The sequence below is a fragment of the Diospyros lotus genome, chromosome 14 (genome assembly GCF_014633365.1).
Source record: "Diospyros lotus cultivar Yz01 chromosome 14, ASM1463336v1, whole genome shotgun sequence".
In the NCBI taxonomy this organism is placed as follows: domain Eukaryota; kingdom Viridiplantae; phylum Streptophyta; class Magnoliopsida; order Ericales; family Ebenaceae; genus Diospyros; species Diospyros lotus.
Window position 1 is genome coordinate 17,527,455 of NC_068351.1, and position 576,716 is coordinate 18,104,170.

General features: G+C 36.5%; 13 protein-coding genes and 1 non-coding gene across 37 annotated transcripts; 5 read left to right on the forward strand and 9 right to left on the reverse strand.

The window, feature by feature from the left end:
* Positions 1-128,390: 128,390 nt before the first annotated feature.
* Positions 128,391-221,816, reverse strand: LOC127790798 (N-terminal acetyltransferase A complex auxiliary subunit NAA15-like). 3 transcript variants are annotated; one of them, XM_052320489.1, is made up of 26 exons: positions 221,630-221,815; positions 219,283-219,361; positions 179,296-179,378; positions 179,045-179,194; positions 174,371-174,486; positions 174,001-174,106; positions 172,411-172,482; positions 172,198-172,313; positions 158,480-158,612; positions 149,761-149,838; positions 149,608-149,661; positions 149,375-149,445; positions 147,091-147,145; positions 146,887-146,982; positions 143,495-143,623; positions 142,767-142,849; positions 142,432-142,662; positions 142,071-142,203; positions 141,885-141,992; positions 141,595-141,726; positions 140,974-141,030; positions 140,704-140,801; positions 140,551-140,609; positions 140,357-140,468; positions 140,126-140,226; positions 128,391-129,231 (listed from the first exon to the last, which is right to left on the reverse strand). In XM_052320489.1, exons 1-26 carry the CDS (start codon positions 221,678-221,680, stop codon positions 129,020-129,022), a joined length of 2,715 nt encoding a protein of 904 aa, XP_052176449.1. In that variant the 5' UTR covers positions 221,681-221,815; the 3' UTR covers positions 128,391-129,019. The 3 variants fall into 3 exon arrangements, with proteins under 3 accessions (XP_052176449.1, XP_052176448.1, XP_052176450.1); XM_052320488.1 differs by having other exon boundaries at positions 149,608-149,838; positions 221,630-221,816; XM_052320490.1 differs by lacking the exons at positions 219,283-219,361; positions 221,630-221,815 and adding an exon at positions 188,052-188,079.
* Positions 221,817-228,019: 6,203 nt separating this feature from the next.
* LOC127790922 (secreted RxLR effector protein 161-like) lies at positions 228,020-228,733 on the reverse strand. The gene has a single exon (XM_052320653.1). It carries the CDS (start codon positions 228,731-228,733, stop codon positions 228,020-228,022), a length of 714 nt encoding a protein of 237 aa, XP_052176613.1.
* Positions 228,734-247,932: 19,199 nt separating this feature from the next.
* On the forward strand, positions 247,933-335,081 carry LOC127790259 (centromere protein C-like). 11 transcript variants are annotated; one of them, XM_052319616.1, is made up of 15 exons: positions 247,933-248,093; positions 248,405-248,610; positions 248,770-248,858; positions 248,942-249,044; positions 262,476-262,645; positions 262,784-263,541; positions 263,621-263,743; positions 263,840-263,927; positions 267,552-267,634; positions 283,355-283,484; positions 283,564-283,671; positions 307,012-307,082; positions 308,060-308,171; positions 308,254-308,361; positions 334,495-335,081. In XM_052319616.1, the coding sequence occupies exons 1-15, from the start codon at positions 248,091-248,093 to the stop codon at positions 334,584-334,586; spliced, it is 2,244 nt and encodes a 747-aa protein (XP_052175576.1). In that variant the 5' UTR covers positions 247,933-248,090; the 3' UTR covers positions 334,587-335,081. The 11 variants fall into 11 exon arrangements, with proteins under 11 accessions (XP_052175576.1, XP_052175577.1, XP_052175580.1 ...); XM_052319617.1 differs by having other exon boundaries at positions 308,063-308,171; XM_052319620.1 differs by having other exon boundaries at positions 283,355-283,454.
* An 11,020-nt stretch (positions 335,082-346,101) lies between these two features.
* LOC127790334 (protein MLN51 homolog) lies at positions 346,102-368,927 on the reverse strand. Of its 5 annotated transcripts, XM_052319792.1 has the most exons (13): positions 368,098-368,927; positions 366,009-366,141; positions 365,700-365,902; positions 365,395-365,600; positions 364,759-365,256; positions 364,543-364,657; positions 349,655-349,771; positions 348,070-348,125; positions 347,909-347,954; positions 347,710-347,779; positions 347,547-347,625; positions 346,559-346,648; positions 346,102-346,456 (listed from the first exon to the last, which is right to left on the reverse strand). In XM_052319792.1, the coding sequence occupies exons 1-10, from the start codon at positions 368,604-368,606 to the stop codon at positions 347,752-347,754; spliced, it is 1,911 nt and encodes a 636-aa protein (XP_052175752.1). In that variant the 5' UTR covers positions 368,607-368,927; the 3' UTR covers positions 346,102-346,456; positions 346,559-346,648; positions 347,547-347,625; positions 347,710-347,751. The 5 variants fall into 5 exon arrangements, with proteins under 5 accessions (XP_052175752.1, XP_052175751.1, XP_052175748.1 ...); XM_052319791.1 differs by having other exon boundaries at positions 364,759-365,597; XM_052319788.1 differs by having other exon boundaries at positions 364,759-365,600.
* Positions 368,928-385,864: 16,937 nt separating this feature from the next.
* On the forward strand, positions 385,865-397,940 carry LOC127790010 (nuclear pore complex protein NUP50A-like). 2 transcript variants are annotated; one of them, XM_052319207.1, is made up of 3 exons: positions 385,865-386,031; positions 396,269-397,071; positions 397,165-397,940. In XM_052319207.1, exons 2-3 carry the CDS (start codon positions 396,330-396,332, stop codon positions 397,632-397,634), a joined length of 1,212 nt encoding a protein of 403 aa, XP_052175167.1. In that variant the 5' UTR covers positions 385,865-386,031; positions 396,269-396,329; the 3' UTR covers positions 397,635-397,940. The 2 variants fall into 2 exon arrangements, with proteins under 2 accessions (XP_052175167.1, XP_052175168.1); XM_052319208.1 differs by lacking the exon at positions 385,865-386,031 and adding an exon at positions 388,169-394,921.
* Positions 397,941-398,488: 548 nt separating this feature from the next.
* LOC127790537 (thionin-like protein 2) lies at positions 398,489-399,304 on the reverse strand. The gene is made up of 2 exons (XM_052320089.1): positions 398,894-399,304; positions 398,489-398,723 (listed from the first exon to the last, which is right to left on the reverse strand). Exons 1-2 carry the CDS (start codon positions 399,231-399,233, stop codon positions 398,665-398,667), a joined length of 399 nt encoding a protein of 132 aa, XP_052176049.1. The 5' UTR covers positions 399,234-399,304; the 3' UTR covers positions 398,489-398,664.
* A 43,044-nt stretch (positions 399,305-442,348) lies between these two features.
* Positions 442,349-444,700, forward strand: LOC127790923 (uncharacterized). The gene has a single exon (XM_052320654.1). The coding sequence runs from the start codon at positions 442,349-442,351 to the stop codon at positions 444,698-444,700; it is 2,352 nt and encodes a 783-aa protein (XP_052176614.1).
* Positions 444,701-460,599: 15,899 nt separating this feature from the next.
* LOC127790513 (uncharacterized) lies at positions 460,600-465,816 on the reverse strand. Of its 2 annotated transcripts, XM_052320057.1 has the most exons (9): positions 463,097-465,816; positions 462,858-462,998; positions 462,541-462,776; positions 462,211-462,435; positions 461,738-462,120; positions 461,471-461,651; positions 461,262-461,399; positions 460,920-461,194; positions 460,600-460,822 (listed from the first exon to the last, which is right to left on the reverse strand). In XM_052320057.1, exons 5-9 carry the CDS (start codon positions 462,058-462,060, stop codon positions 460,666-460,668), a joined length of 1,074 nt encoding a protein of 357 aa, XP_052176017.1. In that variant the 5' UTR covers positions 462,061-462,120; positions 462,211-462,435; positions 462,541-462,776; positions 462,858-462,998; positions 463,097-465,816; the 3' UTR covers positions 460,600-460,665. The 2 variants fall into 2 exon arrangements, with proteins under 2 accessions (XP_052176017.1, XP_052176016.1); XM_052320056.1 differs by having other exon boundaries at positions 462,541-462,998.
* Positions 465,817-467,008: 1,192 nt separating this feature from the next.
* LOC127790924 (uncharacterized) lies at positions 467,009-470,694 on the reverse strand. Its single transcript, XM_052320655.1, has 5 exons — positions 470,541-470,694; positions 468,844-468,910; positions 468,632-468,740; positions 467,726-468,460; positions 467,009-467,539 (listed from the first exon to the last, which is right to left on the reverse strand). Exons 1-5 carry the CDS (start codon positions 470,692-470,694, stop codon positions 467,009-467,011), a joined length of 1,596 nt encoding a protein of 531 aa, XP_052176615.1.
* Positions 470,695-478,963: 8,269 nt separating this feature from the next.
* LOC127790073 (coatomer subunit beta'-1-like) lies at positions 478,964-506,977 on the reverse strand. Of its 6 annotated transcripts, none has more exons than XR_008020726.1 (26): positions 506,736-506,976; positions 506,447-506,467; positions 506,282-506,343; positions 505,965-506,019; positions 500,299-500,335; positions 499,865-500,190; positions 499,615-499,746; positions 499,378-499,526; positions 498,214-498,282; positions 488,631-488,781; positions 488,470-488,535; positions 487,693-487,881; positions 487,294-487,434; positions 487,119-487,193; positions 486,825-487,001; positions 486,633-486,724; positions 486,426-486,542; positions 486,180-486,294; positions 485,968-486,039; positions 484,213-484,409; positions 484,028-484,121; positions 483,182-483,288; positions 482,686-482,815; positions 481,950-482,173; positions 481,048-481,114; positions 478,964-479,381 (listed from the first exon to the last, which is right to left on the reverse strand). XR_008020726.1 is itself a non-coding variant. In XM_052319351.1 (26 exons), the coding sequence occupies exons 1-25, from the start codon at positions 506,736-506,738 to the stop codon at positions 481,086-481,088; spliced, it is 2,730 nt and encodes a 909-aa protein (XP_052175311.1). In that variant the 5' UTR covers positions 506,739-506,977; the 3' UTR covers positions 478,964-479,381; positions 481,048-481,085. The 6 variants fall into 6 exon arrangements, 5 of the variants coding, with proteins under 5 accessions (XP_052175311.1, XP_052175309.1, XP_052175310.1 ...); XM_052319351.1 differs by having other exon boundaries at positions 482,050-482,173; positions 506,736-506,977; XM_052319349.1 differs by having other exon boundaries at positions 482,026-482,173; positions 506,736-506,977.
* A 12,454-nt stretch (positions 506,978-519,431) lies between these two features.
* LOC127790396 (coatomer subunit beta'-2-like) lies at positions 519,432-522,299 on the reverse strand. The gene is made up of 10 exons (XM_052319899.1): positions 522,067-522,299; positions 521,866-521,901; positions 521,691-521,752; positions 521,540-521,594; positions 521,289-521,325; positions 520,802-521,127; positions 520,562-520,696; positions 520,302-520,450; positions 520,109-520,177; positions 519,432-519,897 (listed from the first exon to the last, which is right to left on the reverse strand). Exons 1-10 carry the CDS (start codon positions 522,076-522,078, stop codon positions 519,792-519,794), a joined length of 987 nt encoding a protein of 328 aa, XP_052175859.1. The 5' UTR covers positions 522,079-522,299; the 3' UTR covers positions 519,432-519,791.
* A 1,962-nt stretch (positions 522,300-524,261) lies between these two features.
* Positions 524,262-524,335, reverse strand: TRNAR-UCG (transfer RNA arginine (anticodon UCG)). The gene has a single exon. It is a non-coding gene; the product is annotated as a tRNA-Arg (tRNA).
* Positions 524,336-558,509: 34,174 nt separating this feature from the next.
* Positions 558,510-566,027, forward strand: LOC127790719 (uncharacterized). The gene is made up of 3 exons (XM_052320338.1): positions 558,510-559,213; positions 560,993-561,219; positions 565,701-566,027. Exons 1-3 carry the CDS (start codon positions 558,990-558,992, stop codon positions 565,706-565,708), a joined length of 459 nt encoding a protein of 152 aa, XP_052176298.1. The 5' UTR covers positions 558,510-558,989; the 3' UTR covers positions 565,709-566,027.
* A 2,052-nt stretch (positions 566,028-568,079) lies between these two features.
* Positions 568,080-571,078, forward strand: LOC127790417 (coatomer subunit beta'-2-like). Its single transcript, XM_052319935.1, has 10 exons — positions 568,080-568,476; positions 568,643-568,678; positions 568,792-568,853; positions 568,950-569,004; positions 569,211-569,247; positions 569,409-569,734; positions 569,840-569,974; positions 570,086-570,234; positions 570,359-570,427; positions 570,640-571,078. Exons 1-10 carry the CDS (start codon positions 568,465-568,467, stop codon positions 570,743-570,745), a joined length of 987 nt encoding a protein of 328 aa, XP_052175895.1. The 5' UTR covers positions 568,080-568,464; the 3' UTR covers positions 570,746-571,078.
* Positions 571,079-576,716: the final 5,638 nt, after the last annotated feature.

The following is a 576,716-nucleotide window of genomic DNA, read 5'->3' on the forward strand; positions in this document are numbered from 1 at the left end:
ACCATGTGAAACAAAAGACAGTTGAGCTGGTGTATTGTCATACAATGGAACAAGTAACAGACTTTTTACTAAACCACTGTCATTCGAAGCTTTTGTCAAGTTCAGAACTATGCTTGGGATGAAGGTATTTTGATTTGAAGGAGGGTGTTGGAAGTAGCAAATCAAAATAAAAGCATGAGGAGCACGTAATCAAGACCAAGTCCACTACTGTTAAAGAAATGATGACCAAGTCCACCAAAATCAAGCTAACAGAGTTTCCTGTTATTTCTCTCTTTGTTATCTCTATTTTTCAGGCTTGTTTTTCTGATAGTTTGTTTATTTTCTACTTCTAGCCGTTTATGGCTCATGTGTTTTTTTTCTTATAAAAAGCTGTCATGATACTCAATAATAATTTATGAGCTTTGCTTGAGTAATAAATTGATCTGTTTCTTCAAATATCTTAAACCTCCTTTGCATATCCAGTAGTTAATTTTACACTAACAGGACATACATGAACCCAATGGTCGTTGACACAACTATTTATTCAAAGAAAAGAAAGAAAATAAACAATGATTACGAATTTTAACTCTTTTGCATTTACCTTTATATGTGTGTGCATGTTTTATATTGTGCATACCTAGTTTTTATTGTGCATGCATGTTTATTTTGGTATATGTTACTAATTTATTTTGGTTGTCCTTTGTAGTAATATGAAAGAGACAAAAGGCAAGAAGGAAGGCTCAAAGACTGGTAAACATGTCTTCATATCTCCAGATACTTTACTTAGAGGAAGGGGAAGGGGTTTTCCAACTTCAAGGTCAACATATTCTTCTAATAGAGGATCAAAGCCCCAATCAAAGAGAAAAATGAAAAAGGAGCTAGTAAAATTTCGCAATGTTTTGTTTTTGAGGCGACAAAGGGGTTGGTGTTGAGGAACCCAGGTTTGTATGACCATGTGCTTTTTTGGCCCTCTTGGATTTGTTTAATTAATAGCATTTTTTAATGATTTAAGCAAAGAATTTTGTGATAGGTAAAAAGATGCTGCACAATTTTCTTTTCTACTTTGACAACGACAAAATAGAATTAAAAATAGAAGTTGACACCGACAAGTATACTTACATGGACATCTTAGAGAAGTGCTCAAAAGATCTAGATATATATACTGTAGGGATGAAAATCATGTATGGCGATGAGATGTTGGTTACATGTGATGTTGATTTGCTTTAAATCTTTCAAGAAAGTCATAAAGAAATGAACATTCATACCTTTGTGTACGAGGATAAGTCAATACACCCAATTCCCTTTAAGTTTCCAAAACATGTCGAAGGACTAGGTTTGGAGATTTTATTACTTCTTCATTGAATGATTTTGATCCTTTTAAGATATTAATAGGTCCTTAAATTTTGTTTTTTGTTACTTTACAGAGAAAGAAATAGGAAATCAAGGTCATGATGATTCAATATGTATTAGACACACAGGTTTGAAATTGATTTCTTCCTAATTATTTAATTCTACTTCTTAATTGAATGATTACAGGTTATTTAAGATATTTATTTGGAACCAATAAGATTTTTTCATTTTCTTTTTTGTTACTTCATAGGGAAAGAAATGGGAGATTAAGGTCATGATGATTTAGTCCGTATTGGATGCATAGGTTTGAAAGTGGTTTCTTATGAAGTTTTAATTCTATTTTTTAATTGAATGATTCCGGGTCTATTAAGTTTTTATTTTTTTATTTTTGTTGCTCCACATAGGAAGAAATAGAAAATCGAAGTCATGATGGTTTAGTCTATATTGGACACACCGATTTGATATTATTTTCTTCTTAAGTTTTTAATGCTATTCTTAATTGAATGATTCAAGATTTCTTAAGGTATTTATATAAAACTTAATAAGTTAAGTTTTGTTATTTGTTGCTTCATAGGGAAAGAAAGACAAAACAAAGGCCATAAAAATTTAATATTACACACTATTATTCAAGTTTGTTAATTCTATTTTATTCCATAGGGAATGAATCACAAAACCAGACAAATAATGATTCCCAATGTCTTCCAAACAATCCACTAATTGATGAAACTGCACCACAACCTAATGAAGTCAAACCATATCCACATCAATCACCAAGAAAAAAGAAAGCACAAGTGGAAAATGAAGGTATTTGTTTATCATAATTTTGGTATTTATACACATTAATACATAATTATATAACTTTAACAAATTTATCTCAGACAAAGAGAAAAGAGTTCAAGGAATGAATAAGAGCAAAAGAGTTACAGACCTAAAAAATGATGACCGACTAGAACTATCTTTCTATCAAAATTGAGATGTTAGACCTAATCACGAGGCTTTTTTAAGACACTTGGGATGAATTTTTTGAGATTTTAATAGTTGCCCTGCTAGAGTTCATAGTTGGAAGGAAATTGGACAACAAGAGAAGAGCCACATGTGGGCTACAATTAAGGTAAATAAAAACTAGTTTATATATATACTTTCAATTTTGGTTATTAACTTGTTTAACTTTTCTTTGTAAGAAAAGTTTAAAAATGACAATATGGAGGATCATTCTGAACATGCACTTAGTCACATGCATTCCTTGTGAAATAATTGGAGGCCCTCTTTGAATAGAAAACATATCAAGCTGTATAATAGTGTACAAGAAATTTTGAGAAAAAGAAAGTTTGAGGAGATTCAAGATTTTAGGAATAACTTTTGGTGGATAATTCTAATTGTGAATCCGTTTGATGTTTCCCGAAACTAAAGTTCTTGAAATTAAATTTCAAAATTTTGTTTAGGGCAATTGATCAAATATCGAACCCAAATCAGTCCTTTGAAATCACCCCAAAACAAATTTAAAATTTAAGGAATCATTGATATGAAATTCTTTTTGGGTTGCCATTCTTTCTTATGATTGAGTTGTGAGCATGAATGCAAGTAGTTGTATACTAGAACAATTTAAATGAATTCACAAAAATTATATGATGGGAAAAATAGTTATTAAATCTATAATACTCCTCAAATGGTGAATCAAGAATTAACCTTAAATACATCTCCCAAAATTATTTGTGTTATAATTTTCATCTTGAATGTGGTAAATGTTATGAAGTAAGATATGTTGAATTATCTGATGATAGTAAAATACTCGATATGGGTAAATGATATTGAAAGTATTAATATTGAGGAAATGGGAATTTAAATGCATGTGGTTGGAAAATGCATACATGATGTATACATGTACATGTTATATATATTTTGTGCACCTATTATTTTGCGTGGAGGGAAATGGTACCCTAGATCACCTAGCGCGGGACAAGGTGGCCATAGCCCGACAGGTTGGCTCCATATTTATTTGTGAGATTCTATTGAAATGATGCATTTTTGCATGTATTGATTAATGGCTTGAGAGTCAAGGAAATTTGATATTGATATTGAAATGATGCACTTTTTCATGCATTGATTGATGGCTTCAAAGCCGGGAAAATTGATATTGATAATGAAATGATGCACTCTTGCATGTATTGATTGATGGCTTGCGAGCCTGTGAGATTTGATATTGACATTAAGATTTTATGCACATTTGCATAGTGGTACATGGTGACATGATATATTTAAGTTAAATTGATAAACTCGTGAATTATGAATCTCGTATATAACTGTGGAGTCCTTGAGTACTCTTCTTGGTGTAATCATGTTCTTGGATCTTATATATATTGTTCATTATTTCTCAAACTTGCTGAGCCTTGTGGCTCACTTGATTTTCTTTGCCATTCCAGGTAAAGAAAATACTGTTATTGGGGGCGAGTCCAGTGGGACTACAACCCAGGGATTGTGGTGCACGAAGAGGAATCCTAACTTCAAATATCCTAGTTAGTGATTTGGTAAGGTTTATAGTGACGAGGATTTGTTATGTTTATTAGCATTTGAGCCTTTTATTATTTTGTGTGGCCATCGAGCCTAAAGTCATGAGATATTGAAAATGTAATTAAATCTTATTTAAATTTTTACTGCTAGAAATGAAATGAGTTGTTATTTGAGTTCAATTTTGTTCTATATCATATCTGTAATGACCTTCTTTCGAGTATCTTATGCTAAGCGGGAATATTCGGAAGCAAGCCTTACAATTGTAGTGTTGAGAACTATTTGATGTGGAATTTCTTCAACTTATATATTTTTTGATTTGTAAAGATTGTACTTTTAATGTTTAGAAATTTTTATCACAAGTAACAGAAAGACACGAAATATAGAAGGCCTCACCGATCGATTCATTCATGGAGATCTTGACCTTAAATATAACCTAAAACTGATACACAAATTACAGAAATGTCCTTCACCCAACATCATAGAAATGCCCTTCTACAGAAACAAAAAATACAACAATACCAACGTTAACGTGTAAACAGAATACAATACAAAATAGAATATAAAAAAATTACAACTCTATTACTCCCCCTCAAGATGGGCCATGAATGTTGATAATGGCTATCTTGGACAATAGTGGAAAAGTTGAGAACCTGGAAGAGCCTTAGTAAAAACATCTGCTAGTTGGTGTTGTGATCAATTAGGGAGTAGCTTGATTTGTCCAACAATAATTTTGTCATGAACAAAGTGGCAATCTAGCTCAATATGCTTGGTACGCTCATGAAAAAATTGGATTAGTGGCAATATGAACAAAAACTTGATTATCACAAAAAAAAGTAAAGCAAGAGGAGAAAAAATAACCCAAAAATATGAGAGAAGTTGAGTAAGCCATGTAAGTTCATTGGCAGTAGAAGCCAAAGTGTGATACTTAGCTTCAACGGAGGAACGGGAAACAGTACCTTGCTTCTTAAAATGCCAAGAAATAAGAGATGCTCTAAGGAAAACACAATATCCAATGACAGAATGACGAGTATCTAAGCAAGAGCCCCAGTTAGCATCGAAAAAAGCATGAAGCTGTAAAGAAGAAGTGGCAGAAAAAAATAATCCTTGACCAAGAGCAACCTTTAGATACTACAATAGGTGATAAACAACATCCAGGTGAGATTTTCGAGGATTAGATACAAATTGGCTGAGTTTGTGGACCGTATAAGTGATATCCGACCGAAAGATTATAAGATATAGTAAGTGACCAATAAGCCTACGATAAAGGGAAGGATAGTCAACCAAATCTTCTTCATTAGCACTAAGCTAGAATTAGACAATGCCCTCTATGTGCCTCAATTTAAGTTCAATCTCTTATCTGTAAGCGCATTGGCTAAAAGGAATACAATGAGTCTCAATTTTACCTCTCATGTATGTGTTATTCAAGATATACACACTTTAAAGATGATTGGCAAGGGTGACTTGGTTGGAGGCTTATATGTCCTTAAAGTTGCAACTGATATGTCTATTAGTACAAATGTAAAATCTGTTCCTCATGCCATGGTAACTAATGTTGTTAATAAAACTACATAGCATAAGAGACTAGGAAACCTTTCTTTTAAGCGGATAGACTTAATAAAGGATCAGTTACATTTTCATGATACTAACAATGATATTTGTTTTGTGTGCCCATTAGCTAAGGAACGACGGTTATCTTTTGTGTCAAATAATCAACTGTCAAAGTGTGCTTTTGATTTAATTCATTGTGATACTTGGGGATTCATACACCTACTTATGTTGGACATACATATTTTCTCACCTTAGTTTATGATTGAATGAGGTTTACTTGGGTTTTCCTTATAAAACATAAGTCTGAGGCCAAGACTATTATTCCTAAATTTTTTTCCTTGGTTGAGACTCAATTTAATAGGGTGATTAACAATGCCCCTGAATTGAAATTTTCTGATTTTTTTTTTTCCTCTAAGGGAGTCATACATCAATTCTCATGGGTAGAGAGACCTGAACAGAATTCTTTGGTTGAAAGGAAACACCAACATCTTTTAAATGTGGCTAGGGCACTCTATTTTTAGTCCCGAGTTTCTATAAAATTTTGGGGTGATTGTGTCCTTACGACTGCATACTTGATTAACAAATCACCTACCCCTCTTTTACACTCCCAAACCCCTATCAATTGTTGTATCAAACTTCCGTAGACTATTCTTCATTCAGAGTTTTTGGTAGTCTTTGTTTTGGCTCTACCTTGCCTTTACATAGATCCAAATTTCATCCTAGGGCCAAGGCTTGTATTTTTATTGCCTACCCACTAAACATCAAAGACTACAAGTTGTACGATCTTACAGAAAAGTCTATTTTCATCACTCAGGATGTTCAATTTCATGAGTACATATTTCCCTTTCATTCTATCACCTTTTCTGATGAGATATTGGACCCATTTCCTGATCTAGTTTTACCACTTCCCGTACATGATTTTATTCCTCCTTTATTTTCTCACAATCTCCCTAAACCTATTATTGATTCATCTTCCCCTGATTTCATTTCCCCTATTCCCATACGTAGGTCTTCTCGAGCTACTCAGCCACATACTTATCTACAAGACTTTCATTGCAGCCTTTTATCTCATCACCCACTTCTTTTGACCAACACTTACTATCCTTTACATCATTATGTCTCTTATAATTCTAAACTTTTTCCTATTTACTGTTCTTTTCTTCTTCAAGTCTCCACTAATTTTGAACCTCAATACTACCATTAAGTTGTAAAGCATGCTCACTGGAGAGATCCAATGAAAGCAAAATTAGATGCCATGCATCTTAATAACACTTGGAGTGTTACCTCCTTGCCTTCCCATAAGCATGTTATTGGGTGTAAATGGGTTTATAAGATTAAATACAGTTCTAATACCATAATAGAGAGACATGAAATATAGAAGGCCTCACCAATCGATTCATTCATGGAGATCTCAACCTTAAATATAACCTAAAACTAATACATAAATTACATAAATGTCCATGAAACTACATTACAGAAATTCCCTTCTACAGAAACAAAAAATACAACAATACCAACGTTAATGCGTAAACAAAATACAATACAAAATAGAATATAACAAAATTACAACTCTGTTAACAATAGTTTCTAGGAAAGTGTTTCTAAATCTTGAACGCTATATTTTGGTTTTAGGTTCCTTTTTACATATGTACCAATAGAACTCTTGTAATTACATCCTAATCTAGAAAACCACCCCTTCAATGTACCAAATTCAACTAAAATATAATGGTCCTACTTGAACTCCATATTTTATTCATCTTTCTTTTTCTACAATTTGTTTGTCTGATGTCTCTTGTAAACAACTTAAATTTTGGGAAATTACTATTTGAAATTATGTTTTGACTTGTCAATCTCATGGAATAAGAAGAGTACAAGTTTGTTTTTCAAAACCATACAACATAATTGTCAAAGGTTGATGGTACAACTAATTTACTTTGTGTAGTTAACATGTCATACATTGTAATTGTCAAAGGTGAAATAGAGATGGACATGGAGACCAAAAAAGGGAAAGAAAAATATGAAATTAAGGATGAAGATTTGCTCAATATGTGGCAATTTTTGTTTGTGATTGTATTTCTTCACTGTTCCTATTTTGTTAGTCCCTTTTACTATTTTTGTCTTTAAAAACTCAATTAAGGGATCATGTATGCAATTTACCAGTTACTTTGTTGATGAACATAATCCACCTTAAATTCTGAATGATTTCAATCGTTTGCACTAATGTCATGGAAGGATTATTGTTTGAGAGGTAAGTGACTCATATATATATATTTTTGTCTTGCTTTACCAGTTTGAGGATAAAACAAATTTATGGCATTCGTTGAATGGACTTTGTGTTGTTTATGTTTTCATTTGTTGTAATTATAAAACAAGAGGATGAGTCTTCATAGAATGGTAAGGTTACTTAGTTGTGATGGGAAAGTTACAAATTCAAGTTGTTCAAACAACCTCTTTATATATTCAGGTTGCTAAACAATGTAAATTTCCTATGTCATTATTTTTCTCATTGACTTTTGTGTTTATGTTATGAGTTTGCTTGATTGAATCCTAACAATAACTACGTTAAAGGAGCTGATACTGGAAAGTTGGACTTCACTTCCACTACATCAAGCAGTCCTCATACACAAGAACTCATGCCTAGTATATAAAATGACTTACGTAACAACATGTTTAATGTTGAGTTCCTTTCACATCTGCATCAAGTTTCATTTGTTCTTCTGTCTGTTGTGCCAAAGAACTCATACCTTTATGTGTTTGTACTTTTGCTTGTAGAAGCTTTGTGTCTAGGTGTTGGCATGATGGACTTGTTGCTGCATTCATAAATTTAATTTTTTCCATTTCCAATGTGTAGGGCATGTCTAGGAAGTCTGATGGGCCAAAAAATGCTAATTCTCGAACTAATGTAAATTTAAAACCTTCATGGGATAATTTGGTTACTTTGAGTGGGGCTCGATTACCTAGAAAATTAGGTTATTATCTGCCCATGAATTTTTCATCTGAGTACCCCACAGTTCGATTTTCAAATGAAGTTATTGACCAGGGTCTTTAGTATTAGCGTAACACTCTGGTGGGCTATTTTATTGAAAAACACTTGCCATTCCCTATGGTGCAATCGTTGGTGAAGAGGTTGTGAAATCGATATGGCCTTATTGAGGTACTCTCAAACAATTCGAGTTGCCTTTTATTTCATTTTAACGGGGAGGAAAATATGATGAGTGTTTGATGATGGCCCTTGGCACTTTGCTAATAGACCGTTAATTTTAAAAATTTGGGACCTGGGCATGGATCTCTCCCAAGATATGCATACATCTTTGCCATTATGGGTTAAAAGTTTTAATATTCCTTTGGAGGGTTAGAATTAAGAGGGGATTTCTATAGTTGCTAGTGTGCTTGGTAAACCAATCCATGTGGATTTTATGACCAAGGATAAATCTCGAATGGGTTTTACGAGGGTTTGTGTTGAAATTGATGTATTTTCTAAATTTCCTCAACATATCAATCTCTACAAAGGTATTGATGAGTGTACCATCCAACCCAGTTTAGTGAGAATGCCAATAGAATACTAGTGGGTTCCTTCTGTTTGTTCTCATTGTAGGGTATTTGGTCAAAAAGTCTTGAGTAGTCACAAGGTTCCTTCTCCAACCCTACCTATATACTAGTCCTTTTCATTGTCGGTTTCATCGACCAAAAAAGATAAAAGGAGTGTTAGTGGGCATGCACGGGGAAGCAAAAAAGCAGGAAATATGTCAGGTAAGATTGCTCTCGAGGGGTCTTTCCAAGTAATCATGAAGTGTAACATTCTAGACTTTGAAAAATAATTAATCATTGGGTTTATGGTGATTTGTGTATGATTATCGGTTAATTGTGAGGTTGGAATGAATTGTTTGTGATTTATTAAAGAATTAGGGTTATGGGGATATTTATGGAAATAGTGGGAAAAAAAAGAATAAATCCAATTAATGAGTTCTTGGAAATTTTAGGGTGTAAGTGAAATAAGGAAAATGAGGTGTGGGGGTGTGTGTGAGAGTTCTGGAAGTTTGGGGGTTGTGGTGCGATTTTCAAAAATGGCCTTGGATCACTTTAAAACTAATGGGAGGGGCTTATAGGTTGAAGGCGAGTGGACAGCGAGGGTGGTTGCGCGCGAGGCGGGCCACCGAGTAGGCGCGGGATCGAATCGGCGTGGGGACTGGGGATTGTTTTGGCTGGAATTAATTCCAGGCGCCAAATGGCGCCGTTTTAGGGTGCCATCTGGCCCCCGCGCGCTTCATGTGTGTCCAAGACGCGCCACATGGCGCGGTCGTGTCCCTTCACCTAGCCACTCTCCCTCACCCTCTTGCTGCCACGTGGTAGCATCTGGGTCCTCCCTTAGGCCCCAGCACTTCACCCCTGTCGAATTTCCGCTCTCTCTTTGCCTATAAATAACAGTGTTTTTCATTGCTGTGAATGCTGTAAAATCCGAACACGCCGAAACTCTGCCCGTGTACAAACGTGAGGTATAAAAATATTTTAAATTTATTTAATAGTGCTAATTATAAATTAATGACATGTTTAGCTGTAACAGCCCACTTCTTCAGGGCGTGTTATGCCTTAGGAAATTTGGTCTATTTTTTTTTTTTTTTTATCTTTACATTATCCCGAAATTCCCTAAGACCTTATCTAGTGCGAGATATCTACACTAGAAAATAAATACAAAGCGGAAGCTGAATCGAACCTGCTCATATAATAATAACTAGACATGACATTCATTACAAAGTTGATTCATAAGCGTCTGACAATAAATACAATGCACATAATTCTTAAACTACTCATATTACAACATAACATGGTACATTTACTCGCTTCTTGACGTCTCGCGTCACTACATATCACCAATCTCTGCAAGTCTCGACTGGAATATTGAATGTTCCAGGGGCGAACCCAAGTTAGATGATGAACCATCTAAGTAAGGGTACATAATGCTATGTCATGAGTGTATGCAATGTCTTTCATCGTAGGTGTCAACTGCACCCCTCATGCTACCTACCATTTTAGCGGCCGCCTCTTTCGAAGCCGGGGTGTATGGGTGCACCCTTGGTAAGGCAACGGTGCCAGTTCGTACTCCCTACAGCCTCATATGTGTGTGATCGATGATATCAACGTGTATTTATGCATTTCATAGTCATGTATGCAGTCTACGTGATGGATACATATCAGGGCATGTCAATATGATGAAAACATTTTTGAGAAAGTACCACTTACATTCTCAAGCTTATTGAGCTACCTCGATATTCACGCCTTGCCTCTTGCATCGCCTCGATTTGCGTGCCATTCTCAAAATTTGCATAAATCTCTTCAACTTCAGCCTCAAAGTATCCTAATCACCATAATTATTTAAATAAACATTAAAACCTATTTTTCCATAATTTCTGGCATTTTCTATAATTTTCTCTCTATTTCTTCCTATTTTTCCTCAATAAATCCAGATTAAATATTTCTAAAATATTTTCTCAAATATTTCACTACGATAATTCATAAAATAATATTCTGGAATTTCTGAAATTTTCTAAGGAATTTTACTCACCTTCACTTAGCATCTATGGTTTCCTAGATATGCGTGCCATATTCCCAAAAAGCGTGTCCGAGCCATTTTCCTCGCCAAAATATCCGGGATATTACTGAAACCTATTTTCCTATTTTTTTTCAGGATTTTTCAAGGACTTTTCGGCATTTTTCCCAATTTTTCCTATTTTCTTTTCCTTTCTTTCTTTTTCTTTTCATTTCTTTTTCTCTTCCACTTCTACTGTTCATCTTCTTCTCCCCTGCCTCCGCGAACAGCTTCTTCTTCCTCTCTTTTTTCTTCTTCTTTCTTCCTTTTCTTCTTCTTCTTCTTCTTCTTCTTCTTCTTCTTCTTCTTCTTCTCTTTTTCTTCTCCATTCTCTTCTTTTCTTCTTCTTTTTCTTCTTCCCTATTTCTTCTCCTTCCTGCGCGCGGCTGCTGCCATGCGCACAGCCTCCTCCACTGCCTCGGACAACTTCGCCCAGCTGCCGCACCGCCATTGCCGCCGCCCTTGCTGGCTGCCACCGACCTCCTCAGCCGCGTCAGACCATTACCGAGCTGCACCGCACCTCGTCGCCCTTTGTCGCGGCTGCTGGTCGTAGCTCCTCCCTACTCCTTGCCCATTTCCATGGCAGCCATGGTTGGCCGCAACCGCACCAGCGCACACCGCCGCCGCCTCTTGTTGCGATCGATGAGTCCGCGACCATTTCCCTGGCTTCCCAGCGCCACCGCGCTGCTGCTCTGTCGGCCTCCCCTGCTCGTCATGGCGGCTGCTGCAAGCTGGTTGCTTGTGGCCATGGCCGCCCAGCTTTCCCTCTCGATCTTCTTCCTCTCGGCCAAGCCTAGCCCAAGCTTTCTCCCTCAATCTCTACTCTCCCTCACTTTGCTTTGTTGCTTCTCCTCCAACCAAAGTCGTTGCCTATTTATAGGCAGCCATTGCGGCTCTCCACGGGAGTATATATATATATATACACATCACATTAATTGCACAAATCCCTCAAATCCTGCTGCCATATCTTCTTCCCTAAATCTCGCTGCCACAATCTCCCCATTTCGCGGCCACAATCTTGGCCATTAAAGCTTAGAAGCTTCGCGAAGCCATTTGCAGAGCACACACAGCACGTTTATATACATATATATATATAATCCTATATTATATAATAAAAATTATATATTAAAATTCTAAAAATTCATTTCCATTTCACTTAAATAATTATCTAATTGTAACTATACCCTTGATTATCGAATTTATTTGCATTACAATACTAAAAACGCAAGATTAATAATCCAATTCTTAGTTAAAAATGACAATTCGCCCCAGTGACCTTATCGGGCTGTTGTTTCATTCTGAAACCACTGAAGGGTTGCTCGTTACGCAAAACTGGAGCCCCCCTAGGGTTCCGTTGATTTTTTGGGAGTCTTCTACAATGATTCGGTTTTACAGCCTAATTAGTAGCTGTATTTTAGCTATACCGAAACTTGTTCCCAATTTGATTTCTTTTGATACCATAAATCTTATCTCGGAACGCTCGTCGAGACCATATAATTTTCTTTAGACAATTTTACTCTGAGCCATTCCCTGCAGTCGATTTGGTACCTGAAATTGCTATAAAACTAATTTTTTGGTATTCTAAACTCATTGAAATTACGTGGCAACGTTATATGAACATGGGGTATTACATTAGCCATATTATTTAGCAATGTAACGACGGTAATTAAAATTAACCGTGTATTTAATTAAATTATTTTATTTTATAAATTATATAGGAAATTGAGACATGAAACCGACGCGAAGCAAATGATTAACGCACGGTAAGGTTCAATATGGTTTGTGTGTAAATTTATTTTAACATGGCTTGTATTAGACTGTGGGAGAAGTGTCTAGGCATGGGGCTGTAGATTTGGGCCATGTGAGTCTCGAGATGGGGTCCTAAATGAAATCAGTGGGGCCACCAAAATTCGAATTAGGGTGAGGTGGACAGGCCTGCATGCATGATACACTTCACGTTATTCTATAATTGTCATGCATTTCAATTTACTGCAACTCATATTACCCTTATTGAGTCCTCGGGACTCACCTCTATATTTTTCCCACTAACCCAACAGGTGGCTCGGGATCTAAGAAGGGAAAGGCGGTGCTGATAGATGAGTAGCTAGTTGGCAGTGACCGTTGATAGTGAGGGTGTGGGTTAACTCCTATGTTAATCATGTAATATATTTACTATGTGTCAACTATGAGTCACGGTTATGGTTTAACCAGAAGTAAACTAGAATCAAGTTAAGGTTCCCACTATGAGTAAACCCAGTAAGTGTAGGGAACTTGTACCAGTCGACTCCGGTTGGAATCTGAGATATGTTTAAATATGTTTGGCAATTGGAATAATTTATTGTGCATGTTAGTATTTATTTATTTGAAATTGGATTTATACTCCAAGGGCCTAATCAGGTATGGGACTCGAGTGAGTTTTCGCTGCCTACGTATTTTATTCCCGAGATCTCAACCGATCGAAGGCGGCGAAGCCTGGACCCCACCCAGAGCGCCCATATTAATTTAATGCTTTATATTGGTTGGGGCATAATCGTCATTCGTAGCAGGCCAAGGTTGTAATATGAGTTATGGTGGCACCCGATAGTGGGGTCGGGGCGTCACACGGAGCATGCATCCATGGCTATTTCTACTTATCCTCAGGATATGGGTGGTCACAACTTCATAATCGGTTTAGTTCGCTTATGGAGGAAGATAGGGATATTTCTTCAAATGATGATATGGAGGGGCTTAGGGATGTGATGTTGTGTGGGAATAATAAGGTGGCTATTAAGGATCGAGGCAATGCTGATCGAGTTGAGAAGGATGTTTCTACATCTAACAGAACTGATATTTCTGGTTCGGACTATGTTCCTATAAAGATCTAGTCGCAGCATAAGGAAGAAAGGAAGAAGTTGAATGCCCTTGTTCAGGCCAAGCATGGTAATGAGGAAGCACGTCTTGTGCTTATGGATCCAGCATGAGGATTTCCTTTTCTTTTTTCTTTTATTGTGTTTTGCTAGTTTGTTTTGTCTTGATGTGGGGTGTTCGGTGTTTGTGTGCGTATGCTTTAGTGTAAGCTATAGACGCTTTGTAGTAATTTTTTATTTAATTTAGTTTTTACTTACAAAAAAAAAAAAAAAGCTGATAGTAGTCTCAAGGCGAGAGGCACTAGAATTACAAATTGTAAAGGAGTGTAATAAAAAAAAAGAAAAAAGAAAAACCCATGCTCAAGATAGATAAATTAAACTATTCGGATAAAAATAGTTAAAGCTACATATACAAATATTCCTAGATCCAACTTTGAAAATGGGAGTCCATAACTGATACTACTCTCGAGGCTAGAAACCACTAGAATTACAAGTTGTAGAGGAGTATAATTAAAAAAAAAAAAAAAGCAAAAATCATACCCAAGATGGATAAATCAAACTATTCAAATAAAAATAGTGAAAGCTATATATAGAAATATACCTCGATCTACAGTTAACAATTCTACCAATATAACACCCCTTTAGTTGAAGTAAAATATCATATTACATCAAATATACCTATTAAGGTGAAGCAAAATATTATGAATCACCCCTAAAGCTGAAACAAATTAAATATTTAGTAACTCAGTGCGATAATTATGATTCAAAATTCTTATTTATCTGTTATTGGGTTTTCTAATTTGACCAAGACAATAACTTCGAATTTAACTGTAATTATAATGTGTCAAATTCGATTTTATTTTAGATTTATCTTATCTGGAGGAATATCCTCATGCATCATATTCTGATTAGGATATGATTTTCTGTATTCATCCATAGATGATTTTAGGTTTATAAATAGGTATTCAAGTCACATGAAATTAGATCATAAGAGTTACACAAGAATGTGTGTGTCAATATCACTTTTGTATTATCAATTTTATTTAATGATATTTTATTCTTTCTGCTAGTGATTTTTTCCAATTTAAGTTTTTAACATTAAATTATGTATTCATATTTAGTTGATTGGTTTGATTGTGGTTTGTATTCGATCATATTTCATAACAAATTGGTATTAGAGCCCCTTGGATCAAATCAAACAACTGTTTGCAAGATCCTAGCCGTTGGATTTGGAAAATTTCAGCAGCAGCAACAAAGCGACAGTGCCTTCTTCATCTTTCTGTTTGGGTTTCAAGAAGCAAGAGGAGCAGCAACTCCCATTGACGCCGCCACTAGCACAACTCGCCACCGCCGTAGTCACATGCCGTCGTCGACGCCGTTCGACCATCCCTGCTACATTGCGACCCTCTTACAGCCGTCAGATTATTCGGCCCTCTACAACGCGACTGGCCGCCGTCGATCAGCGTTGTACGCCACCATCGCTGGCCATTTTTCCTTGGTTTCTTGCTCGGCCTTCATCCCCTCGCATCGCCATCACCACGCGCTTTCTACCGTCGTCCACCATTAACGCCTCCTCTCTGGCCGTCTTCTTCACCGACCAACCACTTCCTTTGTCCGTCGTCGGCCATCCTTACATCTCGACCGTTGGTCTTCTTCTTCCGACCACCTCTGCCTTGGCCGCAGGGGCAGAGCTAGCCCAGCCAAGGGTGGGCAATTGCCCACCCTGCTTTTTTAAAAAATGTTATTATATGTATATAATTTAATTTTTTTAAATTTTTTTTCTGAATATCAGTAGCACCCACCCCTCACTTGCCCACCCTGTTTTTTAAAAAATATTATTATATATATAATTTAATTTTTTTTTCTGAATATCAGTATCACCCCACCCCACTCATGCCCAATTTTTTTTTTTTAGTTTTTGGGATGCGTGTCCTTCCCTCCCTCTCCCTTAGCCCATCCATGCTCATGGCCTTATAAATAGCACCAATGGAATCTAAAGCTGTGACATTGTGGGCCATTTAATCAATTTTTAATTTCTAAGCTCATATCAACAACCATTCTACGTTTATATAAATATTTGTGTCTGTCTTTCTTGCAAATCGTTTGACATTAATATCTCAAAAGAAAGTACATTTTTCTATTTTAGGAAGAAAAAATATGAAAAAAAACATAAGAATGGTCAATATATGAAAAAACATAGAATGTTTTTATTGTTGTTAGTTAAATTATGAGAGGATCACCCGTTCTAAAATGCTATTTTTTTGTCTTTCTTTTTAAATCTAAACTCAATTTAATTAAATTAAATTGATTTAATATTATTTTATAAAAAAATTAATTTTAAACTCTTATCAAAGTTAATAATTATTAGTTGGGATGTGAGTCGTATATTCTTTAACAATTAGAGTACAGGGCATCTCCGTGTTTCTCTCCAGCATGTCTCCAAATTTCACTCGCTCACATGTCTCGAGATTTCACTCATCCACATGTCTTTTTCTTTTTCTTCTTCTTATTCTTTTTCGTTTGTTTTCTTCCTTCTCTATCTGTTCTAGGAAAGCTCTGTAAATCACCTATTTTGCAAAATACGATCATTGGATCTTAAATCCGATCACATTATCACTATGAAATCAATCCCGATTTACAACAAGGTAAGCTTTTTAGTTTTATTAGCTTTATTTTTAGTATAGATTCGTGAGGTGTTTATGTATATATGCTAATTATGTGTGATTTTTAGTTTATGTACTTAATTTGCTAATTATGTATGATTTTTAGGTTAACAATTTGCAAGTTTATCTAGTCTTTTTGAAGGAGTTTGTAGACTCTTATACAAATCTTTAAAATGTTCAAAATCGATTTTACCCAAAAATCAACCATATTCCAGAACTGGATCTGAGCATCGCTGGTGATTTTGTCGATGAACTTAGACCAGTCGTGTTTGGTAGACATCAGCATTAAGAGTGGGTGAATTAGATTTTTTTTTTTACTATTCGTATGATTTATTAAGCTGTAATAATGAGAAATGGGTTGAGAGAAATAAAGGCTTTTTTCAAAATGTTGTTTTCATCAATCAAATATATTTATTTAAATTTTAAATATATAAAATAATTTAAATCGGTAAAAAATAAAATAAAATTAACATTTATAGCGATTAACAAAGGTCGCAAAATTTATTAATTTAATAATTAAAAATAAAATTTACATGATTTTTGAAAAATTATCATAAAATTTAAAAAATAATTTAATAATTAAAAATTAAATTATTAATTTAATTTTTTTAATTTTTCTTTGTATTATTTTATTTTTTCCTACCCTGTGTAAAATTCCTAACTCCGCCCCTGCTTGGCCGACCACAATCTTTCCATCTGACCATCGTTCCAACCACCAACGTTCCAGCTTCTGCCATTGACGTCTCTCTGCAAACTCAAGCAAGACCTAGATCTCAAATTGGATCTGGTTTGACCCACTGGATCCGCGATCCACTCCAGATTTGACATCTTATTCCAGATTTGATTCTTGCCCTTGGTATTTTTGATTCATTTTCAGTTGAGTTTTCTTATTATTAATTATCTGATATTATTTGAGATTATTTAATGGCTTCGTTGAAGTACGATATTCTTTTATTGGACCAGACTATCAGATTTTCGCTATGACAGGTTAAGATGCGTGCAATTTTAGCACAAATAAATTTAGATGATGCACTTTTGGGTTTTGAAAAAATGTCATAATCATGGAGCATTGAAGAAAAATAACGTAAGGATCATAAGGCCTTATCTCAGATACATCTGTATTTATTGAATCAAAATTTTCAGGATGTTTTGAAAAAAAAAATTGTTGTCACTCTATGGTTGAAATTGGAATAGTTGTGCATGACGAAGAGTTTAACTAGTAAGTTTCATCTGAAGCAAAGATTATATTCTCATCAAATGACTGAAGATACGTCTATTGAGAGTCATTTAATAGTTTTTAAAGAAATAGTTTCTGATTTGGAGGCTATGGAAGTTAAGTATGATGATCAGGATTTAGCTCTAATTTTATTATGTTCTCTACTAATCTCTTATTCAACTTTTAGAGACACCATATTCTATAGTCAGGATACTCTCACCCTGATGAAGTTTATGATGCTTTATTTTTGAAAGAAAAAATTGATAAACAGTTATTGGGGACTTCTAAGAATTAGGGAGAGGGTCTGTTGATTAGAGGTAGAACACATGATAGAAATTTTAGTGGTAGAGGAAAAAGTAGATTAAAGTCTAGGAACAAAAAAAAAGTTTGTAATTAATGTAAGAAGAAGGGACACATAAAGAATGACTGTTATAAACTATAAAACAAACTTAAGAGACAGGAAACTGACCAGAAAGAAGAACAACCAGAAATTTCAGGTGAAACCAATGTTGTTGAAGATAACAGTATTGATGGAGAACTTATGGTGGTTACTAATGAGGGTACCACTACAAGAATTTTGACTTTTAGTTGCAGCCATGACCGTCACTAAAAGCATAAAAATTCGTTACTAAAAGTTTTAGTGGCTGCTGAATTGATCGCCACAAGCTGTCACTAAAAAGTCTGTCACAAATAGTATCAGTGACGATTATTAGCTGGTCGTCACTAAAAATACCCTTTTAGTAGCGACCGAATATGACAGTCACAAAAAAATTTTAATGACACCACTAATGTCATTTTTTAAGATGGTCATGGCCGTCACAAGCAATCACTCTTCAGTGACGGCCACTAGTGGCTGTCATTGTTAATTTTCTTTTGTGAGAATCACCGTTGTCAAGAGTAATGAATTTTTTGTGACGACTTTCTTGGTTTTCACAAATGATAAGATTTTAGTGATACAAAATGAACGTTTTTTAGTGACCACATTATATTGACTGCCACAAAAAGTTTTTAACATATACTTTTAGTGAGAGTCATGGCTACCACAAAAGAAGACATTTTTAGTGACCACTTTTTGTTGGGCGCCACAAAAAGTGATTTTTATAAAAAAATTCCACAATGCTTCTTTTTCTATTTTAAACCCTATTAATTTAATACATTGCATCCAAAATAAACATCATTCTAATCATCAAGAAACTTCAGAACACTAATTTAAAACTTAATGACAATTAAACAAACAACTCTAGTTAATTATTAATTGACTAGCACTTTACATTTACATTGTCATAAAAAAAAAAAATCTAGCAATTTACATTCACATTGTCATAAAAAAAACACATCTAACACTTTACATTTACATTTAAGTATATATCTAGTCAAGCAATTAAGTCTAGTCAATTGTTATTTCTAATCCTTCCTGCCTTAACATTTTCCATAAAAGCTTCAAAAATTGATTGCTTTTCTTTGACTTGGTCTAATGACAGAAGAAGGAGTTGGTCTAAATCCATACCCACGAACACATCCGTGTCTTTCTCTTCCCATTACTTTAGAAAAAAATTTATTTTCATCAATAGCTTGAGAAGATTCTTTCTTAGCTCTTTGGGTTACTAAAGATTGAATTTTGTCCTAAAATTTGATAATAAATAAAATAGATATGTTATAACATAATACTAAAATATATATCACAATAACAACATAAACTGCTTAAAATAAAATTTACCACTATTTCTTTTGACATGGAATCAACCATTGACCCATCTTTTTTCTTGTGTGTTACCTTGAACATTTCTCATACAAACGATTCGTGTCTTAATATTTTATCTTGTATTAAATAGACAAATTAATCAACAAAAAAAAAAAAATTGTTAATGAGAAATATGTATAAATGACTTAAATTATACTTGTTCAGCTCTAACTCGAGCAAAACTTCTAGTGCTTGTAGTTTTAGCCATTGTTTGTTTTGACCGATTAAATCTATTATGAGCACAAACAACCTATATGTAAGACCAAATACAATAATCATATTTTAAATAATTAAAATGACTTGAAAAAGAAGAAAATTGACCTCATTGACTGTTATCTGATGTTTCCAAAAAAATTCCAGAGAGAACAAAATTATGCATAAGGATTCAATCAATCCTGTCCAGTGCCCAAGAAGACAACGAGAAGAATCAGAGATAGAGACAGATAAATAAGAAGAGTCAAACATTGCATTGACATTTAAATAAACATTTAAAATTATGCTCATAAACATTTTAGTGAACCACCCAATGAGGTAGTTTTAAGGGTAAAAAAAAATATATTCTAGCCACAACAGAAGAGGACATTGTAAATGTATAACCTCAGTCTCAGAAAAATTTCTGGAAGGAGCTTGAGTATAGTATCGTATCCTTCTCAAGATAAAAAAGCCTTCTCGGAATTGAAAGCTTTTCAGTGCCACATTTGAGTAACAAAATCTAATCAATCACTAACCCCATTTATTCAACCACAAAAAATTAGGGCATGGAGAGTCGATGACTAAGATTTGGAATTCCCAAAATATGTGCATAAAATCTAACAGAGCATATAAGTTTTGCAGGCATGCAATCTGGTAGCCAAGCTAAGAGAAAACACAAATTTTTGGAAAGACTCATGCCTGAGCCAAGCGTACACACTTCTTGCCACCTAGTGAGCAAAAATAGCCAGATACATGCCTCAGGTTTGTTTGTTTACAGCCCTATAAACAATTTTGAGCCGGTTGTGATATTATGTAAGATGTCACGTGGGATTAGTAAAAGTGAGACAAATAAAGATCACATACTGGTACATTCACTAGTTTACAGAAGGAAAAGTCCACTTCTTGAGGGGAAAAGAAAAAACTTTAAAAGCAAGCAACTTCTGAAGTCTAGTCAAACATATTACGTATGATTTTTTACCTGTATGGATATGAGTCCCACCATATCCCATTAATCGATGTGTCATTGATAGGTAACAGCTGAACTAAATGAAATTCGGATTCAACAGCCCAGTCTGCCATTAACTTCAGGTCAAGGAACTCTCCAACTCCTAGATCAGCTTTTGATCTAACAGTGAACATGGGGATTGCCACACCGGCGCCTCGCTAAGCCATTTCCTAACAAAACAAATTAACAAAATGGGACCATTCCCTTTCATTTTATACTTGATGGTAAGGCAACTCAGAACAGATTTCTGATCAACAGCATATCCGCATCATTCCATCTGAAAGCAGAATGTAAGTTGGTTGGCTAGTTGAGAAGTCAACAATTAGGTCTTGATTTTGACCAATTTCTAAGGAAAAGTTCCATGCCTTGCTATATTTACCATATCTGTATCTGAACTAGCTACTAAGGGAGAAACAAAGACCAACGTGTTATTCTTTGTTTTCGTTTTTCTTTTTCTTTTCTTTTTTTGAGGGACGATCGTGAGGAGGAGGGGAGAAGTTAAAAAAATAAAATAAAATAATAAATACGTCACAACTTATGCCAGATGATGACAGCCAAAAGGATATTTAATAGGAAAATCATTCTTTTGCATAATGCAATCTGCTTTCCAAATTGATTCACAGGCGTAATTAAGTTAAGTGGTTTAAGTGCCTCCTGAACTTTCCAATGCCCCAATATTATAGAACTTATAATTACATAAATCTGCAGAAATTATGGATTTACTTATAAAAAAGATGGGAAAATGTACACGTATATGTGCTGAAATTGAGGAAGTCAACAGTTGATAAATTCAATGTATTAAAAATAGATCTTAAAATAAATTCCATGTATTAAAAATAGATCTTCTGGAAAATCTGCAAGTACCCAACTATTTGCAGAGAATTGTGTAATATCATCCAAGATAGAGATCTTCCTAAGGATCCTTCTTCCATACTTGGGCAGCACAGTTTGAAATGAACAATTACTGAATCCGCTTATGATGTTAACATGCAAACAACACACATCAAAGCAGATGATGATTCCAAACCAAAAAAAAATCTCAAAAGGAAAAATCCAGTTACTTTGAATTGCGATTACATTTCTCACCAAAATTATTCTGAGGGTCCTTCAATATCCAAGCTCCAAGTTTTGTGAAAGATGACACTTATAAAGGCACTTCTAAAAGGAAGATCATCCGAACCTGTCTGAACCACAGAATGACAAAGGTTTGACCTAAAATTCAGGCATTGAACTAACTACTTTAGGAAATTTCCAAATCCATCCCAACAATAAGCCAGTACTATAAAGCAACATAAGCATAAATCCAGAAAATTAGGCATATTTTCCAAATCCATCCCAGCAATAAGCTAGTATAAAGAACAGTAGCTAAAGGAAGTCATAGAATAAAAAACAACTACAGAGCTGAGTTCGTTAATTTATCTATTAAAGCATTAATTTCTGAGCCACACTGCCATCTGAATAGAATTAGCTTAAAAGAAGCCATGGAATAAAAAATAACTATAGAGCTGAGTCTGTTAATTTTCATAATGCAAAGGTAAATATAAGCTTAGTTAATCCAACAAGATGGACTGTTAATGATGATGATAAAGCCAAATTAAAAAAAAAATACATTAGTGTTTTGATCCTCATCGCTTTATATTACATTTATGTTAAGAGAGAAGATCCTTGTAATTAATTGATTAACCTTTGGTTCTGTAAGATTTGTACCACAGAATCATAAAACAAAGAAACTTATACCCCAAAATTAATGTGTTGAGGCAGCAGATGCGACGGCAGCGTTGATGTAACGCCCTGCTTTTCGGGCGCGTCATAAATTAGGACAATTCAGGGACAATAAATTTTTTCCTTTTAAACTAATACTAAACCACATCATTCCTCGTGTCCACTCCAGAATTCTCAATCATTTTCTTGATCAAGAGAATCATCATACACATATATTGCGGAAGTAAGGATCGAACCTGATATCTTAGCATTGATTATTAAATCATCGTTCCTCAACATGACTTAATACAAAACATAAGTTCTCAACTAACACTAACCTTAATAGAGTTATACATCCTCATGCTTTCAAAACATCAAGAATTCAAAGTAGCAGAACTTAAATATATGGGCTACATAACATACATTTCATTCATCATGCACTTTGCTAAGTACCATTTCACGCATCATTTATCCTCGTATCTGCTACAATCTCCATCTAAAACATTTGAATATTCCAGGGATAAATCCCAAGTTAGATGATGAATCATCTAAGTAAGAGTACAAAATATTTTATCATGTATGTATGCAATGTCTTACTCATCGTAGGGGTTAACTACACCCTTCATGCTACCTATCATTTTTACGGTCACCTCTTTCGAAGCCAGAGTGTATGGGGGCACCCTTGGTAAAGCAGCGGTGCCAGTTCGTACTGCCCACGACCACAATGCGCGTGATCAATAATATTAACGTGTACATATGCATTTCATAGCATGTCATGTATATAGTCTACATGATTGATACATATCAAAGCATGTCAATATGATGAAAGCATCCCGAGGATCGGGGTTTAAAACATAAATCACCTACAACCAACCATTTTTCATAAAACTAAATCCAGTTGGGAAGTATCACTTACCTTCTCAAGCTTATCGGACTTCCTCGATATTTGCGCATGTCTCGAAATTCTTGCATTGGCCTTGATTTAGGTGCCAACCTCAAATTTGCACAAGTCACTTCAACTTTAGTCTTAGAGTATCCTAATCACCATATTTATTTAAATAAGCATTAAAACCTATTTTTCATAATTTCTTGCATTTTTTTATTTTTCTCTTTTGTTTCTTCATATTTTTCCTCAATAAATCAAAACTAAATATTTCTCAAATATTTTCTCAATTATTTCACTATGATAATTCATAAAATAATATTCTTGAATTTTTGAAATTTTCTAGGAAATTTTACTCACCTTGACTTTGCTTCTCAAGCTTCCTCGATACGCGTGCCACATCCTCGAAACGCATATCTGAACCATTTTCTTGCCTAAAATCTCTGGAATAATCATAAATCTCCATTTCCTATTTTTCAGAATTTTTTCAAGAATTCTCTCCATTTTTTTTTTCTATTTTTCTTCTTTTTTTCTTTTCTTTTCTTTTCTATTTTTCTTTTTCCTTTTCTCCTTTTTTTCCTCCTCCTTCCCTGTTCACCTTCTTCTTCATTTTCTCTGTAACGCACACCAGATTTCACCCCAGTGTCCCTATCTCAAACACTGAATTAATTTGCATTTCGATATAAAAAACGCAAAATTAATAACTTTAAAGTTACTCAATAATGCCGATTTCACCCCAGTGTCCTCATCAGACTATTGTTTCATCCCGAAACAGCTGAAAGGTTGCTCATTATGAAAATCGGAGCCCCCTCAGGCTTTCGTTGACTTCCTGGGAGTCCCCTACGATAATTCAATTTTGCAGCCTAAATAGTAGTTGTATTTTAGTTGTACCCAAAACTTTTCCCGATCCGATTTCTTTCGATACCATAAATGTTATCTCGAAACGCTCATCGAGACTATATCATTTCCCTTAGATAATTTTACTCTGAGATGCTCCATGTAGTCGATTCGATACGTATAACTGCTATCAAACCAATTTTTCGGTATTCTAAACTTGCCTAAATTACGTGGCAATATCACGAAAATATGGGTTCTTACAATTGAGGTAGCGGATGCGGTTGTAGCAGTGACAGCGTTGAGGCAACAAAGAGGTTGCGACGGAGCCAAAGTTGGAGCCACGGACGGAGAAGGAGATGGAGGCAAGATGCTATGGCGAAGGAGACGGAGGCGATGGGGAATGAATGAGGCGGGAAAGAAGGAGACAAAGAGGGAGATGGAGGTGGGAGAGATGGGAGGGAGATAAGGGATAATAAAAAAGATATTTTGTTTATTTTTAAAGTTTTATAAATAATTTTAAAATTTTAAAGTTGTTTTAAAATTTTATTTTTTAACTTTTGTTTATATTTTGAAAGAAAAAAATAAACAAAATATCTTTTTCTGTTTTTGTAAATTTTAGATATTTTTTAAACTTTTGTTTATATTTTAAAGGAAAAGAAAAATAAACAAAATATCTTTTTTTTTCGTAATTTTTTTAGTAGTAAAAAATATACTTTTTATTAATATTGAAAGAAGAATGAAATAAAAACATACTTTGTTTTTAATTATTAATTATATTTTATATTTTAAGAATATAAAAATATACTTTTTCAGAATAAGTATATTATTAATAATTAATTATAAAAGTATATTAAAATAAAAAATATACTTTTTAAGAATATCAAAAGAAGAATGTTATTAAAAATAAAAACATAATAGAAGAATGTTATTAAAAATGAAAATGTTTTTTATTAATTATTAATTATATTTTATATTATTGTACTTTTCTGTATTAATAATTCACTTTTAGTGACTGTCAAAGTTAGCCATCACAAATAAGTATATTGAAATTAAAGTTATGCCAAAAGCTTTTAGTGACTGCCATGTTCGGTTGTCATAAATAATCCACCTTTAGTGGCTACCACAGTACGCCGTCACAAATAGTCATCTTTTAGTGGCCACAAACCCCAGCCCTCACAAATAAGCATAATGACTCAAACCTTTTCCCAAACTTTTAGTGGCGGTCACTTTTAGTCATCACAGATGATATACTTTTAGTGACCGTCAATTCTGGCCATCACAAATAATGAACCTTTAGTGGCTGCATTTGGTGCCTATCACAAATAAGCTTTTTTGAGTGGCTTCCACATCCCCAAACTTTTAGTGGCCGCCATGTTCGACTGTCACAAATACTCCACCTTTAGTGGCTGCCACCCGTGGCCATCACTAATAATGTACTTTTGGTGGCCCCTAAACCAACCCTTACAATAATCCACTTTTAGTAGCCGCCACACATGGCCGTCACAAATAATGAACCTTTAGTGGCCGCCATTGGCAGCCATCACAAATAAGTTTGTTTGAGTGTCTTTCACATCCCCAAGCTTTTAGTGGCCACCATGTTCGACTGTCATAAATACTCCACCTTTAGTGGCCCTCACCCATGGTCGTCACTAATAATGTACTTTTGGTGGCTGCCCATACCGACCCTCACAAATAAGCTTGCTTGCTTGTTTTTGTTACAAATAATCCATTTTTAGTGGCCGCCACACATGGTTGTCACAAATAATCCACTTTTAATGGCCATTATACATGGCCATCACAAATAATCTTCTTTTAGTGACTGTTAATGCTGCCCCTCACAAAAGAAACATCAACCCCAAAAACTTTTAGTGGCCGTCATGACCGGCTGTCACAATAGTTCACTTTTAGTGGCCACAAGTCATGGCCGTCACAAATAATGAGCTTTTTAGTGTCCAATTTTTTCAGGAGCTACTAAACATGCCTTTTTAGTGTCAAATAGTTTATGGTTGCCACTAATAGTTGTATTTGTGACAAATATCTTTTGGCCGTCACTAAAAGTGGCCACTAAAAATTACTTTTCTTATAGTGTACTAAACCTAGTTAAGATTGGATCCTCGACACAGCATGCACGTTTCATATGTCTCCTAATAGGGATTGGTTTTCGACATATAAAACTTTGAATTTTGGTGATGTGTTGATGGGAAATAATTCTTCTTGTAAAATTCCTGGCATTGGAACTTTTCAAAATTAAGATGTTCGATGGTATTGTTCGAACTTTAACTGATGTTAGACATATTCCTGATCTTAAGAGAAATCTTATTTCATTGAGTACTCTTGATTCGAATGGGTACAGATTCATTGGTGAAGGTGGAGTTATCAGAGTTAATAGAGGTGCTCTTGTTGTGATGAAAGGCACGAAATAGTACGATCGATTATATGTTCTACAGGGTTCTACCGTTACAAGTGATGCTTCAGTTTCTACTTCTTCTTCATCTGATATTGATCTCACTTAGTTATGGAATATGCATCTTGGACATATGAGTGAAATAGGTATGGCTGAATTGAGAAAAATAGGACTTCTTAAAGGGCAGAGTATTGGAAAATTGGAGTTTTGTGAGCACTGCATTTTTGGTAAGCAAAAAGGAGTTAAATTTACTAAAGGCATTCACAATACGAAAGGTATATTGGATTATGTTCATTTTGATCTCTGGGATCTAGCCAAAGTACCCTTTGCAGTTGGTGCCAGATATATGTTGACTTTTATTGATGATTTTTCTAGAAAAGTCTGGGTATTCTTCTTGAAGCAGAAGACTGAAGTTTTTGTTACTTTCAAGTAGTGGAAGACTATGATTGAGAAACAAACCGACAGACTAATCAAGTGTCTCCGCACAAATAATGGTTTAGAATTTTGTTCAGGTGAATTTAATGATTTCTGCAAGAAAGAAGGAATTCTAAGGCATTTAACAGTTCCAGGTACACCACAACAAAATGGTGTAGCCAAGCGGATGAACAGAACCTTGATGGAAAAGGTACGGTGTATGCTGTCTAATTCTGGTTTATCCAAGTCTTTTTGGGCTGATGCTACTTATTTGGCATGTTTTCTAGTTAATCAGTCTCTGTCGTTTGCTATTAACAAGGAAACTCCAGAAGAATTATGGTTAGGTACTCATGCAAATTATTCTAATTTAAAAATTTTTGGATGTCCTGCATTTGTTCATGTTGATAATGGGAAATTGGAACCAAGGTCTAAATGATGTCTCTTCCTTAGTTATAAGCCTAGTGTCAAGCGTTATAAGTTATGGGATCCAGAAGCGTCTAAAGTCGTGATTAGCAGAGATGTTATTTTTGATGAAATTGCTATGCTTCGTGGTTTGTCTACAAAAGAAACTAATCCTACAGGTCACCAGAGTTTTGATATTCAGGTGGAGCTTGAAATCGACAAGAGTCAGACATCTGAGCCGTCGTCATTATCTCAGATTAAGTCAAGCCCCAAGTTAATTCCAGAAACAAATGCCGGTCCATTAGATTATTGTATTGATAAGGATAGACCCAGAAGAATTATCAAACATTCTTAAAGATATGCTGAAGCTGATCTTGTTGCATATGCTTTGAATGTGGCTGAAGATATTGACTGTAGTGAAGAGCCTTCCAATTATTCTGAAGCAGTTAGTTGTCCTGAATCTGAGAGATGGATTACAGCAATGCATGAAGAGATGAAATCCTTACACAAAAATGGTACTTGGAAGTTGACGAAACTACCCAAGGATAAGAAAATAGTTAAGTGTAAATGGATATTTAAGAGGAAAGAAGGTACACCAGGAGTTGAAAAAGCAACATACAAAGCCAGACTTGCAGCAAAAGGATACAGTCAACTTCCAGGTGTAGACTTCACAGATTGTAATACCCCAAAATTTAATGTAAAGGTTGAATATTGCAATAAAGTGTTTATGAAGGTTTAGGGCTTAAGTGTAAATGGTTTAGGACCCAAAAGCAAATATCATAACTTGTAAAAAATATAGCTTGTCTCCAATGAATGGGAATATTAGCAATGATGAATCCTTATCCTATAAGTCATGTGTTGGAGAGATAGGATTGGTTGAGAATTTTCCTAAAGTCTTATGGTTGTAATGACTAATCTTACACCAAAAGTCTTGGAATGGCTTAACTTGGAAGACTTGACTTGGAAGACTTAATTTGGAAGACTTGTGTTGGCTTGCAAAAGAAGAGGAAATTTCAAGTTAAGACCACGTGAGGTTTGGATTGGAAGAAATTGAGGCTTGTTTTGGAAGATAGAATCAAATAATGAAATTTCAAAGTTTGTAATGATTGATTTTTATCCTAAAAGTCTAAACTTGGAGGATTAGGATTGGCTAGGGTTTAGCTTGCAAGGGAAGAAGATGATGTGACTTAGGATTGGAAGAAGTAGAAGCTTGCATTGGAAGATTGGAAGAATTTCAAAGTTGTGATGATTACAAGGGTAGAAAATGAGTAACTTGGAGGCCAAGTGAAATCATGAGGATTTGGGAATTTGAAAGCTATATAAAGGGGAGGAGGAAAGGCCACGTGAAGCTAAGGAGAAAGGAAAGAAAGCAAGTGCAAGAAAAATCAAAGAAAAAGCAAAGAAGAAAGGAAAGAGAGACCTGGTCAGAAAATTGCCAAAATAGAAAGGAAACTGAAAAGGTAAGCTAACTTTCTTTCTTTCCGTAGGATCGTAGAGCATGAAAAGAGGAGTCCGTAGGTTCAAATGGAGAGTGAATCGGATAAAAAATGAGCAAGATATAGCCGTTTTAATTTCTAGGTGCAGAATCCGTATCAGGGAGGAGGGTAGCACGTGGCCACCCTTCCGGGGCGCGTGAGGTCGCGTCCAGCCTCCATTTGGCCTAAAATTTTCATCGTTGTTCTCCTATTTTAATTACCTACAACCCTATATAAAAATATTTAAGGTTTGATTCACTTAAATGCGTGATTTCTGCAGAAACAGCCCTAGTGCTTGAAACCGGGCTGTAAACCATGCTATCGAAGGGAAACGATCAAGGTGAGTGGTTCTCGTGCATGCTTCCTCTTGATCATTCTTGGTTTCATTTGTGAGAGGTTCTTATGCATGCTCCTTGATTCTTATTGATCACTTTTGGTTTCCACTTGTGGATGGTTGTTGCTTACATCTCATGTTTCCTTATTTTCGAGCATTTCTTTCCTATTTTGCTTGCATCACGGAATTAGTTATTGTGGTGTTGTTGTGGTTCGTCGATGGGATTAAACATGACTACTCTTGCTTGTAGCTTGTGGATTGCATATCATATTTTCCTTGGTTTGTGCACCGTGCCTACAGGTGAGGCCGTGCCTACTTGATATTCCTTAGTTTGTACATATTCCTTCTGCTTTGTCTTCAACATGTTGTTTGGTGATAGTTGCTATTGGTGGATCGGGAACTTGTATATGTTGGTTGGCCCCTTGTTGGGAACATCATAATGATCGGGGGGGCAATCCCATGCCCAGAGGTGGGGCCGTGCCTAGAGGTGAGGCTGTGGGATTGGACCATGATCACGTGCCTAGAGGTGGGGCTTAGCCTAAAGGTGAGGCTGGGATGTTTCACACGAGTGCCGGGAAGGATGATGGTGACTCAGGGAGACTTTTTGCTATATTGTATTTTTCTCTTGCATGCGCTGTTTCTTTCTTTCTCACCACTCACTTAGATGTAATAATCTAAGTCGGGTGTTTCATACCCTTAGGACATTCAACGTCCTAGCTTTGTCAAAGTATTAAGTGTTTCAGGCTCTAGATTCCAGCGCGAGTAAGGATTCAGAGGTGGTGCTTGGCTGATTTAGAGTTGGATTTATTTGTGTACCTGTGTAATCCCAATATTGTAATGTAAATAGCAGTTAATATACTTAAGGATGTATGGTGATTGTGTGCGGTTCTGTGACTGTACCGTAAAATTTATGTATTTGTAAAGCTGCTATAACTCTCTCATATGTGGGTGTGTGACGGACTTTTATTTAAACTTGAGAAAATCCTAGCTATTTAGCATACTCAGGTTCGATCCTTGTTTCCGTTGATAAAGGATTTCCAATAACACCTAAGGTCATTATTAACATATAATGAATATCTTATTGCTTCATTGTGTAATGGAAAGTGGGGCATTACACATATGTATTTTCTCTAGTTGTGAAACATAGTTCCATCTGGGCACTACTTGGTATTGTGGCTATCCATGATCATGAATTGGAACAGTTGGATGTTAAGACATCATTTTTACATGGGGAACTTGATGAGGATATCTATATGCAGCAACCAGAAGGTTTTGAAGTTCCAGGCAAAGAAGACTATGTGTGCTTATTGAGAAATCTCTATATGGCCTGAAATAGTCTCCTTGGCAGTGGTATAAAAGGTTTGATTCCTTTATGATTAAGCACAATTTTAATGGATCCAGTTATAACAGTTGTGTTTATTTTAAAAGGAACAAGAATGGGTTCTTTATATATTTGCTTCTATATGTCGATGATATGCTAGTAGCATTGAAAGATAAGGATGAATAAGGAGCTTAAAAACTCAGCTCAACAAAGAATTTGAAATGAAAGATTTGGGCGCCGCGAAGAAAATACTTGGAATGCAAATTTCAAGAGATAGAAAAGCAGGTAAATTATATCTAAGTCAAAATAGATATGTTGAGAAAGTCTTGACTAAATTCAATATGCAGAAGACTAAACCTGTGAGTACTCCGTTGGCTGCACACTTTAAGCTTTCATCGAGCTTATCTCCTCAGTCAAATGATGAAATTGACAATATGTCAAAAATTACATACTCTAGTGCAGTAGGTTGTCTTATGTATGCTATGGTTTGTACACGCCCTGATTTGACTCATGCAATGAGCATGGTTAGTAGGTACATGTCTAACCCTCGTAAAGAACATTAGAAGGCAGTCTAATGGATTCTTCGATATTTGTGTGGTACCGCTGATGCCTGTTTACAGTTCGGAAATACTAGAGATATAGTTATTGATTTTTTTTTTATTCTAATTTTGCAGGTGATCCCAACAAGAGAAGATCACTTACTGAATATGTGTTCACCATTAGTGGTTGTGCTATTAGCTGGAAGGCTACCTTACAGTCCACCGTTGCCCTATCTACTACAGAAGCAAAATATATGGCTATTACTGAAACTATCAAAGAAGCTATTTGGCTAAAAGGGTTGAGGGGTGAAATAAGTGAAGATCTTCATAACAACATAGTTTATTGCAACAGTCAAAGTGCTATTTTTCTCACCAAAGATCAGATGTTTCACGAGAGAATGAAGCATATTAATGTGCAATATCATTTTATTCAGGATATTATTGCTCGTGGTGAAGTTACTGTAATAAAAATCAGCACTCACGACAATCCTGCAGATATGTTGACCAAATCCTTGCCTATTTCAAAGTTTGAGCATTGCGTGGATTTGGTTGGTATTCGTCAGGGAGATTGATTCTCTGTGATTTCGTTGGAAGAAAGAATTCTGGATAATTCTGTTTGCAAATTTAGAGTCAAGGTGGAGATTTGTGATAATTGTGATTCAAAATCCTTATTTATCTTTGATTGGGTTTCCTAATTTGACCGAGACTATGACTTCAAATTTAACTGTGATTATAATGTGTCAAATTTGATTTTATCTTAGATTTATCTCATCTGGAGGAATATCCTCATGCGTCATATTCTGATTAGGATATGGTTTTCTATATTCATCCATAGATGATTTTAGGTCTATAAATAGGTGTCCAGGTCACATGAAAGTAGATTATAAGAGTTACACATAGTGTGTGTGTCAATATCACTTTTGTATTACCAATTTTGGTTAGTGATATTTTATTGTTTTTACCCGTGGTTTTTCTCAATTTGGGTTTTCCACATTAAATTCCGTGTTCGTGTTTGATTGATTGGTTTGATTGTGGTTTGTATTCGATCCTATTTCATAACACTCAGTATAATATAACCATGATACAAAATCTTTCCTATAAATAAGATGTGAGTTATTATAGAATTACACTTAATGGAAAAGAAAAAGAATATATCAAATGAGAAATTATATAGCAACCAAGGCATGAATTGAAATCCGATACATAGTTTATAGATATATCAATGTTCACGATCTAGTTGCTTGTCTAGAGCAAGAAATGCTAAATGCTAGGAGGTCATAAATACATACTTGGATGGTATACTATTGGATTGCTAACTATGCCTAAAAAATTTCTAAATCAACAATGTGAGCCAAAAATGACTAGCAAGTAAAAAGGGATGATATGCCCACTTAGCATTTGTAATAGTCACATTACAAGTAAAATCCAAAAAATAGAGGGGAATTTTGAAATTATCTTTATTTGAAATACAAATTTAGAAATCATAGTTTTAGTTAATGAACATAAAATATTTTTCACATTATAAAAAATTTTGAGATTTACTTCTATAGATTGTTTTGGTTCAAATTATTTTATTTGACGTGATTTTTGTTATATTCTTATTTTCATCAACACGGACCCTTTAGGTGTCTTGGGCTTGGATTAATCCAGGCATGTTTAACAAGGTAGACAAAATTCTCACTAAAAAAACCCAAGGCCCACGTTGGCCTTCAACATATAAAGGGGAAGAGGAGCCCTTGCCTCGTCTTTTTTATAATTTTTGGGTGTCTCTCTTTCTTTCTCTTTCTAACATATAACTCTCTTCTCTTTGTTAACATTGATTTCTAAAAGTTTAGAAATTTTTATCACAATAGCTTCTAGGCAAGTGTTTTTTGATCTTGAATGCTATATTTTGGTTTTAGGAACTCTTGTAATTACATCTAGCCTAGAAAACCACCCCTTCCAATGTACCAAATTCAACCAAAATATAACGTTATTACTTGAACTTTATATTTTCTTTATCTTTCTTTTTCTAACAATTTGTTTGTCTAATGTCTATTGTAAACACCTTAAATTTTGAGAAATTACTATTTAAAATTATCTTTTTCTTGTCAATCTCATGGAATAAGAAGAATACAAGGTTTTTTTTTTTCCAAAACCATACCACATAATTGTCAAAGGTTGATGGTGCAACTAATTCACTTAGTGTGGTTAACACGTCAAATATTTTTCACATTATGATTAATTTTGTGATTTAGTTAGAATTGTTTTGGATCATATAATTTTATTTGACGTGATTTTTGTTATATTCTTGTTTTCATCAACATGGACCATTTTATGTGTCTTGGGCCTAGATTAATCTAGACATGTTTGACAAGGTAGGCAAACTTTTCGCTTAAAAACCCCCAGGCCCACATTGGCCTTCAGCATATAAGGGGGAAGAGAAGCCCTAGGCTCGCTCTTTTTATAATTTTCGAGTGTCTCTCTTTCTCTTCCGAACATATGACTCTCTTCTCTTTGTTAATGTCGATTTCTAACTAAATGTTAAGAATTCGACCATTGATCGTATTCATTTATTCATTCTGCAATCAAGAATTGACTTACTTTCGTTCATTCATGCCCAAGATGTCTTTTCCTTCTTGAGTCTACCGTGGTTATATAAGAAGGACCTTAAAATCCGAGGACTTCAGAGGGATTGAGCGATAAGGAGAATACGCTCTCAATTCTAGTTAGTTCCTCAATGACACCTTCAAGATTTGCATATGAGAGCAAGGTATGTGTATTTTAAATGTTTATTCAAATTTAAAAAATTGGATTAATAATAGACAAGAATATGATTAAAATTTCTGGTTGAAATTTTTATATCGCATTCAATTAATTGTTTTTTCAGAACTTTTCTTGAATATTTAATGTGATGTTGAATAAGAATGATCCAAGACATATAATTAATTTATATGCCTCTACTACCTTTAATTTTTATTTTCATGTTGTTAACTCAAAACTATTTTGCAAATATTTATATAGCTTTTTCTAACCATGTTATATTACTTAACATCTCTGTTGAATAGATTCTAGCTAGACTTTAATATTTAAGCTGATTAGATTTATTTTAGAGTTCTAAACTTAAGCACTTGTTGTTATTTTTACTTTGAGGCAATGTGAATTATGTAATGTTGAGATGAGAGTAGAAAAGAAATGGAGCTTCTACGTGTAGGCAAAACAGTTATTTGAGTGCCATCTTGTAATGAAGTACTCAGTTGGGGAATATACTCTTGTAATTTAAATATGTAATTCTTTACTCTTTGGAGATGATGGCTAAGCTAAAGACCAATAGAGTGTCTCATGTTTTGAGTCACAAGTACTATTGGATAGCAAATCTTACTGTTTTCCGGTAGAGCTTTCAAAATTTCAACATTTCCTCAATATCAATTTACCATTTAAGCTTAATATTTGAATGTTTGTAAAATTTGGCATTTTCTCCTTTAAGAAAATATTTTTTCCAACTTAGTATGTTGGTTATCCTAAATTGGTGATTATGTGTTATGAATGGGCTTATTAATAATTTATGCACGTGGGCTTGAGTGGCTTTAGATTTTGACTATATAATGATTAGCATATATCCAAATAATTAAAAAGAAAAAAAAAATCATCAGTTTGGGTTACTATTCCTTTAATCAATATCGTTTGCCACTTTTTTTCTTTGGTTTGAAGAAGTAGGCGGAATGGGGTCTTCTCGGCTAGTAGGTTTCTTTGGCAACATTGCTAAGTTTGGTTGGTGTTATAAGATGGAAGAAAATAAGTGGTCTTGCTTAAAAGACATCATTCTGAATGATACATACTGTGAAAGAATTGTGAACAAATGCTACAACAATTCAAGAAAGCCTGTGGAATAAAACTTTCCTGCATTTGTCAGGTAACAAGATTAGATTGTTCTTAAATTTATTCAATGTTAATGAGAATATATCAGGCATGTTAATTGAAGCTTCCCATATGAAACTATATGTGATCCATTTGTTAAACTACATTGTAGGAGAGTTATATTGAAGGACCATGTCCATATGTTTTAGTTTAACAACGTCAAGTAGTTGCTGGTGGACAAAACCTCATGCACATTATGCGAAATGGCATTGCTAATAGCTACTCGATGTGGAATTTCTTCAACTTATATAATTTTTTATTTGTAAAAATTTTACATTTAAAGTTTAGAAAATTTTTACCACAAGAGTTTCCAGGCAAGTGTTTCTTGATCTTGAATACTATATTTTTGTTTTAGGTTCCTTTTTACATACGTATCAACAAAACTCTTGTAATTACATCTAGTCTGAAAACCCATCGCTTCCAATGTACCAAATTCAACCAAAATATAACAGTATTACTTGAACTCCATATTTTCTTCATTTTTCTTTTTCTGACAATTTGTTTGTCGTCTTGTAAACACCTTAAATTTTGAGAAACTACTATTTGAAATTATGTTTTGACTTGTCAATCTCATGGAATAAGAAGAAAACAATTTTGCTTTCCAAAACCATACAACATAATTGTCAAAGGTTTCACTACAAGAAATTGAGGGATTTACCCACACACGTAAATGTGGGTAAAAATCACCTTATATGTCAATTATAATTTTTCTTCACACATAATGCAAATGTCAAGATGTGTGGGTAAATCCCTTAGTGTGGTTAACACGTCAAATATTTTAATTGTCAAAGGTGAAATAGAGATGGATGTAGAGACAAAAAAATGGTAAGAAAAATATGAAATTGAGGAGATGGACATGCTCAATATGTGGCAATTTTTGTTCATCATTGTATTTCTCTTAACATAATAAAATTTTGTTATTCACTAATTCACTTAACATAATAAAATTTTGCTATGTTGTATACCAATGTGTGTAATATGTCCTCATCTACTGTAACATGCATAATTATAGGGCATGTTTTACTTATGCAGGTTGAATCTGAGTACCTACCTCTGTACAATAATTATGGTTTGGGTCTTACCACGTGGAGCCCGCTTGCATCTGGAGTTCTAACTAGAAAATATAACTCAGGACATGTTCCGCTTGATAGTCGATTTGTATTAGAAAACTACAAGGTAAAACTTGATTAGGAATAAAAATTTTGATTACCACAATATATTGTTTTTATACTTCCTTCAACACTAGGTTTTGGCTGATTTGAACTTTCATTTTGATGCTTGGATGTTTCTTATGAGTATGTTCATAACTATTAGTTCAAAGGTTTTTGTGAAGTTTTGTGCTAGATTGAGATAAGTCTGTCATACATTTGTTCAAGAAGCTATATATCCTGTAACATTCAAAAATGGTGTGTTTGTTACTTTATTGTTGAGATGTTTTATCAACATATTTTGTCATTACTTGAATTATGGTGCTAATAATTTTAGTTCTTATCAACTGAAACATATTTTTTTCTTCTTGCTAATTTCTAAATGCATGAGTCATTGAAATACCTAAAAGTGCTGCCAATTGCTTTAAAACTACTTTTAGATTGTTACACAACACTTGTCTAAATGATGATTTGTCTAAATTCAAAAAATTTTAAGTTCAAAAGATTTTCTTTCCCTCTTTTGACACAAGTTTATTTTTTTTTAAAGTTCATACGAGTTTAAAGTCTAACTATAATAATGAGAAGCTGAATTTTGTTATGAATTGCCAATTCTATTTCTTATAGCTTAGCTAAATGAAATACTATTGTTATATTGTTTAAGTGAAGTATAAGGTTTTTTCATTCTTTTACGAGATAATGACACCTAGTAAAGAAGGGGTGAATCTTGTCCATGATTGGCTTAATGAAGCTTATCAAACAAGGGTACAAATGTAACACCCCCTCTCCTAGAACTGACCGAGAAGAGGTGTTACTGGGGATAATAAAATAAACTGGCTGATAAAGTGCAATCTGATACCATAACTGAACATCTCAATTAACTGGAATAAAAACTCTAAGTCAATACAGACTGAAAACCATAAACTCTATCTAAGGGACAATCCCTCAACTGAAATATAAAATAGATCTAAACTAAGAAAACACTATAAACTCAACAGACTCCCAGATATCTTTTATCTTGAGCGGCTCTACGTACACACACTACTGAATACTGCTGCTAGGCCCCACATCTGATACTCCCCTACTAGAACCTAGAGGGGTGAAGAGTACAAGGTGAGCTACAAAAGCTCAGCAAGTAATAAGTTGGAAAGAATACTGAAGCTGAATCGAAGAATATCGATACTGATAAATAACTCACTGAACTTGTACTGTATAATCACTGTCCGATTGCATTCATAAAAATGTAATGCACATAAACTGTAAACTAAATGCAGGTATGCAACTTTGGCTCATACGCCCACATAATCTGATAAAACATACCTGACTAATCTGAAACCTGTATACATAAAAACTGTAAGCACATACTGTGAGCAAAGCCCCTAGCCCCCTGGTTGCCACCAGGCGAGCAACTCATAAACTGAGCTGAAACTGAAACTGATGGGATCCTCGCAGATAAGCCGCCTGGCGCGCATAATGCAATGCAATGCTCACATAAATGCTAGCACACGATATGTAGTGCTCCATATAAAGTCATGCTCAATGCTCATACCAAAATGTAAGTTCATTCCAATTATTATAAAAACTCTCAAATAATAATAAAACTCCAAAATCACATTCATGCCCTTGCATTTAATTTCCAAAATAAATAACTAGAATTAAATGCTCTTTAAATGCTATTTATATACTATTCTCTCAATTAAAAATCTAAATTGCCACCTTGGAAAATTCTTTTAAATTCCAAAATTAAAATGAAATAAATACTATTCTTTTCTTTCAAAATCTCTAAATTGTCACATTAAATAATTAATTAGCAAAATCTCTTAATTAAATACTTCAGCAATTAATTAGATAATTCTTGAATAAATACTGGGCCCTCTAATGGGTCGTTACAATTTCTCCCCTCCTTAAAAGAATTTGGTCCTCCAAATTCGTACCTGGTTACTCAAACAATGAAGGGCAAAGCTCCTTATCTCTTCTTCTAATTCTCACGTCATGTCTTCCGACAAGTGACGTTGCCATTGCACTTTTACAAGAGGAATTGATCGATTCCTCAAAATCCTTTATTTTCACTCTAGAATACTAATAGGCATCTCTTCATAAGACACATCTTCTCTAACTTCAAGAGTCTGAAAATCAATCACAAGCTAAGGATCTGGCACATACTTCCTCAACATCAAAACATGAAACACGTTATGCACATGGGACAACTGAGGTGGCAAAGCTAACTCATATGCTAAAGTTTCTATCCATCTCAAAATCTCAAACGGACCAATGTAACGGGGACTAAGCTTCCCTGTTACGCCAAATCTTCGCACCTTTAATAGGCATGACTCTCAACCAAACATGGTCACCTATCTCAAACTCAAGGTCTCATTGTCTCTTATCTGCATAGCTCTTCTATCTGTCTTGGGCTGTTTTCATTATAGCTTTGATAACTCGAATCTTTTCTGATGTCTACTCAATAATTTCAAGACATAATAAAACCCTATCACCAATCTCTTCCCAACATATGCGATCGACATAGTCGCCATACAAAGCCTCATAGGGTGACATTCCAATACTTGAGTGGAAACTATTATTGTAGACAAATTCTACCAAAGGTGGATACTCATCCCAATTACCTTAGAAATCTAGAACATATGCTCTCAACATGTTCTCGAGAGTCCTAATAGTCCTCTCTGACTGGCTATTTGTCTGCGGATGAAATACTGTATAAACTTCAACTGAGATCCCAATGCCTCATGCAAAGCTCCCCAAAAATGAGAACTAAAATGAGGATCTTGATCTGATACAATGCTGGATGGAACACCGTGTCACTTCACGATCTCCTCAATATAAATTCTCGTAAATCTATTCAATGGATAAGTCTTCTTGATAGGCAGAAAATGGGCTGATTTAGTCAAACGATCAACAATCACCCATATAGCATCATAGCCTCTAGTCATCCTGGGTAACCCATCACAAAATCCATAGCAACATTATCCCACTTCCACTCTGGAATAGGTAATGGAACTAATAAACCTACAGGTTTTTGATGTTCCTCTTTAACTTGTTGGCATACTAAACACTGCGAAACATAATTGGCAACATCTTTCTTCATACCACTCCACCAATACTGCCGCTTTAGGTCGTGGTACATCTTCGCAACACCTCGATGAATAGTGTAACGACTCTTGTGTGCTTCATTCAAAATCTCTTTTTTAAGATTCCCATCATTGGGTATACAAATACGTCCTTAGAATAAGAGCACACCATCACTCCGTAGAGTATATCCCAAAGGAGAAAATTTCTCAATATCTGCTAAAATCTATGCCAACTTCTCATCTTTTGATTGTTGGTTCTTGAGTAAAACAAATAACTTGGGTTGTATTCTCATGTAAGCACAACTCATCACTGTACTATCCTCTGGAGTTGAAATAGATAAAACACTTAATTGCTCCAATAACTTCTATTCTTGAACCATCATCGTAGCCACAGAAACTCCTTGCCGACTCAAAGCATCGGCTACCACATTAGCCTTTCCTGGATGATATAGAATCTAACAGTCGAAGTCCTTAAATAACTTGACCCAACATCTTTGCCTCATGCTCAATTCTTTCTGTGATAGAAGATAATGTAGGCTCTTGTGATCTGTATAAATTTCAACTTCCTCACCATATAAATATTGTCTCCATATCTTTAATGCAAATACTATCGCTGCCAACTCCAAATCATGAGTGGGGTAGTTCACCTCGTGTTTCTTCAATTGTCTGGAAGCATAAGCATTAACTTGACCCCTCTTACATGAATACGCATCCCAATCCTAATGAGAAGCATTACTGTAAATGAAATATTTCTCTCCACTTCTTGGTATAGCTAAAACTGGTGCAGTAGTCAACTTTTGCTTCAATTCTTGGAAGGCACGTTCACATGCGTCATTACATTCCAACTTCTTTCATTTCCTTGTTATCTTAGTCATAGGGAAGATAAACAAACAAATCCCTTAATGAATTGTCTATAATAGCTTGCAAGACCTAGAAAACTATGTATCTTTTTCACTATCATCGGCTTCGGCTAAATCCTTAACTACTTTAGTCTTATCTGGATCCACTGAAATACCATCTCCACACACTACATGACCTAGAAATCCAATCTGAGTGAGTCGAACTCACACTTGCTGAACTTGGCGTACAGTTGCTCTTCTCTAAGCCTCTATAGTTCCAAAGTAAGATGCTCTGTATGCTCCTCCACACTGGGTGAGTAGACTAGAATATTATCGATGAAGACAATAATGAAGCGATCTAAGTACTCATGCAAAACTTGATTCATCAAATCAATGAAAACAACTGGAGCATTCGCTAACCCAAATGGCATCACCACAAACTCATAGTGTCCTTAGTGAGTCCTGAAAATAAACTTCTGAATATCATCTCTGACTCGCACCTGATGGTAACCTGATCTTAAGTCTATATTTGAAACACTTTAGCTCCTCGCAACTGGTCTAATAATTCATCCACTCGATATAAGGGGTACTTGTTCTTCACTATTACCTGATTTAATTAGCGATATTCTATGCACAACCTCAAAGATCCATCTTTCTTCCTCATGAACAATACTGGTGTGCCCCATAGGGATGAACTAGGTTAGATAAAACCTTTTCTATTAATTCTTCTAACTGGGCCTTCAACTCCTTTAGCTCATTAGGTGCCATTCGATACGGAGCCTTAGAAATAGGCTATATACCAGGCAATAACTCAATAGTAAACTCTGCTCCACTCCGAGGAGGTAATCTTAGTAATTCATCAAGGAAAGCATATGAAAAATCTCGTACTACTGGCACCTCAAACAACTTCTTCTTGCTTCCCTCATCTGAGGTAACAAAAACTAAGTAAACTTTACTTCCATCACACATCAACTTCTCTAATTTCATCACTGAGATAATTCGAATCATAGCCATAGGCTTGACTCCTCTATATATCTGAACCGGCTATCAAGGTATATCAAAGTCTATAATCTTCCATCGACGGTCAACTCTTACATAATGCCTTGACAACCAATCCATGCCAAGGATCAAATCAAAATCCCTAACATCAAGAATTTCTAAGTCTCCAAATAACTTCTTATCATGTACCTCGATCTCGCAATTCTCAAACATTTCTCTTGATAGCATACTCTTGCTAAACTAACGTGGCATAATCCACACTTTGAGCTCTTCCAAAAGCGTGGCAAATATCAGCACGCAATCCTCTCTGGAATATAACATCCTTCTTAGCTTCAGTGGACACCAACTTTGAGGCCTATATAGTCAAGACTGTAAACTCTGCCTCACCTTGGGCCACTGTCTTGGTACCTTACACCAACTCAACGAACTCAAAACTTTCTGGTCCTTAACCCATGTTGAATAATAAGCGTCATTGAACACTCGCTAAAACTAGACCCATACGGGTTCTTGATTACCAATCTCTAGCGGACAGTCTTCCACCATCTCTCGGCATCACCTCTACGTAAAAATGTGTTAAGTCGCACTCGGCGATTGTCTGTACAATCGATAGCATCTAATTATCAACTGCTGTTGCATATGTGCCTCCATAGAATGCTGATGGTCGGAAGGCCCTGAAATCCTTTAATAGCTAACTCCTTGTATCTGCCTCCACAACTAGAGCTATTGGAGTAACTGGCTTGCTGCTACTACTACCTCCTACTTCTTGGGGAACTTGTCCTTGCCTAATTAATAACTAGGGTATCTACCACCCTCATCAATCATACTAACATACCTCGCATCTCGGCCAATCCTGCCGTAGATTGCGACTGACTCTCCTGGTGAGCCTGGTGTGGATACTGGAACCTTATCTGGAATAGAAGTAAACTCACTGCGAGTATGGGGTCGTCCACCTCTATTACTCATCTTTATGCATCACCACTTAGGGTTAGAATACTACTAATTGGGGTAACATATCTAACTGACAGACACAAGTCCTAACTCTACCCAACATTCTATGTGTGTATGGGAGACTCCTCAAAACACCACTCTAATACCAATACTGTAACACCCCCTCTCCTAGAACTGACCGAGAAGAGGTGCTACTGGGGATAATAAAATAAATTAGCTGATAAACTGCAATCTGATACCATAACTGAACATCTCAATTAACTGGAATAAAAACTCTGAGTCAATATAGATTGAAAACCATAAACTCTATCTAAGGGACAATCCCTCAACTCAAATATAAAATAAATCTAAACTGAGAAAACACTATAAACTCAACAGACTCCCAGACATCTTTTATCTTGAGCACCTCCACGTACACACACTACTGAATACTACTGTTAGGCCCCACATCTGATACTCCCCTGCTAGAACCTGGAGGGGTGAAGAGTATAAGGTGAGCTACAAAAGCTCAGCAAGTAATAAGCTAGAAAGAATATTGAAGCTGAATCAAAGAATATCGATACTGATAAATAACTCACTAAACTTGTACTGTATAATCATTGTCTGATTGCATTCATAAAAATGTAATGCACATAAACTGTAAACTAAATGCAGGTACGCAACTTTGGATCATACGCCCACATAATTTGATAAAACATATCTGACTGATCTGAAACCTGCATACATAAAAATTGTAAGCACATACTGTGGGCAAAACCCCTAGCCCCCTGGTTGCCACTAGGCGAGCAACTCATAAACTGAGCTGAAACTGAAACTGAAACTGATAGGATCCCCGCGGACAAGCCGCCTGGCGCGCATAATGTAATGCAATGCTCACATAAATGCTAACACACGATATGTAGTGCTCCATATAAAGTCATGCTCAATGCTCATACCAAAATGTATGCACATAATCTCACAAAATAATGTTGATCATGTTATAATAATACTGAACATGATATGATCTTCATCTATATATTAGAATACAAGGATTCAATGAACTATGATTTAGGGTATTGATTAACTTGTCATGTTCTGGTTTATGAATTCAATGTTGGAAGGTATTGAATACATTAATTGAATTAAACTTGAATTAGGACTCACTGGAAGCTAAATTGGATTTCTGGAAAAGTCATCCGGATATCAGGAAGGATATCCGGATATGATGAAAGACATCCGGATACACTGACACTCAAAGCAGAAGCTATTCGGATATGCTGAGAAGTATTCGGATATGAACTAGGACATCCGAATATGATTTTGGTCATCCGGATATCTCACTGATGCATTCGGATATAAATGGGGACTATTCGAATGAAAAATTTAACTTTTGAGGGAGGCATCCGGATATCAGGTGAGACATCCGGATATACCTTTTCGGATGTATAAACAAACCATCCGGATATCATACTTGAAGAACTTCAGATACATCTGGATACGATACAAGGTATTCGGATATTAGAACTTAGAGTAATAGAACTTGCAATCCAAAATGGATAAGGATTAATGGAACTTCCAATCCAAAATGGATAAGGATTAATGGAACTTACAATCCAAAATGGATGAGGATTAATGGAACTTGCAATCCAAAATGGATGAGGATTAATAGAACTTGCAATCCAAAATGGATAAGGATTAATGGAACTTGCAATCCAAAATGGATAAGGATTAATGGAACTTGCAATCCAAATTGGATAAACATTAATAGAACTTGCAATCCAAAATGGATAAGGATTAATGGAACTTGCAATCCAAATTGGATAAGCATTAATAGAACTTGCTCATAACTTCATTGTTATACGCATATATATATGTATGCGTCTCTGCTTACTAATATAAATTTGAAAACTACAACGAAGAACTAGAATAATCTGAAATCAAAACTGATATGAACCTGTAATGGAAGGGATTATAGGAAGAATACTTGCCTGATAGAACTCTTTGATCGAACCCTAGAGCGATCCTGAAGACTCTAGCAAGCCTCTATTATCTCTTGGCCTTTCTGTTCTTCACACGGCGTGAAGAAAAGCTAAGCTAATGGGCTCTATATATAGATATAAAGTCCTAGATCTCTTTCCTTTTATAACTTGGAATCCCTCTCCCAATTGAACTTGGAGACTTTCAAAACCTTCTCCTATTGGGACTAGGAGACTCTTAATCCAAATCCATCTCATACATGGATTCTCATTCTTCTTTAAATACATAGTCCCACTTAATTAATAATAATACAAAAATTATTATTAAAACTCTCAAATAATAATAAAACTCCAAAATCACCTTCATGCCCTTGCATTTAATTTTTAAAATAAATAACTAGAATTAAATGCTCTTTAAATGCTATTTATATACTATTCTCTCAATTAAAAATCTAAATAACCACCTTGGAAAATTCTTTTAAACTCCAAAATTAAAATGAAATGAATGCTATTCTTTTCCTTCAAAATCTCTAAATTGCCACATTAAATAATTAATTGGCAAAATCTCTTAATCAAATATTTCAGCAATTAATTAAATAATTATTGAATAAATACTGGGCCCTCTAACGGGTCGTTACAACAAAAGTTTCTAGATTATGCGTTCAAGAATTTGGGTGCCAAAAATAAGATTTGGTGCCCATGCACGAAATGTTGCAACACTAAATTTGGAACTAATGAGTCTAGTAGGGAAAATCTAATGATACATGGAATATCTAAAAGGTATAAATTTTAGTATCATCATGGTAATATGAGTAATGAGCCTCAATCTGAGTTTGAGGATGAAGAAAATGAGATCGTACAAGATGATACTAGTGCTCTAGATGAAGGTGATGATGAGATCCAAGAATTCATAAATGACTTGTATCCTTAGTTTAAAGGATTAGGCAAAAATAGTGAAGATGTTGGATTTTAAGGTACACAAAATTTGCCTGAAATGGAAATAAATGATGTAGCTAAACAAATCCTATAAGTTGATAGTTGACCTTGAGAAACTAATATATCTTGGTTTGCTAGTTTCAAGATTATCTACAATTCTTAAATTGTTGCATATCAGGAGTCTTGGTCATTGGAGTAATAATGTTGTTGTACTTTTGTATACCAATTTTAATGATGAAAAATATATATTGGTTTAATCCCTAAGTCATGAGTCAAGTGTGTGGTTTTCAACATATATCAATATCAATTTCAAATATCACTTTGTGAAAATGAAAACCAAATGAATTTCAAGTATCAAGATTTCAAAACCCTGTTTTGACTAAGTCTGGAAGGTTAGCACCTTATAAGGAGACATATAAGAAAATGTTTTCTTTTTAGAAAACTATCTCTCGGTATTTTGATATATAATATCCATTGGTGTTGAAATGATTTTCAATGAATTTTTCATTAAATAGAAAGTATATATTTTGGAGGTGGTAATATTGCTAAATCTTGAGTTTGTACTAAAACCCAAAATCTACTTTCTTATTTTTATGAATTTTGATTTTCTAGATATTTTTAATGAATCCAAATAGGGGGTAATTTGTTATTTACATTTATGTATTAAAGTAAATAGAAGGTAAAATATAAATAAAAGAAAATATGGATTATATGCTTTCAAATAATTTCTTCTGAAATATGTCATGTTTCTGTGCATGTTTCGAAACCCCTTTGAAAAGGTTTTCATGTTTTCTAAAGTGTGTATGCTATTTCGAAACATCTATGTATTAGTATTTGTTTCAGGTTTTGGACTATGTTTTGAAACCTATATGTCATGTTTCGAAACTTCATTTCCATAGAGGTATGTTTTGAAACATATACATATCATGTTTCGAAACCTCTGACACTTTGTCAACAGATCATTCAAAATCGAGATGCTTTTGCTTTGCATTTCTTTATCTATCTAAAAGCTTCTCAATTATTTTATTAATGCATTCTCCATGCTATGAGATTCGAATGTGAGTGCTTTTAAAATATTCAAAGTGGGGACAAGAATCTGTCTCCCACTTTTTGTTGTCTCGAAGTGCTTGTCCACCTGTAAAAGACTGTATGTTTCGAAACATGTTGTCTATGTTTCGAAACCTATGTTTAAAATTGTGATGTTTCGAAACCCATTATGTATGTTTCGAAACCTACTTTTTTGTCTTGTCTCTAACAGATATAAATGGTCAGATTTCTATCTCTTGATATAAATAATAGGTATTTGAAGACAAGAAGAGATTGATCAAGCAAGAACAAGAGAGCACACACTAGAGACACACACTCAAGCACAAGTGGTGATCAAAATGTTTGATTAAGCTTTCAAAGAAGATCCACACACATCTTTTCTCTTGTGCATTGAAAGTGAGAAGGAGAAGCAAGTTGAAACAAGAAGTCTCATCCTTCTAGCTCTACTCATCTTAAGCAGATACAAAGGTTTGTACATCCTCAAGTAAGACATTTATTGCTCATTAGGTTGTAAAAGATAAAATGTTATTTATCTTGTAAATGTTGTAAAGGTTTGAGTTTAGCCTAAAACTCATTGTGGTGTAAAGGTTTGAGTTGAGCCTAAAACTCATTGTGTCAAAGGTTTGAGTTTAGCCTTAAAACTCATTTGGTGTAAGGTTTGAGTTAAGCATGTAAAAAACTCACTTGGTGCTAGGTTTGAGTTGAGCCCGTAAAAACTCACTTTGTAAGGTTTTAGGGTGAACCGTGGTAAAACCCTTGTTGTGGTTTATCACTAGTAAAAAGTTATTGGGATTGAAAAATCCTTCAAGTGGGTAAGCTTGAAGGTAGTGGACTAGGCGGGGTGCCGAACCATTATATATCTTGCGTACAATTGTTCTTTAGCTTTTGCTTATCATTATTGCCTATTGCACATGTTTTAATAAGATTTGTTATCAAAGACTAAAACACTTTTTCTTGAGCATAAGTTTATACATATACATATAAAACATATCTTTGATATACAAACATCTTTAGTATACTCTTATTTATGTAAATCATCTTTGCCAAAGATCATTAGTTTGAAATACAAGCCAAAAGTTTTCGAATCAAGCAAATCAGAAAAGTATATTTTGAAACATACATTATATATTTTGAAACTAGCAAAACAGTGAGGTATATTTCGAGACATATATAGTAGGTTTCGAAACCTACTTAACAAAAAGTCTTATTTTGAAACATATCCCATTTATTTCGAAACCTAGTATTTGCCATCAATTAAAGTTTTAAATTATCAAAAAAATATACAAATCCCAATTCACCCCCCTCTTAGGATATATTTGCCATCACTAGGAACCAACAAATAAGTCATTCCCTATGTTGTTGAGATTGTTGAAAGAACTCTTACTTGAAGGGTCTTTCTTACCAGACTCATATTATAATGCAAAAAAGGTATTACATGACATTGGTTTGTCTTATGAAAAGTATAACTTTTGTGTGAATGATTGCATGTTGTATTGTGGAAGACAGATAATGGATGTGATTGTTACAAGGTATGTGATGCTTCTCGATGGAAGAAAGATTATCGTAGTGGAGAATATAAGATGAAAACAAATGGCAAGAAAATACGAGTAAAAACTCTATGTTACTTTCCATTAAAGCCACAACTTCAAAAGTTGTTTATGCCTTCCATGAGATAACATTTTGATAAAAGAGTAGATGATAGAGTGATAAGACACCCAGCTAATTCAATGGCATGAAAGGATTTTGATAAACTCCATCCAACTTTTGCCTCATAATCTTGTAATGTCTGACTTAGTCTTGCTAGTGATGGCTTTCAACCTTTTTCTAATTCAAGAACACCATCTAGTATATGGCCAGTAGTGCTTATTACATATAATGTGGAGCCTTGGGTTTGCATGAAGACTTCTAATTTCCTCATGTCAATGCTTATCCCAAGACCAGATGGACCAAGGAATGCAATTGATTCTTACCTCTAACCTTTATAAATGAATTAAAGGAGTTGTGGGAATTGGGTGTCGAAACCTTTGATGTGTCAACACATCAAACTTTTATGATGCATGCATCTTTGATATGGATGATCAATGACTTCCTTGCTTATGGGATTTTATCTAGATGGAGTACAAAAGGAAAATTGGCATGTCTTTGTTGTAACAAGGATACTTTTTTTACCAGGCTTACTAACGATGGGAAACAATGTTATACAGGTCATCGACATTGTAATACCCTGAAGCTTGATGTAAATCTTGGACATTGTAATGAAGATTGAAGTGACGAAATGAATGGTATTTTTGAAAAAAAAAAGAGAAGCCTTTAATTTTATAGTCTTGTGAATGTAAAAAGGGGCTAGAAGTAACCTGGGGGAAACAATTAGCAAGGTAGGGTTCTATGTTTAAGGGGGAAAAAGTGTTTCCAATGGAAGTTGAGGGTTAAAATGTAAATAGAAGTGGTTTTCGAGCGTTAACACAATAAGAGAAAGAAGGGAACTGGGCCTAAGTGTAAATGTTTCAACTTGTAAAAGGTTAGTTTGTTTTCAACTAAAGGTAATGATGGTAATAATGAGATCTTATCTTAAGGACACATGGGGCATGATTTGGAAGCTTAGGATTGGATGAAAAATAGAAATTTAGAGTTAAGAGATATTCTAGAGATAATAAAGAATCATGTCATGATTACTTAAGGAGATATGGACATCTTGAAAGCCTATAAAAGGGGGAGACTTGTCGTGGAAGTGGAGTGTGGCAAGTATAGAGATTTTCCAAGTGAAACGAAGAGGAAGAATCAAGAGAAGCAAAGAAGGAAGAAGGTAGTGGCGAGCAACCGACGTCTCATCGAAAATCAGTTAATACAGCGAGAAAATCAAATAGGTAAGTTGGTTTTCTTTCCGTAGGGTCATAGAGAACGAAAAGGGGAGTCTGTAGATTCAAACGGGGGGTGAAATGGAGCTAAAATAAGCAAGATATAGCATTTTTAAACTTCAGTAGCAGGATCCGTCGTGAGAAAGAAAACGACGGATGCATCACACGCGCCAGCTCCTACTACGCGTCGCCGTGCGTGGCCACCCTTCTGGTGGGGCGTGGCGACGCGTGGGAGGGCCTTTTCCTCTGAAACTTTCCAAATGTCTTCCTTAATTTATTTCTTATCATCCTATGTAAAAATATTTTAGATTGGTAACTCGAACTTTGTGAAACTGCAGCAAAATTGAACCAAAACCCCTGTAAATAGTAACCCGACAAGGCCAACAACCAAGGCGAATGGTTTCTTTCATATTCCTTGCTATATGTTGGCCATTTATTGAGTCATTTGTCCTGGATGTGAACCTTCTCACTTGATTTCTTTGTATAGCATGTCTCTTTACTTATTTCTTCACTACATAGCATGAGGCATTGTGACAAGCTAGTGGTCATCATGGGTGGCTATGTGGGGTCACATACCTACATTTGATGTGAGCATGACGTGCGTGGGGGTGATTCGAACACCTTGGCATGGCTTCACAAAAGGGGATTTCACTTTGCATATGTGCATTACATACATATTTTTCTTCTTTCATGAAACCACTTCACTTAGATACTTGTTATCTAACTTGGGTTGATGCCCCTGGAACGTCCCAAGTTCCAGGTATGTTTAACGTGTCAGGAATCGAGGAAGCAAGCAAGGCGAGTGGCAAGGAAATTATGGACGCTTAATGTTTTTTTTAATCTTATGGCCTAACATGTAGTCTTGTTCAAGTTGTAATTAAAGCATTGTATCAGTTTGATGGTTGTACTACTTAACGTTAAACTTAAACACCACTTAAAAGAAAGGCTTGTATGTGTTTATAATAGCCTAGGAAACCCTTTCAACTCTCTTGGCATGTTTGATCCATAGCTTTCGTTGTTTGGGGTTTCCTAACACCCCCTAAGCAGTTATGTGTGTGCCTTCCTATGATATTTGACCTAAGGGGGGGTGTTAAAGACATTATTTACCTATGAATCATAAATGAAGGAATGATAGGGTTTCATTTGATGGTATAAAGGAAATAGGGGTAGCTCCAAACTTACTTGGTGAAGATGTTCTCAAGCAAGTGCAACACCTTGAAGAGATTACTTTAACTAAATCCTGTCAATTCAAGACCAAGATAAATCATGAAAATATGGGAGATAATTGGAACAAAAAGAGTATATTCTTCAAGCATCCATATTGGAGTACAACTTTTTCTATGACATAATTTGGATGTGATGCACATAGAGAAGAATATATGTGATAACATTCTTGGAACTATCATGAATGTTAACAGAAAGACTAAAGACAACTTAAAGTCCCGGCTTGACTTAAAATCAATGGGAACACAACCACTGCTACACCCAATTGTGTAAGGGGACTAAGTTTTGTTACCACCTGTAAGTTATGTTTTGTCTCTAAAGGAAAACGATGCATTCCTTTTATTTTTGAAAAAATTAAGGGCTCCTGATGGATTTTTATCCAACATATCTCAATGTGTTAACCTTAAAGACCACTAAAATATCAGTTTGAAGAGCCATGATTGTCATGTTCTTATTTAACACATATTTCCTATTACATTACATGGTATCATTCCCAATGATGTATACGAGGCACTCATTGAATTTTCTTTGTTTTTCAAGATATTGAGTGGTAAGGCATTAAGGGTGAAAGAAATAGAGCAAATTGAATCTCAAATTTTTGTCACTCTTTGCAAGTTGGAAATGACCTTTCCTCTATCTTTTTTTTATGTCATGGAGCACTTGCTGGTATATCTGGCAAATGAGGTTAAGGTTGATGGGCTCATACAAATCAATGAATGTACCCCATGGAGAGATATTTGTATAATTTGAAATCATTTGTTCGTAATAAAACACACCCAGAAGGCTTAATTGCTGAAGGATACATTGCTAGTGAGTGCATGATGCTTTGTTTAAGGTACTTGCATAGCATGGAGGCAAAGTTTAACTGGCTTGATAGAAATTATAAGAGTGATATGCATGATGGAGGTTCACTTGTGTTCAACCAATGTGGGAGACCTTTGGGAGTTGGAATTACCCATGATCTAGAAAACAATGAGTGGATTGAAGCACATATATATTCTAAGGAATTCTAGTGGAGTTTAACCATTTTTTGAGTAAGATCCAACTTTAACCTTAATGACACTTGCTTTTAATTTTGTTATATTGGATTTGAACAACTATTTCACATCTACAGAGAGTATTCTAGAATTCAATTAGTAATAGCCATACAACTATCCAAGCAAGAGTAGAATATAAATTTTACTAAATGGTTCAAGTTTAAGGTAAGTGTATCGTGATGCTTTTTATGCTTTCTTTTAGTATATGTGAATTCACTAAAAATAATTGATTTGTTGGTTGAAATATTACATAGTCAAGATCGAGTAGCATGGATGAGAGCATGTTGTCATTGTCCCATGGGCCATTAAAAAATGTGACATTTTATAATGGTTACATTGTCAATGGGTATAAACTAGTGGAGTAGTTGTACGTGGTGATGTGGGAAATGGGATGGATGAAATAGACTACTATGGTATTTTGATCGAAGTAATTGAGTTACAATATCTTGATAATAATAGAGTAATACTATTTTGATGCAAATGGTTTGATGATTAGAATTCAAATAAAGGCATCAAGGTCGATAAATATGGATTCACATCCATTAACCCATACCGATTTTTGGAATCTAATGATCACTTTGTACTAACCAATCAATCATCCCAAGTATTTTATATGGATGACAATTGCATCAAAGGATGGCATGCAGTTACAAAAACACAACCTAGTGATTCATATGATTTCCCATTTCAAAAGGATGATGACATTTGTCCGAGTATTCTTTCCCACAAGTGAACGAAATCGTAACAAGTAATATAATGATAAATAAAGTATCGTTCCCACGAAGATTAGCTTTTGATCCCTACTTTAACCACTATTAACTTTAATAAGCCACACACAAATAAAAGAATACTCAATGGAAGTTTTATATTAATTAAAACTAACTCAACAAATGGAAAACACGAAATAATTCTTTAGGTTTTAAATGTAGAAATCTAATGCACTAGGGTTCATGAATCCACCATTGTTCTTTAATTGGTTTAATCTTTCAGTATATCGAGTTTTATAATTCTTGCTTTGAGCTGGAAATCGATGACCCTAAGTTAATCAAAAGCCTCTCTCGATGGTCAATCGAATCTATGCTTACATATGAGATTAATTATCTCTAATTAATCTGCTTATATACAAACATGCATTTATCCACAATGATCATCAAAATAAGATTTCACAAGCCATAAGGGTATCTCTACCTATTATCGAACCTTATGTCGCTTATTATCAAGTGCTAATCTATATTGAATCTCTCAAAATCAATATAAATCACAAATACTTTCTAATGGCTGCCAAGCATCAAAACAGAATTAGAGCATAACAAATGATTAACTCGAAAGACAAGAATATAATAAAAATCAAATACTTTAAATTAAACCATCATTGAACTAGGTTTCATCAATCACCCTAGCCACAAAGTACTTAGCCTAACATAGTTTCAACCAACGAAAAAAATAATAAAAATGGAGTTCATGATGTTGGAGAAAAGAAAGAATAGAAAAATAAAACCAAAACGGAAGATCTTCAAGAAAATCTCATCTTTTTTTCTAGACTTGCCGTCTTCTCCAACTCCCCAAAGCTCCTTAATCTCCCAAAAATAAGTCTTTATATAGTCCTCTTTAGGTTATCAAAGTCATGCACCTTGAAGAAGTCTATCTCTCTTTTATTTGGATTGAAACAAGCTTAAAACGGCCTTTTCACGAAGCTTTGAACCGTATCGCAGTCCTACCGCGGTATGCTTGTTATTGCAGACCCGTGAGCTCCATAAACAAAATCTTACCGCTGTAAGACCATATATAGAACCAAATCAAGTAGAAATCATGCTCATTGAATGTATAAATCCTAAGTTTATAGACCAAAATAAGTGTATAAAAGACACTTATCAAATAGCCCCAAACTTAGACTCTTGATCGTCCCGAGCAAGATTATCGACTCAAATATATCACCCATCAAGTAGAGAATAGTTAATATTTCAAACTCACTTACAAGTTGGATAGCCTTCCAAGTAGCCTCAAATTTTGGTACCATTCATAATTCACACAGAGTTTTCTAGTAATGCTACATAAATGTTTTGGACTTATTCCATGTTTTGACGTGTGTGTGTGTGAATCCTGTCAGGTACAATATCATGCATAAGGTTGTTAGTATCCCAACCCTTTGATGGTCCTATACACTTTCTCGCTTGTGATATGCACTCCACCCCCAAACTTGGTCTTTTCATTCAATCCCTAGGTGCTCTCAATCACTCTTTTCTTTTTTGTTCAAGTTTGATTGGACTCAGCCAAAAATGGCGTTATCTCGGTTTGTGAAAACTCTATTTTATTTTGAATGCTTCGATATGCTAACATTCACTAGACAATCAAACCTGCCAGTTTTCTCAATCCCTAAGAGTTACAAACATCGGCACCATTATTGAGATTTTTTTTTTCCTTTTTTTTTTCTTTGGCCTTGCAATTTTTTTTTTTTTTTGAACGAGTGCATTTTATGCTCCATCTTCTTTTTTTTTTTATATCTTATGTGCAAGCCTTCACTCCATTAAGCTTTCTGAATGACCCTTGTAACGAGCTTTCAGCCGATGACTCCCAAGCCAGATGACCACGAGGCATCAGGTTTTAAGATACCCCTACAGGAAAAATCACTCAAGTCATTCAGGCTACAAAGAAAGGTATAAGATATATGCAGGGTCAAACTTAAATTGGTGCATGACATAGGGATTAGATCACTAGCCTATGATCATTGCCTAGCTTCCCTTAGTATGCGTAACACATTCCACACAAAGCACGAAGTCAACACATTCCTCAACATTTTCCATCATGGCTCAACCTTCCCCAAACTTTCTTTTTCATTTTGTTAGGTGATTAAGTTGCTCACAAAGTTGGTTTAAGGGAGAAAGTCTAAATGGAAACCTAGCAGTGTAGTCAACCTATGCATTGAATCTTCTTACACATGTGCTCAAATTAGTCTAACATGGATAATGAATCTCAAAATGAAATGAGTAGTATCACTATCTTTACTCTTTGCATAAAAAATGGTACCAAATAAGCTTCATCATTGATGGAACCTCTACCCAACAAAACAAGATAATTTTTTTTTTTTTAAAAAAAAACTATACAACTAAACCATACGACATATGCAAGCTGCCCATAGTGAACCTCCCTCCAAACTTAAACATTTCATTGTCCCAATGGAACAAAGAGAAAGAAAAGAAAGGAGTGTATCCGGACTATAATGTTAAGGTTGTGATGGTAGATAGATCAACACATTCTCGTTTTGAGGTATTTGGAACTTTCGGCAATGGCTTTGCCCTTGCAAGCAGCTGGTGTAGGACGACTCTTCGACTGCATTATCACTTCCAAAAATGTACCTACAATGCACAAGTTTGAACATGAGAGAGTAACAATAACTAAGAACAACATGAAGTAGAAAGAGTCACATGGATGCCCAAACTCCCCCCAAACTTAAACCTCACAATCCCAAACTTAAGGTGCAATGTGCAAGAGAATATTGGTTGGGGCATTTTATCAAACACCAAGTATGCATGCTGTTATGATAACCTCAACATTGTTTTTGTGCAAAAATCCTAAAGAATGACACTCTATCCTAACTCAAAGTAAAGAAAAGAAAAAAAAATGCAACATGCCAATAAATGAAAGAGATATGAAATTGGGTTGCCTCCCAATAAGCAGTTGTTTAAAGTCGTTAGCTTGACTAGGCCTCCAGCTTCAAGGAGGCTTGAATCCTTTTTCCATCAAGATTTTATGGGTGCCATTTAATGAACTTATTCCTTGAATGTTAGCAAGTTTCAATCCAATCCCCTTCTTTTGCTCCTTCAACACCCTTACCAACTTTTCCTTTTCATGACTTGGTGGCTTGGCTTTTGAAGAAGAAGAAACATCCAAAGAACACAGTTTGTCGCTTTTGGATGGACAATCTTTTTGCTTCTCTCCCAAAGATCCCATGACCACGACCTTGTTCCTGGCATCCACAATTTGTTCCTGCTCATCAAAAGAGTTAGCCATGCAATTTTCTTTAGGGTCATCATATCTCTCTACTAAATCAACAATGCCATCTCTCATTAAGACTTCTTTTTCATTGCCATTAGAATGTTTCATAGCCTTAAATACATTAAACGTAATTGTCTCATCATAAATTCTAAGGATAAGTGTTCCTTGTTGGACATCAATCAAAGCTCTTCCTGTAGCAAGAAAAGGTCTTCCTAAAATTAAGGGCATATCATAATCTTCTTCCATGTCCAAAACAATGAAGTCAACTGAAAAAATAAATTTATCCACTTTTACCAAAACATCTTCCACTACTCCCCTTGGATATTTGATACTTCTATCAGCTAATTGAAAAGAAACAGTAGTGGGTGTTTGTTCTTTTAATCCAAGCTTCCTAAAAATAGAGTAAGGCATTAGGTTGATACTAGCACCCAAATCACATAGAGCTCGTTCAAAGAATAAACTACCAATGGTACAAGGAATAGTAAAACTCCCTAGATCTTTAAGTTTAAGTGGTAGTTTATTTTGCAAAATGGTGCTACTTTCCTCTGTTAACATGACGGTTTCATGGTCCTCTAGTTTCCTCTTATTTGATAAGATTTCCTTCATGAATTTCACATAGCTGGGAATTTCAGCTAGAGCATTAGCAAATGGGATGTTTATATGGAGCTTCTTGAATACCTCTAGGAACTTCTCAAATTGCTTATCAAGTTTGTGTGTGCGTAACCTCTGAGGGAATGGAATTGGAGGAACATACGGCTTAATCGGTGGCAGGGCAACCTTCTCTTTTTCAGCTACTACTTCGGGCTCATCATCTTGATCAGTTATCTCCTTAGTCGTACCATTTTCTTTTGCCACACTTGGTCTCTTAACATGGATTTCTGGTAATTGCACCTCGCTCCTTGTAGTGATTGCATTCGCTTGCTCCTTAGGATTAACTTCGGTATTGCTTGGCCATGTGCCCTGTTGCCTCTCAGTAAGAATTTTAGCTAGCTGCCCAATTTGAGTCTATATTTTTTATGGCTGCATTAGTCTGCTCACTTCGTTCTTGAAGTTTTGAAATTGCTTTTTCCCATCCTCCTTTTTTCTCATGTGGTCTTCCTTGTTTTGGTGGGTTTTGAATTCCCTGATTGTTGCCATGTGAAAAATTAAGATGGTTTCTCCAGCCGGGATTGTATGTTGGAGAAAATGGATTATTCCGTGGATGCTAAAAATTTTGTTGACACGGGAAGTTTTGTGCATAAGCAACCTGCTCTGTGAGTGAATGGTCTTTAACGGTCAATGGGCATTCGGATGACAGATGGTTTACCCCACAAGTTACACAAACTGGAAGAGATCCTTGCACCATATTAACTGATGGAGAGTATTTTAAGTTTTCCATCTGTTTTGAAAGAGCATCAATCTTAGCCAACATCAACGTATTCATATCCACTTCGTGTACTCCAGTTGCTCTCCTATGTGAACTCCTATCCGTCCACATTACAAATTACTCACTCATTGTTTCATAAAGATCATGTAGCTCTCCAGCTGATTTGTTTCTAATAGAACCACCTACTGTAGAATCAACTGCCGAACGGTTGTAAGGAGTTAACCCGGCATAGAAATAGTGATTTTGAGCTGGTAAAGAAAACCCATGATTCGGACACTTCCTTAGCAATTCTTTATACCATTCCTATGCTTCATGAAAATTCTCAATTTCAGCTTACTAGAAAGTCAAAATTTCATGCTTTAATTTGCTGATCTTGGCTGGTGGAAAATACTTTAATGTGAATTTGTGAACCAAATCAGCCCATGTAGTGATGCTACCAGGTGATAGTGAATCCAACCACTCCAGAGCTTTGTCTTTTAGAGTATGAGGGAAAAGTCGCATCCTCAGTGCTTCCTCATTGATGCCTTGATATTTAAAATTTCCACAATAGTGAGGATTTTCATCACTTCTTCCATAGAACGGAATATTGTTGGAGAATAAATTAATCACATCTGGACTCAATTGGAAGTTATCATGCCCATATGGAGGGTAGATTATGCTTGAACGGTTCTCAACGATAGAAGGCATCATGAAATCCTGCATCAAGATATCTTTCTCATTGATCTCAACTGTATGCTCCACTTGAACAAGCTGATTTCCGTTATTGTCCATAATGCCTTACTGTTGTTCCCTTTTTTCTCTTTGTTCACGACTCCTTTGGTGAAAGGTTTGTTCAATCTCCGGATCAAACTCAACAAGATCAAGACGTTCTGAACGCCGCATGCACTATTTCAATCCTAACATAGCAAAAATTGAAATAGTTTAGCATAAAAAATAAGGAAAGCAACACAAGTGTTAAAGTTAATCTTAACTAAAGTAGAAATCAAAAGAACCAATCCCCGACAACGGCGCCAAAAACTTGTCCGAGTATTCTTTCCCGCAAGTGAACAGAATCATAACAAGTAATATAATGATGAATAAAGTATCGTTCCCACGAAGATTAGCTTTTGATCCCTACTTTAACCACTATTAACTTTAATAAGCCACACACGAATAAAAGAATACTCAATGGAAGTTTTATATTAATTAAAACTAACTCAACAAATGAAAAACACAAAATAATTCTTTAGGTTTTAAATGTAGAAATCTAATGCACTAGGGTTCATGAATCCACCGTAGTTCTTTAATTGGTTTAATCTTTCAGTGATCGGGTTTTATAATTCTTCATTTTAGCTAAAAATCGATGACCCTAAGTTAATCAAAAGCCTCTCTCGATGGTCAATCAAATCTATGCTTACATATGAGATTAATTATCTATAATTAATCTGCTTATATACAAACATGCATTTATCCACAATGATCATCAAAATAAGATTTCACAAGCCATAACGGTATCTCTACCCATTATCGAACCTTATGTCGCTTATTATCAAGTGTTAATCTATATTGAATCTCTCGAAAGCAATATAAATCACAAATATGTTCTAATGGCAGCCAAGCATCAAAACGGAATTAGAGCATAACAAACGATCAACTCGAAAGACAAGAATAAAATAAAACCCAAATACTTTAAATTAAACCCTCATTGAACTAGGTGTAATGACTCGTTCCGAGTACCATTGAAGTGTATGAACTTGAACTAATTAATTTATTTGGATAATAATCTTAGAGAATTAACTGTGATATTACATGTGGTTGTTAAAGGTAGTGGAAATACTGAAAAGTTAAAGGGGTGACTTGAGTGGTAATGGGACTCGCAAATATACAAGGTATGTGTGTGAATAATTTATGGAAATTTTATTATGGATTTAATTATATTTGGTTTGATTTTGTATCATATAAGGGTAGAAATGAGAATTTAATAAATGTGGGGGAGATGCTTGTCATATTGAGTAAGGAAGAGGGGTAATTAAGGGAATGTGGAGTATATATATATGTATATATGTGAGAGAAGGGCTTTGTTTTGCCCTAAGTGAAGAAGACAAATTGGAGAAGGGAGAGAGAGCCGAACGGGAGAGAGGGAGAGAAGAGCCAAGGTGAGTAGGTTCTTCATCTTCCATTCTTTCTTGATTTTGAAGCCTCTAAGAGTAATTAATCAAGTTGAGATTGCTTTTCTTCCCATTTTCTCTCCTATTTCTTTTATTTTGAGTGTAGTCCCAATTAAATTGGAGGGAAGATCATCTCAAGCAAGTCTTGTAAGGAGGAGGATTTCTAAAGGTAAGTTCTAAACTCTTTTTTCTTCCCTTTGATTCCTTTAGCTTTGGTATTTTTCAAGAAAAGCTTGATTTGGAAAGCTATGTAAAAATTATTGTAAATCTTTCAAACCCTTTGTTTGATTTTGTTGGTTTCATTTGGGTCTAGAAATAGTGGTTGTAGCACCCTTTGCGATGAGGGATAATGGTGGGATTGAAGTTTATTGGAGTATTGGAAGGTTTGGAATGGGTTTAAAGAGTGTTGGGGGTGTTTTGTTCGTCATTTTTGGGTTTTGGGGGTTTAAGAGTCAACTAGGAGGGGCTAAGAGTCCACTCCCCAAGGTTTGCTCTCGGTTAGGTTGCCTAAGGTGATGTCAGAGTCGACTATGCATAGAAAGTCGACTGTCTTAGTGTCAAAGTGGACTCCCACGGTAGACTACACTGCGCACCCTATACTATTTCGGCCATAACGTTTTATGTAGATATCCGATTGACAAACCATTTGAAGTTTCATAAACTAGACTCGATAAGAATTGATTTGGTATATAATTTGTGGGTATTTGGAAAAAAATTGGATGATTTGAAGCCCGATTAACTAGAAGCTAGAAATTAAAATCTTCAATTCCAATCTAATAATGCTTTAGTGTTTAGGGCATAACTATTTGTGGCATTTTCCAACTTGAAATCCATTTTTTGTACAAAAAACTAGGCTTATTACGCTTTGTTTTAGAATGTATCTTGGATCATTTGAATATGTTTTGAGGCCGTAGCAATCCAGCCAATCCTGGCATGGAATATGGAGTTCTTCCGTTTGAGAAATTTGCTTTACCCCAATGTTGGGGAGATAAATAGTTTATTTTGGGGCATCATTGGAGTATGATGAGATTCACTGATAGGCAAGATTATAATGCTTTTAGATGTAATTCTTTATGAGAATAGAAAAGGTTCTCTGTGCATTACTGATGCATTTTGTATTTGCTAGCCAAATAAGGTTATTTCTCCCTACATTTCTTTGTGGAATGATGCTAAACCTTATCGGGGTAGGTTCTAGATGGTTTCTATTTGGGGTGGTGTTATATTTTGATTTATTTATTATTACACATTACATGGTGATGCATTGGGACATTGGGCTATGGGTTTGCATACATCTGGGATTATGTTTTGTGTTCAGTGGTGGCGTGAGCATTGGCATAACATGGTTGTCCTGTGAGTACCGACCTGTGTATTGTAGGTGAGCATGGACACATGGAGCATGTGTATGTGTGAGTTCTTATATGGGCATAGCATGGCCTGATGCTTGGCTTATGGGGGCCTTGACATCACGTTTATGCTGCATAAGTCGTGCATTTCTTTATTAGTTGCATTGCATGTTGAGGATATGGGACTCTGGGGAATGATCTGGTGTATACCTCGGGAGTCTTTGGATGTGGAAGTTGTTTGGGCCCGGTGGGGAATGATCTGTTGTATACTCCATGAGTGTACTTTTAGACTTCGGGGAATGATCTGGTGTATACCTCGGAAGTCTATAGTAGCCTATATTGGATTACAACAAGTTTGTATGCAAGACTTGGGGGCCAATGTGTGTCTTGTCTTATGTGGACCCCAAGGACTATGCGTGTGCATTGATGCATTTACATTATGATTTGGCATCGTGGTACATGGCATGGTTTGATATGTGATACATATAATGGGTGGGTATATTTATGGGCGAGTTAGCTATCAGCCCTGTTATCTTTTTTATATATACGCTTGCTGAGTTTTGTGACTCACTCTTGCTTTACATCATTCCAGGTAAGCGTGGAAAAGTAGTTGAGGGTGGGACTAAGCTTAGTTCTCCCTATGTTAGATATTGTGTACAGAGACACCCTAACCAGAAGATTCTTGGACATTTTGTCTTATTTTGAGTCCAGGAATGATATTGTCTTGCTATGCTAGACATGGTGTTTTTGTGTGTGAGGGCATGTGAGCCCTAATGTTGTCATCAAATAATGTATACTGTAAGATTTTTGCTTCTGTTATGTATATTAATGAAAATCCCTTTTGAGATGTTTTGTTGAAGTTTGCATCTGTATCCATTTCCATGAGGGCGTCCTCTCGAAACTCTTGTGTTTACGGGACTTTCGGGAGTGGGTCCTTACACTAGGTTTCATCAATCACCCTAACCACAAAGTACTTAGCCTAACATAGTTTCAATCAACGAAAAAAATAATAAAAACGAAGTTCATGATATTGGAGAAAAGAAAGAACAAAAAAATAAAACCAAAACCGAAGATCTTCAAGAAAATCTCCTCATTTTTCCTCGACTTGCCGTCTTCTCCTCCTCCCCAAAGCTCCTTAATCTCCCAAAAATAAGTCTTTATATAGTTCTCTTTAGGTTATCAAAGTCATGCACCTTGAAGGAGTTTATCTCTCTTTTATTTGGATTGAAACGGGCTTAAAACGACCTTTTCACAAAGCTTTGAACCCTACCGCGGTCCTACTGTGGTATGCTTGTTGCTGCAGACCCGTGAGCTCTAAAAACTAATTCCTAAAGCGGCCTTACAGCGGTATGCATTCCGCTGTAAGACCGTGAGCTCTAGAAACTAAATCTTACAGCGGTCCTACAGTGGTATGCATTCCGCTATAAGCCCGCTAGCCTTCTTTTTTTGCTTATTTCTTCATCATCTTCCACTTTTTGCTCTCGACACTCTTTTGCTTTATTTTGAATCGATACCTGACCATGCCTCCAAGCTTTATTTCAACTCCCATCATGCACCAAAATCACTCTTTTTCCTCCATATCCGCTTTAACACATGCTCCACATCTACATAACCATATATAGAACCAAATCAAGTAGAAATCATGCTCATTGAATGTATAAATGCTAAGTTTATATACCAAAATAAGTGTATAAAAGACACTTATCAACATTAATGATGCAAATCAAACATTTGAAATCAGTCCTCAAAATGCATCAATCCCACCCGAATTTCAAGCTTCCAACTCAATAGATATAGGTGATAATGTGCATTGGACAAGGACAAACATGAACCCAATGGTGATTGTGTCACGACCTGAAATCCGATAAGTCATGACCGGCACTAATCCTTAGGCCTAGCGGCCCCATTGTGGATTAGTAAGCCTCTTTCTCTACCTCAATATAATAAAAGCATTAATACTACTGACAAATGAGGAACATGAAGTAAAATACCATTTCACATTCTATAATAATATTTCAATATTCCATATACAGCAGCTATACAAAATAAGAATATCAATCACACTGTTGTCATAAATACATATCCAATCCCATATCTCGAGCCCTTGGCACAATTATGTGCCACAAAAATACAAGACAAAAGATCAAACTCTACAGTACATGTATGTCTCCACAGAGCATCCTATATCACATCAGGAATCAAAAGGGGGTTTAATATCATACCAGAAGATCTGCTAAACCAGTAATCAAAAAGGAGAATTCCCTGAAAATATTTTTTATAAAAAGGGGTGAGTCTTGTGGACTCGCGAGTATAAGGTATGTCATGCCCACTAGAAGAGTATACAACAAAAGTGCTAGAATGGTTATCATGAATACAACAACATAATAACAGTACAAACAGCAGGAATATGTACCATAAGTTTAAATAATTTGAGGTTTCAAAGGAAAACACAATGTAGGAAAAATAGGTGCTCAAAGACAACCCCCATAAGTTGTTCCCTAACCACCTAAGTCCCCTATACTTTTATATGAGATGCATGCACTGATTCGGAGGACACACTAGTAGAAACTGGCCTAACGCCTATACACACATGCGCTCAAGTATATATATACTGGCACATACATCATCATCATCACTATAATATCATAATGGCCCACGTGATAGTAGTGTTAAAACATACTATCCGTATCTCTCATGGCCTTGGCATGCCAAGGCTCACAGTACCATGATCTTTTCCTGATGTGAGTCACTAGAGAATCTACTAGATAATCCTCTAATAATAATGCAAATGATACCCTATTTAAAGCACAAGTCTATCATTTATCATTTCATGTGGTGCCTAAAATACACCATATCATTCAATATTTTTCATTCTCAAGATAAGAAATCAGTCAGGGTATCTTTCAGCTTATGTCTCTCTCAGTAGGATGAAAATATTTCATGCAAGTTAGAAACATTTAAAAGTATTTTTCTATGATCCACATATAAAAATCATGTACAAGTTATGCATATAAAAATCAGTACAAGTTTATAATATTTATATATGAAATAGTATATACGTGCATAATATAAGGTAAATATAACATATCCTGTCTACTCGCTTGGGAAAGGATGACTCAGGTCCGAGTCCGGGGAGAAGATCGAACAAATCCTGGGAATCCAAGCCTATAATAAATAGAATGGGATGATCACATTTGGGAAATAAAAATAACGACGTAACGAAATTACCGAAAATCCTAACCATTACCTAACACCCTGAATCGATTATTTTATACCTTGGCCCGCACAATATTCAAATTTGGCGTCATGGAATTCGTTAAGCTTAGCCATCGACTACGTCATCATACCTCACCTTGCATGCTACACGTAAGTGTATAGTGGAACTACACACCCACTTATAGGCTGCAATAAAATAAAATATATATATTTCTTTATTTACCCATAAACTAATTTTCTTTTAATATAGATAATATATTGTTATTTAAATTCCTCCTTTTTCAAAAATACATATATATTTATATTTATAACTCAATTGATAAATTTTTAAAAACTTAATACTTAATTAATTAATAATTTAATAAATGGCTTAAAAGAAATAAATTGCAATATTCTAGCCTCAGAATAAAATGAATCCATCAGAAATCAAGATTCGGAATAAACCCACGTCATCATCATAGGCTAGCCTAGAACACACTCGGGGTCAGTCTTGCTCGGCCTCGAGTCATCTAATAGGGTTTCGTCCTTATGACTCCGATCAACAAAATGACTGGCCAATCATATCGCCAATTCCAACAGACCTAAAGAGAACCCAAATTAGACTGACGTCGATATCCTGAGTAGGACCAACCTAATCAAGTCATCCTAGGTCCACGGACAAGTGACAAGAAGGGAGAACAAACTGAGTGGGCCGGCCCAAGGGCTGCCACAACTGGGTCAAGTCATGCCCAACACATTGGGCCATCCTACAACCTAATCGGGCCCTGCCATCCTAGGCCAAAACCTAACCCGACATGCCCAACCCCAAAATGTAACGACCCACTCCCACTTACGGGCGCCACCGGTAAATAATCGACCGAATTACTCACCCGACGAACCACAACTGAAGGGTTGGACTATGTTTCAACAAGAAATGCCCTAGGTGGGAACTAGGCTTCGTCCTTCCCTTCGCTCCACTCAGGAATTGGTCCCAACTCAAATAAGAAAAATTCAGCGGACCAAGACCCGAAACCCGAGTGAGCTTCACCTCTCTTCAGCTCGCCCTATAGCAAGCTAGAGGTGACCCAGGCACAAAGCTAGCATAACAAACATTTCGCTGAGTATTGGGGATTTATGAGAACATACCTCGCTGGTCTTTACTCGGTCCGAACTTGGCTTCAACAACTCAAGCCACATATAAATCACGCAAACTCATAATCATCTATCCCACTGATGATTACAACAATTAGATACATCTATGCTCAATAACATATACATTTACTCACAAGGGTATACATACACAACGCCCCCTGGCTATATACAAGCAATAATAAAATACATAACTCGGGCAACACAGCTAGTTGCCATAACGGCCTCCCGGCGCCATCCCTGCTTGCATCCAGACTTGCATCATCTACACATGAGATAAAACCTCATGAGTCATAAAAACTCAGTAAGGGTGCAATGCATGTAAATATGGATATAATCATGTTTATGTATGTCAAATGCATGCAAATGAGGCTAGGCCCACTCATCCTCACAACCCACTAAGGTTTGAGGCATCAACCTATCAGTCCCCACCACACTAGTCCTCCATATGGCCACAGGTCCACTAGATCTCACATCACGCAAGTGTTAACCACTACATGCAAATGCAACATAAAAACATTATCGAACACAGTTACCAACTTGCAAGGCCACCTCCACATGGGGCCATCCCGTACCTGGCTTGAAGCCTCATCCCTACCTCGGCGAGAACGCCAGCCCGAACTCCGAGCTCTTCTAGGATCACCGCCTTCTCGTTCGAACCTAGAGGCAAACACACAAAAACCCAACTCCATTAACATCCGGCATTAACCCAATGCCCTAGATTTCGCCACACATCGCAAAATCACCATCAACACTATCTCCAAACAACCAACCACGGCATACATTAGCCATTTAATAATTTCCAACCATCTCGACCCGGGGTTTAATCCAACAAATAATCATTCTACATTAACTCGCTCAATGCAAATAATTTGGGAAGAAAATATTAATTTACCTCGACTCATCTAGAGAGAAATTCAAAAAACGCCCGCACCGACGTTGCCTCCTGAGCTGCCATTTGCTCCCAAAATCTCATTTTTGAGCTTCCGACACACTCCTCAAGCCCTGAATTAATTTCTGGAATTTTTCCATAATTTTCTAGAATTTCTTCCTATTTTTCCCCCATTTTCCAGAATTTTTCATTATTTCCTTTTCTTTTCTTTTTTTTTATTTATTTCTCCCCCCCCCCCCCACTGTTCATCGTCTTCTTCTCTGTGCCTCACCCCTGTGCGCGTCTCCCTCATTCTTCTTCAACCTCCAGCACAAGCCCACGCAACCGCCACCAGCCATCGCCGCTTGGCCCGCCATCGGCCACCGCTGCAATGCCGCTCACCGCCTCCGACTGATCTCGACCACCCCGCGAACGCTGGCTATCGGCCAGCCTTGAACCAGCCTCACGCAAGCCTCAATCACTGCCATTGACGGCTACTTTTGACGCTAAATGATGCCGCAGCCACCACTAGCCGACCTGAACGCTGCACAACTACAGCCATGAGCCGCCTCCGTCGTCGCTACTTTCCCCTGTACGCTGTAACTTCCTCGCGTCCGCCATGGCCGACGGTTGAAGCTCTTAGTTGCAGTGTTGTCTCGGCCTTCCTCAGCGCGTACATCGCCGGCCACCACCGCGGTTGCTGTTATTGCTTCTTCGCGTCCCCATGGACAATCGGCCTTGCTTCTCTCGATCACTACAACAGCAGCTCAAGGCTGCTTCTTCCATGGCCGAGCTTGGCCATCGCTCTCTCGCGAGCTCTCCCTCTCGGTCTCGGTCTCAATCTCGGCCTCTCGCGATCTCTCTCTCCCTTTCTCCTCTGTTTCCCGAGCTCTCTCTCGGCTCTGCTCTCTCATTGCCATTTCAAATGGCAAAAATGGAACATAGGAAGCTTCCTCTCACGCGGGAGAGCTTACACATATATACATATATATATATAGATTACATATAAACCCTCTAAAATCTCATAATTCCACTTAAGGAATTAATAATTTCACTTGAGGATTTTATAATTACACTTGGGCTCTCTTAAGGTTTTAATTAATTACCCCAAAGCCACCAAAACCTTAATTCTCCAAAATTAATAATTGACTTTTACTCGATAAAGCCAAATTCCGTCCCTACGCCTGCACGGGACCTTAATTTGACCCGAAAACACTTAAGGGTTGCCTTATTCAGAAAATCAAACCACCCCTAGGGTCCCCTCAGCTTCCAGGAGGTCCCCTCCGACTATTCAGTATTTGCACCCACTCGGGCTTATACAGAATTTATTCCGAAAATTATTCCCGGTCGGACCGTCACCAGCGTCACTATTCTCATCTCGAGATGCTCACCAATCTCATGCCCTCTTCCTTGGACATCCAAGTCTCGGGGCACTCCCAGGCACCAATTCGACAATTTTATTAATTAATTTCCCGAAACCGACTCTTGGCCTTCCCGGACCACCCGAGGTCCTTTAAAAATAATCAAAAATTATTTATTTTTAATACCACGTAATACCGGGTATTACACAAAAGCCCTCATTTCATTTTTCTTTATATTTTTTTTTCTTTCCTTTTATTCTTTTTTTTTTCTTTTCTTTTCTTTCTTTTTCTTTTCTTTTCTTTTCTTTCTTTCTTTTCCTTTTCTTTCTTCCCAGCAAACTGCCATCGCCGGATAGTAAAAAATGACCAACCAACATACTGATTCGAAGCCCTCACCATGAACAACAACATATCTCAAAATGAGACCCATCAAACTGCTGGATCTTAATAAATCTAAAAATTAATTTTTGGCCAAAAGTAGGGGCGCGTTCTAGCCATCGCCGTTCGCCATTTACAGGCCATTTTTTCGATGATCAGAGGCTACCACAAGGTGCACAGCACCTAGGCGACCAACATACCCAAAAATAACAAGGATCGAACGGCTAGATTTTCATAGATCTAGGTGCACACTTTTAGCCAAAATAACAAAGCTCTCTGCTAGTCACCGCCAGCCAATGTGGCCGGCGATTTCCGACGATCGGAGACCATCATTTGACACCCTCAAGACATCCGACCAACATATCCCAAAACCAAAGAAATCCAACAGTCGGATCTTCGTAGATCTGACCTTAAACAATCGGCCAAACCCACATCGTGCCTCAACATACATCTCACCCTTGAAACAGCAAGAAAAATCAACAAGATCAAGCCAAAACGCATACCTCTTTGTAGATCGGGGGCGCTTTAATGGTAGAAATGAAGTTGGATCGAAGATCAAACGGATGGATCGCAAATAAACAGCAAAAATCCAAGAGAGAGCGCAAGAGAGAGAGAGAGAGAGAGAGAAATTTTCTGGGAGGGGGGCTGCTCGCGCGCCTCCCCTTTCCATTCATATTTTATGCTATTTTTTTAATATATAAATTATTTATTTATTTTATTATTATTATTATTATTTTTTCAGGTCTTTACAGATTGACACAACTATTTATTCAAAGAAAAGAAAGAAAATAAACTACGGTTACAAATTTTAACTATTTTGGATTTACTTTTATATGTGCGTGCATGTTTTATATTGTGCATACCTAGTTTTTATTGTGCATGCATGTTTATTTTGGTATATGTTACTAATTTATTTTGGTTGTCCTTTGCAGTAATATGAAAGAGACAAAAGACAAGAAGGAAGGCTCAAAGACTGGTAAACATGTCTCCAAATACTTTACTTCGAGGAAGGGGAAAGGGGTTTTCCAACTTTAAGGTCAACATATTCTTCTAATAGAGGATCAAAAGTCCCAATCAAAGAGAAAATTGAAAAATGAGCTAGTAAAATTTCACAGTGTTTTGTTTTTTAGGCAACAAAGGGGTTGGTGTTGAGGAACCTAAGTTTGTATTACCATATGCTTTTTTGGCCCTTGGATTTGTTCAATTAATAGCATTTTTTTATGATCTAAGCAAAGAGTTTTGTGATAGGTAAAAAGATGCTACACAATTTGCTTTTCTAGTTTGACAACGACAAAATAGAATTAGAAAAAGTTGACCCAGACAAGTATACTTACATGGACATCTTAGAGACGTGCTCAAAACATCTAGATATATATATTGTTGGGATGCAAATCATGTATGGGGATGAGATGCTAGTTACATTGGATGTTGATTTGCTTCAAATCTTTCAAGAAAGTCATAAAGAAATGAACATTCATATCTTTGTGTATGAGGATAAGTCAATACACCCAATTCCATTTAAGTTACCAAATCATGTTGAAGGACCAGGTTTGGGGATACTTTTACTTCTTAGTTGAATGATTTTAGATCCTTTTAAGATATTAACAAGTCCTTAAATTTGGTTTTTTGTTGCTTCACAGAGAAAGAAATAGGAAATCAAGGTCATGATGATTCAATCTGTATTAGAGGCACAGGTTTGAAATTGCTTTCTTCTTAAGTGTTTAATTCTACTTCTTAATTGAATGATTATAGATTATTTAAGATATTTATTTGGAACCCATTCAATTTTTTCATTTTGTTTTTTGTTGCTTAATAGGGAAAGAAATGGGAGATTAAGGTCATGGTGATTTAGTCTGTATTGGATGCATAGGTTTGAAAGTGGTTTCTTATGAAGTTTTAATTCTATTTTTTAATTGAATGATTCTAAGTCTATTAAGTTTTTAATTTTTGTTTTGTTGCTTCACATAAAAATAAATAGAAAATCAAAGTCATGATGGTTCAGTCTGTATTGGATGCACTGGTTTGATATTATTTTCTTCTTAAGTTTTTAATGCTATTCTTAATTGAATGATTTAAGATTTCTTAAGGTATTTATTTAGAACTTAATAAGTTAAGTTTTGTTCTTTGTTGCTTCATATATAGGAAAAGAAAGACAAAACAAAGGCCATAACAATTTAATATTACACACAATTATTGAAGTTTGTTAATAATATTTTATTCCATAGGGAATGAATCAGAAAACCAATCAAATGATGATTCCCAATGTCTTCCAAATAATCCGCTAATTGATGAAACTGCACCACAACCTAATGAAGTCAAACCACATCCACATCAATCACCAAGAAAAAAGAAAGCACAAGTAGAAAATGAAGGTATTTATTTATCATAATTTTGGTATTTATACACATTAATACATAATTATGTAACTTTAACAAATTTATGTCAAACAAAGAGAAAAGAGTTCAAAGAATGAATAAGAACAAAAGAGTTATAGCTTTCAGAAAAAATGACCGACTAGAAGTATCGTCCCATCAAAATCAAGCTGTTAGACCCAATCACGAGGCTTTTTCAAGACACTTGGGACGAATTGTTCGTGATTTTAATGGTTGCCCTGTTAGAGTTCATAGTTGGAAGGAAATTGGAGAATAAGAGAAGCGGAACATGTGGGCTGCAATTAAGATAAATAAAAACTAGTTTATATATATATATATATGCTTTCAATTTTGGTTATTAATTTGTTTAACTTTTCTTTGTAAGAGAAGTTGAAAAATGACAACATGGAGGATCACCGTGAACATGCACTTAGTCACATGCATTCCTTGTGGAATAATTGGAGGCCCTCTTTGAATAGAAAACATATCAAGCTGTATAATAGTGTACAAGACATTCTGGAAAAAAGAAAGTTTGAGGAGATTCAAGATAAAGAAGACTAGGAATGGATTGTCAAAAACCATTTTCAAGCTTCATCCTTCAAGGTAAACAACCTTGAATTTTTTTGTAATTCTACTTTTAGTTTTTTAAGAAGTAGCATTTTTATCTCATTGATATACTTTATGTTGTTATTAAATTCTCTAAATTTGAATAGGAAAAAAGTGAGAAATTCAAAAAATAGAGAGAAACTACGCATGCCCCATAAGACCAAAAGCAAGCCAATGCAAGAGATTGCATACCAAATGGAACTATTACATATACCTTCAGCATTTTTCCTTTATATGTAATCATTTTATTTAGGGAAGAAAAAATGGTCAACAACCTAATTTAGCATATATGTGGTTTGCAATTAGGAAGAAAGTTGAGAAGATGGGAGAGCTAAAAGAACAAGAAACATATGTAAGTTAAATAGCTAATGACACTTGTTTTAATTTCCTTGTTCAATTTTTCACACCCAAGTATATTTAATGTGTATTAAATTATACCATGAACATGTTTTGTCGGATCAATTAGTTTAAACTATGTCTAATCTTGAAATCATTGAGACTTGTTTTGGCCCCCAATTGAAAAATCATGTTCGTTTGTATGGTGGTGGGGTGAGACCTAAAAAACTAAAACCCCCGACTGAAGAATCATGTTCTTTTGTATGGTGGTGGGGTCAGACCTAAAGAAGTAAAACCTGCATCTTCAAGCAAGAATGAATTGGAAGAAAATAATAAGAGACTTAAGGATAGTGTAGAAGCTTTAGAAGTTGCATTTAAGGAATTCATGCAATATAGGAGTTAAGATCAACCTTCTACTTTTCAATCTATTCAGGTAATATATATTTCTTTATTACTAAATTTTGGCATGGCTTCTTTTGGACCTAATTTGGTGAATATTAATATTGGCCATAGTTTCTTAACCATAGACAACAATTTATTGAAGAAAAATCCTATGAAATTCAAGTAAGCCCAATTGGGTTTGCAATGAACACTAGGCAAGAGAACATGGGAGAGAAAGAAGTAAGGGAGCCAGTTGTCCTTGAGATAGAGAGCACATAGGGAGAAAATTGGTTGCTAAATGAGGGAAACAAGTGCAATAAGTACACAAGTTAATTATTTTTGTTAAATATTCATGAAATTATTCAATGGTTTTATTGTGGACCAATTCTTGAGAAATTTGTACTGCAACATCAATTTACATAAACCTTCAACAAAATATTAGCGTGAAAATTATTGATGTATATTGTTCCAAATATAACAAAGTTATTTATATAACAAATGACTTATGTACACAGTGGGAATGCTGTAGCTTTTTCTTTTTTACAAATTATATTACAATAATTTTTATCCTTGTAGGCGTAATGTTTTTTACTTAAAAGCTTGTGAGTATTTAATCTTGTACAGATAACATCAATTAGAAAATTTAGAGCGTGTTTATCAAATTTTGCTGTGTTTTGGTGCATTTTAGTGGTTGTTTGTTATGTAGCTTGTGATGGAGACATTTTGTGCTTTATTAATTCTATTTCAAACCTTTTATAAAGAAAACATGAACACTTATTTGACTCTAATTTCATGTTTTATTTTTATTTTTTTGTAGGTCAATGAGACAACAGGACTATAAAAGAAACAACTTCTGCCTTGGACTACATGAATAGTTTTATAACTATAATTTCAATTAACTCCTTGACTATAGTGTTTTGGTGTACATCTTTTTGTGTAGTGTATATGATTGTCAAAATATTGCTTTTAGTTTAACACCTTTTTTAGTGTAGCCTGTTGGCAATTAAAACTTAGATGCTACTTTTGGTATGTAAATGCTAATGGATATGTAAATGCTTTTAGTTGAACACCAAGGGGGGTGAATTATTAGGTTATTTATAAAATTGACTTTTAAAACTTGAGAAAAATGAAATCTTTTTCAATGAAAGATTGATGTGTGAAACAAGTGAGGAATGAATATGTGCTTGACAAAAAAAAGAAATTAAAGAACACAAGCACACAAAAACACCATTATTTATAATGGGTCAGCTTAACCAAGCCTAGTCCACTATCTTAGCTTATCACTAAGGATTTTGAAATGAATCTACTACCCCTACTTGAGCCAAGTAGGTCCTCTAGTCCAAAGACTAGGTATTACAACCTCCTACACACAATGTAAGACCTCTAGCTATTACTAGGAAATTTAATACAAATGTAAAAGAGAGATTCTAAGAGTTTTACTATAAGGCCTGCTTCTGAATATTCCCATTTAACATAGGATATTCGAAAGAAGGTCATTACAGACATGATAGAGAACAAAACTGAACTCAATTAACAACTCATTTCATTTCTAGCAGCAGAAATTAAATTAAGGTTCAATTACATTTTCAGAATCTCATAACCATAGGCTCGATGGCCATATAAAATAATAACAGGCTCAAATGCCAATAAACATAATAAATTCTAATCACTATAAAACCTTACCAAATTACTAACTAGGATCTTTGAAGTTAGAACGCGTCTTTGTACACCACTATCCCTGGACTACAGTCCTATTGGACTTGCCCCCAATAACAGTATTTCCTTTACTTGGAATGGCAAAGAAGATCAAGTGAACCACAAGGCTCAGCAAGTTCGAGAAACAATGGATAATATATAGGATCCAAGAACATAATGACACCAAGAAGAGTAATCAAGGACTCCACAGTTATATACAAGATTCATAATTCATGAATTTATCAATTCAACTTAATATATCATGTCACCATGTGTCACTATGCAAATGTGCATAAAATTTCAATATTATTATCAATTCTCACAGGCTCGCAAGCTATCAATTAATACATGCAAAAGTGCATCATTTCATTATCAATATCAATTTTCCTGGCTCTCAAGCCATAAATCGATGCATGCAAAAGTGCATAAGTTCCATAAAATCTCACAAATAAATGTGGAGCCAACCTGCCGGGCTATGGCCACATCATCCCGCGCCAGGTGCTCTAGAGTACCCTTTCTCCCTCCGCGCAAAATAATAGGTGAGCAAAACATATATATGTGTAACATGTACATGTATGCATCATGTATGCATTTGACAACCACATGTATTTCAAGTCTTGTTTCCACGATATTCATACTTTCAACATCGGTTACCCATACTGGCATTTTTCCATCATCAGATAAATTCAACATATCTTACTTCATAGCATTTTCCATGTTTAAGATGTAAATTATAACCTAGAAGTAATTTTGGGAGATGTTATTTAAGGTTAAAGCTTGATTCAACATTTGGGGAGTATTAGATATTTAATATGTTATTTTTCCCTTCTTATAATTTCCTTGAATTCATTTAACTAGTTCCAGTATACAACTAGTTGCATTTATGCTCATATCTCAATCATAATAAAGAATGGCAACCCAAAAAGATTTTCATCTCACAAGTTGTTCCATACTTATATATATTTTATGTCCACCTCACAATACTGGATAACTGTTCACTCATATCAAGTATGCACACGCTACAATAATTATTTCAAGAATTCATTAAATCAATTGATATTTTACTCTTGTAAAATAAAATAGTTTTGATAATGACTATATGAACATCAATCTTCAAATCTATACATGAGTTTGAAGCAAAGTTATGAAAATCAATTTTTCTTGAATTCTATAGGAAGTAAGGTTGAGTGTTAAGATTCAAAATTAATAACCTTTTGATAATCTCAACTTGCTTTCAAAAGAAACGAAGTTAGGAAATGTTAAGTGCTTAGATTTTTCAAATGGATAGTCGACTATGGGATTATGGTCTGTCGACTATGCCTATGGATAGTCTACTATGGGATTATTGATAGTTGACTATGGCTTATGGATAGTCGACTATGGACTTATGGATAGTCAACTATGGGCTTATGGATAGACGACTATGGGCTATGGATAGTCGACTATGGGCTTATGGATAGTCGACTATGCCCAAGCTTCTATCAACGATGAATTTTCTCTGTCGACTATGTATGTGGGCTTTGAATATACATAAGTGAATGTAAATGGGTTTGCTTTGAGCAGAGCACCCAATAGCTTGGGTGTGGGTAATTATATGCACATATATATATATCTGTGTGGGGGGGGGGGGGCTTCCAAATATGCACAGGGGCTGGGAACGCGAACTAGGTGTGTGCGTATATATATATATAGGTATATGAGGTTGGATGGAACAGGGGAAACAAAATAGTGGCATTGCTCTTCTAGCTGATGCATTCGCAGGGATGGTGCGTATAAAAATATATGTATATATATATATAACTTAGTTGCTATAGATACAATGAACGAAGGTTTGCATCCTTACCTACCAAGATGCCATTCACTGGAAAGAAATGGGGGCGATGCGAGTCCCCATTGTAAACTCAATAAAAATTGTATGTATATATAATTTACTAACAGAGGGCTTAGAACAAGTTAAAGAGGATGCGTGGAAAGCTTGCAGAATGTAAATAGGTTGAGTAAGGAGAAGAAGAAGAAGAAGAAGAACAAATGGAGAAGAAGATGAAGGACTATGAAAAAATGTTGAATAAGAAGATGCAAATAAAGAATGAGAGATGGCAGGTGAAAAAGCTAGATGTTGGCAGGTTACATGAAAGAGGAAAGCTTCGGGCGCAACAGAATCAGCAACAAATAGTTGCATAGGTATAGGAGGATCAACGCACAGAAAAAGGAGAACAAAAGGGAGAGGAAAAGGCTGCACACTCCAGGCTACGCTCGTATTAGAAGTTGACAGATCTACCCCAATTTAGGGCATTTTTGACAATTGACATTTATTTTTTATTTAAGTTTTTTTTTTCTTATTTCACATAATAAAACCTAACTTTCCTTTACCATTGGGCCCAAGCCCAACTCACAATTTATTAGCCCACTTGATAGCCCACGAACTCCTTAACTAATTAATTGTGGCCCATTCATTTAAATTCATGATCTCATACCCCGAAGAAAGTTTCATACTAATCCAACATTCTTTTTATGCCATCAAAACAGATTATCATCAAGTGTTAAAACACTTAGATCCCCATTTAAAGTGCCATTACACTAACATTGAACATTAAAACACTTGGACCCAATTTGGGGTCATTACATTTACCTCTTAGTCACAAGTTCTCTAAAAAAAACAAAAGGTTTTGGAATGATATATCAATTGAATACAACAAAAGCCTTACCAATGAAAATGAGAGAATACAAATTAAGCACAATAAAAGCTCTTGAGCACTTGGTAGTTGAACAATAAAATCTTCTAAACTTCTTAAATGAGCCACCACCCTCCTATTTATAGTTATGGTGAGTAGAGACAAAAATTAGACCATTGGTGGTGGCTGGGGTGCATTTAATGCATCCAAAAACTAGTTGTCGAGATTTCCAATGACAGAAACAGTTGACAAATGCAATGCATCGGTTGACAAATTAGTAACAATTAAAAAAATTGGTTGACAGTTCATTTGAACTGTCGATAGGTCCTTGTGTATACATTCTGTCGGTCAATAGATGCGAGAGCATCAGTCGACAGATGGAGTGCAAACTTCAAAACCAAAGAGGCTTAAAATTCTACCAGTCAACAATTCACTAAGGAACGGTCCACAGATGGACCAAAAATGAATGATCAGTTGACAGATGATGAATGATATGTCGATAAATGAAGGTCAGCTTCAAGAACAAGCATTCTGCCAGTCGACAGATGGCCTTATATCTTTTAAAAATTGCTTGCTTCATATTAATCCTTTTGACCAATAGTTTAAACAAACTTTGATTTTAATTTTACAAGACTACATGTATGGAGATTGAATTTGATCATGTTGACTAGGTTTATGAAAACATTGTTCATTTAATGATAAATTATTTGATAAAGAATTCAAAAATCAATTGTCATTTTTCATCATCAAAACCAATCACTCAATTTGAAGATCGCTATGTTCCTGTGAAGACCAAGTCGTAGCACAAGAAAGAAAGGAAGAAGTTGAATGCCTTTGTTCAGGCCAAGCATGGTTTTGATGAAGCATATCCTGTGCTCTTGGATCTGGCATGAGGATTTTCTTCTCTTTTTTCTTTTATTATGTTTTGCTAGTTTGTTTTGTCCCAAAGTGGGGTGTTTGGTGTTTTTATGCTTGGGGTATGTCCTAGTGTAAGCTGTAGACGCTTTGCAATGTTTTTCTATTTAATTTAATTCTTATTTACAAAAAAAAAAAAAAAAAAAACTGATAGTAGTCTCAAGGTGAGAGAGCACTAGAATTACAAGTTGTGGAGGTGTACAATAAAAAAAGAAGCAAAACCCATGCTCAAGATAGATAAATCAAACTATTCAAATAAAAATAGTAAAATCTATATATAGAAATATCCCTAGATCTACAGTCAAGAATTCTACCAATATAACACCCCTTTAGTGGAAGTAAAGTATCATATTACATCAAATATACCTATTAAGGTGAAGCAAAATATTATGAATCACCCTTAAATGTGAAACAAAAATTAAATATTTAGTAACTCAATATAATATAACCGTGATACAAAATCTTTCCTATAAATAAGATGTCACTTATAGAATTAAACTTAATGGAAAAGAAAAAGGATATATCAAATGAGAAATTATATAGCAACCAAGGCATGAATTGAAATCCAATAGAAAGTTTATAGAAATATCAATGTTCATGATCTAGTTGTGTGTCTAGAGTAAGAAATGCTAAATTCTAGGAGATCCTAAATACATACTTGGTTGGTATACTATTGGATTGCTACTATGCCTAAAAAAATTCTAAATCAACAATGTGAGCCAAAAATGACTAGCTAGTAAAAAAGGGATGCTATGCTCACTTAGCATTTGTAATAGTCATGTTACAAGTAAAACCCAAGAATTAGAGGAGAAATTTGAAATTATTTTATTTGAAATACAAATTTAGAACTCATAGTTTTAGTTAATCAACATCAAATATTTTTCACATTATGGAAAATTTAGTGATTTACTTCTATAGATTGTTTTGGTTCAAATTATTCTATTTGACATGATTTTTGTTGTATTCTTATTTTAATCAACATGGACCTCTTTAGGTGTCTTGGGCTTGGATTAATCCAGGCATGTTCGACAAGGTAGACAAAATTCTCACTAAAAAAACCTAAGGCCAAGTTGGCCTTCGACATATAAAGGGGAAGAAGAGCCCTTGGCTTGCCCTTTTTATAATTTTTGGGTGTCTCTCTTTCTCTTTCTAACATACGACTCTCTTCTCTTTGTTAACGTTGATTTCTAAAAGTTTAGAAATTTTTATCACAATAGCTTCTAGGCAAGTGTTTTTTTATCTTGAATGCTATATTTGGTTTTGGGAACCTTTTTACATATATATCAACAGAACTCTTGTAATTACATCTAGCCTAGAAAACCACCCCTTCCAATGTACCAAATTCAACCAAAATATATCGATATTACTTGAACTTTGTATTTTTTTCTAAAAATTTGTTTGTTTGATGTCTCCTGAAAACACCTTAAATTTTGAGAAATTACTACTTGAAATTATGTTTTGACTTGTCAATCTCATGGAAAAAGAAGAATAAAAGTTTTTTTTTTTTTCAAAACCATATCACATAATTGTCAAAGGTTGATGGTGCAACTAATTCACTTAGTGTGGTTAACACGTCAAATATTTTTCACATTATGACAAATTTTGTGATTTAGTTAGAATTGTTTTGGATCATATAATTTTATTTGATGTGATTTTTTTTATATTCTTGTTTTCATCAACATGGACCCTTTTATGTGTCTTGGGCCTAGATTTATCCAGGCATGTTTGAAAAGGTAAACAAACTTTTCGCTTAAAAAACACAAGGCCCAGGTTGGCCTTCAGCATATAAGGGGCAAGAGAAGCCCTAGGCTCACTCTTTTTATAATTTTCTAGTGTCTCTCCTTTCTCTTTCTAACATACGACTCTCTTCTCTCTATTAACGTCGATTTCTAACTAAATGTTGTGAATTCGACCATCGATCATTTTCATTCATTCATTCCGCAATCAAGAAGTGACTTACTTTCGTTCATTCATGCCCAAGGTGACTTTTCCCTCTTGATTCTCCCGTGGTTGTACAAGAAAGACCTTAAAATCCGAAGACTTCAGAGGGATTGAGCGATAAGGAGAATACACTCTCAATTCTGGTTAGTTTCTCCATGAAACCTCCAAGATTTGCATCTGAGAGCAAGGTATGTGTATTTTAAATGTTTATTCAAATTTAAAAAATTGGATTAACGATAGACAAGAATATGATTAAAATTTCTGGTTGAAATTTTCATATCGCATTCAATTAATTGTTTTTTCTGAACTTTTCTTGAATATTTAATGTGATGTTGAATAAGAATGATCCAGGACATATAATTTATTTATATGCCTCTATTACCTTTAATTTTTATTTTCATGTTAACTCAAAACTATTTTGCAAATATTTATATAGCTCTTTCTAACCATGTTATATTACTTAACATCTCTGTTGAATAGATTCTAGCTATACTTTTCGTATTTAAGCTGATTATATTTATTTTAGAGTTTTGAACTTAAACACTTGTTACTTTTATGTTGAGGCAATGTGAATTATGTAATGTTGAGATGAGAGTAGAAAAGAAACTGACCTTCTACGTGTAGGCAAAACAGTTATTTGAGTGCCATCTTGTAATAAAGTACTCAGTTGGGGAATATGCTCCTATAATTTAAATGTATAATTCTTTACTCTTTGGAGATGGTGGCTAAGCTAAAGACCAATAGAGTGTCTCATGTTTTGAGTCACAAGTATTATTGGATAGCAAATCTTTTTGTTTTCCTGTAGAGCTTTTAAAATTTCAACATTTCCTCAATTTCAATTTACCATTTGAGCTTAATATTTGAATGTTTGTAAAATTTGGCATTTTCTCCTTTAAGAAAACATTTTTTCCAACTTAGTATGTTGGTTATCCTAAATTGGTGATTATGTGTTATGAATGGGCTTATTAATAATTTATGCGTGTGGACTTGAGTGGCTTTAGATTTTGAGCATATAACAATTGGCATCAAAATAATTAAAAAGATAAAAAAATCAGTTTGGGTTACTATTCCTTTAATCGATGTCCTTTGACACTTTTTTTCTTTGGTTTGAAGAAGTAGGCGGAATGGGGTCTTATTGGCTAGCAGTTTTCTTTGGCAACATTGGTAAGTTTGGTTGGTGTTATAAGATGGAAGAAAAGAAGTGGTCTTGCTTAAAAGACATCATTCTAAATGATACATACTGTGAAAGAGTTGTGAACAAAAGCTACAACAATTCAAGAAAGCCTGTGGAATTAGCTTTCCTGCATTTGTCAGGTAATGAGATTAGAATGTTCTTAAATTTATTCAATGTTAATGAGCATATACTAGGTATGGTAATTGAAGCTTCCCATGAAACTATATGTGATCCATTTGTTAAACTACATTGTAGGACAGCTATATTGAAGGACCATGTCCATCTATTTTAGTTTAACAACATCAAGTAGTCGCTGGTGGATAAAACCTCATGCACATTATGCGAAATGGCATTGCTAACATCTATTCGATGTGGAATTTCTTCAACTTATATAATTTTTTATTTGTAAAAATTTTACTTTTAAAGTTTTTAGAAAAATTTTACCACAATAGTTTCTAGGTAAGTGGTTCTTGATCTTGTAGGCTATATTTTGGTTTTAGGTTCCTTTCTACACACGTATCAACAGAACTCTTGTAATTACATCTAGTCTAAAAACCCTTCCCTTCCAATGTACCAAAATATAACTGTATTACTTGAACTCCATATTTTCTTCATTTTTCTTTTTCTAACAATTTGTTTGTTTGATGTCTCTTGTAAACACCTTAAATTTTGAGAAATTACTATTTCAAATTATGTCTTAACTTGTCAATCTCATTGAATAAGAGGAAAACAAGTTTGTTTTCCAAAACCATGCAACATAATTGTCAAAGGTTTATGGTACAACTAATTCACTTTGTGTGGTTAACAAGTCAAATATTTTAATTGTTAAAGCTGAAATATAGATGGACATAGTGTAACGACCTGTTAGTGGGTCTAGGCTTTATTGGTAATTTATAGTAGGCATTTGAGTTTGCCTTAATTAATTAATTGTTAGAAATAATTTATGTGTTGATAAGAGGCAATTAATGAAAATAATAATTTTGTGGGATGGTAAGTGTAAGTGAAATTAATATTGATAAGCCCATATAAATGGAGTTTAAATGTATACAAGAGTCCAAAGTTGTGGGCTAAATGGGCTTGGGCCTAATATGAATGGACTCATGATTTGGGCTTAGGCCCATGTGTATAATAATGTGGGTTGATTAAAGAAAAGGGAAAAAGGAAATGAAAATGGGGAAATTACCTAAAGGGGTAAGATATGTTAGTTTGTGTGTGTGTGCAAGTGAGGCCAAATGTGGAAGCAAGGAAAGAGAGTGATGGGAGCAGTTGGGGGGCAGATGTGTATGCCATACCCCTTCCCTCTTCTTGTTTCTTCTTCTTCATTCATCTCCATCCCTCTCTCGACATCTCCTTCTTCTCTTCCTTTCTGCTCCATTTTCTTCTTCTTCTTCCTACATTGTTCTTTGATTGGAGCTTCAAGAGGGTGGATTTCCATCTCCAATAGGTTACTTCTTCTTCTTGGTTCAAGCTTCAAAGGCAAGTTTCTAGTCTCATTCTTCTTTCAAGCCAATCTCCAATATTTATCTCTTCTAAATGATGGTTGAAATGTCTTTTCGGTATTAATGATCATGGGTTGTTCTTGTTGTAACCTTGAAAAACCATTGTTATAGTTAATGGGTTTTTCTTTCAACTTCTTAATTTTTTATGGATTTTTCTTAAGATGTTATCGAGTCTCGTTAAAAGTTTCCATGGGGTTTATTTCATCCCATTTTCATTCAAGGAATGGCATTTTGTTGGATTGATGCAAATATTATTGATTAACATTGTATCCTTTCATCCATTTTTGTTTCTAGGTCTCAAGAGTCAACTTTCATGAGTGGGAGTCGACTCCTCATGTCAAGCTCTCTATTGGGTCGACTGAGTTGATGTAGAAGTCAACTTTTCTTTCCAAAAGTTGACTTTCCAATTCCAAGAGTCAACTTTTCAATTCTAAAAGTCGACTTTCCAATTTCAAAAGTTGACTTTCCGTTTCTAACTGTGCATCTTGTACTCTTTAGGCTATAACTTTTGATATAAAAGTTCAAATCAAGATCCGTTTGAAGCATCATAAACTAGAATTTAAGGGATTCGATTTGATATATAATATTATATACTTTAGTTATGATTTGAGTTGATTAAGTCTTTCCTTAATCTAAATTAAGCATGATAGTTAAAGTAAGTTGCTATTAAATGCTTCCTTTAACATCTCTCAATCCTCTAAAATGAGAAGATGTGATTGAAGATATATATATATATAGATGTATAAACATGGGATTCATGAGATAAAAATGTAATTGAGTTACATGAGTAAACATGATAATCTTGTGTGAGAAGTTGTTAAGAAATGTTCTTGTTTGGCATGTTCATGGAATCTCATGTGTGATGGATTACTATCATTATCTCTGTGCCTCTTATTATTATTTTGGTGGGGCGACTAAGTTCCGTAAGTGTGTGACGAGATATCCCATTGAGCGCCTGACATGGGTGAGGTGGCAATAAACCCGGTAGATGATGTTCCTGCCATGGTAGGTGGCTGATGAATTTTGATATATATATACATATAGTATCGTGGATGTGGAGTCCTAGAGGGCCAGTGTGATGCATGTGTTTTTATTATTGTATAAATAATGCATGAGCATGAATTGGTGTCTTAAAGGCATGATGGTTGGTGTGGGCAAGTAAGAGCATCATGATTTTATGTATTGATCCACGTATGTATCTATAGAGTCGGGGTACTCTACATTGGTCTTTTATGTCTCCATACTTGCTTACATTATTGCACCTATATACTTGTTGAGCCTCATGGCTCACCTTGTTTTTCTTATCATTCCAGGTAAGGGAAAGACTATTAAAAGAGGCAAGTCCAAGGGGGGCAAGAGCTCCTGTTTAGTTATGTACGGAGACGTCCCAGCTATAAGGTCTTTGGGGGTGCATTGATGAAGGTCTTAAGGAAAAATATTTGTATTTTGTGAATTCCAATAGGGACCTTGTAATTATATTTTGTATGGCATGTAAGTCAAATTATAATGTGAAGTTGTCATATTTTGACTCATGTCATTCAGGCACCAATTAAAAGAAGTTTTTATTTGAAACTAATTAAGTTATTGTTCTATATCATTTTTGTGACGACCTCCTTTCAGATGTCCTATGATAGTGGGATTATCTGGGATAGGGTTGTTACACGTAGAGACAAAAAAAAAATGGTATGAAAAATATGAAATTGAGGACATATAACTACTCAATATGTGGAAATTTTTGTTCGTCATTGTATTTCTCTTAACATAATAAAATTTTGTTATTCACTTAACATAATAAATTTTTGTTAAGTAGTATACCAATGTATCTAATATGTCCTCATCTACTGTAACATGCATAATTATAAGGCGCGTTTTGCTTCTGCAGGTTGAATCTGAGTATCTACCTCTGTATAGTAATTATGGTTTGGGTCTTACCACATGGAGCCTGCTTGCATCTGGAGTTCTAACTGGAAAATATAACTCAGGACAGGTTATGCCTGATAGTCGATTTGCATTAGAAAACTACAACGTAAAACTTGATTAGGAATAAAAATTATAACTGCCACAATATATTGTTTTTATACTTCCTTCAGCACTAGCTTTTGGCTTATTTGAACTTTCATTCTGATGCTTAGATGTTTCTTATGAGTATGTGCTTACATATTAGTTCAAAGGTTTCTTTGAAGTTTTGTGCTAGATTGAGATAAGTATGTCATACATTTGTTCAAGAAGCTATCCTGCAACATTCAAAAATGGTGTGCTTGTTCCTTTATTGTTGAGAAGTTTTATCAACATATTTTACCATTACTTGAATTATGGTGCTAATAATTTTAGTTCTTATCAATTAAAACAGATTTATTTTTTCTTCCTGCTAATTTCTAAACTCTTGAGTCTTTGAAATACCTAAAAGTGTTGTTAATTGCTTTAAAACTACTTTTAGATTGTTGCACAACACTTGTCTAAATCATGATTTGTCTAAATTCAAAATTTTTTAAGTTCAAAAAATTTTCTTTCCCTCTTTTGACATAACGACAATTACAGTCTTTTGACACAAGTTTATTTTTTTAAAAGTTTATACAAGTTTAAAGTCTAACTCTAATAATGAGAAGCTGAATTTTGTTATGAATAGCCAATTCTATGTCTTATGGCTTAGCTAAACAATACTATTGTTATATTGTTTAGGTGAAGTACAAGGTTTTTTCATTCTTTTACGAGATAATGGCACCTAGTAAAGAGTGGGTGAAGCTTGTCAATGATCAGCTTAATGAAGCTTATCAAATAGGGGTACAAAAGTTTATAGATTATGCTTTCAAGAAGTTGGGTGCCAAAAATAAGATTCGATTCCCATGCACGAAATGTTGCAACACTGAATTTGGAACTCATGAGTTTATTAGGGCACATCTAATGATACATGGAATATCTGAAAGGTATACATTTTGGTATCATCATGGTAAAATGAGTAATGAGCCTCAATATGAGTTTAAGGATGAAGAAAATGAGATCATACAAGATGATACTAGTGCGCTAGATGAAAGTGATGATGAGATCCAACAATTCATAAATGACTTGTATCCTTAGTTTAAAGGATTAGGTGAAAACAGTGGAGATGTTGGATTTTCAAGTACACAATTTGCCTAAAATGGAACTGAATGATGGAGCCAAATAGTTCTATAAGTAGATAGATGACCTTGAGAATATATCCTAACTTGCTAGTTTCAAGATTATCTGCAATTCTTAAATTGTTGCATATAAGGAGTCGTGATCGTTGGAATAATAAGTCATTCACTATGTTGTTGCAATTGTTAACAGAACTCCTACTTTAGGGGTCTTTCTTACCAGACTCATATTATAATGCAAAAAAGGTATTGCATGACATTAGTTTATCTTATGAAAAGTATGACTTTTTTGTGAATGATTGCATGTTGTATTGGAAGACAAACAATGGATGTGATTCTTGCAAGGTATGTGGTGCTTCTTGATGGAAGAAAGATTATCGTAGTGGAGAATTTAAGATGAAAACAAATGGCAAGAAAATACCAGAAAAAACTCTACATTACTTTCCATTAAAGCCATAACTTTAGAAGTTGTTTCTGTCTTCCAAGACAGCCTCTTCCATGAGATGACATTTTGATAAAAGAGTAAATGAAGGAGTGTTAAGACACCCAGCCAACTCAATGGCATGGAAGGATTTTGATAAACTCCATCCAACTTTTGCCTCATAATCTCGTAATGTCTGACTTAATCTTGTTAGTGATGGATTTCAACCTTTTTCTAATTCAAGAACACTGTATAGTATATGGCCAATAGTGTTTATTACATATAATGTGGAGCCTTGGGTTTGCATGAAGCCTTCTAATTTCCTTCTATCAATGCTTATCCCAAGACCAAATGGACCAAGGGATTCAATTGATACTTATCTCCAACCTTTGATAGATGAATTAAAGGAGTTGTGGGAATTCGGTGTCGAAACCTTTACTTGTTAACACGTCAAACTTTTATGATGCATGCAGCTTTAATGTGGATGATCAATGACTTCCTTGCTTATGGGATTTTATCTAGATGGAGTACAAAAGGAAAATTAGCATGTCCTTGTTGTAACAAGAATACATTTTCGACTAGGCTTACTAACGGTGGGAAACAATGTTATATAGGTCATCGACATAATTTCCTATGAATCACAAATGGAGGAATGATAGGATTTCATTTGATGGTACAAAGGAAATAGGGGTAGCTCCAAACTTACTTAGTGAAGATGTTCTTAAGCAAGTGCAAGACCTTGAAGAGATTACTTTAACTAAATCTCGTCAATTCAAGACCAAGATAAATCATGAAAATAAGGGAGATAATTGGAACAAAAAGAGTATACTCTTCAAGCTTCCATATTGGAGTACAACTTTTGCCATGACATAATTTGGATGTGATGCACATAGAGAAGAATATATGTGATAACATTCTTGGAACTATCATGAATGCTAATAGAAAGACTAAAGACAACTTATAGTCTCGGCTTGACTTAAAATCAATAGGAACAAGACCAGAGCTACACCCAATTGTGCAAGGGGACCAAGTTTTGTTACCACCTGTAAGTTATGTTTTGTCTCTAAAGGAAAACGATGCATTCCTTTTATTTTTGAAAAAAATAAGGGTTCATGATGGATTTTTATCCAACATATCTCAATGTGTTAACCTTATAGACCACTAAAATATTGGTTTGAAGAGTCATGATTGTTATGTTCTTATTTACCACATACTTCCTATTACATTACATGGTATTATTCCTAATGATGTATGTGAGGCACTCATTGAATTGTCTTTGTTTTCCAAGATATTGAGTGGTAGGCATTAAGGGTGAAAGAAATAGAGCAAATTGAATCTCAAATTGTTGTCACTCTCTGCAAGTTTTAAATGACCTTTCCTCCATCTTTTTTAATGTCATGGAGCACTTGTTGGTACATTTGGGAAATGAGGTTAAGGTCAGTAGGCTTGTACAGTATCAATGAATGTACCCCATGGAGAGATATTTGTACAATTTTAAATCATTCGTCCATAACAAAACACACCCAGAAGGCTCAATTGCTGAAGGATACATTGCTAGTGAGTGCATGATGCTTTGTTCAAGATACTTCCATAGCATGGAGACAAAGTTGAATTGGATCGATAGAAATTATGAGGGTGATATGCATGATGGAGGTTCACTTGTGTTCAACCAATGTGGGAGACCTTTGGGAGCTAGAATTACCCATGATCTAGAAAACAATGAGTGGATTGAAGCACATATATATTCTAAGGGATTATAGTGGAGTTTAACCATTTATTGAGTAAGATCCAACTTTAATCTTAATAACACTTGCTTTTAATTTTGTTATACTAGATTTGACTATTTCACATCTACAGGGAGCATTCTAGAATTCAATCAGTAACAACCGTACAACTATCCAAGCAAGAGTAGAATATATAAATTTTACTAAATGGTTTAAGTTTAGGGTAAGTGTATCGTGATTCTTTTTATGCTTTCTTTTAGTATATGTGAATTCACTAAAAATAATTGATTTGTGGGTTGAAAGATTACATAGTCAAGATCGAGTAGCATAGATGAGAGCATGTTGTCATTGTCCCATGGGCCATTAAAAAATGTGACATTTTACAATGGTTACATTGTCAATGGGTATAGCATATCAAAGACTATGATAAAAAATTAACAACACAAAATAGTAAAGTAGTTGTACGTGGTGATGCGAAAACTGGGATAGATGAAATAAACTACTATGGCATTTTGATCGAAATAATTGAGTTACAATATCTTGATAACAATAGAGTAGTACTGTTTTAATGCAAAAGGTTTGATGTTTACAATACAAATAAAGGCATCAGGGTCGATAAATATGGATTCATATCCATTAACCCATACCAATTTTTAAAATCTAAAGATCACTTTATATTAGCTAATCAAGCATCCTAAGTATTTTATATGGATGACAACTACATCAAAGGATGGCATGCAATTACAAAAACACAGCCTTGTGATTCATATGATTTCCCATTTCAAAAGGATGATGACATTAATGATGCAAATCAAACATTTGAAATCGGTCCTCAAAATGCATCAATCCCACCCGAATTTCAAGCTTCCAACTTAACAGATATAGGTGATAATGTGTATTGGACAAGGACAGACATGAACCTAATGGTGATTGACACAACTATTTATTCAAAGAAAATAAACAAAATAAATTACGGTTATGAATTTTAACTATTTTGCATTTACTTTTATATGTGCGTGCATGTTTTATATTGTGCATACCTAGTTTTTATTGTGTGTATATGTTTATTTTGGTATATGTTACTAATTTATTTTGGTTGTCCTTTGTAGTAATATGAAAGAGACAAAAGACAAGAAGAAAGGCTCAAAGACTGGTAAATGTGTCTCCAAATACTTTACTTAGAGGAAGGGGAAAGGGGTTTTCCAACTTCAAGGTCAACATATTCTTCTAATAAAGGATCAAAAGTCCCAATAAAAGAGAAAAATGAAAAAGAAGCTAGTAAAATTTCGCAATGTTTTGTTTTTGAGCCAACAAAGGGGTTGGTGTTGAGGAACCCAGGTTTGTATTACCATATGCTTTTTTGGCCCTTGGATTTGTTCAATTAATAGCATTTTTTTATGATCTAAGCAAAGAGTTTTGTGATAGGTAAAAAGATGCTACACAATTTGCTTTTCTACTTTGACAACAACAAAATAGAATTAGAAACAGAAGTTAACCCAAGCAAGTATACTTACATGGACATCTTAGATACGTGCTCAAAACATCTAGATATATATATATTGTTGGGATGCAAATCATGTATGGGGATGAGATGCTAGTTACATGTGATGTTGATTTGCTTCAAATCTTTCAAGAAAATCATAAAGAAATGAACATTCATATCTTTGTGTATGAGGATAAGTCAATACACCCAATTCCCTTTAGGTTACCAAAACATGTCGAAGGACCAGGTTTGGAGATATTATTACTTCTTAGTTGAATGATTTTAGATCCTTTTAAGATATTAACAGGTACTTAAATTTTGTTTTTTGTTGCTTCACAGAGAAAGAAATATGAAATCAAGGTCATGATGATTCAATCTGTATTAGAGGCACAAGTTTGAAATTGCTTTCTTCTTAAGTGTTTAATTCTACTTCTTAATTGAATGATTATAGGTTATTTAAGATATTTATTTGGAACCCATTCAATTTTTTCATTTTGTTTTTTGTTGTTTAATAGGGAAAGAAATGGGAGATTAAGGTCATGGTGATTTAGTCTGTATTGGATGCATAGGTTTGAAAGTGGTTTCTTATGAAGCTTTAATTCTATTTTTTAATTGAATGATTCTAAGTCTATTAAGTTTTTAATTTTTGTTTTGTTGCTTCACATAAAAATAAATAGAAAATCATAGTCATGATGGTTCAGTCTGTATTGGATGCACTAGTTTGATATTATTTTCTTCTTAAGTTTTTAATGCTATTCCTAATTGAATGATTCAAGATTTCTTAAAGTATTTATTTGAACTTAATAAGTTAAGTTTTACTATTTGTTGCTTCATAGGAAAAGAAAGACAAAACAAAGACCATAACAATTTAATATTACACACAATTATGGAAGTTTGTTAATTCTATTTTATTCCATAGGGAATGAATAACAAAACCAGTCAAATGATGATTCCCAATGTCTTTCAAACAATCCGCTAATTGATGAAACTGCACCACAACCTAATGAAGTCGAACCACATCCACATCAATCACCAAGAAAAAAGAAAGCACAAGTAGAAAATGAAGGTATTTATTTATCATAATTTTGGTATTTATACACATTAATACATAATTATGTAACCTTAACAAATTTATGTCAAACAAAGAGAAAAGAGCTCGAAGAATGAATAAGAACAAAAGAGTTATAGCTTTAAAAAAAGATGATTGACTAGAAGTATCTTTCTATCAAAATCGAGCTATTAGACCTAATCACGAGGCTTTTCAAGACACTTGGGATGAATTGTTCGTGATTTTAATGGTTGCCCTGTTAGAGTTCATAGTTGGAAGGAAATTAGAGAATAAGAGAAAAGGAACATGTGGGCTGTAATTAAGGTAAATAAAAACTAGTTTATATATATACTTTTAATTTTGGTTATTGATTTGTTTAACTTTTCTTTGTAAGAGAAGTTTAAAAATGATAATATGGAGAATCACCATGAACATGCACTTAATCACATGCATTCCTTGTGGAATAATTGAAGGCCCTCTTTGAATAGAAAACATACCAAGCTATATAATAGTGTACAAGACATTCTAAAAAAAAGAAAGTCTAAGGAGATTTAAGATCAACAAGACTAGGAATGGCTTACCAAAAACCATTTTCAAGCTTCATCCTTCAAGGTAAACAACCTCAATTTTTTGTGTAATTCTACTTCTAGCTTTTTAAGAAGTAGCATTTTTATCTCATTGATATACTTTATGTTGTCATTACATTCTCTAAATTTGAATAGGAAAAAAGTGAGAGAAATTCAAAAAATAGAGAAAAGCTACGCACACCGCATAGGACCAAAAGCAAGCCAATGCAGGAGATTGCATACCAAATGGTACTATAACATATACCTTCAACAATTTTCCTTTATACATATCAATAGGTTTGTTAGATAGCAGTTACTCTACACTTTTCATTTTATTTAAGAAAGAAAAAATGGCCAACAACCTAATTTAGCATAGATGTGATTTTCAACTAGGAAGAAAGGTGAGAAGATGGGGGAGCCAAAAGAACAAGAAACATATGTAAGTTAAATAGCTAATGACACTTGTTTTAATTTCCTTGTTCAATTTTTCACACCCAAGTATATTTAATGTGTATTAAATTATACCATGAACATGTTTTGTAGGATCAATTAGTTTAAACTATCCAATTGAATCTTGAAATGTCTAATCTTGAAATCATTGAGACTTGTTTTGACCCCCAATTAAAGAATCATGTTCTTTTGTATGGTGGTGGGGTGAGACCTAAAGAACTAAAACCTGCATCTTCAAGTGAGAATGAATTGGAAGAAGAGAATAAGAGACTTAAAGACAGTGTAGAAGCTTTAGAAGTTGCATTTAAGGAATTCATGCAATATAGGAGTTAAGATCAGCCTTCTACATCTCAATCTACTCAGGTAATATATATTTCTTTATTACTAAATTTTGACATGGCTTCTTTTGGACTTAATTTGGTGAATATTAATATTGGCCATAGTTTCTTAACCATAGACAATGGTTTATTGAAGAGAAATCCTATGAAATTCAAGTAAGCCCTATTAGGTTTGCAATGGACACTAAGCAATAGAACATGGGAGAGGAAGAAGTAAGGGAGCTGGTTGTTCTTGAGATAGAGAACACATAGGGAGAAAAGTGGTTGCTAAATGAGGGAAAGAAATGCAATAAGTACACATGTTAATTAGGATAGTTTATGTTTTGTTAAATATTCACGAAATTATTAAATAGTTTTATTGTGGACCAATTCTTGGGAAATTTGTATAGCAACATCAATTTACCTAAACCTTCAACAAAATATTAACGTGAAAATTATTGATATATGTTGTTCCAAATATAACAAAGGACTTATGTACATAGTGGGAATGTTGTAGCTTTTTCTTTTTTACAAATTATATTACAATAATTTTGATCCTTGTAAGTATAAATTTTTTTACTTAAAAGCTTGTGAGTATTTAAGTCTTGTATATATAACATCAATTGAAAAATTTAGAGCGTGTTTATCAAATTTTGTTGCGTTTTGGTGCATTTTAGTGGTTGTATGTTATGTAGCTTGTGATGGAAACATTTTGTGCTTTGTTAATTCTATTTCTAACATTTTATAAAAAAAACATAAACACTTCTTTGACTCTAATTTCATGTTTTTTTTTTTTTTTTTGTAGGTCAACGAGACAACAGGACTCTAAAATAAGCAACTTTTGTGTTGGATTACATGAATAGTTCTATGACTATAATTTCAATCAACTCCTTGACTATAGTGTTTTGGTGTACTTTTTTTTTGTGTAGTATATATGATTGTCAAAATATTGGTTTTAGTTAAACATTCTTTTTGGTGTAGCCTATTGGCAATTAACACTTAGATGCTTCTTTTGGTATGTAAATGCTAATGGCAATTAACACTTAGATGCTTCTTTTGGTATGTAAATGCTAATGGATATTGATGCTTCTTATTTTAGTTGAACATATATTACTTTGGTGTTATTTGAATGATAGGTTTAATTTTATATGTGTTTTATTCCAATTTGGTATGAATAATGATATATAGGTTTGGTGGTTTATGTTAAAACATAATGTTCTCGTCACTGATGACTAGTGCTCCCGTCATTTTCACACTATTAACAACGTGAAATACTGTCGCTATTGATTTGTATTTTGGTAGCTAAATAACTTTTTTTAACAAGAGGAATCATATAATCGCTAATTGTTCACACTATTAACAACAAGAAATACTGTCGTTATTAGTTTATGTTTTGATAGCTAATAGCTATTTTTAACGACAAGAATCATATGGTCGCTAATACAATTAACGAGTTTATCATTCTTGTCGTTAAATACTTTTATCCGCAGAGGCAATAATAAAAGGCGATAATAGGAAAATTCCTATCATTACCATCAAGAAGTGACTACTTCCATTCATTCATGCCCAAGTGGTCTTTTTCCTCTCTAATCTCTGATGGTTGGCTAAGAAGGACTTGAAAATCTAAGGACTTCAATGGAATTAAGCAATAAGGAGTATACGTTCTCAATTTGGTTTAGTTCCTCAAATAATCCTCTAAGATTTGCATTTGAAAGTAAGGTATGTGCATTTTAAAGGTTTATTAATATTTGGAAAATTAGGTTTAAGATAGACAAGAATATGATTAAAATTTTTGGTTGAAATTTTTATATCGCATTCAATTAAATTTTTTTTTTTTCTAGAACTTCACTTGATTATTTAATGTAATGTTGAATAAGAATAACCTAAAACATATAATTAATTTATATGCCTCCATTACCTTTAATTTTTATTTTCATGTTGTCAACTAAAAACTTATTTTGCAAATATATATGTTACTCTTTCTAACCTTGTTATATGACTTAACATCTTCATTGACTAGATTCTAGCTAGACTTTTCATATTTAAGCTTACTAGATTTATTTTAGAGTTTTGAACTAAATAGTTGTTATTATTTTTACTTTGAGGCAATACGAATTATGTAATGTTGAGACGAGAGTAGAAAAGAAATGGAGCTTCTACGGGGGCAAAACTGTCAAGACCCGCTCCTAGATTTTTCTGCTAGGATAGGAAGTCTGAGAGAAGATCCATTCAAAATGGATACAGATACTCAAAATTTTTAAAAATTTCTTTTTCGAATTTGCTCAGTGACAATAAGAGCCAAAATAAATTATGCAACATTCCTTACACCATCATCTTGGACTTACCACCCATACATTTTCAAAATAAACGCGCAAAGATTTTAGATACATAATGAAATACTCTACTCATGCCCTCAAAACTATACCCATGGATCTTAAGGTCAAGACATCTCTATACACATCTAACCGGGACTAGCCCCAAATAACTATCTTTCTCTTTCCTAGAATAACAAAAGAAGCAAGGGTGAATCACAAGACTCAACAAGTATATTGCAAAGGGAAGTATCAATAGATCAATATATGAAGGTATGAATAACTCAAGGCCAAAGGAAAATCACTACCAGACATTTAAACATCAATTGGATTCATGCCTTCTACACTTGATAACAACTTCCTCAAAGAAAAACAATTTCTTACATTTTAACAAAACACATTTTTTCAAGATGAGCCATAAGGCTCGGCAAGTATATAGAAATAACGAAAAATGGATACGACCAGACTTTCCCTGAACATCATGCATATCATGCCATAAATGAAAACACACGCTAGTCTCATATACATAAACGACACACAATCCATGCCATTAGATTATATAACACGATACCCAGCCATAACTAGCCATAACATAAATGCATAGATGCACACATATAGTCTTTGGGGTCCACATAAAATGCATACACCGGCACCCAAGTTTCAGTATACAAACCTACCAGTAGCCAAGAACAAGCTACCAAATAAATCACATGAGCCTAAGGCTCTCATACCACATCCATAGATATCATATCCATCACCGTCATCATCATGTGCCACGACACTCACAATCTCATCAAGGTCACAAGCTGTTGTGGGTTTCAAACCCCCCTAGTCTTACACATCACAAGATCTAGTTGTTGTGAGCCTTCACCCACAGTCTTACGTATCACAATCAAAAGCTAATTTCCACCATTACCACCATGCAATGCAACATATAAGGAATGCAATGGCTCTTGCAGCATTAATGTGATGGCAAGGCCCCCATAAGCCAAGCATCAGGCCATGCTATGCCCATGTAGGAATTCACACACACGAATTCTCTAATGCATATGCTCGCCTAACATACACAAGTCAGCACTCATAGGCTAACCGTGTCATGCTAATGCTCATGCTCCCAACACATACAAAGCATAACCCCCCAATGAATGCAACCCATGACCCAACATCATAATGCAAAGCAATATACTGACACAATGCAATACAACACAACCACAAGCAATGTTATAACAAGTAACATTCACACACTCTCAATCTTTTCCCATTAAGATTCTTAGCTATTTCACACAATTCAACCTTTAAATAGGTTCCACCACATCAATTAAGTGCAATTATTTGATAATATTGATAACCAGGTTAAGGTGGAAGCATTTGATTCCAGAATTTAAGATTGAACGAATTTTAAGGAAGGAGAAAGCTACAAATCAAGTATATATTTCAAAGGATGCCCACAAGCTCAATAGTCGACCAAATGGTTCAAATCCTATACCAAATCAAAGCTTATTGAGTTAGGTCACAACAAAAAAAAAAAAAAAAATGAATCTTAATTCTGAGATCAAGATAAAAACTTATGATCTAAAGAGTACAAGGTGCGTAGTTTGAAAAAGAGGATTAGTCAACTAATGGAAGGTTTAGTCGACTAAAGCTTAGTCGACTATGGAAATGCTTAGTCGATTTTAGCTTAGTTGATTGGGCTGAGGGCTGGCATAAAAATCTGAGAAAACTGGTCTCTACTGAGTTGACTAAACCTAAAGATTAGTCGACTCGACACACAAAACTCACGAAATGGACCCAAAACACCCCCAAAACAACCACCACTAGCTTCCTAACCCAAAAATGTCATTCCTTGAATGAAAAATGGGGTGAACAAACCCCAACGAGACTCTTAACAAGACTATCCAATTTACAAGATAAATATACAATACCTACAACCAATGAAGACAAACCATTTTACCGAAAGAGATTTCAACACAATGGAAAAGATAAATCTTGCATCAAATGGAGAGAGAGAGAGAGAGAGAGTCAATAAAAGCTTGCACAACCAAATAAAAGAGAGTGTAAGAAGAACTTACCTTTGATGATGCTTGGAAGAAGAAGCTTACCCCTAAAAATCTCGAAATCCTCCCTCTAGAAGCTTCAATATAAGAAGAAAAAGATGAAGAAAAGAATAGAATGAGGAGAAGAAGAAGAAGAAGAAGAAGAAGGAGGAGGAACAAGAGAGAGAAAAAAAGGGAAGAATAAAGAAGGAACAAGAAAGCATGGAGAAGAAAAATGGGAGGAATGGGCTACCAACCAACCCCCTTGGAATTTACCATTTTTCTCTTACACATAAAACACACACACATAACATATAAGCCCTCTTTGGACATTTCACATTTTCTTATTTCTTTCTCATTTTCTTTATCAAATCAATTATGAAATTCCCCTTTTTACCCTCACATTTTTCATACAGCATGCCTCTTTTTGTCATTTGCCACATTTCTCATTTTCATTTAATTATAATGTCACCTTTTATGCACATGGGCCCAAGCCCAAATTGTAACGACCCTAAAGTGGGTCTAGATGTTTTAACATTTAACATTAGTTTAATGGCATTTTAAAGGTGGGTCTAAGTGTTTTAATATTTAATGATAAATTTCTTTGAGGGCATAGAAATAGTTTTAGATTGTACAATTTTATTTTATGGTTCATGTGATCGGAAAATAAGTTTATGGGTCTAAATTTTTAAGAAATTTAGAAATAATGTAATAGGCCACAATTAAATTAGTTAATGAGTCCTTGGGCCTATCAGGTGGGCTAGGTGAATTTTGGTTTGGGCTTAAGCCCAAAGGTAATAAGATTTAAATTTTATTATGTAAAAAAAGCAAAACAAAAATGGAAAGCAGCAGGTTGTCTGCTTGAAGTAGCAGGTGCCTACAGCTCTATCTCCCTCTCCCTTTTGATTCTCTGATCTCCCTGTACATTGATTTTATACCATTTGGATGATTTGGTGCTTGATTCTGTCTCTTGTTCCGTTGGCCATCACTTTTATTCCTCTTCTCCAGCCGCTTCATAACCTTCTTCTTCTCCATGTTCTTCTTCTATTTTTTTCTTCTTCTTCATTCATTGGTGGCGTGTTCTGTTGCTGGTTGCTTTGCACCTTTCATCAGGCAAGTTTCTCCTATATTTCTATTTTATTCTCAAGCCCAAGTTCTATCCATACACCCCTTATGTATTACGTGAACTATAATCAACCATTGTTCTGTTTTTCTATATTTCAACCAATGTTCTGTTTTTCTATATTTCAACCATTGTTCTGTTTCTCTATCCCCTATGAGTCCCTTTGATGTATCCAACTGGGGTTTGATTTACTCCAAAGTTTACTTCTAGAATGGTCTAAGGTAAGTAAAGATTCTATATATATATATATAATATATATACATGCGTAACAAGTCCCTTGTATATACATGTACGCACGCCCCCTGTTTCTGTCCCAGCCAATCCATCAATTACATATTCATATACAGATATATAAGCGCGGCAGTATACTCTCACTGTTTATTCGAATACCCCATGCTTATTTCAAATCGTATATATATATATATATAAACTCGACTTCATCTCTCCCTTGCCATATTCAGATCACTCACTTAATATATATATATATATCCGTGCACCATTGAAGCATCCCTCTACCTATTTGAGCAACCCACTTATATATACAAATATATAACCATCCTAATGCCCCTGTCCCAGCCGACCCACCCAGTTATATACTCATACATATACATTTATATGTGCGGCAATGCAACTGCTCACTTGGAAGTTCTCTCTCTCTCTCTTAAGCCTTTGTTTTGTTTTAATAACCTTATATGCTAACCAAGAATATAGACCCACTAAAAGCCCAAGGCACCCAAATAGTATAAATAATATTTATATATATATATACACATATTAAGCACCCAAATCAATAATATATATAAACGTATACACACCCACTGTGGACATAAGCACCCAAATAATATATATGTATATATATGTTTAATACCATGTTCAACACTCACTAAAAGCGTAAGATACTTAAATAATATATGTATATATGTATATGTATGTTTGTTATTCTCCGTAAGTCTAAAAATCAGCGTAAGGCACTTAAAATATATATATATATATATGTATATGTGTGTTGCTACTCTCTGTAAGTTTAAGAGCACTTAAATAATATATATATATATATATGTATATGTAGGTTTGCTATTCTCTGTAAGTTTAAAAACCAGGGTAAGGCACTTAATATATATATATGTATATGTGTGTTGCTATTCTCTGTAAGTTTAAGAGCACCCAAATAATATATATATGTATACACATTTAACACTCACGCACCCGTTGTATATTGCCATGAGAATTATTTAATTAGCTATTAAATGATTTTTTGAATATGTCCAAATTTATGAGAATTCATACCAAAATTTTTCTTGCATTTTTAATAGTCATTGGAATATGGCCAATAAATTAAATGCCACTGTGTGTAAAGATTAATAGAGCTAATGTACTTGATGTGGTTCTTTTAGTTGCATGGGAACTCTAATCATAAATTTGAGACTTTTTGTGGAGCTATACTTGTCATCAATACGTGGTATTAAACCATGTGGATACTTATTTATGCATTTGAGAGCATGGCATCAAGGTTGGTAACCTTGTGTGATTTCATAAATGTCATGTCAAAATATAATATACATACCATTGTTATTAAATTTTGCGCACCTATTATTTTACGCAGAGGGAAGGGTACCCTAGAGCACCTGGCACGAGACGAGGTGACCATAGCCCGGCAGGTTGGCTCCATATTGAATGTGATTTTTTATTCTCTTGATGCACTTTGGCATTTGTTGTTTAATGGCTTGCGAGCCTACGAGATTTGATTATGATAATCAATGTTATATGTACATTTGCATAGTAATATATGGTGACATGATACATTTAAATTGAAACTGATAAGGTCATAAATTACGAATCTTATATGAAACTGTCGAGTTCTTGATTACTCTTTTTGGTGTCACCCTATTTTTGATTCTTGTTCGCTATTCATTGCTTCTCGAACTTGCTGAGCCTTGTGGCTCACTTGATCTTCCTTGCCATTCCAGGTAAAGGGAATGTTATTTTTGGTGGCGAGTCCAGTGAGACTAAGGCCTAGGGATAGTGGTGTACGGATACGCGTCCTAACTTGAAGATCCCATTTAGCATTTTGGTGAGGCTTGAGATGAAATGATTTTTATTTTGGTTAGTTAACATTAGAGCCTCTTAATTATTTTGTATGGCCTTTGAGCCAAACTTATGAAATATTGGAAGTGTAACTGAACCTTAAATTAGTTTCCGCTGCTAGTGATGAATTGAGTTGTTTGTTATTATGGTTTGTTCTATATCATCTCTGTGATGACCTCTTTTCGAATATCCTATGCTAGCGGGAATATTCGAGAGTGGGCCCTTACACAAATCAATAGCCCAATACATTTATTAAGTCCAATGGGATAACTCTTCAACTCGATCCCAACCCATTTCACTTAACTTAAATAAAATACAACACAATTTACGTTTGGGTTTAACCCAATTTTGGCAACCCAATCCATTAGAGATGGGTTTATTTTAAATCATCCAACAATCCATCACATTAGATCTTTTAACTCTTGGCCCAAATCCAATTTAGGCCACTAAGTTGGACTTTTCAACCATTTTCCATTTCCTTTCTTCATTTTCTTTATTCCACCTCTTTTCACAAAATATGATAATAACATTTATAATTTATCCACATAATTTACTTACATACATTTTTCCACATAAAAATATTTCCCAATATTTAATTTAATAAGGACAAAATTTCCAATGCCATAAATAAAATATTAATAAACTCCTACACTCACTAATGAGTCATTACAAAAACAGTTATTTGAGTGCCCTCTTGTAATGATGTACTTAGTTAGGGAATATGCTTCTGTAATTTAAATTTATAATTCTTTACTCTTTGGGATGGTGGCTAAGGGAATAACCTATGGAGAGTCTCATGTTTTGAGTCACTAGTACTATTGGATACAAACTCTTGTTGTTTTTGGGTAGAACTTTCAAAATTTCAACATTTCCTTAGTATCAATTTACCCTTTAAGCTTACAATTTGAACGATGGTAAAATTAGGCATTTTTTCCTTTAAGAAAACATGTTTTTTCCAACATAGTATGTTCGTTATCCTAAATTGGTGATTATGTAAGATGAATGGGCTTTTTAACAATTAATGCATGTGGGCTTGAGTGGGTTTAAATTTTGAGAATATAATGATAGGCATCCAAATAATTAAAAAGAAAAAAAAATCAGTTTGAGTTACTATTCCTTTAATAACTTTTTTTTTTTTTGCCACCTTTTTTTCTTTGCTAAAAATTAGTTTGAGTTACTATTCCTTTAATAACTTTTTTTGCCACATTTTTTTCTTTGCTAAGTTTGGTTGGTGTTATAAGATGGAAGAAAAGAAGTGGTCACGTTTAAAATACGTTGTTAAGTCATATATTAGTGTTGTACCATAAGAATCGGGACAGAGAAAAAAGAGGATTTTTTAAAAGCAAAAATAATGTTAAAGCTCGTGGTAGTGTGCTCTAAGCTGCACAAAAAGATGGCCTCTCAACAAAGGGTCATACAGCAAAGGGCCTTGCGGAAAGGTGGCTCACAACAATGATCAACTTGTGGAAAGAGGCCTAGCGACATCGTGCCTTGAGGCTGCCTAGCTCGCAGAAAAGGCCCTCGCAACAACATGGGCTTGTGGCAACATGCCTTACGGCAATGAGTTTGCTGTAATCTAGGCTTTGCGCCAAGCACCTAGGGCATGGAAGTCCTAGCGGCAAAGGACTTGTCTCGACCAATTGTCCTTGTGGTGCCACGGACCTTGCGGCAAGAACCTCCTCCCTGCAAGACCAAGACTCCCATTCAACAAGCGACGTATGTCAACACTAAGCATCCTTAAGAATCATGCCCTATAAATATCCAGCTATAGAACAATGAAAGGGACGTTCAAATTCAGTAAAATTTTAACACATTGACTACGTTTTTACTATTTTCGTGAACAATTATCTTTATCCAATACTGACTTAGGCATAGGAGGGTTATCACGGGTGAGGATTCCCACGAGCCTTCTAACCCATTTTCGAGTATCAACAGGACCACATTTTTTAGGCAAGATCCTTGAGGCAAACATCCTTGCGATGAAGATCCTTGAGGAGAACATCCTTGCAACAAGAACCTTAAGGCAAATATCCTTGCTTGGTGAGATCCTTGAGGTGCACATCCTTGTGGTGAGATCCTTAAGGCAGACATCCTTGCAGTGAGATCCTTGAGGTGGATTTCCTTGAGGAAAACACCCTTGCAGCAAAATCCTTGAGGCGAACTTCCTTGTGGCAACTTTTCTACGAAAACTTTATTTCACTAGACACCAAGCTCAAGTGCCTACAACAGTTGGTCCCACTTCATAAAATTTAATTGTTGTATTTTTTGCAACAACAATTTAGTGTCATCTGTGGGAAACTGTACAATAAGCCAAGACATGATGGTGAGTGTAACAAGGTCTGTTGGCCTAGGCAACTCAACTAATCAAGCTCGAAGGAATGCACAGACCCAAACAGGCGTTACCGGTAATCCCAACCGGGGGCACCCCCTGGCACCTCAACCTTTAGTGGCTTATGCGAACGAAGAGGTACATTCAAGAGATGTTCCTTATCTTTGGCAAAACCCATACATTAGAATAAAAGGTAGAGGGCCATTTAAACAAGGTGAAGTGCACCTCGCAGAACTCGGTGGACATACCATGAGGTAGGGCCACCAGGTTCCACTGGTGCTACCAGTAATTCAGGATTAGAATTCCCTTGGATAGTCATCAACTCCCAGACCCAATGACTACTTCAAGTGTACTGACCCATTAGAGGGTCTAAGCATTTTCGGGTATTTTATTATGGGCTTAAAATTTTTGCATTAATTAATTGAGGATTGAAAATATTTTATTTATGGAATAAAGTGTAAGTGGAAATAAAAATTTGGGAGCCCATTCAAATGGGATTTAAAGAGGTGGTAAAAGTTCAAATGAATTGAACCATTGAGATGTGTTTAGAATTTTAATTATATTATTAATAGGTTTAGGTGTGTTATTACTTAATGGCAATTCAATGGCATTTTAAGTGTGGTTTTAAGTATTTTAATATTTAATGATAAATTACTCTATTGGCATGGAAATCATTTTGGATTGTATGATTTTATATCATGGTGCATGTGATCGTGAAAATAAGTATATGAGTCTAATTTTTAAGAAATTGGGAAATAATGAAATGGGACACAGTAATTAGTTAATGAGTTCATGGGTTTATAGGTGAGCCAATAAATTGTTGGGTTGGGCTTGGGCCTGGTAACGGAAATTTAGCTTTTAATTAGGTGAAATAAGAAAAAGAAGAATGAAAATAAAAGTAAGTGTAAAATGCCAGAAATACCCTAAGAAGTTTGTTAGTTATTAGAAAAAGTAGGGGCAATTGAGTCTTTTGAAGGCTGGTGTGCAAACCTGGTGCCGCAACCCCCTTTTCTTCTACGCACTGTGGTTTGTTCCATTTCAAGGACGATTTTCATATCTCCTTTTGTTCCCCATTATTCCATTGCCTTCATCTTCTTCTCCATCCATTCTTCTTCGCCATCTTCTTCTTCTTTTCTCCCACTGTTTATTCTTGACTAAAGCCTCAGTGAAAGAGTCTCATCAGCAAGTCATCAGGCAAGTTCCATTCGTTCACTCTCTCTTCTTTCCTGCAAGTTCTTCTCTTCATCTATCTCATCTTTTTCTTTTGTTGAGCTTTTGTGTGAAAGAAATATATATATTGGTTTGCTACCATTATTTACTGTTATATTATTTCATACACTTAGATCTTTGATTCTCAATGAGTTGTGGGTCTAGTTGATGTCTCTAAAGGGGATTTAATCATCTCCAAGTTCTTTCAGTGAATGGCATTTATTTGGCTTTGAATCGATACAGAATCATTGCTCGTTCTATATCTATCTGTGTAAAAATAAGTTTTAAACTATAACCGAATGTGCTTTTCCCCCATGTCTCGTTCGAATCATACATATATAAATATATTCAGCACCCCATTCGAACCGCCCACTTATATATATATATATATACATACGTAAGCGTAACCAGAGAAACTAAAAGTCTGGGAGCTCTCCTCTGTTTCGAGCAACCTCCTATAATGTTAGGATAGTCGTATGTATACTCCCTGTTTGATTTTAATAGCCACCCAAGGTATGTATATATACCCACGATCCGATAGCTCCTCACCCACATATCTATCTATGCATATATGCATACCCAGCCAGCCTTCGGATGCCCAGGCCCTGTGCATATTTGGAAGTCCACGCATATATGAATATATATATATATGTGCATATAATTACCCACACCCAAGCTACTAGATACTCTGCTCAAAGCAGACCCATTTACATTCACTTATATATTCAAAGCCTGCATTCATAGTCGACAGAAGCTTGGGCATAGTCGACTATCCATAAGCCCATAGTCGACTATCCATAGCCCATAGTCGACTATCCATAAGCCCATAGTCGACTATCCATAAGCCCATAATCGACTATCCATAAGTCCATAGTCGACTATCAATAAGCCCATAGTCGACTATCCATAGGCATAGTCAATAGACCATAATCCCATAGTTGACTATCCATATGGAAAATCTGAACACTTAACATTTTCTAACTTTGTTTCTTTTGAAAGCAAGTTGAGATTATCAAAAGGTTATTAATTTTGAATCTTAGCACTCAACCTTACTTCCTATAAAATTTAAGAAAGATTGATTTTCATAACTTTGCTTTAAACTTGTTATGGAAAATCTCTTCAAAACAGAAAGAGTTAGTGCAATAACATCGAACCAAATTTAATCAAACATAACAACAATACACAAAGTGCTGAAAACAGCAACAAGAAGATGAATATGAAGTACAAACTCCCTGTTTAAACACTTTCAAGGCTCAGATCTGAAGAGTCCATTCACCACATTGGTAGCACCAACGAATAGGAACCACAAGCCACAATGAAGCCCTCAAACCAGTCCACAAACCGAAAACCCAGAAAGCCCCAACACCTCTCGGCCGAACACAAACGAATCCTTCTCTCACCCAATCGATCAAATCCACACATAGTAGGTTACCATAGAAGGTAGATCAATCACAAAGACATAGGGTAGAAAGCACAAAGCAAAGAGAAAAGCTTACCGAGAATGGATGATCAAAACCCCCTAAATAGGGCATGTGACACCAACAAATCAGCCAAGATCAACAAGGACGAATTTTATCTCTCAACATGGAAAGAAGCATCAGACCGACATGGAAACAAAGCCATCGAAGATCAGCCGCAAAAGGAAACCACAAAGGAAGCAATCGTCCAAGCAAGGAAATGAGAGAGAAAAGAGCTAGGGTTCGGCCGAGATAGAGAGAGAGAGACACCATCGAAATGGGCTGCACATGGGCCTTTTATATGAGGTCTTTTGGGCTTTAAAGATAATGGGCTTTTGGGCTCAGAATAGTGGGCTTCCCCCCACTTAAGCAAATGGGCTAAGGCCCATTTCTCCTCTAAAGTGGGAATAGGGCTTGTGGCCCAGCTTCTAAAATTGGCTGCCTAAAAGTGGTGATGGACTTGGGTTCTTCAATCCCAGGCCGAAGCCTATGAAGATAAAACCCACCCGAAAAAATCGTCACAGCCTTGGACCTCATTAAGAAATACAAAACCAACAAAACTCATTTATAGATTTGAAGATTGATTTTCATATAGTCATTATCAAAACTATTTTATTTTCCAAGAGTAAAATATCAATTGATTTAATGAATTCTTGAATAAATTATTGTAGCATGTGCATACTTGATATGAGTGAACAACTATCCAATATTGTGAGATAGGCATAAAATATATATAAGTATGGCAACAGCTTGTGAGATGAAAATATTTTTGGGTTGCCATTCTTTATTATGATTGAGATATGAGCATAAATGCAAGTAGTTGTATACTGGAACCAGTTAAATGAATTCAAGGCAATTATAAGAAGGGAAAAATAGAATCTTAAATCTCTAATACTCCCCAAATGTTGAATCAAGCTTTAACCTTAAATAGCATCTCCCAAAATTACTTCTAGGTTATAATTTACATCTTAAACATGGAAAATGTTATGAAGTAAGATATGTTGAATTTATCTGATGATGGAAAAATGCCCGGTATGGGTAGGTGATGTTGAAAGTATAAATATAGCGAAAATAAGACTTGAAATACATGTGGTTGTCAAATGCATACATGTACATGTTACACATATATATGTTTTGTGCACCTATTATTTTGCGCAGAGGGAGAAAGGGTACCATAGAGCACCTGGCATGGGACGAGGTGGCCATAGCCCGGCAGGTTGACTTCATATTTATTTGTGAGATTTTATGGAACTTATGCACTTTTGCATGCATCGATTTATGGCTTGAGAGTCGGGAAAATTGATATTGATAATGAAATTATGCACTCTTGCATGTATTGATTGATGGCTTACGAGCCTGTGAGAATTGATAATGATATTGAAATTTTATGCACATTTGCATAGTGATACATGGTGACATGATATATTAAGTTGAATTGATAAATTCATGAATTATGAATCTTGTATATAATTGTGAAGTCCTTGATTACTCTTCTTGGTGTCATCGTGTTCTTGGATCCTATATATTGTCCATTGTTTCTCGAACTTGCTGAGCCTTGTGGCTCACTTGATCTTTTTTGCCATTCTAGGTAAAAGAAAGACTATTATTGGGGGAAAGTCCAGTAGGACTGCAGTTCAGGGATAGTGCTATACGGAGACGCGTCCTAACTTCAAAGATCCTAGTTAGTGATTTGTTGAGGTTTTATAGTGATGAGAATCTATTATGTTTATTGACATTTGAGCCTCTTATTATTTTGTATGGCCATCGAGCCTAGGGTTATGAGATTCTAAAAATGTAATTGAACCTTAATTTAAATTTTGTTGCTATAAATGAAATGAGTTATTAATTGAGTTCAGTTTTGTGCTATATCATCTCTGTAATAACCTTCTTTCGAATATCCTATGTCAAATGGGAATATTCGAGAGTGAGCCCTTACATCAGGTCACCCTGGCCTGTCAAGGGTGGCACTGCCTACAATCTTGTTGACAGATTATGAAAAGCTCAGATAGAATTATAAGGAGTTAAAAAGAAGGAATTATGAGCTTCAAAGGAGTAACGAAAAGAATAACCTCTTTGCTACAAGAGATGATGCCCAACATTTTCCTGCCCTATGTAGAGCCATTTGGCGTGGAAGGGGGGAGACAATCGTCACATGTTAGCCAACATAAGATAACCCTTCATAGAGCCCAACAATTAAGTTCCAAGTCAACCAAACTCGCAGGCTAAACCTAGTCGATAATGGGGGAAAACACCTATGTATGAGGAAATTCTTGAAAGCACCCCATCTAGAGCTTTTCATACCCCCTTCTCCAAAGAAAGGTGCACAACAAGAGTCACTTAAGGCCGCAAATGTGAAATAAATCATCAAGGAGGTGCTAGAACAAAAATAGGTGGTAACTGCCCCCAAGGAAATGCCCACAAAGGGATTCCTTTTGTTCAACGAACTTTTGCAACTACTAGTACAGTCGAGGTTTAAATTACCTTAGCTCCCAATTTATTTTGGAAGGGAAGACCGAAAGTGGCATATATAGTGCTTTGCAACCATAATGTTACTACACGGATGGAATGAGGTCACAAGATGTCGTGCCTTCCCTCTTTCCTTAGCCAAACAGGCACACCAGTGGTACACTGATTTACCCGCTGGTCACATTGGTTCATTTGAGCAATTAAATATTGAGTTTTTTGAAGCATTCCCCGCTCATATCCCCAAAAAGAATAATGTTATTTATTTGATGAGCCTGCACCAAAGGCTGAATGAGCTATTGAAATAGTACATGGCCCGCTTTCAAAGTGCCACGCAAGAAGTGAAAGATCTTTCAGTTAGCCTGGCAGCGTCAGCTCTACTTCATGGTACCACTTTCGCCCCACTCAGAGAATCTTTGGTATTTGCCTAGCCAACCTCCATGACAGAAATGTTTGCTAGGGTAGACCAATTTGTGGTGCAAATGGAAATTTTGGGATCATACGAAGCTAAGCAGGGGCTGTCAAAGCAGATAAGATGCCTAGAAGAGAAGAATCCTTAAAAATGTAGTTTTATAATTTCACCCCTCTCAATGAAACAAGGGCTGCCATACTTTAGTCCATAGCTCATACAGGACTAATCAGCTTCCCGCCACACCCAAGTCAACCTCTGGAGAAGAATGTTAATGCCTTTTATAAGTTCCACGAATGTCTGAGGCACAATACAGTGTCGAGAATTGCGTAACCAGATTGAACAACTGATTAGACAAGGGAAACTAGATAAATTTATAATCGATAAGCCCAAGCCATAGCAAGACAAAAGCCAGGAAAATTTAAGGTGACCTCTATGTCCCAGACAAGACAATTAGAGAAAGAGAAATAACCCCCAGCCCAGGCATAGAAAGGAAGAAAGAAACCGTAGGGAAGGTGAAACTACTTCGGCCCCTGAAAGAAATGATAATGAGCCAATTATGGAAATAATTCATGTGATATCGAGGGGTAAAAACTTGGCAGGAGATTCATCTACAACTCGAAAGGCTTATGCTCGTTAAGCCCTGCATGTAGATTTTGTGGTTCGGGTAAATGAGGATGAAGACCCCATTATTTTTACCCCAGAAGATCAAGGAAATGTAATCCTTCCACATGATGACCCACTAGTGATCTTTGTAATAATTTCCAAGCACCCAATCTAGTGAATTTTGGTAGACAGTGGAAGTTCCATCAACCTCTTGTATTGGAATTGTTTCGAGAAGATGAGCATCACCCATGACCGACTGAGGACCGTGTCATCCCCTCTGTATAGTTTCACTAGAGAAGCGATTCCAGTGGTGGGTTCGATACAATTTCCCATCACGTTGGGAACTTACCCCCAAATTGTCACCCGGCAAGTCAATTTTATGGTGGTACGAACACACTCACCGCTTATAACGTGATCTCGGGATGATCCCTTATTAACAATATGAGGGCATCCATTTCACCAAGATACCTATTGATGAAGTTTCCCACACCTCAAGGAGTAGGACAAGTGAGGAGGGATCAGGAAAAAAAAAATCCAGAGTTTGTTATGTATGCTCCACCAAAAGCGCCAAAGGGAAAGAGAAAGTGGCGCCACATAAGACTCTTGTGATTAGCAACCAAACCTTTAATACAGTCAAGCCCCAACCAGTAGAAACCATTGAGGCAGTCCCCTTAGAGAATGATAACGGGGAACGACTGGTGTACGTGGAAAGCCAGTTAGTAGGTTAGGAGAATGAAGAGATTATCAAATGCTTGAGATCCCATGAGGACATATTTTCCTAAACCCCTGTTGATATGCCCGGAATCGACCCTAAAATCATCTCACATCATCTCAACATTCATCCCGAAGCCCGTCCAGTAAGGCAAAAGAAGAGACACATCGCCCCAGAACATTTTAAATGTCTGGAAGAAGAGGTGGATAAGCTTCTGGATGCAAGTTTCATCCGGGAAGTACAATATCCTAACTGGTTGGTGAATGCCATAATGGTTAAGAAGGCCAGTGGAAAGTGGAGAGTGTGCATCAACTTCACAGATCTTAACAAGGCATGCCCTAAGGACTCCTACTCACTCCCAAGGATAAATTGCTTGGTCGACCAAACATTGGGATACGCCATGCTAAGTTTTCTTAATATCTTCTTTAGTTACCACTATAATATTCGAGAATTTCTTGAGGACTTAAGTGTAAGTTATTAATCTTTGATTTTAAACGTATTAATGCAAATTAATTTAATGTTTGGGGGTGTAATTGCAATTAAAGAAATACCCAAATGAAATGAAGAAGAAATTTGGGGTTTAATGTGAAATTTTTCTTATTAATATATTATACTTGTAACGACCCGTTAGAGGGCCTAGTATTTATTTAGAATTAGTTAATTAATTATTGAAGTAATTAATTAAGAGGATTTGCCATTTAATTATTTAATATGGCAATTTAGAGATTTTAATTGAGAAAATAGCTTTTTAAATAGCATTTAATTATTTATTTATTTGTGGAAATTAAATGCAAGGACATGTTAGTCATTTAAGGATTTGATATTAGAGTTTAATTGTTAAACATAATTAGTGTGATTAAAGGATTAATGAATCCATACGTGAGGAGGATTCGGATTGGAAGACTCCTAGTAGTATAAGGAGATTGTGAGGGCTTTTAGGGTTGTTTTCTCTTTATATATATATAAACTTCCATAAGCCATATGTTCTTCACGCTGCAAGAACAGAGAGCCAAGAAGCAATCAGTGAGTTCAAGGATTTGCATAGAAGGCTCTCGGGAGATCATTGAGTCGATTAAGGAGGTCGTAAGGCAAGTTATTCTCCCTGTAAACCTTTCTTACAGGATCGTATTTAGCATTCGATCATCAGTTTCAGCAACTCTTTGTTTAAGTTTCAGATTTATGTTACAGTCAGTGTATATATATATATAGGCACGAGCAGTGAGTTCAAGTCTTGCATAGGAGGCTCTCGTGAGATCATTAAGTGGATCAAGAAGATCATAAGGCAAGTATCCTTCCCCTGTAATCCTTTCTTACAGGTCTTGATTTAGTTTGATATCAGATTTCCAGAATTGAATCAGTTCCAGTGCATGTATATATATATATGTGCATTACAGTGAGTTATATCAGATCAGTGCATGTTTATATATGTATTTACATGCGTACAGTGAGTACCAGCCAGTTCATGTATGTTCCTTGCAACTTTTTTATTAGTTATGATCAGTAAATCATCCCTCAAGTTGTTTATATATCAATTGGGATTGTTCTCCCAAGATTTCCTTTGGAATGGTGTAGTAATGCTAAGTTTTGAATTCAAGATTTGGTCTCTGTTATCGTAAGCTTCGTTTTGTATAAGTTTCCAGTCATTCGAATGAGCCTCTTTGTCATTCGAATGAGTTCAGTGGTATCCGAATAAGTTTCAGTGTTATCGTAATGTTTTTTTCCCTTATAATGCATCAGTCATTCGAATGAGTGCCTTGTCATTCGAATGAGTCCTGAGATATCGTATCATTCGTATGAATTTTTGAGGTTTTTTGACTGTCATTCGAATGAGCCTTGTTGTCATTCGAATGAGCCCTTGAAGATGTGAGTAAGTTGTTGCTTTGTATAGCTTAGCATTCGAATGAGCCTTCTTGTCATTCGAATGATCTTCAAATTGATTCGAATAAGGTTACTGTTGCATTCGAATGAGTCGAGTTTTGCCAGTTCAAATGTTGGAAATTTTCAAAATTCATTCGAATGAATTTGAGAGTCATTCGAATGAGTCCCAGATCAGATCCGAATAGCCTTTGAATATCATTAGTCATTCGAATGAGCCTTCTGTCATTCGAATGAGTCTCTGTCATTCGAATGAGTTTTCTGCCATTCGAATGAGCTTGCTGAAACCCATTTTTTTCATTCGAATGAGCTGTTTTTCATTCAAATTTCCTCCTTAGACCTTCCTAATCATCCAAATAGTATCAAATGGCATCCAAATAGCTTCCAATAAATTCTTGATTCAAGTATTAAATTTAATATAAATATTCAATTATTCAAATATTGAATTTTTATGCCAAGATATGACAAAATCCAATATGCCATGCCTATATTCAGAAATTCCAGAATATTTGAATCTCAATATTTCTAGTAAAAATCATATACCGTGTTTAGCAGTTCATTATGACATGGTCAGCATTATTTTGTGAGATTATGTGCATACACATTGTATGAGCATTGAGCATGACTTTATATGGAGCACTACATATCGTGTGCCAGCACTTATATGAGCATTGCATTATGCGCGCCAGGCGGCTTGTCCGCGAGGATCCCACTAGTATCAGTACAATTATATCTCAGTTATGAGTTGCTCGCCTGATGTCGACCAGGGAGCTAGGGGCATATTGCCCAAAGTATGTGCTTACAGTTTTTATGTTTGCAGGACTCAGATCAGCCAGGTATGTGTTACAGTTATGTGGGCCTATGGGCCAAAGTTGCATACCTGCATTTAGTTTACAGCTTATGTGCATTTCATTTTATAAATGCCATCCAGTGATTATTATATCTCTTAGTGCAAGTTCAGTAAGTATTTTTATCAGTATCGATATTCTTCGATTCAGCTTCAGTTATCCTTTCCAGTTTATTACTTGCTGAGCTTTGTAGCTCACCTTGTACTCTTCACCATTCCAGGTCCTAGTGGGGGAGTACCAGATATGGGGCCTAGCAGCAGTGTCCAGTAGTGTGTGTACGTGGAGCCGCTCAAGACCAAAGATGTCTGGGAGTTGTTAGTTTATTAGTTAGTGCATGATTAGTTTAGATTCATTTTATTTTTCCAGTTTAGGGAATTTCCCTTAGATGCAATTATGATTTCAGTTTTTGTTGACTCAGAGTCTTATTACAGCTAATTGATATATACAGTATTGGTATCAGAATTCAGTTATCAGTCAGTTTATTTTATTATCCCCAGTAGCACCTCTTCTCGGGCAGTTCTAGGAGAGGGGGGTGTTACAATACTACATAATATAATATATAGATATAATATATATATGTATATGCGTGATGGCCAAGGGTACTACAGTGTGCGTAATGGCCAAGGCAATGGAGGATTGCTATAAATTGGATGGGAAATTAGAGAAATTGGAAGCAATTGGAAGAAGATGGAAGAAGGGGATAGAGAAATGGCACCCAAGAATAGCTTGCAGCGATGGCCATGGTAGCGATAGTGGGTGGAGGCAGCCTACAACAATGGTGGGCCGAGTGAGCGCGATCAAACCTTGTGGTGGTGTACTGTGGCGTACGGTGGCGCGTGCAGAGGCGGTGATAGTTGGATGTGCTACGTGCAACAACTAGTGTGGCAGTATGTGCGAGGGAGAAGGAGAAAGAAGAAGAAGGAAGAAGAAAATGAAAATGAAAAGAAAGAAAAAGAAAATAAGGGGAAAAAATTTTAGAAAATTCTTAAAAAATAGGAAATTTAGTTTAATTAATTTTTTGAGGAATTTGGCCAGGAAATTTTTTGGGCACTCATTCGAAGGTCTAGGCACGCATATTGAGAAAGCTTTAAAAGCTAAGTTAAGGTGAGTGATTTTCTCAAAAATTTATACATGATATATTTTGTCTAAATTGAGCATGATTTTCATGAGGGTTGCCAAATTATATGCAATTTATGTACATTTTTTCATATTTGTACATGTTTTATTGCATCGATATTTGTGATATTTCATTTGGTATGATATTATTGGCACATCAATATTTGTGTCATCCACGTTGGGGTGGGAAGTTGCCCTGGTAGCATAGCCACATTTCTCCAAGGGTGATTGCCAGAAAACCGCAAAAGTCTCCCTTGTTGAGGATGGATCTTCCCCAAGGGTGATTGCCGGCGTGACTGCTTGGGGTTCCGTGTCAAGACTAGAATGCTGGTGAAAGCTACGCTAGGGTCTTGGTTTATTCATGTCCATGCATTATTCATTCATGAAATTTGTTTTAACCCTCACTAGAAGATTCATCTTCTAATTTGAATTTTTGTCCCTGGAATATTCCACGTTTCAAGTGAATCGAGCAATAAGAAGGGAAAAGGAATGGTCAAAGCGTAGTTTAGTTTCAATTCATGATGTTCCCCAAGTCTGAAGTAGTTTTATATGTTATGTCACCTATTGGATATTGTAATTTATTAGCTGTTGAGAACAGTAGTGCACAATGGTTGTTTGTATGAAATTACGATATCTTTCAGGTTTCAATTCTAGTTTCCGCAAAGTGTTTAAGTTATCATTCCTTAACTTATCATTGGGAGTGTTAAATATGTATATGTTAGGGATTTATAAATATGATGCTTGTGGCATTAAAGATATGGTTTTTGTATTGAGAAGTTTGTGATGGAAAAAAGAAAAATCCTAAGATAGTGACACGCCTTTGGAAAAGCGGGGTGTTATAGTTGGTATCAGAGCTAAAAACCCTACTTAGAGACTTAGCGATTATTGATTTCAAGACTTAGAATATTCTTGGTTGAGGATGAGGTTGCAAGAAGAGACCTAAGCAACAAAATTTATAACTAATGTACAATGTATTGAGTGGGCTTAGGGATTTGAAATTTTGTGAGAAGGCAGTTGCATACATGAGTCAAGATAGGTCGTAACTACAAGTGGTATGTTCCCCGAGATAGGCATATGTTGTGGGCTTTCCTAGAGAATGTGTTATTGGGAAAGGCAAGTAGTGCGATATGTGTTTCCTAAACTTGGCCTTTGGGGAAGAAATTGATTCTGGTTATTGACTTGGCCTTCAGTTTAGTATGATACACCCCAATAGTTATGAGAAAATGGCTCTGATCTAATTATCCCAAATCTTACCCTTGTTAATATTGATGTTGGTACAGTAGTAGGTATACTTTGGTACATCGGGGAGCGTAAGATGGCTTTTAAAATAAGAAGAAGCCAATGTGAGGATGGAAATATTGAGCAAACTAAGTGTTTTGAGTAAGCGTAGTTAATGTTGTGAGCGGTTTTAGTGGAAGACAAGTTTGAATAAGTTGTTATGATGAAATACATGATTCTTCGATTCCATTATGGAAATTTTTAATTGGGTTGTGGAACAATAGGCTAAGTTGTGAGAGCCGTGCTGGATGTTGCTAATGATCCAATGAGGATTAGAATTTTTCTTGTAAGGCTTCCGTTTAGGATGGTTATGCCATGCCTTGACGAGATAAGAGGCTAAGGTTGATAGGGGAACTTGCCAAATGACGTCAAAAATAAGAATGGAAAGTCATTATAAATCTTAAGGTTGAGGCCAAAAGCTTCGATGAAACTATCAAGTTCGTGTATTTGGAATGGTGATGTATGTGCGTAAGAGGCACACACCTGTCTCAACGAGGTAGGTCGTATCATAGTCATGGTCACAATCTATGAGAAGGGACATGTGGATAGGTTATGCCTTATGCAACTGCATGGAACCTAAATCATTATTGAGAATTAAAGTTTACATAGGTAAAAAGAATCCCTAGAGGTTCGACAATGATTGAGAATAGGAACTAAACTGCCCATGGGGAGCGAGTTAGATCTATCTTAATGTTGGGAATATTGGAGACCTCATTTGTTTTAACGATGAGATCATTTCCCAGATGAGAGGGAAAGAAGAGTATCATTTAGCTAAGATAGCATTTGTACTAGACTAGAGAGGTCAAGTGGTACTAAATTGGAGTACCATAGGTGACGTAAATACCTATCTGCTCTAGCTAGTGATATGGTTATGGATTGTTGTCTCTGTGGTTATATGAATATGGAGATATTTAATTGAAATGGAATGGGAATTTTGTGTGAAATAATCTGAACCTGATTGGAAGATATGTGAATCTTTTATATGCTTGAGAGAAATAGGTGATGAAAAATGTGCCAAGATGTCAAGTCACAGTAGGAGAAACTACATTCTTAATAAACCTAAATTCATTAGAGATCTGGGGTTTTGATTTTGAGAATGGAACTCTTGTATTAAATATGGTTAGATTTTGGAAAAAATATGGTTAGTCTAGTTAACCCTGGTAGGCAAGTTGTGAGGTTCAAAGATGTATAGCTAGATAATCATTAACGATCATTTTAGCAAGTTGTGAATGTAAGAGCCTGTGAATATGTGGAGTAGGTGCATGCGATCAGTGAAAAGCTATAAGAAAGTTGAGATAGTGAAAGAAATATCAGGGTGTATTTTTAGAAAATTTTGTTGTGGTTATTTCTTAATAATGAGACTGAACTTGCTACCGATAGCTTGAGGTTATTGGTCGCTTAGCTATGTGTGGCTTGATTGCAATTAATAAGAGTATAAATTATCAGGCTTTGAATGAGGTGACAATTAAGAGTCGATATCTTTTACCTTGAATTGATGAATTATCAACTAGCTACATGAGGTCGGGAGGTCTAGTGAGCTTCTTGGACCTTTTCTCCAAGGATCGATTGAGGAAGGCTGGATGGGTTGTCCATGCGGAAGCGCCTTTGAGGAGCGGGGACCGTCAACATCTCCCCGCTATCCCAAGCTCCTCCTGCAACACGAACTCTTACAGATGGAGGGGCTATCCCTTTACAAGAGAAAATGTCTCCTAAGGGTTTGGTTATCCCACCTACACATCTTTTCTTTTTCATCTTTTTCGTCTTTTAGTTTCGGTCTGCTCAAAGTTTTGGTCTTTTATGTTTTCGTGCTCTCACCTTTTTTACAGACATGATGCATTTTATCCAGTCCATGCAAACCAAAACTATAAATTACCTTTGGCATTGGACTACCCCATTGCCTATCATAGACAAGGACATGACGGTCACGACAAAATAAATATTGAATGAGCCAAGGTTCACAAATCCATGTTTTGAACATCTAGGATTTTACTAAATACTCCCACACATACAAAAACATGTCATCTTTGATGAAAACATGGCAATTCATTGTCATGCAACAATAATCATATAAACAAAATCATGTAATAGAAATCTTGTAACGAAAATCATGTAACAAAAATCTTGTAATGTAAATCATGCAATGGTAATTATGTTTCATATGAGGGTTTGTCAAACATTTTGTAACCCATTTGTCCTTTTCTAGTGGATTTAAAACTTTTCATGTGTAGCAGTATTCATATGTAGATAACCACTAAATACTCCCACTATTGAAAAATGGGTTAACTTTTATTCTTGTTGAGTTTGATTTTGAGAATGTTTTGATGATGAATGTTTTGTGTAAAACATTAAATTATCATGTTCTCATATCTCTTAAGGATGTGTTGAGGTTGCCTTGATGATGGAAAACAATATGCATCTCTTGATGAACCTTAATAAGGTATGTTATTCTAGGGTTTTAAAGAATATCCTAAGTGTCCATAATGCATAAGTGACATATGGAGACTTACGATACTTAGAGTAAGCTTAGAATTAATTAAAATGATATCCTAAGTGCTCAAAATATGTGTTAATCAAGTGACACATCAAGTCTAGAAGTCAGTATTACTCAAGGTTTAAGAGTAATATGTTTCAAATACATTTATAATGTTTAAGTGACAAGCATCAAATCCTTGAGTGAATGTTCATATACTCGAATGATGGTACTCGAGTTTTGAGCCATAGAGTTTAAATCATCTATTTGATATTTGGTATCAAATACGTAGGGTTCTTAATGTTATAAAATGAAATAACATTTGAAGAAATTATAGGCTGAATCTTTGTTGTTTGTGTGTGAAGAATTTAAATCTTGTTAAATCAAGTATTAAGTGCCTAATACTTAAGTATTTGATCAAACTGCTAAGATTTCAAGTCTTCAAGTTGTTAATTGAGTAATAATATTTTGTATTGAGGCCAATAATTAAAGTTTAGTCATCATAAAAAAACGGAGAGATTGTCGAGTTAGTATATTGATAATGTTTTGACAATGATGTTGATGGTATAATATTAATGCAAAACTTTCATTAATAATGTATCAAACAATCAAGTGAGCCCTTGTGGTTAAATCAAGAAATTCAAACCTACTCAAGTATTCTATACATCAAGTGAGCATAATGGGAAAGTTAGTCTTAAAAACTTTTAAACCATCACTGAGTGCTCATGTGTCAGTAATCGAGTAGAAAAGCATTTTGGATTTACTATAATCGAGTATTTCAATAAGCATTGAAAAAATAAATCGAGTATTTGCTCATCAATCTCAATATCTCTTTGACAATCTTCAATCAAGTACCTAAAAGTATCTTTCTCTATCTCAATCACCAATTGAGTGAACTATTTAAGTAATCGAGTTAATAAATGAGCTAAAATATCAAACCTCTATGCTTGTATCTTCAATCAATTAAAAGAATTTTCCAATCAAGTACTAAACAGGCTAGAATGTGTCAAGTCTCAATACCTTGATAGTAATTAACAGAGAATTATGCTCAAATCAAGTATTTTTCTTTCCAGGCTTATACCATAATCGAATAGTTCATAAAGAACAACAAATAGGTCTTTGTGTCTCATCTTTTAAATCGACTATCAGGTATTAAATACCCAAGTGATAATGTGACCAAATCAAGTACCAAGAATGTTTTTTTATAAAACTTATTTACTAATCAATTGAAAGCTATCTTGTATTCAAGTAGGATTATTTATGTAATGAGTATATAGTGTGACTCAACCAAGTGAACTTGCTTGAATAGAGAGTGAGTCTCTATATTCCAAAAAGTAATTGACTGAGTTATTCATGTAATCGAGTGAAGTGTATGCTCAATCAATTACATCTAAAATTCACTCGAGTTTGTTCTTATCCACTCACGTATCTATATTTTTCACTTGAGTATCTATGTGATGAAATTAAAAAATATAGCTGTTAACTAGTCATTACTCAAATAAATTCAAATACATTGTCTCGACCATTTGAGCTTGATTTTAATCTGTCGCTAACGACATAATTTTTCCATTTCTTTTCCTATGGAATTTTTGGCTTCAACGATGGATTTTTTCAATCTATAATTAGCGACGGATTTTTGCTAAGTAATTATTGACGTCCCGTTTAGCAATGAAATTTTAGGCATTTAGCGATGGATTTTTTCCCTAAATACCAATTTTGTTGTAGTGCATTGATTTTTATTATGCGGGACAGTCACACTATATACTCATTACATAAATAACATTACTTGAACAGAGAGTGAGTTTCTATATTCCAAAAAGGAATCGACTGAGTGATTCATGTAATCGAGTGAAGTGTATGCTTAATCAATTACATCTAAAATTCACTCAAGTTTGTTCTTATCCACTCATGTATCTATATTTTTCACTCGAGTATCCATGTGATAAAATTAAAAAATATAGTCGTTAACTAGTCGTTACTCAAATAAATTCAAATACATTGTCTTGACCATTTCAGCGTGATTTTAATCCGTCACTAAAGATAGAATTTTTCCGCTTTTTTTCCTATGGAATTTTTGGCTTCAACGATGGATTTTTTCAATCTATAATTAGCAACGAATTTTTGCTAAGTAATTATTGACGTCCTATTTAGCGAAGAAATTTTAGGCATTCAGCGATGGATTTTTTCGATCACTAAATACCAATTTTGTTGTAGTGCATTGATTTTTATCCCTTTTAAGCTGAGTAGGGATGATCGGGCTGGATATGGACTTAGGCCAGAGTTCAAGTGGGCTCAGTTACAGTAGATAGTTTTGGTTATTTTCATATTGTGGGCGTTAACGATTTCCACTGGAATATTGTTCCATTTATGGGTATTTGTGAATATTGGCTATTTTTTTGGTAATAAATTTAATGAATATTTAGGCTTCTTAAGTCTTGGCTTAGGACTCATGGCCGGTTACACAACACGTAGAGGGGGTGTGACATCAAGCAACGAAAGTTCTAATGAGATGAACCTCACCACTAGAGTTTTAAGAAGAGAAGCTTGGGACTCCATCACTACTGAAGCGACTGTAATGGCTTCTTTTATCAGGACAGTTTCAGGTATGTGGTAATTGCTAGGGCGTTGCCTAATACACTGTTTTACATCCTCTGTATACGATCCCTCTATAGAATGGATTGTACTGATGAAGAATAAGGGCAGTTCCTTCTAAACTACGGTGCCGTGCTGCAAACGAGAACCCCAGGGTCAGTATATATGGAAGTATAGAAATGTTAAACCAAAGTAAACAGATTAGCATGGAAGTGACTTGACCATCCAGCTTTCGAGGAATCTAATAGGGTCCTGTCCTGACTCAAGCAAAGGACTACACAAGGATATCCTTGAGTCAGGAAGCATTTCGAGATTACCTCTTGGTACCATTGCAATGTGAGGAAATATGATGCAACAACATATTTCTTTGATTCATTAGCGTTTTCATTTTTCTTATTAGTGTAGCTTATGGACAATAATTTATATTACTAGCTTCAATAAGTCAGTCATATAACTAGCCTGTGCTTTTCCTTTGTGATGATCCCTGCATGGACGGCTGAGAGTAGAAATGTTCCTTTGTGATGCACAGTTGGAATCTTTGACTGGTATAACCTTTGTATAACTAGTCTTTCGATACGCTTTTTAGGCAGCCTTATTATTCTTATTCGACATTTGAAGTCTCTTAAAACCTAGATTTTATATTATCATTCTGGCCTGATCTTACACCATCTTTAACCCAACTTCTGCACTTGTTTTATTGTCTCTACGTCTCACAGCAAGTCAAAATACCTACCCCCAACTATTAAAAGGGTAATAATAGAAGATTTCCTCTTCTTTTTTTTTCTAATAGTCTTTGATTTGCAACTTGGATGATAATTTCCATTACAAATTTACAATATGACAGAAGTTCAAATTTACATGCTTGGTGTGGCTCAAAGGAAACATCCAAACCTAGAGATTTCTTCAGGGGATCAACTTCCCTCCTATATCTACCCATCAGATACTAATTAAGATTGGAAGAAAAGAAGAGAAGTAAACGCCAACATGGGACAACATGAAGCTCAGAAGGGTGAAGAAAATGATAAGAAGGAAGAACCAGCGTATATAGAGGTGGGATACCACTGACAGTCAACTTCATTGATGGAACAGAGCATGAAAGGCACAACAATATCAATTGTCGCAGCCTTGTCTTAAAAGCTTTGAGAATTGGGGCAGGGATCATCAAGATGTACAAAAAGAAAAGAAAAAAAAAAATCTAGAAACCGAGCAGTATGTTTGGGAGAGGGAGCGAGGTGAAAGGAGGGCCGGCCTGAAGATAGACAACCAAGACAGTTGTCTTGGGCCCCCCACCAAGGCTGGTCCTGGCCTTGTTGGCATGGGCCGAGGTGGCCTTGTAGGCATGATCTATCTCACATTTTAATAAATTAGTTTGGGTTCATTTTATGTTTAATTAATTTTAAATTAAAAAAATTAAACTAATAAAAAGAAGATAATAAATTGATTTGATGTAGGTGGCCGGTGCAACATTTGCCTATAGGGAGAAATTTGTAAATTTTAAACTATTATTATGAAAATTTTGAATATTTTTATATAATAAAATAAATTTATTTGTATTCGTTACATATAATCTTATTTTTAAATATCGGGACCTCATATAAAATTTCACTTAAAAACCCAAATATCTCTGGGCCGGCCTGGGTGAAAGGAAAACAGATGGAGTGCAAATGGGTGCAACAGTGGAATGGATTTTTCTCCATTTGGGAGGGACGATAATTATGAAATGAAAATGGATGTACTTACGTCCTTTTTTCTCCAAATCTCCTTTTTTTGTCTCACCAAATTGAGAGAAGACGGATGGGGAATGAAAATAAGCGGACTTTTAGTGTGTTGACAAAGTTTAACCTAAATAGTTCTATGAAAATATATTTGTCTTTTAAGTTAACAAAATCTTATCTCCTTTTTACTGTTTGTCTCTCTAAACACCTCCTCAAGGTTATTCTCTTTCTCTGCTGCTAATGTTTTTCGATCTCATTAATTTGGAGATAATAATAAGGATTATATGCCTGCTGATTTGCTAAAATAGTTCTCCTTCGACATGGTGCAGGTTTGTTGCATATGCTTAGCAAAACATGCTGACCGCGACGAGCTGAGGGAGCTATACCATGCTGCAATTTTTTCCATGTAGAATGTGTAGATAAATGGATGGAGATTAATGCCTTGTGTCCCCTACGTAAATATGAGGTTGGCGAGAGCAACGAGGAGGCTTCACCTTCAGGCACAAACTCCAGCCCACGCCTGAGCTAGAGGAGGACAGGTAATGCTTCGGCTGAAGCTGTATATGTAAACACAACATTTGAGCTGTAAATGTCTGAAAATGGAGGTTATGTTGAAGCATTGAGGCAATCTTCAACATGAGCCAAGATGCTATTCTCTTTGTCAGAATTGCTTGCCAGTGGCTGTGATTTGGTTATCTTCTGAAATGTGGAATTGCACACTGGGCAATCCTTTTGATCATCAGGTGAACGGAAATTCCAGTAGATGGGGTTAGATATTGGCCCAACCAATGCATTATTTTGTAGGACTGGAAAGTTCTGGTGAATGGAATGCTGGAAGCATTTCTTGTTCTTGATGCAGTTTTTATCTCATGAAGAATGGTTTAGTGATTAACTTCAATTATTTAATGGAAAAAATCAGCTAAACTATTTTTAGGTGTAAGTGAGGAGTGATAGAAAGTTTAATCTCAGTTACCTCTGGCTTGGAATAACATCAAATACAGTGGCAGTAAAGTTTTTGGTGGGTTTCTCTCTATATGGATTGATAAGAAAAGATCCATTTTTATTGTTTGTCTATGGTTATATTTGTTTCTTTTGGCCTCTTATTAGGGTACGTAATTGTGTTAAATGAAGAAATAAATAGAGGCCAAATTGTAACTTTCATGATGATTACATGAAGAGCACCCGTTGTGTAGTAGACGCGTGAACTTTTTCAATTGGGTTAGTTTTGGGTGTTACATTCTTTAGGAGGGTGACTTCCACCCGTAACTTTGGACTTGACTATATAATAACGCCGTTGATATTTATTTGATTGAGTTGAAATCTTTAAAGAAATAAGAAAATGCTATTGGTACATCATTGTTTACACTTTGAGCTATATAATGATGTTAAAATATCTAAAATGCCCCTCACCCAATGCGGTGAGGGGCTGATGTAAGGCCCGCTTTCGAATATTTCCGTTAGCATAAGATTTTCGAAAGAATGTCATTACAGTGATGATATTAAACAAACCATATTAAAACAAATAGGAAACTAAATTAAAGTCCAGTTACATTTCTAATATCTCATTAGATTAGGCTCGAAGGCCATACAAAATAAATAAGAGGCTCTAGTGTTAACTAATCAAAATAAAAATCATTTCATCTCAAGGCTCACCAAAATACTAATCAGGATTTTCAAGTTAGGACACGTCTCCGTACACCACTATCCCTAGACCTTAGTCCCACTGGACTTGTCCCCAACAACAACCTTTCTTTTACTTGGAATGGCAAAGAATATCAAGTGAACTACAAGACTCAGCAAGTTCAAGACAATAAATAATGAATAGGATCTAAGAACATGGTGACACCAAAAAGAGTAATCAGGGGTTAACAGTTATGTACAAAATTCATAGTTCATGAATTTATCAATTCAAATTTAAATATATCATGCCACTATGTACCACTATGAAATTGTGCATAAAATTTCAATGTTAGTATCAAATCTCGTAGGCTCCCAAGTCATCAATCAATACATGCAAAAGTACATCATTTCAATGTCAATATCAAATCTCCCTGGCTCTCAAGCCATTAATCAATACATGCAAAAGTGCATCATTTCAATATCAATATCAAATTTCCCCGACTCTCAAGCCATTAATCAATACATGAAAAAATGCATCATTTCAATATAATCTCACAAATAAATATTAAGCCAACCTGCCTGGCTATGGCCACCTCGTTCCACACCAGGTGCTCTAGGGTATCCTTTCCCTTCGTGCAAAATAATAAGTACGCAAAATATATATATGTAACATATACATGTATGCATCATGTATGCATTTTTCAACCACATGCATTTAAATTCTTGTTCCTCAATATTTATACTTTCAACACCACTTACCCATACCGAGTATTTTACCATCATCAGATAGATTCAAAATATCTTACTTCAATGCATTTACCACATTCAAGATGTAAATTATAACACAAAAGTAATTTTGGGATATGCTAATTAAAGTTAAAGCTTGATTCAACATTTGAGGAGTATTAGAGATTTAATATGTTATTTTTCCTATCTTATAATTTCCTTGAATTCATTTAACTGGTTCCAGTATACAACTACTTGCATTCATGCTCGTAGTTCAATCATAAGAAAGGATGGCAACCCCAAAAAGAATTTCATATCAACGATTCCTTAAATTTTAAATTTATTTTGGGGTGATTTCAAATGATTGATTCAGGTTTGATATTTGATCAATTGCTCTAAACAAAATTTTGAAATTTAAGTTCAAGAACTCTAGTTTCGGGAACATCAAATGGATTCACAATCGGAATTATCCACCAAAAGTTATTTTACAGAAACTACAACAATGCAGAAATCAAAACAGTGAGATTCTAGATTTTTTGCCAAGATTAAATGAGCCATTACAAGCTAAATATGAAGCCAAACAAGGCGAGTAATATATCAAAACAAATCCTAAGATGTCTAGTTTACATCCCAACAAATGGATCTCAATTCGGACCTGGAAACAGAAAGTTATAGGCCAAAGAATATCATGTGGTCAGATTATACAAAAATAATAAGCTACGAATATCTTGGCAGAAATTAATCGGGTTGTTACAGGCTCAAAACGTAACCAAATCATTCAAATAATATATTGAATTGAAGCCTATGAAGTTTAGTTTCCAAACATCAAATGGATCTTAAATCGGATATCATCAAAAGGAGATATACCTAAAAGAATGAAGTATGGTTAGGTCTGCTACAGTAATCACGAATTTGAATGGCACATTCGAATGGTTTCTAGCTCATTCAGATGGTAGGGAAATTCATTGAATGAAGGCACTATTGCATTCGAATGATAGACAAAAATTAGAGAAATTTGATTAGCTTACATGAAATCCATTTGGATGTGGGAGGAATTCATTCGAATGTGTTTGATGTAAATTCGGATAAGACTATTCTTGCAGTTTCGACATCGTTTGGTAATCTGGGCATAAATTCTTATCTGAGCTCCGATTGAGATGATTCAAGATGATATGGAAAGAAAAGAAAAAGATAAACAACTTTCATGTTTTGAGTTTTAAGAGATTCGGGCTTCATCAAGGTCGAAATCTAGTTTGAAGTTGCTACTATTTCGATACATTCAAATGTGACTATACAGTTTCGACAACATTTGGTATTCTAGGCATATAAGCATGAACTTGCAGCAAGGGCTTGTGGAAGGAGCTCGCGGCAAGAGTTTGAGGGAAGAGCTCGCGCAAGAGCTCGTAGCCAAAGATTGAGGCAAGAGCTCACGCAAGAGATTGAAGTAAGAGCTCATGGCAAGACTTAGGGCAAGGGCTCGAGGAAAGAACTTGCGTCCATAAGGCTTGAAGTTACTATCATTGTGATTTATCCAGATATGGCTTCCTTTTGAGTGTAATATTTATTGGTATGATTCGGATGGTTCAAAAGACATTCAAATGAGCTTGAATGTATATATGTGAGGGTTATTCAAATGGTTCAAGAGGGAGAGCTCCCATTCGAATGGTAGGGCAGTCATCCGAATGGTGCTTTAATTTGTTTACGCATATACATATATCTCAGCTTCTCGATACAAAACGAACAAGTCTTACATCCTTTCCTAAACTAGGGGAATGTCATTCCTTGAAGGAAATAGGGGTTGATACTATTCCCCTTCGAGACCTCAATAAGACCAAACAGATACCTAAATATGATGACTTAATGAACACCAACAGAAAGAGAACTATACACAGTAACAAGCATATATATATACATATATAATCCTTCACAGTGACTAAAATGAAGAGACTGATAGGGGACTCACACGGGAACAATAAATAAATAAGGGAGCTTGCACTGAAAATAAAAGGAGTGCAAGAAGAACTTATTTGATGATTTCGCTATACAGACTCCTCCTCAAACTCCTCTTGGCCAAAACGAAAAATGAGACGAGAAAGAATGAGGGAAGAAAAAGAAATAGGAAGAATGAGTTGCAGAAGGGGAAAGGCAAGCACACATCAGATAAAGGTCGCTAATTCAGATGAAGCATGAAGAGGGAAATACAACAGTCTGCAACTATGAATTGGTAAGAAAACCTAACTGCCCTTCTCTTCCAACGATGGACAAAGGAAGACCAAGGGTAAAATCAACATTTGCTGGCCAATTTAATTTATTATGATTTTCTTTTAAAAATTTTAAATCTCATTTCTCAATTAGGCTCAACCCATGCCCATGGGTCATTCCATAGCCCAACTCACTGACCCAAATAATTCTCTTCATCTAAGCCTATTGATAATATAATTAAAATTTTAAACACATTCAATAGCCCAATTCATTTGGACTTTTCTCATTTTTTAATCCCATTTGGATGGCTACCAAATTCTTATTTCCACTTACATTTTATTTCAAAAAATATATATATTAAATTCTCAATTAATTAAAACAAAAATTTTGAGTTCATAATAAAATACTCGAGAATGCCTAGACCCCCTGACGAGTCGTTACAACTGAGGCACGGTGAGGCGCAATGAGGCTAGGCAATAAGGCACGGGAAGTATTTTTGTCATTTGTGATGTATTGTGTAGTTCAAGATGGACATAATGATGTATCTATAGCATGATCCAAAAAAAAAATTAGTAATTAAGCAAATTTCTATATGATGGACCCGTACATCAAATATCATTATATAGAATTTCTGTTTTATATATCAATTTTTGTTTATTTTGAGTGAAACTAGTAGATATTTGATTATTGTAGCACATTTGTGGCTAAATTTCTTATACCCATTGACTGTGGAAATTATCCACTAGTTTTTCTCTTGCGGGGGGGGGGGGTTGGGGTTTACATTAGTTAAGGATACTCTTTTTTTTTTTTTTTTTGGAGTTGGCATAATCACTAGTTAAAGGAGATTTATTTTATTCAAGTTGTAGCCACTGTTCAAAGTTGCACAGCCACGCTCCTCGCTTGAAGCTTAACTGTTGGGGTGGGTTCCAACATCCAATTTCGAACTGGTTAAAGGTTTAATCTAAATGCAATGGCTAATGGCTCCCACCAATGGCCGCCTAGCACCAAGTGAGCTTGCTGTAACTTAACCTATCCATAAGACAAATCGACGTAAATACCTTAACTTTTATTTTTTTATTCACTTGGGGTGTTTGAGTTTCTCCTGATTAATCCTCAAGGATAAGTGACCTTCTCCCCTGATACACTCCTAGATAAATTCGGATACGGATACAATCTATACACACTCAAATCTGAATATTCAGCATAGTCCAAGCGGGATTTGCCATCTAGCCTTATTATTGTCTTCTAGCTAAATGTTGTCTTCCAACAATAATTTTACTTTCTAAGTCATCACACTGATTTGAACCCTGATACTTTATGTGAAACTCCAAATATTCTACCACTACTTCATGCTCGGTGGGGCAATTGAAATTGATTTAGGAGATGGGATTGTAACGACCCGTTGAGTGGGTCATAAATGTTAATTATATTTCGAGATAGCGTGTGTGCATGTGAACTCTATTTGATAAATGCCGAAAATATTTTATATGGGGTCTAAGAGGTAAGTTGTGGGAAATAAAATGTTTTGAGTCATTGCATGTGAGTAAATCAATGTATGTGTGTTATAAAGTGGGCTTGGACCAAGGGTTTAAAGCCTAATAAAAGTGTGGGTTTAAAATAATCCCATGGGTCTAATATCAATTGGGCTTTTAAATGGGCGTGGGCCATGTATAAAGATGGGTTTTATTTAATGAGATATATGTATATATATATTGTGGAAAATGAATGGATAAAGAAATTGAAAAAGGAAATAAAAATGCGAAATGTCCAAAGAAGGCTTATATGTGGGGGGGGGGGGGGGGGGAAGTTAATGGTAAAATGGGAACTTGCATAATAGAGTGAATATAGAAAAGAGAAAAAAAAAATGGAAGTAAAAAACTATTAATGGCATGAGTAGATTGGGTGTGTGTGTTATGTGTGAGGAGCAAAGATGGAATTTGGGATGGGGGGTGGTTGGAGAATGGACAGGCCGCCTATTCTCCCCCATATCTTTCTTTTCTTTTCTTTTCCTCTTCATTTATTGCTCCTTCTCTGTAATCTTCCTTCACCCTCTTCTTCATCTTCTTCTTCTCTTATTCTTCCATTAATTGTGATAGAATCAAGCTGTCAAAGTTGGGAGATTTGGTGCTCTTGGAGTGCTTCCTTTTCTTTTTGGCTTTTTCATCAACAAGGTAAGCATTCTTCTTCTTTTCTCTTATTTTTTCGTGCAGTGTATATCCTTATGTTTAATCAAAACTCTTGCTATCATTTCTTCAATGATGATTTTTGAAAGATTGTAATTAAATGCATTAGTTCCATGTTTTTCTCAAACCTTGTAGATTACCTTCAAAGGTGTCGTTGAATCTCGTTTTGGTTTTTATGGGGCTTATTTTCCTCATCTCTTATTCAAGGAATAGCAACTTGGGAGTTAGGGTTGTGTTCGTGGGTATTTGGAAGTTGGTTATTCATAGGTTTTCGATTTCGTATGAGTTCAATCAATTTTTTGGGCTTATATTTCAAAACATGCATTTTATATTTTGAAACATGGCCAAACAGAAATTTATATTTTGAAACATGCACTCTATATTTCGAAATATGTCTAAACAGAAACTCACTGCGCACTTTGTACTGAAACTCACTGAGCACTTTGGTGTAGAAGTCCAAATTAAAATCTATTTTATTTATTTATTTATTATAACCCTAACTCGATAAGCTATGATTTGGTATATTATGGGTAAATTATGGTTAAGATTTGACCCAGTTAGTGTCTTGTCAACACATCTCGATTATGATAATAGAATGTTAAATTCCTGAATAAGCCATATATGGAAGTGAATGAAGTTATATGCATGATCATAATGTGATGTGGCCTAGAATCCTAGTGGGTAAGTGTAGACATGTTATTGTGAAGTTGTGAAGATGCTTGTATGAGTATGCATATACCTATGTTGTCGTGACATACCTAGTGTTTTGAGTAGAAAGGAAGCAACTAGATATCCCCTGAGCATGACATGATGATAAAAAGGGGGCGATGTGTCCGCAAAGAAAGAAGAAAGAAAGGGAAGGTATTCCACAAAAGTGATGTGTCTGCAAAGGCGGTGTGTCTACATCTTTGTATGTGTAATATATAGTTTTGTACTATAGCTATGTTGATAAAAGGGCATTGTGCTATGGTTTAAACGTGTGAATGTTATCTTCCATGGTGAAATATGTGATTTGATGTAAGAAAAGTAGGTATGATATATATATATATATGTATGTATATTGAAGCATGGTTTAATGAAGAAAATATGATTTTAATGGTCTCTATATATGTGGGTAGTGGTTATTTACTTAAACTCTTATATTATGCATGCCTTCATATATCGACATTTTTACTATTTCTCCTTGCTTGTTATATGGTTATTGAGTCTTGTGGATCACTTGTTTGTTTTTTGTCATTCTAGATAAGGGCAAATCTGTAGTAAAATGAGAGTCTAGTGGGGCTCGAAATTAATTTTAGACATGTACTAAAATCTCTCCTGACCTAAAAATTTTGGGATTTGTGTGTAGGGTCAATGTCGAAGATTATTTCTTTTTATATGTTATTGGCGCCCTTTGTTTATTTTGAAAAATATATGGCTTCTAAAACCTTAAAAAATGAAGTAAGAATGATTATCACTCCTATTAGAAGTGAACCCATTTATTATATGAAGTTTTTGTTATGTTTGTTCTTAATCCCATTTGAAATTACCTTTTTTTAGATGTTCCTATGTTAGTGGGCATATCCTTAAGCGGGCCTTGATAAGGATTCCTCAACAATTGAAACTAAAAAATCAAGTAGGTAGTTGGTCAAAAGCTTCAGAAAATTAATTCTTGTCTATAATTTGAGATAATTTTAATAATTTCATCACAAATCATATTAACACATAATTGAATTACAGAGGGTAGAATCGTATAAGGAATCTCCAAGTTCTCATGGGTCCTGTTCGATGGATGTAGTTCTAGGCTTCTATACACAATATAAGTCTTGAAGATTATCCAAACCTTTTTAATTTTAATAATAATAAATTCCATTCCAAAAATATATATGTACACACACAACACAAAAATGAAAGTAAATTCATTCTTCCTAAGAAGATTCAAAGATTGATCTTTTAAATTAGAAAAGGCTAAGTGTAAGTATTATTATTAATCTTTTGTAAATGAATAGTCACTGTTTTAAATTTTATAAAATATTAATAAAAAGAATGGTAGATTTGTTTAAAATGCACTCACAATTTTTGTGTTTTTAAAAATAACACTAATCTCATTTTTTTTTAATGTTCATTACCTTGCTAGCTACACACATATCCCTTTACAATCAATTAACAGGGATAATTTTATTTAAAATTCCCAAAATGCCATCTCCTTCTTTACTTTCTTTCCATTTGTTCCAAAATTAAAAATAAAAAACTCAAAAAATTTTGGAACCATGGGCTCCAATTAGAACCCAAGCCAGATCGGTGGGTTTTGATCCCATGGAAGAACTCAAACGCTAGTTGGGTTCATTAAAACTTAGATCTAGTCAAAACTACAATATTATATAGAGACACACACATATAGAGAGAGTGTGTGTTAAGAATGGGTATGTATATAAAAAGAAAGATGTACAATGGGAAAGACTAAAAACCTAGTGCCGATAATATGATAGTGAAAAAAAAAGGAGAACGAATAAACAACGTGATGATAGGAAATATTAGGAGTTATTCTCTTCGTATTTTAATTTTTAGTTTGAGTTTTGAATTTATTTTTAATTTTGAGTTTTAAATATCTATTTTATAATTATTGAAAAAAAAATTTTGTCTGTAGCGTTTTTTGTGTTTTAAGAATTTTAAACGTGTTTATGATAAAAACAACTAAAATATTTTTTGTTGTTTTGAATTTTTTATATATATATATTTTCTTTTAAATATATAAAAGTAAATATATTTTTATTATTTTAAAAAATTAAAAACTAAAAAAACTGAAAATAATAAAAAAAAAAGTCTAATAAAGTCTAATCAATTGGTGAAGCGTTGGCAATTGAGAAAAGAGAGAAAAAAAAATTATCTCAGCCAAATTGTCTCCTGATTTAGTCTTTTAATCTTAAAAAAAAGTCTCATTTGTTTTAAAAGTTGTAAATAATTGACATAATTTAAGCAAAGCTCAAATGTAGTATTTAAAATTGAGAAAAAAATATAAATATCCAATATAATTTAAACAAATCTCAAATATAATATATAAAATTTACTCCTAAAAACCCCTCTACAAAATAAATATAATTTTGCATACACAAACCATGCTCTTTTGACCCTGTTGATCCGCACAAAACTGAAAAACAAAGCTAAATATTTAAAAATGTTATGAAAAAGTGCCCTATTTTTTTGGAAATTACTCATACAATTTTTTTTAAAAAAATTATTTAAATACAAAATTTTCTAAATAAAAGATGTATATTTGAAGAACACGATTTTTTAAATTTTCCTTATTAAAACGCAATTTTTGAAGTATATTCCCAAGTCATCTCTATTTATTTCTTTAACAGAAGTTACGAGAACAAAAAGATAAAACAAGTCTCTTTTCGAACATTTATTCTAATTTTTTAGATTGAAAATTAATTCTCTGTATTTCTTAATTATATTAGAATGTAATTCCCAGAATTTTTTTATAAAAAATAAAAACTAAAAATTTTACAAGAAATTAGAGTTAAAAACTGAAAATCATTTTACACAGCTAAAGAGGCCGTAAGGTTATTCCTGTGTTTCCATGTAACAAAGCAATTAAATGATCCCTACCAACAACTGAAATTCAAGCAGGGGGGGCTCTCAAAGATGCCATTGCTGCAATAATATGAGTTGAATTGGCTATCGTGTAATTTCATGCCAAAATTGTTCCACCACCAAAACCTAGCCAGCATTTACACATGAACGAATAATGGTCAATCGGGAAAAAGAAGCCAAGTACAACATCCCCTGGAGATCAATAAATACTATGGTGGTATTCTGTTTAGACTGGATGTTCAATCAGACACGTAATAGCTTCCGCAGTTCTTCTCCCTTCAACCCAACCCAGAAAACACCCCAATCTTGTTGAAAGTAAATCCCAACCCATAGAACCTCTTGCCCCTGATCGCCCCCAAATTGGATGGGCGTTAAAAAGTATTCAAGAATTCAGAAACACAAGGAGAGTATACTATACACGTTGCAAAGGGACGGGTCGGGGGGCACCGCGTGGAGACTGAACTGGGCAGAAAGAAAATTCATCCAAAGCCATGTCGAAGATAACCTCACCACGACTTGCATGAAAACCTCCGACTGATCGATCTTCTTTGCACCCTTCTGCTCTCATCAGGTTTATTTTACAATCTGCAGAATGGTTGCTAGCTTTTGATTGCCTGAATCAGGCAATTAGCGAGGAGTGCTTTCACATAGTTTGGTCAGATGACAAGGTCCTTGAATGTCTCTGGCTCCTCCAGTTTTCCATTTGACCAAATGGGCTCCCCACCATGACCAGCGTCTGAAAGGGCTGTGTCCCCATTCTCGGTGTCCGTCCTTATTAGGTTGTAGGCAGAGTTTGGACTGGCAGAGCTGTGTCTGCCTTCAAAGTATGTTGAGTATGGGAAGTACTGGGCACATCGTTCCTTCCATCCTACAAGAAATCAATTTTCAGGGTAAACAATTTTGTGGAAGTTTCTCACTTTTATCCAATCTTAGAAAGAGAAACATGGACTCGAAGAAAGACATTTTCAAGCTCTTGTAGAAATTCAAAACTCTGTCAACACAATCAACTAAATAAATATAAGATGGCTGCAAAGTCCTATTCCTTCACTTGCCTACCCTTTGCACTTTGATCTAGGGCCTTTATCCAGAGTTTCCAGAATAATATAAGCAAATAAGGCGCCTTGATATCTCACCATTGCAAATATAGAAAGCTGGATAAGGAGAATATTCAAACAAATATAAATCTTATAAAAGATAATCAATAAATTATATGTAAATCAAAGAGAATTCCCATGTACAAGCCATCACATCACAACAGTAAATCATTGAATCATCCAACTTCTGGCGCAAATCATTGAGCAATGATTTGAGATCAGAAAAACAGTGCTATGTCTTGGTTGTGTAAGTAGATAACACAACCAAGAGAATCACAAAATGCTATGTCTTTGGAAAGTTGATAAACTTTTGTATGGAATCATGAATTCCGTGATTCAAAGACATCCAAAGTCTTTGTCATTGGTTTTCTAGGAGGGAAAAAATATTAACCATAAGCTCCAAACTAGATATAGTAACGGTCTTTATTTTCTTTTTACTTTTGATAAGTTAGACTGAGTGAAGTATAGCAGGCTAAAAAAATTAAAGAAATGTGTTTACACAATCACTTTCAAGAAAAAGATATATATATATATATATATATAAAGAATGAACTATACATTTAGATGTCTTTAGGAAAATAGTATCTTTTACTCTGAGAAAATAACCTATTGATGCTTCATGGAAAGAAAAGTAAATGTAATGCAAAACTGTACATCATTTTTTTATTCTTCATGTGTTTTTGTTTTTTGTTTTTGATTTTTTTTTTTTTTTTTTTTTTTGCCTAATTGGGTGTTTGGCAATTTTCAGCTTTTTGGGAATATTTTGTTTGGGGTAATTTTGGGGTGTGTCTTTGTAAGAACAATTGTTTTGTTGGGGTTCCTAAAAGATTATTGGCTTCTAGGAGAGGTTATTTGCAAAATAACCCTTCCAAGATAAAGAAAGCTTGCAGCGGCCTTATAAAGTGGGTGATCCCTATCAACTTGCACTCGGAGTTGAGGCGCAACTTGCACAAAAACAGAGGAAAGAGGGTGTGGATTACGACTGGACGTGTGTGACAGGGCTTCACCTATGGTTTTAGGAACAGAAACAAAGAAAAGACTCGAAACAAAGGCACCAAAAGCAGGTGACAAATGCTCATAGCACAAAAAATTATAAAGAGGGTGTGGATTACGAGTGGACCGTGTACCTTTGCGGAGAGAAACAAGAAGGCTAGCTAGCGCAGGATCCACGGCAGGAGGAACCACTGACGGAGAGAGTGAATCAGGAGAATCCTATTTTGGAGGAATGATGGGGCCGACAATAGGCTAAGGACGACGATGATATGTAAGAAGTGGAGGATCCGTGGAGTGTGGACCTGAAGATAGCAGTGGGGGATCCACACAGGAGGAGACAGACGTACCCAAAGTGGGCAACGAAGAGAAGAAAAAGGATTAGGTAGTACCTGGTCAAAACTCTGTGAATTGGGTTAAGCAACCGAAAAGAAAGACTATTGTTCAAAGAATGTGACATCAGTAGATATAAGATAGCGGTTCAACTCAGGAAAATAACACTTATAACCTTTCTGCAAGCAGGAGTAGCCTAGAAAGATACACTTGAGAGATTTGGCAACAAGTTTATCCTATCCAGATGAAAAAGAATGCAGAAAATAGATACATCCAAATACACGAAGAGGAACAGAATAAAATGGCTATGTAAGGAACAAAAGAGAATGAGGAATTTGGTCATGTAGCACAGGAGCCGTGGGATGACCAATAGATGGCTGAGACGCTTGGAATTTAAAGAAATCCTCATAATCAACAGTAGGTAGGGTTACCATCGGAGGGCCTAAAGTTGGACTAGGGGCACTCTGGGCAGTAAGGGCCGCTCAAGATGTCTGAGATGTAAGAGGGCAGCTAGTCGACCACGCTTCTTCCAACACTTATCTTCCTCATGCCCTTTCTTTTTGCAAAAGTTGCAATGAGGGAAAGAGTGGCTACTGGACCAACCCTGATTATCACCTAAAGTTTGAGACACAAGAGCAAAGGCCTCGAGAGGGGTACCTGTAAAAGTACAAATAAAGGAAGAACAACTAGCCATATTGAGCATTCTTTTATATATATTTCATAATAGGATTAATGGACCCAGTCAAGATCTGATGGCAGATAGGCTCAAATTTAGGCTTGAGACTGGATAAAGTAAGGACCATAAATCGTTTTTCCCCCTGAGAATCATGAGCAGCTTTGGAATGAGAGTATGGAAGAAGAGCTTCAAACTCCTGCATGAGAGAACGCATCTGGACTAGATAGGATTCCATAGAGTGACCTTGTTAGATGTTCTTGATAGTGTGGACAACTGTGTAGAGACGCTGAATGTCGTGGGTATAATATTCAGCGGCTTCCGTCCAAACCTTATAACAAGTTTCAAACGGCCAAAATAGTTGCAAAACAGAGCGATCAATGGAATTTCACAGAATATTACACAATTGAGCATCAAGCTGTTCCCATCTAGCTTTGTTGGCTGGGTCGACATCATCTTCCTTCGTGGTGAGATGGTCTGCTTGTCTTTGCCCCTTGAACCACAGTTTGATAGAGACTGCCCATGAAAGATAGTTGGTAGACCCTATCAACTTGTCAGAGGTGATAATAGGGCTCCCTATGTTGGAAAGGGTAAAGGGTTAAGAGGCAACAAATGTTGAAACGGACTCGTCACGTGTAGAAGTGATGTGACTGAGGTCAAACATGTCGAGGACTGCAAATTAGATCTGGAAGGAGCAGTGAGCCGCGACAAAGGCTTGCTGGAGCACTAACAAAGATGAACAATGACGAAACCACCAAGATCTGGAGGGACTTAGGGAGACAAGTCCAATGGCGGTGACGGTGTCGCGACCAGAGCACCGGAAAGAGAGATCGGGGAAAAAACGTCTAAACGCATAGATCTATTAGGCGACGCATGAGGCGACCAGCGATGATAGGGCTCGAAGCTAGACTGATCTAAGGCCGATGATGCAACGACGACGGGGAAAAGTGGGTGTGGCGACCAAAAAATGGGTGCACATGCCGATGGTTCAAATGTGGCAAATCTGTTGGGCAGCGCGTGCAAGTGCATGGGGCGGCCGACGGCGATGGGGCTCCGAGGCTAGGTCGATCCAAGATCGGTGATGCAACAATAGTGGTGGCACGAGCAAATGGTGGTCGGAGAATAGGCTGATAGGCAGTGCGTGGAAGATGGGCAGAAAACTCGTGGCGACGCGTGGGGCAGCCGGCGGCGATGGGTCTCCGGGATTGAGCCGATCTGATGACGGCGAACACTATGGTGGTAGTGGTGTTGGCAAATGATAGCTGGATAGTGTAGGTTTGGTCTTAACAGAGGCAGTGAGGAGAGAGAAAAGAAGTAAAGAAGTTTAGGATTTGAAGGCCGCTGGAGAAGAATACACAACGGCAGCTTATGATTTTCTCACCGGTGGCTCTAATACCATGTGAGAATTTAGAGAGAGATGATTTGAAGAGTATCTCTATTAGTTACTGTTGGAAGAAACCGAGATATAAGTCACGAACTAAACTCCTAGATCAAGGAGTTTAGATAAGGTAGCAGTCCTAGATGGGGAAGGAGTTTAAAGAGATCAACAGCAACTAATATCAGCAATTTTATAGATATATCTAATGTGTATTTATAAAATTAAATGAAGGTTATCTACAGCTGTAAAGTAGGAGTATTTTTAAGAGATTTTTTAGGTTTCTCTTTGTATAAATATCCTCCTAAAGCTAATGAATAATTTATGGGTGAATGATTGATTTCCCCTAGATATTCTTTCATGGTATCAGAGCTAGATTCTTGTTGGCCTGATTTTTCTTAAAACCATCCCAAGTAGACGAATTGAGTCTCCAAGATGGTCGATGACTCCAGCAATGAGGTAACAACCTCTAATCCTCCTCCGGCAAGGACTCTTCCTATAGCTCCATCTCTCACAACAACCTTGGAAAGTCCTTCTCTTTAGATTACACAACATAAACTAAATGGAACCAATTTCCGAGTAAATTCAATGGAGCCTAAAATCGGTAGGACATATCTCTTCTACAAGACAACTTGTGAGATATGGAAGGTTGTCCAAGAAATATATTCTGATCTAGATAATTATGCCCAATGTTTTCAAGTTAGATCTCTTATTCGAACCACAAAACAAGGTACAAACTCGGTCACTGAATATTTCAATACTTTAACAGCTTTGTGGCAAGAGATGGATCTCTTTTATGAGATCAAATGGGAGTGCACAGCAGATAGTAGAAAATATGGTAAGATGATAGAGAAGGAGAGAGTTTTTATTTCCTTTATGGCTTAAATTCAGAGTTGGATGAAGTTAGGGGTCGGTTGCTAGGGATGAAACCCTTCCCAACCATTAGGGAAGCGTTTGTTGAAGTAAGGAGCGAAGAAAGTAGGAAGAAAGTTATGCTCCCAGAGTCCGGACATCCTATCAATGAAATCTATTCCCTTGCATCAGCCCTATTATACTCTAAAGGAGAGGCTGCAAGAGAAAAACAATGGTGCGATCATTGTAATCGACCTTATTATACTCAAGAGACTTGCTGGAAAATCCATGGAAAACCAGCAAATTGGAAGCCTAGAAATCAAAGAAAAGGAGGACATACAGCAGGCCAATCAGCCTATATGGTAGAAGCCGAGAAGGAGAATTCAACATCTTTTACTCTTACTGTAAATCAACTGGAAGTTTTGCAACAATTAATCAGTCAATCCCAGGTGTTCAAAACCGAGAATGCAGATAATCCTACTCCTGTGGCTTCCTTAGTCACACAAGGTAATATTGCACACTCTCTTGTATCTCAAAGAATTCCTACCAGCAGTTGGATCATAGATACAGGTGCCTCAGACCATATAACAGGTTCTCTATATTTGTTGTCCAATTTTGAATTATGTGATAAACCTATGAATGTTTCTATGGCTGATGGTACTATATCCTTGGCAAAGGGAAAAGGAACAACTGTGATAGGAGGTCTAATGCTTAAATCAATTCTCTATGTCCCAAACTTGCAGTGTAACTTAATTTCAGTAAGCAGGTTGACTAATGACAGGGATTGTTGTATAATATTCTCCAAATTGTCTTGTGTTTTTCAGGATCTATCATCAGGAAAGATTATTGACAATGCTAAGATGAGAGGAGAAGCCTATCAAACATCAAGGCATGATCATTCTACTGCATCTAGGTCTCAATTTTTATATTCTTTAGCTCTTGTTTCAGATTCAAACATTATGTTATGGCATCAGCAGTTAGGACATTCAAGTTTTGAATATCTTAAATTCTTGTATCCCTCTTTATATAGCAATAAAACTCACAATTTGTCTTGTGAGCAGTGTATTCTTGCAAAACAGACCGGAAAATCTCACCCTAATCATGTTTATACTCCTTCCACACCTTTTCACTTAGTCCATAGTGATATTTGGGGGCCATCTCACACCTCAAATCTCACTAATACACGATGGTTCATCACTTTTATTGATGACCATACAAGGATGTGCTGGGCATTTTTAATGAAAGAAAAATCTGAAGCGTTTTCGATATTCAAAAAGTTTCATCACATGGTCAAGAATGTGTTTCAAACCTCAATCCATGTCTTCAGAACCGATAATGGAAGAGAATACTTCTGCAATGAGTTTAATTCATATTTAATTGAGCATGGTATCATTCACCAAAGCTCGTGTCCTTATAACCCCCAACAAAACAGAATTGTTGAAAAAAAAAATCATCACCTACTTGAAACAGCAAGAGCCATGATATTTACTACTTCTGTTCCAAGTTCATATTGCGGGGACCCAATATTAACCTCAGCCTATCTCATCAATCGCCTACCCTCCAAAGTCTTAAAGTTTAGGACTCCTTTGGCTGTCCTTATTGACATTTTCTCTCACCATGACAGTGTCCTAAACTCCCTTACCCCTTGAGTGTTTGGATGTACTGTTTTTATTCACCAAAGTCCAATCTCTTCATCCAAACTAGACCCTAAGGCCATCAAGTGCATTTTTGTGGGATATTCTCCAACACAACAAGGATACAAATGCTACAATCCTAATACCTGCAAATTTGTTGACTCCTATGATGTATCTTTCCTTGAAACTCAGCCGTTTTTTCAGCCAACTCCTCACCCAGAAAAAATTACCCATTGGACTCCTCCGGTTCTGGACTCTTCTTCTTTGATTCCTCCCGCTAGTTCTAATCCAATAATTCCATCACATGTGTCTGAATTTGATCAAGGGGGAGAGAATGAAAGAGACCAAATTCCAAAGAGTGATCAAATTCAAACTGAACCAATTCAAACTGAACCACCACTATTAGTCTATTCAAGGAAGCCTCGTGACACTCAGTATTAGCAGCAGTCCATATCATCTGAATCGAGGGTAAGTCCAGAAAAATTACAAAAACAAGAGGTTGAAAGGGAGGTTGATATTCAGGGAAATGGAGAAGGGCAGTAGCAACATGAGCAAGAGTATGATCTAGATGTTCCCATTGCTTGGAGGAAAGGAATCAGAACTTGCACTAAGTATCTAATTTCTAAATTTTTGGGATATTCAAAACTATCTTCTAAATTCAAGGCATTTGCAGAAAGCATAGATGATGAGGCTATCCCTAAGGATATTTACAGTACACTACAAGAGGAAAAATGGAGGAAAGAGGTTATGGAAGAAATGCTAGCCCTCGAAAAGAATGACACCTGGGAAATAGTGGATCTTCCATATGGAAAGCACTTGGCAGCAAATGGGTTTTTACCATAAAGTACAACTCGGATGGGAGAGTAGATAGATACAAAGCAAGGCTTGTAGCTCAAGATTTTACTCAAACACGAGGCCTTGACTATGAGGAAACATTTGCACCGATGGCCAAACTTAACTCTATCCAGGTGTTATTGTCATTAGCAATGAATTTGGACTGGAAACTCTATCAACTAGACATAAAAAATGCTTTCTTTAATGGTGAGCTGGAAGAAGAGATCTACATGAGAATTCCCCCTAGTTTTGAAAGGAAAGACACAAGAGGAAAGGTATGTAGATTGAAAAAATCCTTGTATGGTCTAAAGCAATCTCCTAGGGCATGGTTCAAAAGGTTTAGTGACACACTAAACCACCTAGGATATAAGCAAGGATAAGCAAATCACACTCTCTTTACAAAAGTTGATTACGAAGGTAAAAAACTATCCTAATAGTCTATGTATATGATATAATCATCACAGGAGAGAATTCTCAAGAGATAGAAAGGTTGAAACAGCAATTGAAAGAAGTTTTTGAAGTAAAAGACTTGGGAGAGATGAGATATTTTTTGAAAATTGAAGTAGCAAGAAGCAACGAAGGTATTTTTCTGTCTCAAAGAAAATACATTTTAGATCTACTAAAAGAGACGGGAAAGCTTGGTTGTAAGCCTATAAGCACTCCATTAGAGCCTATCTGGAAAAATAAAAGGGAAAAAAATGAGGAACAACTGGTAGATGTTGGAAGATTTCAACGTTTGGTAGGAAAATTAATTTATCTATCTCACACTCAACCAGATATTGCGTATGCAGTGAGCATCATTAGTCAATTCATGCATTCCCCAACCAAAAGACACCTAGAAGCTGCATATCATATTCTTAGATATTTGAAAGGGGCGGGGCTCCCAAGAAAGGAATGCTATTCAAGAAAAGCGAGGATAGAGGAATAAGGAGTTATGCGGATGCAAATAGGGCCGGATCCGTTGAAGACAGTAAGTCTACATCAGGGTATTGCACTAAGCTTTGGGAAAATTTGGTTACATGGAGGAGCAAGAAACAACAAGTTGTGTCAAGAAGCAGTGCTGAGGCCGAGTATAGAGCTATTGCACAGAGTATTTGTGAGGTAATTTGGGTGGAAAGGCTCATGAAGGATTTATCTATTCCTATAGTTGGACCTAAAGTTCTCTACAGTGACAGCAAATCAACTATAAGCGTAGTAAATAATCCAGTGCAACATGACCGGATGAAACATATTTGAATTGACAGGCATTTTGTTAAGGGGGAGCTGGAAAGTGAAAATATAAAATTGACTTATATTCCAACAAAAGATCAAGAGGCAGACATCTTGACTAAAGCAATGCAAAAGCAGGGTTTTGAAGAAATAAGAAGCAAGCTGGGAATGATTGACATCTATTCACTAGTTTGAGGGGGAGTGTTGGAAGAAACCGAGATATAAGTCACAAACTAAACTCCTAGATGAAGGAGGAGTTTAGATAAGGTAGCAATCCTAGATGGGGAAGGAGTTTAAAGTGATCAACAACAACTAATATCAGCAATTTTATAGATATATCTAATGTGTATTTATAAAATTAAATGAAGGTTATCTACAGCTGTAAAGTAGGAGTATTTTTAGGAGAAATTTTAGGTTTCTCTTTGCATAAATATTCTCTTAAAGCTAATGAATAATTTACGAGTGAATGATTGATTTCCTCTAGATATTCTTTCAGTTACAAACTAAGAGATGGAACACATATATATACAACTATCATGACATCATCATGACATAAGCCATGGCATCATGCTAACTATCTTTATATATAAGTCAACAGTAATCATTTCCTAGTTTGTTGTATCCTCCCTCTATAAGAAGGGAGGATAGTCATGGATTTCCAATTACAGTAAAATAGAAATTCTTCTTAGTTTATAAATTCACACAAGGGATTTAAACCAAGTGAAATGTATAGAAAACGATTATCAAAGTTCTACAGAACAAGGGGGCAATCAATGTGAGACAAAGGAATATTTCTCAAAGCTATTCAATGAAAGTGGAGAAGCACATGTTATGTAGTGGCATCTTAAGAAACTCCGAAGAATATAGGAATTAGTGGTTGTATATAAAAATTTATCCAAATGAATAGAGCAAGATATGAAAAGATGAAGAATAGTAAAATAGTTTAATTGGATGATATCCTGATAAAAGCACAGGAATGAAAACAAGAATAGACCAGTTTTTAGTGAAAGAAATTATTCATATGTCCTTAAACCAACAAGGATGTTGAACACGTGGTGAAAGAGCATTTTATGACTATTTATAAGAATAAAGAAGATGTTCAAAGTTGTAAAAATTATAGAGGCTTCCCTATGAAAAATTAGGAGAGGATAACTGAGTAAAGGTTAAGGAAAGAAACTAAGATCTCTGAAAACTAATTTAGTTACAGGCCTAGTAGGTCAACAGTAGAAATTATCTATTTATTGAGACATGTAATGGAAATATCCAGATAAACAAAAAGATTGCATATAATATTTATAAACTTCATAAAAGCCTATGACAAGTCCTTCGAGAAGTCTTGTAGAAGTGTTGGAAAGAATGTAGACTAGATTGATTATATACAGGTTATTAAGAACAAGCACCATCGAAAGAAAACATGTTAGGACGTTTAGAGAAGATACTACCATTTTTCCAATTACACTTGGATTGCATCAAGGCTCTCATTCAACCCTTACCTCTTTAATCTTGTGAAGGATGGACATGAACCCGTAAAGCACATTACAAAGGAACTTAGTGCAACCATAGAATAAAACACAAAATAAAAACAAGGTTATATTTAATAAGGTTTGAGTTTCCCAATTGGAGATATAATGCTGGAAACACGATTAAGATGGTTAACATATGAAAAGAAGACTGAAATATGCACTTGTGTGGCAAGTTGATGAAATGGAAGAAGTTTGTAGCAAAAGAGTGAGGAAGACCAAAGACAAATAAAACTTGGTGGGGAACCCTTAATGGCTTCAAAAATATGGCTACGGATAGGGATGGCAGAAAGTTTGAAATTTATACAGCCGCTCCACATAGTGGTTTAAGCTTGTGCTGTTATCATAATCCAAAATTTTTAATTTGTTTACAGATAGAACTTACTAAAATAATTTGAAATGAAGAAGAAATATTTGTTTTTGTTTTTACATAAATCTTTTAGATTTATCTAGTAACATATTGGTATCAAATTATGTCAACTTTTTGAAAGAATATCTGTATTGTTTTGTTCCTCAATCAGTACACTTTGAAGGGGTAATCTGTATCTGATTCTGCCGATATCCATGTTTCATGGGTGAAAGGCGAAAAATGAATTTATTTCAACCTGAAGAAGCTACAACAAGATGAGGAAGAAAGAATGGATAGGTTAAAGAGAGGAAGACTAACATCTTGGCTTTCCTATGTAATTTTGACCCTAAAAAGAAGAATGAGGAGATGGATTCAGGCAGTGAATCCACTAATGGGTTATTAAGGTGTTATTGATCATATATTAAGCTTATTAACTACTCCCTACAATTGGACACAGGGCTGCAAAACAAGTTTAACTTAAAACAGCTAAATTGCTCCAAAAAAACAAACATAAGCTCACTTCTGAGATTTGAGGCGTATTGACAAACTACAGAAGATTCAATTCTCCTCTTCTTTCTATTAGCAAATTTCATAAGTTGGATTGTAAATTTAACTATCGTTGCTTAAAAACTTAATCCTGAATTTGGCTGTAATATAGATCTCTACTAGTCCTTCAACACCGTTGAAGACTGACAACTAGATCTGAAATTTGATAACGTTTTTTTTTAATTACTGTTGCAAATATATAATTCTCCATATGAATTTTACTTTATAATGCATCAAAATTCACATCAATAATTGTAAATAGTGACAATTAATAGTCATTAGATAAAACTTGCAAGAGCTGGTGATGGCAAGAAAGCAACAACATTACTTCTTAATTCAAATTACAGACTTACTTAATGCTGCATCATGGTCGCTCAAAGTTGTACCAAGTAATCTATGAACTGCTATGCAATCTTTAAGTTTCCATTCATTGACTGGTCCAAGTGCTCCATCTCTAATTTAGTGAAATATGCAGAATTCAATTCAATTGTTGGTATCCAGCAAGATATCCATGCAAATTAAAAAAAAAAAAAAAAAGCAATTGAACACAAGTTAACGAAACTTAGTGTACTGGGAGACATTACATTGAAACCACATTGTTGGATGAATCTTCTATTAGTTTGACTGCCTCAGCCCTCCTGCTACTATCTAAAGAGTATAGCATATCTGCTGCTGCTGCTCTATGCATCAAAGAGCCTGCAAAATGAAAGACGACATGAAATAGCACAATATGAATAGCCATTGATGAACTTGCATATTGGATGAGAAAGGTGCCGACCTTCATGCTTTTTAAGAAAAAGACTGTTTGCCTCTAGGATAGATTTCCCGTGCAACTGACTGCCCAAAAAAGAATAAAATGCCAACAAAAAAGAATGTCCATTACTATACACACTGTTGTCAAACAAAACACATGCGGAATGTCCAAGAAAACCTTAAAGTAGGTCTCTCTGCCTCTAAGACAGCCCAAATGAGTTTCTCAGTTTCAGATACTGGAGCAGGCATATCCCCCAATTTATGGAAGAATCTTATCTGCAAAAACAAAAGGTCTACATTCAACAGATGTGGTCAGCAAGTCATTTGTCAGTTTTATCACTGCATGGTTTGGATCCAGATCTGGACAGAATACAGGAGGGAGTGGGGGTAACTCAATCTAAAATATTTTTCCCATTTTATTCAACGGGTCAATGACAGAAACACATACCAAGCAGCAATGTGAATTTGGGTTCTCAGCATTCAACCGTAGAAGTTGCTTTACAGCCTTCAAGGAAAAGAAAAGAAAAGTACATGCACTTAGCCATACATGAAATAGCATAGTTAATGCATTTTCATGACAATACAAGGACCATAAGAAAAACATACGCCCAACATCTATGCAGGCACAAGCCAGTCCAGAAGAAAGGGAAAGGGACCTACATTGAATGATGCTTCTTCCTTGATATTTTAATGATTTATCAGTCTCCACATACTCAGTGGAACATTTTCCAGTTAATGAGCAAATTAAATGCCTTCATTTGTTTGAGGACTTCAACTAAATTGATGGCTTACACTTCTAGCATTGAATGTATTCCTCCTCATTGCAGTCAATCCAATCCCGAATGAAGGAGGGGGGTTGCATCAGATAGCTGAGAGCCAATATAATAATGATGAGATCTTTCAACGTGAATTCTATACAAAGACTAGGTGGCTAGAGTTCATGTAGCCGGGCCCACCTAGTGGAATTAAGGCTTGTGAAAATGATGATGGCCATTATGCTTGCGGATGAATTCGTAATTGGAAAAATAAAAATATAGTATTAAGAGTTCCAAACTAAAAACATAACCACCTGAAAGGCAAGCAGAATCTTTTTCTTTCTCATATTTAGTTCGAAAGAAAGCAAGTGTGTCTCTAAGGAATCAGGTGAGTGCTTCTGAAGCAGCTTCAAGTACTTTGTAGCTTCCAACAATGGGTCTTCAACCTTGATTAATTAATCAATATGCCCAAGTTAACAAATATTTAAGCAGATAAGAGGATTCCAAAAAAGACCCAGGAACTCCATAAGCGATCAAGTAGATACCAGGAAAACAGAAACAATATCACAAAAGAGACGGGACGCAAAAAGAAGAGAGCAAAAACCTTTAACAACTTCTCCCCATTAGGATCCAGATCTACTTGTTTGACATGCCGTTTTCCAGACTTAGGGACACCACTAAAACTCAATTCTTCATTTTTCACTTCTGCCACCTAAGTAAATTAAAAAATGGTGAACTGCAAGTAATTCAGGAAGAAACATCCTTAGACAGTAAAGCAACAACCACATACTTTCTTAGCTCGAGCTTCTGCCTTCCTCTGCTTTTGTCTCATTTTCTTCTTTTGAGAAGGAAGTAACTTTGACCTTTCATCATCTTCATCAGCTGCCAATTTTGGAGGAGAACTGTAAAGTTTTATATAGCACCTGCATAAATTGAGACAAACATTAACGATAAGACAGGAGAAGAAAAAATTTCAGGTGATCGATGAACTACAAGCAATAGAATAAAACAAGAACTACATTCCTATTGGAGTCAAGGGAACTAAACATCCCCACAATGTTATAGAAATTGGAGCAGGTCAACTAATTGTCGCATCATCTGAAGCCCATTACAATTACCAAAAAAAAGAAGAAAAAAAAAAAAACGTTCACCTTATAGCTCCACTAGCTGCTTTGTGAAAATAATCATGTGAATGCAATTGATCTTGAAATTTGAGCATTTCAACATATGTACGTAGAGTCATCTTTCTCAAGCAATAAGAATGGAAATCAAACTGGTCTTCTGTGATATCTGCATAATGTTTCTCCACAGCTAAGAATTTTTTCAAAGCTCGCCCAAGATCCCCTTGTCGAAAGTAACTTTCTCCAGAAGCAAGTTCATACCTTCCAAGTTTGGTACTTTTACATAATTAGAACAAGCAACTAAACAGGAATGCATTCATTCCACACCAGAAAGAATTAAATGTGGAGCTCCAAGATAGACGCACCACATGCATTGCATATCATGAAGGTTATTGTGCTGATCTCCATCTTTTGTGAACAACACAGCTATCTTTTCCGCCAATGCCACCTTTAAAAAGGAAGGTTCCACATGAAAATGTATAACAGCAAAGAGGAAGTTGCATAGGGGAAAAAAGAATATGACATAAATGAAAATATATTGTTATATATTTGCATTGAATAAGCCCAAAGGATCAGTGGAGATCAGTCAAAGCCTCAAGCGGTGGTTAGTTAGTTAAGTCTCTAACGGTAACTAACGGTGTGACTAACGATAATGTCCGTGTATCATCATTGTAATGTCTGCCCCTATGGTTTATAAATAGAGGGTTGGGGTAGTCATTTAGAGGCATGAAATTGACAAGAGAAAAGCCTAGATATCGATAGTCTTTGTAATCTCGGTAAAGTGTATTCATGTGAGAATGCCTTGATGTACTGATTCATTCAAGATCATAAGAAAGATTGCTCTCGGGTTTAAGGCTGGATGCAAGGTCATCAATTACTTGATGATCTGAACCAGGATAAATCTCTTGGTGTCTTGTGAGCGTTTGATGTTCTGTTCTTTAAACTTTCTATTCTGTTTTATCAATTCTTATTCTGTAACAATTGTGCGAGTGTGTGTGTTCTGTAAGTCATCTAGAGTGCATTCCAGTGCTCCGAAGTTGACATATATGAATGTTCCTCTCTGCATATACAAGAAGAATTGCAGTTCTATAACCTGATCAGCCTGCAGCATACGCTTAACACATTCACTATTTATGTAGCGATCTGCAAGATCCATACACCTAGCTTCATCTGCCAGTGCTGCAGCAGCTACGAAGTCACCAGCATGCTTCAGTATCCGAGCCTGTAATCTATAGTTAGTATATTTTCCAGCAGAACCAGGAGAAGAAATACTAAAAAGTCTACAAAGTATATTATTCTTTGATAGTCTTCCAAATTGACGGGAAAACATCCCTCAGATATAAACACATTTTTTATTGCATTAGTATAATCCCGCATTTGCTTGGACGGATGTGGGTAAAGAAGTTAGTCCAACATCAAAATCAAAATCAAAAACAAAAACAAAATCAAATTCAAAGTCAAAGCCAAAAACAAAATCATAGATTAAGGATTGGGTCATGGAAGATAGGAACATTAACAGGCAAAGCTATGGAAGTGGTAGATGTGATGATTAGGAGAAAGATTAATATTATGTGCTTTCAAGAGACGAGATGGGTAGGGAAAAAAGCAAAAACTTTGTCAAAAAATGGATATAAAGTATGGTACACAGGAAATGATCGAGCAAAAAATGGAGTAGGGATCATTATGGATAAAAGCTTAGTAGATGAGGTAGTGGATGTAAAGAGAATAGGGGATAGGATTATTATAGTGAAGGTTATTCTAGGAAGAATTGACTATGAATATCTTTAGTACATATGCACCACAAGCGGGGTTAGGTGAGGAGATAAAAGCAAAATTCTAGGAGGACTTAGAGGGACTCATACAAATGATACCAAGAGGAGAGAAAGTGATTATAGGAGGTGACTTAAATGGTCACGTGGGAAGAGACGGAAACGGCTATAGAGAGGTACATGGAGGGTATGGATTCGGGGAAATTAATAATGAGGGTAAGTCTATTCTAGATTTTGCAATGGCATATGGGCTCATCATAACCAATACTAGGTTCAAAAAACGGGACGAACACTTAATCACATATAAAAATGTCACATCAAACACCCAAATAGATTACTTCCTCATGAGACAAGAGAACCGGGTATGTTGTAGGGATTGTAAGGTGATACTGGGAGAGTATTTGACTACTCAACATAGACTTCTAGTACTTGACGTCCAAGTAAGAAATTGGAAGAGAAAAAATCACATAAAACAAAATCCAAGAATCAGGTGGTGGGATTTAAAAGGGGAAAAACAATTAATCTTCAAAGAAAAATTAAGGGGTAGAAGAGAATGGAATGGAGAAGGACAAACAAACCAAATGTGGAGAGAAATGGCTAATGCCCTGAGAAACACAGCAAAGGTAGTGCTTGGAGAGACAAATGGTAGAGCCCCTAACCTTAAGGAGTCTTGGTGGTGGAACGAAGAAGTGCAATTGAAAATTAAAAATAAGAAAAATTGCTATAAGGCTGTATATCAGTGCAACAATGAAGAAAATCAAAAAAATTATAAATAATCAAAAAAGGCAGCAAAAAAAGCTGTTAGTGAAGCAAGGTCAAAAGCATACGAGAATCTATATAAACAACTTGATACAAAAGATGGAGAAAGGGATATATATAAATTAGCTAAAGCAAGAGAAAGAAAAACAAGGGATTTAAATCAAGTGAAATACATAAAAGATGAAAATCAAAATGTATTAGTGAATGAGGGAGCGATTAAGGAGAGATGGAAAGAGTATTTCACAAAATTATTCAATGATGATGGCGACACAAGAGTTAGGTTGGGACATCTTAGTAACTCTGAAGAGAACGTGAGCTATACATTTTATCGACGCATAAGTCCAAATGAAATAAGGCAAGCATTAAAAAAGATGAAAAATCATAAGGCGGTGGGACCGGATAATATACCAATAGAAGCATGGAAATGCATGGGAGAAGAGGGTATCTCCTGCCTAACGAAATTATTTAACGCGATTCTTAAATCAAAAAAAATGCCAAATGAGTGGAGGAAGAGTACTTTGGTCCCTATATATAAGAACAAATGAGATGTTCAAAACTGTGAAAATTACAGAGGAATTAAGTTAATGAGCCATACTATGAAACTTTAGGAGAGAGTAATAGAGCAGAAGCTCAGAAAAGAAACAGAGGTCTCAGAAAATTAGTTTGGTTTCATGCCCGGTAGGTCAACAATGGAAACTATATACCTACTGAGGTGCCTAATGGAAAGGTATCGGGATCATCAGAAGGACCTACATATGGTGTTTATAGATCTAGAAAAGGCTTATGATAGGGTCCCTAGAGAAGTATTATGGAGGGTTTTAGAGAAGAAATGAGTCCGAATAGCCTATATACAAGCCCTTAAGGACATGTATCATGGTGCAAAGACAAGGGTCAGAACATGTGGAGGGGATACTGAACCGTTTAAAATTACAATAAGATTGCATCAAGGTTCTGCACTAAGTCCATACTTATTTGCTTTAGTAATGGATGAACTCACTAAAGATATTCAGACAGAGGTGCCATGGTGTATGCTATTTGCAGACAACATAGTGTTGGTGGATGAAACAAAAGAATGAGTGAACACTAAGCTTGAGTTATGGAGAAACAATTTAGAATCTAAGGGATTTAAATTAAGCAGAAAGAAAACAGAATATATGGAATGTAAATTTAGTAAGAATGCAAGAGTGGAGGATGTTATAATAAAATTGGAAGACCAAATCTTACAAAGAAAAGACCATTTTCGATATTTGGGATCAGTGATTCAAAAATATGGAGAAATTCACGAGAATGTCACACATAGAATTAAGGCAAGTTGGCTAAAATGGAGAAATGCATCGGGGGTGTTATGTGATGGTAAAATCCCATTAAAATTGAAAGGAAAATTCTATAGGACAGCTATAAAACCAGTTTTGTTGTACGGCTCAGAATGTTGGGCAATCAAATACCAACATGAGCAAAAGACGAGTGTAGCGGAGATGAGGATGTTAAGATGAATGTGCGGCCATACAAGAAAAGATAAAATTAGAAATGAAGTTATTCGTAATAAGATAGGAGTAGTGCCAATAGAGGAGAAGATGAGAGAGACTAGACTAAGATGGTTTGGTCATGTGAGAAGGAGACCGAGAGACGCTCCTGTGAGGAGAGTTGATGAAATGGAACAATTAATCAAAAAAAGAGATAGAGGCAGACCTAAGAAGACTTTGAGGGAGACATTAAAGTTTGATATGAAGTGTATGGATCTCAATGAAGATATGACAAAAGATAGAAATACATGGAAGTCTAGAATTCATGTAGTCGACCCCACATAGTGGGATAAAGGCTAGATATGTTGTTGTTATTTTAGTATAATCCAATGAAAGGAAACATTTGAGTTATGAATAACACTAAAATAAAACAAAAAAAATGCTAATATAATTGTTGAAAAAACTTATGCACAAGGAATTTATATTTTTCAAACCTTGACTGAGTATAAATCAATCACAGTTGGAGTGTGTTTGATAGCCTCGTCAATTTTTGCAAGAGCAGTATCATACTGGCCGTGTCTTTCATAATGCTGTACAACACCACAAAATCTGACTGACATCAAAGAATCAAAATAAAATTGAATATAAACCATAACATAAGCAAAGTGGAATGAATATTCCTAATAACTCTAACAAACCTGAGCCAAATAAAACAGAGTCCATAACAGTGTTGAAGGAGGCTCTTTCTCCATCCTGCACAAGAGATTTAAATCAAGCATAGAATGGTGAACAATATGAAACATTTGAACATAAGTCTTGATTGATACATAAAATAACATGTCCAATTGAGATCCCTCTGAAACATCCATACAGTGTTCTAAAATGCGCTAGGCGCTAGTCGGGCGCCAGACTAGGGCCTAGCGCCTAGGCCGGGCCTAGGCGGACTGCTATTTTTTCCTTTTCTTTTTTTAAATTTATAATATAATTTTATGTTATTTTTAAATAAATCAAAGTTAAAAAGATAAATAAAACTTATATATATAAATCAGAAATTTATATATATGTTTATATAGATAGATTTATAAATATATTATTTATATATATATAAACAGATAAATATATAAACTTTACTAGGGCAACTTAGGGGGTCGTAGACCAGAAGCCGCGGATCCGATTGTAGTGCTCGAAGACCACCACCTGATGGCCCTCCCACTTGAGCTCACGAGCAAACAACAGGTGAGCTTCACTGCCTCTACGCCATCGCCGCCGTCAAGCTCCATCCTTGTAGACACGTCTTCGCTGACTCAAGCTCTATCTCCGCTACTCTGAGGTCACGATGGAGTTAGAGGTAGCGATGAGGTACCGGCGGCGACGTTCAGGCAGCGACGGCCTTGGGCTAGAGAAGAGGAAGACAGCTGAGAGGTAGGTAAAAAATTAGGCGTCCCAGGCAGCCGATTAATCGGGCCGGTGCCTAGGGGGCTGACTAGGCCAAATTCGCAGCAGCCAGCAGCCGCCTAGCGCCTCGCCGGCGCCTAGGCGGCTGCCTAGGCTGATTTTTAGAACACTTCCATAGACAAACAATGACATCGGAAGTGAATACAAGAGAACTAGCAGTGACAGAACATTTAGGTTCACCTCCCTAAATATAACAACGATCCAACCAAAAGGGTTGACCAAGAAATCAGTGGCATTGTCCATACATGATCACCAAAAGAACTACTACAGAACTGTCAGTGCCAAAACATTTTGGGCAGTTGCCCATGTGCAGTGTAACTATGAGTGCTAACCAAAAGGGTTGAACAAGTAGTACTTGTTTGCAATTTTGCTCATACCGAATCACCAAATGAAGGTTTCTACTGCCTTCAGTTTTTCCAATCATTCAGTCCATCAATCAGAAATCTAGAGTTGCAGAGCCCTGCCACATAGTTGAATGGATAGAACTCTTGATACCATAAGTAACAGGTGCAAAAAATTCACTTGAAAGGACCAAGCAAGAAGTTCTCATTTGTATTCAATCTTCCTATTTATTTACCTACGATTCCTCATCCAAACTTCCAATATGGAACCCACAGACACTAACCTCAGTTGGAGTCATTGCTTTTTATATTTATATACATCTGGAGTCAGGTGAGGGAAGAAAAGAAAAAGGAAAAGAAAATTACTTGATGACTCAAGCAAAAAAAGTGAATTTTTAAGAACACCTCATTATTTTCTTTCAGCTTGCCGAGTAAACCACAGAGGTAGAAAAAAACAAGTAGTTTCTCCCACATTTTTCATTTCTTTCTTCAAGAAACCCTAGAAGCATTGGTGGCTAGAGAAGTGTGGAGTGTTTTAGACATGATTTTAGGTGCATGAGGGGAGATGTAAGCCTCGATTTTGGAATTTTTGCATTTGGGTGAGGAGCAGTCCATGGGTCAGCTAGTTGACAGCTTGGGCATCACTTTCTTTTCCTTACTTTGAGGCGTATACAGGCCAAAAAGAAATAGAAATAGGAGAGCTTTAGAGGTATAGAGAGTTCTATTTTTAGTTTAACAGGTTACATTCTTTCATCTCTTTCTCTTGGTTGAAAGTGGACTCTTCTTTTTGTATATCCTCCTTTTCGCAGTTAAAAGTTGAACTTCTAGTTATTGGCAGTTGATGGTGTGACCTTCTGGTTCCCCCATCTTCTTTTGTACAGGATTAGTCTCCTTTTTCTTAAGCATTTTTGTGTCACATACATTGTTATTTATCAACACAACCCCTCCCCCCAACTCCAACCCATCAAAAAAAGAAAGAACAGATATCCAGAAGCAAACAGTGCATCGCATCCCAAGTAACCTAAAAATTGCATTAGGTAGTTAGATGTCCTTGACAGCAACTATCTTGGCAATTTTACTGTTTCTTTCTTGCTCCCACTTGCCAGACATCAGATACATCTTCAAGCACTAACAAGAAACTTGTACTTGTGCAAGATCTGGGGACATATACATATATGTATAATACCTGCCAGCATATCCACCAGTAGTCCTAATAGAGTGCTCCAATCCAAGAATCAGATGCTCCAAAATATCTGCCTGAATAAGATATGTAAAAGCTAGATAGCTAAATAATAATAAAAAAAAAAAACAATATATTCCACCAATAAAATATAAAGAAAGAAAACCAACTGCTGAAGAGGTTTTTAAAAAAAGTCATCATTGTTTAATCAGATAATCATTAGAAATGATGGCACTAACCTTGCCAGGGTGATCATATAAAGGACAGAGATCAGAGAATAATGAAGGAACTCCCTGCGTAATGAATAGAAAGTCAGTCTTGCATACTTGTAACCTGCCTACCAAATCAAATAACTTCAAGGACAAATTGGGGGAAAAAAAAAACAGAAATACCTTTGTTAGGAGAGGCCTGATATAATCATCTGCCGCCTTCTGGAACTTGTCATCACTAAGAAAATCAAGTGGTATTCTCTGACACAAAAGAAGTGGGGAGGGGCAAGGGAAAGAAGTTCAATATAAGTCCTGGAAACTACTCATACAAAATAAGGAATTTAAGTACAAAAGTATTGGTTTTTTATTAGTTTAAAAAAAGAAAATTAATTTTCCCACAACATAAAATCATGAGAATCTTAAATGGATTAAGTACCACACTGACCAATAAGGAAAACCTGCTAACAGGCTATAATATGGTCATGTGAAATAGTGAACTAGAGTTAGTCATGTGCAATTCCATCTTCTGTGGCAATCTGTTTAAGTTGCAAACTTGTCATCAACAGTTTGTCAACAGTAAAGTCTCTACTAAACAGAGAACAAAGTACAACCTAGCTGAAGAGAATTTCAAACATATGACCAAATAAAAAAATATCAAAATGGGCTCTCTTCAATAAACTGAAATAGAGATTGAATGTCCAACATACAGAAGTAATAGGGAGTTCTCAACTCACCAAATTACTAATTAGGATTGAATGCTTATATGAAAAGAAAGTTGTTAAACACCATAGAGGCACAATTTGTTTCTTTTTCTGTGCCTGAAATTTTAGCAACAATTTCCTCTTTTCAAGCTTCAAAGCATACAACCATATGATAATAATAGTGACATTGAAAGGTTTGCAGTGACTTTGATAAGTGAACAAAGTCAATTACTGTTCTCTAATAAAAGAGAGGATAAGCAGAAGAGAAGGCTTTGCTGTAACACCCAAATTTTCGAAAATATATACATACACGAGAATTTTGAGATGATGATAACAGAGATGCAATTCAGTTGGAGATGTAGATGAAATAGGATATTGTAGTTCTGGCTGGATTAAGATTGAGCTGAGAAATTTAACAGAGATGAAAATGAACACCAATTTCTAGATAAGGATAAATCTTAGACTTGGAATTGCAATCAACTGCAAATTAGAGGTGAAAAATCAGAAAAAAATTATACATGCACTACATGCATTATTTCCTTATTAATGGAGTATCCCAAACTAGGATGGACTTCTCCAAAAATAATGGAGATCAACCTCCTATCCCCATTTAATAGGGTCGTCAAAAATGGTAAGGATCAACAACCCCCCCCCCCCCCCCCCCCCAAGGGGGCACTACTGACATTTTCTATTTAAAAGGGGGCCTGCAATTGTGTAGATGATGTGATTGGGCGCATCTTGCATTTATAATTGAAGAAACTAGGTAGAAGAATTAAGGAAAACCACACTGAATAATTTCATTGATCTGAAAAATATATATACACAAAAATCTTGAAAAAGCTGCTAAAAATCCTCCTAAAGTTTCTTCTAACTATTCTCATATTTTATAGGAATAGATTACAACACTTTGCTATCTACTTTACAGATTTAGATCAACAATAATTAGGATAACTTATGACTAAACTATCCTTATCTTGCTATTTAAACTTCTGGATTACATGAAACTGTAATCCCGAGTCTCTTATGAATCCTTAGCTTCCTCCAACACTCCCCCTCAAGCTGAGAAACAGATATCAATCATTCCCAGGTTGCCTCTAAATGTTTCAAAACCTTGTTTTTGCATGGCTTTAGTTAGGATGTTTGCATATCCTCGCTGACTCAACGCCATCGTCGTCGCCGCTGCCGTCAAGCTTCGTCGGTACCTCTTGTAACCCCCCTCTCTCTCTCTAGTTATTGGGTGTTTGTGTTTTTATTTTATTTTATTTTTCTTTTCTATTTATATTTTATATATTAGATATATATATATATATGGGTTTGTTATGCATATTTATACCTTTTACTTGGTAAAAATCTACATCTAAATTTAATTTTTAATTAGGGTTCAAATTCTATTCATATTGCATATAAGATGATAGATGGATGGACGGATATGCTATTCACCAATTGCATTCACCATGTTTGGAATTAAAGAACAAACTACAAGGAATATAGCAGCACCGATAGCTATCCTACAAGCATTGGCCTTCAACATTTTACAGCAATTTAATATAGGTATTTAATTTATCTCTGAAAAAAAACAAAAAATTGGGAAAAAAAAACTATCAAGTTTTGATGAGCTATAGAATTTGAGCAATTTCAAGCAAAACATACGCATGCCATATGTCATCTTGGTCTTCTAGTTTGTTATCAAATATGTTATTTTGAATATTGAGTTGAGTTAAGTGAGGTTATATATATATATATAGGTTTCTGTTGCAAGCTTCTTTGATTCAATTAAAAATGTCGGATGGGACTAAGAGTATGGAAGCATCGTCCGATGCAGCTTCAATTCTTAAAAGAAAGTCAAATGATATCGGATGGGAGTATGGAATATTAATTGATTCAAAGAATATGGATAAAGTTAAAAACAAGTTGTGTGGTAAAGTTATGTCTAGAGGAGTTTACAGAGTAAAAGAACACATCAGTCACATTTCCAAAAATGTTTCTGCATGTCCAAAATCTTCTCCGGATGATAAAGCCAAATGCAAGAATGTTATTGCCGAGGCAAAGAGTAGAAAGAAGAATAAGGAGGAAGATTTGATGAGATCTTCTGTTAATATTTTTGAAAAGGGGGAAGAGGATGATGAAGATGAATTGCAAGAGTTAGTGAGCAAAAAAGCGCCCCATACTCTTGGCCCTATGGATAGGTTTGCAAGCTCCATCAGCCCTAAAGCAAGTGCGATGCCGGTAATGACACAAAGACGGCAAAATATCAGTGAAGCACTCTTTAAAGAGAAAACACAGACTGTTCGTGAATATTGTGTTAGATGGGCGTACGAAACTAGTACACTTTTCAATGCTATTGATTATGATAGCTTCAAATTGTTTGTTGAGGCGGTTGGTCAATTTGGGTCGGGTTTCAAACCTCCTAGTCAATACCAGTTGAAAGAACTGTTATTAAAGGGAGAAGTTGACAAAACAAAAAAGTTACTGAAGAAGCATGAAGAAGAGTGGGCACAAAATGGGTGCTCCAATATGACAGATGCTTAGATAGATAAAAAAAGGAGGAGCATCATAAACCTATGTGTTAATTCTAACGCGGATACTGTTTTTCTTTCTTCAAGAGAGTCATCAAATGAAGCACATATAAGTGAACTTATCTTTGAGTATGTGGACAAGTGCATTGAGAAAATTGGGCCACAAAATGTCGTCCAAGTAGTAACTGACAATGCTGCCAACAATATGGGAGTGGCAAAATTATTGAAGTTGAAGAGGCCAAATATCTTTTGGACATTATGTGCTACTCACACCATAAATTTGATGCTTAAAAGTATTGAAAAATTGCAGAGGTATAAGAAAATCATTGATCAGGCCAAGAGTTTGACAATCTTCATTTGTGCACGCCATAAGACCTTGTCCTTAATGAGGTCATTTACAAAGAAAATGGATATAGTGAGACCAGGAATCACTAAATTTGTTTGTTCTTTCCTTACTCTACAGAGTTTGATGGAGAAAAGGGTCCAAATGAGGACAATGTTTACCAACTCTGAATGGGAGGAGTGCAAATGGTCAAAGACTGTTAAAGGAAAAGCAGCCTATGCTATAGTGATGAGCATTGCTTTTTGGAATGGTGTGATTTTATGCCTTAAGCTTTTTGCACCTTTGGTAAAAGTGCTTCAAATTGTTGATGCAGATAAAAAGCCTTTTATGGGCTTTTTATATGGAGAGATCAAGCAAACAAAGGAAAATATTAAAGAGCCCCTAAATAATCTTGAGAAAAACTATTAGCCTATTATGGAGATTATTGAAACAAGAGTGAAAGATAGGCTAGATACTCCATTGCATTTTGCGGCTTACCTTTTGAATCCCTACTACTTTTTTAAGGATAAGAAAATATATCTTGATAATGAAGTGATGGATGGGTTTTTAACTGTGTGAAGATGTTTTATCATGATGATGATCATGGTGAATTGCAAGGTCATGTTATAAATGTTGAGTTGCCAAAGTATAAATGTCAAGAGGGAGCTTTTGGAAAATTGTGGCTAGCTCAAGGGTGTGCAAAAAATGATGACAATTATGATCCAAGTATAAAATTCCTTTAATCCTTTTCTTAGTTTCTATTGTGTTACTTGTGTATTAGTGTGTAAATTTGTTTTATATGACCTATGCAGTTATGTGGTGGATGACTTATGCAAATCACACTCCAAACTTGCACCGAATGGCAACAAGGATCCTTTCGTTAACTAGTAGTTCATCCGGTTGTGAAAGAAATTGGAGCACTTTTGAAGGGGTTAGTGTATATTTAAAAATGTTTTTATTTTAATTTCATTATCCCTATGAAAGTATGAATTATATTTCTTTAATAGCAATTAGTTATCTATCATTTAAATTGATATTACTTTTATAAAATTTATGTAGATACATATGAAGAAAAGAAATAGACTAGACGTGCATCAATTGAAAAATCTAGTCTTTGTCCATTTTAATGCGAAACTAATGAACAAGATAAAAAGGGAGAAGGAAAGGAATGTTGATGTGCTACTTGCTAGTGACGCTAGCAATGCACAAGGATGGATTGTTGATGGAGGAGATGATGAAGAAGTTGAGCCTGGTATGGGACTTACTTAGGAAGTGGTTGGTGAAGCATCCAGAGCAAATGAGATGCTTCAACCTTGAAGAAGTTCTAGGATGAGAGAGCTTCATGAAGACGATTTTCAATCTGAAGAAGAAGATGAGCAAGAAATCAATGAATTTGATTTGAGTCCGATGAAGATCGTGTGTTGGAAAAATATGGAGAGGAAGAAGTTTAGTCTGATAGTTGTAAGTTAGATTCTTCGGATATGGTTTATGTTGTATTATTGTTGCTTTTGCCTTCTTGAACCCAGCACTGATTCCATTATGGTTTATGTTGCATTATTGTTGCTTTTGCATTATTCTTCGAATATGGTTTATTTTTCTTAGGCTTAATTCCATTATTTCACTTGTCTTTCCAACTTTGATTTACTTGAAAATAACATCAAATTACATAAAAAAAAAAAAAAACAATTTTCCTAGGCCCCCTAAGCACAAGCTCCAGCCTGCGCCCGACTAGCGCCTAGCACATTTTAAGACACTGCTAATAGCTGATTTGCTATCACTATCGAGTAATTTTGGAGATGATATAGGCATAGAAAGATCTTTCATCGGTCTTTCTATTCATAGTATCTCACAAATCCCTTGATCAATGGCTCGATACTCTGCTTCCACACAGCTACAAGCAACAACTTGTTGTTTCTTGCTCCTTCAAGTCACTAAGTTTCCCCACAGCTTGGTACAATAGCCTAATGTGGACCTGCTATCTTCAATGGAAATGTTTCCTCGTAGTCCAAGCCCAGAGTTTGAGTGAATTCTTGAGCTACAAGCCTTGCCTTGTACCTGTCAATACCCCCATTAGATATGTACTTTATAGTGAACGCCCACTTGCTGCTTACTGCTTTCTTTCCCTCTGGTAGCTCCATAACTTCCCATGTATTATTTTTTTCCAAAGCTTTCATCACTTCTAGGACTGTTGCCTTCCATTTTTCATCTTGTAGTGCTTGATAAATATATCTAGGAACAGCCACACTATGATAGTAAATGATCTGTATTGGGGAGATAATCTTGAGTATCCAAGTTAATTTGAAATAGGACGTTTTGTGCAAGATCTTACCCCCTTTCTTAGAGCAATTGGAATACCTAGATCATCTTCAAATCTATTTTGTACTTTAGTATCTCTTGCAGCCACACTTTCTGGACTTATCCCTGGATTAGATGATTTAGTTAGCTGAGGATCACGAGGCCTCCTCAAATAAACCATTAGTAGTGGTTTATTTTGGACTTGATCATCTTCTTGAATTTTGGTGTTCTCTGTCTCTCCCCCTTGATGGTTTAGGGCTAGAGGAAAAGAATCTGAACTGAATTCAGGACTAATATGAGAGTTTTCGGAATTAAGGACAAGGTTTGGTAATGAATCAGTGAGAGGAGTAGGAAAGGAATGATCAATTATAGGCATGATTGTACTCCAAATATCTTCAGTTTTGGAGGTACTTTCTTGTGGATGAATGTTTTGAAAAAATGGTTGATGCTCAATGAAAGAGACATCATAAGAAATAATGAACTTTTGGTTAATAGGGTTATAACATTTATATCCTTGCTAAGTAGGAGAGTAACCAACAAATATGCACTTGAGTGCTTTGGGGTCCAATTTAGATTAAGTGACTTGTATTACCTTGTTTTGCCAAGGACAGCACTGGATTGTTGTCTACATTTTCAGCCGCCTTATGCACCTTAGTTTGGCTTAGTAACAGTTATAGGCCCTCCAATTGATCTGCTATTGGAGAAAATGTAGTTGAATTCCCTTTTTCAACTTCTACCATGTATGTGGACTGACCTCCCTTTTGCTAATTTCTGGGTTTCCAATTTGCTAGCTTTCCATGTAGCTTCCAGCATGTTTTCCTAGTATGATAGGGTTTATTGCAGTGGTCACACCACTACTTATCTTTTTTCATCTCACCTTTGGTTGTGATAGGAAACTTTCCCTGAGATATGTTTAGGGCAAAATTCTGAGTATATACCTCATTGTTTGAATGACTAGTAGGCAGCATCACTTTCTTCCTACTCTCTTCCCTTCTTACTTCAGCAAACACCTCTCTTATAGATTGGAAGGGCTTAGTCCCAAGTAATTTGCCTCTTACTTCATCTAAATCTGAGTTTAGACCATATAAGAAATCAAAAACTCCTTCTTTCTCCACCATCTTGTCATACTTTCTTCCATTCGTAGGACACTCCCATGTGATCTCATAGAAATGGTACACCTCCTACCATAATTCAATCAAGGTGTTATAATACTCAATAACAGAGTTATTGCCTTGCTTTGTGGTTCAGATGATAGACCGGACTTGAAAATTTTGGGCTATGTTTTCAATATCTGAATAAATCTCCTTGACAACCTTCCAAATATCACTAGAGCCTTGTAGAAAAAATAAGTTCTTCCAATCTTGGGCTCCATAGAGTTTACTAACCAGGCCATAATAATAGCGTTCTCAGCTTCCCATACTCCATTAGTTGTTGACTCGGAGCTTGGCTTTGTAATATCTACTGTTAGATAGACTACTTTGCCCTTCCCTCTAACTACAAGCATAACTGATTGGGACCACTCTCGGAAGTTGGTTCCATTCAGCTTGTGTAGAGTAATTTGGAGAGAATGACTATCAAGAACTGTTGGAGTAATTGGAACTTGATTGTTCTTCATTGGAAGAGGTTGGTGGTTGGAGTCTCGCTTCTTGTTGGAATCGCAACCATTGCAAGAGCTTTAAGAGTCCTATCTGAAATAGAACACTAGCTATCGGATGCTGCAAGAACTTGGCTCTCATACCATAAAGAAACTAGGTAGAAGAATTAAGAAAAACCACACTGAATAATTTCATTGATCTGAAAAATATATATACACAAAAGTCCTGAAAAATCTGCTAAAAATCCTCCTAACTTTTCTCCTAATTATTCTCCTATTTTATAGGAATAGATTACAACATTTTGCTATCTACTATACAGATTTAGATCAACAATAATTAGGAAAACTTATGACTAAACTATCTTTATCTTGCTGTTTGAACTTCCTAATTACATGAAACTGTAATCCCGAGTCTCTTATGAATCCTTAGCTTCCTCCAACAATAACCATTCTATTCATTACCCCCACCCCCCCTCCTATTATTTTCCCACTTGAAAAAATATTAAAAAGGAGATTGAAACATAGACAAGACAGGACGACAAGCAACTGTATTTATGTACTAAAAAGCATCAAGGTAACAAGTGGTAAAGCATAAAAGAAGAAAACCATGCAAACTATATACTCCTTAAACCTCCACGAGGCCATGCATGGAACCTGCACAGAGGAGCCCAGTGGAGCAGAAATGTAATTCCATGACCTGATTAATTAATTATGATGGCCTGCAGGTGATTTCCGGTTCCTAGGGTTTTACTCTGTAATGATGGATCCAATCTAATCCTATTTCAAAGAGCTTCTTCATCATAAAAAAGAATATATATACACATAAGTTATCATGTGCCATCTAGCATTTTAAAGATAACACCCTTTATGGTCATAAAGACAACCTTGAGAAAAATGTCAAAACAATCAAACAAATTTTCCCTACTTTTGCAATCTCATTTTATTTTTCCATATGCATATTTCGAATTTCCATTTTCACCCAATTTCATACCTAATCGAACATTGGAATAGCCCCTGTGACCTCTAAATCCTCTTACTTTCTATTACATTCTCCAGATTCAGACCAGACCTTCAAACCCAATTTTGCTGAATAAGGCATCCCTTCACATTGGTCCATGTAAAGCTACACCCTCATAAGTGCACACATTATCATAACCGTGACCAGCTTCTATAATCAAAGCATATTACGGTTGTGAAACACAATTTTACAGAAAAATCTCCACTTTGTTTAACTTGAAATTTTTATTTCACCATATTAACTCATCAGTTTTCCCTCCAAAATATATTTCACCATTTCACGCCTTGATCATGGGAGTAGTTGAAACAAGAAAAACTTCATGATCTGTTAACTGTGACTCAAAGCTCTAGATGTTTTTTCAATTACAATCAGTATATTTGTTTTCCATTTTTAAAAAAAAAAAGTGATCAACATACCAAATTCCTGAGGAATAATGAGTGAAGAGAGACATGTCACCTTAACAGCAGATGACTGAATGTATTTTTTCCCAAGTGATTTGTACAAGGCCTCCAGCCGAATAATTTCGTCAGGGGAATATTGCGGAGTATCTGATGGTAGACCCACACACTTCTGTAGTATTTGATAATATCTACAGAATGAAAGAGGAGCACAGAGTGATAGTAATTCTAAGCAAAAAACAGAAGGCAATGCAAAACAAAGAAGTATGCCTTCCCCTCTTTCTCGTCTCTTCCAACCAAAAATTATCGCAAAATGCCAGTGCTGATAGTTGAAGTCTAATGAAAAAAACACTAACAAGACAATTCATAAATGCGTACCTGTTTAGGGGGCAAGGAACAATTTCTTTGCAAGATCAATGCAATGAAATACATACATATATGTTGTATAGAGGCAGAGACAAAGAGAGTGGAGTTTAAATATACTAATTTAAACTAAAATTACTAGGTCAAAATGCTACGTTATGCAAAAGTATGTTCAGTTTTGTGCTCACCACATTGCGAATATAGACAGACAATAAATGATTGAACTTTCTAATAATAAGTTTCAAATTCATAGGTGAAATCAAATGGAACAAAAGAAATCTTAGTTATTATCAATCAACTACATTCACAATAGAGAAGTTGACAACTCAACTGTACTAGCATTTCCCAACTACTGCTTGTGATGTGCTACATGAATCCCTTTTCAACATTTCACCTCTATCAACAGCCACAACTTTTGCTAAACTACATGCCATCCCTTTCTTTAATATCTAAAACCTGGATAATTTTGGCCTTGCATGTGCCACAACATGACCAATGCTATATCCTTTCCCCATCTTTCATGCAAGAAAAATCATCACACTTTAAATTTAGAGAATAAATAAATTTTTCCAACTAATAAATTTCTTCCAATTCAAGGACCGGAGAACTCTGCCAGTGGATTTGTTGAAGATCACGATGGCTGTGTGTGCTTGGTAATGTGGAGCTTTCATATCAATCAAAGATGCTGCCAAGATGCAGCAGTATCTTCTGATTTGTGCAGCGATATATTCTGATTTATCTTCAGATTCTCTCTTACTCTAGATTAAGAAATTTCCTAAGTTTAACTTAGGAAACTTAAAAGTGTAAATATGTATCTCTCTCATATGGTAGTTCTTGCAAATAGTAAGTTTGTATAGATTGTAGTTTCTATTTTGTGTTTCTCCTCTTCTCTATAAGAGGATAGCAACCATGTACATTGAATTTAATTAACATTATTCTTTTTCTCTACATGGTATCAGAGCCCTCGATTCTGGCTTGATCCGCCTCTAGCCCTCACGAGTGCCTCCATTGCATTGTCTTCCCTTTGCATTAAAGAAAGCCTTCATTGCTTACCCCTCATCCAATCAATCTTACCAGTCAAAATGTCAAAATCATCAAACGTTGTTCCAACCGTGACAACTAGGGAATCTACTCCAGTTGATCATCCAATTGGAACGGGGGATTTACCAAATGTACATCAGTCCTACTGCCTAGATGGTAGGAATTATCTGCAACGGGCTCAGCTCATCAAAACCTTCCTCAAAGGTTGGGGGAAAGTCAGCCACCTAACGGGACCTCCTCCAAAGGATTCAGATCTTGCCTTCACAGCCTGGGATGTAGAGGATTCCCTCATTATGTCCTGGCAGTGAAGTGCAATGCAACTAGATGTCAGTAAGAACTTCATGTTCTTGAACACAACAAAGGAGATATGAGAGATTGTGAAGCAGACATACTCCAAGATCCCAGATGCATTTGTGATTTTTGAAGTTAAAACTAAGATCAGCACTATTAAGCAAGGTCAGTTAACAGTTACCGAGTATTACAATAGGATGAAGGGATTATGATTGGAGCTTGACCATTATCAAGCCATAAAGATGGTATACAGTGAGGATGTTGCAACCCTCAATTGAATTTTTGAGAGGGATAGAATTGTTGAGTTCTTGGCAAGTTTGAATCCTGAGTTCGATCAAGTAAGAATTCAGATTTTTGGTAAAGGCAAGCTTCCCACTTTAAATGAAGTGTTTGCCATTGTTAGGAGTGAGGAAAATCAAGAGGAGCCATGCTCAATGAGCATAACCCTAAAGGTTCAGCCCTAATGACCAGCAACAACGAAGGAGGTGGAATTAAATTTGGAAAGGCAGCAGTCCAAAGCAGAAACACAAGCCGTGAGGGTCAATGGTGTACCTATTGCAAGAAACCACGGCACACCAAGGAGACATGTTTTAAACTACATGGGAAGGAGGCGGTTTTGAATAAGATTGGTGGCTTCAAGAACATGAAACACCAAAGTGTCATAGCCAAGGGAATAACATTGTAATTAGTCATTCAGTAAGTTGGGGTAGTTACTCGGGTGTATGGATTAGCAGATGTAGAGAATCATAGCTAAGTGCACATGGCCACTTGGCTGGCCAATTGGCTGTTCTAGAAGATGTACTAACCGTCTTCATTATAAATAAGAAGGCTACAACGAGGATGGGGATCATGTGTGAGAATTCTACACTGATCTTTTCTCTCCTCCTCTCTCAAATTTTGTCTCTCTTAATCCCTCTATCTCTCTCTTTTCCCTCCCTTATTTCTCTCTTCCTTCCTTCCCGCCTATTCGGCCTTCTCCCAATTATGGAAAAGCTCCTAATCAGATCGAGGATCTGACACAAAGCTATCTCTCAAGCAAGGAACCAAAGGAAAGGACTAAAAACGAAGAACTAAAACCAACTGAGACTAATCTTAATCAGTTGAATTCAGAAGTTCTTGATAAGCTAAAGGCTTTCCTACATACATTCCAAGATGGAGCATCCTGCTCTCTTGTGCAACAAGGTAAATACCAAAGCTATAGTTCTTTTTCAGCCTCTAAAACTGATAGGAATAACATGTGGATCCTTGATTTGGGAGCCACTGATCACATGACGCCTAACCTACATGTCTTTGAGACTTATGCACCTCTTGAAACCACCAAACAGATCACTATTGCAAATGGAATCTCTATTCCTATTGCAGGAAAGGGCAAAGTCCATCTTAGCCCTCAACTGTCCATTAACCATGTCCTACATGTTCCTAATTTGACTACCAATCTAATTTGCATTCATCAATTGACTAAAGATCTAAATTGCCATGCTATTTTTTCTCCACATATTTAGTAAAATTCCAAGCCATGGACACGGAGAGGATGATTGGTGTGGTTGAGGAGCACAATGGGCTATATGTCTTGCAAGGGGAGAGTGTTTGTTCTAACAAGAGACAGCTAAGGATGGCATGTTCCTCTCAATTTGTTTTAGATCTCTTTCATTTGGCTTCATCATTTTAGATTAGGTCACCCTCCTTTTATTATGTTGAAAAGAATATTTCCTACTCTATTTAACACTCTAGATCCTAGTAGCTTTCAATGTGATGTGTATGTAATATTATCGAGTGTCTTATCCAATTAGCAATAAACTTTCTTCTAAGCCATTCACTCTAATCCATTATGATGTTTGGGGGCCATCCAAAATACCAAACTGTTCTAGGGCAAAATGGTTCATATCTTTCATTGATGATTGTACTAGAATGTGCTGGGTTTTTCTTCTAAAGGATAAGGCTACCATTGGGTCTGTTCTTCCATATTTTTGAAAAATGATCTTTACTTAATTTGGCACATCTATCCAAAAATTTAGAACAGATAATGCAAGGGATTATTTCAATAATCACTTACATCAATTCTTCCAACAAAAAGGAATTGTCCATGAATCTTCTTGCATAGATACTCCACAACTTAATGGAGTAGCTGAAAGGAAGATAAGACATCTTCTCAATGTGACCCACACTCTCCTTCATCATTACCATGTCCCAAAACACTTTTGGGGAGAAGCTGCGTTAACAACAACTTATGTGATTAATAGGGTTCCTAACCAGCAAAATCCTTTTCAACGTTTAGCATCCTTTTTCCCTGATCTCATGTTACATTATCCCCTACCTCTTAGAGTGTTTGGATGTGTATGTTTTGTTCACATTCCTAAAGTCAATCAGGACAAACTTAATCCTAGGGCTCATAGATGTGTCTTCCTAGGATATTCCCCTACTCAAAAGGGTTATAAATGCTACAACCCTACCTCATGCAAGTTCGATATTTCCAAAGATGTTACCTTTGTTGAGTTCCAATCCTTCTTTGGTCCCTCTCACATTAGAGTTCAAGGGGAGACTATCAGGACTATTGATCCTGACATTGAGTAGCTATTTTCTACCCTATAATCAACACCATTAACTTCCAGTCAACTTGATCCCCTACCTACTCTCACACTTCCTACTTTGTCTCAGTACCCTTCTCTTAAGTATCATAATTTCCCTTGCTAGCATCAAGCAGATCAACAGTAGTTATCTACCATCGCCTTTCCCAAAGCCACAAGAGCTTCCAAACCTCATTGGATGCTATTGTTATTCCAAAATCAATGGAGGAGGCTTTAAAGGACCTAAGGTGGAAGGAGGCTATGTTAAAGAAAATGAGGGCACACAATAAAAATCAGACTTGGGAATTAGTGTCTCGACCCAAAGGAGTTAAGCCAATTGGTTGCATGTGGATGTTCAATTTGAAGTACAAAGCTAATGGCACCCTCGAGAGATATAAAGCACGACTTGTTGCCATGGGCTATAGCCAATCCTATGGCATAGACTACCTTAAGACCTTTGCCCCACTGGCAAAAATGACCACAGTTTGAGTGCTTATTGTCACAACCATGTGCGACTGTGACAACTTGTACCTCAATTCCGAGGGGATTGCGGAAGAAGAATTCAGAACTCCACGCGATGTGGAGTCGTCGGAAGAAGGAAACAACAAGAATAGAGAGAGAGAAAGAGAGAGGGGCAAAAAGAGATAGACGAGAGTGTCGAGGGAGAAAGGAGGAGAGAATAGCTGGAAGAGAATCTTCTTGATTTTCAGCATGCCATTACATCGCATGGTAGGGTCCTTTATAAGGACGTTGAGAGATTATTCCCCTGATAGCTGAGGCCCTCTCCTTAACTGTGTAACAACCTGATTCTAACCAACTTGCTAGTCCACCTAGCGCCCAAGGTGGCAGCCGAGATACACCTTACAATATAAATGTCTTAATCAACAAAAATTTAAAAAATAAACCTTAGTAAATTGCCTATGTGACACTTATATCCTTAGCAGCCAGTGTTATTAAAGGCTCAAGGCGCACTAAGGCACACAAGGGTCTTGGAGCATGATGCACGAGCCAAGTGGAACTAGGCGCAAGTTAATAAAATAAAAATATATGTCTTAGTTGAAGAAAAAGATATAAAATAAATCCTAACTTCTAATAATATTTTAACAAGCATGTTATAAAAAAAATAAAAAATTCAACATATGCTAAGTACTAACTAAAAAAAATATTAAAACAAGTTACACACCTGTAAATTCCAGCACAGCAAATCCAATCATATTTCAGCAACCAAAATATAAGTATCACAGAAGTTAAAAAAATTTGTAAGAAAAGTCTTTAACTAAAATTAGATTAAATCCAAAAGAGGTTTGTAAATCTTAAATCCTAATTAAGATTAGATAATCTAAAAATCATCCTCATTGTCAACATCAAGATCTAACATTTCCATATTCCCATCATCAGAAACATCATCTCCAATATCCTCTTCTTCCACATCATATCTCTCTTCCTCTTCATCTTCATCAGGTTTAATTGGAGCATTTGAAGTAGTAGCCCTTCTTCTACTCTTTGTCAAATTTGGAGATGGAGCATTTGATCTAGTTGCATAGTGAGCTTCTTCAACACCAGAAGCTCTAGAAACATCAGCCCATGTCAAATCATTGCCCTCATGTACAAGTTCATTATCTGAATCATCAAGTTCGTCAATTAACCCAAGCAACCATTCATTACTTTCATCAATTTCATCCAAGGAAATGGGATCTATTGATTTACGTAAATTGAAGCGACGTCTCAAAGCTCTATTATACTTCACAAATACCAAATCATTAAGACGTAGTTGCTCCAATCGGTTTCTCTTTTTGTTATGAAGCTGCCATAATAATTAAATTAGAATTAGTAAGTAAAGAGATATAAGAAATCATCTAGTTAATATTACTAATAAGATTGAAATGCTTACATACTCAAAGATACTCCAATTTCTTTCATAGCCCTGAAGAGCTACAAGTGAGACTACAAATCTTCATGGCAAACTTTTGCAAATTAGGGGTTCCAGTATCAAATTGAGACCACCATTTAACTGAGAAAAATACATACAAATTAGCAATTAAAAATATAGATTATTGATCTAAATTAGATAATTTAGAAAATCATGTTACCTGGTGCTAATTGATTCATTCCTCTAATACATATTTGTTTGCCAAATAACCCTTCAGAATTCTTATAAAAGCTCAAGTCCTTCGAAAGTTTGTCTTGCACTTCTGCAGTGAGAACTAGCCTCTCTATGCAAGCATACAACCCTTCAATAACCTCGTTGTCTTGTCTAATACTTTCATTTGAGTAAAAAAATGCTGGATTCAAATAATATCCAGTTGCATGTAAAGGACGATGCAACTGAACATTCCATCTCTCATCAATGATTTCAAATATTTTCTCGTATTTGCTCTCATCATCAAAAGATTTTGCAATGGCTTCAATTGCCCTATCCATAGCCTCATAAATATAAGGCATAGTAGGTTTATCCTCATTATCCACCACTCTAAGCACCTTGACAGAAGGCCCAGACACCTTGAAAGCAAAAGGAATATTTTCCCAAAATGATTCCTAGAGCACTGTTTGAGCTGCTTGCTTACCTCGTGTTTCCTTTGCAAATCTAGAGTTAGTCCACTCTTCTGAAGTGAACATCTTCCTCAAATTAGTTTTTTGTTTATGAAATCTAGAAAGGGTGAGGAAAGTTGTGACAAACCTTGTTTTCCTAGGTCTTAGCATCTCTCTTTTTTGTGTAAATTATCTCATCATATTTAATACTTATACAGAGCTATATAAGTACCCATTGACTGAAAATACCTTCTAAAATGTGCTCTTAAGTCTAGGAATTTTAAAAATGTCCCCCAACATCAAGTCCAAACAATGGGCAACACATGGCGTCCAATACAAATTCTTATGCATAGCCATTAAGAACTCTACGACAAGACATTAATTCAAGAAAAAAAATAGCCATTAATTTCAGTAAAAGTTAAAAGAAAAAAAAATTAGTAAAAGTAAAACTTACCAGTTAGAACGTTAGCTGAAGCATTATCAGTTACAACTTGAACGACATTTGCTTCTCCTATCTCCTCCACAAATCGGTCAAGCAATTGGTAAAGTTTCATTCCATCTTTAGCATAGGAAGATGTATCAATAGATTCAATAAACACACTCTCCTTTGAACTATTTACCAAAAAGTTGGGCAAAGACTTATCTCGCTTATCCTTCCAACCATCACACATGATTGAACATCCATATCTTGCCCATTCCTCCCCATGACTCTTCATAATTTCTTTTGTGTGTTCCACCTCCTCCTTAAGATAAGGTACTCTAACCTCATGAAAACTCGGGGGTTTCATTCCTGGACCAGCTCGCCCAACAGCCTCCATCATTGGCTTAAAACTAGGGTAATTGACTGCATTAAATGATATACCAACTTCATACATTCATCTACTAAACCAAACACATGCATTCTCTCTCAACTCTTTGTTGACATGACTTTCTATTGTAGTTTGCTTTCCTTTTGCATCCTTTTGATTACTCACTTTAGGTTTAGCAAATAAAAACAAATCAAGAGGCCCTTTTTGTTGTTGCCTTTGTTTTTTTTTGTTGCATAGATGACGCTTATCCTTGCATAGGCCTTTTACCACGGCTTTGGAAGGCCACTACGTCCATTTCATCAACATCATCTCCTAGTGTGTCAATATCATCAAAATCTAGCATATCATCAAAGTCATTCTTCCCTTTCTTTTATGACATATACTCTATAATTTCGTCTCTAACATGAGGAGGACACTTTGAACAAATTTCAACATTCCTATAACCTCCAGCAAGGTGCTGTTTGGCTCGACATACACCTCCTTTAGTTAATTTCCCACAAAAATTACATTTGAAAGTGTTAAAGTCTTTGGGATTTATCAAACTATGATATTTCCATGCTAGATCTTTTCTTCCACCAGCAGAGCTACTATCGAGATTAGGATCAATAGTGTTGGATGACATTTTAAATTTTTGATTCCTGCAAGATTCACAACATGTCAACAACAATACCACTCTAAAGACCATCTTAAGAAAAAAAAAAAAAATACTGCAAAGGGTCATTTGTCATTGCAGCTATGCAGCTCATGCTGCGGAGTGCTGACCACTGTTCTATTTATGAACAGTATTGAACTGCTAAGGCCTAAGGGTCATTGCAGCTATACAGCTCATGCTGCTGAGTGACGCTGACCACTATTCTATTTATAGAACAGTAATGAACTATTAGGAGTAATAAAATAACTCCTCCAAGAACAAACAAATATCCAACAATAATAAGAAATCAATTGTTGCTAGCTTGCTTCCCTTTGTGTTGAAACTTGTAACTCGAAACTAGAAAATAAATAAAGAGAGGAGACAACAATGAACAAACATACCTAGAAACCGTTTGTTGTTTCCTTTGTTGTTTGCTATTTCCCGTTGCTACCTAAAGGTGGGTCGTCCGTTTGAAGAAGGGAGAGCAGAGTCGAGAAGGTAGATGATGCAGTAGTTGTGTTGTCCGTTGAAGAAGAGAGAGGAGAGTTGAGAAGGAAGACAAGTTGTGGAGTTGTGTTGTCCGTTTGAAGAGGGAGAGGAGAGCCAAGAAGGGAAGGGTGGAAGGTTGTGTTGTCGCAGTTGTCCGTTTGAAGAGGGAGAGGAGAGCCGAGAAGGGTGGCTATGCTATTTGTTTGAATAGGGAGAGGAGAGCCGAGCGAGAAGGGAGGGTTGTGCCGTTGCAATCGTCTATTTGAAAAGGGAGAGGAGTCCTAGTCGTCTTGGAACTGTGCCGTGACTGTTGTCTGAGGGAGAGGATAGCCGAGAATAGCCAAGAAGGGAGAGGAGAGTTGCTAAACGTGACAACTCAGTAGACTTGACTTTTGGGGATTTCTTGTATCTTAAGTCTCTATGTTTCAGTTTTTAAAAATATCTTTATTTCTTTTATTTAGGTATAATTTGAATTAGAATTAAATTTGATTAAAATATAGCAAGAAATCAATTCCAATTTAGTATTTTCTTAAAATATGAAAAGTAATACTAAAATTAAACTAAAACAAACCAGGCGCAGCCTTAGCACACACAAGCCCAAGGCTGTGCCTGAAGGCCTAGGTGCGCCCAAGCGCGCCTAGGCAGATCTCGCCCACCTGGTTTGTTTCTAGGCGCCAGGCTTGCGCCTGGTATCAAGGCGCACCTAGGCGCGTGTTTAATAACACTGTTAGCAGCCACTTTTGGATGGAAGATACACCAACTTGATGTTAAAAATGCTTTCCTACATGGGGATTTGGAAGGAGCAACGCACGTATGCAGACTTAAAAAGGCCCTATATGGGCTCAAGCAATCCCCTCGTGGTTGGTTTGGACAGTTCTCTAAAGCTATGACTACAGGGGTATCATCAAAGTAGAGGGGATCATACTCTCTTCATCAAGAATTTGGGTGAAAAGGTAACAGCTTTACTAGTTTATGTTGATGATATTGTGGTAACTGGTAATGATGCAGCTGAACAGGCACTTCTAAAACAGAATTTAGCCAAAGAGTTTGAGATTAAAGACCTTGGGGTGCTGAAATATTTTTTAGGCATTGAAGTAGCCTATTCAAAGGCTAGGATTTTCCTATCACAGCGTAAGTATGTTCTTGACCTGCTTGCTGAAACAGGTCTGCTAGGGGGCAAAGAAGCAAGGATACCAATGGACCCTAACCTCAAATTACAAGGGACTTCTAGTGAAGAAGTTGTGGATGAAGGGAGGTTTCAAAGCTTAGTGGAGAGGCTGATTTATCTCTCTCACACGAGACTTGACATAGCCTTTGCTGTCAGTCTCGTGAGTCAGTTTATGCATAGTCCCACTCAAGAACACATGCATGCTGAGAGGACAATTTTGAACTATCTCAAAGCTATACCGGGCAAAGGGATTCTCTTTACACCAAGTGTCGATCTGAAGATACAAGGATACACGGATGCTGACTATGGGGGGTCTCTAGTGGATTAAAGGTCCACAGCTAGGTATTGGGTATTCCTAGGAGGGAATTTAGTGTCTTGGAGAAGCAAGAAACAAAGAGTTGTGCCGAGATCAAGTGTTGAGGCTGAATTCCGAGCTATGGCCCTTGGTGTGTGTGAGCTATTGTAGTTACATATTTTTACTAGAGGATTTAAAGGTCGCGGTGCCTTGACCTCCTGAGCTTTGGTGTGATAATCAATCGGCTATTAATATTACCCATAATCCGGTCCAGTATGACCAAACAAAACATATTGAAATTGACTGCCATTTTCTTAAGGAAAAGTTAGATTCTGGTCTCCTCCATATTCCCTATGTACCATCCATCCATTAAGTGGCTGATGTTCTTACCAAAGGGCTGCTTATCACAAGGTTTGAAGATTCATTAGGCAAGCTGGGGATGATTGACATTCATTCCCCAGCTTCAGGGGGGAGTGTTGAAGATCACGATGGTTGTGCGTGCTTGGTATTGTGGAGCTTTCATATCAATCAAAGATGCTGCCGAGATGCAGCAGTATCTTCAGATTCTCTCTTACTCTATCTTCGTACTCACACTATTAAGTAAGTTTAACTTAGAAAACTTACTTAATAGTGTAAATATGTATCTCTCTCATATGGTAGTTCTTGTAAATAGTAAGTTTGTATAGATTGTAGTTTCTATTTTGTGTTTCTCCTCTTCTCTATAAGAGGATAGCAACCGTGTACATTGAATTTAATTGAGTAAGAACATTATTCTTTTTCTCTACAGGATTGAGTAATCCCCTCAACACTTCTAGTGTTGAAGTTGTTCATCCTGTTTATAGGTTGTCCCAAGCCTGAATAAAGGAAGAAGACTGCATTAGGCATCCGATCACCAAAATAAAACTCATTGGCTCAAATATCATGAATTATAAATAAATGAGAAAATCATTGGGGCCTAACCCACTTAGTAGGGCGCTGTATTGCCTGAATGCAATGAAAAATGAGCTAAGGTCATTCCATTGCCACCAATGGAGTTTTAAATTTGCAAGTGTCCTCAAATTTTCATGGATGGATGTAAGTAAAAAAGTTCGGCCAGGATCAGAAATTTAAGTATTGAATTATGGAACACCAGGACTTCAATGGAAAAATCTATGAAAGTGGTAGATGTGATGAACAACAAAAAAGTTTAATATTGTGCCTCCAAGTGATGAGATGAATCAAAGATAAGGTTAAGAAGTTGATAAAATTTTGGTACTCAAGGAAGGTGTACCACCACTTGTTTTCTATGAGTTACCAAAATGAAGGGAAAAAGGTGGAGTATATGGGAGTCAACCAACAATCAACTAAAGGGGTCAACTGTAAGAAGGAAAGATTTAGAACAACCAAAAGCCAATCAAAAATAGACTTTGGCTGATTACAAGGATTGACTATACAAATGATCTCAGGATCGAGGCACACAATTGAGGGGATAGTTGATTTCTAAAGCAGTTGCACAAATCAATTAGGCAAGCAACTGACTTTAAGCTCAAATTTGGGAAACCAGATGATAAGAGTAATTAGCTATATTTTGGATATGTTTTAGTACCTAATGAGAAGTTTCCAAATATATAAAAAAAAAATTGTTAATGTTGAATAAGATTTGTGGGTAATCAAAGTGATCAAGGATTAAGCAAACAAGACAAGGAAAAGCTCAAACACTCCAGCAGTTAATGGAATCCTCCAGCACATTATGGGAGCTTCTTGAAGGAGCATGAGCTGCCGAGGTCAAGGGTGTGCAAAAACAGGTGTAAGGCGTGAAGATGAAGTTGAACCACTGTGCTAAGGCTACCTGGCAGTTGCCACTCATTTGGTTGCTTCAGCTGCTTAAAATGCCTATGAATAGGCCTGGACCCATTCATTCTCAGCCCAAGCAAGTGTGCAGTGAGCGAGGCTCTCCATAAGGTTGAGAAAGAAAGAAAAAAATGGCTAGAGAGGAAAAGAAAGGGGAAACTGAAGAAAAGGCTTTGAGTGCGGTATGATGCAGAACAGTTAAAAGATTGCTCTGATAGCTAATCTGATGCAGGACAATAGAAATATTGGAAAAGAAAGATTAGAAACTCATCACCCTCAACATGGTCTAAAATCAGCCGCGTGTCAGCCTAATTATATCAGCAGTAGTGAACTTTGAGACTGGGACTGGGATTAAAGCCATCTCAAATAACTTCAGTTTCAGCCAATAGCTTGGTTTTACAAAGATATAATAGTAGCTGTAGATGAATGTTATCCATTGATAGAGATGTCAATTTCAGTGTCAGAATATAAAATTAAGGGAGCTAAAGTTGACATCTTTCTATAAATTATTTTCTTTATTAGAAGGGTTTTTGAAGGAAGCCACAAGAATCCAAATCAAATTCATTTTGCAGTAATTTTTTGAGTTAATATAATTTTAACATCTTTTGCAATCCAAAAATATAAATTGAATTTTCCTGAATGTTAGCATATTGAAGGCTAATGCAAGTTATTGTTCAAACTCAAATTCATTGTGCCTCTTGGGAGTCAACTTGCCTGAGAAGGAGACAGGATTGCATTTGGAGAACTGTCACCATTTCCATCATGTCAAAGATCTAGCTGGAGAGGAATGGTAGAGCGTTTGCATGAAGAGTGACTAATTCTAGTTTCCACCTAGAATGATTAAGGCTTGTCATAATGATGATCAACCCATTCTTGCACCTAGTAGGACTAAGGCTTGTGGTGATAATGATGCACTGACCTTGCCACCCTTTTTTTTTTTTTTTTTGTGGGTTGGAGGGGATCACCTCACCTCTTTAGAGTCTTGATTTCGTCTTGTATATTTCATTTCCCTCTAAGTAAGCATTGAAGTTTTCTTTCTTTTTTTTTATACAAGGTTGACTCCCTTAAGGCACTTCTTTTTCATATCCTTTTCTTTCGAAAAGAAAACAACAGCAATAATGATTACAAGCTTTAATCCCACTCACTAGGTAGCTTTTTCTTACAACAAGAAAAAAAAAAATGATTCTATAGTTATCTTAGTTTACAAATTTAAGAAAACACCCTAAAGGCACTACATCTATCTTGCCAAATTGCAATGTGAGAGAAGACGGTCCACTGTTTCTGCACATTCCATCATATAGCAGCAGTCAGACAGAATGTGGATTCTCTTTCTCATATTGTCTAATAGCGAGGATGGAACCAAGTGAAGCTACCTGAACAAAAAAGCACCCCATGTGGCATTTTAGTTTTTGAACCTTGGTTGCTAAGAGGGGTAAGTACATCACCCTAGAAAAGATAACACCTAAAAGTTGGAAGGGCAGGGTTGTGGCCACTGCAATTGCCACTGTAAATCCACCCTTGAAACTATGGGCATAAAGTAACTGGTTGCAGCTCAAATCTTGTCTTATAACAGAAAAATAAATTCATCTGGAGCATCAAGAAGTAATATTTCAAAAGATAAACTTTCATTAGTCCTTGCAACATAAACAAATAAAACAAGTACCAATTGTTTGTAACACCAGATTTACTCAAAACGTGATGCTCATAGAAACAAAAACCCTATATGAAAAACAAGTCTAACAATTTTTTTTGTTTTTTTTACTTGCCTGTAGTTATCAGGGTTCATTGCTAGCAGCATTCTACACAATTGTTCACCTTCCTCTAGGTGACCTAGCTTCACGAGAAGTGAAACTTCAAGTTCCTTGTAGGCTAATTTATCAACCTATTAATAATATATCAAGAGAAACTTTAATATCGAAGGCTAAATTTAGAAATTCACTTATACATATAGACTCGCAAACCAAACTAAATACACTTACAATTTTAGACTCTTTCTTGTGCAGCTCCTCCAGCGCTCTCTCCAGAAGACCACATTCTTCCATTAAGGAAATCTGTAGGAAAATATTGATGAAAAACAAAGTCATTAAAGACAGATAAATTTTATATCTACTAATTTTTTAAAATTTTATACCTGAATTACAAAAAAAAAAAAAAAAAAAGTATTTAGAGGATTCAGACAACCACTACATTTCAATGACATCTTGGTTCTAATCACAACAATTTCAAGAATCTAATGGCCAAAGGATGAAATGATTAACACATACTTCACGATTACAATTGCAGCTGTTGCATTGCAGTGGAAGCATGCATACTCGCTTCAGAAGAGAAACATTCATTGAGATTAACTATTTCTCATATGGGAGTAACTTCAACCTCAATTTGTCATGTTATTTTATGGTATAACTGTATACAATTAGGGGTTCTATTTTCTCCTTTCAATCAGATTTCTCTATTTCTGTATTGGTTTGGGGAGGGATAGACAAGATGCATATGCCCACATTGGTCCATGCAAAAGAAAACATCCACCTATCTACAGAAAAAAGTTTGGAATAACAATGAAATGGTCATTCAACAAAAACTGGAGGACAGCTAAGGAAAAACTCAAAATTGAACACTACTATTTTTTTCTCTCAAATTCAATTTAAAGCATAAGGAATGCCTCCTAGAGTGTTTTTTTCGTTAATGACTCAATCTACAAACTGCAAAGCAAGCCAAAGTGGACCAAGGAATGTGCCATAAAATGCAAAGCAAACTATGAAAAAGAAATCCCAAACTGTATCAACACCCAGCAATGAAAAACAAGAAGCAATACAAAAGATCAGAGTTGAAAAATGACATTTCCATTCTATTTTTATATTAGCCTAATTAAAATTTTTAATTGTAATAAAATAAAAAATATAATTAAAAAATAAGATGAACAATGAGTTCTTTTTGGATATCTGCATCTTCAAGTAACTCAATAGGATAGATAACCAATGTCACATTTCTTTAAATACCAAAGACTCAACTCCTAAATTTTAAAGTAGAATTGAATCATCAATGATTTAAAGCAGATAAATCGAAAAATAAATAATTCTTTCTTCATGAGATGAAAAAAAAAACTGATGTAAGGGAAGACTTATGTCCTTATTCTTTCGATTCTTATTTTATCAATTAGAGGAAAGAATAGGAGTTTTCCTATTTTATTTACAAGATAGACTGAACAGTTGTCACTCTTAATATATATTCTACATTAAATATTTAAATTTGAAATTTTCAAAGATTTAAAATGGAATGCCAGTACTATCATATTGATACCAATACCAAAATTAGCCACTGACATTCATTTTTGCATCTATGCTTCAGTTCAAAATTACATATATAAGGAGAAACTTCTACTGGAAGGCTTTGTTGCAGTCAAAATTAATATACTAGTATGGCATCCACTAATTAGAGTTTGTCTGTATATTTATATCCATGTATTTGTAGTTTAGATCCAGAGCACATATATGAACAGAAACTAAGCCTCAAAAACAAGCTAAGTACCAACAATTGAGAACCATATACCATTCAACATGTAACAACGTTACCTTGTATAACAGCATTTCCCCATGCTCACAACGTTCATTATCAGGAGGGTAATCATCTTCAAGTGTTCCTTCATAAGCTTCAAGGATATCAATTGTTTTTGAAGCACTAGTAAATAAATCAAAGGAAAAGTGTAAATAACTACTGACAGAACCAATGACAGAACATACCATGACTAATTTTCATTTAGAGAGAGCTTTAGTTGCAACTTGCAACAATTTAAACCTAACAAATTAGATAATTATGAAAGTAATCCAGAAGGAAACACCCAGCTGACAAGATACTAGTACTACCTAGAATCTTGATTCCATAGTGATATACGAATAAAGAAGCACTGACTTATGTTCTTAACATCAAAAGATCAAGGCATACTTCAAATTTATATGATGAGCAACAGCAAATCCTATCCAATTCATGCGATGATTGGGTTTCAGAGTCAGTAATTGTTGCCTCGTTTCAACAAAACCTGTCAAATCACGCATTTGCACCTGTGTAGGAAGGAAGAAGTTTGAACGGAGAAAAAAAAATTAGGCACTAAATTAAATGCTCTTATAAAACACTAAAAGACGATGATGGCAGAGTCACTGAGGAGCAAAAGAAGTACTGAAAAACAAAATCATAAACTGGTAAACGGCGGCCACGTCAAAAAAGTATCCACTAGTTAAAGAAGAGGAAGAAATAACACAAGTTCACAAGCATATGGCTGTTGCACTTTAATTTCTTTTCTCTCACAAACTCATGATACACAAGAGAGAATCAAAGCCAAAACTCACAATTTCCATTGAGATTTTTCCTTTTTTTTTAGGTAGCTTAATTACAAAGAGTGAGAACTGGGACTTGAATAACGTGATTGTGAATTAACTGTGGGCACATAGCACAGTTTGCAATACCAGATGAAGGAAACAAGTCCAGGACAGTTTGAAACAACTCAAAAATATTTGCAAGGATTTACTTGATACCACTATCACTCCAGCCACAAGTTTTACCATCAAACTGAGGAAGAACATGATTATACATACAGGAACCAAAATCATACTCCGATTGGGTGCCTCCCTTGAAGCTGCGCAACATTAACAATTCTAAATAGATCTTGTCAGAAATCTTCTAAAAGTTTCTGTTAAGACATCGATGAGAACATTGCATAAACTAATTGCACTTTGCAGAGAAGAAATTGATAATGACCAATCTAGAAATCAGACTATTTTAAGCTTAGTTACCTCAGTTTAACATAAAACATATTCATATTTTTTTCTCTGCATTAAAATCTACAGTCATTTTGGTCCACACTGTGTTAGGTTATTAAACATTTCATTCATGGCCATATTATTGTTCGTAAACTAAACAGAGCCATGCTAAAGTCATAGATCCAAAACTTTTCTCCTTTGGCTTCCTCGTTAGCTATCTGGAAACAAAGGAATATATCTCTAATAAAAGAAATAAAACTGCTCAAATTGCATAATTGGTTTTCTGTAATTCAAATACTTTATTGGCAGCTCTTTTATGATTAGATCTCTCTAAGGCATTCAGAGACCATCATGAAACATTGACCTTCTTCATCATCATCAACTGCACCTTATCCTATCCATGTTAAGTTCAGTGGCACCAACCTGCTCGTTAATATTAATTTTGTTTTTAAAATCATATATGTGCTAACCCCAGTAACTATAAACAAACCAATAAGCATAAAGTTTGAAAATCAGTAACTTACAGAACATGAACAATCTGTTTTAAAATTAAATTTCCTCTATGAAACACCATAATAAGTACCAATACTTGAGTCAAAAATTCATCGCATTTCCAAGAATTTGAGTTCAATACTTAAGTTAATGTAGTCATCACCTAACATACACTGAAACTACTACAATATTTTTGTTAGCTTCATTGTGTTGTATATTGTTATGTGTTTTCCTTAGTTGTACCTAGTTTTGTGTTTACCTTAGGTGTACCATGTAGAACTGTATATATATACCTAGATGTGAATAAAATATTCACTACTTCTCCTTTCCTCAAAACATGGTATCAAAGCCATAACTGTATACAACCCTAAACAATCATTGTTGCCATCGCCACTAGTTGCCTTATGGCCAGATCACCAGATCCAGCAACGATTCAAATTTGATGCCAAATCCAGTGACACCCCATGCAATGCTTCAGATCCAATGTTTCAACACTGGCAATGACCGTTTGTGACGATTTGGTTCGCAATTTTAGTTTGCGACCTTTCCAGATCTGACACCATCCTTTGCAATGTCTCTATATCTGATGACACCTTCTCCAACTTCCAGATCCAACAACGCCTTCTCCAGCTCCAACAATGCCTGCTACAACTCCAACTATGCCTTCTCCAACTCCAACAATGCCTCCCCCAAATCTGACGATGCCTCCTTGCAACACCTTCAAATTTGATTTAAATAATTCATAGCATCTCCTTCTTGTTGCTGGTTTAGGTTTGTTATTGTTGTTGCTTAGCTTTGATTCGCAATTTAGTTTGTGAGCAGTCACCAAAACTAGGTTCTCCTCTTCCAGCACAGCCATTGCTACCATCTTCTGTCAGGTTTAAGGGTTCATGTCTTCAAGAGAAGGTTTCAGCCTATTCTGTGTTCTCAACAGGGGTCAACATTTGTCCCAAAGCCAGGTGTTGAACTACCTCAGTCAACATTTGTCCCAGTGACATAGATTTACCTATTGCGACCATTCTCACCTCTAGTTATTTGATCAACCATATGCCATCCTCTGTTTTGAATAGGGCCATTCCACATACTTTACTTTTTCCTTGTGATCCTATCTATCCTATCCCCCCTTGTGTCTTCGACTTCACTTGTTTATCCATCTTCTTTCCCCTAGTCGTGCTAAATTTTCTCCTCACCAAACCAAATTTGTGTTTTTGGGCTACTCCCATCTTCAAAATGGATACAACTGCGAACTCACCTAACCTTGGTAAATACTCTCTCTCTTCTAATGCCACGTTCTTTGAGTCTACTCCCTTTTTCTCTTCTTCATCTAATGTCTTTTCATCCTCTCTTTATGAGGTTCTTCCTACCCCCATCTTTTTCTTTTCTAGTCCCAATCGATGTTCCTATTCCTACTCCTCTTCAGACTTGTCAGCGTCATTTTAAGCAACCATTAGCACCATCAGCAGTATGCCCGCCACCACCTATTATGAATGATGATGTTCCTCCAAATGGTACCATTCTTCAATCTCCCTCCAATTCTGCCCATGCTCTTGTTTGCCACAGTACATGTTTCAAAATCCTCATCCCATTTATACTTTTTTAAGCTATCATTGTTTGTCACCTATTTAGTCTACTTTTGTATTTGCTCTTTCTTTTGTTTCTATTCCTAAGGCTCATGCAGAGGCTCTTTCTCATCCTAGGTGGTGCAATGCTATGGAGGAGGAGATGTTTGCCTTGTTGGCTAATGCAACACGAGATTTTGTTCCTCTCCCCCATGAAGTTGTTGATGAGTGTTTGTTGTTAAGGTTAGTCCAAATAATACTATTGATCATCTGAAAGCCTAATTAATTGCAAGGGTTATACTCAGATTTTTGGACTCAATTATCATGATACAATCTCTCCAATCGCTCAGATTGCTTATGTTCATGTCTTTCTTGCTATGGCAACTATTCAGCAGTAGCCTCTTTATCAATTCACTATCAAGAATGCTTTTCTTCATGGCAACCTTCAGGAAGAGGTGTATATAGAGCAACCACCAAAGTTTGTCGCTCAAGGGGGGTCTCAATTGACATGTCACCTGAAAGAACTCTTACATGATTTAGAGCAGTCTCCCCAATGTTGATTTGGTCACTTCCATTCTGTCATCTAGTCTTTTGATATGACTGGAAGTGAAGTTGATCATTATATTTGTTACGCCATTCTACTAAAGAAGTAATATTCCCGATGCTATATGTAGATGATATCGTTATTACAAGCAATAATGAGGTTGGTATTGTGCATTGACGAATCATTTTCACTACTCATTTTCAGATCAAGGATTTGGGCAGGTTGAGGTATTTCCTTGGCATTGTCGTAGCTTAATCTACATATGGTGTGTGCATCTCTCAATGGAAGTATGGCTTGGATATTTTGGAGGACACTAGAATGCTAGATTTCTAGCCTATATATACCCTTACAGACCCTAATGTTAAGCTTGTACCAAGACATGGGGGGCAATTGGAGGATCCTTGGAGATATAGAAGATTGGTAAGGAAGCCTAATTATCTCTCTTTTGTTGTTAGTGTGGTGAGTTGGACACCCCTTGTGATAGCCACTGGCACGCATTAGTGTGTATCTTGAGGCACATTAAAAGCGGTCCTAGTAGAGGCTTGTTGTTTGAGAACAAAAGGAACAAACAGGTTGTTGGATATACCAATCAGATTGGGTAGGTTGTCCTACGATAGGCATTCTACCTTAGGCTATTGTATCTTGGTTGGAAGTAATTTAGTGTCTTGGAAGATTAAGAAACAAAATATTGAGGCTAGATCTAGTGCATAAGCAAAGTATTAGGCTATGGCTTTAGCCACATGTGAGTTGGTTTGGCTCAAGCAACTTCTTAAAGAGTTAAGATTTGGAGATTTAGAGGTTATACAACTTATTTGTGATAATCAGACAACCCTTTATGTTGCCTCTAATCTAGTTTTTCATGAGTAGACTAAACATATAGAGATAGACTATCACTTTATGAAACAAAAGTTGATTCATGAGATATTAGTACATCATTTGTTGGGTCTAATGACCAGCTGGCTGATCTTCTTACAAAAGCATTACGAGGTCCTCAACTTGACTACATTTGTACCAAAATAGGCACATACGATATAGGAACCTACTTGAGGGGGATTGTTAGCTTTATTGTATTGTACATAGCTATTTTCCTTAGTTGTACCTAATTATGTGTTTACCTTAGTTGTACCTTGTAGAACTGTATATATATACCTAGTTGTGAATATAATATTCCAAACTTCTCTTTTTCTCATGTTCTAGGACAAAAAAGGAAAATTTTGAAAAATTACCATAGCAGAAAAACAATACCCAGCACATAATCCAGGTCTACCTGTAAAAGTGACAAGTCTCGCAGTATTTCAATGTTATCTGGATCAATTTTTAGGGCATTCCGGTAGCATTTAATTGCCTCCCTATAGTCTCGATCTGACCGGTACAAAAGACCATAAACATGCCAACAAACATGACTTTTGAGGTCATTCTGCAACAAAAAGAAAAGCTTACACCTTATATCACTTTTTATAGTATTGATACAATGTCCAAATGGAAAAAGGAAGAGAAATCAATACAAAGAAACTTAACCTTTAGTCCTAGTCGTACAAGCTCATATGCTTCTGCTTTGCGATCCATGCAATTTAATGTCAAACCCTTCATTGACAAAGTTTCTGGTAACCAAGAAAGAAAAGCACAGAAATTGAGCAGAAAAAAACAGGGAAAACTGGCAGACATCCAACACTAATAAAAGAATTAAACAAATTTAATTTCTTAGGTTGCATTGTTCACATTCAGGACCTTATTCTTTTGGTAACAGCCCCCACTCCCTTCTTTCTTCAATGAATAGAAATATCAAGAGAGAATATCCATGTAAAGTAAAATACATGTAATCAGGGAACAAAACAAAGGTCCCAAACATCTATATGATCCAAAAAGGAAAAAGAAAATCACAAAATGTTTATAGCTCATCCAATGACATTAAAATTCACTTGTAACAAAAGAATTCCTCTAAAGCCATTTGATGCAACCTAAATCTCACAACCTAAGAAGCACAGGCATGGATACCTAGGAAATAAGGAAACCTCATTTTAGGTGTTGTACAAACTTCCAACTCAAACATGCTGGGAGGCGTGTCAAACAATGCCTAAAGTAGGCCCTACCATTTTGTTGTTACTTTTGTCTCTAAGTATGTCCACGATAAACATGTCCATGGATAGGACATGCCTTAGGACACATGGGGTTCTAAATAAAAATCTTAAATTATTTTGCAGTAAAATCTGGAAAAATAGTTATAGTTACTTTTATTATTATTGGGTAACAACCAAAAAACACAAAAATGCGTTGTAATTTTATTCAAATGACAGGCATCTAGTGATCGAAAGGGTATGTAGCCTTCAGTCTCTCTTGCTCCATCTTTCTCTACCTCCCTCCATCTATGTTGCTCTCTTTCACTACCTCTCTCCTTCTTTTCCTTTTCCTTTTCCTTTTCTTTTGGCTAATTTGAAACAACTTTTTTGTTTTCAACAATTATCTCTTATCTCATCACCTTCTCCCAACCTACCCCAACCTAAAAAAAAAAAAATAGTACCCGTATCATAGCACAACTCTAATCACAAAATCACAAAAAAGATAACAATCTCAAGGCCTTTTATCCCACGAAGGAGCTGGCTACATGAATTCTAGCTACCCAGCCGTTAACCAGAATTCCAACATAATATTGTCACTTCTTTTTTATATGTTGGATGCTCTTCATTTCGTGATTATCACGTATTGAATGGTATCTTTATGCTGGAGCAGCGATATTTTTAATATTTTATATTTCAAGTTTATTGTTAACTAGATATTTATATTGAACCAGTGTTAATTTTCAATATCTTTTGCATTCTTTGTTATTATGTTGATAAAAGTTGCTAATAAAAACATATAAATACATTACTTTTGTCATATTCACGTGTCCTTATAGTTGAGCCAATTTGCATGAGTTGTACTTATTAAACCCCTAATTTTTGGCTTTGATGATTGACAAATGTTTCTAAGATCCAAGCCATGTTTTCAAGTATAAAATTGAATAGAAATGCCTTAGAAACCATATGTACTCATTGGTATCAAGTGTACTGGCGTCCAACAATCTACTGTGGATGGAACAATCGAGGTGAATGGATACTATTTTCTAAAGTCAGTTGACAGTCGACTGTCTAGATGAACATTCAATCCATCATACTTTCTAACTTTTGGTTCCAGATTGTATCTTATCATCTTAAAGACCATCAATTGATCAGCCAGTCAACTAATCACATCAACAGCCGAGGCACTTAGGTCACTGGAAACAACAGTCTACTGTCACAACCCTAAGGGCAATTATGTAATAAAACACGGGGGGTGCATTAGATGTAGCGGTTGATGCTTATATTGATTGTACCTTTCGGTTATGCCTAACTAACTGAGGGACTTGCCTATAAAGGGCATTGTAATAGAGGACAAGAACTATGAATGAGAATTTGGTTCTTTCCCTCCAATTCTTTCCCTCTCTATTCTCTCTCTAATTCTCCCTCATCTTTCAAATTCTACCTCCATTTCCGAAATTAGCCACACCTCATATTGGAGGCGTGACATTCTAGTATCAGAGCCGACGGTCCCCGACAATGTTTCCGCGAAGGTGGTTGGAAGTGAGATCGGATCAGAAGATGGCGAAAGGAGCGAGACTTAAAGCAGCTGGAGTCGATGATGGAAGCAACTGAGTTTGCGATGACTAAGACACATGAAGCGATCACACAGAGTCGGGAAGATGTGGTTGTGATCAAGGATGGGATGCGGGAGGACTTGCCCACCTCTTGAGAGAACATGCAGCGAGAATTGGAAAGGAATTGAGAAGCTACGAATCAGTTCGGGCAGCAAATCAACAACATGTTCAACATGTTGTCGTCCTTACCACAATTCCAACTTCCACCGGAATTTCCCCCTAGATCAGCGGCTAATTTAGATCTGGCCGGCCAGGGCATACTTCCTTGTTTGTAAGAAGGAGCAGAGGTGAAGGAGTTACAAGACACGGGGTCGGGTGTCTAGGTAAGGGAGACTAACCTGCATATTGGTACCACCACACCATTGTCGAGGTTGGAGATACCTCCATTTGATGGATCCAGACCGAGGTGGTGGATCCATCGATGTGAGCGTTTCTTTCTAGTTTTATAATGTGGCAGGACCTCAGAGGATGACCTTAGCCATAGCCTATCTCAATGATACGGCTGATTCATGGTTTCAATGTGGATTCGATCAAGGAGAATGGAGACTCGTTGGATTGATTTTGTTGAAGAGCTATGGAGGAGGTTTGGAGAGAAAAATATGGTCAACGTCATTGAAGAGTTCAATAAACTCAGACAGGAGGGGAATGTAACGGAATACCTGGATGTGGAATGCTCATCCATCCCTCACTGAGCAATATTTCGTATCAAGCTTCATCAATGGACTCAAGAACGAGTTAAGGTCCATGGAGAAGATGACAATGCCCTTCACCATTAGACAAGCAGTTGAAAAGGCAAGGTTACAGGAGCTTACCTTGGAGGCTATCTACAGGAAGAATCGAGTTCAATCTCGGACCCTTCCATTGCTTAGCCTACCTGCAGGGGTAAACTCCAAGGCTTTGGGGTCAGGAGTGAGTGTAGGCCAACAGGAGGGGAATCAACAACCCTTGGCAATCAGAAACCCACCTTGGAGCAGAGGAGGCAGTTGGGGTTATGTTTTAGATGTGGGGAGAGTTATGGCCCCAACCATCAGTGCCGCAAGCAGCTGTTGAATATGGAAAGGGTGGATGAGAAAAAGGAAGAAGAAGTGAACAGATAAGCTGCTATAAGGACAACTTCCTCCTAGAAAGTCTTAGGAACACTATGGTGATGAAAGAGGAATCTAGCCACATTTAGGAGATGTCTCCTCTTCCTTTTAGCTGCTCCATTTCATTGTGGCTACTCCATTTTGTTGTGGAGTATCTATACAGAAATATTCACGGAGAATCCATTCTTCTTGAAAGAACTAACGTATGTGATGATTAAAATAGTCTCTTGTATTATCAGTCCTCAATTTCTGGATAGGTGAACCAAATTGAGTTGCAATCAATTTACAGAAATTTGGAAGGATGATACTAATAGCAGCTTTATCTTTCAACAAGAAAATCCAAGTTATTCGAGTACAATCATCAATGAATAATATAAACCAGCGAGCCCCAGAACAGTTAGGAATTTTAGAAGGCCCCCGCACATCTGAGTGAATTAAAGCAAATGGTTTAGAGGAAATTTTATTACTAATTGGGTAAGACACTCGATGATGTTTAGATATAACACATACATCACATTGAAATTGACTTGGGTTGAGGGTACCAAATAATGTAGGAAACATATTTTTCAAAAGAGTGAAAGGAGGATGACCAAATCGGTAGTGTTTCAGCTAGATTTCCTTATGACCGAAGGTGCCTTGAGATGAACAAGCAGCCTACAGCTGATCTCATTGAGGATAATTCCCCTCCCTCATTAGGTAGTACATCCCATTGTGTTCTCTAGCACCACCAATCATCTTGCCTATTGTCATGGCCTATAACTCACACAAATGAGGAGAGAAAATAGCACAACAATTCAAATATTTGGTTAGTTGATAAATAAACACAAAATTGGCTGACAAATTTGGTACATGAAGTACCCTTTTAATAGGAAAATTAGGGCTAAGAGTGACCTTGCACTGTCCGGTGATTGGAATTGAGGTTCCATTGGCTATTGCAATTTGTTTAGAGGTTACAAGAGGTTGATAGGTGTCAAAAACATGGGCATTAGGGGTCATATGGTCGATTGCTCCTGAATCTAGGATCCAAATATCCTTTTTATCAATTTTTTAGGTAGAAAATGATGCAAAGTGTAGACAACTACCTGGATTACCTTGATGAACGAGTGAGCGCCCCATCTTGAGGTGTCTTTAGAAAAGACTTGAGTTTGTTAATTTCATCAGAGTTCAATTAAGTAAGATCAAAACCTGAGAAGGGTTCTGTCTTATCAACCGATGCTTCTTCTTCTTGTCCCTTGCTAGATAGATACACCTGGTTCTTGGTTGCCATGCTTTTGAAGCCTCCCATCCGGCTTAGAACAGCTTCCTTTCCATGGAGCTTAAAGTAGGTATCCTAGGTGTGCATTGACTTCTTACAATAAGTGCACCATAGACCTTCTCTATTGGAGGTTCTAGATTGAACCTCCCGCTTTCCCAGCCCTAAACCTTGCTCCTTCTCCTTTATTTGACACCGTGGTTGAACCTTCTGGGTTGGTTTCACTAAGCATAGCAACCCTCCGATTCTCTTCACTTTTAACCATATCAAAAACCTCATTGAGGGATAAGGGTCTTTCTCTACCCATGATTTGCACTCTTACTTGGTTAAATTCTGAGTTAAGACCAGTTAAGGATTCCAAAACCCTATCTCTTTTAAGTATTTGGCTAAGAGTTGCAGCATCCACATTGTATAGAATAAGTTTGTCTAATAGTTTCCCAAATCTCCTTCGCTGAAGCCAAAAACATGTAGTTTTTACTTACCTCAAGTTGCGTTGCATTCCACAGCCATGACATAATCTGAGAATCTTCAATGTCCCATGCTAGGATGGTGGGATCAGTGGCTTTTGGAGGAGGAGCAATCAGATGACAAATCTTCCCATGGCCCTTAAGGAAAGTCCTTACCAGTTGGGCCCATTGCAAGTAATTTCTACCATCTAGACAGTAGGATTGGTGGATTCAGGGCAACTCTCCTACTCTTGCTCCGGTTCTAGCTTCGGTTGATTGATCAACTGAGGCTAATTCTCCGGTTGCCATGTAAGGGGTGACTTCAAAAATCTCAAACAAGATTTCCCTTGTAGTCGGGTAAGAGACAAGGCAGCAATAAAGGCTTGGAAAGGATAGAGACGTGCAATGAAGGCACACTTAGGGTTTAGGGACTTAGGAAGGTATCATACGCTCTGATACCACGTAAGAAACTGAAAGAAGAATAATTTCATTCATATCAAATCTGTACACGATTAATCCTCTTTATAGAGAAGGAAAAGATACAACATAGGAAACCTATATCACACAAGAAAGGAAAGATATATGTGTAGCTTTTAGGGAAGTTTCCTAAGTCTGATTTAGGCAAGTATCCTAAAACAGATTTTGAAACTCCAAAATACAAACACATTTACTAGCACAACTCACGCCTACACTTCTTTCAAGGATTCAAGGGAACTAACAGGGGATAATGCAATGCACCATTCAAAATAGTAAGTTTTCTATCATTAAGCAAGTTTTGGCTCTTCTAGAATATAAGCCGCCAAGAAGCAATGATACAAATACATGATATATCACACGACACAAGGGATAAGACAGAAATATTCATTTTCATTTATCCTTTTTTTGGTATGTGATATATTTATTTTTTACTTAAAACTTGCTTAACGTGACACATCAGGGATAAGACAACAATATTCATTTTCATTTATCCTTGTTTTTGGTATGTGATATATTTATTTTTTACTTAAACAATGAAGAGAATGTGATAGTAACCTAGCTGAATCAGGGGAGATTCCCAAACCTAAAGGAAAAGGTGAGACAGCAGGAATTCAAAGGAATAGGAGGGAAAAGAATAGGCCAGCAAGGTCAATGGATAAATGAAAATATTGGTGAAGCTAGAGAAAGAGAGTGCGTGAGGTAGCATGGCAATTTTGCAATTAAGAAGGAAAGAAGGGGGCAGCCATGTAATTCCTGAGTTTGTTACAGCATGTGGGTAGCTCTAGTGGCAGAAGTTCCCAAATTAGCCCGTATAGGATGTATAAATAAGATTCTAGAACTTCGTATTGGGGATATAAGATTAAAGATAACGATTCTCTTCCTCTCATTTCTCTCGATTCCTCTCTTATTTCCCCTGCAGTGATCACTTCCCAGAAGTGAATTCTATCAGAATGCAATATAATACTAAATTTAAAAGCCACATGTTTCACATATTGAAAGGCGTGCGAAGAAAAGACCGTAGAGATAACTCACCATATGAACCAATATCCTACTCTGAAACCACACATCTACTATCTAAAATTGGAGCAACCTAGGTAAAGGTCCTTAATACATAAAGGGCACTGGTGACATTTGCAACGTGAATAGTCTACGAGAGGTGTGTTAGAACTACCTGTAATTTGATTTTTTCTGGCTAAGGAAAGCATGTAAGCCAAGAAGGATGATGAGTTTTGGCTTCATTGTTAAAGTGAGTAGCAGAAAAAATATTAAGAACTTGCTTCCTAAGACAAGAAGGATATTAAGTACTTTTAGTATTAAAGTAAAGGCCAATTTTTATGTGGTTGGTCAAAAGAAAATGGGTTTGGACTGAAAAGGGCATTGTTCACAACAACAAACCAAAATTAAATTGGTGAACTTCCAAACCAAGAGAAGGAAAAGAACAACAGGTAAAGAATATGGAAATCCCACCTAAAAATCCTACAAAATTATGCCCACAAGTTAAGGTTGCATAAAAGATCAAACAAGCTTCCCAAAATTAACTCAGAAACTATGATAAACAAACACTTCGTTCAATAAAAGCATCAGATGTCTAACTACACATTGCCAAACTTCCTATATCACTAGAACTAACATGCAAAATTAGGAAAGTAAAAGAAAAAGAAAATAACATTAACTGATAAGAATCATCTCTTGAAAAATGCTCAAGCACCCATAAATAATAAGGATTGGTTTAATGCTCTAGTAATCACTGAGCAAGCCAATTTGATACAAGAATTATTTTAGTCCTATAATTTTCTTGCTTCATTTAAAATGTAAAGTTTTGTATTTCCCAAACCAACTTATTTAAAAGATTAAAAAACAATGGAATGGATGATTTGTGAAATTTAATTTGATATCTTTACGTCCTCAAGTCCAAAGGCAGAGCATATCAATGCAAAAAGGTTTTATACACCCTCCAGTAGAACAAGCAATTCAATACACCATGCATCAAACCAAACTCTGGGAAAAAATTGTTAAATTTTTTATCATTTATATTCCACCATCCAAATAAATAAACAACTGAAAGAGAATATAAACAAATGATGGTTGACTGCACATAACAAAGAACTAGTTAATAAAAACTAGAAGAATAAGACCATTGCAAAATCTAAAGAGAAATTGGAACAAGAAATTAAATAGAAATAGATTTCCTAGAGGGTTTAACTCCTCGTCCACAATCAAGGAAGTCATGCAAATTATAGCTCCTATTTGTAAAACTACCAGCTTGAGTCCAATATTTTTCTGCATCAACTGACAGCTTAAGTTGGTTCGGGGCTGTTTAGTTGTGGAAAACGATTTCCATTTTTCTAATTCCAATTCTCTACAAAAATCTCTAGTTTTCATTTTCTATAGAAAATTAGAAGAACATGTTCACATGTTAGAAATACAAAAACTAATTTCAATCTAGAAAATCAGAATATATGTTCAAAAAAGGAGAGATGCTTTAATTTTTCTATGTAACTTATGTTAGAGAATGAGATGAAGATGATTTGTGGAAAACCAAGTTTTCCAATCTACAAATTAATAAGCAAAACTTAGAAAACTCATTTTAGTAATTTTCCAATGTCATGTCCCAAGGGTATAGTAGTAATAGATAATAATGGATGTATTTTTTTTGTCTGTACCTATTGTTAGTTTGTATTGAACCGGTTGTACTTAAAAGTAACCAGCAGTTGTACCTAGAAGGCAGCAGCCTTCAGTTGTACTTGATTTGAATATTTGGCAGCCCTATTGGCACCAAATCACTGCTATCTAGATCAGTATATAAGACTGATCCAGCATAATTCAAGGGCATGAATGAATACATTTGAAATATTTCTGATTTCCCTCCTCCAAATTCTCTATATCTCTCTCGATCTTCCCCTCCCTCACTTTCTGTTCTTCTGATACTCCCTACATTTCTGCTAAATTTCCCCCTCATTCTTCCCCAAATTCTCACCAATTGGTGAGAGCACCCTGTCAGATCTCTGGAATCTGACATCCAAGTTCAGTTCAATTTTTGAAAACGGAGCTTTCCAAATCTCCATATCCCATTTGGAAAATTTTTATATTTGAACAAGTTTTCTACTTTTCTGTTTTCTGTGGAGTAATTTTTATGGAAAACTGTGGCAATTTCCACAACTGACAGCCCTTAATGTTTCAAAAAAAATTCTGCATTTCAACTGACAACTTATGTTAAAATCAAACAGGCAAAAGACCCCACCATTTTGATAGCATGAAGGATCTATATATCATATTCATAGAAAAAGGGTCCAATTTTCACTTCATAAAAAAATAATAATAAAAGTGGAAGACTGATCCCTAACCTAATAAGGTCATCTAGACATTGCTAAGTTGCCCTTAGTTTTTATCAGGGTGATGATGCAGCTTGCAACTGCTCAGGAGGACATTGTCAAGGATGTATCGGCATCCATAAGTGTCTATGAAGTTGACTAAGCAGCAGGGAAACTGCATGTAGCACCTATTGGTTAGAATTATACAAGCTTACATACTCAAAAAGTACTGAATATATGATCCAATACATTATAAAAGCCATAAAGAATGCACAGAACCATGTAAAAGTTACCAAACTATCCTTCAACCATAAAATTCAACAAAATTATAAATAAATGTGTCTAAGTAGCAGTCTAATTTAATATAAAAACAACTATGTGACCCACAATAACTTTGGACAAGATATCACAAGGTCGCAACATTCAAGAGGTGCTCCATGTAAAATTCTACATTTGTACCTTTCTTTTTCTCTGTTTCATATTACAAAGAGGCAGGAAATGGAAATGGCCATCCTCCTTACCAAGTTCATTATCTGCCCTCTAAAAAAGAATCACGAGGCTTGCCTAATCATCTTACATATCCCAACACAATCGAAATTCAAGAAAAATCCAACGGTAAACAATTTGACCAAACCATAAGCACACATTCATTCATCCACTTACCCCAAAGTTAATGAAGCATTGCATGCCAATTAAGAAGCCAGTTTTGGCATATCATAAACTTCACTAATTCAACTTGGACACAATTCAAGCCCCTCAATACTTAGCTTGAATTTCACAAATATTTTCAGCTTGAATCAGATTAAAAAAATATGTACACCCGCCATGAATACATTTGTAAGATCCAAATAAGACCCTCACTAAAAATGCAATTGAGATCATTTAATTCATTATGTAGGAAATTATGCACACGAGAATAACTCTGATAGGCAAGTTTAATATTAAAACAGTAACAATTATCCCCGATCTAACTAATGGATGCATTGAACAAATTTCTTCCAGAACTCAAAAACAAAAATAAAATAAAATATTTTGACAAAACAACTAAACTTGAAAACCTGTTTCACCACAAACCATGCATGAGGCACCATGAAACCCAAAGAAACCTTGAATTCAATAGTTTACAAGAAAGTAGGTGTTCCATAACTTCTTGTCACCTAGACTTGAAATAAAGAAAGGATACCAATCAAAAAAGTGGGGTTAGAGAGAGAATGTCTCGCTGGGTGGGGGGGGGGCGATTTCCGTGTTCCTACATTCGGCTGCCTCACTTTGTGATTTCTCTTATTATTTTTCAAGTGTTGTTCAGTGATTCTTGGTCCAGAGTCTCATTGTTCACGGATTAGCTTCAGTGATTTGCTGCGGATTGGCTGTTCAACGGGTCAGCGCTGGATCCATTGAAGCAGATTTCAAAAGTTTTCAAAATTTCGAAATTCCCGCCTCCCACTTTTTTGAATTTTCAGCGTGCATCTGGGTGAATACCCGTGAAGTTCGCCTTTGATTCTTCTCAGTGGTGGTCCCCGACCTCCATCCTTGGAGGCTCCTTGCTGTTCCAGCGCTCTTTGCTCTTGGGGGCCCCGGGCCATGTCAGACCACTGTGGGTCTTTGGACATCTAGGTGGCTGTTATTTTCTGCGGTCATCCTTCATGGCCAGTAAAGATGCTCCACCAACGGGTTTGACAGATCCAGCTGTCGAAACATGTATTAATGGCGATGCTTTATCAACAAGTGCTTCAGCTATGCCAGATAATGAGGGACCCGAATCATCCACTACCAAGTCATGCACCTTGGGGGATGAGGATACTGTCTCGGTCAACAAGGTGGAAGGGCCCAGCGAGAATAGTCCAGCTGTTCCTTCTGCTCCCAAAGCTTCAGGCCCATGGGTGGGACTATTTAAGAACTCCAAGAAGCAACAAGTTCATGGTTTCGCTCTACCAAAATTTGAGAACAGTGGCGAGATGCTCGTTATTGATCCGATGGAGGTAGATAATGTTGAGAGAGCTCTGGGACATTGTTTGGTGGGCTACTTTGCTGGGAAATTCCCAGGGAAACAAGCCTTACTGAAACTATGCAACTCGTGGAAAATCCCATACCAATATTTCCCCCATTCAAGTGGATGGCTGGTTTTCAAGTTTGGGGATGTTGAATCAAGGGACCTTGTGCTCAGGGGAGGGCCGTACTTTGCATTTGGGCATCCCTTGTTCCTAAAGGTCATGCCCAAATGTTTTGATTTTGATGAATCTCTGGATGTCCATCTGCCTCTATGGGTCAGATTTTCGGACCTTCCTATTGACTTCTGGAATCCAACATTGCTTGGTAGGATTGCATCAAGATTGGGTGTTCCTATTGCGAGCGACAGAAACACAGCAACTAAAGAGAGGCTTTCATTTGCTCGGGCTCTTGTGGAGATTGATGTGTCTAAAGACCTAGTCCGTGAGGTCACATTTAAGATGCCGTGTGGTAAGCTTCGCCATCAGCGTGTTGTTTACGAGTACGAGCCACAATTCTGTCCTCTTTGTATGCTTTTTGGTCACACCCGTCAAAGCTGTAAGGCCAGTAAGCAAAAATCAGTTCCATCCGAGGGGCCTGTCCAGAGCCCTGAGCTGGTTCCTGTGATGGGTGATAAGATCCCAGATCCTATGCAGCAAAAGGATCCTCCATTAAAGGAGCAGGAACATATATGCGTCGAAGTCAGTGCTGATGCCTTAGTGCCGGATAAGGGTCAGCCTGATCCTACAAAGAAGAAAGCTGCCAAATCGAAGACCCCCAAGAAGAAGAATAAGAGCAATCCCTCCCCAAAAGGAAAGGAAATCTCTGATCCTTCCCAAGCGGGCAAGGTCTCAGTTCAAATGGCAGGGTCCCAACAGGAGGTGATTTCTGCCTCCACTTCTGCTGATCCGCCTCAATTAGTCCCTCATGTAGAGCAGGCCATTGACCTTCCTTCTTCCCAGTTGGTGCACATTGAGGACAGTGACACGGGGGGCCCATTCACCATCGTGACTTACAGGAAGAGAAGTAGTAGGCTAAGGCAGGTCCAAGAGGATCATCCCGCTGAGGCAACCATGGCAAAAGTGCAGAGTCCCTTGCCCGCATCAGTGGGTCCCTCTGCTAAGGTTAAGGCCCCCAGCCTGAAGAAAAGTGTCAAGAGGGATCCGGCCCTCCGAAAGTCTTCATGATCTGTGCCAGTTGGAATATAAGAGGATTTAATATGCCTCTTAAGCATTCCGGGGTCAGGGACCTCATGAATCGTTATAACATTGTTGTTATGGGAATTTTAGAGTGTAAGCTGAATTCTGAGAAGCTTCAAAGGATCATGGCAACCAGGTTTCAAGGGTTGAGTGAGTTGAATAATTTTCACTCCCATCAAGCCGATCGCATTCTTATTCTATGGGACTCGTCGAAGGTGGCTCTTGAACCTATTGATATCTCTCCGCAAGTTATCCATTGCAAAGCTATCTGTAAGGTTTCCCTTATTTCCTTCTCTATTAGCTTTGTATATGCCATGCATTCTATTGTCGACAGGAGGCCATTATGGAGCAATCTTAGGGACTTTGGGGCTCTTTGTTCCTCCCCTTGGTTGGTCTTGGGTGATTTTAACAACGTTTTAAGCATCGGGGACAGATGTAAGTGCTCAGAGATTACCCCCTATGAAGTCAAGGACTTTGAAGAATGCTGTGTTTCTTCAGGGCTTTCTGACTTGCAGTCCCTTGGTTATCGCTATACTTGGTCAAACAACTCGCTGTGGAGTAAGCTTGACAGAGCCATGGTGAATAATTGCTGGATTTCCGAGGGTCTCCAAGGCTGTGCAAATTTTCTCCCGTCAGGATTCTTATCTGACCATTCCCCTTGCCTGGTCACTCTTTTCCATCCTTCTAGACCTTCCAACAGGCCGTTTCGTTTCTTCAATATGTGGGCTGATCACGATGATTTTCAAGCCCTGGTCAGCCATCATTGGTTGCATCAGTTTTTTGGGTCCAAATAGTTCATTTTTTGTAAAAAGCTTCGCAGCCTTAAGGAGCCTTTAAAGCAGCTCAACTCTGCTCATTACACCCATCTTTCAGCCAGAGCTGATAAGGCTTCTTGTGATCTTAATGTTGCTCAGCTTGCCCTGCATGATGACCTTGCCAACCATGAGCTCCAAAATAAGGTGGCTGAGTTACGGAAATCAACCAACTTCCTTAAAAATGCTGAGAGGCAATTCCTTGGTCAGCTTGCTAAATGCAAGTACATCATGAACAGCGACAAATGCACCAAATTCTTTCACGCCCTTGTCAAGCGGAATGCCAAGAGAAATTATATTGCATCGATCACCAGGGATGATGGCTCAATTTCCTCTTCTCAGCAGCAAGTGGCCAATGAGTTCCTTTCTTATTATCAAAATTTGCTCGGTGTTTCCAGCAGCTGCCAGCCGGTTGATTTCAGTGTCTTTGATGCGGGTCCAAGAGTATCTTCTGACCAGGCTGATGCCCTTGCCAGGCCCATCTCTATGGTTGAAATTAAAGAGGCGCTTTTTGACATTAGTGATGGTAAATCTCCTGGGCCAGATGGCTTTTCTTCTTGCTTCTTCAAGAAAGCTTGGCCCACGATTGGAGTTGATTTCTCCGAAGCAGTCTTGGAATTTTTCAATGCCACCTCCCTTCTTAAACAGATCAACCACACTGCTATCGTGCTCATTCCGAAGTCTTCCCATTCTCCTTCAGTGGGAGATTTCAGGCCTATATCATGCTGCAATGTCACCTACAAGGTCATTTCCAAGATCTTAACAGCGAGAATGGCCCCTGTTATGAACTCCATCATTGATCGTGCTCAGGCTGCTTTTATTGAGGGGAGGGGCTTGGTTGAGAACATTCATCTTGCCCAAGAGCTTCTCAGGAAATATAACAAGAAGCGGATCTCTCCGCGTTGCATGATCAAAGTTGATCTTCGCAAAGCATTTGATTCCGTCAGTTGGGTCTTCATCGAGGCTGCTCTATCCGGTTTGGGTTTTCCCCAGCAATTTATTGGGTGGATCATGCAGTGCGTCTCAACCACCTCTTTTTCCCTTATGATTAATGGCAGCTTGCACGGGTTTTTCCAAGGGAGAAAAGGGCTTCGCCAAGGAGATCCTCTGTCCCCCTTCATATTTGTTTGCTGCCTTGAGTATTTTTCCAGGTCCATCAAAGTGGCAACCAATAATTCAGAATTCAATTTCCATCCCAAGTGTGGTGATCAGAGGATCACGCATCTAGCTTTTGCGGATGACCTGCTTCTTATGGCAAGGGGTGACCCCATTTCTATAAAAATTCTCATGGACTGCCTCAATGGATTTGGGGCTGTTTTAGGCCTCTCAGCAAATGCCCTTAAATCCAACCTATACTCTGCTGGCATAGTGGGTCCCGATCTTGAAGATATTCGAAGCCTAACTGGTTTTCCCAATGGGTCCATGCCATTTAGATATCTTGGTATCCCTCTTGCGGTTGAAAAGCTCAAAGTCTCACATTATGCCCCATTTGTGGACAAAATGGCAGCCTTCACCAGTGCATGGTCCTCTGCCTCTCTATCTTACGCTGGCAGGGCAGAATTAATTCATGCTGTGCTTCAAGGTGTAGAGAGTTTTTGGCTCTCCATCCTGCCTATTCCTTCAGCGGTTATTGTTCGCATCATCCGTTTATGCCGTGAATTCCTTTGGAACTCCAAGCACCCTCTTGTGCCTTGGAAAGACATCTGTTTGCCTAAAAAAGAAGGTGGTCTCGGTTTCAAAGATATTAAAGTTTGGAACCTTGCCCTTCTTGCCAGATCTCTGAGGGACATCCATCAAAAGAAGGATTCTCTTTGGGTCAAATGGGTATCTCATGAATATCTCAAGGGACAGTCCGTGTGGGCATGGTCTGGCAGAAGTGATGACTCCCCTCTTCTTAAGAAGCTACGCTGGATAAGGGACAAAATTCTGCTAGAAGCTGGGTCTAATGATGCTGCCATAGCTCGCTTAGATAGCTGGGTCAACAATGGTCGCTTCTTCATTTCGGCCGCTTATAATTTCTTTCACGACAAAGGCCCTTTGAGGGTCTGGGCATCTGATGTATGGCACCCGAGTGTGGTGCCTAAGCATGCTTTCACCCTTTGGCTGGCTGCCAAAGCAAAGCTTCTTACGAGGGACAGGCTGCTTTATCTTGATATTGACAGAAATTGTGCACTATGTGGGACTAATATGGAGACCAACAGTCACCTATTCTTTCAATGCCCTTTCAACAAATCAGTTTGGGGCAGCATCCGTGAATGGCTGGGACTATCGAGGCTCGTGAGCACTATTCCAAGTGCTTTAAAATGGTTAAAGAAAGAAGCTCGAGGATCATCGTGGCAAGCCAAGGTCAAGAGGATTGCTCTTGCGTGCACTGTTTACTACCGTTGGAACATAAGGAATAGGAAGATTTTTGAAGACAATATGCCTTGTATTGATTCTGTCATCCGTAGGATCAAAACACAAGTATACAAGGTCACTTTTACTTTGTATCCTCATGTTTTGATTCAGTTTGAGGCCCTCTCTATGGGTCACTGATTGTTTTCCTGGGTATGCCCAGTGTACTTGTACAGTTCTTTTGATCTTTATACATTTACCTTTGATCAAAAAAAAAAAAAAAAAAAAGAAAGGATACCAATCAATCTTAGAAGAACCCGAACACTGGGGGAAAAATGTTAACATGTGATATAAAATAGGGTATTCTACATCTTGGATTCTCAAGGATACATGTTCATACAAGTGAAATTTATTAATAATTTGTAAACAGTATTCTCTTTATAAACAACAGTCAATAAAAGAAAAGAACCAGCTCATGCTAGTGAGCAAGATCTACAAATAATAAGTTTTTGTTAGCCTGAACGGCACAACCCACAATTTTGATGATAACAAACATATATTATATAACAATCTACTTGAGTGTTGTAGGAAGAATATGTTTGGTGACCAATTTCAAGACTCAAGTGAATGGAATGAAAAGTTGAAAACTGATTCATGGGTGGAAATCAAGTAAGATTCAAAGTGTTACGTTCCAATAAGAATGAGGCTCAAGGTTCTAAAATCAAACAATGTGGAAAAATATGGCTTATTTTCTCATTGAACTGGAAGATACATATATACACATTAGATGTCTACCTAACTATGAAAACAAATCTTGTAATTGAGCAATCTTCTATTTACAATAACATAGATATGATCATATCCTAATTACAGTTTTTAAATCTATAGAATATTGACCAATCATACAAATAATCAAAACCTTGACTCACAACTCTCAAGCTGGTGAATAGACATTGTTCATTCCCAGCTTGGCTATAAACTTGTGAAAGACCTGACTATTATGTCCCTTAGTTAGAATATAAGCTAACTGTGATTCACTTGGTATATAAGGTGTGCAGATAAGACCGTTGTCTAATTTCTCTTTAATAAAATGTTGATCCACCTCAATGTGTTTTGTCCGCTCATGCTACACAGGATTGCATGCAATGCTGATAGCTGACTCATTCTCACAATAGAGCTTCATAGGACCATCTCACTTGAGTCTTAGATATTCCAAAATAATCTTTAACCATAACAATTCACATATCCCCAGTGCCATTGCCCGGAATTCTAATTCTACACTTGATTTAACATGATAGATTGTTTATTGCTTCTCCAAGTAACCAAGTTTCCACCCAAGAAAGTACAATATCCTGTGGTAGATCTTCTATCAATCACTGAGCTTTCATAATCTGCATCAGTGTAGGCCTCTAGCATGAGTTTGCCCCTTTTTTTAACAGAATTCCCTTTTCTAGAGTACCCTTGAGGTAATGTAAGATTCTGTAGACTACTTGCAAGTGAAGTTCCTTGGCTCCGTGCATGAATTGACTCACTATACTAACGACATAGGCAATATTCGGTCGTGTGTGAGATAGGTAAATTAGCTTGCCAACTAACCTCTTATATGCCTCTTTGTTTGTATCTCTATCTCCCTTACCTTCACCAAGTTTGTGGTAGATCTCGATTCTTCACGTTTATGTCTTCTCTGGCTATAATCGCAGATGACCCATCCAAAATTGAGCAACTGCTCAGTCGAGGTACCCCCTACTCCATTGTAACGTCAATTGCAACATCTTCGGTCTCATCCCTCATCGTTGTATCTGTCATCCATCACCATAATCATCCTTATCTAAACCCGAGCCTCATTCGTGCCAACCTAGCCTTCCTCCAAGATAGCTATGGCTACCGAGCAAGGTTCCTCATCAACAGATGTCATCCTGAGTCATACAGGAACCGCCGATAGTTCCTCATTCACCATCACCGGCCATAAGTTGAATGGTCACAATTACCTCTAGCGGTCACAGTCAATCCGGATCTTCATCTCCGAGAAAAGGCAAGATGAATACCTCACCGATGAAGATGTGCAACCCAAGGAGGATCTGAAATATCGATCATGGAAGACAGAAAACAATCTCGTTAAGTCTTGGCTTCTTAACTCCATCACAAACTAAATTGGCGAAAACTTCCTCTTGTATGCACGGTTGCAAAAATTTGGACTGCTGCAAAGAAGGCCTATTCTCACATGGAAAACACCTCAGAATTGTTCAAGATAGAGTGCATCCTCCATGACCAGCCGCAAGGAGATCTGACTGTCACTCAGTACTTCAACACTTTGAATCATCATTGGCGGCAGTTGGATATGTTCACAGCACACCAATGCAAGTGCCTCGAAGATGATTGGTACTACAGGAAGATTATTGAACAGCAGCGGCTGTACAAATTCTTGATCGGTTTAAACAAGAACTTGTATGATGTTCAGGGCAGAATCTTATCTGCAAGACCCACTCCAAGTCTCCAAGAAGCCTTTGCTGAAGTCAGACGTGAAGAAAGTCGAAAGAAGGTTATACTGGAAACTCATAATCCTTCTCCCGAAGCTGCTGCACTTGCTGCCCGTGGAAACCACCCCTCATCAAATCACAGCAAACAGAAGCGGAGCGGCCAAAATGTGAGTTCTGTCACAAACTTGGCCATACCAAGGACAAATGCTAGGATTTACATGGGAAACCAACAGACACGAAACCTTTAAACTGAAGGGAAAGTAGAGGGAAGGTGGCCAATTCAGAGGAACGGAATACCTCCCCTGAATCAGCACTTTTCAGCAAAGAACAATTGGAGTTCCTGCAGTATATTTTTGGGCAGTTCAAAAGCAGTACTTCCTCCTCCGTCATTGCAGACGGCACAATATCTCATAAAGGTAATATCATTCATGCTTTCAGTGTTAAAAGCAATCTTTCAAATGTATGAAATGTAGACTCCAGTGCCTCAGATCATATGACCGGAAATTCACAGCTATTCTCTCAAATCTGCCCTTGTAAAGTAAGCTGGACTGTTCAGATTGCTGATGGCACTCAACCCCAAGTAGCCGGTGTGGGAACAGTGAAGTTAACTGAGACTTTTCATCTACAATCTGTGTTATTTGTTCCCGATTTGGACTGCAACTTATTATCTGTCAGCAAAATCTCTCAGGATTATAACAACATCACTAAGTTTTCCAAAAATCTGTGTGAATTTCAGGATTTGGATATGGGGAGTACGATTGGCCTAAGCAGTTATACCTTCTCTCAAATACTAACTCTCCTCATGATCGAAATCTGCACATTGGTAATTTAAGTTGTAGCAGTGCCATCTCACTGCTTATTATCCTGAAAAACACATTTTCCCAAGCAAACCTATATCACATGCCTATATCGGGAAAGTATTTCATTTTCAGTTATGACCTACCCTACTCAAGGTATGCGCTCATAATTTCAACATAGTCACCTCAACATCAAATTTATTGACCCAACGACCCCCCCTACTGCCCCTAACGTCGCTCTAATACCACCTTGTGACACCCCAACCCCCACTACCAGGTGTCACCGTAACCCACAGTTACGACCCCGGCCTACCTCAAAGGACGATTATGCCCTGCCAACATAAAGTATTAAAATAATATGGACGCCTTGGGTGGGGTCTAGGCTTAGCCGCCTTCGACTGTCGAGAACTCGAGTTTAAAATACATAGGCGGCAGAAATTTACCCGATTCTCATGCTCGATTAGGCCTTTAAAGTATAAATCCAATTTCTGTAAATAAATAAAATACTCCAATAGTCAAGCATATTTTAACAAGTTTTACATCCCAACTGCAACTGACTGGTTCAAACATACACTCTGAGTTACTCATGGCAGGAACCTTAACTAGATCAAATTTTATTTAAATCGTAGCCATCTCCCGTAGTCAAACACAGGGCATTTATATACATATTACATAAACGACACAGAAACACAACCCACATTCTCACTGTCCACAGTCATTGTTAATCGGCGACTCTTCCACCAACACTACTTTCCCTTTCTTAGACCTCGAGCCATATGTTGGGTTAGTAGGGGTAAAGGAGTGAGTCCGAGGACTCAGTAAAGACAATATGCAATGCAGTAAATTAATGAGCATGATATTATAGATAAAAATGAAGTGCAGCGTGCATGCAAGCCCATCCACCGCACCTATCTCAGACTCTAGGTGGCCCTAGCGGTTTCCTCTAAGACCCCGTCTTAAGACTCTCACGATTAGAAACCCACCGCCCCATTCCTACACACTTTCTCAACATCTTATGCAAGTCATGACAGAAGTAATTTACACACAAAGCATATTAAACACTTACCTTAAATTGTTTGTCGCTCAGTGATTAACTTTGTTTCGTTAAACAAACCGATAACGCACCCGCAATTCTCTTATCACAATTATATATATATATCCATAAGGCTAAGTAATCCATTAGATAACCACGGATTAGATTTACTAATTTAACTAATTCCAAACATTATCTACCAATTTAACTTTTTAATTAAACTAACTACTTTAATTAACTTAATAAATTAACTAATTAAACTATATTTTGAAATTAATTTTGTTACCTCACTGCCAAGTTCTTCCTCTTCAAACTTATGGACCAAACTTCTTCTCCACTTTATGCTTCCTCTTCCATAGCCGTGCCTTGGCCACCCCCCCCCCCCCCCCCCCCCCCAAAAAAAAAAAAAAAAAAAAATCCATGGTTTAACCCACTGAATTAAGGTTAATGATGGTCTCGATTTTTCCCTTGCTTCGTGGCTGAAAATCGGCTAAACAAGGAAGGGATAGGAGTTGAGTTTGCAAGTAGCAAAAGGGAGAGTTTGGCAGCTAGCAGGGGTGATTTTTGCTGCCCACATGTGGCTGCTTTGTGGCAGCCCATTAACCCTTCAATTTGAGGCTTAAACAGCACTGTTGTGGTGCCTAATTTTGCTGGAAAATTCCAGCTTCTTCTCTACCAAAATCAACCTTCAATTCCCCCCCTCCCCCCGGATTGAACTCATGGCCCCTACTATGACCTTCATGAGCGCGACCAGCTAGCCTAAAGATCTCCTCAATTTCTTGCTTGAATTTGTTGAATTTAGCTTGTTCTTTGGTTGCTCCTTGATAAAATCCCAAAATCTCCAACATTCTAACACGTCCCAAGGCTTGAACTTTCCACGTTTGAATGCACACTTGCACTTCCAACCACTAGGCTACAAGCTCCCTTGTTGCTTAATCCCACCTAATTTAATTTTATACCAATTAAGTGCTCAATTTCCCCACCTTGTATTCAAACTCAAGAAATTTCATAATTTCTCATTTACTTCCCTTATTCAAAAATACATTAAATTTAATATTTTTCATTAATTTACCCAAAACCACAAATATTCCATAATTCATTAATAAATCACTTCCAACACACCAAATCACTTATTATCATTTTTTTCCCCAAGGTCAGAAATGTTACAGTCTCCCCTCCTTATAAAATTTAGTCCTCGAAATTTGAACTTATCAACATATCATAACATTTGTCGTGACTTTCAAATAAGTAAGGGTATCTTTTCTGCATTTCTTCTTCTATTTCCCAAGTCGCCTCTCTTTCCGAGTGCTAACTCAACTATACTTTTACCATAGGTAGAGTTCTATGTCTTAATTGGCAATCTTAAAACTCCAATACTCGCACAGGTTGTACCTCGAAGGTCATGTCAGGTTGGAGTTCCACATCCTCAACATATATCTCAGTGCTTGGATCATATATGTGTTTCTGCAACTGGGAAACATGAAATACATCATGCAGTCTGGCCAACGCATCTAGCAACTCCAGACGGTAGGCGAGTGGTCTAACTCAGTTCTTGATTTGATATGGACCCAAATATCGGGGTTTAAATTTCCCCCTTCGCTAATGTCTAAATGCTGGACATATTGGGGTAGCCCAAAGGTACACCAAATCCTTCTCTGCAAACTCCAAAGGTCAAGTCCAACGATCCGCATGCTTTTTCTGTTGATCTTGGGCTGCTTTCATATTCTTACGAACTATCTCTATTTGTTGCATTGCTTTATCTACAAGATCCGTCCGAGCAAGCTGTTTCTCTCCCGCTTCAAGCCAGCACACCGATGATTGACACCGTCGTCCATACAGTGCTTCATATGGCGCCATTCCTATACTTGCTTGATAGTTGTTGTTATAAGTAAATTCTGCCAACTTAAATATTCATCCCAGCTGCCCCCAAAATCCCACACACATGCTCTGACCATGTCTTCCAGAATTTGATTGACTCGTTTTGTTTACCCATCTGTCTGGGGGTGATAGGCCGTACTAAAGTTAAATTAGGTTCCCAATTCCTCCTGCACAACTTTCCAAAATTTGGACACAAACCTATTATCTCTGTCTGATACAATACTCACCGGAACTCCGTGCAATCGGACAATTTCTTGAATATAGGGTCGGGCAAGCTACTTTGCGCCTATAATACTTTTCACAGGTAGAAAATGTGTCGACTTCGTTAACCGATCCACAACTACCCAAATGGCGTCAACCTTACCGGAGTTCGAGGTAGTCCCACAATAAAATTTGTCGTCACATGTTCCCACTTCCACTCAGGAATCTCCAGTGGTCGTGGGTTTCCTGATGGCCTTTGATGTTCTACTTTCACCCGCTGGCAAATGTCACATTTACTCACGAACTCAGCTACGTCCTTCTTCATCCCAGGCCACCAGTACACTTCCCATAGATCACGATACATCTTGGTGACTCCTGGGTGTATCGTATATGGTATCCGAAGTGCTTCGTTTAGAATTTCCTATTATAGCTTCCCAAACGCCGGCACATACACCCATCCATTCATTTGAAGTATTCCATTACGATACTCAAATCTTGGTTGCTTGGGTTATCCATTCTCATCTATCCACTGTTCTAGATTCCCTTCCTGAGTTGTAACTTGTTTAATTTCATCCCATAGGCTTATTTGCAACCGCATCTATGCCACAATCGTTGTTTTATCATATGGTTTCGCGTTGAGAGTCAATCCTGCAAATTCCTTAGTCAGGGTTTGTAAACGGACGGCCTGACAAGCTCCCAACATAAAACTCTTCCAACTTAGTGCATCAACCACCACATTCACTCACCCAGGTTAGTACTAAATGGTACAGTCATAATCCTTCAAGAGTTCCATCCACCGATGTTGACAAAGGTTTAAATCCCGTTGGGAGAAAATATACTTTAAACTATAAGTGTCAAAAGGGCCGAAGCGGCCCGGCCCGATTCGGCCCACGGGCTTTTTAAACTGGCCGAGCTGGGCCCTTAGCCCACAGGGCCTAGCGGCCGGGCCCGGTGGGCCCGGCCCTTTTTTTTTCTTTTTTTAAATAATTTTTTTAAAAATAATACATATAATATATACATATATAAATATCAAAATAATACATATATAAAAATTAATTTTTTTCTTTTAAAAATATTTTCTATCTTAATTCTTAAGTTTTAAATATTATTTCATTATTTTATATTTCAAAATTCTATATGCCTTATAATTTTTCTTGTGAATTGATATGAAAAATAATGTACATATAAAAAGGAGAATGTTTATTTATAATTTAAATATATAAAAAAATTAATTTAAAAATTTTAAATAAATTGATGGTTATTATTTATATATATTGTGAAATTAAATTTTTTAGTATCCAATATCAATAATTACTAAAGAATAACAAAATTAAAAAAAAATGAGTAAGGGCCTTACTGGCCCATAAGGGCCTCATGGGCCCGGCCCATAAGGGCCACGGGCCGGGCCGTGAGCCCAATTTCTTTAGCCCAGCCCGACCCCCCAATGGGGGCCGAGCTCGGCCCGGCCCGTTTGAACAGTAACGGGTCGGGCGGCCCGCAGGCCACCCGGCCCTTTTGACACCTCTACTTTAAACTCTGATGATCCACATATATAACAAATTTCTCCTCATATAGATAATGTCGCCATAGTTTCAGGGCATGTACCACAACTGCTAATTCTAAGTCATGCACTGGGTAATTTTTCTCATGAGAACGTAATTGTTGAGACCCATATGCAATCACCTTTCCGTGTTGCATTAACACGCATCCCAACCCTATTCCTGAGGCATCTGTATATACTTCGTATCCCCCAAAACCTTCAGGTATCCCTAGAATCAATGTTGTTGTCAGTTTGAATTTAAGTTCCTAAAAACTCTTTTCACAATGCTCACTCCAAACAAACTTAACCCCTTTCCGGGTTAATTCCGTCAGCAAAGCGGCAACACTCAAGAATTTCTCAATGAACTTGCGATAATATCCTGTCAATCCCAGGAAGCTTCTTACTTCAGAAACAGTAATGGGTTGTGGCCATTCTTTTATCGTCTTTACCTTTCCAGGATCTACTGTTATGCCTTGCCCCAAAATTATATGCCCCAGAAAGGTAACTTCCTTCAACTAGAAATCACACTTACTAAATTTTGCATATAACTTATGGTCCCTTAATATGTCGTCAATAAATACGATGATAAATTTGTCTAGGAACGGTCGAAACGTCCGGTTCATCAAATCCATAAATGTCGTCGGTACATTGGTTAAACCAAACGGCATCACTAAATACTCATAGTGACCGTACTGCGATCGAAATGTCATTTTAGGAATGTCCTCTTCTTTTATTTTCAATTGGTAATACCCTGACTGCAAATCAATCTTGGAGAATATCCGAGCCCCTTGTAGTTGATCAAACAAGTCATCTATCCTGGGTAATTGATACTTGTTCTTAATGGTCACCTTAGTAATCGCACGATAATCAATGCACATTCTCAAACTTCCATCCTTTTACCATACAAATAGTACCGGCGCACCCTAAGGTGAAACATTAGGGCGAATGAAATCCTTGTCCAACAAGTCCTGTAGCTAGGTCTTGAGGTCCCATAGCTCGACTGGGGCCATTCTATAGGGCGGTATAGATATAGGGTTCATTTGGGCTCCAGTGACTAAGTCAATGGTAAATTCAATTTCCCTGTTCGGGGGTAAGCACGGTAAATCTTCTAGAAACACATCAGAGTATTCTTTTACAATTTCCACAATCTCCACCTTCTTCTGAGATTTTTCATTGGCCATTACTCGCACCGCATATCCTAGAGCTCCCTTATCCAAACATTTTCTAGCTCTCAAAGCGGATATAATCTTTAAAGGTTGCCCCATTTGGGCTCCAACAAACTTTCTAACCTACCTTTCAAGCCCTATCAACTTAACTATTCGCTTCCCACAGTCCAATTGAGCTTAATATCGGAACAAGAAGTCCATGCCCAGTATGATATCAAAATCCCAAATTTCCAATTTAAATCCACTGGAAACATAGTTACTTCGATTAGAGCCGGGCACTCTGGCACTACTCAATGCAAATGAGACCAAGTCCCTATCAGGGTTTGCACGCTCATAGGCACACATGACTCCTTGGTACTTAAATTTGTAGAATCTACTGCGGCATATGATATAAAAGAGTGCGTAGCCCCTGAATCTATCAATGCATGCATGCATGTGTTCTAAACTAGGAGCGTACGTTCAATTACTCGTGGGTCTGCGGCTACGTCAGTCTTGGTTAGGTTGAACACCCTTCCAGTAGTCACTGGTACCCTTCCTCTAATCTACCTCACCTGCTCGACCTTGTCACGCTGTGGGCATTGGGAAGCGATATGCCCTGACGCATTACAATTAAAGCACACCATCGGTTTTCTCTAGGTGCCACTGCTTGGTGGAGTAGGCATGGCCACGATCATTTCTGTCCTTTTTGGGCAATTTCTTGCAATGTGTCCCATCTCGCCACAATGATAGCATCCCCTCGCAGTCCTAACAGCCTTACACAAAGAGTTCCATCGGTGAGATTTGTGGCAATAGGGCATACTCTCGTTTCCTTTTAAAATTTACTTGCCTCTTGACAGTCGAATTGATACCCCCACCTCGTCGTGGCCTTCTTTTGTCCATCCTCAGTTGCTTCTTTCCCTCAAGTAATTTCTCCATAACTCATTAGCTTCTTCTCAATATTCACTACTTTCATGACTGCATTCCGAAAGGCATTCATTTCGACATAACTCATCCCTTGTTGCACCTCGTGGCATAAACCTTGAATAAACCGCTCTGTTTTGTCGGCATCCGTTAACATGTAAGTCGGCATATACTTTAACAACTTGACAAATTCGTCCTCATATTGTGATACTGTCAAATGAGACGACTGCTTCAACTCCATAAAGTCTCGCTTCTTTTAAAGCTGTCAATCATGCGGATAATACTTCTCATTGAAGGCGTTTGTAAATTGCTCCCAATCAATTGGACGTGGTTGTCCCCTAGGCCCTGTCAATCGAGCATTATGTTCCCTTAACGTCTCGGCCGTAGTCTGCCACCACAATTTGGCTTGCTCAATTAACATGAAGGTAGCGCACCTCACCAACTAGCTCTTTGGGCAGTCCATGTATTCTAATAACTGACGAACGTCCTCCAACCAAAATTCAGCAACTCTCGAGTCAACTTCAAGCTACCCCTTGAACATCAAAGGCCGCAAGTCCATAAATGCCTTTAGCCAAGTAGCTGCTTCTGTGTCCACTCGTCGATCGTTGGGTGGTCCTTCCCCCACATGGTGACTTTGAGCTTCTTCAGAGTGTTCTGGCACTTCTGTCGAGGGGCTCTGTGGAGCACTTTCTGACTAGAAAGCATTTGACATACGAGCACTTCGTCGTGTCACAGGTGCCATCTGTACACCACCACCACTTCCTTTTTAATTTCACATTGTCAAGGTATAGCAATACAAACTTACTAAATGCAAAAAATTAACTTTTACTTAAACTTTTATTTATTGCACATATATCCAAGATGTACATTACATTAGTTAGGTTAACTTCTTATGCCACAATAAGCCATGTTACTGTACAAGTTTATACAATACAAAATTTGGTGCTACACCTAATATCCACCATCCCTAAGGTTGGTCTCACATTGTCAACTAAGTTGTGCTTGCGTTATCCCCCACTGCCTGCAAAGTCGCCTCATTAGCCAAGTATGCCAAATCCCCGTTACACTCTTTACTGGAGTGGGTTCCTGGTGGCACCTCCTCCTCAAGTCCCCAAATGACCGCCTCGGCCGACAGTGCAGTGGGAAATACCCAATCCCTGCCACATCATAAGGCGTTATGCTAGGGCCTCATTCGTTGGCTTGACGTTCGACAGTTCGGATAAAACTACCATAGTTGAAAGGAAAATTCACGTTCCAAACATAATCATCAAGGAACTGCCTCCATGCCTCGTTCATATATTTCCTTACAAATAGGACAAGCTTTTCAGATATATCTGCCCGTATTGTGTTCCAAAAAATTTGAATTATATGGCATAGATAGCTAATAACCCCTTCGTCCTCGTGCTACCCACCTCCCATCTGAGTGAGCAACTCATACTCCCACTGCTTAAATAAGAGGTCAAGAAGTGGCAAAGAGGGTTCAGGGTCGGGCATGACATAGCTAGGTCCTAGAAGCTGCATGAGGGTAACCTGCACACACAAAGTAAGGGATCAAGTCCATAACCCAAATAAATCACCTTTCCCTATACAAAGGCTCAAAAATCGAGAGACACACATCTCACTGCTTGCTATCCTGGAAAACACATTTTCCCAAGCAAACCTATATCACATGCTTATATTGGAAAAGTATTTCATTTCCAGTTATGACCTACCCTAGTCAAGGTATGCGTTCATAATTCCAACATCGTCACCTCAACATCAAATTTATTGACCCAACGACCCCCCCTTACTACCCCTAACGCCGCTCTTATACCACCTTGTGACGCCCCAACCCCCCACTACTAGGTGTCATCGTAACCCACGATTACGACCCCGACCTATCACAAAGGACGGTTATGCCCTGCCAACATAAAGTATTAAAATAATATGGGTGCCCTGTGTGGGGTTCAGGCTTCCCTGCCTTCGACTGTCGAGAACTCGGGTTTAAAATACATAGGCAGCGGAGTTCTTCCTATTCAAACTCACAGACTGAACTTCTTATCCACTTCATGCTTCCTCTTCTATGGTCGTGGCTTGGTCGCCCCCTGTTCCCCCCCCCCCCCAAATCCATGGTTTAACCCACTGAATTAAGGTTAAAGATGGTCTCAATTTTTCCCCTGCTTCCTGCCTGAAAATTGGCTAAACAAGAAAGGGATGGGAGCTGAGTTTACAAGCAGCAAAAGGGAGAGTTTGGCAGCTGGCAGGGGTGGTTTTTGCTACCGACCCGTGGCTATTCTGTGGCAGCCCATTAACCCTTCAATTTGAGGCTTAAACAACACCGTATTGGTGCCTAATTTTGCTGGAAATTTTTAGCAGCTTCTCTACCAAAATCAACATTGGGGGTCGTTGGGACAATAAATTTGATGTTGAGGCGACGATCTTGGAATTATGAACGCATACCTTGACTAGGGTAGGTCATAACTGGAAATGAAATACTTTCCCGGTATAGGCATGTGATATAGGCTTGTTTGGGAAAATGTGTTTTCAAGCATAGCAAGCAGTGAGATGTGTCTCTCAATTTTTGAGCCTTTGTACGGGGAAAGATGATTTATTTGGGTTTTGAACCTGATCCCTAACTTTGTGTATGCAGATCTAAATTACCCTCATGGAGCTTGGAGGACCTAGCTATGTCATGCCCAACCTTGAACCCTCTTTGCCGCTTCTAGACTTCTTATTTAAGCAGTGAGAGAATGAGTTGCTCACCCAGATGGAAGGTGGGCAGCACGAGGACGAAGGGGTTATTAGCTACCTATGCCGTATAAATCAAATCTTTTGAAACACAATACAGGCAGATATATGGAGAATGGCTGAAAAGCAGGTTCTATTTACAAGGAAATATATAAACGAGGCATGGAGGCAGTTCCTTGATGATTATGTTTGGAACGTGAATTTTCTTTTCAACTATGTTAGTTTTATTCGAACTGTCGAACGTCAAGCCAACGAATGAGACCCCAGCATAACGCCTTATGATATGGCGGGGATTGGGGATTTTCTACTACACTGTCAGCCAAGGTGGTCATATAGGGACCTGAGGAGGAGGTGCCACCAGGAACCCACTCCAATAAAGAGTGTAACGGGGATTTGGCCTACTTGGCTGATGAGGCGACTTCGCACGCAGTGGGGGACAACGCAAGCACAATTTAGTTGACAATGTGGGACCAACCTTAGGGATGGTGGATACTAGGTGTAGCACCAAATTTTGTATTGTATAAACTTAAACAGTAACGGGGCTTATTGTGACATAAGAAGTTAACCTACTTAATGTAGTGTACATCTTGGATATATGTGCAATAAATAAAAGTTTAAGTAAAAGTTGTTTTTTGCATTCAGTAAGTTTGTATTGTTATGCCTTGACAATGTGAAATTAAAAAAGACGTGGTGGCGGTGTGCAGATGGCACCTGTGACACGACAAAGTGTTCGTATGTCAAATGCCTCCCAATCAGAAAGTGTTACACGGAGACCCTCGGCATAAGTGTCGGAACATTCCGAAGAAGCTCAAAGACACCGTGTGAGGGAGGAACCACCCAACGATCGACGAATAGACACAGAAGCAACTGCCATGGTAAAGGCATTTATGGACTTGCGGCCTCTGACGTTCAAAGGGCAACTTGAAGCTGACTCAAGTGTGGCCGAATATTGGTTGGAGGACGTTTGTCAGTTATTAGAATACATTGACTACCCAAAGAAGCAGTGGGTGAGGTGTGCTACCTTCATGTTAACCGAGCAGGCCAAACTGTGGTGGCGGTCTATGGCCGAGACGTTAAGGGAAGAGAACGCTCGATTGGCGGGGCCTAGGGGACAGCCACGTCTAGTTGATTGGGAGCAATTTGCAGAGGCATTCAATGAGAAGTATTATCCACATGACAAGCAACTTCAAAAGAAGCAAGACTTTATGGAGTTGAAGCAGTCATCTCATTTGACAGTATCGCAGTATAATTGGATTTATACTTTAAAGGCCTAATCGAGCATGAGAATCGGTTAAATTTCCGCTGCCTATGTATTTTAAACCCGAGTTCTCGACAGTCGAAGGCGGCGAAGCCTAGACCACACCCAAGGCACCCATATTATTTTAATATTTTATGTTGGCAAGGCATAACCGTCCTTCGAGATAGGCCGAGGTCGTAACCGTGGGTTACAATGACACCTGGTAGTGGGGGGTCGGGGCATCACAAGGATAAAGATAGAAGCTCTTTTCTGCAATCAAGGATTAGAAGAAGCTTTGGAACAAGAGGATAAGACAGAAGACACGACAACTAGGAAAGAAGTATCGGTGATGTCTGAAGAACAGAAAAAGACTCAGAAGGAAATTAACAAGAAAGCCTACAGCATGCTGATTCTAAGCCTTGGAGACAAAGTGCTTAGAGAAGTTTCAAAGTGGAAGACGGCTGCAAAAATCTAGAAGAAGCTTGAAGACCTATACCTCAAGAAAACCCTTTCCAGCCGTCTATACCTAAAGGCTAGGCTCTTTAATTTTAAAATGCAAGAACCCCAAAAATTACATGAACACAGATGAATTTAATAAATTGTGCCTAGACTTAGAAAACATAGGATTGAAATATGAAGATAGGCCAAAGCTTTAGTACTTCTATATTCACTAACTAAGTCCTATGAGAATTTCATAGACATCCTTCAACATAGCAGATATAAGCTTATGTTAGAAGATGTCATAGGTGCATTAAATTTTAAAGAACTAAGGTTTAAGATGAATGATAAATCTTCTCCTAGGGATGCTTTAACAGTTAGGTCAACAAGCTCTAAAAGAGACCAAAAGAATAGGGGTAAATCAAGGTCTAAGTCTAGGACTGGAAAAGAAATGATATTACTGTTAGCAAGAAGGTCACATTAAGCGGCTTTGTCCAAAGAGAAAGAAGGACCTAGCCGAGAAGGATAATTCAGGAAGAGGGGCAAACTATTGTGACTCAGGTTATGATAGTTCTAAGGCCTTAATTGTTAGTGAAAGTGCAGATAGCCTAGAGTGGGTCCTGGACTCTGGCTACTCCTTTCACATGACCCCAAAGAAACATTGGTTACAAAACTTTAAGGAAATCAATGGTGGAAAGGTCATGCTTGGCAATGACCATGAATGTAAAGTTCAAGAGGTAGGAGATGTTAGGTTAAAGCTTCATGAGGGCTCCCTTAGAACCCTTACATCAGTAAGATATGTCACTGAACTAAAGAGAAACCTGATTTCTCTTGGTGAACTAGATTGGAATGGCCTTAAGTTTAAGGGTGAGGGTGGAGTTGTCCAGATTTCAAGAGGATCTCTAATATGTAGGGTTGTTTTAAAGAATGGCATTTATCTCCTGCAGGCCACCACATCACCGCAGTAGTTAGCATTAACCCTAAGTCCAAGGCAAGTCTATGGCAATTAAGAATGTCACACATCAGTGAGCAAGGGCTCAAGGAACTTGCAAATCAGGGTATTTTGGATTTAGGGCAATCCCTAGAATTAAGCAAGTGAGAATCTTACATCTTTGGGAAGGCAGCTAAGGTTAAATTCAATAAAACAGCAATTCACTCATCAAAAGCACCCCTAAATTATATACATTCAAACTTATGGGGTCCAACTCAGTCATTGACTCATGGGGGCTCTTGGTATTTCCTAAATAATAGATGATTATTCAAGAATGCTAGGGGTATATGTCCTAAAATCTAAAGATAACACTTTTGAAACATTTAGGACATGAAAAAGTATGGTAGAAAATCAAAAGAGCAGATCAGTCAAGGTTATAAGAACAGATAATGGGTTAGAGTTTTGTAATAAAGAGTTTAATCAAATGTGCAAGGATGGTGGGATCATTAGGCACCTTACCGCTCCCAGAAACCCCAAGCAAAATGGAGTGGTTGAGAGGATGAATAGAACCCTCTTGGAAAGGGTAAGATGCATGTTTTTTCATGCACAATTACCCAAGTCTTTTTAGGGGAAGGTTGTTGCAGCAGCAGCCCATGTTCTTAACAGAACACCCTCTAAAGCCATAAACCTCCAAACCCCTTATGAAAGATGGACAGGACATAAACCAAGCCTAGAGCATCTTACAATGTTCGAATGCCTAGCCTATGCTCATGTGAAGCAAGGCAAATTAGAGCATAGGGCTAAGAAATGCCTGTTTATTGGTTACCCATATGGTGTTAAAGGCTACAAATTATGGAACTTAAAACCAAAAGGACCGAGAACCATAGTCACTAGAGATGTGACATTTGATGGGCAATCTACCATAAAATTAGGAAACAATGAATCTCAACCTGATCAGGAAGAAAATAGAGAGGTTGTTCAGGTGGAGATCTCTGAAATTAGCCCTAATTTACCTCAAGATGCTCCTGAATCTGAGCATGACTTACCTGAACCTGAGCAAGTAGATGACCATGACCAAGACCATGAATCTTTCCAAATTGAAGGGGAAGATGGTGATAGTGATGCAGATTCCAACTTAGGGGATCATCCTAATCCCGAGAGGTATAGTGTGGCAAGGGACCAACAGCCTAGAACCCGTAGGCCACCCCAAAGATATGGTTACTCAGACCTAGTGGCATATGCCTTTAATAGTGCAACAGAAGTTATTGGAGAGGAACCCCTCAAAGGATGCTGACAAGTGGCTAGTAGCTATGCGGTCAAAAATTGCATCCCTCAAGAAGAACCATACCTGGGAGTTGGTCAAAAGACCAAAAAGGCAGCGAGTGGTAGGCTGCAAATGGCTGTACAAAATTAAAGAGGGAGCAAGAGAAAATTCTAAGCCTAGGTATACGGCAAGATTGGTTGCTAGAGGCTTTACCCAAGTACTAGGTATTGATTTCAATGAGGTGTTCTCCCCGGTTGTGAGACACACCTCTATAAGGATTCTATTAGCCATCACTGCTCAATTAGATCTAAATCTTGAGCAAATGGATTTCACAACTACATTTCTTCATGGGGACCTAGAGGAGAGGATTCTAATGGATCAACCAAAGGGTTTTAAAGTTAAGAGAGAGGTGGAGAAGGTATACCTTCTTAGAAAGTCCCTTTATGGGCTTAAACCATCCCCAAGGCAGTGGTAACGAAAGTTTGATTCTGTCACAAAAAGGACAATGGAATTCTTCCTTAGTGTCATTCTCACCTCAAAAGAGGCTAATTTGATTTATACACCAGCTTCCTATTAGAATTAGAAAGTTGCCAAAAAACATTTAAAGAAAGATTCTAAAACCTAGATTAGGAAACATATACAACTTTAGGATACAGCAACTTATAGAAACAATTAATCTAAATCTACAAGATGCACAAGATACATTCCTTATAAATAAATTAATCACTCATAATCTATAGGATTGGAAACCATATATGCCGACACTCCCCCTCAAGATTGGGAGTGGATATCCTTCATCCCAATCTTGCTTGTCATCTTCTTGAACACGACTACTAGAAGGCCCTTGGTTAGCATATTTGCAAGCTAATCTCCCCAGGAGATATAGGGCGTACAAATGATCCCACTATCCAACTTCTCTTTCATAAAATATCTATCCGCTTCAACATGCTTTGTTCTATCATGTTGAACTGAATTATGCGCGATACTAATGGTTGATTTATTATCACAATAGATTGTCATAGGTTTTGTCCACTCAACCTTGAGATCCTCCAATAATATTTTTAACCACAATAGCTCACACATACCTAGGACCATGGATCGAAACTCAGCTTCAGCACTTAACCAAGCAACCACATTTTGTTTCATGCTCCTCCATGTGACCAAGTTACCTCCCAGTAAGGTACAATAGCCAGAGGTTGATCTTCTATCCACCACGGATCCTGCATAGTCAGCATTTGTGTAAGCTTCTAGTAACATAGCTTCACCTTTTTTAAATAGAATGCCCTTCCCAGGTGTGCCCTTCAAGTAGTGTAGGATTCTATAGACAACTTTAAGATGAGATTCCCTTGGGGCATGCATGAATTGGCTGACAATTCCCACGACATATGCTATGTCTGGCCAAGTATATCAATCGCCCAACTAGCCTTTGGTAGGCCTCTTTATCAACCAAATCATCCTCTAATGCCTCACCTAGCTTATGGTTTGGATCAATGGGGTTTTCCACTACTTTGCAACCGAGAAGCCCTGTTTCTCTTAGGAGATCCACTACATATTTCTGTTGAGCGATAAAAATACCTTCTTTGGAATGAGCCACCTTTATTCCCAAAAAAATATTTCAACCTCCCCAAATCTTGAATTTCAAACTCTTTCACCAAACATTCTCTTAGTTGTTGTATGCCCTCTCCATTGTTACCAGTGACTACTATGCCATCCACGTAAACAAGCAAAACTGTGACTCCCCCTGTGGCCGAGTGGTGGAAGAAAAGAGTGTGATCTCCCTGACTTTGCTGGTACCCCATACAAAGCATCACACCAGTAAACCTCCCAAACCGCGCCCTTGGTGACTGTTTTAAGCCATAGAGGGCTTTCTTGAGGCGACAAACAACAGGTTCTTTTGTAGTGGCAGAACACCCAGGTGGCACTTCCATGTAGACTTCTTCCTCGAGTGTACCATGTAAAAATGCATTCTTTACATCAAATTGATGTAAAGACCAATCTAGGTTAGCTTCCAATGAGAGAATCACCCTAACTGTGTTGAGCTTAGCTATTGGAGCAAAGGTGTCTAAGTAATCCACTCCATACACCTGTGTATATCCCTTGGCCACCAATCTTACCTTGTATCGATCTAAGGTCCTATCAGATTTATTTAACAGTATAAACCCATTTACACCTTACCGGATGATTCACTTTAGGCAATGGTACTAAATCCCACATCTGGTTTTTGTCAAGGGCAACCATCTCAGCTTCCATGGCATCCTTCCAATGCTTATCCCTTAAGGCTTTAGAAAAAGTTTTTGGAATGGGAATGGTATGATGATTGCTAAGAAAGGTTTTATGGACTGAGGAGAGTTTAGAATATGAGAGGAAGAGATGTAGGGGATGTTTAGTGTAGGTTCTTGTCCCTTTTCGAAGAGCAATAGGCCAATCAAGATCACTGTGAGATATATTAGTTGTGGAAATAGGTTCAGCTGACTTCTCAAAATTATCAAAAGTAGAAACTGATGAGGAGTTAAGAGATGGAATTACCTGGGGAGGATTCCAAAAGAGAGATTGAATTGTTAGTGCCTTTCTCGTCTATAAGCGGAATAGAACCAAGAGTGGATGTTGAGGCTTGCATAGGACTAGGTTCCAGCCTCTGCCTCCTTGAGTATACTTGCAGTGGTCTAGGAGTATTTGGAGACTTTTCTCCTGATGTCAGACCTAAAGATTCCTGCAGGTCAGCAGGTGATTGAAGAGATGATAACATGTCCTGGTTTGAGAGAATGAGAGGATACTCCTCGGTGGACAAATTAAAATTTTGTTCTTGAGCAATAGAATTCTTAAAGGAAGGCTCATTCTCAGCAAAGGTCACATCAACAGACACAAAAAACTTTCTAATAGGGGGATGATAGCATCAATACTCTTTTGGGGTTGGAGAATACCCAGTGGACACACATTTTAGGGCACGAGGGTCTAACTTCCCTCTATTGACAGCAGGTATATGGACATAGGTTGTGCACCCGAATATCTTAGGTTGCCAATGACCAATTGTGTGAAAGTCAAGAAAATAATCAATTAGAAGTTGAATTGGACTACGAGATGCTAGGATTTTTTAAGGAAGCCTATTAATGAGAGTAGTGGCAGTAAGTGTTACTTCCCCCCAATAGTATTTAGAGACACGATGATGAAATAGAAGGGCTCTAACCACGGTTAATAAGTGTCCATTTTTCCTCTCTACCACCCCATTCTGTTGGGGAGTGTAGGGACAAGAGGACTCGTGTATAATACATTTTTTCTAAAAAAACAATGACAAGGATTGATTAAAAAATTCTTTAGCATTGTCAGATCGAAATCTCTTTATCCCTACACCAAATTGGTTTTGAATCATGTTATAGAATGTTGAAAAAATTGGCTAACTTCAAATTTTGTTTTCAGCAAATAGAGCCAAACAAACCTAATACAATCATCAACAAATATGACAAACCATCTTGCCCCAGAAATGTTGGGGGCATTTGATGGACTATGGATTAGAGAAAAGGGAGAATCAGATTTTTTATTTGATAAGGGAAAAGAAACTCTTTTATATTTTGCAAACTCACACACAGCACAATGAAAGTTTTTTATTTTTAGATTTCTAGTTAAATCAGGAAACATCAACTTAAGGGTATGAAAAGAAGGATGACCAAACCTATAATAATGCAACCAAAACTGATCTGAATTGGATTGAACTAGGCATGACACCTAAGAGAAAAATCTTTGTTTGTCCTACCCATCAGGTTTCTCAAGATAGTAGAGTCATTCTCTAGCCCTAGTAAGCCTAATCATCCTCTTCTTACCCTGCTCCTAAATCTCACAAATATTTGAATGAAACAAGACATGACAGTTAGTATCCTCAATGAGTTTTTGGATGGATATAAGGTTGGTGAACAGCTTGGAGACATGCAGAACATTTTTCAAAGTAAGATTTTTACTAAGGAAAATATCCCCTTGACCTGCAACAATGGTGAGAGAACCATCTGCCATTGTGATTTTTCTAGAACTAGGACATGGGTAATAGGAGATAAACAGATGAGGATAAGGAGTCATATGGTCCGAGGCACCAGAATCTAAGACCCAAGAATTCTGGTGCATAATTTCTGAAGCTTGTAAGGAATAAGAAAAAGAAGTATTACCTATGATAGCAAGAGAACAGGTGCCCTTGTCAGTCTTCTTGTCAAGGGATCCCAAGAAACTTCTTAGCCAGTCAATTTTTGACTTTTTTTAGCTCCTGGACCTCTCTTTGTTCTGAATTTCTTGGTTCAAGTGACTGGGAATTGGCCATGTACCCCTGTCCCTACATTGAACTTCTCACCAGTCCTCCCTTAGGTGGTTTCCCATGTAGCTTTCAGCATTTGTCTATGATATGTGTTGAAGCTATTGGTATCTAAATGTTTTGTTGTTAATGAGTGGTAGCATTGTTGTACTATGTATGCTGGTTGTAGGAGGTTGTGTGTTATTTGGTTTGTTGTATTAGAGTGGTTATGAAAGCTAACAATATAGAAGTCAGTGTCTCGTTGTGTACCGGTGTGAATTTTCATTTTTCTAATTTTCAATTCAAGTGACTGCAGACTGTCAATCCAGATTATCTTGGTTGGATCCGATCTGATCAACTTCTGTTAGGCTAGTTATTCTCAACGATTGACAAAGAAGTCCTAGGTCAGGTAATACACTGTGAAAGTGCACCTGAGGTATGGTTTTTTCTCGAGAATCTGTATTCACAACAAACTGATGCTCGTCCTTTCCAACTTAAACAGCAACTTAGGTCTATCAAGAAGAACGATATGTCAATGAATGATTATCTTTTGAAAATTAAGACCATAGGACATTCCTTAGCTGCTATTGGTGATCCTATCAGCGACAAGTATTTGCTAATGGCGATATTGAATGGATTAGGTGATGACTATGATACTGTTATAGATCTGATCACTTACCAAATGGATGAGATTAACATAGATAAGGTGCAGTATCTTCTGTTGATGCACAAGCAAAGATTGTCGACTAAGAATATCTCTCATGTGTCTACAGTAAATAACTTCGAGAATGCAACGATGTCTGTGAATTTTGCATCTCAAACAACCTGAGGCGGTAGGAATTCTACTCGATTTCGAGGTGGTAGGTACATAGGAGGCAATAATCGAGGTCGAGGCAGATCCTCAAGCAGAAGATTTTATTGCCAATTGTGTGGCAAACCAGGCCACTTTGTTGATCGCCACTACCATAGGTTTGACAGAACCTTCCAGCGAAGTTCTAATTCATTTGGTAGAGAAGGAGGAGGAACATCACATTTTGATTCTCAGGCATTCATAGCTTCTTCTCAGGAGTCTAACAAAGGTTACTTGACTGATTTAGAGTTTCAACTTGAGACTTCCTATGGACATCTATCACAACCTTTTGACTCTAGCTCTCAGTACTCTCAGTCTTATCCTCATTCTAATCAGTTTGGTGATTCATCTTGGTGTGTAGACTTAGGTGCTACAAACCGCATCACTTCAAGCTTGAACAATCTTTCTCTTCACTCTCCTTACAATGGCACTGATAAGGTGGTTGTCGGTAATGGTAAGACTCTTCCAATCTCAAATGTTGGTCTTAGTCAAATGCTTACTCATACAACTCCTATTTCAGTTCTTTCATTACCAAATGTTTTACATGTGACTAACATGACGAAAAATCTCATTAGTGTGTCTCAACTTACTAATGAAAATAATGTCATTGCTGAATTTCATTCCACCTTGTAGAGCATCTCCTTAACCAATTTTTCAATTTTTGTTTTTTGGTTAGGAGTGTAGCGGTAGGCACAAATGTTAACAAGTTATGTGTGGGGCTTAAGGTTGATGATGTGGTCAATGGTTCAGGTTGGGGTAGGGAATGAGGCTCTATAAATAAATTCTCAAATTCAACTAGGAGCATATTAAGTAGATCAGAATGATGTACCTCAGTGTGGGATTGTGGGGAACTTTTAATGGTTAACATGAACTCCCCCTCTATGTCTAGCTCCTCATCCCTGCCCTCATTGGCTTGAAACATAGAACAACTAATCCACTTAGACTCATCTTGTGCTTGAATTGCTTCTATAACCTCTTGCCCGTAATCATCTTGCATATACCCAATTCCTTGCTGCCTGTTAGTGTTATCTTCCTTCCCTCCTTCTCGAAGGTCACCTCCATTTTGTTAAAGTCAAAGCAGATTGGGCTAACGTTTTTCATCCAATCAACCCCCAATACTACATCACATTACCCCCTAATTTTAGTAGCCTCAAATCCCTCTCCTTACATCTCCCAATAGAATCTTGCACAGGCAGACCTACCCATCACCTTATTCCCATTAGCCACCATCATTGTCAATGGCTAAGTGGGAATTAAAGGGCATTTCAACCTCCAAGTCATACCCTCATCCAAAAAACTATGGGTACTCCCACTGTTAATCAAGATCATTAGCTTACTCTCCTTAACCTACCCCTCCACCTTAATTATCTTGCTATTGGTGAGTCCCTTTAAGGCGTGTAAGGAGATCTCACCATTGTCTTCATCTTATTCCTCTTGCGTGTGTGATGCTTCCCCCTCTTCCACCAAATCTCCTTCTTCCTTTTCTAACAGCAAACGTTGTTTCTTGCATTGATGGCCTACATAATACTTGTCCCCACACCTGAAACAAAGGCTCACCTGCCTCCTCTGTTCCAGGGTCTTCCCACTTTGGGGATTGGGGGCCGGTAACGCCAAATTCTTCATGCCCAGAGATCCCTGTCCGCACTCCTTGGTATAACTCCTTCCTAGCAATAAATTCCCTCGGGCAACACTCTTAGTCACCCACCCTCTGCTTCTTCATTAGTGCTTCAACTGCTATCTCAAGCAGTCTGGCATTGTCAATAGCATGCTTGAGGGTCCGAGGTCTTAGCACCTTCACCAAGGGTCTCAATTCCTCGTTCAAGCCGCTTATAAAGCTTGAAACAAAATAAGCCTCTATTAAGAATGGATTGTGGTTGAGCATCAAGGCCTTAAACTCCTCAAATCTTAGTTGGTACTCCATCACCGTCCCCACCTACTTAATTTTGTTAAATTCCTCAACCACGTCCGATAGCCCCTAATCCCTGAACCTTTCACAAAATTCTTCCACAAAATCCTCCCATCTGCAAAACTCCTAGACCTTGGATCACCCTTGGTACCAAGTGTCCCCTACATCGCTAAGGTACGTTGCTACTATTGCCACCTTTTGCCTCTCGGCCACTCCATACCACTCGAACACCCTTTCACATCTCCTAACCCACCAGCAAGGGTTCGCCCCATCAAACAAGGGAATTTCCAATCGCAACATGGGTAAACCATGAGGATTGTGGCCTACTGGCGCCTCCTGCCACCGTTCCCACCCAGCCTCCCCTAGCTCCCCCTGATCTTCTCCTCCCACAGAAGTCTCAGTGGTCCTCTAATTCCTTCCTCTCCCTAGCAGAATTGGAACAGTTTTGCTCTGCCCTAGCAAAATCAGCTCTGCTCTCTCTCGAGGGGGAAAATTGGGTGGAATGCTTACCTGATGCTACCTTGCAAACATCACCATAAATCCTTGCAACTCCTCTCGAATTTGCGTTACCGCCACATCCAACTTCTTATCGACGGCGACAATCGCCTCATGGTTCTTATCGAATCCCAACTCCATTTAGAGCCTGCAAATCTGCCATCGTGAATCCACATTGTTGCACTTGAGTCTCCAAGTTCTTCATCCTCGTGCCTTCATCCATTGTCGTCTCCTTCATTCACGAGTCCCAGAATTAGGCTCAGATACCAAATTGTTAGATTCGCAAGGATCTGGCAATCTTTGAAGATTGATCTCTCCCGGGTGGTAGAGATCACAGTGGAACGTGAGGAATCTCGTGAAGTAGAAGGGAAAAAGAATTAGAGAAACAGAGAGATAGAGAAGGATAGAAGAATTGAGAGGGGAATTGAGAGAGAATCAAGATTTCATTCAAATTCCAGATAGCTCCAATAGTAGGATCGGCCATAATTTATAGCCTTCCCGCACTTGCTACATCATTCCCGCCTAAGTATACCCGTGTACAATGGTTTATAGCACCTACTACCACTAAATTTCGTTTATTACAGTATGCCCCCCAAGTACATGACAACCTACAAATGAAATAAGCTTAAACTGCAATGGAAATTTCAATATCTCACACACACTATTTGCAAATGAAAAAGGGGCAAGAAAACCACAAATCTACAAAGAATGAAATCAAAAAAATAAGCTTGCATCTACACCAGAATAAAATGCTTAAATGACAATACAATTGCTCTAGACATTTACGTATTTACAACATTGAATAGCATGAAGTTTCACACACCTCCATGGTCTGGAAACTTCTTCAATATAGAATCTGCTGCCTTCAAGCCCTTCTTATACTGTTTAGTCTCGTACGATTTCTGCAAGGATGAGGAAAATTCAAAAGGATGTTTAAATTATCAGAAGTATTTCTTACAATAATTCCAAGCATGATGACAACCAGAAAGAAGAGAACAATAGCCTGATACTGACGAAAAAAGGAAAGAAAAAAAGTAAGATAACTACTTACTCAGCTCCAAATAATTAAAATCACAAATAAACTCATGATGGTAAAGATTTGCAATTGACTTTAATAATCACTAAAGAAAGTTAAGATCAATATTTCATTTTTTTTATGAAGAAACAGAAAAATAGCAGGTAAAGTGGAGGGGCTGAAAATGTTATTGTAATCATGGAAGCTCTTCATAAGATTTTAACCATGAACACCAGCAATACAGCACAATAAAATATGTCAAAGCAGAGGTGTTCCAAATGCTCAAGACCCTAGATCCTAAAGTACTATTGACTACTTGCATGATTGGAATATTGTCAGGCCCCTTGTACAATTGGAAGACAGGAACATCACTCCCTTTTAGGTGGTTCAATCAATTAAAAGCTTTGCATTATTGATCACTACCCCTCACTGTCCATTAAGAGAGAAGGCATGCCCTAGAATTGTGTTGTACATAACCACTCCCCATTATCTAATAAGAGTGAAGCCATGCCCTAAAATTGTCTTTACATGGTACAACAAAGAATGACTAACATTGATGCAGGAGCATGTTTGTTGATTTATTAATGTTTTATTTTTCTTATTTTTTCCAGTACAGGTCAGGATTGATATTATTAACTTTAATAAGTAGTCAATGTGACTAGGATATGACTTTTTAACAATGATAGGTGGTTGAGATTAGAAGGCTTCCTTTTTGAATACCACCTGGTTTTCACAACTGAGGTGACCCTAGTATCAATAATATTTCAAGACACGTCACAGGCAGCCATATTATCTTCATTCAATGTTTGAGGTTTTCTTAAACCCTAAATTTCATGCTAATAGTCCTGCTTTGATTGCTCTTAGCCCCAATTCTGCATATATTTTGCACATCTCTTACTTCACACTACGTCAAAGTGGTACTGGAGCAGGAGTATCCTATAGTTGGTTAGGGGTTTCACTTAAGAGATATATTTAGGCATGGTAGAAGACATGGTGTCGGGTTTTTGCATTAAGAAATCTGTCTAGAAGATTAAGAAGACAGTAGATCCCTTAGGCGAATGAATGCGGCTGGAAATTCTAAGTTAGAGACAAGTTAACTTAGATGTTTTATTATAAGGGTTAGTTTAGTCTTTGTGTAGGCTAAATAAAGGACTTGTAATTAGCACCTCCTATGGTCTTTAAATAGAAGGCATTGGCAAGGCAGTTGGATATAACACAAACAATCATTCATTTTGTCTCTGAATGCGAGTGAGATTGTTGTAAAGAGAGGAAAGGCTTTGTGAGAAGGAGAGTCTTTGTAATCTCTCTGTGTGTGGGGGGCAGTGTACTTGTGTGATAGAGAGGATAGGGTTCTTGCAAACTGTTTTCACCGGATTTCTAGTGGATTGCTCTCGGGAATTGCAACTGCATGTAGGATTATCTTTGATCAGTTCGAACCAGGATACATCATGCGCCTATTGTGTTGGTTTGGTTGTATCTCTTTCATTTCTTTCATTGTTAAATTATGTTCTTGTATTTTACAGTTTATATTTTTCTGTAGTTGATTGATATCGGGTGAGGAGTGTTGAGAGAATTGGCAATTAGAAGTATTGATTGAGTATCTAAAGAGCTCCTAATCTTAACACATGGAAAACGCAATCAAACCAAACAAACAAAAGTAGTTCTTACAGACAGTTTCAATTAAAACAACAGCATTAGTTCCAACCTGCCAGGAGATATGTATTAAATTGGATTACCGGGTCTATTCAGTAATACTGTCCATGATTATCCACTCATTTTTTGCACTAAAAATCTATTCTTCTCCCCGTAAAATGGCTTAAAGGAGAAGAAACGAACCCCAGTTTCAGAAGCAACAAGGCGTGGAGTGAGTTTAAACTATAGTTTTAACCATAGGATTCAAATACTTTTCAGAAAAGAATCAATAATGATCAATGCTCAACGAACGGCAAATAGCAATCAAACAAAACTGTGTTCACAGTCGAGCCGGCCTTTCTTTTTTTTTTTTTTTCTGAATAGCGAGGCAATAAAACAAGGATAACAGAAAGCATCTATTGAGAAGACCAGGCATATTGAATAGTTTAAAATTCGATACAGTTCCGATAATGAAGAGATTGAAATGCGCAAGGAAACAGAGAGGATGAAGTGAAAAACTTACGGCAATCACTTTGAAGAGGTTGGCCTCTTTGGGAGGAAGCGAAGCGCCCATGGTCGAAAGGCAGGAGATATAGAAGAATTGGATATTAAAGTATGGAGAATACTTTCGAGGGATGCTTCAGTGTGAGAGAGAGATGGCTTTTTATCTGCTTGCTGCAACCCTACTCAGAGAAGATCAGAAGATTAAGCGAGCTGAGGAAGACCGAAAATATAAAAACACACGAGGCTGTATCGGTAATTTTATTTATTTTGATAAATTGCATGCAGCACCCATGCCATTGATTACGAGGATGTTTGGATTATTTTTTTTATTTAACTGATAAGTCTTTCTATATGTAAAGATTACAAATTAGTTAACGTTTAAATTGATAATATGTTTAAATAAATATATTTTAATCTATCATTTATATAGTTATATATTTAATTTAAAAAATTAATAAATTATTAAAATTTAATAAAATAACTAAAACAGACATATTATTAAATAATACAAATAAAATTTTTGAAAATACTAATTTTTAATAAAATTAAATCATAAATTGATGTTTAAATAATAAAAATTTTATCAATAAATTATATATAATTATTAAAAATATATTAATATAATATTTTATATTTAAATTTAAGTTTAATTTATAAAAATGTTAAATATACTAATCCAATAAACATTAAAATATATATGTTATATATATATAGTGAAGAATGACGACGAGAGGAGATGGCAATGGAGGAAAAGATAGAGGCAACAACAATAGGTTAAAAGCAACGGTGATAGAAGAGATGTACAACGATGATGGTGACAAGCTAAAAGCAATGGTGACAAACATGGACTAGAGACGACGATGCCGGAAGCTAGAGACGGCAATGGGCTAGAGTTTAATGGTTAAGGGTAAAGAGGGTTATAAGTCTTAGAGTTTGTAAAAGGCAAAATTATATATCATTTGGTCAACGAAATAAGCTCCCAATAGTGGTTTTGGAAAATGTGGAGAAGATTTTCTAAAACGTTGTTGAAACAAGGTTTAAACTCGTTAATTTTTAATAAATATGTAACAAAATGAGTTATATAGCGTTTAAACTCTAATGATAGCTTATAAACAATCAAAATGAAACTCCAAACACCTCTCTATATCGTGTTTTTTAAAAATAATACAGTTTTTATTAACTTGCATGATAGCAAATCATTTTTCCCTTACCACTAAAAAGTATGATATGTTTGTGAAAATTTCCGAAATGCGCTTTCTCATTTTAATTACAAAAAAAAATAAAAATTTAAACTTATTAGTGGCCGTTATAATAGCTGTACAAACCTTCAATCTTAGGTCATCAAAATTTCACAATCAATAGTGTGGGATTATCTTTGGGGGTTCAAATTTTAGTATAGGATAGGGCACTGAGAGACTAGTCCAAAATTGAAAAATGGTCAATCCCCTTAAAATATAACCTTTCATTTTTATTTTTTTTATTGACTTGAACACTAGTTGTTTGGCACTACACTTTGCCACTTTCTCTTTGTTTAAAGGTTAAAACTTTATAAGTAAAAGTCAGAGACTAAGGTAAAAGACATATAAGAGACAACCTTGGGTCTATGCCTTTTAGAGGTTCCCCTTCCATTCAGTAGCATTTCTTGAGCTCACTCACCTTCAGACGTCAGACCTCAGCCCGTTTTGTACAGCTCCAACCCTTATTGACGTCAAGTCTCTCATCTTTTTCTTCTTCAAACTTCATCTATTATTGTTGTCAGCGCCACCATGCCTATTACTCCTACTTGTTGGGGCATCGCCATTACCTAATAGTCTCATCTTACCCCTATTTTGCTCCATTGCTTACCTTCACCAAAATCGCCACTATCACCCTACCATTCGTTTTACTTGGTAAGTTCAATGTTCGCCTACAGCGTAAGCTTATCAGTGCCAATGATGACTGGTTTATTTTTTTCTAAGAGTTTATATGTTGGTTTTATATTTTTATTTATGTGTTATGTGTTTTATTTCATTATTTGCATTGTGTTTTGTGTGTGATTATTAATTAATATGTATTTATTACATAAATCATAAATTATCTAAATTGTAATTAATAACTCATAATTGTTTATTAATTGGATTGGTAATTTGACATAAGTCATAAATTATTTACAATAATCATTGTTCATTAATTGAATGCAAATTGTAATTGATTTGGGTTTATTTATTGTTTAAGTTTATTAATTACATGCATCTCAAATTTTTGTTTTGTATAAATATAAATTTATATACATTTTTAAAATTTTATATTTAAAAATTTGAAAACAAGGAAAAAAGATATATCAGACTAGTTTGGATCAATTTGGTCCAATCCAAGCTCTTGTCTATCCAATCTTAAGTCTAAAATTCATTAGAATTTCAATCTTAATTCATCTCGATCTAGATGAACACCCTTATTTCTCCTCTTCATAGTATTCCTCCAATTCCAGTTTGCCATTAACCTTAAGCAATAGATGATGAGGCTTCCTTCTTTCTCATTCAACCTTCTATAGACTATAACAACCAACTTCCATCTTTATCAATCAACTTTAGAAGCAATAAAAGAAGTCCAATATTCTTCATTGATGGTAGCTTTATCCTCATTAATAGCGAAGTCTTTTCTCTTAGGTTGTAGTGACATATTTCTATAATTTTTAGTTGATCTCCTCTTTGATTTGCCAGCAACAAACACATAGGTGGCAAGTGGAAAGCTTATTGCAACTAAGCTTAAGGGGTTGTAAATACCTTACTAGCAATGGGGTTGACAAAAGCCCTATCACTAACAGGGTTTATAAAGAGAAAAACTTAGACTTATTACCATTGCTAGCTAGGAATATTATCACTTCCATGAAACCCTATTTCTCTATTCTTTTTTTTTTTTCCTCTTTTATTTCTTTCCCACTTTTTTTTGCTTGCATTTGATAGGCATCTTGATAGAATGCCTCTAAGCTTGTGATTACATGGAAAATAGAGGCTTAGATCCTGTAGTATTGTAGAAAACCAAGACGTGTTATCATCATCGCCAACAACCACTCATTGGCATTGAAGAAAAATCCACCCATTGTTGAAATTCATAGTAGGCTAAGGTCGTCAACTATTTTTTATGAAGACATGCCTAGATTTGGGGTTGATCTAAGTTTTTTCATATGTGTATGTATAAAGTGAAATCTCGAGTATTCTTTATAATAGAGTAGCCCCATGATGATAGGGTTGGATTCTCTACAATTTCATTGGTCGACAATCATAAGAAAGAGAAACGAGGGGAGAAAAGAAAGAATAATAGAAGATAATAAAGGTAATGACAAAAAATGTGAGTGTTATTTTAAAAAAATGCAAGATTAATTGGTGTTATTTTACTAGTCTCAAATGTGTAATGTGAAATTTACCCTTATGATTTATATGAAATAAAGTAACACTTTGGTTGAAAAGAGTTAGGAATTAAGGATGGCAATGGGGAGAGTATGAGTAAAATACCCCCCCTAATCGTATCCATACTAATATCTCTATTCTCATTCTCGCCCCCATACTTGTACCATTTAGATATTTTGTTAAACCTACATCCCTAGGGATGGTTGTGGATTGGTTCAGTTACGATTCTTAACATAACTACAGCTGTATAATTGTGGTTCTATATTAGTAACCTTAACCACACTGTGTCCATAATCAATGAATTAATCATATTCACCATTTTTATCTGTAACAATTTTAACAAATTAAATAATTAAATACAATTTTTAATAAGAAGCAAATGTAAAAAAAAAGTATATGAAATTGAAAACTAAAATTAAATTACTCATTTACATTAAACTTAACCGAATGATTACACAAATTAGAATTAACCTCAAGAAATCTAGCAAATGAAACTAAAATCTTAAAATGATTATGCATTTTATAGGAAATGATTTTGCTTTTTTTTTGGGCGGTATTGTTATAATATATTTTAAGGTAATTGTTTGCTTAATTGAACATTATTATAAATAAATTAGTTAAGGATATTTTATAAAGGAATATATATTTAAATTATTAATTTATAAGCTAGTATTATTTATATATAAAAACTAATATTATATATAAAATTATCGTTTATGTTTACGGTCGCAATTTTCAATTACGGTTACCATTACAATTCTTTATAATAACCATAATCGTATTCATACTCATTTTACTCAATTTTTAATTATATCCACCAAACGTAATTATGAATTTTTTGATGGATTAGTCGATCCACGTCTATTCTTTTTCATCCCTATACTTGTAGTTTAAGTGGTATCTAATATGGGTACATATATACCTAATATAATTCACCATAACAAATTCATATTTATAGTTTAAATGATATATGTTAAGGGGAGGTGATAAATGTTCAAAATAAAGATGGGAGGGATTTACAATGAACTACAATGTCTATTGTGACAATGTAAGGGTTGATTTCAACTTAATGTTTTTTTCCAACTTGCATTCTTCCTACTTTCTTAACATGTTTATATGTTTTTTAATATTTTTTATATGAGAATGGTATTATGCGTACTGTGAGTTGTATCTTGTTGTGTTGGATACCTTGGATGGCTCGACAAGTGAGAGGGTATGATAGCTATTTTGGGTGTCGATATCTCTTTGTGGCAACTACAGAGATCGTTGTAGACCACTTACTTTATAGACAATAATTGACCCCACACTCGTCACTCACCTATGGTGATAATGTTAGCGTACATGATGGTAACAAGATGGATTGCTAAGAACTTAAGGAGACAATAGATGAGATGGACAATTAGATATGTTTTCGTCACCTTTGACCCAATCGACATAGATTCCACCATTGACACGTAGGTCTTTGAGATTGATATGTTAAATGTATAGTTGCACCCAACATCATCAAGTTAGAGTCATGATTATAGATTCATGTGTTTTGATACTCACAAGCTAACATATCACAGATGGATGGCACTTAGACTAATGTCCTAGGGTCTAGACGACTACATAGGATAAAAAAAAACACACATTGGGTTTATAGTTAGGTTATGTTTTGAAGACTTTGTAAATATTTTCCTCTTGTCATGTATATATGGATAATTCAACTTTCTTCTGATTATTAACTTCAAATTACATGTTTTGGCATTTGTAGACTTATTATGGTGTTAAGGTAAATGTTTTGTATTAGTTTTGTTTATATTGTACAAGTTAAAAGAATGAGGTAGGTTTTGATTTTTTTTTTAAATGGGTCTTGTATTAGACTTAGTTGCCATATAAATACACCATGAAGGAGTGTTTCCAGGATTGATATAGAATCACTCAATTATCAAGCATTTTTAATATCACAACCATTTATATTATTGCTAGTATTTTGACTTGTTATAATTGTGACTCGTAATCTAAATTTGAGTGAGAACCTTCAACTTATTTCGAAGAAGTTAATTGTCCTGAATCTGGGAGATGGATCATAGAGATGTAAGAAGAAATAGAATCATTACACAAAAATAGTACTTGGAGATTGATGAAATTACCCGAGAACAAGAAAATAGTTAAATGCAAATGGATATTAAAGAAAAAAGAAAGCACACCCAAAGTTGAACAAGCGAGGTACACAACCAAACGCGTAGCAAAGGGAAACAGTAAGATTTCAGGTGCCGACTTTATAGATGCATTTTTTTCCAATCATGAAACACAGTTCCAGGCATTACTTGGTATTGTAGCTATCCAAGATCTTGAACTTGAATAAATGGATGTTAAGATAACATTTTTACATAGGGAACTTGACGAGGATATCTATATGCATCAACCAAACGGTTTTGAAGTTTCAAGTAAAGAAGACTACGTGTGCATGTTAAATAAGTCTTTATATGGTTTGAAATAGTCTCCTTAGCAGTGGTATAAAAGGTTCGATTCTTTTATGATTAAGCACAATTTTAATAGATACAGTTATGACAGTTGTGTTTATTTTAAAAGGAACAAGAATGGGTCATTTATATATCTATTTCTATATGTTAATGATATGCTAGTAGCATCAAAGGATAAAAATGAGATAAGAAGATTAAAATCTCAGCTTAATAAAGAATTTGAGATGAAAGATTTGGGAATAGCAAAGAATATACTTGAAATTCAAATTTGACTGAAATTGAGACTCTTATTTTTGTTAGGAACTAGAAGATCAGGAACACAAACAATTGGAGGAATGACCTTGTCTTATTGAATAACAACTTTGGTTATATAATAACTTTATAGAAAAACTAATTGAAATCAACAACAGCCCACGTTTACAACTAAGTACGTGGTAAAAAAATAAGAAAATGGTCAAAGTAGGAACTACACTATCCTAGTTAATAGGAGATTATTAAATAGAAAGATAAATCCTAAATTCATGTCATTCCCTCCCTTAAACTAAATGCAACAAGCAATTAGTTTACTTTAGGTACTTCACACACTCCCAGCATACCACGCAACTTCTGGAACAGGTCAAGCTTGAGTGGCTTGGTCATCACATCTGCAACTTGATCTTGAGTGCCACAATGAACCAACTGCACAACCCTTTCCTTGTTTAAATCACACAGAAAATGAAAACGTACATCAATGTGTTTGCTATGACCATGTATCACAGGATTTTTAGATAACTTGATGGTAGAGCTATTATCGCAGAACATAGTAGTGCAATCACCTTGATCATAGCTGAGTTTTGTCAAAATTCTTTTAATCCACACAACCTGACATGTACAAGCTGTTGCAACAATAAACTTTGTTTCAATTATAGAGAGAGTGACAATTGGTTGTTTTCTTGAAGACCAAGACACTGCACCTGAGCTTAACATGAACACATAACCAACAGTACTTTTTCTATCCTCAAAATCTCTTGCATAATCACTATCAGTGTATGCAACCAATTCCTTGTTCCCTCCCTTCTTGTAGAATATCCCAAAGTTTGTAGTCCCTCTCAGATACCTCAAGACTCTTTTTGCCGCCAAAAGATGAAGCTTAGTAGGCTGTGCCATATCCCCGCTAATCAAGCTTACTACAAACATCATGTCTGGCTGAGTAGCAGTCAGATACATTAAGCTTCCCACAATTTGTTTGTAAAAGGTTGCATCCACTTCTATTCCATTTTCATCCTTAACCATCTTAAACCCTGGAACAATAGGATTGTGAACTGCATTGTTTTTTCCATTCCAAACCTCCTTAACGCATCTAATGCATACTTTTTCTAACTGATAAAAATACCATCACTTCTCTGTAGACTTCAATCCTGAGAAAATATCTCATTTTCCCCAGGTAAGTCATATCAAATTCACTCATCATTGAATTCTTAAATTCTTCAAACATAGCTTCATTATTCCCAATAAAAATCAAATCATCCACATATAAACAAACAATGAGAATTTTACCTTCTTTGTCTGTCTTGATGAAGAGTGTATGCTCACTATGGCACCTGTCAAATCCTTCCTTCATAAAATGTGATTCAATTCTACTAAACTAGGCTCGCGGAGCTTGCTTTAGTCCGTACAATGCTTTCTTTAGCTTGTAAACTTTGTGAGGATCACCTCTCTGCACATACCCTTCAAGCTACTCCACAAATACATCCTCACTTAATTCTCCATGAAGGAAGGCCGATTTTACATCAACCTGATAAATACTCCATTCTCTTTGTGCTGCAAGAGCATTGATCATTCTGACCGTATCCATTCTAGCTACTGGTGCAAACACCTTCGAGTAATCAACCCCATACTCCTGTGCATAACTCTTCGCCACCAATCGTGCTTTATACTTATCAATTTCTCCATGCTCATTGAGTTTCATTTTATACACCCACTTAACCCCAATTCTCTTAGCTCCTGTTGGTAGGTCAGTAAGAATCCATGTTTCATTCTTCTCGATAGACGTTATATATAAATCCATAGCTTGTCTCCATTTGCTACTCTTCACAGCTTCTTTGAAACACACCGGATCAACACTAGCAAACAATCTTAGATTAACATCAACATCTTCTTCAGAAAGTCCTTCACCACTTACATAATACCTCATCCACATTGGTGCCCTTCTATTTCTTTCTTCTTCTATGCTTGACATTCCTTTTGCATTTACAGGATTTGGCGAAACATTCTTACTCTCTACAGCACCATCATCACTCTTACCTTCTAACTCATTTGCATCATTCATATTTTCAACATCATCATTCCACTCTAAGTCAAGCAATAGCTGCTCCTCATAGCTCTTATCCCAATCCCATTGCTTTTCTTCCTAAAAATTGACATCTATGTTGATTATTACCCATTTTGAAACCAAATCGTAAAGATCTATACACCTTGGACTTTTCACTAACTCCCAAAAAAACACAGCTGAAGCTTTTGTTCTCCAACTTAGTTCTTTTAGTATCGGGTACATGGGCATGTGACACACATCCAAAAACTCTGAAATGTTCCACTGATGGCTTAACTCCACTCTATGCTTCTTGTGGAGTTACATTCTTCACAACAAGGGTTAGGGATCGATTCAACACATATATTGTCTAGTTGACAGCTTTAGGCCAAAATGTTTTGGGATTTCTTTTCTCCAAAAGCATACTCCTCACCATATTCATGACTATCCTATTCTTCCTCTCTGCAACTCTGTTTTGTTGAGGAGTATAGGCAGTAGTCAAATGTCTCTTTATCTCATTCCTTTCACAAAAATCATTGAATTCCTCCGAAGTAAACTCTCATCCATGATCAGTATGTAACCGCTTAATAAATGAACCAGTCTCCTTCTCCACACAATTTTTAAAATACTTGAATGTTGTAAATGCTACTGACTTCTCAATCAAAAAATAGACCCAAGATTTTCTACTATAGTCATTGAAAAAGCATAATAAATACCTCTTTTTACTGTTGGAAATGATAGTAATTGGACCACAAATGTCTGCTTGAATGAGTTGCAACCTTTGTGATGCTCTCTAGGTACTTATCTTTCAGATAGGATCTCTGTGCTGCTTTCCTATCATGCAGTTTGTGCATACAACATTTGAAGTAGGAAGCTGAGGTAAGCCACACACCATGTTCCTGGACTGTAAGGTTCTCAGACCTTGGTGACTGAGATGACAATATTTACAATGCCAGAAGTGCGAAAGATCCTATGATGTCGTCTGAAAGCAGGCCTCCTTCATTGGCTGAGACTTAGCCAACAAGACAAACATTTTGTTGGTTGTCATCTCGGTTTGAATGATCTGACCTTTATCTGGATGGTAGATCTGGCATTTTCCTGATTTGATTAGTATAACAAGCCCTCTTTTCTATAGTTTCCCTATGCTCAACAGATTATTTTTCAACTCCAATACATAAAAGACTTCTGTAACAACATAATTAAAGCCATTCATCTGCAATCTCACATTTCCCTTCCCAACTACACTCATCCTTGTGTCATTTCCCAATTTCACCTTGTGGCGAAAACCTTCATTAAACTCACAAAATAGTCTTTTATCTCCACACATGTGATTACTACATCTCGAGTCCAAAAAAAATGCATATTCTCTTTTGGCTTCATTAATATCTACATAAGACATCATGAGTATTTCTTCCTTTCTATTCATTTCTTCATCATTATCTAGCTCTGCATAATTTGCTTCTTTGTGCCAAGCTGGACACTCGTATTGGAAATGACCGAGCTTGTGACATTCGTAGCATTCAACAAGGGTTTTGTTGAATGGCTGCTTATTTCCCTAAATGTAGCTTTGCCATGACCTCTTCCACTATAGTTGCCCTCATAAGTCACCTTCAGAGCTTGTTCTTCACCATTTTGCTTGTCAAACTTCTGTTCATGGACAATCAACAAACTCTGTAGTTTATCAATAGAGAGCTCGTCTATATTCTTAGATTCCTCAATTGAACAAACTATGTAGCTAAATTTGTCAGTTAAGGATCTGAGAATTTTCTCCACCACAGTGACATCAGTCATTTTCTCCCCATGCACACGCATTATGTTTGCAACAGACATAACCCTAGATAAATAATCTGTGACCCTCTTTCCTAACTTCATTTCAAGGATTTCAAACTCTTTACACAGAGCTTGAAGAGTTGAACGCTTCACCCTTGCATTTCCTTCGTATTTTTTCTTCATAGAGTCCCAGATTCGCTTCGAAGTATAGTTCTGCAAAACAGTCTCCAAAATTGCTCTATCAATTACCTGGACAAGTTGTTCTTCACTTTGAGGTCTTTTAACTTTAACTTATCGAGTCTTCTTTACTATGCCTCAGACAAAGTTTCTCTAGCTTTTGGCTTTGCATAGCCAATCTCCACCAAGCTCCAATATTCTTTTGACCTCAGAAAATTTTATATTAACATTTTCCAATGGTCATAATAACCATCGAAACGGGGAATTACAGGTTGCACGAAATTCCCTTCACTCGTCATGCTTATCTCTGTTTGCAAGTCAATCAAAGTCCGCTACTTTTTTTCTTCTTAAGCCCAGTGGGGGCTCTAATACCAGTTTGTTAGGAACTAGAAGATCAGGAACACAAACAACTGAAAGAATGACCTTGTCTTATTGAATAACAACTTTGGCTATATAATAGCCTTACAGAAAAACTAATTGAAATCAACAACATCCCACCCTTACAACTAAATATGTGGTAAACAAACAAGGATATCGTTAAAGCAATAACTGCACTACCCTAGTTAATAGGAGATTATTAAACAAAAAGATAAATCATAAAATCATGTCAAATTTAACTGTGATTATGATTTTGAATTTGATTATGAAGAAGATGCCAAATTTGATTTTGATTAGGATTTATCTCGCATGCAGAAATATTCTCCTGACTCATCTTCTTATCAATGTATAATTTCTTATGTACATCTATAGATGAGTTTAGGTCTATAAATAGGTGTCCAATTCCATGAAATTAGTTGTAGCTATATCACTATTATTATACCAATATAATATTAGTGATATTTTGTTATTTTTGCCCATGGTTTCTTTCGATTTAGGTTTTTCACATTAAATTCTATATTCGTTTGCGTGGTTGATGGTTTGATTGTGGTTTGTTTTTTATCGGAATTCATAAAATACTAGTATTAGAGTTATTGAATCAAACCATTAGTTGTTGGCAAATCTTAGTTGTTAGATCTGCAGATCCACATCATCTTTCAACAATTCAGATTGTCTAGTTGTTGTTGTTGAATCAAACCATCAGTTATTGCTACCACTACTGTTGTTCGACGACCCATTTTGTTCACCATCACCGTCGATCAAGTAGGCTTCAATTGATCTGTTTTCTCTTACCAGCTCTTCTGCAAACGTTTGTTGATCTTCACGTGTAGTTCTTATTTGACCGTTTTCAAAGCCGAAAGTTGTTTTTCCTTTGTCGCCGTCAACGAATGCCATCACGCCTGTAACCATTTGGTTACTAGTTCGACCGCCCCTTAGTTGATCATCAATCGGTTTATCTCTTCCACATTTAGTTAACCACTACATATCGGCTAACCTCATATTCATTTTTTGTCACCTTCATCATCAACAACCTATCCTCAAGCTACTCCATACTTACCACCGCCTTCAACAATCATCGTCACTGTCTTCAAGTTTCTACCATTAAAGAAGCTTCAACTTCTTACCCAAATTTTGGCCTAGATCCTTGCCCAGATCTGATCTGACCTAGCCTATTCGTCCACTCCATATTTGCCAAATAGATCTAGATTTATTTTTTCTCAAATGTGCTATCCAGATTCGATATTTTGGTATGTTTTCTATTGAACTTTTATTTATTGATCATTTAGCATTATTTAGGGTTATTTGATCTTTGTATTAACTACTTTGAAGTATGATATTCCATTGTTGGACCAGAATATTAGATATTCATTATAGTAGGTTAAGATGCATGCAATTTTCGCACATATTGATTTAAATGAAGATGGAGTTATTAAGGTAGATTTACATTTGTGAATGTGGAGTCATTAAGGTTAGTAAATATACATTGAGGCTGATCATGTTACTTATGTTTTGAATGTGGTTGAAGATATCCACTACAATGAGCATTGTGTGAATTTGATTTGTATTTTTCATAGTGCAGATTTAGTTGATATTCGTCAAGGAGATTAATTCTTCGTGATTTTGTTGAAAGAAAGAATTATGAATAATTCTATATTTGAATTTCATGTGAAGGTAGAGCTTGTTATAATTGTGATTCAGAATTTAAATTTGACTAAGATTGAGACTCTTAATTTGACTGTGATTATGAATTCGAATTTAACTATAATTAGGATGTCAAATTTTATTTTTATTAGGATTTATCTTGTATGCAAAAATATCCTCTCGACTCATCTTTTTATCAGGATGTAATTTCCTATGTACATTTACAGATGTGTTTATGTCTATAAATGAGTGACCAATGCCCTAAAATTAGTTGTAACTATATTACTATTATTATACCAATATTATCTTAGTATTATTTTGTTCTTTCTTATCGTGATTTTTCCCAATTCGAGTATTCCATGTTAAATTTTGTATTCGTTTGTGTAATTAATGTTTTGATTGTGGTTTGTTTTCGATTTAAATTCATAACATGACTTATAAATGCTTCCAATAAAAGCATTTTTTGTAATATCCTGATATTTTGGGAACAAATGATAATTATTAATTTCTGCATTTGAAGTGATTTATGATTTATTGAAGTTTTGTGGATTTGAATTATTTTATGGGTCAATATTAATTTATTTGTTTTAAAAAATTGGACAAGTAATTATTTGGAGAGAATTAAGGTACAAGTGTTATTATTAAGTGGGGTGTAGGTGTTTATTTTTGGAAATTATGGGGTATGGGTGTAATTTCTGAAATCTAGCTAGGGATCACTTTAAAATTAATTGGATGCATGTATATGTTGAGGAAGCTTGTGGATCAGGTAGCACCCATGCGGGAGGCTGGGCTTGGGGTCGTGGGTTCGAGGCCTAGGCTAGACGCGGCTGGGGGGGAAAAATGGCTGGATTTGTTCAGCTAATGAGCGCCCAAAATGACCTCGTTTTAAGGAGGCGTTGGTGCAGTCACTAGTTGTCAGGCGGCTAGTGCTTAGCCGCCCACCTATTTGTTATTTTAAACTCTCAATTACAGTGTGTTTTGGGCAACAACAAAATGAGAATTTAGAGAAGAAGAATGTGAACAGTAGCAGGAAAAATTATAGGTAAATTTGGGGAAAATTTCATTTAATTGGAGTGTGAGGATACCGAGTAAGTGGGAAAAGTATTCTAGTAATTCTGTATAGTTGGAATTTAATTTAGAGTGTGATTTTACTAATTTTGGTAAAATTATATTATTTTACTTGTATTAATTTAGCGATGTGTGAGCTCAAAGGTCTCTACTTCCTTTGCACGGTTCCTTTGCTTTATGAGTTCCATCCCCTTCCTTGGTCTGATTCAGTTTCGAGTATTATTTATATGAATTATAGATTTCTTTCGTGTAAATTAAATAAGAGACTTCTACAATTTTATTTGTTAAATGCTTACAAGGTATTATATCGCCCATGTTCCCTTGGGAATGATGTTGAACTGATTTGGGGCTAGGTTCTTAGAGGTTAGGGTATAGTTAGGAGTCCCTTAGAAGTGAGTATTTGTAATTGGGGACAGGAGCTGTCGAGCGATGAGGCAAGTGTTGACCATTCAACGACGATGGAAAAGATCGTTGGTTGGTCAATGAAGGCTGTCGACCGATTCCTCTTAGTCACGGACTGTCGACTAGTGCTGGGTTACTGTCGATCAACTCTGCCATTATGTAACATATTGCATGGCATTGTAGCTCATGGGATTGAGCTTACATCATTGGGGGTAACATAAGATGTGAATGCTTAGACATGAACATTTTAGAATGACTAGGTGCACAAGCATTGTATTAGGTGTGTATTACTATGTGAACAAAGCATGGCCTGATACCTGGCTTATGGGGGTCAATGTATCACGTCGATACTTACTACGCCATTGCATATATTATTTGTTCCATTCATGGCTACAGTATGGTGTGATATGGAGTTGACCCTTGATAGCTTTCAATTGAGCGCGACTTCGGGTAGCTATAACTAGGGAACTCTGGCATGTAGATTATTTTATGTGGGCCTCGGGCTCATGTGGCTTATGCTAGCCAGTTATGGTTGCAATAGAATTGTATGCTAAGACTTGGGTGCAAGGTTGTGCATTTCTTATGTGGGCCCTAAGGACCATTATGTGTATTGGTATATTTAAGTTGAGAACTGGATATCTTGGTGTATGGCATGATGCGACATTATCATTTATAGCACAACATTTTGTGGGGTGTATTCTGGGTGAGAGATCTATCCCTAGCCTTATCATTATTTTTTCTACTATGCTTGTTGAGTCTTGTGGCTCACCTTGTTTTAACATCATTCTAGGTATGGAAGCTGATGGCGATGATGGGTTTTATAGCATGTTTTCTCTAGGTGGCTATGTGTACAGAGCAATCTTGACCGAAAAGATCTCTGGGAGTGAGTTGTTGATAGGGACTTAGATAATAGGTTTTGTCATATTTGTATAATTGATGCTTTGTTATGTAAGAAGAGCCCCTGAAATATGTATGTACAATTTATCTACTTCTACTGTTGTATAGCTGTGGGGCAAAATTTCAACCCATATATAAGAGTCATAAGAGTGTTTATAAAGAAAAAAATGAGAATATTTTTGGGGCATTACATTTTTATTCTCCTCGTAATCATTTAAAGTGTGGTTGTAGGGAGCCCCAACCCGACAACCCTCAAGCCAGGGAAGCCGAAGTGGATTCCCTAAAAAAGAGATAAACATATACAAACACAACGAAAGCATAATATACATAGATAAGTTATCAAGAATGGATAAGATTATACACAATAAGAACCACTAGTCAGTCGCTAGGGTACTACCATACACAACCACATTAAGAATAAAACGACATCTTCTCGCACCCAAGAACAACAATGGAATAATCTCCATTGACTATGTAAAATCTAAGGAAAATTTGGCTAATCCTTTGACTAAAGGAGTGACAAAGAAATAAGTCTCCTCTACATCGAAGGGAATGGGGTTAAAGCCTGAGAAATGAGTGTTTCGATGGAAACCTAACCCAGTTGACTGGAGATCCCAAGATCTGGGTTAAATAGTCAAACTGGCTGTAACGATTCATGGATTACACACTATAGTTCCTTCCTCGGTTCCCGGTAGTAAGAGAACGTGTATTATGTTGGTGATACAGGTAATATTGATATCTTATTATAAGAGTAGTGACAAAATACTATTAATCAATGATTACCTATCTGAGAGTAGAAATGCATCGTTTCTATGAGAACTGTTCTAAAGGCTTGGGTTCTCTAGAGCTCTCATGAATTCAGGATGCTGTCCATGACCAAAATGGACACAATCGTATAGAACTTGAAGGTACAAGACGAGTTGCATGTGGTATTTGTTCTCTCAATTTACCATTGGAATGATAGTTCAAGAGTTGAACTCACTATTTCTTCAGTAAGTTCATTAGATATCCATTAAGAAAATGTTCAACTCCAAAAAAACACCTTACCTGATGCATAACTTGTCTGTTCGCTCTCTATTGCATTGTGTCAGTTTATTTGGTTTAGCACACTTACACTCATGTGGGGGATTGTTGTGTATATTAGTGTGTGAGTATGGGTATTTGTCCCACATTGGTTGTATAAAGAGATGGGAGTGGGTATTTATACTCCTCAATCTCATATAGGTTTGGGCCCTAAGGGGCACCCAGATTTTGTGAGAGGGCGAACCACTTAGCCCTAGCGCGCGCCGCCACCCTCATCATCCTGACGGGTCGGCGAGCCGGGTCATTTAATATATATTTTTATATAAGAGAAATTAACGATTTTTGTATCTTAATTTATTTCTTATTATTTCTGCTTCCGTCTTTATCAGCGACAATCTGGTTTCCTTCGGGTCTTTGGGCAAACATCCATTGATCTTTCCCGGCCCCTTCAACTGCTCCAAGCATCGGCTTTTACTCCGGCAATCAATGCCACTTTGAAGGATGCGTTTGTTCGGCCCCCTCGACCCAACTATAAAAGGGATGGTCTAACTTCGCTGTGAAGCAGATCATTTTCAGCCTTCTCATGTGTTGGTTTCCCCTGTGCACTGTTAGTTAACAGAGAGTGAGTACCGCTAATAGTTGTGCTAGATCCGGTCGATCGTGGTCGCCATTCACCGGAGTAAGCCGTTGTATCCTGCATCGACAGTCGCCGAAGCCTGCTAGTGACCGGATGTAACACCCAGGATTTTTATAGGAGTAATCTTTTTTAAAGAAGATAAGATGGATTCAGGATTCAAAAAGGAACGGGTGAATATCATGCAAAATGTAGTGTATTTTAGGAAATTTCGGGCAAAAGTGTAATTTCTCAAAAATAATTGGAGATCATTTCGGAGACAAGAATGGTACCCAAAAGTGAAGAAGCATTGTAAGAATTATTGGAAATGGAGGAATAGCATTTAGAAGGCAAAAAGTGGGATTCTCAAAGTTACGAGGGGTAAAAGTGTAATTTATGAAAATCGTGGGCCGAAATGATAAAAGCCAAAAGCTTAGTCATCATGAAGCTAGCAAAAAATCAGCAATTGGCCAATCCCAAATGGCCAAGTGTCCTTCCAAGTGGCACAATCTAATTGGCCACAAATTCTATAAAAAGCTTAAACCCAACCAAAACAATTCATGAAAATTTGAGGCAAGGTTGGGTCGTGTGAGAGAATTAAGGGTGAGGAATCTGTTCTTCAGAAATAAAGGAGATTCTGCCAAAGAAACGAGGTAGATCGGTGAGGGAACGAAGGAGATACAAGTCCCGTCGAGAAATCTGCACGTCGTCAGAATCTGGGCTCGAATCGCCAAAAAACAGCAACGTTTAATTTTATAATCTTGTAAAGGGAAGAAAGAGTGAGGTGTATGAACAAACGGGGGTTGAATCGAAGTTAAAACGAAGGAGAAAAGCCCAAAAAATCGAGCTACAATGCACCTGCGTCGGAGAAAGACACGGCGCGTGTAACACACGCGCCGCTGTTGGCCACGAGTGGGGTGCGTGGGTGCATTCCTAGGGGCGCGTGAGAGCGCATGTGAGGCCCTTTTTACCTAAAATTTTGTACACTTATACCTCTATTTATTCCCTGTAAGCCTATATAAAAATATTTTATTTTGGTTTTACGAAATCTTTTATTTTATGCAGAACAGCCTAACCGACAACTGTGAATAGTACCGGGTCAGGTAACTTTGGTGGGTGACTCCTCTTCTTTGAACTCTTGCATCTTTTACATGTTGTACCTTCATTCAGGTTGTTTGTATATCATTTAATACCATTGGTTCGCATTTTCATACACTTGGACATGCATCACTACATTCATGGCTAGTGACATTGAGATGGGTTGCATCATGTACGTGGTTTTGGACCACACCCTCACAAGTCAGGGAAGGCTGAAACTTTTGTTAACATGATGGCCTGCAGGGGTGATTGCAACGCCCTGGGTCACTACCATCGGGTTACTTCACGACATACTGCATAATGCATTTGTATGCACCTTTAATACTGAGTTATCCACTTAGATATCACAATCTAACTTGGGTGTTTCATACCATTGGAACATTCCACGATCTAGGTGTGGCAAGTGTTTCAGGTACCCTGGAAGCAAGTAAAGGCAAAAGGAAGCTGCTACTCAATATTAACCTCATTTTACTTACCTTGTGATAAGCCAAGTTGTTGTAATTATAATACTCAAGACAACTCTTACTTATTACTATTCACCATTTGGAATGTTTGGGAAATTTGTTCTTGCGAGAAAATGATAAAGGATTGGATGTGGAAATTACCAAGTTATGTTATGGATGTACTTTTATTTCCTATTCAAACCCCTAAAAAGAATACAATCGAAATCACCACTTATGAAAGACTCATGGTTCATAATGTTATACGTGGGACCATTACACGCTAAGCAACCAAATAAATAAACATGGGTTCTCAAAAAATAAAAAAACTTTTTTGTGATGTCATTCTGACTAATTGAATACGTAAAACATGGAATCACAAGAAATACCAAGGCTCAAGCTGCAACGTATTCTTCTTGAAGGTTACAAGTTTATACCTCATATTTATCTAATACCTTCCTAACACGTTTCTCCAGACTTGGAATTTAAAAACATTTAAATACCATAAGGAAGTGGGAAAAACGTTAATGAGTTAATTAACGCCTCCTATATTTAAATTTTGAAACTAATGCATTAAAATTGATCCTGGAATTTACGGGGCATTACATCGGAGCAGGGCATTACTGTATTCAAGACAACACTTCAAGCATGCCTCGGTTATCGGTTGCTTTCTTCGTCTTGTCGTGCTGTTGTTTTTATCGGATCTGTGTTTCCCGGTTGGAACCCACTTCACTGGAATCCGAGTTTGCTTTCCTTATCGTTGTGCAAGCTGCAGTTAATATTCTCACATATATATTGTTACTATTAATCTGCTGTTGCGATCAATAATGGTTGTTGTTGTTGATTGAGGTTGCAATTTATGTTATAGCTACTGTTGTTCTAACATCATCAACCTTGATTGCTACTTATGCAAGAAAGACCAAACAATTACGGATTTTGTATTCAAGCTAGCAATTGATCACGCGTCAAGAATTGAATAGCGGCTGTCTACGCAATCAAAACACACAAGCATAAACATTAAAATCAGAAGAGACATAAATATTCAAGAGAAACTCAGATTGCAAGTAAACTCAAAAAGATCTCACAGTATTCTTCAACATGGCTTCAAAATATCATTCTACTGAAAAACCAAAGTTTAGCCACACATAATGAGATAAAGAACACAAAAAGAAGAGAAAATAAGAAAATGATGCTTCTTCCTTCTCTGGATGTGCTTCTCTGCCTCTTTTTCTTCCCGCATGTTCTTCCCTTCTCAGGCTTGGTGCGAGACCTTAAATATCCCCCAACACAGAATCCAAATTAGCAAAGGAATTAGGGTTTCCTAGACTCATGTAACTTATGAGCCAATTTTGGGTCAGATAACAAGCTTTCTGGGCTTTGTCCCGTTCTTAAGAATTGTAGTTTGAAATGTTTATACAAATTTAGACTTTTTAATCTCTTGATTTGGACATTATAAGCTCAAGTTATATCCTTTTAAAGATTCAGTGTTCGTGTAGAATTCTAATCCGATTAAGATTTGACCCAACTTTTCGGCCCTAATGTTGAAGCAATGTTTCGAGGCCCAAACGAACTCGTATTTGGACAAATAATACCATTATGGAAATCCCAAGAAGTCCTCTACAAACTCTCTGAAGACCTCATTCATTTTCTTGAACTCTAACATGATCAAAAATCTGTAAGAAGCGCAAAATGTCAAAATATTAAAAAGTTGAAATTTTCTAAGTAAAAGCCCAATTTACTCTAACCTGTCCAAAATTGCCTTAACCATAAAAATAAGCATAAATCAACACAATAAGGCATAAAGCTCACCCAAAAGACCATATGTAAGGGAAATAAATATATGAAATTATGCACTCATCAAAGGCCTAGCTTCATTCCGTGAAGGAAATGGGAGAGTGAAGAAACTCTCCCGAGACATTTTGGAGACTCAATACATCATCTTGATTAATCCTCGAAAGACATAAAAGTCATCAATGAGAAAATCTCTCAAAGCCACCTGTAAGTCTCCACTGACCCAACTAAGTCAACCCCGAACTTAGAATCACGATCGGCTACTATTCTCATGTTCATCTCTCTCTAATTTAACTTCTTTTTAACTATACGTACTAGGTCTCAACCACGTGCATATAGGTATGGTAGAAATCTATGTAACCGAATTATCTTCTAGGGCATATACTCATCCTTAAACTTAATCCATTTTTCTCTGCATCTTGGCCACTTATATATATATATATATATGACTCAGCCTGCTGACAGGGTCTTGGCCGTATACACAAAAACCCCATGCAAACTAAACTCATCCTTCTACCAAGCCTAACATAGATATTCACATGCTTCTCAGTCGTGTATATATATATACACACCACTCTCCATGCTAACTGGGCACTATATATAAACATGCATAGCAGAAAAGCTAACCCACTTATCCGCACAAGCTAAGTTACTAAACCTCAAAGAAATCAAGAGAAGGAAATAGGAAAATGAGAGCTTTCAAATGGAAGGAAAAAGAAGGAGAGGGTAGGATGCTTGCCTAAAATAGAGAAGAAAATCACCCAAGAAGCTGCTGGCTGAGCTCTCATTTTTCTTTCTCTGTTTTCTTCTTCTTTCTTATTCTTCTCTTCTTCTTCCTGCTTATTCTTCTTCTTCTTCGCCAATATACTCACAGATGAATAATATGAGCATCTGGAATGTGTATATATATATATATATGAGGGATAAAGTTTAATGGGCTTATACGCGTGGCATAAATGAAGGAAAAGTTTCCTCGATATGGCCTTAAAAATCGAGGTTTGGTCATGAAAATGGCCTAGGAAGTCGCTGATAGTGGAGGTCATTTGGATTAGAGAGAGGTCATCCAGATGTAATGGCCTTATGATTGTGAGAGCCATCTGGATATGACAAGGGTCATCCGGATGTAAGAGATAAGGCTGGGTAAAGCTTATGTGAGTTGCATCTGGATGCTACAGTAGGTATCTGAATATAATGGCTTGATCATTGAGAGAGTCATCAGGATATGAGAGCAACCATCTGGATACTAGAGACAAAGACTTGAGAGGGACATCCGGATATTAAACCACCTATCCAGATGCTAGAGACAAAAGCTGAGAAGGATATCCGGATATATCACTCAAAAAGCCATTAAAGAAAACTTTAAGCCTAATTTTGACCTTAATGTAGCCCGAATATATGAAAACTCAATACATAAAAGTTGTAGATCTTTTTCTTGTCGTTCCATATCATCTTGCATCACCTCAATTAGTGCTTGGACGAGAGAGTTATGGCCAAAATACGAAGCAGTGTCGAAACTGCCCAGAACCCATCTCCATATTCGGATATCCCAACTCTAGATCCGGATATGGTTCACTCATATTCGGATGCTACATGCCATATTCGGATATTACTCACAAGAACTCAATGAGGAGATCCGAATAAGCCCTCTTCTCACCCGAATACCACTCACAAACTCAATGAGACATCCGAATAAGCCTTCTTCTCATCCAAATACCAATCACAAACTCAATGAGACATTCGAATAAGTCTTCTTCTCATCCGAATACCACTCATAAACTCAACGAGACATCCGAATAAGCCTTCTTCTCATCCAAATGCTAGACACATCAACAAGTGCATATCCGAATGCTATGGCCACTCATCCGAATGCAACACACCTGCTACAAATCAACAAGTCCGAATGCATAGAGAGGTATTTGAATGCCCTAAGCTTATAACCGAATATCACCATACCTCATTCGGATACCTCATCCTTATATCCGAATACCTCACTCTCCCATCCAGATATTCTTGCTTCTATTCGAATACATCACCTTCCATCCGGTTATCTAAACTCCAATTCATATATAACTTTATATACATTTGGATATTCTAACTTATATATGCATACACCACGCCTTAACACCCAAATACTTAGAAAATAATTGCCAAACACAATATGCTACATATATAAGCTAACCAATTGAACCTCAAGGTACAATAAAACATTGCATCACTAAATTCGGGTCATTACAAAATATTTATATACTAATCCCAATTCTTTTCACTAAATTTTTTTTTTAACATTTTGCTCCCATGATTTGAAACTAGAACTTGCCAAATCTCTCCTGCACACATAACCACCTGGCTATAAGACTCCCTTATTTATTGATATGCAACAATTAAATTTATTTTTACTAAACCAACTCCCAGATTCTAAAATTATACTTAAATCTCGATAATTTCAAAAACTTCCAATCACTTTCTCATTCAAAAATACAATAAATTTAATGTCAGCATTCAATTCCTCAACTCACAGCTAACTAATAAATCATAAATAAATTTTTTCAAATACAATATTAATTTATTTTTCCAAAATACCAAGGTGTTACAAATTTTAATTTTGAAAAACTTCTTTCTAATGAAGCTACAGTAACAATAATTGTTAATAATATTTTATAAGCTATCAATTCAATTGAAAAATAATTTACTTTTTTTTTTATAAAATTTAGTATCGCAAATGGTGTTTTAATTTATATGATTATAATTTCTTTTAAATTTTTTAATTGTGAAAATAAATCTAAACCATCAATATTAGATAGCATATCATGTTTTAGAAAATTTTCACGATTTAAACAATTTTTCTTTAAATTATCATCATTAAGCAATTTTAACTTTTCTACGTTGAAACCAAAAATATCTTTATAAATTTTTAATTATTTAAATCTATTTTGTAGAGAAGAAATAGCATGATGAACTAAATATGTAAAATAATTAATTTTAAAAGATTATTTAGTAGATAATTTTATCTTTTCATTTTCATTCTCATTAAATTGTTTCTTTCTCCTTATTGTACGTTTTTTACAAAATTTTGGTTCTATATTATTTTGCTTTGCAATCTCTTTAACAGATATCATAAAAGATTTAAAATCAATTTCTCTATAATTTTTTTAAAAATAAATTAGACATTCAAGTTATCCAATGGTAATGTCTATATCTTTACTTTGTAAATATCTATATATATATATATTATAATAAAACAGCCGTGAAAGTTTTTTCCTATCCATTTTCACTTTCTATTTCGATATTTTATTATATTTTGTTTATTTTTTTGCTTACCTGAAATGGAATTTTTATAGATCATTAGTTAAGTCTAAATTTGTGAAAAACGTGTAGTTCTTGAAACTTGTAAATAGTTTTATTCATGGTTAAATAGTGTTTGAAGAATGTGTAAGTATGCTGGTATAAGAAGAGGCAAAATCTAATCCATATTATTAATTTTTAAATATTAACATAAAATTTTAATTAAAATAAATTATAGAAAAAATAGACTTTTTTAAATCGGAAAATATCTTGAGATATCAAGTAATACTGCCAAATACCGACTGCCAAGTATATTTTTTTAAAAAATAAATTTAATTTTTATTTTATTTCTCATAATTTACCTCTCATTCTCTCTCAATAAAGCCACCACTCAAAACTCTAAAACTCTTAATTAGTTTCATGTAAAAAAAACACAAATCTTATATATGTTTACGTTATTACTTAATTTTAAAAAATAATTAGTTTGTAGATTATGTTAAATTAGTTATTTAGGCAAAATTGAATTATTTTAAATAAGTCGTTTAAGTTATTTTGACAAAATTAATATTTTGTATAAGTTATTTATATTTATCATATGTTGTCATATTTCTTTTGAAAATTTTATTATGTTTTATATTTTTATTATTTATGTTATTAATTTATTATATGTTGTCGTATTATTTATTATTTTATATAATTTATTTATATTTATCATATATTAAATTAATTATTAATTTATGAAAAATGTGTAATTCTTGAAATTATAGATGGAATTTATGGTTGTGAGGTTGTTAATTTTAAATAAATTTAATACATATAAACTTTCGTGTGTCGCACGAGAATGAACTAGTTTACTAACTATATTAACAGCAAACAACATATCGTACCAATAATCATGCCTAACAAAAAATCATAATTTTCTATCTCATTTGTTGCTTTAGATATATCTTAACTTTTTGTTTTAATTAAGATCCTTGGTAGTTTCAACTAACTGATATAAAACATCTTTTATTTGTGGAGATTGAAATTTTATTACGTTAACACTTTCAATATGACTTTCCCAACGTGTTTGTGATAATAAAAATTTTCATCTTTTTGTAAAACAAAAAAATAATATGTATATGTGCTGTTTGACTCTAAAAAATGTCATAGTATTAACACATGAATTAGTCATATATCACAAATAATTAAATTAAGATTGTGACAACCACATGGTATATAAATGCTCTAGAATTTATATATAATAATCTTTTTTGTACACTTTGCTGCTTTTCATATTATATCCATTATCATATGATATCCATTATCATATCCTTACATTCTTTATATCAAGTTCAAGATTTGTTTATTTTACTTGTAAGTATATTAAAAATATCTTGACCAAAAGGTATTATTTATTTTTAAAAAATCTATAAAACACTCTTCTATTTTTATCGAAATTGTTGAAATATCTACACATCTTAATATAAATTACATTTGTTTTTCGTGACTTGCATATGGGTTACAATCAAGTATAATTGAAAAATATTTTAATTTTTTTAGTAATGATATTTTTTATTTTTAATGTTGAAATATTTATCAACTCATTTTGCATATTATGAACAAGGTAATGGTTATGAATTTCTTTATTTTGAATGCGTTTAAGGTGTTCTTATATTATTGGATCAAACTCAGTAATCATTTCAATTAAGCTAAAAAAAATTCATTATTATCTTGATAAACCTTCTCATTTGTACCACGAAATGCAAAATGATTTTTTGAAAGATTTTTCACAATAGCAATAATTATTATTAATACATTATTCCAATGGTCTTTCTCTTTATTTTTTTTATAAATATCGATAAATTATTTTATTTTTAAGTAATTTCATCTCAGCATCAACCCAAGTGTTCATATTTATAGCATGTTCATTATTTGTTTCATGACTTTTAAGTTTGACAGTAAGATTTTTTTAATCTTCACGCATTTTATTTGGTAATTGACTTGTATTTGATTTCAAACTAAATAATTTACAATAATAACAAAATATTTTATTTAATTCTTTTGAATATACTAGCCATCTTCTATTATGTTTTTCTCTATTTGGTAAATTCCCAATGTAATAAATTATAAAAAAGTGTATAGAATTTTTATCTCTTAGAAAATCTAAAACGTGTCTAATTGGACATTTCTTAAGTAATAAAGCAATTGGTCTTTGAGTCCAAATTTTTTCATTCGAATCATAAATATTTTTAACAGTTATTTTATCTTTATCATTACATTTTTATTCTTGTCATTAGAACATTTTTTTCTAATTTTTTGTTATATTCTTCACAATTTTGTGAAGAATTTAAACTGTTATCCTAAAAAATTTATTCACAATTTCAATTAATTTTTCATTTGGTTTTTCTACCATTTGGTGTTTAGTATTAGTAACAAATTTATCAAGTGCACTTTTTATTTATTTAAATTAGTTCTTTCACCATTTTTTTTATTCTTACATTTTTTAAATTTAAATTCATACTTTCTAGTAGACATTTTTATTCAAACAATAATTAATTTAGAGAGCTTAATAATATTTTACTAAATAAAAATAATTATAAAAAGTGCCAAAATGTAGGAACGATAGCACCTGATTATGCTTTTTTAAGTGCACCTCTTGATAAAATAGTGATAAAATTTGATATTGTTACGTGTAAAAAAAAAAAATCAAAACATAAGTGTTAAAAACTAACCATGGCATTGAGATAAAATAACAGAAAGAGAAATACAAAAAAAAAAAAAAATGATTATAAATTGTAGAAAGAAATCGTATATATATGTAGAGAGAGGGAGAGACAAAAATGGGCGAGAGGTTGAAGTTCAACTGCTGAAGATATTTTATATTCATAGTTTCACTCTATTGTTTTTGTTCTGATTCCAACGATCATTCATTTCTTCTTTTTTCTCCATTTTTAGCTCATAAGTCATAGATGGATTCTGCCATTCTAGAGACTCGAACTGAAAGCTATAATACTAGCTCTCAAGAGTAGGTGAGTGTGATCATCATCATCTTATCTTATTTCTTCTATATTTAATTTTCTATTATTGTTTTTCTTTCTTTCTCTCTCACACACACATATTATTCAAAAGTCAAAATGTTACACCTCACATCACCCACATTTATTGTCATGGTAAGGAAGGAAAGGGGTAAGCTCGGTGGTGGCCTCTTTTTGGGTAGGGTTGATGGCCTTTGCAAATATTTTAGGGGTCAACGACTGATTGGTGACTCCGTGGCATATTTTTAGGGAGGTGCGATAGTCTTTGCAAATATTTTAGGGGTTGGAGCTCCTATTTTTTGGCAATGACGATGTTTTTGCAAATTTTTTGAGGGTTGGAGCCCCTATTTTTGGGGGTCGATGATTAGTCGGCTGTTGATGGTATTTTTTGGGCCGTGCTGGTGTCTCGACAAATTTTTTTTTGCCCTTCCTGCCCTTTTTGGCACATAAACTGAAGATTATTTACATATATAATATTATTTTTTTAATAAATAATTTAAAATAATTTGGAATGATAAAATTTTAATCAATAGTAATTATGTAAAATGCTCGCTCGTCTACGGCTAAGGAATATTTATTAACATTATTCCACTCCCGCTCGCTCCGTTTCATCCCCATTCCCTCTGCTGCTCTCTCTTCTCAGGGTTTCTGTCCCATTTATTCGTGATTAAGAGATTTGCGAATGAATCTCGGTAGGAGCTCCAATACTCGAAGCCTTCTCTGATCTCGCTCCGTTACCCTTCCAATGGTGAGTTGCTGGTTCAGTAGAGTAGCAGGAATTTACTGCTTGTTTGTTGGCCATAGCAAAGGAGAACTCGATTTCTTTAAAATGACCACACTAATGGAGGTTCCAATTTTCTGGTTGAGGGTGTTTCTTGAAAAATTGACGCAAAACTTCAATTTACTCTATGTACTATTTGTCAGAAACTATAATAGTGTGAGTGAATGATGATTGCCTGTTAATGTAAACATGTCCATAGAATGGGTTGATTTTTGGAACCCATTTTGGTTAAGGATAATTATTGATTTGCCTCACTTTTTTTTTTTTTCCCCTTTCAGGCATTGGGAAGTCCGAGTAAGCATTTGAAGCATGTAAATGCCATTGTTGATGGTGGTTTTGATCACCTGACCTTTGATTTTCCCAGCTCTGTGGCATCCGAGACAAGGAAAATTGCTCTTGCTGCAAAGGGCAAGGAAAGTCCTCAAGAACCAAGGTCAGCACTAGGCTGTAAAAGGGCTCCATTTTCGTGGAAGCCAGATTTATGGTATTGTTGTTATGCTGACACTTCATTTTCTCAGCAATGCCCATTCCTTGAATTCATATAGAATTATTGTAGCCGACCCCACATAGTGGGATAAAGGCTTGATATGTTGTTGTTGTCCATTGCGCATTGGTCTAATTCTGGAATCTGTTGATTTCACAGCCAGCCATCTGTGAGTTTGGACCCAAGTTTGATTGTTGACCTTCTTCAAGATCCGAATGAGTATTTCTTGGCCCATGAAAGGCTTGACAGTAAATCCTACTACTCTAATGTTTCCAAAACTGTGGAAAATATTTGACTGCTATATTTTATTCTCTCTTGTAATTGGTGACAGATGCCAAAGAAGAATTACGAAGACAGAGGGGTGAAAATATGACTCACTTAAAGGATTGCAGTCTATTGAAAACTAAACGAAATCGTCGACCAGGAATTCGAGGGTATAATCAATGTTTCAGTATGCCATTCTTTGATTACTTCCGGTATGTAGTATGGGTGTATAGCAACTTGTCAGATCCTAAGAGATCTAGCAATTGATCAACAATTGATCTCGACCGGCAGGACTGAGATCAAGGAGTCGAGGGAATTTTCTAGAGAAAGAGAGAATAAAGGAGGGAAATATAGAGAGGGAGAGAGAGGGGGGGGGGGGAGGAATTCAGAGATGAAATTTCATTAAGCTTCTAGATGCCTCCATTAGTTGGATCGACACCATTTTATACCCTTGCCCAATTACATGGATTTCCCGCCCAAAAGTGTAACCGCCTCCATACAACACGTCATTGCTAACCCCCCAACACAACATCTCACAGCACTAACTAACTTTATTTATCACTACTATAATCGGCAATTACATGACAATACCCTCCCCTTAAGATGTTTCTTGTCCTCAAGAAATGGTCATAAACTGGCTACTTTGGGGAATTGGTTAACCAGGTCCGGGAGGTACTCCCAAGTATTGTTGTCCACATGCATGTTGGACCACTTTACTAGCACCTGAATGATTGGAGCCCCTTGCTTGTAGATCACACGTTGGCAGAGGGTTTTGGGGAATGACTGGAGCAAGGGCTTCCGGGGGTAACAAGGAACTCATCGGTTGTTATCCTACAACTCCTACAACTTTCTTCAACAATGACACATGGAATATCTGATGGATTTGGAATCCCTTTTGTATCTGTAGTTTGTAAGCCACACTTCCCACCTTGGCTGTAATAGGGAAAGGACCATAATACTTAGGACTCAGCTTGGAAATAGGGTCTGTTGATAGTGATTTGAGGTGGGGTCCCCTCAGTTTAAGATAAACTTTCTCTCCAACAATGAACTCCCTCTCACTTCTCCCTTTATCCGCTAGCTATTTCATACGATTTTGGGCCATGGCTAGATCCCTTTTTAGCTATTGTGGGATCTTTTGTCTTTGCTGTAGATGTTCATCCACAGCTGCCACACTTGTGAAACCTAGGAGGGCTGGCAAGAGGGGCGGTTTGTACCTAATTAGAGCTTCAAAGGGGGACATTTTAATGGAGTTGTGGTGGCTAGATTTATACCACCATTGGGCCAAAGATAGCCACTTGTGCCAGCCTTTAGGATGTAGAAAACATAAACACCTAAGGTTTGTCTCCAAGCCTTAATCGACCCTCTCGGTTTGTCCATTAGTTTGGGGGTGGTAGGTGGATGACATACTTAGTTTAGCTCCCAAGGATTTCATCAGTGATTGCCACAGTAAGTTGGCGAACACCTTATCCCTGTTGGACACTAGGGCTTTTGGAATACCATGCAACTTAACCACTTGGTCTAAAAAGGTTTTGGCCACCCCTGAGTTGTGTATGGATGGGTGAGACTTAGGAAGTGAGCAAATTTTGTGAATCGATCCACTACTACAAAAAATGTAGTCCTTACCCTCAGGTTTTGCCAGCCCTTCTATAAAATCCATTGAAACCCTCTCCCATGCTTATCCTGGGATGGTTAATGGTTGTAACAACTCCAGGTGGGCTACAGTCTCATGTTTGCACCTCTTGTAGACATCACATGCCAAAACAAACTTGATCACCTCCTCCTTAAGCTTGGGCTAATAGAATAGTGTCACGACCCCAATGGGGTGATGGGGGTATGCTTGTAATTACCCTAAGCTAGCTAATAAAAGGTGGTATTACTCAAGTAGTTAGCACTGTAACTACTTGTACATTCTCGGTTATAACCAAAATGCTGCCTATAAAAGGTGACTGATGTACAAGGATGGGAATTATGAAATGAGATAAGACATAATTCTTCCCTCTTTTCTCTCTCTCAATTCTCCCTCCTACTTTCAAATTCTCTCTTTCTTTCTATTCAAATTCTTACGGCTACAATTCTTTCCAGAATTATATAAGTCTCAGATCCGAGACTTATCATTTTGGTATCAAAGCCGATCATCCTCGGCTACGAAGGCGGTGATCAGATCAAGTAATTGGGGCATTACGACAGTGTAGAGGCAATGGCGGAAGGTTCTCGTTTGAAGCAGTTGGAGACACGAATGGAGGCATTGGAGTTCGGAATGACTCAGACACATGACGCGGTCATTTAGGGAATAGAGGATATGATCGCTTCATAGGAGGCAATGCAACATGAATTGGAGAGACATCGGGAGGCAATTGAGCAGTACGAACGGAGGATCAATAACATGTTCAACATGCTAACCTCCCTACTGCAATTCAAGCTGCCACTTGAATTTTCACCCCGATGATTCATGGATCCCAGTCATTTCGGCCACAAAATCCTTTTGTGCCCCCCTGGGATGGGGGACCCAAATGAGCCATCAAAGGAGGACATCGGAGTTTAGGTAAGAGGAATTACTCGCCAAGTTAATAGTGATACCTCAATGCCACGATTGGAGAGTCCCCTGTTTGATGGATCCAAGCCTAGGTGGTGGATCCGTAGGCATGAGCGATTTTTTCAATTGTACAATTTCATGGAAGGGCAGAAGGTAACCATGGTAGCGGCCTATCTCAATGATACAACCAACTCTTGGTACCAAGGGTAGATTAATACTAAGGAGATGGAGGCAGGGTGGAATGAGTTTACAGAGGAGTTATGTGAAAGATTTGGGGAGAAGAACATGTCTAGTGTGATTGAAAAGTTCAAAATGTTGAAGCAAGTGGGAACGGTGACTGAGTACTTAGATAAGTTTGAAGAATTGAGGGCATTGATGTGGAATGCTTAGCCATCCTTGACTGAGCAGTATTTTGTGTCAAATTTTGTGGGTGGCCTAAGGGGTGAACTCAAATCGATGGTAAAGATGATAATGTCTACGACGGTAAGGCATGCTACGGAGAAGGCCAGATTGTAGGCGTTGACATTGGAAGCCATATTTGGGAAGGGTAAGGCGTGGCCCAAGGCAAATTCCACTCCTCAACAGACTATGGGGGGAAACTTGAAAGGGATGAGTACAGGGGTTACGTTTGTGATAGGCACTTGACTTATCAAAGACAAGGGGCAAGGGTGTAAATTGGATGGCTGGCATAACAACCAACCATGTGCGTAGGGGTAGTGAAGGGAAATCGCTGGGTTGTGTAACAACCCAGCAAGCGTGTAACAGATTTCTATTGAGGAGGAGGGAGGGAAGAATATTTAGAGGGGGAAGAAATTGGGAGAGAGGGGAGATTGTTCTTGTATTGAGTCTTAGGGAGAGTTAAGGACCTCTCGAACGCCCTGGGTTGCTTTTGTTCTTGGCTGGAAAGTCTTATAGTTATTGATATTTGATTGTTGTTTGGATTTCTATCGGGGATCCTATCAATTTGGTATCAGAGCATCATCGATCCTAATGGTGAACTTGACTGACCGAGTAGGAAATTTGGAAGGGAGGGTGGAAGGCATGCATCGGGAACTTGATGCCATGAGGGGGTGTGGTTCAATCGGTGGGGAAGAAGGTAGAGAGCTTGTTGGAACAATTTGCTCGGATGAGAACGAGGTGGGAAGAGCAGGATCGGGAGAGGAAGAACGAGGAGAGACAGGAGGAGCAAGAGAGAGAGAGGAAGGGGAAGCGAGATGAGGAAGACCCACTTGTAGGTTCGCCCTTGACAAGGGAGGGAACGTTGGTAGCTGGAGCGAGAAATGGCTAAGGGGGCGATTGGGTCGATGGTGTCGGAAGGTAGGAGTACCGTGGGAGACGCCTGTAAATACCCATCTTCGAGGGAGATGATCAAGATGGCTGGGTTTTTAGGGCTGAGCGCTACTTCGTTGTGAACAAGCTGTCCGATGCGGAGAAGATGGAGGGGATGCAGAAGGGTGTTGACGCCATAAGAGGGGAGGATCAAGAACGGGAGAGGAAGATCAAAGCGAAGAAGGGAGATAGACCTTCGGAATTTACCCAGAATTCCGAGGGATCACCTGGAATCAAAATGGGTAGGGAGTTCGAGGGTGGAATTGGAGGGAATTGGCATCCGAAGTGCGTGGAAGAAGACTGGAGATGCCGCTAGGGGTGTGCATTCGGTTTAACCGAACCGAATTGGCCGATTTTCTGTAAACCGAACCGAACCGCCTCTAAGTATATACTCGAACCAAATCCTAAGCTAACCGAAATAACCAAAACCGACCAAACCGATTTTAAACTTCGGCTAACCGAACCAGAAAAACCTACCTAAAACCGAATCGAACTGAACCGAATTAAAATGAAAATCGAGCTAACCAAACCGAATTTAAACAAAAACCAAGATACTCGAACCGAAAACCCACCCAAAACCAAACCGAACAAAACTAAACAAAAGAGAAAAGAGTTAAATTATAAACCTAAAAATATAAATCAGTGCTATTAAACAATAAGGCCTGCACAATAATCAGTGCTATTGTTCTTTCAGTACAATTTATAAGTTTGTTCACAACATTGATAACAATTGAGAACTAGTAATTCCATAAAGCCTTGCCAAATTACTATGCTTCCTCGGCAGATTTAGAGAATAGTATTGAAATAAGTTACTCAATAATTTTCCATGGACCACTAACAATGAGATGAATCCAGTAAAGCCAAGAAAACAGAAAGACCTGATAAATGATTGTTGTTTTGTACCTACCTTGTGATAACTGGACTGGACAATAATAATTCCTAGGTGCAACGCCCTCTAAAACAACAGAAAGCCAATCACAAACTGCATTATCATACCCCAAAGGGCCAAACTACATTCAGACAACATGAACATTGCATTATCATACCATCAACTAAAACATTAATCACAATAAAAAACAATCAGAAAGCCAATCACAAGAAAATGCAATGGCAGTTCATGTTATGGTGCTACAACCATTAATCACAATAAAAAAACAAAAAAACACTATGGGCAATTTAATCTGAAATGTCAGGGACTCAAGAGGCATAAAGAAAATGAGGAATGAGCAATTATCAATCATTTGTTCACTGTGGGCAATTCACGTACATGAGATAAAAAAAAAGCAATGTGGGCAATTATCAATCATTTGTTCACTGATCACATAATTACATTGATAAGCATCTTAGTTTTTATAGCATTAAGCAAAGTAATATTATTAGGGAAGAAATTAATCAAGATAATGAATGGTTATGACATTTGTTGAAGTTCAGCTAAAGCCAAGAAAAAGCATCATAAAAACCAGTCATCATGACTTCACCAAATAAAATTTGACTGGGTCATACACCAATTCCATCTTCAAATAATTGACAGAGGCATGTTTTGCTAGCTATAACAGAATGAGCAGGTCTTCTCCACATAAAATGCAACAATAACTCAATAAGCCTAATAGATCTCATCTTTAAAGCAAGAAATGGAGGATGAAAAGCAGTAAATCAAGTGCATACAAATTCTAAGAATTGGGAAAAACATGGAAAATGTTCAATTTAGCAACTGTACTGCTATTGCCACATGAAGATATGATAGAGAATGGTAATTTTACCAAATCCAATGCATGATTAGGAACTTTCATGTATACGATAGAGAATGGTGATCTTCCTGTTGAGCTATGCACGACGTTGTTGTAGGCAAATTCTGCTTGAGCTATGACTAGGTCCCATTGTCTTGGCTTATATTTGCAAACACTGCGAATCAGATTTCCTAAGGTGCAATTCATCATCTCTGTCTGTCCATCAGTCTGGGGATGTGCTGTGTTGCTGAAATTCAAAGATGAATCGAACATTCTCCACAAGGTAATCCAGAAGTGACTCAAAAACCTTGTATCACGATCCGAAGTAATAGTTTTAGGGACTTCATGTAGTCTAACAATCTCTTTGAAAAACAGTTTGGCTGTAGCTACTGCATCTGCTGTCTTCTTACATGGGAGAAAGTGCGCCATCTTGGAAAACCTGTCAACCACTACAAAAACAGAATCCATACCTCGTTGGGTTCGCGGTAGACCCAACACAAAGTCCATAGACAAATCTTCCCAAATAGCATTGGGAACAGGCAATTGCATGTAGAGACCGGCGTTAGAAGAGTGTCTCTTAGCTGTTTGACATATATAACACCTCGCCACAATAATAGAAACATCTCTCCTTGCTCTTGGCCAATAATACCTTCCCATAATAGCTTCAATAGTCTTGTCTCTGCCAAGATGCCCTGTTAAGCCACCACCATGCAAATCCCGAATAATTTTCTCACGAAGAGATGTGCAAGGGATGCACAATTGATTTCCCTTCATGAGAAACCCATCATGCACATAGAAATCTTTCAAGCACTCAAACCCAACAATCTCAACACTAAGAGTCTCGATCAAATCCACACGCCTACTCAAAGCGTCGGCCACTCGATTATGCTGTCCCAACTTATGCACAATTTTATATGGAAATTTATCAATAAAAGCAGACCATCTAGCATGCATATCACTCCTCAATTGCTTTTGGCTACTCAAGTATTTAAGAGCTTGGTGATCCGTGTAAAGAACAAATTCTTTGGCAATCAAGTAATGTTCCCATGTCTTAAGAGCCCTCACCACTGCATAAAACTCCTTATCATAAGTAGACTACTTTCTTCTGGCTTCACACAACTTCTCATTGAAAAATGCAATTGGTCTCTTCTCTTGGGACAACACAACACCTATTCCCACTCCACTCGCATCACACTCAACCTCAAACAATTTGTCAAAGCTTGGCAAAGCTAAGTCAAGAGCGGTACATAATTTCTCTTTTATCAAGGTGAAACTTTGCTCTTGTTCTTCACCCCAATGGAATTTTCCTTTCTTTAAACACTCACTAATTGGAGCCACAATATTACTAAAGTGTTTGATAAACCGTCTATAGAAAGTTGCTAACCCATGGAAACTTCGCACATCACTGACATTTTTAGGGGTTGGCCACTCTCTAATAGCTTGCACTTTTTCCTCATCTACCTTTACGCCCTTTTTCCTTATAACAAAGCCCAAGAATAACAAGCTCTCACTCATAAAAGTACACTTCTTCAAATTAGCATAAAGTTTGTTTTCCCTCAACACACTCAACACATCTCGAATATGCCCCTCATGCTCATTAATAGACTTACTGTACATCAAAATATCATCAAAATACACCACAACGAATTTACCAATGAAAGGGCGTAATACTTGATTCATTAGTCTCATGAAAGTGCTTGGTGCATTGGTTAGTCCAAAGGGCATGACTAACCACTCAAACAACCCATCTCTTGTCTTGAAAGCTATCTTCCACTCATCTCCAGGTTGAATTTTGATTTGATGATAACCACTTCTAAGATCAATTTTGGTAAAAATCACAGCCTCATCAAGTTGATCAAGCATGTCGTCAAGCCTAGGAATTGGAAATTTGTACCCAATAGTAATTTTGTTGATGGCTCTACTGTCAACACACATCCTCCAACTCCCATCTTTCTTTGGTGTTAATAATGCTCGCACTGCACATGGACTCATGCTAGTCTGAATGTGCATTTTTCTCAACAATTCCTCTACCTGCTCACGCAAAATCTCATTTTCCCTAGGACTCATCCTGTAGTGTGATAGGTTAGGTAAGCTAGCACTAGGAACCAAGTCAATGTGGTGTTGAATATCTCTCATAGGAGGTAGCTTATTAGGCAACTCCTCAGGAACCACATCATGAAATTCCTCCAACAATCCCTGTACCTCCACTGGAATTTGATTCACCTTCAGTGGCTCACTCACACTCTCTCCCTTGATAACCAATAAGTGAACCTCTCGAGTAACCTTACACTCCCTCACAAACTCAGTGTGTTTATGTGTAATGGTAAGAAAATTTCGCCCCTCTACTTTAGAAGCTTTGGTTTGATTCTTTTCCACTATGGGTCACAAAGTATAACGCACACCTTCTTTTTCAAGCTGATATGTGTTCTTCCTACCCGAGTGCTTAGCATCCACATCAAATTGCCAAGGCCTCCCAAATAAAATATGGCAAGCATCCATATCAACAATAGATTTCGTTGGAGTACTTATCAATAGAGAAAGGCACCCTGTAGCGTTCATCCACATGTATGCCACCAACTTCTTTGATCCATCCAATCATGTAAGGGTTTGGATGTTTTTTAGGAGTTAACTGCATCTTTGCCACCACATCTTTTCCTATGATGTTCTCCTGACTTTCACTATCAATAATCAACTCAAAGATTTTTCCTTTCACCGTACACCTCGTGCGAAAAAGCTTATGCCGTTGAGTAGCATCTTCATTCTTTTGAGATAGCATTAACTTCCTCACTACACAGGTATATTCCCCATGTCCATAATCTTCTTCGTCATCCTCCCCATCAGGCTCGCAATATACTTCCTTTTCAGCAACATCTTCCTCTTCCCTTTCTACAATGTTAACTGTTTTTCTCCTTGGGCAATCACTAGATCGATGCCCAACCTCATTGCACTTGAAACATTTTAAAAGAATAGGCTTTGCATAAGGATTAGGGGGTTTTGGAAGATTAGAAGTAGTACCTCGAATGTTTCCCCCCGTTGTAGCCTTATTAGGGTTGACTGTATGGGGTGGATTGAAGGGTTGTGCTCCTTGAACCGACTTGGCTTTATCAAAAGCTGCTTGTTTATTTTCATTCCCACTATACCGACGATAATTGTCATTACGAGCTCTCTCACTCAACATTAACTCAGCCTTTAAGGTTAAGTTCCTTGCTTCTTGCACACTTAGAACCATCTGAACCCTAATTTTATCACGAATAGCAAGCTTCAATCCATTCAAGTAACGAGCTGCTTGTTGATTGTCACTTTCTGATAATTGGTTTCTCTCCGCCAATCGCAGAAACTCAGAGGTATATTCATTCACACTCTTCATTCCCTGTGCACATATTTGATAAGCTTCAAACATATATTGTTTATAGTCAGGCGGTAAAAACCTACCTCTTAATAGCTGCTTTATTCATCTCCATGTCTGAACTGGCTGTCGGCCTTCCCTCAATTTCGTTTCTCTTAATCGCTCCCACCAAACAGATGCACCGCCCTTCAACCTGTAAGCCACTAACTTTACTTGTCGTTCATCTGGGATCTCCATGTATTCAAAAAAACGGTCAACCTCAGTGATCCAATCCAGGAATCCTTCAATATCAAGATCTCCACTAAAGGTAGGAATATCAACTTTTAGTTTATACTCATCGTTGCCCCAATGATTGTGTTGATGCGCATTCCTCCTAACCCCCTACCACCAGGGTTAGCTATTGCTCGACCAAAATCATCATCTTCATTGCTATTTTCAATCACTGGTCTTCTAGGATTAACAAGGACATGATTAATGGGTGGTCTTCCCGCTCCGGCTTGATTCACCCCATTATTCAGGTTCCTGTCATCATCAACTCGTAGTAAGGTGCCCAATTAGTGCTAAGTTGCTCCAATCGTTGCTGGATAGTACGGGTTACTTCTCGCTGTTCTTCGATTGCTCTCCAAACTGCGGACAACCCCTGATCACCGTCACGAGATTGGTTGCTACCGTTACCTTCAAGATTGGTTGATTAATCGCTCTGATACCACCTGACGCAGTGTGTAGCGCATGTGTGAAAAAACACACTAAAATAAACTCTTGAAAGAGCAAACTTCAATAGCCGAACCTTGGCTTTCAAGAAGACGCAAAAACAAGACTATTTTGCTAAGAAAACCTAAATAGGTTGCTGAAATTTGATTAAGAAAAACTTGATTACAAACTCTAGATCCTAGGCATATTTATAGTATTTGGCTAATCCAAATCCATATAATATTCGGAAAACAAAATCTAACTAAAATCCTAATAGAAATAAATCCTAATCCAACATGAAGTAGAATCCTAAATCAAGTAGAAACATAAAATTGAATCCTAAATCAAGTAGAATTCTAAAACTTAAGAAGTATTAAAATATTGTTCTGGTGTGGTCGGGTCAGCTTTGGGCCGAGTCTTGATTGGTGGCCACATCAGAGGGCATCAGCTGCAATGTTCTCCTTCCCCTTCTTGTACTTAATGACATAATCTAGGCCCATTAGCTTGGTTATCCCCTTCTTCTGTAAGTGAGTGTGAAGTTTCTGCTGTAACAGAAACTTTAAGCTTTCATGGTCTGTCTTAATAATGAATTTCCCCCCCTCAAGATATTGTCTCCATTTTTCCATTGGAAAAATCACTGCCAACAGCTCCTTCTCATAGAAGCTTAGGCCTACATGTTTGGGGGCTAAAACCCGACTTATAAATGCTAGGGGTCTCCCTTCTTGCATAAGGACAACTCCAATTCCCAGCCCACTTGCATCTGTCTCCACTACGGATGTTTTGTTGAAATCTGGTAGGCTTAACAACGGGGCCTCACACATGGATTTCTTCAGTTGCTCAAAGGTTGCCTTAGCCTTTTGATCTCACACGAAGTTGTCCTTCTTCATGAAGTCTGTCAATGGCTTGCTAATTCCCCCATATCCCCTCACAAACCTCTTATAATAGCCTATCAACCCCAGAAAACCCCTCAGTGCCTTAATGGTTATAGGCCTTGGCTAATTGGCCATAGGTGCTATCTTTCTTGGATTAATACTCACCTCCTGGCCAGATATAATATACCCCAAGTACTCCACTTGTCCTTGTGTAAAGGTACATTTAAACCTTTTGATATACAAGCGGTTGATTTTGAGGATCTCAAATGTAGTCCTTAGGTGTTTAAGATGAAGGTTAAAGGTTTGGCTATATATCAAGACGCCATATAAAAACACAAGGATAAAGATTCTTAGGTAGGGTTCAAAAATTTGATTCATCAGCGATTGAAAGGTAGTGGGTGCATTGGTAACAAGGAATTCATAGTGGCCATGGTGGGTTCGGAATGCAGTCTTGGGTATGTCAGATGGGTTCATTTGGATTTGGTGATAACTGGATCAGAGGTCAAGCTGAGAAAAAATTGTGGCATGTTTCTACTCATTTAGTAGATCTTCAGTAAGAGGAATAGGGAATTTATCTTTGATGGTGACCTCATTTAATTGGCAGTAGTCAACCCAGAAATGCCATAAGCCATCCTTTTTTTTTAACTAACAATACAAGTGATGCAAATGGGCTATAGTTGGGTCTGATGAGTGATTTTTGAAGCATCTCCTTGACCAACTTTTCTATTTCTATCTTTTGGTTAGGAGGGTAACGGTAAGCTTGGACATTAACAGGGTCTGTGTTAGGCTTAAGGTTAATTGTATAGTTAAGGTGTTGGGTAGGAGGTAGGGAATTAGGTTCTATGAATTGATCCCCAAATTCAACTAGTAGCATATTAAGAAGGTCAAATTGGTGTACCTTTATGTTAGTTTGGGGTAGGCTGCTCACAGTTAGCATGAATTCCCCTTCTGATTTCCAGTTCCTCCTCCATCCTATTTGTGGCTTGGATGAAAAACAATTGAGCCACCTGATTTATCTTGTGCTTTATTATCTTCTGCAGTCTTCTCCTTGTAATCATCTTGCATATCTTGAACTCCTTGCTCTCTGTTAGGTCATTTTTTTGCCCTCCTTCTCGAATGTCACTTCCATTTTATTGAAATCGAAGCAAATTGGACTTACATGCTTCATCCAATCGAATCACTAACACCACATCACGCCCCCCTAGCTTAAGTAGTCTAAGATTAGACTCAAACTCTTCCTCCTGCATCTCCCAACAAAACCCTGTGCATGCTGATTGACTCATAACCTTGTTGCCATTGGCTACTGTCATGATTAGAGGTTGGGTGTTGTCTAGGGACCATCTCAACCTTTGGGTTGTACCCTCATCCAAAAAGTTGTGGGTGCTCCCACTGTCAATTAGAATCATCAGCTTACAATCCTCCACTTTGATTGTTTTGCTATTGGTCAATCCCTTTAGGGCGTGCAGAGATATTTCACTGTTGTCCTCATCTTCCTCTCCATGTGAATTGGGTGTTTCTCCCTCCTAGGCTACTTCCCCTTCCAATAGTAATAGCTGCTTCTTACATTGGTGGTTGGGGAAGTATTTATCCCCGCATCTAAAGCAGAGGCCCGCTTGCCTCCTTTGGTCTATCGTCTTCCCACTTTGAATTGTAGGGGCAAGTAATGCCAAACTTCTCACTCCTTGAGATCCCCTTCCCATCTCCTTGGTATAGCTCTTTCCCCCTTGGTGTAAGGCACTCTGGTTAACCCCCCTGGCTATTAGCCTTTGTTTCTTCATCAATGCCGTCACATGCTTAAGGGTTCTAGGCTAAAGCACCTTCACCATCGACCTCAATTCTTCATTCAAGCCACTTATAAAGCTTGAAACGATGTAGGCCTCCGTCAAATAGGGGTTATGGTTTAGCATAAGGGCCTTCAACTCTTCGAACCTCAACTGATTTTCCATCACTGAGCCTTCTTGCTTGATCTTATCAAACTCTTCCACCACATTAGACAGTCCCCGATCACCAAATCTCTCACAAAGTTCCTTTACGAAATCATCCCATCTACAATCTCCTCTGACCTTGGACCACGCTTGGTACCAAGCATCTCCTGGTATCATTAAGGTAGGCCACAACCATAGCCATCTTTTGCCTCTCTACCACTCCATACCACTCGAACATCCGTTCACACCTTCTGATCCACCATTGAGGACTCACATCGAACAATGGAATTTCCAATCGTGGCATGGGTAAACCATGTGGAGTTTGCACCACAGGTGCCTCTTGCCGGCATCCCCACCCATTCTCACTAGGTTCCCCATGATCTTCTCATACTTTCCGGTCACCCTCTAATTCATCACTTGCCCCAGTAGAATTGGATCCAATCTCTCCCTAGGAGGAAAGTTGGGAGAGAGACGTACCTGGTTTTGCGTCGCTAACATCACCATAAACCCCTGGAGTTGCTCTCTGATCTGAATTCCCATGTCTTCTCGGATCTGAGCAACTACTCCATCCAATTTCCTATCGACAACCATGATGCCTTTGTGGTTCTTATTGGATCGTAACTCCAATTGATCCCCCCGAGCTTGTAGATCGTTCATTGTGGATCCACACTATTGCACTTGTGCCTCTAAATTCTTCATCCTTGTCCCTTCCACCATTGATAATCACCGCAAACCACTCCAGCCAAGGATTGGCTCTGATACTAAAATTGTTAGATCCTAAGAGATCTAGCAATTGATCAACAATTGATCTCAATCAGTAGGATCGAGATCAACGAGTCGAGGGAATTTTTTAGAGAAAGAGAGAATGAAGAAGGGAAATATATATATATATATGTATAGAGAGAGAGAGAGAGAGAGAGAGAGAGAGAGAGAGAGAGAATTTAGAGATGAAATTTCATTAAGCTTCCAGATGCCTCCATTAGTTGGATCGGCACCATTTTATACCCTTCCCCAATTACATGGACTTCCCGCCCAAAAGTGTAACTGCCTCCGTACAACATGTCATGCTAACCCCCCAGTACAACATCTCACTGCACTAACTTTATTTATCACTACTATAATCGGTAATTACATGACACAACTTTTTTCTTTTCGTTTTTGCTATTTATCCTCTTACAGGAAATCAGTCTGTTATAAGCATCATTTTTCATCAGTGCTTTGTCAAGATGATGACATTTTTATGTCTTCTCAAGAGACATTGGGACAACATGTTCTCTGTTCACCTATCTATATTTCACAGCCAGATGCAGTGGATCCTGATGTTGTATTGCAGGAAGATGACTTACTTGGTGAGTTGTTGCTTTTGGAGAGGAAGTGTGTGTTTATATAATTTTAAAATCCTTCTTGTTATATTTTTTCTTCTATGAACTTTCAAGCTGTATCTCTTCCTTTTCATCTGGAAATAAAGCTAATTATATAATTGGCAGGATCAGTTTCCAAGAAAGAGAGCAGAGTCAATGCCCTTTTGGATGAGTTACTATCTGATAACTGTGAGAATTTGGATGGCGATGAGCCATTATCTTTCTTTCAGAAGCACTTGCAGATCAAAGCTCTTGATTTTGACAAACTATGTCCTCCTAACTTTCATGATGTTGGGAAGAATAATCTTCTGGACTTTGGTGAAAAGCTGAAGATGCCTCAGGCTACAGTTCCAGATATACATAATGTGGTGAAAAGGATGAGTGGGAAAACACCTGTAAAGCACAAAGAGGTGGTGGAAAATCCTATTGATTCTCCATCTTTGCCCACTCCACCAAAAAGTTCATTTGCTTCACTATCTATATTTCAAAAGGATGCTTTACAGCAATATCTATCAGATGATGAATTCTCAGTTCTTGATCTGTCAGCAGCCAGAAAAAAATCACATTGGTTTGATACAAGGCCAGAGTTGAGGGCTTCAGGGACGTTGAAGTCAATGATAATTGAAAAATGTGGTACTATGGTTGATATGGGGCAGGAAGAGTTGATTAGAGGGCATTCACTTCTCTTGTCTGAGAAATCTGTCAAATATGACTCGTGCAAAATCAGAGTTGATATTGATGTTGGAACTAGTGAATCTCAAAATGGCTTTAAAGAAAAGAATGAGTGTGGGATTATGGCTGATAGGGTTATGGATGATAATGACAGTAGGCCTAATACTGTTACTGATCTTCTGGCAGACGGAGTCAATAAAATGGTGGAGAATGTAAGGAATTCAATACATGCTGGCAACCTAATTTTGAAGTCTCTGAAAACCATTATGCTGATCCTGGTCTGGGTACAAGGTGCAGGTCGGAGAAATAAGGCAGGAAGCACTGTCATTAAACCAACTCAATGCCAATTTGAGTGAATCACTCAAGCTTTCTACCAACTTTCAGACAGATGGACCAAATCAAATGGAGGAGAATGTAATGCCTTTTACTCTGGGTATATGATTATAGAGGATTGTGAAACTTTCAATTATTTTTTGATGGTAAATGGTGATTTTTTGCAACACGTTACAGGCTGAAGGCACACCACGTAATACTGAAGCAGAAATGAATACTGAGGACCCAGCTGTAGAAAATTTGGAGAGCAATCAGAGTCACCCTGGTATTTATTGTTTTATGATGGGGCTTTCACTAGGTGTATGTGCTAAATTATTACTTAAAAAACTGTTACTTGAGGCTATGTCAATCATGGTGTTGTGGCAACATTAAGCAGACTTAAGGTATCTTTGCGGAGGCTTTTAAATATGTTATATGTACTTTGGAGATAATTTTTTATGGTTTTTACTCACACCTAATTTTTTTTTTAATTCCTTTGGCAATTAGACTTTTTCCATTGCCCCAAAACAATACTACCGACTATCTTCTTATGTTAGACCTAAAATTCTATTGAAATGTACCATTGATGTAGCCAGCAGATATGGTTAATATGAATCTAACATTGCTTTAGTGTTTTGTGGAGTTTTGAAAGTGACATTCTAGACATTCTAAAATCTTGAGGCTACATGATATGCTTTCTTGTGTAGAATGACTTGCTGAGCTAACAGTATAGATATAAATTGTTGGATCTTGTAACCCTAACTTTGTGGGAATTCATTTGTTCAACTTGTAGCCACTCTCTCTCTCTAAGAAAGTTAGTTCCGTTACATTTTAAACTCATAAAACATAAAATGCAAACCTACTTCTAACTACATTTAACATCCTCTACCGAGAATTGATACTAACTAATGCAAATTCTAGCACAACCATTCCTGGTAATTCATCCCATTGAGGTGATGTTGGGTGATTTGAAGGGTATGCTGATTGGAAGCCATCCGTGTAATGAATGACGGCATAATCTGAGAGGTTGTAGGACAACGGGATGAACTTTCGCTAGAGGTTGAAGAACCAGTCATCGAGTTGCAGGTTTGTTGTGGAAGGAGAAGGATAAAATGGAAGAAGGAATCAGTCACCAGACCGGTGGCTCTGATACCATGAACAAAGTGAGTTTTAGAGATTAACACTCTATGGAAATCAAGGTGAATCCAGAACAATTAATTTCACACACTCAAAGATATAAATTACAAACTTAAAGAGAAGAAAAACTCCTAAAATCTAGGAATTTAAAATACAAATACAATAATAGATAAGTAGAGATAAATTTCCTAAACTTTCTCCTATTCTTTCGGATAAGAAGAGGTTTCATCTTCTTCTAATTTTTAGGAACTGACAGCTGCATCTTTATCAGCTCTTCTTTCTTTTTTTTTCGGCCCTTTATCTTCTTTAATTTGTGATTATATCCTCAACACATCACAATGAAAATAAGAAGATCTTCAAATAAGGAAGGAAACATATGCTTTAACAAAATGAAAGGAGGGTGTCTGAGGTAAAGATGATATGCCTAGACCTTGGTTTTATTCGAGGAAGCTAAAAAGGAGGAAGGAGGTCTATAAGAGGTTGGTTGGTTCTCCTTTATTCCATAGCCTTGTAAGTCTTTAAGATATTATTGTCCATCATATTCCCTAGCAGATTCGTCTTCCCTGAGACTAGGCCCTAAAAAACACAATAAGAGTCAAAAAAAGGTTATTTTGCAATAGGGCTTTTTGGTAATCTTGTGAATGGGAATGAAATTAGTGGACAGTTTTGGGATATGTAGGACATTCTTTAAGGAAATTGAGGGGGTTAGATGAAGACTTCCTTGGCTAGCAATAGTAATGGGAGAGCCGTTTGCTACTTTATTTTTTTGGTTTCCCGTAGTGGATGTGTAGGAATAAAAAATAGTAGCATTACGAGTCATGTGATTGGTTGCTTCCGAATCAACAATCCATAAACTCAAATGTGCAATACGTGAAGCTTTAGAAGATTCAGTTATGAGACACATATTGACTTGGGCAAGAGAATAAGAAGTAGAAGGTTTTTCGAGTGACTTTAGGAGTCGTCGCAACCTTTTCATCTCCTCTTGGCTAAACTCCTTGAAAAATGCTTTGTGTTGAGTTGCTGGTTCCAGCAGGGTCTCTTCCTTGCTAGTCAAGTTGGCTCGGCCCTGTGCGTGACCCTTAAATCCTCTAGTTCGAGCCAAAATCTGTGCCTTCTCGTGCAGCTTGAAACAATTCTCTCGGGTGTGGTGAGGTTTATTGCAGTAAGTACACCACAATCCATCTCTAGTGGACTGTTTTTTAGAGTCAGAGTAAGTGTTGCCACCTAGCGTTTCTCCTTTATTTCCTCTATCTCCAGCCCTTCAAGACACCATCGCCAAAACTTCATGTGTGTGGTTCTAGCATGACACCTCATTGACTCTCCTCAACCCGAACAATGGAGAAGATTTCATTAAGTGTTGGATTGGGTCCTTTACCAAGGATCTACACACGGATTTGATCATATTTTGCATTCAATCTTGCTATGAATTTGAACACTCTATCATGCTCCATGACCTCCTGGAAGATTTGATTATTGTCACTGCATTTCATCTTCAAGTCTCGGTGGTGGTCAATTTCTAGCCATAAACTTGTCATCCTATTGTAGTAGTCAATGACAGACATGCTTCCTTGTTGGTTGGAAGTTACTTGAACCTTCAACTCATAAACTAGAGCAATATCCTTCTTCTTGGAATAGGTTTGTTGTAGTGTCTCCCATATGGCTCTTGTGGTTGAGAGGAACATCACATTTTGAATAACCTCTGGTTTCATGGAGTTCCATAACCATGACATAATCATAGAATCCTCTTCATCCCATGTCTTGAATCTTGGGTCTTCGATGCTTGGGCCAGTATCGATTAGGTTGTCCATCTTCCCTTGCTCCTTGAGGAAGGTTCGGACAATCTGACTCCATTGTCAGTAATTTGTTCCATCAAGGCAGTAGAATGGATTCATGCTTTGGAGTTTGCTGGCTGATCCGATCGAGGGGTGGCCGTTCACGTTAAAAGGTGTAGCAGTAGTAGCAGGTTCACCCAAAGTAGTAGAGGGTGCGTCGGGTGTGAAAGTGTTCGTGGAGACTGTCGACATTTTTAGGCAGAGGATTTAAGGCCGAAGGATTTGGGATAATTGCAATGAAGACAAGAAGGAAGGCTATTAAGGTTCGATTAAGCAATGAAGGCGGGAAGTGTTGGGCGATTAAGGCCGGAAAAAAAAGAAGAAAAGCTCTGAAACCATGAGGAATTTCTTGGTAAAATTTCTTCTACTTTTATTAACAAGAGATCTATACATTATATAGAAGAAAAAATATTCTAAATATGGACAAGATTCTAATTACAAGGAAAGAATCAATTTAGGAAAATAAATAAAAGGAAATAGAACAATTAAAGAGATAGATTCCTAAGCTAAAGCTATTTCTAAATTTAGAATAGGAAATGAAGGAATAATCTCAGGAATATATCAAGGAATAATTTCAAGAATCTTAACATTCCCTTTACATATGGAATTGTTGTAGTGAATTTTGGTCGATAAGTTATGCTAAATTTCAAGTTTTTATTTTTATTTTATTTTTGTTTCAAATGGTGGTTGATTAGTTTGTTTTATTGCTCATTGCTAATTCATTTTTTGGAAGTCATGTCTGAAACATCCAATATCATTATAGAAGATGTTTCTGATTTTGTTCCAACTACTGCTGTACATTTGTGAATCAAATGTGTAGTTATGATCACTCGTCAGCATTAACTCTATTTTGTATCATATTAATAGGTTAGTCTTTGTTGTCCTTATGATTGTGATGGTTACAATTAGTCGGTTAACTGTTGTTCTTTTAATTCTGACAGATCAATCAAGTCCTGCTGCAGCTAGATCCTGTGCCGTGCGTGGACCCTCCAAAATCTCTGATTTTATTCCATTACAACATGACGTAGTCTCCCCATTTTTTGGATATTTTCATTTTATCGTTTGTTTGTTTCGTAGTGGTTCGCATATATCACTAAGTTCAAATCTGAGTTCTCAGCTGTTAGTTCTGTGTACATGCACTTATGTGCTGTCACACAATCTTGATATTTTATGCTGGAAAATGATACCTAGTGATAGAATTTGAGCAGGAAAAACCGTGAATATTATTTCAAGAATAAGACTCAATATATACAGCCTTTGGAGAGTCAACAAACCACTTCCTTAAAAATAGGACACTAACTCAACTACCTACTCTAAAACAAAGATAAGAGGATAGAGATAAGAGACTAAGTCTACTAATGGATCAGCTTTGGCCATAACCTCCTATTCAAAGATATGAAAAGATAAAATAAGAACAACCAGGTAAAAGAAAATAAACTGCTTATCTCTTGATACTCCCTCTTAAGTTGGTGAATGGATATCTTCCATTCCTAGTTTGCTAGTTATCTTCTGAAAAACAGCATTGGGCAGTCCTTTTGTGTGTAAATTTGCAAGCTGATTTCTTGTAGACACAAATGGTGTGCAAATTAGACCACTGTCAAGTTTTTCTTTTATAACGGTCATGTTGCATTGGATTGTATGCAATATTAATAGTCGACTTATTATCATAGTATAGTTTTATTGGAGCCTTCCACTTGACCTTCAGATCTTCTAAGATTATTTTCAACCACAACAACTCACAAATCCTAAGAGCCATTGACCTAAATTCAGCCTTCGCACTGGACCATGCTACAACATTCTGGTTCTTACTTCTCCAAGTCACAATATTTCCCCCTAGGAATGTGCAATACCCAGATGTTGACTTTCTGTCAATCACTGACCCAACATAGTCAGCATTTGTATAAGCTTCAAGAGTTAGTTCTTGTCCCCTTTTGAACAAGATTCCCTTACCTAGTGTACCCTTTAAGTAATGTAGAATTCTGTGCACTGCTTTCAGATGTACCTCATTTGGATTATGCATAAATTGGCTAAGAACACTAGCAACAAATGCTATATCTGGCCTAGTATGTGACAAATAGATAAGTCTCCTAACTAACCTTTGGTAGAGGCTCTTATCTGTTGCTGCATCCTCTGGGCTATCACCAAGTCAATGATTAGGTTCAATGGGCGTTTCAGCAGGTCTGCACCATAGCTTACTTGTGTCTGTTAGTAGATCTAGGATGTATTTTTGTTAAGATATAAAAATCCCTTGTTGAGGATGGGCCCCTTTAATACCCAAAAAATACTTTAGCTTGCCTAACTCTTTAATCTCAAACTCCTTTATTAAACACTTCCTTAGGCTTTCCATTCCTTCCAAGTCATCCCTTGTCATTATGATGTCTTTCACATAAATCAACAAAATAGTTACTTTTTCAGTAATAGAGTGTCTTATAAATAAAGTATGGTCACCTTGATTTTGTTTGTATCCCAAACTAAGCACGGCTTTGGTAAACCTTCCAAACCATGCTCTTGTAGATTGCTTTAAGCCATATAATGCCTTATTCAATTTGCATACAACATCCTTTCCTACACTTGGACATAAATCCCTTGCTGAGGATGGGCCCCTTTAATATCCAAAAAATACTTTAGCTTGCCTAACTCCTTAATTTCAAACTCCTTTATTAAACACTTCCTTAGGCTTTCCATTCCTTCCAAGTCATCCCTTGTCATTATGATGTCATTCACATAAATCAACAAAATAGTTACTTTTTCAGTAACAGAGTGTCTTATAAACAAAGTATGGTCACCTTGATTTTGTTTGTATCCCAAACTAAGCACGGCTTTGGTAAACCTTCCAAACCATGCTCTTATAGATTGCTTTAAGCCATGTAATGCCTTATTCAATTTGCATACAACATCCTTTCCTACACTTGGACATAACCCATTTGGAACCTCCATATAGGTCTCTTCCTCTAGGTCTCCACGTAAAAAGGCATTTTTTACATCAAATTGTTGTAATTTCCCATCAAGATTAGCTGCTAAAGACAACAATATTCTTAGTGTTCATTTTTGCAACTAGAGCAAAAGTTTCAAGATATTCTACACCATAGGTTTGGGTATATCCCTTAGCAACCAACCTTGCATTATGCCTTTCCAATGACCCATTAGAGTTATATTTAACTGTAAATATCCATCTACATCCCACTGATTTTTTTTTTCCTTTAGGCAAGCTTACTAGATCCCATGTCTTGTTTTTTTCAAGTGCCTGCGTCTCCACCTTCATAGCATTTTTTCAATTCTCATTGCTTAATGCCTCAAGATACAGTTTTTGGTATTGGAATGGAGCTTATGTTGGTAAGTAGAGCTTTATTTGCTATGGGATAGATTTTTGTAAGACATGAATAAGTGTAGAAGGTGCTTTGTGCATTCTCTTGTTCCTTTACAAATAGCAATAGGAACATCACTATCACTCAAATTAGATGGTTCGACATCTTTAGACTCATTCGGAGAGATAAAGAGGAGTAATTACCTCATTATGACTGGTGTCAGGACTAGGAGTAGAGTCTGATGATTGAATAGGTGCAGGATGAGCAGCTGGTCCCTTTCTTCTTGACTATTCTTGCAGTGGATGGGAGGTAGGCTCTTGAGCTAGTCTTTTCTGCATCAGTTCTTGTGTCTGAGATCCAGCGCCACTCCCCGCCCTCATCGGACCGCCTTTACCAAGGGTCGGCTCCTAGCAGGCTTCTAGGATGACAGCCTCCAAAGGGGAGAGCTGGGACCAGTTGTAAGGTCGCATGACGAGGACGTCATATGCTTAAGGGGGGGAGAATGTAATACCCCAAGAGTTTAGAGAATGGTAGTATATATCGAGGATAAGTAAGGAAGGAAACAATACCACCTGGATACCTTTTGGGCTGAATGTAGGCAAATAACTCCCCGGTTAAGTGTGCTTGAGCTAGGGAAGCTTAGGGATGGGTGACCCCTGGGAAGTTCGCGTAGGCCCATTAGGATAAATTGTTCCGATCCTTCCAATTGCTCGATGCGGAATGTTACAGGTTGATCATTTGAACTATTAGCCTTAGGTTGTGAGGGTGGAATAGTGGAAATTAACAAGACTGGAAACTCAAGAAGGAAGAGATCTATGTCCTTATCTTCAGGTAATGAGGTCTTCCCTTGAAGAGAAGGATGAGTAAAGTATTGACCTTGTTCAACAAATGTAACATCAGTTGATACAAAGAATTTCTTGGTTGGAAGATGAAAACACTTATAGCTTTTTTGAGTAGATGAATAACCAATAACAGTGCATTTAAGAGCTCTAAGATCAAGTTTTCCCCTGTGTTGAGAGTGTAAATGTACAAATGCTTCACACCCAAACACTCTAGGAATAAGGCCACTGGACATTGAAAAATGAGGGAAGAATTGTGAAAAGATTTGAAGTGGGCTTTATGAATTAAGATTTCTTGAAGGTAACCTATTTAGGAGATGAGTAGCATTTAAAACAACTTCTCCCCAGTACTGTTTTGGAATATTTTGTTGAAGTAGAAGGGCTCTTGTAATGGTAAGAAGATGACCTTGTCATGTCCCTAATAGTAGTATAAGGGCAATATTGTAATAAGGATATAGTACTTGTTAGGTTTATAGTTATATTGCACATGGGTGGATGATGGCTGGAGGCTATAAATAAGCTATTGCTGTAAGAGAGTAGGCATGTTTGAATTGATGAATTGAAATCTCTTATTTCCCTCTCTTGCATTCTCTCAATCTCCCTCCAATTTCTCTCTAATCTCTCTCTTTCTTTCCCTCTTTGTCTTGTTCTCCCCAATTCCTCCCCAATTACCTATTAAACCTGTTATAAACCCTAGGTTCATGACAATTGGTATCAGAGCAACCAATCCTTGGCTGTGATTTGATTCGATTTGAAGCGAGTCGTCTATTCAAGTTGTGAATTCTAGCAGTATGTGTTCAAGTTTTTGCCGGTTAAATCAGCTTTAGTGATTCTGTTGGCGGAATTCTCGGCTGAGGATCTGGATTAAGGTCCAGATTGTGAAGGCGTGTGAAACCGACATGGCCAAGCTGTTCCGACAACTCCTGGAGCAATTTCAGCTGATCCGCATTAGCAGACGAGCAGGCCAGACGACTTTGAGTGGAAGTTCGACACTTGCAGTGAAGCGATCTCAATTGTGAGTCTAGAGCTAGTTCGTTACATGTGAAAGGGCGAATGCTGTAAGGCAATTTTGAACAATATTTCAGTAAATACTGTTTGAAATTGGAAGATGACTATGCTGGCAATATTGAATGCACTTCAATCGTGAGTAGACAACGGGAAGAAAGGCGTGCATGTGAGTCAGACAAGGAAGTAGTGTCGCGGCTGTTGTCAATTGCAGTCGGTGATTGGGTTCGCGATTCTCCTAGGCTGGTCGGAGGCGATTGTTGCCTGGAAATTTTGGGGCACTCCTGTTCGACTTTTGAAGACGAAGACGGCCAGTGATTGTAATTTCAGTGATTCCGACAAATTTCAGTGATTCCAATGAAGTGATTGAACAATGAGATCGACTATCCTAGAACACGAAGCAAGAGGATTGGCGTCCTGCTTGAGAAATTCGAAGAGTGTTGACCAAGCAAGGAAGACGAGCAACCCAGGCGATTCCGGTAGGAGAATTCCGATCGATTAATTGGCTGTAATTTAAGTTCGGAATTTGAAGGTGATTAGGCCAGGCAATTCCGACTTCCAGTGAATTTTCAGCATTCGAGACCGAGAAGCAACCAGGCGATCTTTGGTTGAATCTCAAATTTGACGTCCGAAGCTGTTAAGTTTAGACGCTAACCACGCTCGCTAATCCACAGTGAAGCAAATCTTGAACGGTAGTTGATCCATAGCGATCGGGTGCAGTGATTTCCAGCGATCGGCTTGGGTTGGGAAATCGTTGAGATTGCAACTGTTGTTAGTCTTGATCGACTGTCAATTGCATATCAAAGAAGATAGTAATGGCAGTTTAGAGGAGGCTGATCAAGTTGCAGTAGGAGTTTCAGGAAGCAGCTGTAGGATTGATCGAACAACTGAGTCAATCAATTGCAGGTGGTGCAAGCTGCAGGTGGAGCAAACTGAATTCAGGTGAATTCAGTCTCCCTGATTCCAGTGGAGGTGGTTTCTCAACTATCGATCCTTGAGGCGATCGATTATCCACCAGTGATTTGAATTCTAATGGCAAATGACATGGGAATGAAGCAAATGGAATCTCAATGGCAGCAAGTGTCGGGAACAATGATGGAGAGGCCGAACCATATTGGACCTACAGAATCGGTGGTGGATAAGAAGCTAGACACTATTGCCGATATGTTGCGTGAGGAGTTTAGTCACACCCGTGAGATTTGGGATGACTTCAGAAGATGGATGATGGACCAATATATGATAACGTGTGTGAGACAAAACCAGGTTAGATTACCTGCTCGTCTACTTTCTAGGGAATACTCTGATCCAATTATTATAGAGAAGCTGCCATATCCTATGAGTAATCCTTATTCTCCTCATGAGTCTCTGAAAATGAAGTCGCCTAAGGAGAAGTCAAGCTTGTGGAAGGCCAAGTCACTACCTGCTTTAGATTCTGGGCAGAAGAAGAAATATTCGGATTCAGGCAGCAATGACAAGAAGGATGACTACAAAGTCAGGAGTAGTTTTGGTGGTGAACAACATTATATAAAGGGAAGCTGTAATAATCCGGTGGTTGGGACAACAGGTACTGATTCCTTTGAAAAAGAAATTCTTGGTGAAGATGGACTAGATGACAATCACGGAAGCCCAAAACATGAAGTGATTGATGCAGTCAATCAGAGAGCAATAGAAGGAGGAGGCAACAAGGGATTTCTGGAATTGGAGATAAACATCTCTGAATCTTCAGAATCTAATTGGTTTAGTTCTAAATAAGACACATGCTCAATCAAGGTCGACAACCCGCAATGTTGAAGGGAATTCTGCTGCATTGATTGAGAAGTTAAAAGTGGAACTACTACCTCAAGATGCAACTATCGAAAGGCTAAGAGAGGAAATGGGGGCAGCATTTGAGGAACTGACCGAGGAAGCCAAAGCCAATCCGTTACCTCTGGTGATTAGAGTAGGGACGGAAGGATCGGATGGTGTTCCGAATCAGAATTCTAACAGAAATGGAACTGATGGTGGAGCTCCTAAGGATACTATGCCATTGTCTATGGTTTCGGATAATGCTAGGGATTCCTTAGCTGATGAGAGGGTGAAGACAACACTAGTAGGAGGAAGTTTTGTAGATCTTAAATGATGTCACCATGTTGCTGTCATTTCCAAAAATGTAAACTAGAATTCAAAAGGTGCAAACCGGTTTTTTATGTTGGAGGGAATAGAGCAGATTCAAAGTTGTGAGGAATCTTATCAAATGGATGTAACGAGAGGAAAGCTAAGGAAGATAGATGCAGCAGTCCAAAGCTTGACCATGGCGAACAAAGCTGTTGCGGCTTTGTGTATTATTGCTACAGATGGCCAATTGGGATTTTTGCCTACTGCAATGACGGATGGGGTGATGAAGGAAATTAATGTTGTAGTAACTCCTAGACTCGACATTTCTACATTGTTGCATTTTAAGGCGTTTGCGGATATTGTTGTGAAAAGTGATGAAGAATTAAAGTACATGAGAACCACTGCAAATCTGTTATGTATACAGAATTTTTTCAAAAGTTCTCCATCCAAGCTGTGGAAGAGAAGGAAAAAGGATATGGGAAGCTGTGGAGGTTTGGCATTTCTTAGGGACAAGAAATGTTTCAAGGCAGGGGGAATTGTCATGTCCCTAATAGTAGTATAAGGGCAATATTGTAATAAGGATATAGTACTTGTTAAGCTTATAGTTGTATTGCACATGGGCGGATGATGGCTGGAGGCTATAAATAAGCCATTGCTATAAGAGAGTAGGCATGTTTGAATTGATGAATTGAAATCTCTTATTTCCCTCTCTTGCATTCTCTCAATCTCCCTCCAATTTCTCTCTAATCTCTCTCTTTCTTTCCCTCTCTGTCTTGTTCTCCCCAATTCCTCTCGATTACCTCTTAAACCTGTTATGAACCCTAGGTTCATGATAAACCATTCTTCCTTTCGGCCACCTCATTTTGTTGAGGGGTATTAACACAAGAGGACTCATGAATTATACCTCTTGCTTGAAAATAGGGAGAATATGGAGAAAGGAACTGATCGAAATAGTCTTTATTATTGTCAGAATGAATTTTTTTAATGTCAAAATTGAATTGAGTTCTCACCATATTATAGAAAACTGGAAATATGGAACTCACTTTAGATTTATTTTTCAAAAGGTAAGTTCAAGTGATACAAGTGCAATAATCTATACAAGACAAACCATCGAGCCCTAGTGATAGTAGAAATAGGAGAGGGACCCAATATGTCACTATGAACAAGAGCAAATGGAGAAGAATTCCTTTTCATGTTCATTGGAAAAGATAAGATGCTCTGTTATGATTAGGAGCGCTAGGATCTCTCAATACATAGCCAAATGTAAATCACACCCTCACCCGATTCAATACAATCAACAGAAATTTAAAAGACAGAATTGAAAACAGTAATAAAATGGAGAAGAAACAATCAAACCACACAGCAAAGAAAACAAGATTTTATCCTGGTTCAGACCGCATAAACAGTCCTACATCTAGCCTTCAGATCCCCAGAGAAATCCATTAAGAGTGATGAACCCAGCACAAGAATCCCTCTCTCTCTCTCACATGCATGAACGGGTATAATCAGCTTGGAGATTACAAAGAGTATCTTGATTCTAGCTTTCCTCTCACACACTGCACTCATAAATCAGAATGAATGATCATCTGTCAAACGATTGCCTTATGTCTTCTATTTATAGACATTATGGGCAGATATTACAAGGAATACTGATAGAGCACCAATACAACACACGTATCAGCGCAGGGGAAAGAGAAGAGGCAAGAGGGTAATTGAGGAAAAGAATATAGGGGTAGAATTGTCAGAGGCGGTTAGGAATAACAACCTCACGTGGCTGTAACTGTCGGGGGAATCCATACAAAAGGGAGAGGAAAAAGGAGAGAAGGTGTGAAGGATTTTGAAGAAGATTCTGGGAGAGGAGGCCCTCTCGAATTGGCCTTGTTCTTCATTTTTTCTGTTCTTCTTCTTTTTGATTAGTTTACTAGAATTGAGGACTGTAAATTAGATAGTTATCTATTGATTTGGAGAGTGAAGCTGCAGAATTGAGTGAGAACTCTATCATTTTGGTATCAGAGCAATCAATCCATGGGGATGACGGTCTCTGAAAGAGTGGGTGAGCTAGAGGGGCATAAGGCGGGATTACAGAAGGGTCTAGAATCGATGAAGGCGAAAGTCATGAGGGTCCAAAATATCGAAAAAAACATGGCAGGGATGATGGACCGATTCAACCTATTAATGGCGCGATGGGATGAGCAGGAGAGAGAGAGGAAGGGGAAGCGAGATGGGGAAGACCAACCTGCGGGTTCTTCTTTGACAAGGGAGGGAACGTCGGTGATTGGAAGGCGAAGTGACGAAGGGGGCGACTAGGTCGATGGTGTCGGAAGGCAGGAGTTTCGTGGGAGATGCCTAGAGATGCCCATCTTCGAAGGTGATGATCCAGATGGCTGGGTCTTTAGGGCTGAGCGCTACTTCATCGTAAACCAACTGATAGATGCGGAGAAGTTGGAGTAGGCGACTTTGTGCCTTGAGGGAGGAGCTTTGTCTTGGTTTCAGTGGGAGCAAAGGAGGCGATAAGTGAGGAGTTGGGAGGAGCTTAAGGGGTTGCTGAGGAACCTATTTAGGTCCACACAAGAAGGGATCGTGGAGGAGCGATTCATGGCCCTTCGATAGTGGGGAACGGTGAGGGACTACCGGAATTGCTTTGAAACTCTAGCATCGCCCATTGAAGAGATGCCCGAAGCTGTCTTGGAGGGACACTTTGTTAATGGGCTCAAACCGGAAATCAGGGCGGGGATTAGGGTATTGAGGCCCTTGGGCCTCGAGAATATCATGGAAATGGCCCAGAGGATTGAGGATCGGAATCAGGTGCTCCAAGGGAATCGATTTGGTTACGGCCCAAGTAAGGTAACCCCACAACCAGCTTCGACCCTTATGGTGCAGTGAAATTTGGGGTTCCAGGCCTCCCATTCTCCCAGGACAGTCACATCCATTTCCTCTATTTCCTCTAATTCCTCAAGATCACTGACCAGCGAGAAGCTAATCACACCACCCTTCAAACAATTGAGTGAGAATGAGCTACAAGCCAAGCGTGTGAAGGGATTATGTTTTCACTGTGACGAGAAATATTCAATTGGGCATAGGTGTAAGAACAAGGAGCTGCAAGTGATGGTTATTTGTGAAGAAGAGAGGGGAGAAGAAGAAGAGATAAAACATGATGAGGCATTGGAGGCTCCTGGGGAGTGGAAAGATACTGTCAAGGAAGGGGAAATGGCGGAGTTATCACTAAACTCTGTGGTAGAGTTAACTCCTCCTCAAACGATGAAGATTAAAGGGACAATAGAAGGCCAAGAAGTGATCGTCTTAATCGACAGCGGGGCTTCCCACAATTTCATAGCCGCTGATCTGGTACAAAAATTAGGACTCTTAAGGATGCCCACTTGAGGATATGGGGTGATAATGGGTTCAGGTATGGCAGTGCAGGGGGCGGGAGTATGTAAGAGAGTCCCCTTGTTGCAAAATGTAAGGGTAGTGGAGGACTTCCTTCCTTTGGAGCTGGGCAGCTCTGATGTCATTCTTGGGATGAAATGGTTAGCCACACTGGGAGAGACACAAGTGGATTGGGGTTCCCTGATCATGAGGTTCATGAAGTCTATGATGAAGGCATTCCGGAAGGGTGGGGAAGGAGTATTATTGGAGTTGGGCTGTTTAATGGCTGAAGAAGTGGAGGGTAAAATCCCTAACAACTTGCAGGGGGTACTATTTGGCTTCAAGGCAGTCTTTGAAGAGTCGTGTGGGTTGCCTCCTCAACGAAGACGGGATCATACCATCACACTGTAGGCCGGGGTTTCTCCTGTAAATGTGAGGCCTTACCGATACCCCCATCTCTTGAAGATTGAGGTTGAAAAACTTGTTAGGGAGATGCTGGCAGCAGGTATCATCGGGCCAAGCATCAACCCCTTTTCCAGTCTCGTGTTGCTGGTCAAGAAGAAGGACGGAGGGTGGAGGTTTTGTGTGGATTATCGGGCTTTAAACAAGGTAACTATCCCCGATAAATTTCCCATTCTAGTTATTGAAGAACTCCTAGATGAGTTGAATGGAGCTGCAGTCTTTTCTAAGTTGGATTTAAAATCGGGTTACCATCAAATACGTATTGCATCTAATGACATTCCGAAAACTGCTTTTCGCACTCATGAGGGCCATTATGAGTTTATGGTGATGTCGTTCGGATTAACTAATGCACCCGCTACATTTTAGTTTTTGATGAATGAGATTTTTAGGGAACAATTGAGATAGTTTGTTCTCGTATTTTTTGATGACATTTTAGTGTACAACAGAATGATGCAAGAACATCGGGATCATTTGCGTTGCGTATTGGGAATATTAGCTGAAAATAGGTTGTATGCCAATGTAAAAAAATGCCGGTTTGGACAATTGGAGATTGACTGCTTAGGCCACATTATTTTGCAGCAGGGTGTGGCTGTGGACAAATAAAAAATTCAGGCAGTTATGGAGTGGCCTAGCCCTCGTTCGCTGCGAGAACTCCGTGGTTTTTTGGGGCTCACAGGGTATTATCGCCGGTTTGTACGAAATTATGGGAAATTAGCTCGGCCGTTAACGGAACAACTTCGAAAAGATAACTTCTATTGGGATGAGAGTTCGGAGCAAGCTTTTCAATCCCTAAAGGCAGCCATGACAGCTTTACCTGTGCTCGCTCTACCAGATTTTTCGAAGAAGTTTATAGTGGAAACGGATGCCTGAGGGCATGGACTCAGGGCTGTATTAATGCAGGAACATAGGCTGCTTGCTTTTGACAGTCATGCTTTAAACCCTAGCGGTTGGAATAAGTCAGTCTATGAGAGAGAGTTGATGGCTATTGTATTTGTGGTACAAAAATGGTGACATTATTTATTGGGGAGGAAATTAATCATCCGAATAGATCAGAAGAGTCTAAGGTTCCCGATGGAGCAATAGTTGATGAACCTGGAATGTCAAAAATGGGTGATGAAATTAATTGGCTACAACTTTGAGATACAATACTGGCCCGGTTTGGAGAATCGTGCTGCTGATGTGCTCTCCCGATTTTCCTTTCTGGTCACATTCATGGCTCTTACTGCTCCTCGAGTGCTGCAATTAGATCAGCTCAAGGAAGAAGTGGCTGAAAACAACCACTTCCAGCACATCATCAAGGAACTGCAAGCTGCACCTTCAAGTAGGCCAGACTATTCCTTGGTGGATGGGCAGTTATTATTCAAGGGCAGGTTGCTGCTTCCCCCTGGCTCAACCTTGATTCCATTATTGATGAAGGAGGGTCACGATAGACAGATTGGAGGCCACTCGGGTTACTTGAGAACTTACAAAAGGCTGGCATCTAATGTGTATTGGGTAGGAATGAAAAAGGATATCCATCGGTATGTCCGCTAATGTCTCAGTCATCGGGGGGCCTACTTCAACCACTCCCTATTCCACATCAAATTTGGGAGGATGTGTCAATGGACTTCATAGAAGGACTGCCAAAAGTAGGAGGAGTGGACTCTATTTTAGTGGTGGTGGATCGGCTTAGCAAGTATGGGCATTTTATTGGATTGAAGCACCCTTTTTCAGCAGCCTATGTAGTAGGAGTTTTTATCAAAGGAAATCGTACGGTTGCACGGGATTCCTAATTCTATCGTCTCAGATAGAGACAAAGTTTTCATCAGCCATTTTTGGAAAGAGTTATTTTGGCTACAAGGCACATAGCTGAATAGGAGTACTGCCTACCACCCCCAATCTGATGGCCAAACGGAAGTGCTCAACAGGACATTAGAGACTTATCTCTGATGTTTTGCCTCTTCTACACCTAAGCCGTGGTACACTTGGCTTCCTTGGGCCGAGTATTGGTATAATACTTCCTATCAAGCCTCTTCTAAGCTAACCCCTTTTCAGATAGTCTATGGGCGAGAGCCGCCTCCTCTTCTACGGTTTGAGAAGGGTACCACTGCCATATCCGGATTGGAGCAACAGCTAGTAGAAAGAGATTTAGTGTTGGAAGAACTTAAAGGCCAACTGCTGCGAGCACAAGCAAAGATGAAATCCATAGCGGATAAGAAGCGGAGGGACATTCAATTTGAAGTGGGCGACTGGGTTTACCTAAAAATTCAGCCATATAAACAAAGGACTTTGGCTACCAAGTTAAATGAAAAGTTGTCACCAAGGTATTATGGGCCCTTTGCTGTGGAAACAAAGATAGGGAAGGTGGCATATAGGTTGGAACTTCCACCCACCTGTGCCATCCATCTCGTATTTCATGTATCTCAACTACATAAGGCCGAGGGAACAATACCAGCAACAGCTGCCTCCCTTCCAGCTCAGTTAACGGCTGAGTTAGAGATGATAGTGGAACTATAATTTCTATTGGGAATACGGCCAGGTAGAGGGAAGAACCTAAGGGGCCTTGATGTTCTAATTAAATGGAGAGGGTTGCCACCCTTTGAAGCTACTTGGGAACCATACAATCAAATATTGCAGTAGTTTCCCGAGTTTCACCTTGAGGACAGGGTGAGTCTTTTGGGCGGGAGTCATGATAGAGCACCAATACAACACATGTATCAGCACAAGGGAAAGAGAAGAGGCAAGAGGGTAATTGAGGAAAAGAATACAGGGGTAGAATTGTCAGAGGCGGTTAGGAATAACAACCTCACGTGGCTGTAACCATTGGGGGAATCCATACAAAAGGGAGAGGAAAGAGGAGAGAAGGTGTGAAGGATTTTGAAGAAGATTCTGGGAGAGGAGGCCCTCTCGAATTGGCCTTGTTCTTCATGTTTTATGTTCTTCTTTTTGATTAGTTTACTAGAACTGAGGATTGTAAATCAGATAGTTATCTACTAATTTGGAGAGTGAAGTTGCAGAATTGAGTGGGAACTCTTATCAAATACAAAATACTACACATTTCCTATTATACCTCTCATACATAAGTACATAACTTAACTTAGACACTTCTTCTGCTTGATACATTTAACTTCATTGGTTTCTTCTAGGCTACACTCGATGCAAACATATAACATGCTCTTTTATGCTTTGCAAATTGACATATATCACAATGAAAATCCTCTCCAACTAATCCTTTGAACAATAAAAGAAACATTAATCTAAGAACATTAAAAGATGCATCACCAAAACGCAGGTGCTGTAACCAGATTTTTTATTTACGTGACTTTGAAGACTTGGTCAGAAAAAGATAATGGTGTGAACTTAGCTATCTTATCCTGTTCATTGGATTCCTCGAGATAGTAGAGACCATCTCTCTCTCTCTAACATGCCCAATCATCTTCCTCGTGTCATGTTTCTGAATTTTACAATAAAGATGAAAAATCACCCTGCAATTGTGGTGAGTTTTTGGATTGAGATAAGGTTAGTAAACAACTTAGGTACATGCAGGGCATTTCTTAGTATGAGAGAATCATTGATGTAAACATCTCCTTGGCAACTACTGTGGTTGTTGTGCCATCCGCAATGGTTATCGTTCTATTATTAGGACATGATGTATATGAAATAAATTTCTAGGAGGAATAGGTCATGAGATTTATGGCCCCTAAATCAATGATCCAGACACTTGAGAGGGTTATATTTGAGGTATTTAGAGCATGAGAGAAGGAAGAAATACTTGAAAAGGTTAAGGTACAGGTACCTGATCCAATCGGTTTCTCTAGGGTCCTAGGTAACTGTTTCAGCTTTGTAATTTCTTCCTTATTAAACTCGATCATTCATTCTTGAGAATCCCCTTCCCCAGTTTGCTGTGTGTTTGCCACATATACTTGCTCTTGTCTTCTTTGTTTGCCTGATGATCCTTTGTTCTTAGCTTGAGGCTTACCATGTAGCATCTAACATTTGTCTATGGTATGTCTAGGCCTTTTACAATAAGTACACCATAAGAGATCTTTGTTTGACCGAGATCCATCAAGTGTCTTTTTAACCTCACCTAATTGTTGTTTTGAACTAGGATGTTGCAGAGTCACTCTTCTTGTCATTGAAGCTGAACCATCTATTGCAGGAGTCTCGAGCATATCTCCCCTCCTTCCTTCCTCAACATGAACAATAGCTAGGGTCTCATTTAGAGATGGTAGGTCCGCTTTTCCAAGTATTTGTACCCTCACTTCATCAAACTCAATATTCAGTCCAGCAAGAAATTCATAAATCTTATCTTTCTCAACAAACCTTATGAGAAGAGCTGCATCCTTACTGCATGTCATCTGGATACACTTATAATGATCTATCTCTTATCATAATGTTTGCAGAAGATTGGAGTATTCTATGATTGATTGATTCCCTTGCTTTGTAGCTTAGATTTTAGTTTTAATCTCGTAAATCTAGGCAGCATCTTGAACTTTAGAATATGTTTGTTTTATAGCATCCCAAATCTCTTAAGTTGTGCTTAGAAACATGACATTGTCACTTATTTTTGATAGCATAGAGTTCCATAGCCAAGACAGTACCATGGAATCTTCTTTATCCCAAGCCTGAAATGCAAGATCCCCTTTCTTAGGCCCAGTGCCAAGTGAATGACTTAGCTTGCCTCTTCCCTTAAAAAATGTGCAAACCAACTGAGACCATTTCAAATAATTTTTACCATTCAGCCTATAGGTTGCTTGAATATTTTGCAATTCCCTGGTTGGACTTGTGGCCTTGTTATCTCTATTGACAGGTACGGTCACATGTGCCTTAGATGCACCATTGGATTCAGTTACTGTGGACATGGCCTCTAGGTAAAAAAAGTTTAATCTCTCGAGTAAAAAAATGGGTAGGATCTCATCGTTGCAATAGTACAAATTTGTAGGACTCAAGAACACGGAGAGAAATACTTGGTTCCAAAAAAGTGCCTATAGCTTTGATACCGTGATAGAATTTGAGAAAGAAAAATTGTGAATATTATTTCAAGAATAAGACTCAATATATACAACCTGTGGAGAGTCAACAAACCACTTCCTTAAAAATAGGACACTAACTTAACTACCTATTCTGAAACAACGATAAGAGGATAGAGATAAGAGACTGAGTCTGCTAATGGATCAGCTTTGACCATAACCTCCTATTCAAAGATTAGACAAGATAAAATAAGAACAATTGGATAAAACAAAATATACTGCTTATCTTTCGACACTTAGAAACATGTTAAAAATTTTGGTGTCATAATTCATAAGATTTACTAGTTTAATTGAAAGAGAATTGTTGGTTGTTAGTACTAGTGCTTGATAAAAAGGGCGTCTCTAGTGCGCAAGGCTCCCCACTTTCTGAGAGTTTGGGGAGGGTTGTCTTTGTGTGGAGTCTTACCCTCTGCAAAGAGGTTTTTCTTCACAAGTTGGACTTGTGACTTTCTAGTTACAAAGGAGCAACCTTACCTTTGCTACTAAAGTTCATCCTCAAGATGAGTGCTTGATATGAGGCTAGTTAAATTTATGAGGTTTTCTGTGAATTGAGGCTTGTTTTTTGATGGCCAGTCCCCTTTCAGTGTCTGTTTCTCTACATTCTTTTGTTGATTTTATTTTATTGCATGAAGTAAGGGATGTTCTTGTGCAACACAACATTCAGGAAACATCAAGGGTGTCTCTGAATCAACAAAGTAAATCAAAAAGACCTCGATTGGGGGATCGTGAACTGAGAGCGCTTTCTTGTAGACTGAACCTTGCAGGTGTGCTTTCTTGTAGACTGAACCTTGCAGGTGTCTCTTATACATCAAATTGCATCATTTAGTTGCTTGAAAAGTTTAGTTTGGATAATTTTATATGTTATCTTGGAAGGGGCTGGTACATATTGGAAATCTGGGGTAAGGCAGAGCAACAGAATCAAGATGAGGCCTTTGGAGTACTGGAAAGGTGAAAGATTTCTATATGGCCACATGCGTGAAGGTGATTGCTTCCCTGATTAGATTGTTCTAAGATATTAGGTTGACATCCATCATGTTTAAAAGAGGGCTTTTACTTTCTTGCCTATGTGCCTTAATTCTTTTGCTTATGTTATTTTTTTTTTTTTTTATCAGAGGAACCCAATTTTTTGTTGTTCAAGTATATGGACCCTAATTATTCCATTGGAAGTGATGTGTTTTTGTTGCAGGAATTGCTTGCTCTTATGGGGTATGCTAGTTCACAATTTGTTTGTTTATTTAGTTTCTAGGTCTGGGTGTGATCGGTTACTGAGGTTTCTTGCTGCCAAAGGTGGGGTGGCAACTAATAATAAAAGGGACAATGATCAAAGAATGAATGAAATGCATATTGTTTAAGATAGCTGAATTTTTTGTGCCTAGTTCCTAGTTACCGATATTTTTTCTTTATCTTTAGTTATGGTTAATGTTGTAAATATGGAAAGTATATATTTGCTGTCAATATAGGAAGCAAATATCTAGAATATTCACAGCATCAACATCAGCTTGATTTTAGGATAGCTTGATTTTAGGAAGCCTAGAGTTGTATATATATGTCTGCCTATTGTGTTCTTTTATGTAATGAGAAAGAAACTCTTATTTTCCAAATGCAGGTTTCTATGCCATATTGTGCAGATGCTGTTCATTTGCTTGTTTCTTGATTAATCGAATGCCTTTCTCTGTTCTTGCAAGTGACATTCCTTATGTCATTTTGTTTCCTTCCTGTCCTTTATTCCCTATTGAACATCATATTTTTGGGTGTACTTGCTTTGCTCGTGATGCTTGTCCCCCTGTGTCTAAACTGGATCCTGAATCTCTAAAATGTGTTTTTCTTGGATACTCTCGTTCCTTGAAAGGCTACAGGTGTTATTCTCTTGATTTGGGTCGATATGTAGTCTTTGTGGACATTACCTTTTGTGAGACTACTCCCTTTTTTTCTTTTTCTCCTACTTCTACTCTTGAAGGGGAGCTTGATGATCTTTTGGTCTATACTATGACCACTCGGCCTCCCCCTCCCCCAATCACTCAAGAGTATGCTTGTTGCTCTTAGCATCTTGTCTTACAATCTCAACTAGCTCCTTCGTCTGTGGATCCTCCTGCACTGGTTCCCTTTTCAAATCTTGCTCTTGACCTTGCCATTGCCCTTCGTAAAGGTAAATGCCAATGTACTCATCCTATTTCTTCCTTTGCATCTTATGAACATTTGTCTCCTTTCTTGCGTTGTTTTAAAAATCCCTATTGAGAATGTGCCACTTCAATACCCAAGAAATACTTCATCTTTCCTAACTCCTTAAATTCAAATTCCTTTATTAAACATTTCTTTAGACTTTTCATTCATTCCAAGTCATCCCCTGTCATAATAATGTCATTCACATAGACCAATAAAACAGTTACCTTTTCGAAAATAGAATGTCTTACAAACAAAGTATGATCACTTTGGCTTTGCTTGTATCCCAAACTTAGCATGGCTTTGGTAAACCTTCCAAATCATGCTCTTGGAGACTGCTTCAACCCCATATAAAGTCTTATTCAATCTACATACAACATCCTTTCTTGCTCTTGAACATAATCTTGGTGGAACTTTCACATAGATTTATTCCTCTAGATCTCCATGTAAAAAAACATTTTTCACATCAAATTGCTGCAATTTCCAACTAAGGTTAGCTGCTAGAGACAACAATATTTTTATAGTGTTCATTTTTGCAACTGGAGCAGAGGTTTCAAGATTGTTGGAGAAGCTCACTCTAAGCCAAGTGAAGAACAATCAGCTGCTAACAGGAAGTTTGTTTTGAGGAGGAATGTTGGAGATCACGTGACATGACTAACTACATTTTAGTTAGTCTCTTCTATGTTTTAGTTTTCTGTTAAGCTTGCTGGTTGTAAATTAAGTGTTGGCTTATACGATAGATTTACATAAGAGGATTAGCTGGTTATATATATCAGTGATTAGTTCTCATTTTTTGCAATTCAAAACCTCTAGTGAATACGATTTCGACTCTCTCTCTATTCCTCTTTGTTTGGTTTCTTGCTGGTATCATATTTTAACATGGTATCAGAGCCTCTGGATTAACATCCATGGCGTCACATCTGAGTTCGGCTTCTGCTTCTTCTCTTCCTCCTCGTGTCTCTTTCGTCACACTCGTCTGCATCTCAGTCGAATTTTGCTGAGATGACCAAGGCGTTTAACTATGTTCCGATTCGTCTCGATCCGAACAACTTTCTTTTTTGGAAAGCTCAGATCTCTGCCACAATTCGTGCTTTCGACCTTCAGTCGTTTATCACCAAGACTCCACCTCCTCCGAAATTTATAGCAACTTCAGACGCTGATGCAGAAGATGGTACAACGGTGAATCCAGAATATCTGACTTGGATGCGATCTGACCAGTTGTTACTTGACTGGCTGTTTTTAACCATTGACAAGGAAGTCTTAGCTCAAGTGATTCATTGCGAATCATCCTCTGAGGTATGGTCATATCTAGAGAGTTTATATACGAGGCAAACAGTTGCTAAATCTTTTCAACTCAAGCAACAACTTCGGTTAGTCAAGAAAGATTCTATGTCAATTAACGACTATGTTCTCAAGATTAAAATGATAGGACACTCTCTTGCTGCTATAGGTGAACCACTAAATGATAAGGATATGCTTCTAGCTATCCTTAATGGATTGGATCAAGAATATGAGACTGTCATCAGTCTCATAACCTATCAAATGGTTGACATTGATTTGGATAAAGTGCAGTATCTTCTGTTAATGCATGAACAACGATTGAGTGTCAAGAATTCTGTTTCTGTAACTACTGAGACGTTTTTACCGTCGGCAATGAATGTAAATCTTAGTGACAACAAAGCAAGAGGTGGTGGTTCAGTGAATCAAGGAGGAGGTTATATACAAACTAGAGGTGGCTATAATCGTGGAGGAAGAGGTAGAGGTCGTCAATCAAATCGACGAGTGTATTGTCAGCTTTGTGGAAAGACAAGACATGTTGTGGATCAATGTTATCATCGATTTGATCATAATTTTCAGAGAGATGATCGTAATTTTCAGAGAGAAAGTTCCTTTCCATCAAGTCAAACTCCTGGTTTGGTCTATGGCAGAGGCAACTCGAGTTCTTCATTTGATCCAAGGGACTATATAACTTCTCACTGTGACTCTAACGAGCCCTATATTAACGATGTAGGTTCTGCATATGGAACATTTGGCCATTTTTCTCAACCATCGAATTTTGACAACTCTCAGTCTTCTATTTTACCAGATTCTTCGTGGTTTGTTGACTTTGGGGCAACTAACCATATTACCTCCAATCTCAATAATCTTTCTTTACATGCTCCATACAATGGGAATGACAAAGTCTCAATTGGTAATGGTAAGAAACTTCCTGTCTCTCATGTTGGTCTTGGACATTTAAATACTCATACACAACCAGCTTCTACCATTCCTCTTACCAATGTTTTACATGTGCCCAACATAACTAAGAATCTAATAAGTGTCTCTCAACTTACTAGAGATCATGATCTTGTGGCTAAATTTAACTCTTCTTCTTGTTTGATCAAGGACAAGACTTCCGGGCTAGTTCTTCTCAGAGGATTTCTTAAGGATGGGCTTTATCAGCTGCATTCAGCATTTGATCATGCTAATAGCATTTCTGCCCAGCCTCTCCAATCAACTCCTCGTTCTTCTTATTCCAGTAGTGCTTGTCTTTCAGCAAATAAATGTAATAGGCCAGATTCTTTTTCTTCTGAACTGCCTATGACTGTGAATGTCGCTTCTAATAGCGCGGTGTGTAATCAATGGCATGCCAAGTTAGGTCATCCCTCATTTAACATTCTGAAATTGATATTGAATAAAATTCACATTCCCTGTTCTCGTTCTACTTTTTCTTTTTGTGATTCTTGTAAGATTGGGAAACTTCATCAATTACCATTTGCTGATTGCTCTATAATTGCCAAACAACCTTTTGAATTACTCTATTATGATCTTTGGGGACCTTCACCTACTGTTTCTGTCGAAGGTTATCGGTATTATATTGTTTTTGTAGATGCATATACACGGTACACCTGGCTATACCCTCTGAAACTTAAATCCGAAGCCTTGTCTGTTTTTGTAACCTTTCACAAGTTAGTTGCAACTCAATTTCTGACCACAATTAAGGCTTTACAGACTGATAATGGAGGCAAATTTAAAGCTTTTCTTCCTTATCTTCGTCATCATGGTATCCAACCTCGATTCACATGTCCTTATACTCACCAACAAAATGGAGTAGCTGAACGCAAACATAGGCATATTGCTGAAATTGGGCTTACCTTGCTGTCTCATGCTCATATGCATCTCTCGTTTTGGGTACTAGCTTTCAGCACTGCTGTGCACACCATTAATCTCTTACCTTCTTCTCCTCTCAATTTTTGTTCTCCATTTGAAGCTCTCTTTCATAAGCAGCCAAATTATCTTAAGCTATAGACTTTTGGTTGTACATGTTTTCCTTATCTTCGGCCTTATCATAAACACAAGTTTGATTTTCACTCTACCAAGTGTGTTTTCATTGGGTATAGCTATGGTCAGGCTGGGTACAAATGCTTGCATCCTTTTGGAAGAGTTTACATTTCTCGTCATGTAGAATTCAATGCAGCTGAGTTTCCTTATCCTCAGTTTTTTTCCTCACCTAGGATGGCTTCTTCTTCTTCATCATCTTCTACCTCTGGTGGACTTTCCACCGTTGTGTTTCAATCTCTTCCTTTGCCTAAATCCTCTAGAGGAAATCGGTTTGTGGAGTCTTCTCCTATTGGTTTACATGATTCAGCCACTTTACTGTTATCTAGATCAGTCCTGAATTCCATTCCTATGGAGTTTTCTCCTATGGTCACCCGAATTCCATCCCGGATTCCTCATTCTTTACCTCCACCAGCTCCCTCTATTCATCCTATGCAAACTCGGTCCAAGACCAGATTTCTTGCTTCTTCCCCTTATGTTCTTGTTAGTTCCATGGAACCTACTTCTGTTCGTGAGGCCTTGTTAGATTCTCAGTGGGTTCAGGCTATGACTGATGAATTCTCTGCCCTGCAACGCAACCATACCTAGGATTTGGTTCCCTTTTCTTCTGATATGAACTTGATTGGTTGCAAATGGGTGTTTAAGATAAAGTATAACTCTGATGGTACCATACTGAAACATAAGGCTCGGCTTGTCACCAAAGGCTTCCATCAAACACCCGGCATTGATTTTGAGGAGACTTTTAGTCCTGTTGTTAAGGCCCCCACAATTCGAGTCTTGTTTACTCTAGTAGTGACTTATGGCTGGGACATTCAACAAGTGGATGTCAATAATGCGTTTCTAAATGGGGATCTTCATGAGGATGTGTTTATGATCCAGCCAGAGGGTTTTCTTGATGATCGCTTTCCTACTCATGTTTGTAAACTTAGGGGGTGTTTGTTAACTAAGATAAGGGGGAGAAAAGGTCAGATATGGGAAGCATTCTGGATGTTTGGTCTTTCCAACGTGTTTGTTAAGCTTATCTGGCCATTTCCGGAAAAGGCATCACGTGACCTCTTATCTCCCCCTTTCAAGATAAATTTATCTGACCTCCCCCATCGGATAAATTTATCTGGCTCTTTCAAGATAAGCCTCAATTACTTATCTACCCCTTGTAAGATAGTTAATGCTATTTAATGCATTTTAAAGATTTAAATTTATTAAAAAGCTTATTTATTTATCTCTTATAATTAATATTATTTAATATATTTTTAAATTATTATATGTTTTGACAATTTTTAAAATTTAAATGATATTATTCATTTCATTAATTTTTAAAATTTAAATTTCTCTCTCTATATATATATTTTATTAACTAATATAATTCATTTCATCAATTTTTAAATTATTTTATTTAATTTTATATTTTATTATCTATTATGAAAATATGTTTTGGCTATTTTTAATTATGTAGGTGGAATTATTGTAATCCTAACAATTATTATTTATACTTTTCAACTCTTTTTAAATTTATTTTTGAACTTGAATTTAGAAAATAAAATATTATTTTTAATTTTAATCTTAATTTTTTTGACAATTCATATTAATCATAAAATACTATTTTAATCATAAATTTGGTAATAGGGATATTTTGGTAAAAAAACCCTTATCTTGGTTCTTATCATATGTATTAACAAACATGTGGAAAGAAAAAATACAGTTACCAATGGATTCTAAAAAATTTAACAAACAGTCTGATAGAAATCTTGGAATGCTTCCCGGCCTTATCTTGATCATTCTATATCTTGGTCCGGAAAGTATCCCAATCTTATCTTGATATCACCTTATCTTGCTCATTTTAACAAACGCCCCCTTAGGAAGTCACTCTATGGCCTTAAACAAGTGCCTAGGGCCTGGTATACAAAGCTGCGATCAGCCTTACATTCTTGGGGTTTTGTTTGAGCCATTTCTGATGCTTCTCTGTTTATTAAGAGGACTGATCAGTTTGTTATGTATGTTTTGGTCTATGTCGATGATATCTTGATTACCGGCTCTAAACCCTCAGCTCTTCAAGCTTTTATTCGTGATTTGGATACTCACTTTGCTCTTAAGACCTTAGGGTCAGTTCATTATTTCCTCGGGTTTGAGGTGCTTCGTAACTCCACTGGAATTTTTCTTTCTCAATCCAAATATACAGTTGATTTACTGTGGAAAGCTTCTATGCTTGACTGTAACCCTTGTGACACTCCTATGGTTTCCACTGTTGCATTAACGTCTGATGGTGAACTCTTTTCTAATCCTTCATTGTATCGCACCATCATTGGTTCTTTACAATACTTAACTTACACCTAGCCTGACATTTCCTATGCTGTTAACAAGCTTAGTCAGTTTTTGTCCTCTCCAAAACAGCAACACTGGGTGGCTTGCAAACGCTTATTGCGTTATCTTAAAGGCTCTATCGGTCAAGGGTTACTGTTCTCTCCAGTTTCTCCTGATTTACCCCTTGTCGTCTACTGTGATGCTGATCATGCAGGTTGTAAAGTTACAAGAAAGTCCACAAGTGGTGTTTGTGTTTTCCTTGGCAACAATTTAGTGGTGTGGAGTTCCAGAAAGCAAACTGTTGTTGCACGGTCAATTGGAGAGGCTGAGTATCGGGCTATTGCTCAAGGTGTCACTGAAGTAATGTGGTTGGTTTCTTTGTTTTCTGAATTGGGATTTAAATCTCAACCTACGCTGATTATTTGGAGTGACAATATGGCAGCTAAGAGCATTGCAGAAAATCCCGCATTTCATGCTCGAACTAAACACTTTGAGATTGATCTTCATTTTATTCGTGAGAAGGTTGAGAAGGGTGAAGTAGAGATCAGATATGTTCCTACTTCTCATCAGTTGGCTGATATTTTTACTAAAAGTCTTCCTAAGACCAGATTTTAGTTGCTTTGTGCTAATCTGGGCATACAGCTGTCTCCTGCTTCTGCTTCTGTTGGAGAAGCTCACTCTAAGCCAAGTGAAGAACAATCAGCTGCTAACAAGAAGTTTGTTTTGAGGGGGAATGTTGGAGAAGCTCACTCTAAGCCAAGTGAAGGACAATTAGCTGCTAATAGGAAGTTTGTTTTGAGGACGAATGTTGGAGATCACGTGACATGACTAACTACATTTTAGTTAGTCTCTTCTATGTTTTAGTTTTCTGTTAAGCTTGCTGGTTGTAAATTAAGTGTTGGCTTATACGATAGATTTACATAAGAGGATTAGCTGGTTATATATATCAGTGATTAGTTCTCATTTTCTGAAATTCAAAACCTCTAGTGAATACGATTTCGACTCTCTCTCTATTCCTCTTTGTTTGGTTTCTTGCTAGTATCATATTTTAACAAAGATAATCTACATCATAGGTTTGGGTATAGCCCTTAGCAACCAATCTTGGTTTATATCTTTCTAATGACCCATCTGAGTTATATTTAACTGTGAATATCCTCTTACATCCCACTGGTTTCTTCCCTTTAGGCAGGCTTACCAAATCCCATGTCTTGTTTTTTCAAGCGCCTGCATCTTTACCCTCATAGAACTCCTCTAATTCTCATCCCTTAATGCCTCAGATATTATTTTTGGTATGAGAATGGAGCTTATGTTGGTAAGAAAAGCTTTATGACTAGGGTATAGATTTTTGTAGGACATAAATAGGTGTAGAGGGTGCTTTGTGCAAGCTCTAGTTCCTTTACAATTAGCAATAGGAAGTTAACTGTCACTTGAGTTAGGTGTGTCAACAATAGGTTCAATCTCATTAGGGGAGGTGGAAGGAGAAGTAATTACCTCATTATGATCAATGTCAGGACTAGATGTTGAGCCGGATGGTTGAACAAGTGCCGGATGAGCAGCTGATCCCTTTCTTCTTGAGTATACTTGAAGTGGACGGCATATAGACTCTTGGGTTGGACCTTCCTGTATCAGTTCTTGGGTTTTGGACTGATTATTAGATGTAAGTTGTAAGGGTGAAATAGGAGGTTGTAAGTGTGGGAGAGAGGGGGTTGATGAGGATGGAAACTCAAAAAGAAATAGGTCTCTGTCCTTATCCTCAATTATTGAGGTCTCCTCCTGAAAAGAATGTTGAGTAAAATATTGATTTTGTTTAGAAAATGTAACATCCACTGATACAAAGAATTTCTTAGTTGGTGGATGGAAAACTTATACCCTTTTTGAGTAGGTGAATACCCCCACAAAGATGCATCTAAGAGCTCTAGGATCAAGTTCCCCTATGTTGAGAGTGTGAATGAACAAATGCTACACACCCAAACACTCTGGGCATAAGGCCATTAGAGATTGAAACCTGTGGAAATAATTGAGAAAACAGTTGAAGTGGGCTTTGGGAATTTAGGTTTCTCGAAGGCAATCTGTTTATAAGATGAGTAGCAGTTAAAATGGCTCCCCCCCAATACTGTTTTGGAACATTTCTTTGAAATAAAAGAGCCCTTGTAACAGTAAGAAGGTGTTCATTCTTCCTCTCGGCTACCCCATTTTGTTGTGGGGTATTAACACAAGAGGATTCGTAGATTATACCTCTTGCTTGAAAATAGGAAGTAAGGAATTGATTGAAATAGTCCTTAGCATTATTAGACTGAATTCTTTTAATGTCAACATTGAATTGAGTTCTCACCATATTATAGAAAACTCACTTCAGATTTATTTTTTAAAGGATAAACCTACGTGACACAAGTACAATTATCAATAAAAGACACAAACTACCGAGCCCCATTAATGTTAGAAATGGGAGAGGGACCCCATATGTCACCATGGATAAGAGCAAATGGAAAAGAACTCCTTTTCATATTAACTAGAAAAGATATTCTCTTATGGTTTGTAAGTTCACATATGTCACATTGAAAGTCCTCTCCAACTAATCCTTTGAACAATGAAGGATACATTAATCTAAGAACATCAAAAGATGGGTGACCAAAATGTAGGTGCTGTAACTAAATTCTTTCTTTATGTGTCTTTGAGGACTCAGTTAGAAAAGATAATGGGGAGAACTTAGTTGTCCTATCCTTTTGTCCACAGAGTTCCTCAAGATAGTAGAGATCCTCTCTCTCTCTAGCATCCCCAATCCTCCTCCTCATGTTCTATTCCTGAATTTCACAATAAGAGGGATGAAAATCACCCTACAATTAGAATTTGTGGTAAGTTTTTGGATTGAGATAAGGTTAGTAAACAACTTAGGTACATGCAAAGGATTTCTTAGTATAAGAGTCATTGATGTAAACATCTCATTAGCCAGCTATCGTAGTTGTTTTGCCATAAGCTATAGTTATCTTTCTATTGCTAGGACAGGGGGTATATGAAATAAGCTTTTGGGAGGAACAGATCATGTGATTTGTGGCCCCTGAATCAATGATTCAGACACCTGAGAGGGTAGTATTTGAGGCATTTAGAGCATGAGAGAAGGAAGAAATGCTTGGAAAAGTTAAGGTACAGGTACCTGATCTAGTTGGTTTCTCTAGGGACCCAAGTAACTGTTTTAGCTTTGTAATCTCTTCCTTATTAAACTCAATCAGTGATTTTGGAGAATCCCCTTACCCAGATTGCTGATTGTTTGCCACATATGCCTACTCATGTTTTTTCTGCTTGCCTGATGTCCCTTTGTTCTCAGCTTGAGGTTTACCATGTAGCTTCTATCATTTGTCTATGGTATGTCTAGGCTTTTTACAATAAGTACACCACAATAGATCTTTGTTTGATCGAGACCCATCTTGTGTTCTTTTAACCTCGCTTGTTGTTCAGAACTGGAATGTTGTAGGGTCACTCTTCTTATCATTAGAGCTGAACTATCTATTGCAGGAGTCTCAAGCATAACGCCTCTCCTTCCTTCCTTAACATGAACATGTCAGCTCCCTGGGGATCTGACGGAAATTCTTGATCAATAGGATGATCAAGGAAGAAAGAGAGAGGAAGCGAGAGAGAAATTAGGGAGGAATGAAGACATAAATGAGGGAGAACGAGAGAATAGAGAGAGAATTCAAAGTTTACTGTGAATTTTCATGTATCTGTCCTTAGGGAGGGATTGGCTATATTTATAGCTTGATCCTAACCTCCCCCATGTATGGGTAACCGCTTACAGCGCTGAGAATGTACAAGCTATCAATGCTGCAACAAACTTACTGCATCCCCCTACAACACACTTTACTAATATACTACTTTCCCCCTCTTATTACATTTAATTGCTATATCTCCCCCTACTATGTGTGTACACGACAATTACCTCTCCCTACAAAATTTTCTTATCCTCAAGAAATGTTGAGGAGACTTGCCACTCTAGGAAACTGCTTGGGGATGTTTGGAAGATACTCCAAAGTATTATTATCCGGGTGGAGGTTAGACCACTTGATGAGAACTTGAGGGATGGGAGCTCCATGCCTGTAGATTACTCTTCTATCCAATATAGTTGTAGGCTCCTTATTGCTGTCGTTAGCAGTAGGAAAAGAGGGTAGAGTGGAGCTCGCTAGTTGTGCCTCTACTAACTTCTTAAGGAGTGAAACATGGAACCCTGGGTGGACGTTGGAGCCTTCCGATAGTTGCATCTGGTAGGCTACATTTCCCACCTTTGTTGCGATGGGAAATGGTCCATAGAATCTTGGGTTTAACTTTGAGTTGGGGTTCTGTAGTAAGGCCCTTAGGTGACCCAGTTTGAGCTTCAAAAACACGACCTCACCTACCTAAAATTCTCTCACTCCTTTTGTCTGCAAACTGCTTTATACGGTTTTGAGAATTAGCCAATTCAGTATTAAGCACCTGTAAGGCTTACTACCTTTGTTATAGGTAAGCATCTAGGGCTGCCATTGTAGAGGAGTCTCCCAAGGCTGGTAGCAATGGCGGTTTGTAACCATAAAGGGCTTCAAAAGGAGACCTTTTTATGGAGTTGTGGTGGCTGGAGTTGTACTACCACTGGGCCATGGGAAGCCATTTGTGTAAAGTTCTTGGTTGTAGAAAGCAAGAACACCTCAAATACATTTCCAAACACTGATTAACCCTTTTGGTTTGGCCATCCGATTTAGGGTGGTAAGCAATGGACATATTGAGCTTAACTCCCAACATTCTCATCAATTCCTTCCACAACAAGCTAGTGAAAATCTTGTCTCGATCAGATACTATAGGTTTAGGTGCCCTATGTAATTTTACTACCTGATCTAAGAATACCTTAGCTACTTCTTAAGCAGTGTAGGGATGAATCAAGCCAATGAAATGGCCATACTTGGTGAATCTATCCACTATAACCATGATGCAATCTCTCCCTTTTGACTTGGGAAGTCCCTCAATGAAGTCTACAGAAATTCTCTTTTTTTGGGAGAATAGTACGCTACTCTTTTATTCCCTTGAAAATACCACAAATATATACACAATGGATCCTAAGAATTCTCCTAGATTTTAGAGATTAGATTCCTACTTTGTAGGACTAGATTACAACAACCTTAAATACAAACAAATCTAACCAAATAACTGAAGAAGATAAGATGTAACGAGCTCAGAAGCTCGGCTATTAGCTCAGTAGCTCAGAATTCTATCAGCTTGTCAGGTCGCCTTCCAACAGCTCGGCCATCATGTCGGCAGCTCGCCCTCTATTAGCTCGAAAGCTCAGCTCGGAATTCTATTAGCTTGTCAAGTCGCCTTCCAACAGCTCGGCAGCTCGGCCTTACAACAGCTCGATCTACACTCCCTCTCAAGCTGGGCTGAATATATTATTCAAGCCAAGCTTGGTACTTAACTCATCAAATACTCTTCTTTGTAATGGATTAGTCAGAATATCTACGGCCTGGCTGTTTGTAGAGGTGTAGCTCAGCTGGAAAATTCCTTCTTCTAATTTCTCTTTGATGAAGTGCCTGTTAATTTCTACGTGTTTTGTCCGATCATGGTGGACAGGATTTTTGGCAATACTGATAGCAGGTTGGTTGTCACATAATACTAGTACTAGTATTGGTTGTGTCATAGTCACCTGTAACTCTTGTAGCAACCTTTTTAGCCACACACCCTCACAGAACCCATGAGCCATAGCTTTAAACTCAACTTCTGCGCTAATCCTAGAAACCACTGATTGCTTCTTACTGCGCCAAGTAACTAAATTTCCCCAAACAAATGAGCAATATCCCAAGGTTGACCTTATATCAGAAATTGAACCTGCCCAATCAGCATCACTGTAGATTTTCATCTCTCTGTTCGCTGTGTTCCTGAACATTAGCCCTTTGCCTGGAGTCAACTTTAGATATCTCTAGAATCCGATATACAGCCTCTAAGTGTCTTTCTCTAGGATCATTCATGAATTGGCTTACCACACTTACAGGAAAACCTATATCTGGTCTAGTATGTGATAAGTATATGGGTTTTCCCACCAATCTTTGATATCTTCTTTTATCCACTGGAGCCCTTTCTTTGCCAACATCCAGTTTTGAAGTGGTTTCCATTAGTGTATCAGCTGGTTTGCATCCCAACATACCTATTTCAGTAAGAAGATCTAGGGTATATTTTCGTTGAGAGACTGAAATTCCTTCTTTGGACCTTGCTACTTCCATGCCTAGGAAATATCTTAGGTTTCCTAGATCTTTGATTTCAAATTCTCTTGCCAGGACTTCTTTAAGATCCTTGATTTCAGAAATATTATCTCCTGTAACAATTATATCATCAACATACATAATAAGAATGGAAATTTTACCTTCCAAAGAATGCTTGATGAACAAGGTATGGTCTGCCTGACTTTGGCTATATCCATACTTCTTGACTGCCTTAGTAAATTTCTCGAACCAGGCTCTAGGAGATTGTTTGAGCCCATAAAGAGATCTCCTTAGTTTGCATACCTTGTTTCTTGTGAGGTTAGTTTGAAATCCGTGAAAAATTTCCATATATACTTCTTCTTCGAGATCTCCATTTAGAAAAGCATTCTTCACATCTAATTGGTAAAGTGGCCAATCCAGGTTTACAGCTAGGGATAACAAGACTCTGATGGTATTCAATTTTGCCACCGAAACAAAAGTTTCTTGGTAATCTATACCATAAGATTGAGTGAACCCTTTTGCAACTAAGTGGGCCTTAAATCTGTCAATTCTTCCATCTTCTTTGTATTTGACTGTAAATACCCATTTGCAGCCCGCATGATGTTTTCCAGGGGGTAATTCTGTAATCTCCCAAGTCCCATTCTTTTTCAAGGCCTTCATTTCCTCGAGAACCGCCTCCTTCCATTTAGGATGTTGAAAGGCCTCCAGAATAGTTCTAGGAACCCGCACCTTACTGATATTTGATACAAATGTTCTGAAATTAGGTGAGAGACCTTTGTAAGAAATGTAATTGTGAATGGGATGTTGAGTGCATGATCGTACTCCCTTTCTCAATGCTATAGGCAAATGTAAATCTTCATTCATAATCGGAATTTCAGAATTCTCACCAGCAGTCATGGTATGCTCCTTTTGTAACAATTCCAGATCTGGGTTCGGATTAGACTCTTGATCAGTCCTAGGACATGCCGGTTCTCCACTTTCTTTTTGTTTAGACTTTTTTCTAGAATAAACTTGACGTTCATGAGGATAAGAAGGATGATGACCAATAGGGGAAGAAGATTGATCTGCTTCTGTAGGGTTTGCAGGTGGCTGGATTTCAGGTTGCTATTGGTATTCCCAAAACTGATATTCTTGAGGATTGTTTGGTCTATTCTCCCCCTGAATATCATATTTGGGATAATAAGGATGGTCTTCAAAAAAGGTTACATCCATAGATGTGAAGAATCTCTTAAGACTTGGAGAGTAACATTTGTAACCCTTTTTGTTGGGAGAGTAGCCATTTGATGGACTTAGGGTCAAGTTTGCTCCGAAATTGAGGGTGAATGTGAACAAAAGAGGTGCAGCCAAAAATCTTGAGAGGAAGTTGAGAAAAGACTTGAGTGTGGGGAAAAGAAGCAAGGAGGAGCGGACTTAGAGTGTGATGTTTGAGAATTTTGGACGGCTTTCTATTTATAAGATAGGTGGCCGTAAGAATAGTCTCATCCCAAAAATATTTAGGAACATGGGTGGAGAACAATAGGGATCTGGCCACTTCCAATAGGTGTTTGTTTTTGCGTTTTGCAACCCCATTTTGTTGAGGTGTATCAACACAAGAACTTTGATGAATGATGTCGTGTTGTGATAAATAAGTGCCTATAATGGTATTAAAGTATTCTTTGGCATTATCTGTTCTTAGGACTTGAATTTTAGCATTAAATTGCCTTTGCACCATGGAATGGAAAGTTTGAAAAATTTGGCCAGCTTCAGATTTTTCTTTCATGAGAAAAATCCAAGTAAGGCGGGTATGGTCATCAATAAAGGAAATAAACCATCGAGCCCCAGTAACATTTTTTACCCGAGAAGTCCCTCACACATCACTATGAATCAAAGAAAATGGTTAGGATGGAGTGTAAATTTGACTAGGATAATTAGTCCTTACATGCTTAGAGTATTGACAAATTTCACATCAAAACATGTGTAAATCTAAATTCTTGAACAAAGAGGGGAACAATTTTTGAAGGTAAGCAAAGTTTGGATGTCCTAATCGATAGTGCCACAACATAATTGCACTCTTATTTGAATTAAAAATAGAGAAACAACCAGGCGGAACAGAGTAGCAATATTGCTAGAATTTACTTCAGTTTTTGAATTAGTCCTTTTAAGAACGTAGAGCCCCAAACATGCCTCAGCACTGCCAATCATCTTCCCCGAAGTCCGATCCTGAAATTCACATACATCTTTTAAGAATTTTGCAACACAATCCATATCAATAGTGAGTTTACTAATAGATAAGAGGTTGTAGTCTAGGTTAGGCACAAAAAGTACAGCATGTAGCATTAAATTGGTGGACAACACAACCGATCCAATACCTGCCACCTTTGATAATGAGCCATCGGCAATCCTTACCTTCCAATCTTTGGCACATGGCTGAAAATTGATTAACAGTGTACTATTTCTAGTCATGTGATCAGACGCTCCTTAGTCAACAATTCATAGAGTAGATAGCTTACTTTTAGCGGTAAAGACACGTAGAGGGTTGCCTTTGTGGGCTATAGAACCTGCTGCTATTGTAGAGGTCTGAAGCTGTGTTTTACCAAAAGTATTCTGTAGTCACTCCATCTGTTCTTGGCTAAATAAGCTCGGAGTTAAGGTAGGAGTAGTGTCTTTGGTGGCTAATAGATAACCCCTACTCCGCCTTTCACGTGCTGATTTCCAATCCGAAGGCTTACCATGGATCTCCTAGCATGTATCCTTTGTGTGGCCGATCTTATGACAATGGTCACACCAAGGACGACCCTTCTTTTGCTTGATGTTTGATGGGTTGCCTCCTCGAGCAAATAGGGCAGAGTGTTCCAGGCTTGGATTCGAAGGTTTTAACATCAGTTTCAGCCTACTTTCTTCTCTACATACCTCAGCAAATGCCTCCTTGATACTTGGTAGAGGTTTAGTGCCAAGAATCCTACCTCTCACTCCATCTAGATTTTTATTTAAACCAACCAAGAACTTATACAACCGCTTCTTCTCCATTATTTTCTTGTATTATGCTGAATCTTCGGTGCACTTCCATTGAATAGTGTCACACTTATCCAGTTGAAGCCACAACTTATTCAAAGAATTGAAGTATTGAGTGACTTGAGACTCACCTTACCTTAGATCATCGAGAATACTCTCTATCTCAAACAACTTGGAGGTATTCTCAATATGAGAGTAGGTTTCTCTAGCAGCCTCCCAAATTTCTTGTGCTATGTCGTATAACAAGAAATTCTCACCTATCTCATTGTTCATTGAATTAATCAGCCAAGACATCACCATGTTGTTCTCGGCCTTCCAGATCCGGTGCTGTGATTCCTCCTCCTTCGGTTTGCTAGCAGCTCCAGTTAGATAATCATCTTTTCCTTTTCCACATATAAACATCATCACCGATTGTGACCATTGAATGTAGTTTTGGCCATTCAGTTTGTGACCGGTGATAGTAAACAGACTGCTACTATCCGTGTTTATAGTATTAGTGGTTTGAAAAGGAATAATCTCGGATGACTGGTTGTTTTTGCCGGCCATGATGTAAGTTGATCAGGTCCGGGGGTGGCTATAGAAGGGGTGGATTAGTAAGACAGCAGATAAAGACTAGGGTTAACAAAGAGAAAAGAGAAAAGATTCTGCTCTGATACCATGCATAAATTCTCTTTTTTTGGGAGAATAGTACGCTACTCTTTTATTCCCTTGAAAATACCACAAATATATTCACAATGGATCCTAAGAATTTTCCTAGATTTTAGAGATTAGATTCCTACTTTGTAGGACTAAATTACAACAACCTTAAATACAAATAAATCTAACCAAATAACTGAAGAGGATAAGATGTAATGAGCTCGGAAGCTCGGCTATTAGCTCGGCAGCTCGGAATTCTATCAGCTCGTCAGGTCGCCTTCCAACAGCTTGGCCATCATGTCGGCAACTCGCCCTCTATCAGCTTGGAAGCTCGGCTCGGAATTCTATCAACTCGTCAAGTCGCCTTCCAACAACTCGACCATCATCTCGTTAGCTCGGTAGCTCGGCCTTATAGCAGCTCGATCTACAAAGTCCATTGAGATACTCTCCCATAGTCCCCCTGGAATATCCAAAGGCTATAATAACCCTAGAGCAACTACATTTTCTAACTTGGGTTTAAGGTTAATGGTGTGATCATAGGGTCTCTTGGGTGGCAGGGAATTAGGTTCAGAAAAGAGGTCCCTAAACTCAATTAAAAGCATGTTAAGAGAGTTGATTTCATGTACCTACCACAGATCTTGTGAGTTGCTGCTCACAGTTACTACTAACTCCCCTTTTTGCTCTAGTCTTCCTTGAGTAGGTTCCACGACATGGATGGAAAATAGCTATGCCACTTGGGAGAATTTGCTCTTGAGCATCCTTTGTAATCTCTTTCTTGAAATCATTTTACACACCCCTGATTCATGGCTCCCTATTAGAGTCCTTCTTCTTCCATCTTTCTCGAAGGTCACCTCCATTTTATTGAAATCAAACCTAATAGGGCTTACCCCTTTCATCTAGTCTACCCCAAGCACTACGTCACACCCTCCCAACTTCAGTAATCTCAGGTCAACCACGAATTCTTCTCCATTCATCTCCCAACAAAACCCCAAACAAGTTGACTGACTCAAGACCTCGTTACCATTGGCTACTCTCACTAAAAGAGGGTGAGAATTTGAGACCTCACACTCCAACTTCTTGGCCATGGCTTCATCTAAGAAGCTTTGGGTACTCCCATTGTCGATGAGTACCATTAATGGGACATTATGGACTCTCCCTTCCACCTTAATAATTTTACTATTGGCCAATCCTTTTAATCCGTGTAAAGAAATCTCCCCTTTATCCTCTTCTTCAGCCTTTGGGGTTTCTCCTCCTTCCTTATCTTCTGTTTCCAATAACAATAGTTGCCGCTTGCACTTGTGCCCCAAAAAATATTTATCTCTGCACTTATAGCATAGGCAGACTTGGCGCCTCCGTTCCATCAACCTTCCCCATTTGTATGATTAGTAGCTGTTGAGGGCAGTGCTAAGACTCCTTTGCCACCTTGCCCCATATCCCTTCCAACTGCTCTGTTCCTTGCCTACCATCCACCGGTGATCACCCCCTTCACTTGACTCCTTTGCTTCCTCATCAAAGCCTCAATAGTCATTTCTTGTAGCCTTGCACTGTTAGCAGTTTGCTTGAATGTTCGAGGCTGCATCATTTTTACCATTAGCCTCACTTCATCCCCTAAGCCACTAATAAAACTTGACACAAAACACTCCTCAGACAAATGGGGATTGTGCACTAACATTAAGGACCTTAGCTCTTCAAATTTGAGCTGATAGGCCTGCATTATTCCTTCTTGTTTGAGCTTATTAAATTCCCTAATCACACTCCTCATGCTCCTATGCCCAAATCTCGCATAGGGATCATCAACAAACACATTCCATGGACTTCCCTCCTTTGCCGTAATCCATCCTTGGAACCAGGCATCTCCTATATCATTCAAGTAAGCGAAGGCTAGAGTAACCTTCTGTTGTTCTTGTACTTGGTATAAGGTGTTAGTGTAGGTGCTCTAGACTCAATTAGATTGGGCAATACACTGACAATTGCAATCATATTTATTATTGAATAAGGAGTTATTCAAATTCACAAGAAGTCATTATATTAGTTTCTTGTTATTATTATAATAATCGGATGAAACTAGATAGAAGTCTATATAATGTATATTGTGATTAATCTATAAAGATGTGAGATGATGCATCACAGTTTCTAGACATCATTAAATGTCCCAAGTCGTAGCAATGTTAAGAATGGACATTGACAATTGCAGTAAGACTTATATGTGCTATGTTTTTGTTATGTGATAGCAATAAGGGTCTCACACCCATAGGTATGGAGATGTCTAGACAAGTACATAGGTGACCAATGTTGGAGAACGTGTCACTGGACATGACTCGCCATGAGAATCCATTTTGGTTTTATGTTGATAGTATTCTCATAGGAGATAGGTGTAACTAATCCTTGGACCTGAGGTTGTCACGGTTATCTCATAAGAAGACCAATATGCTTTGACATCGTTTCAATGGGTCTAGATAAAGGCTACACGTGGGCGATCGTTGGGCATATCATGAGGCTTATGGAGATGGGTGCATGACCAAGATGTGGCTCATCTATCCCTTGATAGAGGATGATGTATCTAAGACGTCTTTGGTGGATATTCACTTTAAATCCATGGCCATAGTGAAAGAGATCAATAAGGAGTTATTGATTCACTTTCTATTAAGAGAGGATATCCGGAAGACTGAAGAAAACTCATGTGATCGTAATTAAGCAACACATCACCATACTTGAGATCACATAAGATACATTGATGAGAGGATCGAATTACACGATAACCATGCTCGTGAAAGGTTATTTGCGGATTATGAATCCTTTTGAACAATTGGGTAGGTATGATGCCTTGCTAGAGGCCAATCTTGTCTTATGTGTTCGTACCAACACATTGACAACATATTCGGAAGCCTAATGAGTCATATGCAATAGGCACGGTCCTTGGCTTAAACCAGGAGAGTGAACGTATAGTTAAATGGGACATTTCGGCAAGAAGTTGTGCCGTCGTAGGTTCTCATGGAAAAAGAATAAAGGGACGTAATGACAAGGGGTCGTCATAATAGAAAGAGTTTCCTAAAATGATAATTGATTAAATTAGGAAGGAGTTTCTAGTTTAATAATTTTCTATTTGTTAGAGTGGCAAATAGGAAATAAAATATATTTGGGCTTAAGTTAATATTTGGACTAAATTGGATTTGGGCCAAATAGTAAATTAAATATTATATTTGGACTAAATTGCATTTGAGCCAAATATTAAATATTATATTTGGGCTAAATTAGATTTGGGCCAAATATTAAATTAAATATTATATTTGGGCTTGAATTAGATTTGGGCCAAAATATTTTATTTAAACTTATAATTAGATTTGGGTCGCTTAATTAAGTTTCTAGTTAGACTAGAATAAACCCATTTAATTAAGTTCCTAATTGGACTAAATTAAATGGGCCAGCTCATATCCAATAGGGTTTAAGAAACCTTAGAGCTCCTTATAAATATCCCTTTATGGGTTGTCCAAAATAGATGAGAGTGATTATTTTGTGTGGTTTTTCAAGAGTTGAAAAACGATTGTCGTTCACTCTTCCCAGTTTCTTTTTGGCATCGATTTGAAATGTGGGCGTTCTTTTCCGTCCATACACAAGCTGGGAAAAGGAGAAGGAGGTAGCACTCCTATTTCGCTCTCCTTGCCAATGGACGCGTGCCTCGTATCACGAGTTAGAGGCCGGATGCTTGGACAGCTCGAATTCTCGAGACTCGAAAATCTAAAGGTTAGATTTATTTTATTTGTATATGAATGATTTAATTTCGACGTTGATCTAATCATTGGGATTGGGGTAAGGTTCAAAATTTTTGAACTATGCTGCTTGCCCCGTAGCGATCTTGCTTTTCTTTCATAAGGAAAACATCCTCTCGCACCTCCTTATCCACTATCTCAGATTCTCCCCATTAAAGAGTGGGATCTCCAATTTTGGCACAGGGAAGCTCGGTTGATTACGATTAGCCTGAGCTCTTGGCCTTCTCCAGTGTATTCTCCCCCACCATTTCCGATTCTAATTCAAACTTCGACGTCCCTACAAGGGGGTGTTCCGTTCGCACTCCTGGAAGGATAGGCTCCGACCTCTCCCTAGGAGGAAATTCAATTGAGAGCCTTACCGATTGTTGGGATGTGAACATCCTCATGAACTAGTGCATCTACTCCATCACTTGTTCCTATAGTAGAGCATTCTGTTCTCGATTTTCTACACGCCATCTATCCATCGCATGGTTAATCCAGGTATTCACCTCTGCTTTGACAAAGGATTCGAGAGTCCCCATCCTTGTTAGCATCTCCGTGATTGCTGTTGTCACTTGCTACAGCTGCGACTCCATTTGTTTCATCCTCGTTCCATTGGCCATGGGCGATGAATTCTCAAAGATCTAGTCGACGCCCAAGAGCACTGCTCTCATACCAAAATGTTAGCTCCCTAAGGATCTAACGGAAATTCTCGATCAACTGGATGATTGAGGAAGAAAGAGAGAGGAAGCGAGTGAGAAATTAGGGAGGAATGAAGACATCAATGAGGGAGAACGAGAGAATAAAGAGAGAGAATTCAGAGTTTATTGTGAATTTTCATATATTCGTTCGTAGGGAGGGATCGACTATATTTATAGCTTGACCCTAACCTCCCCCATGTGTTGGTAACCGCTTATAGAGCTAGGAATGTACAAGCTGTCAATGCAGTAACAAACTTAGTACAACCCCCTACAACACACTTTACTAATAAACTACTTTCCCCCTCCTGTTATATTTAATTGCTATATCTCCCCCTACTATGTGTGTACATGACAGAATAATGGCTACAGTCTCATTTAGGGACAACAAGTCTTCTTTTCCAAGTATTTGTACCTTCACTGCATCAAACTCAATATTTAATCTAGCAAGAAATTCATGAATCCTATCCTTTTCAACAAACCTTTGTAAAAGGGTTGCATCCTCACTGCAAGTCATCTTGATACATCGATAATGATCCATTTCCTGCCATAAAGTTTGCAGGAGGTTGGAGTATTCAGTGATTGACCATTTTCCTTGCTTTGTAGCTGAGATTTTTGTTTTAATCTCATAAATTTGGGTTGCATCTCGAACTTTAGAGTAGGTCTGCCTAACATCCCAAATTTCTTGAGCTGTGTTTAGAAACATGACGGTGTCACTTATCTCCAGAAGCATTAAATTCCATAGCCAAGACGTTATCATAGAGTCTTCTTCATCCCAAGCCTCAAATGTAGAGTCCCCTTTCTTAGGTCCAGTGCCGAGTAAATGACTCAGCTTGCCTCTTCCTTTCAAGAATGTGCGAGCCAACTGAGACCATTTTAGATAATTCTTACCATTTAGCCTATAGGCTGCCTAGATATTTTGTAATTCTTTGGTTGGAGTTGTGCCTTTGTTATCTGTGCTGACAATTATTGTAACAAGTGCCTCAGATGCATCACTAGATTTTGGTGCAGTAGACATGGTCTCTAGATAAAACGAACTTAATCTCTCAGGTCAAAAACTTGGGGTAGAATCTTGTCTTGTAGTAGTACAAGTTTGCAGGACTTGAGGACACAAAGGAGGGTAATATCAATTCTAGGGAAAAAACTGCTTACAGCTCTGATACCATGTTAATAATTTAAGCAAGAGAAATCGTCACCTTAATTCCAACAGAATAAGGCTTAATACATACAGTTGTAAGGGTTAACAACCCACTTCCTCAAAAATAGGACATTATCTAACTAACTAATCTAAAACAAACAAAAGGATAAGGATCAAGACTCAGACTTCTTATGGATTAGAGTTTGACCATAACAACCAGATAAGAATAACCAAAGAGTAGAAGATAAAACAATAAAATACAAATCCATCGGATAAAACTGATACAACTAAGAAAATAAACCTTATCTCCCGACAAGGGATAATCCCATGTTTAGTGAAATAAGCTTGAAATACTCCATCTAAATACTCTATGCCATTCTCACTCTGTGGAATTTTGACATGTGCACCGAGTTGTGATGTGACCATTTTATATAACATATTAAAACAGGAGAAAACTTCACTTTTAGGATGCATTAAGTAAGTGATACGACTATAGCAATCAATAAAGAGTAACAAACCATCTACAAGCAGACAAAGAGACAACACGACAAGGACCCCATACCTCAGAATGGATGAGTATAAAAGGAACAATGTTTCTATTATTGATGGATGGATAGGTGCGTGTATGCTTGGCAAACTCACAAGCATCACAAATCAAACTTTTGAAATTGCAGTATTCACATAAAGTAGGAAATAACCTTTCCAAAAGGGAAGAAGTCCTAACTGTTGATGTCTTGTCAATTATTGATAGGCAGATACTCATGAGCCATTTTAAAGAGCATGGCCAATTGTCATAGGACTCAAACCAGTTTCAAACGTATACAAGCATCCTGTACCCCACCATAGTCAATTGTTTTCCCTGTTCTTAGCTCCTGAAAAATACATTAAGTTGGAAAGAAGGTTACTTTACAATTTCAATCCAACTGATGGATAAGAAATTATCTGGGAACATGAAGAACATGCATTTATAAATTAGATGTATTCTTATAATTTCTTGGCGATAGTAACTTGGTTACTTTTTCAGTTTCTCTTTTGCATTATAAATTGGTTGTTCTCTGTCATCCATATGATTGAGATGCTTACAATTCTTAGTTGGTTAACCCTGTTTTTTTTAACTCTTACAGATCAATCAAGTCCTGCTGCAACTGGATCCTCTGCCATGGGTGGACCCTCCAAAATCCTAGATGTTATTCCAGTATGACATGATACAGTTTCCTCGTTTCTTGGATATTTTTATTTTATTTATTGTTTGATCTGTGGTGGACATGTATAACTAGATCAAATTTGATTTCTTGGTAATTAGTACTATTTGAGATACACTGATGTGGTATTAGAACTTTGATAATTTATGTTAGGAAATGCTATTTGGGAGAAAAATTTTGGTTTTGTAGTTCCTTAAATTAATTGGAGGATTAATGGATATTAGGCTCACTGTTTATTTTTTAATGATATATATATATATATATATTTCAGATTGTTTGAATTTGTGTGAATGATGGAGTGCAATGAATATTGAGTGTTTCTCAAATAAATGTCCAGTTCTGGGGAAAAGTTTAAAAATAAATGTTTGGTCAGGGTTGATACCTGAAATTATACAACCACTATTTCCATGGAAGTATCCATTTTTCTTAGTTTATAAGAAATTTGTGGAGCAAAATTTGGTTTTGTTGTTGTTATGTAAAACAAAGTATATTGAAACTTATGCCAGATAGTGTGATTCTGTTTTTATGATGTGAATGTCAAGGTTACCCATGCAGTTCATTAAGATTATGAAGTCTATCTATGACTTGAAGTATGGTTTTCAGTGGATAGTATCTTGCTGGGTATGCTATTCTACATGGTTTTCTTTATTTAATTTTATTTCACAAAGCGAGAGATGGTTTTCATTTTTTTTTCCCTTGACCATTTTGTATTTCACAGAGGTAGAGGAAGATCAAATAAAATTTGGTGGGTAACTTTCAAACATAACTTCGGATATACTAGCCTTACAAAAGATATGGTCATGGATAGAATAATTAGAGAGCTAGAATCGATGTAGCTGACAAACACTTGGTGTTCAGTGTTTTATTTCACACTGAACACTGATGGGTGGTCCCTGTCCAGCGTGTACTTCTCTACATTCTGTTCTTGAATGTGTTTTATTTCACAAAGTAAGAGATATTTCTTGTGCAGCAGAACATTCAGGAACCATCAAGGGTATCAATGAATCAGCAAAGTAAAAGAACGAGTCCTCAATTGGGGGATTACAGAACCAAAGTGCTTTCTTGTAGGCAGAGCCTTGCAGGTTTCTCATATATCCAGTTGCACTGTTTCGTTGTTTGACTACTAGCTTTGTCTGGATAATGTGATATATGTTATCTTGGCAGGGGCTGGTACAACTGGGAAAGATGGGGTAAGACGGAGAAACAGAATCAAGATGAAGCCTTTGGAGTACTGGAAGGGTGAAGGAATTCTATATGGCCACAATCATGAAGGTGAGTTTTTGCAATTAATCATAATGCTTTTGCTTTCTTGCACCTTTGGCTTATTTATTTCTTTGGATTTTTTTTTTGGTTATAGGAACTCAATGTAGAGCCTGTTTGACTTAGCAGTTTTAGAAGGAGCTTTATAACTCTAGCGCTTTGTCATGACCCTAGGGTTTTAGAAGAGAATTAGGGCCAATTTTAGGAAGAATTAGGGCAGAATTTGAGAAAGAGAGGGGAAAACAGAAAGAGGCAGAAGAAACAGGGAGATCGAGAGGGAGAATAGAGGGAGAATCAGAAGAGAGAAAGAGAGGAAGAGAAGCTGGGGAAGGGACAGACAGATCTGAGAGAGAGAGGAATTCAATTGATACTTTTGGATATCCAACTACAACAGCCCTAGTAGCTTTATATAGCTACTTCAACAGCTTAACACAAGTAAAATAACTATCCTAACAACTCTAACAGAATTAATTACTCCTCTTGAGGGATAATCTACTATACTCAACCCTACTGTAATCTCTTATACATCCTAGGGTCCTGGCATTTCCCTCCGTCTTGAAATATTTCTTGTCCTCAAGAAATGCAAGACCCAACAAGACAACTCTTAGGAAGATGGAGTGGCAGTGCTGTAATAGCTTCGGGACACTATAGTTTCCCAATCTTAGCTCTTTTCCTTTTCTTCCATAGCTTGGTTGGAGCAATCTTGAAAAACTTCTGTAAGCCTAACAATTTGTCAATACCTTCCATGTACTCATTGACTGGAAGTTTGGAACAAAACCCGAAGCAACCACTCTCTGGTTCTCATAGTTAGCAGCTGAAACCTACCAACCTGTTCACACAAATTTTCCCCATCACCTCTCCGTCAATGTTGGTTGTTTGGAGTCCAAAGGAATGACTAACTGTGTTCGTGGCTTTCTTTAACAGTTCATCACCATCTAGTGCAAGTAAGGATGTTAAACACGCATACGTAGTTGCAGTTAATCAGTTCTAGACAGGCCAACTACCTTCTTTTAGTGCAAAAATATCTACAATAACCCTTAGATGCAGCAATGGAGAATTATGAACTTGCCTTGCATACTCAGACAAAAACTGTTTATGAGCATCAGAACTAGGAGTTGCTGCAACATTAATTCCAGTGTTCACTCTATCCTTCATTACAGTAGATAAAAATCCTAATTGGCCAGCTGGAATGAGAACAAACAAAATAGCAGGAGCTTTGTTCTTCACTGCAGAACTTTTGGCTTCTTTAGCTATTTCCCTTATCTGAAATCTTGTTAGAGATTAATTCTCTGAAGCCATGCTCTCTTGCATCTCCAAAATAGTATTTTGCTTTACTAGCACAAAACACCATAACCCTCCTTGAGAATTGGCATTGCCCAACTTATGCAAAACCTCGTTTCCAACCATACAACCTGCTTCAATTTTTTTTTTGTAGCTGTCCTTCAATTACAAGTTGTCCCCATACTTCCTTATCAAATGCGCACACCTTCATAACATTAGAAGATATCTCAGCTGAGGACAAATTTCTGCAGCTTAAAGTAGCGATTTTCGTTTTGAAACTTTGAATCTGTTCCTCAAGGAGAGATTTCCTGTACAGATCAAAGCGAACAGGAGACCTCCTCGCAGCCTCCTCCTAGACCAAAAGCAACGAAGCCCTATGCATAAGAACGATATTTTGAGGACCTCCTTTACCATAACCATTCCTTCCAAGGTCCCAATCTAGGACTGGTTAATCTAGGACCTTAACCAGTCCCTCAGGTAATGGACTTGGCATTAGGGATGATGCAATAAACGTTGCTTTCTCTGCCACTCCGCCTAACAGTTTCTTATTTCCCTCCTAGAACCTCTCACTAAGCACATCGCTAGCCTGGACAACTGCAACTGGTTCCTTGACAATACTGCCTGTCAATTGTTCATTGCAAAAGACCGAATCAATTTCAACTTTAGAAGATCCAAATGTTTACATCTCCGTCTTTGAAAGTTCTCCATTATCAGCTTTCAATTTTGGGAATTGATTGGCTACATCAGTCGCCTTTTTATCCAAACTTTCGATAATAACATCTCGAATATCCTTCTCATGAACTTCTTTTTCAAAAGAATCAGATTGTTCCTTTGTACCTACTGTCCAAACAACCTGATCGTTACGATTTCTCTCTAAATAATGCTTTTCACCGCCAATATCATTTCTGATATTGTAGTCATCCTTCTTGTCAATATTGTCAAAATCAGAACACTTCTTCTTAAGCAAGCAGTGAATCATTTCCCTATAATCTTGACTTCTCTTTAGGCTACTTCATTTTTAGGAACTCTTGAGGTTGTAATCCTTCATTAACAACATCCTTCTTATTACTGTTTTCTTAGACATTCCAAAGTCCTTTTTCATTAGTATAGTTTCACATCTCTAAGTTGAACTTTGAGATTTGACAATGGAGTTTTGATTCCATAGACTGTTCTTGGAATTCTGATTCCATGGACAAGTAAGGTATGAAGCTCCAACAAAAACAAGATCAGATCCATTTCTTTGGGGAGAGTAAGGATTTCCATTCCTCATACTAATTGGATCAACATTTTCTTTGGAAAGCAAGCAAGCAAGTAGTCTAACTTGATTCTGCCCACTCTGCTTTGCCTTCAATTCTGGACCTCGAACAATTGGATCGGTGATGGACCTCGATTGACTGGCACGACAATGGAAATTAACAGTCAATGGTCAACCTCCTCGTTTGATTGACGCTAATCTGACTTGCCTTCCTTGATTGATTGTAAGAATGTTTGGAATCACCATTGAAGCCAACTACAATTTCTGATCCGAGAGTTGCTGCTTCCTTTTGGTTATGATCAGTCTTGATTCCTCCCAAATCGGATCAGAAATGATCACCTATCAATTGTCGAGACTCAACTGCCGGCTCTGCCTTCAAGACTCAAACCGAGAATTACTTGCTCACTTAAATTTACCAAAATCACCAAAATTCACAGCTCAACCATTTTCCAATGAGAGTTGTCGAAACGTAGCTCATCCTAACTTGCTGTCGAGAGTGCTAGAGAACTTACAGGAATCACAGCCAAGGGCATGGCTCTGTTCACCTTCAAATCGAATCAAAATCACAGCCAAGGATTAACCGCTCTGATACCAAATTGTCATGGGTAGAGTTTTAGCAGAGAATTAGGGCTAATTTTAGGAAGAATTAAGGCAAAATTTGAGAAAGAGAGGGGAAAACAGAAAGAGGCGGAAGAAATAGGGAGATCGAGAGGGAGAATCAAAAGGGAGAAAGAGAAGCTGGGGAAGGGACAAACAGATCTGAGAGTGAGAGAGAGGAATTCAATTGATATTTCTGAATATCCAACTACAATAACCGTAGTAGCTTTATATAGCTACTTGAACAACTTAACAGAAAATGCAACATCTTAACAGAAGTAAAATAAGTACCCTAACAACTCAATAGAATTAACTACTCCTTGTTAGAGAGTCCTAAGTGAAATGGGAGTGCCATCGAGATTAAAGAGATAAAGAAGGGAATTCCAAGCTGCTAACGGAGTTGGTGCATAAGATAGAAAGATAAGTCTAAACCGGATAAAGGCAGCAGAAAGTTTGAAGATTAAGTTCCTAGAAATCAGGAGAAATAATAGAAATAGATGTGATTATTATCTTTTATTATTTATTGCTAAAATTCTGTTGTATTTTATCTTCTTGTTGTATCTTATCTCCTAAATATTAGGATTAGATAGCCTAGAAACTGTATAAGTAGAATTCTCTTCATGGAATCAATTAACAAGTTTGATTTCCACAAACTTAGTTGAAGTTCTAGGGTGTTATACCCTTAGAACTAAATCTGTTCACTCCTCCTTAGGAATAATCTGCTACACTCAACTCTATTATAATCTCTTATACATCCTAGGGTCCTGACACACTTAAAAACTTTCTAAGTTCTTTTAACCAACTAAGAGCTTATGGCAGTAATAAGCTGTTAAAGTGTTTGGATAAAATGTACTTTAAGTTGTAAGTTATATAGTTATGTGTTTGGTGTTGGTTATAATGTGTTTGGTAATAAGCTGTTAACCTTCTCTCTTCATTTGTCTCCTATCTTGATTTTTCTTAATGGTATATGTTGGGATTCTTTGCTGTAAATTAGCTATAAATTAGGCTGTAAATTAGATGTAATTAGCTGAATAATTATTTCCATATTTAGAATAGATTAGGCTAGATTTTCTCCTTTAGATAGGAAACAAGTCCTAACATATAGGACTCCAATTGTGTATAAATATATATTCTGATGGAATAGAATGGTACGTCATTCAAACCTAATATTTCACGGTACATAATGTTGTCATTTTTTATATTTCTTTCTCTGCTGTCAGATAAAGAGCTACTCTATGAGGATAATGGACACATAGATATTCGTTGTTATGCAGATGCAGATTGGGCAATATCACTTTCTGATCGTAGGTCAATCTCTGGGTATTGTGTTCTTGTGGGAAGAAATCTAGTTTCTTGAAAAAGTAAGAAACAAAATGTAGTAGCCATATCTAGTGCAGAGACAGAGTATCGGGCTATGGCTAATGCAACTTGTGAGCTTGTCTGGCTTAAGCAACTCCTATAGGAACTTAAGTTTTGTGAGGTGTCCCCTATGAAGCTTGTTTGTGATAATCAAGTGTTCCTTGAATAGACCAAGCATATTGAAATCGACTGTCACTTTATTAGAGAGAAGTTGATTGACGGTATTGTCATTACAAAGTTTGTTAACTCTAATGATCAACTTGCAAATGTCTTCACCATGTCACTAAAAGATAATCGGATACAATATATTTGTAACAAGCTTGGTGCATGTGATATTTATGTTCCAGCTTGAGGGGGAGTGTAGAGTTGTATATAGAATTGTTATTATGTCATGGCTTATGTCATAAGTTAGTATTATGTCATGGCTTATGTCATGATATGTGTATATATAGGTGCACAATCTTTTAGTTGATAACAAGAGAAATTATCTCTCTATATTCTCACACTACCGAAGGATGCGAATCACTGCACCCCAATGACTGTCACAAGGAGAATCTAGAAACTGACTTACCACACTCACAACAAATGAGATATCTAGATGGGTGAGTGTGAGGTAGTTAAGTTTGCCAACTAATCGTCATTAGCACCCAAGGTTAGTAATAGGCTCCCCTGGTCCCAATAACAATTTGAGATTTGGATCATTGGGGGTATCTATAGGCTTATATCCAAGTATCCCTGTATCTTCTAATATATCTGTAGGCTTAGTCCTATAAGCACCATAAATCACCTTCAACTAGCACTTGTGGGTGAGGATATGTGGTGTTACACTCTTAGAACAATTTTTTTTCCATGTTTAGGCTGGCAGTAACATCTTAATCCACTTTGGCTTAGCCCCACCTTCTATAGTCCTATTTTTTCTTTTTACCACATGTTTTCCTTGAATATAACTTGTTTTTTTTCTCCTTATAAATCCTTTTTATTTCTCGCTCTTGTAAATGGATTTGTTTATTTATTTACTTTTGTGTAGCATTTGTAATTGAAGAAATTCTTGAAGGAATGGGATTTCTAAGTTTTCTATAATGGTAGAAAACTTTACAAACGGATTCTATACTTCTATGAATACAACATGTCTTTAAATACAAGAGAATTCTATCATCTATCTCCTAAAAACTAGGAATTAGAAATACAAAATACAACAGATTAAGTTGGAGAATTTTTCTCCGAGATCTTCTCCTAAAAATTAGGAGATAATGTAGCTAGATCCTTTCCTATTTTTTAGGACTTGCTTCGGCTAGTCCTTTATCTTCTTTTAAATCCTTTTTCGCCAACACTCCCCCTCAAGCTGGTGAATGAATATCGATCATTCCTAGCTTGCATACTAAATCTTCAAATCTTCTAGCTGCCAATTCTTTTGTCAATAAATCTGCCACTTATTTTTCAGAAGGAACATAAGGTATTTGGATTATACCTTTTTCAAGTTTTTCCTTTATAAAGTGTCAATCAATCTCTATGTGTCTAGTCCTGTCATGTTGCACAGGATTATGAGCAATGTTTATAGCTGATTGGTTATCATAGAATAACTTCATCGGCTCATTGACTGAAATCTTCAAGTCTTCTAGAACAATTTTGATCCATAGCAACTCACACAAGCCTAGTGCCATGGCCCTGAACTCTGCCTCTACACTTGACCTTACCACTATGCTTTGCTTCTTGATTCGCCAAGAAATCAAATTTTCACATAAAAACATGCAATAGCCGATGGTAGACCTTCTATCCATAAGTGACCCAGCATAGTCCGCATCTGTATATCCTTGTACTTCCAATGAATCACTTCCTGTCTTGAATAGAACTCGTTTGCCTGGGGTTGTTTTCAAATAGCATAGTATTCTTCTTATAGCCTGCTTATGACTTTCAGTAGGGCAAAGCATGAATTGACTTACCAAACTCACCGCATAGGTTATATCTGACCTAGTGTGTGACAAATAAATTAATCTCTCTACCAATCTTTGATACATGCCCCTGTCTACTGGAGGACTATCATTATCTTCACTTAACCTTGCATTAGGTTCTACTAGAGTACATACTCCTTTTCCGCCCAACAATCCTGTTTCTTTTAAGAGATCCAGTATGTATTTACGTTGAGATAAGAAGATACCTTCTTTAGAATAGGCTAGTTCTATTCCCAAGAAGTATTTGAGTGATCCTAGGTCCTTAATTTCAAAATTTTGAGCCAAATTGTCTTTCAATGCCTGTTGTTCCTCCAAGTCATTTCCTATTACAATAATATCATCCACATATACCAATAATACAGTCAGTTTTCCATTCTTAGAGTGTTTGAAGAAGAGTGTGTGATCTCCTCTACTCTGTTGATATCACATGAGCTTCATAGCCTTAGAGAACCTATCAAACGATGCCCTTGGAGATTGTTTGAGAACATAAATAGCCTTTTTAAGTTTACATACCTCACCCTTGTGTTCTTCGAATCCTGGTGGTTGTTCCATAAAGACCTCTTCTTCTAAGTCATCGTGAAGAAATGCATATGCATTCTTCACATCTAATTGATGCAATTGCCATCCATAAAAGGCTGCAAAGATAGCAAAATTCTAACCGTGGTCATCTTGGCAACCGGAGCAAAAGTCTCCAAATAACCTATCCCATATGTTTGAGTATAGCCCTTAGCAACCAACCGGGCCTTGTACCTTTCCAAAAATTCATCTACATTATATTTCAAGTTGTACACCCATCTACAGCCCACTGGGTTTACTCCCTTTGGCCTAGGCACCAACTCCCATGTATCATTTTTCTTTACGGCTCTCATTTCCTCTTCCATGGCTAGCTTCTATTTTTTATCCTTTAAAGCCTCTTCAACCGTTTTAGGAATAATAATGGAGTCTAGAGAAGTCAGAAAGCTGGAATGTTTTGGGGATAACCTGTGGTAAGATAGATAATTGGCTAGAGGATGCTGAGTGCATCTTCTAACCCCTTTTCTAATAGCAATAGGAATATCCAACTCAATAGAAAAAGTATGAACAGGATTGGGAGGCTGGTTCATATCAGTACCTGATTGCAAAGGAGATGTTGATCCTAGCTGAGGAGCAAATATGAGCTGCTATTTTCAATGGTACACAAAAGGAATCTGACCGAGGATGATGTCTCCAGGTGTTGAGCTTGTCCAGAAATAGGGATTTCCGAAGGGTTTTCAGCTGGAACAAGAGCTGGAATTTCAAGAACAGTAGAGATAGTGGCTGGAATTTCAGAAACAGCAGTAGGAATAGTGGGGATAGTGGCTGGAATTTCAGTAGCTGGTGCTGGAAGGTCTAGATCAGGCAAACCTTGGTCACCATTCAAGTGTTTCTCCCCCTGGAGACCAAGGTGAGTAGAAGTGAAGAAGGGTTGAGATTCCACAAAGGTTACATCTTTAGAAATAAAGAATTTTCTGGTAGGAGGATTATAATATTTGTAGCCTTTTTGAGTAGGGGAGTAGCCAAGGAAAATGCAGCGAAGAGCCCTAGGATCCAGCTTGTCCCGAGCCTATTGAGGTATGTGGACAAAGGCAACACATCCAAAGACCCTAAGAGGAAGAGGGGTATGCAAGCTAAGATGAGGAAAGTGAGAGATGAGACATTGGAAAGGACTGTTATAGCCAAGAAGTTTGGAGGGCACTTGATTAATGAGATAAGCTGCTGTGAGGACTACTTCTCCCCAAAAAGTTTTAGGGACATTGGAATGATGAAGGAGAGTTCTAGTGACATTTAAGAGATGTCTCATCTTCCTTTCAGCCACTCCATTTTGTTGTGGAGTGTTGATGCAGGAAGATTCATGAACAACTCATTTTTCATTAAAGAAATGATACAATGCAAGTGATGATTAAAATAATCCCTTGCATTATCAGTCCTAAACCTTTGAATAGAGGATCCAAATTGAGTTAAGATCATTGAATAAAATTGAGGCAAGATCATGCTAATAGTAGCTTTATCTTTTAAAAGAAAGATCCAAGTCATTCGAGTGCAATCATCTATAAAAGAGATGAACCACCTAGCTCTCGAACAATTAAGAGTCCTAGATGGCCCCCAAACATTGGAATGAACTAAAGCAAAAGGGTGTGAAGACCTTGTATTACTAATAGGATATGAAACTCGATGGTGTTTTGAAATTTCACACACATCACAATGCAAAGTACTAAGATCTACATGCTGAAATAACTAAGGAAACATTGTTTTTAACAAAGTAAAAGGTGGATGACCCAACCGATAATGGTGAAACCAGATTTCAGCATGAAATGGCTGAGATTGAGATGTGTAGGCTAGGGTGGGTAATAAGGTCCTTCGGTTTAGAACATACAATCCATTCTTCTCCTTAGCTGCACCAATCATCTTCCCCATTGCCAAGTCCTAAAATTCACAAGAACGAAGAGAGAAAATAACACGGCAATTTAGATCCTTAGTAAGTTGATGGATAGAAAGCAAGTTGGTTGACAAATTCGGAACATGAAGGACTTGGTTGACAGGAAAATTAGAGTGACTTTACCTTGTCCTTTGATGGGAATGGATGTGCCATTGGCAATAACAATTTGTTTAGGAGTCAGAAGGGATTTGTAGGAATCAAAGACAGTAATATTATGGGACATATGGTCTGTTGCACCTGAGTCTAGAATCCATGTATCATTTCTAATGATTTTAGAGGCTGTTAAAGAATAGAAATTGAAACAATCACCTGGTTTAATACCTGATTGAGTAGTGGAACACGATCCATCCTGGATTGTTTGTAAAAACTGCCTAAGCTTGCTGATTTCATCAGCATTTAGTTGATTTAGTTCCATTCCATTCGCTGTGTCAGTCTTTTCAACTCTCTCTTCCTGTTTGTTTGAAAGATAGGCCTAATTTCGAGCAGGCATATTTCTAAATCCCCCTATCTTTTGAAGGACTGCTTCCTTCCCATGTAACTTAAAACAAGTTTCACGGGTATGCCTTAGTTTTTTATAGTAAGTGCACCATAAATTCTCCTTCCACTGTGGCTGAGACTGTCCATCAGCTTTTCCTCCTTGTTTAAACCGTGGCCCTTCTTCATCAGGTCTTCCTAGTTACGGTTTGGACTGCATCCTCTCTCCTCTATTGGTCAACATTGCAAATCCTTTAGAGTGGAGCTCCCCTAGGATTTCAACTCTCCTATTTTCTTCACTGCAGACAACTGCAAAAACCTCATTAAGAGATGACAGCCTTTTCCTTCCGAGTATCTGAACCCTTATTTGGTCATATTCAGGGTTAAGTCCTGCCAAGAATTCCACAACTCTATCCCTTTCGAGAATCGAGTGTAGAGTTTCTGTATCTTTTCCACAAACCATCTTAATGTCTTGATAATGATCAAGTTCCAGCCATAAACTATTCATCTTGTTGTAATACTCAGTAACCGTTAGTGATCCTTGTTTAGTGCTACTCAATTTCATCTTAATTTCAAAGATAATCGAAGCATCCTGAACTTTTGAATATGCACGCCTAACAGTCTCCCATACATCCTTAGCATTAGACAAAAACATGTAATTTCTACTAACCTCAGGATGCATAGCATTCAACAGCCATGACATAATCATGAAATCCTCAATATCCCATGATTTAAAGCCTGGATCGGAGCCTTTAGGACTTGGATCGGTTAGGTGATGCAGCTTCCCTTTACCCTTCAAGAAGGTTTTCACCAATTGAGCCCACTGTAGGTAGTTGCGCCCATCCAACTGATAAGATTGGTGCAGCCCTTGTAAGTCCCCAGTGACCAAACTTCCTATCGGAGTATCGCCCATATTGGGCCCTTCTAGAGATGACGGGCCTTTCTCAGATATTTCAAACATGGTTGGAGGAAGAGATGAAGAGGACTATTGCAATCAAGGCAGGAACCGAGCGGAATGGTTGAAGCAGCAATGCAGCCACAACTTAAAAATAAACCAGAAGAGCTAGAACAACAATGAAGGCTGAACAAATGAAGGCTTAGAAGAGATTTAGAGACATGGCTCTGATACTATGAAGAAATCCTTGAAGGAATGGGATTTCTAAGTTTTCTATAATGGTAGAAAACTTTACAAACGGATTCTATACTTCTATGAATACAACATGTCTTTAAATATAAGATAATTCTATCATCTATCTCCTAAAAAGTAGGAATTAGAAATACAAAATACAACAGATTAAGTTGGAGAATTTTTCTCTGAAATCTTCTCCTAAAAATTAGGAGATAATGCAGTTAGATCCTTTTCTATTTTTTAGGACTTGCTTCGGCTGGTCCTTTATCTTCTTTTAAATCTTTTTCCGCCAACAATAATATAAATATGGCACTAGAAGGGCGATCCTTGTACATCCTTCAAGATTTATTTATTATGGTTCTTATGTCATCTTTTCCTTTCAGTTTGTAGGATCTTATGATGCTTGATTCAATGCTATAAATCCATCCAACTATCCAACTTACAATCCTAATATTGACAACCTTGGTAAAAACAAAGTTCCAACTTTATATTTGAACTTTTTTCCTACTTGTATATATTCCATTTTAATGGTTCTAACAAAGGAGATTGTTGGGTAATTTCTCACAACCAATTTCTGGGGTGGTAAAACCTAGGCTTCTTGTTGGTATATCAAATCAAAGAATACAGAAGTTGAGATTGAAGTTGTATTTTTCTTCATTAATCAACTGAAATTTATACAAGTGCAAGAAACAAGCAAACTGTAATTGTCTCCTGAAAATCTTGAACAAACTTCAACTTATTTGAATTTAAAGAGGGAATTCAATTTGAAACATAATAACTAAATGATAAGACTTCAAATCCTTTCAACCTTGCTTAACAGCTTTGCAGACAACCTGGCATTGACCTAGTCTATAATTGCAACAACAGAGGCATCCTTCAACGCTCTACTTGCTTCTTTTGCTGCAAATTCCCAAATTCTTTCTTAGTTCTTCAAGTTGTTCTTCTGTCCTACAGTGAACTAGAACTTTTTCCTTGTTCTTTTGAACTTCTCTAATAAAATAAAAAATGATTTTAAGTGCTTGGTTTTTTCATGAAATACTGGATTGTTAGAAATGGATATGAGAACTTGATTATCAGTAAACTTTCAGTTGCTTTATTTTCATCATGCTTCAAATCTGACAGCAGCTTCCTTATCCACAAAGTTTGATTCACAGCAGCAACTGCAACAACATATTCAGCTTCTACTATTGATTGAGCAACAATTTCTTGTTTCCTTGAACTCCAAGAGAAGTAACCTGCACCAAGACTGAATAAGTACCGAGAAGTATTCCTCATATTATCACATGATCCAGCCCGATCACAATCTGCAAAACCATGCAAATTCAATTTCTCAAATTTCTCAAACCAAACTCCGAGATCAAGAGTGCCTTTGGTGTATCTAAGCACCCTTTTTGCAGCCTTAAGGTGCAATCCGCTTGCACAGTGCATGAACCTGGACAACAAACTCACAGCAACATAATGACAATTCTTGTTGTAGTTTAATACATTAGACAATGGATGAGACTTTTGTACATACCTTCATCAATCTTCTTATCCCATCATCTTTGCTTAATTTTTCATTTTGCATCAAGGGAGTACTGATGGACTTACGATCCTCCATGCTGAATTATTTAAGCACTTCCCTTGTATATTTTTGTTGTCCTATAAAATTGTCTTGCTGTGATTGTTGAATTTCCATGCCAAGAAAATATGACCTCTCTCCCAAATCAGGCGTCTCAAAAACTTCCATCATTTGTTCTTTAAATTGCTCCACCAATATTGCATTGTTTCCTGTAACAAGTAGATCATTAACATATAAGGAAACACCAATTAGATCACATTAGCAACGTTCACATACAAGGTTGATTCACTTAAGCTTTTTCTGAAACCCATCTTTAGTAGGTGATCATCAATCCTACTGTATCAGGATCTTGGAGCCTGTTTTAAACCATATAACACCTTCTTGAACAAATGCACTTTGTCTTCATAGCAAAACCTTCAGGTTGTTCAAGAAATATCTCCTCCAAATAGCCATTCAGAAATGCTGGCTTGATATCAATTTGATAGATTCTCCACTCATTTTGTGCTACAAGTGCCGAGAACAGTTTGATTGCATCAAGTCTGGCCACAAGTGCAAAAGTTTCTGAGAAGTCCACCCCGAACTGTTGACCGTATCCTCTGACTACAAGCCTTGGCTTGTGTTTGTTGGTAGAACCATCAACATTTCAGTTTGGTTTTGAACACCCATTTCACACCAATCGGTTTTTCATGACTTGGTCTATCTACCAAAATCCAAGTCTGATTCTTCTCTATCATTCTCAATTCCTCCTCCATTGCAGCAAGCCATTTAGAATCTTTGCAGTTTTTACATAATTTGCAAGCTCAAGTATAGCAACATTACACTTTTGATAGATATTGTTGGAAATATCACAAAGATATTGTGGAAATAAAATAACAGTTTACTCGAAGGAGGACTCAAGTAATAGTTGGATTGTTTTCTTAAACTTATGGCTTGAAAAATAGGAGATGAAAAGATAAAATGATAAGGTGATTTGGAGATTGGAAAACTCCAAGAATAAAGGGATAAAGGCAGCAAAATAATCCAAGATATCTCAACAGTTTTTTAAATTCTTCTTGTTGTATTTTATCTTCAAAACATATTCAAATATGTTCCTAGAATATAGGAGATAACTTAGTAGTTGTGTATAAATACCCTATACTACTTGAGAATCAAGCAAGCAAGTATCTACAGTTTTCTCAGCTTGTTTCATTTTTTTTACATGGTATCAAAGCCTCCTTTTGGAAGTCTAGAATTCATGTAACCGACCTCACATAGTGGGATAAAGGCTAGATATGTTGTTGTTGTTAGTATCAAAGCCTCCTTTCTTGGAACTAATTCACTTTTTGCTGCCATCTTTAGGAGTGTTTTTTTTTTTTTTGGGTGTGCCGTTACAGCCTTCATTGCTATTCAATCACTACCTCAACTCTCTCCCTTTTTCAGTCTTCATTGTTGCATCTATTTAGCCGATATTGCCACTACCATGTCTACAGTTTCTAATGCAATCACCCCAAATCCTTCTGATCTTCCATTAAGGGATCAACCCACTGATTTCTCGGGTGATTTTCACCCTACTGAACATACACTTAGCTCTTATAGTGATCTTCATCCTATCAATTTAGCTTATCAACTCCATGAAAAGAATTATCTCCAATGGTCCCAAGTAGTCTCCACCTATCTAAAAGGGCGTGGAAAACTATCTCACCTAATCAGTAAGTGTCCTAGTTCTACCGATCCAAGGTTTGGGGCATGGGATGAAGAAGATGCTATGATTATGTCATGGCTTTGGAACTCCATGTTACCAAAAATAAGTAGAAACTTCATGTTTCTATCTTTTGCTCCTGACATTTGGGAGACACTCCGCAAAAGCTATTCCATGAAGCAAGATGCAACAGTTATCTAGAGCTTTACACCAAGGTTGTTGTTATGAAGCAAGTAGGGATGACAATGACTGACTATTACAACACACTTACAGGTATTTGGTCTGAGATCAATCATTACCAGAATATAACAATGATCTACCCCGAAGATTCTACAACACACTTTGCATTTGTGGAGAGAGATCGAATCTTTGATTTTCTTGCTAGTTTTAACCTAGAGTATGACCAACTAAAAATGCATATTTTAGGAAAGGATCTTATGCCTCTTGTTGTAGAGGCATTCTCTATTGTTCGAGGAGAAGAGATGTGGTGCTATACCATGCTTGATCCACCAACACCTATTGGATCTGCTATGGTAGTAAACAAGACCATTCTAGTCGCAACTAAACCATGATCTAAGCCTAACAAAGATGGTTTATGGTGTAGCTACTACAAGAAACCAAGACGCACAAAAGAAAATTATTTCAAATTTCATGGAAAAGAACAAGTACTCAACAAATTGGGAGGCTTTAAAGGAATTCCCAATGACTAAGCTAATCTCATTAATCAAGACAACTCTCAGCCAGAGCAAACCTCCTCATCGGGAATTGATATCAAGGAAGAGATTGAATGACTAAAAGGTCTCCTTAATACACTCTCCAAGTCCTCTAGTTCTTGTTCTTTTGCTTGGAATGGTAAGTGTCTTATTTCTTCCTCCTTTAATGCTTGTGAAACATCTCCACCTAACTGTTGGGTACTTAATTCGGGTGCTACTGACCACATGACTCATGAGTCTACTTCACTTATTTCCCATAAACCAAGTTCAGGGCATCACAAAATCACTGTTACCAATGGATCTTCTCTTACTATTGTTGGTGAAGGCCATATCACTTTAACACCTTGTTATATTTTGTGAAACATAAAATGAGGCCCAAGTCTGGGGGGCCTCTTGTGGCAACCTGGGCTGCCCTTTTGGGCGCCCACTGGAGGGCCACAAGATGCAGCCAGCTTGGGCCAGCCCATTTCTCATATCCTTTGATCTCTTGTCGTTTTGTCTGCTGCTGCTCCTTTTGCACGATTTAATCCAGACCATCGACGCTGCTTTTTGCTGAGGCAATCCGAGCCATTCATTTCAATTATATCTCGCCTCGAGATTGCCGTTTTCTGATCGCATTGAAGACGAGTTTGATTGAGGGGTTTGGCAGAGAGTCGGTCATTTTCTAGGGTTTCATCTTTTGCTCTCTCTCTCGTTCTCTCTCTGTAAATGTTGTATAGTTCGTCTTCTGTAAGCGTTCCCTGATTTTGTTTTGTGTAAGGTAAGCTCCTAATCTGTAAGTGATTTCGTGGCTTATTGTTTTAGAAAATCAGGGTTGTTTTGTTATCGTTTTTGTTGTAATCAGATTGAATCTATTTTTAGTGGAAGTGAGCTCTTCTCACCGGAGCTCAAGTGGACGTAGCCTTATTTTTGGGTGAACCACTATAAAATCTTGCGCCTCTTGTTTCTGGTTTATGTTTTAAATACTGTCAATATTGGCTGCGTTTAATTTTTCAGTTCGTGTGAGTTCATCTGTGTGGGATTTTGACGGTGTGTTTGTGTTTGGAGATTTTGCTATCTCTGTTTGTTTGTAACAGTGGTATCAGAGCTCTTTGGTTTATCGTATCCAACGTTTTAGGGTCAAAATCTCGACCGACTCTGTTTTTCCGAAAACCTAGGGTTTCCTTTCCTTACTGTGTCGGTGTTGTTTTTATAAGAACTCTAGGGTTTTCTGAAGAAAGCCTGTGAGCGTGAGTTTGCTGTACAGGTCTCAGTCAGTAAACTAGGGTTTTTTGTTTTGTGAAATTTTCGTGTATTACGAAAATGACAACAACCCGATTTGAAATCGGTACATTTGATGGAAAGGGGGATTTCGGTAGTTGGAAAAAGAAGATGAGGGTACTTCTCTCTCATCACAAAGTGCTTATAGCACTTGAGTCAGATGACAAGAAATGGTCAACTGAACAGCTAGCTCGAACTGATGAAATCAGAGAAGAGGCTTTTAATCTGATTTTCCTCCATCTCGGTGATTCAGTAATTCGTAAGGTTGACGGTATATCTCTACCTCTTGAACTTTGGAATAGATTAGAATCTTTATATTCTGTAATGTCTGCTCCAAATTTAGTTTATTTAAAAGGCATGTTGTTTAACTTTAAAATGAATACATCTAAGTCTATGGATGAAAACATAGATGAATTTACTAAACTCACTTTGTTATTGAGAGGTACTGATCAGGCTTTAGGAGATACTAGTGAGGCAATGATTTTGTTAAATTCCTTACCTGATGATTATGATGTAGTGAAACATGCTTTACGTTACACTGGTATAGTACCTAATATGGAACTTGTTATATCTGGTATTAAAGCTAGAGAACTAGAACTTAGTACATCTAAGAAACCTGGCAACAATTTATTTGTTAAAGGAAATACAGATAAAAGAAATTATACTGTGAATACTGAACAACACAATGGGTCAGGTTATAAGGGAAAAAAGAAGGAAAAGAAGGGAAAACAAAAACAAAAGTGGAAATGTTACCACTGTGGGAAAGAAGGTCATATAAAGAAATACTGTTATGATTACTTGAAAAAACAAAAGCAAGGGGGAAATGTAACAGTAGCAGCTAGTAGTTCTAATTGTTTGGCTGAGGTGCTTAATGTTTCCTCAAGCTCAGTTTTAAATGAATGGATTATGGACTCTAGCTGTTCTTTTCATATGTGTCCTAATATTAACTGGTTTCACAACTTTAATAACAGAGAAAGTGGAATAGTGTACATGGGAAACAACCAATCTTGTAATGTTCAGGGTAGAGGAGACATAACTCTTAAGTTGCATGACAACAAAATTAGAACTCTTACTGATGTAAGATATGTCCCTGATCTTAAAAGAAATTTAATCTCACTTGATACACTTGATGAGTTAGGATTCTCATACAAAGCTGAAAATGGTTCCTTGAATGTTTTTAAAGGAGATGAACTAATCTTAACTGGTTTAAAGAAAAATGGTTTATATGTTTTAAAGGGCTGTTTTCATTCCTTTGTTATATCAAATTCTGCATGCTATGTTAACACTGATAAGACTGATCTGTGGCACTTGAGACTTGGCCATATGAGCCTGAGAGGTATGCAGGCACTGTCAAACCAAGGATACCTTGGTCCAGTGTCTGCTGAGACCCTCGGTTTTTGTGAACCATGTGTGCTTGGCAAGCAACACAGGATGAGTTTCCATAAGGGAACTCACCTAGCGAAGGCATGCCTTGAGTACTTACATGCAGATCTGTGGGGACCCTCCCAAGTCCCCACCCATGGTGGCAACAGGTACTTCCTTTCTATCATTGATGATTATACTAGGAAGGTGTGGGTTTTTCTATTAAAATCAAAAGATCAAACATTAGAAAAATTTAAAACCTGAAAGATCTTAATAGAAAACCAAGCTGATAGGAGAATCAAAACTCTTAGAACAGACAACGGTTTAGAATTCTGCAATAAAGAGTTTGATGATTTCTGTAACTCCCAAGGAATAAATAGGCATAAGACTGTTAGGAATACACCCCAACAAAATGGGGTGGCTGAAAGAATGAACCGGACCCTCCTTGAAAAAGTGAGGTGCCTTTTGTTCACATCTGGCTTGCCTAAATCCTTTTGGGGAGAGGCCTTAGCAACAGCCTCACACCTAGTAAATAGAAGCCCCTCCACAGCCCTTAATTTAAAATGCCCTGAAGAAAAGTGGATTGGAAGAAAATTAAAATTCAACTACTTAAGAACCTTTGGCTGTGAAGCCTATGCTCATCAGTCAGAAGGTAAGCTGGAACCTAGATCCACTAAGTGTGTTTTTGTTGGGTATCAGGAAGGAACTAAGGGATATAGGCTATGGGAAATGCAATCTAAGGGTGTAAAAATTATCATCAGCCGAGATGTTATATTTAATGAATCAGTCTTCCCTTGCAAATTATCTAAAACTGATGACATAGATAATTCTACCAGTTTAGGAGATACCCAAATAGAGGTGGAGCATCAAGTTATAGATAACAATCCTTCAAATGCTCCAGCTATACCAGTCCTTCAATCTGAAGGAGACCCTACATCAAACCAAGACCAGACCTTTGATCATGAATCTGATCATGAGGAACAAAATGATGAAACAGAAATTGAGGTGGAGCAATTTGACACCCCTCAACATAATCTGAAAAATTATCAACTTGCTCGAGATAGAAGCAGGAGGTCTATTAGACCACCTTCAAGGTATGCTTTCTCAGATTTGGTGTTTTGTGCCCTAGTGGCAGGTGTTGAGATGAGGAGCAGTGAGCCTTCCTCTTATGAGGAGGCTGTCAGCTCAAAGGAAAGTAAAAAATGGCAACAAGCCATGGATGAGAAAATGGCCTATCTGATGGCAAATGGAACTTGGGTACTTGTCCCTCGTCTAGAAAATCATAAACTGATCCAATGTAAGTGGCTGTTCAAATTAAAGGAAGGTATATCCCTAGATGACCCTATTAGATATAAAGCAAGACTAGTAGCTAAGGGGTTCACACAAAGGGAAGGGATAGATTACACTGAAATTTTTTCTCCTGTGGTCAAATTTAAGACAATTCGCATGATGCTTGCAGTAGTAGTTCAATTTGACTTAGAACTTGAACAATTGGATGTTAAAACTGCATTTTTGCATGGAGACCTAGATGAACACATTTACATGGTTCAGCCAAATGGTTATGTTGTGTCTGAAAAACCTAATCATGTTTGTTTACTGAAAAAATCTTTGTATGGCTTAAAACAGGCCCCAAGGCAATGATACAAAAAATTGATAATTTTTTTCTAGGGGTCGGGTTTATTAGAAGTCAATATGACAATTGCTTTTATTTCATGCTTACAGAAATTCCTGTTTATCTACTGCTTTATGTAGATGATATCCTTCTTATTAGCAAATCTAAGTCAAAGATTAATGAGTTAAAATCTATGTTAAATTCAGTTTTTGACATGAAAGACTTAGGTCATGTTAAGAAAATACTAGGAATGAAGATTGAGAGAAATAGAAGCAACAATAGCCTTAAGATACATCAGCATGATTACTTGGTGAAAGCTGTTCACAAATTTGGAATGGGAAATTGTAAAACTGTCATAGTTCCATTGGCAGGACATTTTATTTTATCAAAATTACAATGTCCCACATCCAACTCTGAATTAATAGAAATGGAAAATGTCCCTTATGCAAATGTAATTGGAACAATTATGTACACAATGATAAGCACTAGGCCTGACCTTGCATATTCAATTTCATTACTCAGTCGATATATGTCTAACCCTGGTAAAACTCATTGGGATGCCTTAAAACATTTGCTTAGGTATATAAATGGTACTGCATGCATTGGTTTAAATTTTAAGAAAAGATTTGACACTCTAAATCTTGTTGGTTATGTTGACTCTGATTTTGCTGGAGATAGAGACTCCAGAAAATCCACCATTGCTTACTATTTTACTTTGGGTGGAAATTGTATAAGCTGGAAGTCTCAGTTACAGCCTCTTGTAGCTCTGTCCTCCACTGAAGCAGAGTATGTGGCTGTAACAGATGCCTTTAAGGAAGCCATATGGCTTCAAGGCATACTAAAAGAAATTCACTTGCTTCAAAGCAAAGTGATGGTTTTCTCGGATAGTCAAAGTGCCATCCACTTGTCCAAAAATCCTGTGTATCATGATAGGACAAAACATGTGGATGTGAAGTATCACTATGTAAGAGAAATGATAGCCAACGGAACTGTGGGAATTCAGAAAGTATCTTCAGCCAACAATCCAGCTGACATGGGTACCAAGGTATTAACTACAACTAAATTTAAGCATTGCTTAAAATTGTTGCATATTGATGATGGCTAATTTTCTAGTCATCTAGAGCTATGAAGGTGAGAATTGTAGCATGCTTTACTTATATTTTCATATCTGATTACTTAGTCATTTTATGTTTCAAGGTAGAGTTTGTTATATTTTGTGAAACATAAAATGAGGCCCAAGTCTGGGGGGCCTCTTGTGGCAACCTGGGCTGCCCTTTTGGGCGCCCACTGGAGGGCCACAAGATGCAGCCAGCTTGGGCCAGCCCATTTCTCATATCCTTTGATCTCTTGTCGTTTTGTCTACTGCTGCTCCTTTTGCACGATTTAATCCAGACCATCGACGTTGCTTTTTGCTGAGGCAATCCGAGTCATTCATTTCAATTATATCTCGCCTCGAGATTGCCGTTTTCTGATCGCATTGAAGACGAGTTTGATTGAGGGGTTTGGCAGAGAGTCGGTCATTTTCTAGGGTTTCATCTTTTGCTCTCTCTCTCGTTCTCTCTCTGTAAATGTTGTATAGTTCGTCTTCTGTAAGCGTTCCCTGATTTTGTTTTGTGTAAGGTAAGCTCCTAATCTGTAAGTGATTTCGTGGCTTATTGTTTTAGAAAATCAGGGTTGTTTTGTTATCGTTTTTGTTGTAATCAGATTGAATCTATTTTTAGTGGAAGTGAGCTCTTCCCACCGGAGCTCAAGTGGACGTAGCCCTATTTTTGGGTGAACCACTATAAAATCTTGCGCCTCTTGTTTCTGGTTTATGTTTTAAATACTGTCAATATTGGCTGCGTTTAATTTTTCAGTTCGTGTGAGTTCATCTGTGTGGGATTTTGACGGTGTGTTTGTGTTTGGAGATTTTGCTATCTCTGTTTGTTTGTAACACACCTTTCTCTTCATTTAACTAGTGTCCTTCATGTACCCAAACTCACTACTAGTCTCATATCTATTTCTAAACTAACCAAAGATCTAAATTTTGAAACCTGGTTATTCTAATTGTTAGAATCTTATTGATCTTGAGTGGCCTATTGCATTGAGGAAGGGTACCTGTAAGTGTATTCAACACCCTATTTCTCAATTTGTTTCCTCTCACCGTTTATCTTTGCAACATTGAGCCTTTCTTTCAACTCTTAACTCCATAACTATCCCAAGGACTGTTCATGAAGCATTAAAAGATAAGAACTGGGCTCTTACTATGAGGGATGAAATGAATGCCCTAGAAAAAACAAGACTTGGGAGGTGGTTTATCAACCAAAAGGAAAAGGGGCAGTAGGTTGTAAGTGGGTTATACATTCAAATAAAAAGCTGATGGGTCGTTGGAAAGGTGTAAAGCTCACTTAGTTGCAAAAGGCTATACACAAACCTATGGGATCGACTACCAAGAAACTTTTGCACTTGTGCCTAAAATGAATACTGTTAGAATCCTATTATCTCTTGCAACTTGCTTTGGCTGGGATCTACAATAGTTTGATGTTAAAAATGTCTTCCTACATGGAGATTTAAAAGAAGAGGTCTTCATGGAATTACCACTAGGTTTTGAGAATAAATTTGGGTCAAACAAAGTGTGTAAGCTGAGGAAAGCTCTTTATGGACTAAAGCAGTCTCCTAGAGCATGGTTTAGCAGATTTACTGAAGTTATGCTAAGGATGGGATATTGACAAAGCCAAGGAAATCACTCCCTCTTCATCAAACACTCAAGGGAAGGTAAACTCACTATCCTTTTAGTCTATGTTGATAATATAATTGTGATTGGAGATGATGATATTGAAAAAGGAAAATTGAAGATTCAGTTGGCTAAAAAGTTTGAAATTAAAGATTTGGGAGGTTAAGATATTTCCTAAGGATTGAAGTTGTCTACTCAAAACAAGGCATATTTATTTCCCGACCGAAATATGTTCTTGATCTTCTCAAAGAAACAGGGAAGCTATGATGTCGACCTTCTAGTACACTAACTGAGCAAAATCACAAATTGTGAGGACAAGAAGATGGAAGTGTTCTTGATGAAGGTCAATATCAAAGATTGGTAGGAAGGTTAATTTATCTATCTCATACGCAACCTGATGTTCCCTATTCAGTAGTAGTTGTTAGCAAATTTATGCATGATCCTAGAGAAAAATATATGCAAGCTGTTCACAAAATCTTACAGTATTTGAAAGCCATATCAGGGAGAGGAATTCTATTTAAAAGAGGATAAAAATTGACTATGAACGCTTATATAGATATTGATTATGCTGGATCTTTGACAGATAGGAGATCCTACTACAGATTATTGTATATTTCTTGGAGGAAATATTGTTTCATGGAGGAATAAAAAAAAAAAAAACCAATAGGATCCAAATCTAGTGCTAAGGCAGAACTAAAAGCAATGGCTTATGGAATTTGTAAGTTATTGTGGTTGAGAATCATTCTCAACGATTTGGGATTAAAATGAGCGGAATCTAGGAGGCTATATCGTGACAACAAGTCAACAATAAGTATAGCATGTAACCTAGTGCAGCATTACTAGACTAAACATACAGAGATTGATCGACATTTCATCAAAGAGAAATTAGACAATTGTCTCATCACCATACCATATGTCTCTTCAGACAATCAATGGGCAGATTTATTTACAAAAGGTCTTCCTACAACTAGATAGGAAGAAATTACATGCAAGCTGGGAATGGAGAATATCCACTCACCAGTTTAAAGGGGAATGTTGGAAATATCACAAAGATATTGTGAAAATAAAATAACAATTTACTTGAAGGAGGACTCAAGTAACAGCTAGATTGTTCTCCTTATCTCATGGCCTGAAAAACAGGAGATGAAAGGATAAAGTGATAAGGTGATTTGGAGATTGGAAAACTCCAAGAATAAAGGGATAAAGGCAGCAGATTAGGCAGCAAAATAATCATAGATATCTCAGCTATTTTTAAATTCTTGTTGTATTCATCTTCAAAACATATTCAAATATGTTCCTACAGATAACCTAGTTGCTGTGTATAAATACCCTATACTACTTAAGAATCAATCAAGCAAGTATCTACAGTTTTATCAGCTTGTTTCGTTTTTTCTACAGATATTAGTAAGTGATCTTGTAACTCTTATGGGTGTGTCATCAACTGAATTATCTCCAAACATATTAGAATCATCCTCCAAAGCTGCTTCAATTTAGGTTCTTTTATCCTTGCATGTTCCACTTCTGACTTGCCCCAATTCCAGGCTGCACATTCATCAAATTTAATATCCCTACTAACAATTACCTTTCCTATTAAGGGTTGATAGTCCTTATATCCTTTGGTAATGCTACTGTAACCAATCAAAATCCCAACCACAGCCTTCTGATCAAAGCTTATCTCTCTTCACATCAGGAATGTGTGTGAAGCAAATGCAACGACACTCCTTCAGATTTTGCATTAAGGGCTTATATCCATGCCAGACTTCAAATGGAGTCTTCCCTTTAAGAGTTTTTGTTGGCAGCCTATTGAGCAAGTAGACTTCAGTGTTAACAACCTCAACCCAGAATTTTTTTGGCATTTTCTTTTCAAACAACAAACATTTGACCATCTCCATTACTATTCTATTCTTCCTTTCACTCACACCATTTTGTTGAGGTGTATTAAGTTGTTGTTAATTGATGTTCAAGACTTGTACCCTCACAAAACTTGCTAAACTAGTCAGAAGTGTATTCAATTCCATTATCAAACCTAATGACCTTGATTTTCCGATTACTCTAATTCTCAATCAAGTTTTTAAACTTCCAAAGCACTTAACTTCAGATTTCTGTTTCAGAAAATAAACCCAACATAATCTGCTGAAATCATTAATGAAGGCTATGAATACCTGCTCCCATTCAAAAACAAAGTCCTCATTGGACTACAAACCTCTATGTGAACAAGTTGAATCTTTTTTGTTGCTCTCCAAGCCTTGTTTTCTGGAAATGGCAATGTGGATTGTTTCTCAAGCTGACAGAATTCACGAACTCCAATTCCTTCTTTGATATTGGGCAAATCCTGCATAAGCTCATTCTTATGCTTAATGGTGAAGGTTGAATAATGAAAATGTCCCAACCTTGTATGCCAAAGCTGAGATTGATCAACAAAATTGGGATATTCACAAGAATCAGCTTGCATCCAATCTAGGGAAAAACTTTTTCCCTTCATCTTCACTGAAAACAACTCACTTCCTGTAACGGCCGGGGTCCACATAGCAACGTATTGTCCGGTTCAGGTCGCAACCAATCCCCGGTTTTATCGCTCTAGGATTTAATCCCAAAACGCGCGTCACTATGTAGAACACCCTCCGCACTTATATGCCCAGTTCCATGTTGGCAAAGAACTCCCAAGTTAAGCGTGCTTGACCTGGGGTAATCCAGGGATGGGTGACCCTCCTGGGAAGTTCGTGTAGGCCCATCAGGGTAAGTTGTTCCGGTCCTTCCTATCGCTTGAACGGGATGTTACACTTCCAGCAGAGTCAAAGATCACACAAGCTTTATCTTTGAAAACCACAGAGTAATCCTTCTCAAGCAGCTGTCCAACAGTCAGCAGGTTTTGATCTATATCAGGTACAAACATAACATCATAAATGAGTTTTATACCTGAACCAGATTCAATGACCACATTTCCTTTGCCTTTGACCTCAATGCAGTCTCCATTCCCAATTTTGATTTTGATTCATCAAGTTCCTTGAACATGGACTTATCACAAATCATATGATGAGTGCAGCCACTGACTATCAGGCATGCATCACTGGTTTTGTTGCCTTCAAAACAGGTTGCCACAAACAGTTGTTCCTCATCATTTTGATCAGCAACTTGAGCTTGTGTTCCTTGTTGCTTGTTTTTCAAACTTTTCCATGTGACCCATCTGGTTGCAAGACCTGCATTGATATCAGGTCTAAAGCAACAATACTTCTGGAAGTGTGAAGTCCTCTTATAGTGTGGACATGGAGGGAATTTCTCTTATCTAGCGCCATCTTTGTTGCTTTCACCTTTCTTCTTGTTCCTCTTGTTTCAGAATTTTTTCTTGCCTTTGCCAAGTGACTGAGCCTGAGTCTTTTCCTTTGCTTGAAATGCTCCTTCTGTTTCTCTTTTGTTTCTAATAGCTCTTCTTTGTTCTTGAGCTTGCAATGAATTGATTAACTTTGGTAGAGTTAATGAGTAAGGTCTCTTGAATCTGTTAGAGAAGAAATTTTTGCCTCAAATCTTTCAAGGAAACTTACCAACACCTTCTCTACAACTCTTCTGTCTGGGAGCTCTTTACCCATCAATTTGATTTTGTTCACAAAATTCAAGAGCCTTTTAGAATACTCTTTTATGGTTCAATCTCCTTGATTCTCAAAAGTTCAAACTCCCTTATGAGATTCAGGACTTGCATTTGCTTGATTCTGTCATTGCCTTGAAATGCTTCTCTGAGAGCATCCGAAGCTTGCTTTGCAGTGTCATGGGGCATAATCCTTGTGAAAACTGCATCTAAAACTGCTGAGTGAATACAGGTCTTGGCCTTGAATCTCCTTCTTGTTGCTTCTCTATGGTTCCTTGATCTGTGCAATGGTAGGATCTTCAGGCAATGTTGAAAAATCATCTGTCTCTACCACATCCCACAAATCACTTGCTTGCAGATATGACTCCATCTTCACTGCCCAAATCTGGTAGTTTTCACCTATAAAAACAGGTGGTGTTGGCATAAAATTGTTTCCTGACATAGTTGTTTATTTGGCTTGAAGATCTAAGTGTTTAAACTTTATTTGGACAGGTTCCTCACTGGATTCATTCTCTCTCTCTCAAAAACATGCCCTTAAAAAGGTTCCTCACTGGATTCACTCACTCTAAAAAAAAAAAAGCCCTTAAAAACAATAGCATTCTGACACCAATTTGTTGGTATATCAAATTAAAGAATACAGAAGTTGAAACTGAAGTTGTTTATTTTTCATTAATCAATTGAAATTTATACAAGTGCAAGAAACAAACAAACCATAATTGTTTTCTGAAAATCTTGAATAAACTGACTATTTTTCAAATTTAAACAGAAAATTCAAACTGAAGCAGAATAACTAAATGATTAGACTTCAAATCCTTCCAACCTTGCTTCACAGCTTTGCAGACAAACAATCTGGCATTGACCGGGTCTTTAATTGCAGCAACAGAGGCATCCTTCAGCATTTCTACTAGCCACTTTCCAGCTACTACAGTTTTATTGATCGTGTTCAAGCATGATAGTTTTTAAAGCACCAGAAAATTGACTAGTTTGTCAAAGCATTGCTAGTTTTGTTGGAGCCCTGAGAATGCCTAAAGTTTAACACTGTCGAATATCTTCTTGTTCCCAGACACTTTACTGATTTGGTTTTTTTTTTCCTTTATATGCTGGAACTTCCTGACTAATTTTTGAGCTTAAGGCTGAATATATCACCAAATTTGTTTCTTTTTGCAGGCCTGACAACCATAGTTGGGATGAAATACATGTCCACCACAAAGGATGATGGAAAACCAGATCTTAGCGTAAAATCAGCAGCTCGGCCTTAGCTCTCCTTTGATTCCCATCTTCCACAACAAGAACATCAGCGTTGGGCTTAGCTAAGAAAAGATATAATCCTCTAATAGATTTTTCGTTCCTCTGGATCAAGTACTTGTTCTACATGGCAATCAGATACACTTAATGCACGTTCTATGTATAGTGCATATTTTCTTTTTTGGGAATTCTGAAAGCATAGGTGACTTTCAGTCTTTGTTATGTTTGCTTGGTGTTTAGACTGATTTGCAAGGGATTGAGCTTGCTGCTCCGTTTTGTTGTTATCTTGTTGAAACCTCGCAATCACTTTCAAGCAAAAGGCCTTTTGGGGCTGGGCGTTTGTATGTGTGCTTGAATTGGTGCTAAGAGGTTATAGTGGGCGCGTATAGTGCAAGTGGCTATAGTAGTTTATGAATTATTGTACATGGAAGTTGAAGGGGCAGGGGCGGAGGGTGACGCCCATTGTTGGAGGAGCTAGAGTTGATATAATAAATAGAAGGGAAATTCTATTCGCACCGATCGTTTTACTCTTCACAACCATTTTTTAATATACTTAAAATACCTTCAAATAAAAATTTAATTTTACTCTTATCTTCAATACTCAACCAGCACTTGACATTCTGTAATTTTGTCGGAGAAATTCTGTAATTTCTTCTTCACAGTGGCTCATATCCCAATCAAATCTTTTCTCTTAAAATCTCTCATCTCTCTCATTTGAGACTCACTTTTAGACTCATACTCATACTAATCTATTTTCTCTCAATTACATATCAGCGATTCATTTTATGATCCATTTTATGATCGATTATGGATTACTATACTAAAATATTGACGGAGAACTGGGAAGAGTTTGAGGAAGAACAGAACAATTATTTAGAAAAAGAATATTTCGCACAGGTAAGTAATCTGTAAATGTGTTTCTAAAATATGTGTTTGTGTTTGTAAGAGTGTAATATGGGTTGTGTTTTTGGATATTAAAAAGTCAATAGTATTCGGGAGGCCAGCCTTCCTCGAATTCCAGTATTCGGGGAAGGCTGGCCTTCGGAGAGGCTCGCCTTCCCTGAAGGCTGGAATTCGGGGAGGGTCGGCTTCCCCGAAGTCCAGCTTTCGGGGAAGATAATCTTTCCCGAAATTCGAGAAAGGCTAGCTTCCCCGAATTCCAGCTTTCGGGGAATGCTAGCCTTCTCGAATGCCAGGGTTCAGGGTCAGGGAAGACGTTTCGAAAAATATGGTTTCTTTATTTTCAAATTACTTCCAATCTATGTTTTATTTTATTGATTTTTTTTTATAGGAATCAAATTGTGCAATCCAGAAATTTGATGTTATTCAACAATTTATTACGAATGAGGTATGATAGATTTTTAATAATTTTGTTTGAAATATATAATTATAGAAAAAAATATAATTGAATATTTTTTGTTGTATTAGCTATTTGATACTAGAGAAGCACTCATTGGATGGGCTAAGAAAATTGAAAAAGAAAATGGAATTGTGATTGTGATCAAGAGTTCAGAATCTGGAGGTCCTGGAAAAAGACCTAAAGTTCGTCTTGCTTGTGAACGTAGTGGAAAATATAGACCATCGAAGAGGAAAGAAGAAATAATAGGAGAATTAAAACTGAAGTGCACAGGTTCAAAAAAGTGTGATTGTCCATTTGAATTACTTGGTATAAAATTTGGGCAGTGGGAGTTGAAAGTTATATGTGGACTGCACAATCATGCACTAGCAGTTCAACTGGAGGGTCATTCATATGTAGGGAGGCTTACAGAAAAAGAGAAAGTAATTTTAAAAATAATGTTTAAGAATCTCGTGAAATCTAGAAATATTTTGATGAGCCTAAAACCAGATGATGAGAATAATGTTACTACTATCAAAACTATATATAATGCGCGTCAAAGATATAAACTTATTGACAAAGGTGGTAGATCACAAATGCAACAGTTGATGAAGAAATTAAGAGAATGTAATTATGTGGAGTGGCACATAAGCGATGGATCAACAAATTGTGTTGCAGACTTATTTTGGGCTCATTCGATGTCTATAGATTTATTAAAAGTATTTCCACATATTTTGATAATGGATTGTACATACAAAATCAACAGGTATAGGTATCCACTTCTTGAGATTATTGGTGTGACATCCACTGAGTTAACTTTTCCTGTTGCATTTGTATTTATGAACCATGAATACGAGGATAACTACACATGGGCTATGGAGAGATTAAAGAATGTGATGGGATCTAATACATTTCCAGGAGTAATTGTCACTGATAGAGAATTAGCATTAATGAATGCAATACATAAAGTCTTTCCAAGTACGACGACCTTATTATGTATGTGGCATATATCTAAAAATGTACTTGCTAAGTGTAAGAAATTTTTTGATAGAAAGAAGGCTTGGGAGAAATTTATGTTACAATGGAATCTTCTTGTTTTTGCCTCTATTGAGATTGAGTATCAAAGTCTGCTTTGTGACTTAATGGTTGAGTATCATGCATATGAGGAAGCACTTGATTATGTGAGAAAAACATGGCTGAATGATTATAAAGAAAAATTTATTACAGCGTGGACAAATAAAGTATTACATTTTGGCAATGTTACTACTAACATGTATTCTTTAGTAAACTCAAATGTTGTTGTTATTATTTTTATTATAATATCTCTAATTAATCTCTTAATAATCTAATACTGCACATGTTTTTATTCAAAGAGCTGAGAGTGCACATGCGAAGCTCAAGAGATATCTGGGATCATCTCAAGGTGACTTTGAGTCATCATGAAAAATTATCAATTCTCTTATTGAGTTACAACATACCGAGATAAAAGGGTCTTTTGAGAAGAGTTTAATGTTGGTACAACATAATTTCAAACTAGAAATTTTTAGAGAATTGAGAGGTATTATACCAAGAAATGCAATGAATATGGTATTAAAGCAAACACAGATAGCTCAAAAAATTGGGGTGGATAAGGTTGCATGTAGATGTGTGATAAGAAGTACACATGGTTTACCTTGTGCACATGAAATTGCAGAATTAATGATGGAGGGACGACCAATTCCTTTATCATTTGTGCACCCTTACTGACAAAATTAGATTTAGTGCAGACTGTTGATGTGTCCTCAGTGTTAACTATTGATCCAGAGTTAGAAAGTCTATATAATATATTTCAATCAGAACCAATAGGAGGTAAAATCGTATTAAAATAGAAGTTGAGAGAATTAATAGATCCAGCTACGACTTCATTAATCCCACCAAGTGTGAAAGTTCGGACAAAAGGTAAGCCATCATTAAAGAATAAAATTCAGGTTGATACATCCACTCGACGTGATCCATCATATTTTGAAATAGTACAGTCTATTCATGATAGTATATCTCCAACAACACAAAGCTCAGTTAAGAAACCGAATAAAGGTAAACTTTATCGTACTAATGTCAAACACAGATTGCTAGGCTATGATGCTTCATTCCCATAAAAAATACATCATTTTATACATAATATTGTTAATATGGAGTCGGATGGACATTGTGGATTTCGTTCTATTGCTGCGTTACTTGGAATGAGTGAGCACAATTGGAAGGATATTCGTATGAATCTGATTGGAGAGTTGCATACTTTTCGTGATGAGTATATAGAGTTATACGGATCTGCTATGCGTGTAGATGAATTAATGCACGCACTTTCTTGCTTTGAGTGTGTTGCACCTCCTCAACATTGGATGATTTTACCTAACATGGGTCATTTGATTGCTTCAAAATATAATGTTGTGTTGGTTCATTTATCTCGAATGCAATGTCTTACCTACTTTCCATTGAGATCAGCCACCCCTTCAGTTATACAACATAGAATTATTACTATTGGTTTTGTGGATGATTGTCATTTTGTACAGGTATTATTATTTAATAATTTATTTATATATTTCTATAATTATGTTAATATAAATTTGGTACTAACAATATTGTCTTATCATTTTTTCAAGTATTTCTTAAATCAGGTTCACAAATTCCTCCCATTGCACGCAATTGGCATAAATATCGATATGATATTGCACGTGAATGAGAAACACCATATATAACTCGAATTCAAGTATTTATGTCTCTTATTAACAAGAATGTTATTACAAATGATGTTTTTGATTTAACTGATAAATGATGAATTACTAATGTGTATGTTTTACATTATATATTTTTTATTTAACTATGAATGACGAATGTGTATGTTTTATATTATATGTTTGTAATATTTCTTTATTTTGTTAGAAGTGTCAAAATTGCACAAAGTTATACTTCTTTCTTTCATTAATTTATTCTTTTAATTTTTGTGTAAATGGTATTAAAATTAGATAAATCATAATAAAATTTAACAGTAAATATTAAAATAAAATATCATTACAAGTTATACATAATTCAAAATTATAATTTACGAATTACAACTATAAGCAACTCGGTGCTATAAACAACAACTACACAACAACTATAAGCAAGCTATAATTAATCCGAAGTGATTATCTTGGAGGAGATGTACGAGACGTGGACGCTCCAATATTATCAACATCAGGATGCTGAGAGCCTAGAATGGTATTCACCCCAAGACATGTCTCCCTCCATGCATCAGCAGATACAGGCTCAGTACTTGATATCGTCTGGTTGATAGCATATAATGCTAGTCGATTACGCTGAAATAAAAATAATTATATCAATTTTTTTTAATTTAAATAAACTAAATTCAATAATAACTTAAATATAATTTATAAACTTACTGATTCAGCAAGACTGAGCATATCTTCTACACCTCTATCAAAACTGGATCGATGTATAGGATTTTGTATAATTGGATGTGTAATAGCTCCATACCACGTCAAATATTCAGGTGAAAAATGCCATGAAAATTTAGAATATTTACCACGTCGACGTGGTGATAATAAATGCATATCCCATCGATTCCAAATATCAACAAATGTATAAATTACCCGATATGAAGCCGTACTCGAACCCCGCCTAACTTCAACAGGTGATAATGGGGGTGGAGGAATAGTTTGCACATGCCCAAATTATCGTAAAACTCTCTCAGGATGATATGGTTCTATAATATTTCCACATTTTAGATAACCTGAGAAAAATATAATTTCTGGAAGTGAATGTTGTGCTTGAACCCTCCCATACGGCATCCAAATCAACTGTAAATATTATTTAGTTTAAAATATAATTTTATAATATATTAATTAACTTACAAATCATATATATGATAAATACCTCGTCCGATGATAAATCATCAAGCTGCTCCCTAATAGATTGTAAAGAATCAGTATCACGAATAGGTATCCAACGGAGAGCTCGTGGCTGATCGTCACTATATAACAAGTTACATCTAATTCTAGTAAAAGGGAAATGCTCGTACACCCATGCCTGTAAATTTAATATAAATAATTATGTTAAATATATATAAATATATGATATAAAATTATAAAATTAAAATAATTACCTCAAGTAAGGTAAGATATCCAGCAATACTCTTCACCTCTCGTCTAGTAGCAATGCCGAGCTGTCGATACAAATATGCGAGACATGCGACTCCCCATGCCTAATTACCGATCATACTTAAATATCTAATAATGTCAAATACGCTACTGAAACTAATATCCCACTCTTATCTACAAATAAAGTACAACCTAATAAAAATAACAGATATGCTCTACTAATATGTTCAATCTCTTCATTAGAAACCTCATTTGGTAGATGCATAAATGTTCTTTTCAATCAATCAAATTTTACAAATGCCCCTCGATTCTCTCTAATTTGTTGTGTTGCTACATCTAATGAAAGCCCAAGTAACCTACATAATAAATCACTAGCTTTACTAGGTGTCAAATGATGAGGCACAAATACAGATCTTCCTGTTACTGGAATCTTCAAAATAGCAACAACATCATATAATGTTATACTTATCTCTCCAAATGGTAAATGAAATGTATTAGACTCAGGCTGCCATTTCTTTGTAAATGCTGAGACTATAGCATGATTTATATATCGATAAGTACACTCTATCAATGGTGACAGACTAGAACCCATAACAATATCACGAACACGAGGCTGATTATCCAATGGCCATTCAGGAATTTTAAGACCATAATTTCTATATTTTAATATGCCTATTTCTTGTTAAAAAATTTAAATACCTAATTATTTAAATTATAAAAACTTGCAGTAGCTAATTATTTAAATTATAAAGATAAATATTAAAAAAATTAATATAACTTATATCTCCTGCCCATATTGCAAATGCAACATGATTTTTAAAACTTTTTAGAATAGATCTATCACTAGGGCCTCCAGGTAGTGGTTCAAAAATATCATCATCATCATGCTGAGAGGAAGATGGTGGATTAGTTGCTTCCCCTTGATTAGGGTTGGGATCCTTCTCAACTAGTGTCACATAATCTGCTACTGGCTCTAAAATAGTCGGTTCACTAGAACTCTCAATCCTCCTTCTTCTTCTAGTTGACGCAGTAGGACGCTCCCGAGAAGAAAAAGGCTAGCAAGATGAGGAAGCTTCACCTCTTCTACCACTTCTACCACGTACCATATCTACAAAATAACACAAAAATAAAAAATAGCACACACCTACAAAATAACACAAAAAAGAAAAAATAGCACGTAACATACCTACAAAATAACACAAAAATAAAAAATATTAAACAAAACATTACAATAAAAAAATTATTAACATGACCTAGCATGATGTTTCCCGAACTCTGGAGTTCGGGAAACACGAGCTTCCCCAAACTCTGGCGTTCGGGAAAATCTATATTTCCTGAACTCTGGAGTTCGGGACTCTGGAGTTGTGCTTAATATATGTTAATAAAAAATATGTTAATATAATTATATAAAATATGTTACCCTATCTAGTGAGTTGGGGAAATCCATTATTAGATTTAAAAAATTAAGTAAAAATATATATATATTTGTTTGCATTAAAAATTAAATTATTCAACTCCAATACCTAAATAAAAAATTAAGTATAAAAAAATGTTAATTAGCACTATTTAATTAAAAAATTAAGTTTTTTCAAATATTTGTATAAAAATAATACAAAAATAAAATAAAAAATAAATTAAATAATTAAAGGGTTCGAAGGCGCTAGCCGCCTCCGAAACCTAGGTTTTGGAGGCATCGCATGCCTCCGAAAGCTAGGTTTCGGAGGTGATGGTCGCCTCCGAAACCCAGCTTTCGGAGGCGGCCATCGCCTCCAAAAGCTGGGTTTCGGAAGGGCGAGGCCGTCTCCGAAACCCAGGTTCCGAAACCCAGGTTTCGGAGGTAGAGGCGGCCCTCGCCTCCGAAACCCAGCTTTCGGAGGAGGCCATCGCCTCCAAAAGCTGGGTTTCGGAAGGGCGAGGCCGTCTCCGAAACCCAGGTTTCGGAGGCAGAGGCGGCCCTCGCCTCCGAAACCCAGCTTTCGGAGGCGAGGGCCGCCTCCGAACAGCCCGATCGAACCCAAGTTTTTGTTTTTTCTTGAAATTACCTCACTGATCGAACCCAAACAATCAAAAGATGTAAGCAAAACTTACCTCACCAAGCGCGCATAGCAAAGAGACGCGGTTGTAGAGAAAGGCGAAGGCTGCGAGTGCGACTGTAGGGAAGTTTCAAAGGCGAGTGGAGGTTGTAGAGAACACAAATGCAGTAGAGAACAGCAGCGAGGCGCGTTAGAGAGCTCTATGAGTAATGAGGGTAAATTTGGAATATAGTTGGCTACAACAAGTAATAATTATGGCTGCGAAGAGTAAAAAGCTGGCTGTGAATAGAATTTCCCTAAATAGAAAGGACTTGGGTCACTTGGGTGTATGTATAGATCATCTAATATGTCCATTAATATGCATTTAATATTTAATTAGTTTAATAAATGGCTTGAATCCTTAAGTATAAAAGTCAAGATTTGATATCTCAATTATTAAAATTATTATTTTAAATTCTTATCATAACTAAAAATAAATGGATATGTTAATTACGTTAATAAGATTTTGCGTCACATAAAAAAAGAAAAAGTTACATTTTATTAAAAGACTTAAAAATAAAAAATAAAACCTAAATTTCATTTTATATGTTTTATTTAGGTCTTGTTTTTAATGAAATTTTTAGGTGTTTATGAAATTTAAGTCTTTTTTAATTATCTTTAGGTATTTTAATGAAATTTTTAGGTCTTTGTGAATATTTTTAGCCTTTTTTATGAAATTTGTAGGTTTTTTTTAATTTAGGTCTTTTCTATTATTTTTAAAGTATTTTTTATGAAATTTTTTGATTTATTTATGAAATTTAGGTCTTTTTTTGAATATTTTTAGATCTTGTATGAAATTTAAGTCCTTTTTTTTATTAAATTTAACCCTTTTTTCATATCAAATACCAAGTGTCAAATTTTTTTAAATGTTGAAGGACCAAATGTTATTTATGTATTAAGTTTAATCTAATATATTTTATTGACTTGATGTTTACTTGCAAAAATGGACACTTATATAAGCGCACTAACGAGTCGTCACAGCATGAATTTAAAATAACGTTTTATATTAATTTAGATATTAATTGTTGGCATTTTATATTTTAGAGATCAAATACTATATTTTTTAATGGTTAAAGGGCTTCTATATATATTAAGCCTATTCAATTACATTATAGTTAACTATTTTAGCTCATGCAGAACAAGTACAAGCATTTCAATGCACACTGGAATTTGATTTTGCCACATATTATGTAGGAAAATTTTAGAAATTTGGGGGGTATATAGAAAAATTTTAGAAGTTTGCCGCGCATGGAAAAAATTGTTGCTTTTAAGTTTTGTTTTTATATTTTTGTATGCAGATGGATTTTTGGAAAAATGAAAATTGAAAATGTCATTATCAAACAACTTTTATCATTTAGAATTTTGAAAATAAAACATAAACATGCATTTTAAATTCGGCAGTAATTGATGAAATTATCAAAGATAATTTAGATGTAATAAATTATAGTACAAACTAGGTGTGATACTTTAAAAGAAAAAACATTAACTTCAATAAAAATTTATTATTTTATAATGACAACTTGTTTTGTGTTGATTCATTTAATAAATTTTCATCAAAATTAATTAAATAAATTACATTACCACCATTGAAAGTTTGACAAATGACATAGATTCCTTCATATATCAAAATTAACAAATATTTCTTTTTCCATTAAGTTATTGCCTAAAATGACTATTTTGCTCTCATTATCTAACACTTCTCCCTTTCTTTCTCATTAATTGTCATTTTCACTCTATTTGATTTTCTTTCTTATTAATTGTCATTGTCACTCTATTTGATGACAACATTAACATCATTTTTTCCTCTATATTTGATAACAATATTATTTTCTTCATCATTTTTCTTTTATTTCTTTCTTTCATTCTTTTCGAGGAAAAGATCAATTGTCCTTTGATTTGGATAAACGTTCTACAAATTACGAGTCCAATCTCTACAAATTGAAGAATTTCATGACAATGAAAAAGAAAGAGAAAGTGAGAATGGAAAAAAAGATCAACTCATCGATGACGATAAAAAGAAAAAGAGAAAGAAAAGGAATATGAGAATATAAACTAAAGAGAAATTAAAGACAAATTTGGAAATATTCAATAAAAGAATAATAGGGGTGGCTTGTTGTGGCATTGCAAAAGATGTAGTTAAAAAGATAATGACATATGGTCAAATTTAACAATAATGCTTGAGTTGGTAATATGGTGCGCTCTCTCTCTCTCTCTCTCTCTCTCTCTATATATATATATATTTGAACTATGCTCTATCACTGGCGTCTCTAGCCACCCCGCCCCAAGAGCTACACTAGAGAAGTAAATTAGGATGTGTCTCGTTGTGGCCAGTGCTCGATCCCTCGACCAACTGCGGGTCTAGAGAGCAACACCACCGAGCAGTCTTTTGTAGGATCTTTCTTTGCCAGACGAGCTATGCCATGGGGCTGTGGTGCTCTATATTGATAGTGGTGGTGATGAGATAGGATAGTATAGGAGATTAAAGAAAATATATGGTGGTGGTCTAATAATGGCAATGCAACGGTGGTTTTACCTTTATCTCTTTTTTGTCTTTTTCTTCAATTTTTTTTTTTTTTTTCTCACAGCTAAAGATGGCCAAATTTGGACTCTTTTCCAGCAGCTTCAATTAAGGAATCCAATCTAAGTTCCTCCATTAATTTGGACTCTTTTCCAGCAGCTTCAATTAAGGAATCCAATCTAAGTTCCTCCATTGTCGACAAAGGTGGTTGGCAATGGTGACCAACCATTACTAATAATTTTTTATATTTTTTTTCTCTATAAATACATAAGAAAGAAAGAGATGAGAAAGAGAATGGAGGGTAGTTCGGACATTTTCAAAAAATTAACGGACTTTTATTCACTTTAAGGGGAAAATATGTTGGGGTTTGTATAATTTTGTCAAACTTATGGGGTGTTAAATGTAATTACCCAAATTAATTTTAGATGTAAAATCATTTGTTTGGCCGTCTATAGTAAAACAAATTTGGTGATGACTGTTTTAGGCGGGTACCTATCAACCAATACAACCAGTGGTGGAGAACTTGAGCTGATCGCATTTCATTTTCTTTTCTTTTCCATTAGGTTGCCTGGCTGCTGGTCGGTTTGAAGGACGCTTGAACCGAAAATTTTAAATTTTTTTCTCTTTTGTCGGCTGGCTTGCATCTACCTTAACCCAAATGGGCACCATTTTGGCACCTAAAATATTTTTGCATCAGAAAAGGATTATGTATAAAATCACAAATAGACATGGACATATAGAGCCCGAGAGCAAAACTTCAGTGGCTTGAAGGGGGGGGGGGTTAGAGAAGGCCATCTTTACCAAAAACAGAAAGGAACGCCACTTAGTAGCTAGGAGAGCCCAATCAAGGGCAAGAGAATGACCCAGAAGAGTGCCACCTAACATATTCTTCTCAAAAAGCCACCCACAGCAATGCTAATGCGGGCTATATAACCAAAAGGGCCTAATCCAAAAAAACAACTCTAGGATGGTTACACAACTATATGCACAAAAACATAACCAAACACAATCAAAGCCCTCCCTTTATTTTGGCTTGAGCTTCAAGCTTCGCCATTTGACAGCGCCCGCTGCTGCCGGGCGCTGGCCAAAACCCAAAACCCTCTTTCGAAGGTTCCACGGCCACTCCAACTACCAAAGCTCCACAAGGAAAATAGAAATGAGTAGAGGCCAAGTGCCAAGGAGAGAACAGGCGGCCTTCTAACAATTCGCCTTACATCTAATCTAATAGACAACTCATGAAACTTGCGTGACGATCAACGATTTAAGGATGAGAAAAGGCAGGAGGTGTGTTGCTCGTAGAGCGTGGAAAGGAGGGAAACAAGAACCTAGTAGTTCGGCATTGGAATTCATGAATCAATTCACGTCAGTGTTCTTTTCTTGGTTATTTCCTGGCTGTGTTTTTTTAACCCATTGGTCTCTGTTTTTAAATTTGTTCTTGTTCTTTACTGTCCGATGTTGGAGTCCGAGGGAGAAAATAAAATCCATTCTAAATTCAACGAAGAGAAGCTCCAGCGCCCACAACACTTACCCACCCATTAATCATAATAATGGCCTTAAACCATCATGATTTCATAATCTTCCATCAGCAAATAACTAATCTTTTCCAACGTCAACGAATTTAAAGGCCACCATGGATGAATTATAAAACAGCCACGAAGATACAAATCCCTTCATAGACCAGACAGCACCTCACCTGCACAATATTCTCGTCCTCACTTAAATTTTAACCCTAAAAGCCTAATATTTGCAAGAAGCCGGCCTGCCCACCAACCAAGACTCACAAGCTCCAATGGAAAACAGGCCCACAGGAAAAACACACCACCTGAAACCAAATACAAGGAATAAATATCACAATTCTGACCAATTTCTTGAGAGATTGAAACCAAATTCCAATCTTCTCTGATTTTCCGCTGAAAATTCGTACCGCAGATTTGCACGACAAACTGCCACCTGTCAGGCTGCAATGTTCTCCTTTAATTGACCACAAGCATTAGCAGGTGCTAGTTATAACTACCTGCAAGAGAGAGAGAGAGAGAGAGAGAGAGAGAGAGAATAGCCAATTAAAGTGCTAAGCACACACTGGACAAAAATGTGGTGGTCCAGCAAGTTCAAACTGAAACTGAATGCACAACTTAACTATAACATCTAAAAAGGACAAATGCATCAACCAATTAAGAGGTATTCTGCTTAGTCTGATTCCTTACTGCTGAAGGTAGGTCCATTTTCTGTAACCATTGTAGTGGCCCAATTAAAACATAAAGAGTTAAGAGGGAGGTGGTAGTGATCTGCAATCTTCACGACAAGTGGAATTTCAGTAAGACGTGTAAAAGCAGGCAACCTATTTTGAGAATTATTGTGTTCGGTAGTAATAACTTTTTTAGTAAGCTTATGTTGCAAAATTAAGGGAAAAAATAGAAATTATTTTATTATCTTAATGATACCTGACTGCCAAAAGTGATTTGCTTCCAAAATACATGTTCTTATAATAATATATATAGCTCTATTCCCACAATACCACATTCTAGAGTAGGACAACGCTATTTGGTCCTATTTCATGGTCCTGAATGATAGTCCTACTGCATGAAATGTCCAAAATGTTCTTGCATTGACATTTTGGACATTTCATACAGTAGAACTACCATTCAAGACTATGAAGTAGGACCAAATACCATTATTCTTCAGAGACGTGGCTTTTACCACATTCTCAGGCATGTTCTTTCTGTCTATCAGGCATTTTCACTTATTAGGTCTTGCAGTTAGAAGACAACTAGATCATTTATGCCCAGCGATGGGTGCATGCTTTGCTTATCTAATAAAAAAAAGATGGAAATAGATCCAAATCACTACTAAGAGTTGCAAGCAAATCCATTTATAGTCAAGTACTGAATGTAGCTCCAGAATAAAGTTGTTACCTAAATTATGATGAAACATACAGGAGCCCAAATTGCTCCAGAAGAAATCCAGAAGTTCACAAAGGGCCTGGAAGGAGACCTGCAGCACCAAACAAGTATTATTTAGCATTTGCACACACTATCAATTACCAGCAATGCAAAAGTTTAATGGGAAAGATTTAACCTTCATCTGCTTATTCATATAGGGTCAATCTTAGTAAGTACTTCACTGCCCAAAATTCATCTCTGTGTATCTGAAGAGAAAATAAGAAGTTATCTTTCTTGTTTTTTTTTTTTTAAACAGAGCATTATGCTAGAGATGAAAGGTGATGCAGAAAGTATCTGTTCTGCACTGAAGAGCGACAAAAAAACATTCTACTTGCCTGCGAGTATTTTTCTGTCGTTGACCAAATTCAACACTCGCAACCTCTGTACAGAAATGGTGTTAGTTCAAGAATGAGACAACAGACCATGATGAAAGTAAGCTAGAACCAAATTCAGTCACTAAAATAAATCTGAAAATCAAAAGGCAGCAGTATCTTACCAGGTTCCTGTGAAGACTTCCATTCACCATGTGGTTTATGTGCATTATTTTCTTTGCTACAAAAGGAAAAAATTATACATCAATATCAGTTAATTCAAACTGCAAACACTATTTATCTTATATATTTTGAAAAACCAGGCTATCTTTCTTTTACTAAATCAATAACTAGAATCAGCAAAACTTCGAAAAAGAAAAACAGTTATATTGCAAGACAAAGGGACAGGGATAGGATACAGATGAGAACATGGACAAATAAACTGACACAAAGGTATAAAAAACTTGAGGATATGGACAGTGTCACACAGCAGAGATATAATACTAAATTAGCATGGGACCTTCAACCATAAATTTAAATATCAGTTAGCATAACCAAACAAGCAGTCTTTCCATCAGTAATAGATCATTGCACCACAAATGTAAAAGCCATTTAATAGTCAATAGGTCATCTATCAACTATATAAATTTAGAAGTCAGAGGAAGATAATCTCAATGACACTTGATAACAATCTTAAAATATCAACCAAACTTCACAACAAATACCTAGTAGAAAACGGAAAGGAAAAACGGGATATACGTCTCATAGTTGTTATGCATGGGCAGAACACCTCATTCAGAACATTCAAGTTTCATAGTTTGATAAGTGAATTAAAAAAGGATGAAACATTCCAAAAAATATGTGTGAAATCAAACATCACAATAAAAACCTAACAGAAAAGGGAAAATAAAAAACAGAATATATGACCCATAGTTGTTATGCATGGACACAAACACCTAATTCAGAACATTCATGTTTCATATGCTGATAAGTGAACTAAAAGTGAACGAATGTTACAAAAACATTCCAAAAAATGCTAAAAATATAATATTGCCTAAAAAGCTAAGAACAACCAGACACGTATGCTACTTAAAATAGAGCTAGAATGAAAAAAGAAAAAGGTTGGTTTTAGACAACAGTCCTTTCCTTTGGAAATGAGTTCAGGAATAAACATCCCACCCTCACCCCCCAAATCTGACATTCTGGTTCTTGACAATGACTCTAATCTTCTAAACACCCACCCCATCTCTCCACATAGATCTGTAACAGGAAGTACCTCCAAAGAAGGAAACTCTCCTCTTCCCAGCCAATATTAGGTTAAGACAATGTGAAAGTGCTCTGCATAAAAGTGTCCTCATGTGAGATGACAGGAGTGCTGCCCATAAACATGTCTCCTAAATGGGCAGCTTTGGAATCTGGAAATGAGGAGATTATTTCTTCTTTAATTAATAAATAAATAAATAAAACAAGAAAAAGAACCACCAAAACAGGAAAGAGGGGCAAATTAGATTAATGAAATAAAACATTCCAAAAGGAGAGAATAAGAAAAGAAAGAGGGGGGGGGGGGGGTGTTGATCCCCAAAAGAGTTCTATAAGCTTCCACGCTCTCAGGATATCCTTCCAGAGAACTTCAGAGGAGAAAATATTTAAAATACTTTGAAAGAACCATCTTAACAATTAAGTTGCAAGGAAAAGACACATTAGAGGTTATATAGGTAGTGGAGATAAAATAACACAAAAACAATGTGGCAAGAAACTAAAGCAACAAACCTTGAAGCTCCTGAGGAAGATGCTGGTGAATGGGAGTGATAAGCACCATCAACAGCAATATAGGGTGGACAATACGTTGCCCCCAAAGCTCCTGCAGCACCAGCCAAAACTGGTAGCCTAGACATGAAAGAAAAACCGCATTGCTCCTTAGATTGACTAGAAAGACATTTAATTCACAGTGAAAAGGCAGTGGTAATGAGAAACTAATATTCTAAGGATAAAGACATATTGGCAAAATACCTGCAATGAATGTGATGAGAACAATTGAGAATATTATACAGCCAAAAGGCTTTATAATATTCCCCAATTTTTTCTTAAGTGAATGACTGCAGAACAGAGAGAAGGCATGACTAAAATGTTCCAACTAACCAATGGATAAACTTCTGACTTGTAGATTTGATAATGTATTGGAAAGAAGGGAAAAGGTAGGCAACAGTAACATAAGTAGAGAAGACTGACAAATCTGCAGGATCTACAAATGCACAGTTCAAAGTTGATGCATAAAGCAATCATCCTCAACAAGAGAAAGAGAACTACAGTGCACCATCTACCAATTCAAACTACCTCTTTCGTGGTGGTAATGCTAATGTATGTCATTCCTTAAATAGTGAAGGGTGTAGGAATTTTCAAAATTCTTGTATATTCATAGCACAGATTTACAGTCATATTTAAGGTGAGTCTTGACAACTTTATAAGGAAACTATCAATCTATCTTCTAAGGAAACTAGCTATTAAGGAAACATAAACAATTAGGAAACTCACTAATTAGGCAGGTAATTGAAACATAAAAACAGCTAACTATACATTCTATATCTACATTAGGAAACGTAATCTTTTGCATTCAATGGTGAGCCAATTAGCTGAGTAAGTCTTCTATTTCCTTTATTCCAAGACTCCCCCTCAAGTTGGTGAGTGGATATCTTCCATTCCCAACTTGCCAGCAATATCTTGAAACCTAAAAGTGGATAACACTTTGATTAGAACATCAGCCAATTGATTCTCTAATGTCACGTGACGGATAGTAATGAGTCCACTGTCAATTTTCTCTTTAATGAAATGTCTATCCACTTCTACATGCTTCATTCAAACATGTTGTACTAGGTTGTGGGTTGTGTGATATACTGATAGCTGATTTGTTATCACAATATAGTTTCATCAATCCACTTTCAATCATCAAATCCTTTAGAATTATTTTGATCCACAAAAGCTCACAAACACCTAGAGCCATAGCACGAAATTATGCTTCTCCATTTGATTTGGCTACCACATTTGGCTTCTTGCTCCTCCAAATAACCAAATTTCCTCCTATGAAAGTGCAGTAGCCAATAGTTTAACTCTTGTTTGTGAGAGATCCTGCATAATCAGCATCAATACATACCTCTACTACCAAGTTACTTCCCTTTTTGAACAAAATTTCTTTTCCTGGAGTAGCTTTTAAGTACTTGAGAATTCTCTAAAGTATTTGTAGATACTCCCCCTTAGGATCATGTATAAATTGACTAACTAGTCCCATAGCATAATTAATATCAAGTCTGGTATATGAGAGATAAATCAATCCTCCTACTAGCCTCTAGTCGCAAGCGCCCTTTATCAATGATTATTCCCTCCCTACTTTCTTAGCTCATTCTATGGTTTGAATCAATAGGTGTACTTACTGGTCCGCATCCAAGGAATATACTTTTGTTGGCATATAAATATCCCTTGTTTAAAAAATGTCACTTCAATTCCAAGGAAGTATTTTAGTTTCCCCAACTCTTTCATTTCAAATTCTCAGGCCAATTGAGTTTTCAGCCTCAGTTTTTCTTCCTCATCACTCCTAGTAACTATAATATCGTCTACATATATCGATAGGACTATAATATTTCCCTTACCTGAGTGTTTCACAAATAGAATATGGTCACCATTGTCTCGCTCCCAATTATAGAAAGGGGAATTATCAATAAATACAGTTGTATTCGTTAGCTAGGCAGTTAAGGAGTTAGGACAATACAACAGCCTAACCTCTACTGTTGTGAGGAAGGCTATATGTGTAACTGAAAATGGGGAAAGGGGATTATCAAATAACAGAAGAACTTTTTGTCTCTCTCTTTCTCTCATCCTTCCTACCTCTCTCTTTCTCTCTCTATCTCTCTCTCTTGTTTCTCTCCTATTCTGTTTGTGAGCAAACTTCCATAATTGTCCAAGCCCGATTCTCGGGGCTTGACATTTGTGGTATCAGAGCCGGTTATCCCCAACAGCTTCAAGGAGTGAGTCAGTAACGGAGCCGGTTGAATTTTGTCGCCGACTCAACAAAGGAGAGCCTAGCAAATTTTGGCCGTGATTTTGTTGCAACAGCACTCAAATTGCAACAAGACGAACGAACAGAAGCAAGGCAACAGTCAGGTAGGCGAGCACGACGGACTCGACACGGTCAGACCCTAGGGTTTGCAACCAGTGCGGGAGTCTAATGATGGTGGAAGAATGATTCTTGATGAGATTGATTCCCAGTGCTTCTTGGGTGTCAATTGTGTTTAACACCCAAGCAAATTCCAACAATCTAGGGTTGGAAACTGAAGGCGACACAAGTCAGAAAAGACAGGTGTGAGATGGTGAAATGGTGAACGGTGGGTAGGATCATGGTGAAGGGTGAGTCATCGGAATTGGCTGGCGGGGGCCTTGCTAGTGATCGGACTAAGGGAGAAGTGTGCAAAGAACGGATGGTGAAGGGCACGAGGATGAAGCAATTGGAGACTCAGATGGAGGCTATGGAGTTTGGGATGTCCCAAACTCAGGAGGTGATGGTGCAAACGCAGGAGGATGTGGCGATTTTGAAGGAAGCAATATGGGGAAATACGGAAAAGAACAAAGAGCTTCTGGAGCAGTAAGGGCAAAGGTTGAATAGCGAGCTCAACATGCTGTCTTCCTTGCCCCAGTTCTAGCTATCACAAATTTCCCTCTAGGGCAGGATTCCAACCCACTTCTACCAACCCAGGGCAACATACCAGGGACTCAAGGAGATCTTGAAGCGAAGGAATTTTCAATGGTTCAACAAACCCAGGTTTGGAATTCCCATTCTTTTCCTCATAACCACCCCCCTATGCCAAGATTGGAGATTCCCATGTTTGAGGGAACGAAGCCAAGATGGTGGGTTAGGAGGTGTGAAAGATTTTTTCAATTTTACAAGATGCCGGAGGAACATAAGGTTAACTTGGTTGCAGCCTACTTAAACGATGCAGCTAATTCTTGGTTCCAGGGGTGGATCTAAGATGAAGGAAATGACGGTCAGTGGGGGAATTTACAGAGGGCCTGTGTGAACAATTCGGGGAGAGAAGTATGATAGATGTGATTGAGGAATTTAGCAAACTAAAACAAGAGGGTCGGTGGTGGAATATCAGGCAAAATTTGAGGAGTTGAGGTCCCTTGTTTGTACTGTATAGCCGGGGTTAACGAAGAAGTACCTGGTGTCCATTTTTACAAGTGGGTTGAGGGAAGAACTGCGCTCAATGGTGAAGATGATGATGCCATCATCAGTGAAACAAGCAGCGGAGAAAGCCTGGATGCAAGAATTAACACTAGAAGCAATTTTTAAGTACGAAATGCCATTAAGTGGTAGTCAACCCAATAATCAGCAATTGGAAGGGATTTTCGAGGTTAACACTAACCTTGATGCAATCAAAAATCCTATGCCAAAGCAGAGGAGACAGATAAGACCATGTTATAAATGTGGAGACCACTACCGTCTAGGTCATCAATGCAAAAGACTGCTACTAACCATGGAAGGACTAGATACAAAAATTGAAAAGGACAAAGAAGAAGAGGTTATTTTCCTTGAAGAAACCGAAGAGTGCAACTTGACCAACGGGGTAGAGTTGTGTTCTATACAAGCTGTTGAGTTTGAAGAAAGGGCTGAGGCAAAGGAGAAGGATTCAAGGGTTGCACTTCTACTACTCAAAGGGAAAAGGCGAAGGAAGGGGCAGCAAGTAATGAAAGTAGGGATTAGTTGAACCATATCTATCGCTATAAATTCTAGGGGACAAGAATTTTCTTAAAGGGAGGGGAATTGTCACACTCCAGGGGTAGAAAGGGGAATTATCAATAAATACAGTTGTATCCGTTAGCTAGGAGATTAAGGAGTTAGAACAGTACAACAACCTAACCTCTTCTGTTGTACTGAAGGTTATGTGTAACCGAGAATGGGGAAAGGGGATTATCGAATAACAGAAGAACTCTCTCTCTCTCTCTCTCTCTCTCTCTCTCTCTCTCGTTTCTCTCCTATTCTATTTGTGACCAAACTTCCATAATTGTCCAAACCCGATCCTCGGGGCTTGACAACCATGACTCTACTCATACCCAAACCTCGCATCATAGCCTTAATGAATCTTCCAAACCAAGCTCGTGGAGATTGTTTTAGCTCATACAAGGCTTTCTTTAGTCTGCAAACTTTGTCAAGACCATACTTGCCATCAAAGCCCTATGGTGGCTCCATGTACACCTCTTTTCTAAGTCTCTGTTGACAACTCTCGGGAATGATTGATTGATTGATTGATTCTAGCATTATATTGATTGATTTTAGTTTCCTAACAGAAGATGTATCTTTTAGATTGCTGTATATTTATGTTATTGTAATCTTTCCAATAGGAGTAGTATTGTATATTCTATACAAGGTTCCCAAAACCATATTTGGAAACTTCCTAGGAAATAACTTCCTTATTCAACAAGGAAGTCTGTATATATTGTAATCGGCCCATTCCAAAGAATAAGAACGATTGAATCTTTTATTTCCAAGTCTCTTTCTTGACATGGTATCAGAGCCACAAGAGTTTAGTCGCTGATTTCTTCATGACTTCTGTGGTTTTATTTTTTTCTCCTTCATTTAATCTTCTCCTTCTTCACCCGACATTATGTCTTCTACCCAAAATCCAATCTCAGACACGGCTGATCCCAGCAACATGACAGAGGTTCCATTTACTGGAACTAATAGTGGAAACTTAGGAGGAGAATTGCAAATCTTCAAGTAGCTTACCGATTGAATGGAAAAAACTACTTGAAGTGGTCGCAATTAATCCGGACCTGAAAAGGGGAAACTCAGTCATCTGTTAGGAACTGGTCCCAAGGAAGGAGATCCAGCATTTGCAGCGTGGGATGAGGAAGACTCCCTGGTGATGTTCTGGCTCTGGAACTCCATGATTCCAGAAATCAGTGACAAGGTAATGTTCTTAACATCAGCCAAGGATATTTGGGATGCAATAAACCTCACCTATTCCAAGGTTCGTGATGCGGCCCAGATATATGATATGAGGACTAAGGTGGTAGCGACCAAGCAAGGGATGAAGGCCATAACAAAGTATGCAAACTCTATGGCAAAAGCTGGATCACTACCAGTGTTTGAAGATGAAGTGTAGTGAGGATACTGCACTTCATAAACAATTTGTAGAGAAAGAGAAGACGTATGATTTTCTGGTTGGCCTTAATGTGGAGTTTGACACAGTGATAGTGCAGATTCTAAGTAAGGTGGATCTGCCTTCCCTGAATGAGGTGATTTCCCTAGTACATGCAGAAGAGGGGAGAAGAGGAGTGATGCCGGAGTCTACACCAGTAGACAGCTCTGCCTTTTTGATCTTGAAGGCTCACAATCAAAATAGAGGGCCACCCAAAGAAAAGAAGAAGGCTGTGGATAGAGAATCTCTATGGTGTACCTTTTGCAAAAAGCCTAGGCACACCATAGAGAGGTGCTGGAAACTACATGGAAGGCCACCCAAAAGAGTACCACCAGCAAGGAATCAAGGACAGGGGCAAGTACATATAGCCAACAGTTATCAACAACCTGCACCTGAGTCAAAAAATCAAAATCAAGGAGAAGCTCTTGAACCTTACAAGGCGGAAATTGAAAGGCTAAAAGGTCTTCTAGGGTCCCTTGACAAGAAGACCGAGAAGGGTAACTGCTCTCTTGCCCTCACAAGTACTTATTCCTATTTTTTTTCCTTACATGCTTCAGAAATCGTGAACCACAACTCTTGGGGTATTAGACTTAGGGGGGCCTCAAACCATATGACCCCTTTTTCTCAATTCTTCATTAACTATAATCCTTGTCCAAGCTCCAAAAAGATTAAAATGGCAGATGGTTCTCTAATCACCGTTGCCGGCCAAGGAGATGTTCTTCTTAATAAACATCTCACTCTCAAAAATGTCCTACATGTTCCTAAATTGTGTACTAACCTCCTATCTATTCAGAAACTCATTGAGGACACTAATTGCAGTGTCATTTTTCATTCAAATGTTTGTGAGTTGCAAGAACAAGGCATGAAGAGAATGATTGGGCTTGCTAGGGCTAGAGGTGGTCTCTATCATCTTGAAGAACCGAGTGGACAACAAGAAGAACCATTCTCTCGTGTCATACTTAGCTTATTCTAATAAAGACCAAGTATGGTTACATCATCACCGGCTTGGTCATCCCTCCTCCTTAACTCTTAGGGTGATGTTTCCAGAATTATTTAAGGATCTAGATGTTAGGAATTTCAATTGTGTTGTGTGTGAGTTTGCAAAGTACAAAAGGGTGTCTTTTCCTCTATCTAATAAAAGAGATGATATTTTTCTTTCTTTAATACATAGTGATGTTTGGGGGCCATCAAGTGTTCCCAACATTTCTGGGGCACAATGGTTTGTTATCTTTGCAGATGATTGCACTAGAACAATGTGGCTATACTTATTAAAATCAAAGTTAGAAGTCAAAAATGTATTCCATGTATACTACGACATGATTAGGAATCAATTTAGGGTAAAAATAAAATGTTTTAGGTCTAATAATGCTAGAGAATTTTTCAACCAATACCTCTCATTTCTTTCAACACAAGGGTGTTATTCACAAGTCTTCCTGCCCTTACACCCCCCAACAGAATGGGATAGTCGAGAGAAAAAATGGTCATCTTCTAGCTGTTATTAGAGCTCTTCTATTTCACCACAATGTTCCTAAAAGCTATTGAGGGAAAGCAGCTTTGACAACCACTTTTCTTATTAATCGACTACCCTCAAAATCTCTTGAATCCCAAATTCCAATTCAACTGCTAACCAAACAGTTCCCTGATTTCCATGTGATGGTAGCCTATGTTCACATTCCTACAGTCAATAAAGGAAAATTAGATCCTCGAGCAATAAATTGTGTGTTCATTGGATACTCTCCTACTCAAAAAGGGTACCGTTGCTATCATCCTCCTTCAAAGAGACATTTTGTGTCAGCATATATGACTTTTTTCTGAAAATGAGCCTTATTTTAAACATCCCAATACTCCTGAAAATGACCTACTTGATAGGAATCATTTCTCTATTCCTCTTATTCCTGATCTATCAATCCCTTCGATATCATCTTCTATTCCAAAGGATGTGCTAGATGTGACACCAAAGAAACCTATTTCTGAGACTCCTCGACCATTGCAGGTGTATTCAAGAAGGGAAAGGCTTGAATCTGACCCTATGCAAGCCCTAGCATCCTCGGACAACCCTGGTTCTACCACAGACAGCAATGAGAATTCAGCCAGCTCTTCTAAATCTTCACCAAGTAATTCTATTACTTCTTTATACCTGCTGATAACCCCACTGAATCTGTTGAACCTACACCTAATAGTGATCTTGATTGGCCTATTGCTATTAGGAAGGGAACTAGAACTTGTACTAAGCATCCCCTACGCTTATTTCTCTCATATTCTAAACTGTCACCCAACCACAAGGCCTTCCTTACCAATTTCCACACAATTCTAATACCCAAAACTTTTTCTGAAGCAATAAGGGATAGGAATTGGAAAGATGCCATGGAGGTTGAGATGACAGCCCTAGAGAAGAACCAAACGTGAGAACTTGTGCAATTGCCTAAGGGAAAACATCTGGTGGGTTGTAAGTGGGTAAAAATATAGTAAAGTATAAATCTGATGGGTCATTGGACAAGTATAAAGCAAGATTGATAGCCAAGGGGTATACTCAAGTATACGAGGTAGACTACTTAGATACTTTTGCACCAGTTGCAAAATTAAATACAGTAAGAGTCCTCCTATCTTTGGCTGCTAATCTTGGTTGGTCATTGCAACAATTCGATGTAAAAAATGCATTTTTGCATGGAGACCTAAAAGAGGAAGTATACATGGAATTACCACCAAGATACAGCCCCATAACACAAGAAAAAGTAGTTTGTAAGTTGAAGAAGGCACTGTGTGGACTAAAACAGTCCCCCAGGGCCTAGTTTGGCCGATTTACAGGTGTGATGGCTGGTATGGGGTATAGGCAAAGCCAAGGGGATCATACCCTATTCAACACTCGGCTACAGGGGGAGTAACAGTGCTCATAGTCTATGTTGATGATATTGTTGTCGCCAACAATGATGAGGAAGGGATGAGTAAGTTGAAGAAGTGTTTGATTAAGGAATTTGAGATTAAAGGGTTAGGAAGACTAAAATATTTTTTGGGGATAGAAGTTGCTTATTCAAAAGAGGGAATTTTTATCTCACAGCAAAAATATATATTGGATCTCTCAAAGATACCAGTATGCTTGGATGCAAGGCGGTGGAAACTCCTATTAAACCAAATCATAAGTTAGGAAAGGCTTTAGAAGATGACATGGTTGACGAAGGGTCTTATCAACGGTTGGTTGGCAAGCTAATCTACTTAGCTCATACTTGTCCAGACATAGCTTATGCTGTGGGACTAGGTAGCCAATTCATGCACAACCCGAGGTAGATTCATTTAAAGGCAGTGTACAGGATCCTCCACTACTTGAAGGGAAACCCCAGGAAGGGTATTTTATTCCAAAAAGAAGAATCCATGACTCTTGAAACCTACACAAACGCAGACTATGCGAGATCTATGGTGGACAGGAGGTCAACATCAAACAAAAGTACTTTTTTGGGAGGTAATTTGGTAACATGGAGAAGCAAAAAACAAAATGTGGTCACTCAGTCAAGTGCAAAGGCTGAATTTAGATCCATGGCCCTAAGGATATGCGAGCTGCTAAGGCTGAAATTCTTGCTAGATGATCTCAAGATTAAGTGGACAGCACCTATGAAGTTGTATTGTGATAATAAGTCAACAATTAACATTGCCCATAACCCAGTTCAACATGATAGAACAAAACATGTAGAAGTGGACAGACACTTTATAAAGGAAAAATTGGATAGTGGATTGATCTGCACTCCTTATATCTCTTCAAATGATCAGTTAGAGGATGTACTAACTAAAGGTCTTCCTTTAGCAATGTTTCACAGGATGGTGAGCAAGATCGGGATGGATGATATCCACTCCCAATCTTGAGGGAGAGTGTTGACAACTCTCGAGAATGATTGATTTATTCCAGCATTATATTTATTGATTTTAGTTTCCTTACAGAAGATGTATCTTTTAGATTGCTGTATATTTATGTTATTGTAATCTTTCCAATAGGAGTAGTATTGTATATTCTGTACAAGGTTTCCAAAACCATATTTGGAAACTTCCCTAGGAAATAACTTCCTTATTCAGCAAGGAAGTATGTATATATTATAATCGGCCATTCCAAAGAATAAGAACGATTGAATCTTTTATTTCCAAGTCTCTTTCTTGACAGTCTCCATGAAGGAGTGCATTTTTTACATCATATCGCTGGGTTTCCAAGCCAAAATGAACTGGTAGAGATAATAGGATTCTCACCATGTTCATTTTTTCCACCGGTGCAAAAGTCTCTTGGTAATCCACCCCATAGGTTTGTATAGCCTTTTGCAACTAGCACTGCCTTGTACCATTCAATAGTTCCACCAGTGCAAAAGTCTCTTGGGTATTTCGATTAAGTTCAAGGTGGAGAGAAAGCTTTGGTGCTGGGAGGATAGTCTATGTAAGGAGATGAAATGGGCTATAGGATGTTGGGTACACTTTCGTGTTCCTTTTCTCTAAGTAATAGGAAGATAGAGATCACAATTTGAGTTAGCATCACAAACAATAGTGCCATCAATTTCAGAATTGAACAAGTTCAAAGTGTTTGCAATACCTAGGCTTGGAGTTGATTCTTGGACTTGCTTGAGAGGTTGTGCAGGTTGTACTTTTCTTGAATACTACTTCAGTGTCTTTAAAGGGTCATGGATTTGCACTTGTTCATGGATATTGGGAGTGTCATTGGCAGGGTCAAAGACATTTGCAGTGTCATTGGCAAGTTCAAGGACATTTGCAATGTCATTGGCAGCTTCAATGTTGTCAATATCATTTGCTGCAATGTCCTTTGTAGCAATGATATCTGCCATATCAGTAGCCCGTTCAATTGTTTTTGGGATGAAAACACTGGGAAAGGGTTGACATGATGATGGTTTATCAAGAAGGTTTGCATGTAGTTTGAGAAAGGGGATGGTACCTAAGCACACATCTTCGTTTTTGGACTACTCCCCTTGAAGATGGTTGTGAGGAGATCTGTAGAAAGGTTGAGACTCATAAAATGTGACATCAAGAGAAACATAGGTGTATTGACTAGAAGGATCATAATATTTGTAACCCTTTTGCGTAGAAGAATAACCAACAAAGATGCACTTCTTTGCCAAGGGATCCAATTTAGATCGGTGAATTTTGTGAATATGCAAGAAAGCAACACAGCCAAATACTTTTGGGGACAAATTTCTAGTAGACACAATGTCTAGAAAATGGTTGGACAAAATATGTATAGGACTATGATTGGCTAGGACTTTAGAAAGAAGACAAATTATGAGATAAGTAGGTGTTATAATTGTTTCCCCCCATAGGAATTTTGGAGCATTGAACTGAAAAAGAAGTGTACAAGTGAATTCTAGGAGATGACGATTTTTTCATTCTGCCATCTCATTTTGTTGTGGGGTTTCAACACAGGAAGATTCATAAATAATATCTTCCTTGATAAAAAAAAAGAAAAGAAAAGAGATTCTAATTGAAATAATCCCTGGCATTATCCAAGAAAAATTGTTTTATTTTTGCTCCAAACTAGGGAAAAATCATTTTTTGAAATTGAGGAAGTAGTGAACTATCTTCATATTTGTCTTTCATTAAAAACAACCAAGTAGCCTTAGTGCAGTCATCAATATAAGTGACAAACCACTTAGCCCCATGAATATCAAGAATCTTTGATGGCCCCTAAATATCAGAATGTCTCAAAATAAAAGACTGGCTGCATTTCATTGAATTGATAGGGAATGAAGTACGGCAATGTTTAGCAAATTGACACACTTCACATTGAAAATCTAGCACAACCAGATTTTTAAACAACAATGGAAACATATGTTAAAAGAGAAGAAAATGTGGATGACCAAGATGAAGATGATGTGCCCAGATCATTTCTTTATTAGATGTGGTTACAAGGGCTTGAGAGAAAGGAGACTAGTTTCCCTTTATTCGACCATTGTCAAGATCCTCAAGGTAGTACAACCCATCGCACTCTCTAGCAAATTCAATCATCTTCCCCGAGACTTGATCCTAAAATATACCATATGAGTCAAAGAATGTTAGTTTGCAATGGAGTTCTTTAGTAATTTTTTGGACAGAGATAAGATTAGTTGAAAGGTTAGAGACATGAAGGACATTTGTAAGAGATATGGAAGGGGTAAGATGAAGACTTCCTTGTCCAACAATGTCAGTGGGAGAGAGAGCCATCGGCTGTAGTAATTTTGTGGTTTCATTAGGTTGGTTTGTATGAATCAAAGAAAGAAATATCATGAGTCATATGATTAATTGCCCCAGATTCTACAACCCATCTACCCGAATCAGTCATAAGACACATACCACTTTTGGCAAGAGAACAAGAACCTAAAGATTTATCTAGGGATTCAAGAAGGCGTCTCAATCTTCCTATGTCTTCTTTGTTGAATTCTATAGACTCCTCCTTGTCTAGCTATGCAGTGTTGATTAGTGACTGCTCTTTGCTAGCCACATTAGCATTGATGTTTCCTTGGCCCTTGAATCCTCCTGTCCATGCCAAAACTTGGGCCTTACCATGCAGTTTAAAATAGTTATCATGAGTGTGGCAAGATTTGTTGCAGTAGGTGCACCACAATCCATCTTTGCTAGATTGTTTCCTTGATCCTGCTAGCCTCAAATTATTGTTTCCTTTATTCCTCCTCCAGGTCTACAAGAGATCATTGATGCAGCCTCTTGTATACAAGGTTCCAGCATAACACCTCGTCAACTCTCTTTAGCACAAACAATTGAAAAACATTCATGAAGAGTTGGTGTAGAAACCTTACCAAGGATTTGAATTCTAATCTGATCATACTCAGAATTTAATCCTACAAGAAATTCAAATACTCTATTATTTTCGAGTAATTCTTGAACCACTTGAATGTCGTGGTTGTACTCCAATTTTTCGATTGTGGTCTATTTCAAGCAAAAATCCAGTCATTTGGTTGTAATACTCGAACATTCCCCCTTGTTTGGTAGAGCTTACTTGATTCTTCAGCTCGTAGATCAATGCTGCATCTTTCTTCTTGGAGTAAGTCTAATGCAGATTTTCCCATATTTCCTTTGTAGTGGTAAGGAACATCAAATTTTTACTAATCTCTGGTTTTATGGAATTCCATAACCAAGACATAATCACTGAATCATCCCATACCCTAAATCCTAGATCTTTTTCTTTTGGGATGGGGTCAGTAAGATGTCCCATCTTCCATCTTCCTTTGAGAAAAGAGTGAACTACTTGACTCCACTGCAAGTAGTTAGTTCCATCAAGTCAATATAAAGGATTTATATTCTGGAAATCGCTTCCAATTCCTATTGCAGTGACAGTTGTAGGTGAGGCCGATAGTTCACCCATAGTAGTTGAGATAGAATCTTGAGAAGCGATTAACATATTGTGATGAAAATTGCTTTCAGCATATTTCCTTCTACATATCCTACTTGGAATGTACTCCAGGAGATGCACTGTTGTGCTAACCGACTAGGTACACCCCTAATTAGCATACAAAAATTATAATGACAATTCTACCCTCAGGAATGTGACAATTAGCTACCATATTTCATTGGCCACTTCATCAACTTGAGATTAAGAATGTATTCTTGCATGGTGACAATAGTGAGAAGTCTATATGGAGCAACATTTGGATTTGTTGCCTAAGGGGAGTCTATATTAATGTGTAGGTTAGGTTAAACTGCTTTCAACAGTCTCCTTGTGCTTGGTTTGGTAGATTTAGTAATATTGTGATGTAGTTTAATCTTAAGAGATGTGGTGCTGATCTGTCTTCTATCATCATTTGCAAAATGGTAAAATATCGTTATTAGTGTAAGTTGATGATCTTAATATTATAGGTGATGATACCCACAGTGCATGAGGCTCCTGTTTTGCAACAGTCAATAGAGGTTCATTTTTGGTACGTAGCTTTACCATTACTTTGCAAAGATGTTTCCATAACTCAAACCAGTGACCTTCCAATAAGAAAGGTCCCCTAATTGAGCTAAAATATTAAGAGAAAATTGAGCTAAAATTGTTTCTATATCCTCAGCTTCACACTCAGAATCTAAGAACCTGAAGTATTTCTCAGGCATTGAGATTGCTAGATCTCAAACTGATATTGCTCTTTTTCAGCATAAGTGCATTCTTGATCTAATATTTGAGACTGGGATGCTAAGAGCCAAACTTGTTAATATTCAAATCAATCCAAATACCAAACTTGTAGTAGATAAATGTGATCTATTGAATGATCCAAGCCAATATCAAAGACCTGGTTGGAAAGCTCAATTATTTGCTGTTACTAGACCAAACAAACCTGCTGTTAGTGTTGAAAATTTATTCTTAAGACTCATTGAATACAAGTTTTTTCTTGGGATATAGTAGGTTATATTTTGGGATATCTTAAGGATCCGCCTAGGCATGATTTTTTACATTAGGACCACAATCCAACACAGATATAGGGATATGCCAATCAGATAAGTTCCCTATCTAAAGTCCACCACAAGGTATTTATATCCTTGTTGAAGGTAATCAGTATCATGGAAAGTAAGAAAGTAATATTGGTAACTCAGCTTAGACCTGTACTTGAATATAGAGCCGTGGCAATACTATATGTGAGTTGATATGGTAAAAACATATTCTTGCATAGATTGGAGTCCAACCACAGCCTATGGAGATAATATTTGATAATCACACTACAATTCACATTGCTTCTTCTCTTGTATTTCATGATAGGCTAAAATGATTTGAGCTTGATTGTCATTTCATTCAGGAGGTGTTACACAATCCAATCTTATCAAAACTACTCATGTGATCTGAAGACCTTATAGATTTATTTATAAAAGCTTTAATGGGAGATAGAATGAACTTTATTTGTATCACGCTTGGAACTTATTATATACAAGCTCTAATTTCAGGGAAAGTAGTAATAGGTATTTATGTAATTATGTATTCTTAAAGATTTTGGCATAATATTTATATATTGTAATTTTTACAATAAATAGAAACTGAAGCAATCCTAATTGAGTATCTAGTACTCCTCATTCTTTGTAGACAATCCTAAATACTCTCGAAATTATTTTTATGGTTAATCAAGATAATATATTAGAGTTGCATAAAAAATTAACCATTAAAATCAATTTGTACCATCTTAAATTTAGTTAATAAGTTGGCAAGAAGCTTCTTCATCATGATTATTGACATAAATCCAACCAAAAATTTATGGAAGCTAGCATTGAGTATTGACACATGTCATGGACATTAAGAGGCAAAGCTAAGAACTCTCTAAAACATTCTACATTAACAGAGTACTCTCATAAGGATCACAGGATGGATCTAAGAAAGATGGTCAGATAATCAGCTCCCAAAATAGATGGCATAAAGAAACTAGATGGCCATTGACTATGAACCATGCAATATGATCAATTGGTGAATAACATATTAAAACCAGAGAAAGATGTAATGGTTAACATCTCACTTGAGAAAAGGAAAAACTACAATACCATGTCATCTCTGAGTTGCCCAGTCCAAGTTGTGATTGAGCAACATAACCAGGGAAAGCCATGCCTACAGCAGGAACACCAATACCACCAGGATGCTGGCCACCAAATGGCATCACTGCACATTGAACCAACTGAACATGTGAACATGAGAACTTTTACTTGATTGAGAACATTAAGGAAAATGTAAAAGAAGACAAGTCAAGGCATGATTGATACCAGGTAAGAAGGCTGGAGTTGCAGCAAAGTTCTGGTCGCCATGACCACTACCTACATTTCCAGATGCTCCCACAACCTGAGCACCCCCGTACAGAAAAGAACCCCTGCCACTACCTTGAACACCTTTTCCTCTTCCAATTAATGCAGCCTTGGAGTTACTTGATTCTGAAGCAAATTCGTCTCCTCCAGGTTCAGCAGAATTTATTGACAAAGCCTCTTTTGGAGAAGGTGATGGTTGATGAGATTGTCCCAACTGCTGACCAGAATCTTGCATGGAAGGTTTAACCCAATTTTGAACGGGACTTCTTTGCACAGAATGCACCTGGGTTGGCAGAGAAGCTCTGGTGACTTGGCCATGAGGTGCTCCTGGTTGAGTCGTCGCTTTCCCAGAGGCTGTCAAACCTCTCCCATGAGCCCTTGGCTGAAGAGTTTGGGTAGTATTCACAAAAGAAGATGCAGAAGTTGGCAACTGCAAGCTGGCTGAAGTCTTTCCAGCAACTGGGAGAAAAGAATCACTGATATAAAGCTTCTCTATGCCAGTGGCATCACCTACATTCTTTTCTCGAAACAATGTATTCAACTGTGGGATAGGAAAATTTTCATCCACAACAGAAGACTGCAGGTTCCGGGTAATACCTCCACCTTGAGCATCTATTTTCTGTGTCAAAGTGATTTCTTTACTGGAAGCACCAGAAGGATAAAATGGAGGAGAAGCTGAGCTCAAGCTTGATGCGAAAACTTGTTTCCTAGCAGGAACTGGATCAGATTCTGAATTCAGTGAGGCTGTAGTCGGTCTCCCAGAAGTAGTATGTGATGGCTTCTCAATTGACTTTCCCAATCTACTAAATACACCCAAAAACAGCACAGTGTTCAATATCCTGGTGAATCCAGTTAAAAGAAACAAAGGTATTTGATAATTGCAAAACTAATCTTTTACTTACTGTTTCCTTTCTGTCGTAGGTGTTTCACTATTGTTCTTTTTAGAAGGCCCATACCTTTGAGGGCCTCTGCCTCTAACAGCATTAGGAGCATCGTGCTGATTATTATCATTATATGACTTGGATTTGTTTCCTCTAGTATATCCACGATCTCCACCTCGAATCTTCCCACGAGCACGATAACGACCTCTGGAGTTCCTTGCTCCCTTGAAATATTTGTTGACTAAAATCAGAAGGTAGGTTTTTATATAGAAAATGATGTCACTGAAAATATATATTATAGTCAATCAGATAGCTCAATGAAAGCTTCACCTCTACATAGTGCCTTTCCTGGAGAGTCATCTCCTCAAACTTCTGGAGAGTCATCTCCTCAAACTTGTCATGGCCCCACTTCATGTTGTCTTTTGACTCCCACAACTTCCTTCCAGTTCCACCCACTGTCCGCCTAAACTAACAGAAGGTTACTATTACCAGAACCAGAGAGCCACTGAAATATTCCCCAAACAAGTAACAGGAAAGAAAGGAAAATATTTTTTAATAAGAAACAGAAAAAGGAACTAATTAAAAGAAATACATACCAAAACAAAGGGGGCAAACCCTGAAGAAACAGAAAGTAAACGAAACAAAACAAACTGCTTGTGAAGAAACATCATTCAAGAACAAGCGTAAAGAACCTTACGGAAAAGGAAACATTATCCCTCAACTACAAAAACAGGGAAGAACTGAAAATGTTTCCTTTTAGGGTAAATTACATTGATCATCCTGAGATTTTGGTAAGATAAAGTATCCTCACATTAAGCTTTAAAAGGATTTTTACAATCATGTAAACTTCTCCAATATTCACCTTACAGACCAAAACCAGAAATCCCACTCCCTGGTGTAAAATGCAACTCCTAACTAGAGATTAACACAAAATTCAAATTCTGTTAAAACTTCTACAAAAGCATTTGAAATCAAATACCTGTTTTCATCATATCTCACCAATAACTAGTTTCTAAATGATATTTATCTGTCCAAAGTTTACACTACAATGGATGTGATGAGTAGTTGTTTCAAGATTGGCTTAAATCTTCTTGCAATTGCTTGAGGCTTGGTCTTCCCTAATATTTCATTCTCATAACCTTTCAAAAGAAAAATACGTAGTAAAACAGAATCACTCTGAACTTCATCACACAACACAGTCTTTCTGTGGATAACATATACAAAAAACACAAACCATAGGACTTCAATGATTTAAAATCTCCAATGCTATTGTTCAAAAACTTTTAACTAGTGAAGTTTCAAGTTATGGATAAGATCACTTCCAAGCCAAAGCCCACAAGGATGTTTATGTTTACTTTAATATTACAGTTTACCATGTTTAGTAACAAGCAGTCACTTTTTAATGTTTACAGTTGACAGTTAAAAAGCTATTCCACTTTAAAAATTCCAGTAACAACATCAAACCTACCACATTTAGTCAAAAAGTACAGGTAACATGCAGGAAAAACATTTCATATGTCGTGGTTTATGCCAATATGCTGCAAACATAGTGGTTTATCAGAACAGAGAGTTTTATTTAGCATTAGCAGTAATAGATCAACAGATATGAGGTGGGAATTTACAGAAATCACTAATGCATATTGCTTTATTATCTCATGAACACAACTCCACCAATTCCTTAATGTTAGAATTCAAAAGGCAATGCCCAGAAATTATTGTTTACTTGTAAACTTCCACGGAGGTGCAACAGAAGCAAGAAGCAAAGCAGAAAACTGAAATAGATCTACTGTTGTGGCTTCATAACAAGAGTTCAGTGTTAGCGCCATTATGGAAGGTAAATTCAGTGGCTTCTAACCAAATTAAAATTAAAAAAAAAAAAGAGGCAGGTATGGTAATGAAGTGTTCACTCTGGCAGTATTGAAAGCAAGTTACTCTAGGCAATTGCTGCTGTCAAACATTGCTCCTGTAATTTAAACTAATAAGTAGATTCAACCAAGTTTATATCAATAGCAATTTAAATGGTTCATCCTTACAATAAGGTAAAGCTTATTCTTGTTATGGACTTTGTCCTGCATGCATGACCGGCAATAAACTCTATTTCTATGCATACCAGCTAGGGAACCAAGTTACTGTTCAACAATATGGTACTGAAAACCTGGCATAGAAAGCAAAAGGCCTAAACCATCCATATTTGTCCATCTACTGAAACAATAAACTTCAGTGATTCAAATGACAAGAAGCGAAGAATACAAGATGGGTAAAAATAAAAAGTCAAGCAAGAAGGCGTGACCGAACAAAGATGATAGGACGAGAAGACTCAACAATCAACATCGCTTTCTCATGCCAAACAACTCTGAAAATGCGTTGATATTCAGGATGAAGATAAATGCAAGCTATGTCACTAAATTAACGGTAATACCTGTATCGACCACCACGGGCATTGTCTCGAAACCTGTCATCGTGCATGTAGAAAGCACCGGCGGTCGGCACCGCAAAAGGCTCATTCTCTTTCTTCTCCTGTTCAACCTGATTCCCTCCGTCAAGCTCCGGAAAAGACTCGCTAACAGATCTTCCTGTGTCCAAATCCAATTCCTGGACCGTCGCCGCAGCCTCGCCGCCAACTCGGGCACCGTCCTCTTCCGGCATCTCCTCCTCCTCGTCCTCATCTTCCTCATCCTCGACCCTCTCCAACTCTTCTTCCTCAATCTCGGATTCTTCGTCGTCATAGTCCTCCGGAGCGCCCCGGCCGTCGGATTCGCCATCCGACTGAATCGCAACACTAGAAACCCGCTCCCGCTCAGTCTCAGGCGCTTCTTCTTTCCCCTGCTCCTCGTCGTCGCTGGCCTCCCTCCGCCGCATCGTCAGCGACCGCTTCGCCTCCTCCGGATCACTCTCGTACTCCGCCTCTTCCTCGCCAGTAGTGGCCATCTACTATCAGACGACGACGACGACAAAGAGAAAAAAAAAAAACCCTAAGTTTGCCCCCAAATTCACAGGCGGAACTCTCTCAAGAAACTGGAACCAAATTTTGAAGGGAAAAGAATGGGAAGTGGATCGAAAATGGAGGGTTTATGGGTTGCTGCAATCTATCCATCAGTTGAAAATAAAATCCTATTAAATTTTCTTTTTTCTTTTATTATTATTATTATTATTATTATGGATTTGGGTTAGGTGCGGGAAGGAGAGCGACACCGACACGGTGGGCATCGCGACTTCTCACCCTTCCTCGCCACCACTGAAATGGAGATGATGAACGTACGAAGACGTTCCAGTTTATCTATATATATATATATATATATATCAATTTTGTTATTTTACATATAATAAAATATTTATCTAACTCAGATAAATTGAGAGAAGTTGTAGGCTTATTTGGAAGTGAAAGCTACACACTCACCCTTACTATCTCGCGTCAAATAATATTTAATTAAAAGTTTTAAAAAATAACATTAGTGTGACACAATTTTTTTATTATATCCCAATGTTTGTTCCTTTTTCAAGATCTCAAACGTGAGCTCCTTTTTGGGATTATTTTTTATTTAAATTATAAATTTTGTAATAATCTCACTATGCCAGTTTTAGAATTTTATTTAAATTTTAAATTTATTCAAAAATTAATAAATAATTAACAGGGTATTGTTGAAATAAAAAAATCTTTTTTTTTCTGTAAATGAAATAAAAAAATCTTAAAGAGGATATTTTGGGAAGTATAGTTTTTTGAATGCGAATTTGCTTAAATAATAGGAGAGTAGGTAGATTAAAATGTTATTTTTTTATTTAAATATTAAATTTATTCTAATATATATATATATATAATTTTGATCTTTTAAGTAACGTTACTTAATTTATATTAATCAGTGATAATGGTGATAATTCAAATATAATGATATTATGGAGTTTGTCCATTTGATTTTTTAAATATAACAACTTGATAATATAAATCTCGCATCATTATATTTAAATTGTCATAATAACGCTAATAAATATAAATTAAACAACGTTACTAGATCAAAATTATATATATATATATCTCAAATATAATTATTAGGGTTATTTTTGAAATATAAAAGATGCAAAGGGGCATTATGAAAGTTAAAAAAATGCTTCACCATATAGTAAGAGATGTTTGCTTATATAACGATTACAATTTAGTTTTTATATTTTTTAGGTGAAATTTAAATGAATACTAGATTTAGTGTGATGATAAATTTAAATATGTTATAGTTTAAACATCATGAGTTAAAAAATACATCGAGAGTATTTCGAAAATTCATTTGATTGATAGTATTTTTCAATACTAAAGCACTCTATGTGTTTATGTAATAATATAAATTAGAGGTGTGACATGTACTATGCACGTGTAAATTAAAAAATAAATTATTTAAATAAAGGTTTATTGGACGACAATTGGTAGTTGTAATTCAATTTTTATATTTTTTAGACAATATTTAAATGGAAATTAGATTTATTGTGGTGGCAAATTTGAGTATATTATAATTTAAAGATTATGAGTTGAAAAATATATAGAATATATTTTAGAAATTCACTTTATTGACAATTTTTTAACTCCTAAACACCTTATTTGTTTATATAACAGTATAGATAAATATAAATATAGATAAATAGATAATAGAATAGATATACGTTCGACATAAAAAGAAAAAAAAATATCCACAAAAATATAAGAAATTATAGAACAATCTTAAACATAAAAACATCCTAAAATATAGGGGAGAGATTGACGGTTTTAAGAGAAATGCATCAAATAATAAAATGCAAAGGGTAATTTTATAAAATGACTATGGCTAACTTATGGGATGTGTATATAAGAAAAATCTTGAAAATATATGATTCATTCTAATCATTTATGAGCAAACTAATTCCCTCTAAAATCTACACTATACATATTCTATTTTTTTCCCTACCTAACTTAGGCATCGAAAGGCAATTTCAAAGGTAGCCTGAGTAGTCCACCTTACATTGTGGTTATAGATTGATTCAATTGATTACTAAGGAAAAAAATTGAGATTGAACAAATAACAACTTAAATTCAATAAATCTTATTGGTATGAATTCTAAGACAACATCAATTGGCACCTACCTGGAGGGCTCTTATATGTTTTGGCATGTATAGCTATGCACTAATTGTGTTGAAACGAAGAGAGATTCTTTCTTTTTGAGTTTGTTGGTGAATTTTTCAATACATTTTGATGGCAAAGTCAAACTATCTAAGCCAAGTTTTCGTGGCCTCAAACAATGATAATTAACAAGAGAAAAGAATGCAAGCAATGCAAGAAGATGGATGAGATGCAATGAAAGTACCAATGAAGACTCAATATAAAATTTTAGTGAAGACAGAGATGATGAAAGAAAAATTGATAATGAGAGAGGCAATAGATTTAATCCAAACACCAAAGATGAATCCTAATGGAAAAAAGAAGAAAATACTCAAATAAAATATCTTTATCATGAACATCGCAAAAAATTATACAATTTGGACAAGGAAGAAAGGCATGATGACGAGCATGGAGGTCATTATAGGCAAGAATGTTTACATAACAAAGAGAGACACCTTGAGAACAATAATCATGATAAAGAGCAAATGAAGAATCCACATTACAGGCATTTTTCTGAAGCATATAGAGAAAGTCTGCAATGTCTTATGCGATTGTTGGAAAGTAAGTTCATGAAGATAAAGGTACTTATGGCTTTATTTATTTCCTTTTTGAGTCGTTTATAAAGGAAATTTCTAAAGCTCAATTGCCATCTTGCTTCAACTTCCTATAATTTTAGCAATATGATGTAGACAATCATATTGGTCATCTCATTGGGTACAAAACTACAATGGATTGCAGAACTCCTATTAAAGCTCTATTATTCCACAAATTTCCCCGGACCTTGAAAAAGGCTACTAAGGATTGGTTTAATTCCTTAAAGCCCCATTGTATTAGAAGTTTTCAAAAGCTAGTTGAGAAGTTCATAGTAAGATTCAATTACCATAAAAAAAAAAAAAATCATGCATATTAAATAAAAGAAAGGAGAAACTTTGTGTAAGTTTATAGCTTGATTTCAAGAGGATTCTTTAGAAATGGATCACCTGGATGAAAAAATTGCTATAGCTGCACTCATGGAAGGAATCTAGGACATTCAATTTTCCATTAGCCTCTTGTAAAAGAAGCCAAAAGGCCTAGTAAGGTTCTATGCTTGTGCGCAAGTGTTCATTCATCTAAAGGATTAGATATTGGACAAACGAGGAAGAGAAAATGATGAAAGAAAAAAGAAGTTTGAGGTAGCAAATGTAAGCCAAATAAGCGTTCGCACAAGGAGCTCGTTGAGTCTCAGAAGCCCAAACATTATTGGAGTTTTCAGCCATATTACAAACCAACATGAGGACTATTCCAAAATAACATGGTGGTCAAAGCTCAGAGGCACTTTTCACATAATAAGCCAAACTCTATTGTGAATATCATAAAAGGTTTAGGTATTTAGAGAATTAGAAAAAGAAATTAAGCAAAGTGTGAAAAGAGGTTAGGGCCTAGGACATTTGGTAATGAGAGACAAAACTTGAATTACTACCAATTACCTAACAAAAGAAAGGATTAGGATGTAATTCCATCGGGGAATGAAATAAGGGAGTAGTCTCCCAAATTTTCATAACAAATAAATTATGGTTTTCAAAATTAGCTACACTAGGTCATTGATAAGATATCAATACTATCTTAGGAGGTTTGGGACCTGTATCTCGTGCTTATAAGCAAACTTATATATTGATAGGGGAGATTTATTTTGTGTTAAGAAAAAATCCTCAAATAGAGATTAACAATGTTATAACGTTCTTCGATCGTGATTTTGGAAGGAGTAGTAAAACTTTCGCACACTGATGTTATGGTCAAAATAATTGCCATTGCTAATTATAATAATAAAAGGACTTTGATCGATATTGAAAGTTCTGTGAACATAATTTACTCCCATGCTTTTGACCAAATGAATATAGGTAAGAAAAGGTTGGAGATGACTAATCCCATTGTGGGATTTAGTAGTCAGACTATGGTTATCAAATGAGGGATATTCTTGTCTATTACATTCAAAACTCATCTAGGGAAGCGGATGGTAATTGTTGATTTTGGGATTGTTTCTGTTCTTAGTTCATATAACTCAATTATTATGATGTTTTGTTAACTGACATTAAAGTAGAGGTGTCAACTTTACATCTAAAAATCAAAATTTCCATGAAGAATAAAGTTAGAGAGATGCTTAGCAATTAACAAGTGGCGAGAAAGTCCTACATTGATGAGACTAAATATAAATATGTCTTAAAATTATCACTACAAAAAAATTGATTTTTAACGGCGATTTTTTTGTGGCGGTTTCTAAAACCGCCGCAAAAAATGAAATTTTGCGGCGGTTTGTAAATCACCGCAAAATACTATTTTAGCGGCAGTTTTTTTAACATTTCGCGGCAGTTTTGAAAAATCGTCGCAAAATTCATTAAAACATTCAATTTTGCAGGCGGTTTTTAAAAAATCTTCGCTAAATTTAGAAAATAATTAAATAATTAAAAAATAAAATTAAATTTAGCAGCGGTTTTTAAGAAATTGCCGCTAAATTAAAAATAATTAAATAATTTAAAATTTAAAATTAAATTAATATTTGCGACGATTTTCGAAACCGTCACAAAATTCATTAAAAAATTTAATTTAGCGGCAGTTTTTGAGAAACCGCCGTTAAATTCAAAAATAATTAAATAATTTATAATTAAAATTAAATTAATATTTGCGACGATTTTGAAAACTGCCGCAAAATTCATAAAAAAATTTAATTTAACGGCAATTTTGAAAAACCGCCGCTAAATTTAAAAATAATTAAATAATTTAAAATTAAAATTAAATTATAAATTTATTAAATAATTTAATTTAACGGCGGTTTTTAAAAATTGCTGCAAAATTCATTAAAAATTTTAATTTAGCGACGATTTTGAAAAACCGCCGCAAAATTCAAAAATAATTAAATAATTTAAAATTAAAATTAAATTATAAATTCATTAAATAATTTAATTTAACGGTGGTTTTTAAAAACCACCTCAAAATTCATTAAAAATTTTAATTTAGCGGCAGTTAAAAACCGCCGCTAAATTTAAAAATAATTAAATAATTTAAAATTAAAATTAAATTGAATTAAATTAATAAAAAGAAATATAAAATCTTAAAAAGAAATTAAAAATTTAATTTAAATTAATTACAAAATCTTTATATATATAAAAGTAGGATAGTCTTGAAAAAAAAAATTCCTCCTAAAACTTGCATTAATTAATGATTTGCAATTAATACTTATTGTATTAATAATTTACATTTTATAATTTGCATTAATAATTTAAAATTTTCAATTACTTTGAAGTAATAAGTAGTAATAAAATTTTCTCCCAAAATTTGCATTAATGATTTGCATTTAGTACTTATTGCATTAATAATTTATATTTTGTAATTTGCATCTTTATATATATAAAAGTAGGATAGTCTTGAAAAAAGAAATTTCCTCCTAAAACTTGCATTAATTATTGATTTGCAATTAATACTTATTATATTAATAATTTATATTTTGTAATTTGTATTAATAATTTAAAATTTTCAATTGCTTTGAAGTAATAAGTAGTAATAAAATTTTCTCTCAAAACTTGCATTAATGATTTGCATTTAGTACTTATTACATTAATAATTTATATTTTGTAATTTGCATTTTTATATATATAAAAGTAGGATAGTCTTGAAAAAAGAAATTTCCTCCTAAAACTTGCATTAATTATTGATTTGCAATTAATATTTATTATATTAATAATTTACATTTTGTAATTTGTATTAATAATTTAAAATTTTCAATTGCTTTGAAGTAATAAGTAGTAATAAAATTTTCTCCCAAAACTTGCATTAATGATTTGCATTTAGTACTTGTTGCATTAATAATTTACATTTTGTAATTTGCATCTTTATATATATAAAAGTAGGATAGTCTTGAAAAAAGAAATTTCCTCCCAAAACTTGCATTAATCAATGATTTGCAATTAATACTTATTGTATTAATAATTTATATTTTGTAATTTGCATTAATAATTTAAAATTTTCAATTGCTTTGAAATAATAAGTAGTAATAAATTTTTCCCCCAAAACTTGCATTAATGATTTGCATTTACTACTTATCGCATTAATAATTTATATTTTGTAATTTGCATTAATAATTTAAAATTTTCAATTGTTTTGAAATAATATGTACTAATTATTGTAAAATTAATAATAAATTTTAAATATACTAGCTTTTCAATGCTAATTGTTTTGTATTAAATTTGCATGAGTTTTATGAGAAATATTAATAGACAACTTAAACTATTAATTAAGTCATAGAAAATTATTCATTTATTTAAAATATTATTTTTATATCTTTATTCTATGTATATTTATATAATATTAAAATATGATAGTCAAATAAAGTATTTTGTCAAGTGTCAATCAATGGTGAATTTTTTCCCTCAAAAACTTACATTAAATCAAAGGTAGTGATTAATTAATTATTAATTACTTTAATAATTATATTATAGTTTTGAAAATGTGATGTCTTAACAAATTCATAAAAAATTATTTAAGATTGTCAAATGCTACGGTTTTTCAATGCTAATTAATATTTAAGGTATCACATTTTTAAAACTATAGAAGAAATCAAAATTAATTTTTTTAAATTTTGTTATTATTGAAAAAAACTTATTTTTACTCATATTTAAGAGTTTTAATTTATATTTATAATTATCATATAATTAAAATTAAATAAAAATCTTAAATATTAAAATTCATTATTTTCATTAAAAAAATTAAATTTAGCTTAAGAAAATAATTAAAAATTAAATATAAAATCTTAAAAATAAATTTAAAATTGCATTTAAATTAATAGCAAAATTAATTAAAAATCTAATTTAAAAAAATCTAATTTAATATTTTTTGATAATTTATTTAATTTAACTCAATTAATTTATTTTTAATTTATTCTATTATTCTTTTAAAAAATAATCAATTAATAAATGTTTTTAATATATATTAAAAAATATAAAATATAATTCTGAAATTTATTTATAAATAAACTTATTAAATGTTAAAAATCTATTTATAAATATAATTCTAAAATATAATTCTGAAATTTAAATAAACTTATTTTAATAAATATAAAATTAGTTGTTAGAAACTTATTTTCAGAATTATGAAAATTTAATATAGATTTTTAATAAATTAAAAATCTATTTTTAATTTATTCTATTATTCTTTTATATATTTGTTTTTAAAATATATAAAATATAATTTTGCTAATGTATATAATATATATATGTCCACATATGTCAAGGAGTGTTTCGCAGATTAAGTGGTTTGGGCGTGCGTGTGCACAGTGAAGGTTCTGGGTTCGAAACTTGGGGAGGGGGAAGGTGCTGGGATTTAATTTCCAGTATCGTCACGTGACGCGCGCACAGATGGCCACGTGGCGTGCAAGGGTTGGGCAAGGGCAGGGCTCGCGGGCGTGGGTCGAGCGGCCGGGCGCAGGCTGGGCTGGCCTACGCAGGTAATGAAAAAATTAATTTTTTATTAATTTTTGCGGCGGTTTTGAAACCGCCGCTAAAATTAAAAAATTATTTTTTTTTATTAATTTTAGCGGCAATTTTGAAACCGCCGCTAAAATTAAAAAAATTAATTTTTTTTATTAATTTTCGTGGCGGTTTTGAAACCGCCGCTAAAATTAAATATTTTTTTTAATTTTTTAAAATAAAATTTTAAAAAATAAAAATAAAATTTTAATTTTAGTGGCGGTTTCAAAACCGCCGCTAAATATTATAGAAACCGCCGCTAAATCACTTATTTAGCGACGGTTTTTAGAACCACCGCAAAATTTAAAATTAGCGGCGGTTATTCCAGTGGTTGCAAAAAATCGTCGCTAAACGCTCCGCGACGGCTGACTTAGCAAAAGAAACTACCGAGGACTTAAGGAAAGCATACTCATAGATGTCCCATGTGCCTCTCGAGGAGTTAAGAGCCAATTGTAATATAAGGATTGGCTTATGTTATTGATTTTACAAATTTAAATAAATTATGTCCTAAAGATCCATTTTCTTTGTCAAAGATTGATTAGTTGGTTGATGCCATATTGGGTAGAGATATGACCCTTAATTGCTTCATGTCAAGGTTTAGTGATTGTTGCTTTCTTTTCTTCAAAATTTTGAAAAAACCCTATGATTTTCAATGAGCCTTAGTGTGAAGAGGCTTTTGTGAGGCTAAAACAATATTTAGTTTTATCAGCACTCTTAGCTAAGCCCAATGTAGGTGATGAGTTGCTAGTATATTTGGTTGTTAGAACTTGTGTGATAAGTTCTATATCAAGGAGGAGGAACAAGATCAAAAGCCCATTTACTACATTAGTAGAACTTGGGAGCTATGCCTCAAAATACCATACTAGAGAAGCTGGCATATGCATTAATTTTAATTGCCCATAAGTTTTGACATTACTTCTAAGCTAAATCTATTGTAGTGATGACAAATGCTCCTTTGAATAAGGTATTATAAGGGTCGGATCTATTAGGAAAAATGTTGAATTGGTTTATAGAATTGAGTGAGTTTAATATCTAGTATAAATCTTGACCAATTTTGAAGCTTTAATTGTCAGATTTGAAAATATAAGAATGTACATCCAAGAAGTGAATTAGGTGTTTCAAAACTTTTTGAAATTGAAAGTACTTTATACAAATACTATTTTATGTTTTTTACAGCTTTGAAAACAATACAATAAATCAAAATGGAAAGTGCATGAACTGTGACAATCAAATGTAAAAGAATTAAAATAGATAGCACACAAGAATTATAGTAGTTCGGCTCAACTCGACCTACTTTATTACCTTGAATCCTCATCAAGGATTTTCTCAAATCCACTAAGGGAGTGCTTGTTTAGAGAGGCGATCAATATCTTCTTTAATGGTAGCTTGTCAAAAGCTCAACTATAACTTTTATAGTAGCTTTTAACGTGTTCAGTTATAATGTTTCGGTAGTTTTTAACAAGCTTAGCTACAACCTTTCAGTAGCTTTTATAAGGCTTAGCTACAACCTTTATAAGCCTTTTTCAGGGATAAGGCATTAACTCTTACAACAAATTTGAGATAGAAGAATATTTGAGTAAAAGCTTGCAAAGAAAACAACTCTAAAAAAATATAAGGGCAGAAGCTCATAATGTAAAACAAACCCCCAAAGAATATGAAAGAAAGGTCACGAGGGATTTAATGATACAGATATAGAGAATTAAAAGATAGAAAGATTGAAGCTTTCTTTTCTCTCTAGTAATGAAGTACTCAAAAGAAAATGAACTCAAAAATTAGTGGCTTTTAGCTCAACTCTTTCTTTTTCTTGCTTTTCTTTCATATTCTCTTCAAGAGAACATTTCAACAAAGAATTGGTGGTTTCTTTTTCTTCAATGTACTTGCTGATTTGTCTAGAGAATAAAAGAATATAAACCTATGACTTGCAAGATTTTACTATTCTTTCTCATTCCAACAGTTAGATGTATTTGAAGATAAATTTCATGCCAATTGTATGAAAGAATAATCAGAATGCATTAAATAAAGTTGATATGTCTGAAAAAGTGAGAACTACGTACATTTAATGCTTTCTATAATGGTTAGTTTTTTGAATTTCAGAATAACATTAGTAGAGTAAACTAGGTATTACCCGAGTGAAATATGCAATTACTTGATAAAGTTTAAAGGTTAGTCAATTAAATTTGGATGTTACTCGGTTGTTGAATAATCTTACTTGATTAAGATTATCACCTACAAAGTCATTACTCGACTACGATATATGTTATTCAACTAAAGAATGATATTACTCAATTGATAGCATTTCTTAATCAATTAACATTTTCAACCATTTGTATATTTGAAGTGGTTACTCAATTAACAGTTTTTGATACTTGATTAAAATACGACATTAGTTGACTATAAATTTCACTTAGCTAATTAATAATTCAAGGATAGATACTAACTCCCTATCTAATAATTTTTACTCGACTAAGACACTTAGTTACTCAACTAAGTATGAGGTTACTCGATTAATAACACCTTCTTAGTCAACTAATTGTTTAAGTACAGAGATTTGATATTTTTCTTATGGATTATTACTTGAGTAAGATTTGGAGTTACTCAACTAAGGTGTAACATTACTCGATTAATATTTCCTTTTAGTCAACTAAAAATACAAGTACAAAGACTTGTCGATTGTTCTAGATTTATTACTCGATTAAATAATGTAGTTACTCGACTAATATACCATTTAGTCGATTAACTATTTAGTTACTCGATTAATGTTATTCCATCATATACTTGAGTAATACAGGTGCATAATCAATTAATACCCAAGTATTCTAGTCTTATTCAATTAAAATGATAATTAGTCAAGTACAACACTTGTTACTCAACTCACTCAATTACAAGAACATTACTTTCTTATCCTCAAATGTTCATTAAAGATTTGCATTAAGCTTTTTATTATCAAAACATCCTTAAAATGTTCATTAAAGTTTTGCGTTGAATATTTATCATCAAAACATCCTCAAAATTAAACTCAACAATCTCCTATTTTTTATGATAACAAAACTTTAATGTTATGTCAATATTTAACTCAAATGTTTCACTTTCTTCTCCCTCTTTTTGTCATTAGCAAAAAAGATAAGAGATACCAATGTGCTCTTCTTCTTTCTTTTTTTTTTATATCATTTTACTCTTTTAAAGTAATAAGGTTCCATTTTCCCTTTTTAGATGATGTTAATTCCGTTAAGATACCTATTGAAAGGATATATGAATTCTTTGGATATAAAATTATTTTGAGGACTTCCATATTTCTTGAAATTTGTTTATTTGTAAGTAAATTTACAAATTAAGGTCACTCTTAGATAGGGAATAAGCCAACAAAACAACCAAAATCAGAAGTTAAAACTCTCTCTGAGTTTATCTCTAATGTCTTTGACTTAATAAATTTTCAAGACAAATACCAATTGATACCATTTGAGAAAGATATACCAATTGAAAATGTCTTATACCAATTGATGCTGCTGATACTACTTGGAAATTGTACAAGAGAATCAACTAACATAGGAGTATGTGAAAATTCATACATTGAGATTTTAATATCTCTCGTATCTTTGATATTACTCCTCTTGTTTTTAAAGGTGTATTTCTTTTCTCCCCCTTTGTGTTCTTTCTACCTTTTTTTGTCATATATATATATATATATCTTTCAAGATTATAGATATCTCTCATCCTTTTTGTCAAGCATATATTGTTGGGATTACATAGATCTTATCATATGCGCAGCGGAAATTAAAATTTAATTTGCAGGTATCCCATTTTTTAGAAATTATGGTTAACTAATTGGAAACAAAAACGAAAGGTTATATCTTTTGATGAAATCTGATTTCACCGTTAGATTTCCCGCCGTTTAATCCTCCAAGTGTAGGATGTCGAGTCGGTCCACTCGAAATCACTTCTATCCAAGAATTTCAAGGAGAATGATAAGTAAAGAAATTTTTCACAAAAATTTCTAACTTACCTCTTTGGATTCAAGAACACTTCTTCAAAACTCTCTCAACCTTCAAGTGATTCAAGAAGACTCAAGTCAAGTAAATGAAGAGATTGAGAGCTTATATATACATTAAATGGGTTGGGCTTCTCAAACCCATTCCATTTAATGTAATTGGGTCAAGCCCAAATCATTTAAGTTAACTTGAATCCAATAGTGCTATTGGGTCAAGCCTAATGTGTTAGCAAAAGGCCCAACCCAATTAATGATTAAACAATTATATTCATAATATAATTATTTAATTATTCTTATTTATCTTATAAATAAATGTACTATTATTAGTAATTATAAAATTACTAATTTATCTATTTACTCTTTAAAATTGATTTCTTTTTGGGTGGGACTTTTTGGATTCACAAATAAATTGGCAATAAGAATAATCAACAATTAATTTTTGTAAATCACAAATGACATCTAACAATATGTCATGATTACCCAATTTATTACGAAGCGGGTATTGTGAACCTTTTTACTACATTACCATGCAATACGGTCCCTCTATCATCCTATATCCCGACAAGATATGAGATCATGGTCAGTAGGTCGAATCTCTTAATCTCGTCATATGACCAAATTCAAAATCAATCTTGAGTAACTATAACACAACTCGTATGGAACAAATTCTATCGTCATATTACCTCGGCCAAGGATTTATCGTCAAGTGATTACTGGATCGCATAAGATATCTTCCTCATAAATCTCGAGGTGATAGATTCCGTGTCTGATGTACACATACCTCATGTATCACTAAATCAGGCACATATATACGTATGATTATCCTTGATTAGAACAACCACATAATATCGCAGATATCCATGTCATCTCAGGTCTAAAGACTAGTTGCAAAAATCGCAACTAACCTTAAATCATTGACCCGTGAGAAATAACCCATGTGATTTAATGTTAACAGTCTCGTTCAGTGAACTCGTTCTTGTAACGAGCACCCACTTATCTTCCTTCTATATCTCATACAGAATGGCACGAGACTCACCAACTTTATCTTTCAGTATCTCATACTGAATAAGGAAGAAGACGATGTGCTGGCATTTACGAGTTGCTATTATCCAGATTAGGAATTCTACGGCCAGAACATGTTTATAGTATAACGAACTGTGGATTATTCGTAACTCGTATTCTTAACGCTTAAGAATGGTATCCACTCCTTATTATACTAATGGATGTATGTTTTATAATTTAAACCATATTGCAATTTAAATAAAACATAAACTTGCCATTTAAATAATATTTAAAGAATTACAAGATCGAGTCCCTTTGTGTCACTAGAATTGGTCTTTAGGGCTCATATCTAACATATATCTACCCTTCTTAAAACATCTATCTATCTTTTTATATTATTTCTTCAAAATGATTTGGAAGTTGCTAAGGATAGAATTTATGGTAAACCCTAGATAGCTAATTTAAAACCCGAGTTTCTCACATAATCGTTTTGATTACTCGAGTATTTCCTTGATTACTCGATTAATGTCCATTGTTAATCAAGTACAATTTAGTGATTACTCGCGTAATTTTATGGGTTAGTTGAGTAATTATTTTATTGAATTACTCATAAGACCAATTAATATATCTAAAATCTCCTCTTTAGACTACCGATGTGGCATTGGGTTGTGATACATGCATTAGTTGTGATTCTACTATTTTGATTGTATTTCAAGACTTATTATAGTTCTAGAATTTTCAGAGTATTTCCTTTACTTTACAATAGTCTTAAGAGTGATGATGGATGCTCTACTATTGTTACAACTATGCTCATTGTTGCATCCAAGGCTTTCATCGAAGCTACTAAGATTGAAGATTTCAACATAACTAATTTCAAACACTATTAGAGTAAGATTATGCTTGTATTAGACATAACCAAGATCGACTACCTCTTGAACAAACCAAAACTTAATGAAGACACTAAACACTATGTTACAAAACTAGAAAAATAAACTCTTTTTGATAAGGTGTTCAAATGTATCCTTCTAAATTATCTATCAAATGACTTGTTTAATATGTATAGCTTTCCATCATTTTTTTTTTTTTGAAATGTAGGATGCCTTAAACAAAAATTATGTGATTGAAGATGCTAGCATTAAGAAATATGGTTTTGGGAATTTTCTGAATATTTTGTCATGGTTGATGAAAAGTTTATTTATTCCCAAATTAATTATTTTCACAAGTTGGCTGCTAAGTTATAGAAAGAAAATATTGTTTTGCCTACTAAATTAGTAACTAGTCGTTTGACTAATAAATTGTTGAGATTTAAAAAGACTATAAGAACATGATGAAACATAAGAGAAATTATATGATCCTTGTCCTCAGGCACAGGTCAAGTGGTTGGGTCACGATAAGTTAGAATTCGCATTAGTAGGTTGTGAGTTCAATTCTTTATCCTATGCAATGAGACAAAGCCTCCATCTGTGATTTATCTCCTCTGCTAAAATCGAGGACACGAGCGGTGGGGGACTGCGCAAGGGTGGGGGACCACGCAAATGCGGTAATCCCAAGAATTATATGATCCTTGAGGATGTAACTTTGTTAATCTAAATTGAGGAAAAGACTAGAGAGTTAGATAAGGCTTAGAATGCTAAAGGCTTTACTTCCAAAGCTATTTTAGTTGATTAAGAGAGAACCTAAGCACGATTGGTAGCATCAAAATAAATCTTTTAATGGGCGGAGGTCTAAGAGCCTTAAAGTGAAAAATCCTAATAACAAGAAAAAAAAGGTTACGTGCAACAAACTTGACCATCTGTTGCTTAGTGCATATACAATAAGGGAAATAACAACAAACCTACTCCAATTAAGGCCAATTAGGTGAAAACAAAGGATACCATTATGGCTATTGTTTCTGATAATGTTATTTGAACTAGATTGGACTAGTTGGTCCATTGATTCAATTGAGTGCAATTGTTGGGTGGTTTGAATAAAAGTCAACTAGATAAAAAATTGGATGATTCTTGTGATGGTTGAATCGTGAATTAGAAGGGTTATACTAGGTTGAACACAATGTATATATGTGTGTGTGTGTGAGAGAGAGAGAGAGAGAACGATAATATGGGGATAAAACATAAGAGATTTTGACAATTTGACTTGAACACTTACCCCAAAATACATATCATACGTGAAGTCGAAATAACAATCCTTACAACGTTCCAATCAATCAACCTTAATAGATATGGTTTCACAAAACTAATAGACAATTTAAGAGAAAATGAGAGAAAGATCGGCGATGAGGAATCAAATGAGAGATTAATTATACAACCCCAACTTGATATTAGAAGTAAAGAGATATACACATATTCTGATTGAGATAATGAGCTAATGAAGTATTGATTAAAGAACAAAAAATAAATAAAAAATCATCGTGATTGAAGAAATACCAAAGAGATTGTGCTAAGTTATGAGTGTGACCCTGATAAGGAGATTGAGAGAACTGACCAAAATTAAGGGAGGATAATAGAAAAATCACACTAAAGATTCTAAAATGCCTCTGTTCCTATGAGATAAATTTTGATCAAGGGTTCAATTGCCTTGTGTCGCTTTTCATATCATTAATTATTATTATATATATGTATGTATAATTCTTAATAAGTTATAATTGGTGGTGAGTTCTAATTGATTAAATTTGTAAGTGTTGTTGCTAAAAATACAACAATTAAAATTTATTATGTGAGGTCCACTCGAGCTTGGTGTCGGGTGAAGTTAGGTTGTCGTATGAGAAGTTGCTTCAGGAAGTTCTTCGCAAAAATGCTCGCTGCAAGGATTTCACCACAAGCTCTTTTGCCACAAAGATTTTTCTTCGCCACAAGGTCTTTTGCCACAAGCTCTTTCGCTGCAAGGTCTTCGCCGCAAGCTCTTTCGCCACAAATTTTTTTGCCACAAGGTTTCGTCACAAGGCTTTAACTTCGCTACTAGATCTCGCTACAAGATTTTTTGCCACAAGCTCATTTGCCACAAGACTTTAACTTAGTTGCTAGGTCTCGCTGCAAGGTTTTGGCTCCGTTGATACTCAGAAATGGGTTAGAAGGCTCGCAGGAATTCTTGTCTGCGACGACCCTCCGATACCTAAGTCAGTACCAAATATAGATAGCTATTCTCGAAAATCATGAAAATACAATCAGTGTGTCAAGATTTTACTGAAATCCCAAGTCATTTTCAATGTCATGTAGTTGAGTATTTATAGGACACGATTATCAAAGATGGCTAGTGCTGACACGTGGCAATTACTGAATAGGGCTTAAGCTTTATTGAGAAGGAGGGCGCTTGCCACGAGGCGGCTCACGGCCAGCCTTGCAGTGATGCTGGCCCTCGCGGTAGGTTGCCGCTAGGTTGGCGCTCGTGGCTAGCCCTGTCGCGCCTTCATTCATTTTTGAAAAATTTCCTCATTTTTTCATAGCCCAATAGTAAGTATAACTTTTTTGAAAATTTGTTTAAATGTAAGAAAATGTATTATATATGATATATTATAATGTATTTGTTTTCATTTTTAGTTTTCTAGACTATAGATTTAACTAATATATTATAGATTTTTTAATAAAAATTATATTTCGATTTGATCATGGTTTAATTGTTAACCTTTGAACCTTTTATTTCTGATTTGACACTCAATCTAATTTTTCAAATACTAATTTTTGAGAGTTTTAAATGTGATTGGAGAGAAACTATGAAGAGTAAGAAAATGGTCTTTATTTGGTAATGTTTAGTTTTTGTAATGGGCTTTTAGTTGTGAATATAATTGAGAACTTTATTAACAATAATGCATATATTTATTCTACTTGATTGAGTGTACTAATTTATATTATATTAGATTAAGTCATGATAATTTTTCTTTTACTAGATGCCTGATTTTCTAGATTAGAAATTAATTGTTTGTATTCCTAACATTTGACATGTTTTTTTTAATTTTTTTATGAAAAATAAAAATTATATATTTTATAAAAAAATTAAAGATAAAAATTAAAAAACATTTTTCTCAACTAAATAGTCCTTAAAAACTTGGCATATTAACTAATGTGAAAATTTATAAAATTAAAAATATTATTTGCGTTGAAGTTAAGTCCATTAAAAAATGTAAGTCAATAGCTCAAAAATAATATGAACCCTTGAGTTTAGATTATTTTGATTCCCCTAACTTAAAAAGAACTGTGTCAAGAAGAAAGAAATATTGTTGTCTTGTGAAAAATAGTCAGATTTTTTTGAAAAATTACTCCACATAAAACAAAAAATTAAAGAACTTATTTACGTACAAAAATTTTCTTAATAAAAATAAATATTTAAATAATTTTATAAAATTAAACAAAACCCGAAAACACCTCAAGTTTTATATTCAGTTTGCCTCCTTTCTAAGTCGAAGGCAGAAATAGTCAATTTCTTCGTGTTTTTAACAAAAATGGGAGGCTACTATAATTTTTAAAAAGAATGAGTATTGACTGTAATTTAGCTAAACTTTTGGGACAGCGACCGCAATATATCATAATTAGTTAATTAATAAATTATATTATCTAGAGAATAAGAGAAAGAAGTAGAAGAAATATCAGAAAAAAAAAAAAAAGGGGACGCTGTTGCGTCCAGTATATATTACATACGCGCGCATATATCGGAGAAGTGGAGCTAGGGTTGAGATGGCAGTTCATTTACTCACTGATTTGGAGCCTAGAAATTGAGCTTGGGGACTTCGTTGCATCCCTCGACACCTACACTCGTCTCTCCAGGTCTCTCTCTCTCACCCTGTATATATATGTAGACGTATCTACGCGCCCCCATCATTCTGCATATACATATATATATTATATGATCTTAATGTTCTACCAGATCTTCTGTTTCGCTGTTCTTTCCTATGATTTCTCCATCTGTGATAAGAATTTTTGGGTTCTCAATAATATATGCCCGTATGTAAGAACTGGCTGTTTTTGGTTTTTATCCGATTTCTGACTTTTGCAATTCTGAACGGGGAAGTAACACGAGGGCTTAATCTCTCTATCTTCATTAAGTTTTTCAATTTAGAGACATGCGTTCATCTATCTGTGGGTTTAAGGCTTTCTTGTTACGGTGTTGTTTATTTTGGCCTCATTTTGTCTGCAATGTACAGAAAAGCCTTTTATATTTCCGCTTATTCCAGTAACTGATTGATTTGATGTACCTATGATGTGATGATTCAGTTCTAGCTTGTCCATGGATTGGTTGAGCTGTTGATATTTAATCGATTTTCTGTATAAGCTTATTGAAAATGTTGGTCTATTTTTTGGACGTCTTGTTAAGGTCTTCTTTTTAATCTATCACTAGAGAGTATTTTATGAAATAGAGTAATGATATGGAGAAGCAACTTAAGCTATTTCTTTAGCTTCTTCAAATTAAATTGTTTTAGTTATGTGTGAATATAGACCTTTGGCAGACTAAATTAAAGTTGTGGATGTGGATTTAAGGATAGGCATTGATATTATGGGATCATAACTAGTCAAATTGTTATTAGTTACTAGCACTAACAACAACAACAATACCAAACTTTGATATCTGTTGGGTGTTTTAAATGTTTCTCATACGTTGTATCCTTAATAGGTAGCCTATATGTTTATTATGGTTAACTTCAATTCTACTCTATATTTTGTTGTATAGACATTCATTATAATTTCTTCAATTCAGTTATGCTCATATTCTGCACATGTTGATGCATAATACTCAATATTATGTTGCTATACAGTTGATTTAATCTTATAACCATCTTGCAATTTTTTTTAGCTTTAAAGAGATTCTGCTATTGCATGAAATACTAATTATGCTTCTCAATTTTAACCGTCTTATGTTAATTATGTGAGTAGCATCCTTAATAATCTTTCATCCATTTGAACAATTGATCTGAGATATCTAACCTAATTATTTTTTGGAATAACTTAATCTTGAATCTCACCACAATATCGTCCTTACTTTTATTTTTATTAACTTACATTTCATATATTCAATTTTTATCTTGCTCAATTTGAGGTGTTTGAATTCTAGGGGGCACCTCTGTAAGTTGAGTTTATTGACTACTTTTGTCATATTCACCAAGATCATGCCATATCATAATAATATACTCTTAAGACACCTCTTTTTTCATGGGCTTCCTAAGATCATCTATGATTAACACAAATCCTTTCTGTAATAAAACTATAATTGAAAATGTCTCAGTAATAAGTTTTTGTTCCTTGAGATGCGCTTTAATAACTTGTATACAAGCAATTAAAACTATTTTCTCTTAAACACTATATATGCAAATCCTTACGTTTATCTCTAAATCTATTTTAGACACCATATCAAGTAAAAAATTTCTATCATCGACTTAATAGCAAAAAACTAAATTAATTTTCAGATATCTTGGTTTTTCTTATTAACCTTCATTCAACCACCTTTTTTCAAAGTCTTATAGCATGACTCATTAGCTTGATCTCTCTTCAATTTTTGCAACTTTAAATGAGTTCTTTATTTTTGTAAATGGGCACTATAGTACCTTTTTTTTTTGCTCATCAAGCATATTTTTTATTTAATGACTAAATTAATTAGTTTTGTGAACAATTTGTCTTATTCTCTTATGCATTTTCATACTTGCTTCTATCGGAACATTACCTAGTCTAATCACTTAATAATTATCATTTTTGTTCTGAATTATTTTTCTTTATTTGAGTAATACATCTATAAAATATGTAATTCTATTTGTGTTTTTCAAAATTGCCTAGACCATCATAATCATGATCATGATAATCATAAGTCTTAATCTTTCCAAGTTGGGTTGGCTGTGCTAGCTCTTCAAACATCCCTATCTATAGCCATATATTTTATAAGGTTGTCATATTTCATGTCATATTTAAGGATTTCTCACCATGTTTTCTTTTATCCTTCTCTACCTCTTTTGCTTCATGTTTCCTCAATTTTATTTGCTCTGCTCTTTCTTATATGTCCAAATTATCATTATTTGTCCTGCAGGTAGATTACGATAATTTATACACATAGGGGGGGACCAATAGATGCCTATGACGAGAACGGATGGAGTAAAGGAATTTTTTAGCAAGAGAGGGAGGGCAAATTAAAAAATCTAGTGAAAAATGTTTAAAATGGCATAGGATATAACAGCAATACAGGGGATATAACCATATAGATAGAGATGGATGAGGATTTAGAATTTGTGTAGCTAACCTCACCTAGTGGGCCAAGGCTTGAGATTGTTGTATCATGTTATGTTCCTAGGTTTTAAGGTAGAAATCGAGAATAAAGAGAATTTGGAGGGAGAATTAGACAGAAAGAGGGAGTTAACAGCGATGATATAGGGAGAATTGCTGACAAACAGAGAGATCAAGGAGAAATCAGAGGGAAATGAGAGGGAACTTTGGAGAGAATTTGAGAGAAAAGTCTGGAAATCAATTATCATTCAAAACTGTCCTCTCTAACTAACCTTGCCTATTTATAGGCTGTTAACTGAAGGTTACAAACATGAACATCAACCTACAGTACAATATAGTAATGCATTTAAACTAACTACTATTATATTTACAATTATAGCCTTGGGGATCTTTGAGGTTGTGATAATTCCCCCCTCTTTGAGAAAGTTCTTGTCCCCAAGAACTTACAGCGACTGGCCACTGTGTACTTCATCCAATTCCCATTTTTCCATCAGTTTTTTCCTTCCTCTTTTTCTTGTCTTTCCTTCTCCTCTTCAACTCTTTCCTTCTTTCTCTTACGTTCCTCTTCTTTTGCTTGTCCTGCAAAAATAAAATGTAGACCTCGACAATCTCCATGTCAACGCTGTAAATTCCAGTATGTTCCTTAACCTTTGCTAAGACCAGGTCAACTGCCAATATATCGCCAATCATACCATTTACAGTAATGGGAAGGAACTCAAACTTCGCTGCCAACCAAGATCTGATTTGATATTGCAGCTCACCAACTGGAATTTGAACACATAAAACATCAAAAAACTCTTCCACAATCTTCCTAGACTCATCACTTTTCTTCCTTTCATCTTGCTTCAATTCTGTCCTCTGTTCCTCCTGAGCTATTTCCTGCTTGCTTTCATTCACTAATGGTTCTTCTTCAACAAGTTTCTTCTCCATTGGTGTCGCAGTTACTTTTCCTAATGAATCAATATCTTCCAGTCCCATTCCTTCAAGAGAAACAGATTTAAGATCTTCAAAATCTAAAGTTGTGGTGATCGTTTCTGTTCCTAACTTTGCAATTTCTTTGGCTTCCTGATTGCTGGCATACATCACTGGTTCTTCTTCAACAATTATCTCCTCCAATGGTGTCATGTAGATTTCTCTGGCATATGCCATTCCTTCCTTGGCATTTGGAATTGCCTGATTCGCTTCAGTTGATTTCTCTACTTCTTGCCACAAACCGGAGGTAACTCTTAGGACTCTAGCTTCTGCTAGAATCGATTCTTAAGTGGATTTTAAAATATAGTCCGGTATTTGGACTTGAAATCTCTTTGAAATCAGAATCAGAAGTTCATCCAGCTTGTGGTTGAGGTTATCGACTTTCCCATGGAATCCGTTCTCCATCTCAGCAGTTCAAATTCGCCTATCAAATTGATCAACTCTGCTGCTCTGAATCACTAGAAATCATAGCCTAAAATCAACCTGTAGGTATTGCCTAAATCACCATGCAGTGGCTGATAACCACCGGCTCTGAGATGTCTTCAAATTCGAGCCAAACATGAGCAGAAGTCAAAGGTCATGGTACAAGAGTCCTGTGAAGTCGGATCGGAAGTACTGCAAGGAATCGCCTATCAACAACTACGATCAACCGGCTCTGCTTCGCCTTCAATTCTGAGCTGAGAATCTTCGTAATCACAGCCAGAAACTGTTGGAATCACAGAATCAGCAAATCTGAGCCAAAAAGTGCTCTGCTTGTAGATCGTTGGACTTTGCCTTCAAGATTCGAACCGAGAGTCTCTTTACTCTAATTCACCTTCAAATCCAAACAGGAAGTGCCAAAATTCACAGCCGAGACTCGTTCAGAAATCAAGAAATCAACAATCCAGAATTGCTGCTAACAGTTGCCTTCCGATTGTAGACCTTGATCTAACTGCTGAAATTTCCGAAATCACAGCCGAGACTCGTTGGCTCTGATACCATTTGTTATGTTAGGGTATTTTAGGTGGAAATTGAGAATAACGAGAATTTGGAGGGAGAATTGGACAGAAAGAGGGAGTTAACAGCAAGGATATGGGGAGAATTGTAGACAAACAGAGAGAGAGAGAGAGAGAGAGAGAGAGAGAGAGAAGTCTGGAAATCAATTATCATTAAAAACTGTGTTTTCTCTAACTAACCTAGCCTATTTATAGGCTGTTAACTGAAGGGTGCAAACATGAACAGAAACCTACAGTACAATATAGTAATGCAGTTAAACTAACTACTATTATATTTACAATTATAGCCTTGGGGATCTTTGGGGTCGTGACATCATAATGTCTCACAATCTTATTTTTAAAGGTTTTGCAATTACCTGGATATTTTAACATAATACATATTTTCCACATTCTTTGAATAACTTGGAGAAATACTCTCTCTCTTTCTCTCATGCCCTTGATTTTCCTTCACATTTATTAGTGCTTTTTGGATTTCCTTCACTTTGCACTTTATTTTTTGAAGTCTTTACTTGTTTAGATGTATGTAATTTATCAACAAAATTAGGAAAATAATCTTAATGAAAGATTACAGAGGCCCAGTTCGAATTTTAATGGTGAGAAATTTTGGAGAAATTAACAAACAGAAATTATTTTCTTCTACCGTTCTTACAAAGAAAAATTCAATATTTTTTCCCAAAATTTTTAAATAAACATATCATACCAGATAAAAAAAAAAATCCAATCAATTTTTTCCCAAAAAATTTGAAATAAACATAACATACCAAGATGACAATTAGTTTTAAATTTAAATTTTAGTGATCAAGCCCTTAAAAAAATAGCAATATGTGACCTTAAAAGTAAGGGCATCTACGAGGCTCTCCTATTTTATGATGGTCAAGGGAAGGTCCGGAAGGTTGTTTTTTACTAAGCCTTACCCTTGCTTCGCAAATAGACTGTTTCCTCAACTCGAACCTGTGACCTATTTATCATGGACAAATTTATGCTATATAATATTCTGTACCAATTTACTGTTTTCTTCATGGATTTAGAACTACTCTAGTATTTTTGGTCACTTTTTTTTCTGCCTTTTTTTTTGGTTAGCTTTCTGTTTAAATGAATGAATTTTGTTTGTTGGATCAAGTCTATTACAAAATTAATGCATTCTCATAGTGTTGCTGACATCTACTTTTTGCACAATGTTAAAGAAGTACTAAGAAAGTGTCTTTTATCTCCTCAAAACTTCTCTTGTTTGGGTAAAATACAAGACACGCTATGTCTTTTCTCATTTTTATCTGGGTATGTTTGGCTTTTTGGAGAAGTAGCTGCATGTATGCAAGCAGATTGCGTTGCTAGATGTGCCTACTGCCTCATTGAGATAGATGGTTTAAAGCTTCTTTAAAGTAGATCGCAAGATGGAGTCAGTTGGAACATTTGTTTATCTTTTCCTGCTCCACAAGTTTTGAAGCTTGAGCCACTGAAATCTGTCAAAATGAATACATGATGGTGATTTGTCTATCAAAAACTATTTTGAATAGCTATTTGAATGTGGATGGTTGATTACCCGGAACTAGAAGGTTATGCTTTTTTCTGTGCTGTGCAAATCAGTTGTTAGATCAATTACTGGCATACTGCATTGCATTCTCTTAGTCCTTCTTGGGTATTCTGCTCTCTGTTGCATGAGCCTTGATCATGTCAAAAATTGGTAGAATGATAATAGGTTCATGGTGCTTTTGAGGTAAGCACCAAGGTTTTGAAAGATAATTTCATCATCTCAGAATCTTTGTCAAAGGGGATTAGCAAATGAATCATTGATGAAAAGTTGGAAGGTCTATTTTTTGTGTGATGGCATGGATTAAAAATCAGATTTCTCTAGGCTTAGATCTTTTCAGGTACCACTGCATTTCTTCACCATCATTCCCTGGAGTTCCTTCCTTCTACCTTCCCTTCCATCTACTGGCTTTGGGCTGAGGTATATGTGGCTAATAATAGGTAGACTTTTTAAGATCAGCCGATACTTGGTTTGTATTGAATTATTGAGGGAAAAAAGAAAAAGAAAAATATACTTGGTTTATTGTCTCCTGAAACCACAATTTTCAGCTTGCTGAATTCCATGAACATGGTTATATTTTTATGCGAAATGTTACCATAGCTGAAATAAGATCATGGATGAAAAGCAATGAGGCTTGTTTGGTTTAATGTCGTGCCTTAGTAATTGTGCAATGTCTTATTCTTGACACCCTTAAATTGAAGGAATCAGCTTTCTCTAGGCTCAATCTTTCAAGATATTAGTATAATTTTCCCTGCCATAGTTCCATCGTTCTTACCTTCCTAATGTTTGAGGAAAGCTGAAGGTTGGTGGATTGTTGGTAGAAGCTCTAAGATCATATGATACTTGGTTGATTGAATATGTCAATCAATTTGGATCTTTTGTATTTTAGATCAATTTGGATCTTTTGTATTTTAGGTAAATTGCAAAGCAGAAACCCAACTTTTACCTTTGTTTCAATTTTGGACCAAAATTTTAATTTTTCCCACAGTAGCATCCAACTTTAATTTTGTTCAAAAGTGCCATTAACCATTTGTTAGCAAAAAACATTAAATGTTGACATGGCACACTGAGGGGGCTGCCACATTAGTGCTTTTTGCCACATCAGCGATTGCCATGCCAACATTATATTTATAAACTAAATATATATAATTATAACTAAATACATATATATAAATATACCAGTAGCTGTTGGCAGCACAGGGGTTGGGTTGCAGAACCCCCATAAAAAATGGGGGTTTTGCATCCCCAGTGCTGCATTCAGAATTGAGGCTCTGTAGTAACCAGGTCAGATGTCAACATCTTAGCCATCTTTGCAGCAACCCATTACAGGGGGATCTGTAGCACCTAGGTCAGGTGTAGCCCATGGAGGAGAAGACAACCCAGGTGGCGATGGGTTGGAGCCAAGATCTGGGTTCTCCTCTTCGCAGGCAATGGTAATTGATTCTCTAGTGATAGTGAGATCCAACATTGCCAGAGGAGAACCCCAGCCATTGCAGCTGCTTCTGGGGACCATGATTGCTTCCACCACTGGCCACGGATCTGTGGTGAAGTTTGCATTGTCACTATTGGGAAAACACAAAGGTGGCCACCACCAGAGGAACCCTCATTGCTACCTCTGTGTGAAGGAGAAAAATGTATTTTGAGTTTAGTTCCGATCCCCTCCACTGCGGCCACAACTGGCACAACGCCCATATCTCTCGTGGTTCCCTCATTGGTCTTGCAATGAGGTGGTGGTAAGCAAGGTTGTTAAAATCGATATTTTAAGTGGGATCGTAAAAGGGTCCATAAAATCGTAAGATTTTACGGAAAATTAAAAATACTTTTTAATTTATGTAAATATATGTTTATAATGACATATTCCTTATTATAAATAAAATATATGTACCTATTTCAAAATTATTTTATCTATCAATTTTAAAAATACTAAATAATATGAAATTTCTAAATATTAAATCCATCATTTATCATTAGTTCATCATTTATGCATCCATAATTAAAATTTCAAATAACAAACATTACCATCATCATCAACAAATATTGTTAAAAATAAATAAAAATACCAAGTCATAAAAACAACAAATATTGTTAAACTTCTACATTATGTCATTACACTAATTAAGTTACCAATACTAAAGCGGTATATTTGTTTCTTGCTAATCATAATATAAAATTAGATCCACCCATGATCTGATTGTGACATAGTTAAGATTAATTTTTTGAATCTACACTTATTTGTACGTGTAGATAACATCACAAATGAAAATGTACACACACATACACAGCCGCATAGCACACTCACTCACTTAGCACATCAATTGACGTAACACAGAGCTCAACATAGCATTATTGGACTTGGCAAAACATAGTCACTCTCATTCATGACTCACTCATATACCTGGGCTGAGTTTGATTATTTGAACTTTCAAGGTGAACAAATGAAGAAGAAACGCCAAAACAAGATCAACAACGATTAGGGTTTGTAGAAGGACACAACAAGTGGATGCAGCAAGCACATAGACACAATGCTATTTAGGGTTTGTAGAGGAACCAAAATAGGATATTGACAACGATTGTATATATATATATATGTGTGTGCGCGTGCGTTGAAAGACACGAAAATATTTTTGTCTCTAATCTTGAAATTGCGGGCAAGACTAAACTCGGTAAACTCGGATCGATAAGCTTGAACTGGTAAACTCGTGAATCGGGTCCGATTCTATAAAAACCCGATCCTACAAACAAATTGACTCATTTTATGCCTCATGACTCGTAAATTCGTAAAATCGTACGAGTTGACTCGCGATGTTAACAACAATGGTGGTAAGAGAGTATTTTAGGCAGTGGTTTTCTCCTCACAGTGGGTCTCCTCTGTTGATTGCTTCTGTCGACACGGCTCAAGTCTGTGATTCATTGCCTGTTCTTTGCCAAACATCACTGCATCTCCTTGTCAGATCTGGTGGGTGGTTTTCTCCTCGCTGGTGTTTTTATATATTTTAGTTTATACTTATATATAAATGCTGACATCTCTAAAAGTATTGATGTGCCAGCCACCTTAAGTAGGCCACGTTATCATTCAATGGTTTTTGCTACTGGAAGGTTAGCAGCTGTCCAAAATTGAAACAAAATTAGAGTTGGATACTATTATTAAAAAAAAAAAAAATTTAAAAGTTCAGTCCAAAATTGAATGAAAGGTAAAAGTTGGGTTTTTATTTTGCAATTTGCCCCTGTATTTTTTGCAGGATATGGTTGTATTTTCTGTAAATAATAAAAGAAAGGTTGAAATAAACTAATCAACATTTCATTCATGAATATTTACTAGTTTACACATTAAAATTAAGTAGCTCCAGGAAGCAAGGATCTCCTGGACAATGCTGTGTCCGTGTCCAAATTTTGTTGGGGACACATGTCAGACAATGCCCTTGGCTATGTGTGTTTTTGTTTTTAAATGTATTTAGAAACTAGAAAGGTATAAGTATATTAATTGCATCTTTTTAAGCCTTCATTTTGTGTCTTGGCTCAAGTTTGAAGAATGAAATTGAAGAGAAACTGTTAAAACTTGAAAACAGATCTATAAGGAATTTGCCCCTTCATTAGTCTTTAAAATATGAAATTTAAATCCTTAAATTGGTTTAGTATTGGAGATAATTTCATGTATTATTCTCTCTATAAACAGGGTTTTATTTTGTATACAACAGTGATGCAAACAACATTAAGCCTTAGTATCAAATATATGGCTAATTTATTGGTATCTGTCTCTTGATATTTGGAAAGTATGTACCTCATGGCTTTATATACATATATGCATGTGTAAATAGGTATTTGTTTATTGACATGGCATCACAGTGTCCTTGTCTTGCTATTTAGTAAATTTGTGTGTCAGCTTGCCTTTATTTAATTGTTTCTGTCCTTGCTCAGCTTCTTAGCTGAACCCCTATCATTTAATGTTCATGCATACATGAGGTGATACCTTTCTCCATGCAAAACAAATAAGGTGGTGATAGAAAAGCAACTGAAAAAAAAGAACCTTTCAAAAGAATTAGACTTCAGATTGCACATTAGATTGGCTTTCAATAAGATTTACTTTGAGCGAAAAGTAGATGATGGATTTAATAGAATTTAGTTGTGCATCCTGCTTTTGTGTATGAATCCTAGGGGGGAAAATTATACCTATTTAATTGATTTGTCTTGTACTTTTTCTGCTGATACTTCTACACCTGCCACCCTCCTCTTTTTCAGGGTTTTCTCTATTTAGTATCGGAGATTGGTTATATATGTTAATGATTGTTGTTATGGTTGCCTGCAGATATCAACTTTATTCAATTTCTTGAGGGCACGGTTCTGAAACTACATATTGTTTAAATCAAATGGGGGAGACAGAAAATGCACTTCCACCTTCCAAGAAGAGGGCTGCTGGAAGGGAATTATCTCGAGATAATCCAGGTCTTGATGATGAGGAAGAGTCTTCTGAGCAAGAGACTGGGACTTTCAAGAGAGCTAGTGATGAGGTGCTGGCAGGCAGAAGAATTGTCAAGGTTCGTCGGCAACAAACATCATCAACCCCATCAGCCCCTTCTTCTAACCCTTTTGCAGGGATCCGCTTGGTTCCATCTAATGATTCCAACTCTGTTGCATCTGAAACTCCCAATAAAGTAGAAAGCGAAAAAATAGTTTCTGAACAGGTTGACGGAAAGAATGATGCGACTGAGGAGGCTGATAAGGCAAAAGGTGATGATGAGCAGGCAGAAAACAACGATGAGAACGACAAACAAGGGGAAAAGAAGGCTGATGAGGCTGGGGCAGAGTCTGCTGTAGATGAGAAGAAAGATAATGCACCAGATGAGGGAAACAAACCTGAATTAGCACATGAGAAGGCAAAAGGAGTGAGTGAAGCAGAGAAAAAGGATAACTGTCCTGAGGGCTCAGCTGAGAAGAAGGATAAGAAAGATAATGGTACTGAAAATGTAGAAAAGGGTGTAGAAGCTGCATCCTTTAACTCATTCCAGCAACTTTCAAGCAGTCAAAATGCCTTCACAGGGCTTGCTGGAACTGGATTTTCTAGTTCTAGCTTCTCATTTGGGTCGATTGCAAAGGATGGATCTGCACTAGGTTCTGGTTCTCTCTTTGAACTAAAAAATAATCAGTCTTCTTTTGGTCTTGATGTGTCTAATAATGGAAATTCTTCCCTCTTTGACGCTGCAGGGACTTCTATTGGTACTAAGAATGAGGGAAGTAGAATCCCATCCATGCAGGAAGTTTCCGTGGAGACGGGGGAAGAGAATGAGAAGGCTGTTTTTGCTGCTGATTCTGTGCTGTTTGAGTTTACTGATGGTGGGTGGAAGGAGCGAGGAAAGGGAGAAGTCAAGGTGAATATCTCCAGAACTGGGACAGGGAAAGCTAGACTCGTAATGAGAGCTAAGGGAAATTATAGGCTGATATTAAATGCGAGTCTGTACCCCGACATGAAGCTGACAAATATGGAGAAGAGAGGCATCACTTTTGCCTGCATGAATAGCGCTGGTGAAGGGAAGAATGACCTTGCTACATTTGCTTTGAAGTTCAAGGATGGTTCCATAGTTGAAGAGTTCCGTAGAGTCGTCACAGAACATAAAGGCCAAACTCCTGCAGTGCTGAAGACACCGGAAAATTCTCCAAAGGCATTCGATGAGTAACCAAATTGGCTAATTTCTTGTGATAATGTTGCTGGCAATAGGGGTTTTCTCTTCCTCCAGGCGGAGGAAGAAATAGCCCGATCCAGTTGTTTTTCTCTAGAGTCCGATCCAGTTGTTGGTAAATCCTGGGTTCGGTCTGCTTGCTTAGTAACTTTAAAGACATGGAATATGGAAAACATCTTGAGTTATGGCGCAGCAAATCCTACAGGTTGAATGTGTCATTTTGGCCTGCCTTCATGTAAGTCACTGCTGATAATTTCTGATGGACTATCAGTGATATTATTACTATTATTATCGTTTTCTTTACTTTAAAACTAAACTGAAGCATCATGGGTAGCCATCTAGATCTCATATGGGCACAAGGCTCAGAACTTGACACCTAGTTTGGAACCGTGCATGACATGAATCTTCTACAACTTAACTAGATTGACGAGGGAGTCAAATTGTGTTTTCTTTGAAAGAAAAATACAATGGCATGTTCTTGTAAAATATTTGATCATGCACGGCAAGAGTGGGTCATGGTGAGATTGGGACAGTCTAATCCTTTTCAAATGACTTTTAAGGGGATTTTGCTCATCAATGAGCTTTTCTTTCTGTTTGTTTGCATTTTCATGGTTTATGATAAAGACTGGTTCAAGTTGTTGCACCCGTGACTTAATATCTTTTGTCGTCAATAGGAATTGGACCCGTGACCATGAACATGTCCTGACAGATGGCCCAAATAAAATATAGGATCCCAATTCCTTTTTTTAATCTTGGATAACGAAATCAGCTCACATGAACTAAGAAGAAATTAAATGCCAGCTAGTGCCCAAATGGCTTATAATTATAGAAGTATAACGATTAGCTTCTAATTTGGACAACAAGATGGCACATTCTTATTTCACATCAATGAAACTGAAACATTTTCACTTGCAAGTATTCAACATTGAGTTGAACGAATCATGATTTAAGTTGCATTTCGCATGGACATGCTAGCTATTACGCTCCGCAGATTACAACGTTGTTTTTGTTGTTGGGCACAAGGCGGCTAGTTGCTGGTGCACAGCCCTGAGCAGGAACCCACACAGCTTTCCACTTTCTCTCCACCTGACAAAACCAAATGATTAACTAAATTAATTATGAGATCACAAATTTAAATCGTGAAATTAGTATTACAAGTCTTGTAAAAGAAAAAGGTAAATCCCAACCCTCGTAAAGTTAGATAGAAGTCACCCTAGATGGCACTAAAAAGTGAGAAGAGAGAGAGAGAGTTATACTAGGGTTTTGCCTGGTGCTGATGTTGGCGCACAAAGAGGAAGCGCATCCAAGCTTGCAGAAATGGAGGCGGGTTTCCGGACGAGTGGCGGCGGCGGCGGCGGCAGCGGCAGCGGCATGATGAGCTTGTGGAATGATACAGCTCCTTAGACAGTCGAGAGAGCAGCCAAAAGCAGAGTGAGGAGGAATCACTATGCACAATATGAAGCACGGGATGTAGCAGTCTCTGAAGCTGGTCGCCGGCGACGGCTGAGCCACCGGTGACAGCTGAGCCACCGCAGTAGCCATCCCACAAACCACAAGCGCAACAACCAGCGCCGCTGCTATCCTTGATCTCTCCATCTCTCTCTCTCTCTCTCTCTCTCGGTGTACTGATAGCTATTCTCTTGCTAGCTATGATTTATATATCCATGCACGGACAACAGACCGCAAGGGGCTGATGAATATAAGAAGCAAAAATGCTATCCTTATCAACTGCATTTTAATCAAAATAATTTAACACAGAGTGTCAATTTGCTCTCTTTATGGCCCCTTGTTAACTTCGTTTTTTTTTTTTAAAAAATTAGCTCTTCTATTTTTAAGAGGGCCAAGCCTTTTTTTTTTTTTTTTTTTAAATTGAGTATCATATTGGGATTACCGTTTTTGTGCGGTCTCTTGCCGTTCGTTCTTTTAATTTTGACAGAACAGATAAATCACAAGCGAGTTATTGATTATTGTCTAAACTAAGTGTCGAACTTGTGACCTATTAATACTAACCTAATATATTATTTACCCGCCACTTAACCTATATCGTGAAGACAAATTGAGTGCCATCTTAGTTTTTCACAAAGAAAAACATTTAAACGACATTTAACATCGTTATTAATTTGTTAAATATGAAAAAAGTGAAGTGCCCAATTGATACCTGTACTTTGACTTAGGGGTTAAATTGACTCGTATACTTTGATATCGATTTGCTCATTTGTTCACAATTAAAGGAACCGTAGTGGATTATGTCTAATGCAATTTGATTATAGTTTGGTGTGTAGGATTTGATTTAGGGTTCCATTAACAAACTATATATAAATTGAAAAATATAATTACGTTAAGAATGATTTATAATAAATAAAATAAGAATACAAAATATAATAATTTATTGTGGTTGAAACCCAACTACCCCCTCCACTATCTTATTTGTTAAGGATTTTAAACAACTTATAGCTATAACCCTTATATAGTTTTTAATAGGATGGAGTTGAAACTTTTACAATATATGCTTTTGAGAATTAAACACTAGGTTGCGTTCTTTTACTTTTTAATTTTGAGTTTTGAATTTATTTTGAATTTTTTATTTTAATAATTTATTTTTAAAAAATAAAAAATGCGTTCTCTTATAATTTTAAAAAACTATTTCTCAAAACAAAAAATTAGAAAATGTTCTTTTAAAATTTTGAAAATAATTTTTTAATAATATTTTATTCAATAAATTTGATTATTTAATAAAATAAAAATATTTAAAGTTAATATATTATTAAAAATATATATATTTTAAAGTTAATGAATTTTATAATATTTTTTTCTATTACAATAATAAAATATGAATAAATAAATAAATAAATGTGTTTTAAGTTTTGAGTTTATTTTGGATGAAAACACTCAAAACAACTTTTTGTTGTTTTGATTTTTCTTTACAATTTTTTTTTTGTTTTCAAAAATATATTTTTAAAAACATTAAAGAGAACGCGTTTTCATTATTTTAGAAAATTGAAAACTAAAAATGACTTGAAAACATTAAAGAGAACGCAACCTTAACCTTTTAGCAAAGTAAGTAAAGAGATTTTTCAAATACATTACTTGGAGAAGCTACATAATTTTGCACCCTAAATAAACGTGGCTTCTCACTCAGGTTCAGAGAATAAAAGATTTTCTTATTCACACTATTGCTTTGAAAATAGAAAACAAAAGATATAATTTGAGGAGCTTCTTTGAATCGAGACTTCAGTTATTTTTCTCATATGAGTATTATTTTTTTTGTGTTTTGAATTTCTTGGTACTTGTAGTTTTCCTGCTTTAATGTTACTGATAGTTTGTCTAAAAGATAAAGGCTTTAACCTATAAACCTATAAAAAACATTCCTCTCTTGTCTTTTTCAACGAATAATAATCAATTTAAAACTCAAATGTATACAATTTTAATGAAAGAATATTCAGACATCATTTAATGAAGATTTAATTATCTAAAAATAAAGAATAATTACATTTAATGTAGTCTCAACGGCTATATTTTTCAAAATTTTGAATCTGTTAGTCGAGTAATATTGACTGTTATTTAAGTGAGATAAGAGGTTACTCAAATATTTTTAACATTTAGTCGATTAAGTGATGTATTACATACTCGACTATTGAATAATGTTACTCGATTAAGATTATTAGATACATAAGTCCATACTTGACTATTTAGATTTGTTACTCACCTAAAAAAGATAATACTCAATTATAGACATTTTTTAGTCAATTGACTTTTTAACTAATTTGTTGCTTCAATAAGTTACTTGATTATGTGATTTATGATACTCAATTAAAGAATTTCTTTACTCGATTAAAAATTTCTCTTAATCGATTAAGACTTTGAGTACCATTTTATCCAAGAATTATTACTTGATTAAGGAATTAAATAATAACTCTTAGTCGATTAAATAACTCTTAGTCGATTAATTCTTTGAGTAGATTTTTGTTCAATAATATTTACCCGATTAAAAATATGTTACTCAACTAAGCAAGATGCTACTTGATTAAAGAACAACTCTTAGTTAATTAATTTCTTAAGTACAAAGATAGTCAAGAAGTAATACTCAACTAACATATATGATACTCAACTAAAATAATTCTTAGCCGATTAAATCTTTTAGCACTATATTTTACTCAACTAATTAATGTTCATTACTCAAGTAATATTTGAATGTCAGTTAAAACTGAATTTCTCTAAGATAATTACTTGACTAACAAAAAGTTATACTCGAATAATATTTGAATGTCAGTTAAAATTGAATTTTCTTAAAATAATTACTCAACTAACACAAAGTTGTACTTGAATAATGTTTATGTCACTACAACAAATTTTGGATTAAGAGACATTTAAAAATGCATTGATAGATAGTTTATCGAGACATTTTAACTATTAGGGTATTAATAATAATGTCGCGTGTAATTGTATCTCAAAAATGTATTGAGGCACTTACAAATGCTTAAAAAATAACTATAAATTTAAGTTTATTATGACGCTTAAAAATGTCTCAAAACTCATTATAGATTTATTCTTCACATCCCCCCCTTGCAAGGCCTTTTCTTAACTCCAACTAACCACTTCCCTTAACTCGAATCCTGAACCTTTCCTTCTTTTTGCACGCGTCTGACCATCTACTCTACACATCATCTTATTAACATATGTGTCTATATTAATTTTATAGTATATCTAAGTTTCATTAGAATTATTCTATTGGGACACTTAAGATTTGTCTATTAGGGCACTTCATCGTCGTGCCTCATTAAAATTATTTTATTATTCTTTAAATTGTGCCTTAAAATAGTATTTCATAAGATATTTAGATTTGTCTATTAAGGCACTTAATTGTTGTGCCTCATTAGAGTTATTGTATTGTGATACTTCTTTAGATTATGCCTTAAAATAGTATTTTAGAGAACACTTTTTAAAAAATACCCTAAAAAAGATACCTCAACAAATCATTTCTGTTGTAGTGTATTAATCGATTACCTTAGTCTATTACTCGATTAACATCATATTCTTAGATTTCATTTCGTCAGTTAGTATTTTTGTTATCTTTAAACATATATTTATTATTCTGGAGCACATGTTTTCAAATAAAGATCAAAATTAAGACTTTAACATAGACCATATTAGATGTTATTTAAGCATCACCCATGTGAAGGACTAACATGGACCTTAGTTAAATGTAAGAGGGCTTAGTTGGCTCTATTGAAAGCAGACGGCCAATTTACACGGGCTATAGACTAATTTGGTATCAGGCTAAAGTACATGGACCTATTTGATAGTTCGCCATTTTATATTTAACGGGTTATAAATGATGTTGAACATTGTTAAATGCTGTTTGCATGAAGGGTTAATGTTGTCATTAGTTTCAAAGTAAAAGGGCTTAGTTAACAATTTCAAGATTAATATTAAAAAATTAATATTAGAAATCAGAGGAGAAAAAGGAGAGAAGATGAAGATTAGGATAAAGGAAGAATTAGGGCGAAGAAGAATTAATATATAAAGGAAGTAGGGCTGACAAATTTTGACACGACCTGATTACACGACACGAAATTAAGCAGGTTTGGGTTGGGGTTAATCGGGTTCGGGTTATAAATGGGTCAACCCGTTTATGACACAATTATTTTCATGTCTTAAATGGGTCAACCCGTCTAACCCGTTTAGACACGTAATGACCCGTTTAAGACTCATTTATAAAACAAATTAACAATAATTATAAGCTTAAAAAAATATTTTAAAATTCCAAAATATCCCCCCCTTCCACCCCTACGCGCGTCTGAAAGGGTGAGCGAAGCCCTAAACTCTCCCCTCCTATCTCATTCTTCCCCCCGCTCTCTCTCTGTCATTCTCTGAACTCCCGCCGTCGGCCCCTCCACCTCCGCCCTTGGCCTCGGCCTCTCCGCCTCCGTCCTTGGCCCCTCCGCCTCCGCTCTCAGCCCCTCCACCTTTTCCTCTGCCTTTGTCTTCGGTGGTCCTCACAGCCTCGAGATTTGCTGTCGGTAGTAGCGCCGCACCCCTCCGCCTCCGTCTTCGGTGGTTCTCACAGCCTTGATGGCATGCTGGTAGTCTCTTAAGAATCTAGTTGAATGCGTGATACATAATTGATGGAAATCAAATGTTTGATTTTTATATGTTGAGGAGAGTTAGATGACTGTATTTGGAATTTGGATGATTGTATTTGGAGATTTGGATTAATTTTTTTATTGCATGGACGATAAAATATGGGATTTTATTAGAGTTTGTTATTAATATGTTATATATGTATGTTGACAGGTTAAATATAAATTATGTTGATAGGTTAAATTATTTGTTTGTGCGTGAATAAAATTTTGTATGTGTATTGAATAGGTTTTTTTATGCATTCGATAGGTTTTTATATGTTACAGGTAAACGGGTTAGACGGGTTAATAGGTGACACAGCACAACTCATTTAAATTAAACGAGTTAAACAGGTTAACAGGTGACACGACACGACACGACACGACACGTTTAATTAAATGGGTTAAAAGGGTCGTGTCGTGTTACACGTTTAATAAACGTGTCGTGTTCGAGTTTAAGGAATTTGACAAGATTATTAAACTAGTCGTGTTTGGGTTAGCCTAATACATGTTATACGTGTATCTTGATACGATACGATTACGACTTGCCAACTTGAATTGCCAACCCTAAAAGAAAGCAATGTGGTAGATCGAAGGGGGCGACTGAGTGCGGTTGAAAGAAGCAACCAAGCCCGTCGTAGGAGGGCAGTAGCAGATGCCTCACAACAAGGCGCAAGGAAGCAGAAGCTAAGAGGGCAGCAACAGTGGCTAAAGCATGCGGAAGCTGGTGCGGCAATAGGGCGGTGCAGGCGAGGCTTAAGCAAAAGGAATCGGAGCACCTATGGGCTGGGGAGAATTAATTTTCATTTATTTTTATGGATTCTGTTAAATCTTCTATGAATTAATTTTATTTATTAGGGTTTTTGATGAATCTTTAATTATTGACAATTTATATTTATTTTAATTGATTTTCTTTATCTATACAAAGAATTTCTTATTGTTTTTAAATCTATTAAATATTTGATCAATATTTAATTGATTTATTGTCATGGAATGACACTGAATGGAAAGTTTCATGATTTGACTTAAGTAATAAATTTCATAAGAAAATAGTTGGAATCGAAGTAAAGACTTGACTCGTGTGGAATTAAATTGAATAACCATTGATTTTAATGAATTGTTTGATATTTATTATTCTTATTGAAAAATAGGTAATAAATATTGATCAATATATTTGATATGACTTGGGTGAGAGTATCAATTATTTTAGAGTTGTTCAACTATTGCATAGATAAGTAAAATTGGATAATCAGTCAAATAAATTAAATAGGATTGATTTAAGTGAATTCAAAATACTTCAGTGATAAATTAATATTGATTTTTCTGAATATTTTTTAATTTGTTGAAATTAAATTAATTAGTTCTATTTTATTTAACTTTAGTTTAGTTACAACTTTTCTAAATAGTTTAAATAATAATAGGGTTGACAAAATTTTGATAATTAATATACAATCTATAAGAGAACAATATCTTATTCATTACTTTATTACTTGAATGATTTTGTAGATTTGCTAATTTATCTATCATTATTACATATAGATCTCAAATTAAGGAAGAGGCTAGGATAGAGATTGGGGAAGAAGCCATGGTAGAGTGACCCCATGCACAAAGACAAACACCTCCACTTCCTTATGCTTCTTGCTCTTGACCATAGATCATTCTACAGTAGGGTCACAACAGTCATAGTGTTGTGACATACCTTTTTCTTCTAGACAGCTTGTAATGACTTGTTAGTGAGTTCAGGTGATGTATTTGAGAATAGAATAATTATTTTACTAAAGTAATGATTTTTGAGGAATTATATATGATATTTTTAGATGATGTGCGAAGAAAGTGAAAAAATCAAAGATTTGACTTAGGTGGTAATGGGACTCATAATGAGTCAAGGAATGTAAGGAAATATTATTTGGAATTTGTGGAGTTTAACTAATGTCTAAACTATTATTTGAGTATAAATAATTCCTATTTGAGTTATTATGGAATAAGGGTAATTAAGTAAATAGGGAAATATATGTGTATATATATAAGTATATGGCTCATTTTACATGGGAGAAAGAAATTAAAAGGTAAAGAAAGAGAGAGGAAGGGAGAGGTCGATCGAGAGAGAGTAAAGGAAGGTTAAGGTTTCTCTTCTCCTTCTTCTTACTTGATCATTGGTGCTCCAAAGGGGTTCTGAAAGTTAGAGTTAGCTTCTTCTTCTTTTTCTTTTCTTGCTTGTTTCTCTTATTGGGCGTGAGAAGTAAAAGGTTTTCTTGGAAGCATATCACCTCAAGTAAGGTCATTAATAAGAGCTTCTTAAGACAAGTTCCAATCCCTCATTTCTCTTTAAAGCATTTGATCATAGTATTTGGGATTCAAGCATAAAATCCCATGTTTTCCTAAAAGATTGCTCTTGTTGAAGGTTATGTAGAAACCTTTGTAAATCTCTCTTATTTATTGTTTGATCTTGTGGGTCTTCCTTGAGTTTCAATGTAGGGTTAGTTTCACCTTATAATCCCAAAAGGAATGATGATTTCTGGTTAGGGGATTGGTGTGTAAGCGTTTTTGGGTTTGGCTTGCATTTGGCGTGAATCAGGGGGGGGGGGGGTTCTATTCTGATGTTAGTCGACCGTTGGTGAGGAAATTGTCGACCACTTGCAGTGCCTGTAGATCGGATGCCCAAGGCTGTTGACCATTACCTTCGGGTGAGGCAACTGTCGACTGTTTTGAAGACAACTATCGACTGTTTCTGTTGTTTCTGTTAAAATGGGTTTAAGTTAAGTTTTGAATGATTTCTTATCGGTTCCAAAGCATGTCTAAATGTTCTTGGGAAGTAATTATGCATTCATTTGCGTGGCATTGAGCAAGTTTGGGTCCATGTGAGGTTTAGGTTTGAAGAGCATATTGAGAGCGTGTTCTTATGTATATTGTCTTGTGTATGTTATATGGGTGGACCAACGTATTGGGTAGGAGCTGATTGGCCTCAAGGGTTGTATGTACTCATGAGCATAGCTCTAGGAGTTGAGCTATCTGGCCTCAATGACCTCGTGGCATGTGATATGACTATGACCTTGGGTGGGAGTTGATTGTCCTCAAGGGTTGTTTGCTGAGGGAGCATAGCCCTATGAGTTAAGCTATCTGACCCCAAGAGTTAGTTATTGTGGGTGTAAGACATGGAGTTTCAATGTGTTTGCTTCATGAATATATCTACTCATGGGTCTTGTGTGCATGGCATGGGCATGATTCATTTGGATTTATTCTCTTCTTTCCGGTTGAGTTGCTTATGGTGGGTTATTGTTGCTTATTAGTATTGGATCATGTCTTTTGTTATTATACTTGTTGGGCCTTGTGGCTCAGTCTTTTGCTTTGCATCATTCTAGGTAAAGCAAGGATAAGGCTGAGGGCAAGTCTAGTAAGGGCTGATCTTTTATTTATAGATGTGTACAGAGCTCACCTAAAGAGAAGGTCTTGGGAATCTTTGTGTTTGAATTTCAAGAGTTAGTTAGGCTCTTGTGCCTTAAGGGTATATGTATGTTTTGTGGTTATGACTTTTGAAAGTAAAGCAATATCAATATGGGGCAAGCAGCGTAGTTCAAATTTTTTTTTGAACCTTACCCCGATCCTAGCGATTGGATCAATGCCGAAATCAAATCATTCACATACAAATAAAATAAATCTAACCTTTAGATTTTCAAGTCGTAAGCGGATTCGAGCAGTCCAAGCGTCCGACTTCTAACTTGTGATGTGCAGCATGCGTCTGTTGGCAAGGAGAGTGGAATAGGAGTGCTAGCTCCTTCTCCTTTTTGTGACTTGTGTATGGACGGAAAAGAACGCCCACGTTTCAAATCAATGTCAAGAAGAAACGAGAAAGAGTGAACGGCATTATTTTTCAACTCTTGAAAAACTATACCAAAATAATCACTAGTTTGGGCAACCCATAAAGGGGTATTTATATATTTACATCCTAGGGTTTCTTAAACCCTAATGGATTGGGCTAGCCCATTAATCCTAGTTCAACTAGAATTTTAAATGAGTTTATTCTAGACCAACTAGAAATATAATTAGTGGCCCAAATCCATTTATAAAATATTTCGCTCAAATCTAATTCAAGCCCAAATATTTATTATTTAGTATTTGGTCTAAATCTAATTTAGTCCAAATATAATATTTAGCCCAAATCAAATTTAGTCCAAATATTAAATTAAGCCCAAACATATATTATTTCCTATTTGCCATTCTAACAAATAGAAAATTATTAAATTAGAAACTCCTTCCTAATTTAATCAATTGCTATTTTAGGAAACTCTTTCCATTATGACAATCCCTTGTCATATCGACGTTATTACGTCTATTTGTTCTTTTTTCGTGAGAACCTACGACGGTATAACTTCTTGCCGAAGGGTCCCACTTAACCATACGTTTGCTCTCCTAGTTTAAGCCAGGGACCATGCCTATTGCGCATGACTCATTAGGCTTCCGAATATGTTGGCAATGTGTCGGTACGAACAAATAAGACAAGATTGGCCTCTAGCAAGGCGTTATGCCTACCCAATTATTCAGAAGGATTCATAATTTGCAAATAACCTTTCACGAGCATGGTTACCGTGTAATTAGATCCTCTCGTCAATGTATCCTATGTGATCTCAAGTTAGCAATGTATTGCTTGATTATGATCACATAAGTTTTTCTTTGGTCATCCGGATATCTTCACTTAATAGAAGGTGAATCAATAACTCCTTATTGATCTCTTTCACCATGGCCATGGATTTAAAGTGAATATCCATCGAAGGCGCCTTAGATACATCATCCTCTATCAAGGGATAGACGAGTCCCATCTTGGTTATACACCCATCTCCATAAGCCTTACGATATACCCAACGATCGCCACGTGCAGCCTTTATCTAGGCCCATTGAAAGGATGTCAAAGCATACTGGTCTTCTTATGAGATGATTGTGACAACCTCAGGTCCAAAGATTAGTTACACCCAACTCGTATGAGAATTCCATCAACATATAACCAAAATGGATTCTCATGGCGAGTCATGTCTAGTGACACGTTCTGCAACATTGGTCACCTATGTACTTGTCTAAACATCCCCATGCCTATGGGTGTGAGACCCCCATTGCTATCACATAACAAAAACATAGCACATACAACTTTTACCGCAATTATCAATGTCCATTCTTGACATTGCTACGACTTGGGACGTTTAATGATGTCTAGAAACTGTGATACATCATCTCACATCTTTATAGATTAATCACAATATACATCATAGGGACTTATATCTAGTTTCATTCGGTTATTACAATAATAACAAGAAACTAATATAATGACTTCTTGTGAATTTGAACAACTCCTTATTCAAATAATAAACATGATTACAATTGTCAGTGTACAATATGCCCAATTTGATTAGGTCTGGAGCACCTACACTAACAATCTCCCACTTGCACTAGAGCCAATCACTCATGTATCCTATACCTGATGATCGAACATGACTTTCATATTTCTCCTGGATAGAGCTTTAGTCAAGGGATCTACGACGTTCTCATCTGTCGACACTTTCTCTATATATGTCACCTCAATAGATAATCTCTATTATCAAATGGTGATGCCACAATACAAATTTGGTCCGTTGATGAGACCGTGGTTCCTTCGCTTACGCGATGGCTCCATTATTGTCCCAATAACTGTGATTGGATCAACAATGCTGGACACCACTTTAAGTTCATTAATGAACTTATGGATCCATACAACCTCCTAAGCTGCTTCAGAGGCTGTTATGTATTCAGCTTTAGTTGTTGAATTTGCTGCTATCTCTTATTAGAACTCTTCCAACTCATGGCTTTGCCATTTAGACAGAATATGAATCCCAACTGTACGTGATTCAAAATCATCATAGTCAGATTGAAAACTGGCATCCGTGAACCCCTTCACAACATGCTGTCCTTCTCCATATACCAAGAACATCTCTTCAATCCTTCTCAAGTACTTAAGAATGTTCTTAACTACAATCCAGTGTTTCTCACCTGGATTAGCTTGATATCTACTACATATGCTCAAAGCATATGCAGCATCAAGCCTCGTACATAACATGGCATACATAATTGAGCCAATAGCCAAGGGAAATGGTGCTCGACTCCTCCTATCTCTCTCATCTTGTGTCTTTGGACACATTGCCTTGGAGAGATGTATTCCATGTGACATGGGAAGATTTCCCTCCTAGAATTTTTCATGCTAAACCTCATTAGCACCTTGTCAATGTATGCGCTTTGGGAGAGTGCCAGCAACCTCCTGGATCTATCTCTATAGATTCTTATCCCCAGAATATAGGTTGCTTCTCCCAAATCCTTCATGGAGAAAATATTTTGAAAGCCATCTTTTAATTAATTGCAGCATGGGAACACCATTCCCAATGAGCAATATATTGTCCACATATAGGACTAAAAAGAACACTACGCTCCCACTAACCTTCTTGTAAGCACAAGTATCAACTCCCTTTTGTGAAAAACCAAACCTTTTGATCTTTTCATCAAAACATTGATTCCAACTTCGGGATGCTTGCTTAGGTCCATAAATGGATCGTTGCAACTTGCAAATCTTATTTGCATCTTCATGAGTAACAAAACCGTCAGGGTATGTCCTATACACATTCTCGACCAGGTTTCCTTTGAGGAAAGCTGTTTTGTCATCCATTTGCCGTAACACAGAGTCAATGTCAAACATTGCCTCATCATAGGTAGTAGGCTCATCGTTCTCAACTAGAAGCACATCTCCATGTGCCGAGATGAGAAATCCATATCTCTCTTGCTCGCGACGAACCCTTATCGACCTATGAGGTTCTTGTGTAGAAGGTTAGGGAACTGACACAACATCTTGTGTCTGATCTTCCTCGGGTTCCTAGAAGGGAGTATTTATTTATAATTCACCTTGAATTTCATCGAGTTCAACATTTCTCCCACTAGCCACAGCATATAAGAATTCCTTCTCAAGGAATACCATATGCTTGGCAACAAAACAACTTTTGTTTATATGGGTGGTAAAAGTAATATCCATTTGTTTCCTTTGGATATCCCACAAACAAACATTTCATCAATTTGGGATGTAACTTATTACTGCCAATACATTTGACATAAATTTGACAACCCCAAATCTTAAGGAAAGACAGATTTGGTTTCTTTCCTTTCCATATCTCATATGGAGTCAGAGTAACTGACTTACTAACAACTTCTTGTACTATATTCATAGGGTGTATCGTTTTGTCCTGGTGGGATGTATATGGGTAATGTAAAAAGAAAATTTGATGTTATTCTATTATGTCGTCCAAGTATGAATTTTTATAGCATGTTAATGGTTGTCTTGCTCAAGTTGCTTTGATATCATTACTATTGATGACCCTTTCATGGATCCTCTATGCTAGCGGGGGCTAAGGGAGGTGGGCCATTACAGAATTGCTTTTCCACCCTTCATTTGGGGAAATGGATAATAGATAGGCATACATATAAAGTCTATCTTTGAGTTGGAGTAAGTATTTATAAACCACCAACCATTAATTATTCTCTTAGTTTTAACTTTTTTTTTTTGGCTTCATTTATAGCTTTGAGCCAACTAAGGGATTATCGGGCCATTTTTCTAACATTGTGAAAGCCAATTTTGAAGGCGCATGGAGATCATGGAAGGTGGATTAGAGGGTTAAAGATATGTGGTTCGAATAGTTTAAGGTATGTTAGTATTATGTAATAGAATGACACCACACACCCAAGGGGCAGGGGGGGGGGATGAATTCGATGTTTAATAATTTTTAGAAGTTTGTAAATGTTTGTAAGAGAAATATGAAAGTAGTGATTTATAAGCAAGAAGATAGAAAACAAAGTATGCAAATGACACAAGAATTTAGAGTGGTTTGTCTCAACTCAGTCTACATCCACTGCTCGAGCTCCCCACTAGAGATTTTGAAATCATAATTTTTAGGTTGCGAAACTCGACTTTTTACACCAACTAGCTCCTAAACTAGTTCTTCTATCACAACCCGCTAGGAAGTATATAATACAATAAAGATAATGAGAGCAACCACTCTCAAAAGCACACCATCATCTAAGATATCAAGCTAATACAAGTCTTTGAAGAAATCTTTACAGTGAAGAAAAAATAGTCTTTATTGAAAATGAGAGTGAAAGTTGAAGCACAAGAAAACTTGAGAATGTATAATATGTAACTTGAAAGCCCAATCGTCAATCTCTCTTCTCAAGTTTCAAATCTTCTTCTATATATAGGTTTTGTCATCCTTTCTTGAAGATATAGGCATTAGAGACAAAAGGATTGAGAAATCCAACCTGCAAAGATCAAGTACAGTTAGTCGTTAGAATTTTTAGAATAACAGTGGTCGACTGATTATAGTAATCAGTTAACTACTTTTAAACTTTAACTGGGCTGGTCGACATTTCCTAGAATCTCTATTGGAAATGATACAATAATAGTCGACGGCAAGTGATCAAAAGCATGAACTACAAACAGTTAACAATTTATAAAAACTAGTTGACAATTTTTACTATGAAGATTATATAACAATGAAAATATAAGAACCAACCGACAACCTTAAACATATGATCAATAGTTTTAACAAGAGACTTTGACATTTAATTTTAAAATGAATGTTTCAAAACACTTTTATTAAAGTTTGTGAAGACAATGATCATCATCAAAATTAATACAAGAAGGTAAAGTATATTATTTATTGAATAGCAATATTTTTTATATAAGATATTGACTCACTTAATCTTATTTTTTAAATATTGCTACAAAAATAACAACAACATATCCAGCCTTTATCCCACTATGTGGGGTCGGCTACATGAATTCTAGACTTCCATGTATTTCTGTCTTTTGTCATATCCTCATTTAGATCCATATATTTCATATCAAATTTTAATGTCTCTCCCAAAGTCTTCTTGGGTCTACCTCTATCTCTTTTTGTGACTAATTGTTCCATTTCATCAACTCTCCTCACAGGAGCGTCTCTTAGTCTCCTTCTCACATGACCAAACCATCTTAGTCTAGTCTCTCTCATCTTCTCCTCGATTGGCACTACTCCTACCTTATTACGAATAACTTCATTTCTAATTTTATCCTTTCTTGTATGTCCGCACATCCATCTTAACATCCTCATCTCCGCTACACTCGTCTTTTGCTCATGCTAGTATTTGACTGCCCAACATTCTGAGCCATACAGCAAGACTGGTCTTATAGCTGTCCTATAAAATTTTCCTTTCAATTTTAATGGGATTTTACCATCACATAACACCCCCGATGCATTTCTCCATTTTAGCCAACCTGCCTTAATTCTATGTGCGACATCTCGTGGATTTCTCCATCTTTTTAAATATTGCTACATATAGAAGAAATATAAGTGGCTTACTAAGGATGAAAAGAAAGTTAAAAACACTTTAACAACAAGGGCTCTAAAGCTCTTAAAAACGTAATGAAGAAGGTCAGGGATAGCAATGACAAAGGAAAGTGGATTCCTCTAGATGTTAGGAAGACACTAAATGAAAAATGGCAAGATCCCAAATGGTTGCAAAAAAGCAATTAGAATAGTCAAAATAAATGCTTTGATGAAGGTTTCTCACTCCACACAAGTGGTTTCATCTTTGTAGTTGAGCATAGAAAGAGAATGGTAATATTCAATCATCATTAATAATCATATTATTGCATTAAGTTTCATTACATCTCATGGCCATATTTATATTTCATTGTATTGAAATGTGCATTCTTTTGTGTTTTATAGAGAGCTGAGTTGAAAAGAGACAACTAGTTTTGAACATCACATGCATCAAACATTTCAAGAAGAAAGAGAGTTAGTCTATTTAAAAGCGAAACAACTTGCTATAAGTACAAAGGTTCAAATCAAATTCAATATTCATATTGTCATTATAATATGAGTCTCAACTTTGCTTCATATGATTTGCTTGCATCTAAATTTTTGTTTTAGGATGAGTTCACTAGGCGATGGGTGGAGAGAGACTCATGTGCATTTGGAAAGGGGAGTTCTCAGGTTTAGTTTTTAGCTACCTCTAACAATAACCTTTATATGGATGTGGTTGGAGGAAGGAATAAGAAGGGACATGTATTTGGGCTAGGGATATAAGGTACTAATTATATGGTTGCCTCATTTGGTGAGTATGAGCATGTGTCTCAATTTAAGTTTGACACTATGCACTAGACAACATCAAGCCTGACCATTAAGTTGCATGAACAAGAAGAAAAGATATACATACTCCTCCAACACTTAGGGATTGCCTAAATGCCCTTAGCCCATCCTCTATTAGCTTCGACCCCTCCAATTAATCCACCTTAGCTAACTGCTCCAACCATTAATTCTCATGAGTGTTACTCATGAACCAACCGACACTCATGAGTATGGTGATGAGTTTTAGGATTTTGTTTATGATTAGCCTAGACATTATGACATTTCTATCTTGTTATTTATATGTTTTTGGATTTTATTGATAAGGAACCTTACCATGATATTTCTATATTGTTATTTCTTTGTTTGTATGTATTTGGAGGATTTTAAATGATTGTTTTATATAATCTTTTGAATACTTTGATTCTTGACTTTGGGATTATGGATCATTATCGGTGTGATTATTGTTGGAATTAGAGATATTATATGGTATTGGCATTACATTTTTCTTCCATTTGAAAGTAGGTTTTAGATTTGTAAAATTTGAGAATCAAAAGAAATACAAAGAGGTAGGGAAGTTTTCCTTTTGTTAGAGATAATTCTATCTCTAAGTAAAAATCAATTTTTTTTTTTTTTTACATTAAAGACAAAAAAATTTCATCACAAATCCTAAAAACCCTTTTTTTGGGGCCTTTACTAAAAGACTTAGTTTTTGACACTTTAGAGAAGAAATTAGATCCGTATCTACTTTAAAAAATCAACTTTTTGTGTGCTTAGAGACGTCAAATATTCAGTCTCTGAATATTTAATTAATATTTTATTATTTTTAAAATGGAATTAAAAATTGATTCTAAATCAAATATTAATATTTTTTGCCATAACGTAAAGAGTAGTAAATGAAATACTATTTGTAAACATAGAAATTCAAAATTAAACTTTAAACCATAGTTTATTGTCTTAAAACTCTCAATTATATGCCTAAAGTTACACATTGCACTATTTTCTCAATCCTTATTAGGTTCAAGTTCAAAATCTTCTTCCTCTTCATTTTTTTCGTGAAAAATTTCAACATTTTCCTCATCTAAATCCTCCAAATTAGGCATCTAATCCATGAGTTGCAATGGAGTGGACCTAGATGAAGCAACCCCTTTCTTTTTTACAATGAAGCTAAAACATGTAACTTTAGTCTTGTTTGATGGATGGGATCATTGGCACTTGAAGCCCTAGCAACATCATCCCATGTCAAAGCTCATCCATAAAAAATGAATTCATCATTAGAATTATCTTCCATCCTTACAATCAACCACTTATTTATATAATCAATGCATTCCAAAGAAGGGAATCAATAGTATCATGCCTACTAAACTGATGATTCAATACTTAATTGTGCTTAACAAAAACCAAATTATTTAGGCACTCTTGTGCAAACCTATTTCTCCTTTTACTATGAAATGACATAATTTTTTTTTAAAAATAGTTAAGAGTATAACTATAACTTATCAACAAAATGAAAAAAAAAATGCAAATATTCATAGAAAAGAACAATTAAAAATGCAAGAGAAATAGATAGCAGACTTATAGTGGTTTGATCCAAGACCTACATCCACTACCTTAACACTTGTCAAGGATTTTGAAACAGCTACTAACCAAGTGCTTTTTGAAAAGTCAAGCACTGTTCTCTAAAACTTACAGAGCTTTTTCAAGGAGCAAACGTAACCTTTTAATTACCTTTTCACTTAGGCTCAAGCACTACCTCTCATACCTCACTTTACAAGTGATAAGATAGTAAACTAGATAGAGGTGTTTGAAGATATATATGGTTTTCTCTCAAGGATGATACAAGGTATAATGGAGAAAGCCCTCAAGAGCTGTTTTTAAACTTGAGAAGTTAACTGTCGCTTGAACAACTTTTATTGAAAAAACAGATGAATGAATTTGAGTTCAAAAGTTTTTTGAATTTGTGTTTCTGTAGCCTTTTCTTTTTGATTGATTCTTGTTCAAAACCACCACTTTGTCTTTGATCGATCCTGTACGTAGAGATATAAGATAGGAGAAAACGTTTTCTCTATAACATATCATATCAATTGTTTCCTTTTTCAAACTTCAAAATTAAACAAATGTATTCAAACAGTATAGAATGGAAAAAAATCTTTTGCAGAAATATATATTCACATTAGCATGTCTTGCAATGTTCAAAACATTAAATGCGCCTATCAGGTTGTTCAATCAAAGAAATAGTATAAAACAATTTGAAATTCTCATAGACAAATTACTCAAGTATGAAGTATTTGTAGTCGACTAACTCAAACAAATAGTTGAGTAATATGTTGGGTTACTTGAATATAAACTTTTAGTACTTTTAGGGTTTTCAATTTTTAAAACACAATAGTCGAGTACAAAGATAAGATAGTTGAGTTATATCATAAAGTACTCAATTATTTTAAGTAGTCTAGTAGAATATATTGGAATAAGGTATTCATTATCAACACATAATTACTCGAGTATTGTTCAATATTAGTTAAGTAATATCTATTCTTAGTTGAGTACAATTCATAGTACTCGAGTACAGACATAACAGTGACTTAGTATTTATTTCTTTTACACTAAAGCATTTTAGTTGAGTCTATATACTTATTATTTGATTACATTTTGAATGGTCTCTATTGTTATATAGGGAGTTGACTAATATAGTAAATTAGTTGAGTAATCTTTTGCTAGTTCAATTAATGATCCAACCTTAAGAATCAAGTAATAATTAATCGAGTATAGAATGGAGAGTTCTCTGTATTTTGATAAGAAATCAACTACTTATAGTAGTAGTTGAGTGATTTCTATGAGAGCATAAACTAGGAGTTGACTAACATAATACATTAGTTGAGTACAGTTTGACTCCTCTCCATTCTTTAATAGAAAGATGACTATTTTCATATCATAGTTGAGTAATGTAGATCCAGGGCTAGTTCTTCCTACATTTTCATCTAGTTAGTCGAGAATAATATAAATTACTTGAGTAAAATTTACATTCTTACTTAAGTTTATATTTTTAAATGATTTCAGCACTTTCGTTACATGAGGTTGTTTTGAATAAGAACCAAAATATTTAACAATTTTGCAAGTGGAAACTCTGTTGAACTCCTTTGGATTCAATGAACACAATAAGATATTCATTGTTTTGACATTTAGCTCAAATTTCTTTTGTTCTTCTCCACTTCAATCATTTATATTCTGCATTGATGGAATCTTCATTCAAAATTGTCTTCATCATATTGAAATCTTGCATCATATAGTAGAATATCCTTCTTTTCCAATATCCATAGTTTGTTTTTATCAAAATATGGTGGCCTTGAGGTGCTTTAACCTTCAGTTTGCTGAACTCCAAGTAGATGTGCCATTGAGGCTGTTGTGGGGTGCCTTAGGAAAATCAAAGCCAAGAATCCAAAAATCCAAAAACCCATGAAGAACCCAAATAGACCAAAGACCCAGATAACTCTGAAGAGTCTTCCGGAGACTTCGAAGAGTCTTCGGGCTAGCCAGCCCTTTAGCTCATCTAAGCCCAGGACTCATCCAAAGAGTTTTTCAGGCTCAAGTCAGCCGATGACCACAAAAAGTCTTTAGGGAAATCCATCAGGAGGATGTTCTTTGGGGCATTCCATTCTTGAAGGCACCTTCAGGCCCTCTGGCCTCATCTGCAGCTTCCTCGCTTGGAGAGTCTTCTTGGCCACATCAACATGCCACGTGTCATGTGGCTCCCACCATCAATGCCTATAAATATCCCATTGCTATGCGCCAAAAAGGAGGAGAGGACCCAAATCTAGGACCCAAAGACTCTGACCCAGTCACACTCCGAACCCATCGAGAGACTCCCATTTGAAGACACATCTGGACCTCATAACATACTGTATACATACATACATCATTTTTCTCCATGGAATCACCTAGCTTAGGCATCAAAGGTCTCGCATGGGGGAACTCCTTGTGTGCTTTTTGATTATTCTTGTGCTGCAGACCCATTTAGAGCCCATCCATTCAGAGACTCTAGACCCATAGAAAGACCAACCAACTGAAGAATTGAGTCATTGGGGAGCGAGGCTCTCAAAGACTTTTTTAGGCTATCTGAAGACTCAAGGCACCCTCTTTGCTATCCTGAACAATGGATTGAGCCTCGACCCGAGGAACCTACTCTCTCGGATAGTGGATTGAGCCATATTCTAGTCAGGCACCTATTAACCCTCATTTGCTATCACAAACCTTATTCCTCGTCGGGACTCTACCAAACTATTCCTTAAGACACAAATTTAATTGTTGTAGTCCATGGGAAACGAACAAAAACTCATATGCCATGGTGAGAAAGACAAGGTCCACTTATGTAATACCTTATATTTTCGTAAGGTTGCCATGTATTTTAAGTGAGTTTAAAATACCAAAAAAAGTGGCTTGATAGCAAAATAAATTTTCGAATCAGCTGTAGGGAGTACCCTGGGACATAAATATTTGAGGAAGTAGGACATTTGAAAGGGTTATGAAGGTCTTAAGGGAGAAGTTTAGTTTCTAAACAAGGGGCAAAATCATAAATATTGAAGTTCAGATAAAAGTGTAATTTACCTAAAAAAACTAGGGTATTAGCTTAATTAATTCTTTCTCCAGGGGTATAAGTGCAATTAAAAAAATGGCCCAAGGACCAAGTTGAAAGATGTTTAAGTGCAGTTACCCAAAAAGTTTGAGCTAAAGTGTAAGTCTTAAAACCTTTTTCCTAAGGGCATCTAGAAGATTAAGGATAAAGCTTCATAATGACTTTAGAGATAAGATGAAGGCTCATGATGACTTTAGAGATAAAGATGAAGTCTCATGATGACTTTAAGAATAAGATTCAATTGGATAAGAATTGATAAAATTTGATTGGATGTGATTTGATTTGGATAAGAATGATTATAGAAAATCTTAGAAGAATTGGAATGATTGGAGAAGATTTTAGAAGATTTAGAATGACTGGAATATCTTGGAAGATTTAGAAAAGATTTGAAATGATTAAGAAATATTGTAATATAATGTGACCTACTTGGTGGCCAAGTTTCAAAGCCTATAAATAGGGTGTTCATGGTCAAGGGTTTTCTCATTCTAAGTTATGATAAATTCGTGCTAGACGAGAGTGCTTCGAGCTTAGTGGATAGAGAGCTTTTGTTCCTAGAGAAGAAGAAGCACTTGGGTAGCGCATGAGGGCATGTGAGGAGGTGGTTTGGTCAAAAGACTTGAGGATTTGCACAAATTTTGAGGAATCCTGAATTAAGTCAAGATGAGACTCCGGTACTCAAACTCCTATATTTTTGTGTAAATCTCATATTGCATGAAATGTGTTTTGTGTAATGTTCCTGTAGGCAAAATTATATTATTTTCTTACATGAAATCATGTCGCATATATGAAATGTGTTTCCTTGAAAAATATATGCCGTTGGTTTTCAACTGTTGCATTTATAAAATCCGTGTGGCCATACTGTTGTACCTATCTGTTGTTACTTGAGGGAAAAAATCTGGATATCTCTCGAGAGGCGCTATGCGTGAGCTATCGAGAAAGCTCTCGTGGGAAAGATCGTGAGTTTAAGGGACAACGAATGTGGTGTTTGCATGAGTTCTATGAGGTCGGGCAAGGGTGACATGGTTAGGGACCTCCCAAGAGGTGTTGTGCATGCGCCATTGAGAAAGCTCTCGTTGGAGGAGGTTGACATGTTCACAAGGCACTTCGGAGTAGTCATCATTATTTTCTCATACATTTTATAAATGTTAATACAATGATATAAACTGTTTTGGAGTTCTCACTAGAAGGTTCATCTTCTAATTGGACTATGTCCCTGGAATATTCAAACGTTCCAGGTTTGACAAATGGAACTAAGGGAAATGAGATAGTTGACGAATAAGCTCGTTTTGCTGTTGGTAGTATGTTTAGCATGTCTTTATGTATGTATGAGAAATTCAGTTGATGCGAACCTTAGTATGTTTTCAGTCATGTTTAAGGCTTTCAGTTATCGTTTTCAAGAGATGTCCATGCAATATATCTTGTAGATGTCTTGAATAGTTTCCTATATGATCAATAAAGCATTATAGGTTGTGTACCATTTTAGGTTCAATCTAACTTTTGTATTCGTAATTATATCACTTGTCTTAGCTATTTGTTTATTGGGCTTGTTAGGCTAAGAAGGTGAAATTGGGATTTTTTGGGAATTGTATGTCATATATTGATGGTTGCGGTGTGAAAAAGAAAAAGAATTCCTGAAATCCTAAGTTATAATACGCCCAAAAAATTTGGGGTGTTACAACTTATGCAAGGGTGCCATCGTAGCTTGGGAGCCCTTCACAACGCTCCTGCCTAAGCCTGCAGTGCCTCCCAATGAATCACATGGAAAGTCCTCCTAAAGAGGCACCAATGACCCTTTTGCAAGGCTTTTACCTACTATTATGTACCTTCCAAGGCTTTTCTCCTACTATTTTTCTATATCCCTTACAAATGAAACTGGCCCTTAGGGGAGAATATACCGTCCCAACTCTGCCAATAAGCACCCATTGAGTTGGTCATCCTAGGACCAAATATAGGATGAGGTGAAGAAAGTTGGGAGAATCTGAAATACGATGCCTTTCATTATGTTCTAAGGATCCAAGTTTGGGCAACAGACACTTCCCGAACTTGAAGCTTGAAAGGACCATCCTTCCCAACAATGAGGCCCATTGAGGAAGAGTATCGCCTTGAAGTTAGCTTGGTGAAGTTCCTTCCTTCAGAAGTTTTAGGGAGCAACCATCCTAGAGAGATGATATCTTTCTTGGATCAAGTGACCTTGTAGATGTGTCTACAAGAGTGTTTTATGAACTAAGGGCACCTACTTGTTCGATGGTAGTTAGTAAGAGACTATTATCGGGGAGCTTCTTTCAACCATATCCTCAAGTTCACGAGTCATGAACCCTTCAGTGTTTTAGCGAAAACTAGGGGATGGAGAAGCCAATACAAGGTATGGATGTTCGAAAGATTGATGAGAAGAGGCTACTATCACTCGTGATAGCTCATATAAGAAGAAAACGCCTCCAACTGCCAATGTACTAAAGCGACCACTCCCTTGAAAATTCTCAACTCCTGCAATTGCCTACCTATTGTAAGCTGTTTAGTATGCACTATAATAAGCTCTATAGGAATGAGACAACATGCCTGTCAAGTGCCCTTGAAGGCATGAGATCATGACCTAGTGAAACACCATGAAGGTCTTGGATGTTTGACTAACTTGGAAGTCTACATTACAAGCAGGAACACTCAAGCAAATGAAGTACTAACTAAATCTAACTCATAAACCATGGATGTAGATGCATGTACTAAACCACATGATCAAAACATAGTTGTACAAAGAAATATAATGACCATAGTGTGTGTTGAAGGGAATCACTAGTATGGTGGTATGGACTAAAATAAAATTGTTATCGTGTATCAGATACACGGAGCGAAATATAATATACATGCCATACATAGCTTGGGTATTTAAGTAACACGCATATTCAACAAATGAATACATAAATAAATTCATATCTGCTGTCCGATATAAGGTTGGGGTACATAAACAATTTCTGTACTGGGATTGTGTCCACTTCACGTTGTGGTGGTCTTAGTCTGTCCACATTTAGTATACAGTAAAGTATCATTTCGGTTACCTCTTCTCGTGCTAGACACAAAGGATCTGCGTATTACTGGTGCTTGTGTCTCAAAATTTTAGCGTGACCTTCACACATAAAATATTTTCTGACAACAGAAGAATTTTAGAGGAAACAGAGAAAAAAAAAAGGAGAAGAGGAAAGCAGCGTAGGGAGAAGAGAGATAGAACATAGAGGCCTTGCTTCTATTCTTTTATTCAATCCCTCTTACCCTTTTTTTTTTCTTCTTCTTCTAATTCAATTTCCTTCTCAAATTTGCCGCCTTCTCCCCTTTTAATAATTGAGCAATGATGCAATTTACTATACACTATATGCTATGCATTATTGACAAGGGGCCAAGTGTTAACTTTTGACCAACCATTTTTTGAGACATTATCGGGCACACGATATAGATACCAAACACAACACTATATAGTGTGTGACTTTTTACGTTCATTACCCGTTAGCAATTAGATAATACCAAAACCCCTTTAGATATCGGTCAACCCTTTGACCCATCACCAAAACTTCTCCAAATCCCAACGACGTTTTGAGAGTTCTTGAATAGCGCCTAGCAACGGTTCAAAACAATATAGGTGGCAGTGAAGTCTCACTTCAAGTGAACTTATTACAGTTGACGATTATCATATGTTATAATCCTTCCATCACCTAACGTCCTGACTGAGCGAGAGTCATGGAGTAACAAACTCACAAACTCAATAACTATGTGTCAGACCTCATTAATGTGACTAGATGACACTTCAGGAAACACCTTTCCTCACTTTCAACCTGCCATGGCTAGGGACTGTGCCGTCACATCAATAGTAGATCACATAGGATGTTCACCCCATCAAATACCAACAAGGGGGACATATCCTATTCCAAACACCTGTCTCTATATACTAGTAATACGGAACCACATAAACAAACGTTCCCACTTCCTAATTGGATGGTTCGTCTCATTAGCAAATCTCGCATACCAATACATAAAACAACTATGTCAGTTCAAGTCTAAAGATCAATACACCATCGTAACTTGATGACATTACCACTATCCACCATGCCATGTGGTTAGTCATTAATGTTATATTCGACTGATTGTTCCCCCAACGACCACCCACATGTTTATTAAAGACATCTCATATCATATGGCATGTGACACACCATCTTCCCATCGGTATCCCCATACTAAATGAGGTAGTAACCCCTGTGCTAGTTCATACTCGATTAATCGTAGTCCTCATCCAAAGAATCTAAGGACTAGGAATAGTTTAAGAAGTTCTGTTATCAGATAATCCTGTCACATAGTCTCAACCCTTTGAGAATAAGATTCTCACACAGAAGATCTAGGGGCTTATTCATATAATTGATTGGAGAAAATATGAATGAAGAAAACCTTTCCTTTTATAGATTTATATAAAAATATAATTAATGCATTAAAAACAAGCCTGCTAGCTGTCATCCAAATCTAGTATTAGGGTACACAACACTAACATGTGTGCAATATATATTTCTCATGTATATATACATGCTTTGTTTGTCTTGAAGTAACTTAGTGCTACATGAGAAGTAGATTGAAACTCCAACTTGACTTGCATCGAGGAGCTAGGGGCATGGTACCCCTTGTGCTCAGTTTTAGTTCAATCTCCTATATCCGAGAATAAGATTTGACTAAAGACTTGGTTACGGACTTTTGCCTTGATTTTGCTCACACACCCGTCAGACAATCGTTACCCTTCAAATTAATAAGGGCAAACTAAACTCGAGATATGAATATTCAAGTTGCAAAAAGGAATCATCAATTTGAGATATTGAAATCACACCAATACCATATGAAGTGCTCTTGCCTGGTCTCATTCTTATGAGTAGACTTTAATTTTGCTTATAATTGGCATTATGCAAAACTCTTATTATCTCAAGACCTGTAATATTTCCGTAAGAAATCTTTCAGGTTTATTAGCCTCAATGTTAGAGGTTTATCTCGCAGTAAATCCCTCTACATTCGCATTATACTAAAATTCTCACACACATCCTATCAGCGAGCTAGCCTTTATCTGCATAACAACTTGGAACAACACAACACCCTCAATGGTACTTTTATTCCCTATGTTGCGACTATTGGATCCCCTAAGAACACATAAAAAAAAAGGTGGGCATATTCCTAAATGCGACCATGTCATGCACCCGGTCGGTTTCAAGTCTTGGCACATCTTCAAATTGTGGACATAGGCAAAATGCTGAACTGTGAAAACAAAATATGAATATTCTTTCAAATTACAGACGTAGGCAAAACATTGAACTATTGAAACAAAATATGGCTATTTTTTATGGTTGCGGAGTAGGCAAAATGCTAAATCGCTGAAACAAAATATGGATATTCTTTCTATGGATGTAGGCGCCGAACTGTGAAAATAAAATATAGATATTCTTTCAAATTGCGGATGTAGGCGAAATGCCAAACCAATAAAACAAAATATGGATATTCTTTCAAATTACGGACATAGATGAAACGCTGAAACAAAATATGACTATTCTTTCTTATTGCGGACGTAGGCAGTAGGTCAAATCGTGAAACAAAAATAGAGTGCTACAAATGCATGCCTCGTGCCATTAGGTAGGGCACACATCCTTGCACCCAGTTAAATCTTGCTCTCACATACGGGCCATCAAGCATGATCCCGTGAGATGCCCCTTCCTAATTACTGTTCTCTTACCATATATATATATATATTAGTGGAAGGAATGGGGTTTAGGGAACATATCTTTTAAGCAAGTCCATCGGCACTCACCCATTCCGCTACACTAGGGCGCCTAGTGGGCATGTTTACACTTCCCTATCAAGCAGACCTTTCTCAAAGAGACTCTATGGGTTTCGACGATCCTCCTTCTCGATTTTGCCAAGGTACGTGTTGGATGGAAAATTCCCAAGCACTTGGAGTGTAGATAGTAGATCGGGGAATAGTGGCGATAACCATAAATAGTCAACGAGATCTGCGAGTCTAAGGCGGTCTGAGGAATCAGGCATGTTCACAATCGCTAGTCGTGGTGGCAGTAGCGGTACCCCTGCTTGCTTCTCACTCTGAATGCTTAATGGAAGTCTATATCTTATTCTCACTTTAGATGCCTATTGGGACTATATATCTCATAGTGCCTCGGTAGGTGCATAGTTACTCATGTAATCATTTCATACTTTCATAATTTCAATAATTTTATATATATAATTGCTTTGCTATCCAAAAGTTGGGGCAAATCAATATCCTCGAAACAGTTACATTGGGGAGCTAGGTTCTCTTTGCGTATATGTATGCGTAGGTGAGCAGGTACTCGAAAACATACGACTCCCATTTGAGGTCGTCAAGCCCTGCACACGATTATTGATAATTGGTTATCATCTTTAAGTATTCAACTACTTTACATTTTTGTTTTACTTTTATGCATGCATGCACAATGAGCCCATGTACTTAGCCATCAAATGCCTATCCTTTCCCAAAAATACACAACCCATTGATATATGTGAAACTTAGAGTATAGTAGTCGAAATGAATCACCAAATAAACCCAAAAACATCAAAAAAGAAAAACAGGCTTACCTTAAGGTTGCGCTTGAGATGGATTGCCTTTAGAAAGGGTAGCTGAAGTCCCCATTTGTCCTTCCTCCATGAGATCTAGATTCGTTAAGTTGATATATGCCAAAGCATCAATTGCCTTTAGCATATCTCTTGTTGTAGAGCCTGGCAGGCACTTGAGGTCTCAAAGCTAATTTAGGCACATGCGAACTCCAAGAACCGGTGAGGCTAGCCAGATCGTCCTCTTCACCAGCCTTTAAATAATCTGTTGGTGCAGTTAGATCTGGGCCACCAAACTCTTGCCAATCAGGGATGTCAAAATTAAATACCCTCTGTGTATAAACCAACTTCAGATAGCTCTCCTCGGGATGCACTTTCTCTAAGTAGCCCTAGGTTAAGTAAAAGCCATACTTTATAAAACCTGCAGCATACTCCTATTTCCTCGCATGACATTCATGAGAGAGCCTGTATTCCTTCACTACTACAGTTAAGATGGCGTCCATTTCCACCTCCCTTAGTTGGTGAGCGATTTCCTTAGCTTTCCCTACTGCTTTTTAGAGTTGGGCACGTAGGTTTTCTTTCCCCTCCATTACGCACTAGTTCTCTTCTATTAGTGTAGCGTTGGCAGCTTGGAAGGCCATGATAATCCTCCGCTACTCCTTCAGCTCGCACTTTATTTGTTCATTTTCATCTTTGAAGGAGTTTCTCTCTCTTCTTATTCTGTCAATGTCTCGCTTAAGGTCCAAGGCTCGGTTCCTCCAACTCTCAAGGTCCTTGACAAGATGCTTGAGATGGCTTATTTCTACACTCAAAAATACCTATATCTCGACCTAGTGTTACTCCGTGAGGTCTAGAGCCTTTGATGTCTGTTGCGTGAACTCTCATTTGTAGTGAGGAAACACTATGGCGTAAATCAACCCTTATCCCACATGTAACATCTCGGTATTTAAAATAACTTATTTATGATTTATTAGTGATTTTATGGAAGTTGGTTTAGTATAAAAATTAATCTTTGCAAATATGTAAATGAGGAGCTTTGTAGCCTGGTGGTTACGTGCACACGAGGGAGCTGGCAGGTTGCAGGTTCGAACCTTGAAAGTAAAATGCTGAAATTTATTTTTAGTAAAAGGAAGATGGGATTAGTATATAATTAATTAGTGCATAAATACTAATAAGGAGGCTTGCAGGTTAGTTGTTTACATGCGCGCGAGGGAAGGAGGGGGTTACGGGTTTGAAACTTGGTAGAGACACCCAAAATTATTGAGTTTGGAGGCAACCATGCCCTGGCATGCGGGTACGGTCATGCGGGGGCCCCCCACGTGAAGCTATGAGGTGCGACCATTAGGTTATCTACTATAATAAAGAGGATTATTTGGCAGAATATATAATACCCCATATTTTCGTGAAGTTGCCACAAATTTTAAGTGAGTTTAAAATATCAAAAAATATGCTTGAAATGGCAAAAAGGGACCGGATCAGCTGTAGGGAGTGCCCTGGAGCTTAGATACCTAAGGACAAAGGAATATTTTTGAAAGCGTCTTGATGCGAGATTTATGAGGCTAAAAGAAATCAAATCAGAGACGATTTTCGATTCAGTTAAATTGTAGCCTAAAAGATCGAATGATGGTAAGGGGCTTCCGGGAAATCAACGAAACCCTAAGGAGGCTCTAATTTTGTAAATAAAACAACCCTGAGATAGTTTCGGGGTGAAACAAAGGTCCTGTGAGAGCACTCGGAGGAAATCATATTTATCGAGTAATTTTGAATTATTAATTTTAGATTTTAAGTATCTCGATGAGAATTAATTTGATGTTTGAGGGTGTAATTATAATTAGAGAATTATCCAAACAGAATAAGGATGAAATTAGGAGTTCAAGTGGTAAAATATCAAAGTTTGAGAACTTGAAATAAGGGCCAAAATGTCATTTGAAAGATGTTTGGGGAATTAGCTTGGATTTCAAAAATTAAATTCATTCTAGCTTTGGATTTGAAAAGCCGTTCAATTATCTTTGAGTCTTTGGAGTCCATGGCTTAGATTGTGACAAGTGGCATAATGTGATTGGTTCAAGAAATCTATAAATAAAGGCCATGAGTTGATCTCAAATCATTCCAAGGAAGTTTGAGAGTTGAGGCATTCTAAGTGGAGGAGCTTGCTCTAGAGAGAGGGGAAGAAGTTCTGCAAGAAGGCGGAAAGAAATCAGAGGAGAAGCGGGGGAGAATGAGCCTTGCCAGAATTGCGGGTCTTCACTGGAGTTTGCCAAAATTATTTAGAAAAAAAAGCGAGGTAAGTCACATTTTTTTTGATAATCTTGTAGAGGGGGAAGAAAGGGTTGTGTAGGTTCAAACAGGGGTCAAATTGGGAGTTAAAATGAGGGAGATATGGCCGAAATACAAAAATAGCGTAATGCTGTCCAAAACTGGGGAGCAGTGCGTGAGATACAAGCACTGGAAGTGGGTGCGTGTGAAGGAGCGTGGGCCACCTTCTCGAGACTTGTGAGGGGCCCATTTTCCTTCAAATTTTCCAATTTCATCCCTAATTTAATACCCTTCAACCCTATATAAAAATATTTAAGGTTAGGTTTTCCAAAACGTGTGTTTTCTACAGAAACCTAAGCCGTGTGTTGTGAAATTGTATCTTTCAAGAGATAAACCTTCAAGGTGAGACTCCTACACTCCAAATCCTATTTTTTTATTCTCTTATGAGAGACTTCTATTGCATGAGACGTGTTTTGTGAAGTTCTTGTACGTAAACTCTTGTTGTTCTCTTACGTGAAATCATGTTGCTTATATGAAATGTATTTTCTGAAAAATATATGCTGTTGGCTTTTAACTGTTGCATTTATAAAATTCGTGTGGCCATACTGTTTCACCCATTTGTTGTTGACCGAGGATAAAAGTCAGATATCCCTCGAGAGGCGTTATGCGTGTGCCATCGAGAAAGCTCTCGTGGGGAAGACCGTGACTCTAAGGGACAACGGATGTGGTGATTGCATGAATTTTATGAGGTTGGGCCGATGTGACATGGTTAAGGACCTCCCGTGAGGTGCTATGCGTCCGCCATTGAGAAAGCTCTTGTTAGAGGAGACTGACATGTTCACGAGGCATTTCAGTGTAGTTCTCGCTATTTTCCTCATACGTTTTATACTTATTCATGCATTGAAATAAACTGTTTTGGAGTTTCTCACTAGAAGATTCATCTTCTAATTGGACTATGTCCCTGGAATATTCAAACGTTCCAGGTTCGACAAGTTGCTCAAAGGGAAAGGAGGTAGTGGAAGAATAAGCTTAATTTACTGTCTGTAACATGTTTAGCATATCTTTATTTATGTGTGAACCTATGTATGTTTTGGATATGTTTAAGGCGTTCAGTTATCACTTACGAGAGATGATGTCCTTGTAATACATTTTGTAGACGTCTTGAACAATTTTATGATAAATAAAGCATTATGGTTGTGAACCATATTAGGTTCGATCTAGCCTCCACATTTGAAATTTTAACACCTGTTTTAGCTATTCGATTATTGGATTTGTTAAGCTGAGAAGGTGAAAATTAGGGTTTTTGGGATATTGTGTGATGTATGTTAGCGATTGTGATATGAAAACTTTTTATATTCCCGAAATCCTAAGTTATAATGCGCTTGAGAAATTTGGGGTTTTACAGAATAATTAATAAAAAAAAAGAAGATAAGTAGGAGAGTTGGTGGCCGGGAAAATTAAATAAATAAAGAAAGTTAGGCTAGATTAATTAATAAAAAGAAAGTTCAAGTGGAGAATTAGTGGGCAAATAAAAGAAGATAATGGGAATGGGTAATGATAAAAGAAAAGTGGGTAATAAATAATATTAAGCGGGCAATGATGAAACTAGAAATTTAAATTATACTAACCTCTAATTAATTGCATATAAATAGGCAACGACAGCCCTCAACATAAGGTTGGAAGAGAGAGAGAAAGAGCAATTGAGGTTTGAGGGAAGATTTGAGAGGTTGAGTGAGAGAGAAAGTGAGAAATTAGAAAGGCAACAATGAGAGAGAAATTACAAGAGATTGGAAGACAGCAACGAGAGAGAGAGAAATTGGAAGGAAAGAACTTACAATGTGAGCATAAATAAGGTAAGTGCAAAATGTCTAATTTTAGATGAAAGTTGATATTAGTAATATTTATTTGAATGATTTTTTTATCTTATTGTGTTTAGTTTTTGTTAGAGAAATTTTGAGGAGTAATATCAATGATTTTAACACTGTGGAAATTTTTTTCCAAAGGGGTTATCAAGGCATCAAAAACTAATACAATAAGGGTTTAATATGTTTTATGTGCAAATTATTCTGTCATGACTTGTATATTATGATAGGGGAGTACCTAGGCATAAGGCTATGATTTGGGACTAACGACGCTAATTTTAGGGCCTGGGGAAAGTCGTATGGGGTCACTAAGACTTTGAGATGAATGATGTGGAAGGGTCTGTATACATGATTTATTCCCTATTTTTCTATGTTTGTCATGAATTTATGATTTGCTATTTTTCATATTGTCTTTACTGAGTCTTAGGATTCACCCCTTATTACTAACCATACAGATGGCTCGAGTTCTAGAAATAGAAAAGCAGTAATGGAGGAAAGATCGCCGGTGGACACGGTTGATGAACCGTGAGAGGATTTTTGATATTTATGGATTTATTTAGTGAATTATTCTGTTTTGTATTATGTGTGTGTGGAATAAACGAATCTTGTGGTTAAATTGGGGTTTTTACTATTTATTAGTAAATTATGAATTTTATGTAAATTTACTTCCATGATCTTATCATGTCTCTGTAACAGCTTTGAGAATTCCAAGTGTGTAGCTTGATTAAGATTTGAGTGCCCTTTTATGTTATTTTTCTTTAAAGACTCAAGTTCTGCTAGCGAAGGCAGCGAAACTTGGATCCCATCCAGGGTGCCCTAACCCGTAGGGGTATGGCCGATCTTTAAAAATTCGGCAAGTGGTCGTGGCTGTAATTGTGGGTCACGGTGGCACCCTAGAGGTGGGAACGGGGGTGCCACAAGGTGGTATCAGAGCTTGGTTGCAGAGTATGGTTGATGATGAGATTACAAGGGAAGATTTAGGTGACAAAAGTTATGACTATTGAATAATGTGTTCAATGGGTGCTGTTATAAAAGTGGATTCTTCATATCAGAAAATAAGTTAGAGTATTTATCATTGATTTAAGGTAAGAGGTACTATTCACATGCCCAGTTATTGGATTCAAGTGTGGTGAGTGGAAGTGCATGTCTAGAAAAGTTCTAGCTAAGGAAAGACTTGGTATTTAAGACTGTCCATTTGTGATCCATCTCTCTTTCTTGGAAACTTACTTGGTGTACTATTCATGTACAAACACTATTCTAGTATATAGTTACTATTTACAATGAATAGTGAAAGCCTAATTCAAACCTGACGGAAGATAAGAGTCTTTAGTACCACCAATAATGTATGTACATACGACTCTAGCTAGTGGTGTGGTAGTGCGTTATTAAATAATTATGTTAATTTCCTTTGTCTTTCATTATCTTGAGTAATTAATGGATATCTGTTATGATAATTCTTTGATATGAGGTTAAAAGGGGTAATAAATGTTATGCGGATGGCACCAATTACTCGACGAAATGCCCACACACCAAGCGCCTTTCGTGCCAGAAATGTTAATAAGAAGCACACAACGAAAATGTCAAGACACTCATTAGAGGTACAAAGTCGCCAGGTGGGAAAGAGACACTGAGTGAGCGATGGGTGGATACTGAGGCAGACATTTGGCTTAAAGATTTCATGGATTTGCGACCCCTAACATTCAAGGGATAGCTTGAGGCAGACCCTAGTGTAGCAAAATACTGGTTGGAAGACATTCACTAGCTATTAGAATATATGGACTGCCCCTAAGAATCAGTGGGTAAGGTGTGCCACGTTTATATTAACTGAAAAGGTCAGGCTCTAGTGGAGATCTACGGCTGAGATACTGAAAGAATGAAATGGTTGGTTTGTGGGGCTCGGGGAGCAATCACTTCTAATCGGCTGGAACCAATTCAAGGAAGCATTCAACGAAAAATACTATCCTCATGATTAACAGCTTCAGAAAAAAATGAGAGTTTTTGGAATTGAAACAATCTTCTCATCTAACAATGTCTCAGTATGAGGATAAATTTGTGAAATTATTAAAGTACATTTTGACTTATATGTTGATGGAAGCAGACAAAATGGAACTGTTCATTCAGGGATTATGTCTCGAGGTGTGTTGAGGGATGAGCTGTGTGGAGAAGAATACTTTCAAGGAAGCGGTTGCTAGAGCAGTGAACATCGAGAAGAAACTGATGAATTATGGGGAAATCATCCGTGAGAAGGAAACATCAGGTGATGGTCAGAATAGGATCACGATTGAGCAGAGATTTCGGTTTAACAGTTAGGGAACTAGCCTATTCAAGAAGGAGCAGAAGCCATGCCTGTACTGCCATAAACCTCATGGCCAAAATTTTCCTTGTAAGGCTACCAAGGTAGTAAGGGGATGCCACCATTGTGGCAAGATTGGGCATTTTATTAGAAATTACCCAAAGTGAAAGGAGCCATTTACTGACAAGTAAACTCTGTTAGCCATTGAAACCTAAAGGAGAACTGTGGTGTGTTTCATTTGCAATACACTATGACATATTTCTTCTTAGTACCCACAACGTGGAAGAATTGAACCGACAAGATCGACAAAGGGAGGAGCACCGATGACTACAGGAAAAGTGTTTAATTTAACAAAGATCAATGCTGCGGCTGATCCAAGGATGATAGAAGGTATGCTCCTTGTTTAGGATATATTTATGCATGCCTTGCTAGATTCAGGAGCTACGCATTCATTCATATCGTGTGTCGCAATAGATTGTGCAAGACTAAACAGTAAGGAGTTGTGTGAACCTATGGGTGTGCAATCCCCAATGAGAATTTGATCCCTTACTCATCATGTTGTACCAGAGTGCTAGATGAAGATAGGGGAAACCATATATTTATGATAGATATGAACTTATTAGAAATCAAGGACTTTGATGTCATATTGGGTATGGATTTCTTGTTTCTGTATCAAGCATAACTAGATTTTAGGAAACGAATAGTCAGGTTAGTTGGACCTGATGTGCAAGTTGTGAAATTTAAAGGTGCACAAGTGGGGCAACCTCTAAAGATCATATCAGTAATAAGAGCTTAAAGGTTTTTGGGTAAGGGAGCCTTTGGGAAAAAAATAAGATGGAAAACAAAAGATTCAATCACACTCAAACACAAGAGATTTTACGTGGAAAACCCTAAAAGGAAAAAATCACGACCGTCAAGATGATAGAGAAAAATATCACTATGCAGTAAGATTTACAACTACAAAACTCAATATTCTCTCTCTAAACCCAAGTCCCAATTGCACCCAATTTCTAGCTCTCTCTGGTCTCTCATAAGTGATTTGCATACTCTGAATAACAAGTTAAGTATCATATTTATAGACTAGTTTTCTTGTTCACCAAGGTTAAGCTTTCCTTGTCTAACAATAATTAAAAGCTGATTAGTAAATAGGATTATATTAGGAATAGGAAATAATCTTCAAGACTAATTAGGATTTCTCACTAAAAATCCCAACAAACCACCACCTCAGGCAGAATTCCTAAAAAGCATAAGTCCATTCTCCAACAACGACCATGACTATATATTATCGATAATTACCATGATCTCAATCACCAAGATCACCATACCCCACCATATAAGGTACAACCACTTAGGCACATATCGCCCTAAGATTTTCACTACATAATGTCGAAAAATACCTTGTTGAAAAACTATGGTGTAACGCCCATGCTTGACTTCCTTGGGAGCTCTTCAGCCATCAACATCCTTTCCACCACACACCTTGCATCACCATCAAGCTAATGCCTATGTGCAAACTTGTTAACCCGCTAAAAGTATCACATCCTCTTTCATGACAACTTTGGTGGTCTAAAGGCATACCATGAGAATGTATGTGCCATCTCTTTAGAGGAAATCTTCATCTCCCACAATATTGAGAGACGAATTTCCAGCGTCACAATATTTGGAGCCCTTTTCCAAACTTTTTCCATCAGTGCAACAATCTCTTTTCACATGACGGGATTATTTACACTTCCAGTAGATCACTTTACCAAAATTTTCAAAGCCTTTAGGAGTTGGTTTGCCCTTGAACACCTTGTGTAACCCATATTGGACTAAGATATCCTTGACTTGTATTTGCCACAAACCAAAATTGATCTTCCCATCAAACTTTTCAAAATCAAACTTCATCATGCTTGATATATCTTTTGGGTACTTGGTGACTGATAACCAAAGCTTTGATACCATTTGTTGGGAAAAAAATAAAATGAAAACAAAAGATTCAATCACACTCAAACATAAGAGATTTTACATGAAAACCCCTAAAAGGAAAAAACCATAGCCATCAGGACAACAAAGAAAAATATCACTATCTAGTAAAGTTTACAACTACAAAGCTCAATATTCTCTCTCTAACCGAAGTCCCAATTACACCCAATTCCTAGCTTTCATTGGTCTCTCATAAGTAATCTACAAACTTTGAATAACAAGCCAAGTATCCTATTTATAGACTAGTTTCCTTGTTCACCAAGGTTAAGGTTTCCTTGTCTAAGAACAATTAACAACTGATTAGTAAATATGATTACACACTAAATAGGAAACCAATATTAGGAATAGGAAATGATCTTTAAGACTAATTAGAATTTCTCACTGAAAATCCCAAGAGCCTTTGGGGATATAGTATAGGTTACTGCTAGTGAAAAGCCGCTTAAAAGGATATTGAATGTTGAGGTAGTAAAGGAATACTCAGATGTGTTCCCAGAGAATCTACTAGGTTTGCCTTTTAATAGGGAAATTGAGTTTGCCATTGATTTATTGCATAAGACCCAAACCTGCCCTTTATCAATTCCTCCTTATAGAATGACTCTAGCTGAGCTACAAGAGCTTAAAGTGCAATTGCAATATTTGCTAGATAAGGGTTTTATTCACCCCCAATACGTCACCCTGGGGAGCTCCTCTATTGTTTATGTAAAAGAAAGATGGAAGTTTGAGAATGTGCACAGACTACCATGCTTTAAATAAGGTGACCATTAAGAATAAATACCCCTTAACTTGAATTTATGATTTATTTGACCAGTTGCAAGAGGCTCGAATATTTTCTAAGATCAATTTGTGATTGGGGTATTATCAATTGAAGATAAAGGAAGAAAATACTCCCAAAATGGCATTTCGATCATGATATGGTCATTATGAGTATTTGGTGATTCCTTTTGGTCTAACAAATGCACCTGCAACATTTATGGATCTCATGAATCAGATATTCCGACCATATCTGGAGAAATTCATTATTGTTTTCATTAATGATATACTCGCTAAGTGAGGAGGCTCACTAAGAGCATTTGAGGATCACTTTTACCACATTAAGAGATCACAAGTTATATGCTAAGTTTAGCAAATGTGATTTTTCGTTGAAAGAAGTAGCTTTCTTAGGTCACATAGTTTTAGGGCAAGGAATATCAATGGATCCTGCCAAGATCAAAACAGTAATGGAGTGGCCACAACCTACTACTGCTTCTAAGGTAAGGAGTTTCCTTGAGTTAACAGATTATTATCGTAAGCTTGTTGAAGGATTTTTAAGCATCGCTGCTCCTTTGACTCAACTGACTCGAAAAGGGGTCAAGTTTGTTTGGAATGACCTTTGCAAAAGAAGTTTTCAAGAACTTAAGCATCGATTGAAGTCAGCTCTAGTACTAACCATACTTGTACGTTATTGAGGGTATGAGGTGTATACAGATTCCTTAGGAGTAGGTTTGGGGTGTGTGTTAATGCAACACGGGAAGGTAATTGCATATGGGTCTCGACAGTTATGACCCCATGAGAAGATTTACTAGTGCATGATTTGGAATTGGCAACTGTAGTGCATGCTTTGAAATTGTGGAGGCATTATCTGTATGGGGAAAGATTCACTATATACAGATTATCAGAGTGTGCAGCGAAAGGGTGTACGTGCCCATAACAAGCTACAATAGAAAATTCTAAAGCACGTCATACTCGTATACGGTGTACCGTGGAATCACCAAGATGTATTGGGAACTTTGGGAGGTATATTGCTAGTTAGGAATGAAGAAAGTGTGGTTGATTTTGTAAGGAAATGTGACACTTGTCAATGAGTGAAGGCTAAACACCAGAAACCATTAGGGAGATTACAATCTTTGGATATTCCCGAATGGAAATGGAAACATGTGACAACAGATTTTATCATGTGATTACCCCGAACACCAAGGAAAGTTGATGTCATTTGGGTGATTATAGATCGATTAACAAAGTCAACGCATTTCTTACCCGTGAAAAGTACCATAGGTGCTGAATAGCTTGCTTGACTTTATATTCAAGAAATTGTTTGATTGCATGAAATTCTAGTAAGTGTTGTGTCAAACAGAGATAGTCAATTTACGTTCAACTTTTAAAGGACTGTGTAGGAGGAACTAGGGACCCAACTAAACTTTAGTACAACTTATCACCCCCAAACAGATGGTCAAACAGAGCATGTCAATCAAATTCTAGAGGACATGCTTAGGGTTTGTGTGTAGGATTTTGGGGGCAGCATAGGATGAATACTTGTGTTTAGCAGAGTTTGCATATAACAATAGTTATCAGGCAAGCATAGGGATGGCACCCTATGAAGTGTTATATGGACAACGATGTCGGTCACTCATATGTTGGCTGGAAGTAGGAGAAAAATAACTTGCTCTGACTGATCTTGTGGATAAAGCTACCCAGTAGATTGAGCTGGTTCCCAAAAAATATGAAAGCAACCCAAGATCGACAAAAGCAATATGCAAACCAGTGAATCTGACCCTTGAAATTTACTATGGGAGATTTGGTGTATTTTTGAACTACCCCGCTACGACCAACTTTTAGACACCAATGAAGAGGAAAGTTGGGACCTCGATGTTTAGGGCCATACCAGATTAAAGAGAAAATTGGTCATGTTGCCTATTGGCTAGAATTACCTGAGGCATTATTTGGATTGCATGATGTATTTCATGTCTCTCAACTATGGAAACACGTCTATAACCCAGATGTTGAATTTTTAGCTGAGGAAATTGACCTCCAGCCTAATTTGACATTTGAAGTGCCATTAGTGCAAATAATGGATTGCCAAGACCATCAATTACGACATAAAGTCATTCCTATTGTAAAAGTACAATGGAGTCAACACTCAGAGCGGGAAGCAACATGGGAGACTAAGGAAAGAACGTGAGAAAATTTTCCTTACTTAATTGGGAATTGTGGTTAATTTTGGAAGTCTATTTGTGATATAAATGATTATTTAAAAATTTTAAAAATGAAATTTATTAAGGATGGAAGACTGTAACATTCAGATATTTTGAAAAAAAATAATAATTAATTTCTGTATTTGAAATAATTTATTTATGATTTATTAGTGATTTTATGACAGTTGGTTTAGTATAAAAATTAATCTTTGCAAATATATAAAATGAGGAGCTCGTAGCTTGGTGGTTACGTGCACGCAAGGGAGTTGGCAGGTTGCGGGTTCGATGGGAGTAAAATGCTAAAATTTATTTTTAGTAAAGGGAAGATGGGATTAGTATATAATTAATTAGTAAATAAATATTAATAAAGAGGCTTGCAGGTTATAATTATATATGTTGTTTGGGAGTGATAGCAATATAAATATGCAAACAACAATAACAATACAAGAATATATAGTGGTTCGGTGTCTCCAACACCTACACCTAGGTTTTCCAACAAGTTCACCTAGGAAACTTTTACACAACACCGAGTTTTTCCCCTTAGCTCACCCTGAAAACTATTACAACAAAACACCTAGATTACTTGGACTCTAGGAGGCCACTCACAATCCACAATTAATACAAATAAATCCTATATCCAAAACAATCTTGGACCAATATGGAATTAAACACAATGATATTACAAGGAAAATATAAATAATATAAGAGTTACCAATAAGAAGAAAACTTCTTCTTTTTTGCCTTGGGCTCCAAATGATATGTATCTTTAATGTTTGGGCCTTGGATTGCTTTTCTTGAGTGTTTGAGACCTTGGGTGTGCTTTAGACTGATAGATCTTGATAGTGCATTAGCCTTCTCCAAAAATTTCTTGAAGATATATATATATATATATTTGAGCTTCCAACGAATATGTAACAACTAGAAAAATCTAGTCGTTGGAGTCTAGCAGTCAACTGTTCTAACTGACAGTCGACTCCGCAACACCCATAATTGACTCTCGAAGCCAACAGTCGACTCTCAAAGATAACAATCGACTCTTATTGGCCTACAATCGACTCTCAATTGACTGGCCAAAACCTACTCTCGGCTATCTCAAGTCTGCATAACACACAGTTGATTGTCCCTCACTAGGAGTCGACTCTTAGTCCAGATTTTCAAAAAAATTAGATTTTCTCTATGATACAATCCATAACATGAATATAGCATGAATACATTATAACTTATTTTCATTTCTTTAGTTTAAGTAAATGTCTATTTACTTTAATACATAAATGTAAATAAGAAAGTACCCCCATTTGGATTCAATAAAAATATCTAAAAATTCAAAATCCAAATCAATAATAAAGTAGAATTTTGGTTTTAGAACAAATTCGGGATTTGACGATTTTATCACTTCCAAAATACATACCTTATATTGTTTGAAAAATTCATTAAAAATTATTTTAACAACAATGAATATTAACTATCAAAATATCGGGAGATAGTTTTTCAAAATGAAAAAATATTCTTAAATGTCCCCTTATAGTGCGCTAATATTCCACTTAGAACAAATAGCATTTTTTGGTTCATTTTAATACACAAAATACTATAATACTTAAAAATATATTTTTTACCATAAGACATATCAAAAATCTATTAGGGGATTTAAATATACCAAAAATAGTTTTACTAAAATTATATTTTGTTAAATATCAAAATACACAATAGGTTGATTGGAGCAATTTGGCTCAACAAATTATTTGGCAGAATAATTAATAAAAAAAGATGATAAGTGGGAGAGTTGGTGGCCAGGCAAATTAAATAAATAAAGAAGATAAGTGGGAGAGTTGGTGGTTGAAATTCAGCAAAAGATGGCTATGTGGGGGAGCTTAGTGGTAGATTAATTAATGAAAAGAAAGTTCAAGTGGGGGAATTAGTGGGCAAATAAAAGAAGATAATGGGAATGGGTAATGATAAAAGACTAGTGGGTAACAAATAATATTAAGTGGCAATGATGAAACTAGAAAGAGAGAGTAATTGAGGATTGAAGGAAGATTTGAGAAGTTGAGTTTGAGATAGTGAGAGAGAGAGAGAGAGAAATTAAAAAGGTAGCAATGAGAGAGAAATTAGGAAAACTGGCAATGTGAGCATAAACAACAAGGTAAGTGCAAAATGTCTAATTTTAGATGGAAATTTATATTAGTAATATTTATTTGAATGATTCTTTTATCTTATTGTATTTAATTTTTGTTAGAGAAATTTTGAGGAGTAATATCGATGATTTTAACATTGTGGAATTTTTTTTTTCCAAAGGGGTTATCAAGGCATAAAAAACTAGTACAATATGTTTTCTTGCAAATTATTCCGTCATGACTTGCATATAATGATACAGGAGTGCCTAGGCACGAGGCTATGATTTGGGACTAACAGAGCTCGTGGATATGGCTTGCAGAAAGTCGTATGGGGTTACCAAGAGTCTGAGAGATGAGATGGATGGGCCTCTATGCATCATCCATTCCAAGTTTTTCAATATTTGTCATGAATTTATGATTTACTATTTTACATATTGCCTTTAGTGAGTCTTAGGACTCACCCTTTATTACTAACCATATAGATGGCTTGGATTCTAGAAAAGAGAAAGCACTAATGGAAGAAAGGTCACTGGTGGACGCGGTTGATGAATTGTGAGATGATTTTTGGTATTTATGGGCTTATTTAGTGAATTATCTTATTTTGTATTATATGTTTGTGGATCAAACGAATCTTATGATTAAATTGGGGTTTTTACTATTTACTAGTAAATTATGAATTTTTTGTAAATTTGTTCACATGATCTCATCATGTCTCTATAACAGCTTTGAAAATTTCAAGCATGCAGCCTAATCAAGATTTGAGTGCCCTCTGCTGCTATTTTTCTTTAGGGACTCAAGTTTTTGGTGAGTGAAGGTGGCAAAACCTAAATCCCACCCAGGGTGCCCTAACCTTTAGGGGCATAGCTGACCTTTAAAAATTTGACAAGTGGTTGTGGCTATAATCGTGGGTTACTGTGGCACCCCGGAGGTGGGAATGGGGGCGTCACACCACTTCAGGTTCTCTCACCGAATTTGTATCCAAGAGCCCCGGACACATTTGGAATCTTTAGTCGCCGATCTTAAAAGGGGATCTCCCATTCATGAATCAACCCTAAATCAAGGAACAAAGGCATATGTGCCCTAGACTCTATCTCCAGCTCTTGGCGGGGTAGTAGCTCCATTCATTGGGAATGTGGCAATTAGCACATAGCCTGGTGTTGGTTGTGGTATCTATCCAGTTGGGCTTGCTCTCGCTACACCCTCACTTCCTCCTCAACCTCCACCTCTGTTGCTACCCTAGCCCTAGCAGCTTCCAAATTTTCCTGCGTTCCTGGAATCAATGGGAAAGGTGGTTCTCAGCTCATTTCCTCGCAGTTCTCGCCAGAAGCTTGTGAAGATGGTGGCATTGGTGGAAGAGTGCGGGGGGCAAATTGAAAAAGTTATCAAGTAACGGCTTTGCAACTGTCTCTACGACGCTGATGCCCTCTCCTTCTACCTTGGCTTTTGCCTTTCTGAGCCAGGGGAATTTCTCCTTCCTCAGTTTCCTCAGACTCGAGGGTATGGGTAGATTGTAGTTGTTATTGCTCTTCCTATTCTTGCCTTTCTTGCCATTCCCGGGCCTCCTAGGCCTGCTTTGCTGTCTTGGCCATTCTAGCCAATTCGAGCCTTTGAAACTACTCCATCTCTGCAAACCAAAGAAATCAACCAACCGTTAGAAGATTTCAAAAAAGGGGAAAGAAGCAAAAACAACTCAAGTAAAAAAGAAGAAAAAGATAGGGTAAGGTGTGCACCGTCGAGGTTTGTCTCATCTTTGTACCTTTCTTCCTCCTCCTCTCCTGCCTCATCCTTATCCCTTACGACGTCAATCTCTTTGTAGTCCTCATCTTCTTCATCATCCTTCGATGAAGAGGATGTTTGGGAAGCGTCCTCCCTAGGTCTAGCTGGCTCAAAAGGCCTAGCATTTTGAGTAGGGGGTTTCGATGGGATGCCACCCTCATCCTTTTCAATCACCATCCACCCCACAGTCATTAAGTGCTCGTTGATAATTAAGTCAAACAAGTCCAATGGAACGCCCTTGGGCTAGTTTATCAATCTCCTTTTCGTGCTCCTGCAGCATTGACCTTATGTTCGGCCACTTGCTTACTGCCTTCCTTATTGTTTCCGAACCACCAGCCACCTGGTCTAAAATCCATCCACCTTCTGCGACACGCCTCTGAATAGCTTAACCCTATTAATTGTATTTTGAAGGGCCATGAATTCCTTTTCCCCCTTTGTGGGTCGAGTGCGGTAGAAGCAGCAAAATAGAGTAGTTGTAGGCTTTACCACGCACTCCTTGTATAGGACGAAAAATCCCGCCAGCATGGCCCAGCCATTTGGGTGCAACTGAGTTGGTGTCAGTAACTCTTCCTCCAAAAATTGCATCCCAAATGGGTGCAGTGGAAGTTTGAGTCCAGCCTTCAAACTATCCATGTGAATTGCTATCTAACTGCCAATAATTGTGGTTGTAAACTCCTTCTTATAAGGCTTCCTTGGTAGCCATGACTGTGGAATGTTGAATGCTCGTGCCACACTCTTTACATGTCTGCTCCTTAGCATCGAGTGTTGTAGCTTGGGCGAGATAACAACCCCATAGGGGCCCAACATGCCCATATGTGGCCTACGGATCAGTTGAGAAGAAGCTCTGATGTTTATCTCAAAAAGTGTAAGTTTTTTTGGAAGAAAAAGTCTTCCAGAGACTCAAAGTCTTCAGAGGAATCAAAAAGCTTGGAGAAAGTCTTCGGAAGGGTTAGATTAATATATTTTACGTAATCACTGCCCTGCTCTATCACCTCCCTTCCCATGGCCGTCGCTTCGCCTCGCCTGACTGCCATGCCACCGTAGCCTCACCTCGTCGACCGTCGCTGCATCAGCGACGATCAACATGGTGATGGCAACTAGGCGATGGAGGCGAGGCGAGGCAGCGACGGTGAGACGGTGGCCATGGGAGGTGAGAGGGGAAAGCAGAGCAGGGAGACGAGAGGAGGGGGCAATTTCATCTTTTTACTCTGGAAATTTGTAGATAAGATTGTCTCATCTCAATTATTTTCCTTTTATAAGAGGGCTCGATATTAGTGCCAGCCGGACCCAACCAAATTTGCCGTGTTTGTTGAGACAAATTTAATTTTTAATGACTAAATTCCGTGCCATCATTTTGAGGGAAATTTTCAAAAGTAGGACCCCCGTTACTAAAATATGCAAAAATAGGACACTTTGAAAATCTTTGCAAAACTAGGACTTTCGTGAGTTGAATGGACAAAAATGGCCCCGCTTTTAATAACCCCGCTACTTAGGGATGGTTTTCTCCCTCCCTCCCTCTCTTCTGTCACTCACATTCTGAGTCGGCCACCGTCAATCTCTCACGCTCGTCTTTCTCAGAGCCATTGTTGTTGTTATTCACTTGCCAAAGTGCTGCTGCTTCTTCATCAAGCGTCTTATTCGCGCCCATTGTTCTTATTCCTTAAGCGTTGTTGAGCTCTCACATTAATCGGCTTCTCTCGATCTAGGTATTTAGTTATTTTCCAATCGTCGATAAGATATTTTTTCCTCTTTTCCAAAGTTATGAGTGAAAAATTATGCATTTCGCTAGATATCGGTTGATATATCGGCAATTTACGTCATGATATAGGTTTAAACACAGAACCATTAACCGATATATTGGTTGAGGTCTTATGTTAACTAATATATATTAACCGATATGGCTCTTACAACCGACATTTAGAAACCGATAATACCTTGCAAAGTTTTAAATTTATTTTAATTTAGAAATCGTTTCAATGTATGTTATAGGAATGGTTAAATCTCGAAGACCTGTCTTTGTTGTTGTGATGTATGGAGGTCAGTGGCAATATGATGTTGATGCGAAAGAATATAAATACATGACCGAAGAATGTGGGCCGGTACTACGTGTGGAACCGGATTGCACACTCGACCAACTAGTAAGTTCCCTATACAGCAAGTTCAACGTTAGTACGGCGGAGAAGTCAGTTGTGCTGAAGTACAAGTATAAGCACTCAGTTCCATCCGCACTTCCATTGGAGATACGTAATGATACAGATGTTGAGTGCTTTCTATTGGAATGCTCTCGGATAGAGTCCAGAAGCCCATTGTGTGTTGATTTTGTGGATAGATTACTACCGCGGACAGAACCTAAGGAAGTGGTGGCGGAGAATTCTCCCCTAACATGCTTGGGCATCGATAGTCCGACATCGTTGAAAGACGAGGTTAATCGCGATGATGCTTTGGATGGAAATGGTTATGAAGATGTTAAACGGGATGATGCTGGACATGGTTTTGAAGATGCATTCAATGCTGATGATGCTAAAAATTTGTACATTATCAATGTAGACTCACGGGATTATGCTGAGCAGCCTACTTTTCTCCCATCTTCGAGATTATCAAGGGTTAGTGCGGGAACATCGTCGGTTGCGTCAGATGTTGAGTTGAACGAAATTTTTTCGTCAAAATCAGAATTGCATGAACGGATGAGTTTGTTGGCTTTGAAGAATAATTACGAATACAGAGTGGTCAAGTCAACTAAGAAGGTAGTTTACATGAAATGTAAGCACGGTGATTGTAAATGGCGGTTGAGGGCAGCCACGCTTGGCACTTCTTTTGGTTGGACAGTTAGGAAATATGTAAATACTCATTCATGTTCATCTTTAATAATGCGCCACGATCATTGTCAGGCGAAGAGCAGAATAATTGGTTCTTATATAAAAAGCAGTTTCGAGGATGTTGAGCGTATTTATAAGCCTAAGAACATTGTCCACGATATTCGCAAGGACTTTGGGGTCAACATAAGTTATGAAAAGGCATGGAGATCGCGGGAAAAGGCTCTGGACATGATCAGGGGGGGTGCGGAGGAATCATTCCAGTTGCTTCCATCTTATCTGTACATGTTGAAGTTGAATAACCCCGGGACTATTGCAGAATTCGAGAGTGACAGTGGGAACAGATTCAAGTACCTTTTTATGGCCATTGGTGCATGCCTTGCCGGATTTCGTAGCAAGATGCGGCCTGTCATTGCAGTGGACGCTTGTTTCCTTAAGGGCAAGTATCTTGGTAGTTTGTTTGTTGCCACGTGCAAAGACGGTAACAATCATGTTTATCCTATAGCGTGGGGAGTCGGAGATTCTGAGAATGATGCCTCATGGGAATGGTTCTTCAATAAATTGCGCTCTGCCCTTGGTGATGATACACCTGATTTCGTATTTGTGTCTGACCGGCATAAGAGCATCCATAAGGCAGTCACGACTGTGTTTCCTAACTCATTGCACGTTTCATGTATATATCATATTGGCCAAAACATAAAGGCTAAATTCAAAAAGGAAAATGTGCATGCTCTGTTCTACAAGGCTGCGAAGGCATATCTACAATCAGAATTTAATGAATACTTTATTGAGCTCGAGCGATATGCTCCAGCCATCGGTGCCTATCTTAGAGAGGCTGGTTTCAGTCGTTGGGCATGTGCATATTCGGATGGCAAGAGGTTTGATATAATGACCACAAACATTGCGGAATGCCTTAATGCAGCTCTGGCGGATGTGCGTAAATTGCCGATTCAATGTTTGATGGAGTATATCAGGAATATGCTGCAACAATGGTTTTATGAGAGATGGGGTGATGCTAGTAAAATGGGTGGATATATAACAGCTTGGGCTGAGGGAGAAATAGGCAAAAGATTGGCATTATCCCGGAATTGGCGTCCAGAGCCGATTGATATGTATAGATTCAATGTTCATGATGGTCACTTTGGGGGTATTGTCGACCTGAAAGCGAGAACTTGCACTTGTAGAGTGTTTGATTTCGATAAATTTCCATGTGGTCATGCCCTGGCTGCTGCACGTTCACGCAATATTCACCCATACAGTTTGTGCTCCTCATACTACCAAACAGAAGCTCTGCTGTGTGCCTATGCCGATCCGATAATGCCTGTGGGCAGCCAAGCCGACTGGATCGTGTTGGCGAAAATTGCGTCTATTAAATTGCTACGTCCGGCAAATAGACGCAAACGTGGAAGACGTCAGATTTGTCGAATTCCCTCAGCCGGTGAAGAGAAGAGAAGGGTAAAATGCAGTCGTTGTGGTCTAATTGGTCATAATCGCCAAACTTGCTCTAATCCAATAACTTTGCTGTCATAAACGTCGTCTAACATACATTTAGTAATTTCAAACATTTAAAAAGGTCATAAGAACAATGTAACAGGCACCATTATTGATTTGTCGAACTTCTTGTCTTATGGAATCGATGAAACATAACCGACAAAATATCAAGAAGAGGATATCGGAAAAAGTGTATCGGTTTCAAACCGATGAAACATAACCGACGAAATATCAAGAATAGGATATCGGAGAAAGGGTATCGGTTTGAAACCGATGAAACATAACCGACGAAATATCAAGAAGTGGATATCGGAAAAAGGGTATCAGTTTCAAACCGATGAAACATAACCGATGTATCTATGGAAATATTATCCACATAATACATTGCAAACCAATGATATCACATATAAATAAAGGATTTCTTATCCATTCGAGAAGAAATATCCCACAATCACCACCCCTGCCAATTACAGCAAATAACATTTATATCGGCTACATGTACCGGTTCATGAAGAGTCCGGTCGGACTACTCTTATGTGTTAGAGATTCCCGATCAAACTATTCATGGTCCACTTAAGTGTGAAGTGTGAATTGTCCCATCGGATTAGCCCGATCGGCCTCTTAAATTGCCCGATCTTCGATCGGATTTATATTAAGTCTTATCCATGCATTTATCCGATCCGGGTTCTCTGATCGGACTACTTCTATTTGTAGAGCCCGATCGGCCTCCTCTTAAATGGTCCGGTCCGCGTAAGTAGATCAAATTAATCAAACTATTCACGGTCCGCTTAAGTGTGAAGTGTGAATGACCCCATGGATCATCAATTGTCCGGTCGGACTATTAACGTAGGTACGCGTCCACCCGATCGGCCTCTTAAATTGTCCGGTTCGCGTAAGTGAAATTGTCCGATCAGATTACCGATCGGACCATCGACGTTCATCAAGTAACGTTGATATTCTCAAATAAGTAGGAGTATTAATATCAATTTCATTTATCCGATCGGACTATTGCGTCGATGTGAAGAGTCCGATCCAGGTTCTCTGATCGGACTACTTCTATTTGTAGAGCCCGATCGGCCTCCTCTTAAATGGGCCGGTCCGCGTAAGTAGATTAATCGATCGGACCATCGACGTTCGCCACATCCTGCAACGCGTCCATTGAGATTCTCAAAATAATCAGTAGATTAATCAATTTCATTTCATTTCAATACATCCCGTTTACACAACAACAATTTCCTCGATCAAAGATTCACGGTGAAGAGTCCGATCCGGGAATGTGAATTGTCCGATCGGACTATTGGTATTTGTAGAGGATTGATCCCTTCAGATTGTCAAAATAATTTTATTTCAATACATCCCGTTTACACAGAACAACAATTTCATTTCATAAAATCCATTGCTATGTATCCCCGATCAAACTGGATTACTGTGTCTGTACAGGATTACTGTGTCTGTACAAGTAAAAGGTAATGAACTTCCGGAGTTTTCAAGTGTCCTCTTTCGTATGGTGCATCTCCCATCGGTTAGTTAAGTTAACCGATTAACGGAAAAAGGGTATCGGTTTGAAACCGATGAAACATAACCGACGAAATATCAAGAAGAGGATATCGGAAAAAGTGTATCGGTTTCAAACCGATGAAACATAACCGACGAAATATCAAGAAGAGGATATCGGAAAAAGTGTATCGGTTTCAAACCGATGAAACATAACCGACGAAATATCAAGAATAGGATATCGGAAAAATGGTATCGGTTTGAAACCGATGAAACATAACCGACGAAATATCAAGAAGTGGATATCCGAAAAAGGGTATCGGTTTCAAACCGATGAAACATAACCGATGTATCTATGGAAATATTATCCACATAATACATGATATCACATATAAATAAAGGATTTCTTATCCATTCGAGAAGAAATATCCCACAATCACCACCCCTACCAATTACAGTAAATGACATTTATATTGGCTACATGTTAAAGATGCCCGATCAAACTATTCACGGTCCGCTTAAGTGTGAAGTGTGAATTGTCCCATCGGATTAGCCCGATCGGCCTCTTAAATTGCCCTGTCTTCGGTCGGATTTATATTAAGTCTTATCCATGCATTTATCCAATCCGGGTTCTCTGATCGGACTATTTCTATTTGTAGAGCCCGATCGGCCTCCTCTTAAATGGTCCGGTTCGCGTAAGTAGATCAAATTAATCAAACTATTCACGGTCCGCTTAAGTGTGAAGTGTGAATGACCCCATGGATCATCAATTGTCCGGTCGGACTATTAACGTAGGTACGCGTCCGCCCGATCGGCCTCTTAAATTGTCCGGTCCGCGTAAGTGAAATTGTCCGATCAGATTACCGATCGGACCATCGACGTTCATCAGTTAACGTTGAGATTCTCAAATAAGTAGGAGTATTAATATCAATTTCATTTATCCGATCGGACTATTGCGTCGGTGTGAAGAGTCCGATCTGGGTTCTCTGATCGGACTACTTCTATTTGTAGAGCCCGATCGGCCTCCTTTTAAATGGTCTGATCCGCGTAAATAGATTAATCGATCAGACCATCGACGTTCGCCACATCCTGCAACGCTAAATGGTCTGGTCCGCGTAAGTAGATTAATCAATCGGACCATCGACGTTCGCCACATCCTGCAACGCGTCCATTGAGATTCTCAAAATAATAAGTAGATTAATCAATTTCATTTCATTTCAATACATCCCGTTTACACAACAACAATTTCCTCAATTAAAGATTCACGGTGAAGAGTCCGATCCGGGAATGTGAATTGTCCGATCGAACTATTGGTATTTGTAGAGGATTGATCCCTTCAGATTGTCAAAATAATTTTATTTCAATACATCCCGTTTACACAGAACAACAATTTCATTTCATAAACTCCATTGCTATGTATCCCCGATCAAACTGGATTACTGTGTTTGTACAAGTAAAAGGTAATGAACTTCCAGAGTTTACAAGTGTCCTGTTTCGTATGGTGCATCTCCCATGTATGCTCCCTATGCCGCAATATGTCATCCACGTACTTGATAACAAAGCACCCGCAGCTAGTCCTGCAAATCATCAATTAACGATTTAATTTTAATTTTTTTGGAATCATTTAAATAAATGCAGTACCCGTCCTGTTGCTGAGGGATCGGCCTCTGCACCGGATCAGGAATATCCACCTCCTATTTTTGTATGAACAACCAACAGCCGTACAGTGCTTATAATAATCACTCCAAAATAGGAGAATGGGTAGGAGCATGGACAATGGCCTCAATTCCTTAAGCCTTTTCTGCCTGCTTTAAATGGACATTGACCTGGGGTCGTATACAATGATTATCCTATATTTGAAGGAGATTTTCGCCAGGACCCAGTGCTCGTTTTCTACAGCACATGGGAGCAATGCCTGCTTGTAACATTAACACATTAGTTATGCTAAATACAAGAAAACCAAATAACATGCAATACACTTACGTGGTCTACTGCCCACCAGGGAAAACCTTTGTCATTCTCCCCTGAGACATAACGGGACCATTTCTTGGGGAGCTTCACGTCATCAGGCATGAAGGGTTTCTTTCCCTTCTCGAATTCGGTATCCCATACATATTGCATATACCCCTGTGAAGAAAAAACAAAAAGTTTAACTTTACTAACGAATAACAAACAATGCAAAATAGTAATATAATTTGAGTTCAACACTAACGAAAAGCGATGACGACACAACGGCGTAGTTTTCATCATAGATAGATCCAGGCGGTGACTGCGTTTCTCTAATCCGTCGGATGCAACACAAGTAGTTGTCAATGTGTTGCCCTTCCAACCAGGTCGTCTCTCCCTCTATCTGGCAGAGCATACTTGGCACAATGTGGTATATGTGCCCAGTGGTACGCCTACAATGAGCATGAATTAATATGGTTTCTGTTGGAATTTTAGGAACATCGGTAGCTATAAAGTTAACGAACAAAAGTTGAAAAAAAACATGAATGTGAAAGGCTGTAATCTAATTATTTTTATTCACATCATCATGCCTTTAAATAGGCAATACATGTCAACTGAATAACAAGAAAATAGGATTTACTGCTGGATTTAAATTTAAAAATAACGAAATTATCTCAATCCACTAAATCAGTAAACAGAATCAAAGACTCAATCATAACTAACAATTTTAACCCAATCAATCCACTAAATTAGCAACTTTGAATCAATATTCAACAGTTTCTGTTATTACCGATGTATATAAAAAGGTAGATAAAGTTTTTCTGACTTACTGTATCTCATCTTTTGAGGCTACGTGTAACACCCCGTCTCGCCAGGCGTGTCACTATAAGGGTATTCCCGAGATTTCTTTTTTTTTTTCTCTTTAAGTTCAACACGCGCGGTATTTCAAGAACAATCTTCACATGCAGAAATAAAACCCCGCGAACCCCAATCTTGCCCGTTTAACTATCAAGATCAATAATCTTAAACTAAACGAGTCTTAATACAACGCAGCGGATACACTAATACCAAAACACCATAGTTCTTACATTGTATTTCCATAGCAAAATACGTAATACAGATCAAATGATAAAATTGCTATTATACAACTGTTCATTTACAACCTGAAATACATACTAAAGCCTCCAAACGTTACAACGACTAACAAACTAAGCACCATTGGCCCTCAACCGGCCACATCCTTGCCTTCGCAGCAGTCCCTGGCTGGAACATTAAACGTTCCAGGGGCATAGCCCAGGTTAGATGATAAACATCTAAGTGACGGTATAGAAACAGATTATACAATGCATGAGAGACACACGAGCATGGCATATTCAGACAAGCGGCAACATGCAAAACATGTCTAACTCGAGATATCACCTTGACATACTTAATCCCTCGAATGTCCCACTGTGGCACACGTTCACCTGGTCCAACGTTAATCCCTCGGGTGCACCGTCGTGACACCCGTTCACCTGGTTTAACATTATTCCCTCGAGTGCCCCAGTGTGACACCCGTTCACCTGGATTAACATTGTCCCAATCTCAAGCAGACCCCAACCCGTCCCACTCAGAAACAACATTGACACGAATATCCATACTCCGATGATATGAAAATCACTCGCCGTGCACCGACTCTTTTGAAAGTAAAAACAGTTGATGCAATATATCACATGTACAATATGCAAATGATGACGTAAATACATAAGTGAAATGCTTTCGCAGAACAACCCAAGTTCCGGAGGGTTAAACCGCTCACTAGAACTGGTTCCAATTGCGTGTAACCTAAGTTCGGGAGGGTAACACCGCCCACCTGAACCCACTACACATCTTCCAACATATTTTTAAGATAAGGTAAAGACAGGATCAGACCACTCACCTCGAACGTATTCAGAACACCTTGAATCTTGTGCCCAACCTCAATTTTCGTGCAACTCCTCAAGTCTTTTAACCAAACCATTTCCTTACACGTCCTCACGCACTGCCCAAGTGCTCTGCACATGTGATGCTTCGCGTATGCTTAAAAAGCCCTCTATCCACTAAACCCGAATCACTCTTGTTTAACACGAACTTCTCATAATTTCGAATGAGAGAATCCTTAGCCATGAACCCCTATTTATAGTTTTTGAAAACTTAGCCACCAAGAAACATATATTCTGCAATCATTTCAAATCTTCCAAAATCTTTTACAATCATTTCAAATCTTCTAAAGATCTTCTGCAATCATTGTAAATCTTCTAAGATTTTCTATAATCATTTCAAATCTTCTAATATCTTTTGCAATCATTTCAAAATCTTCTAATATCTTTTGCAATCATTGTAAATCTTTAAAGATATTATATAATCATTACCAAATCTTCTAAGAGATTCTGCAATCATTCTAAATCTTCTAATATCTTTTGCAATCATTGTTATCCAAATCTTATTCAAATCATATCCATCAAAATCTTATCCAAATCTTATTTTATCCAATCAAATCTTATCCTTAAAGTCATCATGAGCCTTCATCTTATCTCTAACGTCATCATAAGGCTTCATCTTATCTCTAATATCATCATGAAACTTTATCTTTATCACTAAAGTCATTTATGAGGTTTTTTCCTGAATTTTCCAAATGCCTCTAGTAAAAAGGTTTCGATAATTACACTTTGACCCGAACTTTTGGGTAATTGCACTTTAACCCTTTTCAACATGGTCCCCGGACTAATTTTTAATTGCATTTTAGTTCCTAAAAAATGGACTAATTACGCTAATGCCCCTAATTTTTAGGTAAATTACACTTTTACTCCAACCTCAAAAATTACGATTTTGCCCCTAGCTCAAAAACTAAACTTCTCTTTAAAGACCTTTATAACTCTTTGAAATATTCTAAAACATTCTCTTTAAAATTCTGAAAAAATATCGTTTCGACCTCCCTCTATCAATTTCGGAAAATTGCACTTAGGCCCGAATATTCGTTTTGGCTAAAAACCCTTTTGTTTCTTCCAAAAACTACTGAAGGGTTACTCTACATACCAAATATGAACTTCCTCGGGGTTCCATTGACTTCCCGATTGCCCCTACATTAATTTGGTATTTCAGCCTAAATCACAGCTGCCTTTTTAGCTGTACCGAGAACCGTTCCCGATCCAATTTCTTTCGGTGCCATAAATCATATCTCGTATTACTTGTCGATACTATACCATTTTCCTTGGCTATCTAGGGTCCAGGGTACTCCCTCTGACTAATTCGGTCGTCCAAAGTTGCGTCAGTGTACCCTATATAGTCTCATTTTTTCGCAAATTCCATTTATGCCCTTCATCAAATATTATTTATACCCTTAATAATTTTTCGGGTATTATACTACGTACTGGATGTATCCCGATGGCGGTATAGGACCAAAGTCATCCTCACCCTCAGCCCCAAGGTGTTGTTTGGCTGCTTCATGGGCGATCAAGTTTGTCTCCCCCGCCACTGCATTTTTCTTTATCTTCTTCCGTGGAATGGGATCAGTGAATGGTGTTCGACAAAATTTGGATGGATTCCGCTTTCGTACTGTTCGTTCGTCCACCTCCTCCTGCAAATTAACTAATTTGCGTGTGAATTCGGTAGAGTTGACTAATAGGAAGTCATATAGTAATTTATTTTTTTTCTTACGATTGAAGGAGATGTTTGATCCGCCTCATGCATCTGAACAAAACAATTCACGGTTAACAGATATAATTGCGTGCAAGTGTATCAAAGTTAATTGCATCTTATGACTTACAGTACATGGATTGTCCTCCTCGTGCATACGATGAGGCTGGATGTGATCACCACCATCTGGCTCCTCCTATAAGTCAACAGAAATTAATCGTTACAATATGGTTTTAACATATACAATTTAATTTGTATCTTACAACATAAGGAGGTGTCTTGTCCTCATTGACATGAACATGATGGAGCTGATCTCCAGCAACTGGCTGATCATAACCGTCTCGATACTGATTGTCATCATGATCGACGTGTTGCTGTAAAGCTGGACTGGCTGGGCCTCGTATAATAGTTAACACTGATTCAACCATCGTTTCAAACCGCTCCAAACGTGTGTCGAATTGGTCAACCCGTGTCTCCAACCACCCCACCCGTGAATCCAATTGGCCCACCCGTTCGTCCAATTGGCCAACCCGTGTATCCAATTGGCCCACCCGTGCGTCCAGACTCCTCAACAATTGTAGCGCCTCACGGAGCATCTCAGTCACCTGTACATTTAACCGTCGAAACCGAAAACAATTACAAACAAACCAATAGTATGCGTACAAGAGAAACATATTCAAATAATATTCATACCATATGCTCGTTGTGGACAGCCTGCGTGGTGGGAAGGAGTCCCCTATCGATGGACTCCTCGTCATCCTCCTTGTCCGCTCCCTCTCCTCTCTCCATCCCACCAGGCTCCTCCTCATCCATAAATCCTTCCCTGCATCCATCAGCTTCCTCCTCACCCTTAAATCCCTCCCTGCATCCATCACGCTCCATAACACCAGCAGCCTCCACCGCCTCCTCCCCCCTACCCCCATGCTTGAAGACGTTGGGTCCAACCAAGTGCAGAGGGTTAAACGACCTCCAAAAATCAGTGTCTCGCTCTGTATCTGTTGGCTCGATCGTCCAACTAGGTTTAAGTGACTGTAATATTAACATATTTACATAGCTATTTCTGTAAACAAAACAACAATATACAAAATAGATACACAGACACATTCATGGGAATTTACGTCAGCCACTTACCAACATGGAAAGACATTCATCGTAACTTATTTGTTTGGGCCTCTTTTTTGATAACCACTTCATGCATCTAGGGATATTGACTGTGCCTTTTATTGGTACAGCCCACATACTCGCCACCCATGGGGTTGTTTCGATCAACCACCACTGTCAAATGTGAAAGAATTATAATAAAAAAATTCAACTAAACAAAACAAAAATTGTTTGTATATACAAATAAAGTGAGGATTTAACCTGGAACGCCCAAACAAATCCATAGATGTTGACTTTCTTCCCAACCTGAGCATTGAACTTCCACCCGATGGTAGCTAGACGAAAGTAATGTAGTCCCTAACTATATACGTACGTTCCCCAAGGGAACGACATAAACGATTCTAAATCCTCCACCAAGCTCCAATGGAAATCTTCTACACTTGCCCACTCGTCGTGGCCCATTAAAAGCATGTTAACCACGGCAAGGTATCCCATCTTCAGCGCATCATCTTTATCCAGGTCAGTCTTCGTATCAAGTAGTTCCTTTATGTCTTCCAGATAAACGACCTCTTTATGTGGGAATAAACGTGTCCGTAAGCTACCATCCTTGGCAGGCCTCGCATGCAAGATTTCCCCGTCAATTGGGCCGAATCTAAGTCCTGTGATGAGGGTGAACTCCTGCTTCCCATATCGACATGCCACGCCGCCCAGCTCGAACCACATCTCATCGGGGCGGCCACCGGGAAGTTTCACCTCCCTTAAAAGCACGTGAAGAATCAATTGCGGTGTAGTAGCTTGGGAGGAGTGGGGGATCTGCATGAAATGTCCTAGTGGGCCCCGAATGAAATCCTCCAACACACCATACTTCACAAGGGACTCACGAACAAGGGCAAGATTATTGATGCAACAGTGAGTGGTTGCTCGCGTACCGGGAGGTGGTACCTGGCTAGCATGTACATACGTAAATGTCTGCTTCTTCTTCTTTTGAAAACTTCCCATCTGTAAACAATAATTAAATAAATAGAACACCCAAAATCAACAAGACTGACATCGAACTATTCATGAAGAGTCTGATCGGACTCATTAATACTTTAGGAATTGTGTGAGAAATAAAAACAACAACAACAACAATGATACAACAGTTTAGGAATTAAATGAGAACAAAAGTATTCAAGGACTCAACAAATCTTCGCACTTCACTTAAACGGGCCGATCGGACTATTATTGTCGGACTCCTGATTAATCATTTCGGATCCATAGTATGAGTTTTAGCCACTTTAACAACAACAATACAATAGTTTTTGAAGAGAACAAACAAATTCATTAAAACAAATAAAAACCCAAACCAAACTCAGCTTATCGGACTATTAATAGGCCGGTCGATCTATTTTCAATGGATTACTCTTTTCTATCGGGACTGTCCATCAGCTTGGTCGGACTATTAAAAATAACTTTCAGATCCATATGTTTTTCGTTCGATTCATTTGGCTATTTTCGGTTTCATCCTACATTTCTCAAAAACACGAACCAACACAGCTTCAACAAAAGTGCAATCTCATCCCACATTCAAAAGTAAATATTGTATAAAGTTTTTGACAAATTTTTAACAAAAACCCGACTCTTCTTCGGACCAAGTTCAAAATGACGGAATAGTCCGATGAATAGTACCACACGTTTCATCTCCTTCCTCCACCTTGTTAATAAATATGTTTTCTGGAGAGCTCTGCAAAACTGTGTGACAACCCTCGATCTCACTTCTCGGTCTCGTTCCCTTCGTCCTTGGATTGCTTCCTCAAGGACGTCGCCGTCGGCCTCTGATTCCTCTTCGCGTTGATCGACTCTTCGGGCTATTTCTCTCTTCCAGGGTTTGGTTTGAATGTTCCGATTCCATGTACCCCGGTTAACCCACGTGGTTTTTATTTGACTTTATGTTTTTTCTTCATCAACGTGGTTTTATAAAGCCACGTGGCGTGTCACCTGTGCAAAGGCACACGCCCGGGGATTTGATTTCGACATGTGGCCAAAATTGCAACTCATTTCATAAAATCGGTACCTTTTGTCAAATTTCAAAGGATTGGATATTATCGCAATACCACAAAACGTTTTGTCTTTTGGTGCTAATTGGCCTTGTTAATTCATTTTTCAGTTTTTGATTTTTATTATCTATTTTTATAATATTGGATATGCCTTCTCATTGTAAACTTGAAAAATTCTTTATAAAACATAAAATTATAAAACACCCAAATTTTTAATATTTTTACAACAATTTTTATATGACATTGTAACGCCCAAGATTTTTAAACTAAAATATAATGTAATACTTGGGATTTTATTTTAGCTTCTAATACTTGAGGAAATATGTCATTTCAAGGGATTATAGAAGCCTTGAGACAAAGGTTTAGTTTTGAGCCAGTGGCAAAATCGTAAATATTGAGGTTTGGGTAAAAGTGTAATTTACCTAAAAACCAGGGGTATTAGCGTAATTAGTCCTTTCTTCGGGGACTAAAATGCAATTAAAAATTGGCCTAGGGACCAAGTTGAAAAGGGTCTAAGTGCAATTACCTGAAAAGTTTGGGCTAAAGTGTAATTCTTGAAATATTTTTCCTAAGGGCATTTGGGAGATTCAAGAAAAGCCTTATAAATGATTTTAGAGATAAGGATGAAGCCTCATGATGATATTAGAGATAAGGTGAAGGCTCATGATGACTTTAGAGATAAGATAAGTATTCATGATGACTTTAGAGATAAAGATTAAACCTCATGATGACTCTAAGGATAAGATTTGATATGATTTGGATAAGATTTGATAAGAATGATTGGAGAATATCTTAGAAGATATGGAATGATTAGAGAATATTTTAGAAGATTTGAAATGATTGGAATATCTTGAAAGATTTAGAAAAGATTTGAAATGATTATGACTTACTTGGTGACCAAGTTTCCAAGCCTATAAATAGGGCTCATGGCCAAGAGTTTCCTCATTCTAAGTTGCGATAAATTCGTGCTAGACGGGAGTGCTTCGAGCTTTTTGTAATGGTGAAGCCTTCAGCATTCAAATCTCATCAAACCAAGTTAAGGTAAGTACATTATGAACTATTTATGATGTTTAAGCATGATTATGAACTATGTTATGTGGTCCCTCTTGTTATGTTATGTTCACGTAAGTTTCGGGACCGGAGCTCGGTAGCGCTACGCACGAGGGTTCTTACCCCTGCAAGTTGGTGGAACCTCTCGTGTCTCCATACGATATGTTATGTTATGTCATGACTTGTTTAAATACATATGATGGTTCTCTTGTACTTACTGAGATTTGCGTAATCTCACCCCCCTTATGTTTCCCCCTCCCCCAGGTGAGCATGAATGAGGAGACCAGGACATGGACGTGGAGCGTGGTGGCTTGTTTAAAAAGGATTTTCAAGAATTTAAGTTTAGTTTCCTTTTGAAACAATGTTTTATAGGGTTGAACTTTGATCTTTTCCTATATGTATGCCATAAAGCATGTCTTGGAATTTTATTTGATTTAAAGGAAGTATGATTTTTGGTTTTAAGCTTCGGACATTTTTATATGAATATTATTATCATTAAGCATGTAAGTAAGTTACGGATGTCACAGACATTGTACATAATGAGTATAAATTTCATTACAGAACACGTTTACTTTATAAATTCAGTAAATATTATTTTATATATATATTTTTAATTCATTTCATTATGATATAATAAAATTAACTTTTGATCATAATTTTATTTTGTGAAATTAAGTAATGGTAGACTTCTTATTATACATGTGACATTTTATATTAAAATTATGTTTTGCCTTCTCGACTACAATATCACATATCTGAAGAACCCATCATCACACTTGATTGTGTGAATGTCAAAAATACCCCATTAGCTATTTTGTATAAATAGCATATTTGCCTCATTTATAACTCTTGATAACACATGCATTTTAGGAAATTGGCCTTTTTGAAGGCACAATAATTTATTGGTATAAAAGATACAAGGTGAAATTTACATGTTACATAATTCCCTTTGAAACATGGTGTGGTTTAGTTCATCTTATCGGCCTACAATAAATAACTTGCAGATGAGCATAAGAGATATACGTCAGACCAAGTTGACTTCTTGCATCACTTCAATTCAATAAACCTTGAAACAGTGAATTAGATTGAATGAGGAGATGCCATCAAGCTTCAGATCATGCCAAGAAGGACGATCACCATTCAAGACCTCCTGCTTCGCATGATCTAGAGTTTGATGGCATCTCCTTGTACTATGCAATTCACTGCATCAAGGCTTATTTAATTGATTATATGATAAGAGAGATCCTTGATTCCAATATCGATTGCCTGCAGGAAATTTGCACATTTCAAAGTTAGAACACAATTACATTTTCCAATTAGACATCACATTTTCCAATTACATGTCAGTAAAACATACAAAGTAAAACGTTATACCCACATGATCTGGAGCTTGATGGCATCTCCTTCCTTAAAGCCATTTGCTGCATAAGGTTCCCCTAGGATTTGGCCGCCGCCGTTCACAACTGCCACATCCAGCGGTCGCCGGCATACACTGTCGTCCGTACATTCCCACGATCGGAGCCTACCATAACAAACGCAAAGCCATCCAAGTTAACATACAAAACAATGCACATACAGTCCTGACGGCTACCATGGGCAGGGGTTTCTGACCCATCATAGGCGCCCACCCGAAACCCTTATCCCCATAGACCAACATACCCCAACACCAGCAAGATCCAACGGCGGAATATATCTAATGTAAAAACTGTCGTCCTTACCCAAGCCCGCATATATACGAAAACATAAAATCATTCATTAATGCTAAATCGTATTATGTACCTGTTCTTCGGGTGATTCTACCGTGAAAATACGTTGGGATTGAAGATCAAACAGTTCGAATTCTCAAAATATATGATTTACCGAAGCTGTCTAGAAAGATATGGGTTCATCGCCTTACAACATCGGTTACGACGGAGGATTGGCCAAGTCGTTACGGCAACAGCGATTTATTACCTTTTAACAAATAGGAGGAGTTATCATTTATTTATGTTTTAGGGTGGCTGAACCAATAATAAAACGCATACCAGACGTCCGTAGCGCATTTAATACGGGCACATTTTACGAAGAGATATTCGGCCTCATCAGATCTCACCGGAGCCGATCCCATGTGTTGTGGCACCACCTGATTGGATGGAATAAGAGGTGTTACCATTTATTTATGTTTTAGAGCATAGAGCGGCTGAATCAATAATAAAACGCATACCAGACGTCCGTAGCGCATTTAATACGGGCACATTTCACGAAGAGATATTCGGCCTCATCAGATTTCACCCGAGCCGATCCCATGTGTTGTGGCACCACCTGATTGGATGGGTTGGGAGGTAATCACGTGCCATGGTCTCATTACTCGGGATGGGTCGACGGATTGACCGAAGTGATAGGTCCAATCACATCGGTTATGTAAACGATGTATGTTACTACCGAGGATAAAGAGTCTCCTCTTCTGTAGGGTATGCCTGTCGTCGCGCTTTCTTTTCCTAGACAACCGTAAATCAATAAATCCTATAGTTCCAACCGTTAGCTGGAGGCACTGTGTGTGCCTTAAGAAATCAGACCCGGTCAAGTGGCGTATTGTTTTATATGTTGGTGACTTTGCGTTGTAATGGTAGGATCTCATCGTGGGAATGTGTGGACGGAGGTGGTTGTTGGCGACCGATGCAGCGGCGGTTGCCAGATCCAGGAGGAGCCTTCCGCAGCAAATGGCTTCAACGGAGGAGATGCCATTAAGCTTCAGATCATATTGGTATAACGTTTTTACCATGGAAACTGTGTTTTAAAAGTTCATTACATCATTAGTCACCAATTAAACTGTTTTCTGCAATGGTAGTTGATACATCGGATACAAACCGCCCCAATCGGTTTGAATCGGTTAATACACATCGGTTATATAACCGATATTAATGACCCGATATGAACCGATATCCTTTGACCGATTTCCACTTACTGAGATTTCATCGGTGAACACACATCGGTTACGTTGCCGATGTTACCGATATCCGATATATCGTATTCATCAATATGTAATGGAATTATACCCAATATCATCGTGAACTAGTTGTTTATGCTTATAAGTTGTTCTCTGCCACGTATATATTAATTCCCCAGTAATTATATGCATGTGTTTGATGTGTGTTTTTTAACATGTAATTGTGTTATAACTTTGTAATACGTCAATTTTCTGCAGACAATCCACTCGAGAGGAACATTGCATTGCCATTGCATACCTTACCAGGTGGAAATACTCCTCCAGGTTTTCTAGGGTATGCAGTTAACATGATGATCCTCGGCTTGTAATCATACCTTCAAGTTATCCTCCATGAATGGTGACCGTCCTTCCTGGAATGTTCTCTAGCTTGATGGCATCTCCTTCAATGCAATTTGCTGCAGAAAGGCTTATCTAAGTCATGATGGATGTCAAGTTACCAGCAGTTACGTAACATGTATATTGCACACTATCGATCAATTTAAAAATATTGTATATGATTCTGAGATAATTTTGTATTACAACAGAAGTCAACATCAAACAATGCATGTGTTTACAAGAGCGAATGGCTATAAATGATTATTGCTTCAGATCAGTTGTAGACATAATGGGTAAATGCGTGATTATAATTGTTCTTGTATATTCACAACTTAATAAATAATGGGTGTATTCACAACTTAACCATGCACTACTTAACTACATTGGACTACGATGACACTATTACCCATGAAAATGTATTTCGTACAGAACATTTAATCAAATTGATGAAAAGAACACTAATGAGGAACACTATTCCTGCCCCCGCCCCCTCGAAACACAACCAAAGTTTTCACCGTGGTCTGACTGATTGACGATAATAGCCAGGTTTAATTGAACATTTAAACCCGATGTCCTCTACAGTAAACCCGGGATGCGAATGCCCCCGGTCATTGCCCTGAACCCGTCTTAGCAATTCGGGATACGGGAAAAATTTGGAACGGTACAAATACGAGTATTATTCGGTTTGATATATTTTAAATACAGTAACAAAAGTTTTCACCGTGGTCTGACCGAGTGACGATAATAGCCGGGTTTAATTGAACATTTAAACCCAATATCCTCTACAGTAAACCCGGGGTGCGAAAACACCCGATGTCCTCTAGCCGGGTTTAATTGTTAATTTGCTGCCAGTGAGGTGGCTGAATTTTTCAGCCAAATTTAAAAATATTCGTAAGTATAAAATACGTGAATTAATCCGTATGTTTGAAAATACGCAAATATAATACTTTTGATAAAAATCGGAATTCGCGAATAATACGCGAATAATTCGCGTATTTACTAACAAGGCCCTGAACCGCGCTGTGGTCAAGTTCCATTCGGGTGGACTGCCTTCCGGTCCTCATACCGCGACAATGCTCGTGAGTCAAATATTCCGGGTTTAATCGGCATATGAATCCCGCTAACGTTTATACCCGACAAAGTTCGGGGATTATTTCCTGATAACGCCCGGTTGTACATTCAATGGGGATAATAATTTCATAAAACCCGGTATCCGGGTGTACTCACCCGATGAAGGCCGGATCCGACGATCACCACACTCAACCATTTTACACAGCTATGTATATACAACAGACCTTTCAACATAACATATATATTACGTATCAGCATAATATACATATTACATGTGAGGAAAATACAAATACCAACTAGACTTAAATGTATATAGAAATACATATTAATTTTACTAATAACATATACACTTAACTATCAACTACACTGCTATGTCTATACAAAAACATCGCAAACTTCTGGCGGAGACTTGTCATATCACCCATGCTGTGATTGTTCACCCACTGGTCCTCGCTGTGCCGCAATATGTCCATAACGTACTTCATAACGTACACTCCGCAGGAGTGCCTATAGTAGACAAAAATCAAAAGCAGTTAAACATTCAATGTCAACAATATTAAATTGAATCCATAATAATTTAATTTAATGTAAATCACTCAAGTACCCGTTAGGTTGCTGCGGCACCGCCACCTTCCCCGGATCAAGAATCTCCAACGCCCATTTTTTGTAAGCAGGCGCATCTTTGGATAGATGCTCATAATATCCACTCTGCACCAGGAGAATGGGGAGGAGGCTGACCAATGCCTGCATGGCCGTCACCCTGGACTTCCTGCTATCTGTTGACTTGGCAAGGGAGTCATATACAACAACTTTCCCCTGCTTCAGGCAAATATTCGCAAGGACCCAGTGACCGTTATTTATACTGCATGGGAGCAACACCTGCATATAATATAACGTTAAATTTTGTAAGGCAGTAACTCCATAAATAAGATCAAATAACACATACGAATTCTACTGTCCACCACGGGCGTTCATCATCAGACTGGCCTTGGACAAAATTCAGCCAACTGTCTGGGACAATCGCATTACCAGGCACGAACCGCTTCCCGGCATATGTATTGTTCCAGTGCAATACCATAAGTACCTGGATGGAATATATGAGACAAAATATTTATCCAACAAATAAGTAATATAAGATTTATGTATAGCACTCACAAATAGTGATGACGACATCAGTGCGTAATTGGTGTCATATACACCACTAGACTGCGTCTTGATTATTCGTCGGAGGCAACACATATAACTGTCGATGTGAGCCGCCTCTACCCAGTTAGGCGATTCCGCTATGCATCGAAGGTCATTGGGTATTAGATGGACAATGTACCCTGTGTCCCGCCTACAACAACAACGAATTAAGAGTTAGACTGCGCATATGTAAATAGAAATTGCAAGAAAAAAATGCTTAAGCCTTTGAATACTCACGCAATCTCTTTATCCGACCGTATGTAATCACCGTAGCCCTCGGGGGGGTTAGGATTATCCTCATCGTGCGGGTCCAGGTGGCGAAGCGCTGCTTCAGCTGCTATCTGCATGACCACCTCGGCAACATCAGTGGGTGATAGATTTTGAGGGACTTCATCCCCGGTCCCCTCTAGCTGCAGGTGGTGTTCCGCAACATGAGCCGCATTATCCATCACACTGTCTGCCCCTCTGTCCGGTTGAGGAACAGGAACATCCTCCACTGTCCCAACAGATGTGGACTGCGGCACTGTATCCGCATCAATTGCATCGTCGGTCCTGTCCATCGCGACAGCATTCCTTACCCGCTTAAGTCTGGTGGGATCGGTGTATTATGCCCGACGACACTGTGATTGCGACTGTATAATCACTAACCCTTACAATAAGGTATTGCAGACTGAAATATAATATGAATTCAAAGTGAAGTTCGAGCATACTCTGCCTGTTGATGTCTGGTAATCCGCTTCATCGCCAACTGGAGGTGATGCTTGCCCCATTTCCAATTGCCTCAACCTCCACTCCACATGGCCCAACCTCCTATCAGTTAGCTTCATGCGTGAGCTTAGTAGACCGATTTCTCGGTCCAAACGTGTGCTCATCTCGCTGAGTTGACCGTTCATGGACTGCAACATCTCCACCGTCAGATTCAGCTTATCGGTTATCTGCAAAAGGCAATGCCAACAATTAGATGTGTATATATACAATATGAACAATTGATCATATATCAAATATACATGACATGAACAATTTTACTACCAATATCATACCTCTTGTTCGTGCTGTCCGCGGTGCGTATGTGTACGAGGAGCACCATCAGTCGCATCCGCCTCCTCCTCCTCTGGCACCTGGTCGGACCGGACCGCATCCTCCACATTATGGTCAATCCCTCCACCGCCTAATTTGTATACGTCCACACCAACCCAGAACATAGGGTTAAAGGACCTCCAAAGTCAGTGTCCCGCTCTGCATCGGTTGGCTCGATCGTCGCACTCGTACCCCGAACCTACGACATTATTTTATCATTTTTAACTTTACTAAAAATATTCAAAAAATTACTCAATTTAATTTGAGATTTGGAACATACATTCCTAAGGCCTTCTACGTAGTTGATTTTATGTGGCCTTCTTTTAGAGCACCACTTCCGACATCTGGGAATGGAGAACGGAACGGATAGTCTGATGGCCCACTTATTCTCCACCCATGGGAATGTTTCGATCAGCCACCACTGTATAAATCAAATAATTTAAAAAATAAGCCGATAAAACAATTGAAGTAAATGAAAAGTGCAGTTGGCAACCGATGTCACTATACTGAATTTTGTACCTGAAACGCCCAAACAAAACCGTAAATATTGACTTTCTTGCCAAGCTCCCCGCTCAGCTTGCCATCTACAGTGGCCATCCGGATGTAATGCAGGCTTTTACTGTAGATATACGTACCCCAAGGGAACGACTGAAATGCAGGTAAGTCCTCGGCCATAGTCCACAGAAAGTCCTCCACCGGTGCGCGTTCATCGTGGCCAAGCAACAAAATTGTCACAACAACAATATAACTTAGCTTGAGGACATCATCTGCAAGGAGATCATGTCTGGAATCAAGAGCTACTTTGATGTCGCGCCAATTCACCTCCCGTTGCTGTGGGAACAGCCGCGCGCGTAAACTGTCCGCCTGCAGCGGCCTCGCTTCAAATTGTTCTTTATGAATTACGCCAAATCGGAGTCCAGTTATTAGAATGAATTCTTGCTTCCCGTACCTATATGGCACACCCCCAAGCTCGAACCACATCTCATCGTCCCGGGCTCCGGGAAAGGTGACCTCCCTAACCAGGACTTCTCCAACCAATTGTGGTGCAGAATACTGATCGTGCAGAGGGATCTGAATAAAATGTCCCAGGGGCCCATCGGCGAATGTTTCCAAGAGGCGATAACGATCTAATGCCTCACGAACAATTGTAAGATGGTGCAGGCCACAGTGAGTTGTGAACCGCGTAGTCGGCGGGATTACCCGATTAGCGTGAACGTACGTAAATTTCAACATCTGGTAGGCATCCACCTGACAGTGATCGACCAAAATTTAAAAAGGGAAAACCTTTATGTTATCATAACAGGAAGGCGATATCTAATGGGGTACATGAACATGTTCTATTTAGCGGGCCTAAAGTAGTTTGTAAGCCCTAAAACGGGCTTAAATTGCATATTAAGCCCGTAAATGAAAAACGGTATAGCTTGTGTCCGGAGTGGCGATGAGGCACGGCGTCAATGGCGCCATGACGCCCGGTTGGCCTGAAATTACATTTTAAGCCCGGGAGCCACGATCGCGGGCTGCCCAACTTCATCGGGCTACAAGGAGGCAGACCGGCCATGAATGCAGACGGTCATTCATCGCCAATGGGTCTTCATCACGACGAAGTGTCGTCGGCAAGACAGTCGGTTCGCATTCCGTCCCTCATCGAGAAACATAGTCGGGCCATGATACGGATTCCGTTTAAGTCTAAGCGTCCGACAAATATAACACAAAAGAACAACATGACTCACCTCTTGACGGCGGTTAGGGTTCGGCGGTGACGTTCAACGCTAATGCGGAGGCTGCTCGCTTGTTCTGGGGCGGATGTGGGGTTTAGGTAGAGATAGCGAGTTGGGCTTAACGAAGACAATCACAGGGAGCGATCGGGTGAGTGAAAGGCAATCCGGGTTTAATTAGTACGGGTGTTTTAAATTTCAGGGGTAAAATAGAAGTACCAGGGATATACGTAACAATGTGCAATAAGTACTAATAATCAGGTATTAGTTGAATTAGGATTTTTTGTAGTTATGGGGAGCGGGGGGATCGTATTAAAGTAATAGGCATAAAATAAATAACCCCCAATTTGATGTTGCCTCTGAAGGATTCGTCGGTAAAATGAACAACCAAATTCAAAAGTATACCTATCGGGTTTATTCGGGCATTAAAGCTCGTCCTATCCGGTGAATTGATATTTGGGCCAACAAGGGATTTTATGCCCGTAAAATGAAGTTACGGGCTTTATACACATGTTAGGCGCAGTGGGGTAAATTTATTGAAAACACTAAATATACTTTCCTCCGAATGTGAAAGGGTTTGCCATTTTATATAAAGACGGTTCAAATACAATGTATAATCCTTATTGAATACAACATTTAAAATTTCTTTATCTTTGAATATTTGAGGTTCCAATGACCTAAAATATATTCAAATTCAGTAAAAAAAATTCCGTCTCTTCCTCGTACGTTTGGGAGCTTCTTTCTCTTTCTCTATATGGGCAACTTCTTTATCTTTGAATAATTTGCCAGCCCTTTGGGCTGCATAATCCTTTGCATCCATGACTGCAAAAGAATAGAGCTCCACAGCCATTTCTTTTCTGAAATGTGCAGCTCGTTCCTGGGTCATCTCTTGTATTGAGATACCATTGGCTAGGAATTCCATCCATTTGAGCACAAAAATCCCACAATCACCACCCCTGTCAATTGTAACACCAAAAACAATCACCTTCCATTAATAGGACTAACACCAAAAACACTAACTACAAATTTTTATAAAATAACATATACTAACCCGGTTTGCTGCGGACCTTCTTCAACACAAAACCTCCACTTGTCAGTCAAAATAGTATCGGGTTTAAATATGGGGTATTTGCAACTTATTAGGAGTTTGGGAATCATATCTACCATATACTGGAACTTATTTTCATAGTCTACAGGTTTGGTTGAGGTGATAACACGAACAATCTGAGATTGCAGTTCTATCCTTACCAAAACCTAATGTGTATCATCTATATTTGCGGGGCATAGCATGCTCTCCACGTTCAAAAATCCGTTGGAAGCAAGTGCATCTCCCCAAAACATTTGCACAGGTAAATCTGGTTCTCCGAAAGGCACCCAACTGCCTTTCTGAAATTCGAACCACGAAGCTTTCAATGATTGCTGTATGGGGCCAAAATGACAGTGTTCATAATGTTAAACACAGTTAATTCCACGAAATAATTTACAGATATATTCATTGCGTCGGAACTTACAGCAAATGTGCTTGGCACCAATGATAATTTATCATTGGTTGTCCGTGATTCTTTCATTCTTTTATTAATCATGTATACGTAGCTATCAATGTGCTGCAAAGATTAAAAGAAACTTGAATAAGAATTATTAAATTAATAATGCAATTGGAAATTGATGCATCAAATTGAAAAATATCGGTTCGCTATATCGAGTAACACCCGATATACAAAACCGATGGATAGAATGAATAAAATATGCCAAGCAATCAATAATGTGCCGATATAGAATGAATAATAATAATATGTCGGTTATCTATAGCGGATATTAGCCGATATCATGCGTACGTAGCAATGAATAATGTGCCGTTTTGATTTTAAATATGAAATCAAAACTTACATACGCAACCGAGTAAGACCCGATATACGGATCCGATATGATATTTTTAAATACTTACATCAGATAGGAGCCAACTGTCCGGTGTGGACAGTATCTCAAAAAACGCCTTGTCCATATCACAGCAGCTAGCTCTTATAATGGTTGGAATTTTTAAGAAATTTTGGTACTCCCGATGCCAATCCCCGTTAGGAGGACCTTGCAGATTCAGCTTCGGAAGGGCGGATATGAATGTTTGAACTCCGTCGCCCTTATTTTCACCGGGTGCCTTCATTATTGATTCAATGAATGTATTTCTTTGCTTGCCCCGTTCTGTTCGTCTCCTTTTGAATGTCTCCTTAACAGGAGTTATAGCTTGTATTAATTCTAATGACATATTTGTTGAGTCGGAGGCCTTTGTCTCCTCTTTCACCTCAACTTCCCCATCCTTGTTCGCCTCGTCTGTGCGTCTCCTATTGAATATTTCATTAACAGGAGTTATAGCTTGTGTTAATTCTAATGACATATTTGTTGAGTCGGAGGCCTTTGTCTCCTCCTTCACCTCAACCTCCCCATCCTTGTCCGCCTTGGCATCAATCATCTCTGCCAGCCTCTTCACCTCGCCGTCCTTCGGATCCTCCATCATATCCACCTCCCCATCCTTATCATCCGCCCTCTCCACCGCCCCCTCATTATCCTCCGTCCTCTCCGCCTCCCCCTTATCCTCCATCCTCTCACCCTCGTCCCCCATCCTCTCCCCCTGGATATCGTCATGGTTCTCATATATCCTATCAACCTCACCCTCCTTAACCTCCACCTTATCCCCCTCGTCATCCTTCAGCTCATGCTTATCCTAGGTGACTGTTGATTTGATTGAAAATTGATGTAAGATTAAATTAAGCATACGCTTTATGTCACCCAACTCGTTTCTCAATTCCCTCCTAACTTCCCTTCTCACAACTTCCCCAATTTCTATCTTTAAACCTTGAAGATAGTTCTTGACAGTCCTCTGTTTCTGTGGGTATTCACGCTTACCCCCGGCTTGGTTTAATGACTCCATCTCCACAACATTTTCACCTCTTCCTTCACCTCCAACTTCCTTTTCTTCGTCTGCTTCTTCTTCATCCTCTGATTCTTCTTCTTCTACAAAAACGCATTGTGAGTTCTTGTAATAATGTTCACCCATCTCCTCCTCGGTTGGCACAATAGGGGTAACATACCCTTTATTCTTCTCATCGAAAATTCCCAACTTCGAAATCTGGTCTTGGGTGAATTTTGAATCATAAAGTCTCCATTTATTTATTCTTGGAGATTGACGGCCTTCTTGATTTCTTTCCACAAGTTGGAGGTCAACCAAATGTGGCATTACCTCAAACATAAATATCTGCATAAAGAAACAAAGTATATATTAGATGCCTTATAATGTTTTATATTATACATATCAGCTGTGCATATCGGTTCATTGAAACCATGTCGGTTAAATTAATCGGCTGTACCGAAGTGATAAAACCGATATACTTCGCAATGAAGACCGATATATAGTAACGGATGCAATTATTTAAAAATATACCTGTAATGTAATTGGGAAACCTCCCATGTCATATGTCTTCATCTTCTGCTGCTTCTGATTGAACGCATTTAGAATGTGATTTCTGGCACCATCTGTCGTACAAATAAAGGATTCGTTTGCCCAAGGGAAACTGTTGGCCTCTTCCCAATGGGAGGCCAGGTGAAAATATATCATATCCACCTTCTTCGAACGAGACTTGGAATTGATTTCATTGATGATCATGAGATATGACAAAGAGAGAAGATCTTCATCAGAACATTTAACCTTGCCGCTAGCAATGTCCTTCCTGAATAACTCTCTCAACCTTACACCTGAAACACCTTTCTTCGGGGTACAGTCAGGGAAGAACTTGGTAAACAGTTTAGGAGTTCCCACCACTTTGATTTTCCTCTTTGCTGATTCGATGTTGCCAAACTTCAACCCTGTTATTAGAGCAAACTCCTCCCTGCCAAATTTTACATCTTTCCCACATATTCTGAAGCATAGGGAGCCTACCTCGTCATTGTCTTCCCTCGTCAATAGTCTTAACAGTAGACTGTGGACTAATTGATTGCTCCATGTGAGTCCATCCAAATCGTATACTAGGTGGCCGAAAGCAGAATTCTTAAACTGTTCCTCTAGTTCAGGCTTCTTCTTCAGTGCCTTCCTAATTAACTCAACAGTGGCATCAAAATGATCGAGTCTAGTTATTCTGGCGTTGAAAAACTTATTGATCTCCAATTTAACATCAACTATCTGTAGCAAATAGAGAAAACAATAATAATTTAAAAAACATATAGGATGTTAAAGAAAACATGCCGGTTAAAACCGAAATGTTAACAAATCAGCATTTCACGGTAGGCCCATGTCGACATACGTCGGTGGAGTATTTCAAAACATGACAAAACAAAGGAATATTGTTCTAACCTTCTTTCTGGTCTTAATCTGGCTCATGTGAATGGCCTTCTTCTCCGCCTTCTCGGTTGTGTTCTTATCAAACGACGCATGTGAGCGAGCCATTTTCAGTAATACGGACCTGGGACAGTAATGAGGGAATCGCAACGAGAATACAGAGCAGTTAGATACACAAAAACGAACGAAACCAACATGGAAAAGGGAAGGGAAGAAATTCAAAGTACATGTGCTGGGCGGGAAAGTCATTGTTGTCCAAAGGATAAAAAGTCAAATCGGTGCAGACATTAGGAACTGTAAAGTAAAGATTTGAAGCGAGAAAACAACATCAATATAAAACAGGTATCATTGCATTATTAAGATATAACACCAAATTTGGTTTGTTTAAAGTAGATAGGAAAAACATATCGGTTATAACCGATATTACATACCATAAACTATTCCGGTTAAACAAAGTATCGGATATAAGACCGATATAACATGAGCGATCGCTAACATTTACATGTGTTGCGCAGGAAGGGCATTGTTGTCCGAAGGATGAAATGTCATATCGAGGCATACATTGGGAACTGCAAAATAAATATTTTAAACAGAAAACGCGACTAATTGCATTATGAATAGTATGTTTCCGCGATAAGATAGTGGTTATTTCCAGTTTGGTTGCACAACATTTAGTTTGTTTCAAGGATATGGGGGAAACTTATTGGCCATAAACTGCTGTCCTGATACGTTATATGGGTTCTCGATTACAGCCATATAACATAACCAAAAGGCGGGCAACCGAACCCCCGCAAATAACGGTAAATGATTGGCCGAGGTTTACACGACGTATTCAAACCAGTTAGGGAAGTGTAAGGAATTGAGGCAGGTTATGTCGGTTGTATCTGTCGTAATTTGGATCGGTGAAAAGATATTTCAAACGCATCGGTGTATACATATCGGTTAATTCAAAAACAATGTTGGAGGCATTAAGAGGACTCTGAAGCAGATTTCGGTTTCATATATCGATCCATCGTACATGTTAGTATCGGTGCGAATATCAAATATGGTTTCGGTTGCCTTTAATATGTAAGCAAACGTATAAACAGTCCTCATTGCATTATTAATAGTAAATTTAACCGATAAGACATTCGTTATATTTGAGGTTGCACCGGTGTCGGCCAACCGAACCGTCGCACAAAGTATGGTTGTGTATCCCATACGTTTGACCGATATAGTGGATTAAATGAGCTAGTATCGGATACGTTTTTAGATAGGATAAAAACCAATATTATTTTTAGCAGTGAATAAACGTAATCGACTTCCTTTTTAACAAATTGTTTCTTGTTTTCATGGCGGTTCAATTCGATACAATTTGCATGTGGTAGGCGAGATCATAATATGGGTGTATACATATCGGTTTAATTTATTGTAATCGTGTTTTCATGTCGGTTCCAAACTGATATATTATATTATATATATTCGTATTTTAATTCCATACCAGAGAAATATATAATCGACAATGACAAGAGAAATAACAAAGAAGAGAAAGGACAAAATGACAGGGAAACAAGAACATTTACATTTACATTATTGTAATCAACTAATGAATTTACAATCATTTCATACATGTTCTAAAAATGGAGCAGGCATCGAATATAACCGAATACATATCGGTATTGGACAGAGGATGCAATACATAAAATTTAAACCGATATCAATTAACCGACGTATCCGTACCCAACCGATTATAGTACAGCACCAGCAGACGATATTGCCAACTTCACTTGCCAACCGGATGCAGGAAAATCTGAGCGTGCTGAACTAAACAACTTAGCATCTTATCTGTATATCGGTACTGTTGTATCGGTTTCCAGCTTCATCTCTCTATGTCTCTGCACTGATATTACTTCCCAATCCGACATAACCTGGGTCATTTCCTTACACTTCCCTTGAGTGTCTACTCCCTCAGAGAACCCTGACTGAATATCCTCGACCACATGGGTCAATTCCCTCAATTGCCTAACTGGTTTGAATACGTCGTGTGATCCTCCAACGACGTATTCAAACCAGTTAGGCAACTGAGGGAATTGACCCATGTGGTCGAGGATATTCAGTCAAGGTGTAAGGTTATATCGGTTGTTTGTTAAGGTCAGCAGTACATTGGCTACATACCTGGAATATGAACTAGCAATAGGACGCGGGGCAATCCAAAATGTGAGCACCCCAAGGAAAGTGACATCTACTGCTGGCCTTGGTATGGGATTCTTACAAATGTTGAGAATGCAAAGCGTGCAAACCAAGAGAAGTGCAAAACATAATGCAAACCCACTGATCAATGGGTTTGCCTTTGTTTTGCACTTCTCTTGCATGACCCTCGCATGCTGCTGCTGCTGGTGCTTTCTGAATCCAATCTATCAGTATATATATATAGGGTGGTGGGAGTAGTGGGTGGAATAAATGAGCTATCAAAGAAGGGATACCAACAGTCGGCGAACCGAACGGTGTAATAAATGAGCTAGTAAAGAAGGGATACCAAAAGTCGGGCAACGGAACGGTGGGTGCCGTACATAAATTATATATGCGGTTCACATAAAATCATCAGTAAAACGGGTCTTGGGCATTAGGTTAAACTTCACAAAGAGAACGTATTTCAATATTAAAAAAATAGACTACCAAAATCAAAAACTGAAAATTGAATAAATAAGGCCAATTAGCACCAAAAGCCAAAACGTTTTCTGGTTATTGCGATATCCAATCCGATCGGACAATTCACACTTCACACTAACGCGGACCTTGTATATGATATTTTACTCTTGAGTAATAAAATGGTTTTGATAATGACTATACGAAAATCAATATATGAAAATCAATCTATATGGATTTTGTGAATGAGAAAATGAATTTTTAGTATATAAGCTTTGAAGCAAGATATGAAAACTTATAGAAGAAATATTGAGTATGGTTGAGAGTGATTTGAAGAACTTGCTTGTTGAGAGTGATTTGTTTCAAAATCATACTTTTGATAATCTCAACTTGCTTTAAAGATAATCAAAATGAGTTTTTAAAGAATCGAATAAGGTTGTATTGAAAATTCAAGTTTTTCTATAGAATAGTCGACTATCAGGATCATTCTGTTGACTATGCTTCAAAATAGTCGACTATTTTTTATGTTCTGTCGACTATTTAAGCATCTGTCGACTATTTTAGCATCTGTCGACTATCGAGTAAAAATAGTCGACTATGCCTTTTGATCTGTCGACTATTTTTGTTCATGAAATTCAAAAATTTCTTCACATTTCAGCAACTGTCGACTATTCAAGTATGTCTGTCGACTATTGGATTTTTGTATTAAAAATAGTCGACTATCAGTATATGTCTGTCGACTATTCTTAGTTTTACTTGTAAAAATAGTTGACTAATCTTTTCTTCTGTCGACTATTATGTTTCACAGATTTTATAACGGCTAGTTTTTCAACTCCAACGGTCACAAAAACGGCTAGTTTCTTCTTCAATCCTTATGGATGCTTATATATACAACTCATGGATGATCAAGGAGAGGCTAATGGACTGAAATGAGATGATCTAGCAATTGCAAACAATTTTATTCGAGCTTACAGTGTTTGGGCTTTCATTGTTTTATTTTTCTCTCCAAGGCTTTGCTGTTCTATCATTGTAAATTTATTGTTAAGCCTTGTTTTTCATTGTGAGAGAACTTGTAACTAAGAGTGTTAACTCTTAGCTTATCTCTTTCATTTGTATTGTTTCTATTTTCCTAGCTTGTGTAGCTAGAGGGCCCATTAAATTGGGAGGTTGTATTTCCTAGCTTGTGTAGCTAAAGGGCCTACTTGTGTAAGTAGGAGGTTTTAGTGAATTGGTTTAAAATCCTTAATGGGAGCTAAGGTAGTGGATTAGGCTTGGTTTAAGCCGAACCACTATAAATCCTTTGTGTCTTTTATTCTTCTTGCTTTACATTTGTCATTTCATATGTTCTATATTTTAAATCACTAAAACCTCAATTGGGTTAAAAAGTTTTTCAAGTTTTATCAAGATTTTTTTAAATATCCAATTCACCCCCCCTCTTGGTGTGTGCCATAGCATCTCCCGTTCTAACAGTATAGTCCAATCGGACACATTTATATATAAGAATAGTCCGGTCTCTTCATGTGCAGTCCTTGTTTTGTTGCACAGTAAATATGGCTCCCATTTAAATAGGCAACGTAGCGTGCCACCTGTTAAAAGGAACACGCCCGGGGAATCGATTTAGAGAGCAGGCCAAAATTGCAAGTAATTTCATAAAATCGGTACTTGTTGCCAAAATTGAAACGATTGGATATAAACGAAAAAACCGTTCACCGTTTGTATTTTTTGTGCTAATTGGCCGAATTAAAAAGAAAATATTACAATTATTATTAGTAATCCATCGGCCTTGATGTGGTCCGCCGGACTATATCGTGGTATTAAGTCCGATAGATGGAGTATGAATATTCATTCGGATTTTATCAGGGAATCAAGTCCGATCATATATTCCTGAAACGATTTTAGATGGAAGCGATATCCTAATTTGATTCGATATTGTTTCATTAATGGAAGCGGTCCATACCATAATAAAGTCCGATAGGATCAAAATCTCCTCCCGAACATACATAACGTGATATCGGTTATAACGTAACGGGTACCGATTGGACTAACCAGGTGTATATGATCAGTCGAACCCTTTCATTTGCATCTCTTCGCTTCACATTCTGTCTTTATTATAATTGCGTTGCCTGACCGCCTTTTCCTCTATTAGATCGTTATTCCCAATTTGGTTCTTGTTCTTATTCCATATTACTGATACGATGGCTAGCTCAATCGAGAAGCAATCGAAGGCGGCCAAGAGCAAGAGCGCGAAGAAGACGGTTCATCAGGTTTGATTTTGGACTATTTTCTTTGTCTGCTGATGTTTTGACGAGATTGGCAGCGAATAATTTGATATGAATACATACCACTGAGTTCGGGTTTGAGAAGATGAACTGAATCCAGAAAATATATGTTATAAACCGACGTATTTATAATATTAGCGGATGTGTTAGCATTTATCTCTCGCTAGATGAAGAAGGGGCAACGGTTTATGGCCATCATGTTCGGCGAAGATATGTTATAAACTGACGTACATAATACAGGCTGATAGGTTAACATACATCGGCGGCATATATATACACCACCGATATGGGGTTTAACGATGGTTAGGGTTTAGCGTTTACTCCGTATGGATATGGGGTAACCGATATCGCTTATATTATATACTTGATCGGTTCCTTGTAACCGATAAAGATTGTATTGTTTAACTTAATATTGTTTTTTTATTTTTTTGTACAGAGGTTAGATGCTGATAACTTGGAAATCAATGAGTTTTTCCACGCTCGGATTACTAAACTTGATCATTTTAAGGATATTGTTGAAGGCATTAGGGCGACACTGAGGCATAAGCCTGACCTTGAGGAATAGTTTAAGGCATCTTGTTTTGGACAGCTCGTATATGGAGTACAGGGACTAACATGGAGCATTCAGTTAGTCCACAGTCTACTGTTAAGGCTGCTGAAGATAGCAGACAACGACGAGGAAGGCTCCTTGTGCTTCAGAATATGTGGGAATGATGTAAAATTTGGGAGGGAGGAGTTTGCTTTGATCATGGGGTTGAAGTTTGGAAACATCGAAGCATCAAATCGAAAAATCAATGTGGAGGGGAGTCCTGCACTATTTGCCAAATTCTTCCCCGACTGTAACAAAAAGAAAGGGGTTTCAGGGGCCAAGTTAAGACAGATTTATATGCGGGATATTGCTAGTGGTAAGGAGCAGTGTTCTGATGAAGATCGTCTCTCTATGTCATATCTGATGATTATAAATGAAATCAATTCCAAGTCCCATGGCGCAAAGGTGGATATCAGATATTTTCACCTGGCCTCTAATTGGCCAGAGGTTAACAGGTTCCCCTGGGCAAACGACTCCTTCATCTCTACGACAGATAGTGCCAGACGAGGCATCTTGAATGCGTTCAGACAGAAGAACGATAACAAGACATACGACATTGGAGGTTTCCCAATTTCCTTACAGGTATATATCGGTGTCGGTGGATCATCGATATGGATAAACCGATACGAATATGATATCGGTTATACAATATCTCTTAGTTTATCCATATCGTATCGATTATACCATATCGATATCTGACCTATTAGAACCGACATGTCTTATTAGAACCGTAACACTGTTCTAATATTTGTATTATGAAGCAGTAGTCTAATACTTATTTCCTTAATTTTGTATCATATGCAGATTTTTTTATTTGAGGTCATGCCACATTTGGTTAAGTTGGGAATTGTTGAGAGAATTGAATCAGACCCTCAAGCTCCAAGGCTGAAGAAATGGATACTTTCACATAAAAAAATCAACCAAGAACAAATTTTGCAGGGGCGTTTATTTGATGATAGGGAAGTTATCCCCATTGTGCCAACAGAACAGGAGAGGAGGGAGGATTATTTTATTGAGCCACGTGGTGTATTGGAAGAAGAAGAAGTAAATAAAGGTGAAGGAGTCGGAGGGAGTGCAAATGTAATGGAGGTTGACTCAATAAACCAGGGAGGAAGGAGTGTTAAAGCGAAGGAAACAATATGTATAAATAACTATTTAGATGGTTTAATGGAGGAAGTTCGGGAGGAAAGGAAGGAAGTCAGCAACGAGCTCGGTGAAGTTAGAAACGAGCTAAGGGAAGTCAGAAACGAGCTAAGGGAAGTGAAAAACGAGCTCGGGGCACTTAGGCACATGTTGACCCGAGATAAGGAAGAGAGCACCGACATAAAGAATATGTTTACTTTCATCTGCCAGCGATTGTCAATCAAGCCACCGGTACCTGAGGGGGAGGACGACAGGAATGACCGTGAGGTGGAGGGGGATGGGGAGAGGAAAGATGTTGAAGGTGAGGTTTCGGTGGAGGACGGGGAAGATGAGACGACGGCAGGCAATGTTGCTGAGGCTGTGGCTGTGGTTGAGAAATTGATAGAGGGGACACAAACAGAATCAATAAACCCGTCATTAGATGAAATAAAAGCAGATACTCCTATTAAGGAGACATTCCAGAGGACGGGTGTGCAGATGGGGCACAAAAGAAAAGCCATTGAATCAATTATGAATCCCCTCGAGGGAAATAAGGAGGACTCGAGAGTAACATCATTCACCTCCAAACTCCCAAAGCTGAATCCCAAACCCACAGGTGCTCCAAGCGGTTATTGGGTGGAGGACTTACATAAATTTCTCAACGATCCAAATACAACAGCAGTTATCAAAGCTTCCTACTGTTATATGGATAAGGAATTTTTTGAGATCCTATCAAAAAAAGACCAATGGCTCCGATCTGATGTAAGTCATTAGCTAACTATATATGTTTTGTTGTGTATATCGGGTTATAATTATCTGTTAAGAGCCGATACTTACTTACCTACATATATCCTTTGCTGTATAGCTACGTCGGCTACACTTTATCGGTTATATGTTAATTAGTCGGTTTCCTACATCGGTCTTGAACCGATATATATAGCCGATATATATACATTGTAATGTATCGGTTTCGTATGTAAGTTACGAACCGATATTTATAACCGTATTTGCTTATGATCTTTTTGGTTTAAATATTTGCAGCACATGGATAGCTACGTGTACATGTTGAATAAAAGAATGAAACAAACAAAGACAACCAATACAAAATTAGCATTGGTTCCAAGCACATTTAGTGTAAGTGTCGTAACCATATATATTATCTGGACTAGAATTTACTTCCCAAAATAACAAAGCATTTGTGATTTTGACCGCACACAGCAATTATTGAAGAGTGCGTGGGATCAGTTGAAGGCAGGAAAGTGGGGAAACTTCACGGAGCATGATATTCCTTGCCAATATTTTTGGGGAGAGACAACAGATACCAACGGATTCTTAAATGTTGAGGCCGTGCTATGCCCTGCAAATGTAGATGATAAACATTGGGTTTTGGTAGGGCTGGAATTCGTGGTTCAATGTGTTCATGTATATACCTCGACCACACCAAAAAACTACAAAACTAAGTTCGAGTATCTTGTACATATGGTTCCAAAGCTTCTAAGAGATTGTAATTACCACGTCTTAACACCTGGATTTAAGTTGAAGCCTAAATGGGACTTCAAGGTTCAAAAAGGTCCTCAGCAAATTGGGTAAGGTTAAGGTTAAGGTTATTCAGCACATTGTTTATTTGGATTATGATGGATATAAATGTTATTTGCTTACAATTGACAGGGGTGGTGATTGTGGGATATTTGTTCTCAAATGGATGGAACTCATGACCCACAATGTCTCAATAAACGAGATGACCCAGGAGCATGCTGAACTTTACAGGTCTCATATGGCTGTGGATCTTTATGCTTTTGCAGTATCCGATGCACTGGATTTTGCAGCCGACCTTGATACCAAAGATCCCAAGAAGAGAAAGGAAAACTAAACTATTGTAATGTATATATCATCTTAGTAATATTGTAAATTATATCGTACCAATATATATATATTTTAACTGTTAATATGTCCTCATTAATGTCCATTAGTTTGACATCTTTCTATTAGAGGAAATGGATCGGTTACAGGTGTCATAATTATATCGGTTCTGATTCATCGGATATAAACCGATACTATTTGACCGAGATGTCGAATTCCTCAGTATTAATCAGTTAATAAACATCGGTTAATTAACCGATATGAATTCACCGATATTGTTTTCCCCATAACTAATTTCTTAACTTTCAAAATTATTTGGCGGTTAATAAACATCGGTTAATTAACCGATATGAATTTACCGATATTGTTTTCCCCATAACTAATTTCTTAACTTTCAAAATTATTTGGCGACCTGTGAGACATCCTTTATATGTGATATCATTGGTTCTATGTTTAAACCTATATCATGACGTAAATTGCCGATATATCAACCGATATCTAGCGAAATGCATAATTTTTCACTCGTAACTTTGGAAAAAAGGAAAAAATATCTTGTCGACGATTGGAAAATAACTAAATACCTAGATCGAGAGAAGCCGATTAATGTGCGAGCTCAACAACGCTTAAGGAATAAGAACAATGGGCGCGAATAAGACGCTTGATGAAGAAGCAGCAGCACTTTGGTAAGTGAATAACAACAATAATGGCTCTGAGAAAGACGAGCGTGAGAGATTGACGGCGGCCGACTCAGAATGTGAGTGACAGAAGAGAGGGAGGGAGGGAGAAGACCATCCCTAAGTAGCGGGGTTATTAAAAGCGGGGCCATTTTTGTCCATTCAACTCACGAAAGTCCTAATTTTGCAAAGATTTTCAAAGTGTCCTATTTTTGCATATTTTAGTAACGGAGGTCCTATTTTTGAAAATTTCCCTCATTTTGAGGACTGGGAGAGCTTCTAAAAGTCACTTGCTTAGCTTAAAAAACTAATATATAGTATCTGATTATAATGTAGTTCTGCGTCTTTATTTGTGTAGCATATTAAGATCTAATGTATTAATGAAAGACTAACAAGTAACAAAGTAACTACAAAGTTCGCATTTGTTTTTTTTTTTTTTTTTTTAATTGCAGGAGTTTCGTATTCCGCCTTATTAATTTTATACAGATCTCTGTGTATACTGATTATTCATACACAAATCAAGGTTAGATTCAACTTAAAAAAAGATGATAATTATAACCCACTCTTGAAAATAACTTAACTCAAAATTAATTCCACTCCAACAATACCTGAGTGGCCACTTTGTTTTTTTCCTTCCGTTCCGTTGTGTTTTTTTCCTTTTGACATTCCCAGTTTGCTGTTCGTTCATTTCTTAAATTAAAAAAAAAAAAAAATACACAGTTTGATAAATTATGAATAAAATATAGATTTTTATTGTTCGTGATTAAGTGTTTCTTTTTTCATAGAAGTTAAATCATGTTTATAAAAATGGCAAAAAGCATAAAAATATCAAACTAGTGCCTCCCTAATCTCTTTATTTCAATGTTCAATAACTTTCTAGAATATGTATTTTCACAAATAATTACAAATATATTAAGTCAAACACATACATAAAATAAAATTATATTAGATAGACTCTTGTCTTATCATTGTATAATATAAAAAGATTACACATAATTTATCAAACAATTTTTACAAAAATTTTAAACCTAGAAACGAAAAACAAACCGCCCAAAGATTCCTAAATCATTCCATCATTCAATTTACAAGCCCATTTATTTGTTCCATTGTTATTTTAAATGAAAAAATAATTACACTTGTTGCTATTCTCTTCAGACATGATCAAGGAAACCAACTTGCTATGACTGAAGACTGAGAATTGAAAACTGGGAAACACTTTTTGTGTTAGATGTGCAGCTATGACTCACTTCAGTCTTCTATTGGCTTCACAGAGATGAAAAGAAGTACAAAATTGAGAATTGAGGTGGAGGTGGAGGTGGTGGGGTTGAACGTGTAATCATTTTCATAATCACTATAATTCATTCTTACTACACATTCAAACGCCATGTAAACAAATTTCGAAGAAACAAAATTGCCTCATAGATTTAAGTTATAAAAAACCCAGGCGCAACTAAAAGGGCATAACACGGGCGAAATTTGGTGAATGGTAGTTTAAAAAAGAAATAAAAAAGTTCCAAGATATTTGCCCATGACAAAATTCCATGTGCTACAAAAAGATCACTGTTCTGCAGTGTGGAGACGACGGGTCCCACAAACATCATCTCTTTCATTCAAGCCTGGAATGAAGCAGTAAATAAATAAATAAAATAGTAAATTATTTGCAGCTTTTGATTCTTTGCGTAGAAAGCCCATTATGATTCTGATTTGTGCTTCAAGCATCCAGTAGTAGGCTTTTAGGAGATAAATTCTAGGATGAGAACCGAAAGAAAGCCAACAGCAATGAAGGCACAACTCACAGCAATGCAGACAGGAAAGTGACAGTGAAGTCCTCCCACTCACACTCCCCAGAATCGCAAATGAAAAGAGAATTCAATGGTATGCATAGAAACTAAATATACATTCTACAGCCAAGAAATGAAAAGACCTCAAAAACTTCATTACTGCTTGCTTCACAAATAAAATGTGCATTCATGATGCTGGTGCTGAAGATCGATGGTGCTGGAAGGAGAAGACATCTTACCCGACAACTGGTGCAACATGCTGCTATTGGATTCAAACTAGTGTTCTTGCAGACCAAAAAGTCTTAACTTTGACCCATAAATTCAGCATGTCAAACAACACTAGCCATTTTTAAACAAGTTGCAACCACAATCCCTGTGGATGCTTGTACTTCAAGCTTAACCAAATCTTCAAGTTACCCGTTTTGGATAAGTCAATGTTCTGTAGTCAGGTACTACACAAAGGTTTGACTACTACCAAGGTTCAGCTCCAAGACACGGACAAACTCAATGGACAAAACACTTCATGTTTGAATGTCTCCTCAATTTTGAAGACATTTCATGATGCATAATGGTAAGATCTAATAATCCTATGAAACAGGTAACAACACTCTTTTCAAAGTTTTAAACTTCCTCATCGTATAAAATTTCCAATGCTAAATTTTTAAGTGTAGGCCACAATCTTCCATGACAGCCTGCTTTGGTAATGAATAATAACGGTATGCAAAGAAAAATGAAGCCACTCAAATTGAAGTGGCAAACCCAACAAACACCCTCAGTGGATCACAAGGATAAACGGACTAATAAAAAATTAAAAGATTTCAAATAAATATTCATTTAGTAGTGCTTGACAATTATATTTTAGTTTTTAGGCTTTTTTAGGTAAAATGTAAATACAAAAGGTCTTGGTGTAGTGGTAAAAGTGTTTTTAAATTTATTATAATTGTGGAGGTCATGAGTTCAAATCTTATTGGCAATTTAGTATAGTGTCTTTTAATTTTTTTAAGCGAAACAGATAAAGGGTATATTTAGAATTTAACAGGGCCTCAATTAGAGGTAACACCAAATGAAGGGTTTACTTAAACTAATAGAATAGATTACATAATGCAAAAAGATTCAAATAAATTACTTAATGCACTTAAATATATTTAGCAGTTGAGTATGTAATTTTGCGTGAAGCTATTAGGGTAACAACAATCTTCTCATGGTTCAGGACTTCATCCTCGTACAAAACAAAAAAATTTCCAATGCCAAATTGTAAGTGAAGCCCAAAATATTCCTTAATGGCCCACTTCAGTGATTGTTTACTGCTCTATATATAATCTACAGATCAAAAATCCAAAGAACAACCTAAATGGTTCTCAAGGATTGAATGAACTATCACTGAATGCGACAAGTGGATCCCAATTTTTGAATGCCTCAAGGATATATGCAAAAGAAGCATTTAACTAACAGAAAAAACTGCAAAAGTGAAATTCATTCCATGCATGAATTCCATTCTCACCTTAAGAAAGAAGATTGGTACAGCTGGGACAACAGTCTTCACTGGTGTTCATAATTTGGTGTAAGCACTGCAAATCAATAAAACAAGAAAAAGTTAAAGAAAATCAAAAATAAAAACCACACAAAAAAAGCAATAGAAGAAAGCACCACAGTCAATTTAAAAATCTGACACTTAGGCCAAAAACTGCAAAATGAAGAAAATAAAAAAGCACAAACGTGAGGGGCAAAAGAAAAATCAAACAAAGAAGTTCAAGAAATGGAGGGAAAAAAAATAGATGATTTTGTTTCCAACTACCATATAAACATTGATCCAAAGATCCAGCTACAAATCTTTTGTTAATGTTGCCATTGCACTAGAAATGGCAGAGCAGGGATTTTTATATTCTTAGGATACAATTTCCAGCTACAAATATTTTGTTAATATTCAAGTGGATATGATACTGCTTGAAAAATCACATGACAGGACATAACTCCAACCGTCACAACTAAATGACGATATGGACAATAATGTGGTCTAGGCCCAGTTCAACCCAGAAATCATGTTTACTCACATTCATAATCTATCCCTTCCCCCCGCCCCCACAAGAGAGAGAGAGAGAGAGAGAGAGGGAGAGCCCAACGTGTTTGGTTGTGTTGCATTCTAAAATTTGACACTTACACCAATACTATAGGGATATAAATCACTTTTAACAAATTTAAAGGCCAATAATTGCCACAGAAAATACTAAGCAGGAACATAGCCACTCAACAAACATCAATAATTATTTCGGTGGTACCATATATGATCCTTGTAATGGCAGTATTAGCAACAAGACACATATAATAATAATAATATAAAAGGAGGGAATTTTGATGGTCAATATATAAGTCAGAAATAGCAATCCAGAGAAAATCATTAATCACCAGTGACAAAATTAGGATTTTCACACTGGTCCAACCAATTGCTTTTAGGCTGATGGATTTCCTTCAGTATTCGTACCCCACTCTTCGTCAGCCTCATTACCATTAACAAGTACTGCACCATCAGTGGAGTCAGCATCAGTCACAACAGCCTCTTCTTGCCCTTCATCCCTTGCATCTCCTTGCACTCCATCATGTGCCTCTTCCTCTCCATTGTATTCTTCAACCTGAAGATTGGAATACCATCCATTAATGGAGCATTACAATAATGGTTTAATTTTACAACAGAGGAAAAGAAGTAGATCCCTATGAATTGAGTACCCAAAACAATAACAATTAGGAATATTAGGGACAAAAACCTTAATAGCAGGGTAGGTAACTCTTCAGAGGTGTCTGGATCACAACTACTCCAAACTCAAAGCAGAGTGTTTATTAGGTAAATTGTCTTGTTTGATGTAGGCAAACACAAATTTGTGTAATGTTTAGAAGACACAAGCTCTGATTGTGGATTGAGTAATACCTTGAACACACCTTTTTAGAGCTAGTCCCAAACCCAAATGGAGGAGGATGGTTGCATCAGGTAACGAATAACTAGCGTACTAATCATTGGATCTTTTAACATAGTCTAGGAATTGATGAGTTAGAATCCATGTCGCCGCCCCCATGATTAAAGCTTGGTTGTTTTAAAAGAACCTAAACTGACAATAAAAGAAAATGATACATCTCTATGAAGAGTTACCTCATGATTCAAGCCTCCATTTTCAAGTGGCACATTTTCATCCATTTGCATATCTCTGAAAGCATCCACAAGGTTAACTTGTGATCTATAGGCATATTTTACATACTCCTCTGCTGGAGGAAAAACACCCCTATAAATAAATTGGCAGGGAAAATACATCAATGCCAAATATTGAATTACAGTTCGTAAAAACATATTTTCTACTTTCTAGTGTACAACTGGAAAATTTACAAGATAAAATTATTTTTCTAGATAAAGATCATAAAATTTTCTGAAACATTCAGACAAAAGTTGCACAGAAACAGGTTAAGGTAACATGAAAGTAATTATAATGATGGAGAAGGAGAACGGTCCATGTCAAACACTAATAGTAAGAAGAAATAACTAGATAAATGTACCAATCATGAAAATGTACACAGATAGCTGAATATTCCAACAACAAAATTTGAATAGAAAATGGAAAAGGAGAAAGCTGTAGAAAGCCACATAGAGAAACCTTTTCTCTGCAACTTTTGATTCAATTGCAAGACCAACTTGCCAGTCCTCGAACAAATTAGGATACTCTCTTGGATCGGCCAAAGATTCTGCAGCCTTTGGATTAACCTACAGAATATGAATTACATGCTTAAGATAAATTAGCTAATAACACAGACCACCTCCTATAGCATTCATAAAGCATATAAAACTATGGTGATTCAAGGCTCTACAATATTCACTAAGATTTGGCGGGAATAAGATATTAGTAGCAACTTTCAGAAATGCCTATTACTTGAGACGAGTTTTAGGACGATAGCACAGAACATTTCCTCCTTTTCTTTTCTTTTTTCTTATTGATAAACACATTACAAATATTTTTCTCCAATGCTACCTAGTGTTGGCCAGTAAAAAAAATATATTTCAGCTTTCCATGATTCCAGTAATGAAGTTTAAGCCTAATGTTTACAAGAAGGTACTTGCACAAGACAACAGCATGCAGAGAAAGAAAGACAGACTTGACTCCATTTGTGTTTTGAAAATGTTTGTTGATGAACTTGGATAAGGCTGACTAGTGAATTTACTTAGCCATGATAACATAAACACCATGAAAACAGAAAAGCATTAATCCTACAGACTTCACCATCATGAACCCTTCCTTGAACCATCATATGATAGTTAAGTTTTCAAACAATCCCTTGCACTTCTCACAACAGAAAATAAAGCCTAATCAGAAAGGAAAGGTACCAGATATCTCCAGCACGTTTAACTTAAGCCCACTTTATTCTATTTCTTAATTATTCAGGTGATCCATGTTTGCAGTTCAGTAAATCATAATAGGCACAAAGGCAGGTGAATGAAAAGTAACCTTATGCAGGTCCTTTTTCCAAATTTCAACTATCTCTGGAACGTTGCTTGGAAGATAAGAACGTGCCATTAAAGCAGCCTCTGGTATCCGATTGCTGCAAGAAGATTGCAATAAGAATAGAATCAAAACAGGTACTAACCATGACATCTCTTTTCAGTAATAAAAGAATTGAAAAGAAGAAACACCTGTCAACCAAAAGCTGTAGGCACTCTTCCACTTTACCCAACAAGAACAGACACAGGAAAGCGACATTGTTTTTTCCATGCTCTTTGGCAAGAGATGCAAGCTTTGATACCCCTTCTGCATCTCCTAAAGAAGAGTAAAGTAGCAATAAACCACTCAAGTCCATTGCATTTTTTAAACAATCTTCTGCCATCTCCAACTGCAATACAGCGAAACAAAGGCACTTTAAGAGAAATAATGAAGTGAAGGAACAATTTGTTTTTCTTTTTCATTTTGATAAACAATCCAGTATAAACTAATGAAAAAACATTGTGAAGGGTTGCAGACCCTATACAAAAGTATAGAGAACTAGAAGATAATGCTACAAAAATCAAAATACCATCTACAAATTGCATGGAGGAGAGACAAAAAGGAAAGTCCACCTTCAGGTTCAACCATAGAAAAGGAAGGACAGAAAGTGAAAGGACAAAAACATATTGTTGGCAGGAACACCATCCACAGGACTAAAAATATACACGGGAAACAGAAAGAGAATAAATACCTACTTAATCATCTGATTTTCCATACCAAGAACCATTTCAAGAAGTTCAGTTACCCATCTTTATAAACCATGGAAGAAAGATGTAAGTGAAGGACTAAACTTTACTGCTCATGATAGAGTTTTCAACACAATAAGAGAAAAATTGCAAACAGTTCTAGATAACAACAGAAATTGCAATAAGAGGAAAATTGGAGAGGTAGGAATACAACATAAGTTACATGGTCATGGATCATCACATTATTGACAATGTGAGAATCCCACATCACCTCAGCAAAGGAAACCTAGGTTATATACAAGGAGAAGGATCTCTCCACCTATTAAGTTGGCTTTTCAGGTTGGAGTTCTATCTCTAACTTCTCACATAGTATCAGAGCCAACCCTTGGCTGGGAGACTACCCTCGGTCGTGGTCATAGACCAGTACCCTGCCCGATCACCTGGGCATGTACCAGTTACTGGAGAAGCTTCGGCGTGGGGGGGAGTGTGAGAATCCCACATCGCCTCAGCAAAGGAAACCTAGGCTATATATAAGGAGGAGGATCCCTCTACCTGTTAAGCTGGCTTTTCAGGTTAGAGTTTTACCTCTAACTTCTCACAGACAACATATAGTTTTCCAATATGAACAAATCTATTATTAGAGGCTTTCATAGTTAAAACGAACTCAGACATAGTAGGGCCCATCTTGTCACAGAAACTATTTTTGTTTTCCATCTCTAGTTTTCATCTTCATCTCCATTTTTGAGAGTTTGTAGAAAATCTCTTTTAGTTTTCCATCTCTAGTTTTCATATTCATCACCAGTTTTCCTTTTCCACAAAAATTTGAAGAAATTGTTCAATTGTTGAAAACAGAAAATTCATTTCTTATCTTCACAGTAGTTCATGGGTGTTATTCGAAAAGAAAGTGCAACTCATGATGAATTTCAACAATGAGAAGATTGGAGATGAACGGTATATATGTCAACTAAATTCATTAAATTGATTGACTGGAAAACACGGGAAATACTACCTTTTGTGAAGAAAATAGTAAGAGCATCCTAAGGATGTTTTCCAACAGATAATACAAATTTGAAATACAGGAAAAGAGAGTTTTCCATTTACTATTTGGAAAATTTTATCTTTTGAATATAACTTATTGTTTTCTATGAAAGATGTTAGAAAACAAGGCAGTTTTCCACAAATGAACAGGCCCATAAAGTCCTTTTAAGGTGACAAGATTACCATTCCAGTGGACATCGCTAATTCACCCAGCTGCTTCCATTTGGATTCACTCTGTGCTGCTGCAGCAATTTCCTGTAAAAACAAATTGAACTGTAATCAGGATGTTGCATGATGTTAACAATATATAATTCTCCAAAATCAACTAAAACAGAATGTTCTAGACAATGATCACTATAATGACTCTTAGATTAAGCATATTCAATGGTGTATACCTTTGCAACTTCTAGTTTACCCAATTGTATGGCTAGCTCAAACTTGTAGTCAGGATCTGTTGCCACTTCCAATGCATCCTCTATCATTCCCCGTGATTCCAAGAAATGAGCAACACTAGAAGGTCAAATTTGCCATTGGAACTTGTATATTAGCAGTGATTTTCCGGAAAAAAAAGTCAAAAAATGCTTAATTTTCAAATAGCTAAAGGCAATATTGTATCATGTTTAACCAAAGGTAAAACATACCTATTGTGGTGCTCATTAGAAATTGAAGGCAATATTTCATTGGCTCGTTCCAGGTCACCACGCATCACGAGAGTCTTGTACTCTATCAAGCTAAGGAGTAAGGTATACCCCATAACACTAAAAGAAAAAAATAAAATGACTAAGCGTTAATAATGACAATTACATCAGTTGCTACCTCCAAGAGTACAAATCTAAAAGCTCACTTACTTGAACTCTTTGTCAATTAGATACACTCTACTCTGATTTGCTAAATATCCCAACAAGTACATTGGCCGATCCAAATGAAACATTGTGGTAACCTGGAGACATCATATTGAGCATGAAATCATTTCCTGACTATTGTAAAATCAATTATATTTGAACATAGTTGCATTTACAAGTCTGAAATATATAGCATACCTCACCCCCAACACAGTAATTAAGTCTCCAGGAAGAGTTATTATAAATAAAACAATCCCCAACCCATATGCCAGTCCTGGCTCGTTCATTTATTTCATAAAGAAGCTCAAAAGCATCCTCAACACCTTGTTCATCTACTTGTCTTCCACTATCTAAATGCGAAGAAACTACATCCCTCTGCACAGTTGAGAATACAAACTCCATGAATTGACAGAGAATCACAGCAAAACCAGCTAAAGTTATGAAGAGGAGCTATTCTTTTCAAAATATTAAGAGACAGATAGAAGTCCTTACATTATACTTTAGTATATAAAATGATGTGTCACTGGTTATTGCCACTAAATCACCACTATCAGCCCAGTACAGGTTCTAAAAAATGATTAAACAAATGGAAAACAAAATAAATGAGTATTTTCTGCATTCTAACATTATATTGGATAGGAAATAAGAGGCATATACTACTACTTACTTTGACATTAACATCAATCCGCCTAATCAGCCTGCATTCAGCCCAATCATAAAAGCAAATAAAATCATTTGAACACATAGCTAGTAAAGTTCCCCCAAATATATGCTCGGCAGAAAATGTAGGGCGGATGCTTCTCTTTTCCTGGAAGATAACAGCTTTATTATATTTTATCCAATAACCCAGAGACAAACGAATTAAGCTAACAAGTGACAGTTCATATCCTTAGTGCAAGGTTCCAGCAAGCACATGATCTTTCCAAGAGCAACAAGAAATAGAGGAAGGCATGATTAAATGAAAGGCAAGTGATCTCAAAACAACAAACCCAATGAACTAATGAACTCTATATTTACATCATTGCAACTTTAAAATGGTATGAACACACCAATTGAAACTACAAACCTGGAAATTCTTACTGAAAATTTTGATCCTTGAGGTACTTTCTCTAACAGCATATTCACCATCAGATGACCAAACAAATTCCAATGCTGAACCAAATGACCTATTTCTCCATGCCAGAGCTGTATATATGATGTACTCACCATCTCCGCAAACAACAACAAACCTTCCATTCGGGTTATGCTTTAAGCTCTGGGGAAAAAAAGATTAATGTAAGTGAAAACCATGGCAAGATCATGCAAATTAAGTATGCAACTGGTATTCTTTTTAATTGTTTTAGAACAAATCATAGGCATTAATATTAGGAGTTTTATATAAACAAGATACATGATAAATGATAAATGATAGGAGACCAGCATAATAGGGGGAATAATAAGGACACTAATAAAAAGGGAACAGCCTAATGCATGAGGCATGCCACTGTGAGGTCCAGGAGAGACAAATGTCTGCAGTCCTGCCTCAGGCACAAAAAGGTATTTAGAGGTTAGACAATTTGGAGGATGAGACACAACAGGTGGCCAAGCATATTAAGCAATCAAAAGTCAAAACATCTAAATTCTAAAGCACAAGAGTAGTTAACTCTTATTTCTAGAACTTAAAGAACTTTAAAAAAGTAATTCTACTATACAAATTTGACTGACTAATATTTTACTGCAAAAATGAACTAGCAGGAGTTTAGGAAAGGTGTCTCAAGCTTACGCGTCCGTGTTCAAAGAAGAGCCCAATCATCACGAGTCATTAGGACATATCTAGTACATATAATAAATAATGCCAAGTCACCTGTGGGTAAAGATCACAGTTCCCCAATTCTTTCACTGCCAACGGTAATCTTTCTCCATCGGTAACCTAAAGGGAACAGTGAATTTAAAGATCACCTAAGCAAAAAGATTAGATACTATAGTGTTTTAGACATTTAGTACAAGAATGCAATTGAATCAGACCTCATAATCTGCTCCAACACTCTTAATGTTTACAGTCTGGATTTCATTATGCTTAGCCCATATGATTTTCCCGCTGTTGTCCATGCTAGCTACAGGTACTTCTCGACCAATTTTTACCATAATGGTTCCTTCATCATAACCAATAACCACCCTGTCCAGAAAATATAATAGCCACAGAAAAAAGTAGAGTTGCAATCAAAGAAGAGTTGAACACACCCAAGGACAACTACAGACAGTAGGTTAGAACTATTTCTCTGTTATTCCCTTTAAATTGTTATATTCTTAAAGCTGTAATCGAGTCGAGCCAAGCCGAGCTTGGCATAGCTCAGGCTTGGCTCGGTCTATTTTTCTGGAGCTCGAGCTCAACTTGAGCTCAAAATCTTGTTCGAGCTCAGGTTCAATTTGTTCTTCATGAGCTCGAGCTCAGCTCGCTTAAAATTCGTTTAGATCTGTTCGCGAGCCAAGCTCGAGCTCGGCTTGTTAATCTTGTTCCCAAATTATACTCGAGCTCAGATCATTAAAAGCTCGATTATTTTGTTCGAAAGCCGAGCTCGAGCTTGACTCAACAAAAGCTCGTTTATGAGCTCAAGTTTAAACTAATAATAAAGTAAAACTCAAATTTAAATAACTTTTCATAACATAACCATTAACCAAATTATGTAAAAAATACAACAAACATACCCAAATAAATAACAAGTAATTTTGAAGTTACAGTTCAAAATATTACAAAACATACCCAAATAAATAACGAGTAATTCTCAAGTTACAGTCCAAAACACTATAGAATATACTATAATAAATAACAAGTAATACTGAAGGTTTTGCTCCGTAGTTGAATCTACATCCACTATGGTAATGAAAATTGAATCATATCTTCCTTTTCCTACAAAGAAAAATAAAAATATTAAAATTATAAATTACATTTATTATAATGAATAAATAAATAAAGAGAAGCACACAAAAATAAAGAATATAGAACTTACTTCTCTTTCTTTCTTCTTAATCCCATAAAAGGCTTTATACCAATCACCAGCACACATCAACATTTGAACTGTATTTGTGCCCAAAGATGTTTGGTGTGGTTCAATTACTCTACCATCAGCACTAAAGCTGATTCTGAGGCCATAGTTGTGATGGGAATGGATAAAATATCAAATGCCATTTTTGACAAAATACAAAATTTCAGTTTGTTGGTTCTCCACCATTCTAAAGCATCAAACGGAGGATCTATATCTTCATTATACAAATGAACACTTTCCTCCAAATACACATCTAACTCCGACTTTGTTGTATGAATGGTGCCAACATTTCTTATAAAATTGTACTCGTCCTCTTGTTCGCCTTTTTTCAAATAAACTAGGTCTAGAAGTAGAATCATCTTTACCTTCAATTGGCATTTGCTTATCGATGTTGCTCATTTTATGAACCTCAAAATACCCATCAAACAACTTGTACAAATTGGTTCGGACATCAATTATATGCTTTTGAGCATCATCAAATGTGTATATCACATCAAAAGCAAACTCAAATCAACTTCATTTTGTTCCTAAGGTCTAAAACATATGTAATTGAAATTAGCATATTGCTCTCACCCCAATACATGTCAAATTTTCTCTTCTTTTTTTCTGCCATTCTTCGCATAAAAAGGTCACAACTCTTAATTGCTTCATCCAATATTTTCTTAATATTCCAAAGTTCAGGGAGAAATAAATTTGAGGTTAGATATTCAGACCCTGAAATAATATTAGTGACCACATCAAATTCTTCAAGAAATGAACATACAATTTTTGCCCTTTTCCCAATCTTCCTCCAAAGGTAAATGATTGTAGCTACTATCTCTTAATTTATATCGAGGAAATACATCTTTAAATACCAAAGCAACACTTAAAAAAACATATGTAGCATTCCATCTCGTGCCACAATCAAGAATGAGTTTCCTTTTAGGCAAATTCAATTGTTTAGCAATATCACTACATATTTGAAGACGAGAAGGAGAAATGCTAATATGCTTTATACTCTCACGCACATTATGAATAATTTCTCCAATCTCAGATAAACCATATTGAATTAGAATATTCAATATGTGCGCACAATTTACATAAAAAAAACACCCATCAAGAGGAAGATTGTTACTATATTTCAAGTTATCTTTCAATAAAGACACAACATCCTTATAAGAGGCATTATCAACAGTGACAGTCCACAATTTGTTGTTAATTCCCCACTCTACTAAACATTTTTGCAATTCATCACATATCACAACCCCAATATGTAGCGGAGGAACATCAACAAAATTAAAAGTACGTTTTAACAATCTTAAATCTGAATCCACGAAATGACCAGTCACAACCATGTATTGGATTTTCTAATCCGAATCCCATATATCAGTAGTTATGCTAACCCAATTAATAGTATCCAATCTTTATCTGTTTTTTCTAAACTTCATAACTACAGCAATCTTTTCTCAAAGTTGCTCTACTGATCTTTTCCCAATTAGGGCTCATCGTTCTCATGAACAAATTGAACATTTCATATTCAGCAAAATTAAATGGCAATTCATGTATCAAAACCATGTGAGCAAAGTGTTCTCTAACTTTCGCATGATCGTATCTAAAGTTTTGAACTGCATTTACAGTTTCTAACTTAGCGGTTGTCATAGCAATTGAAAGTTGTTTTTGTCCCTAAATAAAAAAATACATCATAAACATTTAATTTATTCAACAAGCATAAATTTCTTTTATTTTAAAAATGTATCCAATTAAATTCATGTTTAATTAATAGCAAAAAGTAATAAAAAAAAGGGGAAAAAAAACAAACCTTCATGACAATTTGTCATGGAATGCAAACTTTCAAATGCTGAAGAAGATGTGTTGTGGCATCGGATTTAACAATGCCAAGTTGATGCTTGCAGTGAATGCATTCAACTTTCTTACTTCCATTCAGATGTGTCACTTCTTTGAATTCAAACCAAGCTTTAGAAGTTTTATTTCTTTTCTTTTTTTCAAAAGGGTTATAATCCCCTTTCATCTGCATTTTTTGTTAAATTTTCATTTTGATTTTCTAATGCTACCTTGCTCAAGCCATCAACATGGAGGACTCTTGAGTGGATTCCATCCCTTGTGACATTCTATTCAACAATAAAAAAAATCAAAGTATGTTCAGTTTGAACGATATAATTTTCAAATTATATTGTTGAATCTTTAGTTTGATTATTTGTGCTTGGAATGCAATTAGGAAACTCAAAAAATTCAAATAAAAATAATAATAATGAAAATTGTGACCTGAGCTAAACACATTTTCAGTTGTTGAAAAATAAAGTGTTAAGAATCCTATGAAATAATCAAACAACCAAAAGCCACGGCAGTACCAACGATCCACAATCGAAGAAATGAAAATACTCACACAACGAAAACAGAATCAAAGAACACAGCATGTACGTGTTCGGATCAAAAGATCCTACTCACGGCAAAGGTTTCGCCCCTAGTCAATCTACTATAATATGTACAACATATTTACAAGACGAAAACAGAACCGACTTACCGAAACAAGAAGATGAATCAAACAAACAAAGTACAAAGTTCAATAACCAAGCACTCTCAATATCACCAATCTCTCACCCAAACAATCACACTAACAAATGATTTACTTACAGAGATTAAATTGGAGATTCCTTACGTCGAGTTCGTCTTCCTGATCGCCTTCTTCATTCTTCTTTCTGCTCTCTCTCTCGCGAGTTTAGGGTTTCTGTTTGTGTGTGAAGAATATGACGCTTGAGATCTAAAAGATAGCTTATATACTTAGGGCAAGGGACAACCTTGGAATTAACAGAAAGATAAACATTCACGGGCTAGGCTTGTTGGGCTACATACACTCGTTACCCAAACCCAATTTATTTATTTTATACTTGACCCAATCAATTTTGAATCATATATCAACATAAAGAATGCAAAGCAAGAAATACAAAGCAAAAAGAATAAAAAAACAAGGCAACGTTTAAATTAGAATCAAACTAGTATTTTATTTTTACACAACTGAAAAGAAGAATACAAGCATATATACTAATACTACATAACTTCAAGAACAATGAAATAAATTTCATATGCTATTGTGCATACATACAATCTATGAATCACGAAAACGACTTAAAGATGTCTGCAAAGCCATTTTCTCAAATGACTTCTCTTATTAATTAATTTCTTAATAATATATATAACAATTATGCATAAAATATTATATAAAAATTAATTACACAATAATATCATTATTCATAATATTAATTGTATATATATTATCAAAATAAAATGTTACATTAACTTTTAACATATAATGTTTTTACTAAAAATATTTTAAATAATTATTTTTTATAATTTTTATATTAAAATTATATTTATAAAAAAACTCTCATTTTTTTAAAATTCATAGTTACCCCTTATATTTTTAAAAAGTACAATTTATCCCACATTTCCGTTTCTGACTTTTTAAAAAAAAATGTCGTTTCTACATTTCCATTTTTCCGTTTCCGAAAACGAAAAATGTTTCTAATAAAAAATGGAAACGTAGAAACAACATTTTTTTTTTAAAAAAGTTAGAAATGAAAACGTGGGATAAATTGAAATTTTAAAAATATAAGGGTTAACTATAAATTTTAAAAAATCAGAGTTTTTTTATAAATATAATTTTTAATATAAAAATTATAAAAAATAATTATTTAAAAGATTTTAAGTAAAAACATTATATGTTAAAATTTAATGTAACATTTTATTTTGATAATATATACACAATTAATATTATGAAAAATGATATTATTGTGTAATTAATTTTTATATAATATTTTATGCATAATTGTTATATACATTATTAAGAAATTAATTAATAAGAGAAGACATTTGAGAAGATGCTCTGCAGACATTTTTTAGTCGTTTTTGTGATTCATAGACTGCATTTATTGTGTATGTATGTATAATAGCATATGAAATTTATTTCATTGTTCTTGAAGTTATGCAGTATTAGTATATATGCTTGTATTCTTCTTTTTTGTTGTGTAAAAATAAAATACTAGTTTGATTCTAATTTAAACGTTGTCTTATTTTTTATTCATTCTACTTGTATTTCTTGCTTTGTACTCTTTATGTTAATATATGATTCAAAATTGATTGGGTCAAGTATAAAATAAATAAACTGGGTTTGGGTAGCCGGTGTATGCAGCCCAACAAGCCCAGGTGAATGTTTATCTTTCTGTTAATTCCAAGGTTGTCCCTTGTCCTAAGTATATAAGCTATCTTTTAGATCTCAAGCGTCATATTCTTCACGCATGAACATAAACCCTAAACTCGTGAGAGAGAGAAAGCAGAAAGAAGAATGAAGAAGGCGATCGGGAAGACGAACTCGGCACAAAGAATCTCCGGTTTAATCTTTGTAAGTAAATCATTTGTTAGTGTGATTGTTTGGGTGAGAGATTAGTGAGATTGAGAGTGTTGGGTTGCTCGATTATTGAGCTTTGTACTCTATTTGTTTGATTCGTCTTTTTGTTTCAGTAAGTCGATTCTATTTTCATCTTGTATATCTATTGTAAATATGTTGTACATGTTATAGTGGAATTGACTAGGGGCGAAACCTCTGTCGTGAGTAGGATCTTTTGATCCGAGCACGTACATGTTGTGTTATTTGATTCTGTTTTCATTGTGTATGTTGTGTGAGCATTTTTATTTCTTCAATTCTATTTCGATTGTGGATCGTTGGTACTGCCGTGGCTTTTGGTTGTGTGATAATTTCACAGGATTCTTAACACTTTATTTTTCAGCAACTGAAAATGTGTTCAACTGAGGTCACAATTTTCATTATTATTATTTTTATATGAATTTTTTGAGTGACCTAATTGCATTCCAAGCACAAATAATCAAACTAAAGATTCAACGGTATAATTTAAAAATTATACTGTTCAAACTGAAAATCAATAATCAAACTGAACACACTTTGATTTTTTATTGTTGAATAGAAAGTCACAAGGGATGGAATCCGCTCAAGAGTCCTCCATGTTTCCTGTTGATGGCTCAAGCAAAGGTAGCATTAGAAAATCAAAATGAAAATTCAATAGAAAATGCAAATGAAGGAGATGATAACCCTTTTGAAAAGAAGAAAAGAAAGAAAACTTGTAAAGCTTGGTCTGAATTCAAAGAAGTGACACATTCGGATGGAAGTAAGAAAGTTGAATGCATTCACTGTAAGCATCAACTTGGCATTGTTAAATCCGATGCCACAACACATCTTCTCCGGCATTTGAAAGTTTGCATTCCACGACAAATTGTCATGAAGGTTTGTTTTTTTTTCCCCTTCTTTTTATTACTTTTTGCTATTAATTAAACATGCATTTAATTGGATACATTTTTAAAATAAAAGAAATTTATGCTTGTTGAATAAATTAAATGTTTATGATGTGTTTTTTATTTAGGGACAAAAACAACTTTCAATTGTTATAACAACCGCTAAGTTAGAAACTGTAAATACAGTCCAAAACTTTAGATACGATCTGCAAAGGTTAGAGAACACTTTGCTCAGATGGTTTTGATACATGAATTGCCATTTAATTTTGCTGAATATGAAATGTTCAATTTGTAACATTCCGCATCGAGCAATAGGAAGGACCAAAACTACTTACCCTGATGGGCTTACGCGAACTTCCCAAGGATCACCCATCCCTAAGCTTCCCCTGCTCAAGTACGCTTAACCAGGAGTTCTTTGCCTACATTCAGCCCAAAAAGTACCCAACTGGTGTTATTTCCTTCCTTACTTATCCTCGATATATACTACCCTTCTCTGGGCTCTCGGGGTATTATATTCTACCCCCCTCCCCTTGAACACATGACGTCCTCGTCATGCGACCTTACAACTGGTCCCAGCTTTCCCCGATCCAGTGTCCCCGGTCCAATTCCCCCAGCCTTGGGCTAGTACACGATCCCCAGTCCAGTACCCCCAGCCCTTGGCTAGTACACGGTCCTAACACACGACCCGGGTTGGCTCTGATACCACCTGTAGCATCCCGCATCGACCGATAGGAAGGATCGGAACAACTTACTCTAATAGACTTATGCGAACTTCCCAGAAGTCACCCATCCCTGAGCTTCCGCAGCTCAAGCACGCTTAACCTAGGAGTTCTTTGCCTACATTCAGCCCAAAAGGTATCTAGCTGGTGTTATTTCCTTCCTTACTTATCTTCGATATATACTACCATTCTCTGAACTCTCGGGGTATTACATAATTTGTTCATGAGAACGGTGAGCCCTAATTGGGAAAAGATCAGTAGAGCAACTTTGAGAAAAAAATGCTTCAGTAGTTTTGAAGTTCAGAAAAAACAGATAAAGACTTTATTGGATAGTGTTAATTAGGTTAGCATAACTACTGATATATGGACTTCGGATCAAAAAATCCAATACATGGTTGTGACTGGTCATTTTGTGGATTCAAATTTGAGATTACAAAAACGTACTTTTAATTTTGTTGATGTTCTTCCTCCAGATACTAGGGTTGTGATATGTGATGAATAGCGAAAATGTTTAGTGGATTGGGGAATTGACAAAAAATTGTGAGCTGTCACGATTGATAATGCCTCTTATAATAATGTTGTTATGTCTTTATTGAAAGATAACTTGAAATATAGTAACAATCTTCCTCTTGATGGGTCTTTTTTTCATGTAAGATGTGTCCACATATTGAATATTCTAGTTCAATATGGTTTATCTGAGATTGGAGAAATTATTTATAATGTGCGTGATAATGTAAAGCATATTAGCATTTCTCCTTCTAGTCTTCAAATATTTAGTGATATTGCTAAACAATTGAATTTGCCTAAAAGGAAACTCATTCTTGATTGTGGCACGAGATGGAATGCGACATATGCTATGTTAAGTGTTGCTTTGGAATTCAAAGATGTATTTCCTCGATATAAATTAAGAGATAGTAGCTACAATCATTTAACTTCGGAGGAAGATTGGGAAAAGGCAAAAATTGTATGTTCATTTCTTGAAGAATTTGATATGATCACTAATATAATTTCAAGGTCTAAATATCCAACCTCAAACTTATTTCTCCCTGAACTTTGGAATATTAAGAAAATATTGGATGAAGCAGTTAAGAGTTGTGACCTTTTTATGCAAAGAATGGCGGAAAAAATGAAGAGACAATTTGACAAGTATTGGGGTGAGAGCAATATGTTAATTTCAATTGCAGTTGTTTTAGACCCTAGGAACAAAATGAAGTTGATTGAGTTTGTTTTTGATGTGATATACCCATTTGATGATGCTCAAAAGCATATAATTGATGTTCGAACCAATTTGTACAAGTTGTTTGATGGGTATGTTGAGGTTCATAAAATGAGCAACATTGATAAGCAAATGCCAATTGAAAGTAAGGATAATTCTACTTCTAGACCTAGTTTATTTGGAAAAGGGCGAACAAGAGGACGAGCACAGTTTGACAGTTTTATAAGAAATGTTGACACCATTCATACAACAAAGTTGGAGTTAGATGTGTATTTGGAGGAAAGTGTTCATTTGTATAATGAAGATATAGATCCTCCGTTTGATGCTTTAGAATGGTGTAGAATTAACAAATTGAAATTTTGTATTTTATCAAAAATGGCATGTGATACTTTATCCATTCCCATCACAATTGTGGCCTCAGAATCAGCTTTCAATGCTAGTGGTAGAGTAATTGAACCACACCGAGCATCTTTAGGCATAGATACAGTTCAAATGTTGATGTGTGCTGGTGATTAGTATAGACCCCTTTTATGGGATTAAGAAGAAAGAAAGAGAAGGAAGTTCTATATTATTTACTTTTGTACTTCTCTTTATTTATTTATTTATTTATTATAATAAATGTAATTTATAATTTTAATATTTTTATTTTTCTTTATAGGAAAAGGAAGATATGATTCAATTTTCTTTACCATAGTAGGTGTAGATTCCATAGTAGGTGTAGATTCAATTACGGAGCAAAACCTTCAATATTACTTTCTATTTATTATAGTATATTCTATAGTGTTTTGGAATGTAACTTCATAATTACTTGTTATTTATTTGGGTATGTTTGTAGTATTTTTTACATAATTTGGTTAATGGTTATGCTATGAAAAGTTATTTAAATTTAAGTTTTATTTTATTATTAGTTTAAACTCAAGCTCATAAACAAGCTTTTGTCGAGTTGAGCTCGAGCTCGGCTTCCGAACAAAATAATCGAGCTTTTAACGATCTGAGCTCGAGTATAATTTGGGAACAAGATTAACAAGCCGAGCTCAAGCTTGGCTCGCAAACGGATCTAAACAAATTTTAAGCTAGCCAAGCTCAAGCTCATGAAGAACAAAATGAGCCTGAGCTCGAACAAGATTTCGAGCTCAAGTCGAGCTAGAGCTCCAGAAAAATAGACTGAGCCAAGCTTGAGCTAGGCCAAGCTCAGCTCGGCTCTATTCGATTACAGCTCTAAACAAGTTTACTTCAAGATGAAAATCTTCATAGAAATTTAAACCTACAAAATTGAGATCATCCCACATCTCCTGCCCCTCAATAACAAGGAAATAAAAGGGACTCACCGGCGTGAACCTTTCATATATCCAATGGCCCAAACTCGTTCAAGACCGTAATTCAATGTGTTCTCCAGGCTGCAAATGTTGTAGAAATTTTAGAAAGACCACCAAGAATTCCAAAATATTAATAGTGAAAAAATTAACAATAGATGGCCACCAAGTTAAAATAAAATAAAGAATTCATGAGAAAAAAGGGAAGTTCAGACAGACATAAATATAAGACAAAGAGCTTGGGCATCTATGTTACTTAAATATCTGGTGAATTTTTGAACTTCCAAAAATTCAACCCAGTTGAACACTATGCTTTTCAAATTTTATCTGTACTATAAGCTACACAGAAATTTGTAACATTCAATTTCGTGCTAGCAAGATCAGAAAATTCAAAATTTCCAAATGAGTTTTAGAAACTTGAAACACAATCCAACAAGATTTTGTTTGCAAAATTAGCAACATGACCTCAATGCCTTTAACATTAGGAGCAAAGCAGTGGAGACTTGCAAGACCTGATCCAGAAAGTCTAAACAAGGATGTCTGAATAAATGGTACAGAGCCTTTGGAGAAGGAATAAGTGCCAAGGCTATAAGAAAATCTATACTTATTAAACCATTATATATGTTAAAGCAATGAAATAAAGCCAAGAAAATGGGAATGGGGTTAATTACCACATTCAAGAACAAGTTTCCATAAGTACTAAAACTTAAGAAAGACAATAAACATAAAAGAAAGGGAACAATATGAGATTTGAAGAAGATGGTTACTAACAATAAATAGGCCATTTGAGAGACAAAAAAAAGTCAGTGGGTGGGGCTGGACAAGGATCCTCAAAATGACTCCACATTGCATTTAAAAATGACAGAATCTTTTTAGTAAATAAAAAAATTATACCATGAATACATTGTATTACTAATCACATGATACCAAGGTGCTAATTACATGGTCTGTTTAAAAAGTCAACTAAACTAATTAGTAACCAACAGGTCTGAAAAGTTGAAATGTGGCATGAGTGGACTAACTCCATGGAAAGGGATATGAAGAGAAGATAACACTTATATAATTACTTAATGTGCCATAAAGTGAGCTCCCATGGTGTGTGGTCAACTAAAAGCCAGAGCTGGGGCAAGTCTAAGTCATAAAATCTTTTGATGGTCATAGTTGAACAACAAAACTTACCGATAAGTGGTAGCATGCCATATACGAACAGTTCCATCCTCAGAACCAGTAATTATAATAGGAAGCTCAGGGTGAAAACATACAGCTGAAACATTGTGGGTGTGGCCTTCTAGTGTCTGGACACAACTTCTGGTTTGGTAGTCCCAAACCTGTTTCACAGGATATAGTCATAAGAAATTCCACTCTACAAGCAACCAAACCTAACAAGGAAGATGAGAAAGGAAATGGGAAGGAAACCTTTGCAGTGTGATCATCAGAACCAGTTATCAGGAAAGGCTTATCACCACCTGTGAAGTAATCAACACAGTTTACCCCTTTCAAGTGGGCATCTAATGTAAAATTTGGGTCAGGGGAGCCAAGATTCCATATCTGAATTGGAAAAGGGAAAATGATAAAAAACAAAATGGCAAAGCATGATTGTCATTTATATAGAATCAAACAAAAGGCAAACAATTAGCATGTCAAAAGAAGACATTTTGATGCATACCTTTATAGTGCGATCAAGAGAAGCACTAGCAAATGTGTTGGTATCCTTCGGATTAAATGTAACTTGCATGACGTAATGAGAATGACCCTCAAAAATCTGAGTACACACCCAGCCCTTGTCCCAATCCCAAAGCTTTATAAGCATGTCATCAGATGATGACAGCACATATGGAAGGTTGGGATGAACAGCCACACACCTAATATAATCTGTGTGCGCCTCAAATACTTTTATCTTATCCATTGTATTGTAATTGTATACACGAATAAACATGTCATCAGCACCAGCAACAACCCATTGCTTTCGTGCAATGAACTTTGCAGACCTAACTGCAATCCCACGGAGTAGATATCAGAGCACATAAAATCAAACAAGAACATGCCATAAAATATACCTGCTGACAAAACAATAGATGATATAAGATATTGATCGCACACCTGGTAATTCAGTGACCTCAAAAGATGTCACCATAGTCTGTGATATTGAAAAAGATTGCAAGTTAGCATCAAATATTTATGACATCACTACAAGGATAAATAAACACTCATGGCCACTTTATAATTTCTTCCCATTGAGGGCTGTTGGGTGGAGTCTTGCTTCATTATTCTCCCAAACATTTATAATCATCAAAGATATAATCTGTAATAAGACAAGAAGAGGACCAAATAACTGCAGGGGGCAAGTTATAATTTGGTCTACGAGAGAACAGTCACCCCTTAGGGCATTCAATACCATAGAACATGTGAAACAAGCCCTTGTCATGTTCACATTTATGCAAGGACCAGAGATGTCTCGGATATTGTGCAACATACAAGTCAAATACAATTAGTTTAAGTTTTTCACTATCTGAGAGCTCCAATCAAGGTTGGCTTCATTTGCAAGACCTGGTAGTTGGCATGCAACCTCTGGAAAAGTTAATTAACCATAAAATATGACCAACTGTATTTGCAAAAGAATTACTGTGAGAAACAGCCAAATTATAAATAATTGAGGGAAAGCCAGCCTGCTCAGTATTTTCTTGAGAAGAATATCTAGTTAATGACAGGAAATATTCATTTATTTCAGTAAAGATGTCTGGCAAACTTCAAAACTTGGTCTGAGAATGAATGAAAGTTTCCAAGTATGTTTCTGCTTCCTAGGGAAATAAAAAACCATCCCCTGCAATAGCATGGGCATGGCTCTCCAGCCTCATCTTATCATTCACTGCATTTTCTTTGAGGAAAGGAGTTCGGAAGAAAAAATAAATAATCCTAAATTTAAAGGAAATTTTAAATTACCAACATCCTTTCATCCTAGTCACCCTTGTTTTAGACAAAGTGTACACAATCCATTTGTTATATACCGTATTGGTCATTCCCAGTCCATATGTTTGTCTTTAGAAGCAAAAAAGGGTGGAGATTATTATTAAGAAAGTATGCACAGAGGAGAATTAACATGTGATCTTAAACTGTGCCCAGGTACCAATTTTATTAAAGATGAAGGCACAGAAAGTTGCCCATATTCCTTGAACCTCGCACAATGAAATAACCCAGAACTGCCAAATTCCAATAAATACATGTCGGTGAGTGATTAGAGGGTGAGCCCTGATAGCAACAATGGTTGGTCCTTTTTGATTGAAAGGTCACAAGTTTAAGTCATGTAAATAGCCTTTTTGCAAGTAAGAATAAGGTTGTGTGCAAAAACAATCCTCTCCTAACTGTCGCAAAGCAAGGAGCCCTGTGCATTGGGTGTGCCCTTTTTCAGTGGGTGAATTAATAAGTATCCTTACAATTGTACCCAAGCATTACTTTTATGAAAAGTGAAGACAATGGATGCAGCCCATGTTCCTTGAACCTCAATTGTTGTCACAACAAATAAAAACTTCCCCATTGCGATGAATAAAAATATGTACGCAAATAAAGGTTGTAATTGAGTATTCACTGCAATTGCATATGTTATCAACTAGAAAAATTACAGGAAAAATAGATCATATGTCGTGATATGGAGGCAAGAGCACACGGAATGACAACCAATTAAGGATGTGCTGTAATCACATCTCACATTAAAAAAGGATGAGCAATTTTGCACAGGGCAACATGATCTTAAATTTTATTTTTATCTCATATAATCATGCAAGGATTAGCGATAATCATGCTAAAGCACAAGAACAATGACTTCATACATGAATGCTATTTGTGTAGCCAATTCAATGTTGATAGATATAAGAACCAACGATCAAGTATTGAGTGATTCCTCTAGCATTCATGTCAAATTACACTTCAGCTCTTTTTTTGTTGCATTGATTAGTAAGGCACTTCTCGCATACCAACTACCAAGGCGTGTAGTACAGGATAATAGATTAACCATAAAATGTGTATTAAGAAATATATCCTGTTAGCAAAATAAAACATTCAACAAGGATGTCCTACTTCATTAGCAAGTTGCTATGTGCTATATCAGCAAGTTACTCTGCAGACTACATAATTGGTTTAGTAAAAGAATTCAGTGTCATGCCATATATCAGTAAAATATATGCCCTCAACACTGGAGCATTTGAGATTGTGAAGAGACAGATTGCTTGAGCGAGCCATCCTTGTTATCTTTTTTTGTGGATGAGGGAGGATCTCCCTTTCTATATAGACTCTTTTGTTGAGTTTATTTATGATATTTCTTTGTAAGTATATCTCAGGTTTTCTCATAAAAGGTTCCACTATATACTCTTAGTTACCATATATATGTCCAGATATGTCCTCAGTGCAATTCAAAGAAAAAGGATTGCCTTAAGTCTGTAATAGCTAATAGGTATTCTATCATTTTTATTCATGCTGTAAATGATTCCTTATGCCCAACAGTTGATAGAAGGATCCATTCCGCTTCAATTCTCCTTTGGTATTATTTACTAGTATAGCTGTTTTCTTCCACTGAATCATATCAGTGTTGCCATGCATAGTTGGAAAAAAGAACTTATGGTATAAAAACAATAAACAAAAGAAGGTGATTAAACTAACCTGAATATCTTAGGACCATCACTTAATTGCAGAATAAAGAACACAAGCCAGAAAAGTTTGTGAAACTACACTTTTCAATCTTACAAACGTGGATCATTTAAGTGCATCTCGCTAAGAAGTGAAAAATAAACTTTGTTGGAAGTTTAATGAGAGGAATGAACTTCCATGATTTCATTAATCCGTGGGATGTAAATATATACACAAAAACTCCTAAGAAAACTCCTACAATTTAGGACTAGATTACAACAACATATTTTTAGATTAGGATTAGGTTAAATTCAGGATTTCCTTATCTGATTTTAAGGAACATCCTTATCCTTCTAACTTGAATTCTTCTTCATCTTTTCACATCTTTATCTTTACCATCTTCTCTTCTTCATCTTCTCGTGTGTAGCTTGAATTCTTCCTCTTTTATCTCTCCAACAAGAAGTATGACACTAATGTCAGACACAACGGATACAAACAGACGTACACAGTAATTTTGAAAACCTAAAAAGCTAGAACAAAACATGACAAAAGACATTTCAAGTATTAAATACATATCTTGTGTATATATTAAATAACCCATATTATATAATTAGAAATAAAAGTTGTAACACCCAAGGCCAAATTTTTAGAAAGAGACTAATAAGAGGGAAAACAAAAATCCATGAGGAAATAGGATTTCTAAAGCCATTGCAGATTGGAATTGAATTTAGATTCTAAATAGAGATTGGAATAAGGGGGGTTATCATAGTTGTGGGGGGATTTAAATGGGGTTGGAATTTTGAATTAAACTTGATTAAGTTGGGATAAATAAGGAAAAATCATAATTATATATATATATATAAACAAAATGAAAGAACCTAAGTAGGAATACTTTAGGGACAATTGGAGATGAACAAATGAACTGCTTTCTCAGCTTGGATTGAACATACAGAGGTGGTATTTATACATGAGCAGGCCTTAGCTTTCTCCTAGAATACAAAAATACAAAAAACAAATTCAAATAGAATACAACAGATAAGATAGAAGATAAGATAGGATTTGAACTTAAATAATCCTATCCTATTTATATGGAGCTACTTTATCTCTAACTTCTTATCCCTTCTTTATCGTCTCAGCTTGCTTTAATTTTCAAATCTTTCAAACCTCTTCTTATCACCCTATCTCCCTTCAACACAACAGCAAGAACTTTCGTATTTATTTCCTTCAACAATATATATATATGTATTATTGGAAGAGAATTTGAAAAGGAAAAGGAGTGACTCTAAGGGATAATTGAAAAATAAATTAGAAGCATATATGGATATTATCTTAATATGATTTGAGAAGGATAAGGATTAGGATTAGGATTAGGACTAATTTAATTATTAAGGAATTGGAAACAAATCCATTTCTTGTAGAAGAAGAAAATTATTGATCTAAAATTTAGAGATAAACTAATTCCTTGTTGAAAAGGGATTAGGATTGATAATGCAAATTTTGAGGATAAATAGGAAGAAAAACTTATTACTAATTGGTTAGGATTTGAAGAGGATTATGATTAATTGGAGAATTAGAAAGAAAAAGAGAAATTGAATCCAAAACCAAATGGGACTTGGATAAAACCTAAGGGGCTTATCAATACAAGCTTAGAGGAGGATTAAATCATTAAACATTGAGCTTTGAGAATCAATGAGAAGCAAAATCACTGAATAATTGTGATTTTCTTTACAAAGGGGTTAGGTGATCGTTATTCTTTCACAAGTATGATTTCAAATAAATTTCATGCATGTTGGAAATCATCTTGATACAATGAATGTTCTCAATTTCGTTATGTGGTATATATTCTTGAACTGATGATTTGAAAATAAATTGAGAACGATGATTTATCAAATTATTTTGAAGATAATATTGAATGGAGTTAGAATGTTGTTTTTAAATTGTTATGGAACAATTGGGAGTAGTCCAAGGGCTACTCTAGCAACTAAAATTTGGCTATCTATGCGGTGCCATTTTAGTTTCTCAACAGGAGGAGATGAAGTGATTATTTTGTTCATGCTTTCCCAAGTCCCGAGTACTTGGGGTGGTTCCTAAGGAAGTTACTGGGTCCCCTTGTACATTGATTGGATCTAGGGGTATACTGGCCATTGAGATATTTAATGAGGCTTGAATTGATTATGGAATATTGTTGTGGTTCCCTTGGTTAATTGATGTTTTATACATCATGGAAAATTATAGCTACACCATGTGATTTGACTGCATTGATGATGCTTGTTGCATGGGAAATGCTAGTGAATCTTTGAATTGAAATTTTGTTTTATTATAAACGTATGAAATTCTTTATTTTGGTATTGATCTATTATGTGAGATGACCTTCATTGGGTTTTAAGCTCACCACTCTCCCTAACAAACATATTTTCCAAGTAAGTAGGAATAGGGGTCTAGATGTGGACTTGGATGGGGGATTATTAGTGGACTCAGTTTGGGATAGTTTAATTTTCAATTTTTTTTGTTATTTCAATTATGTAAATATGGAAGGATTTTAGGCTTTGTGAATCTTAAGTCTTGGCTTAGGGTTCATGGTCAGTTACACCACCCATAGGGAGGGTTGTGACAAATGTGATTAAAATTTGATAAATATCCTAGAAATCTTTATTCATAAACATCTTGGGAATTCAAAATTCTCAAAATGAAGTTCAAAAGTTTAAGAGAGGGAGGATTAATAAATGTAAATTTACATAATCTCATTCCATAATTGATAGTCCACTTATTTTTTCAAACTTATAATGTAGTTCTAACTTGTTGAAGTGATGGAACACATCTCACCTGACCCCACCAACAAGGGCGCCCCTCAAGTGTTTGGAAAGCAAAGGTGGTAGCAAAAATAAAAATATAATAAGACACATTTGGATGAGAATCCAACACACAAATTTAGACATTTTTGATGAATATCAGTGTCAGACACAATAGGAGAATAAGATTAAAATAGAAAAAGAACGTAAACTCACGCATCTATAAATGAAATATATCAAGAATAGATAAACATAAACCACAAGATAGAAGAAAAATAGCATTATGAGGATAAGAAGGCTTTTCACAATTCAGTCAGATGGTAGCAAAAGCTTCCATAACGGCGTAAAGCTGTCACATACCTGAGACTGGTAGTTCCATATGCAAACAGTCCCAGAATACAAACTAGCCAGAATCCTGTAATAAAAGCATCATGTATCATGCATCCAAAGGAAATAAAAAAAGAAAAGGCTTTCAAAAAGATGAACTTCCCCACGGCCGAAGACACAGCATACTTAAATAAAGATAATGATACTTAGATGCTCAGAAAAGGTATTCACTTAAGATACAAGTACATGGTTCATGATTTCTTTCTTGGCAATTAGAAGAAAAAACATATAGGTACATTTTCAATTAAAATACAAAGCAATATCAATCGAACAAAAAAAGTTGTTATCACCATGGCTCTGTTGGATGCAGATCGACAGACTTCACTCTTTCTGATCTTTGAGCAAGTTTTCTCTGATCAAAACAATAATTGTCATCACGAAATTCTAAAGATTATGCACAGAGAACAAAGATCTAATAACAACCGAAATCAAATGTCTAACACGAATAATTTTACCTTGATTTCCAGTCTGAGAGGCTGAAGCACAGCAATAGTATCCAAATAAACAAACGAATTAGTCAGTACATGTTCTAAGCTGGATCCTCAAATGAATTAAAATCTTCAACTAACTTCAAGTAAAGCATTCAAAATAGATACAATAAAAACACAACAGCAGGAAATTCACGCACTCGCACTCGCACTAGCGCAGAGATAACGAGATCGAATAATGGCATAACAGCGCCAGATCTAAAGCATAGCAAAATTTGAAAAAAGTTCAAATAACAAGAAACGGAGACGAACTAACCATTTTGGGAGACGAAACGAGCCTCCGGTGATGGAATCAGAGAAGGAGTTGATCCACCACTGAGATCCAGGTGTGATCTCCTTGTATGAACCAGTAGAGCACAATGATTCTCGCTTGAATTGCTGCCCGAGCGGACGGAAGAAACACGCAGCGGCCGAGATCAAGAGAGAGAGAGAGGGAGAGAGAGAGAGAGAGGAGGTTGAGTGTTTTTGTAACAGCCCAAAATCAGGAAACGAAGGGCAAGAAGAAAAACAAAATTGAGGGATTAATTTGATCGCGCGATGAGCCTCTCTCACAGTTCGTAATGAATCTTTGGACGGTCAGGATCAAACCACGAGATCAGTAGGATCAATCATACGGCCGTTTCATTTTACACCATTTTCTTTTCTTTTTTTCTTTTTCCCAACCGACAAGAGGGTTTTTACTTTTTAGTTTTTTACAGCATCTGAGTTTTTATTTTTTTTTTGTATTTTTTATTCATTTTCATCCCATTCTTTATTAACCTAACTTTTGATGACCGATTAAATACATTTTCTTCATTATCTCAAATTCCAGCAGTCCACCAAATGCGCCCTTTCATGACTAATAATATATAATATAGAGATAATTTAAAATACAGAATTATTGTTAGAATTTAATATTTAATTAAAAAATAGTAATAAAATTGAAAGATAAATTTCGTATGGACTATACCGAAAGTCTAACTCTGAATGTGTATAAATTGTTTTCGCATCTAGACTTACCCAAGAGTGCATCAGGGGAAAAGTCACGCACCCCTAGAAATTAGTCGGACGAAGTCGAACACCCCAGATAAATAAAAAAAATACATAATATAATTTTTTATTAAACATTTTAAATCGTCTAATAAAATGCAAAAAAAAAATCATGAAATATTATTTCAATTTTTGGTTTCTATTTTTTTATGTATACAAAGTGCATTCCAAATTGTTAATCTCTATTAATAATTTGTTATGCTAACAAAAAAAAAATATTTTTAAAGTTTCATTAATTAAGTAAGTTTTCCAAATTTAAATGTTTTTAAATGTCTATCTCAAAAAATTAAAATTATTTGAAGTCTAGAACAAATTGAAATAACTAAAAATAAATGTATTTTCTCGTCTTATTTTAGTTGATCAAAGACATCTAACAATTATCTTTTAAAGAAAATAATTGATTTGGTCAATCACATGAAGGGCTAATCAACCAAAGTGTCATACAATGTAATTTATATATATATATATATATATTAATAAGTCATTTTGAAGTTTAGAAACATTATGAATTGATATACTTTTCTATTTTACTTACAAAATAAAAACTTATACAAATATGATTTGAAATGTATTTTTTTATTTGCACATGCATAACATTATATTTTAAATTTTTTAGCAAAAATGATCGAATTCAAGGTACGGGGCAAGGTACTAGGGTTTAGGGTTGGAGACGAGGCAAGCTTGCCTTGCCTCTTCCCTGCCTTTGCTCCGTTCTATTGCCAACGCTAATATATATATATATATATAAATAAAGATCAATATAAAACAAAACAACAAATCTTAACGAAATAAATATTTTGTGGAGTTGGCAAATCAAAGCCTTAAAGATATTTCTTGAATCCCTTAGTTGCTTTGATTCACAAAGAGATTTGAACTCGAGAGCTTTTTGATGCATCGGAGCTAAGAGCTTTTAATGTGCATTCAATAATCATTTCTTGTGTTTTATGAAGTTGTATTTATCTTTCAATATCTCTATTTGAATGTTTCCAATAACTAAAAGTGCATTTAATGCTTAAAAATGACTTTTGCATGAAATTTGAAAATACTAAAAAATTAGGTTGCGTTCTCTTTGTTGTTTTCAAGTCATTTTTACTTTTTGATTTTCTAAAAGAATGAAATCGCTCTCTTTGCTGTTTCTAAAAATATATTTTTTAAAACAAAAAAATTATAAAAAAACTCAAAACAACAAAAAATTATTTTGAGTGTTTTCATCTAAAACAAACTCTAAACTCAAAACACATTTATTTATTTATTCATATTTTATTATTATAATGGAAAAAAGTATTACAAAATTCATTAACTTTAAAATGTATATATTTTTTTAATAATATATTAACATTAAATATTTCTAATTTACTGAATAATCAAATTTATTAAATAAAATATTATTAAAAAATTATTTTCAAAATTTCAAAGAGAACGTGTTTTCTAATTTTCTGTTTTGAGGAATAGTTTTTCAAAATGACAAAGAGAACGTGTTTTCAATTTTCTAAAAATAAACAATAAAAACAAAAAGCTAAAAATGAATTCAACACTCAAAACTAAAAATTGAAAAACAAATAGAACAGAGCATTAGCCATTACAGCAAAATAGTTTATCTACAATTGACTTATAATCACCTACTTTATTTCTAGTGAGTAATTTTTCTCATCTCTTCTTGAAGTAGTGGATTATTTTGGTCCCCTAAATTTTGGATACTATTTGAATTAGTTGGCCTATAACTGAAATAGTTGACTATTTTATTCCTCTACTCTATGAAAGAATGTAAAATTGATTACCTATTTCAAAGTAGTTGATTATTCCTTTGTATTATGCTTGAAGATAAATGTAAACTTGATCACTTGTTCCAATGTAGTTAACTATTTTGTTCCGCTACTTAACATGTAAATTTGATCACTTATTTTGTAGTAGTTAACTATTAGTTCCTTTTCTGAACTAAATGTAGATTTGATCACCTTTTTTTTTTTATAGTAGTCGACTATTGATTTTTCTATTTTAAAACACAATATTATTTTGTTCAACTATGATCCTGTAATCCATTATTTATTCAATTACTATCACTTTAAAAGCATCTTCAAACATATTTAAATACAGAATTTATTGTAGAAGTTTTGTTCTTAGACTTTATTAGTTTTTTCAATCATTAAAACTTATGGTTGATTGTCTTACAAACCACAAGTTAGCTTAACAAGATATAGTAACTTAATCAACTCAAATTTCAACGACTAACCAAACACACCCTTTTATTAGCCAACGAAACAAAAGAAATGTTTTAATTAGAAAATTTTAATCATCGATCATATATCTAATCATCTAATAAAATGAATTTTTTCATGAAATATTATTTTCAATGTGTATTATTAAAATTCTAAAAAACAACAACATTTTCAAATTTCAATCTTTAGTTTCTTTTTATTATGAATACAAAATACATTCAAATCAATCAATAGTACATATGAATCACTCAATAGAGTACAATTAATGAAACCCCAAATTACAAATAATCAATTTACATTAGTCACAAATTAAAGGAAAGGAAACAAACATCATTAAGTTGGAAAAATCTTATAGATGGTAGAATTTGAACCTGGGACAACCTAAAGGTTCTAGGGCGAGTTGAGTTAATATATTAATGATGTTTTGATGATGATATAATATTTTTGTAAAACTTTAATTAATAATGTTCAAATAATCGAGTGAGCCCCTCTATCTAAATCGAGTATTCAAACTATCACTCGAGTGCTCATGTGTTGGTTATTGAGTAAAAAAAATATTTGGTCTTATTGTAATCAAGTATCCAAACAAGATTGATAAGACTCAATTGAGTATTTGCTTGTTAATATCAAATATCTCTTTGATACTCTCTAATCAAGTGATGAAAAATGCGTTCAAGTATCTCAGCCATCAATCATGTTAAAATATTTATCCAATCAATTAACAAGACAAGCTTAATTATTAATCCTCTGTACTTGCATTTTTAGTCGAGTACTAAAATCTCAAATCGAGTATTAGATTGTTGTAAAAGTGTCAAGTATCTGGACTACAATAGTAATCAACTTAAGTATATGCTAAATCAAGTATCTTGATTCATTTAGTCGAGTAGGATTAATACCATAGTTGAATACTTTGAAAAGAACAGAGAACGGGTCTCTATGTCTCTCATTCCAAATCAACTATTAGATATTTTATACTCAAGTGATAACATGACTAAATTGAGTACCAAAATGTTCAATCAAATGTTCCTTATAAAGCATATTTGCTAATCGATTGTAAGCTATTTGGTATTCAAGTAGGTTTTAATCACACAATCAAGTATATAGTATGACTTAGTCGAGTGAAATTGCTTGAGCAAAGAATGAATCTCAATATTCCAAATAGTAATCGACTATGTGATTCTTGCAATCGAGTGTAGCTTATGCTCAATCGACTGCCTATTAAGTCTACTTGAGTATGTGCCAAATTCAATTGAGTATCATCATTTTTTTACTCCAGTATTTGTGTGACAAAATTAAAAAAAAAAAAAGAAGAAATAGTCGTTACATAGAGCAATCAAAAAGGACAATTTCAACCATTTGAGCTTTCTTTCAACCATTTTTCTAAATCAAAAAGTAGTTTTTCACACAATTTCCTAAAGGTTGAGCTATTCTCATCTTCATCATCACTAGAAAAACAAAAAAGGTCAGAATCACTTACCTCTGAGTCCTCTTTTACCATGAGATAGATTGGCAATCTCTTCAGTCTTATTCTCTGATGAAGAGGATGAATCCTTATCACTCCATGCTATCAAGACCTTCTTCTTCTTATCCTTCAGCTTTTCTTCTTTCTTTGTCTTAGGACACTCTTGTCGGATATGTCCTGGTTTTCCATAGCCATAGCATTTGATTTCTTATTTTGCTTTCTTTTTTCTCCCTTTTCAGACCTGTTATTGCAAAAGTGTCTAGAAGATTTCTTTTTGAATCTTTTCAAAAAAAATGTGCCAAGCAGTGTAGCATCTTCCAAATCAGTAGACTTTGACTCAGACTCATCATTTTTTTATGCTTTTAATGCTACTTCTTTATTTTTATTATTAGGGAATTCTTCTTGCCTTCTCATACTTAGTTCATGTGTCATTAAGAATCTTAACAGTTCATCTAAAGACAATTTTTCTAAATCATATGCTTCTTGTATAGTAGTGGCCTTAGGATGCCATTCATGTGGTAAACATTAGGGGTGTTCGCGGTGCGGTTTGGCCGGTCTGAATCATGTTCAGCACGCCAAACCGCTAGTGCAGTTTTTCAACCAAACCAGACCGTGGTCTGGTTTGAGTTCGGCCAAACCGCACCAAACCAGACCGCATTTGCGGTCTGGTTTGGTGCGGTTTATCGCAGTTTGAAATGTTATTTAAAATCACTAAAAAAGATATTTAAAAATGGTAAATAAAGACACAAATATTGGTAAATAAAGACAATTAAATGTAAATAAATAGGAGCAAAAAATAAAGACAAAATAGTGTAAAAAATAAATAGGATGGGCTGCCAATTATTAGATTTTTATAATAATAATTTTTTTATAATTTTTTTTATTATTTTCTTGGGCGGTTCGATTTAAAACCGAACCGCAAACTGTCCAAACCGCAAACCGTGCGATTTGGACAGAATCCAAACCGTTTTCGACCGCAAAAAAAAAAAAAAAAAACCGATCGGATCGGTTTGGTTCAGTTCGGTTTGGCCAGTTTCCGCAGTGCACCGGTTTTTTTGAACACCCCTAGTAAACATTGTAAAATTTTCTCAACAATATCTTCATTAGAAACTGATTTCCCTAAGTTCTTGAGATTAGATACAATATTATTCAGTCTAGTATACATATCCTTAATAGTTTCACTAGGCTACATTAAAAACAATTCATAATCATGCTTTAACATTCTAATTTTAGACCTCTTTACCTTAGATGTTCTTTCATGTGTTACCTCAAACTTGTCCTAGATCTCTTTGGTTGTCTCTCACATGCTTAGATCTTGTTGTATTCCTTAGGACTAAGAATGCACTTCAGCATGTTCTTTGTTGTTGCATTCAACTTGATCATCCTTATGTCTTGTTTATTCTAGTCCTCTTCTGGCTTTGGAATGATGGTGTCCCCTATTACAACAGTTGGCATTTGAAAGCCATTGACTATTACTGTCCAGGCTTCAACATCTCTTGAAAAGATGAAGGTCTTCATCATGTTCTTCTAGTAAGCGTAGTTGTTGCTGAAAGATTACCCGAGATGGGGTGAATTTGGTGTTTTGACTATTTTTATAAATGATGAAAATATCTATGATGCAGTAAAGTTATTTGAAGAAAATAATTCTCTTAACTACAAACAAGATGTAGCAACAGATGGAATAAGCATGAATGTGTATGCAACATACAAAATCTTTCATAAAAATAATTTGAGAAAACTTTAGGTATTTGATAAGTTTATATATGAAAATATTAATATGAAGATGTATGCATTTAAAAAAGAATTTAAGAGACATTTTTGAAAAGATAAAAAGCAATTTGAAATATATGAAATAAACTTATGCAATGAGAAATGACTATTGTTGTCATGGCCTACCACCCAAAACACTCGCTAGCATAAGAGATCTGTGAGGAGGTCATGAAATAAATGATATAGAATAACTAAAACATAAACAACCATACACATCTCATTTATTTTAACTAGGCTCACATGGTATATATATACCACAATACTCACTACATAAATTTGGTTATAGCTTAATTGCCCATACAACGAAATAAAAATGGCAACATAAATATGTAACAACAAAACAAACTCTACTCCGCAAGCCCTCAAAAACAACTCTCAAAGATCTTTTGGCTGGAACGACTCTGTACACAACCTATCCCATGAACTCATACACCACTAGGCTCGACTTTCTCTTTAGCTTTACCTTTATTTGGAATGATGTAGAGTAAATAAAGTGAGCCATAAGACCCAGCAAATATACACAAAAGGAATAGCTGATCAAATATGAATTGAAAATACGAGCATGAAATATGGAAGGGAATAAATTCCCTGAAATGAACACGTAATTTCCTGTTTATCATTCACTATCTCATAATACATCGTATCATTCTATGCAACATTAGATAATTATGAATTTTCGTGCCCTAACCATATTATCCATATATAAACAAGTATAATGTGAACCATTGTCCACCCTCGCTCTGCCTTTAAACCAGACGAGCATTATGAGCTCAGGCTCCCACAGATAGACAAATGCCTTTCGAGCTTACTTTTGGATATCCTTTTTCTCACACAATAAAGTCGTAGAGTAAAATAATAGGTGCACCAATATATATATATATATATATCATGCAACACTTAAGTATTTTTACATTAAGATAATCAAAGTTATAAGCAAGACAACAAAAATATCTTGCATAAACTACACCCTAATCAAGAAATGCATCATTCCTTAGGAAATATAGGGTGAATTGAAACCCTATTGAGACTTTTGAATAAAATACATCAAGTATTTAAGGACATCAATAAGATTAAACATAGTAACATAGGCAAGAATTATCATCTCAATCATAACAAAAAATTTCAGATTTTAGACTAAAATTAATGAGGCTGTAATTAGCTCAAATCATAACCAATTAATTCAATTTAATATTGAATCAAAGCCTATGATGTATAGTTTACAGAGAAACAAATAGATTTCAAATCGGATATAACTACATAAGGTTATGCCCCAAAAATTGAAGCATGACAGATTGCGCACTACAGTGACTTACATAATTTTCTATCAAAGTTTAACAAGGTCACTGTTGGTCCAATTCGAAGCCAAATTATTCAAACCATATATCGAAATGAAACTTATCGAGTTTAGTTTACACAGAAATAAATGGATCTCAAATTGAATATAACCACAGAAAGTTATACCCTAAAGATCGAAGTAAGGTTAGATTATCCGAAAATAGAGCAGAAAAATTCAGATTTTATGCAGTGATTCATGGTGCTATTACAGTCTCAAAACTTAGTCAAATAATTTGATTCATATGTCTAAAATGAATGTTATGATGTCTAATTTCTGGATTAAAAATTGGATTTCAATTTGAATATAACCACAAGAAATTATGGCCTAAGGAGTACAGTAAGGTCAGAATTCGAGAATCTGCAGTTAAAATAGAGAAAATGAGCAATAACTTGCCTTGATTAAGGGATGATTTGAGAGAATGAAGGAAGTCACAAACCAAACCTCCAATTCCAACTAAAAGCCCTCTAAAATCGACCAACAAACAAAGGCATTCGAAGGCAAAGAATCCCCAAACGAAGGAGGAATGCCACACGGACATTGGTGGAGGCAAAATGGTTGACGACATCGACTGACGATGGTGGCAAGGGCCAACATCGCCTAATAGCAACAGCGACTCAAACGACAGCGATAACTGTAACAACGCTAGGTAATTGAAACCCGATTGAAGAAGATGATGATGATGCTGAAAATTTCAGATCCAACGGTTGAGATCTATAAACGGTTGATGGTTTGATTCAATGGCTCTGATATCCATTTGTTACGAAATTGGATCGAATACAAACCACGATCAAACCTTCAATCACACACACAAACACAAAATTTTACGTGAAAAAATCCAAATTAGGAAAAATCACTGGTAGAAAGAATAAAATATCACTAATCAGATATTGGTATTATAAAAGTGATATTGCTTCAATTAATTTTAGAGTATTGGGCACCTATTTGTAGACCTAAAATTATTTATAAATGTACACAAAAAATTATATTATAATCAGAAGATGATTCATAAGTATATTCCTCTAGAACATAAGATAAATTTAAGTCAAAATCTAATTTGACAACATTCTAATCACAATCAAATTTGAAGTCATAATCACGGTCAAATTAAGAATCCCAATCTTACTCAAATTTGAATTTCGGGTCACAATTATAACACAATCTTGTTCCTTTGATGAGCACAATAACACAAGGTAATAGTGATTGATCTCTTATTCATCATCGACACAACTAAAACGAGAGGTTAGAAGCACCTCTCGTCTTCAAAGTTGGTTTCCCTCAATTGATGCAAGAAGCTTCCAAGTACTAGCGCAATGGAAAATAAAGTTTCTCTCTACAAAAAGCTCATTTTCATCAATCAAATTTCCTTGGAGCCTTGTGACAATATCAGTGAGGCTCCTCAAATCTTTATTGTTGGCGGTTACTGAAATTCATTAATTAGTGCCTCAATCACACAAGTGGTAGCAATAATGTCCCCACCTTCTCTTTCTCCCCTCTTTTTTGTTCACAAAAAACTAACCATTGAGGTCTTTCAAGTTCTAGGTATATTGTGATCTAGATATTAAGCCAAGATAAGGGATTAACTGACCGTTCTAATTTTTAAAAAATCTAACCTAGTTTTTAGATTTAATTTGAATTGATTTTATGGTGATCTAAGATTTTTGCAAGATATGAAAATAAAGCACATGCACAACCAAGAATTAGAGTGATTTATAAATGTTCTACTTTTTCAAGCTTACGTCTTCTCTATTCAAGGAAAACCTTAAAGGTTCTATCAAGTAAAATTCCTAGCTTTTAATGAAGTTAGAAACTAATACAAACCCCTTGACAAGTCAAGAAAACTTTCTTGTAGGTAACAACAAGTCTCTCTCACTAAGATAAGAACCCCTCACCTAAGTGAGTAATTACATAAGAGAAAATCTTAAAGGAGTAAATGAATATCTCCTTTAATGCTCCCCAACTTCAAGAGCACACTTTCTTTGCCTTCTTGAGATAATCGAATTCTTTTGCAAGTGTTTCCAAATTTTTGTGTATTTTTTTGGCCCTACAAATCTCTTCATTTATAACGCTCAACACAAAATTTAAAAGTGCTTGAGAGAATAGAGAGAGGAGGACAACATTTGTGAGCTCTTCAACAAGAACCACTTATTTTTCATTAATGAAATATTAGCAACCTATAGATATATATATAGCTAAAAGAGAAAACAATCTAGACGATATATTTTCTAATTTAATAGAGATCAAAAAGATGAAAAAGTGTTCAAATTCTAGACGCAATAGGCAATATAACATAGTAAGGGCACACTTGTAACAAAAAAACATAATTTTCCAATTTTAAAAATATTTGGCTTGTTTGACTTAATTTATAATGAAGCAAGTTAAGAGAATTTTGATCTTTAGCAAAGATATTAGTCACAAATAAATAAAACATCTCCCCTTTGTGTGTTTTTGAAGAACATGTAAACTTGGAGGATGTACAGAAGATCATCTTTATTTAGATGTCTAAATTCATTGGTTCAGACTTTAGGATAAACACTAAGGCATTTTGGAAAGATTGGATGTTTGAACAAAACCACTAAGATGTTTGAACCTTCTAGAAATCCCACTCTAGCTTGTGTCTGAGGGTGTTCTTTCGGCATCTATAATCATTTAGATTTCTCATGCTAATTCAAAAAATTGTTTGGAAATTTTTTTTATTATCAAAATAAGTTTTATAAAAACAAACTTGTACCCTTGAGAATAACATTTGCTTACTTGTAGAACCCACCCACCTTCCTAGTTTCACAAGTGGTGTTTCCCCACTCTTTTTTAACCTTCAACCATCTATCTCCATTATTCATTTCTTATCCTAGATTTCTCTCTCTCTTTTATTTTTCTTTCCATATATATAGTTTTCTAAAAGTTTGAAGCTTGTGGTGGTCTTCTTCACTAACTAGCAAAACAAATTAACGTGTTTCTTCTAGTTTTCTTCTTGTTTTGTTGGTATAAATATCGATCATTTTTCTTCATCTTAATTTAGTAAAGATTATTTTTCTTTACTTTTCTATTCCTTTCAAGGATGTAGAATTCTATTCTATATGAAATTGGCAATGGGGTTCACCTAGTGCCGGACCTGAGATTTGAGGGCCCCGAGGCGAAATGTAAAAATGGGCCCTCGAATCATAGAGCACATTTAAATTTTCTTTTGCCAGATTCATCCAACATCAATAAAATAGACATAGGCAAGCTATCAAATAATCCAAATCTCCGAATATATCACAAACAAAACGAAATGAAAATGACGAAATGAAAATGATTCGTGAAAGAGAAACTAACCGCTGAAAGTGTAAGTTGAAGCTAAGCTAAATAGATCTGGATTCTTCTGGAGAAGCAGATTTGCTTCAAGGATCGGATCGAATCTGAGGCAGCAAGCGGTCAAGCTGAAGCGACTGTTGACTGAGAGCGAGGCAGCGAGGAGCGAGCCACCAGTGACCGGCCACAAGGGCGAGCTACCGCCGACGCCGATCGAGCAGCAAGAGGCGAGAAAGCGAGGGCGAAGGGCGACGATCCGACGGAGCATCGAAAGGAGAAAGAGGCAGCGAGAGGCGAGAGCGAGGGCGAGCCACTGACCGACCGACGGTGAAGGCAAGGCGCAAGGATGAGGACGACGGAGGGACTTATAGAGCGATTGAGCGAGAGAGGGCTGCGAAAGCGAGAAGGCAAGAAGGACAGGGGCGAACGCGAAGCTTCGAAGGGGAGGGGGAAACCGTGGGCGGTTGGGCCCTTACCAAAAAAGGGGGTTCCAATTTATGGGCCCCCAAATACATTAATTTTCATTTAATTTTCATGGGCCCTGAGGCAACTGCCTCACGGGCCTCATGGAAGGTTCGGCCTTGGGTTCACCTATTTTTTAAATTCAAAATTTTTCATTTTGCCAAAAAAAACTTTAATTCTTGAGATTATCTCAAATTATGATATTTTTATAAAAATTTGCTACTTCTTTTTGAGTATTGTAGGATTAGATAACCAACTTAATCATTCATTGTGAAAGATTTGATCGTCATTGATCTCAAGATCAAGTTTAAGAACTAATGATTTTCAATTGCAAAAGTAGGATTTTTGGAATTCAAGAAACCTAGTGAGTAGGTTCTTTGAGATCTCTCCCACCCTTTTGCTTTATTTTTTCTTATATTTGTCTCTAACTTTAAAGGGTGTCAATTTAATTTATCCTAATTTTTTTTAGGATAAATACTTGACATTGAGATTTAAAGATTATCTAAAAATGCAGTCACAACTTCCTTGTCAAGATTGCCAACAAAGGAGCAATAGTGACCTACAAATTTATTTCAACCATTTAATAGCTTCAATGTGATTTAATAAAAAAATTCAATAAAATAAAAAATAAAAGAGCATTAATTTTAATGCAAACTAATGGTAAACTTGAGATTAATATTAGTTTTTAAATACTCACATTTTTTATAGGAGCAATAGTACCTTCTTTTAACCCAAGAAAACAAAAATGAAAATACTATTTAAATACTCAAACTTTACTGAGTTGAGATGAATATTAATTTTTTTCTTCTCTTCTTATACTTCAAATCCATTATAATTTTGTTCAAGACCTACAAATTTTTTTCAACCATTTAATAGCTTCAATGTGATTTAATAAACTGTTTCAAAAAAAAATAAAAATAAAAGAGCATTAATTTTAAGGTAACTTAATGGCAAGCTTGAGATGAATATTAATTAGTTTATATGTTCATTTAATGTTTTCAAGTAATTTTTTAATTGATAAAAGTTTACAAATTCCTTCTAATTTATTTAAGCCTACAAATTTCTTTCAATCATGAAATAGAAAAATGAATGAATGCTTATTTAAAGGATTTCAACTTTTCAAGGAAATTTAATTATTTTAATAATTTTAGTATAATTTAATGTGATTTTAAAATTTTAAGCTAAGCTTTGGCTCCATAATAAATAATCATGCACTAGCTAGTAGCAGTAGGGAACCAATCCGGACCAACATAAACCTCTCATCGGGTGAAGGGTTGGTGTATTAGATGGCATTAATATCATCTTTGACTTTGACTTAATTAGAAGAGTAACAAAAATACAAAAACAAAAGATATATAGCATCATATTTAATTTAAGATCATCACCAAATTAAGTCGCACTTGGGGTTTATTCCAAAACATTCAGAAACTACTACTTTGTCACCATTTTGTCTCACAAATACATACAAAAGATGTTTATATGTCTTTTGTATGTATCCCCACGCCATGCAAAATATATATATAAATATAATACATGAAAGTGCTCCCATCCCATGGGAATGGAAGTTACAGCAAAATACATATTTGCAGAAATATTGAATTATTACATATCATTCATTCATTTATTCCAAACACACCATACTCTATATTTATATAACAACGTACTCATCTATTCCTCCTCGTGCTACTGCTGCTGCTTGACTACTCACTTCATCTCATCAATTATTGGCATCCATCTTGACAGTTACAGTTATTCCTTCGAGTCTTCCCCCTCAGTCTCAAGATTTACAGAATCCCAACTCTGAGAGCAAATAACTTTGGCCATAACGGTGCCTCCATCGCAACCAAACACAGCCCTGATAGAACAGAATGGGATTATTGCCGGTAAGGACAAGCGGATGAGAATGCAATTCTCCAGACTATGAGATGTTTGTTTTTGGTTCTATATCCCATATGGATGACTAAATTGAGTGATGGGAACAAAATGAAGATTAAGAAACTTTCGCGTCTACCCAGAAATACAAAACCTAGAGACATATGATGGGCGAAAGTAACGAAAAAACTTACTTGGCAGAACCTTTCACGCACCCAACTGCCCAAACTCTTCCAAGTTCATAGTTAAGTGTATTCTCAAGCCTGTAAAAGATTGAAAAACGCTCGATTACAGAGATGACTACATATCAGAATCTGGATTTTGCTAACAAGATGAGGCTGAACTTTTGTTATGCATGTTTATATGATATTATGTTGGGTAAGTTACCTATAGGTTGTCGCATGCCATATGCGAATAGTCTCATCTTCTGAAGCTGTAAGTATAATGGGAACTTCAGGATGAACATATACTGCAGTAACATTATGAGTGTGGCCTTCTAGTGTCCGGACACAAGTTCCGGTCTGATAGTCCCAAACCTGAATTCACACAGATTCAATCGGTGGCAAAAAAGTACAAAATAGGATATATTTATTTGCATTTACTATTAAGAACTGAAGATGAAATGTGATGGTACTCATGAGGCATGCCTTAACAAGGTGATCGTCAGAACCCGTGATCAGATATGGCTTATGAGAACCACTCGTGAGGAATTCAGCACAATTCACCCCTTTGGAATGGCCGTCCAGAGTGAAACTCGAAATAGGGGAGCCAAGATCCCATATCTGTGGAAGGAAGTGTAATCAGAAAGATATCATAATAGTTTGATCGAATTGAAGTAAAACAACAGTTCTATATATGAGTCAAGTGCCCACCCCTGCAGGCTATACCTTGACGCTGCAATCAAGCGAGGCGCTTGCAAAGGTATTGGTATCTACGGGATTAAATGTTACTTGCATTACATAATGGCTGTGCCCCTCAAAGATCCGAATGCACTCCCAATCCTTTTCCCAGTCCCAAAGCTTTACGAGCATGTCATCCGATGATGACAGCACAAGTGGGAGGGTAGGATGCACTGCCAAAGACCGAATGTAATCCGTGTGTGCCTCCACTTCTTTGATCTTTTCGACCGAATTGTAGTCGTATGCACGAATAAACTTGTCATCGGCTCCTGCAACGACCCACTGTTTGCGAGCCACAAACTTCGCCGACCTCACTGCAAAAATATATACGACTCAAAATCAACTCAGTAAAGGCTGTGGATGTAAAAGGCATTGCCATCAGAATCAGATTGGACAATTGCAAAGATAAATGCCATTAGCGGGATCTTCTTATATAGACCGAACTGCAAACAGAAAACGTGAAAAAACTATATACCTGGTGATTCTGTGACCTTAATGGATTTCTCCATAACCTGTAAATTAAGAAGAAACCCTGGTTTAGTGCTGAAAGCGTTAATTACAAGTCCTCTTAGTAATTCAAAGTGCAAATTGAATTTCTGAGCTCCTTGTAACCTAACGAACTGGGGAAAGGCCGATAATGTGGTTTGTTTTAATTACTAGACAAACAGAGTTTGTACAACAATGGCATGAAACTTGAGGGCCAATGCCATAAGAATTAAATCTTACTTGCGAGTGGTAGTTCCAGATGCAAAGTGTTCCAGAGTACAAACTCACTAGGATCCTGCAGCGGGAAGTTTCATGAAACAAAGAAATTAATTAGAACTAAACTGAAAATATTTCCAAACAAAAGGCATCGATCATCAGCGTCCTTAATTACCATGCCTCCGTTGGATGGAAATCCAGAGACTTAACTCTCTCCGACCGCTGATCGAACTCTCTCTGTTCCATAAATTAATGATTTATCATTAGATTTGTCAAAACGAAAGTTGAGCATAGCACAAAATTCAAACAGAAAAAACCTCAATCAAGCTAAATGCGCATGGCCGGAATACCTCAAATTTGAGAGTGAAAGGACGTTGCTCGGCGGACTGGCGATAAATCCGGCAAAGAACATAGCAGAAAAGCAAGCTCATCAGTCCAAAAACCAAGATAATTGGCAGATAAATCATCACAAGTAATTAAAACTGAGGCAATGCTATATATCGAAGATGAAAATCTTCTACAAAGGACAAAGAAAATTTGAGATATCGCACCGTATTCGACATGTTCGAGCGGAGCAGCACTGGCGGGAAATTCGAAACTGCAAATTAATGCTTTCGAAATTAGGATGGATGATGAAAGAAGGTCGTGGCTTCGGATCTCTTTATATAGGAAGGCATCGTTTCGCTGCTGCGCTGCGTTGCGTTGGATTGCTTCGCAGTTAAGAAAGCGGTGCTCAAATTTACTGGCAAGAAGACCACTATTGAAATCCATCCATCCATCCATAATTTCGGATTTCGATCGTTCTTTGTTCGTTTGTATGTTGTCATACGGTGCCCTTCCAGCCGTTGATCTAGGGGACGCGGTAGAACCGACGACGGAGATGGATGAATCTCCAGTTTATTTGACTCAGATCGCTCAGTTGACAATGGCGGGCGGGCGGCGTAACTTGCAAGTTGCAACTTCTGTTTTGTTATTCAATTAGGAAGGTGCTTTCGTGGTTGTAAATTGACGATTCCGAGCAATCCGCCCACACATAGACCCTGACTGTAAAGTCTTTTTTTTTTTTAATTTTTTAAACTGTAATATAAAAATTTTACTTAACTTTCACCTTAAAATTAAAATTAATATATATATTGTGTATTTGAATTAATTTACTTTTTTGCCACACAATTGCTATCATATGGTCGTAGAGTAATTGTGTCCTAACTACTAAGTTGGTTGTTATCAAAATTAATATTATAAATCTCACATAATTATTGTTCAACGTCTTTAACTTTTCCTATTACCTATTATTTGACTTACCACTCGTCTTTAAACACGAAAATTAAAAATTGACAACTCAATCAAATGGGCTATATAATATTCGATTTAATTTTGATAATTATATTCTGATTTAATCGATTAGGTGCAATTTTGTTCAAAATCTAAATTTGATTAGAAAGGCGTGCACTTTTATTGATATGGTACTCCACCTTGTATTTTAAAATATTTTGAGTGAACTATATATGTACGCATGTAAAAAAAAATACAAAATAAAATAATATGTTATATATATATATATATACACACACATATACAGAGAAATAAGGACTGGGGATGGCTGGCAAAGGTGACGAAGAAAGACGACGACAACGTTGGGCTGGAGGTGGCAATGGAGGCTAATTTGGAATAAGGTCAATCTAGAATCTGGAAGCTTGATAGTTGATCGTTGACGTCGATGGAACCGACTTGAGTGATCAATAGTAAGGGCAAGGCTACGAACAAAGGACGTCATTGACCGATAGGAGTAGAAAGTCTTCGATCGCTTTCTGTGATATGGTCATAAGTAAGAGGAAGTTCAAATCAGAAACAAGAGAGGGCTACTGTCATACGGCAAGACAAAGACGACAATCGTTGTACTTCTTTCTTCTCCTTCCAAATCATCTTCAATCACCACCTCTAGCTTCTAGATTAGTCGTCGCCTCTAGCTTCGTGTCGTTGCCGTCCATGCCCAACCCTTCATTTTCTTTGTGTATATACATTTAACACATTATTTTTATTTTTTATTTTTTTACATATGTACATGTGGGTTTCACTCAAATGATTTAAAATGTCAACTAACGTGCCACGTCAATAAAGGCACATACATTTGCAATCGAATTTGAATTTTGGATAAAATTGCACCTAATCGATCAAATCAAGATATAATTGACAAAATTAAAAAGTTCAGATTAAATTGTAAAAGTACGAAAAAAATTTGACTTTTTACTACTATTAGCCTTACTATAAATCTCACATAATTATTGTTTAACTTCTTTAACTTTCATTATTACCTATTATTTGACTTACCACTCATCTTTAAACACGAAAATTAAAAATTGACAACTCAATTAAATGAGCTATACAATATTTGTTTTTTTTTTTTTATAATTCATTTTTCCTAAAATTAACACATAATATTTTTTTGAAAGATGATTTATCTTTGCATTTAGAAACAATAGTTTGTTGGATGAATTTATTTGATCGTGAATAATTAATTAATATAAATTAATACGAAATCCGAAATCAAGTAGTAACCGATAATGGAAATTATAATAAAAATGTTGTTTTTAAACGTGGTTTTCCCTTGGATTTTTATATTTTGTGTGTATGAAAAGACAAAACTATCCCTTAATGCATATAATAATTATTCCTGCCAGGCTCCGCTCTACCGATGCCATTTCGAATGCAAAACCAGCAGAAACTGAAAAAAAAGGCACAAAGGGTGCGACCACAGTGGGAGTCGAACCCACGACCTTTTGATCCGAAGTCAAACGCGCTAATCCACTGCGCTATGCGGTCGGTTTGAGGCGCTATCCCATAATTATTTTATCCAAATATCAATATTCTTGTTGGTTTAAGTGACCAATGTAATGTTCACCACTAATGTTCACGTAGAATCAAAATTAGAGACAAAGATTTACATGGTTCACCAATATGCTCACATTCATGTGCAAATTAAGGAGCAACAAAATTGCAATACATAGAAGAAGATAAATAAACGTACGAAATAATTAGTTATAGAGGGGTATTTGAGAAGAAAGAATAAACTAGAAATTCTAATCTCATTGGACTTAAAATTGGTTATCGAAATTCTATCTCTATAATTCTACCAAGGAATAGAATCATCCTCATAACCTATTATTGAGTTCCCTCCTAACCCTAAAACCCATTACTAGGAGCAGGCCAAGCCATGGTTTTGAATTTGACAATTCCGGTTCTAGAATCATACGTTTCGATTCCACTTTTAGGTGGAATCGGAATCGAACCGTCTATAGATGATTCCAATTCTAGTTCCTTGACAATTCAATTATGGTTTTTAATGATTCCGGTTCTAGTTCAAACCAATTTAATAAAAAGAAAAAGATAGAAAGTCCTGAACTTAATTTATATAAATTAAGTTACCTACTTATCTTTTGGGGGATTAAATGAATCAAAGTTCAAGTAGTTCACTTACCATTTGAATTTGGAACCCTTTTACCTTACTCAAAATTATTTTTGGAAGTATTAATTATTTTGCTTTGTCTTATATATTTTATATTTATTTAATTTATTTTTTAATGGTTTGAACTGGTTTTGGTTCTGGTTCTAATTCCGGTTCCTTATTTTTAGGATCCAAAACCAAATCGAAAATATGATTTCGGTTCGATCTTTAGAAAAATGGTTCTAATTCAATTTACGATTCAAACCAAACTGTGGTCAGGTCTAATCAAAAGAAAATACATACATCCAACATTGTTAAGTCCTCCAAAGAATTTTGCATTGTCAATCTAAAGGGATAATTACATGTCCATCTTAAATCTCAAATTCACCTCAGCCCTCTAATCGCCCTAGCCCAAAACCTCAATCCTCGTCAACATATATGATTATGAAACCCCATAGAAAAGGATTGTTAGCGGACAAACTTTCTATTGAATCCATCTCTGGTGGTAATATAATAATGCAAAAGACTACTCCCCTTGCTCCTAACCTGAGTAAACATCTAAGTTTGTCCGAACAATTCTCTTGCAATCAAAAAAACACTTCTTAAAGCAAGTTATATACCTTCACAAATTACAATGACCTCTCTTCACACACAAGTGAGTTAAGTATAAATTGTACGGACTTATGACCCTTAATACACAAAGATAAAAAGGATGAATGAGCAATGGTATAACAAGAATCGATGTTTGAATCTCTTGAAACCCTTTAATTTTGAATATATCAATAGAGAGTAAGTCGAAAAGCTGGTGGGTGAGTTGTTTTTAAAGCCTTTTTTGTTAGTTCTAACCATTTGAGGCAAAATTAGATTTCCATATTTAAAATTTTGAATACAGTGCAACTTTATAGGGGAAAAGGGAGATTATGCAAGTAATATTTAGCTATTTAGAATAAATCAAACATCATCTGACTATCCATAATAAATGCCATACATAAAAAGAGAAAGAACAGCTTGGTGGTCTGCAGAGCCCTTTTAAGAATTTAGAAATGATTTTAAACATTTGATATGTGTAGAAAACATAAATGAACTAGGAAGGAACAGCTTGGTCATTTGCAGAGTCTCTTTAGACAATCGGGGATTATTTCAAACCTGTTATATGTAGAGCTCTAGAGTAGGTTAATTATGACTTGCAACAATGAAGAGAAAAACACATTTAAAGTCAAAACAATGTTACAAACTGTCTGTGCCCACTTTAGTGAAAGACATTAATGTCTTAGTGAAACTTATAGGTTTTTCTTTTATGCCAAATGGGGAAATTATGTTTGATAGAGAAATTTTCAAGAAAAATGGTTTAAAGATGCTTAGGATGAGGAATGACACATGAGTTTATGAGAAATGACAGATAGCATACACTTTGGAAGTTAAAGTTTCATATTTGACATAATTTAGTAGACCAAAATGAAGATTTGGTTGACTAGACTGGCTTCTTAGAATGATCAGAATCAATTCTAGAACACTTCAATGGACTAATCATGAGCTTTGGTCGGCTATACTTGAATTTCAAGACTTCGAGAAATACACTATCTAACTTCAATTAACTGACCTATCACATTTGGTTGAAAGACTAACCTTCTAGTCTATAACAGTTAGTCACCTAATTCTATTATTGTGGTTAATCAAACCTATGTATTTCATTAAAAGATGGGTATTGGGCATCTTTGATGGGATAAACCATATTTTTGGTTAAGGAAACTTCATTAATTTATTTACTAATGCAAGGTTTGTTTAAGAAGCATTTTAAATGGATCAAAACTAAGGGAATTTGTGATATGTGGTTGTTTTATTTTTCAAAAGGCTTTAATTTTTCACATTTAGCAAGTTGTGGTTGAACATTTGGCCTTCTTTTTATCAACATCACCTTCTGCAATCACCTACAAGAAATTTATAGTGAGGATTTCCTGGTCCTTCCCCAGTATGTCACTTGTGTGCCTGATTAAAAGGGCATTCACAGATAGAGAAAGGCAAAGTATAGAGAAATAGAGACACAGCAAAGAGTTGGAACTGAAGAAGACTAATATCGTGTCATTTTCTCTTGAGAGATCTACCCCTTTTAATGGGGAATTATGGACATTTGGCCTTCTTTGATTCTATCCCACACATATCTCACAAACAAGAGGGTCTATTTTGCTTTAGGCCAAAGATAAAAGGGTTGATCTACCCAAGCTTTCAAAGCTATTGAAGCTTACCAAGGGGTTTGAAAAATCTCTTACATAGTCTCTATAGACAAGTTGAGTTAGGGCATTTACAAGATGCGTAAATCAACCTCCAATTATCATACTAGAACTGAATGTCTTATCCCTTTTTACTAAAAAAAAAAAAAAACACTCTATTAGTATTAGTGGAAATAATTAGACTAAGTTAAACTTTACAAACAATAAAAAAAAAGTTGAACTTCAATTATTTACATGTTAATTAATTTGGTTAATAAAATATTTAAATTAAAGAAATTATTTATTATAAAAATGACATTATTTTGGTTTTTCGACCTAATCTTTGAGAACCACATCATTTACTTCACAACTTATCCCAAACTAAATAATTTATGTATTAAATTTGGGTAATGGTAAACATTATCTTTAGCATAATGATTAAGGAACAATGAGTATATTTTATTTTAGATAAGATCTGTTTATTGCATATTAATTTAACATATAAGCATTCTCATTAGTTGGTGATAATACTTATCAAAAACATATCACCCAATGAAATTGTTTAAACATTAAATATGAGGTGCAATAAATATATTTTGTTTGGAAACAATATGTATTGCACCTTAGCCATTACTATTAACATTACCTATTAAATTTCAAATACATAAAATTATATTTCCAAATTATAGAGCTAAAAATAGGGTTAATTATAAAAAAAAAATCAAAATTTCAACATTTTCTCAAATTTTGATTAAATTTTTAACTTTTCCAATCATCACAAGAAACCTTCTTTATAGTTTCAATTGTGGAGTATTGTTACACTCAATCTCCAAAACTCATTCTCTTTTCTCCAAAACCATCTTATTAATACCTGCCAACCACACCAATAAAAGTCACCTTGACGGCTGCTTGTCACACCTTACTTATTTTCACACGTGTTTGTTAGTTCCAATGATAGCAAATATATCCGGGAGGGGGGGGGGGGAGTGAATTAGGATACGTATAAATTTTTCTTCTTTTAACATTGATTGATGAAAGAGAACTAAGTTTCAAAATATAGGATCTATGTTTTGAAACAAATGTTTCTATTTTGGAAGGTTTTGAAATATACAATATATATTTCGAAATATACCTTTCTGTTATTGCTTATTTTTTATATCTTTTAACTTGTGTTTCGAAATAACAATTTTGACAAAGATAACTTCCTTAAGAAAGAGTATACCAAAGACACTTGAGATCAAGGATATATATATATATATATGCTTATGCTCAAAGAAAAATCGTTTTAGTCTTTGATAACAATTCTTTTGAAAGTTTAAATAATGAGTAATAAGCAAAGCAATAGATTAAGTGCACAGGAGATTTATAGTGGCTGGCACCCAACCTAGTCTACTACCTTCAAGTCTTCCTACTTGAAGGATTTTTCAAACCCAATCACTTTCACTAGTGAACAACCATAAGGGTTTTACCAATGTTCACCATAAAACCTTTGTACACAACGAGTTTTGAGACTCAAGTCAAACCTTACAACAAATGACAAAGTAAATGAAGTTTACACTTACATCCCAATGAATTTGTAACAATGAATATCTTACTAGTGGTTGTATAGACCTTTTATATTAGCTTGAAATGAGGAGAGCTAAAAAAGATGCGATTTCTTTTTTCCACTTGCTTTTCCCTTACACATTCAATGCACCACAAAAAATGTATATGAATCTTCTTTGAGAGCTCAAAAACTTCTTTTGTCCACCACTTGTGCTTCTATATATGTGAATATCTTGTATATCTCTTTTCATCTTCAAACAGGCATAGAAATTTAACTGTTTCTAGCCGTTAGAGACAAGATTTAAATTCATGTTTCGAAACATAGCTCATGAGTTTTGAAACATCCTAAATTTACACTAGGATTTCGAAACATACATTCCATGTTTCAAAACATCCAACATTTATAGTTAGACTTGCACTGAGACAACATTTAGTGGTAGACAGAATCTTGCCCACTAAGAATATTTTAAAGATCTCAAATTCAAATTTGAATTTGCTTTCTCAAAAGATGGAATTTAAGAATCTGATAATCTCTAAGACACAATATAAAAAATGCATTTTAATTTTTAATTGCTCTTGCTATCAGAACTAACAGAGGTTTCGAAACATAGCATGCATGTTTCGAAACATAAGTCAAGGCTTTATTTCGAAACATATGCACTACATAGTTATTTCGAAATATAGCATACACACTTAGAAAATATTTTGAAATCTTATCAAGAGAGATTTGAAAAATGTATAGAAACATGGTTTAGCAAGGTTTCGAAACATAGATCGTATGTTTCAAAACATGATGCATGATCTTTAGATTTTACAAACATTTGAATTTTCGAGCCAAAAACTTTCATGCATATTTCGAAATCAAGAAGGCTTATTTCGAAATATGAAATTACCACATTTGATTTTTCACTCTAATTTTGGTTTTTCATCAAACACATTTTCCCATTATGCAAAAATATGTCACAACAATGTTCTTGTGAAGCAATCGGTCAAGAGGTTACTTTAGAAGATTCCAAAATATCTAGTTCCTTCAAAGGTGTTATGGATTTTCTTGGGTATTCCAAAGGGTCTTATGTCTTCTAGATTATTCTAGCTATGTAATTCTCCTAATCCAAGATATTTTGGTAACATTTTGTATTTCTATCTTAGTTTTTTATATTCTATCTTATGTTTTGGATGTCTCTTGTATTCTCTAAAACGTTCTAACTTTGGAAGGAAGATGTAAAATTAATGTAATAGGTGGAAGATGGTAGTTAGTTGATGTACTAATTAAAAGAGGTAGGGGTGGAGATGCGTTTATATATCAAGCTTTATATTAGGAGTTAAGCTCTTCATTTGTAATTATTCAAAACTTGAATTAAAGTTCTCCTAATCTAGAGTTTCTATTTCTACTTTCTCTCTCTTAAAGTTTCCTTTAATTTTTCTAATTTCCTTTATATTTTTTAACTCGTATGTGAAGATAGGTTCACATAACTCATTATGGGGGCAAACAAGCTAGGTGTTGGTTTGGGTAGCTACAGTTTGAAGTTTGGGCTAATGACAGTTGTGGTATCATAGTTTTGGGTTGTTGACAATGTTGTCAATGAAGCCTGTGGAAAGCTAAGATGTTGAAGTTCAAGGTAAGGGTGTTGAGCTACCTATGGAAGCACGTAAGCAAGATAGGAGGAGCAAGACATATATGGAGACTACAACTTTAAAGGTAAAGTTCTCTACCCTTTAAAACTACTCTAGGTTAATGCTCATGAGTGTGATTCTCAAAATAGAGAAGTGCATGGTCATGTTGCATGGTAACACAATTGACACTCTTAACCAACTAAGATATGACTTGGTAGAGGTTTGAGGAGATGTGGAAAGAAAAAAGTCTAACCTAGAAGCATAAATAATGGTGGCATTGTGCAAGCTTCAAACTCCAATTGATAAGTTGAAGGCTTCTATTAAAGAGATCAAGGTTTGACACTTACGATGCATGGAAAACATAAGTTGCTTGAGGGAGTTGCATAGGGAAGATATGCCCAAACCTAAGGAATTTGTTGATGTTCGTGATGTTAAAGAAGTAGAGAATTTTTTATGGTAGATGGAAAGATTATTGGATGGTTTTGGGGTGGAGGATGAGTCTATCAAGGTACATAAGTCCTATTATTTCTTGTTGATAATGTTATGGTATGGTAGAGGTGAAAGCATGTCGACATCGAGATGAAGAAGAACAAATGCAACATCCAAACTTGGGTAGATTTCAAAATGGAGTTTACAAAGCAATTTTATCTGAAGTATATGGTGTAAGAAGAGGGAAGGAAGCTCTATGAGCTAAGGTAAATGGGGAGATTTGGTGATCGTGTGAGGCACTCTCATTTTACAAATCCCAAACATGAATGTCAATGATCTCCTATTATACTTTATGAATGAGTTGCAATTGTGAGTCAAGTAAGAGTTAAAGCAAGTTGATAGTGAATAATGTAGATGAAGCTATCACCATTGTTAAACCCATTGTTAAGTTTCAACCACATGAATTAAAGTACAAGGAGAAGTCCAAGCCCTAACCCATATTTGGTAAGGGAGGTTGGGAGAAGAAGGAAGACAAGTATAATGCAAGAATGGCCATGATGAGAAGAAAAAAAGGCACATTCTTTTTTAAGATAACTTGTCTTATATACCAAGGACCACGCGAGATGAATAAGTGCCCTAAGATAAGGGCCTTGATAGCCATGATTAGTCAAATGGAGACCAAAGAGAATAAGACTTCGATGGAACATAAGATAGCTTATATGGGATCTCTACAACTTCTCAATGCTACTAAGGTTGAGGTTAAAGCTATTGTACTAATTTTGATGATAATAATTGATTATACAAAACTTTAAATAAAACACTTATTTTGGATTAAAAACTGTCGACCGGGATTACAAATAGTTGATTGGTTATCCAAATTGTCAATCAGTTCTTATAAATAGTGGATTGTTCATTTTACATGCTCTCAGTTGTTTGCTGTCAACCAATACTACATCATTTCCAATCAAAATTTCTTACAACTGTCAACCAGATTTTGTAAACTATCAATTGCCTCTTTTAAACTTTTGAGAATCAATCAAACAATTTTGTCGCAAAACTTCCAACGGCTAACTATACTTGATCTTTGCAAGTTGGATTTTGTCTCTAATGGTTATATCTTCAAGAAGGTATAACAAAACTTATATATAGAGGAAGATTTAAGCTTGAGAGAGATTAGACAATTAGGCTTACAAAGTTTTACATCATTCATTTTCAAATTTTAGTGTACTTTATTTTCCACTCTCATTTTTTTGTCAAAGTTGTTTTATTCATTGTAAAGATTTATTCAAGGCTTGTTCTAGATAGATTTCAGAGAGGGTGTTGAGAGATTTGTATATTTTGTTTTTGTATATTGTTGTAATTCCTAGTAGTTTGCTAGAGGGCTTACTTGGTTTAAGTATGAGGTTTATAGTGGATTGAAATCTTTAGTAGGGAGATAGAGTAGTGGATGTAGGCTAACTTAAGCCGAACCACTCTAAATTCTTTGTTTCTCTTGCATACTTTGATTTATAATTTTTTGTTTATAATTCGTTATTTTCATATTTCTCTTGCAAACTTTTACAAAATTTTAAAAATTATAAACACTCAATTCACCCCCTCTTGAGTATGTGGCGATATTATGACACCAAAACCCTAAATGGGGGTGAATTGGGTTGATTAAATTTTTTATTAAAAACTTGAAATTTTTCTGATGAAAATTAAGGATTTAGTGAAAAAGAGAATTAAAGAAATGCACAGAGCAATAAATGAAATAACGAGTACGAGCAAACAAAAGACACAATGATATAGAGTGGTTTAGCTTAATCAAGCCTAATTCTTTACCTTAGTTTCTCACTAAGGATTTTTGAAAACCAGTTCACTATAAATCCTCTTATCACTCAGGATAGGTCCTCTAGCACCGAGCTAGGGATAACAACCTCTCGCTTGAACAAGCAAGCCCTCTAGCAATACAAGTTAGGTAAAAAGGTGTACAAGAAAATTAAATGAGAGTTTCTAAGAGTATATCCTCTTAGTTACAGGTTCTCTCAATAAAAACACAAGGCTAGAAAAGAATAAAGCATTAATGAACATACAAGCCTTACAAGAAATTAAAATGAGAGAATGAAAGATGTAAGGACAATAAATTGATTGACTCTCTTGGAAGCTTGGCAATGAATTCTTCTAACCCTTTAAATGCTCCACAAATAGAGTATTTATAGTTGTGGGTGAATGTTTCCAAAACTTTGATTGTTTGAGGTAGTTGGGGCACATTTAATGCATTCCAGAACTAGTCGTTATGACTTTCTACAAAAAAAATAGTCAACAGATCCAAAGCATCGGTAGACAAATTAAAGCATAAATTCAAAAATCGATAAGAGGTTAGTCGACAGATGCAACATAGATACCAAATGAAAATGAATTGACATGCATTCTATTAGTTGATAGACCCTAGATGATTAGTCGACATATTAGGCAAGGATTTGACATTTTGGATCAGCATGCATTCTATCGATTGACAGATCAAGATCGGTCGACAGGCAAAAGCAAAAATAACTTACCTGGTCGACAGATGCGCGACAATGAGCATGCTATCGGTCGACAGATTAGAAGACATCAGTCGACAAAAAAAAACCCAAGACATTAGTTGACAAATCATACCTTTTTGCCTTAGAACACTTTAGCTTTAATTCTCAATATTTGGAGATTTATTTGAATCTTAATACTTTGTTTTTTCAATCTCCTAAAACATGAGTAACATATATTTTGGAAAATACTTTGATATACGTTGACCAACATTTTTAAACTTGAGAACTAATGTGTTTTTAACAAAACAAATAACTTAGGAACATGAGTGGCTTGGGGAAAAAAGGGTGAATTCATTTAATTTGGCGAATTTGAAATTAATTTTTGTTTGAAAGACATTCAAAATTTTATTCTTATTTTTGCATCTTCAAAACTAAAATCAAAATATCATGTGGTGTCATTAGATTACAAAAACCTAACAAAGGCAGCAAAGAAGAAGGATAATGACCTCATGCATGCGGAGGCTTGATTAAATGGAAAAATAGTGCAAGTGATGGTTAACATTAGTGCCACCAATAATTTCATTACCTTAAACAAGGCATAAAGGTGCTCTAAATCTAGGTGGTTAGATGAAAACAACGTTGGTGCCAAAACTTTGGTTAAGGTGACTTGGTAGGTGAAGATGCAACTTAAGTCGTGGAAGGGAATGGTAGACCTTTTAGTGGTCCCTATGGACAATTTTAGGGTTGTCTTTGGGATGGAGTTTCTTTGGAAGGTAAATATCATCCCTATACCCTATTGAAATACATTGTGCATAATGGAGCAGAGTTGTGCTTGTATGGTGTTTAAATAAGCAAGCATAAGGGAATTCCCTTATTGTTTACAATGCAAGTGAAGAAAGGTGTAAGCAAAGGCAAGTAACTCACTTTGCCATGTTGAGGTCAGAACCAAGCAAAATTTGGAAAAATAAGGACTTATCCTAGAAGGTTTGAGTGTCTTGGAAAATAACAATGATATTGTAACATCCTGCATCAAGTGATAGGAAGGACCGGAACAACTTACCCTGATCGACCTACGCAAACTTCCCAGGGGATCACCCATCTTTGAGCTCTCCAGCTCAAACACGCTTAACCCGGGAGTTCTTTGCCTACATTTAGCCCAAAAGGTATTCAGTTGGTGTTGTTTCCTTCCTTGCTTATCCTTGATATATACTACCCTTCTCTGGGCTCTTGGGTTATTACATTCTCCCCCCTCTTGAGCACATAATGTTCTCATCATGAGACCATAGAACTGATCCCAGATCTTCTCCCATTTGGGGGGTTTCCATCCTAGAACCCTGCCAAGAGCCGCTCCTTGTACAGGCCTCGAGCCTCGGCGCCACTCCTCGCTCTCATCGGATCGCCTTCACCAAGGGCCAGCTTTGATACCACCTGTAACATCCCGTATCGAGTGATAGGAAGGACTGAAACAACTTATCCTGATCGACCTACGCGAACTTCCCAGGGGGTCACCCATCCTTGAGCTTCCTTAGCTCAAGCACGCTTAACTCGGGAGTTTTTTTCCTACATTCAACCTAAAAGGTATCGAGCTGGTGTTGTTTCCTTCATTACTCATCCTCGATATATACTACCATTCTCTAGACTCTTGGGTTATTATAGATATGATGCCTCTAAAATATTCAAAGAAGTTGCCAATAAGGCGGGAGATAGATCACAAGATTGAGTTGAAGCCTTGCGCAAAGCCACTTGTTAAGGTGTCTTATCGAATAACACCCCATATGTTGGAAGAATTAAGAAGGTAGTTGAATGGATTTCTAGAAATAGGGCACATATGACTATCAAAAATGCCCTATGGTGCCCCATCCTTTTCCAAAAGAAGCATAACAAATCCTTGTGGTTATGCATAGATTACCGAGCCATCAGTAAGATAACTATCAAGAACAAATATCATATTTTGTTAATTTATGAGTTTTTTGATAGATTGGCTAAGCCCTAGTACTTTGTGAAGATGGAACTAAGATCGATCTACCACTAAATCCAAATTGCTAAAGGTGATAAGCCTCATACCACATGTGTACCAAGATATATAGTCTGCAAATGGTTGGTAATGCCTTTTAGGTTAACTAATGTACTTGCCACTTTTTACACATTAATGACTCATATTTTCTATCCATACATATATCTATTTGTAGTGGTTTATACCTCAACGACAAAAAGTGATTTACACAGCACCTTTGAAAAACATGTCAAACATTTTTGAATGGTGTTTTAGCTATTGTGAAAACATGAGTCATTCATGAAGAATGGAAAATTCTTTGCTTAAGAGGAGATACACTTTTTAGGGTATATCATCATGAAATAGTAGCTCAAGATGGATACGGCTAAAGTGCAAACTATTCGAGAGTGAGAGGTGTCGTTGAGGTGATTAAGCTCCAGTTACTTTTTGGTATCGTTAACTACTGTTGCTGGTTTGTCCTTGGTTATTCAGCGAAAGTAGCATGTTTCACTAACTTGTTGAAGAAGATACTTGGGAATGGACAATTAAGTGTTAAAAAACTTTAGAAAAGTTAAGGCATTCATCGTTGAGGAACCAGTTCTAGTGTTACCTAATTATGCTAAGCCCTTTGAATCCCATATGGATGCCTCTGATTTTACATCTGGGATGCAAACAGGTCATCCAATAGCTTATGTGAGCCAGAAGTTAAATGATGCATAAAGGTGATACATGGTCCAAGAGAGGGAAATAACAATCATGGTCCATTACTTGAAGGTTCTGCAATACTACTTACTTGGGGCTCATTTCTTGGATCAACACTGATAATGTAGCTATTAACTATTTCCAAACTTAGAAAGAAGTTATCTATAAAAGTAAGCCCATTGGTAAAATTTCCTAACTAAATTTGATTTCACCATGGAGTACAAGTCAACAAAAACAAACATGGTTCTGACGCATTAAGCTAAAAAACTAAGTTAACGGTAAGACAAGCCAAAGAAAAAAAAGTTGAAGATGTGTTAGGAGATTAAGTTACAATTGGCCTAGGCAACCCTCCTATAATGAATATCCAATCAAATGAGTTGTGATGTATTTTTTGATTAATGAGAAAATGTGTTTGATGAAAAACCAAAATTAGAGTTAAAAATCAAATGTGTTGATTTCATATTTCGAAATAATCTTTCTTGATTTCGAAACATGCACGAAAGGTTTTGGTTTGAAAATTCAAAAGTTTGAAAAATCTAAAGATTATGCATCATGTTTCGAAACTTGTTATCTATGTTTCGAAACCTCATATGTTTATGTATATGTTTCGAAACTTGATTATGTTTTCAAATGTTTTCTTAATATGTATGTTGTGTTTCGAAACTTCAATGTTGTTTTGGTTCAAAACAAAGGTTTCTGAGTATCTATATTTCGCAACATGCATAGTATATTTCGAAACTTCTGTTATTTCTGATAAAAAGTACAAGAAAATTTGAAATATATACTTTGTGTGAAAATTTTGTATTGTGTCTAAAATCAATTCAATCTCTTTATTTCATTTTTGTAAAAGCAAATTCAAATTTAAAAAGTATAATCATTGCAATTGTGATAGGTGAGAAATCTTTTGTTTAGCATTAAATGCTCTCCCAGTCTGCAGACTAGTTGTAATGGTCAAATGTTTTGAAACGTAGGATATATGTTTCGAAACCTTAGTGTAAATTGGGATATTTCGAAACCTAATTAGTTATGTTTGGAAACATGCCTTAAAATTTCATAAAATCTTGTCTCTAACGGTTAGAAACGACCAAATTTTATATCTTCAAATAAAAGGCAGGTGTTTGAAGATGAAGAGAAGAACGAAAAAAAAAGAGAAGAATATAAAGAATATTTATTGTGCTTTCAAAGCTCTAGGCCCTCATTAAATGTTTAAAGGAGAAGCAAGTTTGATCAAGAAAATCATTTACTCCTAGTTCTCCTTACCTTAAAAGGTTTGTACAGTCTTTGGTAAGGCTTTTATTGTTATCAATTTATTGGGCTGTAAATTTAAATTTCATTTACTTTATTATTTGTTTTAAGGTTTGAGTTTAGCTTCAAAAGTCATTGTATACAAAGGTTTAATTTTAGGGTGAATATTGGTAAAACCCTTGTCGTTTTCATTAATGAAAGTGATTGGGATTGAAAAATCCTTCAAGTGGGAAGACTAAAAGGTAGTGGACTAGGCCAGGTGTCGAACCACTACAAATCTCGTGTGCACTTAATTTATTATTTTGTTTATTATTATTCATTGCTCAAACTTTCAAAAGAATCGTTATCAAAAATTAAAACGAATTTTCTTTTAGCATAAGCATATATATATATATCATTGATCTCAAGCATTTTTGGTATACTTTTTCTTAAGGAAATCATCTCTTGTAAAAAACTGTTATTTCGAAGTACAAGCTAAAGATTTTGAAATAAATAAAAACATAAATATTTATTTCGAAACATAAATCCTATATTTCGAAACCTAGTTCTCTTTCATTAATCAGTGTTAAAGAAAGAAAAAATTTATACATATCCAAATTCACCCCCCTCTTAGGATATATTTACTATCATTTGAACTAACAAATTGGAAAAGCTTGTCAAAGTCCAAAGTTAATTGGGTACAAAAAGAAGATTTATGGTAGCATGAAGAGTTGATTACATAGTACAAGTTAGAGACAGCCATGGAGTTGCCAAATTAAGTAGGGGAAGTGTTCCTTGCTTATTTTTCCATGCCACATTCTAGTAAAGCAATAAAGTCAGGAAGTTTCTTTAAAAGATTCTAAAGTATCTAGTTCCATTAAAAGTATTTTGATATCCTCTTGGGTATTCCAAAAAGTTTAGGGTTTAAAGTATTCTAGGTCTTCTGGATAATTCTAAGTCCAAGATATTAAACATTTTATATTTATATCTTAGTCTTTTATATTTTATCCTATGTTTTGGATGACTCTTGTATCACCTAGAATTTTTTAGTTTTGGAAGAAAAATCTAAAATTAATGTACTGAGTAGAAAAATGATAATTGACAGATATATTAAATAAGATAGGTAAGGAGATGCATTTACGTATGAAACTCTATGTAAAGAGCTAAGTTCTTTATTTGTAATCATTCGTAACTTTGACTCAAATCTAGAGTCTTTTTCTCTAAAAAAGTTCTTTGAATTCTCTAGTTTCCTCATTTGTGTTTTAATATGTTTGGCTAAATAAGAATTAACTTAACTCATTATAGAGCGAACAAGCTAGGTAAGGATCTCAGGTAGCTATTGTTTGAAGTTCAAGCATGTGAGATGCCCTTTTCAAAAATTTCATATCTGATATTATTAAAGACTAGTGGTAAACACGTGCGATACACGGGAGAGTTTAATTTAAAAATAAAAGATTAGATTCGTTATTTTAAATAATTCTAATAGAATTGATAATTACAATTTTTTTTCTTTTAATACTCAGTCTTTTATCAAAATTTAAGTTTAATTAATTATTCGCTATTCAATATGCTAATGGAGAACACTCTTAATTCAATGTACCACCATTCAATGTGCTAAAGAATAATTAATGTGACGATCCAAAATTTTCTCATTTTTTTTTAGTTACAACCAACTAATATCCAAAACACGTGAGCTGGGGTTTTGCCCCAAATAATACAATGACGGAAGCCAAATGAATATGAAACACACCACTTAAGGGCTTAATCACACATAATAACACCACAACCAATCAATCAATCAAACAAACCACAATATCTGAGCCCTTGATCACAACTCGCACCCCAAAGATCTTTTCGGTCGGAATTGTCCTGTACACACAGCCACTTAAAACTGACACGCCAGACAGTCTAGCCACTGCGTTAGCTCCCACACTTAGAATGATGGTAAAAACAAGATGAACCACAAGGCTCAGCAAGCATAACAAAAGAATATAGGTAAAACTAGGGATAAACCTTCCACACTAGAATATATCCCATCAAATGTAGGTAAGACAAAGATAAAACCAGAAATAAACCACACTCGGCATACGCCTTACTACATAACAATGATAATGCTGGGAATACATCCCTCACCAGAATACACCCCACAAAGTGCAATGCTGCATATAAAAATGCCATGCCATGCCATATCGTGCAACAGGATGTCTAGTGCTCAACATAAATATATACCAATGCACATAACGGTCCCTAAGGCTCACAAAAGAAATGCACATCATGGCACCCAAGTCCCAGCGTACAAACCTGCCACAACCATGCACTGGCTGACATAATGTAACGCCCCGTTTTCCCAGAATGCGCATTACCTCGAGATTTCGGGAATATTTTTTTTTTCAACATCATACACACAACATAAGTTCCTCGATATACATACCCTCATCATAATCATTTCCCGACAATCCCGATTATACCTTCTCAGCATATCAAAATTTAAAAATTAACAGACTAAGACATGTATTAATAATCAGATCAGCGGAAGCAAGGATCGAAACCTTTAAGATATATAACCGATAAATTCCTTTTACAGTTAAATAACCAAATTGATGTTTCACATGAAAATATCAAAATATTACATAACCTCTGAATATCATAATCATAGACGAAGACCTACGAAAACTAAACATAGCAGCTACATCTCGACAACATCATTTCCCTTGGTGCCACTACTTTCACCTGGAACGTTTGAATATTCCAGGGATATAGTCCAAATTAGATACTGAATCATCTAAGTGAGAGTTCAAAAAAAATTTCATGAATATATACAAAATCATGTATAAAACCGACAAATCCTGACATGCCCCAACCTAAGAGAATCCCACATAACACTTAGCCCTAACTGGGAAAAATGCAATCTCTCTAAAGGCGATACGACCACATCAACCCATTGGCAAACACAATTCTGCTTAAGAGAGACAACCTCTACATATAAACCCGGGAATCACCCATTATCATTGTTAGGCATTACACTCCTACTCAAAAGCATTCCAAAACCCAGCGCAACCCTAGCCCTAAGAGTATCACATCAGCACTATCCCTGGAATCAACAACACCTTGGTATTAATGCTATTGCTCAAAGGAACCTGGGGTGGTGTCCACTCTCAGCCCCGCCACTTGAGCCAACAACCGGGGTGGTGTACACTCTCAGTCCCGCCACTTGAGTACCATAGGGTGAAGTTCGTCTCAGCCCCGTCCCAAGTGGGTCATATAGCATTAATCCTCGGCAAGCATCTCGAGTGCTGTCACTCAAAGGCCACGTCATAGGTTAACAACCCACGTCCCACATGGGCAACACATAACATGCCAATGCCAAAAATCATAACATGCATAACATAAAATCAACATTTCAATGTATGTAATTTACCTTATGAAATTCAATGCATGTGTAAATAATCGTTTGAACGAACCATCGCACGATACCAACCACTCACGATAAATCAAAAGTGATCAAAAGTAACAAGAATATGCACAGGAATTGGATTGAATAACTCACAGGAAACCATTCACATGTCACAAATAAGTTTTTCCAGTAGAACCACTCACCTTAGGCTAAATTCAAGATTCCTCAAAATGCATGCCCGACCTTGATTCTCGTGCCAGGCGCTCTATAGTTCAACCTCGAGTTTCAACGATACCCTAGACATCATATGCATTCAAAGGAAAATCAATATCTATTTTCTCAATTTTCCTCTAATTTCTTCCTATTTTTCTCTCGATAATTTCAAATAAATATCTCTTCAAGCATTTTTCAAAATGTTTCTCCACACAAATTCATAAAAAAATATTTATAAGCCTCTGGAATGTTCTGGAAATTTTCCAGATTTTTCTCCTATTTTCTCCAATTTCCATAATTATTTTTCCTTGAGAAAAAATTATTTATCCTTTATTTACTTATAATATCCTCCATTAAAAATCACTAAAAATCATAAAATAAATTCCTTATCCTTATGGAATTTTTTCAGAATTTTATAAAAATCCCTCATATTTATTTTTCATTTACATTTCCTTTCAAAAAATCAAATAATTATATCCTCAAGAAATTTCCAAGATAAAAATTAATCAAAATAAACTATTCCTTTTTCTTGAATTTATAGATATTTTTCCAGAATTTTATTTCCTTTAATTCTATTTTTTATTGAATTTTCTATATTTTCAGTATCTAAAAAATACAAAAATTACCTCCGGTCATCTTTTCCAGCGACGGCACACCGGAAAATCAAAGCGATGACACCAGGCTACTCCTCTCCCTTAGTCGATCCCAATGGTACCCCTCTTGGTAAAAAAAAAACCACCGGAAACCTTCCGATTTGGTCGAAAACAGCCCGCCCAAGCCGCCCGCCACCAAACTCCGGCAAACCAAATTGGCCTCCGATTGACACGAAACTTTCCAGATTAGCTTCTCATAGCCTCGTGACCAAAATTCCCTTATTAGATCCTTCGATCAATCATTCTATAACCCGATTTAAACACTCACGCAATATGTATATATATATAGGCGGCCGAATATATATATGCAAAAACACACCTTATACTACTTGTAATACCCCATGTTCGTATGAGGTTGCCACGTAATTTCAATAAGTGTAAAATATCGAAAAATTGATTTTATAGCAATTTTAAGTACCGAATCAACTGTAGGGAATGCCTCAGAGTAAAATTGTCTGAGAAAAATTATATGGTCTTGACGAGCGTATCGAGATAGGATTTATGGTATCGAAAGAAATTGAATTCGGAACGATTTTCGGTACAGCTAAAATACAGCTGCCATTTAGGCTGTGAAACCGAATCGTTGTATGAGACTCCCGAAAAATCAACGGAACCCTAGGGGGGCTTCGGTTTTGCGTAATGAGCAACCCTTTAATGGTTTTAGGATGAATCGACAGTCCGGTAAGGACATTGGGGCAAAATCATCTATATCAAGTAAAATTTATTAAGTTATTAATTGTGAATTTTTGGTATTAAAATGCAAGTTTAATCGGTGTTTGAGAGCATGGTTGCAATAAGAAAATTACCCAAGTAATATTATGATAAAATTGGGTTTTAATATATAATTTCTCTTGATTTAAAGTATAATATATAATTATATATATATATGTATTTATATGTATGTGTGGCTGTGGGCGTGGATGGCCAAGCCTCTGTGAAGCTGCAATGGCCAATATTGGAAGCTAGATTTGAGGAAGAGAAAAGATTTGAGAAGGAAGCATTAAATGTGATCTATGTGAGCGTAATGAGGCCATGCCTCTGCAAAAAATTTATGGCCGAGATTCACGCAAATTGGAAGTAAATGGCAGCTAGATTTGAGGATTCTTTCTGATATGCGTGGCAGGCAAGCATGCAACAGTATATATATATATATATATATATTGGAGAGCAAGCCGTGGCTGCCTATAAATAGGCAAGAGGATCGGTCGATTGAGGAGCACCAAGCAAGGGAAATCGAGAGAGAGCAAGAGAGAGTGAGAGTTTGTGTGTGTGCTGAAGCATAAAGGGCCGAGTGGGAGGCAGTAGCTTGCGGCAGCCATGGCCGCAAGCTCGAGCAGAGCAGCAGCACGCGAAGCAGGGGAAGCTGGTCGCGAAGGTTTGCGGCGAGGGGCGGCTTGCTGATGGTGGCGCGAAGGTCGGCGGGGTCGTTGAAGGCTTGGGAGGCGACCCGAAGCAGTGGAGCCGCGGCCATGGCAGCCATGGCCGCGAGCTCCAACAAGCTGGACGCGAGGCTGAGGAGCTACCGCGATGGCAGCTTGCGGTGGCAGGCGGCGGTGCGGCCGGTGCAGTGGCTGGGAGAGGCGGAAGCCGCTAGCGGTAGAGGCGCGCGGAGGCGTTGGCAGCAGCGGCGGTCGCGGGCAGTGCTGGTTCGGCCATGGAGGAAAGAAGAGAAAGGAAAGAAGAAGAAGAAGAAGAAGAAGAAGAAGAAGAAGAAGAGGAAGAAAAGAAGGAAGAAGAAAAAGAGAAGAAAAAAAAGAAAGGAGGAAGAAGAAGAAGAAGTTGCAGGCGCAGGAGGCGGGAAGAGGAGGAAGAAGAAGAAGAAAGGAGGAGAAAGAAAAAAAAAAAAGAAAGGAAAAGAAAAGAAAAAGAAAGAAAAGGAAGAAAAAGAAAAGAAAATGGAAAAAATGTCGAAAAATCCTAGAAAAATTCTAGAAAATAGGGAATTATATTTCGGTAATATCCAGGATATTTTGGAGAAGAAAATAGCCCGGGCACGTATTTCGAGGAGATGGCACGCATATCGAGGAAATCAGAGATGCTAAGTCAAGGTGAGTAAAATTCTCTAGAAAATTTCAGAAATTTAAAAATATTATTTTATGAATTATCGTAGTGAAATATTTGAGAAATATTTAATCTGGATTTATTGAGGAAAAATAGGAAGAAATAGAGACAAAATTATAGAAAATGCCAGAAATTATGAAAAAAATAGGTTTTAATATTTATTTAAATAATTATGGTGATTAGGATACATTGAGGCTGAATTTGAAGAGACTCGCGCAAATTTTGAGGTTGACACGCAAATCGAGGCAAGACACGGATATCGAGGTAGCCCGATAAGCTCTAGAAGGTAAGTGGTACTTTCTCAGAAATGTTTTCATCATATTGACATGCCCTGATATGTATCCATCACGTAGACTGCATACATGACTATGAAATGCATAAATACACGTTGATATCATCGATCACACGCATATGAGGCCGTAGGGAGTACGAACTGGCGCCGCTGTCTTACCAAGGGTGCACCCATACACCCCGGCTTCGAAAGAAGTGGTCGCTAAAATGGTAGGTAGCATGAGGGGTGCAATTGACACCTACGATGAAAGACATTGCATACATTCATAACATAGCATTATGTACCCTTACTTAGATGGTTCATCATCTAACTTGGGTTCGCCCCTAGAACATTCAACGTTCCAGTCGGGACTTGCAGAGATGATTCCGAGATTGGTGATATGTAGTGACGCGAGACGTTAAGAAGCGAGTAAATGTATCATGTTATGTTGTAATATGAGTAGTTTGAGAATTATGTACATTGTATTTATTGTCAGATGCTTATGAATTAACTTTATAATGAATGTCATGTCTAGTTATTATTATATGAGCAGGTTCGATTCAGCTTCCGCTTTGTATTTATTTCTAGTGTAGATATCTCGCACTAGATAAGGTCTTAGGGAATTTCGGGATGATGTAAAGATAAAAAAAAAAAAAAGACCAAATTTCCTAAGGCATAACACGCCTTGAAGAAGTGAGCTGTTACACTGCTCCAAAAACTCTCAAAATTTTCAGAATTGCTTCTCACAACCTGGGAAACAAAATCCCCTTATTGGCTTTCTTTGATTCGTCCTCAAACTCGAGCAATTTGTTACTCTAAAATCGACCAAGAACTCTCGCTATTTATAGGCCAAAACCGACCCCCACGTGGCCAATCTCCAACCATAGCTTCTCCCACACGCCTCCTGGACCATCCTTGGCCATGCCCTGACGAAACTTGGCTGCCATTTTTCTAGATTTTTCGGCCAAAATCACGGCTAGATCTGCCATGCTTGAGCAGATTTTTGAAAATTGCATTTTGGCCCCCTTGAAACTTTCTTTTGCATTTTGGCGCTTATCCTCATGCCCCTGAATTATCCAACTATTCCATTAAGTCTCATAAGCTCTAAACCCTTCACTCCACCCCCGAAGACTCAGAAAAACCATCATTTCGACCTCCTTCGGCCAAAATCAATAAATTACACTTAGGCCCGATTATACATAGGATCATATGCTAACCAAAAATCTTTATGTTTCTTCTCGAAACCTCTTAAGGGTTGTTTCTTATATTTAATATAGCCCTACTCGGGGTCACGTTGATTTCCCGAGAATCCCTTACCATCATTCGGTTCCTCAGCCTGAATCCTAGCTGTACCGAAAACCGTTTCAAATCTGATTTATTTCTATGCCATAAATCATATCTCAGAATACTTGATGCTGGTGTACCATTTTCTTTAGGCATCTAAGTCCCGGGGTACTCCCTGCAGCTAATTCGGCGATTTATTTTACTATCAAACCCACTTTTCGGTATCCCAACCTCCTCGAAATTATGTGGCAACCTTATGCCAATACAAGGTGTTACACATAAAGCCCATGAACCTGAGGCTCCCATAACGCGATCCACACAAGCTCGAGGCTCTCATCACCACCACATACTAGAGTTCCCGAGTCATAGTTATCTGGAGCCTGGCTCCCACTCATAGCTATCGAGGGTCAACTCCATACCATGATCCACAATCACATACTGGAATTCCCGAATCATAGCTACCTGGAGCCCAGCTCCCACTCATAGCTATCGAGGGTCAACTCCATATCAGAGTCCATATCAAACGGTAACTATGCAATGCAATAGGTAATAAATGCAATGGCTCTTGCAGCATTAAAGTGATGACAAATCCCCCATAAGCCAAGTATCAGGCCATGCTATGCCTACATAAGAACCCACACATGCAGAATGCTCTAAATGCACATGCTCACATACCATACCCAAGTTGGCACTCAACAGGCTAATGGGGTTATGCCAATGTGCACACTTTCCGTTACATACAAAGCATAATCTCCAATGAATGTAACCCCAATCCCATGCACTGTAATGTCATGCAACATGCCACATAATGACAGAACTAGTCGATAGTGACCAAGTACCGGTTGACAATCCGTGATTAGGAACAACTAGTCGACAGCCGCCATCGGCCCAACAACGGTTCGCCCTAATGTCACCAAACAGTCAACACGTTACCTCACCGGACGATAGCTCGCGTCGCCTGTTATTACCACTCATGCTTATAGGAAACCATAACCACATCATGATAGGCACAACACTAAGAATGGGTGTCCAGCGGTACCAGCTTGCCCGACCCATCTATAGTTTCTCGTAACAGCTAATAACTGGCGCCCATACATCCAGTCATCGACTGCCATAACCCAACTGTCACGACCCAAAATCCGAGGCCATGACCGGCACCATCCCCCTTGAAGCCACAAGCTCCAACAGGGAATAGTAAGCCTTACAATACACATAATCATTCAACCTTTAACAACCTCATATACACTACAAAATAAATGCATTTCCATTAACTGATATTAAATTGCCCACCGGCTGTAAATTTATTACATGCTTACAATATTCAAAATTTCTCACTTTACATACGAGAGGAATATTAACTTCCCTATACTCAATCTGTGAGATGAGATACATGTGTTGTAGTAGGAGCATGACTAGAGTAAATAGAGCAGAATCGTTTACCACGACTTCTATTATCAAAAATGATGTCAACCTACAAAGTTTGAAATATTGAGGGGTAACCCTGACACTAGCTTAGTGAGGAGTAAAGAGCATTATAATGGGGGAAATGTAGAATCAATGCATCTAAGAATGATCATCATACCATGCTATGCCCCAAAGTACTTACGACAATATAGGAGATGACAAATAAACATGCACATGTACAAATATGAGTTAACCATCTAGAACCAAATTTCACATATACCATTCTCTTGGGGCAGAACGACTCTCACCCATAAGATTTGCTTTGGCAGAACCACTCTCGCTTACAAAGCATCATGGCGGAACCACTCTCGCCAAGTAAGGGCAGATCTAGTTTTTAAATTCTGGCTAGATTTAAAAATAGGCTATTTGACGTTGCCGGCCATATTTTTCGGCGATCCGAGACCACAATTCAACTCCCTTACCCTCATGGACCAACATACCCAAAAATTATCAAGATCTAACGATTAGATCTTCGTAGATCTAACTTTTAAATTTCGGTCAAAATATAAAACGCACTATTATTGCCGTCGGCCGAAGTTTTTCGACGATCCAAGGCAGCAATTCAACTCCCCTAACCCCATTGACTAACATATCCAAAATCCAGCAAGATTTAACGGCTAGATCTTTGTAGATCTAAGTTCAAACTTTCGGCCAATACACCCAAACACATATACATACATATCTCACGAATCTATGCTTAAAAGTAAGGCTAAAGAAAATAAAAAGCTTACCTTGTTGTAGATCGGGGTTGATTTCACAGTAAAAGGGCAATCAGATTTAAGATCCGATGGTTAGATTGCTTAAATTGGTTGAGAGAGAGAGAGAGGGAGAGGCGCTGGAATTGTAGAGAAAAAGGAGAAGAGGGGCTAATTTTGGGAGCCCTAAGGCTTTTATATGGCCTTATGGGCTTCACTTGCTTCCTTGGGCCTTTGCAAATAAGGCCCAAAAGTTGGGCCTTACAATCTCACCCCCTTATAGAAAATTCGTCCTCGAATTTTGACTATACTTTAGGTGCCAAACAGATAGGGATACTTCTCTCTAATGGTGCCTTCCGATTCCCACGTGGCCTCGTCCTTCGTGTGGTTTTGCCATACCACCTTTACGAATACAATATCCTTGTTTCGAAGCCTTCTTACTTACCTATCAACGATACGCTCTGGTTACTCCTCATAGCTAAAATCGTTGTCTATTTGCACTATCTCCATGGTCGGCGGGGGAAGGACTCGAAAAGGATTAGGTTCATGCTTCCTCAGGATAGACACATGGAACACCGAATGGATACTCGCAAAAGCAAGAGGGAGGTCTAATCGGTATGCCACTGCGCCCACTCGATCCAAAATCTCAAATGGACCAATGTACCTAGGGCTAAGCTTGCCCTTCTTACCGAACCTCATCACCCCTTTCATAGGTGATACCTTTAGATATACTCTATCTCCGACTCCAAACTCTAAGGGACGCCTACGACGATCCGCATAGGACTTTTGTCGACTCTGGGCTGCCAATAGCCTTTCTCTAATTAATCGAACTTGTTCCATAATCTCATGGACTTTAGCCGGCCCAACCAGCTGAACCTCGCCTACCTCAAACCATCTTACTGGAGTCCTACATCGCCTACCATAAAGTGCCTCGTATGGGGCCATCTGGATGCTAGAGTTATAGTTGTTGTTATATGCGAATTCGACTAACGGTAGGTTCTTCTCCCAATCACTCCCGAAATCCATGACAAACGATCTAAGCATGTCTTTTAAGGTTTGAATGGTCCACTCAGATTGCCCATTAGTCTGAGGGTGGAATGCTGTGCTAAAGTTCAACTCCGTCCCTAGCGCCTTTTGGAACTCTCTCCAAAATCGAGCGGTAAACTGGGGCCCTCGATCGGAGATAATGGATAGTGGAACTCCATGCAACCTAACCACATAATCTAGGTACTTTTGAACATACTGAGGTACAGTGTAACTGGTATTTACAGGAATGAATAGGGCGCTCTTGGTCAATCTATCTACAACTACCCATATGAAGTTGCTATCTTTCCTGGATGTCGGTAAACCTACGACAAAATCCATAGTGAGTCTCTCCCACTTCCATTTAGGAATTGGTATTCTTTGAAGCTCCCCACTTGGCGTTTGATGTTCAGCTTTCACTTGTTGGCACACCGCACATTAACTCACAAACTTTGCCACATCCTCCTTCAATTTATTCCACCAATATATCATCTTAACGTCCCGATACATCTTGTTTGCGCCAGGGTGCATGGTGTATATCGAATGATGTGCCTCTCTCAGCACACGCTGCCTTAGGCCATCCACATCAGGAACACATAAGCGCGCCTTGTACCGCAAAACCCCTTCAGAGTCCACTATGAACTCTTTAGCCTTGGCTTCACTAACTTTACCTCTACGAGCTACCTCCATTAACTTGGCCAAGGATGGATCACTAGATTGAGCCGCCTTAATTTCCTTGACTAAAGTGGAACGAAGTTGGACATGAGCCAAGAACACATCCGTATTGCCCAACCCGAAGCACATACCGCTCATTTTCAGACTATGCAGTTCACGTATTAGAGGTCTCCAAACCTCAACAATGTGGGCTAGGCTACCCATCGACTTCCTACTTAGAGCGTCAGCTACTACATTAGCTTTGCCCGGGTGGTATAGAATGGTGCAATCGTAATCCTTGAGGAGCTTCATCCATCTCCTCTGTCTTAAGTTTAGGTCCTTCTGCTCAAATATATATTTAAGACTCTTGTGATCGGTATAGATTTCGCAAGTCTCACCGTATAGGTAGTGTCGCCACAACTTAAGAGCGAACACCACTGCTGCAATCTCTAGGTCATGGGTGGGATAATTTTGTTCATGCCTCTTTAGCTGCCTTGAGGCATAGGCAATGACTCGGCCATGTTGCATCAAGACACAACCAAGTCCAATCCTAGAGGCATCGTAGAAGACCACATAGCCACCCTCATCTGAAGGTAAGGCTAACACTGGAGCTGTAGTCAAACTCTCCTTAAGTCTTAGGAAACTCTCCTCACAAGCATCAGACCACTCGAACTTGACATCCTTTTGAGTCAAACATGTTAATGGAGTGGCTATCTTTGAAAAATCCTTGACGAACCGACAGTAAGAACCCGCTAGACCTAGGAAGCTACGTATCTCGCTAACTGAGGTAGGTCTAGACCACTCCTCCACGACCTCAATCTTCTTAGGGTCAACCATGATGCCCTCCTTGGACACTACATGGCCCAAAAATGCCACGCTATCCAACCAGAACTCACACTTCGAGAACTTAGCATATAGCTTATGTTCTCGCAAGGTCTGAAGCACTACCCTAAGGTGTTGTTCGTGCTCCTCTTAGCTCATTGAGTAAATCAATATGTCATCGATAAACACAATGATGAAGCGATCAAGGTACGATCTAAATACTCTATTCATGAGGTCCATAAACGCCGCCGGGGCATTCGTAAGGCCAAAGGACATTACTAAAAACTCATAGTGACTGTATCGCGTCCTAAAGGCAGTCTTAGGGATGTCATCTCCCTTAATACGAAGTTGGTGATAACCCGATCTCAGGTTAATCTTGGAAAAACACTGGGCATCTTGCAACTAGTCAAATAGGTCATCTATGCGGGGTAATGGATATCTATTTCGAATAGTGGCCTTGTTCAACTGCCTATAGTCGATATAAAGCCTCATAGTTCCATCCTTCTTCTTCACAAAGAGCACAGGTGCTCCTCATGGCGAGGTACTTGGGCGAATGAAACCCTTAGACAAAAGGTCTTGGATTTGTACTTTAAGTTCCTTTAGCTCGGCTGGAGCCATACGGTACGAAGGTATCAAAATCGGTCGAGTCTTCGGGGCTAAATCTATACAAAACTCTATATCTCGCTCCGGTGGTACCCCCAGCAAATCTTCAGGAAATACATTTAGATACTCCCTCACTACGGGCACCTTCCCTATCTCACATTCTGACTCATACGTCTCCCGCACCAACGTTAGGAATGCCTGACACCCCTCATTTAATAGATGTCTCACCTCCAATACAGATATAACATCCTTAGCCATAGGGGGCTGATCCCACTGAAGGCAAAATCGATCTCCCATAGAAGGGTCAAAGCACACCTTCTTTTGCCTACAATCTAAGGTGACATGACAAGAGGCTAACCAATCCATCTCTAATATGCTATTAAAACCCATATTCCCTAGCAAGATTAAGTCAGCTATCGTGTCTCGCCCAGGCACAGTGACCACACAACCCCGGTACACCGTGTCCACTACCAAAGGGTTACCTGTAGGGGTAGCTACCATCATAGGTCGCTCTAAAAATGAAGGTTTTATACCTAGACGTGGGGCAAACTCTCGTGATACATATGAATGCGTAGACCCTGGGTCAAACAAAACCAAGGCATCAACACGTGAAATGGAAATCATACCTGTGACGACGGCATTACTGGCCTCGGCATCCTGAGGCGTCATGGCAAAGACCCTCGCATACCCCCCCAGTGTTGCCTCCCACATGGCCACCCTAGCCTCTACCTCATCGACCCCTACCACCTGAAGGTGGTGGTGAAGGCTGAAATGGGGCTCGCATCTGAACTGGCGTCGCCTGAGTCGTCCCATGCCCGACTGCGTGCCCTGCCTCCTGATGAGCATATGGGCAATCCATTCGAATGTGACCCATCTCCCCACACCCAAAACAAGCTCCTATTAGTCGTCGACATGGCCCAGGGTGAGGTCTCATGCAAATAGGGCAGAATGGTACTTCCCTGCCACCCTAACCATCTCCTCTAAAACCTCATTGTTGCTTGCCACCTTTATCCTGGAATGGTTGCTTCCCCTGACCCCTATACCCTCATCTATAATGTTGTTGTTGCTGTGATTGTTGTTGGGGTCTCATTTTGTGTTGTTGTTGATTGCCACTGCCATGCCCAGTGGTATCAGGTTTCATCTTCTTACGCTGCTCTCTTTGGGCTCGCTCTTCCATCGTACTCTTCTCCATCCTCATGGCCGCACTCAAAACACTAGCGTATGTGGAAAGGTGAGAGGCAACCATCACCCTATGAATAGGCCCCACCAATCCATTCACGAACCGTCGCACCCTGTCTCGCTCGGTGGCCACCAACGTAGGAGCAAATTCTGATAAATGAGTGAACTTATGACTATACTTCTCTACCGTCATGTCAGATGTCTGTTTCAACTTTTCAAATTCTCGAGCTTTAGCTTGCTTCATGGCCTTAGGGTTAAACTGTTCCCTAAACTTATCATTGAACTTCTCCCATCTTAGTGGGGGTACACTTGATGACCTGCCTACCCTTAGATGCTTGTACCATGTGTGCGTTGGGCCTCTCAATCGAAAGGCAGCACACTCAACCAACCTTTGCCTGCTACACCCTAAAGCCTCTCCAATCATCATGCAACTATCCAAGAACTGCTCTAGCTCCATCTTGTTGCTATCCCCATCGAACATAGATGGATCGTGTTGCAAAAATTCTGTCAGAGCGACATCCACCCCCTGATCCTGTTCATCCGGTAAAGCTTAACCCATGTCCTGAGATCCTGATCCACTCCTGGGTATCCCCAAAGTCCTCAGCACCTCACTCACCGCCATCCGTACCCCCAGTTGGATCCTGTCCTCTATAGACAAGCTAGAGGGTCCACCTGCCTCTCTAATGCCCTGGTGGACATCGGCATCCCTATCCCCTGGTGTTGCTCGACAATATCCCCATGTAATCGTCGGGCACCCCAAGCAGGTACGGGCAAGATAGGAGTAGCCTGTCCTCTCCCGCGACCACGACCACAACGACCGCCGCGTCCACGAGCTCGGATCGCACCACCTCGAGTCCTAGGAGGCATGATATCCTATATGCAACATTTAGACTAACTTATTATACAGAATAAAATAATATGCCACATCACATAGAATTCCACATGCACAATCATGATATGCAAAAACGGACCTAAAGTCCATGGCAAAGTAAGGTTGTGAATATGTCGCGACTCATACTCATACCTATCCTGCCAAAAACTTGCTCCGGACTACAGTGTATGCAATACAATGCATGTGAAAGTGTTTACCCCTAATTCATACACCCAAGTGTCATTTCATTTCCGTTTTATTTCCCAAAGTTCTAAAGCCTAAGCTCTGATACCAACTTTGCCAAGACCCAAAATCCGGGGCCATGACCGACACCATCCCCCTTAAAGCCACAAGCTCCAACAGGGAATAGTAAGCCTTACAATACACATAATCATTCAACCTTTAACAACCTCATATACACTATAAAATAAATGCATTTCCATTAATTGATATTAAATTGCCCACCGGCTATAAATTCATTACATGCTTATAATATTCAAAATTTCTCACTTTACATACGAGAGGAATATTAACTTCCCTATACTCAACCCGTGAGATGAGATACATGTGCTGTAGCTAGAGCGTGACTAAAATAAATAGAGCAAAATCATTTACCACGACTCATACTGTCAAAAATGATGTCAACCTACAAAGTCTGAAATATTGAGGGGTAAGCCCGACACTGGCTTAGTGAGAAGTAAAGAGCATTATAATGGGGGAAATGTAGAATCAATGCATCTAAGAATGATCATCATACCATCCTATGCCCCAAAGTACTTACGACAATATAGGAGATGACAAATAAATATGCACATATATGAGTTAACCATCTAGAACCAAATTTCACATATACCATTCTTTTGGGGCGGAACGACTGTCACCCACAAGATTTGCTTTGGCGGAACCACTCTGGCCTACAAAGCATCATGGTGGAACTACTCTGGCCAAGAAAGGGCGAATCCACTCTCACCCTAATACATATACGTGGTGCACCAACGGCTAACATTTACTGTAGTTAGCATACAGGGTTCTAGTTGTTATTCTATTTAACACACTTTTCATACCATCATTTAATATTATCAAATGTTATATATAATATATCACAAGTGTCAATATGTGCACAACAGACAATATGGATTCCACTTTCCCAAATGCAATTCAAGAATGAAATCATGCATAGTATATACAATACTAGATTAATGAAAGATATGAATGCACAATTACCACCATAATACAATCCACCAACTCATTGTGTAATAGAAGAGGCGGGATTCCCTCAAACGCCTCTCGGCTGGGGCGCGCCAAAATCACCTAACAAAATTATCAATCCACATAAGAATTAAATAAATATAAAATTTAAATCTCCTAGGATTTGGGCCAATCCAAATGCTGCCCCAACGGTCCAAAACCCCAAAATAAAAACAACCTAGGCCAACCACATTGCCGACTGCCACCACTGGATGAAAATCCCGACGATCAAAACCTACCGTTAGAAGAGCCTAGCAATAGAGGTTAATATATACAAAAATGAGCCAGATCTAACGGCTGGATTTCCATAAATCTAGTTTTTAAATTCTGGCCAGATTTGAAAATAGGCTATTTGACGCCGCCGGTCATATTTTTTGGCGATCCGAGACCACCATTCAACTCCCTTACCCTTATGGACCAACATACCCAAAAATTATCAAGATCTAACGATTAGATCTTCATAGATCTAACTTTGAAATTTTGGCCAGAATATAAAACGCACTATTACTGCCGTCGGCCGACGTTTTCCGACGATCCAAGGCAACCATTCAACTCCCCTAACCCCATTGACTAACATATCCAAAATCCAGCAAGATTTAACGGCTAGATCTTTGTAGATCTAAGTTCAAACTTTCGGCCAATACACCCAAACACATATACATACATTTCTCACAAATCTATGCTTAAAAGTAAGGCTAAAGAAAATAAAAAGCTTACCTTGTTGTAGATCGGGGTCAATTTCACGGTGAAAGTGCAGTCGGATTTAAGATCCGACGGTTAGATTGCTCAAATTGGTTGAGAGAGAGAGAGAGAGTGGGGGGGGGGGGGAGAGAGGCACTGGAATTGCAGAGAAGAAGGAGAAAAAGGGCTAATTTTGGGAGCCTAAGGCTTTTATATGGCCTTATGGGTTTCACTTGCCTTCTTGGGCCTTACACCAACGATCGATAGTTAGTAGCTTGTACCCCACGTCCTATAACTCACATAAACATATCTCGAGTCTCCCGGTTACAACAACTCACCCCGGAGGGTACCTACAATCACAATTGACTCACTAGGAACCTAGCCCCAATCAGGTTCGACATCATTCCCAAGAAAGTAGGGCCATACAATACCCCATAAGCACTTACCAAATTGAACCCTAGAAGTCTCATATTTAATTTAACTTAATTTAATTCACACAATAAATATTCATAACGTACATAAATAATTTCTAGAACCAAATCGGGTTAAGAAACGAGATAAAATTCACAAATCGAAGGACACTCGCAAGGGAGTAAAGAGCTTGCCTCTATTTAGCTGATTTCGGTGTTTATACGCCCACACACCATTAAATTATTACATGCTGCAAAATAGTTTAATTCAACCAAAGTTAGTAAAATGACACCATAAATTAAATTCCAACCATACAGATTTACTTGCTATAATTTACTTGACTTACCTGTATTATTAAACTTTAATTAAACTAAATTTCTCTCAAATTTTTCCACTTTTTTCACCTCTGTGTGTCGCTTCTTCTTCTTCAATTTTTTCTCATTGTTTGTTGTTAATTCCACCCTATTTACATGCTAAAATAAGGAATTTAAAGGGTAAAAAGAAGGGCCACAAGCAACTACCACCGCCTAGCCCCAAAATGACGTTGTTTTGGGGCTAGTATTGCTGGAAAACCAGCAATTTCTCTTTCCCCCGCGAGTGTTGCCCCCAAGTCTGGAACCCTCGCTCGCCACCCTTGCACACAACAATTCTCAAAAATTGCATTTAGACCCCAATACTTCCAAAAATTATCACACACACCCCACTTATTAATAACTCTTATACCCTAAATTTTCAATAATTAATTACACATCTCCGTAACACAAATTAAATTAATATTTTCTTTAAACCTACAAATATTTAATAATCACCTTAAGTGCAATAATTATCATTTCCACTAAATTATTCAAATCCTTACCACCCCAATCGATCACAAATTACTTTAAATACAAAAATTAATAATTATTACTATTCCTGAATTATCGAGATGTTACAATTAACACATTAAGTAAGTCACTTGACAAAATACTCATAATTTTTTTATTTATTATATTATATTTATTTATAAATAATATTATAAAATTTATAATATATTAACTCAAAGACGTTTGTTACTTTTTATTTATTATATTATAAATATAAATAAAAATTCTTAAATGTGAGCAAGAATAAGTTTTTCAATAATAACAAAACTTTAAAAACATGAATTTTGATTTCTTCCTTAGTCTTAAAAATGTGATAGCTTAAATATTAATTAGTATTGAAAAACCCAAGCATTTGACAATCTTAAATATTTTTTTATGAATTTGTTAAGATATCACATTTTCAAAACTATAATATAATTATTAAAATAAAATTAATAATTAATTAATCACTACCTTTGATTTAATGCAAGTTTTTGAGGGAAAAATTCACCATTGATTGGCACTTGGCAAAATATTTTGCATGACTATCCTATTTTAATATTATATATATAGAATAAAAATATAAAGATAAGATTTTAAATAAATGAACAATTTTCTATGACATAATTAATAGTTCAAGTTGTCTATTAATATTTCTCAAAAAATCTCTACAAATTTAATATAAATTTTAAAGGCAAAAACAACTTGATAGATTTTTGAAAGGGAAAAAAAATTGCAAACTATTCTACTTTTATATAATATATTATATATTATTATATTATATAAAGATAAGATTTTATTTAATGGATAATTTTATGTGACTTAATTAATAGTTTAAGTGTTTATTTATATTCCTCATAAATAGTATTTATTTTTGATTAATTGATAGATTAATTAAATATTTAATATTCACATAATAATATATTGAAAAACTCATGTATTTAAAATTTATTATTAATTTTACAGTAATTAGTACTTATTATTTCAAAGCAATTGAAAAATTTAAATTATTAATACAAATTAGTAAATGTAAATTATTATTACAATAAATATTAAATGTAAATTATTAATGCAAGTTTTGGAGGGAATTTTTTATTTTTTAGACTATTTTACTTCTATATATATAAAGATATTATATATTATTATATTATATAAAGAAAAAATTTTATTTAATAGATAATTTTTTGTAACTTAATAAATACTTTAAGTATCTATTCATATTCCTCATAAATAGTATTTATTTTTGATTGATTGATGAATTAATTAAATATTTAATATTCACATAATAATGTATTGAAAACCCATGATTAGCATTGAAAAATTCATGTATTTAAAATTAATTATTAATTTTACATGAATTAGTATTTATTATTTTAAAACAAATGAAAAATTTAAATTATTAAATGTAAATTATTAATACAATAAATATTAAATATAAATTATTAATTCAAGTTTTGAGAATTTTCTTTTTCAAATTATTCTATTTTTATATATGAAGATGACTCACATGATTATTCAGTATCATTAAAATAGATTAATCGTCAATAAGTGTATAAATTGATGTTTTACATTTGATATAATTTTGATGATGAAAAACAATTGTATTTTGATGATGAAATAAAGTTATGAGATTTCAATGTTAAAGAATTTTATGATTCAAAATATTCTTTTTCATGTTATCATTTATCGTTTCAGTTTTTATAAAAAGGATAGTCGACTATGTGTTTCATTCTGTTGACTATGCCTGAGAATAGTCGACTATGCTGTTAAGGATAGTCGACTATATTTAAGGATAGTCGACTATGCTGTTTTCATCTGTCGACTATTTTTCAGTCTGTCGACTATCATGTAAGGATAGTCGACTATGGCTTTTCATCTATCGACTATTTTTGTTCTTAGAATTCAAAAATTTCTTCACATTTTTACAATAGTCGACTATGTAAAAGGATCTGTGAACTATGGGATTTTTGTGTTATAAGATAGTCGACTATGCGTTTTTGTCTGTCGACTATGTTCTGTTTTATTTGTAAAAATAGTCAACTATGCATTTTCTTCTGTCGACTATATCTTTTACAGAAAGCTTCCAACGACTAGTTTTTCAACTCCAACGGTCACAAACGGCTACATTTCTCTTCAATCTTTTGGGAAGCCTATAAATACAAGTCATGGATGATCAAGAGAAGGCTAATGGATGGAAAGGAAATTATTTGAGCTTACATCATATACACATTTGTATTTATATTGACTGTGCTTTAATTTTCTCTCTTCAAGGCTTTGATCTTCACTTGTAATTATTCATTTCAAGCCTTGTATTATTTTTGAGAGACATTGTAACTAAGAGATTCATCTCTTAGATTCTCTCCAATTGTATACTTCTTGTTTTTCCTAGCTTGTGTAGCTAGAGGGCCTACTTGGTTTAAGTAGGAGGTTGTATTTCCTAGCTTGTGTAGCTAGAGGGCCTACTTGTGTAAGTAGCAGGTTTTAGTAAATTGTTTTAAAATCCTTAGTGAGAACTAAGGTAGTGGATTAGGCTTGGTTTAAGCCGAACCACTATAAATCCTTTGTCTCATTTATTCTTCTTGCTTTACATTTGTCATTTTATATGTTCTATGTTTTAAATCACTAAAACCTCAATTAAGTCAAAAAGTTTTCAATTTCTATCAAGATTTTTAAAATATCCAATTCACCCCCTCTTGGTGTGTGCCATAACACCTATTGTTCTAACATAAATCTCAATAGATATTTTTTTGTTTGTTAGTTGTTGTGATAACTCGGCCACTAAATTAAAAGTAAACATTAAGGACAAGTGTCTAGTAAAAATGAATTAAAAAGTTGAATGTCTCTAATAAAAAATTTTAAAATTAAGTTTAAATTTAAAAAAAATGGTAAAAGTTGGGTATTGAAGCGTCGTGTCCTGATTTGAGGGGTTAAGCGCCGACGACTGATAATTAAAGGGTGCCGATGTAATTAAAACAAATAAAGTAAAAAACAAAGAAATCCAGCCCGCACGGGGAGGACAGATTCGCCTTCGCGATGATTCTACCTCTTGGTATCGATCTTCATCTACAGCTCTTTCTTCCTGAATTCACTCCAGCCGTTACACCTTAGCCTGAATTGGAGATCCAATCCCCAAATTCACTTTGCCCAACTCCCGAATCTCTCCTTAGTCTGCATAATTTAGGGTTCCTTCCGCTATCTCTCTTTGTATTTTCACTCACAGATTGTCATCGTTTGGTTTGCATTCAGTAAAATCTCGTCCGCTGGTTTGAAAATTTCTGGAGATTGTCGGATTTTAGGTAGAATAATAGATCGATAAAAATAAGGGTTCCAATTGGAATCCGAACTACGAAATTTGAAGGATTGGTTTGAGGAGAAGAAAGGAAGTACGTAGCTTTGTGATCATTTGGGCCGCTTGTGTGTTTTAAAGTTTAAAGAGGTTAAAGTCATGTTCTATGGTGCGGTGGTGTGGGATCCGTGGCTCATTGTTGCCCAAATTGTTTGCCTTCAATGCCTATACTATGTCACCCTCGGGTTTTTTATGGCGATTCTTGTTGGCAGTCGCGTACCTCGAATGAGTCTCGTGTATGTCTTAGATTTCGCTACTGTTACAGCTTCAACAATAACTGGTTGGTGTGTTATTGCCGCGTTTCTACTCAGCTCGATTGCCGGGTGAGAATCATCTTATTTTGTCTTCTCTGTACTTTATTGGCATTACGGTTTCATTGCTTTGTTTTCCATTTAACAGGATATTGGTCCTACTCAGAATTTTTTTTTTTCTATTGGGCTTTATGCTGTTTGCAAATCTTAATTTTATTTTTGTGCAATTTGATATAGAACCCTAGAAATTTTAATTTTAAGGATACATGAAAGTAAATCAATTCAAACAACTCATATTGGGATATTAAATCAATTCACTTAGATTCTGGTTATTTATGTCATAGTTCTCCTTTGATAGCCTTGAATACAATTTCGGAGCTGCTTTTTACTCCTATACTTGCTCCCAACTTGAGCCCCAACGCCAACTTGTTTATTTGTGGAATTAAGACCTTGAAACTCTCTCATTGTCCCCACGATCAGATTTGGCTTTATAATCATTGATATTTTCTGATTATGAACAAAACTAGAAGTCTAGTTTTTTCCAGGTTGTCCTTTTACTGCATTGATATGAGTTGTCTTGTCACTTCTCCGATTCTAGTCACATCATCAATCCCTGTATATTATCAATTTTTTACAAAAACTTGATCTTATCCTCAGCTTGAACTGAGATTGCAGTTCTATTCAATTGACACTGTCTTTAACTCATTCATTTTCAACAATCATCTTGGGTTGGGAGGACAAAGGTTGGATATGATTACTGAGGCTGAGTGAGTTTAAAAAATCTTGGAGGTTGTTTAGTTGTGGAAAATGTTTTTATTTTTTTATGTCATATTTTCTATAAGATCTCTAGTTTTCATTTTCCATAGAAAATTTGAAAAACGCGTTCAAATGTTAGAAGTACAGAAGACTAATTTCCAATCTAGAAATTTGGAGCATATGTTCAAAATAGAGAGAGAGATGTGTTTTTCTTCTGTGTAACTTGTGTTAGAGAAGAAGATGTAGATGATTTGGGAAAAGTTGGTAGAGAACTGTGTTTTTGGAATCTCCAAGTTAGTAAAGAAAACTTGGAAAACATTTAGGAGTTCTCTGCATTCAGTTCCATTTTGAAGAACCGTGTTTGCCAAATCTCCATTTCCTATTTAGAAATTTTTTGTATTTGAACAAGTTTTATTATTTTCCATTTCCTGTGAATTACTCTGAAAAAATGGGGCTGTTTTCCACAACTAAACAACCCCTTACATTTTAGAGTTGATGAGGAGTCATACTGGTTAGGTGTGTGTGTATGTGGTGACAAAAAGAGGGGGTGTGTGTGTGGAGAGGGAGAGGGAGGAGGGAGAGGGAGGGAGTTTAGTTCTTAGTAAACAGAAAGTGAATTATGCTTGTTTTTACTGGTGATACACTGTTAATTCAGCTTACACTTGAACTTGAAACTATTTGACAATTCAATGTATTGCTGCTAGCTACTCATAGCACATATGGATTAAGTTCTTAGTATACAGAAAGTGAATGATGTGTGTCTTCACTGGTGATATACTGTTAAGCTAAGTCAGCTGACACTTGAATGTGAAAACTATTTAACAATTCAATCTATTGCTGCTAGCTAATCATAGCATGTATGGATGTCTCTCAACTGTACGCTTATTCACTTACCTAGAAGAGGAAAGTAATTTCTGTTACTTTACATAATGGTCTGTTTATATCTTATTTTTCTTCCACTGAGTTTTTTTTTAGGAAGTGCATTTGTACAACTTAAGAGGATTCAATGTAGTTCATGATAAAGACTCCACAAATATATACATGTTAACTTGGTTATCTTTTTTAATTTCTTTTTTTTTAATAATCTTCAAGCAGAGCTGTTTATTTGCTTTATTTGATTGAGAGGGCAAAGAAGTGTTTGGATTTCTCAGCCACACTGTATATCATTCACCTTTTCATATGCATCTTGTATGGTGGATGGCCTTCATCAATGACATGGTGGCTTGTGAATGTTACTGGAGTTGCAGTGATGGCATTGTTGGGTGAATATTTGTGCATAAGACGTGAGCTGCGAGAAATACCTATACCAAGATATCGTTCAAGTAAGACACTATCTTTTCTCCAATTTTATTTATTTACTTTTTTACTTATTTATGTAGGCTAATTACAACCTCTTATCTACTCAGAATTTCATCCCGTGAATTCTATTTTGTTTTGTCTTAGTTTTATTGTTTTTTGTATTAGGGATCTATTACTCAATGTCCCACTTGCATTCTTCTCAATCAGTTTGGCATCAGTTATAATTTGTGTTTTGCTCAATGCATGTTTGCATTTGGTTCAACGGTATGCCGTTTCAGTTTCTACATTGTCTTTTATGATAACTTTTCTATATGCATTTTTGGGTGAAGCATATACTTCTGTTCTCTCCCCATTTAATTTACTTGATTTCATCCCTATTCTTGACAGTTCTGATCATATTGGCATGACCAATTTTCTTTTGTGGAATTTTTCCTAAATCTGAAGCTGGACAATTTGTTGCTCCTCCCCCTCTTTTAGTGTATATGTTTATGTAAAACTTGGACGAAAAGCATAGTAATCTTATTCACAAACAGCCCTAGTTATAGGGTTGAATATTTACAGCTTTAGGAAAGATTATAACAAAGAAGATTACAATGAAATACGCTTAGGAAAGTATCCTAATTTGAGATTAGGGAGCTATCCAAAAGAGCAAGATTTAGAAGAATTTTAGAAACTTCCTAAAAGCACAGTATTCTGGAAGCAGATTGAGGTCGACAATGATATGTGAGAAGCGGAGGAGAGGAAGAAGTGGCTTCAAATGGGTAGATAGGGATATTGCCAACATTCGGGACTAGGAGGACTTTAGAGATAGTGTGGCGTGTAGTAGAGGTAGAAGATAAGTGGTTGGTGACGTTGGTCTCGAAGAAAGTGATATCAATAGACATGACATAGCGATTGAGATCTATGTAATGACACAGGTAGCCTTTTTGTAACCAGGAGTAGACCAAGAAAAATACATTTGAGGGTTCGGGCTGCTAGCTTGTCTTTACCTGGAGCGAGATCACGAACAAAACACGTATACACAAAAATACGAGGGGAAGAGAAAAGAGTGACTGTTGAGGAAACAACATTGAATGGGGAACTTAATTGTGTAGCAGATGTGGCCAAGATGTTCTTGGATCATATTGTCAAGTTACATGGAATTCCTCATTCCATAGTTTTTGATAGGGATGAGGTCTTTACAAGCTTATTCTGGCAAGAACTCTTTAAATCCTTGGGCACTTGGTTGCACATGTCTACTGTTTATCACCTGGAATTAGATGGACGAACGGAAAGGGTCAACCAATGCTTAAAAACCTACCTCCTTTGTCTCTGTTTTCTACAGCCATGGGTTTGGCACAAATGGCTTTCTTTGGCTCAGTGGTGGTACAATTCTTGCTACTATAGCTCCATTAAAATATCCTCTTTTGAAGCTTTATATGGTTATAAGCCTGCCCTTCTACCTGCCACTTAAGGACCGACATCAGTAGCTGCATTTGACACTAATTTACAGCAGCAACAGGATATGTTACAGTTGATACAGAGGGAATTAGCAATTGCTCAAAATAGGATGAAACAGTTTGCAGTGGGAGATATGGTTTATCTTAAGTTGAAACACTTCCATCAATGGGCTCTTTCTCATGGGCAGGTTTCCAAGTTAAGTCCTAAATTTTATGGCCCCTTTCCCATTTTGGCTAAGTTTGGGACTCTGGCTTACAAACTCCAGCTGCCTCTTGAGACTCAAATTCTTCCAGTATTCCATGTTTCACTGCTTAAAAAATCAGTGGGAACACAACTGGTTAGCCCTACTTTGCCCTCATTTGCATTTATGCTCCTCCTACAGTGGAACCTGCCTTTTGGACAAAAGGTGATATATACACATGGATCTCCTTTAACACAAGTTCCACTGTATCTTCAATGGACACATTGCCATCTTGACAGCAATATTTGGGAATATCTTCCGGATTTGCTCACTCAGTTCCCTCAAGCTGCCCGTCTTCTCTCCATTTCTGAGGACAAGAAATTTTAAGTGGGGAAAATTGTCAGGAACTTAATACTTGTATGCTTGGTAGTTATAGAAGATGCACTATAGCAAGCTATTAGAAGTTGTACATTTAAATTGGCAGAATTGGCAGCCTCATTGGCAGCAAATTAACTGCCAATGTTAGATTAGTATAAGAACTAATCCAACGGAATGGAGGCGGCAACGAAGTACATTTTCAAAGAATATTCTTTCTCCCTTGATTCTCTCTCTCACCAGATTCTGCTCTTTCTCCTTCTCTGATTCTCTCTCCAATTTCCTCCTAATTTCTGCCAAAACTCAACCTCACAATTTTGGTGAGGTTGAGATTGAGAGAACATTTTTTATATATTCCAATTTTTCCCTTTATAATAACTTCAAATTTAATTCCTCATATGTCCCAATAAAAATCAATCTATGCTCTTCACTACTTTTTTCCTTACTTTATATTTATATAGATACAAATATGTTTAACTGATATATCTATTTTCATATTACTTATAAATTTATTTTTATAAAATAGATTTTTTAAATTATATATTATATTCTGTAATCACAAATTATACACAGATTTATTGAAATATACTTTATATGTAATAATAAGATTGTATATGATTAATATATATTTTGTTTATACATATTTATATATAATTATAATTTGTATGTCCTTCTAGTCATTTAACATACTAACTCAACTGAACTTTAGTATTTTACCAAACAGTTATAATGGAAACTCACTTCAACTTTATAAATTTACCTAACAATTTTAATTAATCAAACTCATCTAACCTCAAATCCCAAACGGGCCTTAATATGGTTAAGTAACTTGAAAGTGGGAAATACTATTGAGATGGTTTAGACATGTGAGAATCTCTCACTGATAAACTTGTCAGGCAAATGGATGATAGAGGAAGTCTGTAGCAAATGAGGTGATGCTGGACGGGGAAAAATAGCAGAAAATGGAGAACTGAGAAAGAAAGAGAAATTTTCAAGGAAAGAAAATCAATAATACTCAATCATGATGTCTGAAAAAAAGGTTACATTATGTTGCCTATTTATAGGCAATTAAAAGATAACCTATCTAAAAAGATAGCATCTAATCAAAATCAAATAAAATTCTATCATCTAACCAACTATAATAAATCAAATCAAAAACCTTTCAGATAAAAAAGAACAAATCCAGCTAAAACAGATTCTCCAATGACAATTCAAGCTAAAACCTTTCAGAAATAAGAAAGCAAAAAAACCTGAAGTTTGTGCTGATGAGTTTAATACTTAGAATTGATGGTGAATATGCTATTGAAGAGTAAGAATAAAAGATGGATCTCTTTCAGTCCTCTGTCCTCTGAACGTCACACTTTAGGGTTTAGGGTTTTTTGTTGAATAGCTTTTTTTTTTTTTTTTTTTGGGAAGGGGGGGGGGGGGGGGGGGGGGGAGTTGTTGGATAGCATGGGTGTTCTAATGTTTTTTTGAAATTTCTTTTAATCTTATCTTTATTGCTGTTAATGTATAGGCACAAGAGCAGTGTGTCTTGCCCCTCTGCATGAGGGAGGCGGCTCACCTCAGCTGTGTAGGGGCACACAGACCTGCTCCTCACGCCTTTGGCAACTAGGGCCATAAAGGCTCCTTTCCTCTTCTTCTCTTCAGCTTTATGAAACACTGATCTACGATAGTGTAATTCACTATGCATGTACTTGGAACAAAGCTGCCTCTAGGGGACTAATACTTCAACCAGAAGGCATCATTCTGTTGGCTATAGTATCTGTAGTAATCTTGGAAGCCACATTGTACAAACTTATTAGTGAATTGCATCCCATTTCTCTACTTATAAGTGAGTATTAAAAAACTGGGTATAAAAAAGAATCCCACTCTGGAATCAGAATGCTCATTATAGACCTGTCTGATTATTGTGACAAATGAAATTTGGAAAACAGTACTTGGCATTTTTTACATGAAATACTGTACTTCTGATATTCCACTCCCTCTCTTTGCTCTTCCAACACATGCATAGAGACACAAAAAACACAGAGAGAGAGAGAGAGAGAGAGAGAGAGGAAAAATCTCCAATGGTGAGCACCAACAAAACGGCTTTACCATGCCTTCTTACTCAATGAACTGTACTGTTTTGTTGAGCAAGCCGTCAAGCTCTTTTGAGTTTTCATCTAGTACCAGGGAAATATCTTCTCTATGTTATTATTCGAAATGATATTGGCAATTTGACTCAAATGGGGAATTCGAAGCCCAAGTCCATGTATATCTGTCATTGCTTCAATGGGCTGTTGAAGCATCCATGTCTATAATAGTCATTTGCTTGCCGACTCGGAAGTATTCCTCAATTTCAAGTGAGCAAACATTCCTTTCAGCGGATTATGATATGCTGCAGTTAGTCACATAAACTGTTGAATTGCTTTCTTGGCAGCATAACCGAGTGTTAACAAGGCAGAAATTTATACGCAGAAGTATTTTGTTTGAATTACAAAACTAATAGGTACCCCTTTTTTGCAGATGTTTGACTGATGAGAAAATCGAACCAACAAAGATAAAATGTTTCCTTGTGGGCTTATAGTAGCTGCTGCTGCTGCTTCTTTGCATCTGGGGGACTTCTTGATAAAAGCTCATTGGTAGAGAGTCTTCAACACCTCGGAAATGCTTGTAGATGGAACAGAATAGGAGGAGTAAAGCATTCAAATGTCACATAACAGAACCTTCCATCCATCCATGTGTAATTTGGGTAGCTTTGAGACAGATGATTGCTTTATTGTTGTTACTGGTAAACGATTATATTGTTTTCTCCCACAATTATGAATCCAGACCGTTTTATCTTCCCCTTAATACATACAACACAAATGCTTGCAGCAATTTTCTACTAATTTCCACAACTCTGTTTCAAGAAGTGACATGAAAGAGCTAGCGCCCATGTATTTGCAGCAATTTTCATTATAATTCTTTTTCTCAGTTCAAGCAATGAACCATGAGAAACAGAACGGTAGAGATTCTTTCTCCATTCTTTTCCTCTTCCCGAAGGGTAATCTATCAGTATATTATATATAAAAATAATATATCTAATTGTATTCGATAAGAATTCCAATTTAAAATCTGTGAAGCTTGTCAGTTCTCAAAATTGCCTAATAAAAGCTGTTTAAATTACCATTAAATTTTATTTCATGTTCAATAACTGTAAAAATAGAAAAAGAAATCTATACAAAGTTATTCTAAATTTTTTATTAATTTCACTATTTTATTTTTATAATATATAATTTCAATTATCACTATTAAGTACCTAAGTAGCACAAGCATGTTGAAAAATGGGTTATGTTTGTATTCGTGTTATACCAATTCTGAGTGACATGACTTTGGGTGTGTTTGCCATAATTTTATTAAGAAATTTAAAAAAAATAAAAATTACGGACATGTGTGTTTGACACTCTAAGCAGATATGTCGAACACTTATAGACACGACATGAGATAAAAAAATTTACAAAAAGTTGGGAATAATTTTAAAAAACGGTATGTATCTTATATTATCATACAGATTTAATTATTTTAGTTGCAACTATTTTAATTATTTGTATAATTGTGTGGAATTTGAATTTATGAATTACACATTTTTACAATCACATAAAAATAATAATATCATGTGCATATATATATATATATATTACAGTGTCCTCATATTTTATTTTATTTTTTATTTTTATCATTTATCTATTGGTGCCGTATTGTATCAAAGTAATTGTATCCATATCTGTGCACCCTTGTTAACCATTAAACACGTGTAACACATACGCAAGGAAGTGGGTGCACAAAGTAGAGCTAAGGCTTCTTATGGATTGTTTATTGTTCCATTTGTAGGCCACCCTGTCAGTTGAATACTTGCTCATTTACAACTCTTATCACTCGGATTTTTGTAGACCTCCCTTGATTACTGGGCATAACAGTCAATTTATGTATTTGTCTTTGAGTTGAGCTAACTTATTCAACATTTTTAGTGAGAAATAAACAGGTAATTAATAAAATAATAAAATGAAAATGCCATTAAATTCGTTAGTTGACAATATTGTCCGATAAAAGGTGTTTAAATTACGATTAAATTGTATTTTATGTTGAATAATTGTAAGAATGAAAAAGAAAAAATAGAAAAATCAAATCTTATTTTTCTATTTTATTTTTATAATTTTCAAATTTAAATATCAGTATTAATTACCTTTAATTAGAGATTTCCACAACTTTCAACCAAAATTAAATAATAAAAAAAAGAAAATGTCTTGTTTTTCAAGCTTTCCCAAAAAATTTGAATATATATATATATATATATTGTAAATAAAAATATCATTAAAAAAAAACCAAGAAATGTCTATTGCTTAAATTTGGGGCATTCCCGAACTTTACAATGAAAGAAAAAAATAATACAAATGTACAGTCCAACTAACAAATATATACGAATGTTAGATTTATTATTTATAATTCACCTCTTAATTTTTGAATTTTTTTATAATATTTTAAAAAATAAAATTACTGATAAAACATATTTTTGTATCTTACATGTCCCCTATATATATATATTTAATTATTTTATATTTATTTATTACTTATTTAAGATAATCTTTCAATCTTGTTAGGATCATTCGCCAATATAAATTTTATTTCTGAGTTCCTTATCGGATTCTAAAATATTTTCTAAAATAAATAAATTTAATTATTACATTTCTCTAACAACACTCTTCAATTATTATAGTATTAAAATTTAGTTGTTCTCTAACGGCAAATAAAATCATCATTATTAGCAATCATTATTAATTGCAACTTCCAAGTTACGCCGTTACTAGGAAATAGCAGCACAGTGCCCACAACACCACGAAAGCACCTTCCTTCCTAGTTGAATGCCCGCCCTCCATTGTCAACTGAACGATCTGAGTCAATTAAACTGGAGCTTCATCCATCTCTGTCGTCGGTTCTACCGCGTCCCCTAGATCAACGGCTGGAAGGGCACCGTATGACAACATACAAACGAACAAAGAACGATCGAAATCCGAAATGATGGATGAATGGATGGATGGATTTCAATCTTGCTCTTCTTGCCAGTAAATTTGAGAACCGTTTTCTTAACTGCGAAGCAATCCAACGCAACGCAGCGGCGAAACGATGCCTTCCTATATAAAGAGATCCGAAGCCACGACCTTCTTTAATTCTTCCAATCCATCATCCATCCTAATTTCGAAAGCATTAATTTGCAGTTTCGAATTTCCCGCCAGTGCTGCTCCGCTCGAACATGTCGAATACGGTGCGATATCTCGAATTTTCTTTGTCCTCCGTAGAAGATATTCATCTTCGATGTATAGCATTGCAGCAGTTTTAATTACTTGTGATGATTTATCTGCCAATTATCTTGGTTTTTGGACTGATGGAGCTTGCTTTTCTGCTATGTTCTTTGCCGGATTTATCGCCAGTCCGCCGAGCAACGTCCATTCACTCTCAAATTTGAGGTATTCCGGCCATGCACATTTAGATTGATTGAGGTTTTTTCTGTTTGAATTTTGTGCTATGCTCAACTTTCGTTTTGACAAATCTAATGATAAATCATTAATTTATGGAACAGAGAGAGTTCGATCAGCGGTCGGAGAGAGTTAAGTCTCTGGATTTCCATCCAACGGAGGCATGGTAATTAAGGACGCTGATGATCGATGCCTTTTGTTTGGAAATATTTTCAGTTTAGTTCTAATCAATTTCTTTGTTTCATGAAACTTCCCGCTGCAGGATCCTAGTGAGTTTGTACTCTGGAACACTTTGCATCTGGAACTACCACTCGCAAGTAAGATTTAATTCTTATCACTCAAGTTTCACGCCATTGTTGTACAAACTCCTCTTGTCTAGTAATTAACACAAACCACATTATCGGCCTCTCCTCAGTTCGTTAGGTTACAAGGAGCTCAGAAATTCAATTTGCACTTTGAATTACTGAGAGGACTTGTGATTAACGCTTTCAGCACTAAACCAGGGCTTCTTCTTAATTTACAGGTTTTGGAGAAATCCATTAAGGTCACAGAATCACCAGGTAAATAGTTTTTTCACGTTTTATGTTTGCAGTTCGGTCTATATAAGAAGATCCCGCTAATGGCATTTATCTTTGCAATTGTCCAATCTGGTTCTCATGGCAATGCCTTTTACATCCACAGCCTTTACTGAGTTGATTTTGAGTCGTATATATTTTTGCAGTGAGGTCGGCGAAGTTTGTGGCTCGCAAACAGTGGGTCGTTGCAGGAGCCGATGACAAGTTTATTCGTGCATACGACTACAATTCTGTCGAAAAGATCAAAGAAGTGGAGGCACACACGGATTTCATTCGGTCTTTGGCAGTGCATCCTACCCTCCCACTTGTGCTGTCATCATCGGATGACATGCTCGTAAAGCTTTGGGACTGGGAGAAGGACTGGGAGTGCATTCGGATCTTTGAGGGGCACAGCCATTATGTAATGCAAGTAACATTTAATCCCGTAGATACCAATACCTTTGCAAGCGCCTCCCTCGATAGCAGCGTCAAGGTATAGCCTGCAGGGCAGGGCACTTGACTCATATATAGAACTGTTGTTTTACTTCAGTTCGATTCAACTATTATGATATCTATCTGATGACACCTCCTTCCACAGATATGGGATCTTGGCTCCCCTATTTCGAGTTTCACTCTGGAGGGCCATTCTAAAGGGGTGAATTGTGCGGAATTCCTCACGAGTGGTTCTCATAAGCCGTATCTGATCACGGGTTCTGACGATCACCTTGTTAAGGCATGCCTCATGAGTACCATCACATTTCATCTTCAGTTCTTCATAGTAAATGCAAATAAATATATCATATTTTGTACTTTTTTGCCACCGATTGAATCTGTGTGAATTCAGGTTTGGGACTATCAGACCGGAACTTGTGTCCGGACACTAGAAGGCCACACTCATTACGTTACTGCAGTATATGTTCATCCTGAAGTTCCCATCATACTTACAGCTTCAGAAGATGAGACTATTCGCATATGGCATGCGACAACTTATAGGTAACTTACTCAACATAAGATCATATAAACATGCATAACAAAAGTTCAGCCTCATCTTGTTAGCAAAATCCAGATTCTGATATGTACTCATCTCTGTAATCGAGCGTTTTTCAATCTTTTACAGGCTTGAGAATACACTTAACTATGAACTTGGAAGAGTTTGGGCAGTTGGGTGCGTGAAAGGTTCTGCCAAGTAAGTTTTTTCATTACTTTCGCCCATGCATAAGTCTCTAGGTTTTGTATTTCTGGGTAGACGCGAAAGTTTCTTAATCTTCCTTTTGTTCCCATCACTCAATTTAGTCATCCATATGGGATCTAGAACCAAAAACAAACATCCCATAGTCTAGAGAATTGCATTCTCATCCGCTTGTCCTTACCGGCAATAATACCATTCTGTTCTATCAGGGCTGTGTTTGGTTGCGATGGAGGCACCGTTGTGGCCAAAGTTATTTGCTCTCAGAGTTGGGATTCTGTAAATCTTGAGACTGAGGGGGAAGACTCGAAGGAATAACTGTAACTGTCAAGATGGATGCCAATAATTGATGAGATGGAGTGAGTAGTCAAGCAGCAGCAGTAGCACGAGGAGGATTAGAGTACGTTGTTACGTATAGAGTATGAAAAGTTGTAAGAATAAAGGAATTTTTCTGTTCTGATTTTTCCTTCCGAAATTCACTGTCTGAGCATCATTATATACAAACACAATAGCTTAATCCTAGCATATAATCATGTGATATACAAGGTAAAGAATAAACTTCCTTAATTAGGAAGATTCCTACCTAAATAATTCTTCATCAGTTGCCGTGATCAAGATTACAATCCCATAATTTGTGTTAACACTCCCATGGAAAATGAATATGAAGCATGCTTAAATCAAGATTACAATCCCATAATTTGCGTTAACACTCCCATGGAGCATGAATATGAAGCATGCTCAACTTGCCTATCAGCTCTTGAAACATATTTTCGCCCAACAGTTTGGTGAACACGTCGGCTAGTTGTAGATAAGATGGGATGAATTTTGTTACTATCTGCCATTCTTGAATCTTCCTTCTTACAATATGACAGTCAATTTCTATATGTTTAGTACGCTCATGATATACTAGATTAGCGACAATGTGTAAAGCAGCTTGATTATCACAAAACAGATAAATGGGTTTAATAATATATGAAGATCCTTGAATATACGTATTCACAAGTTGCAGCAGCCATAGACCTATATTCAGCCTCAACAAACGATCTTGAGATAGTTTTTTGTTTTCTTGTTTTCTAAGATATTAAAGAATTTTCAAGGAATATACAATAACCCGACGTAGATCGTCTTGTCATGGGACAATTTGCCCAGTTTGCATCACAATAAGCTCTTAATTCTAGTGAATTGTCTGCTAAAAAAAATAAACCAAGACTAGTGTTATTCTTTAAGTATTTTAACCCGTAGTGCTGCATCCCATTGTGGTTTTCTCGACTCATGCATGAATTGGCTTAGAATATTGACTTAGTACATGATGTCTGGCCTGGTAATAATTAGATAAATCAACATCCCAACAAGTCTTCTGTAGTGAGCAACGATGTTCTAAAAGGTGCTAGGCGTTAGTCGGGGCCTAGGTAGAACCTAGAAAAACTGTTATTTTCAGCACATAAACCTACATTATTTTATAATATTTGTTGTTTTCTTGCATTATTTTATATTTTTATCTAATAGTAAATCACACACAAATTAAATTATATATTAATAATAATTTAACCCATAAAATATACTTTTTGACTTTTTTTCCCCACAAATTTCTCCCAAATTTCCTAGCTTTTTGACCATTGTTTTGGTTTATTTGGTGTTTGGTCTCTCTCTCTCTCTCCCCTCCTAAATCTCTCATCTCCTAGACGAGTTCCATTTTCTCTGCTCCCTCTGGTCAATGACTACTACTACAAGAGGTAAAGAGCCGCCTCCTCCTCTTTCGCTTCTTGGAGCAGTGAAGCGACAATCATGGCGTGTTCAATTCTTGAGCTTCAGAGGCGAGGACACTTCGTCCACCATCTCTACACGCACGGCTCTTACAAATCGCAGCGGCCAGGCCGCGCCCGACCCAGGTAGGTTGGCACCTTCGTCCACCATGTCTACACGAACGACTCTTACAAATCGCAGCGGCCAGGCCGCGTGCGACCCAAGTAGGTCAGTGGCCCATGCAGCACTCGACCTAGGCGACTAGGAGCCGCCTGGGCCACCTAGGCGTTGATCCGGCCAGATTAATTGGCCATGCGCCTAAGGTGCCGGGGGCTTAATCGCGGCGGCCAACAACCACCTAGCGCCTGGGTGACGCCTAGGCAGCCACCTTGGCCGCGTTTTAGAACATTGGTGAGCAAGATCATGAAATAAATCTCCCGTTGTCAACTTGAGATTTTGCTCCATAGGAAACTCACAAGGTTAAGCTCCAAGGAACCCTACATCATTTAGTATTTCTAGTGTATATTTGCGCTGAGATATAGCAATGCCATTTTTTGATCTTGTAACTTCCAAGCCCAAAAAATATTTTAATGAACCAAGATCCTTGATATGAAATTGAGTGTGAAGAAAGTGCTTGAGTTCTTCAATTGCCTTAGCATTGTTCCCTGTAATAATCATATAATCTACATAAAGTAGAATTATAGTTATAGTAGAGCCTTTTTTAAGTACAAAGAGAGAGTGATCAGTGTTTCAATAGCTCTAACCAAGATGGTAGAGAATCTCGCAATTAGTCTTTCAATATCAATAGCTCTAACCAAGATGGTAGAGAATCTCGCAATTAGTCTTTCAATAGCTTTAACCAACGCCTTTGCCTCATATTCAATTTTTTCTGAGAGAACAAATACTTTAAACTTTTGTGGTCAGTGAAGATCTGTACCTTCTTTCCAAACAGATAATGCCGCCATATCTTCAAAGCAAACACCACGACAGTAAGTTCCAAGTCGTGAGTAAGGTAATTCATCTCGTGTTTCTTCAACTGCCTAGAAGCATAGGTAACAACACGTCCCTCTTGTATCAATACATAACTCAGACCTGAATATGAAGTATCACTGTAAACTGTGAACAACTCGCCACTCTTGGGAATAGCGAATACCGGGGTCGAGGTCAAACGTTACTTCAACTCCTGAAAACACTGCTCACAAACGTCATCCCAAATGAAAGGAACTCCATTGCGCTTTAGCTTGGTTATGGGAGAGGCTAAGTGCACAAAAGCCTCAATAAAATGCCTGTAATAACCAGTTAGCCCTAGAAAACTACGTACCTCGATCACCGTAGTAAGCCTTGGCCAATCTAACATTGCCTTGATCTTCTTAGGATCCACTGATATGCCTTTCCCAGATACTACGTGATCCAAGAATATCACCTAAGGTTGTCAAAACTCGCACTTGAAAAATTTGGCGTATAATTGCTTTTCTTTAAGTCGCTGCAACACCATCCTTAAATGAATCTCATGATCTGCTGGTCTAGGTGAGTATACTAAAATGTCATCGATGAAGACAATGGCAAAGTTATCTAAATAATCCTTGAACACTCGGTTCATTAAGTCCATAAACACTGCTGGCGCATTAGTTAACCCAAATGGCATGACTACAAACTCATAGTGTCCATACCTATTACTGAAATTAGTCTTGGCTATATCTTCGTCCCTCACCCAGACCTAATGGTACCCAGAACGTAGATCTATCTTGGAGAATACTGAGGCGCCTTGCAGCTAATCTAACAAGTCATCCACATGAGGCAATGGATACTTGTTCTTGACTGTTACCTTGTTAAGCTACCTATAGTCAATGCATAGTCGTATGGAGCCATCTTTCTTGCTCACAAACAACACTGGTGCTCCCCATGGCGAAGTATTGGGTCGGATAAAGCCTTTCTCTAAAAGGTCTTGCAATTGCACATTTAACTCTTTTAATTCGTTGGCAACCATACGTTAGGGAGTCTTAGAGATGGGTTGAGTGTCTGGTAGTAATTCAATGGAAAAATCAATCTCCCTGTAGGGTGGTACACTTGACAACTCGTCTAGAAATACGTCCGGGAAATCCCGAGCAATAGGAAGGTCAGCCAACTCCTTCCTCTCCCTAGCATCAACAGTCACAAATGCCAAATATGCCTCACACCCTTGCCTTATCAACTTTTCTGCTTGCATAACTGAGATCATCGACGTCGCCACAACTGCCTTAACTCCCCGATATACAATCTCTAACTAATCAGGAGGCTAAAAAATGATCACCTTACGTCGAAAATCAACCTTAGCATAATAGCGAGATAGCCAATCCATGCCCAACAACATATCAAAATCTGGTATAGCTAGCACCACAAGATCCCCCAGTAGAACCCGGTCATGCACCATAATCTCATAGTCTCTTACCATTGCATTTCCTAGCAACATACTACCGTCGGTGTCGTGACAAACAAAACATATGGTAGAGAACAACTAACAACAGGGTCTAAATGCAAAACATGCGGTACAATGAAGGAGTGCATAGAGTCTGTGTAAAAAAAAACACGTACATTTGAACCACATAAGGAAAATATACCTTACACTGTCTCGTTGCCTTCCTCAGCTTCCGCTGCTGTCAAAGCAAACACCTTGCTCGCTACTTGAGGTTTGTCAACAGTGGCAATAGTGACAAGTCACTGAGCTGCTCCCTGCCTCATAGTAGTGGCTAATCTTTGGGCTAACCTATGACCTGATCCTCCAATTATCGATCCATCAACTGATGCTATTTGGGTGCATACATTAGCCTTGTGACCTGGCTGGCCACAACGATAGCAAAGAATCTCCTAGCTCGATGTAGCTGTAAATATACGGGGACAGTCTTTTCGCACATGACCTAGCTGCCCATAATGATAGCATACATTCCTCTAAGCTGCCTTGCACTGGCCCCGATGCCTCCGGCTACAAGTCTTACACACTGGAGCACTCCTTGATCCCTTGCTAGAACTTGAATCCCAGCTCCTCTTCTTGCTACCACTCCCGGATGACTTCCCTATCGCGAAAACCTGCTCTTTCTTGGCCTCTTGAACATTATTCTCTATGGCATAGGCACGTCTCACAACTGTAGGGAAATCTTGAACTTGGACTCCAGCCATGGAATGACGTATCTCTGGGCGTAGACCTCACTTGAACTTGCTAACCTTACGGGACTCTAGTGTGACTAACTCTGGAGCATATCGTGCCAGGGCCACAAACTCAGTCTCGTATTATTCCATCGTCATACTTCCCTACTGTAGTTCAATGAACTCGTAGACCCTCTGCTCGTGAACCCACTCAGGAATATAGGTCTCGCGGAATAATATCTCGAACTCAGCCCATGATGGCACTCGATCTGCAAACCGCTGCCTAGTCGTCTCTCACCAGCGTCCAACATCACCCTTCAGAAGGAAGGTTCCCAACTGCACCTTTTAACCCTCTGTATAGTCCATAGGCAGCATATACTTCTCCATTTCCAATAGCCAATTCTCTATTTCTGCCTCATCCACACCTTCCCTGAAAATAGATAGATGTAGGGCCATGAAGTTTTTGAGAAGTGTGCCCCCAGAGCACTCAGCACTAGATGTCTTTAAGCGAGATGCTCGACCCGGATTATGCTGCTCCTAATCATGTTGCATATTCCTCAATTGCGCTGCAGCTAATACGTCCATTGCTTGCAAGATGCTTGCCAAGGTATCTTACATCTCCGAAGTACCCCTGCGGTCGCGTCCCACTAGCATTTCTAGGCACCTCAGGTGGGGGAGTATCCTGCCCACGGTTCACACGGTGTGGATGTCCTCGTTCTCATCCTCTACGAGTATTCATCCTTCCTACATAAAAATAATACTTAGAGACAAAATACAACTTCAAAGATTAACTCAATACCAAAACAACCTAACTCTACCCGACAACCTACGTGTACATGGACAACTTGACCTAAATAACCCAAACTTACTTTGATACCAACAAATGTAAGACCCCCACCCAAGTCCCCAAAGAACCAGAGCGGGTTCCCTACTAAAATAGAGACAACCTAGACCTGGATGAACCTGTCATGCATGCAACTGTCAAATACCAGAAAAACTTGATAAAGGAAACTTGCCATCCCAGCATGACTAACAAAACCTCAACCTATTATACAACAATTGATCTCTAGGCTTTCATAGCCCATGCATGCATAACATACACCATAAACACACCAGATGTAATACCCCGTATTACATGGTATTAGAAAATAAATAATTTTTGATTATTTGGAAAGGACCTCGGGTGGTCCAGGAAGGTCAAAGGTCAATTTTGAAAAATTAATTAGTAAAATTTACCAAATCAACGATAGAGAACGAGATTGGTGAGCGTCGTGATGTGAGAGTAATGACGCTTGAAGTAGTCCGATCGGGAATAATTTTTGGAATAAATTTGTATAAGCTTGAATGAGTACTGCTAGTACCGAATGGTAGTAGGGGACCTCCGAGAAGCTAAGGGGACCCGATGGGTGGTCTGGTTTTGCCAGTA

Coding starts and splice junctions, on each gene's coding strand:
- LOC127790073 (XM_052319347.1), bottom strand. Junction 486,040..486,179: donor GTAAACTAGAAGTTGCAAAG/GTATACACCATT, acceptor TTGTTTTTACAG/GAAATTGCTGCAGCAGCACA. Junction 482,174..482,685: donor ATGGAGGCTTGAATCATGAG/GTAACTCTTCAT, acceptor TCCAATCTTCAG/GTTGAAGAATACAATGGAGA.
- LOC127790798 (XM_052320488.1), bottom strand. CDS start 221,680: ATGGGCGCTTCGCTTCCTCCCAAAGAGGCCAACCTCTTCAAAGTGATT. Junction 142,663..142,766: donor CATGATATGCAATGCATGTG/GTGCGTCTATCT, acceptor CAAACTTGGAAG/GTATGAACTTGCTTCTGGAG. Junction 140,227..140,356: donor TCCAACAATGTGGTTTCAAT/GTAATGTCTCCC, acceptor TCACTAAATTAG/AGATGGAGCACTTGGACCAG.
- LOC127790417 (XM_052319935.1), top strand. Junction 568,854..568,949: donor TTCCATCCAACGGAGGCATG/GTAATTAAGGAC, acceptor TTCCCGCTGCAG/GATCCTAGTGAGTTTGTACT. Junction 569,735..569,839: donor CCCTCGATAGCAGCGTCAAG/GTATAGCCTGCA, acceptor CTCCTTCCACAG/ATATGGGATCTTGGCTCCCC.
- LOC127790719 (XM_052320338.1), top strand. CDS start 558,990: ATGTTCTATGGTGCGGTGGTGTGGGATCCGTGGCTCATTGTTGCCCAA. Junction 559,214..560,992: donor CTACTCAGCTCGATTGCCGG/GTGAGAATCATC, acceptor ATCTTCAAGCAG/AGCTGTTTATTTGCTTTATT.
- LOC127790537 (XM_052320089.1), bottom strand. CDS start 399,233: ATGGAGAGATCAAGGATAGCAGCGGCGCTGGTTGTTGCGCTTGTGGTT. Junction 398,724..398,893: donor CAGCACCAGGCAAAACCCTA/GTATAACTCTCT, acceptor TGGTTTTGTCAG/GTGGAGAGAAAGTGGAAAGC.
- LOC127790513 (XM_052320057.1), bottom strand. CDS start 462,060: ATGGACAGGACCGACGATGCAATTGATGCGGATACAGTGCCGCAGTCC. Junction 461,400..461,470: donor TGATGTCGTCATCACTATTT/GTGAGTGCTATA, acceptor TATTCCATCCAG/GTACTTATGGTATTGCACTG. Junction 461,195..461,261: donor CGTGGTGGACAGTAGAATTC/GTATGTGTTATT, acceptor TATTATATGCAG/GTGTTGCTCCCATGCAGTAT.
- LOC127790923 (XM_052320654.1), top strand. CDS start 442,349: ATGGTTAAATCTCGAAGACCTGTCTTTGTTGTTGTGATGTATGGAGGT.
- LOC127790259 (XM_052319616.1), top strand. Junction 249,045..262,475: donor CGTCGACCAGGAATTCGAGG/GTATAATCAATG, acceptor ATCCTCTTACAG/GAAATCAGTCTGTTATAAGC. Junction 263,542..263,620: donor TCAATAAAATGGTGGAGAAT/GTAAGGAATTCA, acceptor TCTGGGTACAAG/GTGCAGGTCGGAGAAATAAG.
- LOC127790922 (XM_052320653.1), bottom strand. CDS start 228,733: ATGGTTAAGGATGAAAATGGAATAGAAGTGGATGCAACCTTTTACAAA.
- LOC127790396 (XM_052319899.1), bottom strand. Junction 521,595..521,690: donor TTCCATCCAACGGAGGCATG/GTAATTAAGGAC, acceptor TTCCCGCTGCAG/GATCCTAGTGAGTTTGTACT. Junction 521,128..521,288: donor TAAGGTCACAGAATCACCAG/GTATATAGTTTT, acceptor ATATTTTTGCAG/TGAGGTCGGCGAAGTTTGTG.
- LOC127790010 (XM_052319207.1), top strand. CDS start 396,330: ATGGGGGAGACAGAAAATGCACTTCCACCTTCCAAGAAGAGGGCTGCT. Junction 397,072..397,164: donor AAAGGATGGATCTGCACTAG/GTTCTGGTTCTC, acceptor TTGACGCTGCAG/GGACTTCTATTGGTACTAAG.
- LOC127790334 (XM_052319788.1), bottom strand. CDS start 368,606: ATGGCCACTACTGGCGAGGAAGAGGCGGAGTACGAGAGTGATCCGGAG. Junction 365,601..365,699: donor CCTACGACAGAAAGGAAACA/GTAAGTAAAAGA, acceptor GGGTGTATTTAG/TAGATTGGGAAAGTCAATTG. Junction 347,955..348,069: donor GAAGTCTTCACAGGAACCTG/GTAAGATACTGC, acceptor ATTTCTGTACAG/AGGTTGCGAGTGTTGAATTT.
- LOC127790924 (XM_052320655.1), bottom strand. CDS start 470,694: ATGGGTCAATTCCCTCAGTTGCCTAACTGGTTTGAATACGTCGTTGGA. Junction 468,741..468,843: donor GACTTTCCCGCCCAGCACAT/GTACTTTGAATT, acceptor TTACTGTCCCAG/GTCCGTATTACTGAAAATGG. Junction 468,461..468,631: donor AGATTAAGACCAGAAAGAAG/GTTAGAACAATA, acceptor TATTTGCTACAG/ATAGTTGATGTTAAATTGGA.